The 454,093-nt window shown below is 38.3% G+C and overlaps 3 protein-coding genes and 1 long non-coding RNA gene across 12 annotated transcripts; 2 read left to right on the plus strand and 2 right to left on the minus strand.

Moving 5' to 3' along the window:
* Positions 1-14,972: 14,972 nt before the first annotated feature.
* On the minus strand, positions 14,973-28,842 carry LOC124159862 (glycosyltransferase 25 family member-like). The gene is made up of 5 exons (XM_046535761.1): positions 28,586-28,842; positions 28,128-28,359; positions 19,442-19,784; positions 18,466-18,585; positions 14,973-15,166 (listed from the first exon to the last, which is right to left on the minus strand). The coding sequence occupies exons 1-5, from the start codon at positions 28,822-28,824 to the stop codon at positions 14,973-14,975; spliced, it is 1,128 nt and encodes a 375-aa protein (XP_046391717.1). The 5' UTR covers positions 28,825-28,842.
* A 617-nt stretch (positions 28,843-29,459) lies between these two features.
* Positions 29,460-49,506, plus strand: LOC124159350 (haloacid dehalogenase-like hydrolase domain-containing protein 3). Its single transcript, XM_046535107.1, has 2 exons — positions 29,460-29,602; positions 48,281-49,506. The coding sequence occupies exon 2, from the start codon at positions 48,307-48,309 to the stop codon at positions 49,135-49,137; it is 831 nt and encodes a 276-aa protein (XP_046391063.1). The 5' UTR covers positions 29,460-29,602; positions 48,281-48,306; the 3' UTR covers positions 49,138-49,506.
* A 3,964-nt stretch (positions 49,507-53,470) lies between these two features.
* LOC124159351 (glucose transporter type 1) lies at positions 53,471-391,652 on the minus strand. 9 transcript variants are annotated; one of them, XM_046535114.1, is made up of 16 exons: positions 390,394-391,652; positions 271,083-271,121; positions 212,604-212,675; positions 176,387-176,447; positions 130,730-130,928; positions 107,069-107,164; positions 104,754-104,914; positions 102,499-102,623; positions 101,014-101,184; positions 99,902-100,009; positions 98,947-99,134; positions 97,850-98,062; positions 89,921-90,145; positions 87,468-87,607; positions 80,869-80,898; positions 72,490-75,148 (listed from the first exon to the last, which is right to left on the minus strand). In XM_046535114.1, exons 5-16 carry the CDS (start codon positions 130,742-130,744, stop codon positions 75,031-75,033), a joined length of 1,590 nt encoding a protein of 529 aa, XP_046391070.1. In that variant the 5' UTR covers positions 130,745-130,928; positions 176,387-176,447; positions 212,604-212,675; positions 271,083-271,121; positions 390,394-391,652; the 3' UTR covers positions 72,490-75,030. The 9 variants fall into 9 exon arrangements, with proteins under 9 accessions (XP_046391065.1, XP_046391070.1, XP_046391069.1 ...); XM_046535113.1 differs by lacking the exons at positions 176,387-176,447; positions 212,604-212,675; positions 271,083-271,121; positions 390,394-391,652 and adding an exon at positions 173,484-173,801; XM_046535109.1 differs by lacking the exons at positions 72,490-75,148; positions 130,730-130,928; positions 176,387-176,447; ... (1 more) ...; positions 271,083-271,121; positions 390,394-391,652 and adding exons at positions 53,471-55,575; positions 115,657-115,928.
* On the plus strand, positions 183,898-185,517 carry LOC124159352. The gene is made up of 2 exons (XR_006864949.1): positions 183,898-184,282; positions 184,360-185,517. It is a non-coding gene; the product is annotated as an uncharacterized LOC124159352 (long non-coding RNA).
* Positions 391,653-454,093: the final 62,441 nt, after the last annotated feature.

Below are 454,093 nucleotides of genomic sequence, written 5' to 3' on the forward strand. Positions count from 1 at the left end.
TTTAATTCAAGACCTTCAAAAAGAGTAACTAAATGATTTTTATCTTTCTTGCATCCCGAGATATGACTTCCAACGTGAAGACGCCTTAATGAAATTTCAGTTATACAGCACTGCAATATTTGCAAACTGTTGCACGAGCCACAAAAATACTTCGGGATTCTTGTTTTCCGATCAAATGAAGACGACAGGTCACATTTGGTCGAGGATTTCCCTATGGGCCAATAGGCAAGAATAAACTACCTTAGGCCTACAGGAAAACAGGGTCAAAAGGCTTCCCGAAAAGCGAAATCAAGAACTGTAAAACTGAGAGCTTGCAGTAATAATTCACATCACAGTGAAAAAAGCTGCAATGTATTTCCCTTAGGAATGTAGTCATATCTTGTTTTTTTTTTCAGCAATCAGTCTTTTTTTTTAATGTTGTAAGCTGAATTGGCGATAAATTTACATGCACCGGTTCTATTTCAACCAATATGAAAGGCTCATAATAATATCTACATCGTTTTTTCGCCATAAAATCGATTATTGCCAATCAACCAGATTATTTTTGAGTGTAAAGGTCGACTAGCAATCAAATTTCCAGTGTACGAATGCATGGGTGTTATCGGCAGAACTTAATTGATAAATAAGTTTGATGCACATGAAAAACAAACGGTAACGATGGAACCGAATCCTCAAAAGGGGAAGCTGTAAAGAGAAAGAAAATGCACACAAAAATGCTATTAACGTGTCAGACCGTCACCGTGTGACGCAGAAAATGATCAATGCACCTACAACAGTGACGAGATAATCCATCGGCTCCCAGTCATACTGAACATGAAAGAAAGCCAATATCCGGCCCGATTCCGACGAAAATTACTTCCTGAAGCCAGAAAGGCATTCCAAACCCCACGATAAAAAGAGAGTAGGCGAATAAAGCGATACAAATTAAAAATGAGTGCTCACAAAGAAATGACGTCGACGTAAGAAGTAAAAAAAAAGCTCTTAAATTGATCCCGACAAAGAAAGATCCAGAATTGATTGAGCTTATGCGGACTGGAAATTAAGGTCAAAAGTTTAAACAGAAGCTTTTTTTCTGCATCTCAGCCAACACGTGCTAAGGACGTTGGTTTAATTTCAAATGTCACAGTAAAAAGTACGAATTTTACAGTCGAGTTCTTAATATTTCAATTAAAATAAGTACCAGTTTAACACAGAGGGAAAAAATAGCCCATGAGATCACGTTCATACTCCAGGTGAGGAAACATTTATTTTGCAAAGAAATAACCCAAGAGTTGTTAACTTTTCAAATCATTCTTTGAATTTTCCTCAACTCAAATATCACGAGACATAAAATTCTCAGAAACAAACCTAGGACTATTTACCAACGAATAAATCACTAAAAACCCATTTATCTTAATATGTTGACCCACAGACTACTGGCTGCAGTTCTTCAATGAAAAAGAAAACCACACCAAGGCTTTTTCGTCCTTTAATTGTATACGTAACAATTTAGTATTTTTTTCTCGACCGCCATGTCATATCATTTCCAGAATTTAGGGCGACTTCGGATTAAATGTTTCTATACTCTGATGATCTTAAAATTATATGGACGCAGAGTGAAAATTTACACAAGAACTATGCACACTTGTCAGTTCTTCAAACTTAAGAGAACCTAATTAGGTACACGTATGAATAACTTTATCCACATATGCCCACTTATATTTCACTCCAAAGTTGTGGCGCTCCCACCAAAGTACGCTCTCAGTGGCTCTATGCTGCACATAACTTAAGCGGGGCTCTCTCAAAATACCCCTCCCCAACAGTAAGTTTTAAATAAAATATTCAGTGCAAATTGTCTCCAACTCTATGCTTAATCCAAGAACTACCTAATTAGCTATTACCAATTCTCCATACATAAAAGTATGGCCGACAACTTGTATGTACCACGGCTACGACGTTGAGGCGTTCGAAACCACGATCGGATCTCAGAATAAAAATTCGTGAAATAGAAAAAGCAAAATCATTGTGACCAAAGAATATTTCCGCAGTCGTGCACTCTTTACAAGATTTGGAAATTTTGTCATCTGGGGGCTTCCTTAAAATTTGGGGCTCTTGGGAACTGGATCGCCTGCTACTTCGAATCAATTCTTAAATAAGATATATCATCACCATCTTAAAAATAGAAAACAATTTCATACTGGATGAATCTGTCACAACAAAAACGGATCTGCCGAAAACAATTTGAACACAGTTAAAAAGCTTGAAATATTTCTGAATTAAATGCCGAGACAAAATTACTACAAAACGGATACTATAAACTTAAAACGAATACTTTTTACTTAAAACTAAAAAAAAATACTTAAAACAAAGTTTCACAGGAATTTGATTTGGGGAACAATGAACATTTCCCGAACATATACGGGTTCTTCCCAAGGTAAAATTCGGTTTTCTTCCACCATTTCGATTCAGGAATTGCCTTATATTCTTTATTTCTCACCCCTTGTGACGATAGACGACACGAGGATGGGATATTTGCATTGCCACCCACAAATCCATCACAAGTAAACAAAAATGAGGAATCAAGAGAGACTACATTCGGTAAATACTCGTGACATACTCGTGAGTTTTTCACAGTTACCCATAGAGTGCCTTGATTACCATTCATCATCGTCATAAGTCAACAATACTAAGATTGGTTTGACGCAGCTCTCCATTCCGCTCTCCTATCCGCTAACCTTTTCATAGCGACATATTTCTTCTCTTATACGTCCTTTATAACCTGTCCCATGTAACTCATTCGAGGCCGTCCATTGCCCTCCTTCCCTTCCACTTGTCCTTCCACGAGTGTCTTCAACAGCCCATCGTGCCTCATTACGTGGCCAACTAAGCTGTCCCCTCTACTCCTTACGGTATTTAGAAGACCTTCTTGTCCACCATTATTTTTTTTAATTTATTGGTTTTTATTGTTTTCCCAACAACATAATTACAGGACACTTACCACACCATAATTACAGGACACAATTACCATTAGCAAAGCTAAAAAAAACACTAGGGAAAATAATGGAAGGGTAATACAACACCTATGGTTAAAACATGCAATTAGAGATGCTATTTGTTCGGTACTGGCATTCTCGATCTGAATAACTAACATTTTTCGCTATTCGCCAAGAAAAACTCAGAAAATGATATAAGCCTTCGAAATCTTGCCCAGGCGGCGCGGAGGGTGCTGTCGATCAAATGGACGAATAGGGTGAGAAACGTGCAGGTGTACAGTAGAATAAGAGGAGACAGGGAACTGCGAAGCACCCTACGCCAGAGAAAGACCCAGTGGATTAGCTATGTCATAATAAATAGTTATAACGAGAAATGTAAATCGGATGGGAAAAATAGAAGGAAAAAAACGAGAAAGTTCCAGAGATTAGTATAAGGGCAGATAAAGAAGGACTTACTCGGGGAAGGGCTGCAGTACAGTAATCTTAGGATTGGAGTACTATAAATAAATACCTCACTAGGAATAATTTTCCTGAGAGAAGTACTCTATTTTAAGTAAAAACACCCGCCATCTCCCCACCTCTTGATTCTATTCTTGGTTAACTGTCACACCTTTTCAACCTAGAATCCAACATGATTCCCACTACGTCTATTTTTATCAAGATGATGTATACCCTTACCCAGAACTCCCAATACAAACAAAAATATACTAATCCAAGGCTTCTCATTTTCCTGCAAGGGAAACAGACCATAACTCAAATCCCAACGTCAATCAATATTTACATGAGGAACTACCACCCGCCAAGGTCTTTTTGGTATCGTTCGGCACTATTTGCACCAGATTGGACTTCGATGACTACATTACCTCTTTTAAATTCTATATGATTTATTAAAAAAATAGGTTGCTATAGGCCTTCTCATTAAATAATGTGTTTACGCGTCCTTCAAGTTCTCTCACCGAGTGAAAATCCAAACCCTAATTTTTCCTTGTTGGCACCTATTAGCACCGACGATAGAAAACAGATCTCTGTCAATCAATGCAGCTATTAAGCAGAGGTATGGGCCCGAATCCAAATCCGTCTTTCGATAGCCAGACACCCCGTAGCTTCTAACCCACCGAGAAAGAAAGTAAAATTGACGTCAAGAGTTTCGACCTCACGGGGAGATTTGCAGCATCAATTCGCAGGCTACCGAGCGCCGATGAGTTCACCAAGCGGAAAAAGAATAATATCACAATAAAAAAATATCATTTTTACTTTAAAAAACACGTTTTATTTAAAAGAAGAAAACAACGGCCCACGGACATATAAATTATTTTATACTTCAAATATTTGGTGAGAAAGTTACAAAAAGTTTCAGAAGAACATTTCATGTATCAAAAACGAAAAACATGGGGCGCATCTAAGATTATATTTGCTTTCGCTAAGAGACAAGGATGATGTCTATTGATCAGCAAGTATGCATTTTATAATCGTGCCTGCGCACCAAGTTTTTCAATTTTTACACAGCAATAAAATAATAATCTGAATAATATAAGTATTGCTCCTTAAACAATTCAAACATTTAAAAATCATGCATACAAAACCAATCCGAGAGATTTACATCACTCCAAAGGCTATTGCCTGTTGGATGGATCACCTTCAGAAATACAATCGTAATTCTGAGCATTTTGTTGCACAAAAAAATTTCTTCCAGATGAACTTATGATACATAATGCAACATAGAATAAAGATACACTACAGAAGAAACAATGTAATTGAAATCAAATTTAAAAAATAATAAAGGAATATTATTTGAACATACTTTACTAGCAGGCCATATGGCGTTACACGGGAAGGATAGTACCCAGAGAAGTGGGAAACTTGGAAATCGGCAGGCAGGCATGGTAGGATTTTTTAGGTAAAGGAACAAAGCTGATATAATGATGCTATACATATGTAACAGCAAACAATGGAAAAATAATTTCCGTACACCGCGCACGGGATTAGCTTATACCCCACCCTCGACATTGATCGTTATGTGGGTCCGAACGTGCATAGACCAAAAACGTCACGTGAACGCATACCTCATAAAAAAAATTTCCAACGAGAGGATTAATAGATAATTTCAGAATATATATAGATGAGATAACACCAATAATATTTTTGTAGTAAAATAGCCCGAGTTTCACATGCTTCAGGAGGGAAGATATGGTGTTACTCTCTTTGATTGTTCTTTGGTCGATGTCGATTTCGAAAGGGCAATGGTCAACACTGTGGGCGAATTGAGTGAAAGGGTGAAGTTTTTATGGGGAAGAAGATTACCCTGACAGTGCCGGTCATCCGGAATTTGAACGCGAGTAGAAATATCAAGAGGGCTCCTTAACCTTAAAAAAACCGTCGACCCAAGAGAAGATAATAATATAACGAGGAAGAGGAGGCAGTGAGTAGGAGGACAAGGAAATATCATTCAGATTAGCCCATCAAAATATTGAAGATAAGGTCATGGGAATGAAAATACAATTTAATAAAAGAAAACTCGCCAAGCTCCAAATGTACATATAATGTTAGCTGTAGTTGAGGCAGAAGGACCAAGAGAAAAAACGAGAGAGCCACGAGAGATTGCCCCTCACGAACGACGAAATAAAAGCCAAATTACAGTTTTGAACGAAAATAGCCGCTTTATTTTTATTTTTCTCTTTTCTCCATACCACAATCGTGGTATCAAACGAATCTTTATTAAATGAAGGATAAACACGATTAAGTACAGGCTATTGAAGACAGGAGAAAGGACGAAAAAGCAGAATAAAGTTGCCGCTAACCGCAATGACGAGAACTTTTAAGCTTCTTACGAAACTGAAAGCCGTCACTTCTCCCAGAAAGTGATTTTAATCTAAAGAGCAATAACAGCGAACAGAAGAGCATATTATTTGTAGAAACTTTATTCCACCAGTAAATCGATGACCGGTATGCCAGAGGATTAATATACACTAAGGATACGGCGACTCCTATGGGAGCGTTCAAGTATTACGTACGCAGATATTTGGCAATTATTGACCCCTCCCCCCCTCCATATAAGTAAAAATAAGGACTTGCCGAAACACTACTCCGATGCTTTAGTAGAATTCATTAGCGAATAAAATTTATGATAATATTGACTGGTAAATTTTAATTATTGTGCGTAATACTAGGTACATACTTTCAGGGCATTCCGTAAGACCTTCCTGTCTCACGTAAACAATGCTGAGACACGCCCCCATTTGCAAGCAACATAAAGCAATCTCTCAGCTCCATGGGATCTCAACTCCAGATCCCAAGGAGAGCTTTCATGGTGCTTGAATGTATCCTGGGAAGAATCATAAGTAGACGGTGGCGCTATAACAGGGATGCGAGATTCCAGTAAGTGACGAAATTTCCTATAGTAATCTTATGTTCTTCGGATCGATTACATTGCAATAACTGAATGAATTAATGCGTGATATATAGATCTGCGACGCGAATTCCAACGAAATGGATAAAAAGTTCAATCAAAGCGATAAAGCAAGGCGCGAGGACTAACAGAAAAAATAACACTATTGTTGATTCTTCTGAAATTTTATGGCATTAGTGGCGGCGAGGCAAAGTCCTCATCTGTCATACGGGAGGTCGCGGGTTCGAGTCGCGCCTAAGTAGACTGCTCCTTTTCAAGGCATAGATGTTGGTGTGCGTTTCATTTTTAACTTGTTGAAAAACTTCGATGTAGAAGGCCAAAATAAAACTATTTTCAATGGTATGGTAAAATAAAGATGTATACATATATATGGTAAGATAAAGATATGGTAAAATAATAATAAAGATATAATAAAGAAGAAATAAATTTTAAGACAATAGACGTCTCCTTTCCTCAAGATCCCTTTCCCGAAACAAAATAGTAGAATTCCTACTTCACTCCCTCTTTAAGAGACTCCAACGCCCACGGATTTTTTTTCTAGTCAATCCACCCACTCCCTCCGTATTGCGTTGACCATTTTTCCGCCTACACTTCTACCTTCACTCTTTTCCCAATTACCTTTTCGGGGAATTCTCTCCTCCACCTCCTACTTGCCTCGCTACCAACTCCCATCTCTCCCTTTCTAATGATATGCGTGCCCATCCATTTCCCCGACCATTCTATTCTTACCCGTAGTCCTTCCCAATTCCCTGTTTTTTCCCCCGATGTCTTTCCTCCACAGCTTATAGTAAGTATTACGAGTCTTCCTCCTTCCCCTTGTTTTTCCACATCTCCTTGATTTTCTGTTTTCTCACTGTCTCCCAACCGTACTTCTGTTTACCAACCCTTCCTCAAACTCGACAAATCCTCCATCGCCTCTCATGTACTGTGATGTCTTGTAACAGATGGTGACTAATTGTAAGAGCCGAAACGCGCCGTAAGCAAAAAATAACTCTGGAAAAGTTAAATTATATCAAAAACATTTTATTTTAATTAGTCGAATTTCCACCGTATCAAACCTGTTCGTGTGGCGTCATACACGCAAAATTTATTTGTTCACTCGTACATGTGTAGGAGATGATTACTACCAAAGATACAATAGTCGAAGACCAACTGGGCAATGAATTAAATCGCTGAAACCGATTTTTCCGAAAAACGAAAAACTGGTTAAGGATATTTTATTCCCCACATCAATTGGCTTTCACAGATTTCCCTCATCCGAAATATTCACTTGAATCCGAGGAGTACCTCACCTAAATCCATCAGTATAAGCTAAATTCAGCGGTTCCCAGCCTGTAGTTTAATGCGATTCAACTAGCATGAAATTTAAATCATATGTGGACCATCCCCTTCCACTATGCCCCATGTTCATCAGCGGCTCACCCAGAGCCATATTAAAAGGTGATATATGAAAAAGGTGAACTGAATCACAATAAGAATTGCTTAACACCTACTTTTGCCCATTCCTGTTCAATGTCCCCTTTTTTCAACTAGTTTTCCTTACCCAACGGTCTACTGGTTAAGAATCAATAATATAAGCAGTCATAGATAAGCTATGGAGCAGGTAAAAGCAAGCCTATCTACATATTAGTACTCAGAAAGCCATCTACAGATGTTTTCGGCTGGAGCATAACCAACATGCATCAAAGGATTAAAATTTACTTCCACCTACATGCACTACGCGTAATTTACGCTACTTGTGACGTAAAGTCGAACATGCTGTTAGAACCAGGAAACCAGGAAAATTCGGAATCTCACACGAATACATAAGTTAGTGAATTACACTAACACTCAATTAACCTATTTCTAAATTCCAACCCTGCCGTTATAGTCTCTTATCGATCGCGGAAAAAAGACATTCAAAATCTGTCTATTATACGGTCAATCTTTCTTCTCTTATTATTTTTTGATCTGATCTACCGTATGTTGGCGATCATAAGATATGTTTAACTTCGTCGGAAAATAAACTGCTCTTAAATTTAAATGATGGTGGAGTGAATTTACATGATTGAATATGGAGTCCACAAGAATCAGCAGTCCGTAAATACCAAAAACACAAAAAAAACTTAGTTTTTCCCCTTACACAGGAGATGACATGACCAATTATTCAGCGCCAGAAATATGAAACATTCATGTGGATTTTGGAAAAGAACATTATTTTCTAAGAAAAACGCAATGCGGCATCTGATAATATAAATATAGCGCGAAAGATGGCAAATTCGGCCAAAATAAATCATAGCAGGAAAAACGTGTAGAACGTGGAAAAATATGTGCACATATATATGTGTTAGGTTGGTAATAAATGACAGCATTCATAAAATGGGGATGTCAGTCCTTCTTAAAACCGAACAAAAATTTCTCAATGACCCTATTCCCTAGGTTTATATAGTCTTACGACAAAAGGTTGGGCAATAGATAATGGAATTTGTGGCATCAGAAAGTTTTGGACGGAAAAACACCTTTTCAAAGAGATAAAGGTTTATCTACGCCTAAAAGCAAGCATCAGATGCGGCAGGTCATTAAGTATCAACGTAGCCCGCTAGCAAAGTCGCCCGTTATCGCCGGTTCCTTTCGAAAATGTAATAGCATGCCTATGCCGATGAAAAGATAAGGCGAGCATGGATAGACTGGACGTGGGAACGATAGTGGGCGAGGAGTGTATTAAGTCAGTTGGGTTTGCAGATGATAAAGTTTTAGACAGGAAAAGAGCTGATGGGTTAGTATCTCTGAGCAGACTATATCGTGCGATGGAAATTAATTAAGAGAAAAGCAAAAATAACGAGATTATCGTCATTCTCAATGACTCGGGTAAACATTAATAAGGAAGGGGAAAATTTGATCAGACATAATAGTTCACGCATTATAACTCCAAAACAAAATATTTGGAAACGGTGAATAAGAGAACAGGTTTTTGTGGACCCGGTTGGTGTAGTGGCAGAGAGCTTCCAGTCCCGAAGGGCGCTAGTTCGAATACAGACTGTGGCGAATAAATTTCTCAATGAACTCTGATTTCTTACGAGGGTTGCCCAGAGAGTGATGGACCATATTTTTTTCTTCGACATTTATTGATTGCTCATAATGAGAATTACACACACGAAAGAATGATGTTTCAACTACACACCCTATTTTTCTGCGTACTCTCCGTCCAGTTTTATGGCCTCCCTCCAGCGCGAAACAAGGGTGTGTTTGCCCGGTTGGTACCAATCCTTGTTTGTGGAGCACCACCTTCTGTTGCCCTCGTCTTCCGAGCACAGTGACTAAGTGTACTCCTATTGACAACAGTGGCTCCATAGACTTTGCACAAACGTTTTAGATTATTACTTACACTTAATTAATTCTCTGCAGTGAGAAATTCAATGACGGCACACAGCTTGCAACGTACATCACTTACAGACGCCATTTTGCTAACGGTCCTGCAACTAGCAGCAGATGCTTTTTGCCCTTACATAAGAGCAAATTCGGAAATTAGCAAAAATATCTGTCGTAAGCTCGTAGGATCCATAAATTTAGCGCGGGGACCCATGAAACTTCAGATAATGGACATATAACGTTTCGCACTCACACCGTTGTTGTTGGCTGAGAAAACAATTGTGCTGTATAACTTGATGCGCAACCCTCGTAGTGGATAGCGGGGTAGTAGCGTACACTTTTATTTTATATCTTTCAATTGAAAACTTCAATGAAAGAGGAAATCATATTATTTTGAAGGAAATTCGATTTCCCACCAATACTTTGCTTCATATTTGAAAAATTTAACTTACTTTGAGTGCTATACCTATTTTACAAAACCCTTACACCGCCCGGTATTGTGCCGGAGCAATACCGTACATCAGTTAAGTTAGGGGCAACACCGCACAGTGCGGTATTCCCCCTGTTGATTGCAAATTGCAAAGACTGAGGGGGAAAAACAAAGATGGAGAATGTAATTTTAAGTTTTATTCCATCACCGCAATAAGTAAAACATAGCATAATAGCTTAAACTAGAGTTAAAATAATATCAACTCACCTGTAATAAACACCATCTCAGCTGTTATAAAAGTGAGCTAACATAAAACTAAAATTAAATTAAATCCTTTTCTAGTTACGATTAAATGTTTTATTGTAGCATTAAAATATGAAAATTCATAATCAGTACAGGCAAAATTAACGACACGACGGATGAAGGTCGTTTGGAGTATTGAGGTGTTCGGACTATCGTGTGCTCGGGCTACCGGGGTTCGCCTGTGCTTGGAAGGATTGGCAACTCACACATTCAAAGGTCCTTCGAAATTCACAAGTGCATTTTAATGTTCAAGCTGCTCAGAAAAGTTATAATACTATATGGGGCATTATCGTTCGACACGGGGCAATACCGTAGGTACACCTTGCGCCTTGCACGGTTTTGCCCCATGCAAGGTGCACGGAATTGCCCCAAAACGACATGGCGCAGCATTTTCAACCCTAACCTTAAATAAGAACAATATAGGACTTGTTTTGGGTATTAAAAAACAGCCCATGATATTGGCTATTAAAAACCTCTAGATTGAATATAGTCACTAATAACATGTTTCCCTTACCTCAGTTCGAGTTAGTCTTTAAAATTATAATAAAAGTTGACAAAACAGAAAAACTTTCGTCATATGCACGTGCGTAAAGGCAGAAGCTCCCAGATTACCTTTATCGGTTTCGCTTTCCTTCCGCTATGCAGCAGTACTTCCCAGCGCTCACTACATAGGTACTACAGTGGATCTAAAATTATGGTGCACGGTATTGCCCCGCCGTACGGTATTACCCCGCTCTCCTCTACTTGGTTCCGTGGGGATATATCATGGCGTTCGACACTGACAATAAGTGAGTCGGCATTAAGGTCAGCGTTTATCGTTACGACGTAGATGTTATTGGTGTCCTTTGTTAAATGCGGATTAGTGTCAATCGTTTACTCCAAATATACTAGATCTTAAGGGTCCCCGAAAATGGCTGAGAGTGGCGTATTTGAAATCAATTAATGAGGTCGACAAGTAATGCTTTAACCCTTCGAAATCCGCCTTATGGCATAGTCTTTCTATCGGAGACGATATTTGCGTGCTCTGCCCTGTGGTCATTAATAGCCAGTCACCACCTCAGTTATGATGACGCACTCGGGAAGATACGTAGCTAAGAGGTATAGTATGTTTGCACCTCAGGTAGGGTTATCTACTAGCTGCGATAAGAAATTGAAATAGAATGTGAAAAGCCAATTTTCGCAAAGGTCCTTATTTTACCTCCATTTTTAAAACAATATTATTTTCAATCGATCGATGGAACGTTGTAATCGCAACCAATAATGACACATAACGATTTTTCTGAGAAGTATAACGCGTTATCTAACCATCTCTCTCCTACATCGAATGTAGGCGGAATGGTAAGCGCAAATAAAATATCTCTGAGCACTAAATACTTTCAAAATCACTGTCTGCAAAATTCTCAGCTATGCTTGTGATGTCATATATGACTGCAATGAATACTCCTCCCATACTCATTTCCGGTCCTTCCTGTACATTGTATATGCTTTCGGGAAGATCTCTCTGTCACGAATTTCATCCGATAAGCAGCTTACAGTTCCTATAATTACATCAGCTTCTGCTTTTAGAATAAGATAGTGAAAATCAGTTACTTTGCTTTTAGTTTTGGGACAATTAACAAGTGTGACCGATAAATTTTCTTTAAAAAGCTGTTTTGTGACCTTTTCTGAAAATTTTGGCTTCTCGGTGTATACTATTTCTGATTTTTCTGTTATACAGTTACTAGTCACAAGGGAATTTTCGGCGTCTTAAATACGTAAATATCATTTGAACGGAATCTGTGACCCCTTAATTTACTATCCCCATATCAACCCTACACTCTGCCCCACTCTCTAACTTAAAAATAGCCTACAATGCTCGAAGATTTTACTCGCTACACATCTTGCTTTCTCGACCCTAAAATGAACTCCAGAACGGTCCAGATTGTTCCAACATGATTTGATTGCCGCAGATCAACGAAGGAGGCCCCGATAGCCTTGCAGAACTGATAGAGCCCCTGATTTATACCTTCCACTCGGCTCCAAATCGGGGGTCTACGATCGATCCTCGAGACAAAATTAGATCGAAAGTTCCATGCCGACCCCAATGGCCCCACCTATCCGCTTGACTTCGGCATTCAGAACCCCGTGGGAATCTAGAATATCCTTTTTTTACGGAAGGTGGCATCATTGACGCCGAACATGAGCCACAATCCACAGGGCGCAGTCTAGAGCACTTCGTGCCCACAACCGCCGCACCAATCTCCTTCATCACCCGGGGAACGCCGCCACCCGGAATGCACCAAGACACCACGTGCTGGTTCACACACTCGTGACGTGCCCTTTCACGTACATCAGGCATCACACGGCGGACTTTACCACTCCCCTGTCACTAAAATTCCCGTCCTATCCCTCTGCAGGCTCTTTCTAGGTGCCGGTCCCGTGGTAAGAATAGACACGTCATATACCACGTAGTTCCCCTCCGATAGCAACTAGTATCCATTCGAGACGGGATAGGATTTGCCTCAGCAACTCCCAAACTTCATCACAGAGTAAACCTACAACCGTGACTCCAAGACACAACCCTCCAAACCTCAGAATTATGGGGTGGCTTGACCCCTTCATCGAAACATAAGACCTCGAGGAAGGTTCTCGATCGACCAGCTGCTGTTTGGAATCGGAGGAACTCTTGAAGCCAGCAAGGCACGGCGAGCTTTCGAAGAACCACCATCTAAGGGGTATAAGCCACCCTTTCAAATTTAGTCCGAAGTTCCTGCACCATCCTATCTAATGCGGCAACGCGGGCTCGGAGAGGCTTGCACTTACCTGCATTTTCTACTCCAGCAATAGGTGACCTATTCAAAGATATCCGGTCACTAACGAAATCTATGAATTCAAAGAATCTAACCCTGAGGGAGCTACGTTTTATATAGATATGAGCAAGATTATTGTTGAAAAAAATATTTATGAGAAGGTGCCTAAATGTAAATCTGCTGTAAGGACTTCAGAATTAGAATACTATGTAAGAAACTGCTTCCTTGGATTTTTAAAAAGATTATACTATGTTTATGCATGTACAGCAGTGGCGTAACTATGGGAAGGGCTGAGGAGATAAATACCTCCCCCCCCCCCAAAAGCCTCAGACAAATAAAAAAAATTATTTTAAAACTTTTGTCTAGTTTTGACATATAATATATGCATTTGCTTATAGTTAAATTTTAAGTGCCAAAATGATATAAAATGTATTTCCAGGCATGTCAAATTTTCCTGGACCCCCTATTGCCTGATGGGGGTCCCCTCCCATGCCCCTTATCCCCCCCCTCCCAAAGCATATTCCTAGTTACACCACTGAAGTACAGTACTCACGTAATGTTAACAATGGACAAGAAAAGAGTATGGCATGGAATTTTATGGTTTAGGCTGGATTTATCCTTATTGTTGGACTTCACTTAAAATGACTGTCATTTTGTAGCTAGGATAAAATAAGAATGTATGAATGGCACCAGCAATCGCTGTACCATGAACATTTACAAGTTCATGGACTGTACTTATCCCAGTGTCATTGTCCATTGATGTTAATTAATTTATTGACATTTTTACTTGAGTCACTCGCTATTTTCCTACCTGGAGGTATTTAATCATATGAAACATGGCTGGAGGAGTTGATCTGTGTCAGAGCTGAGGTTGTAACCACTAATATTTACACATAATTATGATTTTATTTGCCATTTATTTAAATTCTCCTTAGAGGAGAGACGTAAAATATGGGTTTCGGATTGATACAAAGGAAAAGTATATATTTCAACATTAACTAGCCCCCATACTCACCTCCCTGATAGTGCTAATTTATGCCAAATATGCTAAAGAAAAAATCCACACACATGCTCTCACACACACATGTGTAAATTAGCCTAATTGACAGATTCAATCCAAGGAAAAAATTTCCTCCTAGGTCTCAAGCACCAAGTTTTCACTTATGCCAGTGTCCCACTTGTACCAAAGGTGCCCAAAAATACAAAATATAAATAAACACATGCAATCTAACACACCTCACAGATTTGCTCAAAGGAATAAAGTTCGCCTAGATCTCAAGCAAGCACACACTCTCATTTATGAAGTTTTCACTTGTGCCAGCGACCACATTTATTCCAATAAAAATGCAGAAAAATACAAAATATTAAAAACTCTCACGCAACTGGCAGTCTTGCTCTAATAAACACCTTTCCTCATAAGTCTCAAATATGCAAACTATGTGTAAGTTAGGCAATTAAACATTGTGTGTAATATTATAACGTTGTTATTACTAACATCATCAAGTGATTACAATTTTCACTAATCCATCACCTTATTAGCTAGGCCCACTCATCAGAACCTTAAGAAAATGGTCGCAAGTGGGTTACAAGGGAATTCTAGGGTTAAAAGGGAATTCTATCTACCCTGCCATTCAGAGGATATGGTCACCATTCAAAATTTTCCACGCATACTGGAAGACTAGAGAAATAAGAGCAGTATCTGGAGAGATAGACAATGCTTCATCCTACCTTCCATCCACGGCGTCCAGGGGAGTGGCCAGCAGTCCAAGCTCATCAAAGCAATTGTTCATCCTCTCCCTCCTCGTTGGTCGCCTCAGCAAGTTGATCATGTACACCTCATCCACACCCATCTTGTCCTTTGGTTTCCGAGGCACAAATTCCTCCAGCAAAGGACTTACTGCCAGTGGTGGGTGATTCACTGTGGGCAATATGTAAAGAAAAAGCCATTTGCTCTAGAAAAATCAGGAGAGAGTCCCATACATAAACATATTACCATCTCAGTGTACAGGGAGGTGTTAGGACACTGGTATGAAAAAGATATCTATCAAAGTATCTTTCTTATTTTAACATTTCTGTTGGATATGGAAATAAAGTGCAAATTTAAGATTATGCTCTTCGTGTCACTCTGAAAGATATCTGTTCATCATAGCTCAAAAATTCTAAGCCTGGCTAATAGCCTCTGAGTCTCCAGCGGATGCCAGCCTAACTCATACTAAAGCTGTGTAATGCTCTCTATTCTCTCAATGCAGTTTTTGACAAATAATGCCACTTCCTTTAGTAATTTTTTTAAGTTGATATCTTTCTGTGCCAAATCCCAAATTCTAGCTGCTCATACTCGAGGTTTGGTTTGTCCAAAGTAGCTCTCTTTCACTTTTTCTGAGAGAAAATTCGCACATCATGCCAACCTTTTAAAAGGATCTTCCACAACTATTTGTGATGTGTTTCCCATGACAGGTTTGCAGTTATTGTACCCACCACATATTTGACTACATCTGATGCCAATGTTTTCATACAAATATTTTAAATCTTTTCTCAGTGTTATGCAAAGGGATAGTAAGATGTCCTACACAGGAAGTGAGCAGCCGTGTATTTGCAGAGATTTAGTTCTTGCTCTACTCTCGGTTCCATGCATGAGCGTTACTGCACTACCACAGTCAACTCAATTCACATAAAATATTTCTATAAACTAGACATAGTTTGATTTTTTCTTCCACACACTCATGTTAAGTTTATACACACGCCTCATATCCAGATTGCCTTCCATTTCTTATGGTATATATCATAAGTATCATACAAACTTGCTGTAACATGTCACAAAACAATAATTATTGCACCAAGTAGTAAAAAGTTAAAGTCTTTTTCTTTCTTCTTAAACTTCCAAAAAATTCGAGTCATCCAATACAATCTTGTTGCATATCACCAGATTCAATTTTTTTTTTAATCCCAACTTGGTTCCAATAGAAAATTCAAATAATTTTAAATCAGGTTATTCCTTTGGCATTTACCTAGCTCCAAAACTTAATGTCAGATCCTGGTTTAGAAATTGACTGGGAAAAGAAATGATCATCCAAGCATACCTGATGGGGTGAAGGTTATGAGGGAAATAAAACTAGTCCACCTATTTGTGACATGTGAAAAACTTCTCAAATGGACTTGGGAAACTCAAATAATTATGCCTTCCCTGAAAACATGGAGCAGGATGAAATGAGCCACAGAAATCCATTCAAAGGCATCTGGCCCTGAAGGGCATGTGTCTTTCAAGGCATTTTGGGTGGCGAGGCCCATGAGGTCTCCATCATAAAAATTCCTTGCATAGACTTGTCATCAGTATTTAAAAAAAACTAAGAGAAGACTAAAAAGATGAAGAATATTAAAGGAGCAATTACTGTAGGCAGTGGCGCAGTGAGGGGAGGTTTGGGGGATAAAAACCCCCCCGCAGAGCTCAGAGAAATTTTTAAGTTTAATCCATTTTACTTAATTGGATTGATATTACTAATAGAATAGAGTAAGGATTAATAAAATGTCCCTCAGAAAGTCGTAAAACTCACCATCTTGAACCATTTATCTAAAAATTCAGCAATTTATTAATCTCGCACCTACCGCTTATCCTGGTGGGTATTCCATACCCCACACACCCCAGTATTAGTTGCACCTAAACCTCCAGCCTTAATTCCTAGCTGTGCCCCTGACTGTAGGCACATAGAAAGCTAGTGTGATGATTACAAACGGTAAGGTAAAAAATTAAACAGGAAATGGAGAAAGAGAGAACAAAAATGTTGGGGCTTTGCATGGTCAGGTGGAAGGAAAGTGAGGACCACTGGAAAGATGGGTTTATTTAGCAATAGGAATGAAACTCAGCAAGGTGTAGCTTTAGTATTACTTGAGAGAATAAGTAAAAGAGTAGTTGGCATAGATTAGGAATGTGTTTGGATACTGGTGGAGAAAACTGAAGCAGGCTCCACAACTCTTGAAGTGGCTCCAGAGTGCATGCCAACTAACAGCCACAGAGAATAAAAGTGGATAAGGTATAAAAACCACTAGAGGAATTACTAGGTAAACACCAAGATGGAAAAATAGTTATGAGAATAGGATGGATAACTGCAGAAGGGAAAGAAAGGAATGGAAATGAAAGCTATTTTAAAAAATTGGATTAGGATTCAGAAATCATTTCAGGAAGAAAGCAGTATTTATTTACCAAAGGAACAAGTAACTTGTAACAAGAAAAAGTAATTGCCGGCCTTAGTGGCGGCGGGGTTAAGTCCTCGCCTGCCAAAACCAAAGGTCTTAGGTTCGAGTCCCACCTGGGTAGGTTGCCCCTACCTAGGGAATGGTTGTGTATGATAGTCATTGTTTTATGTTATTTCCTCCTATGTAAAAGGCCTTAAATGAGCTGTTTTCAGGGCAATGAAAATAAATAAAAATAAAACAAAAACACGGTCCAAGCATCCCTGAGGGCAGAGAAACACATGGCGGGTCCATTCATTATGGAGAGACATAAAATAGATTACACTATGATAAGAATTAGGTTTAGAGACAGCAAGAAAAACTTTTTCAGATTCCTAAGAGCAGATGTGACCCTAGGGCTAATGAGGCATTAAAAAGGCTCAATAGGAAAGGAAAACAAAAGAAAGGCCAGGAGATAGGCCATAGAAGCTTTGATGGGGAAAAAGGTAGGTGAAGACCAGGAACTAGAGATGTATAGTAGGGTAGGCTGAAAAAAGTTTTTTTTCCTGATCAAATTTGCCCTTAGATGCGGGAAAGTTGCAAAACGATATAAGGATCTCTCGGGTGGCAGAGGTTATTATCATCCTATTTGAAAAAAATTTTGAGTGCGAGATCCTTACATCATTTCACAACTTTCCCACATAGGGCAAATTTTATCAGGAAAAAAAAAACTTTTTTCGGCCCACCATAGTGTATAGTGCAAGGGAGAGTGCCAATCCACCATGTGTGCTAGAGAAATTTTCATCCGTACCATAAGCCACGAAGGTTCAAGTTTAATGTTTCCCTATCACTCCCATAAAGAAAAAAATGCACACATAAAAGGCCAATCAAACAACCTACTTAAAAACAACTCTAACAAAAGTTGCTCTCTTTTGAAAGATTGAATAACCAAACATTCCTCCAACCCAACAAACATTCCAATGAGAATGGAGATTTTGTTTTTTCAAGAGTGACTAACAGTGAGCAGTAAGCAAATTGAATCATAACACCTACCCATTATTTCCATCTTTAAGTTGGTAAGTTGATCCAAGTCCTGCACAAGGCTGTTCTGTTCCTCCAGAGGAACCATGATATACCCATAGATTTCATCATTGCACACATTCAATGTCGTTCCTGAAAATAGGAGAACGGGTAATCTATACTTCATTCAAATTCTCAAATAAAAGTCATTTTAGTGTGTATTAAACTTATTGAATTCATGTTCATAAATGTAGTGATGATATGCCTCACTCCAATACCAAACACAACTTAGCGTAGTAGAAAATGGTAAACAATTGGATTGAAAGTGGAGGAGATTCTTGCAAAAATTTCTAACAAACAAACAACGATTCCAATAATGAATAGATAATTATATTCACGCATTGACTATGTTACATGTGCAAGTACCTATAAATGCAAGATATGAAGCAAGGTTACTTGAAATAAATTTAAAGGCAAGAAGTGAATCAAGTTGCCCATTAATACTTTTCCAAGTGAAAAATAAATCTTTTTTAACCAAGCCAATATACTTGAGGAGAATATTTATCTCCAAAATAGATGAGCCAAAAATTCCTGAATGAGTGTGCAAAAATCACCTTACTCTAGTTATGCATTAAACTGAAGTACAACCTGCGATAATACACCAAAGAGCATAAAACAATTTCAGGATTCAAACTTGATCCTCTCTCTTAAGGCTAACTCTTAAGGCTGTTTTACACGGATCACGTACTTGCACAATCTAACATATGTACGGAGGCACAGTTAAAATTATGTCTTGTAAAGCAGTGAATTGCTAGATCACATGCGAGAATGCATGGACGTGAGATGGCAAAATAGCCCCTGTTCTAACTTTGTTTATGCATTTGTGAAATTCCACTCCATTTTATAAATTAATGCAGTTCTAACCTGTGCAATTCCGTGCCCTGTGTAAAATGGCCTTCAGGTTAGAGGGCCCTTCTGTTGTTAACAACAACCTATTTCAAAAGCTTACCTGAAGCCTTAACCGAAAGAGCAAAAACTATGATGTCATCATTTGGCCCATCATATCCAACAAGATTTTCAGGTTTGAAAGAAAATTCCATTGATGCTTCACGTCGTAAATCAATTAAAACAGAGGAATGCACCATGGGTACTTCAAAACAGCCTTTTTTCTCTCGGTGAAGGATAGGTTTGTATTCATCAGTTCTCATGTAGTAATAATCTTCTGTCATTCCACACCAGAAGTTGGCATACATGCCATCCGATTTGAGCATTGGAGCCACAACTGTAAGCTCTTTGGACATCATAAGCCTCAGAGTCTGGTTGTTGATAATGAAAGTATCACAATCCAAGAACTGAAACGAGAGCCATAGTATTACATTAAGTAATGAGACCCAGGAGTAAAGAAGCAAGCATAAGAGAAACTATCTATTACAATCATTATAGCTGCACTGATTCTAAATATTACCCTCTTCATGTACACAATTTAGTTCTATGATACTCTTAAAAAAAATCAATCAGAGAACAAAAAAGGCCACAATAACAGCAGACAAAACCATCTCAAATATGTACATATATATGTACAAACTGCAACTGCATAAATTTAAAAGTGAATGATAAGAACTCGCATTGGAGAATTTTAATGTGTATGGTACATACATACATACATGCTTGAGGCCTGGACATGGCCGGACATAGTTATTTGGTCATGCACATTAACCCTTGAACGGCTAGCATGCCCATATGGGCACAGCTGCAGTGGTCTAAAGAATTTCGTATTAATTCCGACCCAAACATTATAGAGCATGCTGTCTTCGGCAAAAATGATAACAATGTATCACTCTATTCGGTTCGTGAACTTACGGCCAGCATTTACACCAGCAGTTGACTGTGGCATGATAGGTATTCTTACTCACTCTGTTCGAGGAGGCTAAAGAGAAAAAATGACAAAGTGTCTTCAGTAAATGCGATTTTTTTCCTTTTTATTTTTCATACTCGGTTAAGTATTTAATCTTATCCTCATAATGAATGTTGTCAACTTCGGTTTCTTTTGCCCGCATTGTGATATCTTTCGTATGAGACAAGGAATTTGAATTTATTTTTGGGTGATCCCATATGGGCACGCTAGCCGGTAGCCGGGGGTGTCTTTTTTGGCGGGTGACCTTCGCTACAAACGTCGTTATTGGGTCTGCTATCAAATAATTTCGATGTAAAAAGCTTAGTTTTTGTCAATCTTTCATTTTTTTCTTATGTAACTCGATTTAAACGACTTCAAAATTTTTTGCTGTATTTTTTGTAATATTCCATTAATTTTTAGTACAAAAATGCGTTTTATACCTTTCAACACTTTTATTCATGGTGCTTGCGTTATACTTTGCTCAATTATCTAGTATGAAGAATGATGGGGTTATTTTCTACCACTGGTACACATGCCCAACAATCAAGGGCATGGTGGAAGGGGAAAGGGTGTTTGATAAATACAATGATGAAGCTCATGGTGAAGCGCTTTGTATCACGTATAAAACTTTGAAACAATAAAAAGTAGATTGATCCTTGATCACATCGGCCACAAACTCGTGGCCAAATTTTCCAACTAATTCCAATCCCTGGTTGTAAGTCACAAGGAGACACTCAAGGCGAAAGTTAACAAGCAACCATTACAAGCCGTCAGTTGTGGTCCTGAACACGATGGAGGAGACTGAAAAATGACCGAGACGTACGCATGGGCACGAGATGACGTGTCAACCGCTAAGAATATATTCCTCAAAATGAATTTCACTGCATTTCCCAGTAAATTCGCAGTTGAGGTTTTCCATATGTTCATGACGGAAGAAATTTACTTTTCTCTGCTGTATCCAATTCTATTCTGAGTAGTTATTGCTGTCTGCATGATTAAAATTTTTGGGAGAGTGGCGATGACGTCCGAAATACTTGTGTGCCATTCGCAAGGTTGCAAAATATAATGAGGGTTATTCTCTGCGCAGATAATAATCACTACAACAACAGCGGCAAAATGTGCACACTTAGGCCATTCATAAATATGATAAAGTACGTTTGTTCAGAAAACTATGTGCCAACCCCCGAGCTACAATACGATGAATCCATGATAAAATATTTTGGCAATCATGGCTGCAAACAGTTTATACGGGGTGAGGCTATAAGTTTCGGCTTTAAAATATGGTGCTTGAATACTCCTCAAGATTACTTGGTGGACTTCAGCGTATATAGCAGGGACTGAGAGTTGAAGAAAAAAATTACTACCATAAATTCGTAGGTAAATGCTCCTCGTATTTGCTTATCATGTTGAACAATTTACTAGAGCAAGCGATAAATCTTACATTTTCCATTTATTTTGACAGTTGGTTTACTAGCTTTCCTCTTATAAGTCAGTTAAAATTTCAAGGATATGAGGGTACTGGCACAGTTCTGAGAAAAAAGATACCCAAAGGTATCCCATTGATCGAAAAAAACAGCTAGCTAAGCAGCCCCGCTGCTCGCATGCTTTCGCACGGGAGAAAAAACGGAATATTGTTGTTGTTAGATAGAATGACTATTCGGTAGTGACTGTCAAGCCACCTTGCCAATGTGTACACCCACTCACAAAGGTCACGAGATTCATATGATGTTCATTCACACTCAAAAATGATACAAATTAGGCAGCCAGCACTGGTCTCTAGCTACAATATTTAGAGGGGCGGAACTGATCTCACGGATAAAAATATCAACAGGTACAGGAATGTTTTCAGAGAAAAAAATGGTGATGGTCCACATGAAGCTATTTCCTTGATGCTGTCATTGTAAATGCCTGGATCTGTACGGAAAATTCTGGTTCAAATATACCGCAGTAAGCCTTTAGGCGAGAGATTGCACAAGTGTTTTTGTAACGAAGATGTACCTTTCCCAGACCTGGTGGTCGTATTTAACATTACCCATCAAGTGCAACCAATCATAGAAAGTCTGATGACATAAGGTATGATGGCGTTGATAACCAATTTGTCCCGTTTCATAGACGCCGATGTTCTTATGAAGAATATTCTTCCTGCGTGCGCTCAGAATGTGCTAAGTGCCAACGTCTTTGCCTTCAATGAAATTCTAACAATCATACTCGGCAATTGAAAACAAATTATAGCATTCAAAGACTCTACCAGCAATATAGGACTAATTTTGTTAATAAACTCATTGATAACGTGTTTTTTTTCATTCGATAACTATGAACACAAGGATTATTTACCTTTCAACACTTTTTATCAGCTATGTTTTCATAGATATACGTTTCAAGTAACTGAAAAATTTAATATCAAAATGGCATGAATTTAAAGACGAAACATGGGGTAATGTACATCTGTAACATGTTTTCAAAACTGAGTTTATGCTGTTAAGTTCTTTGGGCAGCCAAAAAAATGTTTATACCGAAAAAATAAAGTATAATGATTTGAAATTACTTCAAATTGCCAAATAAAAGAATTATTATTGGTAAATGCAAAAATATATAGCGTATCACGCAATGAAAATGAGTATTATGATGGTTCGAGCGATTCTTCTACAGGATGCAGACCAGTGGCCGGAACGGCTAGCGTGCCCATATGGGCACACCCCCTCTAGCAAGAACAAATCAACAGAATTTTAAAACTAAGTGTTTATCTGTAAGCTTGGGCAGTAATTAACCAGTTTTTAACGGAAAAACAAAATAAAACTCAGAAAAAAAACTCCGCTGTTAAAGAGTTAAGGGAATGAACGTGTTGATTCAAAGCCACACTAAAGGGGCTAAGAAGAAAGCAACTTCCACAACAAGTCAATATTCTAGAACTGTTCCAAAACCATAAAGACTTGGTAAATTATGAATGATACTTTTTAATACACAATCTTCATAGCTACTATGATTAATACAAGTTTTGTAGAGCATTTACATACTCTAATGCTCATACAAATACAATTGAGATATTAGGGAGAGTGAGTTTTCTGTAAGCGAAGCATAATGGACTTTATTTCTAATATTTATTTTAAATAAAATAGTACACATACAGCATGATTGCCAATTTAAATTGTACTTGTAACAATGAAAGGTGAAACAAAGAGGTGATTAAATTGCAAATGAAATGGCTACAAAACAACTAACCAAATAATATTGATATTTCCTCAGAATTTAGTATATTACAGAGTTATTTTGGATTACATGAGTTCATGCCAAGTCAGTAAAATTTTTCATTGATAGATAAGTAGGTTCAACTTAAGGGCTGAAATACACAGGAAAATAAAACATTAAATTATTGACAAATTCAGCATTGACATAAACTATATCTGTGGGTGTCTCATGGATACTCTTGCTACCATTTTAAAGACATGCCATTTTCTAAAATTGAATACTAAGGGGTGCTTTCAGTAGTGAGAGAATAAAAATGTTGGAACCTTTAGTCAAGAGTGGATTAGTGGAAAAGGTGAGGATTCAGAGTCAGTCCACTATGACTGCCCAGGGACATGAATTTCTCTATGTTGGCTAGCTTCGCAGCCCTGAACTTAGTCGTGAATTCAAACTTGACAGTGAAATAAAATTGTGACCTGGGAAGATATATTTTTTTTAAGTTTTATTACACTTAGCCATAAACAAGGGAGCATATACATATTGCTAGGTATTTGAATGTCTCATTCCTCACTCTTATTTTCAAAAAATACATCATGTATCCACATTTCCTGGTGAGTATTGATAAAAGTAAATTCACTACGTAGTACTAAAGGAAACTCTACTCCCACAGTGACTTAGTAAGTACAACCTTCATCGCATGTGAGCCAAAATGTGGACCTGTGACGTCAACACCTTTTTCGGTAAAAAAACCCATCCCGAAGTTCAGTCTGAGAAGATGGCTTGATAGTGTAAATGGTTAACACGCCTGACCGGCAATCAGAAAATCCAGGTTTGAATACTGGCTCAGCCAAATATTTTTTCATGGCAAACTTCATCCTCGGCGTTCATATGCTAAAGCTGTCATAGCCCGACTCATTTGTCCAAAGAGAGTGCGTACTGAAAAGTTTGATGTATGAGGGCAAGTAGGGCACATCAGTTATACATGTAATGATCATGCAAAATTTGTGGAAGATAAGGATCAAGAAAATGAGCAGAGTGAAAGGTGGAAGACTTAAATAATTTTTATGATGGAGTTTATAAATCAAAGAAATAGTACGCAAGTGAAAATGTGGATGGAGTAACTGAATATGGTGAAAATTTTAAAAGTATTAAGGGCACTTATTTGGACTTATGAGATATTGAATTAGAGGAAGAAGCATGGTTGTTAGATATTGAAGAAATGCATGAAGTGAGAGTTATGTATCATTGTGATAGTTGCAGTGAAATTGAAGATATTGGAGGGAGTGAGGTTAAGTGTACATGGAGTTCACATGGAGAGCCAGTATTAATAAAAGTGAAGGTTGATGGACAAAGTGTTGCGGTGGAGCTAGATTCAGGAACTAACCACTTATTAATGCCAGTAAAGATGTGGGATTGAATGTTTTAAGGGGAACTATCAATTTTTTAATGTATGGTTGCTTCATTGCATGGGCATGATCTGAATGTTGTAGGAGAAAGACAAGAGTTTGTCAGTTATAAACGAAAGGTGCATAGATAAAGAATAGAGTTGTCTGATTGTGCTGATGGATTCATGTTGTTGTTAGAGAGAGAGATTGACTGGATCAATTGGTTCCAGATTGGAGATCTTTGGTAATTAGAAGAAGTAAATAATAAAAATAATAATAATAATAAAAATAGTTTTATTGGACATTAAACAAATTAGAATTTGCAATAGTCTTCAAGGCAGCATAAGGCAGGATAAAGGCAGCATAGGAAAAGTTGTGGAGTGATGCTCAATGAAAAGACCTATAGGAGGTGAAGTCAATATTTCCCATGGAGTTTTTAGTAAGAATATGAGTATTGAGGGCTCCAAAGCCAAAACGGTTCTAAAGAAAGAGGCAATGCCTGTCTTTCACAAGGAATATGTGGTGCCTTATTGTTCAGATGCTGTTGCAAAAGGTTAAAGAAAAAAATATCTAATAAGGGAAGAATGTGAGAGTAGACAGGTCTTTGCGGAATTTTTGGGTTTTGTGTTGGGTCTTTCTCTATACAAACTGTCACCAATGAAGGTGAAAGCTAATTGAGAGTGTGTTGTGCCATCAAATAAATCACAGTTAAAGGCTAACTCGGGATTTGTAAATTATTAAATAAGGTTCATTCCTACTGCTAGTACTGCTTTGACAGCATTGCATGCTTTGTTGTCTGAGTCAGTTCCTTGGGAAGCTGTCCTGAGTCCCCTGTGATGTTCATGTCAAACTCTGTCACCGATATTCAAAAGTGATACATATTTCCGGATGAAAAGGAAGACTCTTGCCATTGCCGTTGCCATCACCAAATTTAATCAGTTCTTGCGAGAAAGGAAATTATTTAAAGTGACTGATAATGCAGCTTTAAAATTTTTTTTGCCTCAGATATGATAAATTCAAAGGTGAATGACAACACTGGAAAGACACGTTGAGTAACTACAATGACACCAGAGAGTACCACAGCTAAGACAGAATGGGTCCAACTGAAGTCCCATTTACCCATGCAAAAATTTGACGAAGACATCTTTTTTTATAGATGAAATGCCTGTTTCCCCTCAGCAATGAAACAATAACTGTAGAAACTGACTAGGACCTGGTACTAGGCCAAAGTTAAGTCCCTAGTCATCAACCTAGGGACAAATGTTTCCCAGAGAAATACCCTACTATTGATCTTAAACCTTATTTTGATATTAGATTCGCCTTATCTGTTGAACAGGAGTGTGCCATGCTTGCTGATGAAATCATAGATCCTATTGGGCTAAGATCTAGGATATTTGCATTGTTACATGAGGGTCATCCACGCATAGTGTGGATGAAACTCAAGGCTCAGCCTATAGTATTTTTGCCAGACATCAATAAGGATATTGAACATTTTTTGCATCAATGTACTCCAAGTGGTGAGTCCAATGTCAAGGCTGTTTTGTTTCAAACTGTTCCATGGGAAAGAATTCACATAGATTTTTTCTTTCTTAATCATACCACTGCCACAAAAAACTTAGCTTCTGCTTTGCTTATTAGGGTCAGCCCATTGAAAAAGTTATGAATAGTGAACCACTTTTTCGCTTGCCGGAATTTAATGACTTTCACACGAATAATTAGACTATAGCTTCCAGTGTGCCGTATCTCCCTGAAGCCAGTGGATTAGCTGAGCACCAACTGCAGACCATAAAATCAGAGTTGGACAAAGCCTAAAAGAAAAACAAAGACTTTTCTGTTGCTACAAAAATGGCAAATTTCTTGTTCCCATATCAGACCACCCCATGCACTACCACCAAAAGGTCGCCAGCTGAAGTAATGTAAGACTTAGTGCCTAGAATGTTAGTCAGTGTAGATAGGACTATTCCTGATGCTTATGTACCATCTCAGCCCTACATTGCGTCAAGTTACAACTGCTGATAGAGTGATGCAGGTAAGTGTCAATCAGGTGTGCTTGGTCAAACCTGTTGCCATTCTTTTGGGCAATGCTTGTAAAGAGGAATTGAAAGGAAATGTACTCAAGCCTGGGATACCAGTGGGTTTACCTGATCCCAATGTTGCTTCACCCCTTGACCATGACAACCCTCATATCGCTCAGCATTCCACTGTTGAGCACTGGACCTCGTCTGTGTTTGTGTGTTCTCTCGTTAACAGTGCACCCAGTCCTGTATATTCTAGCCCTGTACAACAAGTTCCACTAACCTTAGTCCTCCATCTGCAGGGACCCATTACAAAGTCTATTACATTTAAATATTAATGTATTAATAATAATTAATGGACCTCATCTGTGCTTGTGTGTTCTTTCGTTGACAGTGCACCCAGTCCTGTATGTTCTAGCCCGGTACAACAAGTTCCAGTAACCTTAGTCTCCATCTGCGGGGACCCATTACATGTAAATATTAATTTCTACTCTGTTCACTTTTGTACCACTTCATGTTTTTTTGCTGTATACACTTAAGTCTTTAATAAATTTTACTATTTTCTCTCAAAATTTTCAAGAGGGGAAGTGTTGTGTTTCACAGTCATGTTGAAAATGCAGATGTGTATATGGCAGCGTGCTGTATCCAGTTAGCAGAAAAAAGATGGAGAGCCCAAAATAATATGTGTTTGTTTAACCACCCACGATCCTGGAGATTGATTAGTGCACAAGAGCAGAGACACAACACTACTCCCAATAATAAAATATTGCAGCTACTTGATATTTCCTTGTCTTGTTTATTGTTTGCTTGCAAACCATTCTTGGCAGCTATTCATAATTCCCTATTAGCAACTATCTGATCTCAATATGGTGACAACACAATGCTTCTTCACACTGGGAAGTGAAGTAATAATTTGAGGATAGCTGTAAATCATTAATAGAGAGAGTAGTTTTTCATGCTATACATGACAGAGCAGCATAATGGCAACGAACATGTGAAGATAATACCATCATCATAACAGAGAATATATTATATTTATAAATGGCTGTCTGACAATAAGGTAAGTGTGGCCTAACATCTGCATCCTTGGCGAACTATTTTGGTAGGTACAAGTATTCTTAAGTAAAATTCTACTATCAATACGTCAGAGTAAATTAATAAGGCGGTTTATGCCCTTCCAATGACGATCTACTGTTATGAGGCTTAAAATATATGTACCCAGATATAATCCGCCCAAAGGTTCCTCGCCGTCTGCAATGCCTCCTCACGAAGACCGATGACATGGGCGAAGCGAGAAGGTGACCAGTGTGCAGGTCCCTTCTCATCAGGAAGTCGTTTAGGAAGAGATGTAGAAAGCACAACATTCGCCGAATGATAGCTAGACTGAACAGCGTTCAACCACTTCTTTAGAACATCTAACGTCCCATCTTCATTGTGATCACTCCTAATCCTGTAATTAAAATACAATAATACTATTACTCAGTCGCGGATGACTTAAAAGTGAAATGTCAAAATAAAATGAGCCGGGACGAGAGTTTATCCGGATCTATTAAAACCTGCTATAATGTCTACAGAACCAGTATTCGAAACCAAGAGGATAGTGGCATCCAAAGAAAACGGCATAAAAGTAATTTAAACTAATGTAAATAATATCACTAAAAACACACAATACTGACCACAATGATATGCGGTTCTTAGGATAGTCCAAGTTCTCCAATGACGTGAGAAAAAACGGTAGCGTGTGAGCCTTGTTTCTTGCGAGGATTGCAATGACTACGGATGGCAGTCTCAATTTATTTGGACTAACTACGACCTCAGACTCGCCGGGTCTCGAGAAACCACATAGAAGAATTAATAAATATGTCATTGACACCATTATTCTCCTAAATCCTTTAAAATTTCTCGAGCTACCCATGTTTGTTTACGTTAGCGCTCCGACGGCAAGACACGAAGTGAAGTTGCTGCTCCGATTCAAAAAGAGCGCAGCGAGATAGCCATGGTAGCCACACTTCGAAAATGGTTGGTTCAGGCTGAACATCTCAATTCAATGATATTTACTCAACAATATTTTCGTGCAAACCTCTTAAGGTCAACTATATGGTTCTTAAGTTTTTTAAATTAATATACAACATCCATTGATAGCAGATAATCTCTCTCTTTCAATCTCAATCTCTTCACACTGGGGACATTTTGAGATGCGGTTACATTGGATCAGGAATATTTTCCTGCAAATACCTAAATTGAACAATGAGATTAAGTAATGAAATATATGGCACATAAAAATTCTAAATAAACTCAGTCAGTGAGGTATCAGCGTATCAGTCCTATATCAAGTATTTAATTGTGTAAAGAATGATTTTGTTCTGATATCTGCAGCTCAAACGAATTATTGCTGTAAACGCGTAGCCGATAAGTATTTTTAAACGATTTAATGAAACCCAACTATCAGTCCTCAGAGTAAATATTATATTGCATTCCGAAAATTCCGTGAATGCGATGGCGAAACTCTAATTCTCAAGGTTGGCAATCATAAAAAGTGAGCAGCTGATTGTTCGCAAGCGATTGATAAAATTGCGACTGAAACAAGCTCAGTTCCAACTTGTGAGTCGTTCAGGACGAATTGTGAAGTGAAACGGAAGGAAACGTATTTAAGATATCGGAAGGAAGCCAAGCAAAAAGGACTCATTTATAAGGTGAGCCAGTACTTTCTAAGACCATACTTCCGTGATATACCATGAGCCGTTGGTTGCGCGAAAAAATTTGCGCGGTATTGTCATTATTTTAAACCGCCCCTTGTGTGCCAAAACAACTGTCGGTAATGGTCGCCAAGAGGTCTAAGCTTTGGTCGTGATCGCTGTCATTGTTTCTTGTGAAGGTGAATCTATGTATTTTTGCTTCGGTTTTTCCAAAAAGTGATAGCAACTTTATTCAATTATTTGCCCTGTCTGGTGATGGAAGAAATATTCAATGCTTTTCTTACCCTAGCCCAGTGTTTGATTATTGTTTATTTCATCCACCATGGCCTGTGCATCACTAATAAGTCATGTTTCTAACCATACAACTAGTTCTTGTCCTATCTTACTAACACTCAGTTGGATCCACACTTGAGTTAGTCCTGATAGTGAATCAATCGTTGCAATTAGCAGCTTCATTGTATCTCGATCTGAGGGATCCAAGGAGGATACATTAGATTTAAGCCTTCCGAACAGTTGTTTCCTCTCGTCAGCTAAGCGTTGTGGCCATGGAAGAAGCAGGAGCCTCGAAGCCTCCTCCTTCTTCCTTGTCGTGGCCTTCAAAACAGCTCTCGCTACAATTAAATTACCTAACTTAGTGTCCCGAAATTGTCGGCGATCCCCGAAACCAAGTAGGGTGGGACGTATGATGGGCATCGGCGTTTAGAAGGCCTTCTGTGCTAATATTTTCTCCCCGGAAACGATATCAGACCACAACCAACATAGGAACGTCGAAAACGCCGGTGCCTATCGACACCGTCACACTACTGGGAAGCTTAAGAGGACCTCATCAAAAGCATACATCAACTCTGGAAAATGTTCTATTAACATTTCGTTTTGTTAAAACAAAAAATTCCTTAAGGTGGAAAAGAGACAATATAATAATCGCTCGCTGACTACGATGCCGCGCAATTACAGCCTCTACGGTCTTCTAACCCCCTTGATTTGGGCACAATAACTTAATTGAACTATATGAAATTAGGCATTTCAAAATTTAATATCAATCACAAACTCATTTTTAACTTCTGCCATCGGTAGATCGTGGACGGTATTCCATATTGGCATCACCTAAATGAGATGGAAGAAAAACAAATTGTGGCTTCAGACCAGTGGCGCAGCGAGGGGGAGCAAAAAGACTCTATAAGGACCCTAGAGCTCAGAGAAATTTTTAAGTTTAATCCATTTTACTTAATTGGATTGATATTACTAATGGAATAGTGTAAGGATTAGTAAAATATCCCACAGTAAGCCGTAAAACTCACCATCTTGAACCGTTTATCTTAAAATTCCGCAATTTATTAATCTCGCGCCTACCGCTTATCCTGGTGGGTATTCTATACCCCCACACACCCCGGTATTAGTTGCCCCTTTAGACCATATTTATGTGGTCTAACATTGCACTTAACCCCGCCACCCCCCTGCCATAATTTCTTCCAATCTGTGCCCCTGCTTCAGACCACATTAGATGCTTTTCGAACGTCCTAATAGAGGATAGAGACCGTACGGGTCATTATCTCATGCCAGAGGGTTCGAACGGGGTTCCACGTTATAGTCCCCGGAACTCGAAAGGGGTCCTTGTATAGGCCTGTACTATTCCACAGCCAAAATTTTTGTTTCCGCGGGCAGATATTCCTAATGCCTCTATCCTTTTCATTATGGCTCAACCAGTTCAGCCTGTCGTGCCGCCCGCTACCTGCATGGGATTATGGAATACCGTCCACGATCTACCGGTTGCAGAAATTACAAATGAGTTTATGATCGATGTTAAATTTTGAAATACCTAATTTCATTTGATAAATTATATTTTTTAGATTTCGCGGAACAATGAATTTTATGAACTTCAAGGTGAATATTTGAAGATAATTAACTGGATTTTCACGGTCCCTTGTTTGGAATGGAATGTAATCGAAACGGCTTTTTCAGTGAACTATTTCTTGAATGGGCCAAATAAATCGTTTGTTATTTGGGAACTCATTTCATTTTATTATTTCAGTTTTACGGCTTACAATTAGCTACAATGAAACCGTTGCTCCTGAGCGGCAAAAGAGGATTGCGCATTTACTGCCTTGAGTTTATTATCACCGGAGTCGTATTTTAATTTTTGTTATGAACACTATTAGATGCAAAGCACGGGTCGAAAAAAAGAGTACTATCCACTGCACTGCGAGTTTTTTTTTTCACTTGAATTTTTGCTAAGCCGAAAACGCATTTATGAGCCTGGTGTAGAAATCCGATCGTGATGTGCTTTTCAATTTTCCCGCCTTTACCTCTGTGCATTGGTCCATCGCTAGGTGGATGAATTTCGATTACAGCCTCTACGATCTTCTAATCCCCGTGATATAGGCTCAATACCTCTAATGAGCCATATGAAATTAGGCATTTCAAAGTTTAACATCAATCACAAACTCCTTTTTAATTTATGCAACCGGTAGATCGTGGACGATATTCCATATTGGCATCACCTAAATGAGATGGATATATTGAAGAAAATTGTGGCCATTAGATCATATTAGATGCCGTCCGCACGTCCTAATAGAGGAAAGAGACCCAACGGATCGTATACCACTGGGTTCGAACCGGGGTCCTCGTAGTCCACGGGTGCCGACAGGTGCCATCAAAACGAGCGTAAAATCATTTCAAATGAAATTCATTTACATTTTACCTATAGTATTTATTTCATTGTTTTTTTACCATGGGCTCGACAGCTAAAAACTTCCTCCAATCCTTACGACCAGCACTATGGTAAAAATTTGGTTTATTTCCTATTGCCGCTATTGTTAGCTGGTCACTACCCGTTCGTTTTCGCTGACATATATTGTAATTTTTTATTTGAAATTTACTTTTGCTATCCACCGAAATATAGGTGTAGGTGCGGCGTGTGCCATCAACCTATTGGCTGAGCTTGGCAGTGACGCAGCGAGGGGGGGATTTGGGGGATAAACCCCCCCCCCCACAGAACTCAGAGAAATTTTTAAGTTTAATCCATTTTACTTAATTGGATCAGTATTACTTATAGCATAGTGTTAGCATTAATCAAATCCCTCAGAAAGCCGTTAAACTCGCCATTTTGAACCATTATTCTTATTAAAAATTTGCTGGAGGAGGGCTCCCACAACTCCTGCTTACCCTGGCGGGTATGCAATACCCCCATACCCCTAAGTATTAGTTGCGCCTAAAACCCCCCTAGCCTTAATTCTTAAAGCTGCGCCCCTGCAGCTTGGCACCCATTAGGCTGTGGCTATTATATATTTATTCTTAAAATCCTCTCGCTCTTGTTAATTCAATTACTGTCCTATTAACGAGACGATGATAAGATTTGGACCATACGTGTGACGTCATTGACCTCTTAATTTGTTTCTGACGAAGATTTTTAAGCACTTTTCACACTCAAGTCATTCCCCTAAGTTATCCATAACCGAACTTCGCGCAACGTAAGTAAGATGAATGATTTTTTTACGCATCAATGTAGGAGCCAAAAATATTTTGTTCAAATTCTATGAATTCCTCTCCAAATATGTCATCTGGTTCCTCTCATAGGAATTGGTTCTTCTGTATACAATTAATGTATTTTTCAAATCTGTAGCCATTGTCGATACAGGTGTATCTATTTTCTAATAATTCCGTCATCGAAGACAATCAAATGCAGATTTTTGAACTTTTACCCCGATTATATTTTAGAAGAATGCCCTTTGCTTTCTCTTGTTTTTTCAAGTGTAGGTAAAGCAAATAACAGGGGTGCAATGTGTGAATTTTTTATTTAAAAAAAATATTTTTATTAATACACGTAAAATCGACCATTATAGGCGAACCTTCTGGTTTAATTTTATTAACCCTTCCATTCTGACATATCTGCTTATTGACTGCGATTTTCATGACTGTGTAATCTATTTAGCTCAATAAAACAATGCATCTTCATCTGGTAAATAATATTTTGCGTTCACTGCCTAGTATTTTTGTGTTTAGAGGTGGGAAATTCATGTTTTTGCATTATCAATGTAGGTTAACTGCTAGTGAGAACCAATTTTTGATTGGCGCTAATACTTGCTAGGTGCAGTGGCTTTTTTTAACATGAATTTTTTTCTAGAAATTTATCAGCATTATCGAAATCCCTTTGCAGATAAGATCAAGAAGTGAAGGACCCATTGTTCAACTTGCAGATAATTACCTAAATATTCATGGATTCATTGTAAAAATAATTTTTTTAAATGTTACCTTTGTCCCCCTATTCTTTCGGATCCGTCCATTTCAAGCATAGAAGTAGCTTTACTTGGGAGAATATTTTTTTATCTGCTTTTTTCATTGCAGAACGTCGATCGAAAGACAAGATCCTTAGTTTATTCAATACGGGTGCAATCCTATTTTTTTTAACCTTGTCGGCTTTTTCTATGTCATGAATTTGTGTTAATTATCAATAACAGACACTTTTTTATTTCCACAATATATTTTTTTAATTTTGACCGGTGTCGGCTGTTACCGTTATCAAGTACAGAACATATATACATAAAATATATTTTCTGTACTTGATAATGGTGTAACAGCCGAAACCGGTCAAAAAAAATGTCTTGTGGAAGGAACAAAGTGTCTATTATTGAAAATATGGAGCCTTCCACAAGGTACAAGCTTCAAGTTTCGATTTCATTTGTGTTAAGTTTGGCAGAGGGCGCTGAGACTCACGACATAAATATTATAAATTCTTCCAGCGTGCGGAGGATCCAAGCACTCCATCGTTGGAGGCGATCCAGGCTCTTGGCACTATATCTGTTCGCGTCGGATGCACACGACGCTTCCGTTAAGCAACCTATCGATATTGGTGACGCAACTGCAGGAACATGTGGCACGATTTAAACAAAAATGCTTGGATTCGAGCAAGGTGTTCATAGGAATTGTGGCCTTAAATCGGGTAAGGCTGTTCAATATTTAAAAACATTCCTGTTTCCCCGAACGTGAAGTTTTTCACTTATTCCCCATTTTTTATGATGATATTTCCTGATCCATTAACAGTAGTAACTACATACTTGCGATATTCAGGAGACAAGAGTTCGACTTTAAATTTTGAAAAAACACGACGGTACATCTTCAATTTATAACGTACTAACAGTAAGTTTCGAAAATCAAACTTGCTTCTCACTTTTATTAGTGGTCAGGTAGTATTAACATTCATATTTTATCGTGTTATGATTATGAATCTTTTTTATAGAATCATTTAAACATATTAATGTTATTATGTCCATAGATGTTATACAAAGTTGGAGTCTACACCGCGTCTCGGCATCCGCCAACGTTTTCACACAGCTAACGTATAAGGGGTTCTTGGCCTATGCTTAATTTCTCCCACTCCTTGCTGAATTTTGCATTACCTTTGTGTATACTATGGATGGTGATTTCGTTAAATGCTGCATTATATTCATTTTTTGCGCTTACTCAAAGTTTCACTCTTCGTTCTGGAACTGCTATCCTGAGACCGCCTTCAGTGGAATGTGCTTATCGTGGAGTTGAAAAGAAAATGAACAGACTGTGGCAGCTTTTCCTTACAGCATCAAGCCAAAAATACGCAGGGCCGGCCTGCCAACCCGGGCGACGTATTCAGAGGGCGACCAAAACCGCGATACCTCCAATGCAAATACGCTCAACAATTGCCCACCGATTCAAGTCTGCTCGCATAGGAGCCCATCAATACGAATTCACTCAACTGGCAGTAGCCGGAGCACAAACGCTCACCTCCGAAGCCTGGAGAATTGGAGCTGAGCGTTAATATTCAGGCTACTGCAGCTGAGTGAATTCGTATTGTTTGGCTCCTAGATGAGCGAATTTTATCCAGTGGGCAATCGTGATGCGTTTTTGCAGTGAAGGTATCGAAACGCCCAAACAAACGCTACAAAAAATTGTTTTCCGATTTTATAAATTTAATATTTTGTACACTTTTTTAATTTATGTAAACTTTAACATTTTATAAAAATAAACCTTTAAAAAGGCGTATTCCATATCAAATCCCCCGGATGGGAGGGCGATACAACAGCAGGTTTCCCGGGTAAGTATTTTGCCTTGAGCCGGCCCTGAAAATACGTAAACATATAATAAACATACGTAAACACATAAATTTTTGTATGCTTCTCAGTAACTTCCTCAGCCTCTCTGATTCCCATTGAAATTCAAACTGTCTCCGTCATCAAGCATCCTCCCCACTTCCTTTCCCAACCTTCAACCAGTGCATCCTCTCCGTTCGACATCACGTCGGCTATGAAGGCTCCTCGAGACTCGTGGCTCACGCTAACTCACGCCCCTTCCCATATTAACACTCCTCCCCGACTCCTATGGGTCACCTCCCCTCCTCTCTCGACTGATTAATGTGCCCATATTAGTGACCCACAGACGTGCATCATGTGTACTCAATGATGACGCATGTCGTCTACCAATACATTTCACATTGGAAAAACAATGTAAACCATACATGCGGCTGGAAAGGAGTGTTTAATTCTTTTGATTTTCATTCGTCTAGTTATGCCACTGAATTATACCTTTGCGCGTTACTTCATATCGTATAAATTTATCTCCAGTACTGGCAGGAGGGCACATTTTCGTTTTTATAATGATAAATAATATGCTTTCTTATCGTAAAGGACGTAGATGGTGTTAGATATGTCTGAGTCCACCTTTGGAGCATAATTTATTTCAGATACAGTGTCCGGCGTGATACAGTGGAAATCTTTGGTATTCAGCTTAGTAAAACCACTTGTCTGTTTCCACACACTTTTATTTAAACCGACCATGGTTTCGGCAACTCGTACCATTATCAAGGTACATACCCAAGGTACATGTCCTGAAAAACTCTACCAATATAAAAAGGCTGTCACCCAAGGCTATGTGCCTTGATAATGGCACGAGTTGCCGAAACCATAGTCGGTTTAAATAAAAGTGTGTGGAAACAGACTAGTGATTTAACTAAGCTGAATAATTTATTTCATTTATTAATTCGTGAGGGCTTATGATCGTCGATGTAATTTATTCATACGGCTGGAACGTATGTTAAAAACGACCGTAATGTTGAATTTTTCTTATTTTCGTTCGCCTTATTAGCTGGTGTCACTGATTGTGAGTTATGCCTTTGCGCGTAACGTATCGTAAGTTTACGTCCAGTTCAAGCTGGAGGACACGTTTTCATGTTTATCATGCTTAGTAATATGCGTTCTTTAGACAGAATGAAAGGAGGTATAAAAATAGTGAATAGAAGAGGGAAGTCCTTGAAGGAAGGGGAGGCTCCCATAATGCTTCTTAATTACTCCATGGAAACCTACCTTAATCGGCAGAATACTTATGAGTCCTGGCTTCCGGGCGTTCCTCCGCGTTTAGATGTCCACAAGTGACGACAGTTTATCCAGCCATCCTGCTGGCGTCTTCAGGTCAGAAGTCTGAACGCGGAGGAGCGCCCGGAAGCCAAGACTCATATGAAGAAACGCCGCGGAAACCTCAGATCAAACGGCAGAATACTTATTAATAATCGTAGTGGACGTGATGGTGTAAAATTTATCGGAGTCCACCTTTGGACCGTAATTTATTTAAGTGGAGTTCTGTCGTCTCTAAATAAAGAGTTTGTAGGTACGCATTTTATTTGGTGCCTCATCAGATTCAACATACGACATAATCATTATTACGGAAGTGTCAAGAATAGTCGTGATAGGGTTAGCCCTTTGGTGATGGAACAATTTCGTCAGTGGCGTAGCCAGAGCGGAGTCCAAGGGGTCCGGACTCACCCATAAATGTAAAAATAATGAATTTACAAAGTATTTCTTTAACAAATGAAGTTTTTTCGATGTATCTCAGTTGATGGACCTTCTGCCCATGAAAAGAACCATTACGCCTCCGCGTTTTAGATTATAAATTACCGGAAGTTTACTTCCTATGAGCGCGTGGCATTAATTTTATCTTATAAGGATATATGAGTGACTTGCTGTTTTCCAGTTGGAGCTGTGGCCAGTGTGAAGTAGGTGGTGCGATGACTTTTTCCGTTGGTATATTTGAGAGATTCTGCGTTGGCAACCTTGCTCATATATTTTTAGGTGATGTTAGTGGGAGTTTGTATAAATATTTATCTTCTGAGTAAACCAAAACCGCGTGCAATTCAGAGCAGAAATTCAGTGGGATTATCCTCTTTGAAAATCAATGGAATGGAACTGAAATGTTTCTTGCCATTTCTATTGGTTGAATTGGTCGAAGGCGGCACAATTTTGAACAGAAGTGATTTAGGGTGGAAGTAGGATTTTGAGTGGGTCGGAGTTACTCTCAGCAACGTTTTAAGATATATTTTCATGGCAGGACAGGCCTTAGTCTAAAGCAAACTGTAACATTTTTCTTGGAGCGTAGCTTTTCGCTGCGAGAGGCATCGCGATTTACAGAACGCATGATGCGCCCTGTAATGGACGCAAAAGCTCGCACGACAAAGCGCAACACGCAGCTGCTCCCGAAAGCCGTTAGCAACAATAACGTTTTTCCGTCTTTCACTCTAAAATTTAGCGTTGTGTTCCTAGCCAGACATTAAAAAATATGTCGTACATTTTTTGGAGGGTCATCCGCGCTTAATGAATTACTATGCTACTTTAATGAACTCATTGTGAATTCGAAAGTCTGACACCTACCTGAAAGGTCAAAATTCTCTTGTGCTGTAAGTGTTCAAATCCCCATGGCATGTACTGAAGGAAAGTAAATTAGATATAATTGCGAAGCAACTCCTTGGATAAGAGCAAAGTCGTCTGCCTAAAGAATTAGAAATCTGGGGTATCATATTGCCGTTTCTGGATTCCAAAACTAATTCTTCTGCAAAAGTAACGGCTCTTTAAATTTAAGGTGGTGGTATAAGGGAATGCTTTAAACAAATCATATTAAAAGTATTTCATATTCCATGTAGGTCTGGGGTCGTCAGCCTTTTCTTGCCTGCGAGTTGAGCAAATATCTATTTTCCCCTAGCTTTTTTATTAATACAATATCAATTTCAAATGTATAATTTTTCTGTTCTATTGAGGAAGTATCTAAACTACGTATTATTTTTAGTGTAAAGTTTAATGACGAAATATTTAGCTGCCACGATAATAATGGTTGAACGCAAAATTTTCAAGTTTTCAAAATGAAAAATCTTGAAATTTGATTTCTCCTAAAAGCAGCTCTCGGATAAAAAGGGTCAATGACTTTTATATTAAAATGAAAAGTATGTATCGTACGGTAATAGTTGCATTTTAGTCTTAATCCCGAGTATGAGAGGACAGTTCGCTTGTCAGACCCTTTAGACCCCCCCTCCCCCAGAACAAATCATGGATCCGCCTTTGGCCTCTCACATAGTTTCTACCCGCCAACTCCTTAGGTGCTGAGCGTGTGGTAAGTTTCATGTCTCGACAACTAGCGCAACCGCCGTGTTCTTAGGCCCCTTTCAGACGTGACGGCTTTTCGCCGGCCGCCGTCCACGGCACGGCACAATGCCTTTAAATAACCATAGTTAGCAATGGGTGTCTTCAGACGAGTCGAATCACGCCGTGGACGACACGACGCCGTGGGCGGCCGCCGTGGTATCCACGGCTCCCATTTCAATCCGGCCCGGCGTACGCCGTCCACGGCGTGAAATAAACACTGTGGTGTATTGGACTGTTCAGACGCGTCGACTTATGCCGTCCGCCGCGTAGTTCTACAGAATTCAGAGCAGCGTGATCAGCGAAGAAATGCGGACATGAATAATATTTCATCGTTCCCATATTTTAAATTGTGTTTTTGAACGAGATGGGAGATTTTATAGTGGACGCTGACGCTTTTCTACCAAATCCAAGTCATGCAATTACGTGTGCGATATGTCCAACAGCTATCAACCTATCTAGAGCTAATCATTTATTTAAATGGAGAAATAGAGAAAAAAGGCTAAAATATGTGTATTCTATTAAGTGAATAATAAGACTAACGATGTACGCAAAAATAGTCTATATGACTTTATGTACATATCAATTGTAAATTACACCGAGTCGAGACATTCCACGATCGGGGAGCTGCCGCGGACTGCGCGCGCGGCAAAAACATCGATTTTTATTTTTAGTTGATTCTAATGGTCGTATTTGATTTCTTTTGATGGACACTATAATACGTTTGATGTAATTTAATGTAAATATCTTGAGATAGCACGGTGATCCTTTTCTTATAATCCCAAATAAACACAAAATTTCGACGAAAAACAGTCCTACAATTTGTATCGTATCGACGATAAATATCGATAAATACAACGAAGAAATTAGGTTATATGAAATGTAAATTGAATGTGGCACTAAATAAATTATATCTTATACGTAATTAACTTGCTAAAAAATTCACTTTCCAACGTCCGTCGAGCCCGGTATTCCCCGTGGACTGCTGAAAGCTCCGAACTGTGCCGCACGTTCGAAAAATCGATCTTAATTTCGGCGTCGCGGGTGGTCGCTATTTTCCTTTTGGTATCACTCTCTATAGGTTTTGTTGCATATGTGGTGTAAATATCTCGAGGTAACTCAGTGATCCTTTTTTTATAATCCTACATGGACATAAAAGTGGAGCCTGAGGAAAGGAGGAGCCTAGTAATTTAAACTTTTTTAAAGGAACTCTACCAAGCATGCATAACCTCAAGGATGCGGAAAGAGTTTACTACCAAATCGAGGTATTGAACATTCTGGAGAGGATACAGCAGTTGCGAGCAGTTTCTTCTCCACTAGCAGGATCAATTCATTCTCCGACATCACTTAATTCTACGCCGTCAAACCAGTCAACTTATTCTGTGAGAGAAGTGGTACAGTGTTTTGGGATTTGGGATGCAGCGAAAGGTTTCAACTTTATCAATATTTTGTGTATTTTGTAAAAATTCTTTGTATTTTTTTTTCTTCCTGTTTGATTTTTTTTTAATTATTTGAAAATACTGGAAAGAATTTCTGATAGATAATGTTTTGAGAAGTAAACTTATCGAATGAACTGAATGAAAAAATCACTATGATGCACTCCCCAGCTCACATGAAAGTGTTAAGATCTATTACATTATCTTTCTTTAGTAATGAACTTTTATGTTTCCTTTGTCTAAAAACAATTTTATGAAAATTAATGCTTGAATAAATAATTTTAAAAAGAAATTAAATAATAATATCCTATTAAATGAGTTGCTCATTTGCTAGTTACAGATTCCATATTTGTATCGAGGTGCCCTAAACTAAATTTTATATATAAGCAGCATAGATAAAATTTATATCAGCAGTAGATATAGATAAACATTTAAAATAATAATTTAAATTATTATTCTAAAATTCGATCCTATTCATGATAACGACTCAAGAACTATTGAATAAATGTCGCTGATGGCCGTACCGATTGCTTGCCGTACTGTTCTCTGTATTTAACGGCGCGCCGCGCCGTGAACGGCGACCGGCGGAAAGTCGTCTCGTCTGAAAGCTGCCTGAATTTTACGGCGCGGTGCCGTGGACGGCGGCCGGCAAAAAGCCGTTGCGTCTGAAAGGGGCCTTACTCCCCGACTTGTAGCTTGTAAACTCGCCCCTTGCACTTGAGCATATACACTCACTGAAATTTGGAAATTTTTTATTGCCCTAATCGCCTTGGACTTTCATGGAAGATTGTAACGTCAGCGGTACCCATTGTTTTAGACATCAATTATAATTATCAGTGGAGAATCTCGATAAGTATGGTGTTTGGGTGAGAGGATCATGATGTTTCTGTATCAAGGTTGCATTGATGATAAGGAGACACAAATTTCCCTTTCTATTGAGCGCGCATGGGAGTATTGAGATACACCATGTTCATGAAGGAGATAGCGTGCTGTCTCAATTAAGCTTTCCTGATAAGAGGACAGTGATTTCTTTCGTATCGCCGTCGACGGTAAGTGCTGATATTATTCATCCATGCCCCCGAAAAAGATAGCCTGGAGCCTGAACTAAACCCTCTGAGCTAGCAACCCGCGACTGAGTGCGTCAACAGCTGGAAAAGCGTTATCTTTACGTAACGAAGTCAAGTCAATGGAGTTTCCGTGATTTTTAATCGTGATGGTTACCGATTGTTGAGTGTCCACAGTAGTCTCATTTTGAAATAGCCGGTAGATTTTTTTGCAATTCGATAAAAAATTACCTGCTCACGCAACTATTAGCTATTGATTATTTTTAGCTCTGTGAATGATGAAACCTCTCGTGAATAGAAGGTAAATTTATTTAATATATTGCAATAATTATTTATCAGTTTAAACCTCTTGAAAATTCTAGGATACAATGCCTAAGCAGCCATGCAAATTGGAATATGCGACACCGCCCAATGAGTTGACGTCCTTGGATATGGATGGAATCAGTGGCGTAGCCAGGAATTTCATTCGGGGGGTGGTCCAAAACCAGGGGGAAATTTTTTTTTAAAACAGCGTGCTAATTAAAGGGTTTTAAACTAATTTTAATACTTTTCATGATCGAAAAAACTTCATTTTGTTAAAGAAATATTTTGTGAATTCATTATTTTTCAATTTATGTTTTCTTTCATGAAGGAAAATAATTATGTCTTTATATTTCGGGGGGGGGGGGGGGGACCCCACGGACCCACCTGGCTACGACACTGGATGGAATCATAGTTTAATAATTAAATGTGATTTTAAAATAGATTTCCTTACGTCATGGCTTTGCATTTTCAAAGCCAATGCTGTGGAATTGGTGTTAGACGAGGTGCGATGTGATAAGCCCCTAGACTTCTAGTTTGCAGGCAGAAATTCGCTCAACCTCACCGATTTCAGTGGAAATTATTTTAATGCTTACTCCCCTCCCTCTCACAGCATTAGACATGTTTGCTGTTGAAAATAGATAAAGATCTGAGTAACACAGCTAATTTTCATCGAGGTTTCTTTGAGAAAATTGAATGACAATCAGAATGCTAAAAGACAAACCGTGCACAGAAAGGGAAATAGTTTTATCTATATTCTTACCTTCTCGCATACCAAATTTAGCCAACCTGAAAGAATTACTATAGATCACTACGTTCAAGACTTCGAAAACCATTTGCTTCCAATGGTAAAATTTTAGGAAGACGCGCATTTCACTTATGCAGACAATTTCTTTCCTCTTGAGATTATAAAATATGTTAGTTCATCAACAAAAATGACCTAATATAGTAATGGCGTAAACAAGTTCGCAAAATGTGCCGCGAATTTATTTGCATCAAGTAGTGAGTAGTTTCAAAATAGTATTTGTCTGTTCATCTTGTTTGAATCTCAGCCTGTTTTCTTTGTGACCTACATTTTCTTTATCTGTCCTACATCTTGCTGAAAGCATCTATTCATCCACGACATTGCCACATTAGCTAATGTGCCAATTTGCTGGGTAACGCTTTAGTGTGTAGCGTTGCGGTACGGATCTTCACCTCTCCACATCAGAATAAGTTAATGAGAAGAACGTTCACCGCAGCAAATATATTCACATTTAAGGCGGACATCATGTTTCACTCTTGAGAATACTGAAAAATATGACCTTTTTATCGTTAATGCATTCTAATGGCATTATTTTCCTAGAGATGGATAAGCCCCGCAAATTTCTGTGGGCTCTTATTGTTGATTCTTGTGTTTGCGTTGAAAGCGTTCAAATTATAGCTATAGCTGATACTATGTAGTATATTAATAATTGAAGCTCTCTCGGGCCATTAAAATGTTAATGATAACAGTACGAGCGTGATGCGCCCGCTCCCAGCGGGCTTACCCCGCTCTTTCATTGCAGGTCCACAGAGGGATAGGCGCGTTTCTAATTTTAAAATGTAGAAAAAAAAGGCAGGGTCTTATGTACAAATTTAATTGGAATGTTCATGTACAAATTGAGGTCAGAGGACCTCTTTAAACACAACATCGGAAGTAATTACACTATCCTCTGTTAAACGCACATGATGACTCATACTTACGTATCAACAGGAGACTTGAATGTGGAATCAGCCGCATTTTGATAAAAGTTATTTAAAGAATGCGAGATATTGTTGCAAATGAACAAATGTATCATTTTGTGCGCCGTTAACGTCAGGAATATTTACAGTTTTTTTATTATTTAAAAACAAATTTTAGGAAACAATAGCAATATTTAGGAAGTAAGATATGCCGTTGCATGTTCTCTGATAAATTCTGTTCATTTTGGTACCTCATTTGTAGAGTTTGGTTGCGTATAAGTTGAGAAAAAGGTATCTATACAGTGTAAATAATACAGAAGATTCGGTAATGCGTGAAGAGTTCTATTCGCCAGGAAAAGTACCAAAGCTTTCTGTATTCAGTAATTCCGGTTTCTCTTAAATTACTTACTGTTCTCTTCCCGTGTTAGATTAATTAGATAAAATGAAACCCAAAAACTTTATCATTGTAAATGCAGGTCCATGGAAAATTTTAACTATAAATTTAAGTGCTGGACATGGTGGGTGAGGAGAGGCAGCTTTTAGATGAGATACGGAGGAGACAGAAGGTATGGATGGAGCGAGTACTTGGCGGGGAGGGGACGTTGAAAATAGTGTTAGAGGGAAGAATGTTGGGTAAGCGTGGTAGAGGAAGGAAAAGAAAAGGATTTTTAGATAGAATGAAAGGGACTAGGTCTTATTGTGAACTGAAGAGGGAAGTGCATGGTGGAAGGGGAGGCTCCCGAAATTCTTCTTAAACACTCCATGGAAACCTACCTTAATCGGTAGAATACTTTAAATAATAAAGTCAAATGACGGCCAAAAAACGAACTTCAGAGCTTCCGGACGTATTCTATCATTCTTCTACCGAACTATGGCACCAAACTGCCGCACATAAGGCATTGAAATTGTGTTGAGCTCTATACTCGGCCGTATCGATTTCTTTTCTTGAATTTACTTCTCTTATTCCATGCTATATTCACGTTATTTTTAATTCCGAGGCGTCTTCTTCCACGATTCACGGGTAAAACTAATAAAACGCGTTTGTAAATTGCATATATCAAATGAGCAGGACACTGCGCGTTCCATATTTTTACGCTAATTTTCGCGCCAATTTCTACAGGATCCGCGCTATTTTTTTCCGAGAACGCCACAATAGGGTAGTTTCCTTCATCAAAGAAAATGAAGGGCATTGATTGCGATTCGTTACCCACCATTAGTGTATTCATAATATACAAATTATTTGGTTTTAGAAATCCCAGTTTAGACGAATGGCAATGGTCAATTTTAACCGCATTCGAAAATGGCCAGATTGGCGCCCATGCGATGCCACTCCACGTGACGTCACAGGGACCTAGTTTCTATACGAGTAGGTAGGAGTTATACATCGTCTGAGATTGCCAATGCACGATTTGACTTGCATATTATTTTAATTAACAATTTTATCTACTGCTTGTATCGCAATCAGGATATTTAGACAACTTTTTATATTGATTTTTGGCCCTTTTTTCTATTGTTTTTTGAATTTTTTATTTATCACAATCTAGGAGCCCTAATAATGTCTCTTTAGGAGAATAGGAAGCTTTATTTTTTTAAGTTTAAGGGGTAGCCAATCCAAGTTAACACAGACCCGTACTGGATGCCTTCTAACGGCGGTGGACGGTAGTGGCCAGAGGGCGCCAGCACTATGTAGGGGGAGGACTACCGAAGGTTCTGGGGGTGTGGAATATAATAAATAAACGCATGAGGCACAGAGCTCAGGGATACATATCTTAATAATCACCTATTAAAATTGATTATGGTCGGAAAGTTTCCTTCGTTTGATAGGGTATTAATAATCCTTACTTAATCCAAGCGCTACCTGTATTGCATCGGCGCACATATCCTCGCCCCAAGGTCACCTCACATGGTGACAGCGGGCAGTGGCGTAGCCAGGGGGGGGGGGTACGGACCCCCCTCGAAATATAAAAACACAATCATTTTCCTTCATAAAAGAGAACAAAATATTGAAAAATCATGAATTAAAAAAATATTTAATTTACAAATGAAGTTTTTTCGATAATGAAAAGTGTTAAGATTAGTTTAAAACCCATTACTTAGTACCCTGTTTTTCAAAAATTTCCCCCCAGGTTTTGGACAAACCCCGCTTCCCCCCTCCCCCCGAACGAAATTCCTGGCTACGCCACTGACAGCAGGAACCAGAATGACGTCACATGGGCTTTTCCCAGTATTCATAATTAGCCATCGCGTGTTCGCGCGCTAGAAAATTTTCACTTTTCATTTAATTTCAAAAAATAGATGTCGTCATTTAAAAATCTAAAAGCGTGAAATGCATACTCCAGGAGTGTGCATTTACGCAAACTAGATATCTTTCGATTTAGGCAGTAAAAAAATAATAGGGAACCACCCTATTGGCATACGGGTACTGGAGTCTAGCAGTAACTGTTTCAACAGCAATAACTGCATCCGCTTAAAGTTAAAGATCATTTATTAGAGGTGTAAAATGTTTTTCCAGGCATGCCATTTTTCAAAAATATACCCCGGATCCCCTGTTACACAAGGGGGGGGTCGCTACCCCAGTCCCCCATATCCCCTCCCCAAAGCATATTCCTAGTTTCGCCACAGACAGAAGGATGACTCAGAAAATGATGGCTCGAGCGATCGCTCTTTTGCCCCTGAAAACCAATCGCTTAAGCTATCAGTCTCAAGGATGGAAAAAAATGATCGTGTGATAAAAGCTCAAGCGTTCGTTTCTCTCCAGCCTCCTGTAACGTACCATGTTCGTAAATTCCAATAATGTGGCATATTATAGTTTATCTTTGAGGAGAAAAGAGACCTAGACAAATATTAAGTACGCTATGGGCTGCTGACTGAAGAGTCCTGGGTTCAAACTGGAGTTTATAAGTGGAATCGCCTCAAAAATGATCTCGTGGTGTGAAGTGGCCCAGGGAAAAGACCTCGCCTCACCAAAGCCATAGGGTACGAGGGGAGGCAGGCTTCTTCTCTTCACCTCCCAAAAGTGGTGGATTGATGGAGCGAGGAAGCTTTATTTTTTTAAGTTTAAGGGGTAGCCAATCCAAGTTAACACGGACCCGTACTGGATGCCTTCTAATGGCGGTGGATGGTTGTGGCCAGAGGGTGCCAGCACTATGTAGGGGGAGGACTACCGAAGGTTCTGGGGTGTGGATTATAATAAATAAATTTTTATCCTTACCCTCTTGAGATTGAATAGAATCTTACCAAATTGAATTGTATTAATTAAAATTATTATTTTGTTTACTCAAGACGGTGTTAATTATGCATCATTGAAACATGAGACATCATTGAAATCAAGTTTACTGCTCAGTGTTGGTATTCTGACTAACATTTGTCCATTTTGGAACAGAAGGGTGCCAAATATATCCAGGCTGAAGGGTGCACTGGGATACGTCCCAGTGCACCCTACCCCAAAATCCATCACCTCTTTCTAATCCCACTGAAAAATTTTTCTCCCTTTGGTCTTAGGTGCCACTGCTCTGAATACGAACACATGTCTGTAGCTTTAACGACGGTAAACCTAGGCTTTAGCAAATGAGGTAGATGGTTGGGGGAGGGTTAAGAGGTTCAACCCCACCTCTCACCCCCAAATTTTTAGGAGATACAGCATAATGTGCTCCCCCTCCAAATTCATTCTCCCCCTGTTACCTCCTTTGAATTGCATTCCCCTTCCAGAGTAAAGTTTTTCTGGCTATAACTTTGGAGGAAACTCTAGCCTCACCTACCCAGAGCAATGGGTGAGTAAATGAGTATTGCCCTCCATATCTGAGGTCCTAGATTTGTGCTTCCAAAACTAAGATTTAGTGACCATTAGCATATTTTTAAAATCTCCCCTAAATTATTTCTTAATGTGGTGAATGAGGCCGAATTTCTCCTCAATGGAGGACCCCATACATGCATATTCAAACTGAGACGCCTAAATGAGAAATGAATTATACCATATAATCTTAAAAGATGTACAGCAAAACCTCTATACCAAGGAGATACCCTCGAGACAGCCTAACTACCTCCGCAAATCATACCAAGACAACTAGAGACCATTAATGCAGCAGCGATTAGTACATGGAATGACATTTTCAGTGATAAATGTTTCACGCTTATTTTTTTTTTCTTATTATGTACACCTTTACTATGCTGTGCACCTTTAATATGCTGTAATTTTCACTTTAATCATTAGTTGTGGCCATTTTGTTCTATAAGAGAGCATACCTAACAGTAAATAAGAAAAAAGGTATCCAACTATCCCAATCATTTTAAGTGGCTGTTGAATTAAGAGAGATCACATCATTTTCTCTCAAATCATGTTAAAAATCATGCTTTCTGTAATTATTAAATAATAAATATATGCTCACTAATGCATGCATATTTGTTTAAACACATAAATATAATATTTTAAAAGACAACAGTGTCTTTCATTACCGAAGGATATGAAAAAATTGTGCCTATCATTGAAACCTCTCTATAGTGAATCTCCAAACATCAAATTGCCTCAATTTTGATCCCCTCCATTACGAAAGAGGTTTTACTGTACTTGTAAATTATCTGCCGATTCAAAAAAAGTGTTATGTACACTCTCATTAGTGTCTGAAATGTTAAAATTATTCTTTCCTAAAAGTTCTGAAGCTATTATGCACATCTGGCATTTTCATTGTACAACTTGTGGTAAAAATCACTCCAGTAACACGTTTCTTCATCTTTCTATCCATTTAGATTTTTCTCCAGCAGGGTGGAACGCCATGGCTGTTCCTTCCCTCCCTGCAGCTGTGGCCCGTCAGCTTCGGGTGGTGACCTTTGACATAACAGGCACCCTTCTCAATTTCCGTCACCCACCTGAACAGCAGTATTCCCAAGCTGGAGCTCAGATGGGTGTGTATGCAGAACCATCTGAGTTGGCAAAAGGATTCAGAAAACAGTGGAAAATATTGAGTGACCAGCACCCCAACTTTGGTGCGGCTACTGGCCTACCGTGGCATTCATGGTGGTCAAAATTGGTGGTGCAGACATTTCTCTCTGCCCCCTCCCTGCGATTTGAGGACAGCAGGGTCAAAGGTAACTCAAGGGAGTTGAGGCTGGAAACATTGGCAGATCACCTTATCGAGGCATACTCGTCTGCTGAATGTTGGAGTGTGGTGGAGGGTGCAGAAAACACTCTTTCTAGTCTCAGGAAGGAAGGCCTCGTCCTTGGGGTTGTTTCCAACTTCGACTGTCGCCTCCATGGTCTTCTGAGGTCAGTGGGCCTTCAGGATTTCTTTTCGTTCACCATGGTTTCGTACGAGTTGGGTGTGGCCAAACCAGATGCCAGGATATTCCACCAGGCTTTGAGGAGAGCAGAGGAATATTTGGAGGGACCCTTGGAGCCTCAAGAGGCATGCCATGTTGGTGACACGCCGTCTTCCGACTATGTGGGGGCCAAGGGAGCAGGTTGGCATGCAGTCCTAGTCAGTGAGGCTCAGAAGGAAGGAAAAGCCTGTGCCAAGGTGGATCCAGGCCATGTGGTGGCCAGTTTGAAGGAGTTGGAGGTTTATCTCCTCGATGAAAGGAGATGGGCCAATTGTCTTAAGGCATGAAATGAATTTAGGGTTTCATCAGTGTGCTCCCAAAGTTAAGTTCTGTACAAAATTGGAGTGCAGATACAAATGAATAAATTCTTCATATATTTTAGGGTGAAACCTAACTTGACGCAATTTTAAACACAATAATGTTTTCAATTAGTGTCTTTCATGAATGCATCCGAGAAGGGGGAATTTTATTTATAGACATTTAATGTGATTACACAGTATCCCTTTCTTGGTTTTATTAAGATTGAGAACAACTACGCTTTATTTGTATGCTTCCTGAAATAAATCTACCTATGTTTGCATATGTTATAGTGAAGAATTTTTTGTATTTTATTGGCTGAAAAAGAGAAATAAAATATTACTTTTGATTTTTTTATAGAGATAGAATTTTATTGCATTCATGGAACTTATACACACTTCATCATTCTTTTTTGGCAACACTTTGTGACAGCCACTCGGTAGTGCCTTTCCCACATTACAACAACCAGCTGTAAACCTTTCTTTAAGTCCAGTAAAACCTTATTTTTCTCAATGACCCACATTCCTTTGTTTACCATTTGACGTCACGAGGCTTTCACTTTACAAGCAATTGATTTCAGAAGAAATAGAAAGAGAGCTTGTGCTTGTCTCCGTGAATAAAAACATGAAGACTTGCACAGCCCTATCTTCCTTGTTTATGTAAAGGATTTATGACTACCTTAACTGCACCTTTCCATTGATCACAACTGTCGAGTGTCTTGGGCGTTAGTAGTTTGTGTACGTCATGTCGAGAGAATGTTTACTCATAAGATGTATTTGTTTGTGAGTCTGTGTGTTGTGTGTTTTGATTGATTGTGTTTGTGTGTCTGTGTGTGTTTACTTCAATGTGTGTATGTCATGTATTTTTGTAAAGTGTTTAATTTTGGCGAATATACAGTTTTTATTTTCTTTAAAGTCACCAACAGAGGAAGATCACTCACATTCCCCAATTTATTCTCTCACACTCGCTACATTTTCAAACAGGACTTATCATTTGCCTAGAAATTGCACTACTTATAATGCTTGCATACATACATACACAGAAATAAAAAACGATGAACACAAATATACAGTTCATTCGTCAGGAATACGATTTTCAAGTGTTTAACGATATTTACATTTAGAATAGCATTCGTCACTCCGAGTCCCTCCAATTTTTCTTTAACCATTTGCATGAAGCTGTTGGAAAGATTGAAGGAAAACCCATCTCTCTTTACTCTTGCCATTAACCAACCTCTTATGAATTTTATGAACAGATTTTTATTTTCAGTGAGTTGCCAGAAGAATTAATTCCCTATTTTCTCATTAAAATGTTTCCTAGTAATAAAATTTTTCATTTTTAAAATGATTTTCAACCCCAAAAAGATCTAATACTTGAGTCGAAACTTCTGTAACTTCAAAAATACCCCAACAATTGAAATAGGGTAGTTCTGTTCCTTCCATCAAGGTTATCAACAGCAATTTACAAACATTCCTTTTTATCAGCACTGGGTGATTTTCAGTACTGGCGTGCATTTGTTTATGAGAAGATTTACTCACATGGTACCCAGATGTCACTGTCACCTCAATATTATATAGCCATTGCAAGACTTAATAGATGCTTTTACCTTCATAAAAGTTTTACAACATGGTTATAATTGCAATTATAATAAGAATTCATTTTTCAAATTCCATGAATCTACAATGTGTCATAATTTTTTAATTTTTAATTAGCAAATTAAGAAAGATATCATATGCACAGCAGCTACATAAGATCAGTGTAAGAAGAAAGATGGTAACTTTTAGATTAAACTTGATTTTGTCCTAATCTAAGCTCTGATCCCAAAATGCAACTAATATTTTTAGAATTCAATAGTCATTAATAGCTAATTTCAGCTTTCACCTCAAGGATACCATGACCCCGTCCAAGTCATGGAAATGTCTGAGATGAAATGAACTAGCTATTCTTTTTCCCACTCTTTGCCTCCTTTATGATTAACAGATCAAGGCCAATTTTGATTACATAACTGGCTAAAGACTACTATTTGCTTATCTTGTTTGCTTTTATGGCCATAAATGGGCTTATAATTTGATCAGTGACATCTGGTATCTATAACTTGAAGTATCAATAAATAAATTGATCATGTATTACAACTCCTCACAGCAACTTGCACTTGTAAAGAAGGCAAAGTCGGTGGCACACTCCCCCCATAATCAGATACACTTCTCCTCCCTCTCCTACATATCGCAAACTTAATGACAACGGTACGGTTATGAGCAAACCATTCATTTTTTTTGAGTTACACGCTTTCAAAATTCTTCACCCACAGTAAAACAAATTTCAATAACTGTATATACCATTGTTTTCATTTTATAAAACTTCATTGTCTTGAGTTCAAATTTGTCCAAACATTTCCCATTATGCTCATGATTTTTTTTTCTCCCTCATCGGGATCCGATGCCCTTCAAAGTGAGGAGCACCAATACCAACGGTTTTAAAATTAAATCATTCACTCAACACACTCCCTCGTTCATCACACTCACGGCACACATCATACCCCTCAAAATCTCTCTTTTCCCTTGGCTGTAAGATCCACTTACTTTTCTGTTTTGCAACACTCTTTCCCCCCCCCCCCCCCAAATCACACTGATTCAGTTTCAATCGAGCTACTACCGAGAGGCCAAGAGATAGACCACAGCACCGACGAGACAGCCGACAGACACAAACACACAAACAAGCACGCATCATCCCCTCTCGTTGTTGCAGGCGTCGCTGGTTGGTTCACACGCAAGAACAATCGGGAGGGGTCGCCTCGCGGGGGACAGGGATGGGCTCTCTGGATACGACGACAGCAAAGCCCTCCCGTGCCTTCCTCTGCCCTCCGTTCCCCCTCCTCGACCCCACACCCAACCCCTCCCACCCTCCCCTTCCCCCCCACCGATGCCTCCCACCTTCCCCCGCCACCCTTTCGCCGCAATGACGCTTCGGTGGAAGCTCCAGAGGCCACGGGCGCAGCGCTCCGGAGAGTCTTCCCGACTGGTGGAGAGACACACATCATCATGCATCACGACAACGCCTCCGCTAAGGACAGGAAGCCGAGACGAGATGGACGGACGGAGAGAGAGAGGGGGGGGAACACGTGGTATCTTCCCCCACCCCTCCCCTTCCCAACCCTCCCCCACCACACAAACAAGCACTCAGCCTTGTACGCACTCACAAAGCCTCCCGTTGTATGCCTATCATCCTATGCTCTAACTCCCCATTTCAATACCTTCCCTTGGCAGCCAAAACCCCAAAAATTAACCAACGAAACATATTCATCCACCCATCGTCTTCTCAAACCCCCCTCCCCCACAACAATCACACCCAAATTCATGTCATATATATATATGTATAATATATATATTTATATATACTCTAACTTTTGATTTTTTACTATCTAAGTTAACTTCTTGGTGACAACTATTGAAAATTGAGCACCTGAACGTTGGTGACGACGTCAGTTTCACATGTACACAAAATGAAAAATCCACCACATTCTCCGTCCTTGTTTTCCATAATCTTATATAAGAGAAGGCTCTATTCATCTATAGGTTATTTACAGAGGCATATATATCTTGCATCCGTCCGGCATTTCTATTAATAGATATAACTCTGATCACATTTAGAAGTCCTGGCAGTGTATATAATTAGAATTAGTCGCGCAGATTATTCTGAACATAATGTTTACAATACTTTCAAACAAAACTTTTTCAAAGAATTACTTTCACTGCATTCATGATTACACTCATTTTTGTAACATTATGAATGTTGTGGTCCATTAGAAACTGCACTTATGTTCAAAATTCAGGAACACTTCAAAAATTATAACTAAAAATGATTAACTTTTGGAGTTGATTATAAAAATTAATAGGAAGCACATTTGCTTGGGCTCCATTGTGTCAACATCAAAAAAACAAAGTCTTACAAATATTTGGACAGCTTAGAAAATCAAATACATTAGTAATTTTGAAACAACATGAGTATCATGAAGATTAAATGAGCTGTGGGCTTTGATGTTGCTGTCACTTATGTATATGTTTTTAGTCTTTGTTAAAAATTGTAAATGCTATTCACAATCCAACAGATGCGAAATAATGGCCTCGGAGATATCTGTCCCCCACATCAAGGTGAATGCCACCTTAAAATTCAATTGGCTAAAGAGACAGTTAAGTGAGCAATTCACAGATACTTGGAAACGCGGGGAACGTATATGTATATATATTTATATATATATTTTATTTATATATTTATATGTAGGTATCCAACTTGCATGAGAGAGAACTTTATTTTTGAAATGTATTGAAATTACTTGTTCTATCTCGCTCTTCTCCATTCTTATGTGGTTAGAAATTAAGGCATTATGCATGGAGAACAATAATTTTCCCACTATGCCATGTTCAAAGAAGAATTATAACAAAGAGAAAAACATTATTCGTAGTAATTATAAGGACTTCTTTTGTTATGTGCTGAATGTGTCATTTCACTAAAAGCGATAGTTCCAAAGTTGCAAAGGTAACTGTATAGACTGACTACATTTTACAAAAGAAAATATTCTCAGTACTTTTTGGGCTTTCTTCCTTTGTAGTAAGCTCAAAAAAAAGAACAGAGTTGATGGACTTCCACTGAATCTTGGCAATGATGAGATTGTTCCTCAGTAAGCAGTTTCCTTGCAAATAATAAATAGTTGACCATCTTCCACACAGCTAACTGCTCAATCCAATATAATATATAACTATACTTATACTATGAGGTTGTGTACAATATTTATATGCATTTCAACTGCTTTTTCATGTTTGTGGACTGTGTCCCATTTTTCACAATGAACTGCAAGAGAGCAAGATATTGCCCAAGGTACCATCTTGGACAAGCAACAGCTCGTAATAATACCTTCATTTCTTTCAACTAAAAAATCAGGGATCAGTTGGATGTCACAACATTGGGTTACATTAGAATGAGAAACAAAGTGTGTTTTATGTCTGTGGTGTGAGTATGTTTCATGTGTGCGTGTCTGTGTATTATTTCTCCAGCCTAAACTTCTCTTGAATAACGCAAAAATTATTTCTCCTTTAAAATTTCATTAAATTTTTCTAAACTGCAGAGTCAGTCTCTTGAATCCTTTGCGTCCTTTCGCTTCACCAGCACTCAGCAATGATAAAGTCAGCAGGAAAAAATTTAAGAGCAACAAAGAACTAACTCGGAGGTCTTTTTCAAATGCTCCATGGTCATCGCTCACTTGCGCCAGTCGTTGTGTCTTCTCTCACCTCCAAATTGTTGCTTCAACCCTCCCATTTCTTCTGCAAAACGGAGCATTCCTCCCACGTTTGCTTAGTGGACTCCTCGAGGTTTTTGCATTTGTTGACAGAAGGAATGACTAATGTTCTCTGCGGTATTGCTCGTCTTTGAAGGCACCAGTAGTAGCATTCAACATTGGGCACCTTCAATTGTGCACGCATGTATTTTTGGACTCACACACACAGGACCTCTTGCAGGGGACGATGATCCGCTTCTTAATGGCAACGGCAGGCCAAAAAGACTTGCACACCAAATACAAGGGCCAACAAAATAACTCCAAAGAGAGGGAGAGAGGGTGTCAGTTGAAACGTTGATACTCGGGGGATTCAAATACTAGTCTGTGTGTGTTTCTATACATTTTCATACAGAGATGTGAACGTGTCTGGGAGAGAGAGAAAGGGAAAAAACAGATATGACTTGGATATAGGCAGAGAGAGAGCTGGAATTCAATGAATGTCTCAAGGAAGAGAGAGAGAGAGAGGAAATAAAAATTGAGGAGATGATGATGATGAGTAGGTTGGCTGGGACAGGATAAACAAGGATGCGAGATTCACACAAGACGAAGACGAAAGAAAAGGAAGGAGTCGTTGGTCAGGTGGCGAGAGAGGCATCGTGCAACATGCTGTTGTGGAGACAGAGAGAGAGAGGCCGTTGTCAAGGCAGCAGCGGCAGCAGTGTTCCCATAGCAGTCGTTGTCTGTCACTGTCGCTGCCAGTAGGCACGGGTTCCACGAGACGGCACCATCTGGGACCGAGCTCGACCACCCATCGACCTTCTCCAGGGGAGGCCTTGCCTGAGGTAGAGGACACAGGCCTTCCCTCGCTCCGCAATCAGGCCCATGAGCTGGCCCTCCATGCCCGCGAGCGAAGGGAAAGGCCCGTCGTTATGTCGAGAGGGGATGGAGGGGTAGGGAGGGGGAGGAAACATGGGTGCTGGAGGTGGGGGAGGAGGAGGAGGTGGAGGAGGCGGGATGGTCGACAGGGGTGCGACGGACAGGCTGCCGATGTTAAGAAGAATTTCCCAGTGTCAAACAGCGCTGTTGTTGTTCAGTAAGCGCGGCGGGGGTGGGGGCCTGAGTGGTCGGCCGAGCTCTCGTGAAGAGGGCTCGGAGGCAGCTGAAATGACGAGACAGAGAATAGCACCAGAGGGATGCCTTTTGCCACTGGCTGGCCGTTATCAGAGGCGCCCGTGGTGCGTGTGCAAGAAGGGGTGAGGTCATAAAAAAATAACGTAAATCAAAAAAGAGAAATGAGATGGGTCGGGGAAAATTCATTTTGAGTGAGTATTAAAGAAATTGGTTCTGACAAGTAGTTATTTTGGTAGCCGTGAATGTTTGAAAATGGAAGGTTCATGTAGGCTTATTCATCATATTGTTATGCCATGAAACAAACTCTTCTGAGAGTCTGCTGATTCTAGAAGGATTTGTGATTTGGAGTAAGAGTTAGAATTAGATTTTAGAGATTCTATAGTCCCAAAAAATAAAATGAAACCTATATCAAGGCAAGGTTTATTCAATACAAGGTAATGCCATCACAAATGGATTCTTTAGCATAGTTGTTTCTGAAGTATATTATGCTGGATATCATAAGTTTATCTTCTTCTAAATTGACTTGGTAATATTAGCAATTTCCTCATTATCTATGAGTTAAAATATGTTTATTTTCCATGGAAAAAAAAGATTCCCAGACAATGGGTTACCACGTAAGTATGAGAAAATTCAAAGTACTACAGTTTCAAACCATCAGCCAGCTAATTTATTTCATAGTTGCAGCAGCTGTACCATTTGATATGCGTACTATACAGGCACTTCTGTATCCTAAGTGGATCCATAATTTGCAAGAGTGACAGCAACCTTGCCATTCAAGAGTCAAGTTATTGGGTAAATTAGATATTTTTAAAATTTGGAACATTGCTGAATTAATTGAACATATGCATTCAAAAAATAATTTATTATTTGTTCATAACTTTCTCCCTCATTAACTATCCTTATGAATAGATTTTCTAAAATATTTTAGCAATGAAACTTGAACAACCCTACTTATCACTGCAAATGTCTTCCTGCAGAGATTGTTCAGGAATGATGTGTTGTGCTGACATGCAAGATGGGAAAATCGTGAGTAGCGCTTCCCTTTCCAGCTTTCTAGAAAGATAATAGTACTCGTGTATCTTCCAGTGAAGTAGAAAAATTACAGTTCATAAAACATTAAAGTAACAATTTTGAATTTATGTAGTATACATGGAAAAAATTTGGGACTTCTATGGTGTTGAAAGAATGTATGGGGGAGAAAAAATAGAGTTACTGAATTAAAATCACAGGTACTAAAACAGGCGGATAAATTCAGCAGGGACTGCTTCAGGTCGATAAAGTTTCACCATAAGAAACCAGCTGCAATGCTGGCAAAACTGTTGTCAATAAGAGACACTTTGTTACCTCCACAAAATATATTTTTTTTTCATTCGTGAAAGCTCAAATGAGTTTTTAATTCTGAATTTCGGAATATATAATGATATGCTGCAAAAAAGGGAGTTCAATTTGTATGTCAGTTTGTGCATTGGAGAAGAGACATTTGATATTACAGGTCTGACTATGAAGCTTCACTATGGAATGAACCACTCGCTGTAAAATAATCAGCTGCATTTGGAATAATATAAAGCGCTTCATTAACAGCGACAAACAAGACCCATGATCCCATACCATCAAAAACAGAGAAACTGATTAAAAGCATGAAAAGAATATGGAAACGTAAGGACCTTACAATCACCGGCGGTGACAAAGAAAACATTGTGGTTATTTTAGACAGAAAGGAATACACCATGAAGAGCCAAAAATTTAAACCCCTGTGTACCAGAGACAAATAAAACAAGTGGTCAAAAGTTGTTATTTTCTATTGACAGAGAGAGAGAAACGTGGTCTTATCAATATGAACCCCTCACCGCCAAGATTCTATGGCCTCCTTAAAATACATAAGATCAATTATCCCATCAGACCTGTAATATCAAATGTCTCTTCTCCAATGCACAAACTGGCATACAAGTTGAACCCCCTTTTTCGTAGCATGTTATCATACATCCCAAAATTTGGAATTAAAAACTAATTTGAGCTTTCATGAATAAAAAAATATTTTGTGGAGGTATAAAAGTGTCTGTTATTGATAACATGGAGCCCTTCCACCACATCCAAGCTTCAAGTTTCGATTTAAAAAACTGATGTCCACTAAGAGGGACATGTGCTGTGCTTATCCTGTAAACCTCTCCTCTGTATCTACACCACACCCCAAAAACCTACCCAAGGATTACAATTGGATAGTATCATAGATCTTTTCACGATACTTGAATCAACCCTTTTAGTGCCATGGGGCCGATCCATCGGCCCAGGTAGTATATGCGAAGAGTGCCAAGGGCCGATCTATCGGCCGGGCTTATTTTGAACTGATGGCTTTTATTTTTGAGCTCCGTGTAGATTTTGTGTCTATTTTTTAGCATCAATCATTCTTTCACATACCCGTAAGTATTGAGAGTCAACGAAAAAAAAAAATTAGTTTCAGAAAATGCATATTAGGCTTCATATAATTTTTTTAGTGCAAACCTACAAATTCAGCCACAAAAGGCCTGGCATTCTTCAGCAAACCAGGAAAAATGGGCTGGCACTAAAAGGGTTAAGAGGATTTTATGTCAAATATTTTAGAAAAGTAAAGAAAGTGACTGGGAGGCACAGGAGGAAAAGTCAGGTAATTTATGGCACTAACAAAGAATATCTATATCAGAGCAATAAACTAAGAATTGGAGGCTCGAAAACTAGGGCCTGATCAACGTTTAAACTTCTTATTTTTATGCCCTGAAATGAACTCACTCAAAGTAAACTTCACTGGAAGATACATAACACTTTCAGATTACAGCTAACATTCGATCTTTCTCTTAAATGAAAATAAAGTATAGTCACTTGAGTGTTTTTCATCACAAAAAACAATTTGGCTGAATTTTATCCTCAAAGAGCATATAATAGAGTGAATGTTTACCCCATGAGTATTGAGTTGATGTGAGAAGAGGTGCATTTGTGCATGGTGTGTTGCTTGGCATATAATCCAATGCACTCCCTATTGGCAGTAGTCAGCCAGGAAGTTTGTGTGCTAAGGGACAAGACGTGCCTCTAAATATAAGTTTGCAATGAGCTGCAGGCATCACAGATTTTGGTCGCACTTGAGAGCAAAGGGACTTGACGTAAAAGAACCAAAGATCAAAAGGAGAAACCTCATAGGGAACCGTAATCCCACTTTCCCCTCATTCTTTTGTATTCTTTTATTTCCTATACCTATAAGCTGTTGTCACCAGCTTCTGTGATACCTAAGCAGCTCCTTAAAATGATAACAAATTCTCATAGCATTTTCTAAGATCAATTTTAACAAAATTGAATTTTCACATTAGTTATATTCTAATTCTGATTTGCTATGATATAAAATCTACCCGTGCCACTTGAATGGGCAATGATTTTATTGACCATTTGAGATGCAATTGTGCTGTGTGCATGATATTTTTGTTATCAAGACAAGAAAATGCACAGTCGCATACCTGATGAAATAATTGTATATGCTGAGTGATGGCGTCGAATGGTTTTATACTTCTTCCTTTCGAACTGGGTTGACACTAGATGCAAATAGATAACAGTCAATTAATTCTGCCTATAACCAAAATCTTTCATTTTGATAGCATGCGATTCAGTTTTTTTTGTTAGTAAAAATGGTGCAGAGTGGAGAGGAAATAAAAGGTGTCCGTTTACTGTACAATTATTGAGATATATATACATGGGTGCTTCCCAGTTATTCCCACTATTTTCTGACTCCCACTCTCCTCTGCCGATGACATATGTACCTACCTACTTCTCTAGTCTACAATAAAAACATTGTGGTTGATAATGGAGGGCATCTATTCCTAGCATTGGGAGAAGGCTTCTATATAATATGTGATCATATCATTTTCTTGCATTACACTGGAGTAAAACATATATTGCAGGTTTTGAGTTATCAATACATTCCCAGCATAAAACTGAAAGAAATTTTATATGAAGGTATCTACCCCTCATCAAATTGAATTTTAATTTTAAAAAATTTCCTCAGGACCCCATTAACATTCGACTGCAAATACTGTGGTCAAAGAGGGGAAAAGGTTATGGAGACACTGAGCCAAAGCCAAAGCTAAGCTTTAAAAGAAGTTAGGAGAAAACCACCTTTGATTGTTTTATGTCTAAAAGCATTAGATGGTGCACTGGAAAGCATTTCTTCTATTGAACTCATTCTCAAAAATTACTGTTGTTAATTTTTGCTAATGTTATATTTGGTCTATCACTATACAACCATATTAGCCACTGACAAACTGCCTCCAAAAGGCAACTATTTTCCAATAATAAGGCCTTTTTATTAATTACGTAGAATACATTACCTTAGATATAATTCTGAGCTTAGTTTTGTTTATTATAACATTTTTGTTACAAATTTTAATTACCGTTTCTACATTTAGGATAATCATTTAAACAGTCCAATAGGCAGTTATCAAAGTTAAAGTAGCCATTATAGTAGGCCAAATAAATGCAGTTTTTTTACAAAGCCATTAAGTTATGATTAAAATATGGTAGACCTCTTATATTTGCTTGCTTTCCTTCTCACTCCACCATTGGAGTACCTAATTATGCCAAAATGGCTGGCGTTAACACATTCACAGACAGAATATCTTTTTATGATTTTGCAAAGCATTATTTCCCATCAGTTTGCGCAACACAACAGAATTCACTAGTACATATATCCTTTACAGACATTCTATAGCTTTTGATGCAAATCAGAAATTTCAGAAAATACTACAACTGGAAATATTTATGGCATATTTTTTTAACTGCAGCACCTTCAAAGTCTGCATATCGACATTACAAAATGAACAACTCTAAGCATTTGTAGCAATTAAAGGGGTAGAGCAGAGTTGCTGCCCCACTTCCTGTAATTCCAGTGGTGAGAGTATCTAATCCAAGAGAATTATCTATCCTATGAAGAGATGATGTAGGACATGTTCTTTCAATTTCTATATGATGGTTTTAAACGTTTATCATGTCAGCAAATTGAAATACTGTCCTTCAGTTAACTCAGACACTTGACGTCAACTGTCCCAAAATATATTACATACCTACCCAGCCAATATTAACATCCCAAAAAACTGATTTCATACGTTTTATTTTCTACGTCACAAGATTCACATGCTGTGATAAGAACATATGGTGTCTGTGAATGTGTTGATAAATAAAAAACAGGCCAATTAATTAAAATGAAAATGATTATATTGATTGGATATAGTGATAACCCCATCCTTTCAAATTTCAGCTGATTTTTATTTCATTAATCCAAATAGCAGATATTGATCGACTAATAATCATGAAAGTTATTTTATCATCTCACGGAGGTTTAAGAAATGAAAGGCAAAAATTTGATGCAGATGAAGTTTATGTATGTACAGCTAACACAGCAATGGCATAGCCTGGGAGAACATAATCACCCTATACTCCTGATAGAAGTTAGTACTGTAGTATCAATACCAATTGTCTTATCCATGGTCAAGGAATTAGTTTTGGATATTTACAGTTAAACATTCGGAAGAAATATATACATATAAGTGTGTGCATTCTGGCTGCGCAGCAGCAGGGGGTTGAGGCCAACAAGTACCAAATCATGGTTTTATTTATACAGTGGCGCAGCGAGGGGGGGGGTTTTGGGGGGGTAAACCCCCCCCCCAGAGCTCAGAGAAATTTTAAAGTTTAATCCATTTTACTTATTTGGATCAGTATTACTTATAGAAGAAAGATAGGATTTATCAAATATCCCTCAGAAAGCCGTAAAACTTGCCATTTTGAACCATTATTCTTCAAATTTTTCTGAAGGAGGGCCCCCGCAACTCCTGTTTACCCTGGTAGGTATGCAATATCCCCACACCCGTAAGTATTAGTTGCACCTAAAACCCCCCCTAGCCTTAATTCCTAGCTGTGCCCTTGTATTTATAGGTCATTTGAATTTTCATTTCTGTGATTATGATCAATGGCCTATTTCATTACTGACACAATCTGTAGAATTTAAGTCTATGCAAAAATGTCATTTATCAGAGCTACTTAATAAACCTCATAATTAATTAAATTGACAGGGAAGTTGCTCTAAAATCAAAATGAGATATAGATATGTTAGAATACGAACAAACAATTAACAAAATATGTCATAAAAATAGTTAAAAATCACTCAATGAGCTTCTTCATGCTGGCAAGGAGGTAGGATGAGTAGGGGACCGCATGATGTGGAACATCTTGACCTTAAGTGCAGAAGCTGATACACACTTTTGAACATATTTCCTAGGAAGTTAACATAATTTTCTCTAACAATTCCTATGGAAGTAGCATTCTGTTAGTCTAAGAAGAGAATCCCAGTTTAAACCCTAAACCTTTGCCTTTAAATCTTTAAACCTCTGTTGTTCTACAGCCTCAGGCTGTGGAAAAACAGAGGTTTAAACCCCTACATCTCCTCTACCACAGTACTAATTTTTTGAATTTTTAAGAGGTACAGTCTGAAATCAAACTGAGATAAACCCCCAGTAAATGCACATTCCCAACAACTGAACCCTCCTTACAACCCAGAAATGTCTTGCTACAACAAAAATAGTTCTATTTGACTGCAGGTTTGAATCGTGCTACATGAGTTATGAAAATTGATTAGGATAATTTTAATTCACCCCAAAAAATTACGCATGTAAGCTTGAAATTCTTCTGAAAATCATGGGAGCCTTGATTTAAGATGGATTAAATTGAGCCAAATTTAATTGGCAGCTATCGAGGACATCGGCAAATCCAAATTATAAATTCCTTGCCATAATACAGATACAATACATATCAGTGAAAAGATTGCACAGAGCTAGGAAGATACCTAGATTATTATTGACTGAGGTGTCATTAATTATCATTCTTCAAATCAACAGGAGCACAAGATGGTATCAAGGCTTCACTACTGTAAGCATGTATATGAAATGGGGGATAGAAAAGTATAGCATTGGATATCTTTGCCACACTCCAGCTTTTTTGAAAGATGCATGAATAAGGAGTCCATTTATTTAATATTGTATCCACTTGCAAATGCACCATTTGGTTGTGGAACTATTTAAGAGAAGTGGTATAATTTGAACTTGTACTCACATGAGTTTTTGAGTGAACAAGCAGTTTTTGAGCCATTCAATTGTGGCCAATGATAGAATACTTCATTCCATCTCCAATAGGACTAATATTGGTATCAAGTACATATATTCTTCCATTTTATATAAAATTATGGAACAGGATTATGTAATCCAGTTCTTTACCTACTCAGCTTTACCAATGAAATATTTGACTATCCATTCTTATTAATAATTACTGAATTTGGTTTCCACAACAGAAAAAAATAATTTTTGAAAAATCAACCCTCTACCAAAGAAATCACTCAAACTAAGTTAAGGAATAAGTATGTCTTCCAGAATTTACAATCAGCAGTCATTTAAACAGCCTGAATTTGATTTTATTAACCCAAATTTTTGAGTGAACATTCAAAAATAAGGACTAACACACAACCAATGAGATAACCTCAAGTGACCATTCAATAGTATTTGCTTGGATAAGAGAGATGAATTTCACAAGACCAGAACATCAAAATACGAGCCTTAAAGTTACATTCCCCTCTCGAAGCAAACACTCTTACGGCTCAAAGAATTTTTTCAATAACTACACCGAAGAAAATCGTGGAAACTTTTTATCATTAACTGTAATTCCATATTCATTGTATTATTGATTTGGATTTAATATATGCAAAAATAATGTTTTTATAAATACATTAATAGGTCTTTATCAATTTCATGGAAACTGAAGACTCACTGATTAATAATCATAATTTTAAATCCAACTTCATGGTAGAGTGAATTGTTCACATGCCTCAACTATAGAGCTCTATATAATGAAGATGTCAAGACTTTGCTTCGTAATTGCTTGTTCACAGGAATGATCAAATTCCACTGATTTGCTTCATAAAGTGATCACATATTATATAAATAGCCTTGGAAGATGGGGTGAATAGAAGAATCAGCAGTGAGAAAAACTGACAGATAAACATGGTGCAAAATCATTTTTTGCGACAGTTTTAGGGTAGTGAGTACCTAATTATTTTTCAGCCACTCAGGGATTTCATAAGGTAGGTACTAATTGAGGGTCTTTATCTATTCACAGGAGTCCCTAAAGAACAAATTGTTTGAGAATTCAAAAGTGCTGAGGGTATTGTGTTGTTTTCAGATAGGGAGAACATGTGGATGTGCAGTGGATGGATTGACATACACATAATTTTTCCGGAGCATACCTTTCTCAGCAAGTAGACTATGATCACATTGTCACCTCGTGTAATTGTGTGTAGATGGATGAGAGAGTAATTCCATGAATGTATTTTATACATTTACTGGGAGTAATACCCTGAAATTGTGACCACAAAATTATTTTGTGAGATACAAACTTATTTATATTTGGCTTAAATTTACGTGAACAGCATTATGCTAAAAATTATAATGATATACTATGCAACTCCCAACAATAAGCAGCTTAGTATACTAAGCATAAGTGAAATGCATAGGCGCTGATGCAAAAAAAAAGTCCGTTAAATGTTTGCTCCTAGTGTGAGTTTTCCATCAGTGCTGGGTTCATGTTATACATAAAATACAAAACTAGGATCCTCATAGGATCATAGTAGTGAGTGGATTACTTGGCAACTGATCAAGGGATCCTGGATTTCAGTGGCGCCAACTCCATAGGGCCTCAAGGGGCACGAGCCCTCTCAAAAATTTGTTATGGGTGTGAGGAAAAAATATGTAAGGCTTGATTTTCCCCGGAGTGTCCAGATATCAAGATTGGAGTTATCAGGGTTCTAATGTTGATCATACGACTCTCTAAAATGTTTAAAAAACTTAAAACTCACTACTTATAAAATTTCCCACGGCAAGATCCCCGGTTTGGGCCCCCCTAAAATTTTTCGTAAGTCGGCATCCCTGCTGGGTTTAAATCCCAGGTGAAGCTTTCGGGCAATCTAAATCAAAATCCTCAAAAATCAAGGGTGACCAAGGAAAAGAAACTGGCCCCCCTGCCCTGAATGTGTGACATACAAATGCTGTGGCTTAGTCAGGGCTGGGCTCATTCTTCAACTATCCAAACCAACCTATCCAAAGATTTGATCATTGGGTTTTTCTCTTTAATAGGAAATTCCTCCAAAATCGTTGGCACAGTAATGTCCGATGCCTGGTTTCGCTAGTCAGTGAGCCCTATCCGCTTCTATAGCGTTAAGGTGTTTTACCCCGTCCCATCCCTTCCAACCCTTTCCCTATCCCAGAGGCGTCCCCAGGCTCCTATTGTGGCGACGCCTCTTTCCTTGTTCCTTCCCATGCAAATCCCTCCCTGGGTGATCGGGCGTATAGGTCTCTGACTTGGTTTCCGGCCCCGCTGAATGTTGTATCATCTAACGATTTGATCGTTGGATCATTCTTCCTCATAGAATGATCCTCCAAGGTCGTTAGAATATTAATTGCGTTTCGCTTGGTTTCGCTGTTAGTAGGGCCCGCCCGCCTTTGTGACGGTGTGGGATTCCTCGTCCCCTCCCTTCCTTTCCTATCCTTCCCCGGGAGGTGTCGTCAGGCTCTCATCACGGCGATGCCTCCCTTCCTTTTTCCTTCCTCTGTCCCCCTCTCGAGAGGCACGGGCATATACGTCTCGGACTTGGTTCCCGGTCCTCGAGAGCGTATCCTTAGCGGGGCCCGCCCTGGGACCCCCGAACCCACTCTATGTTGTATCCTCGAAGGGCTCCCCTGAGCCCTCACATCTTACCCAAACCAACTACATCCAAATCTACAGAAAATTGTAGTGTTTTTCTTCTCCATAGAAAAATCTTTCCTTTCCGTAGAAATATTAAATTGTGGTTTAGCTAGTGGTGGCCCACCACCCTAATGACAGTGTAGGGTCTCCCTATCCCCTCCATTCCAACCCTATCCTCACCCTGGAGGCATTGGCAGGCTCCTCCTTGCGGCAGTTCCACTTTCTCATTTTCCTTCCCCTCCAACCCCCTCCCAAGGATGACTGGGCAAATAAGTTCATGGTATCTGGTTCTCGGCCCTCGTAGTTGTAACCTACAGGGGCCTGCCTAAAATTAAAATTTGGATTCCACTGAATTCGAGAAACTGTGTGATGTGTATCACCTTGCTCTTTGTGTTGTGTCATGCTTAACTCCCTACAAGCACTCCAATTGGGAAGGGAAAACAATGCAACCCATATATCTGTTGTCCATTCACTTACATAGGAAAATCTTAAATATTTACCTATGTATACACACATCATTCGTCCCCTTGGTCAGGAAACAAAGAGACGCTAACTATATACATGATGTTAACCGGTCAAGGGTTAATGCATTAAACTATTTTTGAAGCAAACAACTCCTACAAAATCACATGGTTCCCAATTTCATGAATCAGAAAGAAATTTGAAAATAAGATATATAGACGAACTTGGGCGTAATATTGAGCAACAGTTGCAGGCAGCCCCCATACACTCCCTTTGATAACCAGAATAATTTATGACAAATAACCTACTTGGTAAAACCACCCAACACTGATGGACAACTTCTAAAAGGCAGGCATGGCAATTATGCAAAGGTAAGTAGCATCAATAGCCTTACCACCATTTATTATTAATTTTCATTAATTTTTAGCTGTTATCACTAAAACTAAAAATAGGGCTGGTCCGACAACTATACAGACTGTCCCAAGTGTCGTGTGTCATTTTTGACCTGTAATTTTAGTAAGTTTCCGTAGAGCTATGTTCATGAAAATTGGCACACTTATGGGGAAAGGTCCTAAGTTTTGTTGAGTGTAAGCAAAATTTTAAAATTTTGACCTTTTGACCTCACAATTTGGGTCCAAACCAAAAATTTGAATTTGCCTTATGGGGTTTCAATGTTAAAAAAATCGAGATAGAAAAATGTCTGAATTTCATTGACCAAGGTGTCAATTCTTATGGTTTCGGACCCGAGAAACCCAAAAATAACAATTTTATTTACGAAAATTCAACCGTTGACCCAGTAAGGTCACCGTCAAGGTCACAAGGGTGGCAAAAAGAATAGCATACCGACAAAGGTGTCGATCTATGGGTTTTATAGGGTGCCCAAGTCATTGGTATTGTCCAAATACCCGTATTATTCACTAATTGACCTACGAGGGTCACAATGGGGGTCAAAGGTCATAGCGTTAAACGTCGGGCCATCATGGCAACTAACGTGTCAAACCATAGGTTTTGAAGGGTCCCAAAGTCGGTTAGGCAGTTCATAGATCAGTATTGTTAGTTTTTTGACCTCCGAGGGTCACAATGGGGGTCAAAGGTCATAGTGTTAAACGTCGGGCCTTCATGACAACCAACGTGTCAAACCATAGGTTTTGAAGGGTGCCAAAGTCGGTTAGGCAGTTCATAGATCCGTATGGTTGGTTTTTTGACCTCCGAGGGTCACAATGGGGGTCAAAGGTCATAGAGTTGAACTTCGGGCCATCATGACAGCCAACGTGTCAAACCATAGGTTTTGAAGGGTGCCAAAGTCGGTTAGGCAGTTCATAGATCCGTGTAGTTGGTTTTTTGACCTCCGGGGGTCACAATGGGGGTCAAAGGTCATAGTGTTGAACTTTGGGCCATCGTGACAGCCAAAAAGTGGAACCATAGGTTTTAAAGGGTGCCCAAGTCAATTTTGCAGTTCATAGTTCCGCATAACAGATTTTTTTGATCTCCGAAATTCATAATGGGGGTCAAAGGTCATAAAGAAAATATGCAATGCGCTAACCCCCCTTCCTTCCAAAAATTTTCCATTTCCTCGTAGTGCTTTCCGGCAGGCTTCCCATGCTATCTTAGCTTAATGCCGAAGTTGATCATTTATTTCTCTAACCATCATTTTGATTTGCAGCTCAAAGTGAAAGACAAAACTCCGTTTAAAAGATATTGGCTATGTCCGAAACCATAAGGTAAAACATAAAAGAGATGGATAAATCTATCTTTTAGTTTCATTGTATCATGCGTTGTGATAAATATTTAACCATTAAAGAGAAATATTATTAAACGACAAAATTAATAGGATTATAAACTGAAATGTGAACATGGAGTTTTCATTGCGCAAGTCAACCATCCAATTGCAGAAATGGTTTTGATTGCCATGCTCTTCTTCTCGAAGCTGCAACATTACATTTTCTAGGGCTTCAAGTTTAGAATATTTAAATTTTGTTATATCGCACACCTGGAATTGTCCAGTACACGCTGCGCGGACAATAGTGCTCAGCGGCAAAAGCATCTTAATGGAAAGGCCAAGACATGTAGGATAAACAATATACTTATGTGACAAATATTTTTTATGTACTACACAATGATTGATGGCGATGCCATCCTTTACTCTTGGAAAGAGTCAATCTGACATTAGGAGAAAGGAAAATAATGAATAGTAATTCTGCAAAGTAATCTAAGGAAGCCATAGGAGGAGGGAAGCTGTGTACAAATGTATACTGCTGTTTGGCTGAGCTGCTCATAGTTTCCTGTTTCCACTCTATTATTTGTTGACTACTGCAGGTTGCATAAGCTATGGGAACATCCCATGGACTGACCCAGAACAGTCCCAAAAGGTTAGGTAACAATTCTAGTTAAGTTAGTGGGATATATAGCTGAACAAAATACAGCAATAATACACAAAAGCTTCAACCAAGAATATAGGCAAGCTATCTTGGCTATTTTTTTACATTTTCAATCCCATGATAAGCACTGAACACTGAGGTAGAATAATACCCACAACTCAGTAAGAAGTCAAAAACACCCAAATTTATTGGTGAATTAAACAAAAAATACTATATTAAAAATTCTATGATAAGTTTCAGATCAACAAATGATTAAAACATATTCAATGGCTTCAGAAGATAATGGGACTACAATACTGGTATTCGCTCAGGTCACTTTGACTTTGCATCCTCAAAAGTCCCTAATAAAGTGTCAGTTATTGGGTCATATACCAGTTGGATATACAATTACAATTAATTTTTTATCATTGCATGAATCATCGAATGGCATAAGGAGGAAGACTGAAAGGCCAGGTGAATAGGAAAAAATAAGCCTGGACAGAAAACAAGCCGATTTGGAGGGTAGACGTTCATAATCTGCCGCTAGTGGCACTGTCTCTGCTCTTTGTGCTGGCGTGCATGCCTCTAACCTGTTCTTTCCCATTAGCTAACATGGAGGCGAACGGTTTTGTATTCGAGAATGCAACATATGTATTTCAATTTCTGACTCTGTTATTATTTTATATATCAGTGGGCAATGGCTGTATTATTAGTTACGCCTGCTTATCTCTGGGATGCAGAAGTGGATAACTGTCCACGATGAACAAAAACAAGGAAAAAGGCCTGAAAAATTCAAGCTAGTTCAAGGACCCCTATGTAATCCTTCTCATTAGTAATTATCAGTATATTGAGCACTTAAGTTAATGCAAACTACAACTTAATGATGATAAAGCATATGCCCTCATGAAGTTTCATCATGTAGTTTTAAAGACTTACTTGATTAAATGTGGAGAACATGTGTGAGGAAAATTGCCCATGTGGGACATTTGATAACAAAGAGTTTATTGATTGCACTAATGTCGGGTATAGCAAATGAGAAAAGTTGGTTGTATCTCTGTGACACGTTCAATTTACAAGGCGGTATGGAAGTGACATCTAAGGCTTTGGGGTTTTGTGTGCGTTGTTAGTTTCATTGCCTTAAGGATCCCAGGAGAAGGCCATGAAACCATTGCATCAGCTAACACACAGGCGGCTGCAATGTTTAGGCATAAGACATCATTTCTCTGTCGATGTATAATTCATGGCTTAGAGAGCATCTTCAACCCAATGCGACAATGAGAATATTTGCTGTTTACCCAGTTTGCAAATTAAAATATCCCATTTCCCTTCATTCCCTATAATCTTATAGCAAGGGTCAATTTGATGCGGCATTGAGTCATTCATACCAGGAGCTGCAGTTTCACCCTGGGGGTGAGGCACATTTGTTTTGAGAATCTGTTGCACTGGTAACTGGAATTCTCAGCATATATTAATGTCTCCCCCAAGTATGTTAATTTTTGTGTGTTTTTATAGGGATTATAGATGTAATTGTATCATATCCTGCCATCTGCTATTGAGAATTTGGTGTGAGAAGGGGATCCATTCTCCTTTGAGATTAGTACAGCCGAAGCTAAATGAAGCCTGAGTGTTGGCGCCGTTCTGCAGATTTCGAGTCCTTGCTGCCTTTTCCATTTCATGCCTCTAACAAAGCGATCTTCCTCCTAATGCTACTCCGTGGTATGGGTTTTGAATACTTTTGTGAGCGGTTTCTGATTTCGTTTTGTTTGTCACGAATTGAGTACATATAGCTTGCTTATTTTTTCATAGCTCAACTGAAAATGTCAGGAAATTGTGTGATTTACTTAATCTTATCCTGCCACCAATATCAACAACTTTGGAGTGAATAAACAACAGTTTATGGGCCCAGATGTGCCCAAAACTGCAAAATAGTGCATAGTTAAAAACTGAAAGGAGTCATATTTATTGGTTGCTTTGGTGGGAGTAATGTCTGTCGAGTGAGCACATTTTCTACGAGTGTACCGGTTGGCATTGGGAGTTGGCATTGATATTTTTGGAATGATACAGCATTTCTGACAGGAAAATAAGAATATGGATGAAGACATCATGCTTCTGGATGAAAACTAATTTTGGGGGTGGGAAAAGAGTAAGACATACGAGATGGATGAGGGTTGTTGCGATGCAATCGAACCTGTATTCTCCACAGAAGATTCAGAGGCGGGTTATGATAGTGCATAGAGAAAGAAGAATCATTCTGCCCACGCAAAAATTCTTCTATTTGTGAGTGATGGGTAGGTTGACTATGTTGGGGAGGGCATGACGGCGAGGAAGGCTTGGACAGTTTTATAAAACTATGCAAAAAAGATTCAAAAGTGTATAACCAAAGTTTTTGGAGGAACTGACTTCCATTAGAGATGAGGATGGTATAACAATAAGGCAGTGGCAGACACATCTGGAGGGCATGGGGGATGCACTCCCCCCTTGCGGGTCAGCCAGCATTACATGAACATCGCAGAAGCACAATTGTAACTTTTTTTACATCATAAGGTGGCACTGTCTTGTGCATGTGTATGTATTATCAATTTAAATAAAACTTTCTTAAACTTTGCATGTGACTTGATTATTTTTTTAATAGGATAAAAATAAAGGTGGCTCAAGACATCTTTTGCACCCCCCTCTTGAGTTTTTTTTCTGTATCTACCATTGCTATGACAGAATAAGCAGCATAAGTGACTGACATAAGCAGGAAGGTAGGGAAGTCTGACGTGACATTCAATGATCATATCTTGGTCATATTTTTCTCAAAGGGTCTTCCAAAGGACAGATGTGAATTATTAGCGTGATTATCCACCAGAAACAATGCCATGTTATCCATAATAGGCATTAAAAAGAAGCACCCTTATGAGCAACTTGAATTAGGAGATCAGATCTAAAAGGTGTTACAAATGTGCTAGCATATTCAAAAGTATTACTCTGGAAAGGTGCTGCCTCCTTGTGATAAAAGTTCATTGTAAGACGGATGCCAGGATGCTATTCTGGCCCATTCTCAAAAAAAATCCTGACAAAAAAATCACAGCTGTCCACAATACTTTTGTTTTATGTCCAACAATAGCTAATTAAACATCAGTTTGATAGCCATTTTCATGAATCACATTACCACAATTTAAGACTATGCAGACCTCTTAATATTTGAGAATAAATCATTTTTAAAGGAATAACTCTAATTGGGCCAGCCCTTGAAAATACCACTATGAAAAAGTACATATTATGTCCAGTACTTTGTACATTAATAGTACCTATTTAACTATCTAAACACCCCTTATTGGAGGTGACATCTACATACTATGCTCTTGAAGTGATTGTGCATTGGCCATAAAATATTTTATCTGAAGATAAAGTCATGGAATCATACTAGCATGTGTATCTTGCTTTTTAAGACTTTACAACAGTGCTAATAATTCCATAATGGCTATGCAGCAGCGTCTTATACACTTATGTACACATTATGATTATAGCATATGCATATAAACATGTATAGGAAAATAACTTCTTCGTGATGGCCATGCACACTCCAGAACATGAAAATACAGTAACAAAGAGCATTTTATGCCAAGACATCATCTCATTTACCAAATGGAAGGCTAATCAGTTTGTTTGGAGAGATGCCTTTTGGTACTGAAGCTAAATCCTTAAAAAATAATTTTCCAGTATTTCCAAATAATCCTTAAAAAAATCTTTTTCCTAAAGTGTGCCAATTATTGTGAGCCTGCAGCCATTAGAATAAGGTATTTCCTACGTGTGTGCATTTTACTTATTACATCGTCTTATTTACACTTAACTATGTCAAATAGGACTGCATGTAAATAAAAGTAGAAATAAAAGAAAATAGGCCGGATGAATAATATATTGAATTCAGCCAACTCGTGAATGAATGAATCAATAGACCTCAATGTTGTGAAAGGATAAGGATAGAAGTGAGATGAGAGTATAAAAAAGATGACCAAGAAGCTTGGTATGGGCAGAGGATAACCTTAAAAGTCATGAGAAAGATGGGAGCATGTCTTCAAGCATTTCTCTAAAATTTTCTAGGTGTGCCAACAACTTGGCTTTTTCGTGTATTTACTGCATTATTGAACATGTAAACATGATGCTAACATGGGAAAAATAAATAATGCACAAATATGACACATTAAAACACTCAAAATAATGGGACTTTAAAAAAAAAACGAAATTTTGAAGAGGGTGAAATCTGAATGGGAAAAACTTCAAATATACTATAAAAATAAAAACAGGAAAGGTAGTAATTACACAGGCAAAAGATCCTGAAAAAATGTAGAAGATATATATTCAAACCAAAAATGGATTACAAAATAATGGTCCAAAAGCACACCACACCAACTCAAATATACATTATTCCAAAAAACATAAATAAATACCACAGCAGAAATGCATTGAATAAAATATAAAAGTTGATACCATTTTTATCACAAAGAATAATTCAAACTTTTCAAAACTAGGATATTTGATAAGGCAAATCCTTAAGCTAATATTAATATTCAATAGCAGGAGATTTAGTATAGATGAAAAATTATCTCATTGAGTCATTTGAGATGAAATATTTAAAACACAGCCCATGGAGGCTGTCATTGTGCAACAGGACAATTTACATATGAAAATTTTTGTAAACACAATTTACACAATTTTACATGATACATAATAATTATTGACAGCAATTAAAATGAGAGGAACATGCGGAACAGTCATGAAATATACAATGATAAAATTTGTGCTCAAGAGTGCTTATTGTTAGATAAATACAATGCAGACAAAATAATTAAAGTCTAACATAATTGGGCCATGCATCACACAAGATACAAGTAGAAAAAAAGCATGCAACAAATCACACTACAATCCATGACTTAAACTTTGGCCTGATCCAATCAACATAGGTGCAAACAAAGTATCATATGCAAATAAATTGATCCATCTTCCATGTAAACTACAATATAATTGAAGTGTAGAGAAGCACCATGTGTCATTATATCTAGAAAATTATATTTTTATTTACTACTACCTATGTCAAATATATTATTATTTTCACTGGCGAGGTAACATAAAACAATGAATATGAACATTGATGGAGGAGTGAATCATTGGCTGTGGTGATGGATGAGTTGATCGTGAATTATGGTTTCAGAGAGGCTTTCTTCCACGAGGACTATGCCTCTTCACCCCTATTTATTCAATAACAGACATGTGTGAAATGGAACACACTCACATGCACATGAACGTATATGTGAGTGCAATAGACAGAACATTGGGTGACACGTACGGGGGACGTGGGAACACTCGGTTTCCTGGACAAAACAGGAAAGGGCAACATTGAGGCACACTCACTCTAATCATTCCTTTCGGGCTGTGTGTCAGAGGGGCATTGGGGACATTTCAGTGTGAGCAGTTTTTTTTCAGTGAGTGAGTGAGAGAGAGAGAGAGAAAGACGAGTTAGTTTGGCAGAGCAGCGATATTTAACGGTGCTTACATGTTTCAGTCGGTGGCTTATCCTCCATCATTAAGGCTGCCTGATCTGCTGGCATGCGTTGCTCTAACGCATTCACACAGTTTAACATGCTCCTGGAAGAAAGAGTCGGCAACACCTGGTTTGGGTAAGCTATGCAAACAGAAAACATAAAAGGAGTCCTGACAAGGATGAACTGGGTGACGGAGTTGGAGGAGGCGGAAGGAAGTTTAGGAAATCGGGTTATCAGGAAGGAGAAGACAATGCCCGTGATGAATGCGATGGAAGGAAATGGAATGCCATAAGACATAGTAAGATGGGAAATAAAACATGTGGTGATGCCATGCCTCGCAGGTGCAAAAAGGTGAGAGCAACAGTATTACATTAACTACCTCAGAATATATATAAATGAGACACAAGAAATGAAGGTCCAGAGATAAACAGAGAGAGAGACTGAGTCAGAGGTTAGAGAGATGATTGATTCAGAGTATGAATGGAGCCAAGTATCAGTCTATTGCCTTCAAAGGATGCTGCAAATGTAGCCCTGACAAAATTTCAAGGTGCCAGCTTTGATAAAATGTGTGAAAATTCTCTGTTGGTTCCTCACATAAGAGATAAAAGATAATGATCATAGTTCCCTCGGCGATATTTATATCCTCTCGCTGACCTACCTCTCTTGTCGGCAGTTTGTTATTTCGATTGTGAGGCACTCACAAATGGTTATGTTCCACTTTCCCTGTCCGCGAATGCGTACGAAGATGCTTTGAAGATGATCAAATTATAATGCATAGGTAAAGAGGTGATTAGAGGGGCAACCTGCATAACTTTGGAGTTTTAGATATATCTGTTAAGGGGGTCAATCCGAAAAAAAAAATCAAAAATCAAAAAGGATGGAGAGGCCAAATTAAAATATACACACACAATTTACATTCCTCAAATAACTCTTGAGCTACCGTTCAAACAAAAAATAATTGAATGGTTAAAAGATTAAAAAGAAGATAACACGCCTAAATGATTTGCAATACCAACTTTGAATATCAATCATTCTATTTTCAAATCAAAGAAATATGTCTACTGCCACAGCACAAATATACATATCTGCCGCCACAAAATAAATTCCCAGCTAGTAAAATAGCCGGGAAATCCATGAAAAAAGTAGGTATCAAGTCTTCAAAAGTCATTAAAATTTACTACAATCAAATTCAGTACTCTATGGGTAATGTAGCTTAAAAAAACCATGCAAGTTTGAAAAATATGTAGTAGGTATATCCATCCATATGTATATTTGGTGCTCCAACAGAATAAACACATTCTTCCGCCATAGTGAACCAAACAAATAAAAAAACGCACACATCTACTTCTCAGGCTTTGGCTCATGGCGCATGGAAACTTTGATGCTGTTGGATGGATTGAGAGGGGTCTCTTCGTTTCCACTGATGGTCTCTTTGCTCGCGGCAGCACTCTCCTCTATCCTGAAATCGAATACACTTCCATTAAAGGCCGACTGCTCAAGGCCTTTAAGGCTCACTCGCCCTCTCTCAGTCAGCTTCAATAGCCGTCATATCATTTGCCATGTTGCTATTCCCTCCGACGTGCTGTTTTGGTCCTTATTAGCACCATCAGGGCTTCACGTTGAGCAGAGCAAATTCAGAGTACCTTTCTTTATGTGATCCGCCACTCGCATCTAATCCTGGAGCTGTAGCAATTACTTTGTCTCAATCCTAATGTGTGTAAAAAGTATGAATGAAAAGGTAATGAAATTACAGTTTACTTTTATGTGCACAATATATGTTCTAATGGTAAGAGCGAGACAGAACTTAGCTGATTTTTTTTAAATTTATATACATATGTAAGTGCTAAGACTAAATTCCTGCCCGTTTCTTTCTTCATGCCTAGACAATCGAATCACAAAGCTATTTTAAAATTATGAATACCTTTAAATATCATTCAGCTCAAAAATAAGTAAAACTAAGCTGATCACTTCATATGAAGTAGCTGGCATATGCTAAAAATATTATCCCTAGCCCTGAAAATTATGCATGGTTGTCAAGCAACGAAGACAAGAATTTTATAACCAATTCATAATATTATTAAACAACCAATTCTCTGAAATAGTTAGAAAGTAGATAGTATTAATAATGAGGACCCAAAAAAGTTAAGCCTTGCAATCACATTACAATATTTTATGGAAAGATTACATGTTAATTTTAAGTATCATATTCTAAATGATTTCCTTTTGGTGCATTAATCTTGAAAATTAAGCTTAAGTGAATATGAAAAATATTGAACAACCTAACTGCCAATAGGGATAATTCTTTGTCAATGAATTAGAGCATAATTTCATAAGTGTATCAAACACATTACACATAAAACAGCTATGAAAAACAAAATAAAGAAAATATGACCGTAAAGTATGACTGGCTGCAAAAGAGAACTGATGCAGAATTGTTTCAATGATAGAGTGATACATATGTGCAGTGCATTGAATTCCTACAGACATTTTTTTTATTTTTCTGAACAATATTACAGAAATAATTTCATCTATAATTTGTTTTAGTTTTACTGATGAATCCCTCAGATCAACTATCACTTTTCAATTATAAATGAATGGAATTGAATATTTGGCCTTTTAACATATTAAAGGCATAAAGCATTTGGTACACCCCAATAGTGATGAGATATATCTTTTGGTATACTGGCATGGATATCTTTGGATAGATGACAAAAAAATATACATCATAAGTGTGCCCCAGTCATATTAATAAAACTTCATGGACACAAATTTCCATCCAAAATCATGGCATCCAAATTTTTGAAGTATCAATATGGTATTTCCTCAGAGGACTATAAATGGTGACAGTGGCGGATCCAGAATTGGGACAAGGTGGGGCTACGTGGGGTTAAAAATTCCTGCAGTAGTGGGGGTCGGAAAAAATTGCCATTCTATCTAGTGTAAATTGGATACCCAAGGAGGGGGCTCTAGCCCTCTTATGCCCCACCACTGATTGGTGAAACTTTGAAATTGGTTGTTTAAGATAGGTTCACATGAAGTATAATACAAAACAACCTGGTCTGAATTCCCTCCCATATTGAACATTCCCTCTTTAGTTCACAATAAGGCCTATTACCTTTCATCCTATATATTAATCTCATTATCTCCATCTATCGCTTTTTTTCAAATTCTTTCTCAAGTCTCTCCCTATACCTAAAAGCTTCCACTTCCTTCTCTCCTCCTCTTCTTCCTAATCTTTTATTTCACCATCTGTGCTTTTTAATGATTTTGCTCTCCATATATCCATTTAAATCCGATGCCACTGTATGTATTTGATGTTTCTGCTTTTATCTTCTCCCACCCGTTTGCTAACTTTCTCTACCTTTGGCATTCTCTTAACCTTCACCCACGCTCTTGGTATGTTACTGGGGGAGGCGATGGACAACTGAGGTCATTTGCTCTGTGAGGGAAGGGCAGAGAGAAATATGGCATCAACATTGACCTTCTCTTAATTATAGGTGCCAAGGGGACCACGGCATAACGTCCTGTCCAAAGGACTGAATGCTGTACTTTAGGAGCCCTCTACAAAGCACTACTCAAGTGGGGATCGAGAAATCTCGGGAAAAATGTATATCACCACCATTGCATTGGAGGTGGAACCAAATAGTGGAAAGCCAGCATGCTAGCCACCATACCAACCTAATTCCTAACACCTAGTACCATGAGCCTTGGAATAATTGCCAAGGGAATTAAAGAACCTGGATAGCATAGTGGTCTGCGCAGTGGCCCAGAAAGCCAAAGGTCCGTGGTTCGATTCCCGGTCCAGAGGAATATTTTCTCAAGGCAATTCTTGCAAACCTAATTCCTCCTCATATGTACTTCAACATTATTTCATGCAATCACCTGGCTTAACACTTTATAATGATCTGAAAATTCTAACATTCCCATCACTGTACATACTCAACCCTTTCCTGTCAGTGCCTACGATTGGAAAACATTTTCCATGCTACAAGTAGCATGAGAATATTTTTAAACTCTCTGTACAGAGCTCTTTTTTTGGGGTGGAGTAACCCTGGTATTTTCGTCCCTCAGATTAGGGACCCAACTTAATTAGGTCCCCCATCCCTTACCCTGGCCACTGGTCTAGACCCTCTAACCCCCCCACGGTCAACTTATTGCATTACCAGTGTTTTTTTCAAACAAATACTGCATTTGATTTCCAATAATTTACTCTTCAAAAGAATTAGGAAAATTTATTTCAGCATAGTGGAATTTTAAACGGATTTCTAGCGTTAATGATGACAAAGTTGGTGAACATAAGGTCTATAGTTTCATAGGTGAACATAAAGACTATAATTTCAAAAGTCCATTATTTTTTATGCTAAAATTTCTTACGCACAGAACAAAATGAAGAATTCATTGCAAAGGTTAAAAAAAATTTAGTATGCAACATAATATATCATTGAAAAAACTATTGACAATAAAACCACTTCGCAACTGATTCCTGAGGTGAGGATGATCATAAATGAGTTTTAGAATCAAGCTTAATTGCTGTGGAGTGGCCCTAAGGACTCTCTAAGCTGGGTCTCAGGCCAGGCCGGAATGCATCAGATAATTGCTACCTCAGCAGTCACTTCCCTTCCCTCACATTGGCCAGAGTCGACATTTGGTCGTTTGCATTGAAAAATCCACGACAGCTATACCCGACATCAGGTGTTCTGCATATGAAAATGCCTGTCGGCTTCACCCGACATCCAGCGCAAAAGGGTTAATTGTGCCTCCTTTGTTAAAAACAACCCTGAATACTTTCCAAAACATGGCTCTCTTCATAAAAATACAACTAGATTGACTAATGACATTCATCTGAAAGACTACCCCAGCACTTTCTGCAAAAAAGGACCCTTATTCTCCTATCCAAAATCTATAACAAATTACCACATAATATCAAATGTCTTCCACCTGTACCATTTAAGAATGCTCTGAAGAAGCATTTACTGAGCAACAACTACTATAGCCTGATTGATTTAATTGTTTTATTATAACTATGTATTATTATTTATCAATTTTTTTAATACTTCTATTGTCACCTGTACATGTGATACCTCTGGGAATAACAAAATTATTATTCCACACTTTCTCTCCTCTCAGTTTTTTCTACTCCATATCCTCACCCTTCAGGTGTTTCTAAGCCTTTTGAAACTCATGTCACATCCCAATAGCCCTATATTGGAGTCCAAATCCACATCTCCTACAAGGAAGCTGAATGAGTTTTTCCATGTTAAAAAACTTCTTTTGCACTATAAATCCATCTGATTTGCCTTCCCATACCTCAGGACTCATATATGAGTACCCACACCCATAGGGAATCATCCACTTGTTATAAATAGCTTTTTTTCAGTAAATCCTACTGCTTTCTAACCCTGGCTATTTCTCCACCCTAATCAAAGTTTTTCCCCATTTCATTCACATCCCTCCCTCTACCAGGATACAATTCTATCACTGTTAAGAGATTTTTCCTACCCATTATTTCCTTAATTATTTCCTCTAGCTATTAGTACATCCCATCCACTTCTTCCTCATGGTGGCTAGTTGACAAGTACACCTGAACAATCACAAGCTATGCATCACATGCCATAATTTCCATCAACATTTAAAATGCAATACGAAAATAAATAAAAATTACACAAAAATATTTCAATCTCTATAAATCATTTACCACTTCAATTATGATAATTATTAAGGTAGCATCAAACTCATTGATGTTTAGATTTTGGATGGAGATTCAGTCTTATTTTCTGTATCAAGCAAAATACTGCTTACAGAATTCAGGGAACTCATTTTTTTAATCCATCACAGTATTGTCAAACCTAAAGATAACAGGCACAATAAATATTTAATTTATACCAAAGAATTGTGTGCCAATTCAGCCCTGAGACATCAGCTTGAGATAAGGATTGAATTATTGGGTTGAAATTATTAGGAAAAGAAATTCACACTTTCAATAATATTGAGTCAAAGAATCATGAGCATTGGACTAGGTAAGTCTGGCCTTCAATTCCTTGATCCAGAATAAATTTCATTCTGCATTGGGGCAACAAGATGGAATCCACTTTATAATGAATACAATTCCCTGGGAAATGTAGGTATTAGCTATCATTTTCTCAGCTTCAATTAAGTTGTGCAAATCAAAACAGATACTATAGAACAGTATCTCTCACTGCAGCAGAATCATAATGATGAGCTAGGAGTGAAAGACAAGTTTTTGCTCAAGAAGCCAATGTTAAGGCGAGCTGAATTTATATGATATGAAATATTTACAATATATTTTTATGAGCTCAATTATAAGTCATTTAAATCTAAAATACTATGATTACTGAGAACAATTTGGAGACAAAACATCACCAGTGCTCAAGACTTATGATAATTTGATTAATTGATGCTGTTGCCCAATTTATCAGGTGCATAAGCTGGTGCAGATACACATATTAGAAAGCAAGTACGTAAGTCTGAAATTACCCATACCATATCACTCATGAAATAGTTTCTCTTAATTTACCCCAGAAAATTTTCAATTGGAACTGAGCAATATATATCTACGGCAAATATCTATCTAAAGGTCACATAATTACCCAATCACTAATATTTAATGGTTAAAGGTTTAAAATAACATAAATCATTAAACATGGAGAAACACATTTGGATCAATTGAGATTCATTTATGAAGGACATTCTTCCATTGAAACAAATTTTCCTCAGACCAGTCTAGGCTTAAATTTCATCTTACTTATCAAGGAAATCCAAGTCTGTAAAATCTAATAGCTCCTAAAGAAAGTTTTTCTGTAAATGAGTGATTCTCTACAGATGAAAAATGCATAGATTACGTACCTACCTACTGTACTAAAGTACACGAAAAGGAAATGTCATCCAAGAAAAGACAGTAAAATTAGATCTTTGAACATAACTAAGGAGATAAGCTGATGAAGAGGACGAGGTTGAGCCAAGAGTAGAAAGCACGAAGACAAAAAACACTCACTAAATACAACAAGGAAAAAATGGATTAACATGAAACATTAACCTTGCAATAATGGAAATATGCATTTCAGAGCAACTGCATGACATGCTTATAAGCCATCTTCATAATACTCATAAATGTAAATATCAACAAGTATTTCATGCTTGAAATTTTAGACAACTACTCACCCATACAATCTACTGTCCCGAAGGCTTCCTCTGAGTATCCATGGTGAGAGAAAGCATCATAAAAATGACTCATTCAATATTACTGCAGTCACATACTTTTGAAAATACACCAACATACAGAGACACAAACAAAATCAATACATGATATAAAGCAGAACTTTTTCTTATTGCCACCTTGCATTGCTGCCTTTATTCTTAGTAATGAACAGGTCTTAATACGTAAAAAAAAACTTATATTTACAACAAATTTACAACTTGTTGAGGAGCCTAAAGGATTTTAAGGGTTTATTCTGATAGAAACCAAACTTTTCTTTGCGTGGAACAATAAGCGCACTCAAGTGGTAGGATGGTGTGAGGTGATGATCGACCTCAGGTAAGCTGTAAATTCTCAAGTAATTATGCATCCCTCACATAAAAGTTAATATCTATTATTAACGCTCTGTTTAAAAATTGAAAATAAATTCTAGGATTGAAAAATTATGAACAATTCATAATAATATGGTAATATAATTTGTTTACATAAAATAATCACAGTTAAAAATGATTTTCTACCTTTTGATTATCGACATCTTTCAGAGTATTGTATCATATTTCATTGAATTAACACCCTTCACTAGAAATTACTCTTATACATTCCATTAGCCTTCGTGGCACAATAGAATATATTTAAAAATTTTGTCTGCAGTATAAAGCAAGCGTAGCAGTACGACTTTGATAAAACACAAAGAAGGAAAACTGTGCTGATATGAGAAAGAAATAGTTCTTGAACCAGGAGTTTTGCCTTATACATGCTCTAAAGGTGGGTACAGCTGTGATTTATTGCTTCTATCTGGTGTTTTGTCAAGCAGTAATGCCAAAAATGTTGTTGCTTATTTCTTTTCTTATTTTTCCTTTCATAAATTGAACTAACTGATAGATGATATCAAATAGTTTTGGATGCAATTTGATGTTCCTCTGAAAGCAGTACCTATCCCGAGATGGTGCCGTAACAGAGAAAAAATCATTCGCCTTAACCGGGATTCGAACCCGGATCCCCCCCCGATTTCCGGTCGAGTGCTTTAGCCAGTTAAGCTATCGAGGCGTCATTCTTCCCTGTGGATATTTTTGGACACTACCGGACAAGATGTTGCTGGACTGCTGAGCATATGATGCCACAAGCAGTCCAAATCGTGCGCACAGCGCCACAGCCGTAGAGCAGGCCCGGACATAGAACACAAAGAGGTGTTCGCTCTAGACTAGTTTAAAGTATACCGGAACTAGCCGCGGGGATAACTTTTACGGAAGTCACCCGCAATGCACAATCGTGCAAAAGATCCACAGAGGAAAAATCTCTCCGGCTGTGGCGCTGTGCGCACTATTTGGACAGCTTGTGGCATCATATGCTCAGCAGTCCAGCAAGACCTTGTCCGGTAGTGTCCGAAAATATCCACAGGGAAGAATGACGCCTTGATAGCTTAACTGGCTAAAGCACTCAACCGGAAATCAGGGGATCCGGGTTCGAATCCCGGTCAAGGCGAATGATTTTTCCTCTGTGGATCTTTCGCACGATTGTGCATTGCGGGTGACTCCCATAAAAGTTATCACCGCGGCTAGTCCTGGTATACTTTAAACCAATCCTTAAAAGATTTCCCTGTATTTTGCCTCAGTTTTGCTTTGCCCCACCATATTTCTTCATAACCCAAAGTTTTGCCTGATTCAATAGGTGCACTGTCAAAAATGAGCAAGTTGTCCAAAAGAACAGATTAACCAATATCTAGTCCCATAAGTAAACTTAGGCCAACTCCCTAAATATTGTCCTCCCCAAGCAGTGGCACAACAAGGGGGGTTTTGGGGGATAAAACCCCTCCCAGAGCTCAAAGAATTTTTATATTTATTATAAAAATATTTTAACGTGACAAATTTTGTAAAGTTACAAATTTTGTAGTTCTAATACTAGGAGGATAACTAACAAACAAAACATTAAACTATTTAGACAGCCAAAAAACTCACCATTTTGAACCATTTATCTTATAATTTTCTGGGGAAGGGCCCCCACACCTCCCGCTTACCCTGGCAGGTTCTCCATACCCCCCAGGATTAGTTGCGCCTAAAACACCCTAGCCTTAATTCCTAACTGCGCCCCTGTCCCCAAGAGCAATACTTAAAAACTGTCAAGCATTACACTAAAATCATTTACCGTATTTCTCCGAATATAGTCCCCCCCTAATTTTGAGACTTCAGTTTTGGGAAAAGTTAAAAAAATGCATTTGAATATAGTCCCCCCCTTTACTTTTACCACAGGCATTTTTGGAAAAAAGGGGGGACTATATTCAGACATATACGGTAAGTATCAACAATTTTTAGCACCACCTACAAAGCAGCGAATCCAGAGAGGGGCTAGGGGAGGCTATGGCCCCTCCCTTGGGTATCTACTTTACACTAGATAAAATGTTTGTTACTTTTGTTCAGTTGTTGAATATATAATGAGAGGAGACCCCCTAGTGTCCCTATCCTGGAACCACTGCTGCTCCGACATACAAATTAACTTTTACTAGATGACCAGACTAGCATTGAACAGGCCTAGACCAAGAGGCAAGCAGACCAAATTTGATAGTCACAGTCCTTTGTTTCCTTCCTGTACTAATTTTTAGCATCTCCTCCTCGCTACAAAGGAACTTTTCCTACACTGCTATGCCAACTGCAAGTATGCCCAGAGACTTCTTCTGAAAGTTGGGTAAAATGACACCAAATCGATTACCCTTGCAGGCCACAGTCATTCCTCCTACTACTCCTACCCTTAATTAATTCTGGATAAAATCTAGACAACTATAGGCGCTTCACCATGACATTATGCTAGATCAAGCATTAATGTTGGAATGTGTAAATAGCAACACTGCCTCTCCCCCCTAAAACCCAATTTTGTCTCTGCCTGACTTCTTCTTATTCCCCAAAATATTAGAACAGCATTTCAAACTGATTGAAATGGTTTGAAAAGGTTTTAAAATGTCACAATGAAGAAATTAACAGTTAATCTTATATGATTTAAATATAAGAGAGTTTTAAAAAGTTTGATTACTAACAGAACAAACCTTGTATAAGCCAATCCCATTAGTAGCATGTATAATTCCATAGAGTAAGTAAACTTACTCTAAGATAATGCTCAACAAGAGGCTAAAATGTTTATGGTAAAATTTCATGTGGTCAAATGCTGAAAGAGTTTACGTACGGAAGAGTTACAATTAGATCTGTGTGCCAATCATGAAATTTTACCCCGGTTTTAAGGGATGACATAGAAAACTGGAACACACCTTGCTGCAGGCACTGAGCCTGCTCATCAGCATGACTACCTACAGGGTGTTTTAGCAAAGTTCCTATCATGAAGCCCCCACAATTCACTTAAAACTAGGATATTCATATTTCTCTCCTTGATATTTTAGGTTTCCTTTCCATTTCTTGTTTCTTAATGGAGTTCATTTTCTATTTATGGCCAACCAATTCACAAAATAGGTATCAATACATAGTGTGAATGCTGGAGCACAGCCACATGAAGCATAAATATGACAGGATGCAACCACTGAGGAGTAATACAGTCAGCACATGGCTCTAGTAACAGAGCACTCTTAAGTCATCCTGAATGGTAGAGACCCCAAAAACATAGACAGATAGATATAAAATATATATTAACTGATAGTATTTTGAGATTCACTAAAAACGTGAGTTTTAAAAAAGTTTGGTTACTTTTAGAGCAAACCCAGCATAACCACCCAAATAGGTTGTAGTATAATGTACCATATGAAACTCATTAACACATTCAGTGCGGCGCACGTCAATTGACGTGGTCCCGTCAAAGCCGAGATATGGAGCATGTCAATTGACGTGCTCTGCCGGTCCGGCCGGGAGCCCTTTCTCCGCCTCCGTACGTGACTAATATCCACTTCTGAGTCTTCCAATCGTGTTTATAGCCTTCAGCAAGCTTCCCTCTTTTGAACAATGTGCGCCATTTGAATGGAAGTTATGGCACGGAAACCTCCCTCTATTTTTCTTACTTATTATAATGGCCGATTTTGACGACTTTAATGAAAATCGGGCCCACATTGAATGTGTTAAGGGAAGAGGTAGAATATGAACATCAGTAAAGGCTCCAGATCATTTTATCACAGTACACAGCAAACTTGATACTAAAAAAAGTTAGAACTGTAAAAGCGACCATCGCTGAACAAAGTATTATCCTGATAATTTCATCATAAGAGATAGCAGTCAAATTCAAGATAATTAAGAGGCAATACACAGTATTATTAGTTACTTCAAGTCAAACTGTACACAAAAAATTCAAAGTATTTTAATATGAATCAGTATTTGTTCTGGATTTTTTATATTTGCCTATGCATATGTGGCATTAATTATGCCCATGACCCAAGAAAATAATCACTTACACATTCCTCCAATCTCAGTTATTTGACAAGTAAGCACCCAACAACTTCATGAAGTGCTTCATTACAAACAAAATTGTTCTCATACAAAGAGAATTTCACAGTACTACTCCACAGAAAAACAGGTATTAAGAGTAACCTTGGATGATCTGCCATCACATCAGTTAACTTTGAATTTAACTTGCCTTGGCTTAACTACCCCGCAAATGTGTCATAATGCAACGTGTGTTGCCTGATAGACAGGGGCAAAAGCAAGTTCCAAACATCTGCGGATGGACAGGAGATTCTTCTAACTAACTTGCTTTATGGGAATTTCATATGCTCTTAAATATTTAGAAGTTGGTTATTCACCTTGTTATCCCTATGTAAAGGCAACATGTAAATCACACATCATGAGGCATTTACACATTAGGTGAGCTGTAAACCAAACCTCAAACAATTGGATTCAAGGTGAACCAACGAGAAAATTGATCTTTCAGGGCTGCTTATAAAAGCTGTTTCTTCCTAAATGTATGCACTCTTCATTTGCTTCAGTTAACATCAGAACTTCAGTTAACAACTCCTTCTGTCCAAATTTTCAATGATGCATCTTTTGTGAATGATCTTAAACAATCTTAAATCTTCTATATGCTATCTATGAATGATAAAATTCACCATTTTACATCAAAATGCCAGCCAGGTGGAGCATTTGACCCAGTTGATTAAAAAAATAATTCATATTGCATTGTGAAAATTAACTAAATAGTTTGTGCAGAATTATCTCTTCGGCATTCCAAATAATACAATTTTTTTTATTTATCAAATGCAAACAAATAATGATACCGAAAACATAGCAACAAATATTAAGAAGGTTATTTACAAAAAATATAAATAAAATCATCATAATTTCTTCCATGATGTTCCCCAGCTTTCAATAAGGAAAGAATTTTAATTAACTAATGGCCATGCAATAGAGTCAATACATATTTACAATCATGACTGAAATTGTGCTTTACAAATTACTATGTACTCATCAAGCGAGTATGAGTGGGTGAGAGCTGTCTGCCGAGACACTCTTAATAATCTCTGTTTTCTTACAATGAAATCTCTTAATAATTCAATCTTCATAATTTCTTCCATGATGTACCTCAGCTTTCAAAAAGGAAAGAATTTTAATTAAATAGATGGGCCATGCAGTAGTGTCAATACATATTTACATTCATGACTGAAATTGGTGCTTTACAAATTACTATGTATTCATCAAGTGAGTAAGAGTGAGATAGGGCTGTCTGTCAAGAGACTCGTTTGCCAAGTTTCATTCACAGGGCTTTGTGCGCCTACTAAGGATAAGTCATTGATTAATAGAGAAAGAAATTTGAATTCATTTCCCCAAATTTTGCTAAAGTGATATATGTACCAACATAATGCCATGAAATTTATACATGTAGAGTGTGGATAGAGTTGGTTTATGATTTGAAGTAGCTTCCCTAACTAATTACATCCATAAAATTATTAAAACATTATCATCAGGCAAACGAGACTCACAACAAACTCTCAAATCTTAATAAATACTTAAGGAGTATGTTCAGTCATATGATTTCATACCATTTACATTATCAGAGCTACTTCACAGTCCAATATATTCACTGACAATACATATTCACATATGTACACTTTCTCATACGTAGAGAGCAGAATAAAGGCAGCAATGCTTTTTTGCTGAGTAGTTCTGAATCAAATGCAGAAAAGCAACTCAACAACACAGAAATATAGTAAATAATGATTCACACATCACTGAACAAGAACATAACCGCATTCAAATTTTGATATTCCATGATAACATGCAATAAATACACCAACAACTTCAACACTGGCCAAACTTGGATAAAGCCTAGATGGTTCTGAGGTTTAGCAACAGAGATGAGCAGCGTCTAGCATGTCAAACTCTCTGATAAATTGACAGTTGTAAAAAGAAAAATACGTTAGTCTTCCCTTGTAGCTAATTTGGGGTATCTTTAGTAACAGACGACTGGAATATAATATTTGTAGAAATGTCCTTAAATTCACTAACATAATACTCGTTGATGCATAAATTAAATGGAGAAAGTAACCTCACTTCCAAAAAAAGACAATTATTTTTCCTTAGAAATGACACTCCTCGTTAGTATTTTGGCAATATTTTATAAAAGCAGAAACCAGTTTTGCACATACCTGCCATTCCCTTGCCGAAAGAGTGCAGAGATCTCCTCAAAAGTTTTATTTTTAGTTTCAGGGACTTTCTTGTAAGTAAAAATCCAGAAGATTGCAAGGAACACACTGAATGGAAGGAAGGTGTAGTTATCCAACGCCGTCTGAAAAAGAACAAAATAAATGAGACAAATATTTTAAGATTTCGGAAATCTGTGAACGGATATAATTCAGGTTAATTAGAAGTATAGACATATAATCTGTGAGAGCCAGCCATAATTTCCATAAAGATATAGATACCTTCAAAGAGAAAAGAGATACATTGACTACCATTGACCATGGTTTATTTGTTACAGAATGGATGCAATTCAATTTTTTAATTATTATAATTATAATTATAAATTATTGAACTAGATTAAAAATATATGGTTCAACTCTCCACCAATGATTCCAGTTAGTTATATAGATATAGATATAAAAATAAAATAGATAGCCATGAGACCATTTGTTTGAAAGATGAAGGTGTCTCCTGGATGATTTCACTTTGAATGAGTTCCTGTTACCTTTGGCACTCCATCCAGTAAATGCAGTTTCAAATAAACTGAATAATGATGATAAGAAGTGATGGATATTGGGGCTAAAAGCATAAACAAAATCATTCCTTGTGTAGGCTTTTGCTGTGTAGCGAAAAAAATTGGAGTGTGCTGTGTATCGCAAAACTTTAGTCTAATGAAGCCAGCTGCAATGCCAGCAAAACTGTTGTCTATACAGATGGAACCACGCAGTTTTAATCATGTTTAACCTCTTCACGCATGGCAGACGGAAGTGACACATGCTGGAGCTGCTGGAGCACAGGCAATCCTAGTATGAGTGCGATGTCATGAAATCATGTAGAAACTCACTGTCAAGGTAAGTGCTATAAAAACTTCATCACCATCCTCAATTGTTATTACCACTTTTCAAGATCCCCTAATGTTACACTTCAAATACATATGTATGCAGAACCAAGGGAATTTTCTATAGGCAACCCACATATCATCACACAGACTAGGCCATGGAGTGCCTTGGTAAAGGCCTCTAATTTGGATATATCTTCAGGTATTTAGTTGACTATCAATGAACATTAGATAGAATAAGATAATACATCAGTTCATGTCTCAATTAGGATTTCATTCTTTTTTCATTGAGAAATACCTAAACATGTTTCTCATCACTGGGGCACGTAATTTGCAATGTCTTCATCACTGGGGCTATGATTATTACAGTGTTTTTCCTAGAGTTTAAATAAAATTTTTCAGGGTCCACTAATTATGTGAGGAGATTTTGGCAGTTTTTGGACACCCCACTCCCATGTGAGATATCAGTAGATATTTGGCTTGACCCCCAACCCCATACGTATAATCCCACATGAGATTGTTCAAAATGCGTATTTTCAATGTAAATTTATTAATCTATGCTTCACTGTGCTGGATTTATTTATAAAAAATTGTTTAATAATTTATTTACAATTAGTTAAGACTAGTATTAAAGATTACTATGATCATAGCCTAGAATCATATTTTACACTGTTTCTTGATGAAAAAATTATGTGATACTACTAGGACCCTACCCCCTTCCTCCACGTGAGATTAGGTGAGAATCGACTTGACCTCCTCCCCCTCTAAATGCCTCACGTAATTAATGGATGCTCACTTATCTATTATCCCTTCCTTCATCCCCTCAATTTCCCCTTTTGGCCTCCCATCCCCTCCTTCCCTCATCCCTGAGACCAAAACAATTCAGTGGAGCCACACCGAGCAAGTGGTGCATTGGAGAGTGCTGTGTGTAGCAAGGCAGCTCCTACAAACGAGTTGCATTTGCCATCATTACCCGCATAGCAGAAATACGTCTCTGAGACGTCTCGAATATCGCAAGTTACATTCTCAGAGACATTCTGAGAGCTTCAGAGACATCTCTGAGACTTCACTGAGATGTCACTATGTCCAAAAAAATAGTCTATGAGATGTCTCATGAGACGTCTCAGATATGTCTCTGAGATGTCTCATGAGACGTCTCAGATAAGTCTCTGAGATGTCTCATGAGAGTTTGTACTATGGTATGCTTAAAAATGTAGGCAAAAAATAATTAAATGCAAATTATACAGTTATGGCCTACTTATCTCGATCATTTTTAGCGACAAATTTTTGATGGATGACCTTTTGAAAATAAGAAACCCATATTAAATGTCATGATTTTAATAATCACAACTGCGTAATTGCAAAAATATATATGGAAGGCATTGATGGCGTTTAAATACGTTTAAATAAAAATTCCTGAACCTCTCACGATTACATCTCTGAGACATTCGCGATATTCAAGACATTCGAGACCATAGTGAGACGTCTCTGAGTGGTTCATTGCTATGTGGGTAGTACCAACCCGATCCGCAAGCACCAAAGCGAGAATGAAGAAGCACGCACTGAAGGCAATCCACATACCTTCATGCTGGGGAAGCCTATGCCAACAACAAAGTTGGCGATCCAGTTCACAAGGACTGCTATTGACATGGCTGCTGGACGTGGACCCTGAGAGAACAGCTCCGCCGTGATCATCCATGGAATGGACCCCGGTCCAACAGCAAAGAACACCACAAAACTCAGAGTGGACACCACCGACAGGTACGACATCCAGTCGATCATCTCCTGCACATAGCCAAAGAACTCCTGATCAGGCGTTAGTGGCCTGCTCGAGACTTTCCCAAGTACGCCGGAGGAGAGAGGGGACTGGGTGGGGCCACTACTTTGTAAGGCACTACAATAACTTTGTACATTCCGCAAAAACAAATCAAGTGATAAATATTCATAGCCAAAACTGCCCAAAAGTCTTTTTACTATTTTTCAAGCATGAACATTCAGGATTGAAATTAATCACCAAATCAATGAAAGAAAATAAACAAGCATTCCAGGGAACAGCTAGCACTTGGATTTTGTACTGAAAAAATATGCACTTTGGCAGCCTTTGGACTCAAAAATAATGAACAGTAAATATTCAGTCACATCATACACCAGATATATCCAAAGAGTTTTCATGCATTTATTTCACTATCCTAAAGGATATATATTTTTAATTATTTATCTTATAGTTTTAGACTAAAGCTGAATACTAACTCCCACTGTTCTCATTCAATTGCAAGACAAAGGTTACCTGAAATAGAGAGGAGGTAAATTGAGGTATCCCACCTCAGCTGTCAAGGTAATATGCATTAAAAGCAGAAAAATGGATGACAGCTTAGCTCAGAATGGTGAACCATGAAGTGATGAATTAAGAGGTCCTCAATTTTTGTAAGTACCGTAAATAACAGTAAATCTAGCATGCTTTTGATTAGTGAGAGTGACTGCCAGCACATAAATAAATATTGGTAGCAATGAAAAAAGTGGCAAAAGCTATTTACATAAACTTAACAATGGAGAGGCATTTAAATATGCTGATGATGTGTCTGTGCTATTTAGCGTGCTGGCTTGGGAGTGCTTCTGTGTCATCTCCTCCGGACGATTTTAGGAAAGTTGTCTGTGTGGTAAGTGGAGGGGAATAAATGAAATGGGAATAAAGAAGCAGTGATGGTGAAAGCCAAGCAAGAGCTGAGTCAACTATTCTATACTTGTATCGGTGAACCCAGCTAAGAATAAGAACCCATGCAGTAAGACTTAAACTATATTTACAAAGTTCATGCTATTAATTGCGAGGTGTCTGGCAAAAATAAAAATAACTCATGCTGGGCCATCGTTATTATACCAATTTGAGATTGCTGAACAGATTTCTCTCCAGAGAATCCTTAAGAGTCACCCACACAGTGATCAAGCATTCATCTGGTTGAAATATGTTTAGCCGGGAATTATAGAATATTTGATAGGGACTGATGATTCACATTCCCAAATGTGTATATGTCATGGGAAGATTGAAAAGTCATTTTAGTGACTAACTTTTGAAATGTCTGTAATTTTTACCAGAAAACATCAGGAAATAATAGTAGATCACATAGGCATTATTCTGTTTTCATTTTTTTCAGAAATGGCAGGAAACATATTCCAGTAATGCATAGTTTATCGATTAGAATATTTACCATGTTTTCATGAATAACATAAAAAGAGAATATAACAGAGGTTGTTAGTCTTTCAAGTGAAAAAAATATAAACCTAAAATCTTCATCCTTATGCAAATTGCAAAAAATGGCTGTATATGTACCGATTAATAAGGAACTTACCAAACATCTTGGATAGTAAATGCAGGAAAGAGACCCTTATTTCATTAAAAATCAAAATGGTTTTCATTTTCCAAAATTTACATAAAACACATAAATGAGTTATTTCTTCCATCAATTATGGAGAGTCCTTATCAATACTTAAATCTAAATAAAATCCTGAATTGTAAGCTGGTGAGTTTCAATATGCAGGGTGCATCATTATGAAAGCGTATTTGTCATTCATAGAAGCAGTGAGAGTGCTGACATTGGCTCTAGATGTTATGATGTAGTTGCTAGTTAGAGTTAAAATATTTTACACATAATTGAAAGTAGGCCAAAGTTATAACTGATTGAGAATCTACAAAGGGTAAGCAATATATAGACAGCTTTTCTTATTTTTGAAGTGAAAGTGAAGTGAATAATGAAAATGCCACTGTACACTATCATAATTATTGTTACTCATTTTTACAGAACAATTGTATTGGTGGTCTTAAAAATTGTCAAGGTTTATCAAACATATGTACAACATTTTATGCTAAGCAATGAAAAAAAACCTAATTCATGAAAAAATGAGTTGTCAGCAAAAGAGAAAATAACAGCATTATATTCTAAATAAAAATTTATAAATATACAATTCAACACAAGTGTTCAATGTAATCCCAATAATGAAGTCAAATAAACAAATAAGTATTATTTTTTAAATAATGCTTATGAATAGAAATATTACACATGGTCAGATCATTAACTTATGCTTGAAAAAGTTCAATTGAAACATTTCTCTGCAGACAGTATTCGTCCAGGAGAATACATACACCTATGAGTGAGAGGAATGATATGCATTCACAAGGTCAGTTTCACATGGATGCAGACTTAGTTCTTTCACATCAGCACAAAGCGTAATTTAGAGTAAAATCTCAAATTCGGTGGCAGAAAGGGCAAAATAACTATTAGGCAACCCGATGCACAAATAAACCAAGAAATTTTTCATCAAACATTTTGCTCCAGTTATAACTTAAAGTATTGCATTGATTTATTTTTATTTTGTTCGAGCTATGAGAGGTCCAGGGTCCCTCTCCCTCTCTTCATTTTCTACTGACTAGAGTAACTACAGGAAGTCCTTACTGAGTCTTATGACCACTCGACTAATGAACTTTAAGAGATACAAATATTTAAAAAATTGAGGCGTGCCCAAGATTTCAAATTTGACACCTTTGAGGTGGGCCGACGCAACTCAGTGTGAAGTAGAGGAACTTACTTTTGGAGCAGTCTAAAAAAAGAATCAATTAAACCGTTGTGAAGTCTGGAACTGTTAGGTACGTTTTTCCTCCCCGCTGGCAGAGAAACTTTATTGGCCCCAGCCAGTGGCGTCGCGAGGGAGGAGGCCCGGGAAGTCCAGACCCCCTCCCGAAATGTAAAAACACAATAATTTTCCTTCATAAAAGAAAAAAAATATTGATAACACATGAATTTACAAAAGATTTCTTTGACAAATGAAGTTCTTTCAATTATGAAAAGAGTTTAAATTACAGTAAAACTTCGATTTTACGCACTTCGATTTTACATCAAGTCTCGTTTTTACGCAGCGGCACTCAAGTCCGGCCGGAAAGCATAGGGAATTGCAATGGTGAAACTTCGATTTTACATCTTTTCTTGATTTTACGCAGTTTTTCGATTTTGCGCAGCATAACCCCAGCCCCTTAGAGGTCGCTAATCTTGATTTTACGCAGTTGTCTTTCGGCTTGTTTTGAAAATCCGACAGGAGCAATATGAAGTTAGGTTATTTTTCGTCTCAATGAGTTGCAAAAATGAATACAGGAACGGTTGAAATGACGTCGCGCTGTTGAGCGTGAAACTAAAAACATCGCGAATCTAATTATTGCTTCCCCGTGAGCCCTCTCAGTAATATTTCAGGCTCTATTACGAACGCGAATGTCGTTCTTAGTTCAAATTCGCCGTAGAAGGATATCGAAACCTAAAACACACGGCAATCGCCGGGTACGCGTAACTACTTTTGATTAAGACATGATCGCTGGAGATATTAACATTATCACCCTTCGTTTATTATTCGACTTATTGATCGACGCTGTTTATATCCAGAATTATGAGCTACGGAATATCTATCCCCAACGCAAGGCTTTCTAGAATTTTGCCAACGCTATGTTTTCCGTCGCCCCTGCGAAATATAACGGCGAAATGAGTCGTTAAAAATACTCCCGTGCCAAAATTTTGGCTTCCAAGGTGATCCAAAAAAGATAGTCGTACTTCTAGTATGGACGTAAGTCGATGGTGATTCAACCTCAGAGTAAGGATGGGGAGAGTGCGCTTTGGCTACTGCGCGTGTAGTCATGATCCCGCACTTACATCCCACACTTCCCGCAAGAAGAGTAAGGATTCCCGCACTTCTTCCCACGATCACGTGGTAACCATGTTGACCACAGAATCTGCTACTGCGCAGCCTGATAGCGTCCTCTACCCCAATCCTTACTCTGAGGATTCAACACGATGGTAAAAGCAGCATGCATTGTCTCATTCCCAGGCTAACCCCACATCTGCGGGACAAATGGACGCGAGGGAAAATTGCTTGCGCTGCGCGCTTATCAGATCCGACTCAACTTGTATCTCATTGTCAGAGGGTTTAAATTAAACATGGTTGGAACTTGAATAGCTATTGGCTTAACTTCGCTAGGTGGCAAGCGTTTTAACGGAACGGGAGTTAATGCCCTCGGAGAATAACTCGCGTCGTCAATCGTCATGTAATCATTGAAGTCAAATTCAAGACGTGAGTGATAAGGCAGTCCGTTTAAACTCAGGAATGGCTTAGTTCCATTAAATCGAAATACAAAAAGTGTCCGGTGTTGTTATCAGATATGGGGAAGCAAAATATTACGTGAAGCTGAGTCACACGGCTTGTGAGTCGAAGGTCCCGGCGCTGAATTCGCGGAAGAATGCCGACAGAGAAGCTATTCCCGGAAGAGTCAATCTACTAATGCTAAAATTTCATGGGGAAATGCTTTTTTAATGTGTATAAATTATAAAGAAGGAAAATTTTTCAGACTATTAGTCATTTTTTATTCATCACGGGCGGCATGACGGCAGTTGTGCGGTCATTTAAATAGCTCACTTAAAAAAAGTGATCAAAGCACCGGAAAAATCTGAATTTCCGAATATCCCGGGTCCTGTGTGCTCCCTATTATCTATGGTATGCTATTTGAAGGTAACCAACAACTGGGGTCATTAGCGCCATGAAGTAAGGGCTGAGGGGATAGGAACCCTATGTTGGCATTAGCCAGGTTGTAATGATAAGCTTAAAAGGGACCAGGACTTAACTTCCCATCTGATGGACAGAGTGGTGCACTGGAAGTGCCCTTCACATTAGACTCAAGTAGGGATAGGGCCAACTCTGATAAGTCTCTGCTACTGCCAGGACTTGAACCCAGGCCCACAGGGTGTAAAGCCTTTGTGATGTGTTAGCAAAATTTTGCTCCCTGTTAATGGGGTTAATTTGGATGACTATCCTCAGGTATCTCATTTCTTCAATCTCCAGTCTTTGTTTGTCTGCTGGTGGTTAAACGGATATCCTGAGAACTGCTTTTAATGAGAATATTTTCGAAAATTAGCTTCTCTGCGACCATTTAGTATCACCATTCCGAAATTTCTCCTGGGTAACAGAAGTAATCTTAGTGCAGAAAGTGCCATTTCAACCATTTTGTTCAACCATGGGAAACACTGTTCAGGAATGCAACGTTGTTTCTCTTAAGGTAACACATCATCTGTGGTGTTGCTTTTGAGTAAATATGATTATTAGGCTTCATTTTCCGAGCAATAATGAGCAAGTGTTATCCTGAAAACTATACTCCTCCTCAATACCAACTCTTGATTTTACACACTTTGATTTTACACAGTGCCCATATTTCGGTCCCTCCAACTGCGTAAAATCAAAGTTTTACTGTAGTTTAAAACACACTACTTCATAACCTGTTTTTCAAAAGTTTTTCCCAGACCAGAACGGAATTCCTGGCTACACCACTGGCTCCTGACATGTCGCATGGGCAACAAGATCAGTTCGTCACCATCGTGAGTTAAGTCTTCGACATACGTACAACCTTGTATTGCAGGGTTGCATTCCGCAGGATAACTACACGTTTCGTTGCCTTTCTCAGGTTTTTCAACTTACTAACAAGGTCAGGAATGCATCTTGTACGTATGTCGAAGACTTAATACTGCATAGTAGCTGCTGCATTTCAAGTTATGAAAGAGCAAAAGAAAATAGTCACTCTATGGTAATTTAAGCAGCACCCAATGGTAGAAGAGGACTCTAAATAAATGTTCACAATCTTTATTGCTAATCTATGAATATTGTAATGAAGATGAGTTTTTGATTATTTTTCCCCAAAACACAAGAAAAAATAATAACTGGTGACAACCAACATGGCCAAATGATGACATATGAATTTATGTGAATGAGCTTATATCCTCCCTGTGGCTTGTACACATGCAGACAGCCCATATTAATATGAAAGCTTAGATTAATGCCAGTGAAAATGTACCCTAACACACGGCTTAGATCATCTGCATCCATATGAAATGGGCCTTAGTACCTACAAAATACTAATTACTGTCGACCCTTGCTCTGCGATGTTAATTGATTCTGGAGGACCAACAATACACCTGATTCCATTGCCATGTTGAATCAGCATTATTTCCAGAAGAGGGATCAGATTAAAGAGCATCAGTGCATGTTAATTTTTCTAGTTACAAAATTTATTTTGCAAACAAATAAGGCATTGAAGTTTGCAATTTATAACATATTGTGAGTGGAACAAAATTGGCAAAACTTGTAGCTTTAAAAAGCGTGTGCAAAATCAGCCCAGATCGTAAGTCAAATCCCTCATTCATCATAAGACAAACTCATTGTAAAGCAAGGTCAACTGTACTATGTAGAAGGCTTCCATGTGATTTACTTATGAAATACTAAATAAAATAATTTAGATCAGTGACGAACTATAGGAGTATGTAGGGGTGTAAGGATAGATCACCCCCAAAGCTTCAGAGATTTTATAGTCTACTAATGTTTTCCCTGTTGTGATGATTTCCCACGGAAGTACAAGTGAAACCCAAATTTTAAGTGCCAAAATGATCTAAAATGTATTCCCAGGCACATAATTTTTCAAATATTATCCCATTGCCTGGGGTGGGGGTCACCATCCCTCTCATCCCCCCAAAGCATGCTCCTAGTTACGCCACTGATTTAACGCTGCTTCAGTCACACCTTTCATTGCAATTTGTGGAATTGAATTTCACTGCCAGCTTTTTATGTCCAATATGGGAATCACCTCAGTAAGTTCATGATACCTTTAATGGATGCTTAACTTGGATCCTTAAACAGCACCAACAAAACAAAAAAAACATGAATATGTTTAATGATGGCGTTCAGAATTTAAAAAATTTAACTCCTCCTTAAATTTTAATTTCAAAGTAATATAAAAAGAATTTAAAAGTTGTGTAGCTGACGACGAATCAATGCCCTTTCTGAAACTGGATGCAACATCAATCCTAACAGTGGCAGAATATTAAAAAAGGAGCCATGGTATTACCTAAGTGGTCATTGACATCACGACATCTTAAACTTCTGCTAGCATTTTTTACTAATTCCACAAAACCAGGAGGAGAATTCTCTGCCCAGTCATTGAAGAGACCACTACAGGCTGTGAAATTCAATTTTCAACTGATAAAGCCTCCTTGACACTTTGACCAGAAGTTGCCACTCGCAATACTCGAGAAATTGTTGTAATTTCTCAATATCATACATGACAGTCCCTCAAAAACATTCTCTAAAAGTATCAACCTAATTTCCTGTTCCTGGAGCTTTTTTATTGTATCGTAAAAAAACTGAGGTATCAGGTTACTTTGGTCCTGAATGGGATTGGTATTTATTTATCTTTAATTAAACTAGAATTAACATGATATAGACATACAATTACAATAAAACTTGATTTTGATCTGACCAATTGCAAGTGACCTGATATGTTTCACCACACCTTACCTCCTTTTTCCTTATATTTTATGGCTTAAAAATATTGAAGCCAACATGCAACAAAATAATGCCACACGTATGACAGCCAATATTAGATACAAGAACTCTTAAACCTTCAGTAGATCCTCTTACAGCCCAATTCATTCCACAAACCTTTATGAGGAAGGATATAGTGACGAAGATGGAGAAGATGAACATTCCGCCAAGGCCATATAGATGAAGTGTCCTACGCCCAGTTCGATCCATCAAGGGTATGGAAACGAGGGTCATGCCAACCATTATTGCTCCTATCCCTATCGTTGCGAATTTGGCACTCTCTTCAGTCAACCCCGAACTGATAAATAGACCCGTTGAATAGTATAATACCTAGAAAGAAAAAGTATTGTACATTACTTAAAACTCTGTATAGTAAACTAATAATAGCCATTGAAATAGCCCTGAAAAATTATTTTCCAGCTTACATTAATAATAATAATATTTATTTGCCCAATAAGTAACTTACATGCATTGCAAGAAGAGTACCATAAAAACTTTAATCTGACGGCAATTTAATTATGTCACATAGGGTGTACATGATAATTACAGCTGCTATGATCAACTATACCTACAGGAAAGCGGTTAAAATTTCCACTCCATTAGCAGGATAGGAGGATTCCACACAGAATACATGTTTTTCAATCACAATACACTTGTTTTAGTGAGTAAGGGATATTGCGAAAAATTTGATATAATGTGTGATTAGCACTGTACCTTCAAAGGTCTATGATTAACATGTAAAAAAAACATGGATATCGCTAAGGCTAGAATTCCCTACCCATTTGCACTTGGTATAATAAGGAATATTTCTTATAGTTGTTTATAACTTGTTAACTCGTGAGTAAACTGGGATACCCATTTTTCCGGTGAGAGCAAAAATAATAACTCAAAAAACATGTGTAGTGTTTATTTTGCCAGCCACTAAAAGTCTATGCCACACCACTGACTCCAAGCCTGCTTCTTAGCGTGACTGCCTCTGTGTTATCTTCAAATCGAGGCCGTAATGCTCACTGCGTCCTCGCATGACTTTGACTTTAATTTTGTTTTCCACATAAACATATTTTGTAATATCTTTAAAAAAATCTTAAATTCCTCCTATACATAATTTCTTATATCAACTTGGACTACTCATGATAGCCACATTAGAACAATTGTTATTCTTAGCTAACTAAAGCCCCTGTTTGACGGCATTACAGCACTAAAATGGCACTCACTGCATTGATTCCCGAGAGCTGCTGGGATAGCTGCATGACCACTCCGATGATTAAGGGGGAACGAAGGGTGGGAGAACAGATGAGCTCTGTCATGGAGATTGTGGCTTCAGCTTGTTGTGCACGCTCTTCCGCCCTCATCTCTTCTATGTCTTCCTCTACCTGATTCGATGCCCTCAGCCGGCGGAGAGCTACAAAGAAAGAGAAAGGATATGTGAGTGTATTGAACCTACATAAAAAAAAGTTGCACCTAAATGATGTTGAATATAAAACACATCACGCAATTTTCCACTTAATGCATATGTGCACAACTTGTTTAATTGTACACGATAAAATTCTACAGTACAAAACAAGTGTTTAAGTGTACAACAAAACAGGTGAGCATATAAATGAAGCGGAAAATTATACCATGTCTAATTTAATCAATAGATAGAATTTCCACCACATTTTACCACAGATCATAGATGGTTTTCTACATGATTTTCATGAGAGATCTTCTTCTGCTTCATTGGTGAATTAACTGAATTTTCTGATGATATCAACTGGGTGAGGTTGTCTATGATAATTAATATTTTGAGACCCTTAGGTAAGTCCCTTAAGGATCAAGTCCAATATTCAAACATCAGTTATTTCAGACCACCTTATCTGTTAGAAAACACAACTAATATCAGGCTTGATTTTTTTGGGAAATGTTTGACTACAATAAGGGAAAATAATTTTTGGTTAGATGGAAAATTATTAGCATTAAAAAATACTAGCACTAGATGAAATTTCAGTTAATACATAAAAATAAATTCTATTTGAAGTATTATTGACGAGATGATGCCAAGAGAGATCTGACGTCCTTTGAGTCCAATGGCATAAAGAAAAATTTGAGGCCTTTCTTAGCCATATAAGCAATGCACCAGCCAACTTAGCCAGAATATGACCACATACAATACTCAACGGACGTTCTCACCTCTTCTTGCTTCTTCTTCCCATTGTTTAGTAATGAGCAGGTACCTTGGTGACTCAGGACATACTGGCAGCAGAATGAGCTGTAGGATAGCAGGACAGATTGCTAGGCCTGTAACAAATGGGATGTATCCTTAGAAAAATTTCTCATATAGACAAATGGATGGGCCAAGAAATTAGGTATTTCCACCTCATGACCAAAGACAATTTAAAAAATATGAAAAAGTTCTTTAAGTTAGTAGAATATGAATACTTGCACCACACAGATACAATTTGTAAAAATGATTGGTTATTCCAACTGGCAAGAATACTGAAAAACGAAACCAGCTGCTGCTTGATATGCACTTTTGGCATGATTTAAAAAAAAAATTGAAGATATGCTTCAAAACTCAAGTTGACATAGTCACTTAATCATTTAAAAAAAATCTATCAACGTTTTCCAATGAAACCAAAAATATGTCCCTTCAAGGTAGTAGATTCAAGGTAGCAGTTGTAACATATAATACATTTCTGAGTAATTGTGGAGATCTTCATTTATACCTCTATGAATTGCTTCATTGACCACAAACCTCAGTGGTGGGAAGAAAAATAACAGCTGCATACATTGAGAGGAAGGAGAGAGGTCTGGTGAGCAGCAGTTCAGTGAAAGAGACAAAAAGCTTAAATATTTTATCTTCCACAGGTAAGGCATGGCAGCATGGACCTCAGCAAGTAGAGACTGACAGGATTGGGGGAGAGTAATTTCCCTCTTTAAAAATATCATTTCACGTATTTCTTCATGAATTCACTCATTAATACTACATATAACTATGCCAGGCAAGGACAGTGGCAAACATAGATTTCATCTATCGAGGATAGTATATCAATGTAATGTGGGGTTAATTCATTGCTAATAAGAACACCCTATGATACTTTATATTTTAAATAAATGATTCCAAACACCACAATGATACTGTATCACAGTCAAGCCCTTGAATATGATTCATTTAAATAGCTCAGATTACAGCACTTAATTTTGTCTTATCCTCATTTCAGGGAGGCCTGGGCTTCCTAGGCCCACCTAATATTCAACCCTGTTGTGACCATCCATCACCTTAATTAAAAATTTTCACTCACCAAGGAGAACCGGCCAGCCATCATCTGTTCCCAGGATTTGTTCGATGCCAAGCACTTGGGAGATAAGGAGCCCCACAGTGACAGCCAGCTGGTTGACCGTTCCGAGGCCACCCCTGAGATTGAGCGGAGCTATCTCACTGATGTACATGGGCACAAGGGATGTATTAAGGCCTGTGGAAAAAAAATTACCATCAGTACCAGAAATGGTATTTTATCCAGCAACTATTAAAAATCAGTACTTGAAGTCAGTTAAATGTCTTTAAAATAGACAAACAATTAATTGCATAGCCAAAACTCATTTATCCCAGAGAGTTGATCCATTATCAACTTTTAACCAGAAAGATAAAATCATCAACAAAAAAAGGAACAAATAAAAAAATAAAACCACCATTAAATAATATATAAATATTAGTAACTTAATGGTAATAAACTCTTGCATTGATTTCATAATTCATAACACAAATTCATAAATTGAAACACCAAAATATGCAACTAATGGTAGCCACCACAAACATCTCTGAAAATTTGCAGGAAAAAAGACAGTATGTTTTCAAATGAATATAAATTTTGATAGATGAGGATGGATCTCACTATAAACCTAGCCATTAGCATTTGATACTCAGATGTGTAAAGGAGCCAATTACTTCCCTTTAGCTAAGTCAATTCACAACATGAGAATTTTACCCATTTTTTCCCATACAATTACCATCAGTACCAGAAATGGTATTTTATCCAGCAACTATTAAAAATCAGTACTTGAAGTCAGTTAAATGTCTTTAAAATAGACAAACAATTAATTGCATAGCCAAAACTCATTTATCCCAGAGAGTTGATCCATTATCAACTTTTAACCAGAAAGATAAAATCATCAACAAAAAAAGGAACAAATAAAAAAATAAAACCACCATTAAATAATATATAAATATTAGTAACTTAATGGTAATAAACTCTTGCATTGATTTCATAATTCATAACACAAATTCATAAATTGAAACACCAAAATATGCAACTAATGGTAGCCACCACAAACATCTCTGAAAATTTGCAGGAAAAAAGACAGTATGTTTTCAAATGAATATAAATTTTGATAGATGAGGATGGATCTCACTATAAACCTAGCCATTAGCATTTGATACTCAGATGTGTAAAGGAGCCAATTACTTCCCTTTAGCTAAGTCAATTCACAACATGAGAATTTTACCCATTTTTTCCCATACATGTACATTTCTTCACCCGGCTTTAAGTGCAGAGATCTCAGGTGATCTACTCACAATGCTATTGTATCAGGAACAGAAAAATGACAAAACATACATCCACGGCGAAAAATCAAAATTTAGCTAAACGCTTTTGGAACAAGAAGAAATGGCAGAGTTTTAAGGTCTTTCTAACAAGGAGGCAGAAGTTTCAAATAAGAATATTTTCCACAGACCTCTCCATCTAATGCAATAATTATTTGAGAGCAGCAAAAGAAGACGATGAACTTACCACAATTAACACCAATGAGGAACCTGCCGAGGAACAACACTTCATACGAATGCGCAATCTTGGTGAAACCCATGAGACAAGCACCACCAATGCCAAGTACGTTGTTCAGCAGCAGACCACCTTTCCTGTATGCATAAAAAAGAATATCACAACTTGAAATAATTTGATCAAAGCAGGAGAATATGGGGGGGGGGGGGGGGGGGGGGGGAAGAAGAAAGAAGGAAGGGGTAATAGCAGTGGCGATTACAGATGGGGGCGCAAGGGGTGCACGCCCGCCCCTCCTTTGGGGGCCCACCTGTATTGCCAAACATTGCAGAACCACAATTTGAACTTTTTTATATCATAAGATGGCATTCTCTTGTAGGTATATGTGGGTAATAAATTTAACTAAAATTTTCTTAAACTCTGCATGTGACTTGATTATTTTTTTTGGGTTACTGACATAAGGCCTGGCGGCAAAACCCCCTGAAGACATAAGGCCAAGCGACAAAACCCCCTGAGGACATAAGGCCCGCCAACAAAATCCCCTAAAAAAAATTGCCACAAAATCTGCGACAAAATCGCCATGGGGATTTAGTCTTGGGTGTTTTGTCAATGCAGGGATTTTGTCTCAGGCATTTTGTCGCTGCGGGGATTTTGTCTCGGGCGTTTTGTCTTGGGCCTTTTGTCGTCGGAGATTTTAGGAGTGGGCCTTTTGACAGCGACCCATTTTTTATTGGGATAAAAGTAAAGGTAACTCGAGATATCTTTTGCACCCCCCCCACCCCTTCGAGTTTTTCTGTATCCGCTACTGGGTAATAGGGTAAAAGGTTTGAACTCCCCTCCCCCTCTCAAATATTTTGCAAGATAGTTTTAACCCTTTGCTGTCCAACATCATGGCTGGCTCAAAAGGACGCTAGTACTTGCATCAGATCAAACATCAAGTTGAGCTCGACATTACAAGGCAATGTGATTATACAAGGGCAATGCTTCAAGAGATATCAGGCACTGAGGAATTTAAAAGAATAAAATCTTTCATTGAACATACATAATACAGTAATTGGATTTTTACTTTAAAAAATAAAATAAAAACATTTAAAAGGTCAATAATCAATTCTATCACTATTTTTTTTCAAAAAATTAATTTGGACCAGAATAACTGAAATTTAAAAAACTGGATCACAAAAGATTAAGTTTACCCTGATTAAAAGTACACCCTAAAATTTTACCCACCTCCAAAGGAACTCATTCCAATAAAAATGTCTGCAGATTATGGCCAAGCCTTAACCTTTTAACTGCGGAGTTAATTTTTATGCACATTTTTGTTTTCCTGTACAAAGTTCTTTCCTTATTGCCTAAGGACTATGGGAAACAATGCTTTTTGAAATTCTTCTGGTATAATTGCATGTGAAGAGTTATTCCCACATTGACCAACTTGAAAATCTGGTCACTTGCCTCATAGGCAGATAAAATTTTCTAATTGCGGGGTGATCTCAATTTTTGCTCATAAATCTGAATTTTACCATCATTGGAAGATAATGTTGTCATAACACTTCATTAAATTGTAGATGCTCCACCTTCAAGCAGCATAATTCCCAGTTTTTTTGATCAAGGATATCCCTCAGGGTAATATACCTACTCTACTGATCCTTGCTGTTATCTTTGCAGCCTATTTATATCCGTTCCCAAATGAGTTGAATAGTTGTAGAAGGATTCTTAAAATAAGTATACTGATTAAGGAATATCTACAGTGCAACTGGAGAGATTTTCCAACATTTCTAGCGAAAGAAAATAGTAAATATCTGTCAAAATATGCACGACTACAAGCAACTGCAATTTCCATCGATAATGTTGTTCTAAGTATGGTAAGCGATCTTGATATGTATTGATTGACTGGAGATGACTAAGAAGTAAGATGAGAGAGCTACCTTTCTATCCGTTCCCTGTTTTGCCTTGTGTGGACCCTTCCCTATCCTCTGTCACATGATGCGTATAGATTGTGGGCCCTGCATCCACAAACACTAATAAAAATACAACACGATCTTAATACGTATATGTATAAATAAGAAAGGTAAAAAACTGCATTCCCAATGAATTCAACATTTATTCCCTAAATATTTCGTAAATTCACATTTGATTGGTTTATTTTTAACCAATGAAATGAAGGAAGTACAAAGTACATAAGAGGTACATAATTACCCAATCCACCCATCAATTCCACACATATATGAGTTCCATAATACTTGATGTCAAAACAGAACACTATTATCACTCACCTTCCGAAACGATTGGCAATGATACCGCCGCTGAATCCTCCAAGCATGCCTCCGATGGCAAATATGGAGACGGCCACTGAGTAGAGGAGTTTTACCGAATCCTCTTGAATGTCTTCCCCATGGCGTTCCTTGTACACATCCTTCATGAAGTTCTCGATGTTCTGAGGCCAAAGGAAAAATTTTTATAATGTTAAGCATGCAAATATTAAGGACAACATATGACAGAATCTATTATTTCCTGTAAAACTTGGTTCACTGTAATAGATTTCCTGTAACAAGCTATTGTTTCCATTTTGGTCATAGGTTTCCTTGGTACCCAATTGAATAAAAATTGATTATTCTCCATTGCTCCCCCATGAAAATTCAGTCTTTAATCTTTAGATTTCCACAATTTCCTTCAATATTTTCTGACATTAGTGATAAATATCCCAATATTCAGCAAGGAACACATCATGCAAAAAGCACACATTCTTCTTTCATTCACCAATCTACTTTCCTCCATTTCCTTATAGTTTTCATTGAGTTCAGTGCTTGCAGTTTTATAATGAATGGTTCAAGAGAGTAAAACTGGTTTGATGCCAAAATAAACTTGTGAATGAGTAACTTACACAACTTATTCCGGTTGGTTTCATACCAGCCATAAAAATGGCATACATATAAAATATTAAATGCTGCATTCCCCAGAAATAAAAACAATTTTCCTGGACCAGGAATCACAAAATGGGCCTAGAGCCATTGGGATATCTGCACATACCACCACACTTTCCAGGTTTTAATTCTCTTGGCAATTTTATGTAGGCTCATCTAGCTGAATGCTATGGTTATTACTCTTTCAGAATGACAATGCAAGTGAGATGAGGCCTCAAGAAAGCCACAAAAAAGTTGAATCTCAAACCAATACTAAATTTACAATGGGGTCCTTCACTAAAGACATGAAGTTGTTATTCATTATAAGAATTCAATAGATGTGAGGGAAAGATACCGTGTGGGGAAAATATCTTCCTTCGTTATTGATTCTCTCATTAGTTTCAAATATAGGACTCAAAAGTTGCCACCCATTTCCCATTTTTCATGGCTTGGTGATGTCATTATGGCTGCATTGTTCATTTAATCATTCAAGGAGAGGTAAAGAATTGCTCACAAGAGTATAAATAACAATGGATGAATTGAGGCCCATCCACAATGCCACAGAGCAGTGGAGAAGCAGTGAACCACTTAGCATATATGAGTTAATGACTTAATCAACTTAACTGCATAAGAGTTAAGGTTGACAATTTTTCCCCACAAACAGCTTGAGAAGAATGCAATGGATCATAAAACAGAAAAATACATGTATCTTTCTTTTCCCAACTCTTCCCTATTCTACAGTAAAAGAAAATTAGTGAACGAGCCCATTGGCTAAACATGTGGTTACACTCCTGAAGGTCAAACAAACAGTAGTGAAAAACACTTTTGCAGTATGAAAACTTTCAAATCATATCAACTGCCACGTCAGTAACTGAATTGTCCATGCACCCATTCATTTGGGCATGGCTGTTTCTCTCTTTGTATTTTCTTATACTTTTATATTATGAACCTTTCCACTCATTTTCATTGGTTTCAAATGTCCCATAAAAAAATGGCAGCACTATTTCACTGGTGTCCCTCTGGAAATTTAATTTATTGAAGTTTTTCCTCGTAATTTTTTTAAATTCACATTAGGCATGAGCTTGGTATATGTGAGGGAAAGATGAGTAGCGAGGAAAAAAAACTTCCTCCTTCAATCATTCGCTCATAAGTTAAAAATAAAGAACACAAAAGTTGCCGCCCACTTTTCATGAGTTGGTGACATAATTATAGCTCTGGCTCATTAAATTGGTCGAGGAGAACTTTTCATTGAGGGAAGGTTTCACTCACTAGAATTTTAACAACAATGCACCCAGTAAGGCCCATGCACAGAGCATTAGAGTAGCGGAGAAGCGGTGTAAAACTTGGCATGAATGTAATAGCAATTATGTACCCATCCAGAATGACAATATAAGAGAGATGAGACTTCAGGAGAAGTTCCACCCTGTTGGTCACCAGGTGAGATGGTAACGCTTTATAGTGGGTAGCAAATGGAGTTTCACTCTGCCAAATAAGAACTTTGAATCCTTCCTTGAAAACAAAATTCTCATGGACTAGGTATCATACCATTGACATTTGGCTTACAAGGCCACTAAGCTATAGGTCACTGTTTAGAATCCCAGTCCATGAGAATTATTTCTCACGCTCAATTTATCTCACATGCTATTTATTAAATACATATATCCATTTTCCCTGAGTGACTTCCTTACCCCTTCTGGAGCATTGATCACGCCAGTGTTGTAACCGAACTGGAACATGCCCAAGACAGCAGAAAAGATGGCATACGAGAGGAAGAAGGTCAGGCCCTTTAGGTAAAACGAGAGAAAATGAAGAAATAGATTAGACTGATTATAGAAGCACATGGAGAAAACCAATTTCAGAGCAAGATTAACTGCATTCACATTTGTAAGTAAAATTTTGGAGTTAACCAATCTTCATACCATACATGCATATGAATCCTCTCAAAATATGATAAAAAAATGATGAATAATGATTTTAAAAATGTACAGTTATAGTATCACTTTAAATGATAGGATTCAAGTTTCATAAGTTGAGTCAAGTTTCCATAATTATTCTAGCAGATCATATTGATGGCTTTAATGGTACATCACTAACATTCTGAAAATTTTATAGTATTTGTTCTTAAAGATATCAAGCCCAATATAGAAGAAAGTGACATAAGGGGAAGTCATGTAGAAAGCAACATCAAAGAAAATATTTAACTTTCATATGCACGTTTATGAAACAACACACATGCAAATCTATTACTGACATCCACACAACCAACTTACACAAACATATGAAAACATACAGTTCAAAGAGAAATAATGGAGTGGGATCAATAGAATGGTAAGCATGGGAAACACATAAAACAAAAACATATGTTATTTCTCAATGGAGGCAATAAAAGGTAATCTCTTACCCTTGAAATCTAAAAAAAAACCAAGCAACTCTCTGAGAATCTGTGATTAAGAAAAGCTATATTTTTTTTAACCCTTTCACTGAGCTAGACTCTCACGAATTAGGGATTGAAAAATGTCACAAGCAATGTCGAGATGCAGCCAACTAAAGTTACAGAAACAATTTACATATTGCATTGCTATTTAACTTTAAAACCAAAAATTGCTGTTCAATACATAACACCAAAATAGGAAAATATACAACAGATTTCAATAGTTTTGACATTATAAATGTATTTGAAAATCCCAAATCAATCAGTCGGTAACCTGCAAAAATGCGACTAAGATATCTGTACAATTTGACAAACACCGAAACTTTGAGCTTTCAATAAAAATAGGTACTCAAGTACTTTTGCTCTTAAAGTAAATAATGGTATAATGGTGTTTATGGGATAATAGTGCTAATGCCAGTTCAAATTAGAGGTGAATCATTTTCAAAATTTTACACAACAAAATCTTTTCATTTGAGGGAAGAAAAACATAAATACACATGAGATATAAGCCTTAAATATGGTCTCTCCACCAACAGAAATAAAAAAAGGATTTTTGTGTATTTTTTCACCTGACTTTCATTCTTCTATGTCTCACTTCCATACCAAATGAAAAATGGTCAGTCCAACAAAAATCAGGGAGACTTTGGTAGGTGCTGTTTAATAATATGTACATGTATGGACTTATTTGAAGGCACTTAATTATCTAATGACAAATCTGCAAATGCATAATGTGAAAATCACAGGTTATCCCTACGTAGCACTCCAGTAAGTGAATGGGAGCATATCACCTTTTAAGCAATTAGAAAAAGCCATCATAAAATTAATTTCTTTGTCATCAGTATATTTTGCTCAAGTTCTTTTCAACCCAGGAAAAGCATCACAATAACAAATGCTTTGTTCTAAATGGCTTAGAAAATTAAAATATTAATACGTAACACATTCCAAATAACAATTACCATCGAGTTAAAGAAGCTGCTGTAAAAAACTAGTAATTTTTTATCCTATGCCCAGCTGATATTTTGTCCACAAATCATCTCTCAGACGATATGTTAGGAGATCAAGAACCAAGATCAGTATACTATAAAATATCAGCAATTTATCAAATACATAACCCTTTTGATGGTTTGTGGCTACCATCTCATTGAACAATTATTTCGACACACATGTAATTAAATGTTCATATTTGGCTCCAAGTTTAAAATTAGGTTTACATTGTTTTCTTGGCAAAAAAATCATACGAGGAGTACAAAACATTAGAAAAATAGTTGGCCATACACACTAGTTGTAACCATAGAGTGACATTATACAAAAATTCTAGCACGTACCGTTACTACACTGATGGGGAAACCAAGGTTACTATTTGGAGCCAATACAGTAGTTATACACTTCAATTATGGACCAATTACAGGAAGGGAATAAAGATTTTTAAACAGAGCATTAACATATTTTGATCTGATGCCAATTATTCTGAGACTATATATTTCCCTATATGGAGCAGTTTTAAAGCAAGAATGGTTAAGGCAAAAGGAAGTAAAATAATGCAGAAATAAAATGCAAAGAATTTATTTTCAATACATAACAAGGACATAAATGAAGAAAAATGCAAATAAATAAACCCCTAGAATAATGGAGAGAAAAAAACCAAAACATTTTTAAAAAACATTAAAATATCAGCAAAAATTGCAGTAGGTCAAATGTAACCTATGTAATGAAAACCAATCCATATTATGGTAGCAAGCATGCTCTTGTGAAATTAAAATCATAAAATTGACATTTAACGGAAAGAAAAAGAACTTTCATTGATACTATTGTATTACAGTTAAGAATTATAAAATTTCCTCATGAGAGCATTTCTAAGAATGGCTTTATAAGAACAAGGTGTAAAAATAATGACTTCGAATGAGCATCCGAAAATAATCAAGGGCTATCAAAGCCAAAGGTGCTCAAATTTACTTTGTTCCAAGTTATATATGTAAATTTAAAGCAGTATCAGTGATGGATATTGAACAAATGTCATTTACACTAATATTAATACAAATTTAGCTGTGAAATTGGAATGAAAAACTTTGCAAATTTCAAATTAAATAAGTTCAATTAATAATAATTGTCACTTGCCAAGAGAAGGGTATCACTTTCCAAGGTAAACGCATATGAAATTTGTAAAAAAATTCTTAATACGTAGTAGAAGCAGGGGGCTATAAAGAAGCAAAAAAGAATATCAAGTGAACCCTGCCAAACAAGGATAGACTTTACTTACCATCAAAAACTGATCATTAATTTGAATGAAACAGAGATGCAGAGCATTGAGATTAACATCATAATATAACAAAAGCAGCAGAAATCAGGATGATAGGCTGTTTCAATATGACATCTCATTGTATAGAAACTCGTCAATGCAAGACTATCAGGATGAAAATATAACGTCTGAAAGTAAAAAAAATATATAAAGGATGTTAGACAAATAAAATACTCGAAATATAAAATATAAATAGAAAACAAATTGAAAAAATCAAAGAGATAATGAAGAAAGTAATCAACTTGACTGGGAAGGAATCATTGAGATTCACCAAAAATCACAAGTAATTTCTGTGTAAGTTATAAAGCAAAAAGAAAGATTGTACCATACTACATATTTGGAAGCACACATTTCCTTCATCATTACAAAGGTAAGATAAATTAATTCAATCACTTATACGAGAAATTTCCATTTCAAAATTATTGTCAATATTTATAGGTATTTACACCAAATAAATTGTGTAAAACACTATCGTGTAATTAAATTAACGTCAAGTATTCTGACCAAATTTTCATGGTGACAAGCACTGCTGCATGCAAAAGTATAAGTAGAGAGTTCATATTCTTTCTTTCTTTCTATTCCGGCCAAATCAAAGTATTTGACTGATAATAAATATATGTATGTACTTCTTTACAAATGAAGTTTCCAAGGTTCCTATGCAAATGACAGGCCCCAAATAAGCTTAAGCAAAAAAGAAAAGGCCTAACCAGAAGTGGATCCTGTCAAATTTAAGAAGGGGAAGTAATGGGGAGGGCAGGCAGCACCCAATACATATTTAGGTGCCAAATGAAGATTTTAATGTCGCCTCTATGATAAATTTTGCATTAAAAAAATTTTTTTTTATTTGTTTCCTGATAAAAGGCCTCTAACCGGGAGTAAATTCAGAGCATTATCAATTGATGACAATCAGTTTCAAAACTTGTAGTACGTCAGGAATAAGCCTGACCAACAAACTTATTCCCTTGTATTTGGGGTAAATTTCCCCTCTCCTGAATCAGCCAGAGGAAAAAAGCCTATAACATCTAAAGTGCAGTTGATTTTTGTACCGCTAAGTCATGATACAGTGCTATTTAATTTTGAGAACCCTTATTTCGCTGCACATTTTTTCAACAAGTTATGCCCGGGTGACAAGGTTGCAATGCTCTCCGTGTAATGAAACTGTGTTCGCATATTTTGCAGTTTCATCCATTTTCTGGGTTGCTTTAGTGGAAGAGGATAAAAATTATACATCTTAAAGATAACCCTCATATCATTGACAGACAGGAGCAGATTAAAGTATTGTATAGGGGCAGTTTATTACTATCAGCGGCTCTTTGGTAGTATGGAACATATTTCTGCTGCAAAACTGCATATGAGGTATGATAAGCATAGACTTGATGGCTTTTGGAAATTTATGAGTGATTTTTAATTTTATTCACTACATTGGTAAAATGAAAACTTCACTTGGAGAGCTACCTAAAATTTTGCCACCTTTTCATCATTTCCATTAATTACAGGGGAAGGAGAGTAGCTGCCCCTCCTCAATCTGCCACTGTCAGCAGAAAACATATTTGAAATATGTACTATAAAATTAAAAAAAACGAATTTCCAATTAATCACATAGTGCGATACAATTATGCGCGCATAAGAAATCTATGCGATGTAGACATCGATACAACTACATGAAAAAGGTCATGTGTTGCAGAAAAAGAGATTTTTTTTCGATACCATGGCTAACATATCCTTTAAATTGAAAGTTCATTTGAATAAGGGATATTGGAGACACTTTTATGTACACATGCATAAAAAAGCAAAACTCCTTCTGATACAGCCAAACTAATATTATGTCAATGGATGCACCTTGAGTGGTAATAAAGAGCTATGAATTTATCTGAGAGTATAGGTATGTATCTGATTGATGTAATAACTCAGATACACTGCATAATAGCCTATGCTGCATGAAGAGTAAGTGGTGCACATGTATGATTAAGTGGAACTTTTGTGCTGATAATACTAAAGGAAAGTTTCTCTACAGAAGACAACAAATAAAGGTAAAAGAAGGTATTTTCACTAGCTATTTGTCAAGCACAGCAATTATTTACAGCTATGTACATAGATATGAAAATATTTGGAAAGAAAAAATTCACATTTCAGAGGGTTTGAAACAATATTTACAATTTATCTGTTATGTGTTGCTTAAAAAGTTACTTGGAATGAATGCAGAAAAAATTAGCATAATCTATTATTTTTGAACCATTAACCTTCTTAACCTGAATACAGTTTATACATGTACCATGAAAAGCATTCAGAATGCAAAACTCTTCAGTTAGGAGAAATTATATAAATATTTACAATTCAATCCAAGAATCAATGTTTTCTGAGAAACTACCTGGGATTAAATTTGGAATACCACTAAAGATGATGCCAGTATAAGCACATTTAACCACTAGTTGTAGAAATTTAACTTAGGTATGACTCGCATGAAATAACTATGAATAGTTTGCAAAGAAAACCATTTACTGCCCATGTATTTAACTAAAGAATATAGGGCTCTTTACTTTTCAAAACAATAAAATCTTCATGAAGTGATAGATCATGAATATATATAACTTATAAAATTTTTCTTAAATAGTGTGAAAGGAAAGGTTTTGTTAAATATAAAATAAAAAGCAAGGAAATAATTTAGGGGTAGGTTTCAAAGGTAAATAAAAATATATACATGGAGGTTAGAATTTAAAGGAGCATGGGCAAAATTAAAGTCATTTCTAGGTGATAACTTAAGATTTTTGGATACTGGAAGGCTAAATATTGCTATTTTGAAATTGATTTTATATTTTTTCCTGATAGAAGGGTTCTACCTGGGAGTAAATTTGGTATACCATTAAAGATGATGCCTGTATAAACACATTTAAGTACTAGGCTCAGTAAAAAAACCTTTACACTAGGAAATAGCGGGAAAACTTTGCCATTCCCCCAGCCACCACTACTGTGGAGTAAAAGTAAAAAAATTGTTATTACCTATTGTACATTAGAAGAGTTCATTACACAGGGTAGTCACTTGAATATTAAGCTGAAATTCCCTGACTTTGATGGACAACATACAAAAATCCCAGAGTTTTTAATAAAACATATGTGATAGAATAGTTATTTATGTCATTTACAGAGTAGGTATGTAATGTTAATTTATATATCACTGACTGTAATTGGAAATCAAACCTGAAAAAATCTATAAATACTACGATAAGAAATAAATTTGAACACAACAAAAAAGTGAATCACCTGAATTAATTGGTATGTATTAGCAAATATTTGATAAATTTGGTGATAATATGAAATACCAATTCCATTCTGAAAAATGCATGAGGTTTACTGCTCTGGTAATATTTATCTCCACTTGAGCTTTACTACTGGATTACCTCTATTGTTAATTCAATAATTAAGTGACCACCAATAGATATCATTATGGCTACTAGTAAATCCTCACAAGCTATAACATGGTCACCCGTAGACAAGAGGATGCATAGCCATTTAATTTTTAAAGTAAGATTTTTCCATGTTTGTTTTTCATTTTCTTTCACATTTCATAACTTAGTAAAAATTCCCAACCCTCCAGGCTTTCCAGATGATTGGGCATCTAGCTGAGTCTCTATATATGCATCCTCAATTGTATCAGAGTCAAAAACTGCTTAAACTGGCAAACCACAAAAAGGTGTTTTGCTGGAAATATAGGAGAGGGAAATACATGGAGGAGGGGGATATAGGTATAAGTGCGGAATAAAATTGTGAAGGAAAAATAACCTCAACCTCCCTTCTTGAGCAGTCATAGCCATCTGGAGCCATGGTAACTAAAAGAGCTATGATGTTCTCCACAAAGATAATTTTTTTCAAGCAGCTGAATTCCTATTTTTACATGAATTAACTTAATGACCAGAAATTAACCTCATACTCATGGATAGCTAGCTTCATTATTTATTCCATAAAATGTGGGAATTATTTTATAACATAAGAGCTTATGAAATTTTCATTGTATGCATTTGGTTACACAGTACAATAACCTGTAAGAGTTAGTGCCTAAATGCATGGATGACTTTGGTGGTACAGAAGATGTACAATTGCAGCAAACGAATCAGAACAAGTTCTATTTTCTGTGCATGCATTCATACAAGTTGGGTGACTACATGGTGTCATTTTTGCATTCATTCAAGTATTCATACAATTAGACATAAACTCACATATGTTGATGTACTGTGTAACCAGGCCTAAGGATTGTAAGAAAAGTGAAAGAGCAAAACACCTTATTGTGAGTCTGATCTAGAGTCATGTACCTTTATGTTTAGGAAATGTGGACAATTGAGGACAAGAGAACAAGTAAAAACTCGAGACAATATAAATTAGGGTATGGAAGAGAATGGAGAAGGTGAGATGGATGGAGAGGATAAGGGAAAAGGAAGAATGATAAATATAGAGGGTGAGGAGAGAAAATTCCTAGAGGAGATTCAGAAAAGACCGAGGGCCTGGATGGAGCAAGAATTAAGCAGGGATGAGATGCTTGAAAGTGTATTAGAGGGAGGAATGTCAGTAAGCAGAGGGGTAGGAAAAAAATAGGATTTATAGATACAATGAAAGTGAGTAGTCTTAATGTGAATTGCGATGCATATTCTTTCAATGACTCAAATCACTTTTATACATGTTTGAATAAATGTTATCTTTACTTCATTTTCTGAAGTTCAATTTGTTTTAATTGCTTTTTTGTTCTTTAGTGTTTTGGCTGAATTGACATCTTGTTGACAGACATAAAAAACCAAAGGATTATTGTACCAGAAGCCATGTTGAGGAAGAAGGAATAAAAAAAACACCATTGGGTCAAGTGATGCTACAGTTATAATAATCGCTTTGATACATTAAGTGTAGGGATGATCGGATACCTCGGATCCAAATATCCATCCTTCATCGGATACATCGGATCCTAAGTCGCGGAAGACAGCGGATCTGGATCCGAAATTTTAAATAATAGCTTCAGTGAATACAATGCCTCATAAGGGTGGAAAAAGTTTTGATTCTCTCTTCGAATGCGCTGTCGTATGCGATTCTTGTCCTATGCCACTGGTCAGTGGTTCATCCGAAAATTTTTACTATTTTCCTTTCCAAACCCAAGCGTAACAGTTTAGCTCCTGAGCATGTGAAAATGTTTAAAAAAAAAAAAAAAAACTTGAAAGCCTATAAAAATGATTTTTAATTTATAAAAATATTAAAATGTGTATGAAAATTTAAAAAGCATCCCTTTCACTGTATGTACCCAGAATAAACTTGTATAATTACTTTGTTTAATAGTAGGAATTTGAAAATGCATTTGGATCCAAAAATATCCAATCCGAAAGATCCGGCTCCCAAAATCAAGGATCCGATTCGAATCCGGATCTGAAAAAATCCTAGATCCGTCCATCCCTAATTAATTGAAGAGCAAAATATAGCATGGAAGGGAGACAGGCTAATGAGATTTGTAAAAAATGCTCCATGTAAACCTACCTCAACCATTAGAATAAACCCCATTATGCACATTCTCGACTCACCTGCTCGAGAAGTCGTAGCTTCCGCCGGTGCGTCTGCTCCTCCAGCCGATCCACATACTCTCGCAGCTCCTCGATCTCCTCCTTGACCTGCTGCACGGCGTCCAGCTCCCCCTTGATGGCCGCCATGTCCCGCTTGACCTCGCTCACCTCCGACTGGCACGACTCCACCGACTTGGTCAGCTCCTGCAGCTGCGTGCGTATCTCCGAGAGCGCCACCGACGTCTCCACGTGGTGCAGGTGGTGCATGTGGTGGTGGTGGTGCCCACCGACGCCCCCCGACGAAGCCCCCCCACCCCCACTGCCTCCCCCACCCACCCCCATCCCCTGCAGCTTGTCCAGCTTGTCGTTGAGATTCATGCTCATCACTGTCACCTGCTTCTGCAGACTGCAGGAGGGACGGGACAGGGACCAGGGAGAGCAGTTTTTCATTGTTGTCCAAGGGATGGGGAGAGTTGTGGGGAGGGTAGCGAATGAGGGGAGGGGGAAATGGTCGTGCCGATTGAGCAATGTGCAATGGTGGCACACGAGAATGTTTCAGCGTGAATACAAAAAAAATATGGCATTTGCAGTTTTGTAATGGTAATATGATTTTGCAATGATATGTTATGGTTGGAATAATTTGTAGCGGCATTCAAAATTGAAATAAACAAGGGAGAGAAGGGAAAAATCAGAAATTGGAATACATCAAGAATTTAGGCACAAAAGAAACAAAATTGAGTTAAGATTAATAAAAATATATAATATAAATGTAGATTGATTAAACATTGTCAATGAGCACGAAAAGAAAATAATTCAAAGAAAAGAGATAATAAAAGAAATTTTGGGAACATGTTTCCGTGATGAAAATTATATGATGAGAGTTGAATTTTATGATGCCAAAATGGAATGTTTACAGGTGTTATGTACAGGATAGTGATGATATTGAAGCCAGGGAGGGAAGTATGAGATGTTTTTGAAAATTAAATTTGTTAGGGGATGATGTCAAAAAGATAGGGGAGGAAATGGGTGGAGGAAAGGAGAGAATCAGGTGATGGGTGGCAATGGGCAAGAAAACACACGTATTTGCACACAAAAGCACAGCTTTTCAAAAAGCATAGGTCACTATAATTTGTAGAAGATAATCACCGTGATCAATGCCTTACTTTATACACTTGGATTTCACTTTGGGCTCACATTTTGACTCCTTATTTATCTTCAGAGAGCTCTTAAAGCAATTATGTGGACAAAGAGCTCAGATAAGAAGAAAAATTTACAAAAACCAAGTAAAAACCTCTCCCTCAAGGAGCTTTAAGAGAAAAAGTTTCCAGTGAAATAGATATACATAGAAGAAACAATTGACCAATGTCATCCCTTATCTGACTATGGGAGAATGAAACTGAATAGAAAAAGGGCAGGAGCACAGAGAGGTGGTTGCCATTATTCACGAAGACTGAAACACAAAAATTTCAAAATGTCCGGGTGATACTTGTTAAAAATCCTTAAAAAATGTGTCTCTGCCACTCTGGACACAGGAGATAAAAAGAGAGATGGGTAATATGGGACAGTGAGGATGAATTTTACTTCCAAACAATGGAGAAGAATATAAAATGAATTAGGAATACCACCAAATACTTTTAAACATACTACCTAGAGTAGAAGTGCTAGGTGTGTAATGAGCTAAGGTGTTCACAACCATTTTAGAACTGTTAGCAGTGCCCATAGGCAAAATGAAAGATGTCCAGAGTGGCAAGGAACAGAAAAAACATTATAGTGAGGCTAAAGAAACCACAGATGGTGTGTAAGGATAAGTTAAAAAATTCATTGAGGGCAGTAGTGGGAGAGCTCAAGCCCTCAGCCAAGAACCTTCAATCTATTGTGAAGTATGCAGAAATCAACAAAACAAATACACATTTTGGAGGAATTTCCCTAACAACGGATAACAGAAGTTGCAATTTTATACAACCTGAAACATAATTGCTCACAGACTGGAGCAATTTAGATGTGTATACTATGGAAAAGATATCAAATCACTAAGGATCGAGGAGGAGTACATTTCCTTCACTGAGCCCTCAGAGAAGCCCACAGATTTTATGGGTATAGTTAGGCACAATTATTAATAGGGAACATATTGCATCAACATGGACTAAACACAAGGCGATAGTAACGAGAAGAGACAGGGACATAGAAGAGGGGGGAGGAGGAGCAACAACAGAGGAGAGGGAAGAGCCAAAGACCAATTGGAGGGCAATGCAATGCAGAGAGAGGGCATATGATCAGCATTATGCGCACACATGGAGGAGGGATAATGTGCTTCAAGTCCACTGCACCCATACAGACACACATATGACCACACCATCAAATACACAAACACTTGCAGACATGGACATAAAAAGTTGAAAGAAGAAAAAGCAAAAGTAAAGTAATTACAGTAGACTGGGGTAGGAGGACTTATTCGGCACATTCAAAATATGAGGACGCAATAGAGCATGCACTTTCTAATTGGCCCAGGTATTTATTTAAAATTTATTTCAGTAAAACTACGTTTGGGAGCCAACAAAAGAACCCCATCAACAAATCACAAAGATAAAATAAAGGCAAAGTTGAAAACAACAAAATTAAAGTAAAACTTGAAAGCAAAAATCATCAAAAGAGTTCAAAACAAATTTTTACATCTTCCACAGTTATCACCAGCGGATGAAAAAAATCAACTACCAGTTCACATGCACAAAATAGATTTTCATGTTTTCCAAAAGTTTGTCAAAAAAAAAATAAATGCGACGGTCTATCATTTTCTTTATGTTAGCTAAAATATAATCAAACTGCGTCCCGAAAATGACACGACAAATTCATTTACTGCAACAATTCAAATTGACATTATTGCAGCTCTTAACCGTTCTTGACGTTACCCTGGTCACAATTATTTGTCAATGATGGGAGAAAATTAACTAACACGATGTTATCTCAACATCAACAATTTCATAAACAATCATCTTTCCTTGAATGATGCTATCATTTCGGCCGAAAAATAAAAAAAATAAAAAATTTTGTTTTCCACAGTACTAGATTTCTTTGTCAGCTGGTGAGATATATGCCATGTCCATGATCATTGAAGAAAATAGAAGATATATAGATATTTAAATGTATTAATATATATAAAATTATATATATTATATGTACTTATATAGAGAGACGTGGTGAGATATTTACCCGTACTCCAAGCCGCTGCCACTAGAGAGAAGAGAGAAGGGGGGAGATGGGAAAGAAATCCCTTTTTAGTTCCAAATCTAACCACGAGATTCAAAATGTAGCGCCCCAAATATTTCCCCCAACTCCCTCCCCTCCCCGTCCCAAAACCCATATACACCACAACGAGTGTCCACATGACAGACAGAGACAAACAAACAAACATACAACACAAAATCCCAGCCACCCTTAATTTAGCATTGACAAGCTCTGCTGCTTACATAGCTTACATTTCCCACAACAAACAGCGTCGAACCCTCTTTCCATTTGATGCAAAATACTGACATTTCAAACTTGTTTTTATTATTATTACTAAATGGCACTCAAGCCAAAATTTGTTCTTAACTTGCGTGCTAATGGCCTCAGTGGCTACAATTGCTCCTTTTATGAAGCAATATGGTGCCTGCATCATCATCATCTATTCTGTGCATGATCCAAGGAGGCTTCAAACTTAAAACAAAATATATCCACAAAAGGGTTTGAAGGAAAATGCCCCTGTGCATACAGAAATATAGAAGGATGAGAAAGGAAAATGGAATCAAAGAAGGGTGAAGAAGGACAAAGGGGATGTTGTTTTCCATTGAATTAAGAGGCAGCACCCACCCTTATGCAATGGAGAGGAGCTATTTTGCATTTGTTGGGGTCAATGGAAGACGAGTTTGAAGCAGGATGGGAAATGTGCTATCGCAGGGTTATGGGCTGTGCAACTCAAGTGACCACGAAATTTTTTTCTAATTCAACTTCGGCAAGGGAATTGCAGTCATTAAAGGATCACTGAATAGAAAACTATGGATCTCACAATGGATGGGAGGAAGACAGATCAGGAGATTGGTGTGCACGAGGCTGCAATGGGAGGTCACCTCAAGGGATAAACAAAGTTAGGTGTAAAACATATGCAAATAAAGTAGAATTATATACCATCATCCTGGTTTCATGGCATAGAATAACTGCCTTAAAGACTAAGGTGGTGAGATAGCTAATGACTTTTAATATTCATGTTTATGGCTAAAATTAGCTGTTTTAAATTACATATTTTCTGTCTACAGGGTAAAATAGAGCTTAAATTCATGCAAAGTAATTCACCAGTTTAGCTTCCAGTGACTATATTGGTTCATTATCAAAACAAAATACAGGTTTAGTCCTCATACTTGGGGGAAGGGTCTTCCTACTAATGATTCAATACACATCACAAAAATAGCTCAATAGACAAATGTTATGGGTAAAAACTATAACAAGGAACACCTACAAACATATGTGATGTACATGTTATGATCTTAATCCACCTATCAACTTCCACTTTTGCTGGCAAAAGTCTTACGAAGTTGGTACGACCTGAAATTTAAATGAAATTCACTCTACATGAAGGTATCCTTAAATAACTAATGGTAATATAACTTTCATTTGAGACTTCAGGTAGCAATTTTATAATGTCAGATTTGCTTATCATAAATATTTTCTCCATAGATTTCCGATACCGATCACTAGATACAAGAATGCATGGTGCATTGCTTGACCCATTGCTCACTTTAAAAAAGTAAAGATGCTTAATCTCTGAGCACATACTTATTATATTCAAGTATGTATTTCCATCTCCTAACATAGACAGGCCTAAGAAATAAATGGTCTATTACTCAAGATAGGAATTATTTATCTGTTATCGATGCTATCGAGAATTCATATCATTCTATAATCTAATTTCATGTGAATACTTTACCATAGTTTGATGAGGAAAATTTGGCTATCCCAAAAATTATACCAGTACAAATTAAATATAATTAAGCAGAAGAGGAAATAGCAAAAAATGAAGCATTTTTAAAAATAAAAATATTATTCAGCCTAAAATTTTGAAATTCCTGAATTATTGTCATAGAAGTGAATAAGCAAAATAAATTTCAGATGAGTAAAAATAATGCTTCAAGAAAAATGACATGAGCACAGACAATTGCGATAGAAAAAAATTTTTAATGGAAGATTCTTTGAAAGGAGAAATCCTAATTTCAGATGGAGATTTTTATGTAATTTATTTTACATGCAGCCCATTCCTATGTACACATTCTATTTTCATTCATAGCAACACATAATTGGAATAATGCAGCCATATCAATGCGTCATTTATTTCTGGATTCTAAAGACAATGGAAAGATGAAACATTTTTCACTCCATGCATCCTTGATACCATAATGAAGAGTAAATCGCCACTTCCTTCATTTTGAGCATCAGATGACTTTCACTGATACTATCCTTTGAGTCATTATGTCAGTCAGTCATATCAGTTATGCTCCATATTCTCTGGCATGTTGAGCAGATGCACACAATAGAAAACATGGGCGTACCCAGCGAGGGGTAGGGGGGGCAGCTGACCCCCCAGAAGCAAAAATCTCGAAAGTCTTTAAGCAAAATCAGTACTGAATTGAAACAAAAGTATTCAACAAATTTTCTTTAAACCCACGAAAAATGATACGTATTAGTTTAAGAAATGAAACTAAAATAAAACTATTTTTTCAAAGAAATAATCTCATAAATCCCAAATCCCATGGCTTACCCCCCCCTAGTTATGATCCTGGGTACGCCCAAAATGATCTTTGCAAAGGTAGAAATGAGAAAAAATTTCCTGATTAATCAATAGTTGGTCATCAAAACTAATCGCCAAAACCATAGGGATGGAGAACTAACATGCAGCCAAATAATGTGATTATCATGAGTGCACCAAAATCTTTGAAGGCATCTAGGCAATCTAAGTAATAAAGGGGACTACAGCTGATTATACCAGCAGATACATAGTAGGTTGAGTCAGGAGTAATACTTACAAAGTGATTAGCGAGCTTTTGTAATTTTACCCAAGCAGCACGATGATATCAATAACTGAGATTAAAACACACGGTAACAGGCTGTGAAAAGGATTTTATAAAAATCATCTCCATACTGGACTTTCATCAGGAAAGTGGACTTTCCTCTCGAATAATGTATTGTTGAGAAAAATTTAAAGATAAAGAGACCTAGTTTATAAAATCTAGCCAGATGCATCACATGAAGAAGAAGGTAGAGACACTACACTGGAAATTGACAGTAACAGAGAGGAGACATACATCCCATGGCTTAGCCATGACTAGGTTGGATCTTTGGTGCAGACTTCACTTAAGATGTCTCAGTGGCAAGCATTAAGCAGAGGCCACAAAGATGCAGAATGATGCTGAACATCTGGCCTGGATAATCAGTGCAGTTACAGCTGGTAATCAGCTCATCTCATTAAGTATTTAGATCTTTAATGTTTCAAAAAATTAATTATGTGGATTAATGACCAGGGACAGTTAAACTAAAATCTCCTTTATATGTAATTACTCAAGGAAATTTACAGTTATACTGTTATGTGGAAGCTTTTTTCTCATTATAACACTGTGTACTGAACGACATGAAATTAAAACATTTAATGATAAATTTTCACAAGCACAAATTTAACTTCAACTCATGCCCTGAAGTGTTAATAACAGACAGCATAAACAGTTGTTAATTGAAGCTAAACTGACAAATAGTCTGTAGACAAAGTGCACCGCAAAGTTCTATGTGGTGGAGAACAGAGATGCCGACTTACAAAAAATATTGGGGGGGCCCAAACCGGGGATCTTGCCCCGAGAAATTTTATAAGTAGTGAGTTTTAAGTTTTTTAAGCATTTTAAAAGAGTCATATGATCAACATTAGAACCCTGACAACTCGAATCTCGATATCTGGAGACTTCGGGAAAATTGACAAGCCTGATTTTTCCTCACACCCATAACGAATTTTTGAGGGGGCTCGGGCCCCCTCAGGCCCCATGGAGTCGGCGCCACTGGTGGAGAATAAGAACTAATTGCTGCTGAAAATATACATGGACATTTTATGATATCATGATGAGCTTTAAGTCCACTTTAAATAGAAATGTGATCATTAATAAAGATTTTGATGAAAACAAAATATAGGTTAGAATGACTTGGGTTCCTTGGCAAAAAAAAGAGTAACAATTAAATGAGCAACAATCAATGGAATATGGATATGGAATGGGACAGTATCTCTATCATATTTTGGTATTGTAACATCACAGGTAGCATAATCCAAGGAGTTTTACTTGACATTTCTCTCGCCAATATATATTTATTTATATTTCATTATATCTTAAAAGCTGAGGCCCATTGGACGCTTCCGCAAAAACACTTACCTATTAATATTACACTTTCTACTACACAGCAAAGTTTGAACATGCTGTGGTGGTGACACTTAGGGTACCTTCCCTTGTCAGAACAAAAAAGTGCCCACAAGTCTACAAAACTTTGGAAGAAATAGTTATTTCTATTTCTTAGCACTTAATGAGCAATTCAAGATTCTTAGTGCAAGAAGCACTGCTCTCTAATTACCTGTGGGTTTACAGAGCCATACTTCAGTTGAAGTATCTCTTGGAGACTAACAGGCAATGTGGGTCATTGGTTTTTGAAGGTGCTTTTTGAGTTAAAATATTGCAAGCAAAACTAGAAACACCAAGCATATAAGATTGCCATGCATAAATTTTTTCATGGACAGTCAAAGGCAGGTACGATATCCGAGATGAAGGCATAAAAATCTACGATCCTCAAACATTTACTTTAGTGCTTTATTAAATTATTCTTGTATGTCTCCACAAGCCATCGTCAGGATCCATTGACTTATCAACCGACATTCATTAGTACAAGGAAATTCTTTGGTTGTGCAAAAATATGAAAGTCCTTATTGTGGCATTCAATGATGCACTCAAAATCATGGCCTATTTTAACGATAAAGGGAAAATGGGAAAGGTCCTTTCTGATTAGAGAAGAACAATGAGCTCAAGCTGTTCATGGAGTAAGTAGACACAAAAAGGTGGATTGGAAGACGGTTTCAAATTTAAAATTTGTAATGGTAGTGAGTCATCACTATGATGACAGACTTAAGATTTTTCTGCTTGGTTTAACTATTGAGCGTAACTCATAATGACATTATCTGTGATTTTAACCTGTTATATAAGTTTTACTATGCATTTTTCCACAGCAAAATTGGAGAATAATTATGTATTCAACTAGGCCAATCTTAAACTGCCATGACAGACATGAGTAACTGCAAGCAAAAATGTTTGATGAATCTCATTTATAACTATGTAACGGCTACACAAAACTGATGAATAAATGATGCGGCACAAGCAAACTATGCTGCTCAAGCAACAAGTTCTCTAAAGAATTTCTAGCATATAATAAACCATGGAAGGCAGTGGTGGGGCTGTACGAACATTATATTCCTCGAGTGTCATGAGCAAGGGAGTATAAAGAATAGTCGGAGATATTTGAGAAAAACCCGAAAAGGCAAATTCTATCTGGCACCTTTATGACTGCTCATATAGGTATTTATTTAATTATTCATATCAAAAGCATATGTATTTTCCCTTGTATAAATAGGTATGTCCAAAATTTATTCACCAAAGAAGTGTATAAAATGTCTTAAGTCAAATAACTCCATCAAATACATCTGAAGAGGTACATAGCTTGATTCTAAAAGAAAATGAATCATTGAATTCATTCACATTATTGTGAGAAAGGTCATTTTTTTAGGCAGAGTGAGGAATTATAGAAGTGAAGTATTTTTAAGGTAGCATATGAAGCCTTGATCAACTGCCTGCAGAAATTGATGCTTTCACATTTTGCATTCACACCATCGGTCATTGGTCACAAAATAAAATTATATTCATACACAGTGGACAGATAAATTATGGGCTTCCAACACCAAAAACATGGAAATATTCATTGATTCTATTCAACATTATGTTATTTATATTATAAAAATCCCAGAAATATTACAAAAAAATACTTCCAAAGGAACTGACCAGGCCAAACAAGGTGTCATTGACAAAATCTATTCCATTCTTCTATCTCAACAAATCTTATGCATTAAACTTAGATTGAAAACTAAACTATACCTTCACGCAGATCTTTAATGATACTTAAATATGCACCCATGATCCTAAGCATGAGCAGTATACAGTCATAAACCCTGGGTAAGAGATTGGCGAGGTAGCCATACATATATACAGTTAACTAGGGAGTTAGTGCAATCAGGGTTAACACTTTAGAATTAAAATATTGTGGGAGTAGCTAGTGAAAAAGGAAAACAGTAAAGTGCTTTGGCAAAAAGGAGCATTGGGTAAAGATCAGAGGAAAAAGGCTGACATAGAAATGGGATTTAGGGAGACAGAGAGGAAGATTTGGGGCAAGATCAACAGCGACGAAATAAAAAAAGCAGGTCCACAAATGAGAAAAGAGGGCTGCGAAAGAAAGTGAGAGTCTCAAACAATAACAACAACAGCAGAGCACACATCATTTAAATTAACTGAGGCACTCTTTCCACTTGCACAGGAAATGAATGGGGACACCACCCACAAAGAGTGATGAACACGACCAAGGGCAATGGCAGGCCTCACAGTTCAAATCAATGCATTTTGTCACCTCAAAACTGAATGAAAAACATGTTTCAAAAGAACCCCAGCTATTCTAAGTCATACTTAATAACAAACCCAAAATTCAGTTTGGTCTGCCACTACCTTAGTTGAGGAATAGGAGGCCAAGGATGAGCCACTGCTAAGAAATAAGGACAATTGGTGACAGCAACAAGACTCTCGAGGGGTGAAAAATTATATTAGAATCACTACTTTTAGATTTCCATAACGTTATGAATTTGACGCTAATTCTTCTCAGAACTCCTTCATAAAATTCTATGTATAGTCACCACTGTCTCACACCCTGAGCCCAGAATATAAAGACAAGAGTCAATGTAAAACTGCCTTGATGTGAACAGTGAAACTATATGGAGGAATACCCAGAAGACCTAATTATTCAAATGCTATTCTTTCCTACAAAAACTGGGCCATTAGATAGCTAGATGAACAGCATTCATCCGGGACTGAGGAAATCTTTCTGATATCATGCTAATCCTGACAAGCATACCATACACGATATATTTACCCCATCTAAACTATTGCATTGCTGACAGAAGTGTGCAATAAAGAAAATCTAGGTGAGCACAGTAAAAAAGATTGGACAAAAACCCTATCTACCACACATTTTGCCACTTGTGTTCCATAAATTATTGATCTTAATGGAATACATTAACTGGAGAAATAATGAAAAGAGCAATCAACTATTATTACAATTCTTAAAAAAAGTTTTTTAAAATAAAAAAAATCATTTTTTTTGGCAAAAGTATTAATTAAGCTCATTTAGTGAATATCTAAAAAAAATAATTTTTTCTCGCTAAAGTAGTAGTGATTTTATTATGAGACCTATGTTTAGGTACTAGAGTATGGAGTAAGCGGAAGTATCATCTCAAAATAATTACCTATCAGCCCAATGTGATCAAGACTTTCTGCACTTGAGTATATTTTATGATTAGGATAAATTTTTACTGATAAAAAACTATTATGCTATTCCTACAGAAATTAAGCTATGCTTTTAATTTTTAGAACTTCATTTATAGACAAAGCCCAAAAACAATATGCAATTGCATTCACAAGTAGGTTCATATAAAATGAAAAGCCTTTCATCACTGAAAAAAATTAATTTCCTTTGGGAAAGCTGCGGTGTAGGCAGGTTTAAGTGTAATCAACCATTCCAGAAAACTACCCTAATTGCTAATTACTCCTTGCTTCCCATCCATCATGTAAAATACTTCCAAGAAAAGGCAAGCATTCTGCACAGGAAAAATCACTTGCATTGAGCTGGACAAAACAATTCAACCCCCAGCTCGTTCATCATTTGGGTAATCAAAGCATCAACTTTCATTTAGAGCTATAAATTAAGAAACCTTTGTAACTTCCATAGTAAAGGACTTTGGCACAAAATCAGTGAGTCCTTTCTCAATTCCAAGAAAATGCAAATGATAATTCCTGTGAAGAATTTACACACTTAAAGAGTAAAAATTATCTGAGGCTTTCCTAACATATCAAATAATCTCATTTGTGTGAGTCAGGAACTATATTTCTACAGATGCATCAATGTGCACCCATTTTTATCAGGACAATTAGTATTGGATATTTATACACGTTTATACACTCTGATGTTGAGTGTAACCTGATTGGATGGCATCTTTCATTCTTTTGCATTCCCCTTCACAGTGGTTTCCAAGAGTTACAAAGTGTGTCAGGAAATCCTTGGAAATCATTGATGAAAAGTATCTAAGGGGGGCAGGAAAAGTTGGGATACAACTATGTATCCAATAACATTACACTTGACCCCTCGTCAGGAGTGCACTACTCAATGCCATGTTGGTAATGGGCAACATTTGAATCAAAATTCAAAATGACATGATGGAACAAAATAAAATCCCTAATCCCTTAGAGAAAAATTGAGGGTAACTTAGCAAAAGTTCATTACTGGCTAACATAGTCTCAAGTATGTAACTTTCAGGACTAGCCGACTTAATCGGCATACTAGAAATTGAAGGAAAGCGTCATGTAAGAGGACTCCTCACCATTTATGGCATGAATGATGACCACCAAAGGCCTCCAGAAACCTCTCCATTCAAGAGTGAGGGATATTAGATTGGGTTAGAGGAGGACAGGAAGAAGTAAGGCAAAGACTCAAAATGGGGATGGGACAAGAAAAGAAAGAGAGACATTAGGCCACTTTCAGACATTCCAACTTTCCACCATGTGCTGTGAACAAGACTCAAAATAAGAACAGGTTTTCATGAATGCCTCAAGATGCTTTGAGACACACCAAGGATAGCCACTTCAGACTGCGGACGTAATCCTCACCAAGTCCATTTCCATCTGGTATGGCATTCTACCATTTGGCTATGAAATGAGTAACTTCATGTTTGTAAATGTATGGGCTTTAAGCCATGCCGGCTATTGATGATAGTACATGTATGGCCTATAAATTCAGACAGGACTACTCTATGGAAGGCATAAAGCAGAAAGCCAGATTGTCGGAGAGCAGCCTAAGATATGAGAGAGACAGGGCAGTGAGCTCACCTGACGAGCAGCTCCCTGAGAGTTGCCTCGTCCTCTTCTCCATTGTCCTCGGCGTCGCTCACCTTGCGGCCGTAGGCGCGGGGCCGCGGCTGGCCATGGCGCGGCAAGGAGTGCGTCGAGTGCGTGGGCCGCAGCGCTCCGTGCGGCGGCGGCCGGTGGAGGATGCGCGAGCCGGGCGAGGCAGCGCCGCACGTCAGCTCCAGGGGCCCGCCGTGGCCCTCGGTGTCCGACAGTGGCCCGCCGATGCCGCCGGGCGCCACCGCCGCGTCCAGCAGGCATGACGACGACGAAGAGGGCGGGGGCGACGAGGGTCCCCCGCCTCCGGAGGGTGACGCGGGCCCGCCCCCGTGGCGGTCGCGCAGCAGGAGCAGGAGGGGCGGCGGGGGCGGCGGAGGCGGTGGCGGGGCGGGCGGCGGGGGCGGGTGGTGCAGCAGGTGGTGCAGGTGGAGGTGGTGCAGGTGGTGGAACTGGTGCAAGAAGGGGCCATCGCCCTGCGGGGGCCGGTGCGCGCCCAGCAGCTCTTCCCCTGCCGCCCCTTCTCGCTCCAAGTGCAGACGGTGGTGGTGGAGGTGGTGCAGGTGGTCGAAGCCGCCCAGGTCCTCCTCCTCGCCCTCCCCCTCCTCCTCCTCGTCGTCCTCCTCCTCCTCGTCCTCCTCCTCCCCGCCCTCCTCTTCTTCCTCCTCCTCCTCTTCCTCCTCTTCTTCCTCCTCTTCCTCCTCCTCTTCTTCTTCTTCCTCTTCCTCCTCGTCCTCCCCCTCGTTCCCCTTCTCGTCCCCCTCCTCGTCCCTCTCCTCCTCCTCTTCCTCCTCCTCGTCCTCCTCGCCCTCGCCGCCCCGCCCCACCGCCGCCGTCGGCTGCTGCTGCTCCGCGGGCGGGGGCGGGGGCGGAGGGGGCGGCGGGGGGCTGTCCTCCGCTTCCAGGGCCCGGCCCACCCCCTCCGCCCCCACCAGCCCCTCGCCCGGGAGATGGCGCACCGCCAGGGGGGCGGCGAGGGGGCGCGGGGGCGAGGGCGGGGGCGAAGGCACGCCCTCGGGCGAAGAGGTGCGCAGGTCACGCGGGGACCTTCTCATGGGCCTCACCGCTTTGGTCTCGCCCATTCTCCGGCCTGGAGATTTCAACAGCCGAAAGGCAAGGCGGGACGAGAGATTTCAACGGCCGTGGGGGATGTTGCGGGAGATTTCAACGCGTGGTTGTCCCCGTGGTGGTGCACGGTTGGGTGGGTGAAGGGTGATCCGTGGGTAGGGTAGGGGAGAAAGAGAGAGAGAGCAAGAGTGTGAGAAAGTGTGTGAGTTGGGCAATCAAGTGCTTAAGATGTTAGCGGGGAGAAGGAGTTAGTTTATGGCCACAGGGGACCGTTGAATGCGAATGTGCAGCAATTAAATGCAATAAGGCTAACTTTTTCGGTACAATTTTTTCACTCTCTCTCAATAATTATAAAGAATCGTCTAGAATAGCTAAAATAATGAAGTACTTATCGACTAGCATCGAATTACCAAAAGAACTATAAAAGTAAAATAACTAGCCCCAAGACATCCAATATGGGTTAAGAAAGGCATTTCAGTGAATCACACAATAATTTCTCACGCATGACCAGATACAATAGTCGTCATGCACTCTCACCTCTTCGTTGATTTTGAGACATATTCACAAAAAATATAGGATTATTTTCCATGCGTCGCTGAAATTAAGGTTCAAGCATTAAGTGCTATGCAAATTCTGGATTCCAGAATCAATAGAAGTAGATATCCAATCCATAGTTTCACAATCACAGCTCCATTTTTTGGTCATAGTTACACATCCTCGAAATTGAACTTGAGTTTGTCTTCGAACTGCTCTTACACAGTGAAATAAACAGTCACCGGTCACAAGCTTTCAGAAACTGGTGCAAGAAATGTCCCAAAGTCTACCGATCTTGAACAACCCAAATATTCACTGTTCTGCTCCACCCCAGCCTCTTTCAAAGGAGCTCGTTGCCGGCAATACCAGAGCTTTCTTAAATATCTTCAACAAACAGCCGAAATCATCTGATAGGATACCATCACAATGGAATTCTAAATTGCGAATGAATCTGTGAAAGATAACTGCTGAATGGTTCGTCGTTATTTCCTAAAATATACCGTTAGCATATGCTAACTAAGCAGTTTTCTCGAGGAGATGTTCCACTAAGCTCTAAAAATCAACAGACAACGCTTTTGAGCACCTTTCAATACTCTTCAGGGAGTCTCTTCATATTGCCTAGCCAAGCACATGGAATGCAACTGGAGAAAAGGCATCCGTGTCCAAAGGATTTACGACTCCATTCACTCCATACGTAATTGCTTTTGACCGTTGATCACGATGGAGTATTTATTCTTCCAATGATCTTCTCGGTTGTAGTTCTTTCATGGATATTCGTTTTTTTCACGCTATACATACAACTATTTATCCGATAGAGTTACCTCAACTCCAGATGTTTATTTCAGCGTGTCGTTGCCACTGCTCCCACAGTACTATATTTTCATAACTTATTGTTTTATGTAACGTTTTATGTACAGGAAATGGCAGAGTCTTAAGTTAAAGTTAAAATCTTAGACCATTAGGTAGACCATAAACCATTCTTAGACCATTAGGTAATCACATGATTTCGCAACGAAAACATCGGCGGAAAAACCTCGAAGTATGTTGAACTTAGTAGGAAAGCAAGCGCAATCCAATAACTTCAAGATTAAATCCCAGAGGTACGAATTAGACACAATGCGCAAGGCACGTGATGACACAAAATACGCTGGGGTACGGAGGACATTTCCAATGGAGCGCGGGTGCAGAGAGTGAAATTGACTCAGAAAGGGATCGTCATTAGTGGTTCTCACCTGAGATTCCGCCATTTTCCGGCTCTGTGTTCTCGCCTCCGGTTTCAGCGTTGAGGGGGCCCTTGGCGGCCTTCGGCTACGTCGGAGACCGCTCTTCCGATGACACCCCAACTCGTGGAATCGCCCCCACGGACGGAAGAGGGCCGGCGGCTATGACGCCCGCTCCGCCTGCCTACCTCCTCCACCTCCTCGACGGAACCTGTAACAAATGATAAGATAGAATAAAGGCCGGCCATAATACCATAAAGTGAAATTTAGTTTATACACGGTGTGGCCCCAATATAGAGTCAACCTTGGTAACCGCCCTGTAGCAACGCTATAAGCGGGAAACATGATACGGGAGTATTAACGGAAAACGAGTATTTTGGGGTTACTTGCCTAAAAATATTAATTTTATGTTTTTAAGAACCATCACCTCATGATAAAAAATAAAATTTTCATCTGACTATAAGATAGTATGCTTTGGAATAGCCAGGTTACATGGCAAAAGTTTCACTTAGAACATAAGATGAAATAAAAAATCAATTTCGGCTAATCTTTTCTTTTGCACCTGTCGAAGACCAAGGATATGCGGTTTTGTAAAGCATCACGAGCGAGGAATGTGAGACTTAAGATAAAGGTGGGTGGGGAGAAACTTGAACAGGTTTAGCAGTTAGACTATTTAGGTAGTACCTAAGTTAGAGGAAAACGGATACAGTATTAGGCGGATCTAAGGGGCACGGTGCACGTGTGCACCAGACCCTTAAATTATGCAAGATTTCTAACACGGTCCCATTATCATTGTCTGATCTGGAGTGTAGCGCTTTACGGTGCAGAAACGTGGACACTTAGGAAGGAGGACGTGAGAAGACTCGAGGCATTCGAGATGTGGGTGTGGCGAAGAATGGAGAAGGTGAAGTGGACGGAGAGGAGGAGAAACGGCGAAGTGCTGGACACGGTGGTTGAGGAGATGCACCTTTTAGACGAGATACACGGGGGGTATGGATGGAGCGAGTACTTAGCAGGGAGGGGATGTTGAAAACAGTGTTAGAGGGAAGAATGTTAGGTAAACGAGGGAGAGGAAGGAATAGGATTTTTTAGATAAAATGAAAGGGAGTAGGTCTTATTTGGAATTAAGGAGGGAAGTGCATGATAGAACGGGAGGCTCCCGGAATTCTTCTTAAACACTCCATGGAAACCTACCTTAATCGGTAGAATACTTTAAATAATAATAACGAAAGTCACGTTTCAGGTATGACAAATGAAGCCGCTTGGGTTTAAGTTTGAAATATACCTTAGACAACCCGCAAATCACCTACGTACTGCCGAGCTCGAAGATTTGGCTCACAGGAGAGACACTTCGTAGAAATGGGAATCTCGGAAAAAGTGCCAGATATGCAAGTGTTAAAGTAAATAGGCGCTAATATATCCCGATAAAACGATAGGTTCGTAAATTTAGACCCGAATTAGCAGTTAATCAATAGACATTTTCTCATAAGCTTTAAATAAAATCAAACTGAAGTCGCCACTCTCTTTCTCATGAATTATTGACATCATCAGGGTTACGGTTGATTTTTTTCGCTTAGGGAGAAGTGCTCAAGAATGGAAGGAAATGCTAACATGATTAGATACAAAACCGATCCACGTGAGGCCGATGCGTGGAAAGGTGGTGTAACTTAAGAGGCCGTGACCCGCTCAGCAGGAGCGAGTGATGTCATCGACTAAATTGCTAACAGGATTGAGCCCATTTTATAATTTTGGTGCAAATAGCTCGAGACGAAGGCAAAAATTGTAAAGCGGAATACTCGGGGCTCTTTATTTTGCAAACCTTTTCAAACCCTAAAATTAAAAAAAAATATGCCAATAAGGTGTGGTGATTGTGACTCCAAATACATAGGACAAACAGGAAGAAGTCTGACCGTACGAGTGGAGGAACACCGGCGCGATTACTACAACAACACTGGGATGTCCCAATTCGCTACCCATCTTCGGGAGGAAGGCCACCAAGCGGATTTTACCCCGGAATTGCTGCACCGAGTCAAAAAAGGAACACAGCTGGACATCAGAGAACAGTTGGAAATTTTAAAAATTGTAAAGAGGAAAGAACTTATTGCTAATGACCACCTTTTCCCTTTCCACTCCCCCCTCCTAGACATTCCACTATTACACCCCAAAAAATCCTTGTGACGCCAACCCACGCTCTTCTTTGTAACTACCTCTGGTTTTTCCCCTATCCCTTCCCTCCTTCACCATTCCCGTCACTTACCTCTCCCCTCTCCCCTTCCCCTCCAATCACCCGACCACAGAGTATATATACCGGCAAATTCTGATGTGTATCACTAGTCTTGAAAATGGTACAGTGTAACCGAAACTAGTCGGCAATAAAGTGTGTGTTTTTTGTAGAAAAGCTAAGAAATTTCCTTCCAAACATTAAAAAAATAGATAAACGAGGCCCATTATCCATCTCCGTGTAGGCCCTTCACAATTACACGCAATTGTCCTTAGCATGGCATACCTTCATTTCCATTCTTAATTAGGTACACCATTAGGAACAATTTCATTTGTCAATTATAACGCGTCAGAAGTTTAAATACACACTAAAGTCACCGATAAGCCAATAGAGTCAACATTGGCACCTGCATTTTTTCATGTACGCTCCTACTTTTTTCGACGAAAAAATTAATTTAAATTTTTACTTCGATTAAATCCGTATATTTCAATGCCGTAAATCCAAAATCCTAGCATTAGTTTCCTGACCCTAACAAAAATTCTTGATATCATCAGTGGAGTGATTTTTTCAAAAGTCGGACAGCTCGATTACAATTGGATACATATGAAGCCAATGGTAAATATATACTCTTTAATTAGCCATATTGAAACTTTTTCAGGTAATTTGCCAATTGAAATCCCGTCAGCAAATAGGCGTCCATAAATTGCCACCAGACGTAGCTTTACCAGACCATTCAATCTTTCGTTATACAATGCGTGGGTGATGAATTATATATTGAAATTTCGGCTAAATATACGATATTTCACAAAATTTTCGTTTCAAAGTTATTCAGACCTTCATACGCCGCCGTAACCAGATATCACTCCAAAGACTCTTACAAATATGGCATGAAATGTTTTTTTTATGGTGATTCAAGTATGATACATAATCACATCAAATATTCTTATCCATCATCTTTAACTAATCTAAAGGTTCCATTAGTTCACTCAAGATCTCACTACCTTTTTTTATATTCCACATATAGGAACGATTTACATGTATCAACTACCAATTTCTAGAACTATGAGGGATTTTATTAGACATGGTAAATCAACGTAATTTTCATTTATCACAAAACGCATTAAAAAATTTGTGCATCAAAATTTCTAATTTTCTTATATTTTCTAATGATACTATGTATGTTTATACCAAACATTTGTGAAAGGGTATTAGTCTGTAAAATAAATATTATTATTATTATTATTTTATTCTTTATTCCACAAGATTTACTTGGAGGTCTGCCAGCGTCGGGCCTTGCCAAGACGCTGCCTCAAGTTACAATTCATTTAAAAACAATCTAACTGTTCTACATGTATCCAGTATTACAGATTTTTGAATGTTATATATTGTGTTTCTTTTAATTTTTAATTGTTCAATTCCAAAATTTAGTGATGAATGTATTATTCCTGTTGACGATATTACTATGGGGATGATGGTGACCACGTCCTGTTTCCAGATAGTTTTTATTTGCCTTGCGAGGTCTTGATATTTTTGTTTCTTTTCCTCGTATTTCTTCTTAAGGTTGTGGTCAGCCGGAATTGCTATTTCAATTATAAAGGTCTGCTTTTCTTTTTTTTAATCCAGATTATGTCCGGTCTGTTATGCTGGACAGGTTTGTCTGTGTAAATTGTGTTGTCCCAGTATAATTTGTAATTTTCATTTTCCAGCACTGTAGCAGGGGTGAAAAGGTAATATGGTTCATGATCCACTTTTAATCCGGTAACATACGCTATTTCTAAATAAATAATTTTGCATACATTATTGTGTCTTTTGGTGTATTCATTACCTACTAGATTCGTACATTCGCTAATTATGTGTTCTATCGTCTCACTCTTTGCATTACATTTGCGACATAAGTCATTTAATACGCTTCCGTCTTTGATTATATATTTCCTATAATTCTTCGTACCAATTACTCTGTCCTGGATGGCTACCATTGTCCCCTCCGTTTCCTTATATAGCTCACCTCTTAACCAGGCATTTGATAGTGAGGTGTCTACACATTCCTGATGAAGAAATTTGTGATGAATGCCATGTATTTGCTTGCTTCTCCATGTGTCTTCTAGCTCCTCTATTTTTTCTTCATCTATCGATTTGTCTCTGACATTAAGCTGGAGTGGTGTTGCTTTATCATCATTTTTTACGACTGACTTATAGAGGTTAGTCGTCTCGCCTTTTTGGAAAAAGTAATTTCTAAATTTATCTATAATTCTGTAATGTAGGTTCTTAATGCGTATTAAACCTCTACCACCATTTTTTCTCTTAATGTATAACCTTTCGACAGCAGCATTTGGATGATGTGATTTGTAATCTGTTAACGCTTTCCTTGTCAATCTATCTAGGTCTTCTAAATCCGTATTAGTCCAATGAATTACACCAAATGTATACGTTAAAGTTGGAACAGCAAATGTATTTATGGCTTTTGTTGTATTCCTGCTATTTAACTGCGTTTTAAGTATAAGTTGAAGCCTATTTTTATATTCTCTTGTGACTTTTTCCTTAATTTCTTTCTGTGGGATTTGAGTGTTCTGCAGTATGCCAAGATATTTATATTTTTCATGTTCTTCCATGTTTTCGATTTTTCCGCTATCTAAAAGAATATCTTGCCCTTTAACGTATCTCCCTTCATTAATTTCTAATTTTCTGCATTTATCTATTCCAAACTTCATACATATGTCATTACTAAAGCTCTCCGTTAATTTCAATATATAATTTAACTCCTTCTGATTGTGGGCATATATCTTTAGATCATCCATGTAGAAAAGATGATTAATCATATGTGTCTGATTTCTATCAATTTTTAATTTGAATCCATATTTTGTTGAATTTAATATATTTGATAATGGGTTGACAGCTAGGCAGAACCATAATGGGCTCAGTGAATCCCCTTGAAATATTCCTTTTTTTATTCGGATAATACTACTTTGAATTTGACCTTGAGAGGTATTCAATACCAACTGAGTTTGCCACTTGCTCATTACTGTGTTTAGAAACTCCACAATTGAAATATCTATTTTGTAAATTTTTAAGATTTCTTTCAGCCAATAATGTGGAACCGAATCGTATGCCTTTTGGTAGTCTATGTATGCTATCAATAGATTTCTCTTGGCCTTTTTCGCAGTGTTCATAATTACACTGTCGATTATCAATTGCTCTTTACAGCCTTGTGATTTCTTTCTACATCCCTTTTGTTCCTCCGACAAGATGTCATGTGTCTCGATATGCTTGTAAATCTTTTTTGCCAAATTATTATTATTATTATAAAAGACGTACAACAGCCAGATTAATAATCAGACAAGGACATCAACCCATTTTGTCAGTAATTGGAAAGCAGTTGTTATCTTTTTTTGAGCTAGGAAGATTATTTTGAGAAATGCATCACACTGAGCGAGCATTGAATAAACACAAATCCCCAGGATTAACTGCAAAACAACGACCTCGAGGGGTTATGGAGTTGGATATGGTCTGAGGATCGCATGCGGCTTGCATGCGTGCTCCATTCACATTTAGAGCTAGCACGAAACAATATTACGCTTTCAGTATTCCATTTGCAGCATTAATGTGGTTCATCCAGTGAGCTCGCAACGCAACGGTAATTTCACTTTGACCCTCGACATCTAATAAATCTCCGACCCCGGCTTTCTTCAAAGTATATGTATTATTCAAAGGGGTTTAAATGGTATGATGCCATCAATTCAACAGTTTAGCTCGAATATTATTTTTTTATTTTTTATTTAAAATATATCCGATAATAAACTTAATGAATTTGACGTTTTAGGAATAAAATTAAATAAAGATTACATAAAAAGTTTTGACAAGAATCTGGAAATTAGATAATTTTAAAAAAATAAGAGAGGAAGCATGACCTCGGGTAAATATATATCCTGTTGATCCTAGCAATAGTCTTCGCAGCACGATTAAACGCTGTGTTCACATTTAAAGCTCGTAAGATTTAACGTAATATTCTAACGATCATCGTTTGCAATATAAACAGTTTATATTCAGTGAGCTCGTGACATATCGGTATATTCACAAAGTAAACGACAATCGTATATTAAAACGATACTGTGAATTGAAAGACTTTTTTAAATATTTTATTACTATTTTATAACACAACGTGGCGGCCAAATCTAAAGACTCGGTGCTGAAAATTAATTTATGGCTGTATTTTATCAAAGAAATACACTTATTGACGCCCTAATTTAAAATAATGCTCATTCTGGTATAAAAGTAGTTTTATCAACAATTATGAATTACTCGTAAATAAAATTAAATAAACAATTGATTCACAAATAAATATGGGAAGTAATTGACTGAAATGAATAATCTCTCATAGATGGTTTAGGATTATCAACTATATCGCTTTCACAAACTGCGAAATCCTTTGAACGATGGGTTAAATATTTTTTGGCTGCAATACACGAGAGCTACGTAATGAAATCATGAGTGTGTTCATAGAATTTGTTTTTGAGCATAACGCAATATAAAGGAAAATAATCAAATACATTGAAAATATAAAAAAATTAGTGCTAACAGGCTACGATATCGCAAAAAACGATAAATAAGAGGATAAGAAACAGAATATACACAATATAACCCAGTTTTAGCCCCTAACTCAAGAGGTGATTTCTTGATAAAAATACGAATAGAAATACTACATGGATGAGAAACTGGAAAATACGTTCAAAATCAACGCGAAATGAAGTGAAAAGCTACGAGAACGGCGCCCGTGTTAAGCATCTCGTGATAGGCGGCGCCGCACGCATATAGACAACGTGAGACGGGGAGTAATCGCGCACGGCGGGAGTTTGGCGTGGCGTGCAACACTCCGAGCATCCATCACTCACGCTTTGGAAGGAGGAGGGACTCACGGAGGAGAGCCACACACTGCAGACGGGACGCACGCGAAATGGATCATGGGAAATTGGACGACCCTTGGTGGAATTGCGATCGGCCGAGTGGACGGGCGACGGCTGATGAAAGGGCTTAAGATGGCGCATCACTCCTCCTCCACCGGTCGTCATTTGTCACTTTTCGCGACGGAAAGTTCGTTTCGACCAACGAAAGGGTGGATGGCGATATTTGGTGGAACTGTGTAACGGGAAATATAATCAAATATACACTAATACTGTATGTTTCACAAATTTTTTTAACAATTTCAGTATAGGTGTAAACTTTGAGTTTATATTCAATGGTGACTCCACTATTTCGCTAATTTCATTTTTAAAAGACTGATTACCGTACAATCATGTCATCTAATCATATTTATGCGAAAAAAACAATTTTCTTAAAAATGATTTCTTAACTTCTTAAGCAGTCATTCGCCATAGCTCATATTGCATTTTTACCCTTTGATTTCTGGCTTTTTCCATCTATCACAACAACCGTTGTCCTCGTCCCTTTTCTATTATATCTTCCTATCCCTTTATTTCCTTACCTGTGAATTTATTTGTATATTATATATAATTATATATTCACCAAGAACGACTGCTTCCCTAGGAGTTCAGTTGATGACGACGGTCCGATGAGAGAACCCTACCCAGCGGTGACAGGGTGGGGGAATCGAAAGAACACTCATAATCCCCGTGACGGTATAAGTAGTCATTGGCCATGGGCTGGGAGGCAAGACGACTGCTTAAGAAGTCATCCGCATGGAAAATGTTTATGGCCTGACCCATGTTTCGGAACTATAGACTACGTCATTCTCTTATTCTCCTTTGAGAATGACATAGTGCACTATGTCGAAATCTGTGTCAGACGGTTAAAACTTGGCGGAACATACAATATTAGTGCGTCGGTGATTATGTTTCCAGCTCGATTAAAGCTCACACTGCCATCTTAAAAATTTCAGTGTATATGAAGTGGGTCTTAGTTAACATTTACCTGTATATCAAATAAAAATATATTTAGCACATATGAGAAAATACGGAAGAAAAATTTTCACTTAGGCCATCTTTTTATATCCAGAAAGTTTCAACATGATAGCATAAGTTTGAAAATGGTAATTAAGACAACGAATTACACTGGCTGCGCCAGTCGTATTTGCCTCGACTTCTTGGATGAAATACTAGTATTAAAACATGCTCTTTCGTCTCGGAAATTTTTAGGAAATTTACAGTTGACTACTATCAAGAATAGTCGGTGCGATATTTTCATGTATAAAATACAGGTGATTCTACACGGGGACTCTTGTATAAACCATAAAGCTTCCATAAGGCGGCGCCTACTTTAAATAATTAATGCACCAAACTTTAAATAAAAATCTTCAAGTACCAATGAAAAATCACTCACGACCAGTGGAGAGACAGTGATATATCCTTTCCACGAAAAAGTTTTGAATCTGAGGCTAAGGAGCAATACTGAACATATAAAAATATATGCGCTATTTTGGGTTCATATTTCACGATAACGAGAAGTTAAAAGCATAGTTCGAGTGAAAGATTCATTGAAAAAATGGAGTCACAATTTACAAGATAATCTAGGCGAAGAATGGCTTGAATAGATGCGAGGGCATAGAAATCACCTCTGTCCACGCCAAGAAATTTAACTATAATGAATTGAGTGTAAGAAAATCTTATTTTTATGAGCCTTCACTACGAAAGAAATTTGGCGAGACGTGCCCAAAGGCATCAGAAAAATTATTTCCTTACGTTTAAATTGGTGAAGTGATTCAATTTTGCCAAGTGTTTCATCCCGAATGCGAACTTTCCTCGGGGGGAAGAAGAAATTCTCCCTACAAAATTCAAGGGAAAATGTTTTTGAAGAAGCAAGCAATTTAGCACCAGGAAACCCACTACGCACATCGATGACTTGCCAGATTCTCCCACGCCCAAGTGTTACGATTGGATGATGGTAAGAATCAGATCTCACAGGCAATTCCGGTAAACGAAAGATACTTGCACGTAATCATTAAGAGACCTCGCTTTCACTCGATGGGGGAGCTATGCTCTACCCCAGTTCCCCTCAGAAAAGACCTGCAGCTTATTCTAGTCACTCTGCAGTTTTTACAAATTTTGTCCGCCGTTTTTTCCTCAAGGATAGCTTTCTTCGATTATGTCTTACCTTAGCTTGGTTAAAAATAGAAAGAAAATTTAGTGTTTCGACAATTTTCCTAAAGTTTTAGACGATTTTAGGGATTTAGACGAAGGGGGTCGGTTCTCTGACTTTTTGTCGTATCTCGTTTCCTTCACCTCAAGCATTTGCATGAGTCAGTCAGTCAGTAAATGGGTATGTATGAGTCAGTCTGTCAGGATATAAGTTGGTTTTATAGTATGTAGATTCATGTTAAGTGACACGTACACGGATAGAGCCCAGCAAAATGGCTTTTTCACTCGCCACAAACGGTCGGCTACCATCGAGTTGGAAACCGAAAATTGTTTCCTTCTTCATCACCTGCTTGCGTACTAATTCACCTTATTTTTGTATCAATTCAAATTATTTCACTAGAAAAATATGAGTGCCCAATAGCAAATTTATGAAGCCGAGAGGCTAAGGAAAAATTAACATCTCTCTGACGATGGATATCGCAGTAGCTTCAACGCTGGATGCCTGTCTTCTGCGAGGCAATCTCGCTCATGCAACCGTCATTGAATGAATGGATTTGGCGCCAATCACCCAGCCACGATCACGAATTTCCTGCGTCGACGACCAAGGCCTTCTTGCACATACGAGTTGAATGCAGCAGAATATTATCCCGTGCCGTCATCACTTTCTGAGGAATTTTCAAAGCCAGATCACTGTCAGATATAACAATTTTCCCAGCATGAATCAACCGCGCTTATCGCGTAGCATCTGATTCGTCACGATTCCTTTGACATCGATTTCCCACCACTTTAAAGATATCAAAAAGACGCATGGAGCGCCAGACGAGAGATACAGAAAAAACGCTATCAACAAAAGTTCACGTGAACGCACTTCCATAGTTACTCTGCCGTTCTAGAGGTTTTCAATGGGTTCGCGAAGCTGCTGCCGCAGCAGCAAAAAAATTATATACATACGGCTTCGATAAGGTCGAACTAACGAAGTTGATAAGCGGAATAATAGCGTATACTGCTCTGAGATAAGCGGTCCGCTACCCTCGCCGAATCTGGTTTGTAAAGGCCACGTGCAACCGAGGAGAAAATCCCGTCCAACAGATGATATCAATACTGTGTCGCAATTCATTGCATGTGCTCGCTCGATATACCCTCCCGGAATGTTTCATATCCTCTATGGGCGGACGAATCCTCTTCATATCGGACACGATGGTTCGCAAACGATAGAGGACATAGTTTGAATAAGAATAATAAAAGTGCTTACCCAGCAGAAGGTACACATTATACCATCATACATTATATTAAAATATTAACATTAAAAACGGAATTGCCAAAGGTGCATGCTTGTTTCTACCAACAGAGGCGGGCGTTAAATATGTAACCCCCTCTATTGCTCAAATAAAAAAAATGCATTATTATGTAGACACAATTTTCCGGAGTGGTTAAAATACGAGGCTACAAAGACATTTTTGAGTCGAAAGCATAAAATTATTTTATGTTACAGACAAAATTCAGCGACAAATACATTTTTTTAAAGTCTCACTAACTCAGTCACTCAACAAGAGGGTTCGATTGCATAGGTGTACGAAGAACTCAACCAGGAATAAGCCACAAAAGTGCAAATTATACATATTCAGGTGAGAGGGGCAGCATTTTCCAGCTGTGGCCCAACATGCAGAGGATTTGTAATAAAACAATCAAATACTTAAAAAATTAGCTAAATATAGCATTTTTCATCGATATGATAGTAGTTATAGCAAAATATTTTTTATAAAATGACTAGTTATAGCCACTGATTAACTTTTTCGTAGAAAAATAGTTTTTCAACACCTGCAATTATGAAGGATGTATAGAAATAGATATTTGTAAGTATATATAGAATGGATATATAAAAATGCATATCTTCTAAATTTCCATTCTATTTCTAGAGGATAAATTATTAAATTAAAAAAACTGCTCTTCGGTATTTTGAAGGAGGGACGATAATTAGAGAGTACGGCGCATTAGAATTTCGTTAAGATTGACTCTCTGGTGAGAAAATGTGACTTTTAATGTGCAGGAAACAGCTAGACTAGCATCATGAGGTTTACAAAGAGGCTCTTGGACTTCCTCTTTACGTAATAATTTGCCTATTTACTCTATCCAATTGTTTACATGTAGACAATTGTAGGACCACCAAACAAAGACAATTGTGATTTATTATGAATTAAATCCATACAAGACTGCCAATTCAAAGTGCCTTTATGATAGAAGTCAACATCGGCGAATTCGGAAGATATGATAGAGAGAAACCTGAATAAGTTCAGTCCTTCTTCCGTGTTTACTGGATTCTATGGATATAACCTGTGCACTGAAGACTGTATGGAGGAATTTTTTAGTAGCCCAGTCAACAGGCGTCGCACAAATGCAGAATTCACACAGAATACTAACAAAACTATTGTTTAAAAACCAGGAAAACAAAACAATGGGATGTAAAATAGGTGAAAATAAATTTTTTGAAGTAATGGTGGTCACTCTGACGGTAAGTTTCAAACTAGCAGTGACTTTCACCACTCCAAAATGACAAAGAAACTGCACTAGCATTATAGTCACCATTAAAAAGGGATATTAAGCATAATTTGTTTATCCACCCAATTATGAACCAGTCACAATATGCCGATAGTGATAAGTTTTGACATATATAAGGTGAATTTGAAAAATTCTGCGTTTTGACATTTCCGTATGATACGTCAACATGAGAAGGTAACGAGGCTTCCTTGACATGGATTTTCAATGAGATGATAAGAAATAGAGCAATAATGAATGTCACGAGAAGAAATCAATATGGAAAATCGGTAAATGATCTTATCCTTCTTTACTCCTCACCTTCAAGTTTACCTACAGGGCGAGAGACCGAAAACTGCAGACGGATTTAATAAAAGGAGTAAAATTGAATTTGATAAAAAAATTAGCTCATAAAAGTGCTTCGTAGACCTGGAAATAGTCATTTGCGGAATGAGAGAGAAATACTGGATACGTTGTGTACCGCAGGGTGCGTGTGGCTTGTCTTCAAATATGGGATTCTCTCAAAGTAACAACAACGGGATTAAAGTAAGACCATAGTATCAGGGAAATACATCTGGTTCAGAAATATGCGACTGGTTCTTATTTTAGAAGAATAAGATTGATTCTCTGAAGTTGTGGATGTTGTGCGTTAAATTTTGACTTCAATAACAATGAAGATATAGGAGTCGTACCAAAGCCTATGGAAGCACAAGGTCCACAATGAAAGGCATCTTGCACCAATTTCATAGTGGGAAATCAGCAAACATAGCGTAAAAGATCAAATTTATTTCTGCAGTACCTAGTATAATCTTATTACAATCTATCTCAACAAATATTTCATCACGTTAACTTCTTATTTTGTTCTTGAATACATTTGATAGACACCTGTAATTAAATGTGAATCCACATACTAATTGCATTGAGATTGATATGGAAAATGATATGCATTTACTAGATTTTACTATGCCACCTAAATAATCTTGTTATGAGTAAAATTTCGGTAATCTTGCGAAAAATACCATCAGTAAATCGCAATGAGGGATTGTCAGCACCCCATTTGCAGCAAAACTTTCCGTTGAAAATACTGCTACATCAAGTTTTTCATCTAATGGATATATTATTATTATGTTCGCTGATAATGTTCTATTCTCTTCCTCTGCTATTAGAGCTCTAGATATGGCCATACGTAACTGAACAAACAATAATACTTCACTTTTCAAGAATTTCCAATTTTTCTTAAAACCAAAGAAATTCACTGATTCAGAGATACACCACGGGGAACCAACGCCCAGAACCGAAGAAACAAGTCTATGTCTGGCACCAGAACTGGCACAAGAATAAGTTTTTGCTCGAGCTATTTCCCGTAGGTCCTACAGGAATTACATTTAAACCTGAATTTTCAACAGTAAGATTTTTTTTCATTTTAATTAAAAGGAAAACATTCTGTTTTTGGTGTCGGATGGAAATAATTTCTAAACAGAAAGTTGGCCTTCTATGTCGTGATGAGCAACATGTTGAGGGTTACATTTTTAAATCACATTATTAATTAACTTGGCTCTAATATTGACTACCCAAATCAAGTTATTTGGGTAATTATAATGGAGAGCATCTATAACGAAGTCTGCTTCGTTGCAAAAGCCAAAGTGGATAGCTACGAGGACATGCAAAAAGTAAGAGACCTTGTAAATGTTTAGAAGCTAATCGTAAAATAAAGATCATTCATTCAAATATAGCGGTAGTAACCCGTCAAAATATATGTAATTTACAGAGTAATTTCAGGATACAAAAATTTACATCACAGGTTACCTCTTCCATGGAATTGCCCAATTAACATCCAAGGACTTTTTTACGCGCTCTAATTAAGGTAAATACATGTTACTTAAATCTATAGGGTATTCCTCGAAAATATCAAGAATTCTCCAAACAAATTAAGTAGATCAGAGACATAAGAAGGCTATCGTTGGTGAGAATGTTTTCGACTGATCAGAAGCATGAAAATATCCGTCAAAAAATAATTAATGGGGCGTTGCGGATTCCATAGCCTCAGAAGAAAAATTATCACAGTTTCACCGTAGGAAATTCGTGAATATAATTACATATTCGTGCAATTTGTACCAAAAATATATTACGTGATACGTCCAATTTCATTTCAAGAATATAATACATTTTATGACACACACAGCAGGTATTGAACCGCGATTACCAGAGGGCACACCTCTGTGTGCAAATGATATTCTAGGCAATGGTCTCATTTCAATATTTCACCTTCCACAATGAGATGCTTCCTTTATTAAAGGAGTTACACCTTAAAATTGGATACATAACCTCAATTCTAACGCACAAAATTATCAAATCACTAATTGTAAGTCTATTCATACGATCAAAGAACGATGACTACAATAAGACTCAAAGGAGAAATGAAAGAAAAGCGATTACCAAAAATAACAAAAGATGAGGAATTCGGTAAATAACGGACGGCTTCTTGATGGACGCGATAAGGTGCCATGATACCAAGTCAGAAAAATGGCCTTGGCAGCACTACAGGGGAAGCGCAAAAAATACACAGGTACGAACAATGGATCAGAGACATTTCATCCCACAACACGTAAGAAAGAATATATTCGTACCTCCTAATTCAGAGCAAGAATATCAACTCATACCATCAGCATCGATTAAAAAAAATCGGGAAAAAGTTCGAATTGATGAGAAAATTATGCCAATTTGACGGGAGTGAATAAGGAATAAAAAAACGTTAAATTAACTGATTTTTAATGACCCATAGGACAGGAAACACGAACAAATTTCTTCATCACAATACACCAGCGATAAAGTAAAGAATTCAGAACGTAAGATAACCACTAGTTGGGAAGAATGGGCATTCAGTACCTCAGTATAAAGAAAGAATTAAGAAAACAACGTTGACACAAATTTATGAAAAAGACATTAGGAAACCTATTTTTTCGATCGAAGGGTCTTAGAGAGGTCTTTCAAATGCGAAAAGAAGCGATGTTTATCATCATTGAACTAGAAGGTTCAAAATTATGATTGTTAATTACCAGTGAATAATGCAATTATTAGGAAGAATTATTACACGGTGACTTATCGATGAGAATTTTACTGTGATATTGTATTCCTTTAAAATTTTTGAAAGAGTTTCATTCTTAAATTTTGAATTCGGCAATATGGCCAGCTCTACTGTAATGAATATAATACCAAGATCTAGACGTTTATTGCTGACGTTTTTCTTTGCAAATAATAGAAAGGTTTTGTGCCATACTAATGGTAGATAAACTTTTACAATGAAAAATTTACGAAATTGGGTAACATATGGTACACGCTGTGATCCAAAAATCCAAATGTTAGCCAGTGAAGAATATAATTCATAAGAATTATTATTAAATGTTAGCTCATTCACGAGCATTTCACGGTTCAATTGCATTTTTATCAAAATGTTAAAAGTGTTTCATTTTTAAATTTTGCATACGCAATATGACCTGCTCTACTGTTATGTATCCAATACCGAGATCTACATGTTTTGACATGATATTGTGCTCACTTCAAGTTCACCGCCGTTCACGTGGAAGGTTTGAATTAACTATGTCAATACTGAAGGCAGTTTATTTCGACGAGGAGTGGTGTTTTAGATTACGTAAGGCCATTTAAAACTCTTTCCTAAAAGTTTATCGCCTCCACAATACATTACGGATGTCTAAGACAATGAACTCTTTCGAAGCTCCATTGCCCAACGTGATTCCTTACATAAGCTTTCATAAAAATGGAGACATATCTTCGAAAGATAAGATTACATCTAGGTGACTATCACTTTTGGCGCGAAACGAATTCTTCCACATAAAAGTAGGCCTTCAGAACGATGAAAAATAGGCCCGAAATTTTATAGTCATGTGTGTTTCGCTAGCCTACAAAAGTCGAGTGATGACTGATGAGCAACTGTGACTGAATGACAAACATAATTTGTGGCACGATATGGTGGAAATTCTTATCATCGATTTCATTAGGCATAGTATAATATTTAAACTAAATTTGATTGCGAACGATGCCTTAAATTGTAAATTACAATGGTCTTAGGTTCACCGGGCTTCGCCAAGCACGTACTTAAATACGTCCTTCTGCTATAAAGAAGTTAGGGGAAGAGACTGTATAGGAAAACGACTCAGAAAATCAATTTTTATGAAATTGAAGCAAATGAGAAAAGTAAGTACATGTTATCATTGCTATTATTTTTAGTCATGACAAGTACGGTAGACTTTCGATGAAAACTGTTCTTACGAGAGCTGCATGATTTCTTCAAATAATTATTGAGCTCAAACTATCATGTGCACTACTTCGTTTAACACAAACATGTTTCACTTGATGACACCATTCCCATAACAACTGACTTTCTACGTTAATTTAAATATGTACAGTTTTGCACATCAGGAAAACAATATCACAAAAAATTAACTAGCATTAAGAAGGACCACGGCCACGATGGAGCTGAGATAAAGTAAAAATGATATTAACTTCTCTTCATGGGAAGTACCACGATGTACTTCATTCTTAAGCGCGATGTTATTTTACAATGTCCCACCTGGAAAATCCACTTCTACATGAAACGTGACGAAAATATTATCACGACTTCATATCAACATTCCGTAGCGCAAAATATTTACCCTTTAAGTAGCCAGTCTGAAACGAATTTCAAGCCAATTACAACGGAACTTCTTGAAATGCTAAATGAAAAGCGAAATGAAACACAAAATGGTATTTCGTGCGCGTTGATGTCGAGCTGTACTTCAAATTAATTAAAAAAATACCGCGCCGGAATGAATAGCTCAAATTCCGCTGCCAATGTAAGGTATTTTACGAGCGACGTCATCTTATTTCAACTTCCTTATCGGCTTCAGAGGAGAGGGGAGAAATAGATGTTTCGAACGTCAAGAGTGACAAATGGAGGAGGAAGCCGGAAACTCGGATCAAATTCGAGCAGCTGCGGGAGGGCTATCCGGAAGACAGGGAAGCGGTGAAGAGGGAAGAAAGTCAAAGGTAACAGCGTGATAGCAGCGTTTGAAAAGGGAAGATTATTTAAAAAAACACTCAACCGCTCAAAAAGAGTGACAGATTTTTCTATCGAATTTAACCCGCCCATGCAATTCACACGCAAAAATAAAAAACCATTCACATTCTCTGGTGCGTACACCTAGTCGTGTTTCAAAGGGCTTAAATTCTACAGTCATGAAATTTGATCATAAGTATTGTAAATGGAGAGACCAAAGTAACTTTGCACCAAACGTCGTTTATTATTAGCCACAACAAACGTAGTACAGTAATGTGTGAGAGTGAATGCGTTTGTTTGCATTTATTTGATTTATGTAATTTGCTAGGGGTCCACGACGTCAGATATAAAATTATAATGGCCAAATTTGATTTTTATTTAATTCCCAAACCATCGAATACAGCTCTCATATACCATTTTATATCGGTGTAACTATTCAACAAATTCAACAACTGCACGTAACGAACATCTATGGATGTTGCAAATGGTATGTTACCATCAATTCTGGTCGAAATTCATCGATTTTGAAAAGGATAGACCTTGAAAATACTTCTAAGATACAAGCGTGAAAATATTAATAAAGATAAGAGAATCTTGACGCACAGAATTTCTAGATACAAAGAAATACAGGAGAACTTAATCGGCCATATCACGAGGAACGATGGTCTGATGAAAATAATTGCTTAAGGAGAAGTGGAAAGGAAGAACGGTAGAGGAAGGCCTCGGGTAGGATACATAGAGCAGGTGATAAAATACGTAAACAAAAGACTTGAGTTAGCAATCAAAGATTATTTTGAAGAATAAATGAATTGAGAGCGGCGTCGAACCAATGTCCAAAAAAGCTAACTGATGATGATTAAAAAAGGTAGATAAGCCCACAACTACAACCTACTCCCGCCATGAAGATGCAAATATTTACGTGCCCCTTGAAGTAAGTCAGCACCTATGAGCGAGCCTTAAGCAAATAAGAAGAAACGTGACCTTTTTTTAATAAAAGACTGAGGAACATAAATTTAAAAAAATAATGTGATAAACGTGACCTTTCTTTAAATAAAAAAGACTCCGGTACATAAAAATATGAATATATAACGTTTATAAAAACAAAATTGTAAACAACTGGACGAAAACACTAGTAATTTATTATTTTCAACCAAATATAGACTTAAAATCTGCGCGGCACAGAGGCAAAACGCAGTGATAAGGCCTGTTATCAAAGAGAACGACAAATAGCACAACGTATGCCCTTTCACTGAGGACGTGGAGAAGCCAGGGACATTCGAGCAGACAGCGGGGTACCCCTTATCCTCTCTCACGCCTTTCAGTCAACGAGCAATCACGATTGGAACCTGTAATCTTCCATTCCGTATATTGAAAAGGCAATAAGGGCGGCGCATGCATCGATAAAAAATAAATTTGGAAAAAAATAATCAACTGAGAAAAGAATGGGGAAAATTTTGCTATAATCGCGATAGCATTGTCAGAAATAAAGTACTAGTGATTTGCTCCCATTCTTTCAACAAGTTCATTCCACATCGTTGACTTACGATTTTCTCCAGCAGGGATCTGGTACGTAAAACTGAAGGCAATCACACGATCATATTTTACGAAGGAATAGCGAAAATGCCTGCTCAAGTCACTATTGTTGGACATTATCGTTTTTTAAGAAATAGAGGCATTTATGCGAACCAAAGTCCCGTTTTCCATCATTTTTTTTAATGACAGTCACATTTTCCGTCCCCAAGACCAACCAACGTAAATTTTCTACTTTTAATTAAGTGCACGTGAGCAAATACGCATTGTAATCTGTCTTTTAATAAAAATAGGTATTTTTAAATGATACTCTGAAATAATGAACCGATGCATTATGATGCACATACTCAGATGATATATAAAATGATAGATTTATCAATAACATTCCCGTCTTTAAAAAGATTATCCCTTGTGCTGCAGTACTTCTGCAAAAGATGTGTGATTCAGCAGGTATCAATAAAGACACTACTTTCACAGTAGCTACTGAATTGGTGCGAGAAGCATTGAAGTGATCTATTGCCATGATAGATATTATTTGTAACCCTCTCTCACTGATGTCTACTTGGTTCATATTCGTCGCAACGGATATTATTTTATTTCCTCGTTTGTGGGGAAGCAGAAGATAAGCCAATAAAAACGATATTATGTCGCTCCGTTAAGTTTTACAGCTCCCTCGATCCGGTAGAAAATGCAAAGAGATAGAACCTCCTCGATTAGGTATGGAAAGCAATTGATCATTGGAAAAAACATAACTTCGTCACCTCAGATACAGTATATAGCAAACTGTGAATCAATATAATTGAATTCGATATCATAAAACCATGCACAAAATGGAAAATTCGCGAGATGCTGTTAACATTTCGTGAGGTATACGGAAACTCGAAGGTAGAAAGAATAGTTTCTATGACGTGAAAATGAACACGAATGCCCTGAATAAGGCATTCGGTCAGGGAGAATTATGTTTCTTCTCTGAAAAATTTTTCTAGCAGATAAATTAGCAAACAATAACACGGGACAAATTCCAACATAATACCAGAATAATTAGGTACGTGTGATGGAAATATCTCAATGAAACTACGTTAAAGACAGCATATTTAGGACAAAGACTGCTGGATGCTAAAATCTTAAATGAGTAGTTATCTAAAGATATTTATCCGCTATGCCATTTCATTAAACCAATGAACCAATTTTTTTACCTCCAAAACGTGTGAGCATCAGCTCGATTCCTTGACGCGTGGAGTTGAACGAGACTCCGACGACTTCGGTCGACGAGATTGATTTTTCCTATTTGGAATCGTCACAACTTTGGTGGTTGTTTTCATTAATCTAAAAAGAAGTAACGTGCAATAGCACTTATTTCGTTCTCCAAAGAATACGACAAAGGTGAGAACAAAGAACGCCCTGGTTGATTTTACAAAATTAAGGACTAAAATAGCAAAAAGTCATTCATTGATCGAGCAAATTTTTAAAATTAATGAAGTGATTTTGTCACAAAGTGTGAGAGCAGTCGCGTGATGTTTGCGCCCTGTAAAAGCGGCTCTCGCCAGCGGCGACCCTGATCACGCATTCCACCCTTGGCGACCCAAACGGGGGCGCGCATGATTGATGTTCGCTTGGAAATACGCACGCGACGCGCCCCGGTCAAAAGCAACAACTCTCAAAGAGCTATATAACGCTTACAACCGTCTGACACTCATTGATGGCCAACCTGCCGCACAATAACAGCACGAATGCACAATACAAGCTTGCGAAATAATTTAGAATGTTTTTTTTTTCTAAGAAAATACAATTTAATCAGTGTGTGACGATCATGAAGTCAATCGCTGACTAAAATAATAGACGTTAATACTAGCAAACGTCTTCGTATATAATGAATGATTAATGATAGATGTTAACAATGAAGAAATTGAAATTGCAGAAAAGAGTTCGCTACGTGAGCCGAATACGTTTCTTTCCTCTTATAAGTTCTAGCACAATTCGTGCTGAAATTAAATGATATTTTTGCTCAATAATTCACGTTAAAGAGAGCTCAGGCAACTTTTAACACACGCTTACTGCTCGCTAATGTCACCAGTATCCAAATTTGTGTATAAATATGGTTACAAGTGGAGGAAGTTACGGAAACAATTATTTTTCAGTGAGATAACATTCTTTTGATGCTTCCTCTTTTACCCGAAGGCTAATATGACAAGGAGCTCTTCGTTAAAGTTTCTGGGTTCAAGTTGTATCTTTTCGTACATGGTTTACACTTTTATTCAATAATATATCTCCAGACAGAAGTTTGCTAATGTACATTTACAAAAAAATACAAATCCGAAGGAAAGCAGAGGCAAAACGTTGCTTGTATAAAAAATTTCCCCTTGTGAGAAGTGGACAGTTAATCAATGAATGAGCGTGAAATAATCTCAATTATCGATGCTCATTTCATAAGAGAGATACACCGCTGGTTCGTTTAAATTATTTCGAAATTAAAAAAAAGATCATACTTGACTCTCCTGATGTGTGAAACCAGCCTTGCATTAAAAAAACAGAGACAACTATTATGAACTTAAATTAGTCAGATATTGGGGTAAATAATGTCATTAGTAGGGCTTTTAAAGCTGTAGATTCGATGTTAAAGACACAACTCTCTTGATTTTGCCGTTTCGTGAGTCCAGTCAAATCAGTCGTGTACCACACTGGGTGTGAGAAAATAATTTCATTCTTAGCGTCATTACCATTAATTCATCAGTTCGAAGATTATTTTGACGCAGATCTTGACTCGTCTTTCCCATCAGCTAACCTTTTCATATTTAAGTATTCATTCTCTTTTATGTCCTCAAAAACTTGCCCATTGCGACTCTTTCTTGGCCTTCCTCTGCCTTCCCTCTCACTAAATTGTTCTTCCACGGTTACGTAATTCACTTTGAAGATGGATTTTTAAGGTTTCGGCCGGATGTCGACCATACAGCGAAAGGCATCCCACACCTAAATATTCACCAATTCCACGCCTGTGAAGAAAGCGGATATCCACTTGACTCCGGTGGTACGACCGAGATCTATTGGGCTCAATAGATCCATTTTAACAGCCATTTATATGGGACAAGGTCTAAGTACCAAAAACAAATTTCTACGATCTAACGATAAAATGGAGCCAAAATATCAGATCGAAGTGTAATATTTCTAACCCTGCCGCGTGAATGGCGGTGAAATACACAAGAATTGCCTTGAGAAAAAATTCCCCTGGACCGGGAATCGAACCACGTACATTTGGCTTTCCGGGTCAATGCGCAGACCACTACGCTATCCAGGTTCTATAATTCCCATTGCAATTATACCAAGCCTCATGGTACTAGGTGTAATACCATCGGAATATATAATTGCCATGGGAATTAAAGAACCTGGATAGCGTAGTGGTCTGCGCATTGGCCCGGAAAGCCGAAGGTCCGCTGTTTGATTCCCGGTCCAGGGGAATTTTTTCTCATGGCAATTCTTGTGTATCAGATCGAACTCTAAAAGATTCAAATAGAATATCGCAAAGCAGCCGCAGTGTCGTGACCAAACCTGAATACTAACTTATAATGATACTGTACTTAATGCCAGTCACCGGCGATGGATCTTTAACGAGAATTCGCTTTCCCTCTCTCTTTCGAGACGGCCAAGGACAAACGCATCCGAAGACTGGGTATTCCCCTCAAGGATACCCGCAAGACGTGGAGCACTTACATGCTCAGCCTCATCACGCCATGGGATCACTCGGCAAGGTGACCCAAACAATTATGGGGCGAAGGCGATCGCAGAGAAATTAATTCTTTTTTCAAAGAAGATGGTGAGTTTGCAGCATCACGTGCGTAAAAATACATAGGTACATCTGTATAGTGTATGTAATATGTAATAGGGCGGTATACAATTGAATTTATGGAAAATAAGACTTGTAGACCGTGATGCATGTGATATGCGCGAAATACATAATAGAGCTACCGCGACTGTGAAACATTCTAGAGAAGCACTACTCCACACAACACTTGAGGAAGTGAGAACACGAACTATGTAGTGGAAATAAGTACGACCAGCAACTCGCACATGATCAAAGGGATAGGCCAACACGCTATCTGACTAGTACAGTATTTATAAAAAGGTAATAAAATACATTCGAATAGATCAAAAAATAATAATCAATGTTGAAGACCCTAAGATCAACATGCCATTAACTATTATGTCACTGATGATCTTTGAGTAACCCATTGAATCAGCCATAAATTAACGTTTAATACACCAGGTAAGGTTTTGAAGAGTGTGCTACAGTTAATACATGACCAACACACGGAGTATAGATAAAATAGGTCAAATGAATACAAGTTAACTATCTCAGAACAATAAAATACTTCCCACACCCCATACTAAAAGAATTAATACACCAACCCTGGTTTAGCCTGATCCTTAACCATTTTCAGAAGAATCAGGGAGGAGTAGGCGAAATCCCTATAGGGTTATTAAATACCATAGTGCGGAGAATACGATGTAATTTTTTATTTTATTAATATGCAGTTCCTCTATGCGAGAAAACGATCAGTTTATCTCTTAAAAAATGATTCAGGACTGTGGTCTAGTGGACTCAACAATAATATTCCAGCTTGGACACAAGCAATAGAAAAGAATAATATTCTATAACACAGACAGCTTCTCAGACAAGATAAGTTATCCGAATATTTCTCAACATAAGAGGTATCGTTTGGTAGTTATATAACCAAAGAGCTTCCACTTTTACTTAAAGCTCCACTTAGATAACGACAACAACATGAAATTAAATATATCATGGCTAAAACTAAATGACATATAAGTGGTTAATTATCAAGATATTGAGATATGAAAACGATATGAAGACACTACGAGGTCCTAAAATCTAAATAATAGATAAGAAATTCTTCAGAGATTGGAAAAATGATTACTCCACGCATGCATATTAACAATGCTTTACTTACATCAATGTGTCTATTAGGTATCATCATAATATATTACAGTACCTATTAGAAAAAGAAAACATTATACTCCACTTTTTGATAACACTACACTCATTCGGATTGAGTAACTTAGAGGGTATCAGTCGCTTCTGTCACTACGGTGATAACTAGAGGAGATTGGGCAATTTTTGCTTCGTTTATAATTCACTTGGCTTCCCTGAGTTAATTATTTCAAACGAAAACGTGAAAAATGATAAAAGCAAGCAACTAACTACTCATAGGCTATAAATCAGTCTGAAATCCCCCAAGTATTTTTAATGAGGGAGAGAATTACATAAAGACTCAACACGCCTAGCGTTGCTCCTCAAGGAAATTTTCTCTGACGTGCGTCATTCCCCACGCAATTAAGTTGCATCCGCCACCAAAAACACCGTTTGAATGAAGCTGCCTCTGGAAACAACTTCCAATAAATATTTATGCAGCACAGACAGAACAACGTGACTTTTTCTCTTGTGGGGCACCTAGATACTGTACACTTACGAAAGCTTAAGGAGTTGCGCGGTAGACCGTGATACTGGACCGCGATATAGATAAATAGAGACAATATCTCAATGATAATAAGAGCAATCAATATCTCAATTGTCCCAATATTTTCAATTCACTTAATATATGTTCTAATTATCGTAATTTTAACTTCAAGTAACATGGATACAGAATGTAAAATCGATTAATTCTTCAATCATACTCGAGGATGGAATGACCATTAACATTGAAACATAAATAGGCGAATCGTTTATAATTATAGTGCAACATAATTCCCAGTGAAAGGTTGAGATCGGAGGACTCTATACCAAGGGGACTATTGCCATAACTATTCTCCAACTATAGTGCCCCAACTATTATCCATCGTGGGCAAGGCCATTAAGGCATCTAAATCCTCAAACTGTCGTATCAAATTATTCGATTCGGCTTGGAATACCATTTATACACTGAAACACTAAATTGGTCACTTTTTCTGCCATGTGCTCTCTTAACCCTATCCTTATTTTCCCTTACCCCTTCCACACAGTTCACCTTTCCTATTTAGGGGATTTAGAGGACGCAAGCTTTCGCGAAGATTGTAATGCATCCCGAAAACATGCAAAGTGAGGCTATCTGCAATTTCCTTCCGTTTTCTGTAGTCAATTAGCCATTAAATCCTTGCATAAAAATCTTGAGCAACATGCACCATTCCGAAAATCGCAGTGATGCAATGTTTCACTGAAACCTGTGATCCGCCAATTTATACACATTATTTTCAAAAGTATTCACTCATCATTCCATCGAATCCAGGTAAGTTCACCTTTAGAAACTCCATTAGTTAGGTGCAAGGAGTAAGATTTGCTTTATTATTAAAATTTTTAATTGATTTTTCATCATTTTCATTTAATTATTTCGCTAATTCGTCTTTCACCAAAACTATTTCTTAGTTTGACATTTTCAGATTTAAAAACGACCGGTGGTTTTCTTCGATAAACACTACGTTAATATTACTCATGATCTTAACCGGGTTAGGAGGTCTAATGTAACCCATAATTTTCAAAAATTGCTAAAAAAAAATGCAGGGAAAATATTGTAACAGGCAGCCACTAGGCAAAAATATATCGATGGCTAAGTTCTAACAACACGTATCACAAAAATAGCAACTTTTCAGGAGAGCAAAAAAATGATTATTTTTTTTACTTGTACTATGAAATTAAAAACAAAAAGTTCATAAAACTGAAAAAGAAGCATTTATTTGCTAGCAAAGAGTTTTTTGCTTGCATTTTATTTTTTAATGTTATTACACTTTGTTTAAAATACCTGTCTCAAACCGGCCGAATTTGATATACGTGTTGTTAGAACTTAGTCATCGATATACCTATTTTCAGGTTACGACGGCACGATCAAGGAAATGTTTTACACGCTGAAGTTTCTCTACAGAATCTGCGCCACGCATTGAGTGAAGAGGTCACAAGGAGCAGAGAAAAACGCGAGAGGGTGTTGGGGTCCAGGTTCGACTCCGTCGCAATGCGGAATTTTTTTCTCTCAAGTAAGGCTATTCTGAATTGAAGCAATACAGGAAACAACTGCACTGCGTATACAGTTGCCATTGTGACCTATGGAGCACAGGGCCATGGTCCGCAAGGCATGGGAACTTAATCACGAACAAGGAAAATGGGCTGGCTCTCTCTTCATTTTTTCTCCATGCCACCCACGCCCAGACTGCATCCCTATTCACAGTGAACAGGAAAACACATGAATGCTCCCAGCGAGAGCACGGGGTATCCATTGATCCCATCTTTGAAACATGTGGATGTTCCTTGTTTCACGGTGACAGCACCACAAACACTGTGACCCCTATTTCTCAATCCTCCCCCCCTCACATACGATCCTGGATGGTGACAGGACAACACTGCATAAGCTTCTTGCATCGCAAGAGACGTTAAACTGAGTTAATAACAAGTACTACGATCAAAGGATTGGTATACTTTATCCCTTCATTTTCCTCTTTCCCAGAAAAATATGAAGTTATCTTTGCCTATGGGGAGAGCAACATTCACGTGAACAATCAAAAGGAATTCATAAAATCTTCATCCATGCAAAATTTCTAGTAACGTCCAAAGAATCCAAATAAAAATCACGAATGTGGTCTTATTTATTATCTCATAAACATAAAGGGGTTTCCTAATGTTGATTCTCTCTGATGAGTCTGATGTTGATCTCAAAACCTTCTAGGAGAAAGCATACATAAGTATCTCGAGAGAGAGAGAGAAGTCCAAAAAAGAAATGGATGATCAGAAATGCAGAATTTTACTTCCAATGTTATAGGAGATCAAATTAAGAATCAAACCACCACGGTCACTTAAGTAAGTGTGAATCACATTTTAATCTGAAATTATTTTTACCAAAGCCAGTCTAGACGCTTTCAAGTGTTACGATAATTTCCTTTAGAGATAACTCCAATCGACTGGAGACGTGCTGCTTCCAGAACATTCTTCTACGCGTTTCAAGTTAGATTAATAAGGCAATCACTACAAACGATAACAAAATGCTTTGGAGAAATAAGTGATACATTGTTTCAATGGAAATGAACAGGACAAAGAAAAATAATGAAGAGCGATCAAGTCATGGTACTAATAGATTGCTAGTATCATGGCTCAAGTCATCCAACTTTAATTACGATCATTACCTCAGATATGAATTGTCATCTAAGAGAACTGAGAGAGATAGTGACGGAGAAAACATAAAAAGTAAGTGAATGATTAAAGATGAACGTCTTATCTCACGATTCCGCATTTACTGACATCATTGATCTCTTTTGCAAAGGTTAGTTTCAGTACGTCATACGAATCTCTATACTACATATGCTTTCATTTCACCTTCGGCTTCACCTCAAAAATACATTTGACTCATTTTCTCAAACAACCCATCATCTTCGAATTCATATCCTAACACATTCACTCTTAAAAATGGTGTTTTCCCATGAATGCTCAAAAAATTTCTAAGATAACCTCCAGTAATCAGGATCTGTCTAATTGTACGTTCAACCAAAACCACACATTATCTAGATTTATGAAAGCCAGCTTGAAAGAAATAATGACATCTTTATGGAAAAATGTTGAAAATAAAATTGCTATAAAAACATCAGATTATTACAATGATTGCTTAGGTTGTAGCTAATTCATTTCTAAACAAATAATGAAAAAATGGGCCCAGCCTAATCTTTCACTTGGTCACAACATTACAGTTTCAAGCGATGGATAGTTTCACGCAATATCCAGGTTTACGGCCAAAAATGCTTTTTTTTGCAGAAAAAAAATTAATAATTTCAAATGATTTTCCTTAATTGAAAATTCCTAATGTGCAATTGAAGTAATTTATCAATCACACGGAGAGCGAAGCGTTAAACTTTATCACAAAAATTTCACTTACGCGCGATTCTACATTCATCAATAAAATGAGTAAAAACAACAGGCCAATATGCACTAAGCACTTTTATCAAGAAAAAAATTCATTCAAAATTTAAAAAATCACCAAAATAAAGTTTCTACGTGGATAATCGGGACCATCGAAAAAACTTTCTCTTTTACTGCTGTCACAATCATCTTGCCTTTGAAACAACACCGTAAGATTAGATTAATGATTTTTCGGTAGTCTTAGATAAATTCTCGCAGTTTACCTACTTAGCAGCTTCAGTATACATATATACATTATGTATATTTTGCAATTAAACTAAGTTGGCTTGATCCATGATAAATCCATTGGCTTTATTAGCATACACTACGCACGAACTTTCACTCCCTGATTATTTACACCGAATCTTGAAATAAAAATCCGACTTTCTCACCAGTAAATCGTTTTGGTTGTGGCTTAGCGTTAGTGGTGAGGTCAGGGGTGGATCCAGGAGTGTTTTCTGGGAGGGGGGGCACAAGGGTCTCACAGGTATTTTCACATTGGAGATTAAAAACAAAATATAACAATTACTGTAGAACATATTCTTTTATTTTGATACGAATGTTTAAAATATTAAATTAAATTATTGAGGCTTCGTAATTCGCAAATTAAAACGAACGTAATGATAACCGTATTAAAAATCTTGTCTATAGTTTAAGCGTTTGCGAGGGGGCACGTGCCCCCATTTCCCCACCTAAACCACGACCACCGAGAGAGACCTCTCTCGGTGGTCGTGCCCAAACCCGCATATGGGTGAGGTCATTGTTAGAACGCAGTACATGTGAAACCAATAGGTATAGGCAGCACCAATGCCCAATAGATGCTTTGCAGCGAACTTTCAAGGAGAAATCTTTACATTTTCTTGAAAATACTCTTTATGGCAACATAATTCTTACGTAACAAACTCGTCCCCCGAACGGCGATAGTGTTCCTCATTATAGGCACCATGGACCCATAAATGCTTTGCGGTGAATCTTCAAGGCCAAATCTTTACATTTTCTTCACATCTTTCATGGAAAAACAATTCTTATATAATAAACTCGTCCCCTGGACGATGATAGTGCTCGTCATTAAATTTTCTGGGCAAAATAAAATAGCAGTATAGATTAATAAGAAATTGGATTACAGGGGAACATTAAGAGTCAGTGGCGTAACTAGGACTATGCTTTGGGGGGGGCTAGGATAGCTTGGAGTGGCGATCCCGTTGGGGAAAATTTTTGAAAAATAACACTCCGAAAATACATTTCACATTATTTTCAAACTAAAAAATTAACATAAAGCAGACGCAGGTATTAAATGTCAAAACTAGACAATAGTTTTAAATATTTTTTTATTTCTCTGAGGCTTTGGGAGGGGGATCTATCCCCCTCGCCCCCCCCCCTATTTACGCCACTGTTATGAGTGATAAGATGACATTGCTCATTTGATTCACGAAATGCTTGGTCGGGATACAGAGGGGAAGGAGGAAATGGAATCCACACTACGTCCGTGATGACCTTCGAACACTCTCCTCTTGGAAGCGATCCAAGAACTTCTCACGCATAGGCGCTCGCATTATTCTCCGAAGATCAAAAGACAATCCACGATGAAAAGCAAGGTTTGCTCGTTCCCTCCTATCCACGAACTCTTCCGGGGGTTTTTATCGTAAAGTATCGCTCAGTGGTGTTAGCAACTTACCTTGGTAAATAAATACAGTTATCCCTGAATTTGTGAGAACACGATTAGAACATCACTTTCACGGAAAAATGAGAATTTTGTCTAAAAAATCATGAAGGTTTTCAAATATTTTCGTTTATGGTGGGGGATAGTTCAGTATGTTTATATAATCGTCATAGATAACACACACTGTGAAAATGAAAAGTCCTCAATGTTATTACTCAAAGAAAGGCGAATAACATGGTAAAGGTCGTATAAAAGGGTGCTCAGATCAATTCAACTGGAGTTTTAATTTAAGAAGACCTATTCGCCTTGCACAGTCATTTAATATTAAATTAAATACTAATAATTACATTTTTCATGCAAAAGAGGCAAAATGTATAAAAAGATGGCATTAGCAATAAAAGCATATTAAACTTCATATGCACGCACCTTTAACGCAATGAATGTATAGCAACGTGTTAAGAGCTGTGCATACAGAATACCAAAAATTTACACTTGACAATAAGCGACTAAAATTTTCTCGATACAGACTCAACTATTTTTTTAAGTTAAATACTTTCACAGGGATTAAATCCGACTACGCTTCGAAAGCTAGCCATAAATATGTCTCAGACTCAAGAAGATGGCCAACAGCCATTTTAAGTGAAAGGTTTATTTAAATTATTACCTTTTACTTGGACAAATGCCGTCGACACTATTGATCTGCCTACCATCAATAAGATATTACTAGATATTACATACAAATTGATTCGAACGCAACATTAAATCCGTGAAATTCATGTATTGCTTACCGCTTTACTCTAAGATGGGTACCGTAATATCGTAATCCTGAACGTATTTAAGTAGTCAGTATTAAGAATTGTAGTAGTAAGAATTGAAAATCATATTAACCACATATAAATGGTAACCACACGAAAATTCCTAGAGAATGATAATGGATAAGACTATAAAAGAGTGAAGAACAAGGGGAATGAGGGAGGTTAAAAGAGGTACCTGTTTTGACCTAACTCTTCCAATCCCTACGCGATTTAATTTAACATGATTTTTATATGAGTTAATTCACTCAAAGTCCCAAGCTCTTACAACAAGCAGAGACTGAAAATGATATTCATATCATGGATACCAGCGCAGAGATTCAAAAATAGACATTGAATGAAATAAATACACTCTATCGTCAATCATTTTCTATAGCCACGCACGTACTTAAAGGCTCCATTAGAGCAGGATTCTTTAATGTTTCCAGGAAAATGAAGACATGTACTCGAGATACTGGTGATCTTAAGCGCACAAAGCACGACTGGATTCCATACAGAGGTTAAAACGGTTAGTACTATGATTCTTTATATTACGTCACGCGTAAAGTAGTTCAGATATCTGTACCATAATTACTAATCAGACTACTTAATTCCATCCCTTTTAACCTCTTAACCACAATTTCATCATCTGAAATACGTCAGATAGATGAGAAATAATATTATTCTGATTTTATCCCAAGGATAGCATTTGTAAATCAAGTATACCGCCAACGATCAGGATTAATTAATGTGAGGAACTACTTTTCCATAATTCCTCCTGGAACATCTCAGAGTTCGCATTTCATTTTAAAAGCAAGTTTAGCCTCATTATTAAGTCAGGTATCAAATTACATCAGAAAATAGAACGAGAGGAAAATTTAACAACTAAGGAAAAAATGTATGAAATTCAGATGATCTACAATCAAGAAATATATGAGCGAATTACGCACAACTATAGAAGATAATGATCAAAAATAAACTCACGAAAAAAGTCACCTCACAAAAAAAGCAGGATTGAAAAGCTGCAAAATGGAAGATAGATTTCTGACAAAGAAATCTGCCTGCAATTCTAGTAAAAGGGACATATTGCACCAGCACGAAACAGAAACAGATGACCGACGTGGCCTTATAAAGGCCTCAAATATAACAAAACAATGAATCAAGATGTGAGATATGCTCCATTTATTCCGCGGCAGCAGTTATTGCTCTCTAAAAGTGGCGATTTTAGAAGTGACGATGGTAAAAGTGATACATAGTAGAGGAAAGAAACGAGAAAACACTGAACTGATTAAAGTCGTACTCAGCGAAGAGACAATGATGGCCAGAAACATGAAATGGTTAACCTGAACGTTTTATACATATTTTTAACGAACTTATTTGGTTTTATAAGAGACTGAATGAGAGTGACAAACTCAGCACCAATAACATTGGGGTACAAGTAAATAGACACAACATCTCAATGACATTAAGAGCAACCACTACCTCAATCGAATACATGTTTTCCATTAACTTTATTAATTTTCTAATACAAGCAATTTGAACTTTAAGTTAAAAGGAAATCTAGAATTTAAAATCGATTAATTATTCAATCATACTTGAGGATGGAAAAACCACTAATTTTGATTCATACATAGGCGAATCGTTAAAAATGATAGTTAACAATAATCACCACCAAATCCGGGGATGTTATTTTGAAATTGCAGTTTTAAAATACTGACATTTCGGCAATTGCTACACATAAAATACATCAGAATATTAATAAAATAATTTTGAGGCGTAGGCGAGGATAACTTCAATTAAGATACAAACCTCAATTGTTAGCTATAATAACTTGGGGGTCTGCTAACTACATGCAGAAGGTAAAGCCTTAACCCCAAGAAATAAAAATGAGATGAATAATTCCACATTAACGGTTCAACCAATGATTCATGTTCTAGTTCTAGGGTTGTAATTCACATAGAATTTTAAAACGTTCAGAACATATTCATTAACCCCAAGGACAGGTAGTGGCTTGCTTTCAATAATAGCCCTAGAAATTCTCTCATGCTCATATTCGTATTATTAGCATGGAAGCCAATAAACCAGGACACCAAATCAACAAATGTTCCGCTAGATTTTCATCACAATAGCGAGAAGGAACGAACGAAAGTTTTAATTTTGCGCGCTTTGGCGAGAAAAAATCGTGAAAATTCATGCACCATGATCCAGCGAAAACTCAAGATTCGAAAGCGCGAATACAACAGACTCAACGGAAAACAGCTTGTTGTTTTTTGTTACCAGCTTTCATAAAAATCACGGAAAATGGTCGCGGGGATTGACTGGTAGCAATGATCCGCTTTCCAATGAACGAGTTACGGTTTTTACGAGGGTAATACGAGCAAGGGCTGCGCAACATTAAACTTAGTATTTCCTTCATTTATGTTTTCCTATTTACTAAATATTAGGAATGACAAAGTGCTGGATATGGTGAATAATGAGAGAAAACGTCAGAGCAGATACGTAGGGGACAGAAGGCTTAGATGGAGCTAATACTGAGCAGGGAAGGGATGTCAAAACAGTGTTAGATGGAAGATTGTTCGGTAAGCCAGCGAGGAAAAGGTAGGCGAGAGGATTTTTGTATAGAATGAGAGGGAATAACCGAATTGTGAATTGAAGGGGGAAATCCATGTTGGGAGACGGTTCCAAATTATTAGATTTCAAATTAGTCACTAAATTTGCTTACAAAGGATTAGAATTGAATTTTTAAGGCAAGTTAATGCAGTTGTAAAATATGAGACAAGTAAGCTGATGGCATGATTATTCCTCAGTAGATATATCATACATCAACACAAATTTTTCCGCTAAAGACAAGAAGCTCCTGATAAAATTAGGCTTTGCATAAAATATGAAAATTATGCGCCAGTGTCTTATCGATAATTATCAGTACCTTCTCAAAAAACATCTAGAACAGAAAGGGTACCCAACGTGGAAGTACGAAGAAGAATTGGGGAGGGCCAAACACCGCTAAACTCGACAACTGAAAAGGTAACGCAGTGATTGGCTATCTCCTACGTCACTCCGAGAGGATGGCAACCTTATTTGTAGGATTGATAATTGGCAGTGCTGGGAGAGATATACCTTGAAAAGCATAACTGTAGATTTTTTTGCAGGGAGAAGAAACGGTGTTGCTACGAGAGTGGCTTAGGAAAGAAAAATTTTGGATGCCAACTAACCATCTAGGAAAGAAGAAATTTGGATACCAACTAACCATAGGGTTAAAGTGAAAAGAAGAGATTTTTTAGAGTTATTTTTTATATATGAGAGGCACTTAAAAGTTGAAAAGAGTTTTGCCTCTATCACCTATAAGTTTATGTAGAAGAATACGTTTTAAACAAGTAATATGCCACGAAAATAGTCAAAATACGACAAATTGAGCAGGATGTAAGAGTCCTCAGACCAGAATCACAGCATAATGAGCTTCCACGGCTATGTTTGTAAAGCAAAGCCAAAATCGAATTCAAAATCACTAAAAACATCCTAGCATTTGCAGGACACATAAGTTAAACCGAGAGATTACTTTGAGTAATAACTGCAGAGTTTTCCATAGAGAAGAGACTGATTCATGGATGGCACACTTCCTGGAGTTAAATCCACATATTATATGATTTCCGGCGTTATGAAAAATAATCGCCAGCTGATTCTTGAGAATACTTACGTGGCATCATCACTAGAGGAAAAGTGACTGCCTTGCAATGAGGAACCAAGTAACCAGTGACTCTATCACCGTTACCAAATGTGTCACTCGAGTGACAAGAGGTGGGGGTATTCACCTTCGTCACAGAGTAGGCCGAAAATTCCGCAGGTATACAAAGCCGAGGCAGGACACGAAAATGCTCCTAGAAAATGTCAGAATAAGGAATTCTGGTTTCAGAAAAATAGACAAGAAAAAATTCCAAAGATTCTAGGAATGCCAATCGTTCATTTTATGCCACTACCTGGGATTTTGAGGGAAATATTTATTTCTAAATCGGAAAAAACAAAGAAATTGAGATAGACAGAGGATGAGCGAGTAAACATTTTAATCGCACAAATGAACACGACATAACATTAACTGACGATCAGTATCACTGAGGTACGAAATGACGCTGAAGTAGTAATAACACAAAAATAATAAAAATAACACAAGAAAAATTCTATACAACGGAAGAGCCTAAGGTTATTTAGAAAATATTTGCTCGAGGGATTAAAGATCTCGATACGCATAAAACAGTGAGAAAAATCATGAGTATTAATTGAGGTAGATCAAGAATGGAATAACAAAATGGAAAAAGTATTGAAGTAGTACTTATTTGATAGATATCCTTGGACATGGATCTTGGATCATTAAAATGGGTCATATCCTATAAGATTCTTTGAGTATTAAAAATCAATAAAATATGAGTCTTAAATGATATTGAAGCGTGAACACCTTCTGGACGTGAGTGAAATTCTTTGGAAGACTTAAAATGACAGTATAAAAAAATGACACTTTTAAAAAGATCAATCAAAGTAGTTAGGGAAATCTCCGTCGAACGCAAAACCGAATTCTTTACAGGAGATCACCGAAAGAAAATGATATGCCGGCGGGGAGCGGAAGAAAGGCTGATATTAAGACACGAAGTGAAAACAGATTTGAGAAAGGAGGGCGATAAATGAATAGCAGCTCGAGGCATGAAAGTGTATCACGCTGTTTAAGCCCTCAAATCTCATTTCAGTTCGGAAGACATTTTGACAGGTGATATGTCAAAAGTGTCCAGATCCTGAATAAGACCAATAATGCTCATGAAAAAACTAAAAAGCTAAATATCTCTTAATGCTAGCTTTGGATATTAATTGGCAAATAAAAACTTTGAATATTACTTGGCTATATGTTAGGTCAAAACATGTTAAAAATCTATGATAATTGGTTTCAAATCGCACTAATAACCCACAGAGCGAACCTGAAACGTTTCGGAATTGAATTACTTCGGCAGCGCACTTCTCTGCTATAATTCTCTTTGCTCCCAACATGTAAAAACGTGGACAGATATGCCTCTCCATATATTTCATTATCGAAGCAGTTACTCCAAAAATCCATCATGGCTACTTCCTTAGCATTAAATATTTTCACCTGAGGTGGCCATTCATGGCATGATTTTGAGACATTCGTTTCACGTTGCGTGCACACCGCAAGAGTCATGAGACGTGTGAGGTTAGTGTTACGAGGATACTCATGATAACTCCTCATGAAAAATATTTGATGCTAGGACTAATATTTCACTCTAGCAAAGCATCTCCTAGTTACTTGATGGAAGGTTATGTGCATAGGGCGTCACTGCGAAGCGAGGAATGTATCTCACGATTAATCGTGACGTGTTGGGTGGGGTTCGCAGCTGCACCACGCTTCGCGGGGCTCCGGAATCTCATTACTGCAATATTCATTTGCTTTCCGCCAAAATGACGGTGAAAAGCCGCAATAGAGGAGAATTGCCCTCAGTGCAAACAGCATAATCTCCTTTACATTTGAATAGGATACAGAACTTCACACGAAACCACAAAAAAAAACAAATTGCCCTATAAGTAAGATGAATGCTCGCAACTTAATCTCAATCATGAGAGTTCAATTAATAGTAGCGGGCGTATCTAGGTGGAAGTCCACAATCGTAGGAATAGAAGAAATAATAACTTTGCTATTTCTACATGGTACACAGCTGACCTTGATAATGTTACGCTGTAACGAAACCATGGTCGGTCTCAATAAATTATCATGTGGAAATAGCAAGGTTATTATTCCTTGTATTCCTACCATAAGAGTTCAATTGACGTAGAGGTAGAGTAAGAGTAATTTCTTTATTAAAGTAGAATCAGAAATGCTCCAGAATAATAGCAACGTTCCACTGTCGAAGATTCGTATGCCATGTCGTTGGTATCAGACAGGAAACCGGAATAACATATTCAGACATCTTTATTTGGAATATTATAAAATTTTGGATCGAAATATACATAGCAATCAAATTATGTCATTTTCAATACAAACCATTTTTTCCATGAAGCACGATGCACACATCGGCTACAATAAATGGTAGACCTATCCTACAAATATCATACTTATATAATAATACGGCAAACGTTGTTATGCCACACAAATTATTTCTAGTGAACAATTTGGTAGTCAAATAAAAAATAACTAACTTATTGGAAGTGCGTGGGGATGTGGCATATGACTGAAAGAGGAATGGCGCGCCGAATATTTCGCTTTTAATTGAAAATGGTTCCCCAAATATTTAGCAACCACTGATTGTCATAGTATTAATAATGACCGAAAACGATTTAGGACCTTAACAGTAGCGAGTGAGAGAAAGCTTATTGAACTTTTTAACGACTAAGCAAAGGATTTATTTTGTGAATAAACGTAGAAAGAGATGTCAAACAACATGAACAATTATGACGATCGTCAAAGGGGCAGTGAGCCAAAAACGCTAAACTTGATGCAATTTTATGATTAATTTTTCAAAATTCATCGTAAAACACGTGGAAAACGAAATTCCAATGAAAGAATAAAAATTTAGCTCCTATTATTATCTGAACAGAACTCGTAACATGAAGTCTCCACGATCTCAGTTGAACTAACAACACACATTGACAACTATCTTTTCCATTCTTTACTTTGGCATTAGATCGGCAATGAATTAAAACGATTATTCCTTACAAGGTAAAAAGATGAAGAAAGAACAACGCATCGTGATCAGAAAAAACACAGCTAATGGCATTTTAATAAATAGTAGGCACTCCATTCCAAACAAACTCATTCCTCCGACGAAAGAAAATACCCTTGAGATGGCTTGCAGGTGAATATGTTGATGTAGATAATGATGTAACTCAATCCCTCAAGGTCTTACTTATTTAATAGCGATGCCGAGACGTCATCAAGCATTACAATCACTTCCATTGCTAATGTGCTTTGGTGAGCCAATCTCACAGCATTCTCTCTTCCGGCCGCCCGAGTGGAGGACAACGTGGTCTGGAGGTGACCTTGAGTGTCCTTGGGGGAGCGCAGCGAAGGTAAAGGGGGGGGGACTCGAGGGTGGAAACTGGTCAGTGACGGAATAGCGCCATAACGCATAACAACTCGAGCCTCCCTTGTCTCTCACACGACCGCCTCCTATGCCAAACATCACAGCTGATATCATGGAATCAAGTGCGCGGCTGCACTGCAAAAACCATAGGAAGATCCTCACAGAGCATCTTTAGAACCGCCACCGTACATATACATCTACAAAATGCCCTGCGAGCCACCTCCAGGGTGTTTGGCAGGGGGTGATCAATAACCAGCATGTAATTGGACTCCCACATGCACACTACACGGTCCAAAAAAATCACGCATACTAAAAAACTGTGCTACCTCATGCTGTTAGAAATAATAATAAAATTCAGAAATATGAATTAAGTTTTACATAAGTTCGTATGCTACTCTACAAGTCATCTAATCTATTTATGAGTTCAAGCGGTGCTGTTATAATCTCTTATTGATCGTGGAAAAAAAGACTCTGAATCTGTCTGTTCTACAGTATCTCTCTTATTTTAGTTATATGATCTAATCTTCCATAGTATGTTGGCGTCCGTAAGATATGGCTTCGTTAAAAAAAGACACTGCTGTTGAATTTATCTAAAAGGTTTAGTCTATTTTTGAATCTACGGTCTGACAGAGGTTCCCATCCGAGTTTATCTAAGAGGTAGCGTCTCTTCCTACCGAAGTAGCGAAGCAGAAACCACGAGCTATATTCAATATTGAAACCCCAAAATTCGGTATTATTAGTGGAAATGGGAATAGTTAGGAAAGGGGATACTAATAAATAATTTTTATTAAAATTTATTTTAATTTTATTGATGGATTCAACTGTGTAAATGCTGAGCCTACATCCTAATGACGCTTAAAAAAAATAAAGCGAATCCATTGGGCAGTAATAATTATTTTTATTCAGTAGGTATTAATTAATAATTTGTACAAAACCTCAAACTTAAAAAAAGAGTTCTCTGATTAAGCCTTAAATGGAAGGTTTGCACGAAGCAATGAAGTATACCCGATATTTATCTAGCGTTAATGGGAATAAACAACATTGCATAGAAATTAATTTCCGTTTTCGCGACATACAACGGCTAATATGTATTTTCAATTCTAGGTATGCGCTTTTCGAAGCCCAAGTTGTAATTCTGAATGTTCTTATTGAGATAATAACATAATGGAGCACAATATTATCTCAAATTTCCACGAAAGTACCGGAAACCGACATCCATCGTTTGACGACGGAGCACAATGGTGCAATCCACAAGTCCATTATTACAGAAGTTTCCCAGTCCCGCAGAAGAAGACACCTACACAGATATCACGAGTGCTATTAAATAAATTTTAAGTGCCTTCTAAGTGGCCAATGTAGACGCAGCAGGAAGACTCGACAGCCATTCCATAGAGAGTATGAATATTCCACAGTGAGCCCGCAGTTAGCGTAGGTACGAAGTCCCACGGAATGAAGCTTCAACAATGCTGTAAACATATTTTCAAATGCCGCTACGGCCGCATAATATAAGTATTTTCAATACTAAAAATAAGTATTTTCAATTGACAGTAGATTGATAAATGTACTAAACCTTTTAGATAAATTCAAGAGCAGTGTCTTTTCTAACGAAGTTACTCATATGTTACGAACGCCAACATATTAGGGAAGATCAGATCGTACAAATAAAGTAAGAGAGATAGACTGTTGAACTGACAGATTCAGAATGCCTCTTTGTCCACGATCAATAAGAGATTAGAAGGGCAGCGTTCGAACTCATAAATAGATTAGATGACTGGTAGTGTAGCCTACTAACTTATGTAAAACTTGTGCATGTTTCTGAATTTTATTATTATTTCTAACAGTATATGGTAGTACACTCTGTTAATATGCATGACGTTTTTTGGACCGTGTGGTGTGCATGTGGGAGTCCAATTGGATGCTGCATGCTGGTGATTGATCACCCCCTGCCAAACAACCTAGAGGTGGCTCGCAGGGTATTTTGTTGATGTAAATAATCAGACGGTAATGCAAGCTAACAAGATATTCGGTAATAACATAACTCATGTCATTCAAGCACTCATTAAACTCATTTTCATAGCTGAAAATATAATGAACTTTTTAAACTTGAAAACGTACTGATTATCACTCGCTAAAATCGATCGAAATTTTCACCTACGATTGTAACCATAAAATTGCACTAAACTCATCACGCATACATGGATCCAAATGAGAAAGAGCCGCAAGCTGATTTCTAGCATTACAGATGACTCAAGATGACGCTTGAGGACTGATTCATTTCAATGATTTGGCTGCAACTGATTCTTTAGCCGACTCTCTGTAAATCACGAGTCGATATCCACAAAACTTTAACTGTTATTAGGTAAATTGTACGAGTAATGTATGTATAAAAATAAATAATAAATCGGAATAAAATGGCAAATATAAGAAGACCGACCGACACGATTTCTCCATATATTTAGCAAAGGTGTCACAAATTTCGTTTCTGACTTCTTCCTCGCAGTGGCCCATTGTCCACATGCACCAGACGGCTAAGTAAAATGCACAGTATTCGGGATTAAGTTCGAAAAGCTCGTTTTCCAAATTCCTGGTCATGGTTCATTATCTATGTACACGCCGACCACTACTCCTGGTTTCACAAACATTTCATTTGATAAGACGGAATGAGGAGCTCAGACGGGCCACTACCAACGTTCACAGAAGACTTCCGCTCATCTCCACGGAGGAGTAATAGCTTCGTCAACTAGAAGTGAGTTGTCCGTGGTAAGAGGGTTAAATGGCTGCGAAGGGCGAGAAAATACCGGCCCCTTCTTCCTTGAATGATGCGGGGCGCATTCCACGAATAGCGTGTGTCTTTCGGGGGATGATGAGGGGAGGCCTTTTCCGTAAATATCAGCCCCCGGCGGGAGCGGGCCAGCGACCCCATCCCCTCCCTCCACCTCCCCGGGTGCTGTCGGTTCGCTGGAGAAAGCGACGGAGGCAAAAGCGATATCGAGGCCAACGAAGAGAGTAAACAAGAGCGCATGGTCAATCACCCATACCATCAATCCGCTCACAAATTTCACCCTTCTCAAATGCGTCCTCGAGGATCGATTACAATCGGAAGTTTTGCTACATTTGATGGTTTCTGGAGCAAAGAAATTCATTAAACTCTGGGCGACGCACTACGGAGGCATTTTTTGTAAAACTCTAAGCTTTATAACAGTTAGAATTTCGCGCCCGTACGTTGAATTTTGATACTTCAACGATCGGAAATTTTGCTACATTTTATGGTTTCTGTAGCTAAGAAATCCATAAAACTCTGCGCGATGCACTACGGAGGCATTTTTGTGTGTAAACATCTAAGTTTCATAACAGTTAGAATTTCGCGCCGGTACGTTGAATTTTGATACTTCAACGCTTTTCTTTTACTCAACTTCGTGATCAACATCACTGGACAACCATCCTAACATTGCTTTCGAACGACCGAAGGCCGTTACTAGAGTGCAGAAACGCCGCGTGAAACCTCAGATCAAATTTCAATCCTAACAATGGTTTGACCCACCTCCCCACTCCATTCTCCAATCAGCTAATCTTCTCACTCTTACGAATTTCTCTCTTTCACATCCATCTTCAACTGTTCAATTAACTTAGTTCTAGTTCTTATCCCTCGACGATTGTCTTCATCAAGCCTCAAAACATGGCCCATTAGGTTGTTCCGTCTTCCTAAGAAGGTTTTCGTTAGTGATAGTTTTAAATATAAAGAGACTCGTAATTCTCCGCTCTTCGAATATTTTTCCAGCTATTCGCGGCAAAAACATCGACGGCTACCCTTTCACAGATAAGTTGATGACATCACGAATTAATGCGGAGCGCTTCGCCGCTACCACACGCCCTCTCTCACTACCTCGTGTTGTTTACACTATTGAGGGAGATTCTTTCCCTAAATGGTTTTCCATGAATGAGTTAAAGAACCAGATCTCTAATGACGTCACTAACATATGAAAAGTGTGCGGCAAATCTCGCGTTTTCTTATTTCACACTTAAAGGAGCTAAATAGGGAAGTTTTTTTCGTCGTGATTTATCTTCACTTTCGATCCATCGAATTATTTCAATGAATTTCTGGTGTAGGAGAACGATCCCATTGTGTCGAAAAAATAGAATGGACAAAGAGAAAACGAAAAAATTTGTAATTTCACGATAATAAATTTAATGCAAGGTCTCATCCAAGACGGAACTATTGTGGTAAACTTATTCATATGCCCTTAAAATGAATGGTTTTGCATTTTTAATAGTTATGCCCAATAGTGACTCAGAAAAATTGGCATCCAAAATATTTCATCACAACAAGGGAGACAGTACAATATATGTCTAAATTAAAGGAGGATGCTAACAAAGACAGCTATATGCTAAACATCGTTTGAAACAATAAAATTGCAAAATGGAACTCCAAAGTCTATAAACAAGGTTGATGAAGGTAAAACAAAGTCTTTCATAAAGATAATAATTCGTCTTCATTCAGGGAAGACGAAGAGACAAAGAGACTCATCTGCGAGACAATTACAATGAATGTGTGACTAGAGGACACGCTACACCACGCCGAAACTATGCATTGTATTATAAATACGGCCAGCGATTCCTGGCGATAAACACACAAAGCCTTTTAAACCGCGAACAGAAAATTACTCACCTAAGACATCAACGAAACTTATCTAGTGTCTATTGTATTCCCAATGAATGGAGAAGTATTTAGAAATAAATTCAACAAGAGCCTAAATAGGAAAGTAGAGTCACTCATCACGCTAAAAAATGCAGAGCATTGTAGAAGACCTTCAACGACCTATAAGGTACAAAGGTAATGATTTTTACCGCGTTCCACAAAATCCAAAATAAAAATAATTTAAGAACAAGTAATCAAGGTGGAACGAGCATTCAGCGGAAAAGATTTCCAGGCAAAAGCCTTGAAAACACAATAGTAATTCGGTTTGGAAAATTCATCCGACGATGTTAAGAGTGGCAGCGTCTTGGCAGAGCGAACACCGGCCGTTGGAATGATTTCCTCAGCGGTAGGTCATCGTCACCATCATATGGCTATTACGTAACAGCCCTGTGTCGCCCAGCGTCCGAGGAATTCCCGCCTGACAATGGAATTCCAAAACAGAGAGCTTTTCCAAGTATCCAGCTTCTTTGAAATAATTATCTTGCACGTCCCTTCCTCGGGGAAGTTTCTAGGATAGAATACGTAGATACCTAGCAAAAAAACATTACATAACTTATTTTTAGCATCGATCACTAGCACATCCATGATTACATTAAAATGAATTGCCTTTATGTTAATCACCTATACCTAAAGATAGGTAAACTGATTATTTTTCGGCCAGCTGTTTTAAACGCGAGCACGAGTATGAAATCGTGGTCCTCCTTGACTGATTCTGTTTACGTTTCCATGGTAACTATCGGCGATCGCAGTCTCTCCAGACCCGCGTGCCAAAACAAACACATCCTTCGCTCACACCATCAACCATCTCCCTACAAAAATGGAAAAACAGCAAGTAGCAGCCTAAATATGAAAAGCTTAAATATCCCAAGTTCTTTTCCTTACTACGAGCATTACACCCCGAAAATTATTACCTACACATAGCATTGAAAATCCGAACACACTAATGATTTAACCGTGGATTCGAGAGTGTCCTACTTGGAACTCGACACAGGTAAACAGATCTCAAAACATTGCACCTAAAGGCCGTTTTACGACTGAAAGGCTAATCCAGTGGATGAGAATTTAGTCGGGAAAAATAGGTCACCCCACTAAAGACTATAGATTGCATTGCACCCAATGGATAGAAGGATCCGCAAGTTGCTGAGACTGACAGACCACCACTAAATATAACAATATGTTGCTATGGGATGAGGGGAGTCAGCACTCACCGCGCAACAGGTGCTCCACTCACAAAAAGACGTGAAGGAAACAAGGTGCACAGGGTCGCGACTTAAGAGGACAGTCCTAGACACTCGGCGGTACACTAAAAGCACGATTCACGAATGCACAGCACGGACGCGAAAACCGGAGATACAAAACACACGACACTGTTATTCTCTCTGGGCGGTCGACGAACGCGGGACAAGCTTCTACACTCACGTGGCAACCGAGAGCGACCGACTGACTGAAAAGCGGGAGAGAAAGAGGCGATTCTGTAAGGAGGGCACTGGTGAGCGGACGACAGCGCTCACTTGTTTTCCAGTCGCGCGTGAAGCGGAGGAGGGGGCGGGGAAGACCGTCGCCATCCCCGTCCCCCACCAACATACACGCCCCCCTCCGTTTCACATCGAGATAAAAAAAAAGCGGCACAAGAAGCGATGAAGGCGGCGCGCCGCCTTCATCGCGGCGTGGTGATAATAATACGGAAGCTCGTAGACAGCCCATGAAGGCATTCAATCGGTCCTCATTGTCAGAGTCTCCTCTCTTCCAGCTTGTTCCGCACAGCTTGGGTGGAAGTACGTCGAGGTGGGGGAAGGAGGATGGGGGAAGCATGCTGGTGGAGGGGAGGGGAATGCGTGAGTCTCGCCCGCTCCACGACTTCCCCTCTCGCGGCCGTCTTGTGTGTGCTGTGAACGGGAGTCTCGGAGGACGCAGCGCCTCCGACGACTAGCGGGAGGACTAAAGATTACGACCCGGTGGCGAACATTTCATATCTCTACAGTGGGCGATACAAGAAGGAAAGTGAGTAATTTTCCTCGAAAATGACATAGAATGTCGAAACCATGGTCGGTAGTGGAGTTTTTCTTTTAATTGTGAAAATTACAATTTGTAGTTTATATTTTATCTTGGATATATTGCATTTCGACCAAGTCAAACCTGATAGGATTTTAACGTGGGTAATTTCCCTCCACAAATCATATATAAATAGATATTTGTCACTACCCTTCTACTTCCATTGACCAAAGGTATTTAAGATAGTATATTTCCACAAGGGCGTACCCAAGATCATAGCTAGGGGGGTGCAAGCCATGGTTGTTCAAGTTGTAGGTAAGATTTATGCATGGAAAAGGTGAATGAAATCAACATATTAAGGAAACGGTAACATCTCTTAATTAGTTTTTAAAATTATTCGCTTGAAAAATATTATTTTCCTTAAAGATATTAGCGATTTTTGCCCTCGCTGGGTACGCCCATGTATTTCCAATATCTGTGCTAGGTGATGTGAAAGAAATAAGAAAACAAAATTGATTTTAGAAATGCAAAACTAACAGAAAAAAATCAAATATGTACCTATTTGTCTAAAGGGTCTAGCCGGTAAAGATGGAGAAAAGCGCCCCCAGATGTTTTGAAAAATAAAAAATATACACTTAGAGTGCATTAAAAAATATGTGTTTTCCCAAAGATTCAGGTCCAAACGATGGAAACTAACTCCAAAAAATTGAAACACGATTTTTAGTTTTTTAACCATATCTCCAGTTTTTGTTTTTGTAAAAACTTTTTCTTAATTTTAAAATGTATATATTATTATATTCTAGCATCCTGATTTTTTCAAAATCTTTTTACCGAAAACTAAACTTTAAAATAAGTTTGAAAATTTCAAAATTAAATTAAAAATTTTAGGAAACAATAGACACGCCGAAAAAATATTTGTTGTTACCCATGCATCTAAATATAATCCTAATTTTTTTCAGATTTTTAAAATTAGTGGAACAATGTTAAAAACACGAATAACTGCTTTGCGCCATTTGCATCCATGTCTTCCAGGAGGATATTTGATTTGATTGTTGAGAGCAATTGTTGATCAGTTTGTAATATTATTGATTAAGAATACAGATTAACATAAACAATGCCTATCACACTTAGATTAATCGCATTATTGGTTATAACTATATTGTTAACCTTGAATGAAGAGTCAGGAATATTTCAACAAACGCTGTTAGATTAACTACGGCGACGATAAGTCTCCGCCATGGTATATCTTATCAAAACACATTACACGCACTTAAAAACTGATAACGAGATAGATCGCTAGATGTTAAAAAATACAAAGAAACGTGACTGTCGCCGCGTCAGTAGATTTGCTATACATAAAAAAGAGGAGCACTTTCACTACTTGAAATAGATATTTGAGAGCCTTCGCACGAGTAAGTACTACTTAAGTAGGGATCAGAAGACCTACTCGTATGCAATTCAAATCTCAGAGGGGAAGTTCAAGTAGTACGTAAGCATCCCTAACTAGGGGAGGGTGAGAAGGTTTAAAGGAAAGAAGAAGAGTGTTTGCTTATACTAAAAAGGGGGAGTGAACAGAACTGTTTAGTAATACAAGAATGTCTCACTATTTAAGCGAACAAAGGGGAAGTGGTTGAGCACAGCGTATTTTTTACGTTATAAAGAACGCGCAGATAGTATATACTTGCATTACGTATGCTAATTGATACATAAATTATACTTCAGTACTTTAATAGTAAGCTTTTTTATAGTGATCACGTGAAAGTTCGAAAGTAACACTTAAATATTTTGTTTTCATTACACGAAGCAAATGTAAACAATCGAAAAATATCCCCCAAGAAGGTGCGAAATGGGTTCGGCTTATGTTTATTTTTTCTCTATGAGGGGGTAGGGGTCAAAAATGGCCGAAATGAGTTTACGAAATATTGGAACGCTCGCAGAAAATTGATTCCAAGATCTAGGAACGGAAAATCTACACTTGATTTAACATAAAATACAAGTTCCCGTATGAACCTTTACCGATATGAAACTGTCCAAAACTTTAAAAGGGTGGTTGTATAAAAAGGTGACGGGGATAAATTGCGGGAATTAAACTCCCTCTTCACTAAAATCTGAGACTCACCCGCTCCTGCTACTCGCTGTCTCCATCGCCGGCGACCCCTGGGCGTGCGGCTCGCGGGCACCTGTGGAAGAAGGAGAGGATCAGCGGACGGATTTAGCAATAATGAGAAGAGATTAATTCATTATTATCTGGGGTATCCCACGCAGGCATGCGACTTAAGCCGGGCCGAGTAAAAAGACTCCCCAATCCGGATAACCCGGGTGAGACAGGGATACACCTCCCATTGCTAAAACCAAGTGCCCCATTCACAGCCAAAAAATCCCCATCCTCAATTTGCACCCCTGTGAAATGGATCACACAGCAATGCATCCATCACATTGCTTGTAATGCAATAAAACTTAGAGCTTTAATGGCTTTATAACTCTGATATTTTTTATAGAATGATAAGTAATATACAGGTTGGAGAAAAATTTTACCACGAAATATTTACCCTGGATAGCAGATCTCAGTAGGAATAAAAATTACCGATGCTTTGAATAAACTAGAAACTACAAAGGGGATAGATCCCCCCCAAAGACTCAGGGAAAAAATATTAAAAGATATTCTCTTAGTTTTGATACATACATAATATCTTCGTCTGCTTAAAGTTAAATTTTTAGTGCCAAAATGATGTAAAATGTATTTCCAGGAAAGTCATTTTTTAAATTATTATTCATTATGATGCTTTGGTAACATTTTTAAACCGCAGAAACTTTGAGTCGAGTGCTCCGATTGGCCGCGAGTTTGCCTTGTTGCCGGATACTGCGTACTGGATTGCTGTGGACTGGACTCTCTGGACAAGTTATGACTTCGAATGCTTTTCCTGACGGAGATCGCGATGTATCCAAAGCTTCTGGCAACACGGCAAACTCGTGGACAATCGGAGCGCTTGGCTCATAGTTTCTGTGGTTTAAAAATGGTGTGGTTTCTAAGAAAACATCATCAGTAATTTTCGATCCTGCTGGCATCACTATCCAGGGTTAAAAGTTTGTGAAACAATTTTTCTCCACACTACATACTGAAATTCATTTAAGTAAATAGAGCAAAATGTATTTATTGAATTACCAGAAATGCAGTGTTAATTACATAACGACAACAACTTTTAGAGTCCCTATGTTATTATAACGTGTGAAAATAGTTTGCTTGCTCCAATGCTCTCATTCCATACTTCTCGACTGTCATCAGAGAACACGAACACGAGGAATTAAAAAGGAATCCGAAAAACATTTGATTGAAAAAAAGGGAATTTCACTCGCATAATTTTATGGAACCGATATCGCGACATCATCTAGTAGTGGTACAGGACGAATATTTGGTAAAAGGGTGTGGAAGGATACTGATAAAGGTGATGGCAGTGTAGTGACGGGAAAATACATCATTAGGAAAGCATTCCTTCGTTATGAAAAGGAAAGAAATATTCGGATAGTCTTTTCTTAATGTTACATCGCCTCTCCGCTCTTATTGTTCAATTATAATTAAGATTTTTTTATTTCCTGCCTTAGCAACAGAAAATTTTGCAGAACAGCGAAACCGGTCGTTCCTAAATCATGCATGAGAAATTTACAATTTCATTACATTTAAACAGGTTTTATTTCACGAAGTCACTCCGCAAACTATTTATTATATGAAGCCGAACGACCTAAATTATTACAAGGACAGTGTAGAACAATGTAAACCAATATTTGGGCAAAGCTATGAATACGCAGAAAGAGACCTATGGAATATTTACCGATTCCATTTGTCTCATACGTAATCTACCAGATTATAACGCAATTCTTGGCAAACAACTTAATGTAAAAACATGATTGAGTAAAGGAAATCAACAAATCTCATCGTATGACAATGAAAAGTACTAACCGGGCAAGAAAAATACTGCTTCATGAGACTTACGAAATCATTATCATTGCTAAGCAATCCTCAGATTGGTTTGACATAGCTCGCCACCTATCCCCAAACATCCTATCAGCTAACCTTTTCACTCATGAATATTTCTTACCCTAGAAAAGCTTCATAATCTGTTCCATGTATTTTACGCAAGGTCTTTATTTTCCATTCTTGCCATCCAGCTGTCTCTTGCGATCGGAACGGATTGGAAGTGGGGGTACTTCACTTTTTGAGCCATCCAAAAGTCTAAGTGGTAAAAGTAGGAATTTCAAAGTACATAATATTTGAGAACAAACATTATGAGAGGAAGCCGTGTCTTTATCGCTACCCCTCGCAAATACCTAAATGGAATATCTAAGATGGGAAAATATAATAAAATGTAACTAGGATTAGTTTCGATCATTTAAAAACAAATGCAATCAGTTATAAGTAACTAGTTACACTTAAAAGAATATTTACAATTACTTTTCGGGTCGTTAAGTACAATAAAATGTGACTGGGATCAGTCAATCATTTAAAAAAATGTAATTAGTTACAAGTAACTAGTCACAATTAAAATTATTTAGCTACTATTTGGATTTTTAAATGGCGCACGAGGCTTAGTGGAATGAGTTTTTTTTAACTAACGTTTAAAAACTTGGATTTTCTTTCATAGAACTTGAACTATATGACTATATTTACAGTTTCTCATTTCGTTTTACTGTTTGGACTGCGACCAATGCGATCATTATCGTGCCTTGGTTCGTATCCTAACCGAATCAATTCCCGCGCGCAAAGTTATGCGACTACAGACTCGGTCGCACGGTGCGGGCGTTTCGGACTGCGTGCCACGGTAGGATATGTACCGATAAGTAATGATCTCTTTCAGAGAGCAACAAGCTGTTTTGAAGTAAAAGTTAAATTAATAAGAAGGAACTACTACAAATAAAGATTTAGTGAAAAGTAATCGTTACAGGCAACTCAGCTACTTTTAAGTAGTTACTGCCTCACACTGCTCACCACTTAAAACAATTTCATCTGTAACGTTACCTTTTCCAATTCGTAGAAAGTTATACTTTCCCTCTTATCTTGGCTTCGCTTCCAAAACATACTTAAATAATTACCCCTCCTTTTTCTTTCCTTTGCTCCAGTACAACATCAATAATGAAAGCATTCCGGGATTATACGCTGTAGCATGAAGCATCCGAGTTACAAGCGGTAAGTAAAAGCTGTGAGTCTCTCTTTGTTCACTCGTAGCAGTTTTTGAAGATTTCTGCCGCTTTCTTATAAATTTTAGAATAAATTGGACTCTTTGACGTTTCAGTCTCAAAATTATCTAGAAGATAATGGAGGTTCTGTGAGAAAGCAATCATTATATCAAAGTATTCTACCAATTGAGGTAGGTTCGCATAGATTATTCAAGAAGCATTCTGGCAGTCTCCTTTCCCTTCATGGGGCTTCCCTATTCAATTCACTGTAGGCCTACTCCCTTTCATTCTATCTAAAAATCTTATTGCCTTCCTTCCTCTTCCTCGTTTACCCAATATTCTCTCCTCTAACAGTGTTTCCGTACCTCATCTAGAAGCTGTCTCTTCTCACCCACTATGTCCAGCACTTCTTCGTTCCTCCTCCTCTCCGTCCATTATACTTTTCCCCATTCTTTTCCTCAGTTTCTCGTCTTCTCTCGCCCTCCTTCCTAAGTGACAATGTTTTTGCATCGTAAAGCGTTAGTCTCCAGAAGATTTCCTTGGGTAAGCGACCAACATCGGTCGGGAAACGTTGGGGCCGCCCAAAAATAGACGCGGTGACATAGCCCAAAAGTTTTTATTTAAAACGTTAGACTCTGTATCGAATTCTTTACTAACCAGCCATGTTATGGTATTTGGAGGAGGCGAACGACGGCTGAGGTCATTTGCGCCGTGACGGAAGGGTCTGGAAGAAAGGATGGAGAAAAACCCGGCGTCGGCATTAGCCATCTCTTAACGAAAGGTGCCAAGGGGACCATGCTTTAACGTCCCATCCGACGCACGGAGTGTCCGCACAGCATTCAAGCAGGGATCGGGCTCTCTCTGAAAATTGTCTGCCATCGCCGGGATTTGAACCCGAGCCCACAGGGTGGGAAGCCAACCCTCTAGCCAACAAACCAACCTAATACCCTTTACTAGCCTCTTCTTTGTTAAATGAAGTTAAAAAAAATACGGAGGAAAAAAGCGGATGATTGCCTATAGGAAAGGGTTGAGTTAGCGGAAAGCTCTGCACTCATTCCACGCCAGTTTTCCCATGATTGCGAATGTCCATTCCGCAATTATGCCAGGCTTTCATTCATTCAGTCCGCAAATTGCACCTCCCTCACCCTGCACAACAGAGCCATCTGGAATAGAATGTCACAAATAGCGAACGGAAATAAAGGTTCGCAATCAAAACTCTAATGGAACGAGAGTCACTCACAAATGACGATCGATATATCGAAAGACATATTTTCCCATCAACTCAGGCTAGAATGCAGTCGACGCGACATCAAAACGGGGTAGACATCTCCAATGTAGAAAAAACAAAGTATTGATAAAGGCCAAGCAAGAGTGAGCATGCATAGTTCATCGAGTATTGAGCGAAGAAAAACTGTTGTTCGGATGAATGATAAGCACTAAAGTGCTTTTTTACGAAGCTAACTAAAGCTTAGTCCCGGAGGAAAAGTGCGGAAAGAATGCTCGATTAAGCATTCAACACGGGCTTAAAATTAAGGAAAAATATTCATGCATTCTTTAGTAACCATCCAATTTCCCTGGAAAGTAAAGTTGACTGCATCTAGCGCAAGATGAATGTCAAAGAAGATATCCTTTGCTTGCACTCGCAAATCTCTTTGGAGACCTCATGATATATTTCATTAACCACTCGGTCGGATAGTCAATTTTTAATCGAGCTGATAACCTGCTAATGACTCTCCAATCCTTCTTCAAATAATTTTTAACATTAGTATGCGAATTGTGAAACGCAACCTCTGAAAGAATGATACGCGATAACATAGATCAGATTTAAGTATACCGGGATTAGCCACGGGGATAAATTTACGGAGCCATAAATACGGTTGATACTCGGTAACAATAAGCAAACGAAAATCATTTAGTATTTTAAGTGCATTTGTTAAAGGGGTTCGAGCGGAGACTGATGAAAATACGAGGGTCGTTCAATACGTAATGGCCCTTATTTTCTTTCTCAGAACTTATTTATTGTAAAGAGTCAGAATTTTGTGACAATATGCATCAACATTTCTTGTCCATGCCTTTCTTTCTACGTAGTACCCATTACGTTCTAAGGCCAACATTTTGGGGGAGCATGCATTCCCTGGTGGTAAAAGCTCTCGTCTTGTAGGCATAGCGATGCCTAGCGTGGCGTGATCATAGAGCTGTGTTTCAGCATCTCCTGAGGCTGTAACTTTCTTTACCCATCGCCCATCCTTCACTCCTACCAATTGCAGCGTTGCCATGCACTGCACACAAACGTTTATGGATGTTCACCACGGTTTCTTTTTCTGTACACACAAATTCAAATACGCCATTTTGACGCTGTACTACGGTTCTGCTATCTGCTAGAACGGTGTCAAACTTGTTTAAAGTATACCGGGACTAGCCGCGGTGATAACTTTTACGGGAGTCACCCGCAATTCACAATTGCGCGAAAGATCCACAGAGAAAAAATCATCCGCCTTGACCGGGATCCCGGTGTATCTTCCGCACGAGTGTCAAACTTCATCAGCGCAGAGAACAAACATCAATTGTGAAGCACCGACAAGGGCATTGATCTGTTTCTATCAACGGCTTTTTAAAAAAATGTGGGGCAATACTTATTGAACGACCCTCGTAGATAAAAAAATCACCGCCAAAGCACGAAAAGGTGCGTATGCCACAGAAAAAATAGCTTTATTAATATGTTCCTATTATTACTAAAACGCTCACACTTGTAGAAAGTATTCCAGAAAGTTAATCGTCTTAAAATCAACCGTTGCAGACACGTGAAACCTATTCGGAATTTTTAATAATCACGCTCAAACACAGCCCTTATGCATTCGCACTGCTTCACTTACATTCTCCCACGAAATATTGGCGTACGAATTACATTTGCTCTCGAGGAAAAAATGAGTCGAAATGATTATCGAGGAAATCAATCTTGATGAAGCGTCAATTAAATCGTTGAATGATCAATCAAGTCCATAATCTATCTTCAAAGGAGAGAATCTGTTTAGCAGTGAGCCAATGGCCCAAGAACCGAAGCCGAATCAAGATTGCTATTGATTTGGCAGCCGTGATAAGGTAATCTCTCCTTAAGACGCCGAAGCCAGGCGATTAGTATATAGTCTTCTCCAAATGATCAAGGATGCCATATTCCTCCGGCGCTTCAGATGCTCATTTGCGAAGAGACATTCAACTGCTCTCCCTCGCTCTAATTCTCCCGCCAGAGGGCTCTTCATACGCGATGCATATCTATCGCCACGCTGTTTTTAGGGCATGGGTTCTCCTCTAACTACGATTGAACATCTCCCGTTACTAACAGCTCTATCAGCTCTAAAATACACTAACAGCTGCAGAGCCACATGGCTTTGATACAATTTGTTTTGATGATATCATTACAATAAGGACTTGAAAATAAGATTAGAAGGTAAACGGATTCATTTTTTTTCTAGCTATTGTGAAAATTATTTCTTAAGACCTAGCGATTTATTCGAATGTGGAGACAGGGTCTGAAGGAAACAAGAGAAATTGCGCCCCTTACACGAACGATATTTTTCGTTTGAAAGCTGTAATAACTAGAGATAACTGTTATGCTGAGCAGAGGCGCAGCAAAGAATTACGCCTAGGGGGGGTTTAGGCGCAACTAATACTTGGGATGTGGGGGTATTGCATACCCGCCAGGGTAAGCGGGAGGTGCGGGGGCCCTCCTCCAGAAAAAAATCAGATAAATTGTTCAAAATGGCGAGTTCTACGGCTTTCGGAGGGATGTTTGATTAATTCGAACACTATAAGTAATACTAATCCAAATAAGTAAAACGGATTGAACTTAAAAATTTCTCTGAGCTCTGGGGGGCGGATTTATCCCCTAAACCCCCTCGCTGCGCCACTGATGCTGAGAATGAGAGGTCGTAATGGGCTTAAAGAATATCAAAATTAACCTAAAACAATCCTGAAAGACATACATGAATCCTACACGGAGAAAACAACTTTGGGTGTTACAGCTAAACGCTATCCAGTCCGCCCCCTCTATGGCAATTATTGGACACTCTGCCACGTAATCCGAGGTATTTTGGTAGATTGTCTAAACGCTTTGCGCTGCCCCTCTAGCTTAGTCTAGCCACATCACCCAGAGTATCTCCAACAAATAACATGGAACACGTCTAGTCAACCCTGTTCAGAAGTCATCACTACTCATCTTCTGTCGGTATGCTTGAAGCTCTACGTACATAGTTACCGAAGCTCTGCCAGTTAGTGCGTAAGAGCGATAGAAAAAAGCCTGCAAATTAAGTTTTCTTACGCATCTACGTTTGATGCTGATATATAACTACGTAATGTAATTGTGTGCATTTAGTAATCCTCTTAAACTTACAAATGGAGACTGTGGTCACATTTTATTCACATTTCAAAACAACGGTTGATTATTTACAATAATAATATATTGCGGCGTTTTTGTAAATATTTATTATGGTAACCGATTTAGACTAGTTGTTAGAGACCGTTGTTACAACGCGGGGGGGCCACGTTCAATCCTTCTTGCAGGCGTATTTTTCTCCTCTTTTTTGTATTTTTTTTGCAGAAACTTACATTTAACACCTAATTTATGGTGTTAATTCAATTTTAATTTGATTTAAATTTAGTTATCAAGTTTTAACCATTGTACTTCTTTGAAGGAGCAGAAATCGACAAAGTAGCCTTTCAGCTACTAGATGAGATACTCTACAAATATTACTGACGCCAGACCAGTTTCTAAAATTTTGCAAGGTGTTCCGTGCTAACATCGACTCTGTGCGAGACGAGCCTCCTTTGAACAAGACGCCAAGGAAAGACTGTTAGTCTTAATTAGTTATGTTTGGTAATTGTCGTATTATTATTGCTTGATGATCTTGAAATTGGAATTTGTTTTAGGCTCTCATAGTGGACTATACCAACTAGGAGCAGTTTATCTGTATTGTCCATGTCTCCCCTCTGAATTTATGTCTAGTTTAGAGTTCTGACTATGTTTTTCCATTCTAATTACTGGAAGCCCGATAATCCTTTTTTTGATTCTTCAAGCAATCATATTATTTCTGGTAAGTTCATTGAAGGGTTAAATTTTCTTAGTTATCAAGGTACATATTTTTGTTGTGACAGAGCATGGAAATGTTCAAGTGTATTTTGCATTGGGATCTATTATTGATGACAATCTTGGTTTTCGTTGTATTCTTGGATTTATAGAGAGCTTTAGTGCTACTTATATCTGTCAAATTTTTAAACTTACTAAATCTGAGTCCTGCTCATGCACTGAAGAAAAAAAGGAACTATTGAGAACTGTTGAATCCTACAATTCTGATGTTGAAGTGCGTAACTGTTCTCTTACTGGAATGATGGAAAAATGTATATGGAATTAGGTAGAAAGGTTCAACGTAATAGAAGGGGGAAGCCTCGACTTGATGCATGATATCTTAGAAGTCGTCATAGTCATAGTTTTAGTTAGTTAGGTTAGTCATAGTTTGTAACCAAATATGACCTTATAAATATTATGCCAGACTTAATTTCCAAGAAGTATTGCGCCGAAGATCAGCTTGGATTTAGAATTATTATTTTTAAATATGGAGATACGGTTTCTAATAAACCTGCCGCTATTGCTGAAGAAGAACTATGTCGTGGGTCTATTAGAATATCAGCCAGTGAAATGATCAATTTCGTTTTATGCCTTGCCCATATGATAGGAAATTTAGTGCCTGAAGACGATCCATCTAGGAGACTTTTCTTAATGTTACGTGATATTGTTGAAATCCTGTGTTGTACATCAATTCAAGTTGAGTTAATCGATCAGTTTCATTACCTTATTGTTCAACATCATTCTCTATACATATATTAGGTTATTTGGTAATTCCTTTAAACCCAAGTTTCGCTTCATGCTTCATTACTGCTGTGTTCTAACTGCGGACCACTAATTCATACGTGGTGTATGCGCTTTGAAAGAAGGCATAGAATGTTACAACGAATTGCTACTGTTATTTCTAGTCGTATCGACACTCCAATGCCTATTTGTATTAAAACTTGGTTAAGTTTAGCCTACCGCTTTCTATCTCAAAAAGGATTTCATAAAAGGATAACTTTCAGTTCAAACTGCAATGTCATTCAAGCAGATAAAATACATTTTTTTCCTCTAGTTAAGAGTAAGATGCCAAATTTTTTCCAAGGTTTGTGTAGAGCATCCACAAATGTCATTTTAAACGGTATCAAATTTACAGACAATTCTTGCATTGTGGTGGGTGCCAATGAGTTAGGATCTCCCAATTTTGGAAATGTAAAATTAAATTATTGTCAATACTTCTAATGAAGTCTCCTATTTTATTCTCAACTTATTACAATATCATGGAGTTATCATCTGTCATCATTTTATGTTGATTTCACTGAAAATGTTTCATGCTTTGAATGCAAAATGTTAAGCTGTCCGTTTTCACGAATACTTGAGAATGAACAAAATATTTTTGTATGTACTAAAGATATTTAATAAATAAACTTCATGCGAAAAAAGGTCCAGTTATTGTCTACCTTATTCATGGGGAGATAAATTAATCAAAATACCAGCTTGTGCGTTAACTTTTACACCAACCGCAAGGGAGTTAAAAAAAAGACAAATTAGTAAAGCATTTGACCAATATAATAAAAAAATTTCAAACAGGCTAATTAAACAATTTAGTCACATTAATCAAATTCTGTAAAGACAATGCCTATTCTTTTATTATCAAGGTGACTAAACCCTCTATTAATATCCTTGGTTTTACCCAAACTCCATCACAGAAGGTAGTTGAGATTATGGATCTGGTCGTGTTTGACTAATAGCACTGACTCAATTCAGACATTATGATGAAGTTTCGTTTAGTCATATTATTTAGATTGTTCCTATGCAACAACTGCATCATTTTGTCACCCGCAGGAAACACTTTGGTGGGAGCATCTAAACTGGTGTGACTGGACTTTTCTGTTGAATTCACTGAAAAGTTCAGTCAGCCCCATACCGATTAAAATATTTGGTCGTTAGGGCCGAACGTTTAGGCGTACCGCCTGAACATTTTTCTCTGTGTAGTTTAATACCTCTGTCACAGAGAGACATTATTTTTATATGCAAAAAATACGAACAGAATGAATTATCTCAATTTACCCAGCCGCTCTAATTCATAGAATTTGAGTCTATAAGAGAATATTTTCATTACAAAGAAACAGCATTTTTGTACGTTATCTTACCGATACCTTAATACCTTATGCAGGTCTTTGTTAAGCAAATGTGACAGAACCTTGTTTCACCTCCGAGGACCTTCATGTTGCCTACCTTTTAAAAAGCTCAAAATAGCATGTAGCGTTTTAATGCATCACGTTATACTTTTCCGATTCAATTCCTTATACTTACAACAAGCAGCAATTTGTTTTCGCTTCTAGGTTTTCCAAGAAATCACACGGGAAGTGCTCGATAAGCTGCGAATTAATGATAGACAACGTATTCTACACTCTAGTTTATAATATTTCATTGTTCTCAAATCGCAAAATTGTTGTTATCACCGAAGAAATAATATATTTATGATAATAATTATTTTTTTTCCTTTTCTTGACCTTGTTTAATATACGATATAATATTTCCTGGAGTTTACGTCAATTTTAAAGCAAGTTTCAGCCAACGTTTCGATTTATTTTTAAATCATCATCAGGGCTATGTAAGAAAAAAGTATATATATATATATAATAAATAGATTATATATATATATTTTTTTTTAAATTGTATTATTGTATAAAAAACCGATAGTACCTTTTTTATGTATAAATATTGTATATCGTTTTAATCTTTGCATTTTATATTGTTCATGCTTTTTCCTTACTTAGCCCTGATGATGATTTAAAAATAAATCGAAACGTTGGCTGAAACTTGTTTTAAAATTGACCTAAACTCCAGGAAATATTATATCGAATATATTTATGCGCACTACTGAACGTATTTAGGATGTTGTTTCAATGCCGATAATGGAAAAAAGTCCACAAAGCGGCATTAACTTGGAAACGGTTTTTTGCTAGAGAATCCGGTCGAATAGGCATAGTTAACAGCGATAACCCGGAGGAAAATGCACCATGGAGACAGAGGTCCGCCACAAAGGCAGTTGCACGCAATTCTCTCGTTCCAAGTTTGTTCCTCTACTACCCTCCATCTCCACTTACCTTTATAACCGAATAGGTTCCCCCACCAACTTCCGCCCCGCACGTATGAAAAATTGGTTTCAACGTCACTGCTCCAGCCCCTTAGGTCGATAATCTAAGGTTGAAAACCCTACAGACAAAGTGCGACGTGCCATGAAAAAAACAACACTCTTCGTTGCCCAACATGTATATTAACTAAAGAAATAGATGACTTATCGTCTCGCGATAGCAAGAGCAGTTTAGTTTTGAAAAATGAGACCCATCCAGCTTGGATATCGTGCGCATAAGTCGCCCTACATTTCCATGTCAAAATGACGCATTATAAAACAGTTTATCAGAGAATTTATATGAATGGAGAGTATCACGATGTAAGAAAATATTTTTTTATTAATTTTTCAATTTCCGGAGTAATTAACGCGCGCGACTGATTAAGGTACACACTGAAGCAATACAAGGGACAGCCATACAAACCATTAGGCCAATTATGAAAATATACCGCCTTTTAATCTAGTTTCCGCCATATTTCTAATTACAAGCTTTAAGTTTAAAAAATTTTATCGTTAGACCAAGTTCTATTAGATGTGAAAATGATGGTGAAACGGTTATCTAAAACGGTCTTGTCACTTTCTTCATCACTTCCTTTGAAATATTTACACCATTTATCAGCCACATAAATGTATCCCTGATAATGTTTGCTAATTTGAACGATTACTCCCCGCATTGTTGTGAAGCAAATGCTTTGTGGCACGGCAGATATTTCCATGTCGGTAGCCTCACGTCAAGAAATAAAGTTCCACTTCATGATAAGTATACCTTCCGGTGGTTACCCTCTTGGTCGTGTAAGGTCTTGCATGGCGCACTAACAAAGTGTTATGTTCAGAACGCACGCAGAACGCTGTATTTAAGAAAATCACGCATTCTAAAAAAAACACATTTGATTTCACACCTGGTGATAAGAATGGTGTGGTTCGCAGTCCTTTCAATCATATTTCCTCATCTTTATTCTCATTTCCAACCCTAAAGAATATCAGGAGCATTACTTATGCCAACTAATGCCTGCGTCGAACACTAGCAGTGCTGCAAACCGGGTGGAAAATTTGGAAACACCGTGTTCCATCCTTCATCCACAACAGCACGGCTATGCTTGGTGATATCCACACGTGGAACATGCGACATGGAAGAAACAAATTTCTGGTTCCAATCCATAAGTCCTCGCGTCATAAGTCCTCTAATAGGTCCTCGCGTATGGCGGAATCATTTATATGCACCTTTGCCCTCTCATTTAACGCCCTGTCAGATGACCGCGACTGGTCAAGGACAAAGATGATCCAACAGCTGGCAAAAAAAATACAATGTGGCCTAGCAACAGAATAATATACATTATCTACTACATAATAATATAACTTATCTACCATCACATGAATTTTTAACTGATGCCTGTACTCCTTCATTTCCGTATTTATAACCTTGTAAAGAGAGCCCTGGTCCAGAGGAAAAGGGTGCCGGATTGTGGCCTCATCTGGGCCAGGTAAAAGAAATAAATCAAATCCTAAAAATTGCAGAGTAATTATTATCATTGTTAAAATATTAACTTGTTTCTGGAGCAGATTTTAAAATCAGATTACAGCGTTTCATTGAGATGTTAGAACGTAGGTTTCCGCGGCGATAGTCTGACCTCTGCATTTATTCAGGGTTTTCTTTCGCGTCAGCTTGTTTATAGACAAATTTTTGCTGGCTATCCTGCCAGCGTCTTTAGGCCGAAAGTTCCTTCACACCTTCCAAGGCACCTTCGACCTGAAGACGCTGACAGGATAAGCCAGCGAAACTGCTGTCTGTGAAAAAGCTGACGCGGAAGAAAACCCTGAAGAAATGCAGAGCGTTTCACTAACTTTAATCATAAACTGCACGGCGTTCGAACGTATTCATTCCAATCTAAACGGAGCACCATCCATAAATATACCGCAGCAATAATGGCTATTTTAAGTCTAATAAATAAAATAAAGTTGCTCAATATACTAAAAAATCAAGAGCAATAGACGTCCAAGACCGATATTGAGGATAATTCTTTAAAGAAATTGAGGTCAGCAAATGCAGCGATAAAAAGGCATAATAATTATTGAATTAACTATAGTACAGGAATGTTATTTTCACCACTTTGAAATAAGCACTAAATAACGCTCTCTCCAAGCAATAAAACACCAAAGGAATCCATATAGCGTCATATCTAATTGAAAAATTGATCTTTTCTCTGCAAATTTTCACAATATTTCGGCCTAGCTGCAGGCCTCTACTGTGCAAATACAGTTATTATCAATTTGAGATGTGAGACGTGATTACTAATTTCAGTAGAAATATTCTTGGCGTTGAATTTACCAGTTCCCTTATATCAGAATTTTCCCCAGTATAGAATACCGTGCTTAGGATGATGTGTAACAATTTTCGTTATTTTAATACCACTGGACTCAAAGAGTCACATTATTTCAGGCCTAATTTTCCATGCCACGGTAAGTTTTGGCCGTGTTAGAGCTCTAATTCTGCTCATCACGTGATTACCATTTACAGCTCTACCTTTGCGACACAGCATTCATCTCTCCACCTACACAGCATATGAACCGTAAAGGATGGAAATCAATACAAATGAAAATGAGGGAATCGCGTACAGGTTTTTGGTCACACATTACAGACGCAGTCAGCAGGAACGTCGGGAGAATTATTGCAAAGAGAGATCGGGGGAGTTCAAAACGATATGAATGTAATGTCGCCGATAAGGGCGCGTATATGATTTCCATTCATCGCGAATAGCAACCCACACGCAACGGCGTCGTCCATTTGAAATTCCAATGAAATTGCGATGCCCTTTCGCTTACTAATTGGACGGACATTTCGTGGGGAGCGAATTAGCCGACCAATGTATATATTACTCCGTACAGCAGCGGCAGGGTCGGCTTTTGAGTGGAGAACAGGGGCGGCAGTGGAATGCAACCCCCCCCCCCCCTGGAGGATCGAGTGGGGGCGCAACCAGTGGCCCCCGGGGGGAGAGGAGGAAGGGGGAATGCCTTGTTGCAACACACGACCATCGCCAGCGATGACGAGTACCTGCAGGTCCCGCGCTAATTATTAAGGTTCTAATCGACCCACGCTCCTATTAGCATATGTCATCGATGGAGAGCGCGGATTTATGGCCGATGACTTTTGGGAAACGGTAGAGAGCGGCAGAAAAGATATTTTTGCGATAAAAAAAAGGGTCAAAATATGATCGATGAAGAGCCCGCGAGGATATGAGGTAGGAAAAAAATTAATTGCCATAGTCACAAAAGCGGAATCAGAAAAAAAAACTTGGGAGAGCTGAAAGAGAGGGGGTGAGGGGAATTCATTTACCATAAACGCTGTAGATCAAAGGGAGGTAACCTAATTATGACCCTATAATAATAATAATTATTATTATAATTAGTAGGAGAGGTAATTCCCTAAGGCAGTAAAGAATTCTTCATCTGTAAAACCGATAAATATAAAACCGCTACTGGGGTTTTGTTTGGTATGTTGGCTTTCTGCCTTGTAAGCTCGGGTTCAAATCCCGGTGGTGGCAGAGAGTTTTAAGGAATGCCCGATTCCTGCTTAAATGCTGTGTGGAAGGCATTTCAAGCACAACACTCCGTCCGTCGCATGGGTCGTTAAGCCGTGGCCCTATTGGCGCCTTTCGTTAAGACTAGGCTAATGCCGACGCCGGGTTTCTCTCCATCAGCATCCCTCAATGGCGTAAGTGGAGCGCCGCAGTAAATTATCTGCAAAAAACTTAGTTTTGATAAAAGGGTCACATTACTAGGATTATCGATCAATAATAAGAGCACAGCCGCGCAGACAGGTTTGTAAAATGTAATTTGGAAAAAAATATGAGACCCAAGTTTACACCCTCGTAAAAAAAGAGACATTTGTTTATGCTACAATATATACCAGCTTGAGATATTCTAAAATTTTCTTTGCCATATTCGTATTGCTTAAGGCCAGTTCACACTTTATTGATAAATGCGGGAGCATCTGCAGAGGTCATAATCAAGGAATATTTTCTTTACAGACAGTAAAATTAATGAATTAAACTTTACCTCAGGGTCAGACCGATATGTACAGCAATAATTAAATTTGGAATAATGATGAAATCCTTAGACAACGCCCGATACAAAATAAGTTGGCCCATAACTATTTGAGGAAATTGAGCGCTGACCACTAGTAATGGCAAAAAATAGAATGAGAATTTATTGTTTATTTTTATGGCAACTATGATAAATAATATAACTGGTATGCGAGAGCTTCACAATAAGACAGTTCACATTAGGATCTTTTCATTACAGGACGTCATTGGAGAGAAATAAAAATTCAGAAATATCAAAGAGCATGAAGCAGCGTAAATCTATGAAAAAAACTAGCAAAGAGAAAAAATTCATGCAAGTTATTAGCTAATTTACTATTAATAACCAAATCCAGAAAACCTTACACAAGGTCGTGCAATGATAGTGCTAACAATTATTCAAACCTCATGTCATTATCTCAGAAAAACTCATTTGTCAAACCGCATTCAACAGTGATTGTGTATTACAGTCTTTTACAACAACTTACAAGACCACAAAAACACTCACCCAGTGAAGCTTTTTTTATTTCCAAATCTACAATAAAAACTGCGTCCTGATAAAAATTAACCAGCTGATATAAATCTAAACCTTCACCAAGATAAGAGGAGCGATTAAATCTAATTTAAGATGGACATTAAAATTAAAGCCCCTAGATAGTGCATTCGATATTTATGTATTCAAGCGTGAAAATTATCTCCTTAATTGATTCAATAACTCACTCAATAATTCAATAATAAAATTTGTTTGGAAAGGTGAGGGTAGATCTCGCCCCAGACATATTATTGGCTCATGGTTCGGGTAGGGGGGCCAATTCCATTTTAATCAGTCCTTCTACCACTGGTCCACTATCAATCCTACCACTGGTTCACATCACGTTCCGAGAATTTAAGTTTTAGAAGATTTTTAGTCTGGCGGCTTCCTTGGATTTGAAACCATACCCTCCTGTTAATAGTGAAGTCAAGTCAATTCTACCCACTGGACTGCCATGCTCTCATTAAGCATAGCAGCCTGGTGGATAGAGCCGAATTCTCCGAGATAGAATTCTCCGGAACATCCTAATTTCAATTTTCAATTGCTTAAAATTAGTTGATCCTCATAGGGATACTGTATGAGTTTCTTCTTAAACATTATTAAGGCTGCTAATACTTGGTTAGTACCGTAACGTTCTATATAATTAATATCATAGCCATCAAGAAATTGCTACTGATGGCTCACGTAACGTTTCATGGTATTTTATCCAACATTAGCAGGTCGCTCAAAGAAAAACTTTAATCGGAATGATTTTTACTTGCCATTTGTAAGTTTATTTTTTTTCTCTAAAATACAATATTGCACTTATGTTACAAATGAAAGAGCTGTGGCCCATTAATAACCCGTGCGAGCATATATATTATATACTTCTTTTGTTTATCGCACTCTGGCGTAAGAATACTGTGGGATGAGAAGAAACTTATTATTGTTTTCTGGTAATAATTGTCTAGGAGTGGCGAATGGGTAACACAATATTTATAATTACTATTATTAAAAGCAGTTCAATCAATACCCTTTGGCTGTACAGTGTAGGACTTCAGCGTCAGAATAGCAAAACTGTTTAGATTCATAGAAGTGATAGGAAAAACAAGAAGTTTCCGTATTACTTACGAAACACTGTAGCCGGTGTTCTAGCTCTCGATTTTATACTAAGTTCTGTTTGTGTGATGTAGTTTATCCCACATTCTTTTCCGTCAAGTTTTTATGCACACACAACTTTTCAACAAGTTATCAAATTTTTAGTATGATGCATAGTTGGCTAACCAGTGCCAATATTTATGAAATACGAATAATATATCACATAATTTATATAATAACGCACTTCGTATATACTAATATACACTTTCTATCCGCACATACTAATATATCGTTCATAATATAATGTATCAAAAAATACTGGTCATGCCAAAATTTCACAATGATTTGTGAGCTATTACGTTAGAATTAGACAAGAATATGAGGTTTTATCAGCACAATTCCTTCACCGAAAATTCTGTTCATCTTTTTGACAAGGCAAATTTTTCCATATCAAAAATAAATACCAACGATTCTTTATCCTCAGTAGCCTGCTTGACGGTGGTAGATCTACAATCGTAAACGCAGGCAAAGGAAAGGTTCCGAGAAGCAAAAATGTCTCCCAGTATTTTCCTTTGATCCACGCAAATGAAGGAGTTACAAATTCTGCTGATAATATCCTTTTCACTCGAGACAGTTTAATTTTTATCCTTTGTGATAACGGCAAAAGAACGCTTATGGAGAGGATTACATAAAACAAAGTATTCCATATGCTTGGGTTTAAACGCTTCACTGTGAAGTGGCTCGAAGACTGGTATTCCTGTATGAGAGCACTACCGTAAGGTTAAAGAAAGTTGCTCGCATTCCCCGGTAAATTGTTGCTTGAAAACTAAACTCAAATCAAAACTCAAATTTCACAATGTCACTTGACATCAAAGCATGTTTAAGAGATACATCCAATGTGAGGAGGAAAATTTTCTCGTTAAATATTATGGTGATATTAAAAAAATACTGGTGATATGAAATTTTTCGAGCAAAAATAAATATTTAAAGATGAAAACATATCGGAAATTTTCACGGATTATGAATTCTAAGCATTTATATTTTCGATAAAGAGGAAATCATCAATATGTTATACATTTACAGACTCTAAGAGGGCTAAATTCTGCATTTGGGGACATTTCTATGCTAAATGTCAAGTTGTAGCTGAAGACCTCGCCAGGTGGAATTTGTTAATGGTGGCTATCGTGCACCCATTAATTGTAATTTGGTCATTGGGCAGTACATTTAATGAAATTAAACGTAAAATTCAACGCTTACGTGTTACTACATTGAAATGAAGATGATTCCTTGGCGTCAAGACCAAGGTCGCATTCAGAAAAATATATGGATACCTTTGGATGGATAAGTATCTTTGAAACCTGTCAAAAGGATCTCAATATATTAATCTCTGATATGGATTTTTGTCGACTCAGTATACGGATATTCTCGTATTTATAATTTAGGAAATTATAAATTCAAGGATTTCACATAATTTTAAGTGCGCAAAAATATTAACTTAGCAAGTTAGGTATTCAGTTGTTAAAAGATACTGTCTTTCAAATTGGAAGGAAGTACACGACCAAAATGCATCCATGTGGACTAATATAGATAAAATAACAGATACAGCTTAAGGTGCCGATAATGATATGCAGAGATGAAAACAATCAATGCAACCAATTCTTTAAATTGTGCCCGAAGAGGACAGTCGCGCTCAGAGGTCTGCATTCGCTCACAAAAAATAAAACAGATACAAACAGATCAAAGGAGTGATGATACTAGCTGATTGTGCAAATAGTCTTAAAGTGGAATGCATAATGTTAATAAATCCTCGGGATGTTAATGCGGGCAAATAGGCGTAATTTAGCGAGAGGAACAGGACTAATTTTTCTTTAACCTTTTCAAGAACAACAATAAATTTATTGCGTTAAAATTGTTATGTTGTTATTTTTGGACTATTTCTAGCAAGCAAAAGTCGCAGATGTTCCTCAACGGACAGCCTGTCTTTTATTTCATTTTTGTCTTTTATTTTCTCTGGCACGTCTTAGCGGTACAGTCCACGAAAATATTGAATTCTCCATGGAATTCGCATTCAATCCGGGATTCACCCAAGTAAAATGTGACAGAGATAAGGGATCCAGGGTGGTCGGAAAAGAAAATATCGATTGGCTTACGAGGATTTTACCACTGATTCGATAGTCCGATGCCCACGTAAATAAAAAAATTGAAAAAATGCGTAAAAGAAAGCTCTAGGTATATCTAAAAAATATCACGGATTCTGTGCATAGGGCCGACAGAAAAGCTTTGGAAATATTGTTAAAGTTTGACCACTAAAAAACGACAATGAAAAAGTGGTCAGTAGTTAATACTCAAAAGTAGAGATCTTTACTATAATGTGAAACTTGATCGCTTTTAACTGCTAAAAACAATCTATTGCATGAGAGCGCGAAATTTATTTTTGTTTATTCAGGTGAGAAGTGTTGGTTTCATTTTTATTACTTTCAAATTTATAGTTGTGGAAGGCTGATCGATAATAATTTAGTTTTTATAGATTGCTAATGTATTAAACTATATTTTACTTCATTAAAACTTAGGTTAGCCATATAATTCGAATATAGAGCCTAGACCTTACGATTTCAGGTAAATGTTATCGGAAAACGTAGTAAGGGGAAAAATAATTTCATCTATTTTGGAGAAATCTTTAACAAAAGTTAGAAATGGATACCCAAAGCAACACTCACGTTAAAGCACAGCACAGGAATAATTTTCGTTTAAAATACGTGAAAAGCTCCAAAAAATAATAATGAGAATGATATTTAGGCGTGAAGATAATGAAGTAAGTGTCAAAATGAGATGTGACGCTGTTCCACCATAATGAGTATTTTTTTCAATGGTATTTAATAACAGATAGATGACGTATTGCTCCAGCGAGAATTTCCCTAAAAGCACAACATGCTGGTCCTTGAAGACGTGCGCATCGGTGACATGGCTCGCCATGCTTCAGCCAGAGAATTTCACAATGGCAGTGACGAAAATTGAGGTCGTTGATGTTCTCGCGTGGTACTGGAAAAACCTAATGGAGGCCTCGCGGATGCATTTGGAGTAGAACAAAGAGACAGGATCCATGCCCAGGTGGATTCTTCTTCCAAGTTCTTCCTGATGCACTCAAGTTTTTTTTTCATGCGACGTTCCTTCGAAATATCTAGGCAGTGCGCCCGAAAAAAAAACTAGCTAACTCACTTATAGCTATTACGATGTATTTAGTACACTCCTTACATTTCCGGTGAGGGCTGTTCACTCCCATTATTTTTTCCTCTTCCCTGGCTACATAGATCCAGGTATATGCTTTATAATGGAGAAAAAAGATTGATAATGGAACATACAAGTATGAAACTCGGTAATAATGCACTCATTCCTTCCTTCAAGCGAAAGAAGCAATTTGTCCGAAAATAAAACGAATTCATGAAAAAGTAATGCAAGGAAAAAACTACGGAAGCCGCAGCTGTAGAAGATAATGTCACGGCTTGACACAAGGATCTCATTTGAGGACGCAATTTATTCAGTTTGTATTGAAATATTTCTAGCACACTGATTATGACGTATGGGAGAGTATTCTGGCAAACCCTCAACTTCCAGTGATTAGCATTTCTTAGCTCCCCCCATATTTCCTAAAATTATGGAATATTGTTTTTTTTTGTTGCATTTTTTCCTGCATTTTAGTGTTTTGAGGCGAAAAAAGTTCCTCCATCCACTCTACAGGCGTCTACAGGTAGATTCAGGTCTAAAGATATTTAAATTCGAGAGAACACTCAAAAAATTCTATCTTGACGCATAAAATAACGCGGATACCTCAAACAAAACCTCCATACCTATACTATTTTACTTATGGCGTAGAGCAAATGATTTCGGTCATTGCTCAAAGTAAAGCAGATATCTCAAGCATTACAGTAGTCATCTGCGTAAATATTCACGTGATCAGCGAGATTTTAATAGCAAAATAATCATCTGGATCGGACTGATCCTATTAGTGACACAACATCATCTTAATAATGAAATTACTCCTGAAAACCTCGCGGAAACACTAGCCAAAGATAAGAAGGACCTAAATTCTAACCAATATTTATTAAATGCGCTTCCATTTCTATTATAGATCAAAGTAACGTAAAACCTGACGATGCAGCAATGAGTAAAACTACTTAGGTATTCACACTGCATCGGTAACACAAGTAAGCGTGTGGAAGCAACGTAATTTTAAGGATAACCAAGCTATTCCTCCACTGAGGGCCACCTGAAACCATCAATTTATTCCGTAAGCCTAGAAAGGAAATGGGAAAGACAGATTAAAGATAAGCTTACAAGATGAAGATGGGAAAAGGATGATGAGGATGAGCCAAGAAAAGCGGAAGAAAAACGAGGAAGGTCCAGATGATATGATCGAAGAAGTGCGATGTTTTTTTTCGGAAATATTCTCATGAAGGAGAAATTGTGAATGAAGGAGATAATGAGATGCAGTGCCACGGGCACTGAGAGAATGGAAGAGAGGCAAAAAATCGCTGAATGGAATAGGCGCTGAGGGTATGGGGCACTAAGATGAGGAAAAGAGGGTGAATGACATAGATATCTTCTTCTAGTTGAGCAGAAATTTTATAGAGATCCCTAAAAGTAAAAATCCATAGGAAAAATTTCCAATCCTATTTAATGCAAAAAAATGAACACATTTCGCTCTCACTAATTATAAAATCAATGTATGCCAGTGATCAAGTAGAAATACTAAGCCGCATTCCCATTTGCGGCGGCAAACTTGATGTATACTAATCCTATTAGTAACACAACGTTATCTCAATAATGAAATTACCTCTTAAAACCTCGCGGAAACACTAGTCAGAGATAAGAATTACCTAAATTCAAACGAAGATTTCTTAAATACGCGTCCATTTCTATAACCAATTTGGTATTTTTGGCATTCTTCTTTCAGCAAATTCCGTGATAATACTGATTTTTTAAATCTGTTACCAGATGATTATTTTACTGTTTAAATCTCGCTCATCTCGTGAATATTTCCACATTGACTGATGTAATGCTTGAGAATACTGATTTACTTTGTGCAATGAGAAACATTACACATTACCGCAATGAAGGGTTCTGGCTCAAGTTTGAGGCTCTAAATCCGTTTCGGTTTCATGGAAGTCCTTTACTCCTCGCGTTGGCATCTTTCACGGACAGCAAGGGCCAAACATCTAGTACCATGAGCTACGGTACAATTTCCATCGGAAATCAGGGAACTGGCTTCTTATGGAACTCTCAAACGGTTGAGGAAGTCCTTTCTTGCTTGCGTTACCATCTTGGATGGGCCTCTATGGCCTAACATCTATAACAACACTAGTCTCGGTGATATTACCATGAGAACCTGGAAACTGGAACCATGCAGGAACGTCGATATCGTAGTGGTCTCCGAAATGGCCCGAAACAAAGGGCCGCGTTTCGATTCTCGGTCCGGGAGTAATTTACCCCATAGCTTGTGTTAATATGCTTCACTATTTACTACCCCATGCTCCACAACAACCACTCTCCCTGAGGCTTGGAACCCCCCAGGTTTTACCAAATAATAAGAACCGGCTTCTTTACTTCCGTGCAACCCTGTAACACCTATATTTCCGAATACCAAACATCTCTTATCTCCCAATCGCATTCCTCAAACGCCAACTTTTCCATCTCCAAATTTCCTCTAAGAAATTTCTCCACGATCGTATCTTACTTACTGACTAGGAAACATATCGATACCTCCACTGTACAGGGCTCAACTATCGCCCACCGAATCAAATATGCTCATTTAGGAACCCAAAAATACACATGCGCTCAGCTGGTAGTATCCGAAGCACACAAGCTCACCTCCGAAAGCTTGGAGAGTTGGAGGTGAGCGCTTATGCTCCGGCTATTGTCAGGTGAGCGCATTCTTATTGTTGGGCTCCTAGATGAGCGGATTTGATTTGGTGGGTGATTGTTGAGCGCATGTGAGCCTATACTGAAAAAATGAAATAAAAAATGAATATGGAGAGCATTTTAACCTAGTGGGAAGGGCATTTACCTTCTAAAGGTAGATCAATGAGTTCGAATCCGGGTGAAGTTTTGGAACAATCCGAAAGAAAAATCTTTTCGGTACCAAATGATCCACGGTTTTTTATTCATCTAGCTACTAAGCAAGCGAAAAATTCACATACGTATTTAATATGTCGAATCCAGTGCGGCGTGAGCACTATTCTCACCTATCCAAATCAATATCTACAGGCGAGTAAACCGAAAATGTTCACTCAAAAAGGTGGAAAACAGCAATTCATTCACCAGTAGATAATGAGATCATGGAATAGTTCCACCACATCTACTGTTAATATGCATGAAGAAAATCCTTGAAGGATGCATACCTCCCTCTCAACCAGTACGTTATGCGAATGTATTGCTTCCATATAACCTCAAAGTTTTCTGGATAAGCAGAGTAGCAAACCCTGTTGTACATTTTCCTGTAGATCAAATAATAACAATAATCTGAGAAAAAAATTAGGAGAAAATAATAAAAATAGAGATACATGCCAATGTTGGAAAAGGCCTACTGTATATGTCCAGAAAATTTTGAAAGGACAGCACATGTTTTGAGAGAGCAATCTGTCGCCGTTCGAGATGGGGGGAGGGTATGCGCCCCCTTGACGCACTTGAGTGAGAGCAATGAAGGAAAAACCGGAAAGAGCAAAAGAGGATAAGAAAACCAGATTAATGAAAAGGAGAGGGAGAGATCAAGAGAATCTTCCGCTTCTATTCAGGTAGCTAAATAAAATAGAATTAACTTATATAAACTTATATACTAAAAATAGACTTATATAAACTTATGCCATCACTTCAAAACTATTTTGGGTAAGCAGAGTAGGAAACCCTATTCTAAACATTCCTGTACCTCATATAATAGCCATACAAATGAGAAAGAGAGAGCTCAACACTCTCCCGCATCCATTCAGGTGGCTTGATATGAGTAGAATTAACTTATATATACTTAGAGCTTAAAATAAACTTATCCTTTCACCTCAAACTTTTTTGGGTAAGCAGATTAGCACACCTTGATTTTTATTTTCCTTTATCTCAAATAATAGCCATACATATGAGAAAGGAGGGGATCAAAAGTGTCTTTCGCGTGCATTCAGGTGGCTAAATGTGAATAGAATTAACTTGTATAAACTTATAGCTCAAAAATAGACTTGTAGAAACTTATGCTATCATCTCAAAATTTTACTAAGGTAAGCAGAGTAGCAAACACTATTCTAAAAATTCCTGTGCCTCAAATAATAATAAATTATGACAAATAAAACAAAGAGTTGTTTTTTTGCTTGCATTCTATTTTTTAATGTTATCACACTGTGTTTAAGATACCTGTGTCAAACCGGCCAAATTTTGAGATACGTGTTGTTAGAACTTAGCCATCGATAAACTGGTCAAAACCCTGGGTCGGAACAGCAAAAGAATTTGTGGAAAATTAATAAGTGATTTATTTCGCACCATAACTTATATAAACTTATAGCTTAATAATAGACTTATAGAAGCTTATTCTATGATTTCAAAACTTTTATAGGTGAGCAGAGTAACAAACACTATTCTAAAAATTCCTGCACCTCAAATAATAGCAAATTATGAGAAAGAGAGAAATCAAGATTTTTTCGCATCCATACAGTAACATATGCAATCGCCTAAAACTTTTCTGGGTAAGCAGAGAAGCAAACCCTATTCTACATTTTCCTGGATCTAAAATAATAGCAATACATATGAGAAAGGGAGAGATCAAAAGTGTCTTCCGCATACATTAAGGTAGCTAAATGTGAACAGAATACTCATATACGTATGCATGTATATCTGTGGCAGTGGTGATGATACCCAATGCCAAACGGCACACGCGCCCGGTGATTAATAAAAAATACCAGGAGGGTGGGTGTGGAGGAGGGTGGGGGTAGGGTTGTTGGGGGGTATGGCCCACCCTCCCGTCTCCCTCCCTCTCTCTCCAGATATTGATCCTCGACGCGAAGCTCTGGAGGCTCCGGGCGGGGGAGGAGTTGTCAGCGGAGGGAAAGGGGCGTGCTATCCAGAGGAGCAGCTCCGGAGAGGGGGTCCCGCCCACTCCACCCTCTTCCATTCCCGGGAAACTCCAGGACGAGTAGAGAGGGAGCCCTCAGTCATCGCCACACCCGCCGCTGCACCCCCGAACGCAGCCCGCACCCACCAATAATCCTCCATCTCTCTTTCTCTCTCTCACTCTTTTGGCCCGAATGTGCTGCTTCCCTCTCATTCACAACCATTCATTCCACATCGGGTCCAGTACTGTCAAACCTACCACTCACGCTCAGCCTCTCGCTCGCCTGCAGTGTCATTGAGGTATCTACTTCGCAATGGGATGGTTGAAAGTTGGTCGTAATAACCTCCAAAATAAGATTAAAAAGAGTATGCTTGAGTGTTTTGGATAGAATAATATTTGACTACACTCATTTCTAAAAATGCATCTGAGTATTTAAAAAAAAAAAATTCAACTGCACTCTTCTCTTTGCCCCAAAATGTATTCGATGCATGCTGTATTTTTATGCAAAAAATTTATTTCATAAAAAAACGAGTCGAATCAGAAAATTTTTTCCTTTCAAGCACCTGAACATGTCCGTTGCAGTGGCGCAGCGAGGGGGGAAGTTTTGGGGGATAAAACCCCCCCAGAGCTCAGATAAATTTATAAGTTTAATCCATTTTACTCAATTGGATCGATATTACTAATAGAATAGTGTTAGAGTTTATCAAATATCCCTCAGAAAGCCGTAAAACTCGCCATTTCGAACCATTATTATTCAATTTTTTCTGGAGGAGGGCCCCCGCAACTCCTGCTTACCTTGGTGGGTATGCAATACCCCCACACCCGTAAGTATTAGTTGCGCCTAAAACCCCCCAAGCCTTAACTGCTAGCTGCGCCTCTGGTCTGTTGAACTATATGTTTAACCTCGAGAGCTAAGTTAATTTATTTATCGACATATATCATGCAACTTGCAACCGTGCCTTCAAGAGCATTACAATATGCTAAAATTACCTCAGGATTGGTAAGTTAATTTATTTATCGGCATATACCATGCCACTTGCAACCGTGCCTTCAAGAGTATTACAATATGCTAAAATTACCTCAGGATTGGTGTTAAATCATTTAAAACCCGAGAGATGAGCTGGTTTAAGACTAAAAAACAGAAAAAATAACACTCTAGATCAATCCGTTGTCCCGAATTTACCTCTTCAGAGTCACATCCATTAATTTCATCTCGGATCCTGAACCGTCAAACCTACCACTCATCGCTCAGCCTCTCGCTCGCCTGCAATGTCATCGAGGTATCTATTTCGCAATGGCATGGAGGAAAGCTGGTCCGAATAACCTCCAGAGAAGAAAATACGATTAAAGAAAGCATTCTTGAGTAATTAATATACACTAAAATTGGACTACACTAATTTCTAAAAATACATTTGAGTATTTTGGATAAAATAAAATTCAACCGCACTCATTTCTTCCCCCCCCCCCAAAAAAAACATTGCCTCCCAGAATGTATTCAATACATTAAGTATTTTTATCCAAAAATACATTGTACCAAACAAACAGGACGATTTAGAAAATTTCTTCTTTTTAAGCGCCAGCAACTTTCCGTTGAACTCTATAATTCACTTCGACATCTTAGTTAACTTATTTATCCACATTTACCTTGCTACTTGCTACATGGCCTTCAAGAGTACTGCAAAATGCTAAAATTGGTGTTAAATACTTGCTGGAAAGCTGGTTGAAGGCTACAAAACGCAAAAAATAACTCCCGAACATCAATCCATTGTCTCGAATGTGCTTTTCTCTCATTCGCATCCATTCCACATCTCATTCAATCCTAAATCAAATTTACTTCTCTCAAGCCTGCAACTCTTATTTTTCCCTTCGGATGCAGTGCTATTGAGGAGTTAACTGAGTTAAGGCTAGTTGAAAGCTCGTCTTTATCACTTCAATTGTTTCATTTTAGTGCTATCTATCGTGGACAATATGATTAGAGAGGGTAGTTTCAGAATGATTAACCTGAGGTAGTGGGACACCTACGGGTAATTTAAGCCCAGCGTTAAAATACATTCCATCGCACGGAAGTGAGATCAGCTTAAAATTAGAGCCATAACCTATACTAATTTATATAGATCCTAACACTTGGATTGCTGCAACTCAAATATCACTATCTATTTTTCATGGCGAGCTGAAGTTACCCTCATGGGTCTACGGTACCAAGATTTACGGCGAGTGGAGATTTGGAAAAATTAAATTAAACCACACTCATTCCCAGCAATAGCCTTCCTTGCAAGCTAGAAATTTTAACGCTTAAGTGCCTGAAATTTTCTATTGAACTCCGGATGCAACGTCAGACCATACTTCTACATATTTTTCATCCACATATGCTTTGATATCATCCACATCTACAAATGCATGACTTGCAGAGCGTTATAATATGCTAGGTTGGAATGTTGCCACAGGTTTGGAGTTCTTTAACCAATAGGAAGAGCTGATAAATATTTAAAAGCAGAAACAACAGAAAAATTACAGAAATTCATGCACCTGTATTAAAATTACTTTACCCCTCGACCACCTATCTCCAACATCCATGTTAAAACGTCGGTGGAGAAGGAGATCATTTTGAGTTCATAATCCTGTTCCCTGCTAGTCACAAACCACTTCCAGTAGAATTAACTGTTAGACGGGGCACTGCAATCTAGGCACTATTCCTCAATGGAAAAGTAATATAGAGACTTGATTTTAGTACACCATTCCTAGCTACTCATTCCACACAAACCTACGAGCCCATTACGCAAGGGAATAACGTCAGCTGTCAGTCAGAAACCAAACAAACAAGGGAAGATATCGGCTTTCTAAGAGGATTATAGCTAGTTAACAATTTAACCTTTAAATTCAGTAAAAAGGAACCATCAATCAATGACAATTACTTTGTGCTGTCAGAACGATCCCTACCTTAGGTGTAACACAGCTTAATTCTTCCATACGGCAGTCTCCATTAATGTATCTAAGTCCTTAACCAGGTGAAAATAAAATACACATGGAGTAGCACGGCTTGAGAAATCAGCCGTGCAAATTTTAATTCAATCGACAAGGAAACTGGCTGGGATATTCAAAATGTGGACAAGTATTACAAAATTTTTATTGCTTAAAATTGAAAAGCAAATACGGGGCACACACATAAAGTAAGGGCCGTTTGCTTATATTTAAATACTGGTACTTCAGAACAAAGTTTTACCCCTGAAGCGCCATCTACTGATTCATTGAGAAGCTATAGCAGCATTTGTTTTGTTTCAGAAGTCGTTTGCTTATCCGTGCATGCAAACAACAATGTTCGCAACAATTGTTGATCCCGCTAGCTGTTCTTTCATACGAATCTTGCTTGGAAAATGGTTGTCGGCTGCAGAAATTCATTGGAAGTTATGCCTAGTTTATGGACCTACAGTTATGAGTGAAGGAAAGGTTAGTCAATGGTGCCGTGAAACCAACTTGATACAGGGGGTTCTCGGTGGAAAACGTTTCGAAACCAAAAGGGGAACTCAGGAAAGGCATTGTCAATTAGTACAACCCTCAGGCGGCGAGCTTCTATGCGGAGAGGTATGCGGAGAGAAGCTGGTGCAGCGATAAGAAAAATGCTTAGAAGTGAACGGCGATTATGTAGAGAAGTGAAGTTGGTTCGTAGCTAACTAACTAATAGTGGCAATAAAATGTGTTTCACATGAGTATATTTCTCCCTGTGACCAAACGGCCATTACCTTATGAATATGCCTCGTAATACCAGCATTAGTATCATGAATTATAATTTAAAAGGGTAACTTCTAATTGAAAATCGACACCTAAGCGTGCGGATACTCTTTGTGTTATGCCATGGGAGATGAGCATTGATTGATTTTATTTAATTCATCTCAATTTTTTCATTCATAAGAAAATTGCGATGAATTAAATAAAAGTCAAATTAACACCGTAAAAAGATTTGTGAAACATCATTCTTCGTGAAAAAAGATGCAAGCAGTCGAGCGCGCAAGAGCAAAGATTCCATATTGGCGTTTTACACCCGCGCGCGCGAGAGCGTGCCACAGCAGGGGTTTTGTGTGTATTATGTATTTTTCGCGGCGGATGCAGCATTAAAAGCTCCGTTTTTGAAGCGGTTGGAAAGGCACGGGCAGGGTACACAGAGGTGGGCGTTTGAGTGTGTGGGTATAGAAAGTGGGAGAAAGTTGAATTAGTGGAGAGATGACGCGTTGGCTCCGAGCGAAGCGTCGACGAGGCAAACCCGAAACGCATGTTCTACACAGAGGAGGCCCTATTTCATCCCACTGGAGGCTGATTTCTGTTGCTACTTCGGTCGCACTTTAATCGGCTTTCAAAAATGTCCGCAACGCGGTGATGACCGCAATGGAATCCACTTTTTTTTCAATATTTTTCAGTATAATGCTTTTATTTGCGAGAAATAAGCATTAAAGAGTTATGAATTTGATAAATAACATCACCATTAATGTAAACTTCGATTAACACCCCCAATTTTACCTTCCTTCCCCGTGAAACTCGGATCAATTTGTCCGTCAGCGACGCGAGTGGCCACTTCTGTAAACTCCTTTAAATGCGCGGTGGGCGAAAACAATTTATGAGGCGAACTTAAGGATCCTACCTGATCTTGAGGATCTACATTGTAATATTCGTGGTCTCCATAAAATATTTCCGGCAGTGGTCCAGCTCAGCGGTAAGAACTAGGAGATTTCGTTCAGGTAGCCCTAGTCCGTTTCGCAGAAGCTTTATGAGAGTTTGCCACTAAGGGCGATTTTTAAAAATGTCCACGGCGCGGAGGTGAGTACAGAGAGATACAAATAATCTCAAAATTCACAATATGTCCATCAGCGACGCGAGTGGCGACTTCTGTAAACTCATTTAAATGCGCGGTTGGTGATAACATATTAAGGGCCCGTTTGATAATATCTAGTTAAAAATATTGCGGAGCGTGAAAACTAGAGTTAACTCATCCTTGCGTTGGAGGTCATGAGCTTAACGGAACGCTATTTTGAACTACTTTTACTTACCGTAACTTACTAACATCTCCAGCTAAGATTTTGGCTGAACCGTGTTCCGGTTAAGGCTAACCAGGCATTTATTTTATTTATTTATTGCAAAAGTTCACGTACAGATATATTAAAACCGGCCCTTAGATCCGGCAGACTAGACGATCCTCTTTTGTAATATTCGTAGTGTGAGTATAGAAAGTGAGGGGAAGGTGAATTAGTGGAGAGATGACGCGTTTGGCTTCGAACGAAGCGTCGACGAGGCTAAACCCGTAACGCAAATGCCAACACGTCTCGCTCACTCGCCTGTCTTGCCTCTCGCGACAGTGGCGACGCGGAATACCGCAGCTCAGTCTTCCAACTCCCTCTTTCTTCATCACGTCCCCTTCCAACTCCCCCTTTCACGCCCGAAATCGAATGAATTCCCTTCTCGTTCGACTCGAAGTTCGAGCAGCAGATATTCCGGGCGCAAAAGCACGAGCAGATTCCCGGATCAATTAAGGGTGTTTATTCATTTTTTTCTCTCTCTCTCTTCATTCGCGCGAGACTGCTTCGCTCCATCGAATGCGATGGATGCTCCATCAAAATAATGACTATTTGAGCATGCTCGGGCGCGAAGAGATGGAATAATTGAGTGAAATGGAGAATGTTTTCGGCATTTTAGGCCGACGGATGAATAGAGAGGACTAAGAGATGCATGAATGTTGGTGCAAAAGGTGGCGTAAATGGGTGACGGAAATAAAGCCGATTCCATTTCAAATAAAAGCCTGTAATTATAAACAGGCTTAACTTTTTGCCATCGTAATCGGTCTTTTATCTATTAGAGGATTGCATTGCATAAAAATACACGTTATTTGAACGAAAACAGATCGATAAATGCGAACGTAAGTATTGGATTTATATTTCATGCTGTGATATATTTCAGTAGGTGTGAAATATACTTTTCCCTACATCTACTGCAGTGAGTTCCCTATGTATTCATCTCCACCTCACGAAAATAGTATAACGCCTGAATAGATTTTCCATCTAAGTGTGCTATATTAAAAGCCTATTTAAGCGGAAACAATCAATGGGCCTCCTAAAGAGTGATATAATCAGTCCATTCGCCCTCTACTAAAAAAATAAGATATTGCGTTTAGCATAAGGCATTCAGGCATGTGACAGCTTTTACAATGGTGCAGCGAGAAATAGCGGGCTGTAATGCATTTAAGCCGGAAGAATTGGGATCGTATATTGGTTAAATAATGAGGATACAATATCCCCGAAGTGAATAGTTAAGATAAAAGTGAGCTTCGCTTATTTGATCATCTTAGGATACAGATGAACCAAAAGATCTACAGTCTTGAGTAGATGGTAAGATACAAATTTATTGACGTTAATGAAATGACATAATATATAAGAAAGAAATATGTGTAAAAAAGCTGCCATGGGACCTGAAATAGTATATAAAGATATAAAATTCAAAATGTGTATCCCTTGATGGTAGTGCGAGAGAGAAGTTAGCTGAAAGGTTCAATTTTAATAGTCCTTCAGACAATACTAAGGTATTTCTATGAGCCCAATCCAAATAACGGCAGAAAACGTGTTTGATTAGGCGTCGAATGCCATGAAAAAGTGGTTGGAACCTTTCTTCAAATATACCCGACATGCCAGTCAATTTTGTTGTGTTAACAGGCCGCAAAAACAAGCGATATGACTCAGAAGAAGTTATCAATAGGAAAATTAGGGATGAAATAACTGATACAATATTTCGATTGATATAGGTACAGTTCTCACTCATTCTACGGGGTGGCTGGTTTATAACCAGGTATTATAAAATATATACTTAGCCGCTTGAGACGGTTGGCCGATGCCACAGGCGCTTAAATTAAATTTTAAAGAATGCATCAAGATTCTTACATAATGCTCTATGTGTGATATTCATTCCAATACATTTGCGTAGATGCTGTAGAATTTATTCGTCTTTTTCAATATCTACTTATATACCAACCACCCTGTAGCAGAAACAATCGTAATCGCAACCTTGGAGCTCCTCGAACAAGCTTATATTTTATTAGAAGGTAAGTTTCACTCTAGCCTAAAAAGCGTAATAACTTATGTAAATGCACATTGATATAGAAAAAGATACGAGAGTATTGTAGGAGCAAAAAACATTGAGATACGAAGTATATACGCTAGAGATTAAGACCACAAGGTAAAGCGATAAGAAGCTTATGTTACAAAACTGCTCAGTTTGGAACACTGCATATCTAAATGTCGTAAAGATCGACAAATGAGGAAGATTACTCAGTAATTAAAGCAATCAGGTACAACTGCACTGAAATACGATACCGAAAATGAGAGAGGATAACAAGGGTTGCAAAATACTAAAGCTGGAAGGATTCAAGAAAATAAGAGTCATCGATTAGCAAGCGTATACCAACTAGATCAAATACTCAAAATAGAAAAGAAAAACAGAAGAGGGTTGCTCTCGCAAGAGTATCGCAGGCCCAACACCAGATAATGATCATGGAGACAGACCCAATTAAATCGATACGCCACACTTGCTTCTTTCCGCGTTCGCTTGCATTCTACCACAGTAATGGGGCAGCACTCAATCAGTTGATTTGCATCATACACCATTGCAATGGAATTCATTGTACTAGCGGCATAATTACACCCTCTGTGGGCATTTTCGGAACTAACTAGAGGTAAGACTTGGAGAATTATTTCCGTTCATTTCCAATCAGTATTAATTTCGAACAGCATCCATTCTCTCAGCGAGAAACTTGATTGATACCATTAACTGCGACCTATTACGTAAAATATGAAAAGAAACCAGGTAAGCGAAAACTACGTCGGACTAAACCTTCTCGGATTTGATCGCTAGAATAATCTACGTTACATTCCAGTTTTACATGGTGAAAACCTTCAGTGGTTTCCAACAAGTAGCAACTTTGTGTCTTACAATAAGTCGATGAATTTGTCATTCTTTATCAATAGAGAGAAAAAACAATAGAATCTTCGATACCTTGGGCCGCTATACATCCCTTAAAGTTAGAAAAAACGTAAATTATTCCAAGAAAAACTTTGGAGAAAATAAGTAGTCTCATGGAGAAGCCATTTCAGCAACGGAGTATGAAACATGACTAGAGCAGAGGAGAATATAGGAATATAGCATATTACCCCATGAAAAAATTATCATGAATATATCATGAATATTTAAATATACTCTATTTATACTAATATACTTCTTATATACTAATATTATTCTATACTAATATACTTCTTTAATATACTACTTTTTCACTCAATATATTATATGATCTATCCAATTATTATGATAGAAGCTGTAGATAGAGTCCACAAGCTAATAGTAAAATGCATAACGTTCTTTGAGAACGAAATCATAATCACAAATACTTGAGAGAATTTTAATGATGACCTAGGTCACAAGAATAACCGACATTCTGACACCAATTTTACACTACTGAGCGAGCAAAGGAAAGGAGAGAGGGAAAAAATAATTTTTCAACTGCTCCGGGACATAAAAACAATAGCAATGGATATAGGGAAAAAATTGAGACAAAAGAGAAAGTTTTCCGACCTCAATAGGGCTTCGTTTACAACTGGGTAGACAAGTGAGTTGATGTGCATGTTCTATGTACTTGAAAAATGGGCCTCTTGGCTCTTTGGCAGGATGCTTCAATTCGGGCCACTCGACGGATAGTGCCTTCATTCTCAGAGTTTTTCGAGTCTTCACGCCCACTCCAGAATAAATCCAGGCAAACGATCGCGGAGTAGATACGTTCAGGGCGGAGTGAATTTTCAACTTGCTCATAAAATTAGCTCTAACTATATCCCATGTGATAAACATACTACTACAAAAATAAGACGACTCAAATTAATGGATGGAAGTACGTTTTTAAACCGCATATACCGAACTTTCTTGGTATGTCTGGGTGGTTTTCATCATATTCTTAAATATTTCCTTCATTTTCATTATTTTTCTATTCGTACATTGTCTTCATCGATTTTCTGAAGCCTTTCCTCTATCGTTATCCCGCTGTCATTAAATAGCAGTTTTTTATCTGCTTCAAGGTTCAGCACGAGTGACTTTTACGTATACCGCCAACCATTATTTTGTGCATAATAATTTTTGTAGTACTCATTCGTTAAAAATTTCGTTAGTACTCGTCATATTGAATAAAAACGTATGGGCTATGTCGCCGCGTCAATTCTTGGGTGGCCACAACGTTTCCCGACCGATGCTGGTCGCTTTCTCAAGGGATTCTGAATATTTGAAAATTTAAATTCTAATACATAGGTATCTGTGTCAGCGTGGAATATAATTAGAGCTGGAATAGTATAGAATCGAAGCGGATAAAAATTGTAATTTGATGACACCGAAGTGGCGATCGAGAAAAATCTTCAGAAAACCTATGGAGACAATGCATAGATAGCAAAATAATAAAAATATTAATGAATAATAGAAATATTTTAAAATACAAAGAAAGCAACTCATACCCCCCAAGATAATAAACAAAACTGTTTCGGTAAAAAAGCTAGACAACACATCGTCCAAAGGTATCAAATGGAAACCTCCTCAGGAGCTTAAAAATAAATAAGTGAAGAGTTGGGAGTTGGGGATCGCAGGAAATTTCGGGCTTATTATCACGGAGATAATACATTCAATTTTAGTCCCAACATATTTTCAACCCGGATATAAAACCAACTCCAAATGTATACCAAGGCAATAAAATATTATAATGATAAGAATATGTAAGTAAATAAAAGTAAGTAGATAGTGTGTAAATGAATGAGATCAAAGGTTTTTTTCAATCCTACAGAAAGGATTAGTTCTGGGCTATTTCACGATAGAAAAGGATTACGTAAACCTATTTTTTCACAATCAAATCCATAATATTGTGAAAAGTAATATTTATTGATTATTCGAGACGCACCCACGATTTGTATGGATGATCTGCACTAGGTAAAATAACGCAAACTTGATTTTACTTATTCGATATGAAGGAAAGCGGAATCGGAATATATTCTTAATTTTGGCACGCAGAACCTATTTAGAAAGCTCACCAGCATTGTGCCCTCTATAAATTGGTTCTAAATCTAAATTCACAAGCATTCTACGGCATAGAAACTGGTAAATATTTTCAAAATTTCTAAAATACGGTGTTAGCATAAACACTGGCTGAGCAAAGAATGATTTTTACATTACCCAGCCATATCATTCCACTCTGACAACGGTAAAACGTCTTTATCCGTTATCTTCTCTCATAGGTGTACAGAGGAAAATATGTTTCTGCTATGCTTAATTTAATCATTTTTTTACTCTACCCGCCAAATACAACTAGTGTTAGCAAGTGTAGTTAGTGTAACTAGTATAAGTAATTGTACTTTGATGAAATGCAACAACATATTTCACGGCTGTATAAAGCGCAGAGTTTCAAGGGGTACACAACGCTTAATTTTTTGTACATACGGTCTACGGTGGAACCTCACTAAATGACCACTCTCCCCGGAATTTTATTTCTTGTGCGTGGATTTTCATTGATAGGTTACTCAATGAAGACATGTCGAGCATTTGTGATGCACTCCCTCACAAAAATAGAAACATTACCAGTCATTTTCAGAGACCGCGCAACTATGTAACTCGTGTCATTAACAAGGGATGAAATAGGCCATGAAAAAATATTTAGCTTATCCGGGATCCGAACCCTGATCTCCTAATTACTGGTTGAGTTTGGTAGCCTGTAACACCACCTAACCATATTCTCAAAGGGAACTTCAACTATTTTTTCAAGTCAAATTTTATTCCTGGTTTATAAACTGCATTCGTGCAAGTAACTTCGTACAAAGTCACTTGTTTCATGCAGTGCTCTAGTGCCATAAACATAATACAAATAATCGAAACCGGGACATTTATGGCGAACCTGAAAATGCCCAAATGGATAAGTTTACGGAATTGCTTTTCAACTGAAAATTAAGAACCATTGAAAAAATATAGCAATAATCCAAAAAGATCCAAACGTATCCCAAAAACATAACTGCACCCTGTTTCATGTTAACAACTGGTTTCTGGCACACAACAAAGGGAACAAACCCTCATGGGAAATCGATATATAACATAAAAGGCATTTGTGAACTTACTTCTAAGCCTCGAGGTCCATGTCTCATAAGTCCTCGTCTCCTTATCTCGATCCGTGGCTTTGGTGTTTCAGTCTGCGAAAGAGAGGAGCAGATATCGTTAGCACCAAAAATAAAAATTCAATATAAAACTTTAAGGAGAAAACATTTTCCACAACTGATATGCCATACGTCATCACCTCAACAAGGGCGTAAATATATATATTACGTGGTGGAGGGGAGTAGAGCCTCTAATCAAGTTGTATATTATCTTAAACAATAATTTTAAAAATATTTACAATTTTCTTTAAATTTCCTTCAATTGGGTGTCATAACATATTTAAAATAAAAATATGATGATGATGGCAGACTTAACTGCTGAAACGTAGGCGCCGATAAAAACTATAAACCGGTTAGAAACCAGAGGAAACATATATCTACATTAGTCTTCGCTTGGAAAATCTACGAAATTTCTTCCACCAAATAACTTCTACAAGTGTAGGCACGATATTTTAGTTAAATACGAGACAAAATTGGATTTTTATGGCAACATACACTTATTTGTGCAATGAGGTTAACATACTGCAAAAATAAATCACTGACTCACGAGTTATCAAGTGATACCCTCGCCCAATGGGAAACGTTAAAGAGATCAACGAGGCGGCGAAAGCGAAGACTGGAGGCAATGTCTGGCGAGTGGTGAATAAAGGGCTGCAGGGCGATTCCTCAAACCTACGATCTCACAATCACAGAAGAGCTTTGATTTAATCCTTTTAATATTCCTTCGCGGCCACACCCTTAGACAGTAACGAGCCATAATTCCCACGCGTCAGACGGACCTTCATAAAGCGGAATTTAACGTGACTGAGTCATTTTGACATACTAGCAGATCCAGTAAGTTTCATTCTTCTGCATAAGAAAGCAATAAACTTTTGGAAAAAGAAAACCGCTTCATCACGGAAAATTTTGCAGCCGACAGTAACTGCAGGAAAAAGGTTTTCTTAAGGCATCTGGATCTTTGCAGACAACAAATGAAATCGTTCGTTCTTGAAATTGAAAGGATAAGGCCAATTCATGTCTATTGACTCATTCATATTAATATCCGTGTCTCTACCAAATCTATCCTTGGCTGAGGTGAGTACGAGAAACGCCTTAAGAGTTTATTATCGCTAATTTATTCCACAAGGACGCTTTCAGTGTCCCATACATCTCGAAAGTCACTATCGAAAGTGGGGGACAAAATCCACAGCTGGAAGCCAAGGAAATACGTCAGTAGGTGATTAGAAAAAGGTTGTTGGTTTTAGGGAAGAATATAGAGAAACCAAGGGCTGCGAATAGCTTGTATTAAAGAAAAGGTCACTAGGAGACCACGATGAACGTCCCATCCAATGGACAAGACGTGCTACCCACAAAACCTAGTAGTAAAAATCGGCCATGCAAAAGAAAAATCTATACCATTTCCTAAATGTTAACACCATTATATTAATGTAATTATTTACTCAGCCTGAAACAAGTGCGGACAATAAGACATTTAGGATACAGAAAGGGAAATAATTGGGACACATACATAATGATGAAATATCACGGAGTTCTACTGAAATGAATGATCGTCACGACCAACTGTAAGATTTCAGCATAAAAAAGAAGAGCAAATAAATGGTGCACAAAATACGATTGAATTCACAAGTTCACGCTAGAATGGCATCTAGAATGGAATAGTGCACAATTTAATTTCATTTTCGATTATTTTCATTTCATTTCGAACAGTTTCAAAATTGAAAAGACTCGTGCTATTCTGTGCTTCTATTCGTCGCCTCCTTCCCGAGCTATTCGCGAATAAAAATGGACGACCTTAACCATTTTGCAGATTCGATGATGACATCACCAACTCATACCGCGTATGTCACTTCACCACTTATACTCAGTAGTTTACTTCCGCGCATGGATAGTTACTGTTTACACTTGCATAAGCTATTCCTTCCCTCATTGAAATGTTCTCCCCGGATAAGAATATACGAGCCAGATCTCTAATGACGTCACCAACTCATGACCAATGGCGGCAACTTTCGTTTTTTCCAGTTTCACACGTACGAGGGTACGGCTGAATTGGGAAGATTTTTTTTGACGCAACGTATCTCATACCCTTCAATCTTTCAATGACTTGCGATTGCGTGTCTGAGTGAACGACCCCTTTGTAATACATGGCAGGAGAAATATGAAAAATCTGGACTGGAATGCTTTAAAGACAGGGAGAATACATCAACGAATCTTAGGTCCTGAGGTAAACTCAAATCAGTAGCTAAGGTAAGAAAATGATAAAAGAGTGTAACTACTTTGCACTCAATCGAATCTCTACTTATTGGTTACAAAGGCTCAATCATGGTATTATATAAGAAAACAAAAAAGAACATGTCAGGAAATTTAGCAACCGAAAAAAAGAGGTTGTGTGATGATGCTGAACGTTTATGTAACTATTTTTTTGACATAAAATACTTGAAGACTAATCATCACGAACGATAATTGACTTACGATAAGATGTGAAGATGCCAAACTGGCTTCGGCCAATTGGTACGTAGCCCACTTGTATATCTGACACTTATATAACGGTACTTATTCAGTGTTTTTGGGGCAAACTGATATTCCATTGTGCAAATATTCCCTTTCCTAATCAATACGCTTTATATAACCTATGAAGGCCATTTATAAAGTTTCATATCATTATGTGCAAAAAAACGACACATTACTCATCCACTATAGTAATTTTTATAATTTAATCAGTTGAATGAGAATTAAAATCATAAAAATAATGATATATTCGTGTGAAAAATATTGTATTATAATAATTTCTAGAATTCTAAGCAACTGAGCCGTCATTTGAAGCTTACATTTGAAGATAACATAATAATTTATGATTCCATTTATAGGTCCACACTATCTTTTCCTTTCCCACGAATATAATTTTCACCGGGACAATGTTGCAAACTTTTATGTAACCAATCAATGATAAGCATAAAAGAGCATTGTTTTTGTAAGGAATTACTTCTTTCCTGCTTGATATAAAAATGATGATAAGGTACGCACGTGGGATTCTCTTTCGCCCTCTTGTTTTATCCAGGCGTTAGAAGGCTATTGACTCGAACATTTGGCTGCTAACCATAGAATCCCGGGTTCAAACCCCGGGTGAAGCCTTCGAACACCCCCAACAAATATCCTCGAAGTTCGGGGTGACCCAAGGAATACCCAGAATGTGTGATATTCACACGCTTTGTGGCTTAACATGGCATGAGTTCTTCCCTCACCCATCCAAACCTACCTTAGGGTAAAATTAAACAAAATAAAAGATACACTGTCGTACCTTCCACACAAGCTTACTTAACCGACCCAGGTTTCGACATTACACAATGTCATTTTCTTAGCTTTGAAAATTACTTAACCGACCCAGGTCTCGACATTACACAATGTCATTTTCTTAGCTTTGAACTTAGCTTGCTCTAAACTTCTGTGGAACATGCAACAGTGTATCTTTTATTATGTTTCCTGTCACCAAGTTCCACCAAATATCGCCATCCAACCTTGAGTTGATTAGGGATACATAACTGAGTGAATTAGTGAGATTAGCTGAGAACTAATCTTTGTGAATTGAACGGGAAATGGATTTTCCCTCAGTATCTAACTGCCTCAGGGTAGTAAACAAACTATCATTTCCTCTTCTATGCATGTAATTTTAACCGGGAACATGTGTCAAACTTTAATGAAACCAGCGATAAGCATGAAAGAGTCACCAATTTTTTAAGGGAATACCTTCTTTCCGGCTTGAGATAAAAATCATGATAAGGAAAGCACGTGGCATGATCGGCAATATTTCAAGTCCTCCTGTGTTATCGAGGCGAATCAGAGAGTAATATACCATCATCATTTAATAAAGATCACAGATAATAGTTTCCACGAGCTAATGATCACCGTCGAAAACACAGCTTCAACTTCAAACGTTATCAATGTCTCTGTTCGAAGTTCCCCATCTATTCACACACCCATGAATGACCAAATTATTTTTATTTCTCACCGGAAAGAAGGCGCCTATGATTTCACTTTTTTCAGGGAAATATTTGGTAAAATCTTTCCATCTCCAATGGATACCTACTTCTTACGGTATCCATGCTTTCCGACAATGCTAGCACGAGCTAGCTTTGACCAGAAAAAAGTATTCCTTCTAAACTTTACTCAAGTCGCGTGGCTTATTTCATTTAGTATCCAAGCAAAATAGTTTTTTCTAAAGAATAGAAAAAGAAAGGCTATATTCAGCTAAGGTTCAATGCACATAAATAGTAACAAGGGGGGACATCGCCATCTAGTTAACCGACTGGGACAGCCTCTAGTATGCATCAGCAAAAAAGCCATTGGCAGCAAGCAAAAAGCTATTCCAAGGCAGTAATTAGATTACGAGGGCGGTTTCTTTTTCAACCTCCTATGGGTCATGAGCAGAAGACGAAGTGATTGATTGAAAATTATTCCATTGCTAAATATTGATCACACTTGTGGTGTCCTTTCGACAAAATGGCCTCAGTGATTGAGGAATTGACCAATCCAGTCGTTGAACGACCAGTCGTTTCTGAGCGCAAGCTTTACTGTAACATCTTCGTATGATGTTGCCACCAATAACTTCCAATGAATATTGTCTTTGTTCTGAAGCTCATCGTCCGTTTTAAAACGCTTCCTTCCTAGCCATATCTTCATTTCAGCGTAAAGATAGCGGCTCTATGTCGACATTGCACGGCGGGTAATAGAAAAATTCCCATTTAAATTACTGAAGGAGCGGTTGGGTTGTACCAGCGCTGAGATGACGGACGTTGTCATGGATCAGAGCACTTCCAGAAGTCATCATGTCTCCTCTTCTGCTTTGAATGGGAATGGGCGTAATGCTTCACACTGTATCACACTCTAGCCACAGTGCATTAAAACTATTGTCTTTTATCGGTATGAAGGTCTAGACATGTAAATGCTGAAGTAATTCGGCGAGTTTTCTGGCTATCGCTCCGCAGTGCACACTCGGCGGGAGAATAAATTGAGTTAGTGTGGTTAATGAGATTGCTACTAACCTTAAACTAACAACTCACGATCAGAAATGACTTGAGCGTGTGGTGGGGAGGTTGCCAGATCCACTCAGTACCCGCCTGCCGCTTCTATGGTGTTTTTGCTGAGGGATCGGAGGTTGAAATAAAACCGCCCTCAAGCTTTGATTCTACCCTCGCCGACGAGTATAAAAGAGCTCGCCAAGAATACAGAAAATAAGGATTGAAAAATCCAATAAAACAGATAGGTAAAAAATCAAAATACAAGGGGTGCATGGCGGTGAGAAAAAAATCGCACGACTTCCAAGCGGATCGGTGAAATGTCACCTCGGGAGCGCCGCATTATTGATTGAGGCCTACTTGCTGAGGGTGACATCCAATAGGTGGCTGGCACTCTTTGGCACGCGAGTGATAACGGGCACGTCACGGCTCCTTCCTTGTTGGCACGCAAGCGGAGTGAACGTATTCAACTCTCTTTGACTTGGTACCTGCAGGTGCGCGCTCAACAGGGGTCGTCGCCGCTGACCAATAGCAATCGATTATTTGCCACGGGAGTAAAGCACATCCCACCCTCGCACACTGACGGATTAATGAAATTTTGCGAGGGGTGAATACGTCTAAGTCTCGAGGTCTCGCGGGAGGGGGGAAGTAAAGAGTTTCCTCCAATTTGAGGGGTAGTATTTTAAAATAAATTTGAAAATTTTCCTTCAGTGTTTTACTAGATGATTTAGTTTATAATTGAGAAACAGGCATATTAATATCAAGTTATAATTTTATGCTCTGAAACTTTCAAGATGATGTTTCAAGTTTTAGGTGAGCAATAAGTCACCAAAAAGACAAAATGTGACCGGAAAAGAGGGAGGTAGGCATCAAGGTTTCCCTGGAATAAAATTAACGTAGAAATAGGTCTTTGTAAAGGTTTCTGTGCGTAAAACGGGCATTAAAAATGAGAATGCATATTTTAATTTTTAACTACTTCCTCCTTTTAAAGAGGAGCGTGGTAGCTTAGTGGCTGCAACGCTTGGCTCCTGAACGAGGGGTCTTGGGTTCAAATCCCGGGTGGAGCCTTCGAATACCCTCAATCAAAATCTTCAAAGTTCGAGGTGGCCTAGTAAACCGTTCCCCAACGCTAAATAAGTAAAAGTCAAACGTCAGTGGCTAAAATCGGGGTGAGCCCTACCCTCAACTATCCAAACCAACGTTAGGGTTGAAATATTGAGGGAGTATCACTTTAAACTTACATATATGCTCATGTATGCCCCTTTAATTCACCCTTGTAAATGTCCTCCAGTTATTTAACACACCCGTTCCCCCATATATGCTGTTTTTCACGGAGACGCGGAGTTTTCCTTAAAGACGTCTTTATGCACCGGTTGTATTTCGTCTTCTCGGTGATTCATTACTCATTTTACACTTAAGACATCACCTTGAAATGTTCAGAGTAACATATATAAAAGAGAATATTGTCAAAATTTTCGTCTCTTAAATATAAAAATAAATTTATCAGAGAAAAGACTGATGTAAAAATTTCAAATTTAAGATAAAAGCAAATGTTGACTAGGGTCTATTCCACATGACCGAAAATTTTCAAGATGATAGCCAGATAAGTTCAAGGAAGCTGTCCGACAAAAAAAACTGATCTGTCGAGCAGGAGGTATTGTTTTTCTCGAGCAGTTTTCACAAAGGAACGAAGGAAATTTCATTTTCTCGAAAATTCTGAAACGTAGCAAACTGATTTTACTCCATCGATTGATGAAAAAAATTGGATAACCCGAGCAATATTCTATGAGAATTATATTTGAAATGATGATTCACTACTTAATCTCGCAATGCCGGTCTAAGTATAGGAACAATGTTGATTACAATTAACACATAATAGTTCTTGCGGAAAAAACCTACATAAATGCCGTAATTATGTTAAACTGGTCACAAAAATGGAACGACGGTAGGTCACCATATTAATTTGTGAAATATTAACAAATAAATACAGTAAATGAAGGCAAGTCACGCTTGGGTCAATTTTTCGCGGGGTTTCCAGCGGGCCATGTTCCTTACGGTGGCAAAGTCTCTTTGGAATTCTTTTCCAACATATTCAGGGGTGAGGGTAGATGACGAATTAGTTGATGATAGCTGAGGTTAGATGACAAGAAAATTCCAACTAAACACCAGTCTCCAAGTAGAGCTGATATTAAATCGGAGAAAAATGTTTCCAAGTTATACAACCGAAAAGCATGAAATCATTAATCAAATCGTGCTAGTCAAACGATAAAGGGACCAGAATTGGCTCATAACGCTTGGAAATGCAATAATTAAAAAATCAATTTATGTAATTTATAATCCGCATTTGGTGTATCCTTACTCTACTCCTTATAATCAATTAATGCTATCTAAAAGTAAAACCATTTGAAACTAATTATGTGATGGTAGTTGTTTTTTGAATCGTTCAGCCATCATTGGACTTCCTTGAGTCAGAAAAAAGATGCGAAAGTAAGATATCGAAAGAGGGAATTTGAGGGAATGTTGCCATAGCGACAGGGCGCGGATCAAAGAGATGGCCAACAGGAAACACCCGGGGTCGACGGCATTTCTATTTTTAGCTCAGCAGGGATTGAAGAGGGAGCATCAATCGGAGCTGTATAGCGATCAGACTCATTAGAGTTGTGTATCTATAATGATGGGACTCGGGGTAGATTTCTTTCTCGAAGCTAACAATCGCTTTCTTTGTGCACTTCTCCAATGCCCAATTAGGCTTCGACAGATCTTTGCCCGAGGTAGATGCAAAAAGATTTCATTCAGTCCTCGCGGAAGCATAAGTACCTACTCAAGAAGCGCAGAAGAAGGAGGGAGAAATATGGGGGAGTGGCAAGAGAAAAATACGGCAGGGAAAATAAGAAAATGGCAGGCAGAATAGCCAATAGTGCGAAGAAATTGAATGCCGACCCCAAGATGCCTACCACGAGTATTACATCAGATGATTCTCAAGTCCGCCGCCAGAATTGTTGTCGCTGCGCGCGCAATTAAAATCAGATTCCAAGATCTCGTGGCGCTACCAGTCATCTATATCCACTTTTCACGAGGAAATACACGGTAGCTATACGTAACTGACTCAATAAGTCATATAAACCACACATTTAACTTATACGAGACGATTTTCAGTTAAAAAGACCACTTCCACTACCGTTAACGGCGAAAGTCACACTGAACAAGATAACGCTGCCTAGTGGCGCCGCCCCGAATACATTGCGCGCGAAACGGCAACAGATATAGGTAGAGCAAACCGCCATATTTTTGGGCCTATTTTAGTGTGGTCCCCTGGAGGCGATCTCTTACATAGAAGAGGCACCAAAACGTCACGTCGAAGACTAATTTTTGCTACCTCGCAGAGCACATTTTTACTGTTTCCAAAAATGTCCGCAGCGCGGCGGTGGTTGTTATTTTATTCTCAATATTTACAGCAATGAGAAATAGCAATGGGAATAAAAATTTATGAATTTGATAGATCATATCATGAAGAATATCGCTTTAAAAAACCAATCATAACTTATTTTTCCTGCAAATTCGGATCGCTCAGCTCATCTGCGATATAAGCGGTGACTTCTGCAAATCCATGAAAATGCGTAATGGATGGCAACACAACTAGAAGCAGACTGAAGAATCCTGCATTTTAATATTCCATGCCGACTCATAGTGGAAAATTCAACTCGCCGTGGAACAGCTACATAACCCAACCTTCCCGGCCGTGCTTCTTCCAACTCAGATAACAGAAAGCGTTACACAGATGTTAAACGAAATGGATTGGCAGCCGCTAGAGACCCGGAGGCAACGCGCTAGTCTTAGATTGCTTGAGAGATTGAGAATGGATATCTTTAAGAGCGACACAGGGATAGATATTAGAGCCCCACTACATTTCCAGGTCTGACAGAAGCGATAAATTAAGAGAGATATTCTTCCGAATGAATTGGTATGGGAATTCGTTTTTCCCCCGAACTATCAAACATTTTAATAAATACTAGGCGTAATTCCGTTTGACCATTTCCTTTGCATGTATAAACGGTTGGTGTCCAAACACCCAAAACCACACGTCTATTGAGGCAGCTTGCGGGGTAGTATGTAGAACTCACTTAACGAAGTGACCAACTAACTGCGGCGAATATCAGCGGGCATTCAAATTCGTTGCAAGCAATTAAAATCTTTGGAGTTGGGCAGCAAAAATCATAAAACTTATCCCACCAGTGCCAACCATCCACCCACGACGACTGGTTTTAAGAAAATAGACTCTTCCAGTTACAAATACGTCTTAAGTTTTCGCGAGAACTGTACCTTTCACCAAAAATCAATGCATAAACAAAAATATTTATAATGGGGAGCGTAGTTACTAAGAGGGTAGAAGCGCTCCATTGCGTTCGCCTACTGATTGAAGGGTCTCAAATTCAACTACGAGCAAAACTTTTGAACACCAAAGCAAAAAATCCTCGCCATAAAAATGGGCTAGGGGAAGGATCTGACCTCCTAAAGAGTGTAAAATACATAATTATGTTGAAAATTTCCCCGTGTATCTCTGTTCCAAACAATCTATAACATATAGAGGCAAGATCTTGTTGAGAAAAAATAAAAATTACGTGTGTCATTGATAAAAAAACCATTTCATTCTAGCTCCTGATTTCCTAAAAAACGGGACAAGGGAATTTTTTTTTAAAGAATACTTTCACAAATAATATGAATCATTAATATTACATCTTGAAGGGTGTAAGACAATCGTGAGAAGCCACTCTAGTCTGAACTTAACAAAAGTAAATATTTAATTTTCCACACATCGATGGCTAAGTTCTAACAACACGTATCTCAAAAATAACAATTTTTCAGGAGAGCAAAAAAAAACATTAATTTTTAAAATTGTACACAATTTTAATTGAAATTAAAAACAAAAAATACAAAAAACTGAAAAAGAAGCATACACTTGTAAACAAAAATTTGTTTTTTCTTGAATTTTATTTTTTATTAGCAGTACTAGCAGTATTAACTCAGACCGGCCAAATTTTGAGATACGTGCTGTTAGAACATAGCCATTGATATGTCCTTTCGAAATCAAGTGTGATTTTTTACCATGGTGCCAGAAGCCATTATAAAATAACATTATTGTCATGGATTCGCAATTATTTATCGGAACAATTTACCAACCACTAAGGTATATCATCTCAAAATATCCCTGTCTTCAGACCCCAAAAATATGTACACGGATCCTAATACTAAGTCATGAATTTCAGTACTGAAGAACTCAAATTTCACCCCCAGTTCTCAAAATTCAATGCTCAGTACTGGGATCCCTCTAAGTGGTACACTGAAAGGAAGTAGTTACAACCTAGTTCGTTCTTAGCTGTCGGTAAAGTTTAGAACGCATGCATCAACGAAAATATGCCTCGATCCTTCTCATTGCCTTTTAGATCAATATTAACCCGACGAGGGGTATCTCAGTAAATTTTTAATATTTTAATCACTGCAAAGTCCAATTTTTATTGGCCCTGCTACATTGATTTTCGATATCCTTCCCTCAGTATTTATCCTCCGTTTTCCGAGTCTGCCACATCTAAGGTAATCCCTTATTATTATGTGAACTTCGAAAAAAATTAATCGTACAACTGACAGTTTGTTGGACCATACGACGCAAATGAGAGCACTGACTTTAGTCGAGATTCTACATGATCGTCATTAACCTTTCAAAAGATATTGCTCTCGATACAGATTATACAATCGGAACAAAGAGTATATAAAATCGGTAAGCAGTATCATCTCAGATAGTCGGAACTGGGTAGGATTTCAACTGACATCAAATTCTACGTCAACTCAAGTAAGTAGGTACTACGATAGAGGACAGATTTATTTCCGGTACGGATTGAATGTCTGTTCTCCCTTCTCTACGGTACGTCAAAGTGCAGAGGTACGACAAATCTCATTCATTTCATTGGGACTCCTCCCATCACATCAGAAGATAAATTGCCTCCTAAGTTATCTGAGAGTGCATCAATCGAAGACGCCACACACAAGAGCCATAGAGAAGGCTCTGTCAGAATAAGATCGGACCGCAGGTTGAAGGCAGATTAGAGACGTTCCACTATTTTGGTACATTCCGCTACTGACAGAAGCTGTAAATCACTGACCACGGATGAAGGAAATGAGGGTGAGGGTAGCGCTTGCTTACCAATCCCAGATCAAAGAAGAAGAACGTTCAATCAATGGGCCAATAAAAGAAAAACTTCCATCAGTGTTACCAGACCCAAATGTTGAAGAGTTGGTCTCCATCTCAATTCATTCTACAAATGGGCTCGTTCAGAAATGTAAAAGTCGAGTAATATATACTCGTCCGGATGACTTTACCTACAGTCTCCTACCTAACTCTGAGGAAGGTGGTAATACGCCACCGAAAATTTAGTACCTACTTACTGTGAGTGTTTTTTATCTTTTGTGTACTGTGATTATGCCCAACCTGGTTTTTTTGTGTAATTTATATAATAAGATATAGTAGGCCGATAATTCGACTAATAAAGACCAAGAGGGCGGAAAAGGTTTTGTTGTTCCTTCCGACCGGAGAGACTGGTTGATGGCAGCCACTCAACACTTCACGGGCTTCTCCGACAAGTGCCACTCCCCGAAGGTGGGAGATAACGACGAGCACCTCTCAATAATGCACTCAGGCAGGGTGAAATTCGTTATCTCAGCAAATCGGTCCCGGTTTTGCGGAAAAAAATGTATCCAAGGTGAGACACAACAGCACGTGACGCCACTGCAAAGGATCTGGATGGATCCTTGTCGATGGAGGAGTACTCCAGGCCTGGAGAGGCTGTCGGGGAAACCTTGAATTTGTTGCGGCCCGCTACTCCTTTGCCCGCGGATGAGGTGGTTGTAGCAGGTGGTTATGGATGAAGGAGAGATCGACGGGAAAACCCCTTTCCATGAAGGAGGGAGCCAGACAAGCTGATCTCGATAAAGTTTTCAGGACAGCTTTGCGAGGACCAGCATAGCGCAGCTATTTAGTCAGTATCACATCAGAGGAATCACTTTATTTTTCGATCAAAAGAGATCAAAAGGCAATGGATGTAATCGGCATTGAATTTTGGGTTTCAGAATTCAACGAATACATTTTTAATACTTATGATTTGATTTATTTGATTTTATTTCTTTCTTTTACCTGGCCCATATGAGGCCACAATCCGGCCCCCTCTTCCTCTGGACCAGGGCTCTCTTTACAAGGTTATGAATACGGAAATGAAGGAATGCAGTCATCAGTAAAAAAATTAATATGATGATAGATAATTTATATTATTATGTAGCTAGGCCGCGCAGAAATAGATTACATCATAATGATAGTGCAACTGGAACCACGTTTTCATCCCATCTGTCTCGAACTAATCAAAAGAAAAAGAAATTCTATAAGTGCAGCAATACTCTTAAGATCCGATGTTCATAAATTGAAGCGTCTGCGTTGAAGTCATATTTTTCATTTACACTCAGCCAGTGTCTTCTATGAGTTCACGTTAAAAAAACTAACATCTTATCTCTCGTATCCTTTCAATTTAATAGGCGCTTCCCTCTTGGAATTACTCCCATCTCTATACCAACATATTATCCTCACAGATTCCTTTATCTCTACTTCAAACTCAAAACCTAAATAAATTCCTATTCTCCACAATCCTTCGTCTTATAATTTGTTTCTCCTTTGATTAGACACGATCATTATGATTTTTATTTCTCAAGCCAAATTCATGCCTTTTAATGAATATTTACCGAGTTATTTCCCCTTCAATTTATCTCAACTTCGTCATTACACCTCTTAAAATTTTTTTCTTAACTCGCAATTTCCTCTGTGAAAATGGTAAAAGTAATATCATGAATCCATAGCTGCAACATAAATTTCATTCATTTCCAACATGGAATCCTAACTAATGTTTCAATAGAAAATTTTATACTGGGAAATCATCGATAGATAGTAGATTTGTCTTTACTATCAGACCACTTATTTTGAACTTACCACTTATTTTAATACCACACACCACTTATTTTAATACCACTTATTTCGAACCTTCGCTGGCTCAGTTAGTTACCTTTTAGCATTGGTTAATTAGCATTAATAATAAACTCATTTTTCCCTGTAAGTTTTTACGGTCAGCTGTTTATAATAAATTATAGGCCTCTACTTCTCATTGAAATTTTTTACTTACGAAGGAAAGTAAAATTTTCCCAAAGAAAGAATTAAGGCAGCAAAAAAATTAAGAGAACACAATTTTTAAATTCTTCTCACTTACAACACCGCTTCAATTTTTTAAAATTTGAGTCATACGCGAAAATATCCACCGATGGCTAACCTAAGAAGAGTTTACTCATTAAACGCCGAAAAACATCAGGTATCTCACATACTTTTATCTTTTCAAATAGCATTGCTATCATGATTTGGGCAGAATTGAGAAAATTCATTTTAATAAATCAAAAGGAAATAGTGCTCACGAGCCAACCCCATCAGACTCCTCGGATTATCTTGGCGCTAGAAAAAAATTTGCTGCCTCACACCATTTCATTTTTAAAAATAAACGCGTCCCACCGCATCTTGTAAACAAATTACGAAGCATGGGTATAAGTGAGGTGGGCATAAAATTGAGAAGTCAAAATTTTAATTTTATTCAATTTCTAAAAGAAAGTAAATAACTTATTCACTTTATACACCTATCAAATTAAGGTAAAGTCCTATTCTTCACAATCTTATAATTTATTCCTTCAATCGATATACACGATCATTAACTTCATTCATTTCATTAGCCAATACCTTATACTGGGCCGTTAAAATAGACAGATGGAACACTATAGGTAATGGAACTAATTAATGATTTTGAATTTATAATCTTTTTCATACAATACGAGATCTAAAAGAAGCACTTATCAATATAAAGGCTATCTTGGCCAAATTATTTAAAACTTAAAGATACCTCCTCGTGTAATTTATGTTATAATTTATTCAAGAACTCAACATTTTTGTGATAAAAGTTTTTGAGAGATGCTAGTACACAAAATAGAAGAAAAGATAAAAAGGACCTGAAGCAACAAGCGCTTCCTGTGTCAGACCAAATCCAAGTCAGACGTAATCCAACATTGTATTCGTTGAGACCATTCACTACGCGGCTCGTGATATATGTTCCGCTATCGAACGACGTCCACCGGAGATGAGTTTCTATTTTAGACCAATGCGTTTGCGTGCTTCAGAGATATCTTTCAGCTCTCAGGCAAAACGTTTACGTGTTACGGAGATGTTTTTCAATTCAGAGTGAAACAAGGAAGTGAGCACCTTCCCGATTCGCGTCCATTGCTAAAGCACTTCAAACTAAATCTCCCATTTAGTGGTGGAAAACGATAACAGCTAAAACATATCCACGGGGAGAGATTGTCACATTACTTAAGATCGAAAATCTAGACATAGAATTGTGTCAGAGACCTCCGCTTGAACTCGCATGTGAAGAGGAATCGGTAATTTTGATAATCGCAATAAACTTGCAATACGAGTTCACGACATCTTGGAAACTTACGACAGAGAAAATACTGAGAGTACAGACACAGTCGGCCACTACTTCTTAACCTTGCCGTAAAGATAGAAAAATGAGACACCATTGGTCAACGTAACTAAAGAATACACTTGAGTTAGTAATCTCTTTCATTAAATGCGAGATCTACAGAGAGGAAATATTATTTTAAAATCTATCTTTATCAAATTATGCATATTCACGAATACGAACTTGTGTAATTGAAGATATCATTTCTTCAATGGTAAAATTAATGAAAGCCAGAGATCTGACGCGAATTTTTATTAAAAAACTGTGTAACGGCATGAACGGGTTTTGAAATGTATCATCATAAATTGCAGGAATAAAACCAAGGAAAATATTAGAAGTAAAACACACCCACGTTCACATTAAATGCTAAACTTTTTATTGCAAATACTCGGCTAGTAACGTGTCGATCACCCCATAAAAGTTTTATACCATCCAATTTGAGGATTGAACAGGAAAATAGATTGCTTTTCCATACTATTCAAAACCGGTGATATTATTATAAATATTTTAAATTGATAAGCCAACAGATGATTGCATTTGAGGCTATTTTTTAATTTCACAGTAGTTAAGTGGTGGCAATAAAACTCACATGAGTTAAAAGAATGAAAAAGGAAATGCTTCATTCTTGGAATTGAAAATAAATTCTATGATCAATGCAAACTTTATATTTATACTTCCTTCAAAAAAACCCTCGAAGAAGAAAGAATGAAATTAAGAAATGTAACCCATGTTATTATAATTATTATTGGAATTACGCTCACCACTTAACATTATAATTGGGATTGATGAAGCAAGAAAGAAATAGTCAGTAGAATAGATCAGTCGAAGATATCATTGCACAAGTGAAAGAATCTACTCGCAGCACAGACTACAAGCATAGCAGTAAGAAAACAAATCATCAAATATTACAAATGGAGGATGATTCTTTATCAAATCATGGACTTTGAAAACAGGAGGAAAGTCAAGAGTGTAAGCATTAGAAATATGATTATAACGAAGACAGATGAAGATAAAATGCGTAGGCCGAGCAAGTAATAAGTGCAAAGAAGATGCGGGGAATAAATAAAAATCTTCGAAAAACCCTAAAGGCCTCTATACACGGTGAATGATCATGCGAATTATCACGTGATCATTCACAGGATCATGCGAGCAAAATCGAACATGTTCTAATTTTCACCGAATGATCATGCGCATGATGGTTCATTCGCGAATTTTTCCGTTATATACGGCGAATGATTCCATTCGCATGATCATTCACCGTGTATAGCGGCTTTAAGACCTGTATTGCATGACGGACTGATGAAGACAATCGTCGAAGGTCAATCGGAAGGAAAAAAAAGCCTAAGGACGACCTAGAATTAGCTACCTAAAGGTGCATTTGCACAACGTAACATGTTATATAAACATGTTACATGCAACAAGTTACTTGTAACATTTGTTTTATATTACATTTGCTTCATAGCAAGAGTCCAGCGGAGCCATATATGCATAAGCAATATGTTACGGATTCAGTCGTAGCCCACCCGTCAACTGGCTATCCCAACCGTGCGCCTCACCTCTTTTCTGTAACATGTTACACATTTTCCCCCTTCGTGCGGGAAACCAAAAACTTGTTATATAACACGAATTTTAGTTTTACAACACAATGTTACATGCAAGTTGTTACACGGATAAGTAACTTTTTCGTCAAACATGTTATATGTAACTTGTTTATGTAACATGTTACATACTGTAAACGCACCTTAACGTCCACAGTCCCTGGACATGGGCCGTTATTTTCGGTCTGGATTTAAAGTTTTCTTGTAAATTATATGTTAACAAACAACATTAGCGATTTATGTGCTTCTGTATGATGCGTTCATCCGTTAGGAAGCACTGAAAAATACAAGAATTGCCATGAGACAAAATTCCCCTGGACCGGGAATCGAGCCACGGACCTTTGGCTTTCCGGGCCAATGCGCAGACCACTACGCTATCCAGGTTCTTTAACTCCCATGGCAATTATACCGAGGCTCACGGTACTAGGTGTTAGGAATTTTCTGTCATAGCAATTCTTGTATATTTCACCGCCGTTTGCGCGGCAGGGTTAGAAATATTACAATCACTGAAAAAGTAGCATTGCGACATTTCAGTTAGCCAAGTGGAAAAAATTTAAACGTCGGTGTGTTGTATGCAATACGCCAGGACCGAAGAGGTTAAGATAGATATTCCAAATGTGACAGACATAGAAATACGCAACTATGTAAAGGTTGACTGATAGGAGAGCGGAATTAAGAGCTGCGTCGAACCAAATATTCGGATGATGATGAGTGATTCAATGATGATGATTCAACGATGATTCACAGATGATAATGAATTCACAATGATGATGATGATGAGTGACCTCTGAAACTTTGCTCAGAATAATTGTTGTAGACAAAGAATTTAAGAAATTACCCCCTCCCCTTACCCTCCTTTATTGTAAACGTCTATGTGTTTGAGAGAACGGGAGACACTAAAACCATCCCTCCAGGTATTGTTAATGGCCCCATTTTCAGCGGTTGCAAGATACCCACGCGCTTCTGACATGCTGAGCGAGGAAAAAAAATAAAAAATCACACCAGACGCACATATTATGGTGACCCACTCGAGGGGAGAATTCCAATATCATTCTCAAATCCGCCAGATGGACGCAAAAAAATTCTTTTTTTACTGAATAAAAAAAACCTCCGGCCACCCATAAGACGTTTCCTCGTGAAATGAAAGTGATAATTCCGAAAGTCCACAGCCCCCACAGATGTGATGGCGTCACCGCAGGTCGCCCCCTTCCAAAGTTGCCTTCCTCCCACGCGTTTCCCCTGGCGTGGGCAGCAGGGATTATGGAGGCCGCCCATGTCTCGGCGTCGTCCATAGTATTGGGTGAAAACTATTGGGTGGACCAGCTCCGGTGGTGGGAATTTTGGTTCATTTAGATAACTTATTTCGTGCGTGTATTATTTCAAAGCCTGCCTGCGTGAGCGGCGGTAAAATATAAATGAATTCCCACGAGAAAAAATTCTGAACGATAAACAATGAACCAAAATGGGATAGTTTCCTTCATCAAAGAAAACGAAAAGCATTGATTGCGATTCGTTACCCAACATTAGTTTACTGGAATTTTGGTTGATTTTCAAAACTTGTTTAATTTGGTTTGGCTCATGGTAGTGATTCAGTAATTACCTATACATTGTTCTTCACAAAAGAGAATGATAAATTGAACTGAATCCACGAACCAGAGAAGAGATGTGTTAAGGGAGATATAGTTTGTCTACAGGCGCATTTACTATATTTAATTCATACTGAAACTTTAATGATGACGTAAATCATTACGTGTGATGAAACCTCATCATATTTTCAGTTTACAAAGGCTCCTCAATAGTCTATGAATAATTTGAAATGCATGCATAAAAATGCGTTATTCTTTCGCGGATAATGGAGTGAATTTTTTTATCTTTTTATTCGGCCAGACGACTTTCGAATAAGTTCAGCAGACTATTGTGCCAAAACAAGAGCGGTCTCATCCAAGAACGAATCGTTTAAAAATTACCGATTGATAGGCATGATCCGATTAAATTGATCCACAGCTTAAAAACCAAACCAATCATAATGAACGATTTACATTCAGAATTGAATGACTTAAAAATTAATCCAAATTATAAAAGATTCGAAAGATTTTCAGCGTCAATTCCCTTTTAAGAAAAATACTTAGGCTACTATTATAAGGCTTATCTAGATTCTATAGAACCTTTGCAGCCCCACAAGGTGGTATGGTGTATATGTGAAAGAACCAATCTAGGAATTATTCGGACGCAAAACTAACATAATGCGAAAAATATAGTTAACATTTATTTGGAAAATAGTTAAATCGGAAATTAATGTCTCATCCTGGCAATGACTATATCTAATAGTTACTATACGAACTGAACGCCATAATTAATACCACGAAGTAGCTTTTAACCTTAATTATCTGAATACTTTTAAGTATCCTGAGGAACAAAGTTTTTCACCTTGTCGTGAGGAGCTAAGAGTGCAGCGTCCTAACCGAAAGAGGCTAAGAATGGGTCTTTTTATCTTTCTGTATTCTTTCTGTCGCAACGTCAAGATATTCCGAGCGTCATGTAAATCCTTTGTGAGGCTTGGATGCTGTTTTTGCATCGGAGCTGATCTAATTTGCCGGTGCTTGGGCAAAGGAAAAGTGAAAAATGGTGATATGGAATTTGAACTTGAATGAAAGCTATTTGATTCTCCTGACAGTGATACGTGATAGCTTACTTGCATAATTCAAACAATCAAGTACATAGAGCAAGTGGTGTAGGTTGTAAATCAGAAGAATTGCATATGCGAAAAAATATCAGCTGATTGGAGAATCGAGTGGAGAGCAGCGACAAACCAATCTTCAGATTTATGAATGATAATATTAATGACATTATTAAGCATCCTCCAGTCTGAATAAAGTTAAGTAGCATGAGACGCTGACATCTCATAGGTACTTTACTACTTCATCGTATAGAGTATAAAAATGGGGATGCGGATATGGAAATAAGGATATCAAAGATGAAACTACACATTATATTTTCATCATAATATATGCTTACTTCCATTTCAGTATATGAAATGCATTCTCCCTTGCAGCTTTCACAGGCTACATGAGTTACACTTGTATCCATACTCTGCCTAGCTTTGACGGAATGTATGACAAAACCACTCTTAGGTAGACTAATAAGATCATAGTACTTGTAGAATCATTGAGCACTATATCAACACGATCTTTACAAAAATATCCATAGCATGACTCCTAGACTTGCTTGATATTAAGCAATCTTCAGTTTGGTCAAACATAAATATCATTAGATAGGAACATCTCCAATTTTTCCCACTTTGACGAGCACAGCTAAGAAAACAGGAAACGAATCGATGTAGAAGGGAGTTACTAATGGGTTTTTCATTTCCCTGAGTTGCTTTCGGATGGAGCGGCAAAATCTACCCAGAGACATGGCATTCGTTTCAAAAACGTAAACACTGTTTTTGAATCGGAGCTGATCTGGCAGCCTACATGATCGCGCGAACAGGAACTAAAAAAAGTAAATGAGCAGGCATTTAAAAAATAGTTTGATCGGAACATCATTGCTCCTGTTACAATTGTCGATATGATAGTCTCAAGTCATAATGCACCAAATACCAGAACGTATCCTCCATTTGTCAGAAACGTAAATGACACAAGGTCCGTGAAAGAACCGTGCAAGTGGACCAAAGATAGACATTTTCAAAATGAAATATTCTGCCCTTTAGGAAATATGATATTCGCTTACTACTCATATACATTAAATTATGATAGAAGGCCTGAAAACAGTTGATATTTACCCCGCCCCAATTTTTGGAAATGTGATCAAAGCTGTCCTCGAGACGTTCAGAGACATTCATGTCAGATCTTTATTTTACACTCATGGAATACTATATTATCATAAAATATATACATAGCATTTATTACATAGTAGTACATATTTAATGATAATATGGTATTCCACGTAACAATGCATAAGATTAACTATCCTATAATAATAGGTCATGCTGCATACAGTCATGTCGTCTCCAGAACAAGAGGTTTACCACCTATCCACCTTAGCATTTTTCCTCAAAGTATAACGTGTTTATGTTCTTCCTGTATTCAATTATGCCTTGCTGTCTTTGGAAACTATTAAATGATGTTGTCACTGCTAAAAAAAATCACTTCGTAGATAATTTTTGTGCATACTGTATATTTGTACCACCAAAGAGCACCATATGACCATCAGATACATAAGGATACCCATACTGTGATAATAGGCCACGCTGCATACGGTCATCGTGCAACTCCAGATTTTACATTATTTCCTTTTCTTCCGGAAGGAGCTAAGAAAACAGGGAAAGGAAATGGGAAGAGGTTACAAATGGTTCTTTTCATCTCCCCGTGTTCTTTACGGACTCAGCGGCACAAGATTTACCGAGAGCGATGGCATTCTTTTGTGCGGTAACGGACGCTGTTTTTGCATCGGGGCTGATCTGGGAGTCTTGTTTGCCCACGCTCCAAAGGCTAACAGAGAGAATGGGTCGCCCAGGGCGGGGCACGCCTGGCATTATTCGGAGCGGCCACAGAGGGAGCTCCGCACTCAATGAGGTCGTCGGACGCAGGGGTGCGACGCTGTCGAAGTGAACCCTCCGGCAACGCAGGCTAAATCTGACTCGCGAACGCCCTAGGCATAAACACACATTGCAATACGTTGTCACCGCAGAAAGGAAAGACGGATCGCAATCTATTCACTCCGCAAAGTTGAGTGTGATGTCGCGTCGGATCTCTTCCTCCCCGAATTTCAGAAGCACTCACTCACTCCCTTTCACTTTCGTCCTCATAACCTTGGTGTTTCAAGTCCTCGGGAAAGTTTGACACCGGCGCCTATCTTTCAGCTCAATCCCTCTCGCTGGTTGGCGGAATAAATACCGAAATAAAAGTACCGACGCTCACCCGACTCGGGATATGAGGACTACAAGCATGGTCTAAGTTACCAATTAGCCCCTTATCATCATTTCGAAGCTTTGCTCACGGGTGTTTCAAATCACAAGTGGTATCAACTACGACGGTTCAGCTGCATGTACACGTTTGAAAATGAACAATTAATTCAGTTTTAATCGTTAAACAATTATTAATTGTTCTAATTTTTAATATAAAATGATTTAATAAGCGGATTGACAAGACATGCACAAAAATTATTGAGAGTGTGATTTTTTAAATCAAAACGCGACAACAGTAAATACTCTCCCCAAACAGCAGGCATTACCGAACACAAGAGGAACATAAACACGTTGCATTTTAAGGAAAACAATGATAAGGTGGATAGTCTACACAATGAGATGAAACTCTACGTTAATAAATAAAAAGAGATGACAATGCTGCAATATATATTTTAAAGAAGGAAAATAAATCTCCGTTTAAGAAGAGAGTGATTTGGCAAGGGATAGCCGCAAAAACTATACGGAATAATTTGATAAGGATGTAAAAGTAATCTTAAGTTTATAATTTTAACAACAAATACAAAATCTAATACGAGGAGAAAAAACCACAGCTAAATTAAATCCTACAAATAAAATCACCGCAAGAGATAGCAGTTTCAAAGTTCACGTTTTCTAAGTCTTAGAAGTTAATAAAATTTCGCGCAAATATTCCTTATTTTACGTTTCAGCTCATACAAGGAAATGACCGAAGATATAGTCGTTACTAATTACTAGGCAACTTTCGTACAAGGATGAGCAAAAAAAATAGGAAAAATTCCCACCACCCTTCGAAGATAAATAAATTGATCAGCAACAAAAACAATTTGAAAACACTGCACGGCATTTATAGGGAAGATTATCGCAGAGTTAGAACTAAACACAAATTAGGAGAATCCGATTTCCATTGCCCCGGCTTGAATTCCGCCTTGCAAAATTTCTCGAATCAAAATGTCAGGATTAAGACCATAATAGCTGACTGCGCTCTCGTAAAGTAAAATTAAAATGTGATTAGTATAATCTTGCAGTTATGAGACCAACAGAGAGATTTATCATTAAAGACAGTCAATGTAGAGAAAATAACCCCAAATGAATTCCCTTCGATATTACGGAAATAATTTAATTAAACAAGGAAAAAAATTAGATCAAACGAAATGCTCTGCCAAGTGCTGGGGATATTTAGGATGCTACCCTATGCTATGTGCATGTTTCATAGTATTTACTTACGATGGAGGCATTGAAATTCAAAGACATAAAGAAAGAATATCTTTCATGAATATAAATAACACAGTCCTGCTAGTAAAAAAATATTTTTGTATTTATTCTTTAAGATTCAAATTTAATAAAAATTAAGATTTCTTACCATAATTTTAATGGTATATGTATCTAGGAATGAAGAAAAAAATAATGGACGTAAATAATTACGTCCATTTTATAATTATAATTTTGGGGAAAAGGAGGGTGTAAAGAATTTCTGGTATTAGGCAGACGGTTGTAATTTTTTTTTTAAAGAAAAATGTTTACTAATACAACAAAAGAGGATCCTCATGTCGGCCTCTAAATGTGTTTCCACCGACCGCGCATTTAAATGGGCTTACAGAGGTCGCTGACAGACAAATTGATCCGAGTTTCACAAAGAAATAAGGTGTAATTAAGGGTATTAACCGAAATTTATACCATATTGACATGATCTATTAAATTCATAAATTTTGAGTGCTCTTCCTCGCAATGAAAAACGTTAAACTGCAAAATATTTGAAAAAAAGTGGATAGCATTGCATTCATCAACGCACCGTGGACATTTTTGAAAACCAATTTTAATGCTACTGATGCGGCAGCAGATATCAGCCGTCAATGGGATGGAATTGGGCTTCCTCTATGCTGTCCCCTTAGATGATAAAACGGCAAGCAAGATGAGTGTGCGTCGCCGAGTTTTTTCATTATATGTATCCAGTTGTTTAAAACTAATAAATAAAGTTAATAAATAAAATAAAATAAAAAATATATCTAATCTAAAAATATCCGTCTCCTACCTAACTCTGAGGAAGGTGGATGTATACCACCGAAAATTTAGTTCTATGAGTGATTTTTCATCTCTTTGTGTCCCGTGCTTCTGCCCAACCTGGGATATTTTTATGTTATTTACCAAGTCGAGGAACATTTAGAAGTATCTAATGTTAATAAATAATATGTCAATGAAAAATAATGAATGTTAATAAAGAATTCTTACTGATAATAATACCTTTGTATTATCGTAGTACATAAAAACATTGTCTTAAAAACCCAAAGTGCACATGTGTGTACCATACTGTAAAATAATACTGATAATAAATATTTCTTTCAAATTTCACTGTGATTTTATTTTTCCATCCAACCTAATTATGAGAGTAGTCTGAAGCATAAATAAAACAGCCCAGCCTCATTGGTCTGAGGAGGTTGAGACAAAAATACGCCATGAATACATGGCAAAATGGTGAGAGAACTCAGTGTATAATTTATAATCAAAGATAAATTGCTCAATATAATTACAATATCCATTTTTTTAACAACAAAGCACAGATAAATGAGAGAGACAGCATGCTATGAGGGCTTTAAATTCACCGAACAGCGAACCGGTGCAAATGCTTTCCTCGACGGCCCCAGTAATGTTTGCTAAGCCTTACGTAAATCTAACGTCGTTAAACGGTTCGTGAAACTACTTCATATTTCCTACGCTGCTCGCTGCCTTATTTTTTAAATGTAGGCGAGCTTACAAATAACTTCATTACCGAGTCACCAGCGAGCGGGATTTGGACTGCTTTCGCGACGATCTCTGAGCGCGGAAATGTAGTAATGGGATAGTCGTAACGCCAAGCTCCTCAATTACATTTGTAATCACAACTGCGAAAATGACTCCGGTTTCATTAAAACGTTCTCCAAAAAAATGACCTCAAGAGAGAATAATCTTTCAAAAAAAATACTGAAAATAGCCAAGAGCTGAATTTGATATCCACAGTCACAGCGAACGAATTTTCAGGACTCACACGCTGCCTCAACTCGAAGGTTGGTTTACGTAAGTGAGGGTAGAACTCAAACTCACTGATGTTAATCTCTTGGTAAAAGGAGAGAAGAAGGGCAGCGGAACACCAATATAATCTCACGATTGATACAAAATGAAGGGATGAACTATAATGAAAATATCACTGAAACGCGACCACAGTTATGCTGCTCGACAGATAACCTGACCACGGACGAGAATCGCCCCCAGGTCCTGTAACCCTTTCTCACCCAGAGCTGCTTCCGGAAGAAATTAAATTTCAAAACTTCTCTTTTTAAAAATGTGAAAATTTTCTACACATTCATAATAATTGTGGCAGCGACACATTTGCCTCTGTACTTTACAGTACAAAATAGCATGTAGTTTTAATAGATTCAGAATAGAGCTTGAAATGTATAACAATTTTGATGTTTCTTATAAGCAAAATCGTTGTAATGGGTTAACTCAGAAGCCAAATGGTGCACTCGCGACGCTAACACACCCTATTTTGAACTGACAGAAAAACTAAACATTCTTAACATTCCACATTTCCACGTTTCCTTTCATTTAAGCACAGCCTTGAATAAAGAAAAAATGGTCATTTAAAAATATATTTATTTCTTATTTAAGGTTTTTAGGAAAATAACGGAAAAGGAAGACCTCGAACAAAATCTATGGAAAAAGTAAAGAAGGAAGTGAAATAGAAGAAATACGTAGGTGTGAAAAGATTAGCTGATAGGAGAACTGAGTGGAGAGCTGGGTCAAACCAATCTTGGGATTGTGGGTAAACTCTTATCGGGAATTACACCGGGTTAAATAATCCATGTCAGCCAACAATAAAACGACATTCAGTAGCCCTGAGGATGAGCCCCGAGTCGGAGCTCAAGACGTTGGCTATTATGGATTAATTAATCCGGTGGGAATCCCGAGACGAGTTAACCTACATTATTCGCAGGGAAAGCATTTAAATCATATTTCAATCTTGGGATCGTTGACCGGTGTTGATGATGATGAAGATTTATTTTTGGTCAATATTTGCTTTTTGCACGCATAGAGATAATTATTCTCTGCGCCGCAGGAGGTGCTTCGATAAAAAAAGGGCAATAGTCGAGCGGGCGATTCCATTGATTTGAGAGCTGCGTCAAACCCTCGAATATTACATTGGATGATTCTAAAGTCTGCCTCTTAATGTGTTGTCACCCACCGCGCATTTAAATGGGTTTACAAAATACGCCACTCGCGTCGCTGGCGAACAAATTGGTCCGAGTTCCACGGGGAAATAAGATATAATTAGGGGTATTAACCGAAATTTACACAAATTTTGACGCGATCTATCAAATTCATTACTTTTCGATTTACATTCCTCACAATGACAAACATTATACCTAAAAACATTGGAAAAAAGTGGATCGCATTGCACTCATCACCGCCACGCATGCATTTTTGAAAACCGATTAAAATGCGACCGAAGTGGCAGCTGAAATCAGCCTTTATAGAATGGAATTCTTCTTCCTCTTTGAAATCCCGTAAGTCCTACCATTCTCAGGATTGTTGACCTGTGTTGATGATGATGAATTTTTTTCAGGTCAACAATCGTCAATATTAACTCCATGCGCACATTCATGGAATTATTACCTGCGCCGCTGAGGTGCTTCAACATAAAATAGGGCAATAGTTGCGCGGGCAATTCCATTGATGTAAAGGGGTGAGGTCGTCGATAGCTCAGCCACTATCAGCCGTTCGTGACAATGGCCTTCAACGAGGGCGGCAAATAATAATTTGTTTCTGAGGCGAGGTCAGGATTGTTCTTTGTGAGGAGGAGGGTCGGTTGGAGGAGAGATTTTGTGGAGAGGGGCGGAGGGGGGTTTGGGAAATGTGACCGGAGGGAGGGGGCATCGATTTCTGGCTAGTCGCTGGGGAGGGGTTGGGGGGCGGAGGAGAAGGGCCCCAATTCCTCCCCCCTCCACCACCTCTCTCTTCCCCTCATTTGTCAAGCAACACCCACACTCGCGATTCCGTCCGCCACCGAACCCAACCATCCCTCCCCTGCTTCGATGGTTAAAAATCATCCTCCCACGGACCGAAGGGGTTGGAGGACAAGGAGTACAGGAAACTCCGCCGGGAAATAAAATAACGTCAAAACACACTTTCTCTTACTTTATCTCAATGCCCGTCGCTCAAAATTGTGCTTCCATCGCTTTTAAAATGTGTATTTTCAAACCACAAAGATTAACAGTAGTACGGAAAAAGGTGTCACGAGTGAGAATATAAATTTCGTTTCATTACAAAGTACCCATAACATAGGATGCGTATAATGCAATAGTCATGATAGCAGTAATATATAGGTGTGTACCCAAAGCAATTTCTGAGCTAACTGAAAAAAATGCATATAGTCAAACCACTTGAGGCAAGGATAATGAAGTGTAAAAATATATTACTCCTTACTGTTCCCCATAATTCGAGTACATTCAGGGATGAAAAATATGGCACATATACATGGTTAATTGGTAAGACATCTAAGAACATAAAATTGTAATCAAAGAAAAATCGCTCAGTTTTCTTGCAATTTTTACTTTTTTAACCATCAAAGTTTAGTTAAATAGATGAGATAGCATATATATTTATACTCAGTGTCACAGCGAACCAATGTGAATACTTTCCTGGGCGGCCCTGGTAATGTTTGGTCAATTTAGCTATGTAGATGTACATATCTCATCATAAATTGATAACTTAACAATGTTATGCCTCGAAGATATTTGCAAGGAAGGCCCTAATGCATACCTGGACTTGAACCCGCTTCCCCAAATCCTATCCGACCTTTTACCACACAACACCATACTCCGGTCGCTACCATTTCCAACCAACCTCGTCAACCCTCCATAGCTTCGGTGACGAAAAATCTTCCTCAATTCCTTGTCCAATAGCCGCTCCAGTCCACAGATTCAATGCTGAAAAATCTCCCTCGGGGTCTTGTCTAATTATTCCATGGGAATGGAGTTGCTGGTGTTTCCGATGAAAAGCATAAAGACTGTGTTTGCAGAAAAAATATCCAAATATGCTAATATAAATGTACATCGTCGATTGTCACTCAAAGCACTGGATTTATATGCAAAATAATTTCTATTTATATTCAATTTTTAAATCACACATTACAATTGGCAGTTACGAAAATCAGTGGCGCAGCGAGGGGGAGGATTTGGGGGATAAACCCCCCCCCCTCAGAGGTCAGAGAAATTTTGAAGTTAAATCCATTTTACTTATTTTACTTAATTGCATTAGTATAACTTACAGAATAGTGTGAGGATTTATAAAATATCCCTCACAGTTTATCCTACTTTTTTTCTGGTGAGGGCCAACGCAACTCCCGCTTACCCTGGCGAGTATTCCATACCCCCAGACACCCCAGTATTATTATTATAGTATTCTACCGATTAAGGTAGGTTTCCATGGAGTACTAAAGAAGTGATCTGGGAGCCTCCCTTTCCTTCCAGCACTGCCTTCTTTAATTCACTGTAAGGCCTACTCTCTTTCAATCTATCTAAAAATCCTATTCTTTTCCTCCCCCTCCCTCGTTTCCCCAACATTCTACCCTCCAACACCATTTTCAACATCCCCTCACCGCTAAGCACTAACTCCATCCAAACCTTCTGTCTCCTGCGTATCTCATCTAAAAGCTTTCTCTCCTCGCCAACCATATCCAGCACTTCGTCGTTCCTTTTCCTCTCCGTCCATTTCACCCTCTCCATTCTTCTCCATACCCACATCTCGAACGCCTCCAATCTTCTCTCGTCTTCTTTCCTCAGAGTCCACGTTTCCGCACCGTAGAGAGCAACACTCCAAACCAAACTCTTCACTAACCTTTTCTTTAAACTCTTACACAACGATCCTCTCAGAAGCTCCTTCCTGCTCATGAACGCCTCCTTCGCTAATGCTATTCTCTTCCTGATGTCCTTACTACTGTATCCGTTTTCCTCTAACGTACTGCCCAAATAGTTGAATTGCTCAACCTGCTCAAGTTTTTCACCACCCACCTTTATCTTGAGTCTCACATTCCTCGCTCGTGATGCTTTACAAAACCGCATTACCTTAGTTTTCTTCTGATTAATCCTCATCCCAAACTCCTCGCAACGTTCGTATAACGCATCCACTAGGGCCTGAAGCCCCCTTGCTGACTGACTGATCAACGCCTGGTCATCCGCGAATCTCACTGATTTGAACATCATTCCTCCCACTTTTATCCCAGCTTCTAACTCATCCCACGCTTCCCTTACCATCTCTTCAGCATACACGTTAAAGAGCAGTGGCGATAGAGGACAGCCTTGCCTCACACCTCGGCCAATGCTTGCCCACCCAGATTCTCCGTCCGCTATCCTCACTTGCGCAGTCTGGGCCATATACAGATTACAAATCAGTCGTCTATCCCTCCAGTCTACACCTATTCTCTTGAGAATATCCATTAACTTTACCCAGTTCACCCTATCAAACGCTTTTTCAAAATCCACGAAACACACATATACGTCCTGCTCATATTCTAGGTTCCTCTCCACGAGGGCCCTCATTATTGCTATTGCATCACGAGTTGACTTCCCTTTTCTGAAACCAAACTGATCTTCGCCCAAATACTCGTTTGCCCTCGCCTCCATTCGTCTGTTCAATATCCTCAGCACTACTTTAGCCGCATGGGATATTAGGCTGATAGTCCTATAATCTCCGCATTCCACAGCTTTCTTCCTTTTCGGAAGCGGAATTAAAACCGTCTTCACGAAATCCTCCGGCCAACATCCCTTCTCGTAGATCTTGCGCACTAGTTCGAAAAACCTTTTCTTACCTTCCTTCCCTAGATTCTTCAGAAGCTCACACGGGATGTTGTCCACGCCTACTGCTTTCCTAGCCTTCATATCACGGAGTGCTCTCTCTATTTCTGAATCTAATATCTCCGGCCCAAGATTATCCTCCTCCACTTCACTTTCCTCCTCTAGAGTCAATCTCTCTGGTCTGCTCGTTCCGTCATACAGGTCCTCCACGTATTCCTTCCACCTACCCTGTACCTCTTCTCGCTCGGTTAGCATCCTCCCATCTTTAGCCTTAATTTTAGACATGGCTTGTCCTCTTTTGCCGCCCGATAGCGACTTAACTTTGGCGTACAACGCGCCTACTTCTCCATCCTTCTGGAACTTTTCCATTTCCTCGCACTGTCTTTTCCACCAAGCCTCCCTTGCCCTCTTAGTTTCACGTCGTAATCGATTATTCAATTCCCTATACATTCTTTTGCCCTGTTCTGTGTCCACGTTCTTCCACTTCCTCCTCTCCTCCATTTCATTTACCATTGCCTCCGTTATCCACGGCTTCTTTATCCTTCTACTGTCAACGTAACCAATTGACTTCTCCGCCGCTTTGACTATTCCCGTTTTTATATTATCCCATCTTTCCTCTACCGTCTTGGTACTTTCAATCTCCCGTATACTGATGTCCACTAGCTCCTGATATTCTCTCCTCATACTCCCCTTCAGGGCTTCTACGTTCCATTTCTTCGCCTTCCTAACTTTCATAAGTCTTTTGAATCTTACGTTGCATTTCATGAGCACTAGATTGTGGTCCGAATCCGCATCCGCTGCAGGGAAGCTGCGCGAGTTTTTCACACTGTTCCTAAACCTCTGTCTTACCATAATGTAGTCTATTTGATATCTCCCCGCATCCCCTGGACTTTTCCACGTGTACCTTCGCCCTTTATGATGATTGAACCACGTGTTTGTGATGAATAATTTGTTTCTCCTACAAAATTCTGCTGCTTTCTCTCCCCTGTCGTTCCGTATTCCTAGACCAAAATCTCCTATTTCGTTTCCATCCCTCCCTTCCCCGACTGAGGCGTTCCAGTCCCCCATCACTACCAGATTTTTCTTACCCGGTGTGTCTCTAATTATTTCCTCGAGCTGTTCATACACCTCGTCTACTTCTTCCTCCCTATGATTGCTAGTGGGCATGTAAACCTGGACCACCACAAGGTTGGTGGGCCGCGCCTCAATCTCTACCACCAGAATCCTATCGCTTACCTGGTCTATACCTACCACACGCTTACCCATCTTCCCGTTTAATACTAAAGCTACCCCTCGCTGGCTTTCTTCCCCTCCACTATATATTACCCTATACCCATCACTCCAATAGTCCCCCCCATCCCTCCACCTCACCTCGCATAATCCTAAGATATCCATCCTCCCTTTATCCATTTCCCTTTTGATATTTTCTAACTTTCCCGCCCTCATCATAGTCCTCACATTCCACGTCCCCACATTTATAGCAGACTTCTTCTTCTCCATCTTCTTGGTCTTCTTTTCTTCTTTCTTCATTGCTGCTGCCACTGATGTTGATGATGATAAGTCTCTGCAAGGATTTCGCATGTTGGCGACCCCGAGGACCTTGCCGACCTCGTTGCCGTGCCCGACACCCGCCCTTTGCGGACGGGTCCCGGGCGATGAGATTCCGAGGCTCATTTGGTTGTACTCCATGTGTTCAGGGAAGAGATAGTTGGTAGGGTTTCCCACTTCCATTCCAACAGTGTTTTTTACGTGACACCATCACGCGGACTACCTTTCGTCTGGCTCCTACCCTTCGACCTATCTGGCATGGGTGGCCCTACCGGGAATAATTTAGAATTAATCCCGCCAGTGCAGCTCTAGGGGTCATAGGAGCGCGCAAGCCTTTCCACCGCGACAAGGTTGTAGCCCAAGGGAAAGGACCCCAGTATTAGTTGTACCTAAAACCCCTCCTCGCCTTAATTCCTAGCTGCACCCCTGACAATAATGACTGTATTTCGTAGAATAACTGTTGTATATAACTAAACTGCAATAAAAATATATTTAGTTTATGTACTTATGGTAATAACACAGGTATATCACCATAATACTTTTGAGTGATTAGGATTGTAAATGAATAAAACATAAAATAAATATTGTGGCTAAAAACAGCTAAAACGTCATCGAATAAATGAATTGTAGTTTAATTTACATTTTATTAGCTTACTCGACTTTTTAAACACATGTTTGGACATAAAATGTATTACATCCTTTTCAGCAAACTAATCAAAACCAAGCAAACCAAACCAAGCTAAAATTTTCCAACTTCTCAATAAATCAATAAGCTATGTAATCTCTTCCCCAATCAATTGAATAACATTTAGGTAAGCACGAATCAGACGAAGAATTGAAGCCATGAATTTCCAAACGGCACAATTATGGCAGGGATATCGGATGAAAAGTTAAAAAAAATATAATTGTGGCTACTACAGCTGTTGCTTAGATTTTTATCTATGAAGGGATATTACGCATAGAAAGGTACCTATTGATTGGGATAAGTTGAAGCGACGGCTTCAGAGGCTCATAAGACGCTAAGATTTTGTAATTAGTCTCCAAAATTTGCTGGATGGAGTAACGCTGTTTTGGAATTCAGAGATTTAATTCTCATAGCTTTTAACAGTAATAATTATATTGGCCCAGCGATTAAGTACATGATATAGGGCAGGTTTTCAAATTATAGCACCATTTAAAATTACTAAGACAAAACACACGATAACAATACTAAATTCTGTAATCAATGAAATCAAAAAAATTGTCATACATTGTATGAAGTAAAATATCCATGATTTTGGAACATGAATTTGAAAGCATCATGACAATTAATAAACTTCAATTTGTTGGGTAAAGCATTATGTAGTTTAAGATCCATTGTATTTGGATCACAATACGCCGTTCTAGTGAATAAATTTGGAACGTATAAGTCATTGAAACTACCTAAAAGTGATTTCGTACATAACTGCTTTTAGTAAATTAGGTAATATTATTATATCAACACAACAATGCATGTAAAATATTTTGAATTCATAAATAATGTTTTTAGTTTTCATTATTTAATGTACGAAAAGTAGGAACAAAATCTTGCTTAATAGACGACATCGATAATTTTTTTTTGTTTTTATAATTTGAGTTACGAAGTGTAGGACCCATATTGTCTTTCTCATGAATCGTGCATACGCGGCGGAATATCCGTAAGGGAAGACAAGAATAGAAGACGTCAAGGGGTGAAATTCTGTCTGTACAGAGCGCATGCGCCAAAAAATCTTCTCCCACCACCCTCCAGGTACGAAAATCCTTTCCCCACTCTCCTCGCAAAAACTCACCCCCCCGCCCTCCAAGAGAGAGAAAGTAGAGCCTTTACTTCTCTCCCCCCACCCTCTGTCAAATGGAGGAAAGGGATATGGCGACCGGGTGGAGAAGGGAGGGATATCGTCGTCTTGTCTTCATCTTCCTTCCAAGAGAGGGAGCTCCTGTCTCTTTTCCTCTCGCTTCAGCGCGCCATTGGCCGCTCCGCGAGAGTGTTTTTTTTTGTTGTTGTCGTGTGAGTGAGCGCTTGAAATTCTTCTCCCTCCTCCTCCTCCTCCCCCGGTTTGAGATGCTTTTCTCCTCCTAACGAGTCACGTGACTCCATCTCGGACGCCGAGGTAAATAAATAATGAGGAGTCCGACATGAGAACGGCGACGGAGCCCGATTGTGTTCGTCAAGTCGCGCGAGCGCTGTCTCTCTCGCTGGTTTGACGACGTAAAACTTCGGATTCGAACTTAATCGAGTGAAACAGCGTTCACTTTTTAACAGTCCCCACGATAATCATCGCTGAAGTCTTCAAGATAGTGGAGATGGCGGGAGATATCCATGGAGAGACAGCAGCACATCCCTGCACTGTTGATGCATAAAAAATGGTCAATTCCAAGGATTGAAATTTTTTAAGTTTCACCCAATTCCAAATATGCTCTATAACCGTATTCTCATCGCCGCCGGCCACAATTAAGGTTTCTTTACTTTGTAAAGTTGACAAAAGTCTACAAAAATTACAGCGAGGAAAATATGAAAAAGATCGGAGAATATTCACTTCAATATTTTCCACTTAAATTCACCCTTTTCTGCAGCAAAACATCTTCCCGACATCCTCTTAAAATATTTCTTTAAAAAAAACCAGAATGTAAACGATGCACCTTAAACTAATATAAAAAGGCGTAAGAATTTTAGAGCAATTATTAATGATCGCAGATGAACTACCCTTCTAAAAAATATCGTAAGTTTACGGCTAGCATAGCAGCAAATTTTTTCAAGCAATTTAATAACAAACTTATCATTTATTCATTTCAATCAGGAGGTACTGGACAAGAATTCAAAACATAATTTTAATAGAGGTTTAACAATGGTATAATTGATTATCATAAAATTTTCTTCCTCAAATAATACACCGGATAGAAGAATAATGCATTCATATGAGAGAAACTAGAAAGTCCTTAGCTTGTACTAACATTTAAACCCCGCATGATATTGAATGCACGTTAAGTTCACAGGCAGACACATTAAAAAGAACTAAATAATAGCTTCACTGTCATAAAAATATCCAAGTTCAAATTAAAAATAGAATAAATTTAACGAGATGAGACATCTAAATTTAGTTTCGCTGACCAAATTTCTTCCAAATATTTTACATTAAGTTTTAAATGACGATTAATTGATTCCTAATTCCCTTTCAGCCCACTTCCAATATATCGGCCACTGATGGGGAAAAACTTATCCACATTGTTTCATTAAAGGGAAAACCTATCGCTGAAAGTTCAAAATTAAAACGAAATCGTCTGCTCTATTAAAAAAATCGATACATTCCAGGCTTCGGAGCCTTAAATCGAGAAACTTACGCCTCGGCATTATTCCTCTTATAATATTTTCTCTCTTGACAAATACCAAGAACGGACAAAATATATCTTAAAATTACATAAAAAGACGCAAGAATTTAAAATTCATGATTGATAATCATATATTTACACTCCTTCCATAAAAACTTATAAAATTTAAGGGAAAAACTGTCGCTGAAAATTCAAAATTAAAACGAAATTGTCTCCTCTATTCATAAACACAAAATTGCATACATTCAAGGCTTTGGAGCTCTAAATCTAGACAAATTTGCTCCAAAATATTTCCTCTTAAAATATTTTTTCTTCTGAAAATTGTTATAAACGTACGCCATATATCTAAAACTCATATAAAAAGACACAAGAATTTTAAAGTAATGATTAATGATGAACTATTCTATAGTACAATAGTACTATAATACTATAATATATTTAGACATAGCAATAATAGTGTCAAATTTTACTAGCATTAAGAACTTCCACCACATCGTGCCTAACATCATACAAGATATCCTGCAATAACTTAACTATCCTTCTGCAAAAAAATTATGCATTTTTGTGGGCAAGCATATCTAGGGAAAACTGTCTCTGAAATTCAAAATTAACATTAAATTGTCTCCTCTACTTACAAAAACAAAACTAAATACATTCCAGGCTTCGAAGCTCCAAATCTAGAAACTTTTGCAACGACATACACGTGGTCTCAAAGGTGAAAAAAAGTTCTCAAAGCGTTTTAATCGTACGCAGCTACAACGAAGAAAAAAAGAAACACCTTAACAGAGCCCCTCCAAGTAATGCTTAATGATCATAAATTAACTATTGCACCACAAAAAGATACATAGTTTTTGAGGGGTAAGATAGTTAATTTTCGATCGTCAATCATTACTAAAATATTTTTGCGTCTTACTGTATAAAACGTCTTACTAAAAAAACTCTCTCGCTGAAAACCTATCTCATTAAAAAAAACTATGTATTTTTATGTGCAAGCACATCTAGGGAAAAACTGTTGCTGAATGTTAGAAATTAAAACGAAATCATTTCCACTACTTACTAAAAAAAACTGGATACATTCCAGGCTTCGGAGCTCTAAATCTAGAAACATTTGTTCCGACATTAGTCTTAACACGCCGTCTCGAAGGTAAAAAAAACTTCTCGAAGCGTTTTAATCATCCGCGGTTACAATGAAGAAAAAAAGAAACAACTTCAGAGAGCCCCTCAAAGTAATAACTAATGATCATAAATTAAGTACCGTACCTCACATAGATACATAGTTGTTGTGGGGTAGGATAGTTAATTTTCGATCGTCAATCATTATTTAAAATTCTTACGTCTTTTTATACAAAACTTCTTAAAAAAAACTCGCTGGCTAAAAACTCCTGTCAATTTAAAAAAAACTATTAATTTTTTGTGTTCAAGCATATATAGGGAAAATCTGTCGCTGAATGTTAAAAATTAGAACGAAATCATTTCCTCTACTTACTAAAAAAGCTGGATACAATCCAGGCTTCGGAGCTCTAAATCTAGATACATTTGTTCCGGCATAGTCTCGAAGGTAAAAAAAAAACTTCTCGAAGCGTTTTAATCATGCGCGGTTACAACGAAGAAAAAAAAAGAAACACCTCAACAGAGCCCTTCCAAGGTTTCAGATGAAGAAAAAGGAAAGGAGGTATAAAAAAAAGACCTGAAGGAAAGCAGCGTCGTCACGCGCCACAAATGACTGGAGCGCCTCGATTCGTTCCACTGGCCACGGAGATTAAATCAACTTCAATGAATGCGGGAGCAGGGAAGTCTGCATTCAGCTCTGCGAGTGAAGTATCGAGCCCCATCTCCTCGCTCCCGCTTCACGCCTACCGAAGCGCTCCCTAATCTTGATCGTCGGACCTGGTGATTAAGCAAGGAAATACGACGAAAGGGGGAGGGAATGAGAAAGAACGCACGAAAGTACAGAGCCTGTGCTTTGCACCTGCACCGCATTTAATATAGTACACTGTCACCGTACAACGTTCCTCCGCTTGCGTAGTTGATCATGCGTTAGTGCGAAAAAAGTCCGAATTCTCGGTTGATTTGGCTTGCTTCAAATTTGCTGGTTGTAGCATCAAAACTGATGCTGATAAATTCACATTTAAATGTAGCTAACCTTCATTTGGTGTTAGTCAGAAGCATTTATGCAGTTCTTTCCATGGATTTCGTTGCATATGCTGGACAAATTTTCCGATAAGGTTTGAGAACTTAAATTCTGAGACGAAACGCCATCTAGGAAAATAGTTGACTAACCCGAAAACCATGGGGAGAACTGTAATCCAGTGCTGCGATAGCCTTAAGCAGAAAATAATTATTTTTGATGCAATATTAATTCCTCTAGGATTTATTAGGAATCCTTATGGCTCTAATATCGTTGTTAATGGGTTGCCTCGAAACACCGTTTCTTCTGTTGGCTTCGTGTGTTTATAATGTGATGAATATATTTCATAGGTCATGGCTCATTCATGCTAATAGCTTTACATTTCAGTGTAGTTATATTTAAGAAATTATTACGGCTAAAATTTCATGTTTGATGTAATTTTATACAGCATATAAGTTTTTCATGTAGTACTAATTTAGGTGGGATGTAGCTGTTTGATTGATGAAGCAAGAAAATACTTCGACAAAAGAAAAATACACGCCATCGGAGAAAATGGAAGGATAAGAGTAGGTACTCACCCTTTCTTTCTTTATGGCAAGAAAAATGATCCATTCTATCTTCGGAGGACTCATACCAGAAAATCAGTAAATTTTAGACACACTTATCCTTCCAAAAACCACCACTTCAAATACACTATGAAAAATACATGCGTAATATAATAACCAGTTAAACTAATGTAAATATTCCTATATTATTAGTTAGTTTCAGCCTAAAAACTCTAATTCAAATGCTAAAGTAAATAAAAAACACAACTGCGTCTATTCATTACGGCCAAAATCTCGGAAATAATCTCTATGGATCTTTTTCAAGTAGGTACTAAAATCTATTTACGCTCATCATAACTTTATTCTAATCGTAAAAAAATTGAGGTTTTCCATTTCTGTGTAAACCACAGTCATATTTACACCTATATTCATCAATTGTTGTAAATAGTATATTCAACAAAGCATAAAAGTAGATAGTAGACGGCAAGGTTAAATTTATTGCTTAAAACAATAGTGGTGCATATTTTACCGCGAAGATCAAATTACTTAAGCAGAAGGAATTTAGTTTATGACACCAAGGGAAATTTCTATTTCCCTGAGGAAACTAGGAAGTACTCCGTAAGAAGGAAATACTCCGTTTAATTCAATGGAAAGGTAAAAATATTTACCCGCACCGAGGGCGTAGAATGTCATGCCGCAGATATACAAATTACTAGGGCAAAGCAAATTTTAAATTTCACGAGCCGCGAGGAAATATTATTATTATTATTTCCGCGACGGGCAAACTGGGATATAGCGCCGCCGCTCGCGATATTTTTTTTTTAAGCGGACGCGGAGTCTGCGGTGTATCAAGAAACGGGGGATATATGTATCACAAGGCAACACGCCTGCATTTGAACCCACTTCACTCTCTCCCCCTCTCTCTCTACCTCGCGTCTATATATCCGTAATCCTCTTACGCGGCGACGGCGGTCGACGTCACCGTCCGCCATGTTATCACTGCGGGCGCACCCGCGGATGGATCCCCTGGCGAGTGGTCTCTCTGCTCCCCCTCCCACCACTCCTTCCCTCTCGAGCGGCAGTTAATTGACGCCACCCACTCGACAAAGCGGCTTCGCCTCGCCACCCACTGCCACACGCCGTTGCTGCTTTCTCCACACCCGGCACGGGGTGAAGGCAAAATCACACGATGACTGCTGTTCCCTCTCCTCCATTGCATCACTCTCTCCGAGGGTCTGACAACACTGCGATAGCTCTCATGGATTACTCTCGGTACCAATCTTTAGAGGAAAAAATTTGAAAAATAGAAATTTGTGCAAGAGAGAAGGCACGGGGTTAGGGAAAAGCAGACGGTGACTGCCATTCCCTCTCGTATAAATTGCCTCACTCTGACAATGCTGAGGTAAATCTTATGGATTAAACTCGGTACCAATATTTTCCATAAAAAAATGGGATAATAGAAATTTGTGTAAGAGAGAATTATTCTATTTGAAATTTACCGTTTAAATTTTACCGTCCCATTCGACCGGTGGTATTTTTTCCTTCTTCCGTTACGTTTTACTCGTTTTTAACCTAAAGTATCATCTTGAAAATTTCTCCAGCATATAAAATGTAATAACAAATATTTCCCGTATTTAACACGAAGATCATACAAAGGCAAAATTTTCAATTTTAAGATACAGGTGGATGCTACAATAATATACTCAATATACCTCGAAACCACCATTCGTCCACCCACACCCACTGCCAAAGGGCATTGCATCTTTCTCCTCGCTTCTCCGCATCACTCGGCACGGGGTGATGGCGAAGCAGGCGACGACTGCTGTTCCCTCATGTCTATTGCCTCACTCTCTCTCTCTTAGGGTCTGACAATACTGAGATAACTCCAATGGGTTATTATTGGCGCCAATTTTTTGATGGAAAAAATTGGAAAAATAGAATTTTGTGTAAGAGAAGGTACGATGTGAGAGAAAAGCAGCCTACGGCTCTTGTTCCCCAAAAGTCTATCACCACTCTCTCCATGAAGGTATGCTTATACCACGATAATTCTCATACGCAATACTCTTGGTACCAATATTTTCAGGACAAATATTTGAAAATAGAAATGTTTGTAAGAGAGAAGGCACGGGGAGAGGGAAAAGTAGACGAATGACAGCTGTTCCCTCCCGTATATTGCCTCACTCAGACAATACTGAGGCAAATCTTATGGACTGAATTTAGCGCAAATCTTTTCAGGAAAAAAATTGCAAAAATAAAAATTTGCGTTCGAGAAAACTAGTTTAATGGCGCATTGGAAATCTTTAACGCAATTCGACCGGCCGACTTTTTTCTTTCATGACTTCTTAACCCGTCCGTAACGCAAGGTATCGTCTTGAAATTTTCTCGATCATGTTGAATGAAACGTTTAGGCAAAATTTCCTGATGCACAAAGGTTAAGAAAACACTTAGCTGTTTCACAAAATAAAATATATTGCGACCGGTTTCGATAGAGCGTATCATCATCTGCCCAGATGATGATACGCTGTATCGAAACCGGTCGCAATATATTTTATTTTGTGAAACAGCTAAGTGTTTTCTTAACCTTTGTGCATCATGAAGGAGTTTCACCATGTTACGCCAACCACCATCGCATTTAAAATTTCCTGAATTTAACAGGCAGAAAATACAAGGGAAAAATTGTCACATTTAAGATGCAGGCAGATGCTACAATAACATAATCAATGTACCCGGAAACCACCATTATCAACCCACACCCACTGCCATACATCATCGTAGCTCTCTCCACACACCTCCACATCCGGCATAGGGTATGGGGGAAGCAGACAATGACTGCAGTTCCCCCACGCCTATTGCCTCACTCTCTCTGAGGGTCTGGCAATACTAAGATACCTCTCATATGGATTACTCTGGGAGCCAATATTTTCATTAAAAAATTGGAAAATAGAAATTTGTGTTAAAGAAAAATATTTTATTTTCCCAAGGGGATACATCAATCCCATTCTACTAGACGTATTTTTTATTTCTTTTGGGACCTATTATTCGTTTGTAACATAAGTTATTATTTCGAAATAATCTGGAGCACATTAAATGTAAATCCTTGACAAAATATTCCTGTATCTCATGAACAATAATAGCAGGGACAGCATACTAGGGCAAAATTATCACATTTAAGATATAGGCAGATGTTACAAGATGAATATACTCAATATACCCTGAAAGCAGAGCATAATTGGAGAAATTTACAATAGGTGACATTGAAACTGTTTGAACACCCTCCATCGCCTGATACTCCATTATGTAAAAACTAATATTTTGCTTTAGGCGACATTCATGTCGTCTAATAAAAAATATTTATTTAGTGTAATTATATGCACTCCCTACAATAGTCAAGACGATAGCTTACGTTTTTTTTTTACAAATAATGCGTAATGAAAATATACCACCAAACGGGAGTAATGATTAGGAGTAGGTCTTAACACGAGCTCATATTCCTGACGGAAATATGAAAAACCACAGAAAATATGCTGTTGGCTCTTGGAGAGGTATACAAAATACAGATGTTTACAAAAAAATACTTATTTTAACGGGTATTTAGACAATACCAATGACTTGGGCACCCTTCAAAACCTATGGATCTACACCTTTGTTGGTATGCCATTCCTTTTGCAACCCGTATGACCTTAACTGTGACTTTACTGGCTCAACGGTTGAACTTTCGTAAATATAAATGTTATTTTCGGTTTTCTCGTGTCCAAAAACCTAATAATTGAGATCTTGGTCAATGAAATTCAAACTTTTTCCTATCTCGATTTTTTTTAGCATTGAAACCCCATGAGGTATATTCAAAATTTTAGTTTGAACCCACATTGTGAGGTCAAAAAGTTAAAATTTTGCTTACACTTTACAAAACTTAGGACCTTTCCCCATAAGTATGCCAATTCATGAATATTGCCCGTGACGAAGTTACTAAAGTTGGAGGTCAAAAATGATACACGACCTGTGGGACAGTCTATATCTTATGAAGCCATTCATTTATAAACGGCACTCGTCTACTTGGTATGAATGTCAGACTTTTCCCTCCACCCATCTAACCACAACATAACCCTCTCTAATCTTCCTCTCCTACCCCATATCCACTTCCACGTCAACTAAAAAATTCCCCTTCCACTTTTTCCCATCAACGTTTTCCTCAGCTTGGCACACGCATCAGCCGTCTCCGCCATTGCCTCAAACGTGCGATTCACTTCCAGGCTTCGCCAAACTCAAAATGCAGAACACGCGCCGTCAATCTCCTGGCTAATTACTTTTCCAGTCTTCCTTCCACCAGCAGCAACGATGCCCACCCAACGCTCCCGTCAAAGTTTTTTTTTCAGTCAATTTTTTGTTGTGAGACTCGTGCACGCCCCTTTGATAAGCCCATATCACTGCAGCCTCACCCCTGCCCCGTTTATATATATATATGTATCCGAGGAGTATTTGTAATTTTTGACAAGTGGCTGTCACTTCAAACTAATTTCGACGGTTTTTCAGACCTTTCCACAGACCTGTACTAAACTGTCGAGACCATTACTTAATTCCGAGAGCGAAATTCCTCACGTATTTTTTTCCACGCCCATTTAATCAAAATCTTGAATGATTATGACACTTCCGCGTCAAGATGAAGTGGTTCGTGTTTACACCTCTTGTAATTACCGCAAGAGTGATGAAACCATCACCAGGTGTTTCATTAACACGTGCGAAAAATCAGCGATGATTTTATTCCAAACAAATTGAAATTCCACCGACATAATTGTCTATCAAACACGTCCTTCAGACCTTTAACCAGCAAATTGAGATAAAAACTTTCACTGAGAGATGATTGAAAGTGTTTATTTCATTTAAGTCTCGCGAATATAGATGCTTATCTTATTAAAAAATATTATTGGAACACTTTGCACACCGTCTCTTATGCCTGCAAGTAATGTAATTCAAAATTAAATTAATTAGTTAATTGATGGAATACTCATCGGCGCGTAAATGTATTGTGTGTGCATCTTAAAAAATAATTGAGTTTTTAAACTTGGAAATTTTCTGCGCTATTTAAAAAGACACATACATCAACTTTAGTGAGAACTAGACGGTGATTACAATTAAATATACCCAAATATAAATTCATTCCTCTCCAGAACAGGAAATGATATCAAAATAGCAGTTAAAAATTCTCACTTTGCCTCCCTCACACTGATATTATGTACACCAAATTAATATTTCTGATGTAAAAATTTACAGAGTTGGAGAAGCTAATAGTATCTACCAAAATGTTTTTAAAAATTCTCACGCCAATATATCGGCTAGATTTGATAGTGACCGATGGACATGTATAAACATTGAACAGAAAGTGAACACTGAGATAAATAATGAATGTAAGATGACTAAGAGGAGACATTCAGCGCTGTTATTAGCTGATTCATGAAAATATACGGCATAAATTTACACAGAGCAAAATTCTATTGAAACCTTCTGCATTACATACAGATCTCTAGTTTCTACAAACACCAAAAACAACTACTCAAGAAACAGAATGAAGATTCTCCACTAAAATAGGGAAAAAATTCTATACTACTCTTAATGCTTACCAAATGTGGATTCGATACAATGCGTTATTATCAAGGATATAAGGTCACCTTGATTTCATACTAAGTTTCATCCTCCAATAAATTAATTTTATGGGGAATTCCATTAATTTATGACACATAGATATGATCTGTACAAAATTACCTTATTGTAAACAAATTGCATCTAAGAGATGGGTGTACCCAGCGAGGAGCAGCTACTAGAAGCAAAAATCGCAAATGTGTTTAAGGAAAATAATATTTTTCAAGCAAATAATTTTAAATGCTAATAGAGAGCAGTTACAGTTTCAGTAAAATGTTGGTTTCATTCACCTTTTCATTGCTTAAATATTATCTATAACTTGAACAACCATGGCTTCCCTGCCCCCTAATTTTCATTCTCTGTACGCCCTTGATCTAAGAATTGATATAATTGACAATTTGTAATATATTTGAAGATTGACCTGGATTTTCGAATTATGGATTCAATTTTTTCATCTTGAATAAGCAATTGCTGTTCCGTACTAGTGCACCAAATTCAGAACTCTGAAGCCGAAAGTTACCTAAAAATCGAAATAACTTCGAAAAGACTTTATTTTTATTGAAATCTTTTGTAAATTCATGATTTTTCAATATTTTGTTTTCTTTTATGAATAAAAATAATTTTGTTTTCATATTCCGGGGGGGATCCGGACCCCCCGGACCTTACCCCTTGCTAAGCCACTGCCTTATTATGTCATGTTCCTTATAGAGAAATTTTGGATACAGGATTGGTTTACACCATAAAGTACAGTGACCTCAAATAACAAAAAGATATAAAAAATACGGAAATAGTAAATTAGCACATTAAATCAATCATATCACCACAACTTCCTTTAAGAATGCCTCTCCGTCCGCTTTTATTTGTTCCAGGCTGCCTGTTCCCTCAGTACGACAAATAAAAATCTCCCACTGATCAGAACGCGCTCTAAATTTAGTGAAGAATTGTGCATTGACTCATTTAGGGCCGGTTTTATAATGTGCGTTTAAAATTTTGCGGAGTATGAAAACTGAAGTTAACAAATGGTTATGTTTGATTTCACAAGTTAACAGAACGTTACTCTGAACTACTTTTACTTACTATCACCTACTAACATTCTCCAGCTTAGGTTCTGTCTATACGGTAGATAAGCGAATTCACTTTTCTCCCGAACCATAAAGGACTCTAATAAATGGTAGTCGTAGTTTTGTTTGAGCATTTGATTTTTATATGTGGACGGCTGGTGTCCTGACACCCGCTGACACACGCCTTTTTTGGGCGACTTGCGCGGTAGTATGTAGACGTTCCGGTTAACGCAAACCAGGCATTATATAACCGGCCCTGAATCAATCACATCACCACAACTTATCAAAATACTTCTCCGATCGTTGTTATTTGTTCTCCGTTGCCTCGTCCCATAGCAAACCGAAGAAAAATTTCACATCCCCCCGGGCGCGATATTAATAGTCCTCCTCCCAAGCCGCCTTTCTCAGCTGCTGCATGCAATCCACCCCACCCTCCCGGAGCGACCGGAAATCCTCCGCCGAAACGCCCAGAGACCCGAGACCCCCGGTGCAGTCGGCGGGATTGATTGCATCGGCAAATCGGCCAGAGATAATCCCGAGGGCGGGGAGCACGCGACATTTCACTCTGCGAATCCTCCCTCTCCCCTCCGCGCACTTCTAAATACCGATCGCTTATAGTTTCAGCGAGATCCTCTCTCGAATGCTCCGCGCGGGGTGGGGGCGCGTCTTAATTAATGGCGCGGGGATCCGCGGGCGCTCCAAACCCCAGTCACACGCACGCGTGGCGCCGGGTTTATTCGATCGATCTCCCGCGTCCCGCACACATACGAGGGAGCAGGTCGCTGTAGGCTCTTTGTGCGATTTATCCCGCATGCAAAAGCGTTGAGGAACTTTAAAGACTCGTTCTCAGGTCCTTGCATCAACTTAACTTGGCGTGACTTAACTTAATGTCACCTTGACCTCATCATCATAGCTGGCCAACGATCCTAAGATTGGTTTGATGCAGCTCTCCACTCAATTCTTTTATCAGCTACTATATTCACACCTACGTATTTCTTCTCTCTCATATCCTTCTTTACCTCTTCCATATATTTCATGCAATGTCTTCCTTCTCTATTCTTGCCATCTTCTTGTCCCTCGGTGATTGTCTTCATCATGCCATCAGGTCTCAAAATATGGCCTACAAGGCTGTTCCTTCAAGACTGTTCATTCAAAGGCTTCTCTTCTCTCCTAATCTTCTCAGGACATCCTCTATTATAAACCCCTAGCACCCTGACCTATGAGTGAAATATTCCACCAATCACAGCAAATACATTTTCTCTATCATGAAATCAGAGTAAGAAAACTTTCGCTCTGCTCCTATGACTGTCAATATACATCAATATCTTCCTAGCATCTGGCTAAGTTAATGATAACTAAGTGTTTTTGTTAGCCAATGTTCATTTCAAATCGAGTTGCGACGCTTGAAGACGTGAATCAGTAGACCTTGTCACTATCATGTAATCAGAATAAGATAACTTTCGACTTCTCCCATGACTGCCAATTAACATTCACCATTACCTGTCAAGCTGTTGGATAAATTTATGATAAATAAGTAATTTTGTTAGCCAATGTTCAAGTCAAGTGACGCCGCTTTAAGTTGCTGTGAATCGGTAGAGGCATTACCTAAGTTTGAGTTATTCCAATTAAAATGAAGTAAAGTTGCTAGGAAGGATACCTTAACAACGTAGTTCGGAGTATTGGACTAAGTAGTTATGACTTAGAATAGATATAAAATCTTCTCGCACTTCCCACCGGGTAAGATCTTCTGCAGCGGACTTTGCCTAACTTTGGCTAACTAACTCCCTTTAGCTATCTCCGCTTTTGTCCTCAGGGCGCCAATGCAAGGTCTATATTTTTCCTCGTTATGTTTACTCCCAATCTGAGAAGATGGCCCCTGATTGGCTCTTGTCTCTCTTCCTTTCCTGATTTTTCGCATGAAGAAATCACCTCATTAGTGTGCAGGGAAAGAATCAAATCTTCATAAACATCAACAGTCTGCAATCCGCAAATTGGTTTGTCGTAGCTCTTCACTCAATTCTCATATCAGCAAATCTGTGAACTCCTACATAATTATTCTTATTTACATTCCTCATCACTTTCACAGTATATCTCAGTTGTGGCTTAATACTGATATTTTCCCTTTCACCAGTCCTTCAACGATAATAAAAAATTCTCCCAATTTACTCAGGAAGGATTTATTGGAAGTTTGAGTTCAAAATATGAACATGGTCCCCCCTAGAGTTTTCTACATCAGGTGCACAAGTAAAAATCGGAGATTGCTGGCACATATTCCAGCATTAGAGTTCAGTGACTTAAATGAAAAACCAAGGATTAGAAAGGCTAAGCTCTGGTCTTTGGTTTCTGGGCTTTGGTTCTGGTGTTCAATGTTTATAATCAGAATACCACCAATGAAATCAAAGAGAAGGATACTAGAAGGATTGGGTGCGAGGAAATTATTAATTTAATAAGGTTTTCAAAAGGCAAAAAAAACCTAAGAGAGAGTTATTGATTTATAAAAAAGTCTAGCGAACAAGAAAAGAAAAACAGTTGTAAACCTATGAGAATAAAACCCAAGTGCTTTGTTTCATTAACAGAGTGAATATCATAACTAGCGTTATAAGATAAATAAAAGTCTCTATGAGGGGAATGAATTATGGTGTCTGAGAGGCCTAAAAACTAGAAAATGATGAAAAAAGATATAAAAAACCAGTGGGACGGTATTTATGAATAGGACACTCAACGATTACATGGTTATACTGAGGAAAAACATTAGCATGTGCTCATTTAAAATTACAAAGGCATTCTACGGTGGTAAAAATACACGTTAGAGTCAAGAGTTATATTTTTATTCGTAAAATACTCATGCGGAAACGCTTTTGTTTAGTCTATATTTGAGAGCCATTTTATTATTTTCATTTCCATACCTAGGGTTCCATGAAAGTCATCCGTTAAGGCAGAAAGCTTTAAAAAATGCACACAAATAGTCGGATTTAAGGTTATATTTAAGCGAAAAATATTGATTGCTACAAAATAAACACATCTTTTTGACCTAAATTGATGAAATTTTCCTTGCACCATAATAATCACTAAAGGCAAAAAATGCAGACACGGCAGTCAAATGGAGATGGCGGTGAGGCAGGTGCAAATCGCTGAAAACAGTATTGATATAAATATCAGGAATCAATTACCCCAGTGCTTTGCACCCTAACTTTACTCTTTCACTTCGATGATCGCCATTTATGATGGCTCTTTTATTTGTTGGCTTTCTTATATGAATTTGTCTATAAGTTCACATGAAATAGATATGGGGTTTAGAGAAACTCACCTTTATGTGAAAATATTATAAATAATCCAAATATAATTATTAATAACACTTAGAATATAAAACATTAATTCTTCCAAACACCTATTTTGTAAAAAATTGCAATAATTATATAAAAAATTGCGAAAATTATTAATTTTGGATCGTGCAGTTGCAATCTTGCCCGCCTTTAGTGTTTGTTTTGAATTTCTCACCTACGAATATTACAAAAGAGGATCCTCAAGACGGCCTCTAAATGTGTTGTCAACCACCGCGCATTTAAATGGGCTTACAAGAGTCGCCACTCGCGTCGCCCACTAACAAATTGATCCGAGTTTCACGGGAAAATCAGGTATAATTCGAGGTGTTAACCAAAATATATATATTTGATAAAGTGATCAATCAATTTCATATCTTTTCAATGCTATTCCTCCCAATTAAAAACATTATAATGCAAAATATTGTAAAAAAAAGTGAATGCCATTGCACTCATCACCGCGCCGCGGACATTTTTGAAAGACAATTAAAATGCGACCGAAGCGGCAACAAAAACCAACCTTCTGTGGGATGGAATTGGGCCTTCTCTACGCAATGCCCTTGCTCTCACCCACGACGGACTCGACACGACGGACCGTGAGACAAATCGCCACTTTGGAAGATTTTGACCATTGATATTACAATAAAGTATCTTCAAGTCTGCCACATAATGCGTTGTCGCTCATCGCGCATTTATAGGGGTTTACAGAAGTCGCCACTCGTGTCGCTGGCAGACAAATTGATCCGAGTTTCACAGGGAAATAATGCCTAATTAAGGGTGTCAACCGAAGTTTACAATCATGATGATGCTTATTTTCAAATTCATTACTTTTCAATGATATTCCTCGCAATTACAAACATTATGCTGCAAAATATTGTAAAAAAGTGGATCGCATTGCACTCATCACCGCGCCGCAGACATTTTTGAAAGCCGATTAAAATGCTACCGAAGCGGCAACAGAAATCACCCTTCTGTGAGATGGAATTGGGCCTCCTCAATGCAGTCCCCTTGATTTTGACAAACAAGCCTCGATAACAAGTGGCCCTGAACTTGAAGGAGGGGAATTACCCGGTATCATTAGCTTAATGACGGCAAAAAAGCAGCACTCTCGGCTACTTGGCTCTCGTAACAGATCCCTAACCTTTCATACCAATCGATTATTTATTCCTAGCCGGGGCAAGCGGGAAAGGATGATGGTGCCGCTCGTGTACTGTCGCTCGTACCGAGAGAGAAAGAGAGGGAGGTGCAAGAGATGGGGGAAGGCAGGGGTGGCCCCTTTTTCCACCCCGTTCAGGGCCAAAGGGGTGGCCGCCGGGCCCAGACACCGGGCTCACAGTCACGGAAAGGTCCCCTCCCACGCGGCCGAGGACTTAAAATAGGGCACCCCCCACCACACTCCCCACCTACACCCCCTCTATGGCAACCCTCGATCGAATGGAGCAGGGGTGGAAGAGAAGGGGGCAATCAGGGAGAGAAAGAGCATGGGAGGGATCCTGTTTAGAGACACCGAATGAGGGAGTCGCCCACAGGAGGGAGAAAAAGTCACGGGGTACGGCTCAGTGAAATTTGATATAATGACATTTATGATAATAATACAAAAGAAAAATAAATTTCTAAAAAAAACCAAGTTTTTATCGCGAACTAAAATAAATACCAGGAAATTTTTGTTCAATCAATTTTTCAATGAACTTTGATGTTAACAAATTTGTTGCTATGGCTACATCATTCTCGTTCTCTCAATTGATCGCAGTGCTGTCATTGGATTTCAGCGGCAATTTTTTAAAGAATCTCCATGTTTATTTCTAAATTTTGAGTAAAAATCGAGATGCTGTTAAAACTATAATTTAAGTGTTAGAATATTGCATTGCCATCTGGTTCTGAGTTATGCTGAAAATTTCAGCTTGCTAGCTAATCGGAAAGTGAGTTACAATTTAGTTACAACATTTGAACCGGACAAAGCGAGTTTAGGAAAACGCTAACTTTGGCTACCTTTGATTATGAGTAACAAGTCGGCACCTGAAACGTCGGCTGCCTTAATTTTTCCGACCCGCGCGCAAACCCGAGAGAATTTCATTTATTGTTTTAACCGGGAAAGTGTTAAACCCGTCTAAGTTGTGTTGTCCAAAAGTTGAAAAAAAATCAAATTTAAAACGATATAGAAATATAGTATACATACATAGAATATGGTTTGCTTAGGAATTTCAAATATAAGTTTCCATAAATCATCTCAACCGATTCATATCACTCGCAAATTTACTCTAGCCCATATCCCTGGATAACCATGAGGCCATTTAGAACTTGAAGGGCACAAACTGACGTGGGTCAACAATGAAATAATAATAACTAGGAAAAATTAAGTTCAGAATACAATTAAAAAGAAACTCTCGCTCCTTGCATCTTATGGTTTTGATAGTTCGTTTTCCAGGTTTACCGTCCAGAATAGGAGGATATTATGATCGACTGATTCTGAAAAGATTTGCTCATGTATATCAGAGGTTGTAGAAGTGTGCCTCGATTTGGAATTGATTACTTCACCACATGCTCTCCGATATAAGGATTTTTTGGAATGGTTAAAGCCTTATTCCAAAGTGAACCCCCGATATCATTGCTTGGCATGTTTAAGGGACGCATTACGGTCTTTGCGAAAGCTTATAACTTCTAAATGCGCATAAAGAGGAGGCGAGAGATTTGGAATGGATAAGGGAAACTAAGGGTGATGAAATATGAGCATATGGCAGGCAGAAAAACTACCCCAGCATCTAAGCTTGGAAATGGAATTCCAAGTCATATAGGACAATTCGACATGTAAAGAAGGATTCGTAGCATGTAAACGGCAGGTGTCCTTACGGTTATAGTGTCAGCATTGCCAAGGAAGGAAAAGGCACCCTCCAAAACCCACAAGATGAGCAACTTGAGATATTTGAATTCATTGAAAGCATGTAAAAACTTTAAAATATGACAAAGAAACTACTGTGCACTCTCTTTCCATCCACGAAAACCCGTTTTTGTAGAATAAAATTTTCATTTTTTTTTCAATTTGACAACGAAAAGTCGTAAACGGGAGCCAATAAAAGATATGCTTTCACTCACAACAACCGGTTTTTATAGATATAAGCTTTTCCAGTTACAAAATCGTCCACTGTATGACGCCTTAAGCGCCTTAAGTTTTTGTGTTTTCTTTTATACAATTTTGTAGTTAAATAGTTGTAATTGATTTTATTGTTTTTGCATTTTCATCTTTTAAAGCAAACTTCCACATTCGAAGATGAAAACCAGTTGCAAAACAAAGATGCAGCAGTGCAAGAGAGTAGATTTTTTTGCATAACATTTTTTACTTCAAAGTTGATCTCTTAAAAAAATATTTTTTTAATGTTAAGAAAGCTAAAACAAATATAAAAATGAAGTTTACGCATTAATATTAGCGACTATGAAAAAAATAATCTGCAACGTTACACGGCTATAAGAACATGAGTGTCAAAATGACACCTTCTCGGCATTCTTGGGGTATGCAAATTGCCCGACATTCTAGGGTTTAGCGTTCACTAGGACTTTAGACGACTCTTTTACTGATGACTAAGTATACGTGGCCGTTAATGCCATAATGAACTACGTGCTGGGAGGCAGATAGTAGTGAAGGCTTTGCAATTCTTGAATACACCGCGCTCGATTAACTACGGGTCTGCGGAAACTATTATTGTCCTATTAAATATAAACAACTAATTTTCAGATTCTGCGCATGCAACCAAAATTGAAATGGCACAGTGTGAGAAAGAGAGATGAGTAATGATGGTTCTGATTGGCAGATGCTGTAAGTTTGCCTGTTGTTTATTTAGACTGGAGATTCTCCTTCCATCAACATTATTCCACAAGAATCACAAGAAAATCATAAATTTTAACAAAATCTATACATCAGTTTTTCATCAGAGAAATTATTCCATTCATCTAAGCAATATTGAATTTAGGGATTCAATATTTGCTTCAGTTTTTGGTTACTATGCAATTCTGTGTTACACATCTTTTAATATTCTACTTTATTTTGGCTCGTAAAAAGATATCAGACTATTTTTTTCAGTGAAAAGATTGTTGATAAAAGGAGATGGTGTTCGTTTTTGGAACGAGCATGGGTGCTGTAAAAAGGCTGTGTACCAAATAGAAAAATTCTTACATAAAAAGGTAAAAAAATAAGATAGTTGAAAACTTGAAAATGAAATTTCCCAAAGAAGATGCAAAAAACGCCTTTCAAGTATATAAAGTTGAAAAAATGAGAACTATTATCAGTAAAATTAAAATTTTGTTAAACAGCTATTCGCTAGTAATTGTTTTGAGATGTACAGAATGAAGGAACGGGCTTTCGAACCCTGAATGCGATTTATTAACACATCACTGGCTTAATATGGATTGGGCTCTATCCTCACCAACCCAAATCAGCCTACGGGTGGTGAATAAGCCAACTAAGTGAACGAGCGGTAAATCTTTCTTTCAGTCTTATTTAATGGGCCTACAATAATTATAACGGCTTTTACAAATAAAAAATACATTTTTGACAAAATAAATGTGTATTCCTAGGCAATACCCAAATATTTTTCAGGGACTACGAAAATTTTCCATCTAAGGGCGATCGAAAGTCTCAAGCCGTCTTTCGGAGTGGCATATAACCTCCCCGCTCCTCCATTGATATCGTTTGGAGGGTAGGGGGCGTGGGAGTTGGGTGGTGGCCGGAGAGCAGGCTCACGAAAAAGGAGTCTCCTTCGTCGGGCACGCGGCCAAGCCCAAACGTAAAAAGAAGAGGCGATCGAAATTTACGAGGCACGCCAGATTTTTTTTACCGTTGGGAAGGAAAGATGCATAAAGATCTAATCTAATGATCCGCAGATAGTACTACTATTTTAATATTTTTCATTTAAAAATATCACAGGATCGTGGGAAAGAGAGAAAATAGAAGAAGGGAAATGAGTGGCTTTTTAACCCTCGCCCGATTAAGTGGCGATGAATTCCATTTAGTGCTTGAATGGCTTCTTTCTTCTTAGAATAAAACTTTTTCATTCTCTAGCGAACGCAAAAAGAAGGCTGATGCGATATTGCCGAGCTCAATTTCCTTTAGAATAGGACTGGGCATCTAATCCCAGAGGAATAAAATTTTGCTACCAACTTAAGGAAGCTTCCTCACCAACTCTTATCCCTGCGTTTTTTATGAATCTGATATCCCCTGGAGAACATGCTAAAATCCTAACAAAACCTCCGTTGAAACAAAGGATTTTCAGTCCGTATAACATTTTTACTGACATGAAAATTTTAAGAGAATAAGCATATCCATGATTTCTGTTAAGAGCTAGCAAATTGCCTTTCTCGCTAACCTGAAGTCAAAGAATTAATGCTTGGATTCAGTTAATTTTCCGCTTTGTAAAGTACAATATTTACCCACGAAAATTTTTATCGCATATCTAGATTAGAGAGTCAGTAAAGGAACATATATCATATCGATTATTTTCAATTCATAGCATTTTGCATCATACTTGCAATACACACAGGGCCCTATTTGTCGACCATGCCAGCATATAGTCGAACTAATCGATAAATTATAAATCATATAATTATTTCAAAGAATAATAATAAGTGAAAAAATCTTGCAGTGCAGAAAAATGTGCCACTAGATAAAATAAATTATCAATGCTCAGAGTAGAATGTTACAATTGTTAATTACTTATCTAGTGTAAATGAGTTACACAAAGTATCGGCTGCTCTAATAATTTTTATTAATTAATCCTGATGAATTCCTAGCAATAAAACTCAAAGAAAAATGATAATAGATGAATAATTACTCACTTTCTTTTGTTTCTTGCATCATTTTTTAATGTAAAAATGAAAATGACTTAGTTGATCTTGGAACTCAAGGAAGGGCAGAAAACTTGAAAACATTTTGAGACTCAATCCCAAAACTTCTTGAGAGAAAGCTGATGAAACCTTTTCTGAAAATGCAAACGATTCTACCATCTAGAATACTACGTCCAATCGCCCCATCAACATCTACTCAAAATTATTTGGCAATGATGATTTGATTTTGACGATACAAACTGTGAAACGAAGGAAAAAAAGCATCGCTGATACTTCAGAAAATCCCCTAAGTCACTGCAATCGCAGCTCACTCCACAAAACCGGCAATATTTGTAGCATTTGTGCGCTAACAAAAGGATTCACTTAGTTGGAAGGCAATTTTTTGATACATGGGAAATAATACCACTGTATCATAATCGTATTACGTCACGAGTCAGAAAACTTTTAACCTTCCTTTCAAACTTCTCCGCACTCAAAGCGTTGACCAGAGAGACCTTTGCGAAATTTGTCTTGCGTATTGTACCATTTTTAGAGGTTTCCAATCACAGTGTACCAAACAATAACCTGCTAAATTCGTGGTATTTGCGTGAAGCTCTCTTTCCCAGCATACGATATTTGCATGCGGGGGAATATTATAATTGTACCATTTATAGATTGTAACACGAGTCTGAACAATTTTCTACCGACTTAATGCTTAAAATAAAAACAACATTTTAATGCTAATTAAAGACGTTAATTGGATTGAATTGGAATGGAATGAGGAATGCGCCTTTCGCTTTGAAACATCTTTGGATCCTTAAGTGGCCACACTTTTTTCCGAAGTGCTAATGGCTTACTTCGTGGTTTCTAAGGGGAGCATACAAGCGCAACTTGGCAACGTCGCCTCCACCTATAAGTGGACGCACACACGGGGGATATAGGCAGACACATTCTTCAGCTGCGGCGGCGACAGCACTAGTGCGGCGCAAACAAAGTTGCGAGTTGCGGAGAGAGAGAGAGAGAGAGCGGGGGGCGGGCCGCCACCGATCCGAGCCATTCATTTGAACGGCCAGTCTCTGCTGGAACGGAAAGATTAGGGGTGGGAAAGAAATGGTGCAAGGGAAATAGCGGAGGTAAGCGGCGGCAGCAGGAGTTTCATCCTCAAGAGTAAATAGCACACTCAATGTGGCCGCGCAGTAACTGAAAGCACAGACCAAGATTGAAACCCCAATATGGAAGATAAATGAATAAACTTTGTTGTGCCACATATCCACAAGCTCATTCGCAAGAGTAGGCGGTCATTTTGTATGTATGGAGCTCCTAAACCTCTTGTACTGATATAACTGGTAACTTCAGGCTTTGCTTTTTGAAACCTCTCCATATTGGAAATAAAGAAATAAAACTTTGTAAGGTTCACTATTATTTGACTATGGGCACGACCCGGGTTTCGTAACTTGGTTACATCGTCAGGACCAACCTATGCAACCTGACGATGTAACCAAGTTATTACACCCGGGTCGTGCCCATAATTAAATAATAGTGAACCTTACAAAGTTTTATTTCTTTATTTCCTCTTCTACTGAATTATATACGCAAAAATACAGAATAAACTCAAGATATATTGATGCTGACTTGTTTGGTAGAAATAAGGAATTTGTTTATGCACAGATTCAACATAAGAAAAATTAGATTGTCTATTACTTAGTTAGGTTCACTTGATATATTTGAAAAACGTGGCCCGGGTTTCTTAACATGGTTACATCTACAGGTGCATCGATCATGCATGCATCTCCTTGAATATCAAATACAGTGCGACAGTGATGACACCTATCCGTCAGAAAAGAGTGGGGTGAGAGGTGAGCGATGGGGAAGAAGGATTAGTCTTGGATAGGGTGGATTCAGTGGCGCCGAATCCATGGGGCCTGAGGGGACCCTAGCCCCCTCAAAAAATTCATTATGGGTGTGAGGAAAAAATATGTCAGGCTTGTCGATTTCCCCCGGAGTGTCCAGATATCGAGATTCGAGTAATCAGGGTTCTAATGTTGAATATATGACTCTTCTAAAATGCTTTAAAAAACTTAAAACCCACTACTTATAAAATTTTCCGGGGCAAGATCCCCGGTTTGGTCCCCCCAATATCTTTTGTAAGTCGGCATCCCTAGGTGGATTTTCCTGTTTTTGGTAGGTCTTCGACCAGCAGAGGGTGGAGGGGAGGGAGGGTTGAATTGGGTCAGGAACCGAAGGGCTGATGACGATTGGAGTGCAGGAAGAGGAAGGAAGGATAAGTGGGGCACCAGACAATAGCAAATGGAAGTTCATAGTTTAAATATATCAAGTGAACCTTACAAAATTTAGTCTTTTATTTTTCATAATGGAAAATTTCATGAAGTTAAACCTGACACCATCAGTTATATTTTGAAACCCCAAGCTTCAATACTGTTAGTGAACAGAAAATGAAAGAAGTTAACGAAAGAAGTACTTTAAAATAAATTTTATTAAAATCTTTGTACTTCTCCCTCTTAGTGATTATTGAATTAGATGGAAATAAATTTTCCAAACGGGATAACCACATACACGAATTGCAATGGCATAACTATGGGGAGGAGGAAATAGATACCTCCCAAAGCCTCAGAAAAATATTTAAAGCTATTGTCTAGTTTTGACATGTAATCACTACATCTGCTTAAAGTTAAATCTTTAGTGCCAAAATGTTGTAAAATGTATTTCCAGGCACGTCGTTTTTCATATATTTGCCGTTGACCACTCCCACCCTCCCGCCCAGGCCATCCCATTCCCCCAAAGCATATTCCTGATTACGCCACTGCACGGATGCAATAGTGGGAAGCATCCAATCAGACCCATCAAGTTATCTCCGATTTCGCTATTTCAATCTTGGACGCAGAAGCCAATCATTGCTCCCTTTAATATTTACCTTTGGTTTTTAATATTTACATAATGAAAGCACAAAAAAGCGCGCATTTGTATAAAGCATTAAGGCATTTGGTTCCAACACCGACTCGGACCACTAACGTACTTTTGTATACGGTGCCATTAACGCATAACGCTCGCCATATCGTTCAAATTCAACCAAATGTCAACCAAAGTATACGTTCAGGATGATGTTATTTATCAAAGTCATTAACTTTCATTTATCATTCAAACTCATTAATGCTTATTCCTCGCAATTACACGGATTATATTGAAAAATAATGGAAAAAATGATCGCATTGCACTCATCACCGTGCTGCGGACATTTATGGAAACCGAATAAAATGAGGCCGAATTAGCAACAGAAATCAGCCTTCTATGGGATGGAATTGGGCCTCCACTATGAAGTCCCTATGGCCATTCTTATGGGAGCATACAAGACACTAGGCAATGTCGCCTACATCCATAGTCTCCCATTCCATGATATTAGCCCTAATGTGGGCAAAAATATTCTACCCAGCTTCCTGATTTGAATTGATAAGCACTTCATATAACTGGAGATATTTTCGAACAAATTACTCGATTAGCATGGGAAAGTTACTAAACTGAAACTATTTGCCCTTACTCCAAAATGTACGCATAAATTACAGACAGCAAAGAAAAAAGTTTGCAACACTTAGCTCATATTAACCGCGGGAAAATAAGCTATTTTTTAATGACCATATTCATTCACATAAACATAACTTAATGTTCGTATACTAGGCAGCATCACAATTTTTTGCAGTATAAAAGTCGATGCGAATGAACTAAACGGCGCGGAGGGATATCCAATTACCTTTCCTAGTCACCCTTCTCACACTACCAGAAACTCTAATTAACCGACAAAGAAATGAAGGCTTTCCATCGGCAACAGCTCCCCCTATAGTTTCGCCTCTTAAAGAGCCACAGCAATGCAGAATACTTAATTAAGATACGGGAGTCCGCTATGCGGCGCGAATTCACTGAATTTCGTCTCCAAACTTGCCGGGGAGGTGGAAAGAGAGAGAGAGAGAGAGGGAGAGAGGAAATAGAGATAGATAGTGAGAGAGAGAGAGAGAAAGAGAATTGCTTTCGCTCCCATCACGTGACGAGGGGCCGGGGGGCGCGTGGGGGTGGGGTGGGGGAGGGCAAACGACGTCACGAAGGGGCATCGAAACAGGTCGGATCAATGTTTGCATTGGTGCATTCCACTCGCACGGCTCAATTCGGCATAATTGATTGCCGCTTAAGAGGAAGAGAGCCTCCCTCTCGTCCTTTTGCATAGGAATGTTGATGCAGATAGCGATACATACTCGAGGAAATTAAAACGAAAAAGGTGGGGTGGGAAAGGAGGAATAACCGCTGGAAATGTAAATTCCACCCGGGACGCTTTTGCCGGTGCATCGGGGAACGGAACACAAGAGGCGGTGGAGTAAATAAAAAAAACTGTCACTGCACCAGCACACAGGTGATCGTGGCCATTTGTGCCACATGCATATATATTACGCTCTTAAGCACGAGTGGCAGAGGGGGGGGGGTAGGATAGGAGAGTCGGGAAGTGGTCGGGCGCAAATGAGTGACGACAGGACCGCACAAGGGAGGGTGGAGTACGTGCTCTCCGTGCAGCGGAGAATAGGAGAGGGTCCTTATGTCACACACCATTGCTCGATTATCGAGTGGTATCGGAGGACTCTGCGCATAAAATATTGGCACAAGTTTAGCCAAAAAATGTAGACAATTGATTAACTCGATTATTGCGCGCTTACGAAGTGGTTGGACCGCACTTCTGGAATGTTTTGCCATTCCCGTGGTATTCGGAGTCAGACCGTTACCCATAGCCAATTGAGTCTTTTTTTTTTGAAGTGTTACGAGGGTAGCATGATAATGAAGGAGCCTATCAATGAAAGCAATGTTTCTAATATTTTTCATTGTTTTATTTTTCGACATAGTCTCCTTCAAGGGTGATACACTTTTCTGATTGAATTAATAACATTTCAGCCCTAAGAATTAAATGATTTCGGGAGCCGTGTATATATTAAATGATATATAGCTTCTATGATTTCCTTATAGGAAATGAAGCGATATCTGCTGAGCATACTCTAGATTTTCGGAATAAAAAAGGCTAAAGGGGCCAAGTCTATAAATACAGACCATGTGGCAGTACCTCGGATATACCAAAGCACAACTGCGACAAAGGAACTTTGAAAACCCATTCGAACCAATGTGCCACACATGACCACTCAAATACCGAGTACTAGGTTAATATTTGAAACCCCGGAAGCTAGCACATAGGCACTTGGACACATACAATCAGGACTGATAAGGACTGAAGCTGGATCAGTTGCGCGCGATTTAAGTGGTCGGACCAATCATTTTGTTTTTATTTTGTCATGTTGAGGTTTAAGGTGTAAACCAATCACTAGGAAGAGCAATAAATATTATTTTATTTAGAGTCTCGCTTGATTTTTTCCATGGAGGATTCAGAGGGAAGCTAAAGTTTACGATTTATTGAATCTCTTAAAATTTTATAGTTTTACTTAACTATCGTGCCATACTGTGCTAATGTATTAAAATGTAAGAGATAACAATTAATTCTTAGATTTCAGGCCACTTTACTATTTAACAAATCTATTAATATCTCTTAATATAGGGGTTATGTGATCCCAAACTATCCTAGTATCAGTACACTTTTGTTACGTCTTTATTCTGCATCGGCTGTCAACAAACCGAATCTATTAGTCATTGGAAAGAAATAACCTTTTACCTAGTCAGGTTGAATTTTTAGAGGATTAACTACAGCATGCAAATTTCATTTTGAAACATATTTATTCACGATGAGGGTTGCACTTACTCCAACACCTTAAGAAGGCTTTCAGGTATTTTAAAAAGCAAATTTTAAATCCTATTGCGTGTAAAACTGGGAGCAATGGGAATGTTAAAATATGCCCCATCAACAGACGACATTTGATGAACCGTAAAAAAGTATAGCATTGGCAATACAGAATTAGATTATCTATGTGATTGATAACTATCTAACCAAAAATAGCCATTATAAACCAAAAAGTTGACATTGGAGGGATAACATGCTTAAAATTCTTAAGCATTAAGACAAAAAGAAGAATAATAAATTAACTCACCTATGCAGTTCACTTCCCGAAAGTCATTCTTCGTGTAACCTGTAAAAAGAAACCAACAAATTTTAGTTTTCACTTCATAAATAATCTATAGAAGAATAAAAATACTTGCGTAACGCGTAGGAAAAGTACGCTTAAAAAAGCATGCGTAAAATTCATCACCAAATAACAAAATGAAAATTCTTCGATTTGCAAACGCATTGCTATTTTCAAAAGGCAATACAGGCGATATAAATTTTCTAGTTGTGCCTCGCAAAAAGGCCGTAAACTGCACGGTTTGAGCAATAATTACCTTTTATAGAGTTGCGTAATTGAGTTGCTATACAAGGGGAAAATAGGCTGCATCATTCAATCCGAATTTGTATATTTTGAGCATATGTCAGTAAGTCAAATAGTTCTTCTGTTAATTCAATAAAAAGTTTGAGAATGAATATTTGTGAGGTAAGATACCGGAAGAGATAGATGTTTTTAATTACTAGGCGTTGGCTCAAACAATAGAGACAGGGATTAGAACACCGTAAAAATAATGTTGAAATAACAAATTAAGAAACAACTGGTGCCATTATAATTAATAATACAATTTTCATTAATACGTTTATCAATTAATATAATTATTAATACAATTATATAATTATAAAAAATAATGCAATGTAAGATGAACATGTGTCGCGAGTTAAATGGCTTAAATGATGTAATTACTCTTACATTAATTGCATAATTTACACAGATTTAGTACGGCAAAAGTGGATTAAAAATAAAATAGAACTAAAAGGTATAAGTTTGATGCCTCGATATTGTCCGATGGCTATCATATCCGAAATTTTTAAAATAAAACAAAAAATGAGATCGTTAAAGAGGGAAAACAGATAATAGTTTTTTTAGACCTAAATTTAGTTTTTTTTACTAATTGCTTGAACAAATGCTATTTTTTTATGTTTCAATTAATCTCCGAGAGCTGAAAGAATTATGTGAATCAATTTATCCAGTAACTTATCTAAATTAATCTATTATTTCACACGTGGCTAAAATAATGGAATTTAAATGTGCTTCAATCGTACTTTGATAAAATATCGCCTATATGGTAAGTTAGACCAAAGCCCATAGCGAGTGATGGCGTATTTGCATGCAGAGCACGTGATACATTAGTATCTGTAGAAATAATATCCTCATTAATTTGATCAAGTGTCAGATTAGGAGGGAGAGAAATTTTCTGCAGGCAATAATGGGCCCAGTCACCGAAACAATACCTAAAATATATTCAAGCGGCTCAGAGCGGATAGGAAATCGAGAAATAATGGCAATTTTATGCGGCGATGATGGATTACTTCTCCTTTTTATACCCATGTTCTTTCCATGAATGAAAGGATCCCTGGGATCAGGTGATATTTAGTCCAAGTCCACCTCTTTTTCCAGCGTTGGATTCAGTTTTTAGCTCCTACCACACAGGGCGTCCCAACTATGGGAATCGGCACATTATAATGAAAATGAGGTCCTATTCGTCAAATTAAACAAGCCTAAGTTTCATACACATTATTATAAACCACTCTGGGGTACTTAATCTAAAAACAATTCTTTTAAACAGTAATATATTTAAAATTCACGTTCAATATAAGATCGATGGTTCAACGCCTCAAATCCATTACCAGGCATATTTCAAACGACGGAAGTTTGCTTATGGGAACTAAAAAAAGTGGGATATTATATGATCCAGTGTGTTCTCAAGGAGTATTTATGCTAAGTCACTTCAGATTTCCTTACAACTGATCCACTTCGGATCTTCCCCGCTACAAAATATTTCTGATCGTAATCTCTACCCTCCTGACCTTCAAAACCCATGCCCTCCACCCTTATTACCAAACATTCACCCCCTCAATCCTCAAAAAACCAAAACTGTATTCCCTCACTTGCCCACGGGAATTTTTTTCCTTACGAACTAAAGCCGTGCCATAATTATTATGACAATGATACACCGTAAACCAACATCGTGAGAATTTTTGCATCTCATGCAGTGAGCGAACATTTACTGAATTAAACAATATATTTGCCTTTTTTATGGAACTAATATAAAGTTATTCGGTGCCACGTTTTCCATTTCCGCTGTCACAATACTTATATAACTCATCGCATCATTCAGTACACCAGAAAAACAATAACACGCGACATTGGAACGGTGGAAACCAAATAAGAAACTTCGAGAAACAAAATGTCGAGTCGCTCGAACTGTGAGAAAAAATAAGATTTTACTTAATGAGTTAGATGACTTCATCTCCGACTTTCCATATAAAGCTCTAAAAATATTTCTCCTAAGAACATCCGCACGAGTCTCAGTACACCTTGAGTTCTATTTGGTCGGGAAATGCCTATAATTGAAAGTAAGATACACTCCCCTTTTTTTACAGAGTAAATAGGGTTATTAGACCGAACTTATGGTTGAAGCGCCTAGCGAGTAAGTCAGCATTCTCACACATTCATTGAAAAAGAAAGCTCTAAATTTCTGAAAAAAGAATAATAAGTGGAAGTTCATTTCTTGTTTCTCAGGGAGACTAGAAACTCCTATAAGTGTTTAACATCCATCACGTCCAGCTAAGACGACGGCAAAGGATGGAGAGAGGGTCTAATTACTTGGCGTGACCACGAAGCGCCAGCTGTCCACGTGGGCAAGGTTGGAGACTTTCAGGACCTCGAAGCGGTCAGTGGAGAGGACGCTCGTGGCGTAAGAGGAGAAGGCGGGTAGAAAGTGGCCTTCGTCACCTGGAGAGCAAGCTCACGTGTGAAAGAACTCTTCGTCAAGGTACCAGATGACGCAGGTGACGTTCTTAAGCATTCACCATTCATGTGAACATTACTTTAAAAAGAGAAGAGAGAAAAGAAAGCGTGTGAGACGGGCACTGTTAGACCCAGATAGCCTGTTTTACTTATCGCAAACTGTAAATTTTGAACTAATGAAAAATTTCCTCCTGACCAATTTAAGGAGAAAAATCAAGTAAAATGTCCAATGAGAGCCAAAATAACTCTAAAAAATTTCAAAGATCGACACAGTTTTTCAACCGTTATAGATAACTTTACCCCAAAATATCCTGATAATAATTGTATTCTTCATATCAATGAGGAGAGTTATATTTACATTTCACCATCACCAACTTATCAAAAGGTAAGAGCTAATATTGAGAAATATTGATGCCATTTCAAATATCAGCAAGTATAAAGAAAGTTCTATTTGACTGGAATGGGTTGAAAGATAATTTAACTTCATAATATGCTAAAAGGTAAATACATAGGTTTATTAACATAAGTAATATATGCATGCATAAATACTTATAAGTAACAAAAAACTGAAGAAACAGGCATTTTTATGTCGTAGCAAGCAAGCAGCGCAGCAAGAGTTCCTCAGCGTATGCTGAGGGCACAATGAAATTAATAAAAATAGTAACATGAGGGAGGTGGAACACAACATTTCAAGCAATTGATCCTGCTGGAAAAAAGGCAATTTATTTTACAAAAATGGCATTATATTTTACAGAAAAAGCTTCCGTTACCAGTGAGATACTTCCAGTGTTTCAACCTATCCCTCGATTTCCCACGTGAAATCTTCACCGACAAGAAGTGGTGCGGGGTAGTGTGGGAACCATGTTATTGTCTGCCATATGCTTCGCTGTTAAATGACGCCTATCCATCACGAGTGCTGGCCTCTGAGTGGAAAGATAGAGAATGAATTTAATCTAAAATGAATCTCCATGGTAACGGTTTCAAAGTTTCCGTGTTATTTCGATCAACTCAATAGCGAGTCGACATCCTTCCATTAAGAAGAAGAGATGTTTCAAAATGTGAACATAACATCCAAAATTTTGGACTCAGAAAAATATTAATGCACTTCATTTATGTTCTCAATAGTCTTCCATTGAACTCCCAATAACGCGAAAATTATATTTATAATAGTCATTCACATGAGGAAGATACCGGTCTGTAATTCATTCGCCCGATATTCAATAGGACAATGTATTTGTCAAATTTCATAACATCCAGGCGTATTTTAGGATGCAGTAAAAAAATGGGAGATGGTGAGAAGGCAATTTTCCAATGGCTCTAAAGTTAATTTTATAAAAAAGGCATTTACTTAATAAGTGGCTTGCTGATGATTTGCAAACTGTAATAATGTAAGTGAATAAAAATCTAATACAAAATTATAATAAAAATACAATGAAAAATAATGAGTAAGTGAATAAAAAAATATCCTTGTCGTTGGAAATAAGTAGGAGAGAGTCACTTATACTAAGGAAAGGTCTTCCTTTCCTTACGAACTAATCCCGTGCTATAATTATAATGACGATGATATATACCGTAAACCAACATCGTGATAGTTTTTATATCTCACGTGGTAAGTGAACATTTACTGAATTGAACGATACATATCTGCTTTCTCTTAAGGAATTAATATAAATATACCATTGCCGTAAATAATTTGTGCCATCTTCAGGCACAAATATGGCTATCAATCATCTTAAACACTTCCGCCAGGTGAAGTTCGAGGCTTATTTTATACAAACAAAATAAAAAGAACACTAGCATTATAGCGAAACATTAAATCCAGAGAGTGAAGAATTACGCTTGGAAAAGATGTGGCCAAGGAACACGTTAGATATGCTTTGTCGTAAACTAAAATGTGGCCAATACACACTGCTACACTTATACATTCCATGAATTTCATTGTTGTTATAATCATCACTCGCTTTGTACGGTAGCCGCGGATTCCCTAGGGGGATAGAAGGGATTCATCAAACACAGAGAGGGGTTACTCTCGCACACAGGACATAAAAAGTTTTATAACGACATGCCCCGCGAAATGTGTCCGCGCCTCTGACGTCACGTTTCCTCAAGAGACGCGCGCCGGAAATTGAACGCGAGGTTTTCGGGCTCGAATTCGTGACTGAGGGCCCTCGAAACCATTTTTAATTCCCATCTCTCTCAGGAGATGTCACCCCAACCCTGCACACACACACACGCCCCCAATCATATCCGTGCGCATTCATGACCGATCGATGCTTATAATACTTCCCCGTCATCGCACACCCATCTCGCACGCTTTTTTCTCTCTCTTCTCTCGGTCAGAGGAAAAAATGGAGACCGATAAAAATGTGTCTTCATTCCACTTTAAGCGTCAGAGAACGCTTTTTCCCCTCTCATGGACAATCACCAGCCAAATAAATCGTCAAGTTGCTCAATAACTTATCTGGAACTCTCCTCCTTTCCCATTTGCCATGTAAATGAGGCGAAGCTCGGAGAAAAGGCGGATAAATTAGCTTTTGCTACTTAGATGAAAGAAAAGAGATCAGTCAGTGTGAACATATGCGGAGAATCTCAAATTATTAATTTGAAAGAACGATAAAAATAATGTATCTAATCTTTTTATCAGCGATAAGTGTAACTTAGCAAGCAGAGATTTGAGCGAAAAATTATTGACGAGTAACTTTTTCTAGTACAAATCTCATGAAACGATTATTGGCATGAAATATTGTATTCGTGGAGCAGCTGTTACGATTAATTATAGCCTATAAAGCTATTTTATGGACAATGATAAAATTTGGGGTATCAAATTAATTAAAAGTATGGATAAATTTATGAATAATTCTGGTATGTTTAGAGAAGCAATATGGGCATATCAGAGCTGAGGGCAAATAGCTACAATGGGCGCAACGAAATTAGACACTACTAAAACTTATAATTATAAATTTTTATAATTGACAGAAATAGATTAACTTTTGATACATTTTGTCTTGCGGCGCATGCTCGTGGTGGCATCAGTGAAGATTTTTTCGAAAAGTTATCGATTAATATTTTGGAATAATCCCGATACTTAAGAAAATATTCAGATAAATATAATATGAGTCCAGCTATTTACTGGTACGATGACTTAGGGACTCAAAGACTTGTCATTTCATATAAATAGGTGATTATTATTGAATGAACAAATCCTTCGAGTTAACGCAAATCTAGGTGGTGAAACACCCTACCCTACTCTAAAACTACCCTAAAAACAACCCTATATTGCACACTGGATTCAAATAATCTTAGCCAGATGTAGACTCAGACCCCAAGCACCGACTTCCAATTGAAAGTCAGTAAACGAACCAGAATTGATGATTTCCGGATAAAAAATAAGCTTCCGCAAACAGAAATTTTAGCATTAAAATAAGTTGTCATGAAGGCAGCAGTTTGAAAAGAAAAAGAAAAAAATCAGGAATACCTAGTCGCAAATGTTTATGCAACCATGACCTAATAAAATTTAATATATTTCAGAATCGAAATGTGAAGGGACTGTCAAACCCAATAAAACAGCATCATTAAAAATGAGGTCACAAAAGTTTCATGTTCATTTCTTTATTGCGCGGATTAAATTCTTCTGATTTTTCAATATATCAATCTGAAACGTTAAAAAATAATTAAATCGCTCAGTTGTAATTTTCATACCTTTTTCTGAGCCATGTTATTCTACAGATAATCTAATTTTTGAATTCAACCTAATGGATTTTAATAAGTAGATATTCATGACAAGTTATTTCATAAAATAACATAATGTAATAGATTCAAAACATATGACTGGATGGGTATATATAGCAATAAATTTCAGATATTGAATTCTAGACAATGGTACCAAATTTGTCCCCAAAAGCATTCTTTAAAAAACCTTAGCATGCTTCACCCTTTCGCTCTCGAAGGAATATCCGTTTTCACTTCCAGAAAGCTCATGCCACATTCAAGAACGCATCTGGCATTCTTAAATTTGGTGTCCTACGTAAAAAAAACTAAATACTATGGAAGAAATACCATTTAATGAAGAGGGATAATCATTTACATATCTCTGCTATAATAGAGAAACTAAATCAAAATATTGTACCGAAACATTGCTGCATGGAATTAAATAGGTGGTCGATGTATCGGTACCTCGAACATCTTAGGGTTATATGTAAAGAGTAATTGATATCAACGTTGTTAAATGGACTAAATGAGGAATCAATTTTCAATGTTTTCATGAATGAGAGTCACATTGTATCTGAAAACAGTCCATCTACTTCTCAACAGAAAAGTTATGCTGTCTTTGGAACTATATACTGCAAATTTTATATTTTGACTTTACGGAAAACTTTATATTTAGTCGATATATACGACTTCATATTCCCAGGGAACATGGTTCCACGGATCACGGATCGACATATCATTAATAGCCTTCCCTCCCTTTTCTCATCTCACAATGTCTTCTATCGTTCAAAGCTACGTCAAATTTTGATTCAGAATATGTCTTTGTTCCATCATTGGCAGTCGTCATTCCGTTTGATAGTCAGCGTTTTCGTTAATTATAACACGGAAAACTAATATTGTATTTTTAGATTAATCGAAGACAAATAATCCTGTTTCGCTGCATAGTTAACTTCGATACCAAATAGAGAGCTTAGACTTTTATCCTCTTAAGGCATAATTTTTAAGAAACTGCTTCGATAATTTCTCTAACATTTTTTCATTTCCTTTCCACAGATCCTAAAAATCTCCCAATTTATGGTGTCTCTCTCATTTCCGTTGCTGTAATTTCTCTAATTACCTCTGAGCAAAGATGAGATACGAATCAGAGCGTTCACTTTTGCAATATTTTTCTGAGTATTTGTGAACGGCTTTCGCAACATTTATTTAGGCTTTTCCCATGAAAGAAATGATTGAAAAAGTTTCTTATAGAAATGATTGTGTGCTCGATTAATAATTAAAAGCGACAAAAGTAAAGGATTTAACTGATTTTTTTTCCATTTTGATTATATTTAAATAGGAACTATTGGTATTAGCCGTACTTGAAAATTTCAAGTATAAAGTTTACTACTCATAATGTTGGTCATATGCAAACATTGACTCAAAGCTGTGTAAGTGAATATGAAGATGAACTCTCATTCCCCCAATTATCTCCCTCAGTCACATTGAATATGGGTAAATTAGCGTTTCAATCATTGGTTTTTAGTCGTTTCAGGCTTGATGTGGAGGAAATGCGATAGATTCATTATGAAATATAAACAAAAAATTGTTTTTTCGATTCTTGAATACATAACTCTACTACCAACCATAGTTTCGACTTTTTAAGGTGCTTTGAAAATGACCCTGAGTGTCGTACCCAAGATCGGTAGCGGAGTTACATATTTAAGTGAGGAAATAACAATTTTTTCATTATATATATTCACGTTTCAATCATTCTTTCGCGGACGAGTGCTTAACTGCAACCTACCAACGCGGAGTTATGATCCCCGATCAATCAGATATGAGTCTCCTCTGCGACATAAGCTCAGGCTGAACTCAAATCCCGGAGGTATACCGTCGGCTAATTTGCTGTGCCGCTACGTATGCTCTTCCTGGGACTGATTCGTCGTGAGTGACCTGCGTTCTTTCGCGGCAATTAGCGGGACATGGACTCGGTGCACCCCGCAGAAACAGTCGATAATGCAAACGGAATCAGCCGACGCCGCCGCCGCACGGGGGCCGCATCTGCGCGCAATTGGACGTTGAACCCGCGACCCAGATCGAGGAACGCAAGCTAAGGGTCTTAAGAAAACCCATCATGGGTTAATCTAAAGTTCGGGCACCGGGATCGCTATTTGGAAAGTTTCGGATCTCCCGTTATCACCACTGACGGAAAAGTTGAGAAGCAATTGTTTTCGGGAAAACTCGACGTCTTGGCTTGATCTCCACTTTGGAACCTCTCGAGCAATAAATATTTCTCTTATTTCTCGAGCCGACCACAGCACGGCCAATTATTTATAACAGCAAGTTTTTACATTATTACAAAAAATATAACTTTTGATGTACCGTGTTGGGTACGAAGTACTACTTAACTTGAGCTGATTACCACTTTAAATATCTAACCCAATACTTCATCCTTTTTGACAAATAGCAGTCAATAATATTCTGTAATTACACAATTCAAGCAGCCAATTAACTTAGATTTCAATAAAAACAAATGATCAGCCATTATTATAAAATAATATATTTGCACTATAGTGCACATCATATTAATAAAGAATGGTTATTTCAGTGACCAGCAGCTGGGGAGCACACTAAAAGAAAACCTCATGAGTCCCATTCGATGTTTTTACCTAGGGTTCCCAGATAATAGCCAGCAGCTGACGAGCAGAAATTATTCCTGAACGACAAATGCAAATCTGGTACCACTATGGAGACCCACGCTCAATTTTAGTAGACCATACCAGCAGTAATAATCATTAAACAGAAAAACACACATGAGTTTTAATAGCACCCTCAAATGTGCTTTACCATTTTCATTTAAACCAGAAATTTTTACAGTAGGTGCGGGCGAATTGCCGGAGCTAAACAGGGATAAAATATTCTTTTCACTCTAAATCCTGCTTGCACGTGCTGGCGATTGAAGCCAAACTTTTTATTAGTTATGAAAGCATGCATTCAATTCTTCATTTCTCACACTCTCGCACGACCAATAAAAAAATTTAGAGGCAGCCTACAGAAAAAAATCTCTTTTGGAGCAGTGCCTTAGTCCTTCTCACGTTCATTCGTAGGCTTCAAGCTGTTAAGAATTCCCTAATATGCGAACGTTTCACACTGAGAGCTCTAAATTAATCCTGTTAAATCATAAGTCTGTACCTACCACGCATGTGCAATTGAACTCATGGCTGATAAAAAACATTGAGTCTAAAATGAAGGAATGTATCTAATTAAAAACTTGATAGGATAAAGAATATCATTTCTTTTTTGATGCAATGCCTTGATTTTATGAATACAATGGTATCCAATTCCTTTCTTTACCACATTAATTCACCTTGATTCTGATAGAAACACATTATAATCCAGTTCGCCTTTCTCTTCCGATGATATTTCAGGATACCCTCTTTATTATTTTTTGCAATCCAGGAGAGGCATAAAAGGAATGAAAAACAAGCGCTTTTGAAAATAAGACAAGCCAAACAGGTAACGATTCTATACTCTGGAAAACAACAAAAACTTTTTAATCGATACATACCACAGTTTAAGGAACTTATCTAAAAGTAGTGCTCCCTCTACCAAAAGCTAGATGAGCTTTTGCAACCCTCCTCCTTCTGACTTTCACACTTAGGTGCTGTAGATAAAGTGGCGTTTATATGAAACTAATACCGAGCAAGTGTGTTAAAAAAATACGTATCATCTCTGTAAATTCTTCCGTGGGATATTTTGGTAAATATAAAATAATTAGGTTAATGAAGCTTAAATGTAGTAGAAACTGATAGCATAAAAGACACAAGAGAATAAATTGAATACATATTGAGATAGATTAGAGACAACAGACGCTTTAACGGGTAATAAATAATCTATACCATACGGCAAAGCGACCAAATTTTAAAAACTGTCGATTGTTCAGCAAAAAAGTTTCATTGCTAATGGAAATGAGGAAGAGATTAGGTTAGCTTCATAAAATTTACCTAAGTCTTATGGAAAGTCCTTATAGAATGTTATTGATCCTGTGTTGCTAATAATCAGAACAATGGCCTCAAGAGGACACTATCGTTATAATAGCCGACTTGTCGACCATCATTGGCGCAGGTGAACAATGTAATGACTAAATGATGAGGAACTATATGTTGATGTTAGGAAATGCGGAAAGAGCAATATTTTGAGAGGCTAAGAATTTGAAAGAGATAGTTCAATAATTAGGTATTAATTGCATTCGATATTTCCACTTAATATAAATTAGGTTTAAAATAGGAACTCATTTTTCATTTCTATATAGAAAAAACTGGGTAATTATCCACAGGTAAATCATTTATTAACTAATAAATAACTAATGGTAAATAATGACGTGATTATGATCTGGAACCCAAGTCGTAAACTAGGCGGTAAATTAACGACTCGCCGCTGGAAAATGGCCATGAGTTGCGAATCCAACTACTTGGAAGTCACGCCAAAATAAAACCCGAGAGAGTACTTTGACTACTATTTTCCTGCTTCAACACAGTAAAAAAAAAGGAAAAGGGTACTTCTTCTTACTCCCCGTTGAGAATCAATAGAGATTTCAAGCCGTATATAGTCGAATAAAACCATCTCAGCGTGCTCAAAATCCGCTTCCGAAATGAAAGAAGAGGAAAAAAAGAAAAACCTGCCATTTTGCCGTCTCTCCAAATCAACGATAAAGAATAGAGGGAATAAACAACGTGCAGACGCCCCGTTGGGGTGCGAGAGAATGCGAGATGCACTCGACAAACACACTCTCACACACAATTCTCTCTCTTCCTCGGTCCCTTGTCTTGCGTCCCAAGCCTTAGCCCTCTCCTCTTTTCTCTCAAGTGCTCCTTCCCTCTCATGCCCCCCTCCTCACACCCACGGGTGGGCGTGGCTGCGCCTCCTCCAGTCGTCGGCCCGCACAATGCAATGCTCGCGCCACGGCGAGCAATCCGGAGAAGGCGGCGGACGCTCTTAAGGAATAACGCGCACACAAACATACACACACGTACGCTGTGCACTTAAGTGATCTCGTGTGTGCATGTGTGCGTGGTAGGAGTGCGAATACGGTCAGCTCCTATGCATGTATTCCTGCTATTCTCTCGTTTATTTTTTCTAACAGTGCATACTACTTTTAACCACCCATTATAACCCAATGTTGTTTCTAAATAGCATAAAAAATTTATGCATTTTCAGCTTTATTCAGGAACGACTTAAACTGCGTCTTCTTTTGCGCTGTAAAGTATAATGACGTAATATGTGGCTGCCACAATAATTATGAATGAGTGGTAAATTTTCACATTTTATAAAAAAGAAGTCTTAAAATTTAATTTCTTCCAAAAGCAGCGCTGGTTTAGAGGAGGTTTAACTCAATTTATTTATTTATTCTATTATTATGTATTAAAATGTCCAACGAAAGAATTTAAAGTGGGTGCTTTGATGATTCGTATTTTTTTTAAACGCGCAAAGTAATATCAACAGCATATCAGTTACATTCTATAAGAACTTTCCATAAGCATTAAGTATATTTTCTGAATCGAATGTAATTTCCTCATATACATCAGCAATGAAACGGGTTTTCTGCATTATAGACGGTTTTTTAAAAAAGTTGATTGCTTTGTAGAATGATATGGATTAATTCCTACCCGTTTTAGCGTCTTTAGTCCTTAAAATATCTCAATATGTGTTCATATTATTCTCTCGTACTTTTTTTTACGATCATTAAATCTTCATTCACCTAATTATTCTATGCTCAGTCATTAAAATGTACAGAGAAGAATTTATGTAGAGTACTATGATGACTCGTATATTTTTTGAACGCAAATGCTCGGGATTGATTTCATGTAAACGCACCTTTCCTCGCCACCTAATGGAGAAAATCATGAAGAGTTGGATTGCAAATGCTCATCCGGCTTTGGGCAGGACGACCTTTACCTTTAGATAAGTGGCTTAAGAGGATACATCACTCCCGCTTAACTGGTTGTATTTTGTGTTCATTCCAGAAGATTCACTCGCTTAAAATTTAAGCTCATTTTCGGGGATCATGCTGAAACTTCAGAAACGATTTATTATATCTATATATTCAATGAAAAGTTTTGCGCTTAGTTAATACTGAGATTAATGAATTTTTATAATACAAATAAATGCTGAAAATAGTCTACTCTGCATGTCATGAATATTTCAGGATGATGACGAGAGTGTTGAACCAGCAGTATTGTATAAAAAAAAGAAAATAAAACCGGCTAACTGGGAGTTATCGGCCATATCAAGGGGGAGTAGCTACAACTGTGAAAAAAAATATTTTTCACCTATATCATTACATTTCATCCGTCATAAGTGACATCCATCCTAATTAAATCTGAGGCAAGCGTTTGTAGACCGTGGATAATTGAATCCTTACACATTATTCTAGCACAATCATATTTAAAGTTTATTCTTTTTCAGCTCTTTGAGCCTACCGTTGCTACGTTTTAATACCATCAACGACCAACGTGATTTGACCTCAATTACACCATTTATTCGGTAATAACTAACGGTAGTCAGCTTCTTTCTTTGACAAGTTTAAACTGAGAGTGGCACCAAGAAATTATTGGAAGTAAGTCTTAAAAACTATAGGATGATAATTAATACTGCGTGTAATTGTTACGTTGCGTTATGTAGATGTTATGATATGCGTTATTTCCATTTCAGTTTGAACATCGGTGAAAAACACGGTTGACGATGTCTAATATAGCCATAAATATTAAAATGTTTTCTATCTCAATCGCAAGTAGCTAAACTGCAACCATTATAGCAGGAATAAGGGCCCATGATGAAGTGATTTATTTTTCTAGGTTACCTAAAATCAGATCTTCTTCTGATTTTTTCTAACAATTATTAATTTTATTATAATTCTTGTTACAAGTGGGCGATTTTTGCGGCATTAAAGAAAAAATGAGGCAAAATATATATGTAATAAAAAATTAAAAGAGGACAAATTATACTCTTGTTCTTCCATCATTCTCTTTAAAATATTTAAGAAAGGGTTTTAAAACTTTTGCTGGTAAATGGTTCCAATGAAATATGATCCTATCTATGTCATAAGAAAAGTCTTTTACATTGTTACTTTTTGCTCAAAACTTTTGTCGACCGACCGATCTTGAACTGGTGACCATTTTTTCCCAAATAAGTTAGTTACTGTATTCTTATCAAGTTCTAATCATCCCTTTCCCCACAAAATATTTTGTTCATGTCGTTATCATTGTGCTCATCTCCCTCCTAAACTGAAAGCTATATTTTCAAAAAGTTTTCACGCGTTTTACCGCGAAGACCAAGATAGTGCAGTGATTATGAATCACGATAGCCTGCCTTTTTGAACACATTATTTCTTTTATTTTACTTCGAGATAGAGGAAAATGCAGAACAGGGTCTCCCATGCTTATTCTAAAAAGTTCAAGGTAATGGCATAAGCTGTACGCGAGTATTCCTTCACCTAAAATAGACCGGTCGTGAGTGAGGTATGCGACCTCTTAAGTATTTTGGGCCTTTAGGTGTGAGGGATGATCTGTGCTCATTTCCCTCCCCTCACAACCCCCACTCCTCCTTTAAACACCCCCCACTCCAGACGCACGTCTTCTCTCTCTCTCTCTCTCTATTTCTCTCCCTCGCTCCTCAAAAAGTGTCGCAGCCGCCGTACTGCGGAGGAAACATGTTATCCGCAACACGCGTGGGTCGAGAGAGGCGAACGAGGACGACGGCGACAATGGAGGACGAGACGACGAGGATGGGGGCAAAGAGGAAAGAGAGAGATGAGGAAATGATGGTGATGAGGGCGCAGAGTGGGAGGAAGGCGAGGCAGGGATGAGTTGACGCGAGTGGGATGGGGATGGAGGAGGATGGGGGAAATTCACTCTCTCTCCCTCCCCCCATCGCGAGGAACTCAGAAGAGGAAACTCTCGGGAAAGAGTGAAGGAGAGGAGGAAGGAGAAGTAGGAGAAGAAACATTTACGCTTTCGCTCCTCTTGACAAGAGATGCCGAGCAAGAAAAATGCCAGATTGCCCTCATCATTTCGGGATCTGTTTCGTTGGATGGCTTCAGATATTTTGCATCCCCCGTGGGGTGTACTTCCGCGTGCGAAAAAAATTGCACCGCATATTCAGCAGTACGGTATTCAAAAATATATAGGAAAAAAACGTAAGGAGCGACTCTCTCCCTCGGCTTTTCCTGAAAGATAACGACATTAAAAGTGGCAGGAGTGTCACACTTTTAGTTTTGAAATTCCTACTGCCATTGGGAGGAACCGTACGCTAAAGAATTTGGCCTGGAGGTGCTTGATGACGCATGGAAGACGTTTCCCTACCCGGATGGAGGGAATACTTTAGGAAGCAAAAATTAATTACGCACATATAAAACGTCATTCATTTATACATCAGGCGTCGGTATATTTTCCATCTGTAGTAATTCATCAACAAAATAGATCTTTGAACTGAGAATAGTAAATTTCACTATTCAATGGCAGAAATAGGAGAAACTCAAAGCCTTTCTCAAGTCAAGCACATTCTCTTTTCCTCACATATACTATTAGCTTCTAATCAACTATATTTACTATGTTCACACTACTATGCTACACAGAAGAAACCGAGGAGGTGTTTGATAACACTTTAGGAAATCGTGTCCAATGACTCTCATACCTCTCGCAAAGTTCATGTCGGCGTTATGCAACCAATAGCGTATGTACTATCGCTGGAAAGAGGAAGAAATTCTAAACGTACTACATCTTACTCCTGATTATTTATCCGGCACGCAAAACGAACTGGGAAATAACCAAAAGGAATAATGGAAAACGCGACCATAAAAAGAAGGAAATGCAAGCATTGAGGTATTGAGACGAGCATCAGTTTCATGTACGCAACTAAACAAGAAATAATGTATCACTAATGAGGAACAAAGAGATAAAGCGTGCAGAAAATTAGTAGGGACGTTATTAGGAAGCTGCCTCGTAGATAGTATAGACAGAGGAATAATTATTTGCATCAAATGAAAACAAGCTAAAATTTTAAGGATAGATAATATAGAATCATTTATCCTGAAGCCTAGGCTACGTGTTGACTCGTATGCACAACGTGGGTTGCATACCCTCGCGGATACTATCATCACAGTATCATTGTCCTTCACACAGGTCACTGGCCCTCAAAATTATTAAGCTAAATGCAATGAATTCATATTTTAAGCATATCTAAAATTTCACTCAGTGTCTCAGCAGAATATTTCAAGCAAAAATGGAGGAAAAGGTTTGAAAAATTCGTCTTATGATGAAGAATCACACCTCTGACATTCCAGCGGGATGCTTCCGTGTAATCACCGGTGTCATGTCAAGAACATGGTAGGATACGTCAGTAAAGGTCTTTGGAAGCCGTTGACCCTACTCGCGAGGCATGGAGATCTCTCGTAAGGCAAGTGCTTCAAGACTAGCACAGCGAATTCTGAGGAACGGAGCAACACGTGCTTCACAACGACCTCGATATGCTAACTTTTACCCTAACTTTTTTTTAGCACTCAGAATTAAATATAAGGCATTGCAATTATAAATTAATTTTAATACTATTCCTAAAACTGATATGAAAACTTGAATTGTTTCATAAATTCAATAGGACGTATTTTTTGCCGTTAAAACACTTCATAGCATTGCTACCTTAGCTATAAATTCAGATATTTTTATATTCATCTCCAGTACACTCCGCAATATTCGTCGCAAGAGTATATCACCAAAAAAAGAAGAATAACTTTTGTAAATTGCCCTTTTATAGTGGAAATAACAAGAATTACAGTTAAACAAACGGGATTAGGAGTTCTCTAGACGCACATTCCTGGACCTCATGACAGTAACAATCTACTGAGAGAAAAAATCGAAAATATAAAACTCCCCGACCGAAATTTATTTGGAGAATGGGAATATTAATGGGAATGGAGGTGATAGCATTGATAATGAAGGAAGAAATTATATATATAAGCTAATAAGAAAGTAGAGACATGGTTGAATTTTAAGCTTGAAAAGTTGAATACATAGAAAGCAGCATGTACAAAAGGTCCATTATGAAGATCATTAAAGTTAGTTAAAAGCTACTCCACCTACATGTCATACTTCTTTCGGCCAGAGAGTAAAGTACGCAAAGCAGCAGCCTTCCACTTGCTTGTGAAATCTTAGAGGTTTTCTAGAATAGAACAGTGTTTATTTTGCTCCCGGTTAAAAGGGGAAGAATATTCTTGGAGAGGGAGGCAATCCAGTGGGAGAGATGAGAATTATATTGAACGAGAAGAGATAGAAGAGCACGGAGGGATGGAGGATTACACAAGAGGAGTGGGGGGGGGGGAGGAACGGCAATGAAAGGGTATGGCACTGATGAAAACACGTTTGAAGGTATTTGCGTTCGTTGAGTGCGCTGTAAACAAGGGAAGATGGGATGAGAGAGGTAAAATTGCTAATTTGGACTGCACGGAAGAGCGTGGAAAATGCCACATTCATATTTAAAGAGTGGGGAGACAGAATTAAGGGGCCGAGCTAATGAAGTACCATTTGATACGTGATGTGAATGCATAACAGACCGAGGAAACGTTAGCAATGGCAGCCATTTTGGTCTTATAATGGTAATTCCGCGTGTCTACGCATTGGGCGGGCTTTTCAATTATACAGTGAATGTTTGATAGCAATTGAAAGTAATATTGCTGCTAAAAAGCATACTTGCTGAGAGACATGAAAAGTTTTCATTAATCAATGGAATAACTTTCGTATGCAATATGGGGCTTATATGTCTTCTACGTATTAATTGTATTTTAAAATTATGGCTATTACATGCAAACTACATGTTGGATACCTTGAGCGGCACTGAAGCAAATAATGCCCATGGTATCTTAAAATTTATGGTAATGGGCAGGAAAAAGGATTGAATATGCTCACCAAATTACCTTACTCAACTGCATGGGAAATTATAAAATCATTAGTTTTTTATTCATAAATTTATTATTCCGTAGAAATACTTTGATTATTACTTGGAAGCATAAAGCTTAGAAGGCATTATGTGATTTTGGAAGTAAACATCCAAAATCACCTAATATCAAGACTTTTTCTCGGCTCATCAGACAGAAAGGATACATAATTGCACACAATGAAGAAAAGCTTTTTCAGCTGTCCCATAAACAGTTATTGGAGAAGAATGATCGCAAGCTTTCCCGGCGTATAAAATTGTGGAAGTTGCCTTGGGAATTCCACCGGGTTAGGTTCTCAAACTCCATCTTGGCCGACGTTTCCATGTACGGCGGAATTCCCGAGTAGCCTTCCACGATTTATGGAAGAAATTATTTAACCACTAACTGATGTGATTCATTTAAAAAAGCAAGAAAATTCTGAAGCAGTGAAAGAGTACATGATGGTAAGTTCACTCTTCTGTATCACACAAAAATATTAGAATTCAGGACCCAATTAACAGCTAAGCTTTGTTTAACGTCCACAGAAGACATATTTTCAATTAAATAATCATGAAAAGTGACAACTCAATTAATCCCTAATGGCTTGAAGATTACAATTACGATCTGATAAGCATTTAAAAACAATCGGAAAACTACTTGGTTCCAAATATCTCAATTCAGACACATCATCATCATCATTTAAAAATATCCAATGAGAAAATATAAAAGCATTAAATAATTCTTGCAGCAGTAGAATGTCTACGAATCTAGTTATTTTCAAAACATAAATGCTGAATAGTCTTTTATGATAGCGGCTACCGAAATAGTGTAAAAATACTTATCCAGTGGTCTGTCTTTTATGATCAAGATCAAGGCTGATAGAAGGAGCAGCTCACATGAAGAACGGATTTTACGCAGACAATATTACCTTTTCACTCAATATAGGTCGCCTACATGATTCCATTTAGAGAAAAACGAAAGGTATTCATAAGGGCGAATGACGACCTAGTCCGAAAATAAAAACCGACAGACACAAATTTTGGTGACAGAGTGTTCCCATTCGCGTGCTTGTTGTTTTGAAATGCAAAAACATGTACGCGTAACTCGTTTCTTTTGCCCCTCTCCGCGAGAGCGGTTCGTCACCGCGGACGCGAGGACGAGGCCACCAACGCGATTGCATGGCACATATGTATTTGCTCATCCACGCCCGAAGCGAGCGATGTCCTCCAACTCGAACCGCACGGTGAACATTTCAGCTTTTTGCCTTTTTCACCATCACCCAGTCCTCAGGTACGTGTTCTTCCCCCATGTTTTATTACGCATCGTTACGGGATGAAACATGCGTGCGGAGCCGGTGGCAGATATTTATTGCCCAATAAAGAGCGAGCCGAAGGAGCTGCTCATGTTTATCGTGGGCGTTGTAAGCGGATTCCGTTCCCCAGCATGCACCTGGCGCCGCCGCCAACGCTTCCGCCTCTTTTCCAACGCCCCCGCACCCTCCCAACAAAATCCCAACTTCCCCTCAGCCTTCCTGGATCCCTTACCAAAAAAAATCAACCTCCACATTTCGTCCTTCCCTTCACTCCACGCACATCTATCGACTCCTATTTGAAAATCTGCGAAACTGAAGGGGGGGATTTGGGAAACAAAATAACAGTCGACATCGCCTCCATCCATCGCCATTTCATATTGCTGCTTCGGCTCAAACGAATACAGTATGCATGTATTCAAAATTTTGTGGTAACACCATTGAAGTAAGCTCTGACCTTTCGTAGGATATGCACGCTGGCAAAAATATCAGCAAATATATTCTGCAAGCAAGTAAGAAATTAGTTTTATAGGGACTGCATAGGTCAGTTTTAGTTATTTCCTCGGAGGATTTGAATAAGAAACCGATGCGGCCAAGATTAAAATATTGCTTTATAATGAGAAATGAGAATTTTATATACGAAAACCTCAGTGTCTGCATTCCACTTAGAGCGGATTATTTTGAAAGCATGATGCATTAAAATTAAAAAGAATTCTGTGTTACATCTGACCTAAGTAAATATAATGTTGAGTAGAAGATTTTATAGTACGGTTCCTTGCTGACTATTTACGTTCCTGATTACTTTATTACGGAAAATAATTAGGTGTTAAGGTAATTTCACTATTTTGGAATGCAATTTAGCACTTACTTAAATAAATTCGTCAAAAGGCTGATATATTTCTAATTCATCTCCTTATGAAATTACAAAATATACTAATCTTTATATGCGCTAAATAAGGTGCATTAATCAGGTTTTTTGTCTTAATTGGCATCATCACTTTAGCTATCTACTATTAAATGCAATTGTGATCCCCTTATACCAGCAACTAATCTCCACTCTCATGGGAAGCTTTCATGCGATAGTACTGAAATTGACAAAATACCCTGACCAGTGTAGGTTTAATAGTTTATTGTTAGAAGATGAGCAGTACTCGTTATAGAATGAGAAATAGAAGGATAAAATACAGACATGAAATTAAGTTGTGGCACAATATGACATGCCTTTAAATAAAACATAAGGTTATATGATGCATTATACATTACAGCTATCACAGGTAAAATCGTTCAAAAATTTCCTCGCGAACACTTCTGGGATTGGTATAAAACAATATTGAGATTAGCTAATATGACAAAAGTCCACAGTCGGAGAATGTGGAGAAGTAAAATATTACAAATGCGAAGCAGTCATCTGAAACATAGGCAATCGGATGAAGATTTCTAGCATTTAGCTCACATAAACGGTTAATAATCTCAAGTTCATTTTATTCTTCGAAGAACTAATTGCAAGGTAAAGCGGTATGAGTGATCCCATCCCTGGCTTAAAAAAAAACGATTTATTTGCCATGCTATCATAATGTTGAATTGTTCTGGAGTACTTTCTTTGATGCACCAATACACCATTATAGTCAAATTATGCAATTATAAATTAGTTCGAAGTATCTCAAATCTTCTGACTAAATTTCGATAATCATGCCCGAAATGTAAAAGCTTCAAACTTCCTTGTTATCCCGAAAGTGTCCTTTTGTTAAGGTCAAAGAAAAAACATGAAAATGGTATCTCAAATCAAAATGCCACATCAGATTCCATATTGCAGAAATATAACAATGTTACATCTTTGTAGCATAGTGAATATGAGTGCATAGGTGAGACCGGTGCAGAAAAATAAGAAGTTCTTACTCGACGTTTCATTTTCTGCGAAACTTAATGAAATCGTTATCTGCTCACCATATGCAAAGTTTTCAGATGCAGACGATCAAACGATCACCTACCACTCTTTCTGATTCTCAAACTAATTTTCCCTTCTATATTTAGCGAGTCGAGAACGCAGGTGCATGCAATGAGAATTCAAAGGCGCTACAACATTTCAACCTTTTTAGGAAGACTCAATCTAGGCTACAAATAAATTGGCCAAAGCTTTTAAGAACAAAGAGAGGTCAAAAAAACGTGATGCTACGTTCCTATTACGTTCAACCACTTGGGCTTGGGAGCTCGGGTCACGAGGGTTCAGAAGCTAGCCGGCCGCTCGGAAAGCACCTGGCCGCTTCCTCGTGGCATGCATATCGGGGACATAATGCCCGCCTGTCAGCGAGCGGGGTAAAGCTTCAAACCGCGCACCCTAACCTCCATGCTTCACCTCCACTGAGAACTTCGTGGGAGCCACAGACTCAGCGGCAGACCTCACTGCTTAACCCACCGCTTTGAAAATTCATGGGCTCACGCTCATCCCCCTCAAGCTGATTAAAAGCCCCGTCCACCACAAGGAAAGAATTATTCCTGGTCAAAGGATCTGCGAAGAAAAACCTCACTCATTGGGGAAATATTATAAATGAAATAATCATTATCCTAACTTTTAGCTTCACGACGCAGACGGTAACAACAGATATTAACAACATATTTTCGAACTTTTGAAATCTTTTCAGGCTTGTCTTGGTAGAAATGCGATATATATCAATGATAAAATATGAACCAAAATGGTCATTTTCACACTTTGTCATAAAACTCTACTACCGACCAAGGTTTTGATTTTCTAATTATTGTGAAAATCTTAATAATCTTAATGTTGAATTGCCCGTAGTAGACCTCAAAAATGACAGAAAATCGAAACCATAGTTGGTAGTGGAGTTTTTCATTTAAAATGAGGAAATTACCAACTGTGGTTTATATTTTATCTTGGATATTTTCCAGCTCCCCAGTGGCAAGGAATTAGGACACATTTCCCGATTCAGTTAAGTGTGAGCTGAATTCATAAGGGCAATGAGAAAGAATTGAACCATAAGGGGTGTAGGATGCTTGTTTGTTGAAATTGAAAAACAGCACTGTCAAAATCCTGAAATGTCTTCCCGCAAAATGCATATAAATTGGTTCAACATATTTTGTGGAAAATTAATTGGTGGTTGAGAAAAGGAAGTAACTAAAGTAATAATTTATTTTTCTTCCCACATCGCAGGGGTTGTGAGATCCTTAGTTACTTTTACACTGAGGAAATCTCATGGAAAAGTTCAGTAGACAGTTGATAACCACAAAATAGTGCTGTCAGCAATTACATTTACATTTTATAACATTTTTTCGGATATGGGATATTAAATACCTCTTCAAATAATATTCACCTGTGCTATAAATATGTTTTTCTAATGATGAAATGAACCTCATTTACTACTGAAACTCCTCTGACTCGCTGAAAAGTTTCTTGATTGATTTGAATCAATAACAGCATGGAATAAAGATTTTTCTGCACGTCAATTGAGATTACTTTTTATTGTGAGAGTTAAATTTGTCATTTTTAAGTGCATCTGGACGGAAAAAAATGAAGAAAATATTACAAAAAGTTAATTATAAATCATGGCATAGCAGCATTAATTTCGAAAATGCAGTTTATTGGCGACGAAAATCATAAATGGCGCTGGTTTTACTTCTCTTGGACTGCTTTTTTCACTCATTAAAACAATTCTCGTGAGCAAAATTTTAAAACACCTTTGTACCTACAAAAATCATTGATAATTACTTAATGCATAATTAAGGGGGAAAATTAAGATGGAGGCATGACAAAATCAATTTCTCTCATTTGCTAAATACATATAAATGGAAAGACATTTACTATATTCATACGTGTCTTGGCTACCGCAATAATACACCAGTTGGACCTGATTAACGGTGCTAAACTGCTTAGATCTTAGCTTAGCTGTTAATTATGGTTTATAATAAGGCCATCCTTAATTTTATGTTGACTGATAATTATGCTGACTTATATTGGGGGATAATCTCTAACATTGGCTTCGTTTAACACGAGAAAAAAAATGTCTTTTATCTGATGTTTCCTGGTGTCGCTCCTAACGTTCACTTTTGAATAAATGAACTTAATAATCGATAATTTCAAAGCTAAAAACTAAATTTAGATTGCGATTGAGATTGTAGGGTATTTAGAATTGCACAAAAAAGGCCAACTTTTTCAATCAAATCTTTTTTCCAATCATACAGGAAGTAAAAAGCTTTCTTCTTAAGATATAACTGCATTTCAAATATATATTCTCGCAATGTAGCAGAAAAACTAGGCGTATATTTGGGAGCCCAAGCCTGAAAAATGTAGGGCTTGCTGGGCCGGAGAATATTATCAAACTTTTCTGTAAGTATTCTCGCATCCTTTGATGTCATGAAGTCATTCACCATACCAATTCCTATTCGTGAAAGTTATGCAATAACTCTAAACTCGATATTGCAGATAGGAATTCTTGAAACTATTTTTAACAAAGGGCAACTACGTAAGTCTCAAAAATCATGCATGACTGCTAAGAAGTAATTTCACCAGTTAATTACTGAAAGGGAACTAATAAATCTCCCGACAAAGATTGTTCATTTGAAAAAAGAAAAAATCAATTGCAAGAGGCTTCCATCAAATCTTTAATACTTCTTTTACATGTTTCAAACTGTTATCACACGTAAATAAAACTTCACGATAATTAATAAAATACGCGCTTTGAATTAATCTTAATAAAAATAACTGAACTTATTTTTGTATCCAGTTAATAACATTTAGTTACTTGAATCCATATATAATATGTTTAGAAGACTGAAAAGATTTCAAAGCAGTGCTCAGCAAAAACAATTACCGTACTAAGATATTTTCACTGCATGTCATTATAAACAGCTTAACATTATCGATATCCACACCAGATGGCTCTGAACTCAGCGAAATCTATAACTCAGGCTCAACAATTCTGTACACAACATTATAGAAGCAAAAAACGGAGAGGACGACCGAGATCTCCAAGATTAAATGTATTGCCGATGGAAATGGAATGCAACCCATACAATGACAAAACACTTATCGTCCTGACCGTAGTACTATAAATTGGTACCCCAGTGATGGTAATTTTCATTAATTTTGTGTTATTTCTAAACACCATACCTCGCGAGGAAAAGGTGTCTAAAGCTAGGTATCATTTTAAATAATGAATTTTGCTTTTGTTTTTTTTCATTTGTTTATTAGGAGTACCACATTGTTAAAAAATTGCAAACTACGATTTTTCAAAAGACAGATGGCGTAGTATAATGCCCGCAGCAAAAATCGAAGGGTTTTACGCGGCGTAATATTATGCTCATAGCTTGCAAACTGATAAAGAGAAAATGTTAAGATAGAATTTGTTGAAATTCATGACTGCTGCAACAAGGGCAGCCGTTAGAACAAAAAGAAGGTTCCATACATGTGTAAAAACAGGCTAGATATATTCCCCTCAAAAATCGTTTAAATATCCCAATCATACGTAAAAATAAAACCGAAAATGACACCCTAAAAACGTTGGCGGTGTCGGGAGCGAGCAGTGCCCGGGGCACGAGAATGGAGAAAACTATTCCTTTGAAATGGGGGAGTCCCTTCGATAAACCCAAGGAAAGAATGATGACTGATCAAGACGTAACCCTTCGCTCACGCATCCAAGGGGAGAGAGAAAGAGAGTGAGGATATGGGGTTCGTAACTGCCCCGCAGTCGTCGGACGGGGAGAAAGAGAGAAACAGCCAGGCCCTCTAACCCGCTCGAGGGTGTAAAACGCGACCATCAAAAGGGAAGGAATGGAGGGGATGGGGGGAGAGGGGAAGGGTGGGGGAGGGGGTTGAGAAGTGGAAGACGTTGAGGAGGGGAGGGGTTTGAGAGGACTAACGCGGAGTGGTTTGCTCACCACCCCCGTTTGCTCTCAGCCGCTCTTTCGCTGTCACCCTTACACAACCACTTTCTCTATCCCCCTATCTCGTCACCCCTTCAACCTCCTCACCCCCCCTACCCTTATCCGCTCCCTTCTAAAACTTTACGCGAAGCAAGGAAAGCAAGATCGATTTCTCGGTCTCAAGGAGGAGGCCACCTCGCGACGGCGTGAATCAAAACAAATGAGATACACTATACGCTCCCATTCACTCTTTTTTCGGTTAGTCGCGTCCATACTTTTTTTATTAAACTCGAGCCTTTTTTTTTGCGGCGGGTTACATCCTCATGACTTTATTTTTTCCTATTATCACCATTATTTTATTTAAAGATTGAAAGGCAGTTGTAGAGATCAAATAATATGCCTCTCTAATCGTTCTTTGGTCGTCAGTTTTCAACTGCGTGAATCAAAACAAATGAAAAAAGCCACAACTACCCTTTCTGCCACTTTTCGTGTAACCACATCCTTTTGTTATATTTAATTGTGAGCGCCGTTTTGTAGCCGAATAAGGCTTACGTTTTTCACGCTTTATTTAACGATTGGAAGGCAGGTGAAGAGATAATACTATACGCTTCTCTAATCGTTCATTAGAATGACACCGACAAACGACAACTTAATGCGACACAAATGAGAGCGCTAAATATTCTCTTTGCAATTAAATTTTGCCGTTATAGGTTTCGCATGCTTGGATGAAAATTAAAACTTAATAGTTTTTATAGAGGGAAATTGCCACGTACGGGTCCACCGCGTCCACATTCTACGAATTCTACGCCTTTTTGTCATTGCCACTTACTTCTTCAAGAACAATTATGTTAGCCTGGTACCGCAGTATAATTAAAATTTATAAATCTGCAGACAGGTGATGAGACCAGACTATACGCTTTTCTAATTGTTATAAAGAAGGGGGCTAAGTGGTGGCACCCAGAATAATACAAATGGCACCTTTATATTTCCTTTCATGAAAATAATTCTGATTTCGCGGCTTGCATAAGAATTTATCGTCTCCCTTTTGTTTGATAAAAAATAAAGAAAAAGTAACTTTATACAGTATTTTTTGATGCTCAGGTTAATCAAGTCCATTTTTAAAATTCAAATCTGCGTTCATATTGATAGGAGGTGGCTAACAATTATTTTGGCCCAATGTCGCAGCGTCATGTTCACATACCAATGGGCAGTCAGGTAGCAGACATTAAATGCATTTTGAATCGGTGGCTCTATACAAAACTGCGCTACATGTATTTAACAGTTTTTTCTTGGTTATTTTAATTCCTAATGTCCTAGTGATTCTTACATCCTCACGAAAAACATTGTTTGGCAAATTTTTATACTTGCAAGGATATTTTTTTCTAGTTTTTGGCGCCAAGCTATGAGTTCAGAGAAGGGTTCTAACGCAAGCTATATTCCTCGAGATAGTTATAAGATTCTGAAAGAATTAAAAGACAAGACAATCCTAAATATTTCAATCTATGAATCAAGAGGAAAACTGTAATGAAATCATTTGCCGCATTGAATGCACACCACTGCGCATGTTGATCCAATACCATGTCGCCATTCAAGAGTATACATATGTTTTATTACAGAAGGAAGATATGTACCTACAGCAAGAATCTGAAAGACACACCTGGCGTTCTTGTTGATTACAAAATTGATTTCCGGGCCGTGAGTGTTTATCTATCGATATTATGCTAGAATGCTAAGTATTACTTTTTCATGAGCATAAACTTATGTCATTCGTCGTTTAAATAAAAACTGTTTTAAGAGACATATATTTGTAAAAAAGGATAAATCGCTTGAAATAAACAATTTTTAAAGCTGCAAAAATGTCGAAATATGATTAGGCAGCGCGATACTAAGTCCCTGATAATATTTTTTAGAATAAATTTTCCTAACATATTACCGATGTAAATTCACCTTGTTTCTCCACCCTATTTTCAAGCACAGTTATTTTCCTTTCTAAATTTCTGATGCCAAATTGAAACATTTCTCTCAAAATGTTTTGAGGTGCTTGATTTCCACTAATTAATTACAGACAGAGATATTTTCTCTCAATAATGCCATTTACTCTGAATCAAGAAAATCTGATTTTAAAATCTCACAGAATCATATTTTAATAATACGAAAGCATGTGTTTCATAAAAATATATGTTTTTTGGGCTCTTCGATGACATGAATACATTTAAATTTGCATGCATAATGCAAGCAGAGACTTAAATATTAACATCAAACACGCGAAAGCTGAAAAATCCCCGAAACTTTAACATGAACACAAAATATTGACCTTTAATAAATAATCAATGCCAAAAACGGCATTTGGAAATAGCGGAGGTTTTTCCATAAAAATACACACCTGCTCAAGTCGAAAACATCGTCCGTCTATTTCCAAAAATACTCCCGCTGGTATTCGTGGCAGAAAAATACCCTAATGCACAGTGCGGTTCATCGATGCATGCCAGAACAGAAGTTCCCTCCGCTGACCTATTTCAAGTGCCTCGATCGATTGTGCCCCTGGAGTTTGCCCTTTGGAAGCAAGGGCTACACCGTGCAGAACGGACTTCACGCCTCTCCTACCGGGTGTGGCGATTGCACCAGCTCTCCATAAAAATGTACGAGAGCACTCCAAAAACTAATGCACACAAATTTCCTTACACCACAACTGCTACTCCAGGCACTTCCAAAATGCTTTGGTAAATGCATTTGGAAACCGTGCTTACGTGCTAAATTTTATGGTTTTAGTATGCTGTAATATCTAATGTCAAATTCACAGTCGTTACAGAGAATAATATTAATTTTAATAAATCGAGTTTTTTTATTTTTCCAGTATTATTATGTAATTGGAATAGTGTTAACTTGTTTTCTATAGATAGTAATTATTTTTATTATGCCTCTTCGATTTTACGCAGCAATATCATTCAGATCCAGTATTTTGAAAATTTTGGAATCAAAGTTATGTAATCCAATTTTTTATCCACGGAAAAATAAAGGTTACATGAAACATATAAACAACTATGAATTTTTGTACCATAAATATTATTGTAATTTTTTTAAAACCTGATGCCATTGACATTCGTTGTAGCTCCCAAATCTTTCAAAGAAAACGAGATTGATATTCACAAATTTGAGGAAATTAGTTTCTCATAATAACTTAGGCGATGTAATCGAGTTCCTTTGTTGTGAGAATGAGACGGTCCGAAAAATTAACGAAAGGTTGAAGAGGGTGGATAGAGATGATTACGTCGATCGCAATACTGTTTGTCAGAGGGCACAACGAGTATCTGGTGAGAACGAGAATGGAAATATTGAAGATCCTGGACGCGGCGGTAGATCCCATAGTGCACAAACACCTCTCATTGTTCAGCGCGCCGAGTCTAGAGTTTTACCAAATAGGAATAGGAACACGCCGTAGTTCCAAGGTAACGCAAGACTATTGAAAAGGACGGATATTATTTTTAAAGCGACATAGTATTTCTAAACGTAGATGTGTTAGTTCATTCTAAAAATTGGAAGTGCTTAGAATAAGGGCTGTAAGCAGGAAATTTGAGTGAATAAGCTATGGAGTGGTCCTCGTAGGAAGAACACGATTCCTGTTCTTCGATTAAGTAGGTACCTAATTAGGATTCTACTCACGAGATTAATACCTTACCTCTATGTGCGCCTAAATAAGAAAATGTGACCAACTCTTTATCGAACCCATTCTTTCTCCACGGCTGCACAAAGGAATTCCCTAATCTTCTTGAGAAATACAAGCATTGTGAAATAGGAATTGACTATGAAATTCAAAGGAAGCTAGTGACACCTAAACATAATGAATATATTCTACGTGAAATTGTATGGAATTTTATGCTAAAGATAAAGAAATAGAATTGCAGATGGCGACCTAAATTTGAGATGATAGAAACAACGTTTTACAGAGTTTAGAAAATAAGGGTTATCGATTTTGGCAGTGAAGGTGTCGTAGTGAGTTGAAGAGCAAAAATAGGCCTGGAAAATTAAAAAAAAAAACATTTTTAATCATGAAAAACCAGCAACCATTTAGCGGAACTTTGATCCAAGAAATCTCACCATGAGAATTCTTGGCTTTCCAAAATAAACGTATAAAAAAACGAAAATATGTAATACGAACGTAACGTACAAAAAAATAAAAATTTACCTACTAAATGAGGAAAAGGAGATTGCGTGAAATGCAGTTTTAAAAATGATAAGGAACACTATCAAACAGCGATTAGCATAACCCTCATACTGCTGGACCGCATACTTGATAAGTTCATTTTTCTTGGGCAAGATATCGTGGAACATCATTATGAATCAAAACAAAACTTTTTGGTATAAGAATTGGTTTTATATTGCTAGATGCATGGTAATTTTGACCTGGTGACGCGTTGAAAGGCATTTTAAGTAAGATTTAACAATAAAAATGAGGACTGTATCAAATTTACTGAAGAGAATTGATAAAAATGATAGATAAAGCATCGCTGTGGGCTCTTTAGTGCCTATGACTACCTAGTTAGGGAGGATAATAATTAATTAAGCTGAGGATATAGACTAAATCATTCACCCTGCTGATGTAAAAACGTCGTCTCTTCTGGTATAAATGCAAGTCAATAGATGGAGAGTTGATATTTTGAAAGCTGCTTACACCATCAGTGGACGGAGAGGTGGAGGAACGACGAGTGCCGGACATGGTGGGTGAGGAGAGGCAGATTTTAGATGAGATACGGAAAAGACAAACAGTATGGATGGAGGGAGTACTTCATGGGGAGAGGATGTTGAAAACTGTGTTAGAGGGTAGAATGTTAGGTAAAAGAGGGAGAGGGAGAGAGGGAACAGGATTTTTATTTAGAGTGAAATAGTTTAATAAATAATGAACTTAAATCATCGTTCACCAGGAGATGGAAGCCGAGGACCGAGAACTCGAAGGAACAAACAGAGACACTCGGTCCGGGAAGATAGAATTCACAGCAAGAAACTTAGAAGAGCTAATTTACCTACACGATGGAACACGTTAGTTACATTCTTCCTCATTCCAACAATCACCATGATAACATATTCCTATATAATTTGATCATCTCCCAGAAAAAGAGAATTCTCTCCCTCATTAGATTCACCGCCATCACGTCTGTTAATAGACACGTTTTACTGTTTTAAGGGTTACGCCACGATTGAAACATAATCTGCCTTAGTGCCTGGGCAGTTCAGTCCTTTAGACCACTCCGATGGTCCAGGTTTTTCCTACCTATTGCCTACATTTTCTCCGCCTCGGGAATAAAATGGTGTGAGATCTACTGTTGATTCATACATTAACCCATTATAACCCAATGCTGCTTCTAAGCAGCATCAAAAATGTATACATTATATGCTCTATTTCGGAAATATCTAAAATAGGCATTATTTTGTAGTGTTAATTGTAATGACGAAATATTCAGCTGCCACGATAATTATGATTGATTGCAACATTTTCAAGTTTTCATAATGAAAAATCTTGAAATTTGACTTTCTCCCAAAAGTAGCTTTTGGTTAGAAAGGGTTAAAATTTTGATGCACAATAATTAGTGGATAGATTCGGAAAGGCACATACACATATATAAAAAACAGTTGATCCAACTACTTCGATAACATTCAAAGAACAACAATTTTAAAATTACGCCTATAATAATTCGTGTCCTTGAAAAAGAGGCTATTTATAGGCGGTAGTACGAAAATTACTGAAATATCAGAGGAAGTAACAGGCCAATAAGCTCTGCGTATTCCTGAGTGTGAAAAGTATACGTGGAATCTGGAAGTGCTGGAAATCGCAACGGCATCACAAACGACAGCTTGACTGAAAGACGACAGGTTGAAGAGTGGAGGGGGTGGGAGGAAGCAACACCCTCTCACCACAGGCAGCGAAAGAAGAAGAAGAGGTGAGGGGGTTGGTTTGTGTGCCCGCGCGTCTACCCTCTCGACGGACGGCCACACCCCCCTCCCTCGGCGGCGAGGAAGTGGGGCGGGGGAGGGGGTGGAAATAGGGGGTGGGGGTGTGCACGAGGATTTACGGGGGCCGAGGACTAAAAGACGGCAATTTCCTCTCCACCCTTTTCCCCCGCTTCAAATATTCATCCCCTCCCGAGGCGCCATACCCCCCTCCTACCCCTCCCCTCCTCCTCTTTCCACTCCAACATATCTCCACCCTCCCCCGCCCTTCCCAAGTGCCTCCATCTGATGCATAATTCCGCTTAAACCCCCCGGGGGGTGAGGATGGAGGGGGAAGTTATATCGCGCATGCAGGGACGGTGTCTTCTTCCCCCTTCTTCCTCTACATTCCCTCCCACACATTCAGGGATGGAGAATGGGGGGGTTTCCTGAGCACACAACACGGCAAAAGGGGTAGGTACGAGACGAGGTGGGTTGAGGGAGGCACTTTGGGTGGGTGGGGAGAAGAAAGTGGGAGAGGTCCCATTTGGAAGCGGGCAATAGATGTGGAATACCGTGACAAAGTGCTAATTAAGAAATAAACTAGCGTGAGCCACAAGTGCTACTTAAGGGAAGGCCCAATTTTGGATTTGATGCTCGCCGTTTCAGCGGAGAGGGCTTTGTGGTGTAAAAATGTAAGACTGGAGGGGAGAGAAATTTATATTTGGAAAGCTATTATATTCATTAAAAATTTACATTTTAGTATTTAATAGCCAAATTTATTTAAAATTGGAAATTAAATACTAGGTAAAGAGCCATTCCTATGAATTGGTCTCAAATATTTGCATTAGAATGCATTATTTATTGTTATCTATTTAAGTATTTACACATACTTTTATGGTATCTAATACAGAAGAAAAAATGTAAATAATGTTCAGTTATTTCAGCGTATTTTGGAATTATTATACTGTTGATATCGTAAATGCCTCTTTTCGCATATAATTATATCATTTCATATTTGAGGTGGCTGACAGGTAAAAAAACCGATGAATTTTTTTCTAAGAAGTCCATATTCATTAAAGAAATTTAAAATATTTTAGTTTGCTTGTTGCCAAACATTTTTTACGTGATGAGTTAACTATACCAATTTAAAAAAATAATAAGGTGATTTTGAATACACTGTCAAAGCTAAGTCTAACCTACCAAGGACAGCTCGCTATTTGCTTTAACTCCTACGAATGGATTTTTGTGGCAGGCTCAAGACTCCTCATTACTTACATATCCAAATAGTGAGTTACCTTACTATAGTTACCTTACTATTGTTATCAATTTCCTGAAACCCCTACTCAAGGGCTACAATGCAAAACTTACTTTTTTACTTCGGCATTTTTTACATTCACCGATAGCACAAAAATAAAAATCTGGGTTACTTTCTTGCCATACTCGAAAACGGAACTGCCCCCACTAGTTTCCTAGGTGATACCACATTTTATTCTCACTTTACGGACTCTGTTATATTCATAAAAGCTCTGCAGCAGACAGTTTAAAGACTAGAAGAACAGAATATTCCCTCACTTCTGTTACTGTAGTATCCACAAATAATACTTCACTTATTCTCTCAATTTATTCTTGTATATATCATATGAAATTGATATGGTGCTAGCAGGTAGATTATATCTTAAACTACAGCTGTGGAACAAGAAAGCTACTCGTAGTTTATCGTGATCTCTCAATCGTAAAAAAACCACCTCCCATTTCTGGAAGGATTTCATGACCGCAAAAATAAAACTACGAAAACCAAAACCTGCATAGGAAATAGTTCTATTAGCTCATTGGAGACTCACTAAGGCAGGACAACTTCATATAAAATATTATGGAACGAAAATATTTTGGAAAAAGACAGAAAGGAAGACCGTGAAAAGTGTTAGCGATGGATAAAGGATGCACATCTAGCAATTACTTACAGATAAACACCGTATACCTTGTTTGCTAGAAGTCATTGCTGCAGCAACAAAGGTAAACTTTGGAACAGAATAGGAAAACTATAACCAAAAATCGTATTTGCCACATATCATTATCATATTCCGGCAACATATATCCTAGAAAAGTTATAGTTAGAAAATAGAGGGCGTATATCCTAGAATAGTTAGAAAACGAGGGCGTGGACTGAATACTCTTGGAGTAAAAAAAAATCATTGGTAAATACGACCGGCCATACCGCATCTTCAATATCGAAGTTCGCGGTAAGGTATCTGTATATTCTTCGCCGGTCATCCCAGTTATAATATGATACGTATAGGCGATATAATTGAGTGCTCCAAAGCACAATAGACATGGCAAGAGTTAGGATTCCTGAAATGTGGCTCCTCACATAAACTTCTAACTTGAAACAGGGAACCGCAAGGTTAAAAAAATCGTCAAGTTGCTTTATTTGCAACTATTTATCGAAATTTTAAAGATTCATAACATGGCGACTGAAATTGAAATTAAATTACTAACTAAATTAAATTGACTAAAAAATAAAAAAAACAGTAAACTATGAAAGAAATTAGCGATCACTATTGGAAATTAATAACATAGAGGTGAGAAAACCAGTAAGCTTTCTTCCATCGCGTAATTTATATTCTTATATTCTAGTTGACCAAAGGATAATGACATACAGTTTCCAACATTCATACCAGAGAAAATAACGCTACGTCATAATTTCATAAACATGAATTACAAAAAATATTTATAACTGATAACTACAGGCTTGACTTTGTGAAACTTTTCCATATTGGAAATAAAGGAATAAAACTTTGTAAGGTTCACTATGTTAGTGAACCTTGCAAAAATTTATTCCTTTATTTCCACAAAACAATTTGTATTATGTAAGACATAGTCTGATTTTCTCGAAAAATATCGAATTTAGCTTTGACTATGAAAACGTAATCCATACATATTGCAGGTAAGTATCGTAAATTAGGATGAGGAGGAATATACAGCGTTTAAAGGTTATTATCTCCGCTATTATATCGTCGAAAATCTAGGTACCACTCATTTATCAGTTTTTTCTCTCTTCTTCTCACATCAACTTCAGGAATAAATTGTTAAAAAAACATCCAGAATACGATGGTAGAACAACTACGCAAATATCGAACTTAATTGCCATACGTAATAATTTCTTTATCAGTCGCAATATCTTTAATTAATACTCAGATTTATTTTCCCCTTCAGTCTTCCCCCAATCTCCCAATCGTCAGATATATTAATGGGAAGACAAATAGGGATGCAACAGCGAAAAGCAAGAGTAATTCAGGAAACACGCAAGTGTTACCTAACACCTTACAAAGGTATCAAAAAATTTGTGTGAAAAATAATGTAAATCTAGAGTTTAAAAATTTTCACCGCCACATTCTCAAGAATCATTTCTAACTGCCATTTCAGCAAGCCATTGAGTTATAACTGTGATATTTCGATAAGGTATGCATGATGGAAGGTCAAACAACATGCAATCCGAATTTATTGAGATGAAAAGTGCCGCAAAAATATAATAAAAAGTAAAATATTTCTGCACAAGATTATCATTCTATTATTTAGGTTTCGCGTGAGCAAAAGGCATACTAGCAGTTAAAAGCAATTTTGCGAGAAAAATGTGGCTACGATCGGGCGGGGAGTAGTATTCAAATGTAGGGCAATCGCATTACAGCTAATAAGAAGTATAAAAATGTTCAATGTGCTTTTGATAAGCCTATGACAAGAAATGACAGCAATACACGCAAGTTTCTAGCATAAATGATATAGGAATGTTCAATGGTGCGACAGTTTACAGTTTTTATCTAAAACGCTAAGCAAGACTTCGCTTAAATTTTTATATTTTCTCGTAATGCAATGCTAGCGGAAAATTAACATATGTACCAAGAATTCATTAAGTATTGCATGTTTTGATCTCTTAAACAATAAAAAATATTTGTTAAATATAATAGCGTTTTGAATCTAAAAAATATGATTTCGTCATACCTTACGTGAGAAAAAGCAATGTAGCAGTAATGGCTAAGTAAAATTCGAAAACTGATTTCATGAGAGGAGAGCAAATCAAAGAATGGAGAAGTGAGTAACAAGTCCTGGGTAAGAGGCTGAAAATAGGTGAAAGAAATTACAGATAAATTGCAGCATGAATCATTGTAAAATGCAGGTCTGGGTCGTAGATAAAATAATTTTATATTGCGACAATTCTGAGGAACGTTATCCAAATGCTGAAAAAGCCCGCACTACGGCAGTTGACTGGGGTCAACATTTTTTCGAGTCTGACTTCACAGAGAAAATAAGTTTGGATGGAAAGTAAGACATGCAATATTTGAAAGACCACGAAGAAGGACAAATTGCCAAGCCATAGTCCCGCAAAGATGGGGGCAATAATATCTCTCCGACACCGAATTTATTTTTTTTCCTCAAATACATGGGTACTTCAGCAACTACGTCGTCTAGATTAGGTTCCAAACATATCTAATAACCCTATGGTTATATATTTAAATCGGTTTAAATTTAGTTGTTTTCCTAGTAATTAAATGAAATGTATAACAAAGCGCAAGCATCGCTTTTATATAATATAATGAATATCTTCACTTAAACATGAATAAAATTAATGAATAATGCTAATTTAACCACAGCACATGCCTTAGACCTAAAAATAAGGGAACAAATACCCTCTTCTCTTCCCAATACTCCATAAATCATCATCATTGTAATACAACTGTTCGGAGGTTGGGTTTGACGGGGCGATCTACTTCAGTTTTCTGTCAGCTAGGTGCGCAATTCATCGCTTTTGTATCTATGCCTTATACAGCCTGCTCTATGTAACTAATTCTAGACCTTCCTTTGCCTTTCTTTCTATCCACTTGTTTTTCTTCCATGGCCTTCATAAGGCACAATTCACCTTTTCGCATGGAATTAGCAACAATCGGAAAGCAAATAAATCGGAAATGAAATGGCATATTACGAACTCTACATAACCTATATTCCGGCAAGAGATTTATCTTTGCTGCGTTTGCTATCCTACTTAGATATTTTACGAACCTTTTCTTGATAGTAAATGAAATAAGACAACCTAAAGTATTAACGCAACACCTTTTACGTAAAGAAGGAGGTAACATGACTGAAACCGTATGCAATATTCCTTTGAAATGAAGTTTTTTTATCGCTGACCTTTTACACTCGCTCGCACGAAAAGAAAATTCCCAAGAAATGCCCATACAATGAAAATAATAGCCGAGAGAAGGAGCGGGCTACGTCGTAAAAAAAAACTCGACTGATAGAACAGAAACGGGTAGGGGCATTCCCTCGCCTCACGACGACGGAGGATCACGCTAGATAGAGAAATGGAGATAAAGATAGTAAACAGGACAAAAACGTAAGCGAAGAGGCTTCCACGCTTGAAGGAGAAGCAGTAAGTACTGGTGGAAAATTGCCTGGACATAAAAAAAAGATGCTGGAGAGGGCGTGAGGGTCGGTGTTAGAGGAGAGAAGGAGAAAGGAAGAGAAAGAGACCATAATGGGTGGCAGGGGGTGTAGGGGGGAGGAAGGCCAAGGACGAATCGCGAGATAAAATTATGGAATAAATCATATTCGCAAAAACGTTATGAGAGTGAGAGAGAGAAAGAGGCAAATGGCAAGAGGAAGAGAAGAATGGGGGAGGTTCTGCTGCGAAGCATCCAATTCTGGGATTGATATCTTACCCTGACAATGATGATGAATTTTGGAATTTAAGTTAAAAAAATGAATATAAAAAAAACCTAATAAAGGATGTAAATTGAGGGAAAAGAGGGGAGGGGGAAGAATGGTTTGGGAGAGAAATGTGGCAACACCGTAACAGCGTCGCCTCGATGACGTCGACGACAAGCACGCTCTTCCCCCCCCCCCCCCTTTCACCACCCCTCAGGCCATTTCCTCCCCCTCCTCCCTCTCCACATTCTTCTCCCCCCGAGGAGTCGCGTGAAAAATAAATGTGCGGAGAGTATGCGGTCCGGGAGGATTGTGGGAGTGGAGATGGTGAGAGGCCAGAGAGAGAGAGAGAAAACCCTGCGGGGATAAAGGGGTTTGGGAATGGGATGAGACAGGGACGAAACATCTCTTCCCTACTCCTCTTCGGTACTTTTCCCTCCTTTTTTTTCTCCCGCGCGCGGAGGGACTTGAGGCAGTCGGGAGAGCGAGCACCCCGATGCTGGCGGAGAGAGCAAGGAGCCATTGCGTCCACATCAAACGAAAATGACTCGGGGGCGAAAAAGCTTGGCCCCGTGCACGACAAAATGTTTGGATAATATCTTGGGCATGATTACGCGCGTCGGTTTCATCAGTGGGATTGTGCTCGCGCAAGATGTCCCCTCTCGTTAACAAAGGGTGGAGAAGAAATGGAGACGAGACCTCTTCGCGGATGACGAGAAATATTTGAGAAATGTGCCGCGTGATTTAGCTAATTGGACGATCCCACAGCCAAGGTCATTTTGCACATTCTATTACTAAGCCTTTATTTCCGAATCCAGAATGGTGGGTAGGTAGTATTCGAACCTACTCATTGAATGGAGAAAAATTTTGAATTGAGTAATGGGGGATCCAACTGCAATATGTGACTAAGAAAAAACTAAACTGGTAACTGTGAAGGTGTTGTACTAAAAAAATAGGTAAATCGCACCATAATATTGCATAAACCTTTGACCTGGAGACGAAAACAAGATGGCTGGAGAGCCCGAAATCTGGCAGTTAACATCTGCGAATCTAAATATACACACAGGGATAAAGTAGTTAATCAATCGCCAGTGAAGGATCAAAAGTTAAAATATTTAACCTAAATTACAACGACTGAATTGACTAAGTATTAATGATATGTTAAACCAATTCAGTCTCCGGTTATTTTAAAAGATAAAAAGCAATAAAACAATGTTTTTCATACACTATTTAACTTAAAAGGAATTAGTTCATAGGCTTTTTGAGAGACTGTGGTAATTAGCATATGGTATTCAATGCATTAAAGATTGGGTATTATTATCCTAGCTTAAATAAGGACTCCATTTTCTAATACTACTGAAGTTAAATCAACTTAATTTTTCCATTTCCCACCACTCCTTCCTATGGATTTCTTATTTTACCTGTATATTCCACATGCATGTTAACGAACGAATCTAAATTGGATTATCTCTTCACATCAACACAACCTTACCCAATCAACTGTGAACATAATTATTACATGAATTCACCCGTCGCTAAAGAACTAATACCTTTTGCGCATAGTTCAAAGTACTTTAAAATTCCATTGAATAGTTTTATGCAATAATTCACATCCAATACGTAAACGGCGATGATGACCAGCCAAAATATTGGCAAGATGCAATTTACTTAAGTGAACTCAAAAATGTCGATTTCTCTATCAACCCATTTTCAGTAAGAGAGTTTATCCGCTTCGCAATACCCTTCTTCTGTCCCTTGCTCTCGCCTTTTGCTCCCTGAGCTCACGATTGAGCCTCGCCCTGATCAAAATGGATCCTCCCGTCCCACTGTTCTTTCACCCAACCGTACTCCATGACCCATCCCTATAGCGCCCCAAGGTGCCTTTTCCTCGTGGAGAGGCAATGCATACGGAAGAGAGATAGAGAGGGAGGGGGGCCAGGTGGTGGGTGATTCGGGCTAGTCGGGGTGCAATCCCCCAATGGGCGTCCCCGCGGTCCCCAGACAACCAATCCCCTCCCCTGAAGCACCTTTTCGACCGCCCTCACCCACACGATGGTACAGGCTTAAACTGGGTTCACACGTCAAAGTTGACTGCAATGACCACTGAAGTCAAAACTGGCATGCTGGCCGCTAAGCAAAGCGCACGGGAGCAGTTGAAGCCAGGCTGAAACCTGAGAGTAGTAAGGGACGGGTGGCTAGCAACCTCTTCCGTAAATACGAGTTTCTTTGTTATGTATCACGTGAAGTGGTAAAAATACACATCAATGATCGAGAGAGGAAAAATTAGGCACAGAGTAAAATGAAATTCTGCGTATTGAAATACATCTACAGATGGATATTATCATGATAAATCATGACCATATACATGATACAATATATACTTTATCATGGATGTATAATATATCTATCACATCAAGCCTAAAAAAATCATAAGATATTAAAATAATTTAAACTTTACTCCAAAATGAAAGGTCACATCCCTTTGCTTAGCACCCAAGTGCAAAGCAAAGGTGTACTATTCGCTAATCCCATACAAGTTACAAGACAGAATATCACGTTGCCCATGAGATGCTTGAGATACATCGGAACCTTCTAATAATCCTCAGGGTGGTGTTTCAAAACTTGACTCCAACTTGAGTCCTCTTTCTACAATGAGAGGTTCATTTCTCAAACTCAAGTTTACTTTGAGTTAGAAAAATCAACTTCCGTTGCCTAAAAATGGATGAAATTCATAAATATGTTTGCAAACAATAACAATTTACTGAGAATGATTCGCCCGTTTGGAAGTCAGTCAAGCAAATGCTATTTTACTAGCTTCAGCGTTTAGCTCGCAGTGGCTAAAACAAGGGTGAAAACAGATTCTTGGATAAAGTTGCGGTTTGAATGTATTTCTTGCTCGCCGGCTAAATTATCAATACTCTGTACTCCACTGATTAATACGAACTTACAAGCCAAACTTCGAAGCGAAACATTGAGTGAGGTAGTAAATGAAAAATTAATCATCCTAATGTACTGAATAAACAAATATCTAAACACATTAAAGATACCAACAAAAGCTTCTTTCTATCTCGCGTCTAACAACACACTGGGAACATTGATAAACGGCAGGAGTTTTTGTGTCTGTTTCTTTTCACAACTCAGCCACTGAATGAACCTAAAAATAGAACCCCTACGCGGACTTTTTTCCTTTACAAAAATAAACTTCAAAGTTTGGTTTACAGTTACCCAAGGCATGCAAATAGAATGCCTTAGTCATTTCCTTCACCATATACCTATCCATGCTAAATTTTATAGATATAATCTTATCCAGTTACTGTGACGGAACAAAATGGATCTGTCCTAGACTCTAAGCATTACCCCTTCTCATGCGTGAGCCGCTTACCCAGGCCTTGCACAAGAAAGCTCACATAATGAATCGAAAGAATTTTCCAAGAAATGATGCGAGTCAAAAGGGAGCGTGGGTCGAGAAAAATCGATAAAAGGAGAACGAAATAAAAAGTGGGAATAAAACTGCTTTCGAGGCCTAAAAATTGGAGCAAAACCACACCGAAATATCCATCATCACCTTAAAACACGTGAAGAGTGTGCCAATCGTGAGCCATAATGCAGTGGGCCGTTGAAAATATTACACACACTCAAATGCCCACACTTTCGTTGGCGTATTCCTTCATGCTTTCCGAGACAATGACTTACAGGAAGCGGAAATACCACTCCACTGCCATTTAGTAGTAATCTTCGCAACTACTTCGTTTTCGAGTGTTTCAGGTGTGAGACTGTATTTAATGTACAATTATGTAGCTGCTGCCAAGCATTTGCCGTTTATAGCGTCATTATTTCGAATACTTCTGCTCCGCAAAGAAAATATTTTTTTATACATTTACTTCGATGAAGGTTCGGACTACCAAAGGCACTAAAGACGGCTTCTGCTCCACTTACCTGGTAGAATATTGCATTTACACAAATTTTCATGAACATTGATAGCTGATGTATCAATAAATAAGAGACAAATAGTTATTTACCTCCAAACTATTAAAAAAACTGATAATCTGCATATAATTGGCATATAGCAGATGAAAATGATGACAAGTTTATTTTTATAACTTTTACGTAAAACATTAAGACTGATATATAATGGACAAATTATTCAAAACAATAGCAATATGAATAAAATATATTGGAATAAAAAAGAGGGCTTATAATATTTATGGTCATGCCATCTCAATCCGTTTATACTGCCTATAATTGACAGCTACGACTTTAAAATCTCAAATAATCTAGGTACAAACACTACAAAAATGCCCCCTCGAATGTAATATCAAAGATACGATGAAAAATCAAGATAATAAGGAAATATTAGGAATCCGATAAGGGATGAGAGGCTAAATTATTCAATTGCCACTTTTTTTCCAATCGTCCACGCTTCTACCGGTTAGATACCGCGTGACCTGGCAAGTCCCTTGCATATTTCCCTTCACCCGTCACGGCTTGGCCACGAGATATGCATCACTTTGAGCGCGCACGGAACCATAGCGAACAAATATCAGCCGTAAAAATACTACAGCGACTAATTGGAATCTACGATAAAGATAACAAAACGATTGGCATGATAAGATGATTTAAAGTTTTTGAATTAAATAAGCACCTAAAAAGGCATATCCGATAATATCGACAGATATAGCGACACACTAATTATGCGCTAAACATACGAAAGGGGAAATTGATATAGCAGCATTGATCGAATCCATCCCATCCATAAGCTATCATGCATTTAGTATTCAAACAGAAAAATTTTGAAAAAATTTGAAAAGTAAGATTCCGTATACTCTTAAAGATGAACAAAACAGAAGTTTGAATTTAAGTTAAAAAGTGGTATCCACTGATGAGTAGACTCCACATAAGCATACAATCTATCACTACAAAGATGCACTGAGGATATGTACATTTATTTATACCGATTAAGGTAGGTTTCTATGGAGTTCCTTTGAAGCATTCTGGGAAAATTCTCCTTCCCTTCCTTCAATCACTTTCCTCTTCATTTCAGAATAAAGCCTATTCTCTCTCAATCTATTTAAAAGTCTTATAGTGAACGTGCGAAAGATCCACAGAGAAAAAATCATTCGCCTTGACCGGGATTCGAACCCGGATCCCCCGATTTCCGGTCGAGTGCTTTAGCCAGTTAAGCTAGACTAGTTTAAAGTATACCAGGACTAGCCGCGGTGATAATTTTTACGGGAGTAACCCGCAATGCACAATCGTGCGAAAGATCCACAGGGAAAAAAAATATCCACAGGGAAGAATGACGCCTCGATAGCTTAACTGGCTTAAGCACTCGACCGGAAATCGGGGGATCCGGGTTCGAATACCGGTCAAGGCGAATGATTTTTTCTCTGTGGATCTTTCGCACGATTGTGCATTGCGGGTGACTCCCTTAAAAGTTATCACCGCGGCTAGTCCCGGTATGCTTTAAACTCCTATAGTGAAATTTAAAAAAATTGCAATTTCTCAAAAATTCCTCCCAGCTGTAAATTTCTCGAAGAAATGAAAGCTACCAAAGTTACACTAAAAGAAAGTTACTCTAAACCAGATGAGCACGTCACTACCAAATATTAACGTGCAGCGTCAAAACGTATCTCGTGCAGTAATAAATTTATGAGAAATTATCTACAAAGATTTTTACATTTCTTTACGTAAGTCAATTTCATGAAGAGAAAATGAACTATATCTACAGCTGTTTTTGAGACCGTCAAGCCTAAGATTTAATGTTCTTCGCAAGTGAAAATCTAATAAAAAGGAAATTGTATGCAATAGAATCACGTCAATTATATCTGATTATCTGTGGATGTTGTAATTCTCTCAAGATGGCTAAGACCGTTTAAAATTCGGGCAGATAACGACTAAGGTGCGATCGTAGTCTGGCATTTCATCATCAAACATGTGTGGGATAGTCACCACGAAGGAAAAGAGGACCTCTTCGCTTCCTTTCCACTTTAAAGGATGGTCCTCAATCTTGGGCGGAAAATGTTTCCGGACTACTTTAGTAATGCGGATGCCCGCGAGTCGGAGACCGCTGGATACGTTTTGGAACCCACCCAAGTGGAACTGCGGATTATCCGCTGGTTATAACGTTAATAAATAATAGTATGAATCGATTCCAACGGGATATGAGAGGGGTAGAAAGTTAAGAGAGGTGAATGAGACTGTAGGATGGTAATGTTTCCATTGTGATCAATTAAATATCAAGCTGGAATCCTTAACTTTTCATATTCACCCAACTATTTTCAAACTTTCCATAGTTTCGTCGATGTCAATTTTAAGGGAAATGCCTTTAACATTGATGGAAAGTACCATTGCAGCAGATGATGAATCATGATTAAGAACTGATATAAACCTCCATTTTACGCTAATTTGAAATACGTTTTGAAGGATAAATTGAAAGGAATAGAAGTATGTATACTTTAAAATACTCAATAAACTTCATGCCAAGTACATAGCCTTAGGAAAAAAAATACAAATTACGTTCTCATTCATTTATCTCCAACTCAGCCACATACTTAGGTGATCCGATATAGCTATTTAAATGACTGTCAGCAAAGCGGGTTGTTCAAATACTAATAATAATCCTATAAATTATTAAACGAGTATAATTCATTATCTAATTCTTCTACATTCATTCTTTCACATACTCCATAACTTGTCAGTTCTGTTGAAATTCCGGAACATCTCAACTTTTTAAACCTGGATCTACCCTTTATTTCCCTTTTGCAAGATGACCACCATTTCAAAACATCTAGTGAAGCAGAAATTCCAATAGAAAGCAAAGATAAATTAAGGAAATACAAAATTTGTTTGCTGTATAAGTTAACTATAATTTTTCCCTCGTCTTTCTACATTAGGGCAGTTATTCAGCATTTAAACACCCAAATCCAAAAATACCATTCGGTCGATATTAAATATAAGTAAAAATTAATTTCATATCATAAGTGCACTTCACTTAGAGCATTAAATTTTATCTTAAACACCACTGAATGAATTTTTGCCTTCTTTTCAGGCGAATATTCCGAAGACAAACGAGTGTAGCATGATAACTCCAAATTGTTTGAATGCGAAAAGAGTAACTAAGCCAACAGCATATGGAAAAAATCGCACTGATTGTGGTGTAATATAAATTCAACATTAACTTTCTTACCCTGTGGTATCTTATTTTAAAATGGCGGTACAGGTAAATATTCGGGAAACTAGCGATTGCACCACGACCACTCTTCAGAAGTCTTGGAATGCCAAGTTTATATTTTGAGGCCACACTGCTCAGGCGGACATGCCTACTCCTTCCTCGCCCCGTTCGTAAACTATACGCTCGCCCACCCTGGGTCTGCAGGAGCGAGCCTTAGGAAATGTGTGGAGAAGGAGCGAGGCAGGGTGAGAGTGGATGGGGAAAGGAACGCGGGAGAGCGAATTGCGAGGAATTCTGGGTCGTCCCGAAGGAGAGAGGAAGGGGGCGGGAGGGAGGGGAAAGGGTTCGGGGCCGCGGCGGCGACCTGCACTCCATCTTCCGGGAAGAGAGCGAAGCGGCGGATGGGCGGGGCAGGAAGCAAAGGGGAGGAGGGGCGGTGGATGGATGGAAGGAGGGATTGGGGGGGGAGGAGGGAGGCTGGCTACGTGCATGGGAAGGTGGGAGGGGGGGAGGAAGGAAGGATGCTAGGGGTCGGGCAATCCCTTTTCAGGTTTCGTCGGGAGGCACCTCAGCGGGGACACACACACACACATATATATATCCAGAGATTCCCGAGGGTGGCTGAAACGATCCAGCGGATCTCTCCAGTGTTAGGGAGCAGGGCGCTCGACGTTGGTTGGAGGTGGGGCTGGCTGTGAGGGGTGGAGAGTTCCTTCCGTCGCGTCTACACCGCAACCTTACTTAATACTCGTCAAACCCTCCCTCCCCCACCCACCTATATGCATTGAATTAAGCACTGTGCGAACTGGTGCAAATGCGCGTTGATGAGGAGATTTGTGCACTACCCTGAGACCTCTTTCTCGCCTCCCAATGCTGGATATAATTTACCGGCGCGGTGAGATATGAAATATTTTAAAACCATCGTTCTGTTCTATATCCAACTGTCCTGACTCTCTCCTATGGCATTTGTTCAGCACCCTTAGACCTCTTTCTCGGCTTCAAATTGCTGGATATATTTAACTGGCGCGGTGAGATATAGAAGGGGAGATTCGAATTTACTTTGGGCCTTCATATTTAAAACCATCGTTCTGTTCAGTATCCAACTGTACTGTTTCTTCTACGGAAAACGTAAGCCCCAACTGTACGGTCTCTTCTATGGGAAACGTAAACCTTCCGTGGATGCTTGGACACGCCGCTAATGATACTCCACGTGGAAATACTTTCCACTGTTCTGAACGGTTCAGGGAAATCGAGTGAAATTAATCAATTTATTTCTTTAGCGCCACTTTAGGCGGGGACAAACATTCTACAGAGATACAAATAATTTACATCTACACGTACATATGTATTACCTCATTACAATTACGGATCTTCTTCCGGGTACTAAATTCACCAAAATATCTCGATAGACAGAAATTTTATAAAATTTAAGACATATAGCCTAATGGCAGAGGCAATAATGTTGAAGTGGAATGGCAGATTATACGAGAAAAGTATTTATTTCCAATCTTAAATGGTCTTTCTTTCAACATTAACCATTTGACATCAAAATATTCTGCGAGCAAATACTCCTCATCTTAATAAAATTAATGAAAGGATATGCATAGTTCTCCATTATATTTTAATTTATCTTACTTATTATATTTTATAGAAACGATATCATAGACATTTAACACAAATTAAGCATATATTTTGCTATTGCCGATCTAAAGATTTCCACAAATGTTTTTGAGACAATATTTATTTGATGCAATGTCACCTTTCCTCTACCATACGAAAATCGCCCCGCGGAAATGCGCACAAACTAATTGGCGATTTTCGTATTTTTGGTCTAGTATAAGTAAGAGGAACTATATAAAAAATTACTCATATGAAAAGTTTGAAAATATTTTTTTCATATTGCATACGCAACTTCGATCATCTTGTACTTTTCTACACCTTAGAAATTGAGATTTACCTCTCAGCCATTTAAAAATCAAAGAATGGGTAAAATTTTATTTTAAAAATCTATTTCTAATGCAAGGATGTCGTTATTTTTATAAAAAATACAAAAATTAAATATACCAATTAAATATTTTGTCCGTGGCGAGATGAAGAAGACTTTCGCCGTTCTCATAGTTTTTCGCGTGTTCTTCTTCACTCTTTCGATCATAAAATCTAAGCCTTTTTGATAAACAATGTTCAATGAATCATTGTTGCAGTCGAATAAACGATGAGTAAAAAGATATATGACACGACCCTACGGAGCATCGGGAAAATTTCATACAAATGCTTGAAGTTCAGCGTTCTACCTTTTTTATGGCGATATTAGATACTGCCTCATTTATTACGTACCTCAAGCCCCACCTCATTCGTTCGTAACTAGATTGCACCGTGGAGAAGCATCAACAGAGAAGGAAACGAGAAGGAAGAGGGGCGGAACAGTCACGGAATGGGGTGATCGTATCTGCGGGCGCGTATTGCATTTGATCCTATCCTAAGAGATATGCTTGCCTGCACAGCAGAACTAGCTTGTGTGTTGCATATACATACATATCACCACGCTTACAACTTGAGTGCATTGAGAGAGGTTGAGTGTTTTAGGTGCACCTGCTTCACGGCTTGCCCTATGACGCCTCGCGTGAGGAGAATATTGTGTGACAAATACAACTCCTTTGCTCGAATAGGACTCTTGACTATCCATTTGGGACAGTAACTTAGATTGCTCATTATTTCGGGCTCTTTTGGAACATCTACGAAAAAATGATGCGGTTTGGACGCAATCAAATGGAGACATTAACTTTTACAGTATTAGCGCGTATATAATAGGAATTTTTAAGTGAAAATCTTAAGATGATGCCTATCGATTTCTTCTGTTACCTCATATTAGAGACCGGTAAAGGTCGAAACCGGTAAATTTTTTGTAAACACTGTACAGAATATAATAACGTTTATTTTTCAATTTATCATGTTATCATTCCACAAAAAGAACTCGCAAACCATTTATTTGGTAATAATTCATCAAATACTCAGAATTTGCAATATATAACGAGTGATAAACATCAAATCGTCGTCACAATTAAATAATATAGTTTCTTAAGAACTTCATTTCACTGTGGGTGTGTGCAGTTCGGTGAATGAATTAACTTCAATTAAGAAAAATTTTCATAACTTTACATACACTATTGGGAAAACTCATGAATGGCAAAGGAGAGAGAGAGTGATTCAGTCGGAAAGACACAATGAGCAGCTATTCCAGCTGTTACTACATCATGTCGTACCACTTTCATCGCGGAAATTTGACCCAAAAAGATACAACTTGGTGCAAATCTTTTACAAATTTGTCATAAACGCTTTAATTATATTTAATTGGAAAAATGTCAATTGACTAATAGGAAAAAGTGGTAACTACATGTAATTGTAACCATAATGTTCATGTTACAATAATTTGCACAATAGTACCTTATACAAATACGATTTGTATGTAATGTAATTACAAATATGATTTCTTTTCTGAATCGGTTAGTGCCTTCGGCTCACCATTTTACCTTGAAATTTCGAAATTTTTAACGAAAAATATAAAAAAAGTAAATAATTTAAGTTTTGTTTGAGCGAAAACTCTTATTTTTTAATGGAGTATAACTTTGGACTTAAGTTGATATTGTAGAGCAAATTCGTCGACAAAAATGCTTTATATTATCGAGAAAATGACCTTTTACCGTGTCCCGGAAAGTAGTTTCGTGAGGCAGGCAATCAACAACACACAACCTCATTTTACTCCATGCATGCGATCAATGACGCGAAAAAGATATGTTTTTTTGTCAAAAACATGGAAATTAGGACTGAACATGTCAAGAGTAGTCACTAAGATGGGAGCGCGCCCTTTTATTCCATATGTATTTGGTCGAAAATATCAAGTCCAAAGTTACACCCCATTACAAAAAATGAGTGCTCGCTCAAATCAAAGTTATATTATTTACATTTTAAACATTTTTAGTTAAAAATTTCGAAATTTAAAGGCATAATGGCGAACAAAAGATATTAACCGATTTGGAAAAGAAATTTTATTTGTAATAACCATCTTAGTACGCAACGTTTTCCGGGTATCATGATTCGCTCCTAAAAAAGTGGCAAACGAGGCACCCTAGTACTCAATAGAATGGGCATATTCACATGCTGAAGGTATTCAGAATAGTCAGCTTATTAAAACAACTTGTCTGTTTCCACACTCCTTTATTTTCACCGACCATGGTTTTGGCAACTTGTGCCATTGTCAAGGTGCCGAAAGACACAAGTTGCCGAAACCATGATCGGTGAAAATAAAAGAGTGTGCAAACAGACAAGTTGTTTTAATAAGCTGAATATCAAAGATTTCCACCGCATCACGCCGGACACTATATCTTTGATTCAGAATAGTTTTAGCAAAAGTCCAGTGGCGACATTGTGATGCCTTTCATAAACTATGTGTCGGCATAAAAATATATTAAACAATTCCAAGTGACAGTAGACACCTTAGATAACGGAATGAAATAAGGCAAAATTTACCTTGTATGGGCGTTGTGCAAGAAAAATACAAAGAATATTAAAGAGAATTTTAACCAAGGCGTTCAATAAAACTTTATCTCTCAATGGTACTATATGGCTGACACTTCGTTGAAGTAAATGATTTAGGAGAAAGGAAACTACTCAATAAAATGAGAGCCATTTAGCAAGACGTGCAAGTAAATGCCGTGGCAGCCAGCAAGAAGAAAAAGGTAAAAAAAGAGCTAAATGCGGACAGGGGAAGCTGAGGGCGAATTTCAGGTGTAACGAGGGGAGTAAGTGGGGTCATTCACTTGCCTCAGAAAAAAAGCATTTCAAAGAGAATTCACCAGGCAGAACGAATATCAAGCGTGGAAAACCTCGAGAAAAGAATTTATTCAGTATGAAGATATATAACGAGCTGCAAACATATAATCATGGAAAGGAAAAAGTTCTGCACTAAAATACTTCAACTCTAACTGATTGTACTCTAATAAATAGTACTTTTAAGAATGCCTATCGGAGGAAATAGGTATGACATCGTGATACCTATTGTATAATGTCGTATTTGTAAAAGGATTGTATTAACAATATAATATATTGTACATATTATACTGTTAATAAGATCCAAGTGGCTCTCGATAGGATATCAGAAAAGTAACGACTAGATTTATTTGCAGCTATCGACTACAGAAATAGGTATTTAAACCATTAGGAATACTCACAAATAAAAAATTGTGAATTGTGAATGGTTAGACATTTACTCAACAAAGAAGGAATATTATATAAAGTTGATGGTTGCCTCACTAGATTCAATGTATGGAACAAGACAAATATGAATTTATTATCAAGAAACAATGTGTTCCTATATTTATAGAGAATGATTTGGAATCGATGGATTATAGAAAATCAACCTTATGAGTCTCACTTAGGGAAAATTCCATTTGAAGCGTGACACATAAGATATACGAAAGAAATAAATAAAAAGGAATAATACGCGAGAAGCAAACAAGTAAGAATCACGTGAAAATTGAGTGGGCATTTTTTACGGCCAATTTACCTGAGCCAATTTCTTTCATTCACGTTCAAGTCCTACGATTCCATAGGACTTTTGAGGCTCGAAGAAAACGGAAAAAGAAAAAGGGGAGAGTAAAAAACGAGAGACCAAGAGCTAATGGAGGCGAAGAAAAAAGCAGCTGTTCCATAATGTAGAAAATGAATAAAAAAACGAAAAAATGAAGGAGAGAAAAATACCTACCCAGTCTTTCAATGTTGCCAGTCATTCAGTCACCATCAACAATCGCTAAGGATACGCGTGTATAATCTGTCACAGAGATAAAAGTGGTACGCAAACTGGATACGTAATAAAAATACGATTCGGGATTATTCTTTTCTGAAGAAATCACAAAGCTGTGTTGAAAGGTTTAAAAAAAGATATTTAATGATGGAAAGGAATTCTATAATGGTATACGCCATTTCCAGTTACAAGTGCTAAAAGTTTTCTCGTAGTGTGACAAGAATTCAAGCCAAACGATAAGGAAGGTTTCAAAGACCCACGAGTGAGAAGAGGTATCGTGCAGCAAAAATGCAAATAAAAATGTTCATAGCGTAAAATTCTGAAGAGAAGGAGATACAAGAGCCCAGACAACTCGACAATGCTGAAAATGAGGAAAAAATCCGACCCATAATGCAAATTTCCATGGAATTTCAATCATTGATAATTAACATTTAATAATTGACATGTCTCAGTTAAAAGAGGATACAGTTATTGAATAGGAAAAAAGGTAAAAAATGTTTATCCAAACAAACGAAACAAAGGGTTCATTCGATTATACAGCACTTTCGTAACTCTACTACAGGCTTTACAAAAGGAAGACAATCATCGAGGTGGTAGGCATATATTTTTTATATTAACTAATCCTTCGAAATTCTAAAATGCGAGAATTCCAATTCGTCTCTCCATATTTGATTCGAAAAATAAAATCTTCCAGGATTCTTACAGCCAATTATAAGGTAACACAAAGCGAGATTATCATAATCTTTGTGTACTGAAATAGCTTTCGCATAATACATCAAATCAAGATCAATTCAAACATTGGTGAATTGAGAAGACAAAACAGAAGCTTTCACAACAAATATAACTGGAAAAATACGATTAGAAAGACACTGAGAAAGCAACTTTTTTCGAATTTAAGGAGACAAATCTCTAACCAGAATTCGAAAGTTGCCAAAATTCAAAAATGTATTACTGATTTCCGTTAAAGAGCAAAATATTTCTGTCCAAATAATTATTATTTACAGAGGTAACATATAACGAGCCAAATTGATCGGCATATAAACACATTTTGAGTCGATTCAGCAAGAAAACATTCTCACAGCTCTTACAAAGGCTTCACATGGAGTAGAGAGAAAGGTGTCAGTGGAATGTATTTCTGAAGTCAAACATATCTTTCGCCTGATTGTTACATGCAAGTTTATATCGAGTGTTAAGAGTGGTTTGAAGCCAGTGGACATAATGGAGTGGTGATGGATGGAATGGAGAAAAGAAACGGCGGGTCCTCCAGCAAATATTAGAAGGAAAACAATGAAAAATGGCTATTAAAAAATCCACTGTTTGTCGAATATAGACAAAAAAATTATCACGTCACCCTTCAATATTGCCTTGAATTTTAAGTACAACCATTTATACTTATAGAGTCACTTATGTTTGTTCAATTCAATCATCTTACAAATGGGGCACGTGAAAGAAAAAAAAACATTTAGGGTCGATTAAGATTGGAAGTATTTTCTTAGCCCTATGAAGATGCCCCACAAAAGCGCGTCGACCATAGTAATTGCGCTCCAAAGTTACACTCAACGAATTGCGTCCCGCAAGTTCACGAAAGGTCGGCGATGAGAGAGAATCCAAAGATTTGATGGAGAGAAATGTCCGAGAATGAAAGCTCCAGATCTTTGGATCTTCCTTATCTTACAGATTCAAAAACATAATAAAATTGAATGTTATATATATCCATTTCTATCCAGTTTATAGTTGAATATTGAAAGCACTGTTAAAATTTTGCAACGGACAAGTTCACTATTGAATTAGTTTGTATACTACTGCCACTTTTGCTGTTGAATTTCACTTAACATCAAGTCGAGGATTTAAGGATGTTCGAAAGGCTGCTGACGAGAGGGTAGATGGAAGCACGGAAAGAGAAAAGCATAAGACCTAAATACAAACATGTTGACAGAATAAACGATAATTAAGGTGAAAGTAAATTGAAGGAGATTAACAAAACAAGTCTATTTTTCAAACCTTCAGCATAGTTACCGCTGATTAGCCGAAAATCTTAACTCATAGTACATATTACTGAGGGAACCATAAGAGCATGCTAAAAGGGTAAGAAAACGAACCGCGAGCTCGTGAACGGGAGCGTTCTCACTGCTCTAAAACCACTTTTAAAAACTTGATTATCGGCGGAGGTGTTTTGTGGACTACAGACATGATGAGAGACTACCATTATCAATTTCTACAAAACATTATCTTGAAACTGGCTCTCTCTTGCTCTGATGATTTCGTTCACCTCACCTCGAGCAAGACCGTTTTAAGTACGATACTAGAGGCTTTCTCTCACGATTAACATCGCAAATCCACAAATGAATTCCAAATACATGTAAGGGAAAAATATGTTACGCTAGAAAGAAAACTTCCATCACCCAATCTTTCCGATCGTAATCCATTAAATCATGAAATAAAACGCGAAAGTTGACGCCCGCATTTCAAGAGTTGGTTGGCGAAGTCGTTAGAATCCTGATTCGTTCACTCATTCAGATTGGACCGCCCATCAAGGGAAGGACTCACTCAATAGGGAGTAAACGCTAAAGAGCCACGCGAGACTAATACGCCAGATAATAGCTGAGACTCCGTGATCCTCCAGGCGTGACGTTGTTGACGTCATCAAAATATCTGCGAAAGCGTTAACCTCGATTTTTCGGGGCTCGAAAGGCGGGCGCTACATAAAAAAATGGAAAAGCATGAATGGCGTTCTAATTCATTACTTTTCGTTTTTAGTTTTCATCGCTTTGGTTTTATTATTTTATAGTTTTATCGTATTTGCATTTTCTATTGGTCGTTTTACATTGTTGCTATGAAGTTATTGTTTAAAATAAATGAGCAGTCATTTCGAGCAGGAACGACAATTTTCGGAAGGCTGAGGGCATAGGGATGAGGGGAGACCCAGATATAATAGAGGGGAAAAGCAAGAAGCGCCGTGGAGGGAGTTGCAAATTGGCGGAGCAGAAGCCAGTGAGAACGCTAACCCGTTCCAACCTTTCCTTCACCCGAGCACGACTTTTAAATCGCCCATCGCAACAATGCAATTGACTCGCGCGCGCGCAGCCAACCCTCGAGCAGCAAATTGCGTCTCAGCTCGATTTCAGACCGATGAATCAGTTTGATTGAGGTCGGGGGAGGAGGAAAGTAGACCTCTTTGCTTCGTGTGATTTATTATCCGACGTGCGGAGCTTTTTTTACACGGCTACATATGTATTTCTGGCTTCGATTTTATGGGTGACTGCGTCCTGCATGCCGTCCAGGTCGGAGAGAAGGAGCGGGGCTGGCTGGCTGGATGCTGTTGCTCGGTAATGAAGACAGAGGTCAGAGTGAGAGAAAAGCAAGTGTTAGCCGCTTCGGCCGGCAAGGCGGCGGCAGCGGCAGTGGCGGGGAATGTATTTCAGTCACACATCGATCCATTCCTATTCTCCAAAGTAAAGCTCGTGGCACGTGAGTCTCTCTCTCGCCTTCGTCCATCGCGGTCTCAGGCTTTCTTCCTTATCATTCCGAGCGCATCAAATATTACGAAGGTCGACTGGCTTGAAAGAATTTCCGCGTTTCAAATTAATAAATCGACGCCCCCTGGGTACAGGAAATAGCTCAGAAAATCAAGAACGGCTTGAAGCGAGGTGGAGTGTAAAGAAAGCATAGTTCTTACTTCGAATTTTAAATAGAATAATAGGAAAAGTGAATAGACGAACGTCTTAAGGTGTGTTTACACGATGCATTTACCTGCGCAGGTAGTTGCGCAAACTCATTCACCGTCAAAGTTACACCGTGCACACACCCAAAGCTGCTCAAATGCACTATTGCATGGCCAGGAAAGAGCACATGTTCTAATTTCGTGAATTTTACGTTTCGAGTATCTTTATAGCCTCATACTTGCACGGATATATATGACTTTAAATGCGTTTCAAATTAATATACTTAACGTCCTGTACAGGAAATAACTCCGGAATTCGAAAGTGGTTAGAAAAGAGACGGGGTGAGCATAGTCTATAGTTCAAATTGTACATAAAATTAACTACTTTACCTGAAGTAATCAGAGCAACCCTTTACATGGCACTATAAAATAACTGTCTTTGTTGTATGATGTTAGGCACGATATGGTGGAAGTTCTTAATATGTATTAGTAAAATTAGACATTGCATTATTTCCACTGAGTTTTATTGTGACAATAAACAACGTGTTTCGCCGCAACAAACCACATTACACTCGATAACCATTTACAACGTTACACTTGATAATGTTTGCCACGACGAAACGCGTAGCGCCATAATAAAACTCAGTGGAAATATTGCAATGTCTAATTTTAATAACTGCCTTTGAGTCATCATTATGGGGACTGAATACTCTACAGGTAGATCACACCACTAAAAACGTTGGATCAAAAGTGTGTTACACTTTGTTTAAAAAATTGAAAAAATATAAAAATCTCTATCAAAACTAACACTCTCACAGCTGCAATGAAAGTGAGCTTTTTCAAAACTAACAATATTATATATTCTTTCTAATTTACGCATTTATATTAAAATATATACACAGTACCGAAAATCAATCATTCTGAAAGGCACGAGGTAGTCTGAATATCCTACGCAATTGGCTATAATGCCTGGGAAAATATGGATCTCAAAGTAAATTATAATATGATTAGACCCCTGCCTAACGTTGGGCTTGACTTGCGGTGGATTTGGCATACGATGTTAGCTAATTTTGGGCGCGATTTTAAAATTTCCAAATTTCGTTGACTTTTTCCTACTCTTTTCGGTCATCAATTATGCATATACACTCTTTCTTTGTTTACAAAACATATTTCATATCATAACAACATTCACAAACGTAGTGTTCTTTTAACGTAATCCTCGTCCGGAAACAATGCGGATTTTAATATATGCTTTATGATCCGTCCTCAATAATATCGTTAAACAAAAATCTACTGTGCATACAGCACTGCCCTAGCACTTAGAGTGATTCAAGAAAATTTCCCCTCATCTCAATCACTACGGGAAAGCTATTGCGGACGAATAAGCATTCGTAACTCTGGAAAACAGTTGAAGAAAACAGAAAACGTGTACAGTTGTGATTTGCTATGAGCCAAAGGTGAGCGCATCGTACAGTACAAGAACGCGGGTGTATATATATGGGTATGATTGCGCAAAGCACGAACTTCCTAGATCCCTAGAGCTCCGCGTATATTCCCTAGGCGTCTATCGCACTCCCCCCGATGAGACTATGCGCCTCTTTGACAAGATCGCTGAGCGCTCATCACTCAGTGGAGCTAGTGCCCCAATGGAATGTGAGAGGCGGGGGCGATGCTGCAGTCTGCGCGAACAGAACGCCATCGCGAAGAGAAAAGCGATTCTTCGCGGAAGAGAGCGGAGTTAACCATCTGGGAATAAAACTTTTCGCACAGAATAGGGAGGAAGAGAAAACAAAGAGATTTTTCTCTCCCTCAGATCGATTTTTCAAAACTTAACGACGTTTTTCAAAGACAGAGGGCTGGAGAGTCATAAATCTATCGGTTTGACTCGCCCTGTTATTCCTCTCTTCTCCTTTCAGTCAGCTCTTAAAAATGATGAATGCAGAAGCATTCTCGACTTGAATTTATCATATCACCACCCCACGCTGTGTAGGAATAAAAACATCCAAAATATACACTGTCGAAAGTGTAATTTACTATGAATAATTCTGAAGGATTAAAATAATTTACAAATTTTATACCAAAAGGGAAAAATATGAAATCACATTTCTTTGGCAGTATTTATGGCATTGGAAATGAAATATGCCAAAACAAACTACAAAATTATGAACCGCTAGATTCACTTTTCAACGCTTCTTGAATTGGGAGAGGCGATTCATAGGATATAGGCATGATAGAAATTGGAAAGTACATTTTTAGCGAGGAAAATAAAGAAAAAGCGTCAAATATTTATTCTTCAGACTATACTACAGCTTTTGCGGTCTTAAACTGCCTAAAAAATGCGAACGTCATGTAGGAAACATAAATATTAAATTTTACAAAGGAGCCACGCATGTTAATCGAAATTTACATCCTTCCCAGGTGCATCATCTATGATATTAAATGCTGTAAATTGAAGCAATGTGCTTTCTTAATATCAGCGATCTACTGTACTTCGTCTCGTCGCAAGCAAACATTAAATTATCCTCGTAATACAGGCGATACTTCTGGAGACTCATTGTATAAAAAAAATAAAATATATTTATACACTTAATAATGAAAGGTAAACCGCAAATTATTTGTTTTTCCTGAGGTCATTTGAAGAGTTGCCAGTGTTAACCAAATGAAATGTTTCCATTCCTTTGCATCGGTATAAATGTAAATGATACCAAGCATTCGCTTATCAAGAATAATTAAAATAAACACCTTTCAAAGAAGTAATACCACAACTTCCGCTTCATCATTGTTATCAGTTCGTAAACTTAGACAAAGTTGGCAGGCATGGTATTCCGAATGCATGTTCACAGCTATCTAATTCCAGGGATTTATCTTTCAATAGAAAGGCGATATTGCAACAGAATCGGAATTTTTAAAAACTTATGTATATTCTTCACACAAAAATGAAATGTACATATTCCGTTAAATATGTACTTTTGCTGTATTCACGGGCATAACCACAAAAATTGGACCGTCCTATGTGCATAGTAAATTCGAGAGATTCATGTCAGATAATGGAAATTAGTACACTTCTCAGTGGTAAAACCGATTCCGTCACATCATGATTATTATCATTATGTAAAGCGAAGTACTTTACCCAGATGGATGCGATCTCACAGCATTACGACCGCTTGCTCAAAATCCTCCAATTCCCTTACAGGCAACACTCTATATTCCGGCCATACCGGTACAGAAAAAAATTAAAATATATTTTCTGAATACATTAATTACAGGTAAAACATCAAATATTTACCTTTTCAACCTATCATTGCAATCTAAACAGGCGTTTTCAGATAAAAATCTGACTATCCTGTATTCAGTATAAATTAAAACGATCTAAGCGACCGAAATATCTTTCCTACAAAATACTGTGAAGGATATTTAGTGAAGAGTTCTCGGGATCGCCACCGGCAGAAACGTCGGCAGTTATGCAGTTCCTGACCCGGTGGCGATCCCGAGAACTCTTCACTAAATTTATTTGCCGGGAAAGCACGAAATCTTTCTTCACTGTGAAGGATATACCGTCAGTTATTTTATTTTTCTTCTTTCCATTGAAGTATTTGCAGACGTTTTCGGAAGGAAAATGAGGCTACGCAGCACTCGGCGTAAATGTGAATGACACGAAGCAATCGATGCGTGATGATAGTCCAAATAAACACACTTTCCAGGTGTAAAACCGTACTACCTCTCGCATCATCATCATTATTATCATTAAGTAAACCGAGGCGAAGTGCCTTCCCCAGATGGATGGGATCCCACGACATTCCGAACGCCGCTCTCTCCCACAATCATCCAATTCCCTGCACGCACGCCGCCGACCCACGCACCGGCAGCGTGTCGGAACGGGGACCGCACACACGAGTGTGCGAATAAGCGAGGGACGGCAGCGCGCAACTCCGGACCCCGAGATGTGAGAAGAGGGGAGGAGGGAGGGGGTTCTCTCCCCCCCCCACCACCAACGGATCCCCCTCTCGCGCCCACGTCACCAGTGACGCAACACGGGTAGGCCCTCTCTCCGATCGATAGGCGCCCCTCCACAGCCCGACCCGGGGATGTGTAGGGGGAGATAGCGGGAGAGGGGAGGGACGGCGGCGTGTGTTTCCCGGGCCGAAAAGAGGGGACCTCGCGCTGTGCTCTCTCTCGGCACACCCTTGCCTGCCGGTCCCACCGTCCAACAGCAGCAGCATACAGAGAGGACACACTCCGTGGGCAGAGGTTAAGATTTCGCGGGTTTCGCACCGGATCAGGACCTCCATGTCTCCTTCCAACATTTCGATGATTTCTATGAACGATTCGCCCATCGTCTTCGGGGATTGAGGAATCTAATCATTGAATTTCTCAATCCCCGAGGACGATGGGCGAATTGCTTATCGAAACGTTGAAAGGAGGCACGGAGAACCTGACCCGCTGCAAAACCCGAGAAATATTTACTTCAATTTTTTGTCGGGAAAGAAGCAAACATTACATCACCGCGAGTATAGCCACTCCAGGTGGCGTAAAAACAGAAACGGCGAAAATATTTAATGCCTAAAGTGCCATTTCCAATTAATGATTCTGATTGATTCAAAATTATTTTCAAATTTTGGATCCAGCACTTAGCGGGGGGGAGATGTTGAAAACAGTGTTAGAGAGTAGAATGCTGAGTAAACGAGGGAGAGGAGGGAAGAGAATAGTAATTTTAGATAGAATGAAAAGGGGTAGGCCTTACTGTGAATTGAAGAAGGAAGTACATGAAAGAAAGCGAGGCTGCCAGATTGATTCTAAAGTACTCCATGGAAACCTACCTTCATCGTTAGAATACTTATATCATAGCAATATGTTGCAAGAGAAATATAGAAAGAAAATTTTTTTGAGATGATTAGAGGCTTAAGAAATAAATACGCGAAAAAATGGCAAAGTCATGACCCTCTAATTTCGCTTTTCGCCGCTTCTTGAATTGGGAGGGGGGAGCGAAATTCAAGTAACATAGGTATACTAGAAATATATTTTTAGCGTGAAAAATGTAGGATAAAAAAATAACCCGTCAAGGATTTTAATTTGGCCGGGGGGTGGGGGTGTAAAAGCTTGACCTTGGATTTCAACCCCGGAACATCAAGCAGCCAAGAACTTTAATTATTAACCTATTACACTCTTAGGCTATATGTGTATGTAGAGAATAATCTCTGACCATTTCTTATCTCAGGTTTTTCCTCCCTTCCTCTAGAGATTGTAATTTGCAGGTTTCTCTATCAGTAAGTCCAGCCTCCCCGATGACTGCGCAAGATTTTCCTTTCAGATTCTTCTAAACCATCCTGAGCATAAGGGATTAGCTGTGCTCTTCACGTAAAGGTCCTCGTCACCTAATTGCTTCCCAAATACCAATGCATTTAAGGGCCTAGAGTAAAAATTCCGGAGACTTGCGTACCCGAGAGTAATCACATGGTATCGAAAAACTATAATACGCTGTTCTTTGCGCGTACCTACAGGAGTAGTAGAAAACTGTGTCAAATGGTAGCTCTCCCGAAATTATTTTGGATAAAGCAATAGTAAAATTCCCAAAACGAAGAATTTACCTAAATAGAGTTTTCCAAGGTTCAATCGTACGGATTAATGCTGCAAAAGTTAGAGAATAAAAAAAAACACTGGTGACGTAACTATATAGTTATACGCAGTGACGTTTCCGGGTCGCGGCAGTGTAGACATGAGGAAGAGGATAACACTGAATCAAATGAATTCTCTTCGGGTTTCCAACTGGGTTATGGAATGTATGCTTTAGGCCTACAACATGCAGTCCCTAACCCAGTTGGGAACCCCATAAGAGTTCATTGAAGTCATTCACCGGGAAAGCTCTGATTCTTGTCACTCTGATCACTGTATCGAAAGGCACTTGATCTTGGGAAGAGCTTAAAGATGCAAAAATCGGATGACGTGTGCGGATTTGTGCAGCTAATGAGGCAGGGGTGATGTAAAAAAGGAGGAAAAAACTGTACCACAAGGCATCGGTTGAACTTGATGAAACTCGAGAATGCAAGAGTATGATGAAGTAAGTGCATTGAGGTATGGTCCCGTAAATGCGCTACGCCCCCACAATCTCGGTGCAACCCTTTCCTCCATCCGAGCAGAGCAGAGATGTATAGAGAGAGGAAAGTATCGTGAGAGCGTGTGGCTCTGTCTGCTTGTCTGCGAGAGAGAGAGAGGGCGAGGAGTGAGGTGAAAATGTGTGCCCAGAGGAGGGGAAGGGGGGGGGGGGGTTGGCCTCCTCCGCGAGCAGCCCGGGTGAGAGAGAGGCAAAGAGATAGAGAGAGAGAGAGAGGCCGGCGTCCGCCGTCGCAAGGGCGGGGCTCATCGTCAGGAGAGAGAGAGCGGAGGACGATTGCTCCTCTTGCCCCTTCCCCAAACGAAAGAAACGGCAGATGAAGAGGATTTTATTCACGCCGAGAACTTAGGAAGGAGTACGGTAACACTGCCTCGGTCGGACATGCTGGTGAAGAAGAGGGGGAGCAAATTGTATCACACGCTACCTGACCCTGAGAAAATTCGAGGATAAGATAAACTAATGAAGTAAATGACTGTGATTCAGTACAGGGTTGCCCCTTCCACAAACGACTGAAACGGCAGATGGCGAGGATTTTATTCACGGCGAGAACTAAGAGAAAGTACGGTAACAATGCCTCGGTCGGATATGCTGGTGAAGAAGAGGGGGAGCAAATTGTATCACACGATAACTGATCCTGAGAAAATTCCAGGATAAGACAAACTGATGAAGTAACTGCCCATGAGTCAGTACAGGGTTCCCTAAGTATGGAAAAGCTCAGTAGAGTGGAAGAGTGCTTGTTTTGATGTATATCCGAAGGGGACGAGGAAAAATTATCCTTTGCCGAGTAACTTCAGAAAATTCGAGATTACAGCGTGTGATGAAGTAAACGCCTAAGAGAGAGTGCAGAGTTTCCTGGATGTGGAATGGGGGAAAACTTGTTTGTATATAAATGCTACGAGGACGAGAAAAATTGATCCGATGCTCAGTATCTGGAGAATTCGAGGATACATCAACCTAATGGAGTAAACGTCCAATACAGATTTCAGGGTTTCCTAGGTATCGAATCTTTACAACAAAGCTTTATTTTGGATATGTATGATAAGATGACGAGAAAAAATTAGTCCGACGGTCAGTATCATGAGAAAATTCGAGGATACAACAATCTAAGGAAGTAAACACCTAAAGGAGAGTGCAGGCTTTCCTTATATGGAATGGATGAAAGTTTATTTAGATATGTATATTTAGAGGAAGAGAAAATACTACCAAATGCTCAGTATCTTGATAAAATTCTCCCTTAAACGACTGAACGACAGATGGCGAGGATTTTATTCACGCCGAGAACTGAGGATAGCGGAAGGTAATACTGCATTGGCCATAGATGCTGGCAAAGAAGGGAAGGAAATTGTATCACACGGTACGTCATCCTGAGAAAATTTGAGAATATAACGAAGTAAGGAAGTAAACACCTAAGGGATTGTGCAGGTTTTTTTTGGATATAGAATAGAAGAGAGCTTGTTGAGATATTTAAGCTAAGAGAACTCGAAAAAAATGTATCGGGTGATAAGTATTAGCAAAAATTCGAGGATACAACAGGCTAATGAAGTAAATTCCAAAGAGAGAGCGCGTGGTTTCCTAAATATGGAATGTAAGAAATCTTGTTTGGATATATATTCTAAGAAGACAATAAAAAATTATCCGATGTTCAGCCTAATAAAGTAAACGCCTAATAGGGAGTGCAGAGTTTCCTGGATATGGAATGGAAGAAAGAATTTTGGGAAATGTAAGCTATGAGGACAAGAAAAATGTATTCGACTCTCAGTATCTTGAGAAAATACTTCCACAAACGAATGAACGGTAGATGACAAGGATTTTATTCACGCCGAGGACTGGGGAGGGAGGAGGAGGAACAATGCCTCGGTCGGAGATGCTGGAGAAGAAGGGGGGAACAAATTGTATCACAAGATCCTGAAAAAAGTCATGGGTACAAAAACCTAATAAAATAAACGTATAAATCTATATCTTTTTCTTGACCTCAATTATTTAATGATGATTAACGTGTCGGAGAATAGGTCTGAGAATGACATGAAAAATTGTCTGTCAACGTTTCGATATATATTTATTATAGATTCTTCAGGGCTTATTTGCTTATTTCAGTGAACAAATATGTGTAAAGAAACCCTGAAGAAGATAAAATATTTATATCGAAACTTTGGCAAACAATTTTCCATATCATTCTCAGACCTCCACTCCGAGACTGTAATCATAAGTAAATGCCTAAGAGAGAGTGCAGGGCTTCCTATATGCGGAATGGAAGAAAGCTTGTCATAATATGTATGCTAAGAAGACGATAAAATTGTATCCAGTGGTCTGTATCTTGAGAAAATTTGAGGATAGAACCATCTAGTTAAGTATTCGCCTATGAGAGAGTGCAGGGTTTCCTGAATATGGATATGTAATGCAATAAATGCCTAAGAGAGAGAAAAGAGTTCACTAGATAGGGAATGAAAGAAAGCTCGTCTGGAAATGAATTCTCGGAGGACAGGAAAAATGTATCCGATGCTCAGTATATCGAGAAAATTCGAGTATAGAACAATCTACTGAAATAAATGCGTAATAGAGAGTGCAGGGTTTCCTGGATATGTAACGGAAGGAATTTTGTTTGGATATACGTACCTATGCTGAGAGGATGAGAAAATGTATCTGATAGATGAGTATCTGGAGAAAATTCGAGGACACAACGGCCTAATGAAGTGACTGTCTGGATTGAAACGGGATGTTGCCTCGATATCAGATGCATTTCTGCTCCTCATTTTTATTGGTTTACCATTAGTTGATTGTTGAATAAAGACGATTTCATTCGCGCGAAGGATAAAGGAGAGAAATGGGAGCATCACCAAGGTCACTACCAGAAAAGTTGTAAGGGGTAGAAGAATACATGTGCTGCCGCTGATTTTTATGAAAGCTAGAGGGCTCAAAGAAATTGTGAAGGTCCTGGAAATTGAAAATAAGTCCATTTGCAGTAGATAGGGAAAGGTGAATTGATTGTTTCTAATCCTTTGTATTGTGGAATGAAAAAATGCATAAAAGAGGGAGATGATTAAATTATCAATAGTCATTCTCAAATAATTCGAAAGTGCAAGACTTGTAAGAGAGACTTGGTTAAAGCAGAATCTGCAAAGGATTCTGGATATTTGTACCTCGTTGCTTTGCTGGCGTTGATAAGGAGACGACTAAAATTTTAACCGTGCAGATAAAATCGGTAGAGTATGAGTCAGAACATTATGGTCACGGCCGGTGAAGTAATGAGAAAAGGAAAAAGTGAGTTATGGTAACTGCTTGAATGTAAGAAAGCAAAGGATGCAACTGCAAGTATGGTATCACTACCAGGAAAAAAGCTGCTGTGGCAGAATAGGGGATGTCTGATTACAATTTAATGAAAGATATTAATTACTAGCTACTTCAGGTTTTCAGCCACTTAACTATACAGTGGATTCAACTTAAAGGTAATATTCGCTTATGACTCCGGTATGTAAAGAGATGGTTTATCTTATTTACTGGAATAGTTTATGAATGTAATGCATACTACTAGAGTGTGATATTACAACATCTTATTTCCTATGCTTAGTTACCTGTGGAAGCCATGACAAAATTTCCAGCAAAGTTCGGTTAATAAAAATTACCCATTATTTCTCGAGTTTTATCTAAATGTAATATAAACTCAACGTAATAAATTTTAATTAAAATCAATATGAATTGATAAATTTTTATTACAGGCAATGAAAACCGATTATCTCTTTTACATAATTCGGATTACACCTTAACCAACACCGTATAATAGATTTACATCCTAGAATATATGTCCAATGTAATGTAATTAACGTAACTATTATAGAATGTCCAAAACCCTAAAATAGATTTTGACATCATTGTAGGCGGTGAACTGGGGCCAATAGTCAATTCCATCCTGAAGAATCATATGGAAATTTCAGATAAATATGTGTTCAATATATTTTTTCGTGTAAAAACCCCAGCAATCTAGAATTACCAATCAAAAAAAGCACCCTGACCCCTCCGATGTCATTGGAGATTTTAGCTATGTCGCAAGCGAAACTCGCCAGGAAAATTGAGAGATGCGGAGATTATTCAGGAAGCCTAGTTCCTTCAGCTGCACTGCCCCACGAGAAATTTCATCAATATTTTATTAGCTAGGCTGCTCCGTAGGATAGGAAGCCGACGAGAGATATTTATCACATGGGAGCAAGGGCACACCAACAGGAAATTCGGGGATACATAATTCTTGATGATACCATCAGGAACCAGAATTGCATCACTGCAGAATGATGAGAAGAAGAGATAGGAATATTCGTTAAGTAAACATACGTCCTAGATTGCACTGGCTCCACTGGATATTAAACATAATTGCGTGGCACTCCAAACATCCACCTATCACCCATTCCTTAATTACTTCGTTTGTGATAGACGTTGTATTGGCATAGCAATTAAGTGCTGACCACGGGATTTCTAGATTTAGGTAGTTATTTTTTGCAAAGAAGTACCCTTTCAGGTGCAGTGATTACAATACGAGATTTTGTAATTCAATTATTAAACCCCAAACTCTCTTGAGTAGCTTCGCACCATATTATAACGAACGAATACCTTGCGATAGATAAAATCAATACGTATGACCAGAAAAATACATGTATATGCATAAAAGTGGATATCTGTTTGTTTTCCGTTATGCGCTTACATACAGCTTCATAGATTACGACCAAAGTTAATACATAGGTGCATCTTATGCTCCCGAACTCCGTAATTTCGGTAAGTTCCGATGCAGCCTTCGCGCCGTTTTCTCATTGCCATTTTTTACATCACGTCATACAACTAATGTGGTTCGACATCGTGCCAGGTAGACACACCCCTTTACTCGTCCTAAGGGAAAAGAAAATCCAATGGGTATTACACTTACAAATGAATCTTCTAGTTGCAAACTTTTTGATAGGGTACGAGTTCAAAAGACGTTTTTGGTCCACAAATGCAAAGATACACATAGTGATCAATGTTGAGGAGCAGGGTGTAAGGTAATATCGTGCGCGTTATACATGAATAGTTTTTTTCTTCAATTGTATACTGTTCAGTGTGCCTAAAAATCCTACGTTGTGACCGAGAATTACAAGTTCCATGTTTTCCACTTCTATGGGTAATATCTTTCCCGAGCACCGCCGGCAGGGCTGCTAGTTACATGATAAATCAGATCTTTCAGATCCTATTACGCGTCAATTCCTTTTCAATAGTATCTAAGACAAACATCCTGGAAAGAAACGTAAAAAATCTACTTCATCCGTGCCCCATTCTAGGAAGCTTTCTTTCGCACAATAAATAATAATAACAGTTCGAGAAAAGAGGTGATAAATGGACCACACCAAAACTCCATCCTAACCACAAAATTCCCATTGTAATGTGCACGAGTGAGTAATGGATACGGGGAATGGTACAATTCGGACTTGAAAACCTCTCTTCCAGCGACCAATACGTATATACAGTGTTAGCGGCACAAACGGAAAGGAGAGCTTAAGCTTCGCGAGTTCGCGCGCGCTCCGGATGAAGGCTTATCACAGCCAATATTCCGGCCGCGGATCAAAGGCAAGGAGAGCTCAGGCCGGATCTTCACTCAGATCCGCTGAGCACATTGGCAGGGATTGGTGGGGATTTTATTCTAGTAGGAATTATGAGATAAATATTAACGAAAGACTGAACTATTTTTTTTAAGATCATGGGAATATTGTACAAAATCTACGATTTCCTAGCGTTTCCTGGATAGGAAATGAAAGTAACTAAGGGTAATTGTAAGGAATATAATCTTTTAGTTAAAATTTTATTTGGAATGGACCGAAATAGTTTCTATTACGAATTTTTCGCAATTGTTTTGCCAGAAGCAGGTACAGTTGCTTGGGAGAGCAAAATTTATACATTTTCCAAATATTAGCAAAAGAATCATCCATGATAGCCTAAATGAAAATACACAACCTTGGTACTTTTTGCTGGAAAATTATTTATTGGTACGACGCGTTTCGACGCTGAGGCGTCATTCTCGAGCGTCATTCTCAACACTTGAGAATCGTCGTACCAATAAATAATTTTCCTGTGAAAAGTTACCTAGGTTGTGTATTTTCATTTCAACATGGATTTTCACAAAGTAAAAGCCGAATCAATTGAATTCATGATAGCCTAAATTAAGAATGACGTAAAGGAATTATTTTAGTAAGCAATACGCACATGACCAAATGAGGTGATATCTCGGCGTTCGCGAGAATTTATGGACGAAGGTAAAGAGATATTCCCACGGCGGTTTTTCACGATTACAATTCAGTTCCCACCTAGATGCTTATAAAATTCCTGGGGAGCGCGAAGACAGTTGATTTTACGATCTTCTGATTCTCGACACAACTTCAATTTATCCCTTGTTGAAAGTCTATGTAACTCTCCTGAGAACAAGCCGAGACTTCGATACATTCCAAGCTTATATTCACGTCAGTCGCTAGACAAGGACGTCCTCGGGGAATCCTAGATTGTATTCAATGTCGTCTCGTCGGCTGTTCCTCACAATCTAATCTGGTTCAACGACAAAAGACCTGACACTCTGGCTTTGTATTTTATTTTAAGGCACAGAGAGAGCAAGTTCCTCGCCGCATGTGACGATTCAGTGAAAGGAAGAGTTTTCAACGAAGGAATGAGAGTTTTCTTCGGATTTTTTCAGAATACTGAAATCAATCGGATGATCATAAGCCACATTCAATTTGATATTTTTGACAAATTTAACAGGTGACAAATTACGAGCTAAGAAAAGTGGTCTAAACCATTTTATTAGCAATATTGCATGTCATTTCCGTGATTTTATGGTTTTCTAATTACTCCATGACAATTGCGACGGGATTTATCTCATTCCTGAATTACACGATATTTGATCTTAGGATAATAATGAGTGTACAACTATACATACGCTTCCACAAGTTCAATTAACGACTGATAATGACTATCATGCTCAAAATCTCGGTACGTCACAATCATCCGATCTAGCAATTTTTTTCACCATTAATGATGTACTAGTCAGATTCTTGCTCATATAACGAGGTAGCCGTCGAATTAACTTTTCTCTGTCAAAGATTTGGATTTCAATTATTAATTTTTGATATTATGGAAAAGAAAAGTTTTTATTGGGGACATGCATTTTTATTTCATTTTTGTGTACGAAATATTATTCACATTTACTTTAACATTCTGTCAGCTAAAACGAAGGCTTGCCTTGGTGAAAAAACAACTAAACGATAGAAAACTCGTTTGCGTCCAAATAACGCCAAGTTTAGTTAGGGACGGTTTTGAGATTTCTAGGTTGGAAACGGAAAGGGTCATAATGGCCAAGTAGCCGTAGAAGAAATCAAGTTTTCTCTTTCTGACGTCTGCATTGCGGTCATTACTTTCCGATAACAAGAATAGAAAATAAAGTTTTTGAGACTTATGTATGTTAAAAATATTCAAGGTGATGAAATTGTCGACACCACGGTTGATAGTATATTTTCAACGTGGAATGTATGTACGTACACGGTGAATTTTATTTTCTTATACCGTAGTTCCAAAAAGTTACGCCGGAAATGTTTAACAGAGACATGAATATTTTATTTTATTTGACATAATAGAAAAGAAAATAAAATATATATTTTTTTATTTCTGCCCACACAGCACCATTCACATCTAAGTTTCCTTTCTAGTATTCTGCAAAAATCATAGCTTCTATTGATAACTTGTGTAAGTAGAAACAGGGGCGCAGCTAAGAATTTAAGTCTATGGGGGTTTAACTAATACCTGGGGGTCTGGGAGTTATGGAATTAATATGGTATAAAATATTAATATGGAATAAAATGGTAAGAGGGTGAATTGTTCAAAATAGCGAGTTTTAAGGCTTTCCGAAGGATGTTTTATTAATCCTTACACTATTCTATAAGTAATATTCATTCAATTACGTAAAAATGGTTATTGAAAAAAATAAAACTTGAAAAAATTTCTCTGACGTTTGGGGAGGTATTATCCCCCAAACCTCCCCCCTCCCCCCCCCCTCGCTGCGCCACCGAGTAGAAATATCGCGTGGTTTTGCCAAAAACAATTATGGAATTCTAGGTATGGATCAGGATATAACGAACTGGCTTCCATTCTCGAGCTTTCAAAGTCAAACATCGTTTTAGCAGGCTTAAATATATTATACTTCAGAACGGGCTACGAAAATAACCCAATTTATAATTATGAAAATATTATAATGAATGGACCGCAAAGAAATTTTCAAAACTTGTTAGAACAACTCCGAAATTGCCATGGAATTATTTTGAAACCAAAAATAGCACAGTCTTCGTCAAAGTGGAAGACGAAAAAAAGAGTTTCGAATTCTGAAATATTAACCAAAATATGTAATTTTTCCAAACTTTTACCACCATCGAGTAATAGCAAGAGCTTCTCCATAATACAAAATCGCTCTTAACTCTTGAATAATTGATATTACAACAGGAGATAAAGATTGAAAAACTGAGAGAAAAATCAATAAGAATCAAAGAAAGGCAATCTCAAAGAAAGATATCCCATCTTAAAAAAAATAATGAAGTGCATAAAGAACGAAATTGAAAAACACGAGGAAATAAGGTGAAATGCAACTTCCATCTTATGAACCACGTACTACACACAATGGTGACAGCGCTAAAATGGGAAATAATTTATGCGATTATTGGATGATTGCAATCTTTACATTGTGCCAAAATCTAATGAAGCAAGCAAGTTACAATTTCGAGGCTGAAGGCCTCACTAATTTAGCTATCATAAAACATGAGTAACTGTAAGCATAAAGAAATAATGGATACAAAGTGAGCTATTTTCACAATACACTTTCACAGTGCACATTCCCGTCGGTTCACGGCTGGAATAATTTCACAGCTGACACTTACATGGATTTGTAAACCAGAACACAAGACTCTTGGACACGCAACAGAGCACTGAATTTCTCCCTGTCCCATTGAAATTATGGCAACGGCGCGGCGCCACCTCGGTGACATTTTCTCTCCATTACCATTTTAACACGGACACTATCAAAGGCTTACTTCGTAAACTTGTAACTCAGCTCATTTTCAGCATACTTGACTTTTATCTTCTTCTCCGCGCCGAAATAAATACCACCCCTCGCTTTCAACTCCGAACGTTCGCGGCTCACCCCGACTAATATTTTTGCCGAATGCTAATTTCATAAGCGCGAATATCTGCGGGTATACCCAAGAACTTCCGTGCACAGAACTCCGGCCTAAGTGGGAGTCGCCCTTCATTATTCATCGCGCGGCCGAGCTAGATAGCACATTTCCGCTAACCCGACCTCTCTCTCTCTCCCGCGCGCTGCCATATACCGTGAGGGCGAACAACCAACCCCAACGGGCCCGGCCCCTCTTAACAATGGAAGAATAGGCCGATGAGCATACCATGAGGGAACGGTGGAAGGAGGTCATCAAGGAGTCAACCCTTTCCCCCCACCCCAACCGCCACGGTGGCCACTTCCGATAGGTCCTCTTTGTACGTCGGCACACACAGGGGAGAGCAACAAGGGCCATCTCCAGTTCCGACGACTTCTAAATCTAGAGCACGGCAAGTCCGAAAGCCATTAATCGGCTGTTATCTTTCGCAAAAGGATTTCGATCGCACGGAAACTCTCCTAGAGTAAAGGAGAGAGAGAGAGAAGGAGCCCGGAAGGAACACTTCCTGTTTGTTCCCTTTTAACATCCCACCCTCCCTCGCTACATATCCTCCACCAACCCTCTCCCCAACCCCGCGAGCTAAACCTCTCCTTCCTCCTCAATAAGTTAGATAGTGCCAGCTTAACTGTTTACGGCGATCGTATTGACACCGGCGAGGATGTATGGGAGTTTGTCGAACGCAATACACGCACCCCTCCAGTCCACGCGCCCACAGGGCGGAAGACAACATTTTGGTGAGGAAACCGTTCCGAATCCGTTGATGCAGGAGGGATACACCCGCGAATATATATGTGCCAAACTTTTGAATTACATCGTGTAAACGCCCAAGCTTGTGCAAATGTGTGTCCACATAAATAAACCACACATTAATACTGTGTCCCTGTTCCTGCTAAAATACTAACTGCGGGATACTACCAGCATGTATTTTCAGATTATACACGTCAAAAGTGCAGTGAATGATTTCTGTCATATTACAAAGTGAAACATCTTAGACGTTGTCGAGGACATCAGCATAGATTGGGGAAAAATATGTATTTACTGATGAAAGTATACGTATGGCATTAAATAACTGAGTTTCGTTAAAGGGCTATTAAAAATAAATTTGCACATTTGAGTTTCGTTAAAGGGCTATTAAAAATAAATTTGCACATGCATCCCTGATCAAATACCGTGCGTTTGTTCCAGACGAGGAGCCAAAAGCAAATTTGGGAAGAGTGAAAAATGCGGGGATTTCTGAGCATAAGGATTACATTAAGTTTAGTAATATAAGCCAATATACTTAATTATTTTCCATTAAAACTTTGTCACATCGGGTTTTGTCGGGGATAAAATAATATGGTGTAAATTCAAAATAAATCTTCAACAGCACCTGACGATGCTGATCAGCTTGGAAGCACCGCGTTGTGAAATGACTTTTTTAATGAATGAAGAACAACGAAGTATCTCAGCTCAATACATCCATTATGAACGAATTCCACAGCCTAAATATGGATAAAATGAACTATATAAAGAATTAGGAGATAAATTGAAAGCCATAGGCCATCTGTGGAACAAAATTTTTCTTTCTCTCAAACATTTTTCAAGTACTTCCTTAGTGAATGGTCATGCTAGGTAAAATAGCGGAAAGCCAACTATGAATGAAGGTTCATAACAGATTATTGAATATTTATCTTCTGATAAAGCTTTATTACGGATTGAATAAAATTTTCCCTTTCCTATCCCCTGTGGATCCACCGCTAATTCGTTCTACCATTGCTCATACCTTGACCCGAGCAAGTAGAAGCTTCGTGCATAGACGGCTTCAGAGGTTTTCCAATTCTATATGCTGCAATCGTGCAACAATATGATTCCTGACACAGAGGGTACCTACGCTGTATGAAGTAGTTTTCACACAATGGACTGAGGTAGGATAAACCTACAACCAAGTTGTAGAATTATAACTAACTCCTTGCTTCAATAAATAAGCTCCTTAAACATGTGCCTTATATGTATTTTTAAGGGGAACTGATCGCCAAAGCAATATTGAAGGGGAAAAGGTGAATAAGGAAAACGGAATGTGATGAGAGTCGTTATAGGCAAATATTTCTGTGTTAAGAGTTGGAAGACAAAGAGCAGGTCGGATAAGGGATAATGGACATAAATTGAGGGGAATATTTTAGCGAATACCAACGAGAAAGAGTGATGTTAGAGAGACAGTGCTGAGAAAAAGGAAGTGCGTTTAAGATGTGCATAATACAGTCTCAACAAAGCAGTGTAAGAGAAAAGGAATATTAACAAAAGAAAGGAAAATATTCTAATTCAATACCTCATTCTCAAAGGTAGCAAATACAAGAGATGCATAACAACAACAGCGCGCTAGACGATTGAGCGTAAAATTTAAGTACGGGAGAAAGAAATATAGATACCAAGGAAAACTAAAAAATTACAGTACATTTGCCGTATGCCCATTGGCATAAGGATAGCATTGGCTTATCTTTCTAGTGATCTTACAATTAAGCAAATGGAAATGCTCTCCTCAAGGTCGTATTGCCAGGTAAGAATGTATTTCAGACAGACTATATAAGACTGAAAAATGTGGAAACAAGATTTATGAGAACAGAATGTAATGGTTTACCAACGTGAGCGAGTAACGATATAAAAAAACAATAACTTGACTAGAACCTAATAAATATTGCCAAAAAGTTGATGAATCCATTTTAAAATTTCAGCAGATTCGCATCGAAGCATCATTTACAATTTCGCCTCACAACTTGCACAGCCGAACTGTAATCTATGGGCAACAGGCAGAAGTGTGCAAAAGGTTATAAGCAATAAAGCAATACAAACATAACTTAGGGGAAAAAGGTGCCGAAAAGATCTAACAGTGCAAACGTTCCAAAGAGAATAGCAAATTGACTGTCTAAAAATATACGCAGCCGTAGGAATTAAAGTGAAGTCGAAAAATCCGTAATAATCGATAAAAGAGGCAGTATCCTCCAAAATCCCTATAAAAATATCTAAATGGCATGTCAAACAAATTATTTTCACTGATAAGGCTGTTAATGTGTCGTAAATCTGGCATTTATAATCAATTAGAAGGCCAATTTAGATGGACATTACCTTAAGACATGAAAATAATAACTCAGAAGAGATTTGGGGAAAACAGTATCTTTTAGCCTATTTTTTAACCCTCGGTCGCCGAAAAAAAGTCCCCTTCATTTGGACCGTATGATGAGTTATTATTTCGTAGAAATCGTTTGAATTAACTTGCAGTATGTACTTAGTTAAAAATTGGGTTTTTAAAGGCAGAAATTACACTTAATCGTACTTTGAAAAGCATTTTCTTCACCGGTCGCTTATACTCATTTCTTAACTGAATCTCTTACATTCTCAATAACCGCTAATTAGGGGAAGCAGCATTATCCAGCATTTCCAAGTATCCCTTTCCAAACTACAGCAATAAATAAACAGAGATACGAATTCTTGACTAAAAATCTTGCGACATAAAACAGCTGCTAAAGGCAGATGAGGAAAGTGAAAGTAAATCGAAGAATGACAAATTCCCTAAAGCACTTGCGCCCAATTAAATCAAACGTTTCTTCCTAATTCATTAATTGCCTGACTTTTGAGTTAGCGCACAGTTGTTCATAAATTTTATTTAGGATTTTAAAAATAATCTTTCCCTGCCCATGCCATATAAACATATCTATCAACAATATCTTGGCCAAATGTTGGTATAAAAAATGAGCTGAGAGTGAAATCTGCGATGACACATCTATAAGACTACTCTGATATTCTATGGCTACCATTTAATTGTTATATCCAAATAATCACCTATCAATGATAAAAAAGCAATGCCAGTAAAAGTTATTAATTGAAAATACTTTCCATGCACGGTAAAATCACTAGATACTGAATTCCATAACTCACCAAGAGTACCCGTATCAAAGAGCAGGCAGCATCTTGGCTACACGTTACAAATGCTAATGGGCACGCAGGAACACAGAGAAATATTCCTTACCTGTAACGATAAAGAGGAAAAAATTATTATCTAAACAAAGAAATAACTTACAAAATAAATTATACTTTTAAAAATGTTTTGCATATATATATTGTTTGAGATTTCGCAAAGAAGGATAAAACTAAAAAATCATAGATTTTTCCTGGGTTTCCAAATATTATATTCTATACCAAAGGTCTCTCCATAATATTTTCATTGATTCCTTTCATACAATTTGTTCATAGAGTTCACATGTAAAAAAGTTAAAAGAGGCAAAATAACATGTAGATTCCTCAGAAATGACTGACAAGATTCAAATATATGGCAAGACTTCATCAAAAGAGGATTTAACAACAAGAATTCTGATCATAGGTTGCAAAATTACAGATTCAAAAATGGACATTTAATATGTATATGGGAGGAGTTGAGAAAAATTACTAAGTATTTAAAATTTAATTCCGCATTATTTCCTTAACTTATGCATATTACACTTGCAATTTATAAAACTACTCTAAATAATCTTAGTAAAAATATGATGGACAGCCGGAAACAGATATTATTCTGCTAAAAGCAAACAGGGACAGAAAAATGAGCGGATACCGAAGGAATATAGATTTATGACGGGTTTAAAAATTTGAAAGAATTGTTCTTTCTTTTAATCATTTCCAATTTTAAATGACGGTTAGCAAAAAAAAGAGGATCGATTTTAGATGGTTTTGAGGTGAGAATGAAGCACGACAAAAAAACAACTCCACATGGATCACCAAAACGTTTTCACGAAATCCAATTAAGGATAAGATATAGAGGAAGGGAGAAAATGGTTCCCCAGGACGGGAAGTGCCGTTAAAATCAGAGAGGGAATTAAATAAAGATTTATAAGAGACAGATACCCCTGAGACAAACAAACAACGCCATTTGCACAAAGAGGAGAAGTGCTGAGATAGGAAGTGAAATATTGACACTCGGGTAGGGGATAACGGGATATATACGAGAATTCGCACTTAATTTTAAAAATTTAATAGAATTGACTGATAAAATCTTTAGATATCAGAAAATATTCTAGGTCCTACCGAATGGGAGACCTTTTTGCGACGCCAAAGAAACCATGACGCTAATTTAAGAATATAATTTAACTGTGAATGCTGTTTTTATTCATCATCACTGATCAATAATCCTAAGATTGGTATGACGCAGCTCTCCACTTAATTCTGCTATCAGCTAGTACTTTCACACCGACGCGTTTCTTCGCTTCTATTTATTCACAAGGTTACAAAAATAATATATATTAAAATATTTAGCATATGATAAATCATTATTTTCACTACAACTCATCACTTTCATCAAATATTAATGCAATGCAAATGCTATCACTTTTCTGGTGTTATGAAAGTGAAAAAATGGGTTTTGAGATAAATATGATGGTACAGAGAAAGATTATCCGAGCATTTTAAAAAGATTATGTGTGCTACAGCCATCGTAAATCACTAAATATGAAGTATAGAAACATTTCTAAAGAAACGGCAAGTATAACGGGAAATTATGTCTTAATTCATTCACATTACTCGGCTTCTTCCAGAGTAATCCCTTAAGTTCTAAACGGCGTTATTCAGGATAAAAGCATGTACGGTAATTAGTAGCATAAACAGTGGAGATTTGGGTAGGTTCAGCTACTGTCCTTAATCAAGTTCTGAGGCCTACTTTTGATAAGTTACGTCGTCGTAAGTTACGATTAGACTAATGGTTCACCTGTGTTATAACACATTCAAAACAAACTGGCAATGATATAACATGGATACTTTTTCATTTAATTTATCTCTCTTCGATAGGCATCTTGCAAATACTAAAAGGCATTCATAAAAATAAATATCCCTTAAGCCTTAGACTAAACCTAACCGTGATAAAAATTTGGTAGACAATTAATACATAGGGGCTTTCTGTCAATCCACTTTTGATTTTGCTAATGATGATTCTTTGTAACTATTACTTGTAGATTTTAATGAATAAAATTGAACAAAAAACGATAAATTATGTGAACTCTTGGATGGTTTTAAGAAAAAATTGTTGAGGAACATAATCTGTATTATAGTATTCCGTATTTTAATTAATTTGTGAACTTTAGTAGCACGATAACTGAAACAAGGCAAAACTTTAGCCCAAATATGGAAGAGTATAGCCTATTAATAGCTCAAGTATAGACTGCTATAGATAAAAGACCAACTGAAGTGCTATTTTCCCAGAACTGCGAGTCCAAATCGCGGGTTTGCCCTTTCAAACTCAGCAACCAGCCTGGTGAAACTGGCAAGCACGAATTCAAAGTCCAATAAACGGCGTGCAACATTCCCGAACTACGGTGACTCGCGCGTGTACCACGCGTCATCGAAGACAGTCAAATCGGTGAATGACGCGCTCGGGCTGAATGGCAAGGGGACGCTTAATAGGTCAACCAAAACGAGCGGAACGAATCAGAACGGACAATATGTAGAGCGAGACGGAAAATGACCGGCCAGCGCATGAGAATAAATCTTGCGGATTCCCACAGGAAAAAAAATAATAATGGTCGGCACATAGGAATCACACGAAGTCAGAGCGATGAACACGAAGACAAAAGGAAAGGAGGAGACAACGAGGAGGCGATGAATGGGGCAGGAGAGAGCGCGCGGATTGAATGGGGCGCAAAATGGTCAGCAATGGAGTCCCGCACACGCTTCGCTGGTTTTTTTCGTGCACGCGCGTGCTTGGGCAAGAGGAGAGTATGGCGAACATGATGATCATGAGGCCGGGCAGATGCATAATGAGGGGGTGAGGAGAGAGGGAAGAACATGGTGAATGGGACCAGGGGAAGAACGAGTAAAGGAGGAGGTGGAGGGGAGGGGGAAGAACATGAACACGGGTAAAAGGGCGGTTTGATGAGACCACCCCCGCATAAAGAGGAAATGCTGCAATTGTAGGAGGAACAAAAGACTCAATGCTCACGACTCGTTTCGCATGGATGCGATATGGAAGCGAGAGGTTCACGGAGCCCGAGGAAGGGAATGTGCACAACGATTGAGGCACATGTGAATCTCCTCTCTCCTTCTCTCTCTCTGTGCCTGGAAGCAGTCGGCGCATGCATTCATGTTAATTTTCCTTCCGGACGGTCCCCAGCGCGCGCGCAACGAGTGCATTATTTTATCATCCGCTGCATTGCTCGATTCAAGCGCTAATCGCTGAAAGCACGAGGAGCGATCGCTGAAAAGCGCGCGAGAGGGGTAAAGGAGTCTCCGCGGACAATTTTGCGAAACGCGATCGCTTGATGTCACAAGTAGAAAGCAAATCGTTCAGGTCTGAAGAGAGCGTTTATTTCCGTATGACTCCCTGATCATAAAGGGTAACTGAAAGCTTTTAAAAGAATAGGTAAACATCAAAGAAATTCAGTCTACCGCGATTCTTTCCGACAATAATCATTAAAGTCCTCATTAATTCTTATTGGCTATACTACTGACAAAAGAAAATTATAATTACTGGTATTCACTCCTTTATGTGCCGAAGGTGTGAATCGTAATACACAGATATACATATGTTTATTGAAAAATATCCGCCAAACCATATTTCGAGGGAAATAGCATGAGCAGTGACATGGGATCAAAAAAATTATTACTCACAAACTAGTCCAATATATTGTACAAAAATTGCAAAACTCTTTAACTTTTTCGATGACTCTAAAAAGTGATGACATCGGATGCTGAGTCATGAGATTTCCCCCATGGAGGAGTAGTTACACGCCTCGCTTTTGAGCCTTTAATATTGAAGAGACAACTTCAAAGTGAGAAAATCATATAGTACCCATCAAGCCAAGGAAAGTGGCGGCCTAAAGACGCATATATACTACTTAAACTACATTCATTACCAAAAGTGTTTACAAATTTTCAAATAATCCTCTTCATAATCTGAGGTTTCAGGCGAGATGGAGTGGAAACGGAACATAATGTAGAAGCAGGAGCAATTTCCATAATTTTTAATTTATTGGTACTACCGGTTTCGGTTTACAGCATCATCAGGTACCTGATGATCCTGATGATGCTGTAAAGGTCAGGTACTTACCTGATGATGCTGTAAAGCGAAACCGGGAGTGCCAATAAATTTAAAATTGTGGAAATTGCTCCTGCTTCTTCATTATAATCCTCTACAGCTGAAATCCCGCAGAACTATGATAACAGGCAGGATATAGTCCGAAATTGGAGCATGAGAAGGAATTGTAAAATATATCCTCAGGTAAATGAACGGCATGGATGTGAAAACATTGGTACGTGGTATGGATGTGTAAACAAACCACGAGGTAACATTTTTTCAATATATTTTGCATTTTTCCTCCTAAGTAGTGATAGTCAGGTGTTTTAATATGGTCCCCTTACGCTCAAAATATTAAAATACCACCGCAAAATTGCAGAATGATATCATTATTAACTTTGCACGTTGACCATTAGTTTTATTGCTAGGTAACTGTCATCTTGTAATTGAACATGGTACGCGAGATGTTCTTTAGTTTAGTTCTTTTTATCTTATAAAACATGCACTCTTCGTATGGTCCCCTTACGTTTAAAATACATAAATTCCTCTACAAAATGCATAAAAACTCATTTAATGCAGGATTATGTCATTATTACCCCTCCACGATGACCACTAGTTTTATTACTAGGTAAATGTCAGTTCGTATTGAACGTGGTATTCGTGATATTTATGTAGGAGTTTCTTTTTAACTTATAAAACATGATTTTTTCTTATGGTCCCCTAAAGCTCAAAATACGTCAAATCCACCACAACTTTGCATAAAAATCAGTTCGTTGCAGGGTGATGTCATTATTACTTCTGCACGGTGACCACTTGTTTTATTACCAGGCAAAAGCCAGCTACTATTGAACGTGGTGTGCGCGATGTTTTTATATTTAGTTCTTTTTAACTTATAAAACATGAATTTTTCGTATGGTCCCCTTACGCTCAAAATACGTAAAATCCACCACAAAATTGCATAAAAATCCGTTCATAGCAGGATGATGTCATTATTACCACTGCACGGTGACCATTTAAATTTGAATTCTCTCTTAGGTTAGTTGGAAGTAGGGAGTTCGCATTGGATGGTCGGAGAGAATTATGGGTCGCGGGGAGCGAAATTCTGCGCTCTATCTTGGGCGCACGGGCGGCGGAATAGCATTTACCCCGGCTCCCTTTCGTGGAATGCCTCCAACTCGCTCCCCCGGAGTCGCAAAAAACGATGTCGTGCATATCCGCCTCGGATGGCATTCAAGTCGCGAGAGCGTTTTTCAAAGCTGGGTATTGGGAAAGTGACCCCAATATCGAGTTTCATCCACGACATCTCTAAGAGAAGCGTAGTTGACTGCGCTTAAAACACGTAGAGGAAGCATGAAAAAGTAAGTAAAAATGTATGGCATTTCAAAAAGCGCAGACACGCTTAAATCTTAACGTGCAGGTACCACCCATCTGCAGCAGTTGAGCGTCGGGAGAAAGAGGGAACCAGTAATCGTAAAAAAAAGAAAAGTACACGGCGCAAAATGTTAGAAACCATGGAATTTGAATGTACGTACCACGTCGCTTTTCTCCGTATCAGTGATAGGCATTTAAAGACATATCAGATTTTTTACCTTAAGGACTCTAAAACATTTTCACTTAGGTACCCGATTAGTGTACATTATGGAGAAATTGTGGCTTAAAAAACGTATCTAATGAATGGGTAACTGCTGTACGCTAAAAATAACCCAAGATAGTTGGCCTACGAGTGAATGAAACCAAAATGTATCACGAAAACAAGATAGCATGAAAATGATTAGGGATACTTAGAAATACTCAACCGTAGTTAATAAAAATCAAATCAGTTGAATTAAAGTAACAATAACAATTAACTAACACAAAGAGTCAAATTCTGATCAAATTCGAATGATTAAAAACCATGTGTATAATATATTTATTTATTTATTTTACACACCACCGAAAACAGCACTGTTCGGCCTTTACTTCGGGGTTGATAACATTTAACAATCACAAACATCCATGCCCTCGATAAGGGTAACTTACCCAAGCGGGACTCGAACCCGCGACCTTCGGTTTGGCATGCGAGGACATTACCCCGCCGCCACCGAGGCCGGCAATGATATATGATACACATGGTTTTTAATCATTTCCTAATCTAAGAGTGTCTCCAAGTTCTGAGCGCCGCTTGTAGCGTATTCTATAGATTCTGCGCTTGAACATACTAAGATGTTTTGTATCTCCCCCTTGAATCTCAGGCGTGGTTTATGACGAAATATTCCAGTCTTGGTGTTATTCTACAATGAGTGGCATTGATAAAGGGAAGTATTATTCATTAATACAACTTTACTTCTTTTTATTGATATTATTTTAATAGCATGACATTATGTAACAACAATACTCTCCATATATGTAATTTTTTTATTTTTTATAAAACCCTTTCCTTGTAATTGTGGCGTTATTTTTACCAATCACGGCTGATATAAGAGGTTACTAACACTATAATTATAATTTTTTAAGCGGTTTTTTTTCGGTTCTATTTATGTAAAAATATGAGGCAAACAAAAGTTTTCTGCGGAAAATACACTTTCAAGCCTGAAGAGGTTATACGTTCTGTAAGCAAACTTTGAATAGCATCATGTGCGCTTTGATAATGAGTTTCAGAAGCCATTTTTATTGCATTTTGCTTTTCCTGTACCCTAACACCTACGATAAAGACGTAAAAGTTGACAGTTTTACCTTTGAGCTTCGATGACCAAATATATAGAAAAGCGCCCCACACCGACTCAGTCCTTTATCGTGTCGTTACAAAGAACGTTCATTTAAATTATTAACAGGCCACATTTGTTTCATTGAGCCATTGTTCACTCGTCTTTATGAAGTCGCTCGCTCTAAAAAGAGAAATAAAAGAAATCGATGCGCAGAAAAAAAAAGCTTTGAAAATAAAAAGGTGACACGGCTGAGATTAGTAACAAAAGAAGCAAAAAATAAAATAAAAAGAACGCGAGCGGTGTAAATGAAAAGGGTAATTCAAGAACGGGAACCAGGTCGCTGATTGATGATATTTCGGGTGAAGGAGGGGGGTGGGGGAGTGAAAGCAACGTACGCATTAATTAGGCCACGTGACATCAAAGAGGACGGGTGGCACATTTTGAGGGAATAGAGCTGCAGGATTCCGACAGAAAGGTGAAGTCATCTGCACGCATCACCTAATGTACGACACACACTCGAGCTTTATAGAAGGCAAATTAATGAAAACGCACTCAATCATGCTTAGGGATGTCTCAATTATGACCGGGCAAAAAAAAAATATGTCAAAAACAGTACGGGGATTTTGTAGTTGCACGTGGTGCTTAAAATAAATCAAAAGTCGCATTCGGTGGCTTATGAGGTTATCTATTTCGCATTTCAGGACTTGAGTGCCATTTCTAGGCGGCGAAACATGGAGCTTACGAGACATATAGCGTCCCCAAAAATATTTGGTAGGTAAATTATAATACAGGATACGAGTACTTATTTTTTAAATGAAACAAAAAACAGTAATATCTATGAAACTATGGAGGCGATTCTTGGAAATTCAAATTTTTAATAAAGGTTGTGGAGGACAACATGTGTCGTAAAACTGCCCCTACAATACGGCTAAAGATTTTCGATTCCCTTCATATTTGCCTTCAACATTTATGCATTTGCAGAATGCTCTGTTGTTGCATCTCGATTTAAAGTAAATCGAATTTTGCATTTGATGGCTTTTATGTTATCTATTTCGCATTTCAGGGGCTTGAGTGCCACTTATAGGCGGCGAAGATTATGCGTCATAGCGTGTCCCTAAAAATATTTAGTTAGTTAAGTTAACCAGGAAACCACACCTATTTTATTTGAAATATATAAAAAAATAACAATGAAATCTATGAAAGTATCGGGGTGATTCTTTGAAATAAAATTTAAATTACGCCTCACAGCGTGTCCCTAAAATTATTTGGTTGGTAAAATACTACACAGGATACGCAAATTTATCTTACTTGAAAGATACAAAACAAGAAATGAAATTTGGGAAAGTATGTGGGTGATTTCTCAAAATATAACATTTCAATAACGGTTCTTACATGGCAGGATACGAAACCTTACGATGGAAAATATGTGTCGTAAAACTGCCCTTACAATATGGTGCACGATTTTCAACTTCATATTTGCTTTCATCATTCATACGTTTCAAGAATGCACTGTTGTGGCTAAAAGTAGAAGTAGAATTTCGGATGTGTTGACATTAGATAGGTCATTTTGCACCACACTCAATCCATCGGTGAAAAATATAATTGGCATTCATTTTCATCCCGTTTAAAACTTACAAATATGCAGTTAGAATTTCTTTGCAGCTGATTATAAAAACGTAGTTAGTAGTCTACTTTTAAACTTAAATTATTTCTCGTACGAAATGACTGGATTTTACTTCGAATACATGCGCAAACGCATAACGGATACGCAAAATACGATGTATAACATTTTAGTTTATAGAATATAATAAATTATCTTTCTTCAAAACAACCAAACCTTGTTCTAAAGGAAGAAATGAAGACTGCTGAACTAACTTGCATTTAAGTGAAAAGCATTATGATAATGGCACATGAAATACATCTAAGATAATAAAAAGTAAAAGCCTTCATTTTCTGATAGCTATCGTGAGAAGGGTTCATTTTGACAAGCACTAATTTACCAATTACCTACTCAAGGAAAGCTCTATTGAAAAAAATTGAGCAATATTTATTTTACTGTATAACAAGCATTTTTACTCATTCCCCACTCACAAATTAACTCAATGGATAAAGCTCTTTTCCACTTTTTTCTTGATAAATATTGAGCCGAGGCTTGGCAGAGTATGTAAATATTTACTTTGAAAATACGCAAAAGTCATAATTTTTAAATGCTTGATCACGATAAGTAAAATAAATATTATCAATAGGTACTGGACTAAAATGTAATATATTTACGACCCAAAAGAGGAATTAAGCAACATATCTCTCGATATTTCTACGAAAATAAATATCGACCTAAATAGAGGAAATGTTTATTTTTATTTCATAGAAGAAAATTCAATCTCCATCAAGTGGCAAATGTGTAAAAGATGTTAATCTTCTCCAAACACACTGGTCTTGCAAAGAACCATGAAAAAATCTGACTCAGCGCATAGCACAATGAATAGACAATAGCCAGGGTAAAGAAAAAATATTATGAATAACATACTCTGAATCTTATTATGGAATGCTTAACATTACGAGAGGAAAAATAACATGGAGGAGGAGACATGGAAGTTCACAGAGAGCATAAGATAAATAACTAGCTAATCAAAAACTAAATTGTGTTTTTCAGCATAAGTGACATTTTTATGCGAAGATAAATACTGTGAATATCTACAGTTCAGCATCTTATAAATGAAGTATCGGCGAAAACGACAAATCTACGTCCACATTTAAGCTCGAAGTAAATTTTTCCACGCTTTAGAGGATATCAGAGGGACATCTGAATTTTTGGAGATCATTGAATGAAAGAATAAGGTCCGCATAAATGAAAATGTTTCGATAAAGACGAGATTCAACTCACCTCAATTTCTTTCAGACAGCTAAGTGGACTAAGAAAACGGAGAGGCCTGGATAATAGAGTATTTTAGCGTCTCAATCCACCATGAATAACTTAAGAATACCCGACCCTTGGGTCTAACACATTCCTCATGGCCAGTGAATCTTCGGGGATTAAATATCTCATGAAGCTTCTACCGAGATCCACGGGATGGAAACTTTTGGCGACCAATAAATAAGAAGGTCTCAGAAGGATAATAGAGAATAAGAAAAGGAATTGTTCGCGAGGCTTGGGTTAGAAATTATTCTGACAGAGAGGTAAGGCAAGAAAAAACCTAAAGATTGACCTTGATTTAAGTAACTTCGAGATGAGAAAGAAACAGTTTTTATACAACAGCGTGGAGTTTTGGCAAGAATAAGGTTACACCAAAATTGATGGAGCAATCACCAAGTTTAAGTCCACGGAAAATTAATCATTAAGTTAATTTGACAACATAATGTTGATGAACAAGAGAACATTAAAATTTCAGATCGCAGTCAATTGGGAAACTAAGCAGAAGAAGGTGGGGATATAAAAGTGTGAATAAAATTTTTCCATCTCATTAATGCTGCGATACTAAATTTCATCCATATTCAATTGGATACGGTCGTTCTCAAAGTAATATGGAGGAGTGCAGCACGGCCAAAAACAAGGGTTTTAATTTGCAGAAAGTTCATCGATGTGAGGCTTCTGTGGAGCGTAAAAATATTTCGGTAAATAATGAGCTAAACAAAATATTTCTCTACAGACTTATGTCAACTTAGTTAAATCCAAATGCCACATTAGACTGTTGGATTTCATTTTAAATTGTGAGAGTAATGCGCAACCGATAAGCAATCGATTATAACGGCCTCTGCAATATATCACTCGATAGGTTGCAACACTGAATGTAAGAAATACTAAATGGGCTAACGTACTTATTGCCACCAGTAATAAAAAACGAAATAATTTATTTACATTTCACTGTCTTACCTAAAGCACATTACATTCAGGACATTATTTTAAAATTGTTATTCATAGATCATAATACTCTATATGTTATAATCAATTGTGCCTTGATTTTATTCCGAGCTTCCTCACAAATAGAAGCCTTCAGTCCAACTGTAATGGACTCACAAGCCCATTAACAATCAATCATTATTAGTACAGTTTCCAAGTAGGCTTCCGCGGAGATAATGATGATATCTGGTGATTTTTCCGGGTATTCTTCCACGTTTATCCATTTTGTAGGACAATATTTCGCCAACGTTCCAGTTGGCTTCCTCAGGTCCACTGAAGTTCTGAGGAAGCCAACTGGAACGTTGGCGAAATATTGTCCTACAAAATGGATAAACGCGGAAGAATACCCGGAAAAATCACCAGATATCATTATTAGTACACTTTAGTCATGATGAAGAAGATAAAAAAATCTGAAACACTCATAATCATGGACTAAAAATTGAAATATGAACTAAAACTAAAAAAATCTTAGACAAAAAATAATTCATTTAAATTAAAACAAAATCAACTATTCATTTATTCAGCTCTAATTAATCCAAGTCCCTATCCAAACCCCTTCAAACCCACGGCTAATTTCAGCGCATGCACATGGCACTAGAGTAACTCCACGGACAAACTGTTAGTGGACAAATTAGGGCGTTTGGATATTTACTGCGTCACAACAGGGGATTACGGATCCACGTAAGTTAGCCCCGAAGAGCACTTGCTATGAAACAAGAGGATACGTTGAACTATGAAGTACTCTCCGTGGACCAACTTCAAAAGCTAGACCAGCAACAGCGAGCAGGGGCCAACGATCAATGACATCCGGTGCCCCACATTCCACTCTACTTATGAATTCATTACCGCAATGCTGTCGCGAGTTCCCATATTCACTTAAAATTTCTAATTGGCTATATCAGGCCGGTACTACATGGTTCATGTAACGTGGTGTTCAAATAATATCTCGTTTCAGGACAGTGGCGGATACGGATGTGGGCTCCCCCCCCCCTTTGCGGGTCCGCCCGTATCGCTGAACATTGCAAAACGGCATAAGTAACTTTTTTATATCATAAGATGGAATTGTCTTTTACATGTGTATAATCACTTTAAATAAAATTTTCTCTTACTCTGCCTGTGACTTGATCATTTTTTTATTACTATAAAAGTAAAGAAAACTCAAGATACATTTGCGCCCCGCCCCCCCCCCCCCCCTGAGTTTTTTCTGTATCCGCTACTGTTTCATGATGATAAGTGATGCCACTAAATCACCTCCTAAGAACAAAATCCAGGAAATATACCAATTTAAATAGGAACCTTGGCAAAAATGTCACAATTTAGTTTGAATCCTTTAAGAAGAGTATCTTAAGCAAAACAACGCAATCTTTAGCATCCATTTTACCTCAAAACATTGTTTATACAGGTTTATTTTGAACAAATCTGTACAAATATTCTAGCTTTCAAATTTTGAAACCTGAAACTAGATTAATGGAACATCATTCTCAATTGTCTATCATTTATGTAATACAGCCATTAAACAATAAACATTTCAGTATTGCCCTAATCTCCATTCCTTTCAAATCCATTGAAAATGGACTGATTCCAACACTTCTTCAGAAAAAAACGCATACGAGTGATATCACAGAAATGAATTGAGCTTGACGCTGCATAGTGACAGCGCTAGAAAAAAGAAATTTCGGAGTGCGGATCATAAAAATAGAGAATATGTGGCTGGTACGTATTTGGATGTGAAAGTTTGATCGAATATTTTCGTGAGGGGAGAAAGTAATGAATCTTTTAATTTAACCACGCGAATGCTATTAAGAGCACGAAAAGCAAAAAAAAATATTCATAGGGAATATAGCTTTAAGAAAGAGCAATGAACTGACAAGGAAAACCATAAAAATCACTCCCGAATTTGCTGAAGATTAGATATTATTCAATGACAAAAACAAGGAGGGGACATTTCATCCTAATTTTAACCATTACTTTTCCACCGTTAATGCGCATGGATAACAATTTTTGAACTTTAAAAACGAAAAATAAAGCAAAAACTAACCAAATATTTCACCATTACCGATATATAACGAGGTGTAAATAATGTTTATTTCAATTTTCTATCTCAATCCACCATTGATAAAAATGTCATCGATTATAATAAACGCATGTTTACCTTACGAGCTAATCAAAAGCATAATGAATGAAAAATGACTAAACATAACGTTACGATTTCCATCTGACAATAGGTAGACAAATTTTGCAATGAAGTAGATTTATAATAGCCACGATCACCAAACGCATATTCAGTTAGGCTGTAATCAAATTGGTGACAACTTCGGATATATCACGGATACATCCCCAGCTACATTCATTATCTTAGCCCTGGACAAAAATTTGACGACTATTTCATCTGCCAGAGTAGCTTTGCCTTCATTGCACGAGATATTTCTGACATACCGAAAGAAAATGGTATAAATTGCCTCAAGTGCATTGATAATTAATGTATTATCATCATTATAAGAGATCCTCATAGCAATGGCATAAAAAAACAACTAATTTTTGGCTTATTTGATTTCAAGATTTTTAATTTCCTAAAAAGATCCTTTGATTCACCTTGATGTATGAATTTTCCAGGAGAGTGAAATTTGAGTGCTTAAGTACCCATTAATTGATAATTGAGGAGCGAAGCCTAACCATCCAGATTAAGGAGTCGGTTCCTTTTGATGTGAAACCTGCAATTTCCTATGAAGTACCCAAAGGAATTTATAGAGGAGTATGGAGTATTTACATTGATTCTACAACGTCACTCATAGGTCCTAAGATCTACACACTACCTAAAAGATCTCCGTGGATACGATTTGAATTGGCGAGTGATCTCAATTCTATTCAGCAACAAATTATTTTTACATGGTTCCAAATGTTTAACAAGTGATACTTACAAGGCAACGACACTCATCTATTTCACAAAGTATTTGCAGCACTAACGGAAATCTTACCATGAAAGAAATTAGAAGTATATTTCTAAATAAATAACACTCAAAGCGCGATTTATTTATTTTGCACATATGTCATACATTTACTGACATCATTGATGACATATCCTCTGATATCAGAAAGCCAATCGTCGAAGAAGGGACATAAGCCAAAATAATCTTTTTTCTTCAAATCCAACTGCAGTACCATTTACTATTAACTAATGTACTTAGACCTGCATCACCTCATAAACTTGCAAATAACTCAGAAATCAGTAAAGTTAATTTCAAAAAGGAAACATTTGATTTTGATCATCCCAAATATAAAACAGCTCATCTAAATATTTTTATCAAAATAAGATTTTTATACTAATTATTGTTTATGCTCCCAAATGCATTGCAAAATTTTCCCATCGAAGGCGGTAGGAATTTTCAGAATTCAAAAATTCAATCACCAAAATAATGAGCCGAAATGTCATTGTTTTATTCCTCCTCATTCGGTACGGATATGATGAGCACACTTTCAAAACGAGAAAAAAGAATTCACCCCTTTTCTTAAGGGAAAATGCGTAAGAAGACTCTAAGCTCCAAAGAGATATTTTAGTGACGTCTTGCTCACTTAGATTTTATGTATGCATTATGAAATTTTCAGGATGTACAGATGGTACCTTCGTTATATTTTGCCGAGACTTCATTTGAAAATGTTACCTTAGATGCAATTAAAAAAAATATTTTTGAGAAACAGGTAAATGTTACTTTAAGCACCGATAAAATTTCAAGATAAAAGTATAATTTTTTAATACGCAACCAAAAAGACAAAATACGGCTGTTGGAGGAGGTATGTTTACTCTCAAACTGCAAATTAGGAAAGCATGGATTGACAGCAAAAATGGACTCGTCGAGCCATTTCTTTATTATTTTCGAGTGCTGTAGAGTTCGAAAATTAAAAATACCCAATTTTTCCGTTTTTCGATCCCTCGCTTACCTCTCGAACAACTTCACGATAAAATAGCGTAGGGCTAACCACTTATGGTGATAAGTTTATGATGTCACTGACTCTTGCCGAGCGGATCACCACTTCTCCGCTACTTCTCATTCTCGTGCATCCGTCTCACGTGGTCCGTTGTCGGTAACACTTCAATGAGCAATTCTATCCATCAATGATCGGGCCTCTGCGAACGACTTAATGAACCAAAACTTTAATGACGTCACTAACTCATGAAAAGTGGGCGGCAACTTTTCAGTTTTTCATTTAGGCTAAGTTTTAAGCTAAGTTTAGGAAGAAGTTTATTTAAGCTATTAGAATACCATTTAGGTTATGAGAAAAACGCTGAATGATAAGAATATTTTTTGCAAACTCATCTTTCCCATCCATCGTATCGAATTACCTGATTTAACCATTACTTCGGGTCTGAATGAACGACCCCATTCGCGAGAGAGTCGAATGCGGGAAAAGTATCGAAACATCGAGTATCGCCCATCCCTATGCAGGAGTCGAGCAGGGTCTCTCTCGCTCTCTTGGGAATGTTATTGCAATCGATAATTAGGGGGGAGGAGGAGGTCGGAGGGGAGGCGCCGCGAAGAGGGAGGTGGGGGGGGGGGGCGCTAGCGCGTGTTGCCCCGGCAAGAGCAGCGGCAGCGTCGCACTCCCTCCCTCCCACGAGTCAAATGGGGCAGGGCGTAGCCGGGTCAAATGGGAGAGAGAGAGAGAGGGAACGACGGGAGCGCCTCCACCCGCCCCGGCGGCCGAAGCGTGAGTGAGGTCAGGTGGAAAAGAGAGAGAGAGGGAGGAGGAGGAGGAGGGAATGGCAAAGTAGCCGGAAATTCAAGGGAGTGCCCGGGAGAGGGCGGGGAGGTCGGGCGGCGGTTAAACCGTCGCTCTCGCAGCCGTCGCCGCTGCTGTCGCTCCGGGGGAGACATGAGGCCGAGTCGGCGGTGGCGCTGCTGCCGCTCAAAGGGGCCGCCCGCCGGCCCGAGTCTTACTTAAATCGATGGCCGTAATTACTACTGTCGCGATTCATTTCCCGCGTTATTTTGTGCGGGAAAATAAAAAAAAACATTTCAACTAAATATAGGAAATAGGTTCAATCAGAGAATATTCCTCGCCGTGAGTATAGCCTCGAGTTGTTACGCCTGAAGGTTCTAAAATGCAACCGCTCTGGTTTGGTGGAATATGAGTTCTTCCGGTCATTTTATTGCGGCACAAATTAAGTTAAATTTGGCATAGCCATGAAGTCCTCTATACACGGTGAATAATCAAGCGAATGATCATGCTGAATGATCATGCCGCCATTCACGGGATCATGCGAGCAAAATAGAAAATACTCTAATTTTTCATTGAATGATCATGCGCATGACGATTCATTCGCGAATTTTTGCGTTATGCACGGCGAATAATTTCATTCGCATGATCATTCACCGTGTACAGCAGCCTTGATGCTAGTTCCTTCTCGTTGACAGATCTCCTCAACAAAATCGAGGAAATAAGTTTACGCAGAGAATATTCCTCGTGTAAGTATCGTCTCGAGTTGTTTTCAAAAAGGTTCTAAAATTCAACCGCTCTGGTTTGGAGGAGTATGGTCTCTTCTGGTCATTTTATTACGTCAAAACTGAGTTAAATTTGATATGCCTTGGCTACTTGTTCCTACTCCTTGCCAGAATCCAGAAAAAGTCTGTGTTCCATTCGTACATCATTTCACTTCTTCAGCATATAGCCTCATCTCTGGCCAAAATATCTGATAAAATCAAGTTTAACCGATGAGACGACGACTTAATACCGAAAAATATTGTAAAGCAGGACCGCATTACAATAATATTCGCTTTGCAGCCTGGCTTCAATGGTTTATGACCCTAGAGGTAGTAGCATTGCCCCAGAAAGCTTTTGGGACGAAACCCAGCTCCTTCCCACAGAGAAAACGGACTAAAGTGACCCATTTTTGAAAATACATTTGAAACTCACATTTTGCAACAAAAGATGAATATTGTATTCAGTAGTTTATAATCACATGTAATAGCTTAGGCAAACTACCTAAACACGTATGAGCTGTAATCGCGCCCAAGTTCTCTTTCGTCACTATGCCTTTTGTAAAATATAATTTTTCCAAGACTTATTTTTAGCATCATTTTCCTCACTCTAATTCCTACCGCATTGTATTCAGTCATATTGAATATTCAACCTCATAGCTCAACCATAAAGGCGGTGAGGCTACGTCGCAAAAATATTAACTTCCAAGAATTTTATCTCATTCAAAACATTCTTTGGTACAATAACTATAGCGGTCACATAAAATTCATCAGAAAATGCTAGCACACATTTTTGTACGCTTTTTGTGCATTTGAGGTTTTATAAAGTTAGATTTAATAAATGAGTACCTAAGTGTAAAACCTAGGTATCATATTTCTTCAGAGAAGTAGTCCGGGTGATGTTTATTATCGTGACCAAAAGTTACTAGTCTATCCTATCGATAACTGCAACACGTTATTTATCTTTCTGTCGTGTACTTTCTTCTATCCTTCCTTCAACACAGCGGGTATTCACAACAAATGTGCCGATTATTTTCTTTCGAATCACCCGATAGTAAAAGACGAAATGCACATGAGAAGGGAATACATCTCTGAGGAAACTCCTCACTCAGTCAACATGTAGCTTGCTATCCACTTATTTTGTAGGGTTCTAAACATAAAAGGCCCATTTCGAAAATCTATTTTTATGCCCATTTTTCCGTTACGAACACGTCCTCTCTCCCAAAAAAATTTCTATTCCGGGCTCACCGATCTCCCCACCCCCCTCTCCCATTCCCAGTATCTTTTCCCCCCTACTCCCTTCCCTCTCGGCCTTCAACATCCCATCCGCTCTAATTAACTGTTACATCCACCCTCTCTCTCCCTCTCTCTCTCCGTAATTCCCTTTGGAAACTTTCTTCCCTCTCCCTACCAAACCAAACACCTCCGTTCACCTGTCAATGGTATTCCCTTCTACCCCGAGGTACATCTACACCTCTTCAACGCTTCACGTCTTCATTCTCCCTTAATTAGTCCGGACAAACTGAGAAAGCTCTACGAACAAGCAATACCTAAACCTATTAAAAAACATAAATGACGTCATAATTTCCACATAAAATACACATTTAACTATAACCATAATTTTATCTAGAAGTAAGATAACTCACGACGGTAACGATGTATATTTAGTCAATACTTTTCAAGTTTTTCCTCTTTTCATTTCGAGTGGATTGTTTATTCAAGTAGGCATGACCCAAAGACATCTCTTATAAAATCGTTTAAATAAAGTAGTTGACCTAGGATTTTTAGAGCACTATATTTATAACAATAGAATCTATAGTAATCCTTTGCGCTATGCAGATTTCCAGAGAAAATAATTGCGCAATCAACGATAAGAAAAAAATCTTAACGATACCAACATTAAAAGCATCTGATTTCTACAAGAGGCTATTTTCCGTAGTATCTCAATTCCATGAAATCTTTAACTGAAGAAAATCCACCGGAAAACATTCTTTTAACTCTTTCTGACTCCGGAATTCCATTTTTACAGGTACATTTACCACCATTTGAAATAACATCCAATCTTGCTATTTTATAATATTCCCTTGCTTTCAATACACTATTTACCATAATATACATATTCTTTCATTTATCACATAGCCTACCGAGTCTTTAAATATGTATGCATGTTACCCAATCATAATGCAAAAATGAAGACATTAAAAATTGCATCTCCAAGAGATAAGCTTCAACAGATAAATAAATGGACTGACAGAGAAAAACAAAGATAGTGCTAGGCTAGAATGGATTTCGAAGAGCTCTGACATATATATTTCGGAGAAAGAAAAGAAAGCTATAGTAGCCTTACAATAACAACACCACGAAGAGGCTAGATTTTAGTAGTAACTAAAAGCTAGCAAGTATTAAAGTTCACGGAATTACTCCCTTGTCCGCTGGAGTGTAAAACAAATTTTAAAATAAATGTTAATCGTCATGACCTAGACTAGAACTGGGCTCTTATGAGTATGCTCAAAGTGCTTCCATAGGAAAAACTGATCAATACGCTCCTCTTAAAAAGCCACGAAGAAAAAGGAAGCCCCAAATAACGTAATTGGCAGAGGTTCTGAGTTATTGTAATTTCGCTGATAATATTTCGCGGGGGACTAATATATTGCATATAAATATTGGTTCTTCAAGGAAATAATATGCATTTGGATTAAATGAGAAAGAGTTAACTTAATTTAGAACCATATGGACCTAAGTCCAGCGAAATAATAATTAAGGCTCAGTCTGAGACGGGTGAGCTCTACCCTCAATTATCTAAAACCAGCCTTATAGAAGAACCACTGCGTGCATAAATCCTTAGTGGGATTAAGTTGTCACGTATCTCCCAAACGCATCTTATTTTCTTCTCTTTTTGTTAAAGGCTGGCGTCCTCACACATACTGCCATTGGGGCGACTTACGAGGTAGTAGCTGTAGATGAAGCTGAAACACTAGCTGAAGTGCACCCCCATTGGATGATGGCTTACACCCTGGATGGAAGCTTCGCGAGGGCGCGTGCTCCTGACAAGATGGATTTGGATGGTTTTCGAGGACTGAATGATGTCAGGTTCCGAGTCCCTCTCTTTCGAATGCGATGTGCGGAGGGAAGAAGAAGTCAATAGAGAGGCAGCTCCCGTCGGTCGCGATTCGCTGCAGACGCGAGCGTAATGAGAGGAGGGACGCGGACGGAATGAATGAAGGATTCACTGGAGGGCTTTCTTTTACACTCATCCATAAGTGAAATGCAGGGAGGTGACTGATTTTCTGGAGCCGTTTTAACAAGTCATAGTTGATTGCAGCAGTCAAATATAACCCTCGACTCGTTCGTGTTGACAACGAATGAGAAGCAATGCGAAGAAAGTAAAAATAATAATAATACATTTATTGCTCCTTGAAAAAGTTAAACATTTTAAAATATTACGGATAGAACACCAAATTTGGAGCTTTAGGTGACCCCAGAGTCCATTGTAAGTGGGATCACCTTCAGAAAACAATTGTAACACTGTTTATAGTATTAAACAACAAAAATTATTTTCCAGAAGAACTTATGATACATAAGTAACATACAGTAAAGATAATCTAAATAAAAACTAGTGACATTGAAATCAAATTGACAAAATCAAAAAGGAATATGGTCTGAAATTACTGTTATGAGATATCACCTATGATATTATTGTTCCTATATAGCCAGAGTTTGAAAAAGGTATACATGTTGTTTTCGATTCAATCGACTGAGGTCTCTTGATTCGATCAATTATCCTAGCAGAAGAATTTCAAAGATTCTTTCTTTACAAGTTCTTAATCATGAGGAATCACTAGTAAGCCAACATTTTATTTAATGTTCTGAAAAACATGATGAGAGGAAAATGTTACTCCACGCGGCCCTCTCTTCTTTTGTATTTCTACTTCTGACATCACGGATGCATATCGGTACTCTTGGGACACCTCTATGCTGTTAATATTAACGAGATATCGTATCTGAGTTACTGCCTATGCAGTCAGCTTGATTTCGTAACACCAATGGGTTTATTAGTCACAATCACCTCGAGATTATTCGATTAATGCCGTTTTGGGATAATCCGTGCCGAATACTCCTTCCCTAACAGTAAGAAGAATACCAAGATGAAAAGCAATCATCATTTTACTCTGTTTTAGTGAAATAATCTACCAAAATAATATACATAAAAATAAGGAGGCAAATGACATATTATTCTGATCCTGATAATCCTTGTATCATGGGCAAAAGGAGTTTCTCGGTTTTAAACGCCTCAATCATTTCCTCGCATAATAATATTCCAAATGAGATTTCTACTTGGTTTCTCGAAACTCTGTTACAATAAAACTAATTTGACAATTGGGTGCCCCAGTGAGATCGTTCAGTCGGACTGGAAATTACAATCCACTAAAAGAATCCGAGAAATGGAAGATTACGATTTTAAATTAAAATTTAACGATAAAACTATGAAGCAGGCATTCTGCCTACACTTATTATAAGAAAAAATTACGAGAATGCTACTGCCCATTATTCATAAGTTGGTGACGTCGTTAGAATTCTGACTTATTTAATCATTACTAGAGAGCCGCTCATTATGGGAAGGATTCGCTCAAAAGAATGCTAAAAACAACGAACCACGAGAGAACTTGGAGAGGGGGGGATGCGGTCATCCGCTCGGAGTTTGTGACGTCATTAACTTATAAGCGGATGGTTGGCGCCGTCGATTTTTCGGCGGTGAAATCTCGCGAAATATGCGAAGGATCGAATATCGGAATAACAAGGGCCTCTTAAATTCTCAAACCCCATCAAAATCGACAGTTAGAAAAAATTGTTCAACGAGCCCAGCCTTTCCTTTACATTTCATACACGCTTCTCGGGCTGTCGTGGCCGCCTTGTGCTTTGACAAGCGCTTGGACACTTTAAAGGCCACCGCGGAGTCTCCCTTTAAAGATGGAGCAGTGGGGGTTGGTCGTCCGGAGGGGCTGAAGGGCCCCTTTCCCACCGTCTCCTCGAGGGGCATCTCCGCTTGTTGCAGCCGGCCGGGCCCGTTCAATCGAGTGCACCAACGCAAAGGGAAGAGACGGATGCCCGCCATGGACCAAGCCGGGAGAAGATCGACCGTGCTAAGCACAACACTGCAGGCGACGAATCAAGGCCAAAGAATACGTTGGACGGAGTCGAAGAAAAATAAAAGGAATGGGAAGCGCGGGGAGGAGACACCCTCTTACGGACCTGCATTCCTCGGCAACCCCGAGCTTCCTCACCCGCCAAAAGGTGGTGAGGACTCCACGCTACATCAAAGAAATGTTAACGGCGGGCGTCCCCCGACAGAATGCAGCTTGAAAAATGATTTATGTGAAAAGTGATTCGGGTTGGCTTACGTGTTAATCACATTAAGCACTTTATCAGAAAATATTTAGCGAGTTGAATCAAATATATTTTAATTTTCACGACATGCCTTAACTTTTCATATCGTTGCCTTGAAAGTAGCTGTATAGGCTGTTTCACGGGGTACGTCATTACGCAGGTCAGCACTGTATTCATTTCTCAATCTTGCGTGCAATTAACTACTGCGCAGACGAATGCGTCACCGCTTAACACGGCACTCACAATCAAGCATTCATTCACGAAATTTCGACCCCTGTTGAGTGTACGAGTAGCGACTTACTTGTTAGAACGAACGAAATTCAGTGAGCAACGCTGTTGACAGACTAGTATGTTTTAGTGTTAACAGCTGTTGCTGCGATACCAATAATTCGAGTACTACCACTTAACTAACGTATAACGTTACTCAGATCCTTCGGATAATTACTACTGCGACATCTATCGGAAAAATATCGTTGAAATTTCGAGAATGCGCACTCGGTGTTAAAGCAGGAGCCATTTTTCCGTCTCGCCTGTATTCTAGCAATTCATCGCTTTACACGACGCAATTTTGATTGCGCCTTACTTGCGCATTCAACACTTGTTTCATTGCTTTTTCTGAAGGGATCGTTCACATGATAGACTACAGATTCAAAGGATTTTGAACTTAAAGGACTTGAGAAATTTGAATTAGTTATTTTCGAAATAATTTACAAATAACTATCTGGAGTTAACATACTAGAGCATAGCATACACTTAGTCGTGCTTAAACGCATTACACCGCTTAAAAACTGGATTGAGCAAGTAATACTACTGAACTGTCACACACATTAATCATAATTTATGGGGGAAAACAATTCAAGTAAGTAATATTTGAATATTTTTCTATTCAAGTTGTTTCCAGTGACATTTAATTATTTTACAATTGACTCCACGGCAGAAGGGACCAAAATCTTTCGAGACTGCGAGGTTATGCTATCTTCCGGACCGAACATTCACTAAACGTAGAATATAGTATCGTTCGCACCACTGAGAAATAAATAATTTGCTTCACAATCGATTTCACAAGCCTTTTCTTACGGGGAAGGAAGCTTCCCGATTTTGGAAAAAAAACGTAGCACACCCGCGAAGATGAAATCTATGGGAACATAAAAAAGCCTTTGCTGTTGCTGCTGCCAAAAAAATCTCGGATAGAGTGGTAAGTTACGGCAAAAAAAACACACTTTTTGTTTTTCATACTTTTTGCTCATTTTAATCGTACCATTCTGAGTGAGACTGAGTTGTTTTCTTCTTCCCTCACTTCCTCAATTATCGCAAGTGGTTGCTGCATAGGTGAGGCTGGTGATGGAATTCTTTTCACGTTCAAAGGCATTTGAATACCGAGTGCTTGAGTTCCGGCTGCCGGCTCCGAGCGTCATGCAGCCTCCCATCCAGCTGCTTTGAAAACAATCCAACTTTTAGGATTGAGCTTTCATAGACGACGAACCAATACTAGTTCACAAGCCAACAGCTACGGAGCAAAGGCCCTTCGATATTAGACTTGAAAACGTGTTCGTATTTCTGAAGTACCCAGACGTATCTCATGCCGCCTAACTTAGCATCGTCATCATAATCTTGACCAGTCCAAATTATTCATGTATTTAAGCCTCTTTAAAGACTTATGTTATTAAAAATATAGACTAATTTTACACAGCGCTATTCATGAAGATTCTTTCAATACATCTCGCTTTTCATCTCTGATTAGTGGTGTCATTCCGGAACTGGTTAACAAAAGACGTAATTTAGTCAAATTACACTTCAATTTTTCTGTCTAAAAATTTCTAATACATACTTTCGTAACCAAAACAAAAAAAATTGTAATAAAATGTAAATAATACCTTTCAATAAAAAAACACAGTAATATTTCACTCATAAAAAAGTTAAGGAAAGAGCGTTCCGGCACAGCTAATTTTGCCATGACGTCACTGTCACTGATAGCAAAACAATCCTACCTTCAGCCTTTACGCTTGAACGTAAGTTTTCTTGATTTTTGCCTTGCCTGAATATTTTGGGTCTCGTGTTAGTTTTTCTACGGTTCTAACACTCTGAACATGGCTTCAAATTACCCCACCGAACTAACTATGCGTCGTACTGGAGTACTCTTAAGAAATTCTCAGAAACCCAGTGGTCTTGTAGTATTTGAACATCATCCATCTGTAATTTTTTTTTATTAAATTAGGGCAAACCAAGCAATATTAAACGTAAATTCCTAGCAACATTACGCATTTGAGAAAAGATCAAAACGAAGTAGAGAGAGGAAACCGGAAGAATAATTATAATATGGCCAAAGCGTGATTTTGCATGATCTTGAGCATCAAAAACACCACACTGAAGCCCTAAAAATGATAGCTTCGATCTCAGATCTGGAGAAAGATGTACACGGCTAGTTGACAAGTTACATTACACTGCACTATTTTCGTCGTCAAGTCAACAGTTCTTACGATACTTCAGAATAAAGTGACGTAAAAACTTTTAAAATTCAAATTTTTTCCATGGAACTGATTAGGTGAAAAGATAAGGCCATATAAGAACTGATGGATAGCTCTACCAAACCACTCGAACGATTCTGGACCATTTATCATGACTAGTTTTACAGCTTTAGAAATAACTTATTTTTAAGGACAACAATACCGGCAAAACATATCTGCCGATTCGGTAAAGAAATATTAGTTATTTCTTCAGAGATATAAAGGAGACAAAGAGTTTGGACGAAGAAGTACCGAGTGGCGAAGGGACATTCAAATCCACCTTAGAGGTAAGAATGTTGGAAAAGTAAGGAATTGGAAGAGAGAGAATAGGATCAATATATAAGAGAGTGAGAGTGGACGTAATCGTGAACTGAGGAGGATTGTTTATTGAATACATAGTGTAGTCAATATAATCGGCGATGGCATAAAAGAGCAAGCTCCCGTCTTAGTGATTACCCTTAACATTTTCAGGCATGATTTCCACGTTATTGACTGAAAATGTCTCTACTTGGTGTCATGTATCGCATGCAATGAGGAAAACTAGGAAAAAAAAATGCATAGGAGTTTTTTGTGTTGCGGGTTGCCTGCCTCCACAAAACTCCAGGACACGATAAAATGTCATTTTCCCAATAATTAAAAGCAATATAGATAACGCATTTGGTCTAAAATATCAACTGAAGTCCAAACTTATATCTCATTGCAAAAAATGAGTGCTCGCTCGAACAAAATTTAAATTATTTACATTTTTCGTTACAAATTTCAAACATTTTTAGCCAAAATGACGGACAGAAGATACTAACCGATTTTGATAAAAATCATATCTGTAATACCCATCCAGGTACGAAACTATTGCAGGGTATTACCATTCGCTGCTAAAAAAAAGTGGCAAAACGAGGCACCCTATTGTTCAATGTGGCAGGGGAAACAAGCCGGGGTTATTATCAAAGATGCTCCTAATAAAACAAACTTCACCGGTTGAATTCTTCAAGAATAAAAATAATAGTATTTTCACGTCCTGGTAAATTTAATCGATTACCAGCAGGCCACCCAGCGTTCCTTGGGAGGGATAGTACCCAGAGAGGTGGGAAACTTGAAATTTAGAATTCATGGTCACATGGCAAGATTTTATCGGCAAACGAACAAAGCAGGTATACATATGCAACAGCAAACAATGGAAAAAACTCATTTCAGTACACCGCGCATGGTACAGCTTATAGGTACTCCGCTCAATAATGCTGATCATTATGTATCCGTACGTGCGCAACCTAAAACGTCGTATGAACGCTTACCCAAGCAAAATAGTTAGCACCGAGATGATTAATAGTTAAGTGTAGATTCCTTTGAGCGTGTCAATAGGTGTGCCTACTCGGCAGGATGTCCAACCACATAAGTTATATGACGTGACGTAAAAAACGGTTATGAGAAAAACGACGCAAATGAAGCATCGGACACAATCAAAAGTAGCACCATGGGCTTTTGAAACATAAGATGCAGTTAGGTAGTAACTTTGGTCGCAATCCGTGAAGCCGTATGAAAATGAACAGCGGACAAACAAATAGACATCCTCCTTTATTTATATAGATTACCACTCGTATCGAGAAAAAAATTGGCTAAGGCACCTCGAGTGGGGGACATGTAGTGGACGGCCTTCTTCAAAGTGTTCATTTCCAGCTATGCCCCCATAGGGAGTGGGGGCCTTGGTGGAGCTCAGGATATCCCTTGGGAGCTGTCCCCCTATCAATTAGCCGAGCGATTCTATTTCAGGGGCGGTCCGCCCCCTGGAGAGGAGGAACCCTCGCCGACAGGGTGGGAGGAGGGGGGAGGGGTCGCGAGCCATTAAATCCTTCTGGTGCTAAGAATAGAGCGATTAATGCTTCCGGAATTCCTCCGCGACAACAGGCCCAGCCACACGCCTGGTAGCGCCAGGCGTCTGCTTCCGATAATAATTTCAACCTCTCCGATGGATTAACAGCAAAAATTTGTAAGCAAGCAATATTGAAAGTCGTGACAGCAAAATTGCCAAAAAAAATATTATCACGTACCACCAAGAAGCTTAAATACTGAAAACAGAGAGGATGAATATCGGCAAGCTTGGCTTCCATGACGAGGAATCTCATATTAAAAAATTAGAGCTTTCATGAGGCATTTAATTTTAATTTTAGCTTACAGAATTTTTCCAAGTACAATATGATTATGCTATTGAGTATTATTGTAAAAGGTTTTATCGAAAAATGATAGAATATAAGAAATGTATACATACATATTTTTAACAATTTCAAAAAGAAAAAGCTGTGGGTTAATCTATACGTTAAATGTCGGTCGGTGTATTTATTACGAAATAAAAATAAAATAGATCTATAATACCCCTTTTAAGAGAAAAATAAAATATGCGCACAAAATGAAACATGCGGAAACATAATTTTTAGCAATAAAAATGAACCAAAAATTATATGGCTATTTACTTCAAATTTTGGCCAGATAAAAATATTAGTAGAGTTTGGCAACAGTAAATTCAGCCTAAAAATAATTTTAACCTTCATATAAATTTAATTTAACACCTTGAATTCTGTCAAGTTTTGCATTTGTTTGCCTAAGACTTTATATTTATATTTCTCACGATCATGCTTAAATGAAGTAGCAAACAGATTGGCATAAAAGTACTTTATAATCGTATTTTGAATCATGCATAACTCCCGAGGCTTAAATTTAGTTGGACACCGAATTTCGCATGACGGGTCAGGTATGACCTCAGTCACATTTATACATGCATAGTGCACATCTAACCAGCAAGAATTCCGCGCAGGGAATTTTCAGATAAAAAAACTACCGAATGGTAGAATGGTTGGTCCCGCGTGTCTTCTTCAAATGCTTTTAATTTCCATTCTCATCTTTGCTGATTCACTATCTTGGTCAAACGAATATTATGTTTGACCCCTTTCTTCCCTCCCCCATACTTAAAAACTAAGCATAAAAAAATGGTCCACCATCGGAAACTTGAAGCTTCAGCTCCTGGTTTGTGAATCTGTCACCAGGAGCGATATCCGAGGACACAAAACATCTGGCTTCTGTGTTCTACTCGAGGAGAATACTTGAATGCAAGCAACTAAAATCGCTGAGACAAAAGACACAGGTATTAAGAAAAACATAAGAAGAATAAATGCCTGAGTAGATAGTACGCATGACTTTTGAAGGATAAACAACCTATGAAAGGTAAATTCTAAGAGCAATGGAAGACAAAATTTAGATGGGTTGGAAAAGGCAACTCCCGCCTTGATTTAAGACAGTGCACGTAGATAGTACAACATTGCTTTCCAACAGGAACGTATTCAATGCTCAATTGAAGTTATGTCCACCTACTAACGATGACTAGGTTGGGGATAGTGGTTCCACAATCAAAGTCATATTTTGTATAATTTCTAAACGGGACAACAAATACAGATTGAGTAAGATCGAGATAATGAAGGATTTGGAGGGGTGTAAAAATTCGATTCCTAAAATATGATACGTTTCCTCGAACACACCTAGTTTTAACGTAACCTAATGTGTAATTTTAAAGTAACGCCAAAATAAAAAGCGCAAAGTGTCCCTTTGACCATTCCCAAAACTTTTAAACTGTTATAAAACTGTTCTTGACGAAAAATTTAGAAATATTGCCATTTATGATATATTTTAAGGAAATCTAAACACGTTAATCCTATCGATAATCAATAGCTGATTTCATTAAGCGGGACGTAAAATAAATTTTTAAATTAATTACGGATGAAAATTTTAGATTTTTGCCACACAAATGCAAAGGTAAAAAGTAACTTGCAACATTATAGTGCTAATTTACAATGAAATTAATAGCTTTAGAGAGTAAGAAAATGACTTAAGTTAATAATGAACCCTAGTGAGCAGAGCTGTTGACTGTTAATCGAGGGATCTCGGGTTCGAACCCCGGGGGAAGTCTTCGGATAACCCAAAAAAAAAAATCCTCGAAGTGCAAAGGTGGTCCACGGAAAGGAACTGGCCGCCCTACCCTGAACGTATGAAATTCACTTGGTTTAGTTTGAGGTGAGCCCTACCCTTACCTTTCCGATCCAACCTTCGAGTTGTATCACAGAGTGAGCTAGGAAATACATAATATAGCAATAAATTGAAACGGTTATAGGTGCTCCATATGGTTATAGGTGCTTACCACGTATTAAAATTAATTTCCGAAATTAATGAATTATTTAAAGCATAAAAAACCGCAAACTATTTCGACAATGTTCCACATAAATTTATAACTGGAAACAGCACCTGGGAATATTGGAAGCCACAAATGTCTCAGTACTATTTCTGTTTGCCTGAACAAAATAGAATTTCAAAACCGTAATTATAATAAAAAATGGTTAAAACACCAATTTTTGGGGAGAAAACTAAATGAAGATAAAATAAAACGAAAGAAAAAATCAATAAAGAGATTCAAAGAAGTGAATCTTTCAATCGGCAAAGCAATGGGTCTATTGCCCAAGTCAGGTCGGGATAAACCCAACGGCGAGGAATTTTATCGGGATCCGATAGACATTTCCATTTACATATATCCTTACCAAAACTCCCCGGAATTCTGAAACTTCCCCAAATTCCCCGCACGTGGCGCCGCAATCGACCCCGTCCCGTGCCCACCAAGTTGAAAATTAGGTGGTGCATTTCCGGCACAATTTCACCGCAGACCGGGATTCATGTCCTCGTTTCGAGTCAAGGGTGAGGAGATACGATATCGGGGATTTCCACTGACACAATGCGGGGGAAAAATATTTCCTACGGTTTCATTTCCTAGGGCAAACATTTATTTGTAAGCCTTAGGAAAACCCAATTTCTACTCCACCGTACTGACATTGTGAGGTAGGGCAAAGAGCGAAGATCGTATCGTACGTCACAGAAGATTATACCTTGTGTTGCAAATAAGAGCTAATAAATTGCAAAAATTTCACAAAAATAAACCATAACATTAGGAAAACCTCTCGAAAAATAAACAAAACTAAGGTACACACTAAAAAATCTCCAAATGTAAGCGCCAATTGTAAAATAGAAATGTTTAAATTGGCAACAAATATTAGAGTAGAATGAGAAAATATGAAATGAAGGCTATAAAAAAGCCATTTACCAGTGATGAATCACAGATGCTTTGAACCGGCAAAAGAGATTACACGATTACAGAGAGCTAAAAGATATCATTTTTTCAGCCTTTTAAGCATATTACACGCTCTAAGTATTGTCTTCGAGAAATACGCTCCTTGTAAGTTAATGAGTATTATGAGCTCCTATAGCAGATATATTCACTTTTCGAAAAGGAATTCTACAATAAAAACTTACACAAACCTGGGAGAGATATAAGGAACTACCATACAAGAACTAAATGTTTTTACCATGCAGAGAAACGCGCCGCTATACGCAAGCGTCGATGACAAAATCCTCTAAACAAATATACAGAGGTTCTTGGATATATTTATTTTAGAACACAACTGTACTACAAGAGTATGGTAGTTGTAGTCCTTTGAAACCTCCCTGATGATGTCATAAGGCGGTGAAACAAGTTGAATGATTGTTTTCAAATTTCTAGAAGATCACATATATACCCTGAATTGAATGCTGACTACTTAAACTGATTGAATGCTGAAGCAGTTAATAATGACATACGTTTATTGTCGTGGGCCCACAGGGTTCTACATACTTTACACAAATAAAAATTCATGCATTGCGTGTGCATATAGAAAAAAAACTATTAGATACAATAAATATCTCAGATACTATCTACTATACTACAGATATATCTCATATACACTATTAAAGTATTGGCTGTTAGACTTGTTCTGGGACAGGTTTACTTTTTAAAAGATTATAATTAAGTCGACGATATCTAAAATAAAGAGACACATAATGGCTACAGCTAAAGCATGTGCTTTAACTCAATTCATTCTCTCTTGCGTGCAACACAAAGCTTTTGCATCTCGGCTAAATAAAGGCCTCATCAGAATCTCGCCCCCCCTCCCCTCTCTCTCATTACGTTTCAATGTAAATTCCTGCGCCCTTTCCAACCACTTTGATTAAGGCACTAAAGGCTGAATTCCCCACGGACAGATCATTATGCGTGATGCGAAAAGGAATTCGCTTGTTTTCGCTATGTATTTAATGCTCTACCTTCGCTGTTTCCTTCCATTTTGGATTATTTCAATTTCACTGGTTGCTTCAGGCACGGCCTTTAGTGAGACAGCTCCGTTCTCTTGACAAGCAAAAGGCTTTGATTCAATCCCTTCAGCCGCAATGGGTCCCCGAGCATTTCATCATATTTTGATCATCATGGCTATAATAATGTAGAAAGTCGCACAATAATGTTAGCTTTATTTAAAATCTGGTTAAATATTAAAATACAGCCATTAGATTGGAATAATATGAACATAGAAAATAGTTCAACCAGCTGCATATCAAAAAACTGCCTTCTATTAAATGTAATTAAACAAAATTGCAAATTATCATAAATTTAGAAGTGAAAAATATTTTTTGATCCGCAAACGAGTTTAAGCTCCTAATGTATTTCCCTTTGTAAAGGAAATTAAAGTCGTTTGGTTGTTTTTTCACTTTGTACTGTGATTAAACTGATTCAGTAAAGTTTTTTCCCCTTGCTACCTACTATGCTTAGTACTTATGCTTATTATTCCGTTTTCAGAGATTTCAACTACGCTCTTCCAACTCAATACACTTGTTCACACATTCCAGTGCATGCACTCGCAATTGAGTGTGGTTCATGGATACAGCACACTAATCCACAGCGACGACGTCATTTGACATTCTTCCACAATCACGTCGTTCCTTAAACTATTCCTTGAGCTATTTATAACTTTTTCTTATCAATGCGGAATGTCGCATCGAAAGGTATGGGATCCGAATTTTCTCGCTGAATATCATAGTAATTATAAACTTCAAGCATTAAGAATTTTGGTCAACTTGTACCTGAATAAAATATCAGAGGTGATTGATAGGTTTTTTTTATAGATGGCATGGCCATGCAACCAGAGGGTAGGAATAATATCGGTTTCATACCAATAATCGATGCTTTTTTTCAAATTTTAAAGCAGTAAAACCTAATCATGGCGTTATGGACTAATAATTACACAGTATTTTGTACGCTGGTTATTTATATGTAGCTACTTACAACTACAGCCTCGTTTTAAGGTCAAAACGCATTAATTTTCACTAGCGCAACCTTTCTCAAATGCACTACCGCTAACTACATTTACATACTAACTACACACGCTGCATAACATAGCAGAGATATAGTTTAATCAATGCATTTTGGCTTATAGAAACAGTAGAGCAACTACTGTAACTGTAAATTACAGAGTGAAGTACATGCTTCTACCGCCAAAATATCTCTCAACATTAAAACTTTCCCCTTTCCCTTTTTATGCTAAGTGCCGTAACTGAAGGCGCGGAACCCGGATGAGCCCTACCAAAACCTAACTTCCTTCCTTCCTGCGAATAGAGCCAATCCCTCCCACTGCTCCCCCTACTTCCCCTACCCCCTTCAGGCGCATCGCTTCCCCTCCTACCGCGCCGACGACACCCTCGCCTTCGACATCAGCAATCGGCCGCACTCGATTAGCACAAGGCATTTGCCTAAATGCTTCCCACGCTCACATACTTCAAGAGGGGCAAATCGACTCTTGGGACTCCTTTTCAGCGGACTTCGGAACTGATAAGGCTAATTTGACCGTCGCCTAACGACCAATTTCGACCTCGGCCGCGCTGAAAGGATACATTTACGGAGCCAAGGCGGTTAAGCGCTGTACAACTAAATGGGTGGAGGAAAATGTCTGGTCATTACTGGCCAATAAAATGTTTTGCTGGGAATTTCTCCGATAAGTAAATATTATTTGCTCTTTGGGGAAACTGATTTCGACAACAGTATTGATAAACAAAATTCTTGACGTTCAAGAACATGAGCAAAAATTCTCACTCCTAAAACATCTCACTCTCAAAACTAAGCTCAAAAAAGTCCTTCGATCTGAGGAGAAAGTGTTTACTATTTAGACTCCGTGGAGAACTTGTTTACATTTAAATTCAATTTATTTAAAGCTTACTAGTTTTGCTAATTAAACTATCAACGAACTATTTTCTGTTACTTGTGAACGTATAGTTTCATCGCCGACTCGAAAGTAATTTTTTTCCGATTAAAATGTCAAAATTATTCATAGCAATGGCATCGTAATGCATTCTGCCCTAATAATTCGATTGAGAGGTTTTTTATAGGAATTTTCGGTTCATCGAAGAATACGTCGATATCATAACAATGTCTCAAGCAGTTAAGTAACATGAACTGATTAAGCTGACAGCATCTCCGAAGGGTGGAATATTTTCTTCACAAACTAATGCAGATCAAAGAAAAAGATGCATTCCCACAAAAACTTAGCACTTCAGTCCACGACCCGGATTTCTTTGTGTATTAAATCATGCGGCTGATATTTTTTATTGGTATTATATTTTTTTAGGAATTGAATTATTTAAAAAAATCTCTTTATTTCACGATTTCAAAATACCAATATCGCTCGTTATTAGACAGTTGCTTCAAGAGGAGCTACATGTCGAATGCAATATGCATGCAAAAAATTAGCTTTTTTTAAAAAATACCACAGACAAAAACCACCAAATTCCCCTTGCAAACAGACGTGAGAAACTATGGGTGAAGCAGGAGCTCATGTATCCCATCTCTCGTTAAAATACATGCCAAGTCCACTAATGTGTAAAGGTATCACCACTGAATTCACCAATTTATCTCCATAACGTACTACCTCGATTGACCTGGAAGAACTATATCAAATAAATAATTTATCGTCAATTTACCTTTCTTCGTAAAAATCTATATTTGTTCACCTCATACTTTTTATACAACTGCAGCAATTTTCTTACCCCGAATTTCTAGGAAACACTATTTTAAAATCTTTATTAGCGGAATATATCATTCCTATTTAAATAATCGAAAATACGACTGTGAGTGCCTATATATAGACGAAGAGATGAAAATGACACAGCGTCACATCTAGGAAAAAACACACGCATGTCTGGGCATAGCATTTCGTTTTCCCTTATTATCAACCCATTAAAACCTAATGTTGCTTCTAAGTAACATCAAAAATGTATACACTTTCTGATAAACTCAGGAAATATTTAAACTATGTGTTTTTTGAGCTGTAAATTTTAATGGCGAAACATGTAGCTGCCACAATAACCACGAATGAGCAGAGAATATTCATAATTATCAAATGAGAAGTATTGAAATTTAACTTCTACCAGAGGCAACTCTTAGTTAGAAACGGTTAATGCTTCTCAACATTCTAATGAGCGCATGCAGCGAACGTTAACATCGAATCAATTCACAGGGAATCGATCAAGCCCAGAGAAAATAGTCCGGCACCGGAATCGTGGAGTTTCCCACTGGTTGGGGGCGAGAGCGTTTAATGCGATGCACGGGCGGCGGTAGTGATGCATGGGGACATGTCGGTGGGCCTTGACGGGGAGGCGGCGATGCGGACGGAGATAGGCAGCCACTTAGTGGGGCGCTGGCGAGATCAAAGGCGACGCGTGCACGCCCAAGTGTGGCGGCCGAAGGAGCGACGGCCTAGTGAGGCGACGATCCGACCCACAATGCAATGCCCCACGCTAATCTAAACACCTCTCAACCACTTTTACTCAACATATAAGTGCAGAAAAACCGCTAAAAGTAGCCGGTAAAAGCACGGTAGTTTGTTTAAAAGTAACCGAATCACTGCAAACGACTACATTTCATTTACTTTTTGATTGTAATAGTTACTTAAACACTGGAACCGTCACAGGGTCTGGCTGGACCGTACACCATCTCTTGTAGCCGCCATCGGTGCACCATTTGAGATAAAATGTTCTTTACTGCTGAATTTTCATCGTTTAGACTTTTATCGTCAATTATTTGCCAGCTACCTTTGCGGAACCTCAAATTTAAGGCTAAAAATCAAATTGAAAAGTCGTAAATTCCACACAACTTTGTATTCCCGGCAGGTTCCAAACACCGCCGTGTCTCAAGGGAAATACGACTTGTTTATAATGGTAAATGCTTTAAAAACAAAAACATGCTTAAAACAAAACTGAATTGCTTTTGACATTAATGGTGAGTTTAATTGAGCTACGGAAGATCTATCAAAGTGCCTAGAACTTAATTATTTCCTTTCTCAAGCATGCATTTCCAAGCAGGATCAGAATATGTTTTTCTTAAACCGAGGCAAGCCCGAGAACAAGCAACACACTATATTCTTGTAAGTAAATCTTCAAATTCACCACATTCGAGTGAAGAAACTGCAAGGCGAATCGAGGATAAACAAATTCTCTTTCAGAGAAGCACAAACATTTAAGTTTTTGAAAAGTAAATTACATGCGCCCCAAGCAGCAACACCAAATGGATAACGGCAGCGATTAAAAAAAATTATAAACAGAATATTTAAACGCACCAGCAAATCCTAGAAGAAAACGGATGTATTCACAATATTGACAAACAATAAAATTTACATATCCCTCCTTAGAGAAGCGTTAATACTATTCCATAAAAAATGGAGTTTCATTTTCAGTAGCTGGACCACAGGGAAAACGGAAAGAAATTATATTAAAGGAAATAAAAAAACGGAAAGGAAGTAAAGGAAGGCGGATGACAGAAATATTTTAACGCACCATGGATCCAAAAAAAAGGATATAAAATCAAGGTAACACAAGTAAAAAGGTGAATATGAGAACAAGGAAGCAACACGCACGCTTCCTTGCCGTTAAAACATTCATTCCCTCTCGCTCTTTGAAGGCCTGCTGGAAAAATGGCAACACTGCGCCCCAAGAAGTCGTGTCGCAGCAGTGTCTTCAAAGATCTTCAGCACTCCGACAGAAAGGAGAGGCAGGAATGAGGATACACACCGTGGAAAATGGTAAAAGCAAGAAGAGAGAGGAGTAATAAAGGGAAATGAATGCGACGTGGAGTGGTGTTTGGAGTGAATGCGCATTGAAGTGGAAGGGGTGGGCAGGGCAAAAGAGGGGAGGGAAGGGGAGAGAGAAGGGGTAAAAGGTGAGGGGAATCAGGGGTGGGGGAAAGAGATGCTGAAAAGGCAACAAACGGAGTCGAAAAATAAAGAAAAGGCTAAAATTATAATTTGAGAAGAGGAACTGCCCGCGAAGAGGGAAATATATTTCCTTCTTTCCGTTTTTGCTCACAAATTTCCTGGAACTCACGGCCGGGACTTTGAACAGCAATAGAGACACATTTCGATCTGGAATATAACGCCCTTGGTGAGACCATTGAGACCAAAGCTCCATTTATCAATATCCAATATTTCCGGAAAACCGCAGGTGCCATTCGCAAAGGAATTTTCCCATAAACCAATGGGCAAATTTCACACGCCTTTGAGCCGGGCACTCGGTGAGAAGATAGTTTACACCTCGGCGAGGCGACACACCACTCCTTTATCATCACTCCTCTGCCTCAGCATTTTGAAAAAATATAATTATGGGAAAAGAGGGCCTTATATCAGATTCCAATGAGCATCACTCATTTGAGTTCTCGTGTTCCACTCGGGATGGAGTCTTTCACTTAGCCTTTTGAAGTCGGTCGCATCAAAAGATATGTAATATGCATATATTGACCAATTCAACTGAAATTCCCGAGATAAATATTCTAAAAATTCTCCACCAGATTATATGAACTTCACTACCCGTTAATATCCTCAATTACCGTTTTGCCTTTTCTATAGACCACAGGGGTTCGGTGAATCGATACGCATAGATCTTGCCAAAAGAATCCCTGGAAAACGTGAGGTCGATAGATAAAGTCGCATGCCATGCCTGTATTCTTCAACAGGAATTTCAAACGTTTAAGAGGGTACGGGGCGATGGTACACTACTGAATAGGCTTTCTGAGAGAGCCTCGTTTGAAATTGAGCAGATCAAATATGCATCATAAATTTTCCCCCTTAAAATAAAAAGTGCAATATTTGAGCCAAGCGCTACGATTGGCCACGAGTTTTCCCTTTTCCCGGATGCCTTAGATACATCGCGATCTCCATAAGGCAAATTATTCGAAGTCTAGAGCATCTGGCAACAAGGAAAACTCACGTCCATTCAGAGGGCTTGGCTCGAAGTTTCTGTAGTTTAAAAATGGTGTATTTTCGACGCAAACATCATTTGTAATTTTGATTCATACTGGCATTAGCTATCCAGGGCTAGAATTTCTTGACAATTAATCTCCACCCTGAATAGATAATAAATATACTCTATGATCATCCCATGAGAATTACTTACAATTAGGCGTGGATTTTCAGGCGTTTCATTCGTGGATTTATGGAATCTACCTATTATGATGAAAATTGAAGGAAAATTTTGTGGAATTACAAAGTTTTCTTTACTTTTCTTTATGAGAATTAATTACTCTAGGAACAAAGTCAAACAAATTTTTTTCTGAATATTAATAATTGAATACCCCGAACATCGTCAATTCTATAACTATAAGACTGAGTAGTATCAGTTCATAATATAGAAAAAAGGAGTTAATTTACTCTTCTTAATACCGTGGGAATTACTCTTGGAGAAAACTTCAATGCGTTTTTCCTCGGTACATGGTTATATAGTTTTTACCAATCACCACGCTCAATCGTCAATCTGTTATGTCAATGTAAAGAAAAGTAATCGGCTCATTTAGTGAAATATGAAATATATTAACCAATCATCACTAACACTACACACATAAAAACACTCAACACTCATTAAACCATAAAAATTACTCAAAGAAGGAACAATAATGTATATCCTATATTTCTAGTTTTTCGACACCCGTCATCGTCCTAAATTGCCATCTGCTATGTCCATAGACAAAAAGTAATCGGCTCATTTGGTAAAATGTGAAACATATCAACCCATTCATCAAATCATAATCGTTGCTCAAAGAGGGAGCAATAATGACTCTTATCTCCTGTAGTTCAAGTTTTTCAATACTAGTCACCGTCCTAAATCGGGAATCCCTAAGGTCAGGCCGATTGACCATAGGAAATCGGCGCATCGGGTACGTGGCGATCTTGCCAAAAGAATTCCACGAAAACGTAAGATTATTTTATTCTCCTCTTTCCAGGGACCCCGTTTTAAAGTGTGCCGTTTCGAATCCTTCCGCAACTGCCTGGTGGGATCCCCAGGCGAGTCGGAGCGGGGGTTGGGGTAGGAGCGGGGGATGGGGTATGAGTTGGGGGAGGGGGAAGGAGTGCGCGGGGTATTCTAGTGCAATGGGTCGGCCTCGCCTTCGGGGACTTCCCTCATTCCCCTCTCCGCTTCTGGGCGTGTCGGGAGAGGGGTAGGGGGAAGGGCAGAGGGATGAGGGTGACACAGGCGCCGCTTTCGGATGTGCATAAGGGGGTAATTGTGGTTCGCGGTGTGAATGCGGCACGTGAAGTAATCCAGCATTAACTTTATCGACCTTAACTATAACAGTTTCAAACAAGTCCAAAAAAAAAGGCGTGGAATAAAATATTTTTTGGAGAAAAGTAGGCTAATCCCCGATATTCTCCACTAAATGTAATATCGCCGTCAAAATAAAACATCTAAAGGCATAATATATTTATAGTTCTTAAATAATCATGGAAAATTATGTAAGAAAGACGAAAATATGCATTACCAATACAGAAAGAAGAAAAGCGAAGATCACCTTCATGAATCTTAAAAATAACAGTTCCAAACCGTACAAAAGTCCAAAACGGTGGGGTTGAATAATATATTTTTCCCTAAAAAGTGGGATTAAACAGCAATATTTTCCAAAAAATATAAAATTATCGTTAAAATAAAACATCCAACCACATAATATATTGGTAGCTCTATTAAGATTATGGTACATTATTCGATGCTTCAAGAGAAAGAAAAAAAGCAAAGATCAGTTACATCGAACGATTATGAAATTATCCAGCATTAACTCTATCGATCTTAACTATAACAGTTGAAATAGAGGTCCAAAATATTGCCGTTGAATAAAATATTTTTTTAACCTTTAATTTAACCTCCATATTTTCCACAAAATATAATATAATCGTTAAAATAAAACATCTAACGACATAATGCATTCGTAGTTCTAAAAAGATTATGGACCATTATGTGCTTCTTCAAGAGATAGGAGAAAAGTGAATATCAATTGGATAGAACGATTGTAAAATTATCCAGCATTTACGTACTCGGCCTTAACTGTAACTGTTTCAGTCCAAAAAGATGATGTTTAATAATAAATTTTTGCAATTTTATTTTTACGCCATTTTCCAAGAAATACAATATTTTAGCAAAAATGAAACATCTAATGACATAATATTTTGTATTTCTAAAAATATATGAATTAGTATGTGATGCTTCAAGAGAAGGAAGAAAAACGAATATCAAATGGGTCGAACGATTTAATAATGAGGAAATCAATGGAAGAGGTGGAGAAAAGAGAAGTATTCTGGGAAAAGAAAATAGAACATATGAAAAGGTATTTACTAGGGCTAAGAATACAAGCTAGCGTGTAAAGAAAAAATTCTTCAGGACTTATTTATTGAGCACTTTTCTCTAAAACAGTGGCAACAGCTGAAAAGTAAAGAGTAGAAGGATCCAAAAATGTATGACCACAAAAGAATGATGAAGAATAAATGGCACTACCAAATGAGAAACGAGGAAGTAGTAGCATTAGCGGGAGAAAAGTTTAATGAAAAGTCTCAGAACGCTGGACTTCTCCTTAGGTCAGATCACACAATGTAAAATGATATTCGGATGAAGACTGTCGTTACTGGAGGAGTTGATGCGGAAGACTAAGGCCTATTAAGGTTGTTTCCGATTGCGATTAAGGGTAAAAAAGAAAATGCCGGTGAATTATCAAAACGGTAGCATATGCGATAATGGAGAGAGTATTTGCGTAATAACAATGTCAGGACTGTTGGCTTATCATGATGGTGATCATGATATGTTATGAGATAAAATGGAATTGGTTTAAATATATTTTAGGCTGTGTTGCAGAAATTTCTCGAGACACAAATTAATCAACCAAACATAATCTGCTTGAATCAACAAAACCTGAGTAATCAATATCAAAATCTTACTTTGAAATAACAAAAATGATTTAACGGGTCTCAATATTGCGAAAATGTCCTGAAAAAGTTGCCAATGAGCGATAGTATGACACACTTTATACTTCGGGATATTTAAAATGTTTCCCTCATATTTTTGCTCAAATAAATCTTTCCATAAATTTCCCCAATGCTTCCTCAAATTTTTCCCTCATATATATTTCAAGGACCTCGTCAAGTAAGAGTACATGTACCTCAGAAAAGTTTTTTTTTGCATCTTTGGGGTTGGGGGCAGTATTTAAGGCTACGAAAACAGAAAAATTAACATAAAGGTGCTACATTTCTTTTATTAGGAAGATAAAGATAATTCTCTACATGCGTACATCAAATACATCAACTTTTCAAAAAATCTCTCATTCCGACACGAAGCCCAATGAGGGAAAGAGAAACCTATCCCAAATTTCCTTATGACACTCAGCTCCTAAATTCGAACAAGTAAATTATATATTCCTTAGAACAGTATTATAATGTTATTTGATAGATATGGTCCCAAAGTACTCATCCATATGTAAACCACTTTACTTGACCAACATGACATTTCTACATTGCAACCGCTATAAGATTTGAGGAGGTTCAGAAGTATGCCAATTTTTTCATTGTAATAATGAAGTTGTAGGGGAATATACCAACGCGGAAGTCACCTGATAGCCTCGGAGAAAAATTATTTAATAGTGTAATATATTTTGAAATAAATATCTTTATTTCCCATGTCTATAAGTAATACCAAGCTGGATAAAATATGTGTAAATGTATCTATAGAATAAAACCAATTTTCGACGAGCTTATTCGGAGACATTACATTTAAACAGTTAAAAATCCAGAAATAACAGGCTCCGTACACTTGATAACACTATATAATATGATTTCTTGTTCCGGGAAATCAATATCATTTTCTAACTGGTTCGATCTAAAACACTTTACCTCCCGTAAAAAAGTTTCTTTAATTGGCAAACTCTAATAAAAAAGGCACAAATTTCGCTGAGGCCATTTAAATACCACTTTGATAGACACAAAAGTAATTTTAGGGGTACATTTTCTCTAATCCAAATATTTACTGTTCAGTTAAACAAAAACAAATCCTGTCACACCTAAATCTCACTTTTTTTAAATAGTTAACATAGTAAAATGGTTTGAAGTATCCTAAACCGCTCGATTGGCGAACAGGTATCGGTTTGGTGTGGTGGCTAGTGTTGGCTTCCCTTCCCGTGGACTCGGGTTCAAATTCCGGCGGTGGCAAAGAATTTTCAGATCTCTGCTTGAATGTAGTGTGGAGGACATTTCAAGCGCAACACTCCGTCCGTCGGATGAGACGTTAAGCCGTGGTCCTCTTGGCGCCTCTCGTTAAGAGCAGTCTAATGCCGGGTTTCTCTCCACCCTTCCTTACCTATCTTTCCCTCATGGCGCAAATGACCTCAGTTGTCGCTCGCCTCCTCCAAATACCAATAAATTTTTAGGGCTAACTTTTCTCTGTTGGTCACATTCACTGTTCGATTAAACACAAAGCAATGTTGTCCGACCTGAAACAGGCCTTTTTTTAAATAATTTCACATAGTTTAACGGTTTGAGGTATCTGAATCCGTATAATTAAGGAGAAGAAGAAGAGTATAAGTATTTTTTTTTCTAAACAGAGTTTGTACATAAAATTAGGCGAATAAAACAAAATATATCAGCTGAATAATTAGTAGCTCATTTGATTTTCCACTCTATGTTAGCACAAAACAGAGAATCACTCGCATCGCTTGGCCACCGAGATTTTTTAATATATCTTCTATCAATTTCTGTACTTAACTATGTTATGAAAAAAATCGCTTGTACCCTTTTGCTTCTCAACCCCTCAATTATGGAATATGGCAGACCTTGACTTCAACTATAAATATAGATGCCTTAGTGAGGAAAAAATCTAGCGAACGATAGTCATTGGCTGGACCGCTACCAGTCCCCTCTACCTCCCTTTTCCTCCGCAGTTTTTCCCAGGCGATACCGCGGCCCGGCCTCCCTCGGTCGCCGCTGTTCGAACTTTTTGAACGAGAGGCGGAAGACCACGGTTGCGGGCCCAATAGGAGAGAGGCCACTGCGATCAAGCCGCATTTTGAGAGGAATGGGGAGTGATATGCAGCCACACCGAACCACCACCCACCTACCCATCATCATTAAGTAGGTCCAACTCTACCCCATATCATCGGGGAAGCATATGAAAAATAACTATCACCCCCGTGTGGGGTGTAACCATAAAAAAAGTGACAAACACCTCGAGCAAAGGGGCAGTCACACATTCTTCCTTCCAGGGGAACCCCAGGCGGAACGGGGTAAGCGATTTTTTTAAGTGCGATAAAATGTGCTACGCAAAGCGATAATAACTATATCTAGTCCAGATTAGTGTTTCTTATAAGTTAAACAACAGCAATCTGGACTAGTTATAGTTATTGCCGATTTTTTCGCACTTAAAAATTGCTTACCCCGTACCGCCCCGCCACTATGTTCCGCCCCGAGTTCCACTACAGGGTGGAGAGATATTATGTCCAGAAATTTTAACCGTGAATAGCTGATGCCAGTCGGAAACAAAATTACTATTTATATGTAGGTCGAAAGCGCGCCATTTTAAACCGGTCTCAGTTTCTTTAGTTTTAAACATAAGCAGCAATTTTGGTTCCTACTGGCATCGGGTATGTAGGGTTAAAATTTCGTGAAGTAGCCCGCCCTATATAGTTTTGCACTTCTGAGATTCGTATTCTGCAGTCCCACGTTTCTCACTATCTTAAGCTAGTTCCTCTATCCCTCCGACTCATCTTCCAAGCATCCTTCTAATCTCTCAAAGACACTACTCTCTCGGTCTCCCTCTTTGGACTCCTCCATCTATTATTTACATCCGTAAGGTTATTCCCACATATCCGCTGTCTCGTTAAGCGGCAGATTCATTGTGTTCTTCTTTGGTGCTTAGTTATCCAGTGTACTTTCTTCTCCTGTTCTTCGGTACACCTACCCGTTTCTCACCCTGTATGTCCATTTCATGTGTTATTTGTTTCAAGTACTTATTTCTTGGTCTCCCTCAGGGAATTATTGCTTCGTTTTTCCCATACATTATGTTCCACGAGTAATTACTGTGTCGTATGACATGACCGGATCCATCTCAGGCAAATGATCTCACACGGCTCCCTTTCTTCTCTTGTTTTTCGGTACACCACCTTCTTTATAAGCCTATCCGTCCATTTTATCTTCGGCATCCTCCTTTATCACCAACATTCAAAGGCCTCTATTATTTTCTGATCACCTATTTCAATGGTCCAAGCTAATGAACCATAGAATGATTCTGCCCTTGCCATTCGTTCCAAAAACTCTAGGAATTTCCTAAACACACTTAATTTTTTTAATTTCATTTCCAACCACAACTGTAGTTAAATGCAATCAAACTGGAGTTCAATAATTATTTTTCTTCTATTTCCTTTTCATGCACGCTACGGCTTGAAAAAAGTGCTAATAAAACGGTACATATTTATAACTCGACCCTGACGATTAAGTGAAGTTTTGAGACGGAGTCATAACTGTAAAGTGCCCTGCACAAATAATCCACATATACTACTCATTACCATGTTTGCACTAATTATGCGTTCCTACCTGACACGAGGCTGTGATTGTAAATAGGTTGATGCAACAAAATATACTAGTAGTAGTTAGACCGTCACAAAATAAACACCTTCTCACTTGAAACAAGGTCAACACTAAAATGGCGTAAGTCACTGAGCTGAGTCCTTAATATTCTGTAGGTAATATCTGGAAGTACCTTCGGAACGAAACTACTTTTAAATTGAAAAAGGGCCATCAATTATAAAAACATAAGTAAATTACCTGAGTCCTCAATATTATGCAGTCCTTAGGCATTACCAATGGAATAAACTCTTTTCGACCTGAAAAAGGGTCATTAGTGCAAATACCGATACGTAATTGACCTGAGCAAACAGTATTATGCAGACATTAGGCAGGACTAATGAAATATACGCCTTCTGACTCGACCACCGACGCCACACGGGGTCCACACCTAGGCGGGCAGGCGGGGGTGGGTGGCAGCGGGAAGGAGCGCAGAGCAAGGGTGGGAGGGGAATAGGGGGGGGGAGCTGCTAGCTTTGATCCGAGGCCTCGGAATTGCAGAGCGAGCGGGTTGGAGGGGAGAGGAGGGGGGCGGGTGAGGCGAGGGAGGGGAGGTCGGAGGGGAAGAGTTTCCCCTCCTCCTCGCGTGTGCACTGCGTTCGACCGACACGGCACGCCACTGCACACCCCCCTCCCCCTACATTTAACCTCACCCTCCCCTACTTCCCCTCCTTTCCCTCATCCGCCCTCCCACCGCGCCAAACTCAACGCGCAAAAAAAAAAACCCACCTTTTCCCCCCATCTTCTCACGTCGTCCTATAAATGAATGCTCGTGCATTTACATATATATATATTTATGTATATGCATATCGTTCATATACACATTAGCGCGGTCAAGCACACTAGACTTGAAGGATACCCACACACAGCTGAGATTTTTATACTATGCGACTCTTGTGTGTTAGTGTGTTCGTTCCCGCGATCGAACACGGAATAGCAGTGATCGAAGCTCTCACGTCCACGCGGAGAGGCAAGTGGAGTGAGAGGGGAAAATAAATGAAGGGAGAAAAAGACGAGGACTTGGAAACGCAAATCCCCTCTCTTACGAAAAGCATGCATCACATCATGAACGCCATGCTGTCTGGAATGCACGTGGTAATCTGTGCATTACAGCAACGGTCTTACTGTTGACGTGTATCACTCACTGGAAATAAACGCACGTGTTCGATATTCGACTAAAAGCAAAATAAAATGATATCGTTTCAATGAAATAAAAGAGATTCCTCCACTGGAACAAGCTTCATCTGATAACTAGTAATAAATCATATTCCGGTGGAAGTTTCCCATCTATTACTATGGTTATGCGCCTCCAATCACTGCCACCAGAATCTTCAGAGTTTGTCTGTAAAAGGAAGAAAGAGCTTGATAACTCATAGCGTGGGACCCGGGTCACACGATATTTATTAGTTCCGGAAGTACACATCCGTGGCAGAAGACACGGAATGGTGAAAGAAAGGACACTACAATCGTTATTATAAAATTGGCAATATTTAAATGAGGCTTCATTAAGGGTGAGGGCTCATTCTTGTATGTCTTTCAGGTAATACCGGCTCAGCTTAGTTCAGCTAATAGGTCACACCTACTGCATCCTGGCTGGCTATGGGAAAGCGATATGTCGATCAATTAACTTTTCCACCATCGACGATAATTTTCGTCCAGCACTCCAGCCCCGACGTATTTGAGAAGGATAATTAGAGCGAGCCATGAAGCTTAATTTATTTCGGGACATCTATCGCGTTGCTTATTTATGGGATACGGCATCTCAAATGGCTCCAATTCGTCCTAAAAAAGAAAACTGGAAGGCAGACTTATCACTTAGCCTAGCAATGCAAAGTACCCCGGGAGAAAACCTGGAAGGCCGGGTTCTTCCAAGCCATCATTCTTATTTCCAACAAAAATCTTTGCTTACTATGAAAATAGAATAGGCAAACTAACAGGAATCTAAATTTCCTATGCTAATCGACCCACTAACCTTCTCAATTCACATATTTTAGACGTTTCCCAACAGCACCTCTTGAGCAACGGTATGGTTTTTTGGGGTAATAGAAGAGAGACAAAATAGCAGAGGAGAAAAATTACCATTGTGCAATTCTTTTAGTTTAGGCACAGCCTATTGTCACCCACTAAGGTATTTGAAAATTGATAACTCTGCTACGATGAGTACCTTGAGTTATCCTTTACGTGAATGAAAGGCTCATCGCAGTTAATAGCTCCATACTCAACCATCCTCGTCACATACTCAGCTGGCAAAGTTTTAGCTAATCTACCACCACCCAAGATAGTTAAAAAGGAAAAGAGCCGTGAAGCAAGAGTACAGGAAAGAATATTTTTGGGAAGTTTTCAATATTATCATTATTCCACTCACTTATTCACCAACCACATTTTAGGAATATATTTGAAAATAGGACCACTAAATACGGACTCGTATGGTCATGGAATACTAACAGCAGCTATCACATTCTCATACGCATCACCCTATTTTTAGACCCCCAGGAATGGATTATAGCTAAGTACCATTAGCACTTAATAGGATTTTGGCGTTTTGGGACACTTACACCGACCAAATGGTCTAGCTATCCCACTAAATACCTTGACTTTATGCCCCCAAGATACTTGATAAGAATTACACCCTAATATCACGAGAAATGGAGACAGTTTTTTTATTATAGAAAAGTCACAGTATCCGAGTACCTCAATCATCCCACTCATCTCCCAAATTTTAGACCCTAAAGGTGTTTGAAAAGGATTATAGTCGCATACAGTGAGCGCCAGTCAGGGAGGAGTGGACAGGTTTCTTTAGGGATAAGTAGGACACACAACCTAGCCCAAAAATCATTCTCACCTCATAAATGTTTGTCCCCCAAGATTTTGATTAATTTGGATAATATCCGCGTACCCCGAGGACTGGACAGTTTTTTGCAATGGAAGATTCACTCTAGGATAGTGCACAACCATCCCACGCACATCCGGATTTCTAAGCCACCAATGTATTTGAAACGAATAATAGTCACATCCCATGTGTACCTGGTAGTTGTTTTTGGTTATGGAAGACTCACAGCAGCCAATTAGCACAACCATCCCACTCATCTAAATTTTAGACCCCAGAGATATTTCAAGAGGATTACCATCGCATAATATGAGCACCAGATGGCATTTTATTAATGGAAGACTAATACGAGCCAATTATTCAACCTCTCCTACTCACCTTCCACATTTTAAGTCACCAGGGTATTTGAAACGGATCATGGTGGCATAACAAATGCATCAGATATTTTTTTGCAATCGAAGACTAACAGCAGGTAATTAGTCTATCCATTTCTCTAACCCAAAGGTTTGGCCCAAAAGACATTTAAACGGATTGTAATCGCATGCAAGGTGAACTAAATAGATATTTTGGGGCACGTTAGACTCACAGCAGCCTAGCCTATTGGCCTAGCTATCCCAATCACCTCCCAAATTTTAAACCAGCCATATATTTGAAAAGGAACATAGTCGCATAACCAGTAGCTTATTGGTCATGCTAACCCTCTCACCCAAAGTTTAGGCTCCAGAGACATTAGCAACGGATTATAGTCGCATAAAATGTGAACCAGTTAGGTATTTTTTAGGCATGGAAGACTCACACTACCCAATTAGCCTATCTATCCCACTTGCATCCCAATTTTCAACCCACCAGGATATTTGTAAAGGATCATTGTCGCATGATGGGATTGTGCACCAGATGGGATTTTTTTGCTGCTAAAGACTCACAGCAACTAATTAGTCTCTCACGCCCAAATTTTAGGCACCAAAAGAATAAGAAACGTATAATAGTCGCATACGATGTCAACCGTATAGGTATCATTGGACAAAGAAGACTTTCAGTAGCCAATTAGCCTAGCTATCCTACTTATTTCCCAATAGATATTTGAAACGGAGTATAGTAACGTACAATGTGAATCATGCAAGTGTTTTTGCAATGAAAATCTCAAAGTAGTCAGTGAGCCTACCTATCCCACCTACATCCCAAATTTTAGGCTTCAAATGTATTAGAAACGGATAATAGTCGCATAGAATGTGAAACAGATAGGTATCATTGGACAAAGAAGACTCTCAGTAGCCAATTAGCCTATTTATCCTCCTTACTTCCCAAAAGATATTTGAAACGGATTATAGTATCTTACAATGTGAATCATACATGTATTTTTGCAATGGAAATCTCAAAGTAGTCAGTGAGCCTACCTATCCCACCTACATCCCAAATTTTAGGCTTCAAATGTATTAGAAACAGATGATAGTCGCATGGCATGTGCGTTAGATAGAGTATATTTGGGAGGGGGGGAGAAGGATTTTAGTAGACTCACGGCAACCGGTCAGCTCCAAACGTCCCACTCACCTCCTTCTCGATGGAGACGGGCAACCCCCCTCCTGCCAAATGGTTCCCGGGGTCGGCTTCCTCCTCCCACAGACGTTTTCCTAGGGGCGGCGGAGAATGGCCACCTCCACGGGAGGATGGTGGTCGGCAGCAGCAAGCCAGTCACTAGTAGTGGTCCCAACTTGCCTCCTCCTCTCGCTATCTCTATCTCTCTCCTAATCGCTCTCTCTCTCTCTCAATCTCGTTCGCTCTCTCTCTTGTGGCCCTGGGCGTTGAGAAAACTAGGCGGGGCCGGCTTACACACCCAAAACTGCCTGCCCCGGGCCACCGCGATGCCCGGGATGTAAGGTATAGTGCGTGAAACAAATATATATATAATATATGTACATATAACAACGGGATGTCTTTGGCTAGGTACTTCTATCCGCGGCTAAATCAAAAATGTATTTTTTTTCCTACGTGAGTGTACACACCGACACATTCATTCAGACACTTGCGCGCTGCGGATTATCTTTTTTATAACATAAATTAACATTATTATTATTATTATTATTTTATTTCATGCTACTTTTCAATTCGATTTTTCTCATCCGGGTCGATGCTCACGGATGGGGGAATTCGGGTTGATCACACAGCATTCGAACACTTTCGTCGAGCCGATGAAGAATGAGCAGCGAATAAATGGGAAGGGCAATGATAATAGTAATATCCTCGAGGAAACAAGCACACAAGTCACTCGATTTGGACACACAACGTTGGGCACACGCAAAAAAACACGGCTCTCACTCACGCTCCGTCTTCGTCTACTCGAATACGAGAGGATATATATAGTGACTAGAGCGATGCGGTATCATTCATGGAATAAGTTAGGTACTCTCTTCCCCGTGCTATCTTTCTTTCTTCCCTTAACTGACTCCCGCGAGCTGGATTCGTGCTAGCTCGCCCCCGTGACCCCTTTCCCTCTCTCTCTATATCTCTTTCTCTCTCTGTCTTCCAGGGCCTGTCCCCCCTTTCCGGCGGCCTCAATCTTTTCTTCCTTCCTTCCTTCCCCCTTCTGCTTATTTAGCACAGCAGCAGCACCATTAAAAAAACCGACACCAACTTCAAATACAATACACTCTCCTCACACCACTCGCGTTACAAAAAAGCACCTCTCTCTGTCTCGGTGGCGTGTATAACTGTATGTATGTCTGCCGCCCGCCGCGCCCCCCTTCGCTCTGGCGATCCCCGATGCTGCGCCCCGCGTCTGCCGCCACCCTCCGCACCCGATGCCGCTGCCGCGCCGCTGCTGCTGCTGGCTGCTGGCTGCTTGGCTGCTAGCTGCTGCCGCTCCCGCCTCCACCGGCGGACGTGGAGAACATTTACTTGCGGGCGAAGGCGCGGGAGGGGAAGTAGGCGGGGAGGGAAGAGTGGGGGGAGGAGAGGGGAAGTGGGGAGGGAGGTGGAGGGGAGGGGACAGAGTGCGAAAGCAGGTACGGAGGGGAAATGCGAAGGGTAAAGGGGAGGGGAAAGGGATAGAGGAACGGAGGGGAGATTAAGAGATGAGGGGACGACGGAACGATATAGGGGTATCGGCAGGAGGGAGACGCAGTGGTTTTTTTTTACTTCGGAGGTGAGAGAAGTAGGAGAGAAAAATGTAAGGGAAGAAGTAATAGAGTGTAAGAAGGGAACTGGGGAAATACCCTGAACTGAAAAAGGGAAATTGAAAAACAAATATTGCCGTGATTTTTCCCCTCATAAAATTAAAAATTTAAGGAAAGAATATTGCTAACATTAAAGGTGATAGAAGAAGGAGGAGAAAAATGTATAAGGAAAGAAGTAATAGAGAATAAGAAAGAATCTGGGTAAATACCCTGAACTGTAGGAGGAGAGTTTAAAAAATAAACAGCCGTGATTTTTTCCGATGTAAAATCAAAAAAATTATGCACGGATGGCTATTTATTTGGGATTCACATGCGCACCCTAATGACGTTGCGTGTGCTTGCGTGAGAATTAGGGGAGGGGGTTCGGGAGGAGATGTGAGAGAGGAGCCTGGGGATCTCGTGGCGCTGTCGAATCGGACGCCGCAGCGGCAGAATGTGCGGGGAGGGGAGCTCGTCGGGGTCACAGGCGGAGGAGGGGAAGGGATAGGCGCCCCTCCCCTCCACACACGTCCCAGGGTTAGGGAGAGGCGCTGTCTCTCTTTCTCTCTCTCTCTCTGTATGCACTACCCCTCCTCCACCATCACTTTATCCTCCTATCCGTCCACCTATCCATCGCTCACGCTCTATCGCCCTACTCTCTCCTCCCCCCGCCCCTCTCCTGCCAAATGTCCCTATCGGATAGCACATCCAACCCTCTCCACTTCCTGCTCTTCCGTTCGCCGATTCCCTCATGCTTCGTTCGCACCATCACGCGCCGCTTATAATACTACCTTAACTTACCGACAACGCTCTCGCCTGGTATTTATCATGCTGAGATTAAAAAGTCGGAGATCGATCTCTAGAAAGGTCGGTATTATTTGTCCCATCAATAAAATATGACAATATGTCATGGAATACCACCAAAAAATCTCACATTTTTTTCAACATAATCAACGTTTAAAGTCGCCACGTGGTGTGATGAATCCACAATTATAAAACAGACTGTAAATAATTACATTCTGTGCGAATATAAGGATAAATAGTAATCCGAATTCAGCTACTCTGCTACAATTCCTTATTAATTCCACTTTCACTACATAAGTTCACATGTTTTCAAAGCTTTTTATAGAAAAACCTATTTAAATAAATTCAAAAAGGAAGTAAACAATTGAAGAATAATTTTCGCAGAAGACAAATTTCTTAACGAAGCGAAGATAGGGTACCATAACTTCACCGTTCCATATTCCATTCCCTTATAGGCGTATAATAGATATCATTTTTCGTGAAAATCGCATCCATGTACGCCTTTTTTCTGCCAGTTCTCATATTTAACACCCTTAAATTTTACGTTGCTATGCATTCTTTGTGCTAGTTGACAGAAATATTTATAGTAGTCAATCGGAGACCAATTTTTTTCGACACTTATAATCACAGGGGGGAAACAACATCTTTTCTAGTTAGAAGAGGAACCTCCTCAAGCAACAATGGGTATTATCCACTATAACCCTTGGATAAACAATTGAGATATAACTACTGGATGTGCACAAAGGGCTTCCCCTTGATTTTCCGCACAACATCCCGCGCTATGCACGAGCACGACTTCCCTTCCCTCACTCCTCCCACTCCACGGATAAACTACCACCCTCCCTCCCAAACACATCCAACACACAGACCAAGCAAGAAACATAACCCACCTTTCCTATCCCTCCAACTCACGCCCCTCTCCTCCTTCACAACTTAGGTAGGTAGAGGGAGTGTGGGCTCCCTCACGCGCTCGCATTTCACGGAGCAGGGGTGCGGGGAGGCAGGGGAGGGGGGTGAAGGGAGTGGGATGGGAAGGGAACATTCACGCCTCCCTTTCGTCCCCACCCCACCTCGGAAAAACCCTTCCCCTATCGACTACAGCGACATCAACTCGCACGAATTTCCAACCCAACCTCCTACCCCTCCCATCCCCACCCCTTTCCCTCTCCGGAGGCGTCCCTGGAAATATATATAAGGGTATAAGGGCGGTGAGGAGGAGACGAGGGTTTCCCCTGCGGGGCCGAGAGGGGAGGGGCGCCTCTACCCTTATCCTCAACCTGTGTCCCTTCCCCTTCCAGAGTTAGACTTGCAGCCGGGATATCTCATGCCTTGTTTCCACCACGCAGGCTCTGCAATGGTAGCGAGGATGATATGGTTGCGCCCGACTAGCGTTCCAAGTGATACAAAATTAACCTGCCTAATCACACAGGCTCCTCGAGAAATATGAATGGAATTAGTAATAAAAATATCAGAACAAGGATCTTGGGTCGAAGAAAGATAGCATATGAGGTCATCTGAGTAGATGCACTCGCTCAACTGGAGTTAACAGTACGACTTTTATCCGTCCAACCCGCTACAATAAATTTGGGTGACGATTCTAACCATGGTTTTGAGCCGACTGCAATTCCCTTCACGAAATGGAGATTTATTTGAAGGTTAATTACCAACAAACACGAATCAGCCAACCCGTGTTACATTCTTCAACCACTGTTGGCGCTGGCTACCACGAAATGTAACCCGGGTCAGCGCTAACCAGCGTAAGAAGAGCGGAAACGGGGCATCAGCGAGGAGGCCTCGGAGGGGAGGGGACCGTGCAACCTCCCCTCCCTCCCCTTCCATCATCTACCTTCCCCTCAGGCCCCTGCAGCCGCGGGAGGGGAGGGTCTTGTGGCGTGGTTGCCGCGGCGAAGCAGTTCCCGGCCCGGCCGCCACTATCACCAACGCCATTGACCAGCGCAAGAGCGCGCGCGGGTCGCCTCTCTCCCCTAGCAGGCACACACAGCTCTCTCTTCCCCTTTTCGATGCTTTTCTGGATTCTGGGAGCGATGAGAAGGAGAGTAGGAGAGAGATCGATACTTGCCGACGATATTCTCGGAAGCCTCGGGATAGGGCAGGGATCGGGGATTATTTTTTATCACGTGAGAGAATTATCCGCTGCGGAGGGAGGATCAGGTGAGTTTCCTGAAGGTCCACGGAAACTAGCGCAAAGCTCCCGAAACTTTTTCTCCCCTTCCTCACAGCCTCCTTCAACCGTTCCCCCAGTCATTCTCTTTGCAGCATCAACCTCCTTTTTTTACCATATCGCCCTGCTGCTCCGCAAATTGGAGACGTTGTGGTGGATAGAATTAGAATGGCGGCTTACCAGGCCGAAGGTAGGCGTTTGGAATTGGGCAGTGATGCGGGTTTTTCCGAGGAATCTAGGGGTTCCAACTGCGGTGCTGTGAAGAGCTCATCAGCTACAGTGAACCGTCCATTTAGAGCAATGATTTGTGTCCCCCATAATGCTGGCGTATTGGAAAAAATAGAATCTTATGCCAAGTATGTCCTAATCCTTTCTGCTCTCCTCAATACTCCAGAAATATTACGATAAATGTCACTGATATTGCCACTGCATGTAGAATGTAAATCAATGGCAGTGACTCACACAAGGTTTGACAGGAAAATGTAACGGAGATTTGCTTGTTACCACGGTTCCATTGAAGTCCCAAAATAATGATTGGTCTACGTAAAAAAAAGGCATTATGAAAATCGTTACTTCGAAAATAGGATTGACTATTTACCATGCATGAGATTAAAGAGCAACGAAATAAAAATATTATTTTGATGCCAATGCCAAATCAAATATAAATCATAGAGAAAATAATTTATTAAGGTAACGATGAAAAATAAAAAAAATTAAGAACTTTTTCTATAGGTTATAATGAATTGCAGTTTTTTCGTATGCTCAGCAAATTAATTTCTCGACTTCTTTTTGACAAGAATCTACCTCAGCCAAGCCAATAATTTAATCGAATAACGCGAATAATAAATATTATGGCAGTGTTACACGTAACCTATTCACATACAAATTCGTGGAATACATAATAAGCAACTAACAACGCTTGTTAGTAAAGCAATAAAAATATGAATATGAAAGAAAGAAAGACATGAAATAAAAGTTGAAAAATGAGGATCCAAACATCAAAACTTGAACTTGTGATTTAGCAAATTTGTGCTTTCTTTTTTCTACGTAACTATTTGCTCAATATGATATCAAAAAATTGAATTAAAAAATGATTTGCCAAAGAAAAAAATATCATCAATTAAACCACCTGATGTTTGAAGTTTCTTTTTGGTATTCTGAATGTTTTTTCATTGAGTTAGGAAAATAACTGATATCAACAAGCTGCATTCATTTCGAAACAAGGCTTTACTTTTTCTACTATTCATTCCGAGGTTTTTTCATGAGTCAATTTTCGAAAGAAAGAAACTATTGGAAATGAGCCTAATCATTTCACTTTTTGTGGTAAAACTTTTTCTCTCATTTCAACCATAAACGAAAGTGTCGATTACATTAAAGGAAATAAAAATAAAATCACATTTTAACAACAAATCTCTAAACTCTGGAAATACCAATGACAAGGACGACCAAATGTGGTAGGTTAAAAAGGCAGGCAATATATAAGTATTTGATCCATTACCTATTCCATCAGAACATGTTATAACCGACATCAATCGACCATAGTATACGTAAGAGAGGCAGAAGGAGATAGTAAGGATTACCAGTCAACAATTTAGAATAGGATCACATTCAGATCATTTAACTTGATTCGTATCAATCACTATTGGTTATGGCGACAGGGATGTTAATGAAGAAAGTTAAGAAAAGAATAATTTTTTAATGATTTCGATGATGCAAAATATGTATGGATGCTAATAGCAAACCAAATACAACATACATATGTACATGACTAAAGGCTTATTTTATGGCTCTTCAATGATATTGAAATACCAGTCAGTTATTTACGCGCATGAAATTGTACATTAACCCTTTATTCTTAGGAAAAGGATTACAACAGTATCACATGAAGGTGTTTCTGGATTACAAAAAAATAGGATGACTCACAATTAATAAAGCAATTAAAAACAGTGATAATAAAAAATACCGCGGCAGATCTCTCTAGCCCCGTGTTGAATACTACACGCACATCATTTGGGAATGCTTGTTTGCATACAATGAAGGATATGACTTTACTTTCAAGTCCTTGGCTTGGGACGAGGGATACAATACAATGTATTCCTAGTAATAAACGGATTCCTACCCATGATTTGAAAAAATTACTCCACATACTTTTTCTTGTTTCACAATATATCTTCAACAATTTTGACGACGTATCATCCATCTAGAATTACAGAAACAAAACATCTAGAGGTAAACACAGGCAATTTCTCTTCTTCGAAGGCAGCAATTGACAGTTCCATAGTTCAAAAAATAGAATGCCTACTGAAAAAATACAAAATTTCGCCATTGAATACAAGGCCAAAGATTTAGAACACTGTATACGTTTTCATAAATGTGGATATAAGATGCTGCACTCGCATAACCTAAACCTATCAATAAATCAATATACAGAAGGAACTAAGAGTAAATGAAATCCTGCTGTTATATTTAACGATTCTATGAAAGTTTAAACCGCTCATTATCCTGCATTCGAAATATTCATATATATTGATCCAAAAAAGGATTCGAATTTAACAACAGACAGCTATTTCACAAATACTCTCTACTATGAGTATTCAAGTAGGATAGATGGTTACTCGCTATCGTTATCAAAATACACGCAAATATCATAAAAAATGATCCATGCTCAATTCCAATAGTTCCCACTAAGAAAATCGTGTTGCTATAAAATAAAAAATCTAAAGGATTCTTTTTTTAGACTTGTTTATATCAAAAAGTCTCTACAGTGAGTAAGTAGGTACATACATACGGCCATGTCAAAGCTCTCGGTGGTTCGATGCGTCGCGAGATGAGATTAGAAGCCCTGTTCATTTTTGTAAAAGAAAACTCGGAAATTGGAAAATATTTCTAGGAGTAAGCATTTGCAACGGAGCGAGGAAGTAAAGGGTAAGTATTCCTTTATATTCTCTACGACAAATATATTTTCTTGTCTTTTCTTAAATATTTGAACTAGTCTTTCCAATGATGTAAATACTGCGCGCTGCACAATTTCTGTTAATATTCCCGAAAAACTAAAGGTTTGTACAGTAATACGCAGAACAGTCATAAAGCTTAGCTTAACGTGGATAGTATAAAAATTCATAGATTCAGTAGTTAAAACTTATTAAAGTACAAATAATCTTTAAAACGGAGAATCGTTGAAGTCCGTACATACGTAGCACATCACTAAAAGCCATGGTTCTTCATTCTGTCCGGTGATATGATAACAAGTTCCGTGTATTTTTGTAAGACGATCAGAATATTGACGAACATTTTGCATTTATAATGGAGCGGGGAAAACAAATATGAGTTAGCTGTCATAGTTCTACTGGGAAAAAGTTTGACAGTCAACTAATAGCACAGGCACACAATGTAGGTACGCGGGATGACCGGAAAGTAATTTTGATCGAGAAAAATACTGAACGCTGTGAAATTTCTATCATTACTAGCGGAAAGCTACAGTTTTGTACCATAATATTATAAACATCCACGAAAGTAAGCTTAAAATGGTTAAATACTTACTCAATGCCATAGGTAATTAAGGTGAAATCTTTCCGGATTTCCAATCGGGTAAGGGTTCGTATGATGGGTGGCAATATTTTGTTGATAGACTTTCTCATCGTACTCATCATATACAACCCTGAGGTGGGTGGGAAAAGTCTCCTAGCGAAACACCGGAATCTGAGGTTAAGACACTACCCCGATAGAAAACCTGAAAAGAATTACCCCGATCATTCACCGGGAAAACCTTAGATCTTTCATCATACGATAATTTGTTGAAAACATAGTAGCATAGAAATAATCGTTCAAATGGGATTCGTAAGTGTACGAACAAACTTAATACATGATCCAAGGTCATGGTCTTTCATTCCGTTGAGAAGATGAGATAACAAGCCCCGCGCATTTTTGCAAAACACTCGGGAGTATCGGCAAATATTTCGTGGAGTAAGCATGGCGGAGGGAGGGATTTCCATTCACGCGCCGCCCTCCACTTGCGCAGCGATTGACTCGACCTGCACGGCTTCCCTTAAGTGCGCGATGGCACGACACAGCGCGGCCGCCCGCCCACTCCCGGGTCCCACACACACACACACACAACACTTCCTCGTTTCCACGGCACACCCTAAGCGCCACCACGTCGCACTCTGATGTTGAGGAGCCACTTTAGCGGCCAAAAAATCGATGTTGCCAATTTATATTAATAATATATATTTTAATTACTCCTTTAGCATTTTCAAATATCTTAGATGCAAAACCAGGTTAAAGCTTTACGTTGCCCCAGGGTCTTTTGCCTGTTGAATGGATCACCCTCAGAAAACAATTGTGATACTTTATATATTTAAATGACAAAACGTCTTATAGATGCATGCATAGAACATTTGAGGCATAAATAATATGAAGTAGTGATATATTAAGTGATGCTACAGTAGATAAATTCCAATTGTTTACTTCAGGCCTGACTTGATCTTAAAATGAATAAATTGACTAAAAGGGAATAATACGAATTTTCGCTTCATATTGGGTAATTCTGACTAGATGACAACTTATTCTATCATCGCCACCTCACAATAATCGTTTATTCATGTTCAAAAATGGAATCAAATACGAATTCAGGTTATACATGTTTATTTCATTTTTTAACTTATTTTGAAATTATTGGTGGTGGTATATTGAAATTGGGACTAATAAATCCACTTCGTTAAATTATGTTTTAGTCACGTCATTAAATATATAGACGAGTTTAAAGTATTTAGAAACTATATAAGTTTTAATACATTTTTTCTACTAAATATTTTTTTTTACCTTTTTAAATCATGTTTCAAATAATTTTAGATAAATAGAAGAGTTCTAACTATTTAAAAACTGTGGAAATTTACGACATTCTTTTACTCCAACAAATGTATTTTGACTGACTTTTTAAATTTTAAATCTTCCCAGATGTTCATAAAGGTTTCGAAATCTGTCTTGTGTCTTAATTCAAATTGTGCTCCCACTGCTGTCCTTGATGGAATCCAACCCCCTACCCATCCTTCCTCACCTCTTCGCCCGTTTAATGCCCCTTCCCTCTCTGGTTGATTCTACCCCCACTCCTCATGGAAATGTACATAAAGCCCTTCATGAAATAATTTTGGCAGTGGCTCTCCATCCTTGCATGTGACACATTGCATTTGAAATTGATCAGGATAATTAAGGCGCTGTACGAAAAGTACTAAGTAGTAGTTTTAGCATGTTTAGCGTGCGGAAATTCCACGAATTCCTCCATTGATTTACTAAATAGAAGAGTTTTATAAAACTTTGCAAAGTCGTTTGCTATTCTGAAATCACCTGGGCATTTTAAAAAATATCTTAGAGAAAAAAAACATGAATAAAACTTTTATATAGACTTATCAAGTTTTAGAAACTCCTGAAAATAGTTTACCTTAGAAGTGGTGGTAAACAAAGGATCCAAGCCCATGTAAAATAATTAAATCTGCAGTTGGCATACCTTGCCCAATCCTAAGATGACGCCAATCCAGCGATATCTTGTCTAAATAAATGCTGAAATTATTTTATACATTTTTGGATGATATAAGAGAGACAATTGATTGATCATAATATCTTATCAGGGTAAATAGATGGATATTTGTACAGAAAATCCTGATGCATTTTTGTCAACGCTTACTTTAAAAAATCTTTATTAAATGTTAAAACAACAGGTTAAGATTTATAACTGTCATCATTTTAATATTTATAACTATGTATATTTAGTCTCTGTATATATCATTTCGAGTTTATTCTTACTGATGAATATTTTTTGTGGTGTCCAATATGCAGGAAAATCCTAAAGGAATCCGTAATAGTTATGCATTAATTAATTGCAATGTTAAGAAGGCATTAGTTTTAAATTTATATATCTTTTTACATGCTTTATGTTGGTGTAAAATAGGTTGGCAATAATAAATTAATGGATAAATTAATTTATTATTGCCGCAATGAAGGTTTTGGTTTAGTTTACTTGGGAAAGGTGTCCAACTGCACCACCGCCCGCGACAATTGAATTCCTCCGGGGAGGAAGCGGCGGGCGGGCGGAAAGTGGCGTTTTGGGGTGACAGGCACGAAGCGCGAGCTCAGCGAAATCATCGGCCAATTCTCTTCCCGCCCCCGGAGAAGAGGAGCGGGCGCTTAGACACCACCGTTCCACAACCATGACAGGCGTCTCTCTTTCCATCGAATCGATTGCGGGGGCTGGGAAAGTTTTCAAGGGCCATTTAAAGGCTAAATAATGGGGTAGTATTAGGGCAATTCCGGGAAACAGGATGCCCAAGGCGCCCCTTCTCGTCGCGAGCGGGAAAAAGACCTCGCCGGCATACCTTGGAAGAGGAGTTGGAAATCTTTTCACAAATTCAGGCCCTCCGCACGAATTGGAATGATACAGTTGATGCGAATGTGGCCAATCACTGATAAAACGAAGGTAATAACAAAAACAATTATATTATTTATTATCATTAAAATAAAAATGAAACTTGGGTGCCTCTACATTCTTCTTTCCCGGTTGTATAAAAAGTGACACTTATAAGAGAAAATACACTTAATTCAATCGATAATTGACAAATGAGTACTGCGATACTATAGAAAATACTTCATCGACTGCATTGCTGAGCTAACTGATTTTTTCATACCTCTACATCGACCAAAACCACATTTCCATATATCATGAGATAAATAATAAACTAGCACAATAGAATATATCACACTTTTGAAGTTTTCTTGACAAATATTAAATATTAGCATGACATTAGATAAGACTGCCAAGGTGTCTCAAGTCTTATGGAAACTGATGACCAATGACAGCTGTGATTATGGTTAACAATCCGTAAATAACTACTCTTCAGCCCTTCATTTTTAAGATAATCTGCTTTAATACTATAGTAAGCACAACAAGTAATTTCTTAACAGTATTTACATGTTACTTATAGGCCTTCTGAGAATAAAAGGGTTAAATAATAAGGTAGCCTAAGTCACTTTATAGCTTCCTACATAATTGCATTGAAGAAGAAAAGCACTTTAATGAAAATTTCATTCAAATGAGCTTGAATCTTAGTAAAAATTTTAAGTGAGAATTTTAAGCCTTTCTTTTTTAATGAGGATGTCTATTTAGTTCTCCACTCGACATACGCTAGAATCCCTATAGCAGGCTCAATAACAATATCCTCACTAAAATAGCCATTTCTTGTAAAATGGAATAACACCAAAATTATAACAGCCTCCCTGATTCCACGTCGCTTTCAGGACTTCTGAAAATAATCTTTTTCCAAAACCTTAGAATGCAAAGTGAAGTAGGAGGTAATATTAGTTCCTTCCATGAGTGGAAAGAAATGTTTTCTGCAATCTTACGCCTTCTCACATTTGAATAATTTAAATAAATGGTCAATAGTTTTGATGCTACATGGGAGCCAAGTATTCTCCTCGGAAACCTATTTTTACTCCGTTTCCTGACAATCTATTCTTAAATAATCACATAATATTGTATCCATATGCATGTAATCGCTTCTCTATCATTATAATACAATTTAACAAATATCAAAAATAAACCAAAACTAACATGCTACGGTCTACACTTTGAAGTATGTATATTCATCTGAAAACGAAACGTATATTATCACTTTTACTTATTCAGATATAGCCGAAGCACTTATTCACCCCAGCTAGGCTCGACTTCAATCCAAGCAGTGTAATTCATTATGTAAAAGGGTCTCTTCAATCTTCATGAAAACGCCTTCCAACCAAAACCAGTAATTCATGTACGCAGTCAGCCAAAAACGTAATTGATAACGGAAAACCGATATTTAAGATATGTGATACGAAAGAGAAAATGAAGAAATCGTATTCATTGGAGCGTAATCACGACAGCATGCCATTCGAAAAGTAATGACCACCCTTGTGGTAATGGATATTAAGCCACGAATGTCGGTTTAATAATCGAAACTGCTATTTCATCAAGAGAAGTTCTTAAAAATGTGACAATATGGCATAGAATATCCTGTGGGTAAAACGATAAACAAAAGAGATGATCAACCCGTCGGGGAATGCCCTCAGCAATCAGTCTAACGAGGGAGTTAATCATTAAAACTTAGGCATTTAAATCCTGACCCATTTCAAAACAAGAGAAGATTTTTACGAAAAAGAAAGTTATATATTTTTACGCAGTACGTATATGCAGTAATATCTAATATAAATGATTTGATACTCTGGGACTTAAGTGCTCTTTGAGCATATGACACTTAGGTTGAAAATGAATAGCGTTTATAACATGGGTTTCCCGTACCAAGTACCAAAGCATTAATACATCTATTTTGAATTTATCTAAGAATTATACCAATTAAGGTATGTTTCGATGGGGTATTTCAGAAGTATTCTGGCAGTCTCCTCTCCCAGCATGGGAGAGGAGACTCTTCCATTCATAATAAGGCCTATTCCTTTTCATTCTATCTAAATTTCCCATTCAATTCCATTCCCTCCATCGTGTACCCATCATTCTGCCCTTTAACACCGCTTTCAATAATATCAATATTCCGGGGCTTTCATACAATTACAATGAGGAAGACGAAAATAATGGCGTTGGCAAGAAATTTTCTCAGTACCATATACTTGAATGGAATTTCACAACCATAAAAACATTAAGCAGAAGAAGGGACAACTTAGTTGGCCACATTTTGAGGCACGATGGTCTGATGAAGACAATCGTTGAAGGACAAGTGGAAGGGAAAAAGGGCAAGGGACGGCCCCGAATGAGTTATATCGGACAGGTTATAAAGGATGTAAAAGAGAATAAATATGTAGCTATGAAGAGATTAGCGGATAGGAGAGAGAAATGGAGAGCTGCGTCAAACCAATCTTAGGATTGTTGACTAATGATGATGATGATGATGCGTCAATATGAGTCTGGGAATTGATGGGTTAAACCGACAGGTTACTATGCATGCTTCGACCACCACCGATGCCCGTTTTCAATAATATCAATATTCCGGGAATTTTCACACAATTACAATGAGGAGCACGAATATAATGGCTTTGCTCAAAACAAAAAAAAATATTGCTTGTACCGTACATTTGAATGGAATTACACAACTATTGCGTCGGAATACGTCCGGTAATTGATGAGTAAAGCCGGCAGGTTATTTTGCATGCTCATTTTCAATTATATCAATATTCCGGGACTATCCTAAAATTAGAATTAGGTACACGAAAATAATGGCATCGGAAAAACATGTTCTCCGTACCATACATTTGAATGGAATTACACAACCATTGCGTCAAGATAGGTCTGGGATTGATAGATAAAGCCGGAAGGTTAGTTTGAATGATTCGACCACCACCGATACCCGTTTTCAATTACATCAATATTCCGGAACTTTCACACAATTACAATGAGGAACATGAATAAAATGGCGCGGCGTTGGCACAACAAAAGAATGTTCTCTGTCCTGTACATTCGCATAAAATTACACAACCATTGCGTCGGAATACCTCTGGTAATTGAAGAGTAAATTCGGCAGGTTATTTTGCCGGCATATTTAGCTCATTTTCAATTATATCAATATTCCGGGACTATCCTCAAATTAGAATGTGGTACACGAAAATAATGGCATCGGAAGAACATGTTCTCCGTACCACAAGTTTGAATGGAATTACACAACCATTGGCTCAAGATACGCCTGGGAATTGATGGGCGAAGTCGGCAGGTTACTTTGCATGCATCGACCCTTCGATGCCCGTATCGGAGCACCGTCGCATCACCTCCCATTCCGGCGCCCAGGACGCCGAGTAACGGTCGGAGGAGACGCTCGGGGAAGAGGGGCGGGGAGGGGAGAGGGGAAGCTCGGCGGGTTTCCCTGAGTGCAGACATTTTCGCGCGCGCGGCGGCAGCGGATTGGCTCCCTAAGCAGGCGCCTCCTCTCCACACATAGACACGGGCATTCACTACATACACGGACGGCGCGCCACACCTCCGCTTCATAATCGGATTCCGACTAACCGTTAAAACGGTTGCCCCACATTAAAACCATCTCATCGGTTAACTCCCGAAATAACCGATTAGCCAGAGCTCCCCCTTAATTGGTTCGGTTTGGCCAATTAGCCGACCCATCGGATAAACAATTAACTCCGCTCCAATAGGCAAGCCAATCTACCCCTCCAATCAGTTAACCATGTACGCACTAGCAGGTAATTATCGAATACCAAGCTGTGTTTCCTTCAGAATATTTAAGTAAAGACGCATTCTTTTGAAAAGGTTAGCAATGAAAGAAAACTTAGAGGATTGACAGGACGTCCGAAAACTAAATATTAGAGAAAAGGGTTATTTTTCTACGCCATTTATGGCTTCTAGAGTAGGTTATTAAAGTACTATAGGAATATTTTCTCATTGAAAAAAAACTGAAAAACTGATTCTGAACTGAATGAAAAAATTCATGGATGAACACTTGACTGTTTCGAGGCCCAAGCAAGATGTCAAGTATGCGCTTTACGCATCTCTCAACACTGCATCTCAATTGAGGATTATATATTTAATAAAAATTTCCATTTGCTCAATCATACTGACTAAATTGATAATCTAACTGTAACGCACAAACCTTGCCATAATTAGCGAAACTTTGCTCCTCACAGAGCAAATGAAGAACGAAATATATTAATCAATGACCTATCCAACATGCATATATCGAGAGACAGAGACTGGAAGAAATATTTCGAAGAATGAGCGTTTCCAACGAACGACAAGAATAATACTAGCGTTTTTCTGAAAAGTTTTTTTACAAACAAAATCCACTCGAAGTTCTCCACACATAGACACGGACAGAAGAAGAAATCCAATCGACAGTCCTTGGCAATAGAGTAAATCAATTATAGTACTTAAGTATTAAAATGAAAAACACTTTGTTACTTCCACAAAATTCACAATTTCTATTTTATTACCGGTTTCGGCTATTACACCATTTTCAAATACATCGTAAATGGTGTAATAGCCGAAACCGGTAATAAAATAGAAATTGTGAATTTTGTGGAAGTAACAAAGTGTTTTTCATTATTAATATGGAGCCCTTCCACCACGTAAATGCTTCAAGTTTCGATTTATAGTACTTAAGAATGACTTCATAGCATTTACGATGATGAATAGTTGTGAAAGAGTTTTATTTCACATACTCTAACTTTTAAAATCATATTTTCGTATACCGTGCACCTATCGTAGCAAATATATTCTAAATTGGCTGCATATAACAAATCGGAAAGCAGTACGTTTGAAACTATTAACCTCCACCCAACAATTTTTCCACCATTATTCATATCAATTGCGACTCAGGTCGTGCTTTCATCGCCATTCTATCTGCACTTCCAGTTTTTTGCAAGTTTTCCTCCTCTTTCCCATCACTTAAATGCTCGTACACTAACAAAATGTAACTTTATACTCTTATCTAACGCTCTTGAATGGTTCACGGTCAAGCTTAAAATAATAGGCAAAAAATTCCGCTAGTACGGCAATTGAAATGTGAATTAATCAATCAGAAGTTCTCATCACCTCGGTGCCTATTAACTGCAACTCTGTGACGATTTTCTTAATTCAATTGATCTATAAGTCATACGAGTCTGGATTGTAAAGGAAATAACTTGACAATTACGGATATTAGCCGTATGGACGGCAGCGTTATTTATTAGCTGGCCAAAATCCCAATCTCCGAACAGATGGAATGGTAAAAAACTTTTCACAGATCTCATCCCTAAATTTCGTCTGACTAGAAATTTTTCATCTCATCAGAATGTAATTTTTATTTTTTATTTCATCTCATTGGAACTCGAAGAATCTCAAAATCAAATGAGGACTTTCTCATTCTGAAAACTTCTTGATTATCATGATTCAATTCAATGAAATATCTAATCGAACCATTTGTAAGACCCTTCGCTCTTAATAAGCCTTCTAATAGCATTCCATCACGAGTAACTTCATTTATGAGAGGATTAAAAACCACACGCCTGGTAAGTCTTAAAAACCACATACCTGGTATAATTACTTAACTTCCACAGCAGTCCGTGGATAATCATCGAACAATTTGTAAGATCCTTCACTCTCGGTAAACCTTCTCATAGTGCCATCTGGAATAACTTTATTTTTCATATTATTAAAAACCACACACTTGGTATAATTACGTATCTAACATACACAGCAGCCCGTTCATAATCGTTTTCGTGCACTAAAGACAACATTCGAGTCCACAAAAAATATTAAATTCTTTCCCAAACACAAATGCTGGCTTCCACGATAGTATTTAATCAGCAGCAAGAGCCATTCACCGATTCCTTTCTCAGAATCAATACCGTCCTCCACGACTGAAAATCTCCCCGATTAGCAATACTCCTCGGTCAACAGGATTGTGTCAACACACGCTAGGCAACTTGAATTCACAGGGCCGATATGAAAGTTCAAAACACTGCATGCCTACTCGGTTCTCCGCATTAATTAAGCTAGTCTGTTTGACCCCATTGGATATCGGAGGGAACAAATCCTGACGACATCAGTGCACACAACGCCATTTACTCCAAGGGAGAGAAGTTGGTCCACTTGAGGATAGCACAGGAGTCCTGGCCAAGTACCGGGGGCGATATTTTTTTCAAATAACCACAAATGTGGATAGCGAGAGAAGCGTTACGTAATAAATTCATACATATAGAATAATTATATGAAACAAATATGGATGCTTATCACCAACGCTGAAATTACTTAGGTTTAAAATGTGAAATGGACTGGAATCAAGCTAAAACTGTAGAAATTTTTCGGCTACCAGTGTATCCAGCCACTAACCAAAGTCTGCTTCTAATGATTCTATCAGCCGTTCATAAGTGACTTAAAATATGTTGAGGAATTAATGATGAGATCTTTATATTTTCTATGATTATTAGATTAAAATAAAAAATAAAATGTTTAGTAAGCAGTAATAACAAATAAATAAATTTTTATAATAATAATAATTTTAAAAGTAATATCAATCACGTATATTTAGATTAAATACGCCATTCTGTGAGAGCATAAAGGGAGCAAAACACTTTGAGCAGAAGCAAATACAGTAAATCATCACAAAAAAGATCAACTGTGTAGATGTTAAGAAATTCATAATGAAATCTCATCATAAATAAGCGCACATAAAAGTTACTGCCAAATTGCGCAGCCATAAAAACGGTTGAGCCGAAGTATTTCATATTATACGAATATAGACCACGATAGGCATAACCTACAGTAGGAGAGTCCATGACGCTTATCCTGCAATTTTTTTATGGAAAATGGTTCGGGGTAGTACTCAAGAATGGATTGACGTGAATAAACGCATTTCGTCTCCTGCAAGCCGCAGGGTCTCCCTCTCAGCGAGAATTCAAGAGCCCCTTTTGTCCCCGGCGTAATTCAAAAAAATAAATAAAGGAACGAGGTCCTTCACGCTCATTTTATGAGACGTGCTCGTACTTTATTGAAGATGAAAGTGACGTTCTTGGAAAAACCTTACGCACTCCCGTCCTTAGTAAGAATTCAAAACCATCCCTCTTCGAAAGCTAAAAAAAATTGTACAAATGAATAACTTAAGCGGCAATATATTTCACATTCTGTACTCGGACGGGTTGCGATGGGTAAATGCGTCCCAAGTATGACTAATACCATAATCATACCTATAGCTCGGTCAAAATAGGTATTCACCCTTGCATAAGTTCCTAACAAGGTGAAAATGTGCATGAACTTTAAGGATACCACTCTCATGAAATTCGCGTCCAATAATGTTCGGGGAGCGCAACAATATAGTCATGCATATTATGGAGAATACAGCTCCAGCTAACTTTCGAATGGCTTTTTCTCAGAAGCGGTAAATCTTAGAGAAAACGTAAAGTGACAATATTGTAGATAATTTTCTGATCTACAATTTTCGTCCAAACACTCTTTATCATAAAACTAATCGTTTTGCCAAAAAATACAAAAAAAAACATTTTTGTGGCCTTTGACCTTGAATAAAATTTTTTGCACACACGTGATCTATGGGGATTTTTCAGTACTTCATTTGAATGGTATCCTTAAGGTTCTTGCAAATTTTCAGAATGTACGCTTATTTTTTGGGCTAATTTGACCGGGCTACTAGGATTTATTAATAAACAAAAAGAAACCAAAAAACAAGGCGATATTCTTGGTTATTATGCCATAAAGCAATATACAAGCATGGAAACGAAATCTAACGGAAATAATGAGAAAATATTCGAAACATACATTAAAATCAAATTATTTTTATTTTAATACCCACTCATCGTGATCATCAAAGACACTATTCCGAAGATTAGTTTAACGCAGCTCTCCGCTCAGTTCTTCAATAAGCTTACCCTATGAAAACTACGTAATTCTACTGTTTTATATATCGTACTTTATTACCTGGCTCATACATTTTATCTAATTCCGCGTCCATATTTCATATATTCAGATCTAAAAATGGACAACTGCCGCTAGTTTGGCCAATCATCGTTCGGGCGATCAAATTTTCGGTTCAATATCCGTTTCGATAATTAATATTCATATGTTAATAGCATTTTTAGCGCAAGTCATTCGACTTTGAGACCAAAATCGTCTAAGCAACCCATGCTCTTGCAGCGACACACTTCCACTATGTCTAATTACTATGAACCTTTAACCAAACTCATTTTTCAGTAATTTTTTAAACGATAAGTTGAACGCATTTATTTTATGATAAAATAGAATGTAAAAGTTTGGAAATTTGGAACCATTGATGAACGTGGAGCTCGAATTTAGTGGGCCAACCCCTTGATTCGCGCCGACAACGGAGGATCAAAAATACCCTGGTTGGATCACTGGGGAGCGAGGTGGCCCAGTGGAAAGAGCCCCGGGCTACGGATTGGATGGTCCCAGGTACCAGAGTCCTCTAGATTGCTCTCTCAACACTACTCTCTCATCATGTCGTTATTATATGGCAATATAGAGGACTCTGCCAGGTACCAGAGTCCTCTATATTGCCATATAATAACTGAGAGTAGTGTTGAGAGAGCAATCTAGAGGACTCTGCCAGGTACAGCCTTGGGGCACCCCCTATCAAAAATTCTCGAACTAAAATGTATCCCAGGGAAAGAAACTGACCCTCTACTCAGAATATGAGACGACACACCCCTGTGGCTTTGCCTATGTCAGCTCTACTCTAACCGAACCCACTTTGTGAGTTAAAACGATGATTGAGTGAGTTAAATTGCTCCTCAAATGGAGATCGCATACAATTTATTGTTCACGCAGGTGAAAATGAAAGATAAACCCCTTATCAAACAGGGAAATCGTAGCCTAAACACGTATATGCATCAAATAAGTTTAACATTTTAAATAGAATAGCTGTATCCTTAAGATAAGTGCCATCAAACGACGACTCTGACATATGCACAAGCACATAAACACAATAAGTAGCAGGCGTTATAACATCGAAAATCAAAGAGAAAGATGCATTATCAAGTATTCCCTCCCCATTTGCAAGACCTCTTTTAAATAGAACCGTCATTCTTCGCCCTTCAGACCTAGTAGAGTTTCATCATGCATTACCTTGTTATTTATAGTTTACAAGCTTATAGTAAGCTACTTTCAAGGCTCTCTAATTACAATATAAGACGAGCGCTTTCGAATGAACGCCATTGATGTTCCCAAAATCTACAAATGTATAGGTATCAAATCACATAACTTTTACAAAGATCATTTTGATTTTAAGATTCTTCAGTTCGGATAATTGTTCGAAAAAATGGGTTTCTATTTTAATAAGCTTCCAATAGTGACTGTAGTGGGTAGAGCGTTGGAATACTCATGGGTCGGTCTAGGGTTCAAACCCAAGGTGAGACCTTCGAATACCTCCAAATATAGGGGAACACGGAGTAGAACAGGGTACGAGGCAGAATGAAGTTCCGGTTTTTTTGCGTCCATGGGGGGTTGTTAACTATCAGAGAGCAATGGGAATAGATAAACCCATAGTTTTTCATCTTATAAAGCCAGTTTGGTTAGGTTATTAGTGTTAGCAAGTGAACTGTGTGAGTTGAGAGAATTTTAGCTGTTGTTTTCTAACTTCGGAAGATTTTGTAACCATGGCAAGTCATATTGTATTGTATAAATTAAATTTATCCTTGGTCTGTGTTTGAAATACGTCTAATTATCATTAGTTTCGTGTAGCTGAACGTCTGACTAAACGTTATTTTCGGGTGTCAGTGCCTAGGTTAGCGTAAACGTGTTACTGGGCCAGAACGGGTGGGGCGGAACGGGGAAGTAAGAAAAAATGGAAAAAAAGATTGATGGGATGAAGAGGCAACTCTATGTTTGTACCGCGGCGATTTTCATTCAAAATCAGTTGAAGGCTGGGTCATTTGTTCTATTCGTGAGACATGGGCTCACCACTCGTGTGTAGGAGTGAATAGCGAACAGTAGATTCTGGACTTGTGAGTGAATGTTGTGATTAGGCTTCAAAAAAGAGTAAAATTTAAGTGTACTGCAACTAAAAATTCATTTAAAGTAAAAGGAAAGGACACAAATTGATTCTTTCTTTTCTTTTATAGTTTAAATTTGTTTTTGTAATTCATCTTCATACTACCCCATTCCGCCCCATACCTGTAGCAGAAGGGGGCAAAGGACATAAAATTTTACTTTTTGGAAAAATATATAATTAAGATATTTATCCACTTTAGTACCGTATTCTTGTGTTCAATAAATTTCAATAGGTCTATAAAAACGTGAGTCCATTTCATTAAACCGCTGTGTGATTGTTTTTGAATGTTTGGAACTTGATACCCCATTCTGCCTATATCCTGTGAACATGATGTGGTCCAGGGAAAGGAATTTTCCCTCCCACCTAAAATGTGAGCGGAAAAAATCCAGCGGTTTATTTTTAGTCTAGGTGAGTTCTAACCTCACCTATCCAAACCAACCTTTGGGTTGAATCACCGAGTATAGCGGGGGGCGGAGCTTTCTCCGTCAAATCATATAGTACATCTACATTAACATACTACCCGGCAAGCCGCCTAAAAGGCGTGTGGCAGGGGGTGATAGGACACCAGCCATTTGAACTTAAAATGGAAACGCTCCAACAAAATTACGACCGCCATTTATTAAAGTCCTCTATGGTTCGGTGGAAAAAGGAATCCGCATATCTATCCGTTAGGCAAAATATCTCTATTAATTTATCGCTTCTGTTGGACCTGTGCTGTGGGGCTCTAATATTATGTTCTCCCTGTCGCTCTTAAAAATATCCATTCTCAATTGTTCAAACAATATACTTAAGCCTTACGCGCAGCTTTCGATTCCCCAGCGGCTCCAGTGGGATAAGAGGGAATAGTTTCGATATATTACGTTTGACATGCGTGTAGAGAGGTTAAAACATTGAGCTTAAAAATCGAATGGCTAGTTTTCGTTCACCGTTTTTCTGTTTGTGGTAAAAATATGAGTGCCCCATGCATCTAATGCCGGTTGGCCGAACCTCTACTTCATTCAACCATACTTAGTACTCGGTGTGCGGTCGAAATTGAACTGTTCTAAGGTGAAGCACGTGGTTCCTGCGGTACGAAACATTATCTAAGTTTCATTTCGTCCCAGAGTGTAAGCTTAGTTTCGACTCGAAGTAATTTTGACTCAGATTTCGCTTCGACCACGAGTTCAGCTCCCTGGGTTTAAGTCCATTTCGTTTCGTTTGTACATTCCGCTCCCGGGAACGAAACTATTAAATTTGACTTATTTTGACTTTCGTTTCGTTTCACTCGCCAACTCTGATTTTAACTACAGGGACACACATATGAGCCTCGCAATGATGCCGGGAGAGGTCGCTTGAAAAAAACTGCAAGTCACCGTCCGCGTGTCACGCCGCGCACGCGTGCCTCACGAGGAGGTGAGCACGCCACTCCCCTCACGACTCCTCATAGTCACGGCACGTCGCTCTGCCTGCCCCACCCCCACTGCCGGGAAACACGAAAATAAAAATTATGATTGAGGACAGGAGGCCCGAAACATGCAAGAACGGAGCGGAGAATGGTGGAGGGGAATGGGACGTTGTGTGGCTAATCGTCAAATTCGGGTTTTCCCGCGTCTCCCAAACCGCATCGCGCGCGCAGCGAACCCGGAGCAAAACGGAAGGGGGAAGTGGAGGGGTGAATGTATAAACCAAGGGAACTGCATAGAGAAGGTGGCGGCGGTGCCTCTATCCTTTTCCCTTCCTCTCCAGCCCCTCCCCGGGTGATCGGGCGTACAAGCCACTTGCTTGGTTACCGGCCCCGGTGTGTTGTATCCTCGAAGGGCTCCCCTGAGCCCTCATTGGTTGCATAGAGATGATCTCAAACGATTTGATCGCTGGGTTTTTCTCTTTAATAGGAAAATCCTCCAAAATCGTTCGCACATAAATGGCTGATGCCAGGTTTAAGTTTTCCTGGATATCGCACAATTACTTATACCACTTATTTTTTACAGAGCGCGACCCGGGTTTCAATGTATTATCATCATCTTCAGGCGCAAATTCAAGATGATAATTCATTGAAACCCGCGCTCTGTAAAAAATAAGTGGTATAAGTTATTGCGTGATATCCAGGAAAACTTATAATGGAATACCACAAAGTAAATCAAGAGTTTGTAAATTTTGATGCCAGGTTTCGCTAGCTAGCAGGCCCTTTCCGCTTCTATAGCGGTAAGGTGTTTTACGACTTTTTTAAACTCATTTAAATGCGCGGCGGTTGACAACACATTTAGAGACCGAATAAAGAACCCTATTTTGTAATATTCGTGGTATAAACTATTCGCTTCAAAAAATTAATCGAACACAGAGGAATAACGGATGCTGACGGAAAGGAACAGGAACGATGAAGTGCTGGGCGTGGTGGGTGAGGAGTGGAAGCTTCTGGATAAATTATGGAGGAGACAGAAGTTATGGATGGAGCGAGTACTTAATTAGCGGAGAGTGAGGGATGCAGGATAGGGGGGTATCGTAGCCTTGCAATGGGGTCCCCGATTGCAAGGCTACGATACCCCCCTACGCTACACCACCTTACGATTTTCAATATCCCTGACTTCACTCTGATTACAAGACGTATTTTTTAAACTACTTTTATTGTACATACCTTATGCAGAAATTTAAATAACAGGGTAGTGCAGAATCTGATCTGGAGTGTAGCGCATTGCGGTGCTGAAATATGGACACTTAGGAAGGAGGAAGAGGGAAGACCGGAAGATGTGGGTGTGGAGGAGAATAGAAAAAAATAAGTGGACTGAGAAGAGGAGGAACGAAGAAGTGCTGGGCATTGTGGGTGAGAAGAGGTAGCTTTTAGATGAGCTACGGAGACAGAAGAGAAGGAAGAGAATAAGATTTTTAGATAAAATGAAAGTGAGAAGCCCTCGATGTGAATTGAAGAGGGAATCCCACGAAGGGAAGGGAAACTGGCAGAACACTTCTTAAATACTCCATGCAAACCTACCTTGGCCGGCAGAAAACTTAAGTAATACTGTGTAGCATTGGCAAAACAGACGTATGTAGGGATAATATGGAAGGCAATCACGGTAAATTGTAAAATAACCCAAGGAGAAGTAGTAGTGGGAATAAAGAAGTTCAATAGAAGGGCAAAAGATTTATCGAAAGTTGGAGTGTATCACACAACGACCATTTCTCGTAGAATTTAATTAAAAAATAAGCGTATTTACATAAAAATATCCATTACAAAACGCTACGTAAAAAAAACACGTCTGCGTCTAGTCTGGGGTGAGCTATAACCTGACCCATCCAAACCATCCTTTGGGTATATGAGTGTATTTTCTACATATGCGTACGTAGTCGGCACTTCTCTATGACTCCCAACCAGGAGGGCAGCTATATGCTCACCTCGCCTTTCAAACGCCGCAACAGTTCGCGCGCTCAACCAAATTTATCATCTTTTTGAATCTACGCCTCATGAGTTATTCCCTTACTATCGTCTAAGGCCTTGATATTTCAACGACTTCCAGTCCCGTTTCTTAATTCCCTGATTATTCCATTCCCTGACTTATTCCCTATAAGTAGTGTGAAACTTGAATGTGAGTGTGGTGGTTTCATAGTTTCAGAAGTTAAAATTCTCAGTTTTTCCCGTTTTCTTAGTGCATTTTCTTATTTCTCCGTTTTTTTTGCAACGGCTCCAAATTCACATAATCAATCATGCAAATAACTTATCTAATTTAACCTAATAACCTTTTCGAATAGATTGGTTTAATTTAATATGCAACAGAACAGCAATTTCAGAATTTCTAAATGGGTATTTGGTATAATGCTAGGATACTAAATAGTATACATGTAAAGGTACGTGTCCACCGTAGAGCGAAATCTCGCAAGAGTTCTACTGCTCTATTGAGACTTAATCTAGAGACTGTACACACTGGTGGGAGATTTTACTCTAGCGACTCTCTCGAGGGGTTGTAGGGCAGCTTTAGCTAGACTTAGTCTAGACACTGTACACACTGACACGAAATTTACTCTCGCAAATGTACCATCACGTGACTGCTAGGAGGTTGTAAATATACTGGAGGGGGCACCACTGATTCCGAGTGTTGAGCGCAGTGTGGCAGGAATGGGGGTGCTTGGGAGGGATAGCCACGCCTACTTTGACCAAAGCATTGATAATCCCATAAGAGTCAATGCTAACTATTTGGTGGAATATTCGGTCATGATCTTTGTTACGTTAAAATAAAATATCGCAAACGAACACAGTAAACCTTTTTTCTAGCATTATGGGAAGGCTTCGTGAAAATATCCCTCGAATATGTTTTCCCGAGGAAAAATTACTGTCAATCCCCACGGTTCCACTGTGCAACTAGCTTAGCCGAAAATAACATTTTACAAATGTAAAATATCCATTCACCTGCACTTCTCCTGGTAATTATAAGATTGCAGCCAATGAAATGGAAATCTTACGATAGCGGGCCGGTCGCAATAATAGTACGAAAGTTTGTTCACGACGATACATTATCACAAAAACATGATTATATGGACAGTTTAATATACACTGTAGCATGACGACCGATCGGAAAACTCCGACGACAATCTAGAAGTAATTTGATGGCTAAGTTCTAACAACAAGTATCTCAAAAATAGCAACTTTCCAGGAGAACAGTAAAAAAAAGATTTACTCTCTCTAATGGTACTCAAAAATTAAAAACCAAAAATTCATAAAACTGAAAAAAGAAGAATACATTTGCCAACAAAGAGTTGTTTTGTTCTTGAAATTTATTTTTTAATGTCATTACACTTTGTTTAAGATACCTGTGTCAAACCGGCCAAATTCTGAGATATGTCTTGTTAGAACTTAGCCATCGAATTGTTGCATTTTCATTTTATAAATCAGAGGCGATATAAGGAATAGAATACTTGATTATGTATGTGCATACACTGTTTGAGACTCAGTCCGGAAATTGCCAAACCAAGATGGCGGAACTCGAATTCAGCGCCTCCAGATGTTTATAACCTCCTTGCGACACTGCTATCAACGTCATTCTCTCTTCTCCATTTTCAAATTTTTCACAATCTCCTTCAATGATTTTGCTTTTCTGAGCCTATCCCGAAATTCCTTACTTGCGGTATTCTAAAGTTCTGGGTAACTGATTGAAATTCTCTCGGGTCTTCCACCGGGTGAGATTCTTCTATATCACAGACGTTTCGACGAGCGACTCGCAGTATTCCTGATGACGACCAACGAGTCACTGGTCGAAACGTCTACCGTAATCAGGCAGCTCGCGTGGTGAGATCAATTCGTGAGCATTACATTCAACTGAAACTCCAGGAAAATCCCAGATTTTTCTGTATATTTTTCGAACAGCTGAATTGAATGAGAGGTCAGTTTTTCCCCCTTTTTATGCATATCTTGCTGAAAGGATTGATTTCCTCTCGCGAGAGACTCTACCTAGCAACCTTGAAAGAGCAGTCAAGCGAGACACACTACCTTTCTGTTCACACTGCCGCTCTAGCGTGAGAACAGCTCTACCACCAGAGCTGAGAGTCGCACTACCTAGAAAGCTCTCAGAGATGTTTACATTGTAGACTTTTCCAGTGGACTGCTCTCGTTAGAGCAAATCTAAATAAAAACTCTACAGTGAACACGTACCTTAAGCAGTATAATTTCAACGTGCTCACAGATATGTATGGCAGACGGTATAAATTTATTGTGCTCACCATTATGTAAGGCACGCGCAATTTCAGGGGGTATGAAAATTTCCTTAAACTTCAAGATTTTATTCAACAATAAAACTAAATTAATCCTAAATATTAGATTACGAAAAACCTATAAAAAAATCGTTATATATTCTTTATTTCCAATCCCTTCTTTTTTAATATCATGAAACTGATGATATCATGAAAATTTAATAACATGAAACCTCCCCCCTTTTTTATCACAGGACTTTTCTCTATGTTGAGGTAAGTTGAGGCAACTACCTAGTTTCTCCCGGGAACTCCTAATTACCGTGTTGTTCCCGCGTCTCTTGAGCGAGAGGCCACCCTAGTCCGTAACTCACTACCTAAAGAAAAAAACCTTCCTCAATGCTACCGCTCCCCACCGCACCTGCCAAAAAACAGCGAACAGCGGCGTGGCGTGTCGGAGAGAAGTAGGGATGCCATGGACCTTTAGTCACGTAAACAGTATACATGCGTTGATAAAGAAAAGTACTGGTGCTAACATGAGACAATGTTCGCGCTCATCCGACAGAAACAGGGTAAAACTGTCTGCTGAACAATTTATGGATAGTCAACGGTCAGTTCAACGTGCTGTGACTTTTTTGTGCCGTAGAACGATATATCAGGGGGTGAGGCGTGAGTATGACCGCTCACTCATTGGTAGCATCGGCTGAACGTGACCAATGATGAGCTTCTAATCATAAGGTGTTCATCCTGAGCCGGCCTGATCACATGTTAGCGTCAACTAGCTGCAATAATGATGAAATGGATAGGGAATGTGAAGCAATTTCAACAAATATTTTCCATTCTTAAGCAAGAATCGAAAATATGGAAACTGTTTTGCATAAATAGCAGCAGACTATAAATATTGACAGCGCTACGGATTAGAGGTCCGAGAGGATATTGATATACAACGACGTAGCTCTGAATAATGCACAATGGTGAATCTGCTTACGTCCACAGATAGTACGTACTAAGACAAAGGTCGACAAAGTATTTATTCAGGATCTTTGAATTGTATTTTTTCAGCTGTTCATTTATCAATATCTGAAGGACCAATGAATCCACGACAGTAAGTTTTTATTGCATTAGAAAGATATAGGGACTGACTCCAGTTTTAAATCTCTAGACAACAAATAGGTGAAGATGCCCACTACAAAAAAGGAAGATTACACTTAAGACCCTTACGAATTTCAAGTCTTCAATTATATCGGACTCTACGGTGCGGAAACGTGGACACTGAGGAAAGAAGACGAGAGAAGATTGGAGGCATTCGAGATGTGGGCATGGAGAAGAATGGAGAGGGTGAAATGGACGGAGAGGAAAAGGAACGACGAAGTGCTGGACATGGTAAGTGAGGAGTGGCAGCTTTTAGATGAGATACGGAGGAGACAGAAGGTATGGATGGAGTTAGTGCTTAGCGGGGAGGGGATATTGAAAATGGTGTTAGAGGGTAGGATGTTAGGGAAACGAGGGAGAGGAAGGAAAAGAATAGGATTTTAGATAGATTGAGAGGGAGGCCTTACAGTGAATTAAAGAAGGCAGTGCTGGAAGGAAAGGGAGGATTCCAGATCACTTCTTGAACACTCCATGGAAACCTACCTTAATTGGTAGAATACTATGATAATAATAATGAAGTAATAATTATCGGACTTTTGCTAGGTCAAAAACTTCCGCGACTCGAGGTTTCGGGATGGTCACACATCGAGTGGTCTGGTGGTGGCGAGCGTGTGAGTTCTCTCTGAGGGCGAGAATGATCAGTCGATCCCTGGTGACCGATCCACCGATTCAATGACCGTGTGATCATGGAGCGGGCATGACCGCTTGATCAATACTTTTCGGGTCAAGAAAATGGGCTTCTCTGTGTGTGTCGTGCGAGCAAGGGAGGTAAGGGGTGGAGGGGCGGAAGAGTAGAGAGTGGGGAAGAGGACGTCATGCTGTTAACCTACTTGTTATCGTCCCGTAATGACGAAATTTCTTACCCTACATATGAAATGCGCTCCCGAAAAGAAGGTCACGCGAAGGATGCATGAGGAGTGGAAATTTGTTTTCCCGCGCTAAGACTAGACGCGCACGACCAGGCTCATTTTGCTCCATGATTAATGCCGCAGTGATAATTAAACCTGTAAATCTATTCTTGTCGCCTCTTCGTAGGTACATGCATTCGTGATTTTTTTTCCTCCTAGTGCTCTTTGCTGTTCACATTGCCCTCCTCAATGGGTTGGATGAACCGTGCTAATTACCTTACCTCTTCATTAAATTACCTCCAACTATCGATTCGGCATCAATTTCAAGTGACTGCCCTTTGCTTTGCCAAACGATCGTAATCATAATCAAATCAAATAAAGGACTGGGTTGGAATTGATTTCCCAAACCTGCAGATAATTAAGACTATCACAAAGGCAAAGGGATTCAAGTAAAAAAAATTTCAAAACTCAAAAAATCATGCGGAAGTTCTCAAAGAAATGTTTACCCTTTCTTCTATATTCAATTCCTCCCTTTTGCTCCCGAGATATTTTGTCCTTTGAAATTTTGAAAGAACACATCGAGCGCTGAACTAACAAAGAAGCTTTATATCGTCCATATTTTACTTTTCAGCGATTTGGATAACCAGACATGAAAGTTATTTGAGACATTGAACCGGGCAGCAAATAGCTAAAGCTTTTGAAATCAAAAGAGCATTATCTAAATCATCCGATCAGAGGATAAAAAATAAAAGGGCCTGAAATATGCAAAAAAAAAAAGATTTGCTTTTCGAATGTGATTTTTAATTTAAAGTAGAAAAAGTCGTCAACACTTACCGATTTTCCATTTGCAAATGCTTGCCTTTCTTGAGATGAAAATTTCAAATAGGAAAGTAGATTGATGCTCTATTTCCTGCACAATATCTTCCATGGAGGCGTTAGAAGACAACGAATTTTCACTCCCGGGTTAAAGTCCATCTGTAAAGATTAAAGCATTCAATAATAGTTATTAAAGCAAATTCCCAGTTTACCTTTAATAAATTTAGAACGATTCTTATCCCAAAAAGATGTATAGAAAAATTAATTAGGACATTAATTTAAAGATAGTAATAATACTATTAAAATGATTCTCCCAACTTCTATCTTAAAAAGAAAATTTTTTATGCAAAAAGAGAAAATTAATTAATTACTTCTTTGAGGCAGTAGCAAGAATGAGAAATTGGATTATAAAGATATTCAATAAAATTTCACGTACGTGAGTAGGGAGAATTATCTCCCTCACATTCCTGTGAAGGGATGCGATACTTCCAGGAAAAATAAAACTTACTAAGGAAAGAGGTATTTCTCTCGCATATCTCAGGAATAAAAAAATAGTAACGGCAATAAATATGGCAGAAGAAGGAAGTGATAAGGATTAAGGTACTCAAAAAATGCAGTACATTGCGGCAAAAATCCGAATTCCTACTCAACTAGGACGAGAGCGGAGAGCTAAAACATTCTTGGACACTTCTCGCAATGCAAGTATAAATCAAAGCTAAGGAATTTCCAACTGCTACCAATAAAGAAACAAATACTAGGTCATTTTTAGTCGAAACAGGCAGTGATCGAGTTTCTGCACATTTTTAATTACATTAAACGTCAGTTCTACAATACTTAATCGAGTCCGATGATTTTAGTTTAATCGGCATGGAATTTCCATTCCCTAATTGTGCACGCCAAATTTTGCTGTTACATGCGTCTTATTTTTTCTGTGTCTCCCCATGGCATTAATCCAATAGCCTTTCTATTACATACCCCTAACCTATATGACTATTCGATTCCACGCAGATGCCTTATGCATTAATGTTCTTCTATTAATCCTCATATCCGGCGATCGCACGCTACCAGCAATTGTAAATCAGAGTTTCTCCCAGCGGCGGATACAGATGGGGACCTAGGGGTCGCCCCCCTCCCCTTGCGGGTCCGCCCGTATTGCCGAAAATTGCAAAACTACAATTGTAACTTTTTATATCACGAGATGGCATTGTCTTTTACATGTATATAATCACTTTAAATAAATTTTCTTATACTTTGCCTGCGACTTGATCATCTTTTATTACGGTAAAAGTAAAGACAACTCAAGATATATTTTGCGCCCCCCCCCCCCCTCCTTGAGTTTTTCTGCACCCGCTAATGGACTTTCTCAGGGACTAGATCATATAAATAATATGTCTAACACCCGAAATAACCTCTACCCAATTTTATTGTACCAATTTACCCTGCATGTGCGCTAAAAAGAAGAAATTATGGCGGTAAGACTTGACTAACACCCTGTCTTGAAACTGCCCGCCCACCGAGTGTAAGTCGGCCTTGTACAGTTAGTAGCGTCCCGTAAAGCAAGCAAGCATTTCAATATTATTTTCTAAATTCAATTTTTAGAGTACGAATTTTTTTCCAATCCGCTACGAAAAATCCCTTTTTATTACGGAACAAAATGCGTCATAATGATTGCCTAAGGTTCCTCTTTCTCAACACATCATTATAATCGCACACCTAAGCGTGTGCTTGTCCCGTATATAAACCGATTCTCTACCACTGTGAGTCGTCGTCTTATTGTTAGTATCAATGCATCTTAGCTAGAAAGCTCCTCAATAAACTTCCTGCATACGAAACAGTACTAACCTCCTTTTATCGCCGCAACCCATCAACTAATTTATAACAGGAAATGATCTTTTAAATCTATGTTGGTGGTGGTTCTCGGGTATTGCTGTGTAGAAAACATTTTCACTCAACGTTTCACTCCTCCTACTGGGAGCGTTATCAAGAGAATGGAAGGAATTTATTCTCGTCCCGAGCTTATATATGTTTTTCGTTACCCATTGTTGACCGGGATTTGAATTTTAGGCGATAGCCGTTGGTCATTATATTGGGCTAGGAACCCTCTCCATACACGGCTGAGGTTATATCCATCCTCCCTATTAAAGTTATTAGGCCTTTTCGCTATCTCGAGCAATACCCGAGAACCACCACCAACATAGATAAAAGAAGCTGTGAAAATCTTCAGACGAAGATCTTTTAAATCCTTCGGGAACCCATCAAGCTAAAATGATACCACATGTACTTACATGGTGGATAAATACAAATATTTTTTGGCCATAACCTCAAAATTTCGTCCAAATTTTACAAGCCTAACCTTTCTTACTTCTCTTAACTTGACCACTTCAAACAGTTCAGTATCTAAAATCCATTAACGGGACAAGAGGCCTCACCAACCCTATCATCTATTTTCAGCCTAGTGCGCTCACTTCCTTTTTTCTATTGGGATAGAAAATCTCTTCCATTTGAGTTCAATCTCTCACTTTTTCCCTAGTTTTTGTAATCGTTGGCCTTCACTGCCTCTTCACAGCGTACCGTGCCGTAAAATTAGCTAGTTCTCCACTCCATTCTCAGGGCTTCAAGTATCTTAAGGTAGCTTTTTCACCATTAATCATCTGCTCTATTGGCTTCTCGTGGATGTCATTTGTATTTTTTCAACTACTACTATCCAGTTCTCCTTGCATAGCGTTCTAGTTTATTCTCCTTTCAATTATCAAAAGAATATCATTTCCGTCCTTATCATTTATCTTCAAAATAATCTTAAAAACATCATTTTAAACTTCTCGCAGCTCTTATTTTTCTTGAAATACAACCAGCTCTCTCATATGTTACAATCTTATTGCTTCAGAAAAGATCGCTTTTTCTTGTTTCATTGACCTCTATAGAGTAACTGACGGGAGTAATTCTTAAGTGCCTTTCTCAAATGTTCGTTGCGGCCACTCCTATCTGATGAATTAAATAGTAGGAGCAAAACGAAATCCAGACCATGAGGTAAGATAACATTTAAATATTATTACAATGGATTTGGAGAAATCCTACCAAACTTTCTTGTAGAAAGCATGGTACTAAATAACACGAGCCTATAAAGTGTGTGAATTATTGAGGGAATTCCAATCTGGGAGGGGAGACAATCCGAGGTGATGAGTTCAATTGCCCCTATAAATCAAATTTAACCCCAGTAAAGGCCTACTCCATTCAATTTAATTGCATTAACAGCTATTAGAGCTTTGTGCTTCCACTTCCAGCGTTGTGTGGCACGCATAAAGCTGGCCCAAGGGCTGTGCCGGAAATGAAAACAGACAGGTTCCGTTCATTTTGTAACCTTAAATCCATTATCGCTAAATCCTTCCTCTTTCTAAGCCTCTATGGGCCCCCAAAAATCTATTCCTCTCATACCTACCCAATTTGGGTATTAAAAAGCAAAAATAACATTTTATTATCACCATGATACTAGTTTTAATGCGCACTAGGGAGGGCTCGTGATTATTAAATACTATATCCCCTTTTGTACCCCTCTTTTTTCATAAGTTTCAACCAACATATCCCGAAGAGAAAATTTTTTAAATTCTTCGAGCGGTTCATTCCACACGATCATTAAAATCCGCCTTTCAATAGCAAAATATATTCATCCCACGGTGCTAAAATTAATCACTGTTACAACTCAGCTGTCTCAGTGAATGGCCTCATACGTCTCTACTCGTTCCCGGTCACACAGTTTTCGAGGCATTTTGCTTGTCTCCCCTTCCTAAGAGAAACTGGAAGTATCTTTTGGCTGAATCGACGAAGACCCCTACGTGCTGAGAAATCGAAATATACCAGTTGAAAAGGGTCCGCCTTCTTTCTGATCAAAAAGATGTTCCACGCTCAAAGATATGGTTTACATACATATCCCAAAGAATACCACATTGCCATCCGTTGGTTTTACTTTGTATTTTGTAGTTACTTTAAAGGATGCATGAACATGAAATAAATATGCAGAAGTATTCTCGAGAATAATATCTTTTTATATGTTTCATTTAAGAATGTTGTCTTTTTCTTGAAAACTACAGCCTATCAGTTTATAATCGAGCGTATAAGTATAAAAATAAACTTGACAGAGTTATATAACAAAAGGGCCATATTCTGTTATTCAATGCAAAATCAACCAGGATACACTTCACAGGGTTAATTTATGAGATGTGATTTTAAATATTAATGCATACGTTTTCGATCCCGATATGGATAGGATTTTAACTCGATAGGTTGGATATCGGTAATATGGATAGTTTTTAGGGCATGCGCAGACGACGAAAAATTCCTTAACTGATAACTGATAAATAGACCAAAAGCGTTGGCCAAGGAGAACTTATTACAATTTTGAAATCTTGAAAAACTTAAATTATTTCAAAGATTTTTTTTATAATTCTCGAGAGATTTCAACCACCTCTGGTCATCATCGGTCGGGTTGTATTCAGATTATCGATATCGGTTGGGTTCAGATTAATTAATTTACGCATTTTCAACTCATTTTTCAACATTTTACGCAGGTTTAAACATCTTCAAAATTGGCTTTCGTTGATAATTACCAGTCCTTTTGACACCGGTGTTCTTGGAATATCATACTTCTCCACTATCTCTTCTACAGTCTACCAGCATCTCCTACCTCACACGAGACTCCCTCACGCAGCTCATACTTGGTTTTAACCCTCCCTAACTTATTCACAACCTCTTCCCTCTCTGAAGTCAAAACTTTCTCTCCTCTTCCTTTCTCTTCCAATTTTGCCCAAGTATCTCTTCATTAAGGTCCACTTCAACATTCCTGAACCTCTCAATACGTTTCCCCACTCGTATCCCTTCACAGAATTTTCCGCTCAAATTCATTCCCGCCCCTCTCCCCTTCGTATTTCGCTCTCCTCCGCTAGCTGCGCGATTACCCTTAACTTAACACTGTTCTGCACACTCGAAACATTTGAGCCTTCGCTCATCCAACATGCCCCGTAAATGATATTTCCTCATACAGACATGCTACAATTATTTTCTCAAACATAAATTTCTCGTCTCCAATTGCAATCCTTCTGATTCAGTGATTGAGACAGAGGGGTCGGCCTCAAATAATTTAGAATGGGTAAAAATTCATTCTAATACTTGGAATAAGATTTGATGCTTTCCCGGGTAATTATGTCAGTAAATTTCTCTCGGGATTCTCACCGGGTTAAAAACTCCATTTCTGCCGACGTATGGTTTGATACACCAAATTGATTGTAAAAATGTGACAGAAACACAAAAAAAAACAAATAAAACGGATTTCAGAAGCCTTGAGGATGAGCCCCGAGTTGGAGCTCGAAACGTCGGCAGATGCTGAGTTTTTAACCCGGTGGGAATCCCGAGAGAATTTTGCCTTTCAAATAATTGATTCCGCGCTAATCAACTAGAATGCTGTAGGTAAAAGCTATCTTACACTCCAGTAAGTTTACGCGAAATCACGGGCCAGGAGAGTCAACTTTCTTCCAACTCCAAAAATTTGGGTCCGCATTACAATGGCAAAGATATTTGAAAAGGATTTAAAAAGCCATAGCGTCCTTAACCTCTCTCTTTAAAAGCGCTTAAGGGCAGCTGAGTTGCACTATAACTTGAATGGGCACATTGTTTCACACAATTTAAAAAGATTAAAGTAAAATAAAAGTATTACTATGTATAACTATGGATAAAATCACTGATATTGCACTATATCTAGAATTAATATGAAACCTATAACAATCTGTGGAACCGTGTGATTGATGATAAATTTAAAAAACAAGATAAAACCCAAAAGTCAACTAAAGAATGTCAAATGGTTTAGGGCAAAAGAGAGGGAATTTAGATAATAGACAAGTTAGACTTTCATTAGTTGACTATTCACCACGTAAAAAATAATATACTTTTGCATTTCCTGCGTATCCACAGCAATTATCATCCATATCCATCTACGAAACGAAAGCCATCTCGAATAACTTCAGCTAGTTACCTTCTAATGGTCATCAACGCAGCGTCAGTCGGGTTAGCGGTGAAATCGTTATGCCAAATATCTTAAGCCCACCACAATCCAGACTCCTCTTCCATCTAGTGTTATTCATACGCTTACCAATGAAAACTCTGAAGCATAGGAAGTATTGCCCATAGTTCCACATAGAGGTGAACCCAATTTTCATTTAGCATCCTTAAACCGTCTGTAAACTCCAGCTTGGTCTCCTCCAACCGTGCGTCAAAGCCAAAGTTGTTCCCAAAAACCTAATTGCGGTTGTTCAGAAAAATCCGAATGGCCACACAAAAATTCCAAAGGATAAGAGGATGTCCATTCTAATCCATAAAATTGAATTACTTCAAAACATCTAAACTCTTAAGGCCCGTTTGGTAAAAAATAAGTTAACTGTATGAAACACTAGCATTAGAGTACACACTAATTATAGGACACGTGATATTCGAACACCCATGGGCCGAATTTCCCTAAATGGTTAACCAGTAACCATAAATCAGATTACGCCCTACGGGGCCTACATTCAAATTGCTGTCGAAACTAAACTACACTATTCAAAAAACATTGAACATTACTATTTATTTTTTTAAAGTTAGTACTAATCACAACATGTTTCATTTAAAATATTGGTATTTGTCACAGTAATGCTGTATTTTATTATCTCTCATTTAATTTCCAAACTTAAAAATGGGAAGTGAAAGGACCTCGTAAATGCAATAGACAAGGGCCTGTTTTCATCTAAATCCGGCCCTGCGATCACCCATAGGTCAAAGGCAGAGTTGAAGGAGGAAATTGACGCTAACAAACGAGATCATTTTCGCACAGTTTGGTCGATTATGAATTGACATTGAGTTAGTTGGTGACTTCATTAGAATTTTGGTCACTTGAAATAAAAAGTAGTTGCACTTTTCCAAAAGTATTTCAATAAATCGAACTCCCACTATATTTACTAATTCTTGCACTAATTTTAACCCCGACAGGATTCCAAAAGTAGTATTCTACAAAAGTAATCTGGAATGCACAGGGTGCGAGATACGATTCCCGGTGCCGGGGAGATTTCTATCATGGCATTTCACATGAAATAATATATATGATTCTCAAATTCCATAATTTCATTTATGTATTTGCTCTGAAGAACATTTTTCATATTTGAGATACAAATATTAATAGAAATTCATGAAATCTGACAATGCAACGATGATATCGCTAAGTTTTTAATCAATAATGCGTCCGGAAATGGAGGTCAAATACTAACTTTCTATTTCCTGATGTAAAAATTGACTAAAGCTTATTCTATCATCTTATCGAAAAAAATCATTGTATAAAGAGTAGACTATCATTAAAATTCACATGCATCACAATATAAGCATATTTTTCCTAAACAGCATTTTCTCTGTTAAACAAAAATTCATATTTGAGCCACAATTTTTTATTGAACAGGATCTGCCATTCACACCCTGAGAATTTAATGATGACAGCTTAATTTATAAATAAGTAAAATGCTTTAGGAAATCAGATCGGTCGAGAGGGAGTAATGTATCCTCTTAAGAGGCCGATGCGATGCGCAATAATGAGAGAAACGATACGATTCCGATGACGGGAGGATTAAAAACTAAGTTTGAATTAAAACGTCCACTACTACCACCAACACAACACGGCTCCGATCTCTCTCCGGCCTTCGTATTTGAGACAGTTACTAATTGACAAGGGTTTTCCCTTCCCACCCTGAAAATTTCATGATGGTAGCTTAAGTTTTAGACAAGTAAATGCTTTAGGAAATCAGATCGGCCTATACGATGCGCACAGTTATTAATTGACAAGGGTCAACAATTAACACCCTGAAAATTTCATGATGGTAGCTCAAGCATTTAAACAAACACTTTCAAATTTCCACGATTAAAAATTTATTCCGACCTAGGTTTCGAGGATAACGCTGCAACATCGAAACCTAGATCTGAATAAATCTTACAATGGTGGAAAATTGTGTTTATTTCAATATGGAAAAATACTACTCCATCAAGATTTAATCTTCGTATTTCATTGGAAGCATAAGTTTTAGACAAGTAAATGCTTAAGGCAATCAGATCGGTCGCAAGCGGCCGATACGATGCGCAATGAAGAGAAGAAAGACACGATTCCGATTTACATGGGATGAAAAACTAAGCAGCAATAAAAAAAATCACTGCTACCACGAAAACAACACTGCTCCTATCCCTCTACAGCCTTCGTATTTAAAACACAGTTACTAATTGACACGGGTGCGCCTTGACACCATGAAATTTTCATAATAGTAGCCTAAGTTTTAGAAGCTTAAGTAAACGCTTCAGGAAATCCGATCGGTCGAGCGGGAAAGACACGTCATAATAAGCGGCCGATAGGATGCGCAATGAAGACAAAAGAGATACGATTCTGATGGAGATGGGATAAAAATTTTAAACGTTGGAAGAAAATCGACCACCAACACAACACGGCTCACATCCCTCTCCAGCCTTCACATTTGAGGAACAGTTATTAATTAACAAGGGTTTGCCCTTAACACCCTGAAAATTTCACAATTTTTAGAAAAGTAAATGCTTTAGGAAATCAGATTGGTCGAGCGAGGGCGATACGTCCTCTTAAACGGCCAATGCGACACGCAATGAAGAGAAAAGCGATGGGATTCCGAAGGAGAGGGGATAAAAAAATGAATTTCGGAATAAAAACGACCACTACCACCACCAATACAGCACTGCTAAGCTCCCATCGCCCGCCTTCATATTTTAGGAACAGTTATTAATTGACAAGGGTCTCCCCCTAACACCTTGAACATTTCACGACGGCAGCATAAGTTTTAGTCCAGTATACTCTATACGAAATCAGATCGCAAGCGGCCGATACGATTCGCAATGAAGAGAAGAGCGATACGATTCCGATGGAGAGATGATAAAAAAATAATTTTAGAAATACCACCAATACAACACGGATCCGATTCCTCTCCCACCCTCACATACGAGGCACTGTTATTAATTGATAAGGGTCTACCCTTAACACCCCGAAATTTTCATGGTGGTAGCTAAAGTTTTCGATAAGTAAATGCTTTAGGAAATCAGATCTGTCGCAAGCAGCAGCCCTGAGGATGAGCCACGAGTCCGAGCTCGAAACGTTGGATATCATGGATAACCATGATGAAAACACAAATGGTAATTTCCACACTTTGTAGTTTAACACTTAACGACCGACCATGGTTTCAACGCATTGTGTCATTTTCAAGAAAAAAGTACATAAAGACAAAAAAGTGACAAAAAATGACACTTGAAAAGGGCACAATGCGTTGAAACCTCGTTGAGTGTTGATCTAAAGAGTGTGGAACTTACAATTTGTGTTTTTATCATGAATAAAGCGAACTTCCACAAAATCAAGGCTGAAACGATTTTATAACATGGATAATTTAACTCGGTGGGAATGCCGATATGTGTTAACCCACATTATTCGCCGGAAAAGAATCAAATCGGATTTCATAATAGTATTAATAATGAAAGATACTTCGTTTCTTCCACAAGTTTATAAAAATTTACATTTTATGACCGGTTTCGGCTATTACACCATTATCAAATACACATACTTGATATACCATCAAATATACGTATTTGATAATGGTGTAATATCCGAAACCGGTCATAAAATATAAATATTTATTAACTTGTGGAAGAAACAAAGTGTCTTTCATTATTAATATGGAGCCTTTACACCACATACGTGCTTCAAGTTTCGATTTAATTTTCATAATGGTAGCTTAAGTTTAAGATAAGTAAATGCATCAGGAAATCAGACCGGCCGATACGATGCGCAATGAATAGAAAAGCGATACGATTCCGATGGTGAGAGGATAAAAAAATGAATGTCGGAATAAAAACGACCACTACCGCCACCACCACCAATACACCACTGCTCCGCTCCCTTCTCCGGCTATCTTGCCTCCAGTCTCCTCGGCGGAGCCTCGAGGGACGAGGAGAGAGGGGGGGTGTTGGAGGAGGTGGAGGGAAAGGCCTCTCTTCCGTAAATGTTTAAACAACATCCTCCTCTTCTCATCGCTCGCTCGGTTTACCTCTCTCCTCCACGATGGAAGGTGGGCAGGCAAGAGGGGGGGGGTAAGGAGGGGGTGTTGGTCCCTACCCCCTTGACCGGGGGTGTGTATTTGGGAAAGGAAGGGAATGTTTCGCGAAATGTACGAGGGGGTGGGTGGGAAGAGAGGAGGAATATACGTTGGGAGGGTTTCAAACTCTCTCTCTCCCCCCCCCCCCCTTCACCTCCCCTAATAATCTCCCAGGCCGAGGGGGAGGTGGGTAGGGTTTTCGCGCGGAGGATAAGGGGAGTAGGATGGGGTATCACACACAAGGGTCCTCTCCATCCTTTTTCATTGTACTCCGCGAGGATGTGTGTTGGTCGGAGGGGAAAGGAGCGAGTGGAAGGGGGTGAACGTGGAGGTAGGGGTGGGTCCCCCCCTCCCCTCTACGGCGGCGCATGAGGCGGGGAGGAGGAAGGAGGGAGGGAAATCAATATCCTTAGTTCGCGCGGTCGGCGGGAGGCGGCAGCACAGTCCGGGTACGCATCGTCACGCACCGGCCCGCCGCTGCCCCATACCACTGCCCGCGAACTCGCGGATTCCTCGTCTCCTCTCACCCCCTCCCTCCCCCGATGCGATTCGTCGAAGGAAACTTTTCCGGCATCGCGCGCAGGTGCGATACTTTCTTAGCACGCGCTGACCGCGGCAAGTGTTGTATAGCATAGAGGAGGCCCAATTCCATCATCCCCTATAGGACTGATTTCTGTTGCCACTTCGATCGTATTTTAATCGGTTTTCAAAAATGTCCGCGGCGCAGTGCGATCCATTTTTTTCCAATATTTTGCACTATAATGCTTTCAATTGCGAGTAATATCATTGGAGAGCTATGAATTTGATAAATAACATCACAATGAATGAAAATTTCGATTGGCACCCCTAATTATACCTATTTTCCCGTGAAGCTCGGATCAATTTGTCCGTCAGCGACGCGAGTGGCGACTTTTGTAAACCCATTTAAACGCTCGTTGGGCGACAACACATTATGAGGAGTCTTAAAGATCCTCTTTTGTATTATTCGTGGTTGGACACAAGGGTGGATCCAGGATTTTTTCTGGGGGGGGAGGCACGTTGAATAGAAAGGCAAATGGTCTTATCATATTTGAGATTAAGAACAACAGACAACAATGACGGTACGACATGCACTCTTCACCTCCACACGCTGTAACACAAAACAAATCGAAAGTAATGATGTCGGGGCCATATTAAAAATATTGTGTATTTTTTAAGCGTCTGGGGGGGCACGCGCCCCCCTAAATCTGCCTGCGGTTGGACTCGGGCGTATACAGGGCGGAGAAAAATTATGTCACGAAATTTTCATCCTGGATAGTGGATTCCAGTGGGAACTAAAATTACCAATGAAAATACACGACCCTCATAACTTTTCACTGGAAAATTATTTATTGGTAGGTACATGGATTCAACATGGATTTTCACAAAGTAAAAGCCGAATCTATTGATTGCAAAATTACTAATGTTTGTGTCGAAAATGTACCATTTTGAAACTAGAAACTTTGAGCCGAGCGTCTCGATTGGCTTAGAGTTCGCCCTGCTGTCGGATGCCTTGAATGCATCGCAAACTCCGTCTGGTAAAGTATTCAAAGTCATGAGTTGTCCAGCATCTGGCAACAGGGAAAATTCACGCCCATTCGATACAAATTTCTTCCACCCTTCATAGACGATATGGACTCGTGCACCAATTTTCTTGACTGTAGATTGCACGAGAGTTTGAAAAATTAGGATACCATATTTTTCCGATTTTCGATCCGAAACTTGCACACTGAAATATTTGCTATTTTATTTGAAAAATCAACAGCTTGAGCAAGTTTTCCATAGATATCATTTTAATTAACACATGTAATGCTGAATATAAATATGGTATCAGTGGTGCAGCGAGGGGGGGTTTTGGGGATAAAACCCCCCCCAGAGCTTCGAGAAATTTTTAAGTTTAACCATTTTACTTCATTGGATTGATATTACTGATAGAATAGTACAAGGATTAATAAAATAACCCTCAGAAAGCCGTAAAACTCACCATTTTCAACAATTTATCTTAAAATTCCGCAATTTATTAATCTCACACCTACCACTTATCCTGGTGGGTATTCCATACCCCCACACACCCTGGTATTAGTTGCACCTAAGCCCCCCCCAGCCTTAATTCCTAGCTGCCCCCTGGTGAGTATAATTACAAGCCATCCTTGATAGATTGAATTTTGACAAAGACTGCTGAAATTAGGAATTCGTTAAAAAATCTCACAACCAGCAAGCACCAGCCAAATATCAGCATGTTTCGAGTTCATTCGATGTTCAGGCCAATTCCTCCTGTTACACATGGATTATTGAAACAAATCAATAAGAATTGAATGGGGGTTCTCAGAGGGTGGTGCTGCAATTTACAAGACTTCATTTTTTGCAAATAAGGTTGCACAAATTGATATAAATTGCCAAAATTATATGAGAATTGGGTGAAATTTACTTTATGGAGCATGTTATATTAAGAAATATTTTCTATCCAAATTCTTAACTGTGGAATTAAATACAAATCAATAAGAATGTGAACTGACACAAAATGTGCTCTCAGGAATATCAGGATTAACCAATAATGACTTGCATTTAACAACTTGTTATTCAAAAGTTTAAACTTGTAATAATTAAAAATTTATGCATCCTAGATAAAACTTCTGTTTTTCAAACCAAAGTTTGGATATGTGAGAGAAGATCTCACCAAGTATAGAGAGTTTCTAGGCCCAGACTATACTTTTAGCACTAAAATTTTCCTACTTGAATTTCATTCAATAATTGCATCACAAAAGATACTCTTCCTTAAAATAGGTTCCCCAAATTAAAAATTACCCTACTCAATTCTTACTAATGAAATATTCCTATGACAGCAGCTTTATTTAGCCCAAAAAGAAGTTCTTAATTAATAAATTCGAAGTAGTAATATCAATACATTACAAATTAGTTTCAAACTACCACCAGAAGCTAGTTCCTTTATTTTGGTCATCCTGAAACTGGGACCCCTTTTGAATGTTTACCAGTGCTCAACCATGAGCACATAAATATGAATTGTAAAGAAATTAGACGAGTTCAAAATCAAAATAGGAAGCTATTGTAATAATATTTATTTGAAGCACGAATGTATTCTCACTAAACATTACAATACACTGATAGTTACATAAGTAAATAATAATAAAAATATGACAGTTTAATGAACAATCTTTTAAATACATTTTGTGATAAATGAAAAATATCTGTTGAATTACAAAGACTGTTATAATCCCTCATCATTCAAAAAATTAGTAGATGATGCATATAATTTGAAAAATATGCGGAAAGTGAAATAAGTAATGGGAACTAGAGTGCACATTTCGAACCCTGAGTTGAATTGAAGATGAAAGATAAGAATGTTAAAGGGGCAGAATGGACTCCCTAGTTTCAGACAATCACTGTAGAGTGCGCAGGTGTGTTAGCGGGGTGGGAGTAGTGTCGTTTAGTGGGGGAAGCGATGCTATTTTTTAGTAATTGCCATGAAGTGGTCTGGTGAGCATCAAGGCTTTGTCATAGAAACGTTCTTTATAAACAATAATGGTGTATTGGCGACGCAGAGGGCTTTTCGTAGGCAGTTTGGTTTGCCTCGTCATAACAAGGTTCCTGATGCAAAAACCATTAGGAAATGGATCACTAGAGTGCGGGCGACAGGATCTGCACTTCCTAGAAAACCAGCAGGGCGACCTAAAAGTGTTAGGACACCTGAAAACATCGTGGCAGTGAGAGCGTCCATTGAGCAGTACCCATCGCGCTCTGCGCGGAAACATGCTGCTGCCCTTGGAATATCGTCCAGAACAGTAAGGTGAATTTTAGACACTGACCTTCACTTACACCACTACAAGATGATGGTTGTTCAAGAATTGAGTCCACAAGACTGAAACGTACGGATGCTTGCAATGCAATTTTAACCTCTGCGCAACCCGACGCTATTCTGTGGTCTAGCGATGAAGCGCATTTTCACCTCTCCGGCACAGTTAATAAGCAAAATTTTCGGTACTGGGCGACTGAAAATCCTCATGAACTTCACCAAAGACCTCTTCATAGCCCCAAAGTGACAGTTTGGTGAGCCGTGTCCTCCATAGGCATTATTGGGCCTCACTTTTTTGAATCTTGAGGTTTAACTGTTACTGTTATCTCTGAGCGTTATTGTGAAATGCTGGAGAACTATTTCAACCTAAAATGGAAGAGTATGGTCAGCAATATTACACATAAGCCTTTTGGTTTCAATAGGACAGGGCCACGGCTCATACCGCCCTTCGTTCATACCAAGTCCTGCAAAGACAGTTTCCCGGCCGCCTGATCTCATTACGAGGCGATGTTCCGTGGCCCCCTCGCTCCCCGGATTTGAGTCCATGCGATTTTTTTCTTTGGAGATATCTCAAAGCTGAGGTTTACAAAGTTCGACAAAATATCTCAAAGCTCTTAAGGAGGCAATTACAGATTTCATCGTTGGAATATCAGAAGATATGCTGAGAAGAGTTTTCGAAAACTTTTTTGAACGACTCAATATGTGCATCGCTCGCCAAGGTCGTCACCTGGATGAACAAATTTTCAAATTCAAATAAAAATAAAATGGCATTGAATGTAGTTTTGGGAAATGTAAACGTTTTAAAACTATCTTTGTTAGTTTTTTCACAATTCACCCGTCAAATCAGGGAGTCCATTCTGCCCCACCCTGTATGATGATTTAATGATGACTGTACGAATATTACCTATTCCTATCCGTTTCCTACATGCTGAGAAAGTGTGGATATTGAGTAGTTTCAAAATCTTTTCATATCCTCCACTTTCCCTTACCGTTCCAGCCTTTAAGGCCACAAATCTAATTGTAAGACAATTATTATAAACCTTCTCTAGGCCTAAATTCTATTCATGATTAGTTTCTGGTTCACTCAAACAAGATTTTTTCCTGACAGAAAAGTCAATAAGTACAGCAATCTTAGATTTGCAAAGGTTCTAGCATTACTTTCACTAATATTCAACAACTAACTACTACCCATTATGTATATTTTTAACAAACCGGTACTAGCAATGTCATTACCTTTACGGAGTCACCCATAAGTGCATATAAGTGCGAAAAATTCCTATGATAGCAAGAACAGCAAAAACAGAAAGAATCATTTGCCTTGATCAAGACTGTTGACAGGCAAATTTTTCAGAAGGCAAGAATTTTGCATCTTGACATGCAAAAGGTATGTCATTTTATTGTTAAGGACTTATTGATTGCATTAATTTATGACTAGTTAAAAACTTAAGATGTACCATGTAAGATTGTACCATCATGTCATACTGCCACTAGACATCCTGCGAGTCGGCACACCTCTTGATATGCTCAAAGAGAAAACATAAAACTCTTATTTGATCATGAAATCGAAGTACCAAGTTTACTGGGTACTATCCTTCCCAAGCAACGCCAGGTGGCCAGCTAGTTATTTATAAAAATCAAAAATAGAATTGATTTCAGATCTCTGGGGGACATCAGATACACCAAAGGAGGAAAAAGAAGTGAAACCTTTGATTTTACCATTAGTTTTCGGTAAGATAAGTAACTGCAAAACTAGGACAGAAAATTCCCATTAATACAATAAGCATTGAGCTATGATAGAAGCATGGAATGGAAAACCTTATCAAAAGATTTGGAAACATCAAAATAAATAGTGTCTACTTAATGGTGATCCTGTGCTGAGGCAGTGACAAAGTGCTGAAACTTGGTGATGGTCGGCCAACCACTCAAAAATCCAAGTTGTTTATCATCAAGAACATTTTCAGCAAGTCGGGTAAGTCTATTTGTCACTAAACTTTCAAGCATCTTTGCTTGGACAGATTGGATTACAAAGTTACACCTCAAACAATCAATATATTTGTTGTTATTAACATCTTTTTTTGCCCTATCATGCACAGGAATTACATACATACAGGTTTTAAAAAATCAGGAAAAATTCCATTATCTGAGGATTTTATAAACTAATGTAAAGGGGGAACACTAAGGCTACACAACAGTTTTTGATAATTAGTGGAGATACGTTGTCAGGATCAGAACTTTTTGATACATCAAGCTTCCTCAGTATTTTTTTTAATTTCATCAACAGTAGCATTCACTGTTTAAATATTAATACTTATTATGACATGACTAAATTAAACTTTGGAACTAAATTATTTTGCATATATGAGTAGACTGCAGAAAATTACTTTGGAAAGACCATTGCAATATCATACTTAATGAAATTGTAGGGCATATTTGAATGGATGTTTATATGTAGTTCTTCGATGATTATTTATATTCTTAGATTCTAGAGCTTTTTAAGCCAAGGAAGTCACAGGTTTTACAATAAAGTATAATCTCATTTTTCTGGATTATATCTACTTTCTTTGGTATATTTCAGGGGCGGTCTGGGGTGATAGAGGCACTTGGCTGGGGTTTATAATACAGCCCCCTTTAACAAAAGACTCAGGGGCCCTCTCCTGGGAAAATCTGAGGAAATTGCATGCCTGGAAATAAATTTAAAAGCCATTCTGGATCTTAAAAACCAGATAAAAGTCAATTAAAATATAGAAATTTTGTAAGAAAAAATCCTACGAAAAGTGAAAATTTCACACCTTATAAAACTTAATAATGTATTATGGTTCTATTATCTATAATTAGGAGAATTTGTTCTTTGGAAATTTGCTGAAATCTAAAAATCTCTAAAATAATCTTTTTGAATAACCCTCTCAAATAGCATTAGGTTCACTTTTATTTTCTGTGAATATCGATGTTTGACGAGACATTCAGCAGCTTGGTATTTATTAGACGTTTTGATTTATATATCTACAGAACAATAGAATTCATTATTCCCAATGAAATTAAACCAACGAAACTCCTAGTCTAATGTATTGGATGTTGCAGTAGAACTTATCTTCATTAACTAAATGTCTATATAAAGTTTCATTACTATTTACTTCAGTTCACCAGTAACTTGCCCATTGGAGCTACATTCATGGTTATCATGCCACTTTCGGAGTTTGCACTTTATGGATTGCACTGAATGCAGAATCAATCAATGTCAGGCTCAGAAAAACTCATTTTAAAGATATTGTTCTTTAATTTAGATCACTTTTATGACAGGTAATATCACAATTGCTACATAAATATCATGACAGAATTATTGAAATGAATGTGCTTCACCCAAACAGAAAATGTTAACTTGCCAGTCATCTTGAATAATTGAATGATGACTTATTAGGTAAGAGCATTATATATCCGTGGGCATGAGTAACCAGTGACCAAGTGACCACTACTTCATTTAATAACTATATATCAGTTTCAGCTTATGCGTGTAGCAGCCTAACAGGCAAAACCAGGGGCTATTAAATAAAAAATGTGGCCACTGGTGAGTAAGTTGAAACAGGCAGCTTTAAAACAAAGCCACAGAGAAGTAGCATATACATTCACTAATTACTTTTACTTCTTCTGATTGCAATTAAATAAACTAAATTAATTGAGATTAATCTATATAGCTTGAAGTCACCTACAACTGCAATGTTTTTATAGTTTGGACTAAAAGTTGTATATGCTTGTTCAATAACAGTCAAGGACGCAACATTTGGAGGTCTATAAAAAACAAATAAAAGAAGTTTAAAAATGTTAGTACCATGAACTTCTATTACTATTAACTCAGGTCGGCATTCATAGGCCACAGAAGAGGTCGCCAGCACCGAAGAACTCAATCTATGATGAATGAAGGCACCAACCCCAATACCGCCTTTCCCGATCCGAACATTTCTGAGCAAGTAATAGTCACTAAGACCAACCATTCTATCAGGAATATTGGTTTTAACCACATTTTGGTCAAACAGATTATGACACTTAGAATGGAAGAAAAATGAGCCCAGAAATCATCGATATGACACAATAAAGATTGACAGTTGACAAGGGAGATGTTGATTTCACTGGCAATCAGTGGACCTCTGGATTGTGAACAGGCCCCCTTATCTTATTTTAAAGAGTCAAGGTCAGTTCCACCAAGGATAGAGATGCATTCACCACCATTGCGGACTCGAGCAAACACACGGCCATTACATATCCACACATATTTGACTCCTTTCCCTTGAGCTACAACCTCGTCGTGGTGGAAAGGCTTGCACGTTCCTTTGACCCCTAGAGCTGCACTGGCAGGATTAATTCTAAATTATCCCCAGTAGGGCCACCCATGCCAGATAGGTCGAAGGGTAGGAGCCAGACAAAAGGTAGTCCACGTGATGGTGTCACATGAAAAGCACTGTTGGAATGGAAGTGGGAAACCCAACCAACTATCTCTTCCCTGAAAACATGGAGTTCAACCAAATGAGCCTCAGAATCTTATCGCTCAGGACCCGTCCGCAAAGGGCGGGTGTCGGGCATGGCAGCGAGGTCGGCAAGGTCCTCGGGATCGTGAACATGCGAAATCCTTGCAGAGACTTATCATCATCATCATCAGCAGCAGCAAAGAAGAAGGAAGAAAAGAAGACCAAGAAAATGGAGAAGAAGCAGTCGGCTGTAAATGTAGGGACGTGGAATGTGAGGACTATGATGAGGGCGGGGAAGTTAGAAAATGTCAAAAGGGAAATGGATAAAGGGAGGATAGATATCTTAGGATTATGGGAGGTGAGGTGGAGGGATGGGGGGGACTATTGGAGTGATGGGTATAGGGTTACCTATATATAGTGGAGGGGAGGAAAGCCAGCGAGGGGTAGCTTTAGTATTAAACGGGACGATGGGTAAGCGTGTGGTAGGTATAGACCAGGTAAGCGATAGGATTCTGGTGGTAGAAATTGAGGGGCGGCCCACCAACTTTGTGGTGGTCCAAGTTTACATGCCCACCAGCAATCATAGGGAGGAAGAAGTTGATGAGGTGTATGAACAGCTCGAGGAAATAATTAGACACACACCGGGTAAGAAAAATCTGGTAGTGATGGGGGACTGGAACGCTTCAGTCGGGGAAGGGAGGGATGTAAACGACATAGGAGAATTTGGATTAGGAATTCTGAACAACAGGGGTGAGAAAGCAGCAGAATTTTGCAAGAGAAACAAGTTATTCATCACAAACACGTGGTTCAATCATCATAAAGGGTGAAGGTACACATGAAAAGTCCAGGGGATGTGGGGAGATATCAAATAGACTACATTGTGGTCAGTGGCGCCGACTCCTTGGGGCCTGAGGGGGCCCGAGCCCCTTCAAAGATTCGTTTGGGGGGGCGGAGCCCCCTCAATAATTCAAGAAAATAATTAAGTGATATTATGCTTTGTGAAATCACAAAAATATATTGGTATTTTTTATTTCCCATGCTTGACGATAATTACCTTTTAAAATACATTCAATAATGTGTTTAAAAAATCATTAAAAGGTAGTAAGCAGGTTAACTGAAAACAAGTGGTGTGAATCATGATAGTGCTTCGGTGCTGCGACACACCTCGAATTTAACCTCTTCCCGGGGCAAGACCCCCGATATGGCCCCCCCAATATTTTTTATAAGTCGGCACTCCTGATTGTGGTAAGACAGAGGTTTAAGAATAGTGTGAAAAACTCGCGCAGCTTCCCAGCAGCAGATGCAGATTCAGACCACAACCTAGTACTTATGAAATTCAACGTAAGATTCAAAAGACTCATGATAGGCAGGAGGCTGAGGAAATGGAATGTAGAAACACTGAAGGGGAGAGAATGAGGAGAGAATATCAGGAACTAGTGGACATTAGTACACGGGATATTGAAGGTACGAATACTGTTGAGGAAAAATGGGATAATATTAAAACTGGAATAGCCAATGCGGCGGAGAAGTCAATTGGCTACGTTGACAGCAGAAGGATTAAGAAGCCTTGGGTTACGGAGGCAATGGTAAAAGAAATGGAGGAGAGAAGGAAGTGGAAGAACGTGGACACAGAGCAGGGCAAAAGAATGTATAGGGAACTAAATAATCGATTACGACGTAAAACTAAGAGGGCAAGGGAGGCTTAGTGGAAAAGACAGTGTAAGGAAATGAAAAAGTTCCAGAAGGATGGAGAAGTAGGTGCGTTGACACCAAAGATAAGTCACTATCGGGCGGCAAAAGAGGACAAGCCATGTCTAAAATTAAGGCTAAAGATGGGAGTATGTTAACCGAGCGAGAAGAGGTACAGAGTAGATGGAATACGTGGAGGATCTGTATGACGGAAGAAACAGGCCGGAGAGATAGAGTTTAGAGGAGGAAAGTGCAGTGGAGGAGGATAATCTTGGGCCGGAGATATTAGATTCGGAAATAGAGAGAGCACTTCATGATATGAAGACTAAGAAAGCAGTAGGCGTGGAAAATATCCCGTGTGAGCTTCTGAAGAATCTAGGGAAGGATAGTAAGAAAAGGTTTTTCGAACTAGTGCGCAGGATCTATGAGGAGGGATTTTGGCCAGAGGATTTCGTGAGGACGGTTTTAATTCCACTTCCGAAAAAGAAGAAAGCTGTGGAATGCGAACATTATAGAACTATCAGCCTAATACATATTGCATGCTGCGAAAGTGGTACTGAGGATATTGAACAGATGAATGGAGGCAAGGGCAAACGAGTATTTGGGCGAAGATCAATTTGGTTTCAGAAAAGGGAAGTCAACTCGTGATGCAATAGCAATATTGAGGTCCCTCATGGAGAGGAACCTAAAATATGACCAGGACGTATATGCCTGTTTCATGGATTTTGAGAAAGAGTTTGATAGGGTGAACTGGGTTAAGTTAATGGATATTCTCAAGAGAATAGATGTAGATTGGAGGGATAGACGACTGATTCGTAATCATATGGCCCAGACTGTGCAAGTGAGGGTAGCGGACGGACAATCTGGGTGGGCAAGCATTGGCCGAGGTGTAAGGCAAGGCTGTCCTCTATTGCCGCTGCTTTTTAACGTATACGCTGAGGAGATGGTAAGAGAAGCGTGGGATGAGTTGGAAGCTGGAGTGAAAGTGGGTGGAATGATGTTGAAATCGGTAAGGTTCGCGGATGATGAGGTGCTGATTAGCCAGTCAGCGAGGGGACTACAGGCTCTAGTGGGTGTGTTAGACGAGCAGTACGAGGAGTATGGGATGAATATTAATCACAAGAAGACTAAGGTAATGCAGTTTTGTAAAGTATCGTGAGCAAGGAATGTGAGACTCGAGGTAAAAGAAGGTGGGAAAAAACTTGAACAGGTAGAGCATTTAACTATTTGGGTAGCATATTAGAGGAAAACCGACACAGTAGCAAGGACATCAGGAAGCGAACTGCACTAGCAAAGGAGGAGTTCATGAACAGGAAGGAGATTCTGAGAGGATTGTTATGCAAGAGTTTAAAGAAAAGATTAGTGAAGAGTTTGACTTGGAGTGTAGCTCTCTACAGTGCGGAAACGTGGACACTGAGGAAAGAAGACAAGAGAAGATTGGAAGCATTCGAGATGTGGATATGGAGAAGAATGGAGAGGGTGAAATGGACGGAGAGGAAAAGGAATGACGAAGTGCTGGACATGGTGGGTGAGGAGAGGCAGCTTTTAGATGAGTTACGAAGGAGACAGAAGGTATGGATGGAGTTAGTGCTTAGCGGGGAGGGAATGTTGAAAAAGGTGTTAGAGGGTAGAATGTTAGGGAAACGAGGGAGGGGAAGGAAAAGAATAGGATTTTAGATAGATTGATATGGATTAGGCCTTACGGTGAATTAAAGAAGGCAGAACTGGAAGGAAAGGGAGGCTTCCAAATCACTTCTTGAACTCTCCATGGAAACCTACCTTAATCGGTAGAATACTATAATAATATGTAATAACGTATTTGACTTTGCCTTCTTTTTTGAGTCCTCTCGCCATTGCTTAAAGTTTTCGGTTTAAGAAGGTCAGGGATTCGTTGATGTAGACAGGTGGGATGGTGGGGTTCTGGTGGGCAACGATGTTGTTGAGTTTCAGGTTCCCTACTATGCGTCTACCATTTAAAAATGCAGCAGCAGTGCAGGAACGAAGAAAACGCACAATAATAGGGGCAGGTCTAGGTGAAAGGTGAGAATTTTCAACAGGGTTGGAACCACCCCTGTAGGCATAATCAATGTCACTGGTATCCACTTTAATTCCCAGGGAAATTCAAACTTCACAAATCAGGACCCCATCTATCTCGCCTTCGGAGTAAGGAATCCCATGGCTCTCAATCACATTCCAGAGTTACTCTTGCTGAACATGTCTAAGGCGAGCTTCCATCTCACTTAGTTGTTTCTTAAGAGTGATATTTTCACTTAAAAGATGATTCAGAGAATCATATATTTTGGCAAGGGAGGCATTGAGGAGCTCAAAAGACTTTGCATAACCCCCAGCTAACTCTTCCCAGCGAGATATTGATTTACGAATTTCACCCTGATCCGTCCAGATTTCATTCACACTGGTAGATAAATCTTTCAAGATTTCACTCGCACAATCAGGAGACAAACAGGGACTTCTGGACTCATTCTTAGGAACTTTTCTTCTTTGCTCTCCATCACTGACACAGCCGATAAGACCTCCAGTGCAAGGGCCCTTCTATACTCGCCTACCTTTGGCTGCCCTATGAAGACCCCTCTATCTCCAACACTGCCACCAACACTTATCATCTAGAGGTAAGCCCTAAAAGGAGACCTGACGGTGGTACCCACTGCTGACCATGCAGCTAGCCAATTGACCAGACCAGCTAGGTTGTGGCCGTCCTTTTTATGGGGTATCCAGGGCCAAAGTGGGGTACTGAACTCTGGCCCATACTGGGTAGGCAATGCCCAGCTGGGTGCCAGAGAATTCACCAACCAGGATACCCTTCTCCCGCTATAGGTCTTCACGTACCGTAAACGTGGTGAGTCCATTGTCCAGATGACATGGTTATACATACACAGAACAGTAGACTAATAGATTGTCTGGATATTACCCCAATGTTCTGCAGGTTTTTTTATATGATTTTCTCCTTGGTGGGCTCAGGTCTATTGGGGACACTGATCCTTAAAGGAAAAGATCACCCTCTAACAATGTGTTCATTGCTTCTTATCTCTCGCACCTCTTCAAATTTCTTGTAGTATTAGTATATTTTTAAGTAAATATGATTGAATAAGAGAAGTAGTGACAATTAATGCCAATATAATCTTACTACGCTATCACAGACGATATGATATTAGGGAGATAATAATGTTAGAAATAATGTTTTATGACAAGGAAAAAGCTGATGAGAGGCTCAATGCGCAAGAAAGTATAGAAGAGGACTACTGAAGAGTTTGTAGCAGACTGTAACATTTATGGTGCAGAAATTAGAATGCTGAGGAAGCAGGATGAGAACAGGTTGGGGCCAATTGCGATGAGGTATGGAGAATGATACAGAAGATGAGAGTGGAAAAGGAACAGCTAAGCATTAGGCATGGCAGGTGAGGATATGAATATTTCATAGGAGATACGGACAGTGGCATAGCCAGAAATTTTGTTAGGGGGTGTCCAAAACCAGGGGGGGAAATTTTTTAAAAACAGGGTACTAAGAAGAGGGTTTTAAACTAATTTTAACACTTTTCATAATAAAAAAAACTCCATTTGTTGAAGAAATATTTGGTAAATTCATGATATTTCAATATTTTGTTTTCTTTTTAGAAGGAAAATAACTGTGATTTTATTTTTGGGGGAGGGGGGTTCCGGGCCCTCCAGACCCCTCCCCCTTGCTATGCCACTGAATATGGGGATAGAGGATGTTGATGGACAACAACTATGCGAAGAGACAATGCTCACATCTGTGACTGAGGGAAGAAGGACTGTGAAGGGAGGATTTTGAGTAAGTATGAAAACAGAGAAGGATTATTTATGAAATTATGAATTGTGTGATTAATGAAAGAATGAAGAGAAACAACCCTTACACCAAACTAAAGAAGGCAATTCAGCGTAGCTACTTACATAAGGACAAGTTAGATTGAATGGTAAATTTTCCAGGTAAATATATCTTCACTGGTAAATAACTTATAGTGTAATACACAGTGCCCTTCCCTTAATATTCAAAGGCTACGTACCCATTTGTTTAGCATTTCAATTACTCAGCTCACATGCGCAAATGGGTGATGTGGATTTAAGTTACAAAAGGCAACAACAAAGCTTCCACTTTCACAACTGAGGTAGGGGAGAGTTGGACAAAACAGAATACCATTCTTTTTTTCTTTCTTTTCAGGAAACTTTGTCAAGAAAATTGCACATATGTTGTATCATAAGTTTAAGCATTTATTAATGAACACAAAGATACTTTTTTAAACATTTTACTCAACTTGAACATATTGTTAAAAAAATTTCCCAAAAGCTTACGGATCCCGTTTTATCCGACCATGGTTGGATAAAACGGGACAGGGATTTCTTGGTTATTTGTTTCTAGTAAAATTTTTTCAAAAACAAAATTATTCTTGAAAAACTAGTTATTTTCTCTTTAAAACTAAACTACAAATGTCACAGATAAAATTGTCGTCCGCTTCCTCTGCCTTACTACAAAGTTCATGGGCCCATCCTTTACATTCGGAGCACTGAATCCATCCTTCACCAGCCTGTTTCTCAAGGTAGAGTGCATTACAATAGATGCAAGATTTGTCTTGCCCATCTTCATCTTCAGATGATGAGAATATTTCTTGCTCACTTGTTGCAATTTTACTAGACTTCTTTATTTGTTGAACAGGGGATGGCTTGACTTGATTTTTTTGGTTCTTTCCTTTTTTTATCTGTTTGTTTTTCACCTTTTCTTTTTCTTGAGCTTCAAAGAGTGCCTTTTTCTTAGCCTTTTCTCCCAATTTAACAATTCTTGCACTTTCTTTTTCTTTCTCTTTCGTCTAGCTCCAACTCAAGCTTATATGGGGAGGCTGTTATCACAGCAGTTTTTCCCTTTCTCTCGTCAGCTTTTTTATCTTTGCGAGGTTCTTCCACCGTAGGAATGGGTAGAACCATTTTTGGGGAAATCGAAAATGGCAAAGGACGATAACAGGTCAATCCTAACTCTTCGCTTCCTGTTGAGGTTGAAGGTTGGTTGTTTTATCCAGGCCTATAAGACACGTCCTGGTTCTTATTGATTGCAGATCCTGGTTACAAGTCTGGATTCTCTCGTGCTTCTTCTTGCTTAGATTGTGCTAACTCTGATTCATTTACTGCTAGCCTTCCGTGCTCAACTAAGAATGCCTTGAAGGCGTCCAAGAGTAATTTACTATGCTTTGCCGCAACATTGTAGCACTATTATCGCTGGAATGCTCGGTGTCCCGTTTTGTTCGACTGTCCCGTTTTATCCGACTCTCCCCTACTTATGAATACCCCACTAGATCATGAATACACAATTTACTGTAGAGGAGGCAAGAGGCATCCCTCCCATGTGTTAAGATTGTAGCCAGGTCTAGCCAGGTGAAAGGTGGCCACTCTCTCATCACCAGAAATTTTAATGTCTTTCATATTGGTTATACATCTTAGTTATGCGACTATGCTCACTGGAATTATTGTTTATTTTTCATTGCAATATTAAAGGTGATGTGCGTAAGAATACCTACTCTAAGGAATTTTTTGTGGATACATGTTAACAAGAAGTAATTAAGGAAAATAAGAATGAATGAAGGAGCAATATTTTAATTGATTGATTTCATTGATAAAATAGGATTCTTTCATATAATAGTTGTACAAGGATGCTTATAAATCCTTTCCATTAATTAGCACTTTCCATAGGATACCCAAGCAGCACTCAGGATAGCCAATTTTCCTGTGTGCACAAAGCCTGAGCACCAATAGCCCACTACGGATGGGGTTCATGGCTACTGCTACCCTAATGTTGCAATTTCTCCTAAACCTGTTCATTTTCTGGATAAATTCAATTGTTATTAAGCTCAACGTATCTCTTATTATTGGCATATTGATGTTGCATACTAGACAGTAATAATAAGTTAACTAAAGTAATATTTACAACACTGATATGGCTCAAAAAAAGCCCGCCACCAATTCATGTATTAGATCAGCAGTGGGGAAACTGTTTATGATTAACTCTCACACAATTATTTATCTAGTTCTTCTCCACCTATCATTGGGTACAGAACTCCTACGTATAATATATATGCCTGGAAAATTCTTTCATAATCAAGTCCAAGACTGGTATTTATAAATCTTGTTAAATAATTCTAATTATACTGATATGGACAATGAAAATCAATTTATGGTGCATGGTAACTTAAATTAAAAATAATTTTAATTGTTGGAGTCAAGCTCTATTGTATAGTATGTGTAATTGCAGTAAAACAATATTATCTCATTTTTAAATGATTTTTATTTTGCTCTCACAATTTGATTTTTGTGGGGGCCACGAGGAGATATGAAACCGAATGGTTTTCTTAGTCTAAACGCATTTCATAAATTCACTGAAACAAACGGGTTCGAGATGAGTTTTACTACAGTCAAGAAGAACCGATGAAAATAAAAAACTAGTTTTCGATTGGAACTGAGGCTGCCAAGTGGTTGTATACAAAGACATACAATGCTTTGACTTTTCTACTATCTTCCTAAAACATATTTGCACACAAATACATTTGTCTTGTGACATGAAATGCTTAGCATACTCTCCTTAACCTGAAATTCAATGTTGGAAATAAAGAAATAAAACTTTATAAGGTTCACTGTTATTTAACTATGGGCACGACCCGGGTTTCGTAACTTGGTTACATCGTCAGGTGACTGATCTTGCATGCATCTTATATTTATACACATATATGACAGTGAGGACATCTATCGGAAAAGGAAAGGACTGGTTGAGAGGGCGGGGGTGAGGGTTAAGCACAGAATGGAAGGGGCAGCCTTGATTTGGGACGAGGGTTTTTCCTATGAGGATAGGTATCTGACCTATGATTATGATTATGATTATGATTATGAGGGGAGGGTGGGGTTAAAGTGGGTGAGGAGACGAGAGCTAAGGAAGGTAGCTAAAGAAGGTGTTGGGGAAGAAAAAGAGGAGTAGCAGGGTACATTGAGTTTTCCAAATCACAATAATCTATGGTAGGTCATTGAGTCCAGCTGTGGATGGTGCTGGTATGGGTTAATGATTTCCCCGAAGGACATGGGTCACTGGGGGAATTTTGGTAAAAGCACTGTGTAGTATTCCTTCTTGGAAATTTTAATGGCACACACGTGGATAGGCACTTTGAAATTTAAAGGTTGTCACTTTAGGAGTTCACTGATGGGGATGGAAAAGAGAGGGGAGGGGGAAGGGAGCACATGTTTGTTGGCAAGGGGGTGTTGTTCTTTAAATGTTGTATTATCTCCTATAAATCAATTACATAATTATTAATTATTTAGATTTAAACATTCAACTAAATAAAGGAACACACCTTTTTGATATTTACCGTAAACCCACCTCCACCGACATTATCATTCCCGCGGACTTATGCCACCCCTTCCAACACAAAAAAACAGGAAGAGACTCGATGCCCTGGAAATGTAGGAGATGTAACCAAGTTACGAAACCCGGGTTGTACCCATAACACTGTTCTGCAAAAAAATAGTTCAAAAATTGCCTCGCTACAATTTAGGGTGTTTCTGGCTAATTTTGGGTCGCTGAATCCGAAAATGACCTCCGTTTTTTTCTATCACCCTCCATTTTTACGCAACCCCTAAATTGGGGAAAACAACCCCACATCTAAACTTATCGCTTTTCAAGGGACTTTTACCAATGTTATCTGCTTCTGATTGAAAAAACTGACGTTTAAGGGCTATCAGGGTCAAGGTAGAGACTAACTTCACCAGGGTTGAAAAGATTTAGGGGGTGAAAATTGGAAAAAAAAAATTTTTAAAAATTAAAATAACAATTTTTCTTCGTTTTTTTATGACATATGATATGGTAGCTAATGGAAAAGTTTTTAAGGGGTGAATACACTGTTCACCCCCTCTATTTTGTAAAGGATTAATATAAAATAAAATATAAGAGAGGAAGGGGGGTATACGAGTAGTATAGGAGGGGATTTAGGGAGGTGGTATAAAGAGCTGCCACAAAAATCTGGAATATGGGTTTCCTTTAAAACAGTGGCATATCCAATAGGAACCGAAGGTAAATCGTGGCCGCTGTTTTGTAAAACAACCATTAAACTTGTCTTTGACAGGTCGATGAATAGCCTCCATTGGTCTGGATCATTCTTAATTGCTAATTCCCTCATCAGTCCTTCAATATCAGTGCAGAAAATCAGATCATCATTTTCATCAACCGTTGAAAAAAATGAGTGAGGGTTGACTGTCTGTCTCTGTAGTAAGAAACATTCACACTATCGGACAAAAGATTCCACTGCTGCAAATGCGAGCCAAGAAATTGTGCTTTACCCTTCGGTAAGTCTAAATCTTGTATTAGATCACTTAGGTCCTCGTGTTATGGGATGAGGTGCCCTTTATGACTAGTCTGGGGTTCTTCTACATCAGGGCTGTAATATTCATCTCGATGGCCAGGACCTGCATCCACTTCCGGTGTAGCTTCATTCACTAAGACATCAGAATCATCTAGGGTGCTAATAGCTTGAGCTTTAGGGATAGGATTAGCATCAGTATGCTTCACTGGGCGAATTGCTGATGGTAAATTCTGATAAATCATTTCAGAATTGTTTTTTTTTTAACCCATAGTGTCGGTTTCGCAAAAATAACAATTCGTTAAATGGCAACTGGGTTCAACTCTAACCATTGGCACTCTGAAATTTAGGGAACGATTTCCCCAGTTTAGCCATTCACAAAGACGTCTATGACAACCACTGCAACAGAATTTAGGGGCCCCCGATTTGTCTTGATCACCAATTTTACACCCGAAATAAAATTCATAAGATTTCCGCACAATTTCAGCCATCGCTTTCCTTTGGTCTTTAAACACTAAATCTCCACAGATGTTACAAAATGAATTGGGATGATTTTTGCAGGATTGCTGAATGATTGCGAGAAAACGCTTTATCGCTCGCAAAATAACACGCTAAATCGAACACACGCTAGAAAAATATTCTGGATTCCCACCCTCTGGGTCTGGGTTCAAATCCCAACAATGTTTTTCATAGAATGCCCAATCGCTGCTGTCGTGCTTTGTCGAGGGCATTTCAAACGCAACACTCGGTCCATCGGATGGGCTTAGGATAATGGGTGGATTTTTGTGGGGGCCAGGAGGAGCTATGGAACGGAATGGTTTTCTTAGTCTAAACACATTTCATAAATTCACTGAAACAAACAGGTTTGAGATGAGTTTTACTACAGTCAAAAAGAACCGATGAAAATAAAAAACTAGTTTTCGATAGGAACTGAGGCTGCCAAGTGGCTGTATCAACCAGCAGGATCTGAGCAGGAGGAGGTCATTTGTAAAAGTGTATGTTTAACTATTGGCTAGTTTTCCTTGAGCTTCGCTTACATTGTCAGAGGAGTTACATTGTCGCTTACCGCTGAGAATAAACCATTGACCACAGCAAAGAAATCATGAATGGAAGCATTCAAAATGCAATTCCACCAAAGGATGATAAAATGGATCAACTGAGTAAGCAATGAGGAAGTGCTACGAAGAGAGTGAGAAAAGAGAAGTCTTCCAAAAACCCTTATGAGAAGACCAGACAGCTTAGTTGGCCACATTATAAGGCATGATGATCCAATGAAAACGATTGTAGAGAGATGGGTGTAGGAGAAGAAGGGAGAGAGATGGCTCCATATGAGTTGCGTAAGATTGGTTATGAAGGATGTAAAAAAGAAAAAATATGTCACTATAAAAAGGCCAGCAGATAGAAAAGTGGAATGGAGAGTTGCGTCAAACCAATCTTAGAATGGTTTACTTACGATGATGATAATGATATGCAGCTGTCAATCAACTCCTTTCCTTGGCATTATTCCTATTCCTTTAATACCCAGAATTTAAGTCATCCGCCATCTGATTGAGGGTCTTTCTATTCAAGACAATGTATACAAAAAATGAAGAGAGTATTCAATTGACTTGCTGGTTGGCAGACTGCCTCACTCATGTGTTTCAACCAATCATGACTTAGCACTGCATTGAGATCCCATACTTTTGCCTATGAAATGGTTTCATGATGTGGACTTTGAACGTAGCACATTACAGTACAACTAGCTGACATTCCTGAGACATTATTACCATAGGATCTGATGAAGATGTTGAGTCAGACTAGGATCTTATTCCAATTGAGGAATCAACATCATCATCAGAAGTGACAGAAAACAATGAGCATGGTACGTTTCCATGTTATTAATACCAGATTCTTTATTAATATCTGATTTGATCCAATACTGTCATTCAGGTTCAGATTACATTCAAACTTATTCATTTTACTACTTGCATATACATACACATGCTTAACCTGTTCTTACAGCAATAAAATTATGTTCTTCAATCTGATTGAAGAACTTGGACCTACTTTGATTGATAGGGAATATAACTATCTGTAGTCATCAGTGCTGTTGTGGGGTTGTTAGACAATGTGGAAGAGTTAAATAGGCTCCAAAGAGATGATAACTTACTGCCCAAGATCCTGTTGTTGGGTCAATCCCAGAAACAGATGAGAATTCGGCTCACAGTGGTAGCGAGGACACCCCAAAAACAAGACACGTCGCTCCTGATGGTGAATAGTGGACATTTACAACACCATATTTGCATGTTCAAGGAAGACATCCCTGCTAAAAATGTCTGCAACTGTTTTCAGTAGGCCTGTATGATTTTTGAAACAACCAACTGATTTCAGTTGCTCCACTGAAGTCCTACTGATTTTCTCTGTTCACAAAAGACCCAACTCTAGCCCAATTGCCCTCCACTGTTTTCAGTTGAAATTTTAATACATTTATCCAATAAAACCAGTGGAAGTAGTTGGAGGAGTTAGAATACTCTATTGGTCTATTGATACAGTATATGTCAGTAAAGTGGAGTTAGTCTACAGAAACCAGTAGAAGTCAGTTGAGCTATTGCACTCATGGCAGTAGAATACATTAGAATAGTCGTATAGATAAGGTTGCGATAAATAATGGTAAGAGACAGCAAAAAAATCATACTGAAACCAGTAGACATTTTTAGAAAGTACATACGTGCAACATACATATATGGCAGCAGGTCCAACTGGGTATGCAAAGAAAAGTGTGCATGATGGTAACCTAGCAAGCATTTGGTAGCTGATGACGATCAATGTGATATTGGAACATAATAGAAAACGCTCTATTGCTGACCAATATATGTAGATAGACATTGTGAGAATTTTGATCGAACAATCAAATTCCTGGAAGCATTTATTGCCACTATATACATGGAACATAGGGTGTGTGATTTCCCTCTTAAATGTTTGTGGTCAGATGAATGGAGCAATCTTATTAGGAAACAAATGGTAGGTAATCAGTTTTGTTAAATTTAATCCAATCATTTCATTTCCTCTGGGCTACAACTTAGTAACAATGGAAAGACTTGCATGCTCCAAGGACCCCTGGAGCTACACTGGAGGAAGTAATTCATAATAGGATAGTTTCCTTCATGAAAGAAAACGGAAGATATTGATTGTGATTCGTTACCCACCATTAGTGTATTCATAATATACAAATTATTTGGTTTTAGAAATCCCAGTTTAGACGAATGGCAATGGTCAATTTTAACCGCATTTGAAAAAGGCCAGATTGGCGCCCATGCTATGCCACTCCACGTGACGTCACAGGGACCTAGTTTCTATACGAGTAGATAGGAGTTTTACATCATCTGAGATTACCAATGCATGCATGAGGCACAGAGCTCAAGGAAACATGTCTTAATAATCACCTATTAAAAATGGCTAAGATCGGAAAGTTTTCTTCGTTAGATAAGGTATTAATAATCCTATTTAAGCCAAGCGCTACCAGCTAGCAGGGTACTCTGCTACCTGCTAGCATCCTGCGTCGTATCAGCACTCAAAGCCTCGCCCCAAGGTCACCTCACTTGCGGCAGTGGGAACCAGAACCACGTCACACGGGGTTTTCCCAGCATTCATACTTAGCTGTCGCGTTTTCGCGTGCTTGAAAATTTTCACTTTTCATTTTATCGCAAAACATAGATATCGTCATTTATAAATCTAAAAGCGTGAAATACGTACTCCAGGAGTAATAATCTTTCGATTTAGGCAATAAAAAAATAATAGGAAACCACCCTATTACTCTCGCTAGGGACACCCATAACTGATAGGTTGAAGGGTAGGAGCCACACAAAAGGTATTCCAAGTGATGGTGTCACATAAAAAAAGACAGTCAGAATGGATATAGGAAACGCTATCAACTATCTCTTCCAAGAAATAATGTACCTTTATCACATGAGCCTTGGATTATTATGCGAGACCAGGCACTTAATTCCTCAAGCATTACTTACAATGCCCGTGGTGTGACGCAGTGTATGCGCCCTCTGAATGCCATGCGTCAAATGATACACCATGAGTAGGCTTCCAAATTTTTCATTAAGAATCTTCATCTCTTCAGCTTCCACACACATACTTTTAGTGAGTATAAACGTGAGACATATTTACCTGCTTCTTTTCTGTGCCTCTTTATTGTCTGTGTTTGCGTGCTCATATTTTTTTTAGAATCCTTTTACCAGCTGATGCCAAGAAAGAAATGCCTCCTCAAGGAGCAACATCTGCTGGATGCTAATGAAAGATATCCTTCCACTCACACTCTGATTTATGTGCTTTCATTGCGATTGTGTGTTCTGTGAGGGGATACTGAAAGCTTTACTCTGTGGTTCATTACTATCTGCTTTTCTACCTCATCATTTCCTTTCTCTTTCATCGTGGCAATGATAGTGAAGGCAAGGACCACCCAGGCAATGCCACTGAATGCTTCTTGGAATTCAAAGACCAGCCATCACCTGGTACCTTATTTATGAAGCTTAGGGTTGGGGTTCTTTCACACCAATGTTTTCTTTGGTGGTTTTGTTACTTTTTCTACCTTGGGCCCATTCCATATCTGAACCCCTGTTTAGTTGTCCATGGCTTCTAGCTCTTGTGAGTTGTCAGGGGCAAAAGTGCTTGAGGCTCTGGAAGAAAAGAGTGCAAAATGTTCAGATACCACTTTGGTTACTCCCTTGATTCTAATTCTAAAGATCATATACCTTCACATTTTTCAGTGAATTTTAAAGAAAATAATTGGGAAGAGATTGGCAGTGCTGACCCTCCTCTACCTTTAGCGTGTGATTTAGTTGGAAAACAAATGTGTTGTCTTTTTCATGTATAGATGATTCCTTGCCGTATTTTGAGCTATGTACTTTTGGATGGTCAAATAATTAAAATTACACATACTGAATGAAACAAACCACTACGTAACACAGTTTCTAGCTCATAAGAAAGAAATATGTAATTATGAAGCAAAAACAATCGCACTTTCAAAAGTGGGTTCCCATAACTCTGGGGAAAATAAAGGTATTTCTAGGTTTACTCATGTTGATAGGAACAATTCAGAAACCAAGCCTCAGAATGTAATTTAGTAGAAAACAATCATTAGAAACTCCATTTTTTCTCCAGTGTAATGAGCGAGGAAAGGTTTTCATTGCTCAGCAAATTTCTTTGATTTTGTAGATAACACCAATGAGAAAGCTGTAAAAAAAGGATCCTAAACTACCTAAAATTTTGCCACTTAGTTAATATTTGAAGCTTAGTGAACAAAAACATACCAAAGTATAACAGACATAATTTAAAACACACAAAGGACGGTGCTCGGATACCAAAACAAAATGTATGCGATTGACTTGACAGCATTTTGCTAAACAAAACCCACAAACTGAAACGTATGGGGCTGGAAGAAGAGTGTGTGTAGTGTGTACAAAAAAGGGAGAGCAAAGAGACAAGATACAGATTAGTATAAAAACTTCCCCCTCACTCTGCTTAGAAACCTGTTTTCAGCAACACCACAGACAGGTCAACTCGTAACCACCAGATACAAAAAGCAGGTAAAAGTAAGCAGCTCTGAAAATTGTTAGCATGTACATATTTAT

Source organism: Ischnura elegans, chromosome 5 (assembly GCF_921293095.1).
Source record: "Ischnura elegans chromosome 5, ioIscEleg1.1, whole genome shotgun sequence".
NCBI classification, from domain to species: domain Eukaryota; kingdom Metazoa; phylum Arthropoda; class Insecta; order Odonata; family Coenagrionidae; genus Ischnura; species Ischnura elegans.

Coding starts and splice junctions, on each gene's coding strand:
- LOC124159351 (XM_046535117.1), bottom strand. CDS start 116,085: ATGAAAAACTGCTCTCCCTGGTCCCTGTCCCGTCCCTCCTGCAGTCTG. Junction 104,915..107,068: donor TGATCAATGCTCCAGAAGGG/GTAAGGAAGTCA, acceptor CTTTGGCCTCAG/AACATCGAGAACTTCATGAA. Junction 102,624..104,753: donor ATTGCCAATCGTTTCGGAAG/GTGAGTGATAAT, acceptor TTATGCATACAG/GAAAGGTGGTCTGCTGCTGA.
- LOC124159862 (XM_046535761.1), bottom strand. CDS start 28,824: ATGGGTAGCTCGAGAAATTTTAAAGGATTTAGGAGAATAATGGTGTCA. Junction 28,360..28,585: donor AAGAACCGCATATCATTGTG/GTCAGTATTGTG, acceptor TTTTAATTACAG/GATTAGGAGTGATCACAATG. Junction 15,167..18,465: donor CTTAAAGATGGAAATAATGG/GTAGGTGTTATG, acceptor TATTGCCCACAG/TGAATCACCCACCACTGGCA.
- LOC124159350 (XM_046535107.1), top strand. CDS start 48,307: ATGGCTGTTCCTTCCCTCCCTGCAGCTGTGGCCCGTCAGCTTCGGGTG.